This window comes from Lepidochelys kempii, chromosome 16 (genome assembly GCF_965140265.1).
Source record: "Lepidochelys kempii isolate rLepKem1 chromosome 16, rLepKem1.hap2, whole genome shotgun sequence".
Taxonomy (NCBI): Eukaryota; Metazoa; Chordata; order Testudines; family Cheloniidae; genus Lepidochelys; species Lepidochelys kempii.
In genome coordinates this window covers 7,322,728-7,803,483 of record NC_133271.1, presented here as the reverse complement: position 1 = coordinate 7,803,483, position 480,756 = coordinate 7,322,728, and the positions used below count along the sequence as shown (strand labels likewise).

The following is a 480,756-nucleotide window of genomic DNA, read 5'->3' as shown; positions in this document are numbered from 1 at the left end:
ACGCTCGCTCACCTCTGCTCTGCCTGCTCCCTTGAACTGGCTGCCTCTCCCTCGCCTGGGAGGGAGGTGGGAGAAGCGGAGCAGTGGCGTGTTCAGGGGAGCAGGCGGAGTGGAGTTGAGCTAGGGCGGGAGGTTGCGGGGGGGGAGCCGCAGGAAGCAATGTGGGGGGTGGAATGCAGCACGCCTGGAGGAGGAGGCGGGGCTGGGGAGTTGGGGAAGGGGCGGAGTTGGGGCGAAGCTGGGGGTGGGGGGCATGAAAAAAAAGTGGGGCAGCCAAAAATTCTTTTGTTTGGTGCAGCAAAAATCCTAGAGCCTGCCCTGGCCATGCACCACAAATCCAACAAGCCCTGCATCCAAAACCAAGGCCATCAATTGTCTCCTGCAACGGCTAGATCCTGGAAGAATTCTGAGATTTTCCAGGTGGGATTATGAGTTTGCCCACTCCTGCAGCAATTGACAAGGGCGTGGCCTGTTGTCCCAGGGGGCCGTGCACACTCAGAGTGCTGTACTCTGGACTCATGTGAGGTACATGAGGTACTGTCAAAACACTGTGCAATAGCATATGTGGATGCACTGGCTCAAGCTGGCTAAACAGCCAGTACTGACAAGCGTTAAATTCAACAGTGAGACCTCTGCAGCCTATACATGACCCCCTATTTCTAGCGCCATGGAGAAATGATGTACAAATACAGCAAGAGCGATAGCTAAACAAACTGCAGTGTCCATCTTCCACCAGTAGGAGGGTGGGAGGTAGAGTGAGGGAAGAGGAGAATGCAACAAGTACCGGGAAGCACTTATCTCAAAGAACTCAAAGAATACTTTGAGGGGGTCAACAAGCATGTGGAGAAGGGGAATCTAGTGGATAAAAGTGTATTTAGATTTTCAGAAAGACTTTGACAAGGTCCCTCACCAAAGGCTCTTAAACAAAGGAAGCTGTCATGGGATAAGAGGGAAGGGCCTCTCATGGATGGGTAACTGGTTAAAAGATGGGAAACAAAGGGTTGGAATAACTGGTCAGTTTTTAGAATGGAGAGAGGTAAATAGTGGTGTTCCCCAGGGGTCTGTACTGGGATCAGTCCTATTTAACATATTCACAAATGATTTGGAAAAAGAGGTAAACGGTGAGGGGCAAAATTTGCAGATGATACAAAACCACTCAAGATAGTTACGTTCCAAGCAGACTGTGAAGAGCTACAAAAGGATCTCACAAAACTGGAGTGACTGGGCAACAAAATGACATACAAAATTCAATGTTGATAAATGCAAAGTAATGCACATTGGAAAATATAATCCCAACTATACATACAAAATGATAGGTCTAAATTAGCCATTACCACTCATGAAAGAGATCTGGGAGTCATTGTGGATAGTTCTCTGAAAACATCCACTCAATGTGCAGCGGCAGTCAAAAAAGCAGAACGTTGGGAATCATCAAGAAAGGGATAGAAAATAAGACAGAAAATATTGTATTGCCTCTATATAAATGCATGGTACGCCCACATCGGCATGCAGATGTGGTCACCCCATTTCAAAAAAGACATACTGGAATTGGAAAAGTTCCAGAAAAGGGCAACAAAAATGATTAGTGGTATGGAAAGGCTTCCATATGAGGAGAGATTAATAAGACTGGGACTTTTCAGCTTGGAAAAAAGAGATGACTCAAGGGCAATATTATAGAGGTCTATAAAATCATGACTGGTGTGGAGAAAGTAAAAAAGGAAGCATTATTTATTCCTCATAACACAAGCAGTAGGGGTCACCAAATGAAATTAATAGGCAGCAGGTTTAACACAAACAATAGGAAGTATTTGGGGTGAAGGATCTGTCCATCGTTTTGGGAAAACAAGTAAGTAATGGGCCAAAGAGGAAGCAGAGGACAAACTGCCAGCTGTACAAAGTATGGGTACCAAACTTCTCTTGGCCAGGTGGAGGCAATCAGTATAACTTTAGTTTTCTCTCGCCATATCTTTAACAGGACCTTGGACATCAAAGCGAATGGGGGAAAAGGTGTACAATAGCTCTCTGCACCACGGGAAGATGAGTGTGTCCCCCAGGGACTGTTTCCCTAGTCCAGCCCTGATACTCTAGCAGAGACATTTCTTGTTCCGATAAGTAGCAAACAGATCTATTGTCGGGGTTCCCCATAGGTCGAATATGTTGTGAAGAACTGCTGGGTTCATTTCCCATTTGTGGTCATGAGAGAAATTCCAACTGAGACTGTTGACTGTTGCATTTTATATCCCTGGTAGGTAAGGGGCTGAAATGAGCACATTGTGGCAGATGTACCAATTCCAAAGTTTCAGCGCTTCTGTGCAAAGGGAGTGTAATCGCCCCCTGGCGATTTATGTAAAACAAGCAAGTTATATTGTCTACCATGAGTTTCATGTTAGTATCCCTGATAAATGGGAGAAAGTGTCCACAGGGGTGTCTGATGGCTCTTAGTTCTAAAAGATTGATATGGAGAACTGCTTCCCTGGGAGACCACTTGCCCTGGACTTTGTGGTTATTTAGGTGGGATCCTTATTAGAGAGGCATCCATTGCTAGAATCAGCGTCAGTGGGGGTTGTGTGAATGGAATACTTGCACGGATGTTGGATGGTTCTTTCCATCAGTCCAAGGAGTGTCTGACCCAGGAGGGCATGGACAGCAGCTTGTTTAGCCCATCCTTGTTTGGACAGTAGACAGATTTGAGCCATATCTGCAATCATCTCATGAACAACTGGGTGTGTGGAGTCACAAATGTGCATGCCACCATGTGCCTGAGAAGTTGGGAGACAATTCCTGGCCAGTGTACGTGGGCTGGCCTGGGCCCTCTCTATGAGACTCGTCAGGATGTTGGATCTGTGCAGTGGGACGAACACTCTCACTTGCACTGCCTCGAGTTTGTCGCCAATGAATTCTAGATGTTGTACTGGCGTCAAGGTCGATTTCTGGGTGTTGATCTGTAGACCCAGCTGCTCAAATATGTGCACAGACATCTGGGTGGTAAACCGGGTGTCTTGGAAAGAGTGAGCCTTGAGAAGGCAGTAGTCCAGGTATGGGTAGATGACAATTACCTAATGTTTGTAGGTGCACCACAACAATGGAGAGGACCTTGGAAAATACCCTGGGTGCAGACGAGAGGCTGAATGGGAGCACTCTGTACTGATAATGGTCCTGCCCAAAGGTAAATCAGAGGACTCTCCTGTGAGATGGTCAGATTGAAATGTGGAAGTAGGCATCTTGTAGGTCGAGGGCTGAAAACCAATCTCCTTGCTCCAGAGACAGAATAATGGCTGCTAGTGTGACCATCTTGAACTTTTGTGCCTTCATGTATCTGTTTAGCACCCTTAGATCTAGTAGGGATCTCCACTCTCCCTGTGTCTTGGGGATCAGCAAATAAAAACCCTTGCTTCTGAAGTGAGGGAGGACTGGATCTATGGCCCCTAGGCAAAGCAGGTGATCTATTTCCTGAGGTAATAGAGCGGGGTAGGCAACCTATGGCACGCATGCCAAAGGTGGCATGAGAGCTGATTTTCAGTGACACTCACAATGCCCGGGTCCCGGCCACCGGTCCGGGGGGCTCTGCAATTTAATTTTAAATGAAGCTTCTTGAACATTTTAAAAACCTTATTTACTTTACATACAACAATAGTTTAGCCATATATTATAGACTTATGGAGAGAGACCTTCTAAAAATGTTAAAATGTATTACTGGCACGCAAAACCTTAAATTAGAGTGAATAAATGAAGACCTCGCACACCACTTCTGAAAGGTTGCCGACCCCTGTAATAGACTCTCGTGAGAAGGATCCCTGAAGAGGTAAGGGGAGGGAGGTGCGGAGAACGTGAAGTGAATGGAGTAACCCTTCAAAAAATTTCTAAGACCCGCTTGTCAGAGGTGATGTTCTTCCAACTCCAGAGGAAGTGAGTCAGGTGACTTCTGAAAAGGTATGGAAGGTCTATATCTAGCAGCTGACATTGTTGCAAGGATGGTTGTTTAGGGCCTTGACCAAGGCATCAGAACTGGTGCTTAGAGGACGAGGGTTGAGAGACTGAGGATTGGGAAGCTGACAACTTCTGATTTTGCATCTTGGGTCTCTTACGCTGCAGCTCATAATAGCATTGTGATGTGAGGAACTGGGATAGTTGGGATTTGTAAGGTGGTTCTGAGCTGAATTTCCTCTTCTGTCCTGGTGTATAGATTCCCAAGGAGCGTAGCGTGGCCCTAGAGTCCTTTAAGGTGTGGAGTGACGCATCTGTTTTATCAGCAAAGAGTTTGGGCCCTTCAAATGGGAAGTCCTCGACCATCATGTGCACTTCCTTCAGCAACCCTGAGAGGTGTAACCAGGATGCTCACCTCATTACCACTGCTGTCAAGACTGAGTGGGCTGCTTATCTTCAGTGTCCAGTTTGGTCTGTAGTGCTGTTCACGCTACTAACTGGTCCTCCTTGATGATGGCCTGAAACTGCTCGTTCTGAGCTTCTGGCAAGTGGTCAATAAAGGTGTTGAGTTTTCCATTCATGTAGTCATATTTACCCATTATGGCCTGCTAGTTTGAGATCCTGAATTGCAAGGTCGCTGATGAGTATGCCTTCTGCCCAAACAAACAGGTCTAGCCTCTTCTAGGCTCTATCATGGGGGGTTGACTTGGTATGATGTTGCTTTTCCTGTGCATTAGCTACATCCATGACTACAGTATTAGGTTGAAGTGCGTGAAGAGGAAGTCTGTCTCCTTAGGGGACATGTAATACTTTTAGTTGGCTTTTTTGCACATTGGTGCAATGGAGGCTGGTGCCTGCCAGATGACCCTAGCAGGGTCTAGAAGCGCCTCATTGTCTGGGAGGCCAATTCTTGAAGAGGAGGAAGTGTGCAGTATATCTAATAATATGGTGTGAGTCTTTCACCCCCTCAAGAGGAATTTGTAGTGCATTTGTCACCCTCTTAGTGAGGTCTTGGAAGAGCCTAAAGTCATTGGTCAGTGATGGGAGAGGGGGCATTACCACCTCATCTTGCAAGGAGGAGATGTTTACCAGTGAGGTAGTTTCCCCTTCTCATCTAGCCTCCTGCTCCTTCAAAGTTTCTTCCTTGGGTTCTAGGGCTCTGGACACCGAAGCCGTAGGGTAATGTCTAGTGGATTCTCTATGGGCGACACTCAGTGCCTGAGAAGTGTGGGGCCTGTAGACTGCCCAAGGATCCCAGTACGGCCACTGTTGGGTGGGAGAAGGGTATGGATGGTTGCACCCACAGGTGACCATACTAGGAAGACTGAGGGTCAGAGCGCAGGTGCAGTTGGGGAGGTTCCTGGTATTGTAACAGTGGGTTACGGTGTGAGACCAGAGAGACATTGTTGTCCTAGTTACTATCATCTAACTCCCCACTGGAGAAGGGTGGGGCCGATCAGTGCGAATGGCTGGAGGCAAATGGCCTGGTATCACCGGTGATTCTGGGGACTGAGACATGCTAGGTACCAGAGCTCCGGTACCGAGTAGTGGGGCTCTGACTTCTCTGCGACTGTAAGGTCCCTTAAGAAACAGAACTCCTGCGGTACCATTGATGGGACTGGTACTCTCAGGGATTGCTGGTGCTGACTCACTGGTACCAATGATATGTTATGGGAGGCATGCGCCAACGAGGGTGTTTTTAAGCACTTAATGCCAAGGGTCTTTTTATCAGTGCCAATTTTGTAGAGGTGGTACGGTCTCCGTCCTTATTTCTGGTAGGCAGTGTCTTTGCCCTTCGGGTCTTTAGGTGCTATGGTAGAGTTCGTACTGTGGAGTCCCTGAGATTCCTGGGAACCGCGCTTTGGAGCCAATTTTGCTGTGGTGACCAGACGTGCTGGGGATCCCCTCTGGCTTGTAGCCCGTTTTCTGGAGGCTTTGCAGGAGGAATCAGTTGACTTTGACTGCGATTCCACCTCTCTGGAGGTCTAAGGCTCCAGGGTTGATCTTTGTCCTGGAGAGTATTCAGGACTGGGGTCAGATGCTAGCCTAAGAGCGCCCTCTGCAGGAAGTTTTAACTTCAGCTCCCAGTTCTTTTGGGATCTAGCCTGGTCATCCGTCACTGGGATTGCCTCCCTGCAGGAGAGGCACCTCTAGAAACCAGGGGACCTCGGCATGCCCCTAAGGGGATGATCCCACAGCAAAAGACGGGGCGGGGGGGAAATGGTCAAAAGAAAAAAAGGTTTTGTTTTTAAATTGAAAAATGGAAGCTGTAAAGCAGGGGTCTCAAACATGCAGCCCGCTGGGCTATTTCCTGCTGCCCGCCAAGCAGCCTGCACCCCCCAGCCTACCTCCAGGCCAGGGGTGGGCAAACTACAGCCCGTGGGCCGGATTGCCCCCTGTGGCCCCGCCAGCCCCACACCGCTCCCAGAAGCAGCCGGCACAACCTCGCTGCGGCCCTGGGGGAGGGGGCGGGGGGCGCAGAGGGCTCCGTGTGTTGCCATGGCTTCCAGGCACCGCCCCCCGCATCTCCCATTGGCCGGGAATGGGGAACCGCAGCCAATGGGAGCTTCGGGGGAGGTTCCTGGAGGAGCGGCAAGGCAGAGCACGGAGCCCTGTGCCCTCCCCCCCCACCGGGCCGCAGGGACAGAGCGGAGCCTGCCCTGGTCCCGGTGCACGCCGCTGCCACCCCGGAGCCCGCACCCCGAACCCCTCCTGCACCCCACACCCCACCTCCCTGCCCTGAGCCCCCTGCTGCAGCCCGCACCTCTCCTGCACCCCAACTCCCTGTCCTGAGCCCCCTGCACCCTGACCCCTGCCGCACCCCTCACCCCTCCTGCACCCCGACCACATGCTCTGAGTCCCCTGCCAAACCCTGCACCCTGACCCCCTGCTGCACCCCAAACCTCTCCTGCACCCCCCGGGAGCAGGGAGGGGGCAGAGAAGGGGTGGAAGAGGCGGGGCAGGGGTGGAGCCTCATGGAAGGAGTGTGTGGGGGGGTCAGCGATGTGGCCCTCGGGCCAATGCGCTAGTCCTCATGTGGCACTCGTGGTCGTTTGAGTTCGAGACCGCCTGCTCTAAAGGTACTACAAAAGAAAAGGAAATTCTAAGAACCGCTGTGAACTATAACTATAGACTACCACTATAAAAAGAGTTAAATAGTCAACAGGACTGCTACACGTTCTGTTCGAGGCCAGAGGTGGCTGAGAAGGAACTGAGGGCCATTCCCCTGGCTAGCACTACTTAGCCTTGAGGCAGACCACGAGGGAGTGAGGCCGAACAGACACTGTGCAGTCCTTGTGCAGGCCGAACAGACACTGTGCAGTCCTTGTGCAGGCCGAACAGACACTGCTACCTAAAATCTCCGATTAGACGTGCATGGCGCAGATGCACGTACAGTGGAGCACCTATAGGGACACTACTTGAAGGAGGAGGATTTAATTCTCCTACTGGCATGTTACCTATACAACAAAACAACAACATACTACAGGAATAAGAGAGTGAAAAATAGTATCAGGGACTAGTGCTACCAAGAAAACAAAATGTACAGCTATCACTTGCCCTTGCCAAAAGTTTTCTGAGCTGGAAGTAACATTTGGGCTTTTTATTATTCATTTCCTGTCTTGTAAAATGACACAGGCCGAATGTTCAAAAATTGTCCAGCAATTTTTTGGGCATGTGATTCCTCTTGGGCCAGGAAGATTTCAAAATGCTTTGTCCCTCCTCCTCCTGCTCAGCTGCCACCTAACCCGCTAGGTGCCTGAAGTGCCCAAGCACTTACGTTTCCACTGGTAAAGTCCCATAGTTGCCTACAGTTCTCCTGCTGGGCACGCACACAGCCAGCTCAGCCCTGCCTGCAGGGCCTAACTAACGCTTAAGGCCCAGCAGAATTCACAAACTAGGAATTCACCTGCCTATCTCAGCCAAGCTGGTAGCCATGCTCAAAGCCAGCCACCACACAAAACCCAGCTGAAGGTGCCACCCTTATACAAAATAGTTTTGTATTTAGGGCACTCACTGAGGGTGTGGAAGACCTGGGTTCAAATCCACTCTCTACCTGTTAATTTATACTAAAAGCTTAATAAAAGATTAAAATAAAAATGAAATGCTTGAACATTGAAATGAAACATGTTTTGTGATCGAATCAGAACATTTTTTTTCAAATTACCACACTTGTGGGTGACGCCCAGGACTGAGAGCTGACGCCCAGGACTGCAGGTCTAATCCTGGCTCTGTCAGTGCGTATGATGTTCAGCAAGCAGCTGCTGTGCTGTGTAAAGTGGGCGTGCAAAGCTTCCTTGAAGGCTTAATTCATGAATAGCGGTAAAATCTTTTGCACTCCTCGAAGTCTGACACCCTCCTACCATGTGTGTAATGAACAGTGCAATTTAGGAATCAGTGTCTGGCTGACACCCAGACTAACCAGGTGTGATCAGTACTTGCATTTTCCATGGGGCACAATGGAGCTTGCAGCCCATTGCTCTCAGAATGCCAGCAGGATGAAGGTGCCCAAAGACACCGTTACATGCCTAGCGAGATCTGTCATAGCGACGAAGCAGGTTAGAGGCCTAGCTCTCATTGATTTCAATAGGAATTAGGTGCTGTCATAAATATAAAGGGAAGGGTAAACCCCTTTGAAATCCCTCCTGGCCAGGGGAAAGCTCTTCTCACCTGTAAAGGGTTAAGAAGCTAAAGGTAACCTCGCTGGCACCTGACCAAAATGACCAATGAGGAGACAAGATACTTTCAAAAGCTGGGAGGAGGGAGAGAAACAAAGGGTCTGTGTGTCTGTCTATAGTCTGTCTTTGTCGGGGATAGACCAGGAATGGAGTCTTAGAACTTTTAGTAAGTAATCTAGCTAGGTATGTGTTAGATTATGATTTCTTTAAATGGCTGAGAAAAGAATTGTGCTGAATAGAATAACTATTTCTGTCTGTGTATCTTTTTTGTAACTTAAGGTTTTGCCTAGAGGGGTCCTCTATGTTTTTGAATCTAATTACCCTGTAAGATATCTACCATCCTGATTTTACAGGGGGGATTTCTTTATTTCTATTTACTTCTATTTTTATTAAAAGTCTTCTTGTAAGAAACTGAATGCTTTTTCATTGTTCTCAGATCCAAGGGTTTGGGTCTGTGGTCACCTATGCAAATTGGTAAGGCTTTTTATCCAACATTTCCCAGGAAAGGGGGGGTGCAAGTGTTGGGAGGATTGTTCATTGTTCTTAAGATCCAAGGGTCTGGGTCTGTAGTCACCTAGGCAAATTGGTGATGCTTTTTACCAAACTTTGTCCAGGAAGTGGGGTGCAGGGTTTTGGGAAGTATTTTGGGGGGAAAGACGCATCCAAACAGCTCTTCCCCAGTAACCAGTATTAGTTTGGTGGTGGTAGCGGCCAGTCCAAGGACAACGGGTGGAATATTTTGTACCTTGGGGAAGTTTTGACCTAAGCTGGTAAAGATAAGCTTAGGAGGTTTTTCATGCAGGTCCCCACATCTGTACCCTAGAGTTCAGAGTGGGGGAGGAACCTTGACATGGTGGCATAGTGGTGGGATTAACCTGAAATCATTTTGAGATCCAGTTGAGATTTTTTGAACTAGAAATACAGATTTTAAAAAGGAAATTTTTTTTTCCTTTGGAAAGGAAGTCCAGAAAGCAGCTTTGAAACTGAAAGCAGCTTGTTTTTTCTCTGCTTTGTGGCCAAGCAGAGACAAAAGGGGATTATCTTGTGAATTGCAGGTTTTCTTTGCCTGGAGGCAGGGTACTTAACTCCTGCAGGGAAATTCACCGTCTTCCAACCCAGAGTTTTTTTTTTCTTTCTTCCTAAAAGTAAATAGGGGGTGTGTGTTCTACCCATTTGCTTTTTCTTTGGGCTGGGTAAGCAGGTTTCCAAGTAGTTGGAGGTTTTTTGCTTTAATTTGGGCCCAGAGCAGAGACAAGGGAATTGTCTTTTTCTGTAGGCTGACAATCACTATCAGAGAATAGGTATTCTATTCCAGCACAGCAAAATTTTACAGCCAAGTTTTGTTTGTTTATTTCTAAACCTCGGGTGTAAAGTTAGTTAAAAACAGAGAGGTTAGAATGACCAAATCCGCAGCTCGACTACAGCTGGAATTAGCCAAATTTCAGGCTGAGGAAAAACAAAGGGAACATGAAAGACAGATAGAACTCATGCGGCTGGAGAAGGAGGTACAGGAGGCTGCCCACAAGAGGGAAATGGAGGCAAGGAAGCATGTGGAGGAGGAGAAGGAAAAAGAGAGGAAGCATGTGGAGGAGGTGGACAGGATAAAGGCCCAGCAGAATATACCAACAAACCCTAGCAATCCTTCTCCAGGTACCACTTCCCATCCCAGAAAGTTCCCCACCTACAAGGCAGGTGATGATACTGAGGCCTTCTTAGAAAACTTCGAAAGGGCCTGCCTTGGGTACAACATCTCTACTGACCAATACATGGTAGAGCTGAGGCCGCAGCTCAGTGGACCCTTAGCTGAGGTGGCAGCTGAAATGCCTAAAGAACACATGAACAAGTATGAACTGTTTAAATCCAAGGTGAGAGTCAGAATGGGGATAACACCCGAGCAGTCTCGTCGGAGGTTCAGAGCCCTAAGGTGGAAACCAGACATGTCATTTACCCGACATGCCTACCACATTGTGAAACATTGGGATGCCTGGATATCAGGAGCAAGTGTTGAATCTCCAGTAAATTTGCCCTTCCTAATGCAAATGGAACAATTCTTAGAGGGTGTTCCTGAGGAAATAGAAAGATACATCCTAGACGGGAAGCCCAAAACTGTAATCGAGGCAGGAGAGATTGGAGCCAGATGGGTGGAGGTGGCAGAGAAGAAGAAAACTGGTCACAGTTGGTCACCAGAAAGAAGAAGAAAACTGGTCACCAGAAGGGACCACCCCAGACCACACCCTACCGGGGGCCGCCCAAAGCCCCACCTACCTCCCAAAGAACCCTCCAGACCCCTTATCGTCCCACCACCCTGTTCTCCAGCAACCCTCCTCGCCCCAGTGACCCGTCAGCTGGATGATGTTTTAAATGTAACGAGCTGGGGCATGTAAAGGCCAACTGCCCCAAGAACCCCAACAGATTACAGTTCATTGCACCGGAATCACACCAGAGGTCCACAGGCCCAGATACCTCCCAGATACCCTTGGAGCGGAGGGAAACTGTGAGTGTGGGCGGGAAGAAGGTCACCGCGTGGAGGGACACCGGAGCACAAGTGTCAGCTATCCATGCTTCCTTAATGGACCCCAATTTAATCAACCCAGAGATCCAAGTGACGATTCAACCCTTCAAGTCCAACTCTTTCAATTTGCCTACAGCCAAGTTGCCTGTCCAGTACAAGGGCTGGTCAGGAATGTGGACTTTTGCAGTCTATGATGATTATCCCATCCCCATGCTGTTGGGGGAAGACTTGGCCAATCATGTGAAGCAGGCCAAGAGGGTGGGAACAGTCACCCGCAGCCAGGCTAAACAAGCCGTGAGGCCTAGCTCTGTTCCAGAAACTTCTATCAGGACCCGGTCAGAGGTGATGGACCCGGACCCCAGGCCAATGTCTGCAACAGCAGTAGTGGATCCAGTCCCAGAGACCCAGACGGAACCAGTCCCAGAACCGGAACCAGCCGAACAACCAACACCAGACCCAGTGTCAGCACTGAATCCAGTACTTGCAACCTCAACACCAGATGGCCCCACCGAACCTGAACTGGCAGCAGCCGATAACCCTACACAAGAGGCTCAGCCGGAGCCTGAATCCCAACATAGTGCACCAGCGGAGAGCGGTTCACAGTCAACAGAAACAGCTCCATCCCCTATATCGCTTCCAGAGGGACCAAGCCTAGGTCCACAATCCAATGAGGGACTGATGTCTCCAGCATCAAGGGAACAGTTCCAGACCGAACAGGAAGCAGATGAAAGCCTCCAGAGAGCTTGGACGGCGGCACGGAGCAACCCACCGCCTCTCAGCTCTTCTAATCGATCCAGGTTTGTTGTAGAAAGAGGACTTTTATACAAGGAAACTCTTTCTGGTGGACACCAGGAAGACTGGCATCCTCAGAGACAGTTGGTAGTTCCAACTAAATACCGGGCCAAGCTCTTGAGCTTAGCCGACGATCACCCTAGTGGCCATGCTGGGGTGAACAGGACCAAAGACCGTTTGGGGGGGTCATTCCAGTGGGAGGGAATGGGCAAGGATGTTTCTACCTATGTCCAGTCTTGTGAGGTGTGCCAAAGAGTGGGAAAACCCCAAGACCAGGTCAAAGCCCCTCTCCAGCCACTCCCCATCATTGAAGTTCCATTTCAGCGAGTAGCTGTGGATATTCTGGGTCCTTTTCCAAAAAAGACACCCAGAGGAAAGCAGTACATACTGACTTTCATGGATTTTGCCACCCGATGGCCGGAAGCAGTAGCTCTAAGCAACACCAGGGCTAAAAGTGTGTGCCAGGCACTAGCAGACATTTTTGCCAGGGTAGGTTGGCCCTCCGACATCCTCACAGATGCAGGGACTAATTTCCTGGCAGGAACTATGAAAAACCTTTGGGAAGCTCATGGGGTAAATCACTTGGTTGCCACTCCTTACCACCATCAAACAAATGGCATGGTGGAGAAGTTTAATGGAACTTTGGGGGCCATGATACGTAAATTCGTAAATGAGCACTCCAATGATTGGGACCTAGTGTTGCAGCAGTTGCTCTTTGCCTACAGAGCTGTACCACATCCCAGTTTAGGGTTTTCCCCATTTGAACTTGTATATGGCCGTGAGGTTAAGGGGCCATTGCAGTTGGTGAAGCAGCAATGGGAGGGATTTACACCTTCTCCAGGAACTAACATTCTGGACTTTGTAACCAACCTACAAAACACCCTCCGAACCTCTTTAGCCCTTGCTAGAGAAAACTTCCAGGATGCTCAAAAAGAGCAAAAAGCCTGGTATGATAAACATGCCAGAGAGTGTTCCTTCAAAGTAGGGGACCAGGTCATGGTCTTAAAGGCGCTCCAGGCCCATAAAATGGAAGCATTGTGGGAAGGGCCATTCACGGTCCAGGAGTGCCTGGGAGCTGTTAATTATCTCATAGCATTCCCCACCTCCAACCGAAAGCCTAAGGTGTACCATATTAATTCTCTAAAGCCCTTTTATTCCAGAGAATTAAAGGTTTGTCAGTTTACAGCCCACGGAGGAGACGACGCTGAGTGGCCCGAAGGTGTCTACTACGAAGGGAAATGTAGTGGTGGTGTGGAAGAGGTGAACCTCTCCATGACCCTTGGGCATATGCAGCGACAGCAGATCCAGGAGCTGTGCACTAGCTACGCGTCAACGTTCTCAGCCACCCCAGGACTGCCTGAACGGGCATACCACTCCATTGACACAGGTAATGCTCACCCAATTAGGGTCCAACTTACCGGGTGTCTCCTCAAGCTAAAACTGCTATAGAACGGGAGATCCAGGATATGTTACAGATGGGTGTAATCTGCCCCTCTGAAAGTGCATGGGCATCTCCAGTGGTTCTAGTTCCCAAACCAGATGGGGAAATACGTTTTTGCGTGGACTACCGTAAGCTAAATGCTGTAACTCGCCCAGACAACTATCCAATGCCACGCATAGATGAACTATTAGAGAAACTGGGACGGGCCTAGTTCATCTCTACCTTGGACTTAACCAAGGGGTACTGGCAGGTACCGCTAGATGAATCCACCAAGGAAAGGTCAGCCTTCACCACACATCTCGGGCTGTATGAATTTAATGTACTCCCTTTTGGGCTGCGGAATGCACCCGCCACTTTCCAAAGACTTGTAGATGGTTTCCTAGCGGGATTAGGAGACTATGCAGTCGCCTACCTTGACGATGTGGCCATATTTTCGGATTCCTGGGCAGACCACCTGGAACATCTACACAAAGTTCTTGAGCGCATAAGGGAGGCAGGACTAACTGTTAAGGGTAAGAAGTGTCAAATAGGCCTAAACAGAGTGACTTACCTTGGACACCAGGTGGGTCAAGGAACTATCAGCCCCCTACAGGCCAAAGTGGATGCTATCCAAAAGTGGCCTGTCCCAAAGTCAAAGAAACAGGTTCAATCCTTCTTAGGCTTGGCCGGTTATTACAGAAGATTTGTACCGCACTACAGCCAAATCGCTGCCCCACTGACAGACCTAACCAAAAAGAAACAGCCAAATGCTGTTCAGTGGACCGGAAAGTGTCAGAAGGCCTTTAACAAGCTTAAAGCAACACTCATGTCTGACCCTATACTAAGGGCCCCAGACTTTGACAAACCATTCCTAGTAACCACAGATGCGTCCGAGCGTGGTCTGGGAGCAGTTTTAATGCAGAAAGGACCTGATCAAGAATTCCACCCTGTAGTGTTTCTCAGCAAAAAACTGTCTGAGAGGGAAAGCAACTGGTCAGTCACTGAAAAAGAATGTTACGCCATTGTCTACGCTCTGGAAAAGCTACGCCCATATGTTTGGGGACGGCGTTTCCACCTGCAAACCGACCATGCTGCACTGAAGTGGCTTCACACCGTCAAGGAAACTAACAAAAAACTTCTTTGGTGGAGTTTAGCTCTCCAAGATTTTGATTTCGACATCCAACTCATCTCAGGAGCTTCTAACAAAGTGGCTGATGCACTCTCCCGTGAAAGTTTCCCAGAATCAACTGGTTAAAATCGTCCTTGAGATGTGGAAAATATTTTTAGTCTTTATGTACTTGGTAGTATATTTAGAGATGCAAGTGTCTTATTAACTCTGTTTTTCCTTGAGCTCCAGGAAGAAATCCCAGCCAGTGTTTCACCCTAGCTGAGATTTGGGGGGCGTGTCATAAATACAAAGGGAAGGGTAAACCCCTTTGAAATCCCTCCTGGCCAGGGGAAAGCTCCTCTCACCTGTAAAGGGTTAAGAAGCTAAAGGTAACCTTGCTGGCACCTGACCAAAATGACCAATGAGGTCACAAAGGGTCTGTGTCTGTCTATAGTCTGTCTTTGTCGGGGATAGACCAGGAATGGAGTCTTAGAACGTTTAGTAAGTAATCTAGCTAGGTATGTGTTAGATTATGATTTCTTTAAATGGCTGAGAAAAGAATTGTGCTGAATAGAATAACTATTTCTGTCTGTGTATCTTTTTTGTAACTTAAGGTTTTGCCTAGAGGGGTTCTCTATGTTTTTGAATCTAATTATCCTGTAAGATATCTACCATCCTGATTTTACAGGGGGGATTTCTTTATTTCTATTTACTTCTATTTTTATTAAAAGTCTTCTTGTAAGAAACTGAATGCTTTTTCATTGTTCTCAGATCCAAGGGTTTGGGTCTGTGGTCACCTATGCAAATTGGTAAGGCTTTTTATCCAACATTTCCCAGGAAAGGGGGTGCAAGTGTTGGGAGGATTGTTCATTGTTCTTAAGATCCAAGGGTCTGGGTCTGTAGTCACCTAGGCAAATTGATGAGGCTTTTTACCAAACCTTGTCCAGGAAGTGGGGTGCAGGGTTTTGGGAAGTATTTTGGGGGGAAAGACGCATCCAAACAGCTCTTCCCCAGTAACCAGTATTAGTTTGGTGGTGGTAGCGGCCAGTCCAAGGACAACGGGTGGAATATTTTGTACCTTGGGGAAGTTTTGACCTAAGCTGGTAAAGATAAGCTTAGGAGGTTTTTCATGCAGGTCCCCACATCTGTACCCTAGAGTTCAGAGTGGGGGAGGAACCTTGACAGGTGCCTAACCTGCTTAGGTGCTTTGAAAATCCCCCAAGGCACCTCTCTGCATCTTTAGGCACCGCAATACCCTTGAAAGCTGGCTTGCCCTTACACAGCAGCTCAGTCCCACGAGAGAGACCGTGCCGACAGTCATCCCTCCTAGTGACTATTGTCCAACAGTTCCCATGGCAACACCTTTCCCTCATTTTTAACGATAGGATCAATATTAGCCACCCTCCAGTCCAGCACTAAGTAACTGGCTCGGCGTGAACAGCACACACAGCTACACTATCCCGCTACACACGCACCCTCACAGGACTGCCACTTCCTCACAGAGCTTGACTTCAATCCTCCAGGCTGGTGCTCTAGGTCTCCTGTTTAGTTTGGTTTGAACAATGCTGGTACCTGTGTCATCTTCACAATTTGTAAATCAAGATTGGATATTTGTTTAAAAGCGCTGATCTAGGGATGATTTTGGGGCAGGTCTCTGTCCAGTGAGATACAGGGGGTCAGGCTAGCTGATCACAGTGGTATCTTCTGGCCTTGGAATCTATGGATTTTCTAATTCAAATATTTTAAGAGAAAATTTATTCAGCTCGACAGTGCATTTTGCATAATTTCTCAGGGTCTCCCTGTGCTCATTTTCAAATAATCTTTCGCTGTTTTTCTCTTCAATTATAAAGGGAGACAGGTTCCTGGCTTTCCTACTGTTTCTGTCTACATGTTCTTTGTTTTGATTTCAGTGGTTATTCCTTCACATGCCTTTGAATACTCACCAAACCTCTTCACTACTTGTTCTTCCTTTAAAAAATAAAATAAATAAAAAAAAAGGACACAGTTTCTGGTACCTACACTATCCATCCCCCTGGTATTCCACGAGGTCTCCTCTTGAAAAGGGAGATTGATTTTGCTTTGGTGCTAAATACAGCCAAGCTCCAGCTTACCCCTCCCTTTTACTTTTAAAATAGCTTTTCCAGTTACTCCTTCTGCATTCCTTGTACCTAGACCTCTGGTTGGCTTTAACGAGAGTTTTGGGTACACAAGGAACATAGGATGAGGCCCACTGCACAGTTTTATGGCCCATACAGTCCACCACAGAATGACTGCTACTGCCCTGTGGTCTCAGACCTCAAGATATGTAATCAATTCTTCCAAACCTGTAACAACAAAGGGCTATTGAGAGGCCCAGATACATTCCTGAAAAAGAGAAAACCCCACACACTTATTTTTTTTCCTAAAGGTTGTTTTATTGTAAAACCATAAATACAACACTGACATGAAAATCCTCAAGCAACGGATGCTTTCTTACAGTTTGTCTTCTGCCTTGGCATCAACTCTGAAAAGAATGTTGCAGAAATATGTCTCTAAGACACCTCTCCAAATAACTGAACTCTGGCCTGGAGCTCTGAGCTAGTTGGATCTTAAGTGGAATTACTCCTTTTCACACATGGAATATTTCCATTCAGACAGCAACAGACTTGTAGAAACAGCAACATTTAAACAGCTTGATTTTTTTTTAAAGAATCCTTTTCATTTGACGTCAGTCTAAGTTTCAAACAGCACTGAATTTATTTAGCTGTAAAAAACAAACAAACAAAAAATCCTAGAAAGAAAAAACCTAGAACTTGAGTTAGCCTCAAGCATTCATATATCACAATGAAAATCAGCAACTCAATCCCGTGCAATATTGCTCTCTATTGAGTCATTCGATCCACACCAACAATACATGAGACTTCAAACAGGTTTTGTTTTGTTTATTAACACAGCAAGTGTGACATTAGATAACCTTTTAAATACAGTACATGGTACAGTGCGGGGCCAACTGCCCGCACATTTCCCCATTATGAAGATAAAGCCAGCGGTGGCGGTTTATAAAAATATTGTGTTGCTACAAAAGTATAAATTAATGCTACTGGTATTAAGAAATATTAAACACATAAAACTTATAAGGATTAAGAAAAATATTCATTAATACCTGTAGAAAACTCTGGCCTAAAAAAGATATTTTTTGTATATTTTCTTTTTTTTAAGATGGCATGAGATTCTTGCACTCGCATGTAGAGAGACACATGCTGGTGCATCTATGGTATTGCCTAGAACATCTGCATCTACAGAAAGGAAGGTAAATGCACACAAGTTACTGGGTGAGGGGATATGGGGAGGAAAAGGAGAACTTTGTTAATCATTTTCCTGATGAAACAAGAAGAATTCAGCTCCCAACAGGAGGTTTCAAGAACTTAACATACAAAATGAAGAACTTTTCAGACTGGCTGCATATGAGGATTTCCTTGTGTTTTTGTTGGTCGGAGACATTCTAGCTACAGGATAGACTGGAATCCTCAGAATCTGGATGATGTGTATTCCTCCTGCATTTGTGACCTTGGGTATTCACCTGTCATCCATTATCAGTTTTCCTTTTACAAAATTAAATAAAATTTCCAATGAATGTAAAGGGACTTTGGCAACATCCACAATTGCCCTAAGATTCTGTTGCTCTTTTCAGAGTACATGCCTCCCTTCTCAAGCAGATGGGACCTTCTCCATGGATAACATAACCAAAAATAAAAAATATATACCCTAACCATACACATTTCAGAGACAACCCCAAGGATCCCCAGAAGACTATTCAAGGCTTATGAGGCTGGAAGGGTCTCTTTAAGGAACTTTGGCTGTACATAGCAAGGGTTTTACATGCCTCTATCCATCAATTCCATTGCAAAACCTCCCTATGGTTAAGGCTATGCTGCTCATCTGGGTACCAAGACAAATGCTGGCTCCTGTCAGTGACTCTAAAATACAGAAAGAAACAATCCTTTCAGTCAGTGGTCGATGTTGGGCCATTCATGTGACTGACTGCAGAAGCTACACTAAAAATTTCAAACGCAGCTGCTTATAGATTACTAAACCCTAAAAAGTCTACTGGATACACTGTCCTCTAATGTGATCAAAACTCTTCTGTCAAGTTATAAAACAAAGGACTCTAACAGGCGTAGTAAAAAAACAAAAAAAATCCCACAACTCTCCCCCCAAAAAACCCAACTGACCAACAAAATTAAACAGAACGCCCTCCAAACTTTCATGGTAGAAAATTAAATTAGAGGGCAATACACTCTCATTGGTTTACCATATCTGGCCTAGTGTAAGCAAACTATTCCCATAGTATCAAAGGGCCATTCCAACTCGGATCTGTACTTGTTTTTACCTCTGCTCATTTACGACTGGCTTCATGAAATTTCCATTAGCCTAAAATTCCCCATGATACACAGACATGTCCTAGGTGCTGTACAAGGGAGTACTTATTGCTACTGGGCAACATTTTCAAAATCACCTAAGTGATTTAGGAGCCCAAATCCCATTGAAAATTTTACCTGCAGTGTCTCATTGGGTCTGATGCTTCTAGGGACTCCCAGATGATACCAAGGATTCAGAACCTCTGTGTGACACAGCTGATGCACAGTGGGAGGAGTAAAATGTTTGATTTAACTCTCAATCTTGCTTGCACTGTTAGTCTGAGAGTAAATGAGAGGCACCCATTTATTATTTGTACCCAGGTACTCTCAGAATTGGTGCCATCCTGCAAGCCCATCAGCTGCCTCCATTCTAAAGCGCGTGTATATATACTTTAGAGAAGGAAAAAATCTAATTGGTCACTTTGTCCATGCACAGAGGCGAATGCAGTACTGTGCCATGCAGTCTGTCCTCCATTGCTCTATCTGGTCTTGTTTTAAATGATGGGGCTCCCAAACCCATTCCCTTGAGAGACTACTCCTAGATTTAATAGATCCTTCCGCAATAAGACAGGCTTCCTGAGATCCAGTTTACATCTCCTTTGTTTAATTTCATCCCATTACTCCTAGTTATTTCATATGGAACACCCTAAACAACTCCACCCCTCTCCCCACTTGGGAGTTCGTACCTCTCAAATACTCACAGACCCTCTTGTCCTCCCTTGGTTGTCACTTAGTCAAACTAGATTTAGCTTTTTCTTTGTTATAGTCAGTCCACCCAGCCCCACTGCTTCCAATTTGTTGGTAACTTTGTGGTGTCTGGAAGTGAACATAGTATTTTAGGTACAGTATAGTGTCTCTTTATTATCATTTCCCTCCTCTGTGTCACGTTGCCATGACAGTTCAGCCATTGTTAGATTCAGAGTGCTCTAAAGTATGCTTCAGATTGGCTAAGGTGGTACAAACTCCTTCAACAAAATACTTCGTACAGAAAACCCTCCCCACTGCTACAGTATGTGAAAGCACAAGTTGCATAGAGCCACTCTATAAAGTGTGAGAGCCACAACACTGCGAGGTACCACATGGAACAATAAGACTCCAGAAGGACTCTCTGACATGGCAATTCAGGCCTTGGGCAACATTTCCAGAGGCACCGAAGTCTCATTTTCAAAAGGGATTCAGAGATTTAATTCCCATTGACTTTCTGAGAGACTTACATCCCTAAGTGCCTAAATCCCATTTTCAAAATTGATGTAGGGTCCTAAGTCACTACTGGACACATTTTTAAAGGGGATTAGGTGCCTAAATACCCTTAAAAATCTGGCTTTTAGGTACTTTTTAAAATGTTACACCTTGTCTATATGAGAAAAACTATATCAGTGATCATTAAATATATCTAGTGAAACTGGCAGAAACCTCTAATGTAGATGCTTAAACCAGTTTAACTCACACTTAAATTGATTTAGCTTAATTCTGTAATGTACAGACTCAAGCTAAACCAATTTAACACGTGCTTAAATTAGTTTAAATGTCTACATTAGGGGTTTTCACCAGTTTTTCAGATTCCAAAGCCAGAAGGGACCATTGTGATCATCTAGTCTGATCATCTAGTCCTGTATAACAATTCCCCAAAATAATTCCTAGAGCAGATCTTTTAGAAAAACATCCAATCTTGATTTTAAAATTGCCAGTGATGGAGAACCTACCACACCCTTTGGGAAGTTGTTCCAGTGGTTAACCTCTCCTCTGGGTTAAAAATTTAGGCCTTATTTCCAGTTTGAATTTGTCTATCTTCAACTTTTAGCCATTGGATCATGTTAGATGTTTCTCTTCTAAATTGATGAGCCCATCATTAAACACTTGTTTCCCAGGTAGCTAAGTCACCCCTTAATCTTCTCTTTGTTTAACTAAAACGCTGTTTTACTCAATTTGATTTAGATTCTAGTTAAATGATTGCAAATTTTCTCATATGAACAAGTCTTTGCTAACATCCTTCACTCCAGCCTGAAACCCAACAGAACAACAAGACACTGGACCCATCACATCAGCCAGTCAGCTTGCTCCTAACCATTCAAGAGACAACCTCAGTGGAGTGGAACATTGTTGGACAATAATCATGTTCTATTGTTGGAAAAAAGGAGAGGAGAAACTCAGATAGAGGAGAGGGTTATAGGTTCAGCGCTGTTCCACAGGCATCTCAGCTGCTGCGCACTCACAAAAACAGAACTTTCTGCATAGAAAAATTCTGCCTTTATATCCTATTTTTTCAGTTCTCTGCCTCTGTTAAGAAGGCTATTTGGACAAGACAAGAGGAACTTTGTTTCTTCAGAGTTCCTCTGCTCTTGGTGCTTGTTTCCTTCTGTGACAATTCTCAGACATCATAATGGTTTCCACAGCACAGAGGAATATGGTGTCAGGTGCAGAATAAGCAGCAGCAGATTAGTTCACACAGAACAGAGATTCCGGTTTCGTTCACAGAAGTGTTTATCTATAATGAATGAGGGAAGCAAAGTGTTTTGCAGTTTCCTAAGCATACATCAGTGGACCTGTAACTGACAATGCACAGTGAAACTACTTCTACAGCAACAGGATGTTCCACTCAGCTTACTGGCCACCAAAGCAGATCTTTGTGGGATTGTTCAAAGAGCTAAGGTTGCAGGACACAGAAGTATCCCCAAAAATGTTTCCAGGCCAGTGTAGCATAATGAATTGCCAATGTCACAATAATGTGGCACAAAAGTTTCTCCCAAACCGATAAACTGGCTTGCTTCCTTAAGCAAGGGGACACAGCCTAGAGGGGAGGCATAACTCTTTTCCGCACCAGTCAAACACATAAGCTTTGTATTAAGTTTGATGTCCTCCTCATTGTGGGGGGGGGGGGGGGGGGGAGGGAGAATTCCAAACACAGGCTGCTCCATCCAACAGCTAGATGAAAGAGCTTCCAGTTCAAAAGGAATGGAACTACACTGCACATACAGCACTACCATGAGGCATGACTTCCCTACTCTACCACTTCCCACTGTGGGACAGGCGGTGCCTGCTGCTACTAAAGACTGCTGTGGGAGAGAGCGATTCTATGTACAGCGTGATGGCCAAGCCAAACTTAATAAAGAGCAATAAATAAATAGAGAACTTGGCAAATCAATGGTAAAGATTTCCTAAATTCAAAACCATTGCGTATTATCTGCACTCCCTGGAATGAGCTACTGTCTGAGTAACTGGGGCTGGGAAGGAAGAAAATCATCACAAAATCCTTTGCAAATAAAGGAAATCTGTGTGCTGCTGACACCATTCTCTCCTTATAACTGACAAGAGTAAAGAAGAAGTGGATAGGGACAGTCGAGGGACAGCTCATCATAGGCTGGTATCATCCTGTGGGCAGCACAAAGCACTAACGGGTGCTTGCAAGTGAAGTGCCTAGCGCCTGTAACATGTTTATCCTCCTTATTAGAAGCTGTGGACTCTTCCATTCTCTTGGTAGGGAACAGGTAGTTGTTAATTTCATGTAAGCTCATGGACTTTCTAGACTGCCAGGCTGAGTTTATAAATACTGGCGAGTTTCTCACCTATCAGACACCACTGCAGTCACGGGTTTGACATCCATAGCAGTACGGCTGTAACTGTGTTGGAGGCATTCCCAATTTGGCTAGGGCGAGAAGTCTAGTCAGCTTCTCTCTCTGATCTTTCCACCAAGAAAGCTCCAAAAATTATTCTCAAATCTGATGTTAACACCAGTCTGCATATTAAGTAGATGCCAAAATGGTTCCAATTCTATCTCATTCACTATGTCAGGGCTTTGACTCCCTGTCATAGAATATCAGGGTTGGAAGGGACCTCAGGAGGTCATCTAGTCCAAACCCCTGCTCAAAGCAGGACCAATCCCCAGTTTTTGCCCCAGATCCCTAAATGGCCCCTCAAGGATTCAACTCACAACCCTGGGTTTAGCAGGCTAATGCTCAAACCACTGAGCTATCCCTCCCCCCAGTCAAGGCCCCTCTGTTCACACAGTGCCTTCCTGTTACATAAGAAAGGAGAACAATCACACTGTCCCCGGGCTGAGACAACAAATCTCACTTGTCCCACAAAACTACTAATCCTGTCCAATAGCAAACATGTTCTTGATTAAGGTTGGGAATTTGAAGGACAGGTAGGGGAATTGGATGCTCATTTCCCACTGGACTGGAATTGAATTTCAATGGGAGTTGTGTGGTTAACTCCCTTCAGCTTCTTTGACAGGACTTACTAAGACGTAATATACTGATTCCATGAGAATGAACTAAAATCCTGTCAGGAGTTTTGACTGTCAAGGTGCATCATGCACACTAAATGCAAAAACTGGGAAAGCCGTTCCTGCTTTGGGTTCTGAACTCGGTGAAGGTTTTACTGTGTAAGCATCGCTATTTTCTCTCAGGGGTCACTAAAGCATGTCACAAAGGTTACTCAGTTTTCACAGTCAGGGTTTCTCTCCCTTTTCTTTGTCTCCTCGGCAGCTTAAAATTTCAGTTTGTTTATTAAACTTTTCTCCTGAACTGCATGCGCAAACAGATTAATTATTGTAGGGTTGCTCAAAATGACTGGGCAGGTAGCGCTCATATGGGAGGAAATAAACAGCAAAGACCCTTGTTCTGAAGGGCAAAGAAATCCCACAAAGAATTATCTCTGTTTGCAAAGTCCACTGCACACGAAAATACATTTAGGGGTGTCTCCTGCTCTTGAGTGTTCTCTTTAAATGGTATTATTCCTGCAGCACTGGGGCTGTGCTTACTAGACACCTTGTTAGAATAAAGACCTCCACAGCCACACTTACAACTGCATTTAGAAGATGGATGATTTTGTACTGGTGTCACGGGCAGGAAGCCAACACAATCTTCAGCTTATTCAGTCTGCACGAGGTGTTGCTTCCCAGCCAGGAAGGGGCAGAGGTCTGTTGGGAAAGATATCTGCATACCCAGGGCTGTCCTTAGATGTGCCTGGAACAAGTAGGGGTCACTATTGTGAGAACTCTCCCAGCTCTGAGCAATACAGGCCACAGAGAACATCATTCAGTGCCTTTCATAATCTAGGTGTCTGAATGGGAAGTGTTACATACTGGGAGTACAAGTGACTGCAAGCAAACAGCAAACGATGTGTGCTCACATGGGGAGTTAGAACTTGTTCTACTGGGAGATGGATTTATTGGCCAGGACTCTGGGCTTTATCCTCCATTGCTAACAAGTGTCTTTGGACCTTTAATTGTCACCACAACCAGAGATGGGCAGAGGGAACCTTGGATTAATGTCTGTTCAGTGGATGGTACCTCTAAGTGTGCAGCAGCCTCCTTGTCCCCAGTAGTACATTGTCAGCATGCAGCACATACCCACATCCTGCTCAGGGATTTCAACCCACAACGTTTCAGTTCAGAGTTGATAGTGTTACCAACTGAACTGCTCTAGAGACTCATCTGGGCACCAGTCTCTTGTCACCAGTGATTCCAACTAGGAAGCAAACTGCTTCAAGTGTGAGAGGATGCATCAAGAAAGGAATTTACTTAATTTTGCAATTGGGATCCAAATCCCTTTGGTGGAGAATTCAGTTTGATACCAAGGGTCTGGATTCGTCCAAGAGCACCAGATTTAAGAGGTCAGGTGCGACGCCACTCAACTTTGTGTGCAGACATTTACGATTCGTCTACACAGCAAAAAAGCTCCAGCAGCAGTGAGTCCTAGAGCCCGGTCAACTGACTCGGGTTCACACCTCGGGACTAAAAATAGTAGTGATGTTCCCGCTTGGACTGGAGCCTGGGCTCGGAGACCCGGCGAGCCAAGGTCTCAGAATCTGGGCTCCAGCCCAAAGGGGAACATCTACACTGCTATTTTTAGCTCTGCAGCACAAACTCTGCAAGCCCAAGTCAGCTGACCCAAGCTCTGAGATTTATTGCACAGAGTGGTTTTCTGCAGTATAGACGTACCCTTAAGAGCTTGCCTTGCCAGCCAGCTGAAATGACTCGTGATACTTGGATTTTACGATGATCTCCGATACTGCAGGTGGGAATGGTCTATATGTCTGAAGAGCCAGTAAGCATGAAGTTTTAAGGTCACAGGACCTTACTAGCCAGAATGATTCAGCAATGTAGCAAGTAGTGTAATGCACTATAGGTATTTAAAAGACATTCGTGCTATCAGAGGAAACCATTCAGAATAACGCAAGAAGGTACTCTGCACTCAAGTGGAAGCACATACATTCAGAAGCCCACATGCTTATCTTAGCTTCCTCCAAACCCTACATTTTGAAAACTGATGACCTCTGCTCCCCTGATATATCATACACCTTGGTTTGTTCTTGACCATGTGAAGATTGTTTTGACATGTGTATGGGGAAGGCTTACAAAAATGTTGTATAGCAGAGGTTCTCAAACTGAAGCCTGTGGATCACTTGCTGGTGGTCCACAGAGACCTGTCCAGTCATACTGTGTTAGTTGTTAAAGTGTATTGAAAGACACTAAAAACACATTACTTTGCTAATGTTACTTCTCCATTTAAGCAATTGCAACAGTTCCCACAGGGATGTTGTTGGTCCTCAATGGGACAGGAGGTATCGACATGACAATCCTGCTGTGAAGATTTGTTCTACTCTATGAACAAGTTTAAGAACCACTGCTATATAAGATGCACAAGTGAGATGAGCTAGTTTACAGTGGGACTTCAGAAAAAAGTTTATCTTGTAAAAAAAATTCTATAAAACATAACAGTTACAGACACTTTTTGCCATAATAATTTCTCTCAGTTCTAAATTAAACTCAAAAAGGTAAAATCACTAGCTAAAACGTTAAACTCAAAAATGGGAGTGGAGACAGAAGAGTATAATTTTTGTGTCTTATATTAAAATGCAAAAAAATGTGTTTCCTTAAAGTCTCCCTTCCTGATTTCTAGAGATACTAGTGCTTGCAAAACATAGCTGCCTTGATAACATGCAACATATGTTAAGAAGGCTACAAACGAATGCCCTCGAGGTGTACAGTTATTCATAGGAGCAAAGCCCAGTGGAGAACTGGTCTATTCAATGCTGTTTGATTATCCATGGCAAGGTAGCCCAGGGGACAAGAGGAGAGGTGGGGTGGGGTGGAGGAGAAATAAAAGAAACTTCAAGTCACTTTAGATCGCAGCTGCCTGAAGATTTTAGAATGTCAGCCTCCCATTGGTGTGCCCACTTGAAAACGTTAGAAAGTCTATCAAGTCCACATGCTAGCTAACGGAAAGGAGCATGTTCCTTACAGAGGGCTGTGTCTGACATATGTTCGGCTTCCCTCTGAAACTTAGTTTTTTATTATATTTTGTGTGTGTGTGTGTGTGTGTGTGTGTGTGTGTATAGAACAAACCAAGGTGTGTATATATATATATACACACACATACACACACATATATATATATAAAATCATACACACATATATATAAGCACTTGGTTTCCAGGGGCTTTCATAATGAGGTCCACAGTGTTTAGAACTTAAATTCTTTTCTTTGTCTGGAACAGTGTTTTAAATTTTTTTGTTTGTTTTTTTAATTAAAAGACAGTTTTAAAGCATGTTGGACTTCAAAAACATGAGTTTGTTCATGTCTTCTGGACTGAGCAGCCGCCTCCTTTTGATTAAGAGGGCCTGCTCACACATATTTACACATTCACTTCTGGCACCGACAGCAGGCACTGCTAAGAGCCAAAAGGCCAACTTGGCTAGTTTTGTATGCTTTTGGGTAACACACGACCAGTACTGAAATAGATCAGGGGTGGCCTGGAAGAGGGGTTCTTGCAAATAATCGTAGACTTCATTTTTCCCAAACTGCTCTTCTTCCTGAGCTGGCGGGGCCTCACCTGCTGCCCGTGGTTTCTTGGTAGAAGGTTCAAATTCTGGTTCTTCTGCCCAGGACTCTTTCACTTCATTGATCAATTCACAGACTTTGCCAATGATCTCTTCATGCTGGTATGGTGGGACTGGCCGCAGCTTCTGCTGAGGGTCCAAGATCATGGCTACTTTGTGTGCAGAGTGAACTTTGAAGTTCTCCTTCAGTGCCTCCAGAAAGAGGTGGCAAAGCTTGCTGACTATGCCAGCGTCATTGGCTTTGGAAGTGAACAGTTTCTCCAGTTTCACGTAGGTGGGCAGTACCAACTGCAGGGTGGGCCGGCTCTCATTGCTCAGTTCAATCACTGCTTGTTTCACTGGGGCCAAAATGGCTGCCAGGTTGCTGAGAAGATGCTTGTTCAGGTTTTGGATGAGGTTCATCTTTTTGGCTCTGCTGTAGAACTCGCATATCTGCTCGTAACGCTCGTGGACAAGCAGGAGGGAGTCAGTCACTGAGTTCCAGCAGGGTGGGGGAGACGTTTCCTCCAGGGAGCCAAAGGTCTCCTTTGAGAGGCCCGTGGATCCTGCCAAATCTTCACAGACATTCAGGAGCTCGATGACTTCGTGCATGTTGCGAGCCTGTAGTGTTCGCTTACTCAGCACGCTCTGCACGACTGAGTTCAAGGCACAGGCCGAACAACGCAAGCACATACCTGCCTTAGAGAATGCAGAGGAGTTGACTTTGCAGTCTGTGACGTACACTGTCCTGATTTCTGACATCACAAACTCAGACATCACGTTCTGCACCCAGTGGTGGATAAAATCACCATTATCTCGGATGTCCACACCCTTAATTCCCAGGACATAACTCTTGATGTGGTTGCCTTCAGCCTGATAAGCAGTCAGGATGTAGCAGGAATCAGGGCCAATGCTCTGAGAGTGGCAAGTGACACCTATGCCTAGGCAGGCATTGCTGCCCAGGGCGCAGGTGACTTTCACTTTCACTTGGTTGTACATCCGAGGCAAATGCTTCAGCGCCAGTGTGTTGAAGTTGCCAAGGATTTCTGTGACAGAGAAAGCACCGTAGCGAGCACCACTATCCACCAAGGTCTGTGCCAGCTTGATGAATTCCTTCCCGCTCACCACACTCAAAGCTCCTAGGTCGGTGCACATCACCCGCAGCAGCCTTTCAGCAATGTTCTGCCGCTCCTTCTCCGGGATTGCACTGTTTGCTACTGAACCACTTGCAGATGCTGCAGAAAAACAGAGAGAAGAAAGGAACTTGTCAGGATCATTCCTTCTACACAAGGAACAGGAACAAGGCCAGAATTTCTCCTCTGCAAGTGACCCAACCAGGAGGCACTTGCCCAGAGTATGGCAGGTACAGATCCATTCCTGAACCTAGGATTTCCAGTGGGCCTCTATTCCAAAGTGCTTCTAGATTCAGGCTGTCCCTGCTGATCCAATGACAGACTTTTCCTCTTGCTTATAGCAGAGAGGAGCTTATCAGTATGTTTTCCCTGATTCAGTAACAGAAGCACAGCAAAAGTGGATTATGCAGGATTCAGCTGCCATCATGGCCTTGGGCAGCTGTCCTCTGTCCCTCCCCAGGGACCTCTCTGTGGCACTGATCTAGGAGTTGTCTAATTGAGTTATAATCAAGTATGGTACTGGTTTACAGTGCATCAGGGTTAGAAGTTAGGTCTTCGATTCCCCTGGTAGGTCTAGTGGGCTAGGCTGGCCTTTCCGTTCTTCTTCTGTTGAGAATTCAGGACTCACGTTAGCATCAAATTATTTTAATAAGAGCTGCATCTACCTAGGTTTTGTATGTACAAGAAGTCTGGGTTTTTGGTCAACTCCATTGGTGTTCAGGCCTGTACAGTTTAAGGTTTTCTTTCTCCTTCCCCAGCTGTAGTCTATTTTTTGTGACTGCTGCTGGGCTTTATTGTTGTTTCTGCCATTTTTGGACACACCACAGTACACAAAATATTAGGTTTTTAATGGATCTTGTTTCCGCAGATTTCAGAGTAGCAGCTGTGTTAGTCTGTTTTCGCAAAAAGAAAAGTAGTACTTGTGGCACCTTAGAGACTAACAAATTTATTTGGGCATAAGCTTTCGTGAGCTACAGCTCACTTCATCGGATGCATTCAGTGGAAAATACAGTGGGGAGATTTATATACACAGAGAACATGAAACAATGGGTGTTACCATACACACTGTAACAAGAGCGATCACTTAAGGTGAGCTATTACCAGCAGGAGAGAGGGGTGGGGTGGGGGGGGAGGGGGGGGCGTGACTTTTGTAGTGATAATCAAGATGGGCCATTTCCAGCAGTTGACAAGAACGTCTGAGGAACAGTGGGGGGTGAGGGGGGGGAATAAACATGGGGAAATACTTTTACTTTGTGTAATGACCCATCCACTCCCAGTCTCTATTCAAGCCAATTAGCTTGTTAATGAGTTCAGTGACAGGAGCTCTCTCTCAGCTTTTTTCCTACCATGACTACATTTCCATTACCTCCCCTGGAGTTTCCAGATATCCTCTACACAGATATCAAAGGTGCTTTAGTGGGAATGAGTACCATAGTTTGTAGGGTGCTAATGGCACCTGAGATCTGGTGTGACTAACTGAAAAAAAATACATGAAAAAAGCACTACTGACAGACGCGGGACATGGGCTTCGACCTGCCTGAACCACTGTGGTGACCCCCCCCAGTTACAGAGCCACTGGTTCAAGGCCTACAGGGAAATGTAATGAGAAAACAGGGCTACGTACTATTATTGGCATTGTTTCTTTGGAGCTGTGGTTTCCACTTTTCTTCCACAACAGTCAGAGGTGATCTGGGTTGGTTAGAGGCAATATTGTTCTCATTGTCAGCTGTGGGGCATAAACAAGAAGGCGTTAATCAGAGGCATAAGAGGAGCATTTCTCCACGATATTAAGGGAGACACACACACAGCCAGCCATGTGCCAGGATGGAGTGTGGGGCTACAAGAAATGCTGACTCTCCAGAAGACAGCAGGATGACAGAGCTAAACAGAAAAGGGGAAACAATCTCCATTTACTACTTAACATTTACTTTTGTTCTCCTTAATTAGGATAACACCAATTCATTACATTTTTGGTTGCATTTAATAGATATATTATCCACAGTAGAAAACAATATTATCATAAGGCTTGAACACATGTTCAACACACCCTCATGTAATTTCCACTTGGGGTTTCCCAGCTCCTGTAGCCCCTGTCTGAATCCCTACCAAAAGGATTACAGCTAAGATGGCTGCCACGGTGCTCTGACCACATTCCCAGTGTAACACCATGCCACTGGATGAGTCATCAGCAGTGGGGAGCTAACCTGGGACCTCTGGATATTAATGCATGGGCTACTGCATGAGCGAAAAGAGCCGCGTGACTGTGTAGCTGGCTGGCTCATCAATCTCTAGGTGGGCTAGCCAACACAAGAGGGGGACAGAAGACATACCAAGGAGGCATGACCTACAGCAGTATGCTTGGAGTCAGGGACTGAAGGAACTAAAAACCCCTGCTGTGGCCCACAGGGAGGGTACTGCATGGATTGATCTGGACAAGCAGTTCACTGGACCAATCACAAGCCTGCAGTGAGCTAACGGGAGAAGAAGCAGCCTGACAGAAAAAGAGAGTTTTGCGTTTGGAAGCTGGGAGAGAGACAGCTTGTTTGGGTGCTGCATTGGCAACACACTGGACCAACATCCCACAGGAACTCATTTAAAAGCGATAAAGGAAATGGTTGAACCAGGAACCAGAACACAGCCTGGCTAACTAAGCTGCTATTCTGCAGCAGAAGATCAAGTATAACAGAGTAGGGATTTGGTGTGGGCCTGTCATGGGTCCCTCGACATGTCTGAAGGAGGCAAAGCTTTACATGGTGTGCCCAGAATGGACGGTCCAGTGTTTGGAGGGCCCAGTGCCATGCTCTAAGACAGCAATCAGCTGGAGGGAAGGCTACTAATAGGTCAGGTCTCTAGGGGGCGTTGGAGAGAAAAGAGAAGCAGGAGTCCTCACATGATACACCAGGAATCAGAAATGACTGGTTTTTCCCAAGGTTTGTCTATTCTAACTGCTCCATAGCAAACATCAGAAATGGCATTAACTCTGCATATCTACTGGTAGGTTAATGAGACATACCTCATGTCTGCTATTAACTTTGTTCCATTAAGGACCATTCACATGTCAGCCATCTTCTGGTCTTGGCAGGAGGAAACCTGTATTTCCTTTATCTATTTCATAATAGTAGGGGATTTATTATGTGCAATTATTAATTGGTGTTCAATGCGGAGTTAATAAGATTTGTGCATTTCAGTTTCATCCTTCTTATCAGTCAGGTTGTGAACTATATAGATCATGGTTCTTTAATTTCTCTTCATGCCTCCAATCCTTTAATCCAGGTTCAGCCTAGTTGTCCTTTTTATTTTTTTAGCACTAGATTGCAGAAAAGGCATTATATGTAGCACTCGACCTGAACAAAGTACCCCAAAGGGAGTGAAAGCTGGATATTGTGCTGTGTAATTACAGAACAAATTCCTTTGCCTTGTATTCTGCTGTTCTAGTTCTGCACCTCAGCCTCCAATTTACATTCTAATTGCTTCTTCCCATTGTGTAGCTATAATCTTCCCTAATTACCCTTTTAGCCTCCAGAATCACTGAAGTGCCAACAAGCCCCTGCTCTCACTCCTCAGGGCTAGCAGCATGTTTCTGGACTTCAGTCACTTGTGTAGGACAGCGGACTCCTCATTTGGAATAGAGAGAGATTAGCCATTTACTACTAACATTATGAAAGTGAAACTGGATTTCTGCATAGCAACACATGCATTCAATGTGCAGTTATAACAGATCCCACATGCCTCAGGGCAATATGCTACTACTAGGGAGACAGTTATACTGTACTCGACAATCCACAGTTATGCCAGATTCCTCAGTCCAGCAGGGGAAAGGATACAAGCCGTGTTGTGTGTCACTGATTATGCAATTAATTCATTCAACAGTATGCTGAAGAGTCCCTGCCACTCTCGCGCAGGGGTGCAGTACAGACACTCACCTGCAACTGCCTTTACCTCTCAGTTATGCAGAGCTCCACACTGAATGCGCGACTATAGGGTCTCTCTCAGTAACTGTGGTCATTATATTGTTTCAACCATTGCTCTGGTTGGTTACCACCTTCAGAATCTGACATCCCAATAAATAAAGCTGCCTTTAGCAATGACACCCTCCTTGCCCTGCCCCTCACTTAAACCCAGATAATAAATACAAAGTAATTCATACCAAGCGATTATTACTCTTAGTGAGAAATAGGAGGGAAGACGAACTCTCCCTCGGAGTGGGAGGGCAGGGGGGAGGAGAGCTACCGGTCCATGATGCGATAGGCAACACATACAAATCCAAGATAGGCAGAAAGGAGGTGCAAGGGACAGGTGTTAGACGAGGGTTAAGTTAGGTGATAGGCAGGGAAGGTATTATGTTTTCTTTGGACATGTGGATGGGACATTCTGAGGGCTGCAATCAAATCACTGCGATTTATAAGTATCTAGAGAGCAGGGCAGGAGGTTGGGATGCAGGGTGCAGGAGGGGTTTGGGGTGTGGGCTCCGACCCGGCGCTGCTTACCTGGAGCAGCTCCAGGGTGGCAGCGGCGCACACCGGGGCCAGGGCGGTTCCCCATTCCTGGCCAATGGGAGCTGCTGGGGGAGGTACACACAGGCCAGGGCACCACGCAGAGCCCTCGGCCCCCCCCCCAACCCTCCAGGGGCCACAGGGACGTGGTGCTGGCTGCTTCCGGGAGCGGCGTGAGGCATGCAGCGCCATGGGGGTGACAATCCCATGGGCTGTAGTTTGCCCACCCCTGCCTTATCCCTTTGCCATTCCCACCCCATCTATCAGTCAGGGATTCTCCCCAGAGTCATGACAATCGGTATTCGTTTATATTGTGTTCCAAGTGCAAGGAGAGATGGAGATTCTCCCAGTGCAAACACACGAGGTAAATACTAGAGCTGGCAGAAAAATGTAGGAAGGCTTTTCTGCTGGAGAATGCAGTTCCAAAGGTGGAACACTTTGCAAAAGCATGTTGATTTCACCCAAGTTTAGTTTTGGGGGGAAAAAATTGGGACAATGTCAGAATGTCCTTTTTTGATTTTTCCAAACAGTTCGATTGACCCCAAACAAATTTTTTCCTAGAATTGTCTTTCATGGAGAATAGAAATTTCACGGTTTGTTTCTATAGGAATGAAGTCAAATGTGGAAATTGTGAAATCCTTCGTGGCACTCCTATAGCCACTGCCTTGGGTTCCCTGGTCTCAAGCTTTTTTCTGCAGATAAGAGGTGAAATTACTGGCACACTGGAAAGTGTAAACACAGGAAGCAAAAAGCAGAGAAGCTAACAGAGGGAGTTTGCCTAGGATCTGCCTGAGAGGAGGTATGCTAAGGGCTGCATTAAGGAGGCTGTGTTGGTGAGTATCTGAGCATCCGTTGTGGGGACAGTTTGACCGTGTGCTTGATTGGTTGTTTGAAAAGTGTGAATTGGGAGTGCTTCGTTCCAGGTGAGCCTTGAGTGGGCCTGACTGTTATAAAAAGCCAGTCAGCTGCGAACCAGCTGAGCAGCCAACAACAGAGAGGCTAACAGAGGGAGTTTGCCTGGGGAGAGCCCACTGAGGCTTACATCTTGCCGGCTTCTCTGAGTAGTTATTACAACTCCTGAGGAAGTTGTAGAAGGAAGGTAATATGGACGGGGAGTGTTCAGCTGTTGTGGCCTGCACTGGATGTGCCATGTTTGTCTTTCTTCCACAGGACAGAAGCGACTTTGTCTGTACAAAGTGCAAGCTGGTGTCCATATTGGAACAGAAGGTTCAAGGTCTGGAGCAACAGGTATCTGGAAGAGGTCAGGATATGCTTCTACAGACACGACATTCTGAAGATTCAGAGCAGGCTGCACTGTGGGCACAGGAGGACGGTGAAGAAATTTGGCAGCATGTGACCTCTAGAAGAAGAAAGGGGAGCGTCCATGTACCAGCAATGCAGATACAGGTAAGTAACCGTTTTCATGTTCTCTCCACAGGTACTAATGCGGAGAGTGGACTAGATGATACATCTGAGGGAAGGGAACAGAAGGAGATTCCGCCAATGGGAAGGCATGAGATGCACTGTCCTAGGGTTGGGGGTTCCATGACTACTGCTCCCAAGAGAAGGAGGCGGGTGGTGGTGGTCAGGGACTCTCTCCTCAAGGGGACTGAGTCATCTATCTGCTGCCCCGACCGGGAAACCCGAGAAGTCTGCTGCTTGCCAGGAGCTAGGATTCATGATGTGATGGAGAGACTGCCGAGACTCATCAAGCCCTTGGATCACTACCCCTTCCTGCTTCTCCACGTGGGCACCAATGATACTGCCAAGAATGACCTTGAGCGGATCACTGCAGACTACGTGGCTCTGGGAAGAAGGATAAAGGAGTTTGAGGTGCAAGTGGTGTTCTCATGCATCCTCCCTGTGGAAGGAAAAGGCCTGGATAGAGACCATTGAATCGTGGAAGTCAACGAATGGCTATTTAGGTGGTGTCGGAGAGAAGGCTTTGGATTCTTTGACCATGGGATGGTGTTCCAAGGAGGAGGAGTGCTAGGCAGAGACGGGCTCCACCTAACGAAGAGAGGGAAGAGCATCTTCGCAAGCAGGCTGGCTAACCTAGTGAGGAGGGCTTTAAACTAGGTTCACCGGGGGAAGGAGACCAAAGCCCTGAGGTAAGTGGGGAAGAGGGATACCGGGAGGAAGCACGAGCAGGAGCGCGCGAGAGGGCAGGGCTCCTGCCTCATACTGAGAAAGAGGGACGATCAGCGAGTTATCTCAAGTGCCTATACACAAATGCAAGAAGCCTGGGAAACAAGCAGGGAGAACTGGAAGTCCTGGCACAGTCAAGGAATTATGATGTGATTGGAATAACAGAGACTTGGTGGGATAACTCACATGACTGGAGTACTGTCATGGATGGATATAAACTGTTCAGGAATGACAGGCTGGGCAGAAAAGGTGGGGGAGTTGCATTGTACGTAAGGGAGCAGTATGACTGCTCAGACCTCTGGTATGAAACTGCAGAAAAACCTGAGAGTCTCTGGATTAAGTTTAGAAGTGTGAGCAACAAGGGTGATGTCGTGATGGGAGTCTGCTATAGACCACTGGACCAGGGGGATGAGGTGGACGAGGCTTTCTTCCGGCAACTCACGGAAGTTACTAGATCGCAGGCCCTGGTTCTCATGGGAGACTTCAATCACCCTGATATCTGCTGGGAGAGCAATAAAGCGGTGCACAGACAATCCAGGAAGTTTTTGGAAAGTGTAGGGGACAATTTCCTGGTGCAAGCGCCGGAGGAACCAACTAGGGGCAGAGCTCTTCTTCACCTGCTGCTCACAAACCGGGTAGAATTAGTAGGGGAAGCAAAAGTGGACGGGAACCTGGGAGGCAGTGACCATGAGATGGTCGAGTTCAGGATCCTGACACAAGGAAGAAAGGAGAGCAGCAGAATACGGACCCTGGACTTCAGAAAAGCAGACTTTGACTCCCTCAGGGAACTGATGGGCAGGATCCCCTGGGAGAATAACATGAGGGGGAAAGGAGTCCAGGAGAGCTGACTGTATTTTCAAGAATTCTTATTGAGGTTACAGGTACAAACCACCCTGACGTGTAGAAAGAATAGTAAATATGGCAGGCGACTAACTTGGCTTAACAGTGAAATCCTTGCTGATCTTAAACACAAAAAAGAAGCTTACAAGAAATGGAAGATTGGACAAATGACCAGAGAGGAGTATAAAGATATTGCTCAGGCATGCAGGAGTGAAATCAGGAAGGCCAAATCACACCTGGAGTTGCAGCTAGCAAATGATGTTAAGAGTAACAAGAAGGGTTTCTTCAGGTATGTTAGCAACAAGAAGGAAGTCAAGGAAAGTGTGGACCCCTTACTGAATGAGGGAGGCAATCTAGTGACAGAGGATGTGGAAAAAGCTAATGTACTCAATGCTTTTTTTGCCTCTGTCTTCATGAACAAGGTCAGCTCCCAGACTACTGCACTGGGCAGCACAGCATGGGGAGGAGGTGACGAACCCTCTGTGGAGAAAGAAGTGGTTCGGGACTATTTAGAAAAGCTGGATGAGCACAAGTCGATGGGGCCGGATGCGCTGCATCAGAGAGTGCTGAAGAAGTTGGCGGATGTGATTGCAGCGCCATTGTCCATTATCTTTGAAAACTCATGGCGATCCGGGGAAGTCCCGGACGACTGGAAGAAGGCAAATGTAGTGCCCATCTTTAAAAAAGGGAAGGAGGAGGATCCTGGGCACTTCAGGCCAGTCAGCCTCACCTCAGTCCCTGGAAAAATCAGGGAGCAGGTCCTCAAGGAATCAATTCTGAAGCACTTAGAGGAGAGAAAAGTGATCAGGAACAGTCAGCATAGATTCACCAAGGGCAAGTCATGCCTGACTAATCTAATTGCCTTCTATGATGAGATAACTGGCTCTGTGGATGAGGGGAAAGCAGTGGACGTGTTGTTCCTTGACTTTAGCAAAGCTTTTGATATGGTCTCCCACAGTATTCTTGTCAGCAAGTTAAAGAAGTATGGGCTGGATGAATGGACTATAAGGTGGATAGAAAGTTGGCTGGATTGTCGGGCTCAACGGGTAGTGATCAATGGCTCCATGTCTAGTTGGCAGCCGGTATCAAGTGGAGTGCCCCAAGGGTCGGTCCTGGGGCCAGTTTTGTTCAATATCTTCATAAATGATCTGGAAGATGGTGTGGATTGCACCCTCAGCAAGTTTGCAGATGACACTAAACTGGGAGGAGAGGTAGATACGCTGGGGGGTAGGGATAGGATACAGAGGGCCCTAGAGATATTAGAGGATTGGGCCAAAGGAAATCTGATGAGGTTCAACAAGGGACAAATGCAGAGTCCTGCACTTAGGACGGAAGAATCCCATGCACCGCTACAGACTAAGGACCGAATGGCTAGGCAGCAGTTCTGCAGAAAAGAACCTAGTTACAGTGGTTACAGGGTTACAGTGGACGAGAAGCTGGATATGAGTCTACAGTGTGCCCTTGTTGCCAAGAAGGCCAATGGCATTTTGGGATGTATAAGTAGGGGCATTGCCAGCAGATCGAGGGACGTGATCGTTCCTCTCTATTCGACATTGGTGAGGCCTCATCTGGAGTACTGTGTCCAGTTTTAGGCCTCACACTGCAAGAAGGATGTGGAAAAATTGGAAAACGTCCAGCGGAGGACAACAAAAATGATTAGGGGACTGGAACACATGACTTATGAGGAGAGGCTGAGGGAACTAGGATTGTTTAGTCTGCGGAAGAGGAGAATGAGCGGGGATTTGATAGCTGCTTTCAACTACCTGAGAGGTGGTTCCAAAGAGGATGGATCTAGACTGTTCTCAGTGGTAGCGATGACAGAACAAGGAGTAATGGTCTCAAGTTGCAGTGGGGGAGGTTTAGGTTGGATATTAGAAAAACTTTTTCACTAGGAGGGTGGTGAAACACTGGAATACGTTACCTAGGGAGGTGGTAGAATCTCCTTCCTTAGAAGTTTTTAAGGTCAGGCTTGACAAAGCCCTGGCTGGGATGATTTAGTTGGGGATTGGTCCTGCTTTGAGCAGGGGGTTGGACTAGATGACCAACCCTGATATTCTATGATTCTATGAAGCTCTATGGACACACAACTGGGTCAGTGTGAGGAATCAGTGCAGAATTTAATTCTCTGCTTTATCTGAAGTCTTTAAAAATAAATCAGAAGTGCCTGGCTTACCTGCATGGGACTGCATGTGCTCCAGCAGATTGTTATAAAACTGAAACTGGATTCCACAAGCTCCACAGGTGTAAGGTTCTGTATGGGAGAGATCAGTTCAGAAGAGTCATATGTAGTGTGTGGAGAAATAGCACACATGCACATTTCATAATGGAACTCTATTGTGCCTTACAGCCATTAGTCAGAAGACCTACTCACTTTACAGTGATTATGCATGTGAATAAGGGTTTGCAGAACTGAGCCTACAGTTAGGTAATAGGCCCTGATTCAGTATAGCACTTAAGCATGTGAATACTTCCTGAATTATGGTCTTAGGCTCTAAATCTGCATACTTATGCCTGTGCTTAACTTTACTCATGTGAGAAGTCCCCTAGGAGTCAGCAGCACTACTACTAAGCACATGCAGAAATGTCTGCAAGATTGGGGCTTTAGCACGGATACAAATTTAGAAAGTACACTTCCAGAACTCATCGCTTCTGGAGACTTGGTCTCTTTTTAGTTCCTTTCTAGTCTTTTTTGTCTTTAACTGAATTTAATTTTAGACGCAGTTCCGTCATTTCCAGCCTCTGCCTCCTTTCCTGAGCAAGACTAGGCCAGAGGGAGAGGCAGTGCTCTGAGGAGGCTGGAGGCAGGAGGTCTGAGCTTGGCACCCCCAGCAGGGCATCAGGCTGTGACAAATCCTGCTCCCCAGATGCTGGCACTAGTAGAAGTGTGGTGTGGGCAAGCAGCTTTCTGGCCACCAGCCAAGATCAGACCAGGGTGGGCTGGTTGCCCTAGAAAGTGGGCACAGCAGCACTGAGCTGCTAGGGTGCACAGGGGTGCAGGAAAGCACACACAGCTGCGCCAGGGGCCTGAGCAGAGCGGCACAGCTAATCTGCCAGTCAGAGGAGAGGGATGGAAAGGCTGTTAAAACTCTGTCTGTAGTCAGTAGGAATGTGTGTACAGAACTCACACTCGGACCACTAATGAGCTGAATGCTATCATATTTCCAATCTGACAAGGAGAAGTAAATTGAAAACTTAATTTTTCACTGAGCTGACATACAAGTATATTTTCCGTTGCTTAGTTTTAATAATAGTATTAGTCATTGTGTATTGATCACAAGATGTGCTATCAAGACACCACGTACAGCAATGCTGTCACCGAAGGAGTCAGTGTTGCAATTTAATTCTTCTATATCTTCATATATGCCAGCACATCTGCACCATTAGTCTGTGGTGTTACACTTCACAACAGTAGTTTGGATACAGAATCTATACTCTGCATATAAATGACTCTTATGGACTCTCTCGGGCATAAACAGAGTAATACTCAGTGCTAAAATATACTATAGATGTTTATCTTCACTTGTAGGGAAAAATATGGTATTACATTCTATTACTGAGAAATGCCATTGCAAATCGCATATGCACAAAGGAATTAGTAAGCATCTCAAAAGGTCCAGAACACTCACTTTCCAGGCATAACTAACTTGGCTACAGCCCTGCAGTCATCCCTCTCAGAGAGTGAAGAACAGAAATTAGAACAGAGCTGCATACAGTGGGAGAGGGAAAACCCACAAGGCCCCCTGCACAGAAACCTAGGAAGCTGAGGCATCGGAAAACAACTGTAGGGATTAAAGACACTTCAGCAACCCTCCTGCAGAAACAACAGACAGAATCTGTATGAGCATCTGTCCCATTGAAAAGAGGGGAATACTGAGGCTAAGCTCAGAACCTCATTTAACTTGACATCATTCCTACATTTACTTTATGCTACCGCCTCATTTTCATTCTGGTGCGGAAGCTTGGAAATACTATAACGAAATCAAAATGGTTGTTAGGGGAAAGCAGGAAGCTTTGGCAGCTGAACACAATACATTTAGGGGTTTTGGCACTTGAGGTGGAGTGGGAAGCTCAGACAGACATACACACTGGATAAATGATCAGCAGCGGAATAGTTAACATCAGCAAACTAATGTTGTAAACTATCACTAGGTTTCAGAGTCAACATGATTACCATGAATGGGGCAATTCACAACGCTCAGAGTCTGTTTCAGGCTGCTGACAGACTCAGGAAGACAGCACTGCATTAATTTCTATTTGGTTCATACTTTGAATATTTTCTTCTTTAAAAAGTACTATACAATTTAAAAAGTTGAAATTCTGCTGCTCAATTCTGTATCAAGGGGTAAATTCTGTGGCAAGTTCTGCAGAATCATGGACTATACAGAGTCTTGAACATAAACGCTCAAAAAACCCATCCCTCCCCTCTACCCCAAACTCAGAGATACAGGACATCTTTCTGGGAAGTACAGCAAAATAAAAGAGCATAGATCAATGACACTAAATCCAGTACCCTAAAGCTGTGTGTTTCTCTTCTTGCTTATTTCCTTCTTCCATTTCTTTATCCTCTTCATCTCTCCTTCCAAACTCATCTCATCCACTGGACTCCACACCTATTTTCTTTTTTTCCCTGTCATTTCTCTTTCTAAATTCTTGAATTTTCTATTTTTAAAAAGCATCTTCTTTCTCCTTGTTATCCTTACCCCTTGTCTACCCATTTCTCCTGAACGCTGTTGTTCCCTTCTCTGTTCCTTTGCTAGTCTCGCTCCATTCCCCACCCTTCATGCTGTCCTTTGGATTCCAAGTGCTCTCCAGCTCTCTCCTCGCCTCCCCATCACAGGAGATTGGGCCATTCCCAGCGGGGATGGTGAAACACCCCCTGGGTATCATTCTTGACTCCTCTCCTGTTGATCTCCTCCCAGACATCTCCAAAGTCTTTCCTTTCTGCCCTGCTACAGAAGTGCCATGCCATGGACTCTTGCCTAGACTAGTGAAACCTCTCTGACCTACCTGGCACTTACCTTACACCCCTCCAGACTACCTAAAATGCCCCTGTCATGGTCACAGCACTAGGTGAACCTCTTGTTCCCTCCTCTCTGTCCCCCTTTGTGCCTTTACCTCTCCTGGGCTGGAATTCTGTGATTCTCCCACTCCTAGACCAGGCCCTGGGCTACAATACCCTGTATAGCAACTGTTCTGTTCCCAGCAGATCTGTTTAAGTCAGAGTGCCTAGGCACGCGCAATCCCTTCTGGAGTCTGAGAGCAGTGTGGTACAGTGATCAGACAGCCTTCTGAAACCAGAGGGTTCCTTATTTTGCACTTGGAACAAAGCAATTAGAAAAGAAGGATTTGAAAACAGTCAACAGTCTGCACGTTTCTATCCTGCCTATAGGCGTACCGTCCGCTTCTTCAGACATGCCTACTTGGTCCCCGCATCTCAGTTTTGTTCCCCTAAATAATACACCCCTCTCGAGGGTGCTCTTTTTTAAACTTGCCACAGCTCTTGCGATCTCCTGTGTTCTCGAGCCTTATGCGAAGAGGTGGGTTATCCTGAGTCATTCTTTTCCCTACTCTTTGTTTTTCTCGGTAGCCCCCTATTAAACTATACCAGTGTATTCATCCAGTCATAACCAGGTCAGAATACAGTACTCAGAAGTTATTACAGAGCAGCTCCAAATCCATCACATATCATAGAATCATAGAATATCAGGGTTGGAAGGGACCCCAGAAGGTCATCTAGTCCAACCCCCTGCTCGAAGCAGGACCAATTCCCAGTTAAATCATCCCAGCCATGGCTTTGTCAAGCCTGACCTTAAAAACCTCTAAGGAAGGTTTTTATCTCCCTGCATCGAAGCTGAATGGCGCCAGCATCTGCTATCACCCCCCTTTGACCAAACTGGATGGGTACACATGGGAAGATTTCACATGCCCTCACATGCCCCCATTACCTCAGAACTTCTGGGTTGAAGCTGGGACCTGACCCTACCACTTTCTCCTCCGACTGTCTGCTGGGGTGTCAGGCAGGCAGTGAGCCCTCATTCCCTACAGTGCCAGTCACCATGGCTTTACCCTACGGTTTCTAGGCAGCACCCCTGTGACCAAGACAGGTCTGGCCCACCGCAAAGCTGGTGTTAACCAAGCAGCAACTCCTGGGCTCTGGTTCCCCATTGTCAGGTGGGGCAGGGACACAGGGCCCCCCAGCTCAGGCATGCCTTCTCATAGGTAATGGGCTATGTGGGTATGAGGAAACCATTTCCCTTTTGAGGGACAATCCTTCGTTCACTCTCCAGAGACCAGTTCCTCGCTCTACCCCATCTCCAAGATGGTTGAGCGTCAGGCTCTACTGTGGAGACACCCCAGTTTCCATGACAAGGGGTGGCAGTGGACTTGCTTTCCTAGCCATTCCAACTGGCCTCAGAGTCCTTGCACCGGAGCCAGCTTGGTTCACACACTGTGTGGGGAATAGGGCAGATTTCCCCCTGCCCCCCACAACCCAAGCGCATTTGCATTCTCACAGACACCTGGGAGGGGTTCTAAGCTTCCAATCTCTGTTCCCTGGCTGGTGCAGGAGGGGGAAGAGCCCCTCCATTCTCCCAACTACTTAATTTCCATTTACAAAGGCAGCCTGCAGCTCCTGTGAGTGAGCTGAGCAGTTTGTCTCCATCTGCCCCTGAGCTTGACCATGTAGCCGAGCTGAACTGTGGCTTAAACGTGCATCGTACGCTCCAGAGGAGTTGGCTGTGTAACTCCCTCCCTCCTGAGCTTGAGTCACACAGTTAACTCCACAGGTTTGAGATGCAGGATGCCCCTCTAGGGCCATGCTCCTCCTGAGTGGATGTGTGAAGCAGCCATTTTCTTGGTCGACACACCGGGACCCTCCAGAGCTAAAAAGCAAGAACAGCTACAGCACCAGCTAATGGACCACAGTTCTGTAGCTGGTGTCTGTGAACACTCAGATCCTCTGTGGATCAGCACAGATGGGACTTGTCACCTACACTAACTATACTAGTGGGTTACAGACTGGGCAATTCCAGGCCATATGACCCAGTCTGTTATGGACATGGCATCGCTTCTTCCCACTCACCCTGGGGCCCCGTTCAGCTGCCCTGTCCCTTGCTGCAGTAAGTCCTCTCCCCTGAGTGGGTTTACCTGATCCCCATATCTGGGGAACACCCACTCTGGGGTCCCATGTATGGGCCATTTCCCCTTGTGTTTCCTCTGATAACTAGACCTGATACCCACATACTCATCAGCCAGTTGCCTGAGGCATGGCGGTCTGTTGGCTACTTATCCACTAACCACATCTTAAGGAAATGTGAACACAAATCATGACACTGGTCCAAACCCCAAGCTTTGCTCCATTTGCCTAGGTAAACTCCCAGCTGCGTCACCACCTCCATATAAATCAACCCCTTAATCAACCCCCTTAAAATCTTTTCGTATCAGCCTCTGGAGTCAGTTCAGATTTAAATTGTTCATAATCCTCAGTTTGTCTCATCCATTTGGCTGCGGGTCTCTATGGCTCTCTCCCAGCCTGCGAAGGGATTAGAAAATACAGCCAATCTGCAGGGGGTGGATCACAAGCCTTAGCAAAGCAGTGAGATAGGCATCAACATTCTCCCCCACCCCGCCTTAAACTGGGGGGAAACAATTTAGCATCTTTGCTTCCTGTGGAATCAAAATCAGCTCTCACTGCTCTGACTTACAGAATCCTCCCCCTGCTTTGCTTCTCCATACACCTCTAATCCCCAGCTCACTTTCATGGGTCCAGCTCTACCCTGTCTACCTGTCTACCAATCATTCCTCCTCTCTTGCTATTCCTCCACCTGTGCCATGCTCTCATCAACCCCACTCACCTTCATGCTCCCTTTGGTTCCTTCAAATACTGCCTCTCACATTGCCCCTTAGGCCTGCAATGACCTCGCTGGCCCTGTTACTCGTGCAAACTTCCTCTCCTTCAAATCACTCATGTCCCCACTCCTATGCTACTTACTCATTCAGAATAAAATAAGGATGAGCTTGAGAGATCAGTTCACCAGACCACACCATCTCTCAGTGCACTGCCCTTCTCTCTCCAGCCTTACGGCCGGAATTTACATTGGCAACTCGCTACAAGACCTGCCTCAGCTGATGGCCAGGAAGCAGCCTGCATTAGTCCTAAAATGATCCTCAGTGCTCATCTTCCACACGTGTGAATGGGAGTGAGCGAGAGAGTGAAACAGAAAGAATGTCCTGTGGCTCTTAGGGAAATGTTACCACAACAAATGTCCAGCCCTAGCAAGCTGCTTGCACATTCAAATATATCTCACCTGCTTAAAGCTTTTAAAATGAAAATTAGTTTTTGCCTATAGACTCTCCAAAATTAGAGAGGCTTTGTAGGTCCCAAAGACAGGCTCAGCTAAATAGTAGCCCAGTTGCTTGCTATGAAATTGGATCTGCTACTCTACATAATCCCGACCATATATGGATTATGGATCGCCATAGGACAACACAATCCTGTCAAGCGTCGACCCTCTATTTCGTTCCTTCTCTGGTTGCAGAGTTCAGGTCAAGTGGAGACAATGAGACAAACTGTGTAAAAATGCCAGGTCTTTCTTTTTACTTATCTGCAACTGAACCACAGCATTCCAGACAAGCAGAGAAACCAAGCAGGCTGCCCCTCCTTATCAACTAATGCCTTAAAATTCGAGCATGCTTAATCAAGCACAGGCTGAAATCTAAGGAAAAGACTGTGTGTGTGCACATGGGGTGCAGGAATGACTAATGTACCTTAATCATGCATGTGGATGAAATGCTGCTGAGTATACGGCTTCACCATGCCTAAGAGTGAAGGTTAAAAACTGAGCAACCCAAATCCTAGTACATTAAATACTGACTCATTACCAAAGAGTCAGCCAGTGGCACAATGCCCATTCTTACCTCACTAATAGTTCGAAGTGCTGAGCCATTAAGAGACATTTTCCGGTATAAGAAAAGGAGTAGTTGTGGCACCTTAGAGACTAACCCATTTATTTGAGCGGTTTCCACGGCATGCATCCGATGAAGTGAGCTGTAGCTCACGAAAGCTCATGCTCAAATAAATGGGTTAGTCTCTAAGGTGCCACAAGTACTCCTTTTCTTTTTGCGAATACAGACTAACACGGCTGTTACTCTGAAACCTGTCATTTTCCGGTATAAACATGTAACTCAGAAATGGGTTCATTTTTAAACTTCAAGCCTTGGTCTATTAGAACATGTGTTTTTGCCATGTTTAATAAAACCTGACACTCAAAGGTTGGAAGTGATCCAAAATGACAGCAGCCACACACAGCACTGACTGTCCCCTCAGAACCCTGGGTTCGTTTCTATCTCATGTAAACCCTTAAGAGCCACAGACAGAAGTGATGCTTTTGATATTTTGGCACACAGACCAGTAATAAAAAACAGTTATTCACGAAAAATGCTAACAGGACAGGACAACCACCAAGGCTGGGTGGAGACACCCCCTAGGTGCACCACAAACATCCATCACACTTACTTTGTAAAAGCGGGAAAGGATTTGAAATCAGGGGACTTGCAGTTTCTGCAAAAAAGAGAGAGATTTAAACATTGAGACTGGCAGAGACCTTGCTGCATCCTCTTCAGTTCATTTATCCTTACTCCTACACCATACCTCCAGAGTCAGCTGTTTCAGGGCATGGCTCTCCATTTATAGGAAATTATTACATGTACAGGACTGTATTTTGTCTCAGCAAGCTTCCCTGGACTGAGGATCTGGTTCTTTCGAAGTCTGAGGAATTCCTATTTTAAAATGTTCACTTTTTTTTTAAGACACAGCATAATGCTAGCTATACAGTAATGGGGCTAGACAACAGTGGTCGGTGCCAGTAGAAGAAAACCTGGGGTCCCTTACAAGTCCTTTTCACTGGGAGTCCCTGGCTGCAAACCCCAAGATTCAGTGCGCATCTTCCTCCAACTCTTTCTCCAAACTCTTATGCCTCTCGGGCTCAGGGAAGCGGGAGCAGAGTTAAGTTACACTCAGAGGAAGCACTTGGGTAGGTAACAAGTCTTGTATCCAAAACTAGTGTATGTTCGTGGGGGGCTCATGGGAATACTGGGTGGAAGTTCCCTGTACCATGGGGCATCCTGCATGCTTCCCCCTTCCCTCAAGACCCGACTGTGATAAAAAGGAGCAGACATCCCGAACTCCCAGCTGGCTTTCAGTCGACCTAAAGCAGCTTGTACTCCACATCCATGAGCAATGGACATTTCAAGCTACCCCTGGCAGCCTGCGACAGCTGCAGGCTTGGCAATACCGCCACTGGTGGGGAACCTCTGCGTGTTGAGTCTCTGTGAGGGAGAAGAACCCATTACAGCGTTAATTCAGCCATCCAAAGCCTTTGGGAACTGGCCTTTGTCCCACATTCAGAAAACTGTAAATCGCTGCATCAGTGCATGATGCTCTCAGGGGTGCAATCCCTGAGGGGTGCAGCCTTGGGGAGCCAGAGGTGAGTAACGGGGCCATTCTTGCCAAACCTCACTGGCCAAGCACGGCAGATTTCCTGCTAAATATTTTAACATGCTAAAGACATGCCCTGCCAAAGAGGGCTTTAATCTGCAGTGGGCCAAGGTCAGCTGACAATGGCTAGATGGATGGATTGGTAGCACTCTGGGGAGGGTCTGGATGGATGCAGTATACTGGGCAGCGTACGGTACAGAGTACTGCTGACTGTTTAAAGCATTTCTATTACTTGATGATGCACAAAGGCTGTCCATTGCAGTCAATGGAGAAGACTCTCCACTGGCTTCTAGGCTGGTCCTACTGAGCCTTTGAGAAGGACAGACATTACGCGCACACTGTAAGTACACACACCCAGACAGAAACCGCTACATTTTAAAAAATCCTGTAACTGTACGACAGCAAGATTGAATTTGTAGTAACTCCACCTCCCTGAACCCCTCCCCCCCCTTCCCTCTCCAGCCCCATCCCAAGTGCCCTGCTTGGCTCTCCCAGTCCTGCACCCTCCTACTGACTGGAAGCTGACTGCCCACTCACTGGCTTCAGCCACTTCCTGCATGCTGCTGCTGCCTGAATGTGACTCCCCACACTGCTGCCGGCTGCCCCAGCCCAGAGAAGTGAGAACACAGGAGGGATGTGGGAGAGCTTCTGGGGCACCCATAGGGGCCTGGGAAATGACAGTCCACCCATCTAGACCCTTGTCATGCCTCTCCTTTGGGAAACCCTGCCTAATGGTCAGTAAGGCTTTTGTAGGTCAAAATGAAAACTTTGCACTCCACCCAGCAGCTAATCTGGCCCAGGAGGGTAGCAGAGCCAAAGGAGTTAAATCCAACATCATTCCATGTGGCCTCACCCTGCCATGCTCCCAGGGCCAAACTCAAATCCGAGCTCCATTGCTTTCCAACCATTCCTTCCCACACCATAGACGCATGGTATCGCCTCTGTATATACGTGCTGGATCTTGCAGAAAACGCTGTCTGCAACATCACTATGAGCCACTCTTTAGACACGCCTCCCTTTTCATGGATTCACTGAGTGTAAGGTCACAAAGGACAATTAGATCCTCTAGTCTGACCCCTGTATAACACAAGCCTTTAAATTTCACCCGGTTATCCCTGTATTGAGCCAATAACTTGGGTCTGACTAACGCGCCTTCCAGAAAGGCATCTGGTCTCGAAGACAGGAAGAGAGGGAGAAGCCACCACGTCCCTTGGGAGTGTGTTCCAATGACTAAACACCCTCACTGTTTACACACTCATCTGGTGTAGTCTTTGCAATGCTCCTGAGTCTCAGCATCACACCTCCACCATGTCATCCCCACAAGGCGCAGCCATTCCCAGCACAGCCTACGACATGGGAAGGCTGAACAGTCAGAGCATCCATCCACTCTGGGTCCCCTGTAGCTTGGTCATGCTGAGAGCAGCCCCAAAGCACCCAGCTGTTTCTGTTCCCCTGGAAAATCAGACAGCTGCTGATACTGCCATGCTGGGGCCTCCACCCTGGCTGGACTTTGGGGTAGGGGATCTTTGGGGCCAGGACCAAGTACAGAGCTTTCGTTTCCTCTACAGAAGTGGCACAGCGTACATACATCCTGGACTGCTTCCTGCCCACCTGCGCTGCTGGGTGATGGTGTTATTATTGGTATTATGGAGGAGCCTACCGGCCCCAAACAAGATCAAGGCAGCATTCGATTGGGCACTTCCCCCAGGAGCTTGTCTAACTAGACAACACAGACAAAGGATGGGAAAAGAAACAGGAGAGCCAAAGAGGGGAAAATGACATGTCCAAGGTCACACAACAGGTCAGTGGTGGGCCTGGGAACCTAGGTCTCCTGAGTCCAGGTCCAGTGCCCTACCCACTGGGCCATGCTGCCCCCCTGTGGAGTGTGTGTCTGTGCTATCAAACACATGGTAAATGCCTGTGTGATTGTCTGACTGTCACTCTCTTTCTCCCTCTCTTCTCCTCACAGGCCCAAATGACCTGACACAGCTGACAGCTCTAGTTAGAGGAGGTTGATCATAAACAATTTTTGCGCCCCTGAGAATTCACAGAAGGAAGGTTTGAAATGAATGAACAACACACACCCGGCTCCTTCTCAGGCATGGCCTAGCCCTGCTCCCAGCTGGCCTGTAAATGATTAACGGTGAGTGAATCCCAACAAGCCAATTCCTTTCTCACTACACAGGCAGTTTGATTCCTTTCTGCACCTCTCTCATCTCAGATGATGAAAGCCAGCAAGATCCAGGTCATTTCCAGATTCTCCGCGCAGGCTGTTTGGGCTGCAGAGGAAAGAGTTTTGCTGTTTCCACTGGACAATATTTGAAAAGTACCATGGAACATTTCAGTCACTCTCAGGATGCAAAAGCTGGTTTCAACAAAAATCAAAATGTTGGGCTAGTTTTAAGCTGACAGCCTCAAGTCCCCCGAAAGATTTGTACACTACAAACAGAGAATAGCGTGCTGCCTTAGCCTGCAAAGCTCAATTCCTGACACACCATTCGCACTGCCCCCATGTAACACCCTGACTCTTCCTCACCTCCAAGGGCACATCACTGGGCACCACTTCTCTCCCTCCCTCCAGCAGCCTTTGCCTGGCAGCTGGGATTGTGCCTTTAAATTTTCAGTGCCACTTGGAAAAGCTGCAAGTGGAGCTCTAACGAGAGAAGGTGCCAGTTACCTCTCAAGAGCTTTGTATCAGCGGCTCACGTGACATGCACAGCACACTAATGACACTGTCGCTTGTCCCGAATTTCTCACACCACACTTATGGAAAGAAGGAACGGAAGGAAGGTAAGAGACAGCACAATACACACTAACTGCTAACAAACCAGATCTTCACAGAGCTCTTCACCTACAGCTAGGCATCCAGATGGCACCAGAGCATTGTCTGACATTCGCAGTCACTAATGCAATTCTGCACAGCTGACAGTCCCACTTGCAGGTGCGCCTTTGTCACCATGAATGAGACTATGTGTTTGGACTCATTCCTAGGAGTATAAAGGAATGAAAGAAAAAGGTGGCTGGATGGAAGAGCCAAAGAGGAGGGCAGAATGGGAAACAGCACAAAAGGAAGCAATGAGTGGAGATCAGAGAAAAAGAATGAAACTGGGAGAGACGAAAGAGATAGAGAGAGAATACAAAGAAGGGGGGAGGGAGTGAAACAAGAAAGACACGGTCGCAAGGTGACACTTCATTGCTTTCACTCCATGGCCTGAATGACAGCCTGTGGTCCAGAGTTCACCACAGATGGTGTTTATGGTGCAGTAGTTGGCTTCTGAAATTCACACACTGCTGGGATTTTTTGCTCTCTTGACTGAGGAGCATCCTCTCTTTTCTTCTCCACCTAAGGCACCTACACACTGAAAGCTGGCCCTGAAAGGCTCACTGGTGTCATTCAGTTCTCATCGTCCAAGCACTGGTTTGGGCTAGCTCACTGACACTCTCCCTGCAGCCCGCCAGACATAAGCTACTAAAATAAAACAAACACAGCAGCAATGCTTGTCATGATGAAAAGAGATAAGCAAACCACAGAAAACTCAAGTTTAAGCCCAGAGAAAAGATTTTTGTGAAGGGCTTTCTTTGTTCATTTTATGTGTTCCTGATGTTGCAATGCAGACACAAGCTGACTCAACAGAACCATGAGAGTGGTCTGATTTGTTTCAAGGGGCTGGAAGAGAGGTAATAATGCATCAGTATTTAAAGCACTTTCAACAGTACAGACTTTCCTAATGCTACTAAGAACAGTCTTCCCTTTTTTCATGTTTTGTGTTTCTTTTGCATTCTCTGCTACACTGATTTCTGTTCTCCACATTAATTTTCCCTCTTGATATCAACTAATGGCCATTATCTTTGAAAACTCGTGGTAACTGGGGGAGGTCCCGGGCGATTGCAAAAAGGTAAATATAGCACCCATCTTTTAAAAAGCCTCACTTCAGTCCCCGGAAAAATCACGGAGCCGCTCCTCAAGGAATCCATTTTGAACCACTTGGAGGAGAGGAAGGTGATCAGGAACAGTCAACATGGATTCACCAGGGCAAGTCATGCCTGACCAACCTGACTGCCTTCTATGATGAAAGAACTGGCTCTGTGGATATGGGGAAAGTGGTGGACATGATATACCTTGACTTTAGCCAAGCTTTTGATACGGTCTCCCACAGTATTCTTGCCAGCAAGTTAAAAAAGTATGGATTGGATGAATGGACTATAAGGTGGACAGAAAGCTGGCTAGATTGTCAGGCACAACAGGTAGTGATCAATGGCTCCATGTCTAGTTGGCAGCCGGTATCAAGCGGAGTGCCCCAGGGGTCAGTTTTGTTCAACATTTTCATTAATGATCTGGATGATGGGACGGACTGCACCCTCAGCAAGTTCGCAGATGACACTAACCTGAGGGGAGAGGTTGATATGCTGGAGGGTGGGGATAGGGTCCAGAGTCACCTAGACAAGTTGGAGGATTGGGCTAAAAGAAATCTGATGAGGTTCAACAAGGACAAGTGCAGAGTCCTACACTTAGGATGGAAGAATCCCACGCACCGCTTCAGGCTGGGGACCGACTGATTAAGTGGTAGTTCTGCAGAAAAGGACCTGGGGATTACAGTGGACAAGAAGTTGGATATGGGTCAACAGTGTGCCCTTGTTGCCAATAAGGCGAACGGCATATTGGGCTGTATTAGAAGGAGCACTGACAGCAGATCGAGGGAAGTGAATATTCCCCTCTATTCGGCACTGGTGAGGCCACACCTGGAGTATTGTGCCCAGTTTTGGCCCCCCACTACAGAAAGGATGTGGACAAATTGGAGAGAGTCCAGCGAAGGGCAACGAAAATGATTAGGGGGCTGGGGCACATGACTTATGAGGAGAGGCTGAGGGAACTGGGGTTACTTAGTCTCCAGAAGAGAAGAGTGAAGGGGGATTTGATAGCAGCCTTCAACTACCTGAAGGGTGGTTCCAAAGAGGATGGGGCTAGTTTGTTCTCAGTGGTGGCAGATGACAGGACAAGGAGCAATGGTCTCAAGTTGCAGTGGGGGAGGTCTAGATTGGATATTAGGAAAAACTATTTCACTAGGAGGATGGTGAAGCACTGGAATGAGTTACCTAGGGAGGTGGTGGAATCTCCACCCTTAGAGGTTTTAAGGCCCGGCTTGACAAAGCCCTGGCTGGGATGATTTAGTTGGTGTTGGTCCTGTTTTGAGCAGGGGGTTGGACTAGATGACCTCCTGAGGTCTCTTCCAACCCTAATCTTTGATGATTCTAAACCAAAAGAACAGGTTTGTATCCTGGGAGCTTTACAACACGACTCTCCTACAGCTGGCCACAAGGTGTTCAGAGTTCTACCTGAAAAGTGACTATAAAACAGACATGCCAAACCCATGAAAAAAACACAGAAATTGGGCTTGTTTTTGGATCAATTGGCTTGTGAGTTTCTTGTTGGCTAGTTTTTGGCTTGTAGCTTGTTTGGCTTGTAGCTAGTTGCTTCTTTTTTTTGATTGGCTCCCAACAAGCAGGGGCAAGGAAAGGGAGAGTCGGGGTGCACAGCGGGCCCACCACAGTCCCAGACAGCACGCTGGGGGGATCTAGTCACATAGAGTGTTGGGGTTCTTTGGGATTGGCTTGTTTTGGCCTTGTTTTGAAATGGGATTAGCTTGATTTTTGTCTTATTGTGAAAGTTGGGGAGCTAATTTACTGTGTGAAAGTTGAGAACTGTGCTATAAAGCAGGCATGAGAGGGCTGCAAGCTGATCTAATGCTGCACATCAAATATGCTCATTTTACAAATAATTTTTTTTTCTAACTGCCAGCACTGCAGCCCTCCCACCCAATCTGAGAGCCCTTTTCTTGTGTATTCACCAACATTAAAAGTTTCTGCAGCCCACATGCTCTCAGTGACAACTGTCTACAGATTAAGCTCCCTGTGCACACCTGTCAGTGAGTTTGTGCAGGTATAACTCATTGGTCTTTAATTGACCTTTGAAAACAGTTCTGTTGATGATGCACAGGAAGGAAGATAATTCAGCTCCTGCTCCCATAGCTGAGCTGGCTCTGCAGGGCTCACAAGAATAACAAAGTAATACACACTGGTTGGGGGTGCCTAGAGGAGCTAGGCACCGAAATCCTATTGGCTTTCAAAGGTGCGCACCTAACTGGAGTAAACCTGTTTGAAGCCCCAGCTACATATGTTTGTGCTAAAGGCAGGAGATCTGACTCAGGGAGTAGATCTGTCAGGTAGGAAGGGGCCACATCAGAGAACTGCTGCATGTCATGCCAATGATTCCAGCACTTTATATGAACAGAAGGACTTTACTGTCATTTCTAGCTACCCGGCTTTGCTGGTCAAGGAGATGTGAAGAGGGGCCAGGACTCTGCCACTCTCTTAGCACCCACGGGAGCTGCTGCCCAGCTGTTGGAGGAGGACTAGAGAGCACAAGGGCCTGACACACAGAGACAAGTTCAGACTCCTTTGTTTGTCTGTCCCAGAATAAAGTGGTCATTGTGGTGAATACCTCAGTTTGTTCAGGTTCACGTAGTATTATACCCAGTATGTCAGTAACAACTAGCTCTCTCTTCAGTTCACTACAGCCCTTTGCATAGGAGTGCGTGGGATTTCCCACATCATTCCATTCCCTTTTCATACTCTGGTCCAGAGAGCTGTACCAGCTGCTTCAGGGGAAGTTAAACCCCTGTGATGGATAATTTTGCAACATGCCCAAAGAGGAAGTTTCTCCTTACTCCTGGCAGGTAGTAGTTGGCTTATCCCCGAAGCAGGAGGGTTTCTGTCCTTTAGCTGTTCAATTCTAGTTAGTGTAACTGCGAAGGATGTTTCTATTATTATGAAACAGCATGGCAGATTCTCAGATCTGGCACAACATGTAGGGCTCTTCTGTTTGGCTATCACGCTGTCAGGTTATTGAACCTTACATAGAGATGCTGAGATATTTATGATGAGTCTCTCCAGGTATGTACCTTTAGCTCCAATCTCAGAAAATAAGAGGAGTGGAATACCATTCTGAGGGAAACAGGGTAGGAGATAAAGAAGTTCCTGCAGGAAAAGCTCTACAAACAGTCAAACTAGGGGTGATTGTCTAGGCTGAGGGTTATGCTTTGTTGCTGCTGTTTTAAGTTACTAACAGAAGGAAGTCCCAGGAAGAGGATACAATTGAGTCCTCCCAAGTATGTATATAATTTGGTCAGAGGAAGGTGGGATAGCGACATGCTCCCCCATTCGTCAGTTGATGTGATATATCTGAGCCAGTGGGACTACTTATAATGAGCTCTGAGACAGCCTCAAGGTACAACAAAGTTAACACATTCAGTATCACTGTGATGTGTAATGTGCACAGTGCCATTATATTTATAATCCTCTGAAACCTCCAAATAGAGCTGCTCTGTGAAAAATGGCTTGGCTTCACCGAGACTTGACTTGTATACCCACAAACAACTAGGCCTACTTTACCTCAGGCTCCCCACAGCAACATTATTCAGATCCCCTGTGTCTGGATCTTTGTCTCCAATTTTAAAGGCATTTGAGTCATAGACCCACTTATCACAATTCAAACAGGCCGTAGGATGGCACAAACCTTGGGGTGATGCTGAGGAAAACACTGAGTTTTCATGGTTTGTGTGTATAAAAACATCTTCTGTATTTTCCACAGTATGCATCTGATGAAGTGAGCTGTAGCTCATGAAAGCTTATGCTCTAATAAATTGGTTAGTCTCTAAGGTGCCACAAGTCCTCCTTTTCTTTTTGCGAATACAGACTAACACGGCTGTTACTCTGAAACTGAGTAATTGAATACTTTACAGACTGAGCCTGGTAAATAGATAATTACTTTGATCACAAGTTAATTCAACTTCTGCCCTGCCCTGGAGATCGTAAATACCAGCAGGAGGGAGTGAGCACACTTACCACTAGAGTTTTGGGAGCTGCTGTTTGTTTCTTCAAAGTTGTTTTGCACTTTGCCTTCCACTCTCCTACTGAATGCGCTTTCTGCTGGGTGGAGAACAAAGGGTGATGGTGAGTGATCAGTACTGGATCCAGGATTGTTCAGAAGGGGGGCAGATGTCATGCTCCTGTGCCATGTAATCTCAGACCTTGAACAGAGCAGAAAGGTCTAATCCTCCATCTCTGAGGCAAAGGGCCAGATTCACTGAAGGGGTAACACACAGATATTTTTCACATTGCCTTCTGGCAGAGGAGGCCTGGATGGAACTCCTGGGGAGCCTGTGAACACCATTCCTGACTGGCAAAAAAGGGATTGTAGTAGAGTGATGTGAGGCATTCGCTTTTATCTTTCCCCTCCCAAGGGAATAAGCAGCTCTCACAGCCTATGGTACAGGTGACCAGGCCTGGGGATGAATGGAGGCCCTCACCATGGCAGTATAGAGAATCCACCATTAAGCCACTATGACTGCTCTCTTTTTGCATTGTAATGAATAACTGGCATTCCCTTCTTAAGATTCTCCCCAAACAATCTGCACAGCAATCTCCCCAGTGGAGGGCTAAAGGATTATTTGGAAGCCCACCAATAATGATTCATGAGACCACCTTAGGGGGTAACTAGAAACAATGGAAGGTGTTCCTTCCCTCTGTACCCATAAAGTGAGCACATTCATTCCACGGTGATACCACCCCCCATGGACCCAGGCTCTGATTCCCTGCAATGCCCTGCCAGCTGGCAGTGGCATTCCTAGCCATTCATCTACTCTGGACATGTAAGCAAAAGTTCTAGTGGCAATCCCCAAAGGAACTCAACACATATAATAGGAGAGAACTAGCTCTAAAAGCATGTGACAATATCCTGCAGCAACAGCCATGAACCCTGCACTACTTGCAGTGTCCTGGAGCCTTAACGTACAGCAGAACCTTGCTAATTCACACATCCCATAACTTGCAGTCTCCGAGCACAGATTTAACAGTGAGGTCTCATCTCATGCATACGTCTTTGCTTTTATAATAGTGTAGCAGTAAATACACTGCCCTAGATATTAAGGATCAATCATAAGTGTTTAAAACTAAACTACACTTGCCAAATCAATGAGCACAGTCACTGCCTGAATGCATTATTCTTGCTTTTTATTGCGTTTGTTTATGTCCTAACGCAGAGAATTTGCAGCTCTCAACGGGTCTGTTTTCAGTGTGAACTAATGAGGCTCTGCTGTATTTTCTTCAGGGGATGGAATGGATTTTGTGGGAAAAGAATTTGTGGGGTGAAGTGAGGAAAGAGACCTGAAATTCAGGGGTGACAGGGTCAGAAATTCCCTTTAATACTGATACTAGATCCTTGGAAAGTTGAGGCATCAGAATTAACCCCTGAGATTTTCATAAACAGACTCTAGCTAGCAGAAGCCTCATCACTTTCTTTTGCTGAACTGTGGCTGTGGCAAAGGACCTTCTCTTTGATTCCAGCCACACCTGGATTGCATGTGGCTGCTGGTCCATGAATATGGGCCAGTCACTTCCCACTGGGGCCACGCGGCTATTGACTGGCTATGCTGTTACAATGTTGAATTGGTGTTAAGCCCCTGATGCTCTCAATCCGCTCTGCTCCCAAATTTTTAAAATAAAGGAGAGCAGGACAATGTTGTTTTCTAACTAATTCAGTAGTTAAGTAATTATTACTAGGACTAGTTGTTAAACTCCAATAATCAATAGATAAGTTGTAGGAATTCCAGGGATTTGTCAGGTGGCACAGTGGGACGAAGAGACTGTATAATACAGTGGGGTAACCTTTACCTGTAGAGACCCAAGTTCAAATCCTGGCTTATGTCACAAGTGAAAATGAGCTGGAGGCCTCTGGAGATGTATGAAAAAAATATAGTTCCAGTGGTTTGGGATTTTTTTCTCTCTCTTTCTCTCAATCTTTTTTTTGTTTTGCCAGACTGAGAAGAGAAACAAGCTGGTCCAATATTTCTCCTTGGACTCTTTGGGTTTTTCCCACTTTAGCAAAGGGCAGTTTTCCCCACAAGTGAGATCTGCTTCTTCATAGTGAAACCTTTGTATCCAAAGCAAAAAGTCAACCAAATCTTAAACCCGGAGACAACATCAGGAAACTACACAGGTCACATGGGTTGGTGTCTGTGGAAAACCCCACCCTTCTGGAGGCTCTGCAAGGATCATAGAGGGTTTCCACCAACCTCTGGGTCCCACCTTGACCCATTTGGGAAGGTCTTTGACTAACTGGGGCATTAGAAAGGTGTTGCTTCAGGAGATAGTCTGCCTGGACTGAGTTTTCGGCCAATGTACTTGTGCTAGGGGCCACTAAAATTCTCTTAGGACAAGACACTGGCTGGAAATACACCATACATCATTTCACTGAAGCAACCAAATGGACAAGGTAAACCCTGGGTTTTAAATTATTTTCTCCAGGCTCAATTTGCAAGGCTCAGGCTTCATGTAATGTCTCCCAACAAAAAGGGAGAGAAAGGCTTGTCCTGTTTACCCAGTTCATTGACACGTTTTTTGAAGAGAAAAGGGAAAAATCCCTTTCCAAAAAATATCTCCCAGTTTTTGCCCTGATGAGTCTGGCCTCTGACCATTAAGGCCCCTAATTAGGCTCCTTTTGCTTTTGTGACTGGACAAAGTTGTCACAAGTTTAGATAAAGAACAAAAAGTCTCCTCCACTCAGACTCCTAAACTAGATGAAACGGACAGACCTCAGTTAGTAACAAAATCAATGAAACTAATAGGGACTGCAGTAACAGTAAGGAATGTCAGGACCCATAAGCAACTGTTGTTGTCAGAAGACAGGTCACTCCTTGCAATTTTGAGTTAGGAGCAGACGTGTGTGTCACCTAACAAAAATAACCTAAGCATTGTTCTTGTTTAAAATGCTGGAAAGCAAAGGTCGCTCTCAACACAGCACATCCTAGGCATCTGCCTATGCCAGACATTTCAGGGATGATTTAAACAGACATCTGCCTGACCCAGATATAAGAGGCTGCTTAACTAGCCATACTCCACTACTATGATGCAGATGGCCAGTTATCCAGACACCTTCCAATTCCAGAGATTTAAGAGACTGCTTCACTATCATATGGAAATGTGAACCCTACATCTCAGACCTTTTTTGAAAATTCTAATCACGATGTTTCTTCTTTCCCATCTTATTTAGAACAGTGGGGCAGGAAAGAAGGGGACATATATTCAAACTGGATTCTTCTTACGTGTCTGCAACGTAACTGCACTGCTAATCTTGCTGCTGGAGCCCATCTCATCACTCCTTGGTTCCCGTGGTGAATGAAGTACGGTTAGAACGTGTCTATGGCTTCCCACTCAACTAATGGCAAGCCCGGAAAGCAAAATCTTGAGGCTAAAAAAACCTGACGACCCACTAAGCAAACCTCACTCAGGAAGCCCTCCTCAGTTTGTGACACCAGGATTTGAACCAGGGTCTTTTCAGTGCTTTGTCGTTAATTTGATCCTTTTTAATAAGGTTCAATTTAAATGATAAATCTGTCACAATTGGGGATGGGAGGAGCTGGGCGATTGCTGATTTTAATAATCATTTGTATAGTGCCATCATCTTAGCTCCTTCCTGTGATTGCTTCTCTGGGACAGCCTTGATGGCAATGGATTTTGAGTCCAGTGAAGGGCAAAAAGCAACCCAGGGCAGGAGTGGGCACTAAGCAGTTAAGAAAGTTGATGGTGTAAAGGCAATTGGTACCTGTCGTGGCCTTGCTTCCTGGGGATCCAGAATTTGGAGCGCGGAACATCTGGGATTGGGATGCCGGTGGGATACCGGACGGGGAGCGGTGCAGGAGGGTGGAACATCGGATTATGGAAGCCGGTGTTTTTTTGCCGGATTGGCTCGCCTGTGTCTTCACTGCCACGAAGAGTGGAGATCGAGAGAACTCTGGATATGAAGACTCAGAACTAGTGCCAGGATAGTCAGTCAGCTCCCAGAATCTGTGCCATCTGGGAGGATAGCTTTCCAATAGTCATGCTCATGATTCCCTTATAAGGGGACCTGCAGCAATTGTGGATCCACTGAATCCCATACAACATAAATGGATTTCCCCACTCACCCAAAGGGACAGATTCTTCAAGCTTATTGGTTTTACTGTATACCTTTAGCTGCTGCTCGACCAATCCAAAACGGCCAGGAATCCCACTACTTCTCCTCCCGCACTGCCAGACACACCCAGGACATCCAGAGGTTCTATTTGTTTGAACAGGGACACGCTGTGAACAGGGATGGGGTGTAGCTGCACATTTATGCTTCACCTCTGAGTTAAACAGTTTCTGAGTAAAGCTGGCTTCTAATTTGCTTCTTTGATCACAAAATCTGGAGGAATTTACATTCTTGCTCCCTGAGCCTTAAATGTCTCCAAGATTTTGGAGATCTGTGTCCGTCTCATTTTTCCCTCCAATTGGCTGACTTTTTTTTTTTTTTTTTTTTTTTTTATTAAAGGTACGGGAGTGGGGAGGGAGGTGAGCCATGAGTCAGATTTTCCATTCTATGAGTCAGGAGGGGTCCTTTGGATGCCGTCTCATGTCAAAGGAGCTCATGAGATGTAGCAGAGTTCTGTGCATTACTGGGGCTATCTTCTCAGAGTGTTACCTGACGTACGGGGAACCACTTTGGTGTCTGCAGTGAGTGGGGAGAATCACCAGTAATTCTTAATGCCAAAAGCCTGTGGCAATCCTTTGGCACAGGAGTCCCTGTCCAAGTGGTTCCCCTGTACGTTACCTGACGTACGGGGAACCACTTTGGTGTCTGCAGTGAGTGGGGAGAATCACCAGTAATTCTTAATGCCAAAAGCCTGTGGCAATCCTTTGGCACAGGAGTCCCTGTCCAGACCCAAAAGTTTTTTTAAAATATTGAAGGATGGGGCAACCCAGTATTCGCCCCAATTTCTCAGCAACTCTTTTCAGTTGAGGTTTGGACGTGGCTCCTGGAGCCAAACACCACTGTGCCAAGCATCAGCCAGAGAGGGTCATTAAATAAGAAGGTTCTCTTCCTGCCCCTCAACCAGAGCTCGTTATTACTTTCCATTTGCCAAGAGTATGTGCATTGCCTCAAGACTGTAGGGCTGATGCCAACAACTATGTAACAGGATTACTGCTTAGGGAGCACAGCCTCCCGGCTGGGGTGTCTCTACAGGCTCCCTGCTTTCCTCACCTCAGGGCTCTTTAAGAACTTCCAAAGGCTTTCTCTGGTTAGCAATACCCCTGCCTTGGACTAATTTAATACCAGAGCCAGTTTACAACATCGTAGAGTCCCAAACCAAAGTCCATTCCAACAACACAAAAGAAAAGTCCATACTGAGCTTGGGCATTTTCTTCTACTCCCAAGACTCTTCTTCTCTCCCCTTCTGATTTCTCAGCCTCTCCCTAACTGTGGCTCTGATGTCCAGTCCCAAATGCAGTCAGGGTTTCCTGTCCCCTGCTCATTGGGCTTTACCATCCAAACTCTGTGGTGACATGGCCCTGCAGGACTCCCAGAGCACAGCTGAAACTCCCTAAGCTTCCCCCTTTTACTGCAGCCACCTTCTGCTCTTTAGAGGGAACTGCCTGATTTCCTTCAGCAGAGCGTATCCCATAATCAGGGCCAGCCTAGCACTAGGCTCTGCAGACTGGACAAATCACCCTATTACAAGCTGCTTTCTACATCTCAACAGCTTAAAGCCAAAACAATTCTCCAAGGTAAGGGACTCCTCATCTGCGAGCTAACATTAGAAAAGCAGAGTGAGGAGAAACTCCCCCCAAACCAGTGACTCCATCTGGACCTGGGATATAGGCTCATTTGCACAGACCTGAGCTGGTGGATGCTACAGACCCCATACGGAGCTGCCCTCTCCCTTCACTAATTTACTCTTTGCCAGCATCTGAAAGTTATAAACAAGGACGCACCTCACACAAAGCACCCTGTGCATGAATACCTCAAACCCATGGTCTTGGTTTGCACAAATCCAGGGGGGCATTTCTCTTGAAGGTGAACTGGCTTCTGCGGAGGAGTTCACTGGTGGCTCTACTGCAGCTTAGGCACCGACAATTCTGCTCTGCTTGGGCTATGGCCAGCTGAGTAGGTGGGGACTCGATGTTGCTTTCCAGGCTTCATTTCAATCCCCAGGGATAATCCTGCCTGCAGCTGCTCTGGAAGTGGCAGTAGGGATGGTTTCCTGCCTATGTCTCACCAAGAAGGGGTGGGTGAGGGTCTGCGGCCTGCGATGTGCAGGAGGTCAGACTAGATGATCATGATGGTCCCTTCTGGGTTTAGGGTCTATGAGCATCCCCAGGGGCTGTTCCTGTCAACCATTGCTTTGTTCCCAATCTCTACCAAGGGAAAGCAATGGAAACCTGCCAAACGTTCAGTGTCAGGAACATGCAGGGCCATCCCAGGCCCCCCTGCAGTCCAGGGACTGCCCTCTTTGTGAAACCTGAATGGTGACGCTTGGGCAATCTGACAACTCCAAAGCAGATTTTCCTTCCCTCTATTGACGCTGGCCAGTGTAAATGGATATGATGTCTCAGAGTGAGGGTTGGGCTTACTTTACTCCCCTTCCCCACAAGCTGCTCAGAGGTGGTGCTTCAGATTCAGCCAATGAGGACCAGGGCAGCCAGAACCCTACAGGACAGGTTACAGCCTGTCAGGGTCACAGGGCAGTATTTCCAGTGCCCTGAAGGGTGCTTCAAATTTGCGACAAAAGGATCATTTTAGTCTTAGAGACACCAAATTGCAAATTCTCTCTGAAGTCCAAATCTAAGCAATAATTCCCGATGAATATATGCAGATAGGATTCTGTGGATCCTTTGCACATCTCCTGAACAGTCACAGAACTGGAATCCATGGAACTCACTGCCACAAGATGTCATGGAGGCCAAGATTCAAAGACAGATTGGACATTTATATGGATAACAAGACAATTGAGTTATAATAGTCAATGCTAACAAATTGAGTGCTGGAAGGCCTAAGATAATCTCTAAATATTAGAGACCAGGGTCAAACCTAATGTGGGGGGCAGGTTATCCCATAATTGCCCACTGTGGGATTTCTTGCACCTTCCTCTTACGCATCTGGTGCTGGCCACAGTCAGAGCCAGGAGATTGGGCTAGACAGACCATGTGCTGGATCCAGTCTGGCAATTCCTATGTTCCACTATAGCAGAGTTACCTTGTACAGAGGGACCTTGACATGAACTTCAAGTTCTACACCTGCCAGATGGTGGCAGTAAAAGACACAGCCAGGTGGCCATTTTAACAGTCTGCTGAACCTATTTAGTGTCAAATGAAATAAAAAGATGCGGGGGGTGGGGGGTGGCTTTCTAACTACTTTAGTCCACTCCAGATAAGACTACACACATTTCCACATGAAGTTTCTGAAGAAAGGCTGGAGAGGTGATTGACTGATTGAGCTGGAACCTCACCATCACCTCCGGACGGAATCTGGGATGCCTCTGCAAAACTATCTTAACTTTGAAGAATGTGGTAGAAGGCAATCGCTTCCAAGGGCTTGGAACTTGATACACCAAGCTGACGTCACTGCCGCTGGGAAAGTGACCATCCACTTAAAAAAATCTGAGCTTATAGCTATCAAGTTTTCTATCTACCAGGAAAAAGCCCCTAGTCTCCTCTGGAACATCATGTCTGGTGCCAGGGCAGTGAAAGACCAGGTGATGGGGTCTCACCCAGTACTGCTCACTGAGATGGAAGAAGCACAAACAGAGGTGTATACAATCTCATGAGAACTAGACCCTTGCCCTCTTAGCTGGTATGAGCCTGTGGGCAGGAACTAGGCCCACTATTGACAGGGATTGTTAATGCCTCCCTTTTGAAGGGCACAATGGCCACGGCCTTAAACAAACAGTCAGTGGTATCCCTGATACTTTCATGTCTGGCTTTCATCATGGGAGTGATGGATGCCGATGATCATGCAGGTTTTATTAGACCCTACCACTCTGCACCAGTAACTATGAAGTTTGCTACCACATCTGTAGTGCTCTGGTTCCTCCCTCGCGAGATTCCACAGCCTGCATTTAGTAAGCTAAGAAATTGGAGGCTTTTTCGTTTGATCAGAATCCCAGCTGTGCTGGCTCCATCTACACTGTAAACCATAGTGTTAAGGGACCCAATCACAACATAGCCATCCCCTACCATGGATAAAACACAGGTCCATCTTGTACCGTAGGTGGGACCTTATGCATGTTTTCAACGTGTCCCTAAATCTTCCTCAGCCATGAACAGCCATGCAGCAGTGACTAGGGAAATGTTTAAAAACCCACTTACAATCCTGGAGAGAGCCATGTTCCCTGGTCTGAACTGAACTGTACATGGGTCCCTCCAACACAGGTTTTTATATAGCATAGATGGACCTTTCGGTGACACAGGAACATGTATTTTTAAAAAGTGACCTCCCCCTAAACTCTAATAGGATGAAATCATGCCCTCCTCCCCAAGCCGTGTATCTTACTGAGGCACTTGGCATTAAGAACTCCTGGCGATCATCCCCACTCACTGCAACTCTCCCTCCTGCTCGGGAACGCGTCTCCAATCTGCACAGAAATCAATGATAGCTCACGGGTTGTATGGACCCACAATCACACTGAAAGCTGCTGCAGACCCCTCAGGATGGAAGCCCTCATCTCATCCTCCTTTTGGTCTCATTTTCAAATAGCATCAGAGAAGAAAAAGAGATAAACTTCAGCAGGGAAGCTGAACTCAAGCAAAGAGACACAGAAAATCTGAGAGTTATGGCTGGAGCTTTCCTTGCCTAGCCCCACTCTGGCTAGTCTTGCAGGATTGGTGAGATGACTCACTATTTGCAGACCCCAATGCCACAGGCCAGGATAAAGACAAACTCGCCTTAAACTCTCCAGGTTGCCAGTGGATTGATAAGTGTCTCTCACTGCACCAAAACTGAAGTGTTCAAGGTTACCTCACGGGACTTTGGAGAGTGAGGAGCTTATGAAGCCATGCAAGGCAAGGGAGAACCCCACCAGCTGGCCTGTTTTAGTAACCAACCCATCTCTCTGAATAATCACTCGGGCCAGTGGTTTGTCACAGTAAATTATCTGACAAATCTGGGCATGGAAAAACAGGATGAGGAAAATCAAGAATGCATAGTTAAAAAAAAACCTCTTAAAGTTGCAGGTGACGTTATTTTAAAGTGTATTTTAAAACTAATTAAAACCATTTACACGAAATAGTTTGAAACCATTTACACAGCCATTCTCCCACCCAACAAGAGGTGAGGAGCAGGGGAAGTTACCTCTCTGCCTGCACTGCTTCCCTGCCTTCGCCTGGACCAAGGCAGCAGCAGAAGCCACGCTGCCAAGGGTGCTTCTCACACCAACTTTGGAAACGCGGTGCCTCTTCCTCCAAACATCAGAGATCACTATGGATCCCTGGCCTCTCCCATGATACAACTATAGCCCTAATTATGAGAGCACCTGAGCCCTCAGCCTCCCTGCAGCCTAGGTTTTAACTCAGCAGCTCTCCTGGCTCTCAGTGAAATGGGTTAAACTCCACCTTCTCTCTCCCCACAAATTCTCCCCCACAGAATGTCCTAAGATTCTATTGACCCAACTGCAGCCTTCTTACTTGTCTTGTGAATTTCTATCATATGCTGGACTGAAAATCCAAAATGTTCTGCATAGACAGGAAGGGGAAGATTTCTGGTGGGTCATCCAGCAGCTGCCATCAGAACCCAGGGGTTTTTTCATACTTTTCATATAGATACCTCCATGAGAAGTATAAACTTGTCTTTCTCCACCCCGTGGGTTGTCTGGGCTATAACCAGCAGCTGTTTTATGTTATTACCAGGAAGAATGTAGAGATCACCTTTATACTGGCACATCCTGGGAAGGTGAAAGTCTATTCTAGGTGAACATAGATTCCATGCTAAATCCACAGCACAATGTTCCTTATTTGAACAAGTACTGAGCTTCCTTGGTTACTGTGTAGAGCATCTGACTAGGGATCCCAGAGCCTTGGTTAATCGAGGATTTATCTATGCTGTAAGACTGACCTAGTGCTGACAATCACCAGTGATGGGTCTCCTCTGATGCCATCTTCACCTGTAGTTAAGACCATTTCCTACTCCAGCTGAGGGGTGTAGGGAGATCAATTACCGAGGACATCTGTGAACAGTGGGCCAGTTTCCTAGTGTAGATGGGGCCTTAGAACATTAATTCTGTGAAAGCGGGTGAAAGAGATGACTTGTGCTTCCATACCTTGCACCACTGTCCTCGAAATGATCTCAATACTCCAGAAAATTTATAAGGAAACTGCCAAGTTTAGAGCCAACTACTTTTGACCTTCCTTAAAAGTACAGAAGACTGGTAGCCAGTGTCCCCAGTTTATTGTGGATAAAAATTACACCCACTCCATTAATAAAATCATAATAATAATAATAATAATTAATCATTCAAAATCTAATTACAGCAACTGCAATTTTGGTAAGCTATTGAAGAAACAGGGTATCAGCTCCCCCTGCTGGCTACAGGTGAGCAGTTAATCAAAAGCTAATTCCAGAGCCATGCACATCCATCCTTCACTGATAGTCATTATGGACAGAGATGAGAGCAAAACAGCACCCACATAGGCTTCTAGCAATTAAAATAAAAATACGGTGCAGGGCAAAAACCGGGAAAGGAATACACGGATGAAAGTGGAAGTGTCCGAACCAGCCCCCAAACTCTGCCAGAACGAATGTAATTAGAATTTCCCTGGACTATCTCACTAGAAGTTTACATATGAGCTACATATAACTGCTATTTATGACCTCTCCTTCATCCAATAGCTCTGCCCCTCAGAGTCCAGATTTCAGTGTCTGTAGCAGGCTTCCACGTGGAGCTGCAGCAGCTCCCTGGCACAAACATTTTATCGGCCCTGTGATTTAGCAGCAAACTGCCCAAGTAATTTTCATAATTTCAAAAACCATTTTGAACTCACTGTCTGTAACAGTTTCTTGGAAGCTTGTAAGAAAAACTGTTTCCCCGCATCATGCATACTCATTTGTTATTTAGTGCAGCTTAGGAGAGCTTGGCTGTGGACACTGGTTTGTTACTGTATGGTTGCTTGGGAGAGCAGGCGGTAATTTGTACAGGAGTGTGCTTGTGTATATAAAGACAGTGTACTGGAGCTTGTTCTTTAAAAAAATGGACACAAAAAATGGCACTGATTTTGCAGACAGATGGTAAAAAGGTCAGTCAAATTATGAATCTTCCTAACTTTAACAGCATCACTTTAAGAAATGGTTTCATCTCTGCTTTACTACATTCTGGTCAGCACACCTTCAGCTATCTAAGAGCCGTACACACACCGGGTGCAATGGAAGAATCCATCAGGCCGGCTTCTCTCCACTATGCCCCTAAAGTCAATTACCAAGTGGGGGAGGGATAGCTCAGTGGTTTGAGCATTGGCCTGCTAAACCCAGGGTTGTGAGCTCAGCCCTTCAGGGGGCCATTTAGGGATCTGGGGCAAAAATTGGGGATGGATCCTGCTTTGAGCAGGGGGTTGGACTAGACGACCTCCTGAGGTCCCTTCCAACCCTGATATTCTATGATACCAACCATTGTAAATCATACCCTGTAATGAAACAAATCTCCAGCAGGATACTCACTAATAGGTGCATGCAGTGCCACATGTTCCTGGTAGGGAGTGTAATATTTGTACTGCTTGCCACAGAATTCACATGTATAATTGCCAGTTTCTGTGAAGATGAAACAAAGACTCCGTAAGAAAGGAACCCAGCATCACCTCGCATAATTATTTTCTTTCTTACTTTTTATGTGTGAACTTGGTGCTTGATAAAAAGAAATAGCGTGACTCATAGTCCCTCATTCTGACAGGGGGCGTTTCAAGCATGCAGTGAGAACCTCTTTCACAAAGGGAGTTGAAGCACTGTGATCTGCACCCACAACCTGCAACCTTTTTCTCCTACAGATGGGAAAATTAAATCCCAGATGCTACAGTGATGGACTCAGTACAACCATCCCAATAGATCTGAACAGAACAGAAGGTACTCACAGGTTAAGTGAGCTGCCAAAAATCCAACAAAGAATCAGATGCAAGACAAGGGAGCGAATCCCAGTTGCAGGCAGGAACCAGTGGCCCATGCTGCCTCTCCCTATGTAGCGGCAATGCTTATATAGAGCTAGTGATGGATAAACCACTGAATGTTCATATAAGCACCCAGAAGTGCAAGTTTTGATTCATATTTCCAGAACTTATTGGGATTGTAAAACTGGACTAGAAATCTCAGGAGAAGGGCTTTCTTCCAAGACCTGTGGTATTTGCTGTGTCTGTTGGTGCTGCAAATAGCACAGAAATGTCTCAGTATTTTAGCACCATCCCTTCCAGCCAGAGCCAGAGAGATCAGACCAGGGCAGAGCCGCAAACACAGAAAAACAACAAACAAGTTAACCCAAGATTTTCAAATTTAAAAGGTTCAGCATGAAGTTTGGTCAAAGTCTGATCATTTCTTTGTTTTGCCCACACTGGTTTGCCCATCCGACAAGCAGGCAGTGTGCAAATTGCACCTGTCCTCCAGTCAGCTCTGCCAATGTACTTCAACCCCTAACCTGCAAATGGGATAAACGCCACCAAGCTTCCTTTCAGCTGTGACCTAATCCTGGATTTGAGCACTGCCAAGGTGAATGCGCTCTTTCATGCGAACCCCATTACCATGGAACGCCATACTGTACCTTATTAAAATGCATAAAAGAAGGGGATTTGCATTAAGAATAAACTCAATTTCCAGGACACTTAACAAACACGTAAAGAAGGGAACTTCTGTAGATGTTTAAAATACATTTCTCAGTTTACGTGGCTGCTGGGTTTCCCGTTTATTAGAAATGAGGTACTTCCTGCAACAACTTTGAAGTTTCAGCATCTTCACGTAAGTGTATTGATCTCCCACTGTCATCCAGGAGGAAACTTAGCAAGAGCTAGGTTTGAAATGTTATACTATATTTTATTACTTCCAAAACTGTATTATAAATCATACTTGGACCAATCTTCTGAAATGGTTCTGGCTCCTCCTCTTTCACTTCGTCTGCTGCTATGACTGTCTGGTCATAAGGGTCTGCAAAAGAACAAAACCAGCAGAGAGCTGACAACACTCCAAGACTTTCTGTACACAATTACATAGCATTGAATGCACTGGCACGTGTAGTTATATTTCTATCTGACACAGGATTCCAAAGCACAATGTTCAAATTTCCCTCTTTCAGTCCCTCTCACTTATCATCCCTCATGCCCACCCAGATATTAACCCCTTCTAGTGCAATAATATGATTTGAAGATAAATCAAAAATCAGAGAAAGACTGCACAAATTTCAAAGCTTGATTTATATTTTCTGTCATCCACTGCACCCTTCCCCCAAAACTAAATGTTTTACCCTGTTTGAAACTGGGCATAGTAATGCAATATACATTCTGAGTGGACCAGCGAACACTGGGCTAGATGGACCTTTGGTCTGACCCAGTATGGCCATTCTTATGTTCACTGACCAATGAAGTTACATGGCCATCTAATGGCACAGCTAGGAGCCAATCGGAACCCAACCCATTTTATAAAGTAATTTCATTTACACCACAAGCAATTTCAAAATGACTAAAACACTTATCGTTTGTTTCTCTGATTTTCACGAGTCTAGATCAAATGCATATGCAACAAAAGCCTGGTATCTAATAGGGCTGGGCATCACGCTACTGGCTGTATTTAACTTTGCGACGCACTGAGAGACCGAGCAGGCACCCATTGAAGTCAAGGACAAAATGCCATTGGCTTCTGTAAGTGCAGAACTGGGCTTATTGTGCCTGGGAACTACTGACTGCTTGGAAAAGTCTGTGAAATAAAGCACACAAAGGATCTCTGCTTACCTGCCCGGTTTTCTGGGGCCCCTTCCACACTAAAAACTAACACAGAATAGAAGAAGGGGTGGGGGGGGAAACAAAACAGAAATTAAATCCTCTTAAATGGCCTTGTTTTACTCCTGTATTTCATCCACAGGGTCAATGCAGTTCAGCACCACAGAATAAGCCAGGCTCCCTTCTCCCACTCCCTCATCTCCCAGGCAGCATTCACACAAGGAAATACTTGAGCATGCCCAGCCCTAGTGTACATAGATCCTCAAGGCCTTTGTTAGAACACACTGACATAGATGCACAGCCGCCTCGCACCCATGTCTACTGAAACACAAGCAATCACTCAGAGGCATCCAAGCAAGCGGTGTCTTAGAGAAACACAAAGTGGCAGCCATTTTAAAAGCTTCAGCTTCCTTATTAGCTTTGAACTAGAGTGATGACGGCACATTTCAAGTAGAAGCAGATATGCTGGACTAGATGACCTCCGGAGGTCTCCTCCAACCCTAATCTTCTATGATTCTATGTTTAGCTTAACTTTCAATCCCAGTGATTTAATGTCTATGACCCCACGTGAGGGACGGAGATTCCAGGGTGCTGGGGAATGCCAACCGAGCTTAGAGCTAGTCTCAGGGTTCCAAAATTTCAATCAAAACCAGCACATTTTTTTGACAAAATTTCTTGTGAAAAACATTGGGACAGTACTGGCCACGGGTACTGGCCATGAGTAATCTGCTGCATCTGGAGCAGCCCATGGCAAAGACAATGCCTGCTGCACCTTCCTGGCTGAGTAAAGTGCAACACCGACAGCTCTATCTGCCATGAGGAGGAGCGTGGCTCAGCTAAAGAGGGTAACAAACACATAAAAATAATGTAAAAAAGCCTTAATATCATCAAAGTGAAATTGCTGCCAGTTGTTCTAGGCTGCCAGCATTCACACTGACACAATTCAACATGTTTACACTGGAAAACAGTCCTTTAAAGCAGAGCTGTGAGAATAACTGATTTTTTCGATTCACTGGAAGTTCTGAAAAAAAAAATCATTCTGGGACTGAAAGGAACTGGGATGGAATTTTCAGCAAATCAAAAAGTCAGAAAAAAATTCATTTCAATAAAAACACAAGACATTCTGGTTTTAGGCACCATTCACAAAAATGAGGTGAACAGCCCAGTAGTGCAGGCACTCATCTGTGATGAGGGAGACCCAGGTTAAAATCGCTGCTCTGGGGCCGGGTCTTTGCATAAATAATCCCAGTTCTGGAGCAAGGACTTGAACTCAGGTCTACCACATCCCATGTGAGTGCCCTAGCTACCAGGCTTTAGGCAGAAGTATACCTTCCCTCGGTCCCTTTATGAATTTCACCAGGAAAATAAAGTTGTTTTCATTCAGAAATGTCAAAACGAACCGTTCTGACATTTCCAAAAAAGATTTTTTTCAACCAAACCAATTTGCCGAAATTGACACAAATTTTCAAAGTATTTTTTTGGACTTGAATCTGCATTTTTCAGTGAAAAAAGTTTTGGTGGAAAAGTTTTGCCGAGATCTCCTTTGAAGTCCACTGGCTCAGACACAGGCACATCAGTTCAGAACTGCATTGGCTGGCAAGTCTACCTGCATTTGGATCTCTGTAATGATCCTGCAGAGAACCATGCTAAAATTGGGTCCTCTGAGGTCAGAAACCAGAGACAACCTGACCTAGCTAAGGGCTAGACTGGCAATTTACCTTGAGGCCCAGAGCTATAACAAATCTGTAGTGATCCTCAACTTTAATATGAAGACATGGCTTGCTGAGACTGCAAGTCCCAGTGTAAGGGTGCTATCTCGATCCAAACAGGTTGAAGCAGAGCAGGTTAGGACCTGATTTCTTTGCGCTGTAACTTTGAGCATGGTTGCGTGCCATTGTAAGACCCCATGGCAACATTTTGCCCATGAATCACACTTTGTCTAACCCCACATAAACAATCACTATTTCCCAGCCCAATTTGACAAGGTGCTGAAGCAGTACTCACCATCCACCGCATGCAGGTCTCTGTGCTCTTGGAAACAGCTGTAGTATTTATATTTTTTCCCACAAATGTCACATGTGTACCTAAAATTGTCTGTAGGAAGAAGGAACAAATTCATTTTAGAAACATTGGGGTGAAAGGCAAGAGCTCCAGTGGACATATCTGAATCACAGGATCTATCCATTCACCCCCATTTCCCCCAGATTCTCTCTCAAGTGGCTTACCCACTGGAGCAATCACTGCTTCATACCTACCCAGGTGGGCATCATACACTCTAGCTTAAGACATATCTCATGAGTTTCAGTCACAGGAAAAGCCAGGCAGTTCAGCTGTCCAATAAAACCTGTACAGGACCCACGCAACGCTGGAGAGGGGCCAGAACAAGCATGCAGTTCCACAGCTGCCACTACAGCTGAAACTGGCCCAAGGAGGCTGTTCTGGGATCTGCTCCAGAAGAGCAGAACTGAAGTAGCAGGGCAGTGGTAGGTCACGATTGAGGTGCATCGGCAGAGCTGTGCAAGGACCCAACACTGGGATACTGAAGAGTTGTTGGAGACCATTGACAATACATTGACTAAGCTAGGCATGGTGTAAATGTGCATACGGGGTAATTTCACGAGCACCATGCACATTAATATTTGGTGGGGGAAGGACCACCCCCATCCTGTGAAGTGTATTTCCACTGTTAGAGTGACTGTGACAATGGTGCAGTCATACTCCACAGATCTGTTCCTGGGGCATCTGTCAGATCTATTGGCTGTAGCAACAAAGACATTTTTCTGCTGTTTACACCTCAGTGGCACGAACAGGGAGCTGTCCAAACAACTGGGTTCCACCCTGTTCTAAACTGCGTGCCTTGTGGCTCCCACTCCCACTCCGGCAGCTTGAGTTCCTGGCATCTTGACCCGGGGTGACTCCTCGCATCTGATCCATGCTTCTGATCTCCAATTTGTCTCCTATCTTTGACCCCTTCGTGTCCTGGCCTAGCCTGACTCCAGTTCCTGACTCGTGATTCTGATCTCCAGTTTGTCTCTGCTTCTGATCCCCAGTATCCTGACCCAGCTGACTCCTGTCTTGTGACCCTGGACTCTGGCTCTGACTGCTAGGTCTGTCTGCCCATGACCCGGCCGTGACAGCTTCTTTGGACCACAATTACCTTGAGGGACCAAGCTTGGTGCGAGGATGGACCCAGCAGCACCACTGCAGCCACTAGAAGCATCAGACTCGCCTGGATGTGCCCTCTGCCTCCAGGCAGATAATCAAGTACTAAAGGCCCAAGTTGCCCAGCTGACCTCGGATAATCAGCGGCTGCAGGAGGCAGCTCAGCCCTGAGAATACCGTGCTGTGCACAGTACAGAGTGCCTCGACCCAACAGGGGCCCGCGATACTATTGCCCCAGCAGTTCCGGTGCTTCATGAACCCATGCCAGCTTCTGATATGTCCCCAAATCCATCCCTCTGACCAGGCTTACGTGGCCCTGGTAATCGGCCTTCTGACTGGAGACTGTCCCCCGTAGGCCATTATTCAGGGACACAGAGAAATAACAGTTTGGTGTGATTCAGACTGACACACCAGCAATGTTCCAGCACTTTATTAGCAATGTGCTCCGAGACCTACTGGACCAGTTTGTGGCACTTAGACAACACACTGATCTTCTCAGATGATCTGGACCAACATACCACACGTCCACACAGTCCTGGAGAGACTATGACAACAGAGTCTCTACACTAACCGAGAGAAGTGCTCATTTGATCAGACCTCAGCTGAGTTCCTGTGATTCATCCCGTCACCGGAGGGAATCAAGATGGATCTACACAAGGTCCAGGCTGTCTGCGACTGGGAAGCCCCCCACAATGTGTGTGACCTTCAATGTCTTTTTAGGCTTCGCAAACTTCCACCGCAGGTTCATTTAGAATTTTTCAAAACAAGCCGAGCCCCTCACTGCCCTACTCTGAAAAAACGCCAAGTTTCACTGGTCACCCAAGGCACAGCATGAAGCTCTGAACTGAATCTTGCTTTCACCACTGCTCCAGTATTGGCCCACCCCAACATGACAAGCTTCTGTTGTGGAAGTTGATACCTCTAGTACGGTGATCAGAGTAGTCCTCTTCCAAAGGCATGGACCCAAGCAAATACTGCACCCCATCGCCTACTACTCAAGGAAGCTTACACCTGCTGAGTGAAACTAGGAGATCTTGGGCAAAGAGCTCCTGTCAATTAAGATTGCCTTCAAAGAGTCATGACACTACTTGGAAGGGGCCTGTCATCCAGACCAAGTGTTTACAGACCACAAGAATCTGGAGTACCTATGCATGGTCAAGGTCCTGAACCAGCCACAGCTCCAATGGGCCCTATTCTTCTCCTAGTTCAACTTTACCTTGATCTACTGCCCTGGAACCAGGAACAGCAAGGACAATGCCTTGTCCCACAGATATGGCTCCGAGCCACAAGGCCCCTGTCTGGAACAGCCCACATTCTCAACTCCCATAACTTTCTTAATGCGACTTGCCGCCAGGACCTGCTTGCGCTCATCCGCTCTGTCTCCGTCTCTGTAATTCCACCTGACAAGTTGGCCATTGTCAGCTGAGAACAACATGACACCGAGGAGGGGATCACATTTGTGAGAGAGAGCCTCTATGCTCCCCTAGGATCTGCAAAGGTGGTTGTCCATCCATTGTGCCACAACTTCCCCTTTGCAGGACTCTTAGGGTGATATAAAACATTTAACATCATGTTAACCAACCAATCATCATTTAACCAACTATTAACATCATGTTTCTTCTGGTGGCTATGAATGTTTCCCACAATAAAGACCTTTGTAGCTTCCTGCCAGGTGTGTACCTGCACCACGATCCCTCACCAGAAACCCTGCTGATCTCCCTGGGGTTGTCTTGGAAGAATCCTGGAGCAGCTCATTGACCCGCTGCCCCTACTTAAACCTGCAGTATGAACAGGAAGCTGTCTGAATTCCACCCTGTTCTGGACTGTGTGCTTCCTGCTTCCACTCCCACATCCTGACCTGGTGTGACTGCTGGCATATAGTTCTGATTTCCAGTTTGAACCCCTCGCATCCTAATCCAGCCTGTCTCTGGTTCCTGACTCGTGGTTCTGATCTCCACTTTGCGTAACCTCCCAATATCCTGACCCAGCTGACTCATGATTCTTGCCTTGTGACTGCAGACTCTGGCTCTGAGTACTAGGTTTGACCACCCACAACCTGGCAGTGACAGCTGGTCTACACTAGGAATTTATATCGGCAAGAGATGTAGCTATACCAGCCTAACTCCCGGTGTAGACAGTGGTAGGTCAATGGAACAATTCTCCTCTTGACCTAATCTAGCTGTTCAATATCTTCGTAAATGATCTGGAGGATGGTGTGGATTGTACCCTCAGCAAGTTTGCAGATGACACTAAACTGGGAGGAGAGGTAGATACACTGGAGGGTAGGGATAGGATACAGAGGGACCTAGACAAATTGGAGGATTGGGCCAAAAGAAATCTGATGAGGTTCAACAAGGACAAGTGCGGAGTCCTGCACTTAGGATGGAAGAATCCCATGTGCCGGTACAGACTAGGGACTGAATGGCTTGCCAGCAGTTCTGCAGAAAAGGACGTAGGGGTTACAGTGGACGAGAAGCTGGATATGAGTCAACAGTGTTCCCTTGTTGCCAAGAAGGCCAATGGCATTTTGGGATGTATATGTAGGGGCATTGCCAGCAGATCGAGGGATGTGATCGTTCCCCTCTATTCATCATTGGTGAGGCCTCACCTGGAGTACTGTGTCCAGTTTTGGGCCCCACACTACAAGAAGGATGTGGAAAAATTGGAAAGAGTCCAGCGGAGGACAACAAAAATGATTAGGGGTCTGGAACACATGACTTATGAGGAGAGGCTGAGGGAACTGGGATTGTTTAGTCTACGGAAGAGAAGAATGAGAGGGGATTTGATAGCTGCTTTCAATTACCTGAAAGGGGGTTCCAAAGAGGATGGATCTAGACTGTTCTCAGTGGTAGCAGATGACAGGACGAGGAGTAATGGTCTCAAGTTGCAGTGGGGGAGGTTTAGGTTGGATATTAGGAAAAACATTTTCACTAGGAGGGAGGTGAAACACTGGAATGCGTTACCTAGGGAGGTGGTGGAATCTCCTTCCTTAGAAGTTTTTAAGGTCAAGCTTGACAAAGCCCTGGCTGGGATGATTTAGGTGGGGATTGGTCCTGCTTTGAGCAGGGGGTTGGACTAGATGACCTCCTGAGGTCCCTTCAACCCTGATATTCTATGATTCTATGATATTGCCTCTCAAGAAGGTGAATTGCCTACAGTGATGGGAGAACCCATCCCTCATCAGTGTAGGTAGTATCTATATTGAAGCGCTACAGTGATGTAACTTCAACTCCTTCTCTGCACTGAGGAATTAGTCTGAGAAAGGACTGAGCAGAATCTGCTCTATGAGAAGTATACATTAGCTTGTATAAGTTTAAGTGATAAGGCTCCTCCCTGTCAGATAGTGCATGGTTCCAGAAGAGGAGGAGAAACTAGTATGCTGCAAAAGGTCTAAAGGAAGGGACTGAATGAAAGGCAGGTTATAAAATGAAGCCTCTCAGCCTAGGAAGGAAACTGAAATGCACAGATGACAACTTAGCCTGCAAGCAATGCACAGGCAAAGTTCCAGAAGACTGGACAAAAGCTAATGTTGTGCCAATTTTTAAAAAGGGGAAAACAGGATGACCTGGTAATTGCAGGCCTGTCAGTCTGACATCAATCCCCCCCCAGCAGAATAATGGAGCGGTTGATAACAGGACTTGATCAATAAAGAATTAAAGGTGGTGTCATAAATATAAAGGGAAGGGTAACCACCTTTCTGTATGCAGAACTATAAAATCCCTCCTGGCCAGAGGCAAAACCCTTTCACCTGTAAAGGGTTAAGCTGCTAAGATAACCTCACTGGCACCTGACCAAAATGACCAATGAGGAGACAAGATACTTTCAAAGCTGGAGGAGGAGGGGGGGAACAAAGGGTCTGTCTGTCTGTGGGATGCTTTTGCTAGGAACAGATCAGGAATGCAACTCAGAACTCCTGTAAAAAGGTAGTAAGTAATCTAGCTAGAAATGCGTTAGATTTCTTTTGTTTAATGGCTGGTAAAATAGCTGTGCTGAATGGAATGTATATTCCTGTTTTTGTGTCTTTTGGTAACTTAAGGTTTTGCCTCGAGGGATTCTCTATGTTTTGAATCTGATTACCCTGTAAGGTATTTACCATCCTGATTTTTACAGAGGTGATTCTTTTACTTTTTCTTTAATTAAAAGTCTTCTTTTAAGAACCTAATTCCTTTTTCATTGTTCTTATGATCCAAGGGTTTGGGTCTGTGTTCACCTATGCAAATTGGTGAGGATTTTATCAAGCCTTCCCCAGGAAAGGGGGTATAGGGCTTGGGGGGATATTTTGCAGGGGGAGACATTTCCAAGTGGGCACTTCCCCTGTTCTTTGTGTAACACTTTGGTGGTGGCAGTGTTTAACCTAAGCTGGTAAGAATAAGCTTAGGGGGTCTTTCATGCAGGTCTCCACATCTGTACCCTAGAGTTCAGAGTGGGGAAGGAACCTTGACAAGGGCAAATCTTCTGGAGATCTAACACTTGCTCCTGTTATCCAGGCATCCCAATGTTTCACAATGTGGTAGGCATGTCGGGTAAATGACATGTCTGGTTTCCACCTTAGGGCTCTGAACCGCCGACAGGAATGCTCGGGTGTTAGCCCCATTCTGACTCTCGCCTTGGATTTAAACAGTTCATACTTGTTCATGTGTTCCTTAGGCATTTCAGCCGCCACCTCGGCTAAGGCTCCACTGAGCTGCGGCCTTAACTCTACCATGTATTGGTCTGTAGAGACGCTGTACCCAAGGCAGGCCCTTTCAAAGTTTTCTAAGACGACCTCGGCATCATCGCCTGCCTTGTAGGTGGGGAACTTCCTGGGATGTGAAGCAGTACCTGGAGAAGGACTGCTAGGGTTTGTTGGTATATTCTGTTGAACCTTTGCCGTCTCCATCTCCAGTGCATGCTTCCTCTCTTTTTCCTTTTCCTCCAGTTCTTTTCCCCTTGCCTCCATAGCTTTCCTGTGGGCAGCCTCTTTGGCTTTTTCTGCCTTGCGTTCTGTCATCTTAGCCTCTCTGTTTTTAACTAACTTTACACACGAGAGTTAGAAAGAAAACAAAAAAACTGGCTTGTAAATTTTTGTGCTGTAATGGGATACCTATGTTCTCTGATAGCTATTCTCAGCCTACAGAAAAATCCTTTGTCACCAGGCAAATAGACAGAAAAACCCTCTAGTTGCTCTTAGCTAAAAAAAACCACCTCTTCAGGTCTGTGAAAAACTTGTGAATTTCCCTGCAGGAGGTTAACTACCCTGCCTTGAGGTAGAGAAAACTCCAGCTCAAAAAAGACAAATCCCATTTTTATGCTTGCTGCTCTGGCCCCCAGGCAGAGACAGAAAAACTCTAATTGCTTTCAGCTTAAAACCTGCTTCCAAGCAGCCCAAAGGGGAAAAAAATGTCCTTTTAAAATCCTACTGTGCTTCTGCTTCAAAATGATCTAAAAAAAAATCTCAAAATGATCCCACCACTCTGCCACCATGTCAAGGTTCCTTCCCCACTCTGAACGCTAGGGTATAGATGTGGGGACCTGCATGAAAGACCCCCTAAGCTTATTCTTACCAGCTTAGGTTAAAAACTTCCTCAAGGTACAAACTTTGCCTTGTCCTTCAACCCTATGCTGCCACCACCAAGCGTGTTAAACAAAGAACAGGGAAAGAGCCCACTTGGAGATGTCTTCCCCCCAAAATATCCCCCCAAGCCCTACACCCCCTTTCCTGGGGAAGGCTTGATAAAAATCCTCACCAATTTGTACAGGTGAACACAGACCCAAACCCTTGGATCTTAAGAACAATGAAAAAGCAATTAGGTTCTTAAAAGAAGACTTTTAATTAAAGAAAAAGTAAAAGAATCACCTCTGTAAAAATCAGGATGGTAAATACTTTACAGGGTAATCAGATTCAAAACATAGAGAATCCCTCGAGGCAAAACCTTAAGTTACCAAAAGACACAAAAACAGGAATGTACGTTCCATTCAGCACAGCTATTTTACCAGCCATTAAACAAAATAAATCTAACACTTTCTAGCTAGATTACTTACTACCTTTTTACAGGAGTTCTGAGCTGCATTCCTGCTCTGGTCCCGGCAAAAGCATCACACAGACAGAGAGAACCCTGTTTCTCCCGCCCCCTCCAGCTTTGAAAGTATCTTGTCTCCTCATTGGTCATTTTGGTCAGGTGCCCGCGAGGTTATCTTAGCTTCTTAACCCTTTACAGGTGAAAGGGTTTTTCCTCTGGCCAGGAGGGATTTAAAGGTGTTTACCCTTCCCTTTATATTTATGACAGCCCTTCCTAATGCAAATGGAGCAGTTCTTAGAGGGTGTTCCTGAGGAAATAGAAAGATACATCCCAGATGGGAAGCCCAAAACTCTAATTGAGGTGGGGGAGATTGGAGCGAAATGGGTGGAGGTGGCAGAAAAGAAAAAAACTGGTCGCAGTTGGAGCGGATACCAGAAGGGACAACCTCAGACCACACCCTATTACCGGGGGCAGCCCAAGGCCCCAACTACACACCAAGGAACACTCCAGACACTTTATCGTCTCGCCACACCATTCTCTAGCAACCCACCTTGCCCCAATGACCCGTCAGCTGGACTATGTTTTAAATGTAACGAGCTGGGGCATGTAAAGGCCAACTGCCCCAAGAACCCCAACAGATTACAGTTCATTGCACCGGGGTCACACCAAAGGTCCTCAGGCCCAGATGCCTCCCAGATACCCTTAGAGCGGAGGGAAAGTGTGAGTGTGGGCGGGAAGAAGGTCACCGCGTGGAGGGACACAGAAGCACAAGTGTCGGCTATCCATGCTTCCTTAGTGGACCCCAATTTAATCGACCCAGAGATCCAAGTGACGATTCAACCCTTCAAGTCAAACTCTTTTGACTTGCCTACAGCCAAGTTGCCGGTCCAGTACAAGGGCTGGTCAGGAACGTGGACTTTTGCAGTCTATGATGATTATCCCATCCCCATGCTGTTGGGGGAAGACTTGGCCAATCATGTGAAGCGGGCCAAGAGGGTGGGAATGGTCACCCGTAGCCAGGCTAAGTAAGCTGTCACACCTAGCTCTATTCCGGAAACTTCTACCAGGACCCGGTCAGAGGTGATGGAACCGGACCCCATGCCAACGTCAGCAACAGCAGTACTGGATCCAGTCCCAGAGACCCAGACAGAGCCAGTCCCAGAACCGAAACTGGTGGAACAACCAGCACCAGACCCAGTGCCAGCACTGAATCCAGTGCTTGCAACCCCAACACCAGAGGGCCTCACCAAACCTGCACCAGCAGCAGACGATAACCCTACAAAACAGGCTCAGCCGGACCCCGGACCCCAACACAGTGCACCAGCAGAGAGCGGTTCACAGTCAACGGAAACAGCCCCATCACCTGCATTGCTTCCAGAGGAACCAAGCCTAGGTCCACAATCCAATGAAGAACTGATGTCTCCAGCAGCAAGGGAACAGTTCCAGGCTGAACAGGAAGCAGATGAAAGCCTCCAGAGAGCTTGGACCAAGGCATGGAGCAACCCATCGCCTCTCAACTCTTCTAATTGATCCCGGTTTGTTGTAGAAAGAGGACATTTATACAAGGAAACTCTTTCTGGTGGGCACCAGGAAACCTGGCATCCTCAGAGACAGTTGGTAGTTCCAACTAAGTACCGGGAAAAGCTCTTGAGCTTAGCCCATGATCATCCTAGTGGCCATGCTGGGGTGAACAGGACCAAAGACTGTTTGGGGAGGTCATTCCACTGGGAGGGAATGGGCAAGGATGTTTCTACCTATGTCCGGTCTTGTGAGGTGTGCCAAAGAGTGGGAAAACCCCAAGACCAGGTCAAAGCCCCTCTCCAGCCACTCCCCATCATTGAGGTTCCATTTCAGCAAGTAGCTGTGGATATTCTGGGTCCTTTTCCAAAAAAGACACCCAGAGGAAAGCAGTACATACTGACTTTCATGGATTTTGCCACCCGATGGCCGGAAGCAGTAGCTCTAAGCAACACCAGGGCTAAAAGTGTGTGCCAGGCACTAGCAGACATTTTTGCCAGGGTAGGTTGGCCCTCTGACATCCTCACAGATGCAGGGACTAATTTCCTGGCAGGAACTATGGAAAGCCTTTGGGAAGCTCATGGGGTGAATCACTTGCTTGCCACCCCTTACCAGGTATAATTTGTAACACCATCTTCAAACAAATGGCCTGGTGGAGAAGTTTAATGGAACTTTGGGGGCCATGATACGTAAATTTATAAATGAGCACTCCAATGACTGGGACCTAGTGTTGCAGCAGTTTCTCTTTGCCTACAGAGCTGTACCACATCCCAGTTTAGGGTTTTCACCATTTGAACTTGTATATGGCCGCAAGGTTAAGGGGCCATTACAGTTGGTGAAGCAGCAATGGGAGGGGTTTACACCTTCTCCAGGAACTAACATTCTGGGCTTAGCCCTTGCTAAAGAAAACCTACAGGATGCTCAAAAAGAGCAAAAAACCTGGTATGATAAACATGCCAGAGAGAGTTCCTTCAAAGTAGGGGACCAGGTCACGGTCTTAAAGGTGCTCCAGGCCCATAAAATGGAAGCGTCGTGGGAAGGGCCATTCCCGGTCCAGGAGCGCCTGGGAGCTGTGAATTATCTCATAGCATTCCCCACCTCCAACCGAAAGCCTAAGGTGTACCATATTAATTCTCTAAAGCCCTTTTATTCCAGAGAATTAAAGGTTTGTTAGTTTACAGCCCAGGGAAGAGATGACGCTGAGTGGCCTGAAGGTGTCTACTACGAAGGGAAAAGTGATGGTGGTGTAGAAGATGTAAAAGTAAACATCTCCATGACCATTGGGCGTATGCAGCGACAGCAGATCAAGGAGCTGTGCACTAGCTACACGCCGATGTTCTCAGCCACCCCAGGACAGACTGAACGGTCATACCACGCCTTTGACACAGGTAATGCTCACCCAATTAAAGTCCAACCTTACCGGATGTCTCCTCAAGCTAAAACTGCTATAGAATGGGAGATCCAGGATATGCTACAGATGGGTGTAATCCGCCCCTCTGGCAGTGCAAAGGCATCTCCAGTGGTTCTAGTTCCCAAACCAGATGGGGAGATACGTTTTTGCGTGGACTACCGTAAGCTAAATGCTGTAACTCGCCCAGACAACTATCCAATGCCACGCACAGATGAACTATTAGAGAAACTGGGACGGGCCCAGTTCATCTCTACCTTGGACTTAACCAAGGGGTACTGGCAGGTACCGCTAGATGAATCCACCAAGGAAAGGTCAGCCTTCACCACACATCTCGGGCTGTATGAATTTAATGTACTGCCTTTCGGGCTGCGGAATGCACCCGCCACCTTCCAAAGACTTGTAGATGGTCTCCTAGCGGGATTGGGAGAATATGCAGTCGCCTACCTTGACGATGTGGCCATATTTTTGGATTCCTGGGTAGAACACCTAGAACATCTACAAAAAGTCTTCAAGCGCATAAGGGAGGCAGGACTAACTGTTAAGGCTAAGAAGTGTCAAGTAGCCCTAAACAGATGACTCACCTTGGACACCAGGTGGGTCAAGGAACTATCAACCACCTACAGGCCAAAGCGGATGCTATCCAAAAGTAGGCCTGTCCCAAAGTCAAAGAAACAGGTCCAATCCTTCTTAGGCTTGGCTGGAGATTACAGGCGATTTGTACCGCAATACAGCCAAATCGCCGCCCCGCTGACAGACCTAACCAAAAAGAAACAGCCAAATGCAGTTCAATGGACTGAACAGTGTCAGAAGGCCTTTAACCAGTGTGACGGGGCAAGGCCAGATGGCTATAGAAAAGTAGTGGGAGATAGATATATTAGCTCCAGGCTAAACAAATCCCTGGTACCAGGTTAAGTGAAATGGAAGCTGCTCCAGGTCAATTAAGACACCTGGGGACAATTAAGAACTTTCCAGAAGGCAGGGAGAAGGCTAGGTTGATTGAGACACCTGAAGCCAATCAGGGGCTGGCTGAAACTAGTTAAAAGCCTCCCAGCCAGTCAGGTGGGGGTGCGTGTCAGGAGCTGTGGGAGGAAGTTGCGCTGTTGGAGAGGCTGAGTAGTACACACCATATCAGGCACAAGGAAGGAGGTCCTGAGGTAAGGGTGAAGTGGAGATTGAGGAAATGAGGGCTGCTGTGGGGGAAGTAGCCCAGGGAATTGTACATGTCATGTTTCTAAAAGGTCAGCTACCATAGCTGATACTATTAGGGTCCCTGGGCTGGAGCCCGGAGTACAGGGTGGGTCCGAGCTCCCCCCCCACCTTTGCCCCCTGATTAATCACTGAGACTGGGAGACAACAGAGACTGTGCAAGGAAGGATAACTTCTCCTCACCTCCCTTGCTGGCTTATGATGAAAATGGCTCAGTAGACTGTGACCCTTGTCTCTAGAGAAAGAAGGGTTACGTGGAGGGTCATAGTGAGCCTCTGAGGATAGTGAAATCCGCCAGGAAATGCGGGACCCATGGAGGCAAGGACAGAGCTTTGTCACACCAGCTTAAAGCAACACTCATGTCTGATCCTGTGCTAAGGGCCCCAGACTTTGACAAACCGTTTCTAGTAACCACAGATGCGTCCGAGCGTGGTGTGGGAGCAGTTTTAATGCAGGAAGGACCGGATCAAGAATTCCATCCTGTAGTGTTTCTCAGCAAGAAGCTGTCTGAGAGGGAAAGCCACTGGTCAATCAGTGAAGAAGAATGTTACGCCATTGTCTATGCTCTGGAAAAGCTACGCCCATACGTTTGGGAACACCGTTTCCACCTGCAAACCGACCATGCTGCGCTACAGTGGCTTTATACCACCACGGGAAATAACAAAAAACTTATTTGGTGGAGTTTAGCTCTCCAAGATTTTGATTTCAACATACAATACATCTCAGGAGCTTCTAATAAAGTGGCTGATGCACTCTCCCATGAAAGTTTCCCAGAATCAACTGGTCAAAATCGTCCTTGAGATGTGGAAATATTGTTAATCTTTATACACGTGGTAGTATATTTAGAGGTGCAGGTGTCTTATTAACTCTGTTTTCTCCTAGCGCTCCAAGAAGAAATCACAGCCAGTGTTTCACCCTATCTGTGATTTGGGGGGCATGTCATAAATATAAAGGGAAGGGTAACCACCTTTCTGTTTACAGAACTATAAAAATCCCTCCTGGCCAGAGGCAAAACCCTTTCACCTGTAAAGGGTTAAGAAGCTAAGATAACCTCGCTGGCACCTGACCAAAATGACCAATGGAGGAGACAAGATACTTTGAAAGCTGGAGGAGGAGGGGGGAACAAAGGGTCTGTCTGTCTGTGGGATGCTTTTGCCAGGAACAGATCAGGAATGCAGCTCAGAACTCCTGTAAAAAGATAGTAAGTAATCTAGCTAGAAATGCGTTAGATTTCTTTTGTTTAATGGCTGGTAAAATAGCTGTGCTGAATGGAACGTACATTCCTGTTTTTGTGTCTTTTGGTAACTTAAGATTTTGCCTCGAGGGATTCTCTATGTTTTGAATCTGATTACCCTGTAAGGTATTTACCATCTTGATTTTTACAGAGGTGATTCTTTTACTTTTTCTTTAATTAAAAGTCCTCTTTTAAGAACCTAATTGCTTTTTCATTGTTCTTAAGATCCAAATTGGTGAGGATTTTTATCAAGCCTTCCCCAGGAAAGGGGGGTGTAGGGCTTGGGGAGATATTTTGGGGGGAAGACGTCTCCAAGTGGGCTCTTTCCCTGTTCTTTGTTTAACATGCTTGGTGGTTTGCAGCATAGGGTTGAAGGACAAGGCAAAGTTTGTACCTTGAGGAAGTTTTTAACCTAAGCTGGTAAGAATAAGCTTAGGGGGTCTTTCATGCAGGTCCCCACATCTGTACCCTAGAGTTCAGTGTGGGGAAGGAACCTTGACAGGTGGGTAATGTAATTAATGCAAATCAACGTGGGTTTATAGAAAATAGATCCTGTCAAACTCACCAGATATCTTTTTTGATGAGATTACAAGTTTGGTTGATAGAAGTAATCGTGTTGATATAATATATTTAGACTTCTTTAAGGTGTTTGACTTGGTACTGCACAACACTTTGATTAAAAAACTAGAATGATATAAAATTAACATGGAATACGTTAAATTGATTAAAATTGGCTAACCAAGAGGTCTCGAAATGTAATTGAAAATGGAGACTTGTCATCAAGCAATGTGTTTCCAGTGGGGTCCCACAGGGATCGGTTCTTGGCCCTACCCTATTTAACATTTTTATCAATGACCTTGAAGAAACCATAAAATCATCACTGATAAAGTTTGCAGATGACACAAAACTTAGGAGAGTGGTAAATGATGAAGAGGACAGGCCACAGAGTGATCTGGATCTTTTGGTAAACTGGGCGCAAGCAAACATTCTGCATTTTAATATGGTTTATATATATATATGAACAAAGAACGTAGGCCATAGTTACAGCATGGGGGACTCTATCCTGGGAATCAGTGACTCAGAAAAAGATTTGGGGGTCATGATGGCTGATCAGCTGAACATCAGCTCCCAGTGTAACACCATGACCAAAAGGGCTAATGCATTTTGGATGCATAAATAAGGGAATCTCAAGTAGGAGTAGAGAGGTTATTTTTCTTCTGTATTTGGCACTGGTGCAACTGCTGTTGGAATCCTGTGTCCAGTTCTGGTGTCCACAATTCCAAAAAGATGGTGATAAATTGGAGAGGGTTCAGAGAAGAGCCATGAAAATGATAAAAGGATTGGAAAACATGCTGTCTAGTTAGAGACTCAAACAGCTCAGTCTATTTAGCTTAACAAAGAGAAGGTTCGGGGTGACTTAATTACAGTCTATATGAACCGAGATAGGGAACAAATATTTAATAATGAGCTCTTCAATCTAGCAGAGAAAGGTATGACATGATCCAAGTGCTGGACGTTGAAGCTAGACAAATTCACAGTGGTAATAAGGTGTAAATTTTGACACAGAGAGTAATTAACCACTGGAACAATGTATCAAGGGTTGTGGTGGATTTTTTCATAACTGACAATTCTTAAATTAAGATTGGATGTTTTTCTAACAGATCTGCTCTAGGAATTATTTGGGGAAGTTTTAGGGCCTGTGCTATACAGCTGGTCAGACTAGATAATCACAGTGGTCACCTGTGGCTTTGGAATCTATGAATGTACCAGCCTAAGACAAAGGAAAAGCCCTGTGAAGAAATGTGCTGTCAGATACAGGAGATTCAGCTCACTCAAGCACTGGAGCAGAAAGACTGCAATCGAAAAGAGTTTCATGGGGACATTGCATGTAGTGTTTCTGCCTTGCCCGGCTAACTATCTACAAATCACTACGTAATTTGCAACTGCCACCAACAAAATAAAGGAGGCAGCTTGGTTTGCGCTGTTGGAGGACGAGTCCTTGAAGCCCAGGCAGCAGTAATCTCAGACACTTCCCAGAACCTACTGAGTGTACTGCACACATCCCGGGCTACTGTGCGTTACAGAGGACAGACAGCATGTTGTGTGTGTTGCAGCCCACAAAAACAGAGTTTCTCCCATTAGTGAGAACATTGGTCCAGCTTAGAAAGCATGAGCTTCACAGAAGATGAAAGTGGTGTGTGACACAATGAAGAGGAATAAGAGCTCATCCCAAGGGAGATATAATTGATGAATCCCTCTCTCTCTGTCTCAAGTCTAAGGGAAATGACTCCTAGCAAGGCATGCGGAGTCTTGGAGGTGAAGAGGGCCCAGGATATTCAAAGAACAGCAGGTCACGTAGACTACTGACACTCTGGTGGTTAGGCTCATGCCTGGTCACTTTTCCCAGGCTCCATCAGAGTGCCACTTTATCAGAAATAACCCTCTCCTCCATCTTGGAGAGCCCCTGCTGTAACAGAAGACAGATAACACGGATCCCACACAGAAGACTCCTGCGTTTGACCTTCCATGGTCATTTTGGTCAACTCTAAACCAAATCCAAACCAAGCATGGTAGATGCGGACATTTAATGCACAAATGGAAAAATCAAGGACTCCCCGGTGTGCGAGTGTGGTTCCCCACGACAGACCATCGAACATATCACCACCTACTGCCGATTTATAAATATGAAGGAGGCATCTCTGCAATAAATTCTGCTACACCTACTATAGCTGTTTGGCTCAATCAACTTCAGGTGAAACTGTAGTTGCCTCTCTATCCCAGCCACATGAAAGGGGAAGACAACGACCTAACTGAGAAACCTCCATGCGCTCACTGGGAGCAGTGGGGATTTGTGCTGCTGCACAGCAAGCCCAAGTGTTCGAACTAGCTGGGAACAGCATTCCAAGGGGGAGGACATGGCTCCTGCCCTAGCCTGGAGGTGAAGGCACTGGGCCCTGACACAACGCAGCCTTGGCTACAGTGACAATTTTAGGGAACCCTTCCATCGTTGCTCTTGCACTGATGCAACTTCACCAGCACTAGCAGCGATGGGGCAGATAGTGTTGACTGACAGCATTTCAGCATCGTGTCACTTAGATTCGCCCTGAGCAGGATTAGATCACACGGTAGGAAAAATACTGGACGATCGTCTATACGCTACCACCCTGACAGCATCAGTAGAGCTGCACCAGGGCTAGAGCTAGGATATGTATCATGCAAAAGTTATCTGCTGTACTGCAACTTTGCCCCTTCAATGGCACCATGCAGGGGGAAAAAACCCACCTAAGCATGCAGAAGGCTGACAATTATACCAGGGAAATTATTTTCATGAAGAACTTTGTTTATTAATTAAGAATGTCCAGGAATACAGATTACAGACTAGCAGCCGTATTAGTCTGTATTCGCAAAAAGAAAAGGAGGACTTGTGGCACCTTAGAGACTAACAAATTTATTGAGCATAAGCTTTCGTGAGCTACAGCTCACTTCATCAGAATACAGAGTGCACGTTACACTGTCAGCCATTCTTACAGCTGAACCAAACACTTGGGGAAAGAGATTAGTTGTTTGAAGCACGCAGAGACTCAGTCCCACACCTCATTGGTATTCACAACAGCCGGGCCAGCAGTATCGTCCCTGAGCTAGACCAGACCATGGAGCTACTGTTTCTGCAATGTCAGAGACTGACACACACACAGGTAAAGAAATCCAGCGCTAAAGTCAAACTCCAGCAACCACCACTCATCCTTAATTCTGATCATTTAACCCCAACTAGAGCAGGGATCCAAGATCAGTGAGGAAGCTGCATTTCTGGGAAGCAGTGGCTTACGGTGTGCACCTCCAAGATGGTTTTACATAAGAAATTATCCCATAAGTGTTTTTAAATAATTCAGATAAGTGTATTTCCATGAAATTTACACAGCGACTCTTTCTAACACTTATGAGTGGAGCCAATAAATGCTGTAGAAGCAACTGGGGTTATGCGGAACAATCATTTGTTGGGTGAAAAAGACTTGAAATAAGGACTGTTTGCTGTTGAAGTGTCCCAGAGGTGTAGATGCAGATGTTTAGCTACTCACAGAGGCAATTCCAGGAGAGTGGACAGGATTTCTGCCACTGTCTTTCCTGGTCTTCTCCTTGTTTATGAAAGCAAACTCATAGCTCTGGGAGAGCAACACACAGCAGCACGGGCTGTATGTGCAGACTGACCCTGTCACAAATACTGTAGCTTCAGGGTTTTCGGTGTGAATATTTTAAGAATGGGCAGATTACAGAAGTGGAGAAAGGCAGGAATCAAAACCAGACTCCAGGTTCTGGATGGGTTTAATTCAGCAGCCCTGTAAGTTCATCACAATATCCTGAATCAACCTGCAACAGTTCCAGATCCTCACAGAAACCCACAGCAGTGGGGATACCCTGGCAACTGCAGGCCTAAGCGAGTGAGGTACAGACAGAATAAAGTTCTCAAAGGCCATCTAGACACCCAGTTTCTTTTAAAAGATTACAGATCTAAGATGTATTTTATTTATACTGAAACAGTGCTAGGGCCCCATTGTACAAGGTGCTGTACAATCATATAGTAGGGCATGCGCCTGGCCCCAGGGGCTTGCAACATGCTGAGTATCCTCAAATCAAAGGGACACACACTTGAAGATTTGTTCCTCAGAAGACAATAAAATGTCACTGCCATGACTACAGTCCAGGCTGACGGATCATAAATTGTCCTATGGGAATGTCAGGAAACCCCCTCATGCTCCGTTACAATAACTTCTGGTGCTTTTTTGGCAGATGGTTCATGGAAGTGACCAAAAGTCCCACTGGTGATAATTACGGAGGGCTAGAGTTGACTAGTAACTATCCCAAAGTAGATGAGGGAAAGTATCTTCTTGCCAGGACTGGCAATCTTTCTGGGGACCAAAGTACGTGACAGGTGGGGATGGAGAAAAGGATTCACCATATTCTTGTGGCACCAGATAGAATCCATCACCTTTATTTACATCAAATAATCCAAGGCCTCCAACACGGATGTATTAGTTTTAAAGGAGAGATCTGAAGAAGATAACCCCCTTGTTCTCCTTTGTTTATTATAAGAGATTTGAAATATGAAAACATCCTGAAATTCTTCAAGAGAAAAGGAATCAGTAGACAGTATGAGCGGCAGGATTCTTTTAATTGTTTTTCAGTTTGTAAGTTACAGTGATGAAATTTTGCAATAGATTTTAAAAAGGTTTTTCTAGGGTCACCAAATTTTAATGTTTCCTGAAATGGTCACAGTGCAATTCAGCTGGCAAAGATTCAGGAGTAAAGAAGAACTTGCAAAAAACTGGGGCTAGTGTATATTTTTCCCCCTGCTAAATTTCAAACATTGTTGGAAGATGACGGCTATATCTTTTACTAACTATAAGAGAAGAGACATTTTTTAGCTTCAAAACAAGTTTTACTGGCATTTCTGGGACAAACTGATGAATCAGAGTAAGAGTTAGAATTTACTAAAACTCTACCTCCTTTATGTTGGAATAAATAGATTTTACAGTCTAGGGAGCTTATATGAAATTTGCCAAGAGTTAATATCTGACTGTTTATATATAGTAACTCAGGGCTAATCAATGTAGTCTGTGTGGTAGAGATTTCAGGGGTTCTCTTCATTTGTAAGTGCATATTACCAATTAATCATGTGAGTTAACTGTGATTAATTGAGTGCCCTAGTTGGGAATAATTTTTAGTCACTGCTGAGACTTGAACTCACGTCTTGAGGTTTGTAACTTAGTGCACTTTCCCCTAGGTGGCATGAGATTCTGTGGGGACTTCTAGCTCAGTTTTGTTTCCCAAAATCATGCAGCAGATGGAGCTTTTCACATCATCTTGAGACTGCCTGCAGCAGTGGCCAAAATAACATTATTCATGGTAAATGTGTGAGAGTTGGCTATGCTGCACCCTGAATAAGTTTGACGGATCAAAGAAGCATTACATAGGGAAGTGGTGGCAGGGATAGCACAAGGTGAAACAAGGTATCATGTCCCAGTGTCAGAATGGAGGCCTTCATTTCTTTGGCTGGTTTAGAACAGATATCCAGACTCCGCTCTTATCCACATTGGTGTAAATCTAGCTGGAGCTACTCCAGATTTCTACAAAGAGCAGAATCTAGCCCTGTTTATTTACTGATGGGACTTGGCAGAGCAGACAAGAAACGCGGTACCCCTGTATTTTTTGGAATACAATCTGAATGATTCTGAATGCCATCGCCATCCCTTGTTTACAGACTGACTCCAAATTGAGGATTTGCCACATCCCTGACAAAGACACAAAAATCTGCTATATCGGAGCTTGAAGTGGGAACTTCGGGAATTGCTTCACTACTTCACTGTTAAACTGGTTCATGTGAAAGCTTCTTGATATCAGTAATTTTTCTATGACACTTTTTTTTTTTTAAGAGTGCCATCATCTCCTGATCATAGAATCATAGAACAACAGGGTTGGAAGGGACCTCAGGAGGTCATCTAGTCAAACATGATGAGTGACTCTCCCTCCCTATTGCCAAGTGCCCTAAATTACACGAGTGCATACGTTTCATTGTGAGACACAATCACAAATCAAAATACATTTCCATATGTTAGGGCAGGGGTTGGCAGCCTTTCAGAAGTGGTGTGCCAAGTCTTCATTTATTCACTCTAATTTAAGGTTTCGCGTGCCAGTGATGCATTTTAACATTTTTAGAAGGTCTCCTTCTATAAGTCTATAATATATGACTAAACTATTGTTGTATGTAAAGTAAATAAAGTTTTTAAAATGTTCAAGAAGCTTCATTTAAAATTAAATTAAAATGCAGAGCCCCCCGGACCGGTGGCCAGGACCCAGGCAGTGTGAGTGCCCCTGACAATCAGCTTGCATGCTGCCTTCGGCAAGTGTGCCATAGGTTGCCTACCCCTGTGTTAGGGCAATTGGCCTATGGGAAAAGGTGGAGGCTGGAAGAGGATTGTCACTGGCATAGTGCTGGCTGAAGAGATGATCCTATGTGTTTCATCCCTGCACTGGCTGGTGTGCGTTTGATAAAGTGTGCACATCTTTCCCACTTCATGTATGCTCTAGTGAATGTCAGAAGATGGTAGTTAGATACAGGGCTTGAATTATACCCCATAAGACACCTAGGGTCCACTCTCTATCAGTGTGAACTGTAAGAAAGTTGCGGAATTCAAGAGAGATTTTTGTTTTTTAGTCATGCATGTTCAAACATGTCATCTAGATCTTCCCTGGTGCAGGATTTCATCCATAAGGAGTATGATCCCTTCATGGCATGCCATAATTGAGTTATGAGAGGTCAAAAGAAAATCGGGACTCTTAAAAAGGCAATAAATTGTAAATATTTCACAGCCCCATAAATCAAAAATGATTGGCCCGATCTTCTAAAAATATATTTCCCTTTGGGCTGAGACTAAGCATGAGAAAATTCAGCCTGAAAGGGAATTTCTTGGAGAACACATTAAATGGCTGGAAATAAGGATGTGGGCTGGAATGTCTCCTGCAAACTTAACTATGGAGTCACAGGACTAATACCCTGCATGTGCAAAGGAAGATTAGGATTGTGAGTTTAAACCATAAAATTAATAAGTGAAAACGTTAAGGTTTTCTTGCCTGGATTATACACACTCAGGCTATGGTGAGTGTAACTGCCTAACTACTAATTGAAACAAATGTGAAAAGTGGGACAGTTAATGTTAACTGAAAATTAAGTAAGAACCTTTAATGTGATTCCTGTCTTTTATATATATATATTTCAAATTTTCAACTTGATGTTTCATTAGAATAGATTTTGGCTTTTAATTTCCTCTTTAAAAAAGATAGCAGAAAGAACAGCTGACTGTGGAGTTATGCAGTTGTGATTGGTGTAACTCAGTAGTGCTCTACACATTATACAGTTCAAACTCTAACAGAAATTTCGTACTGTGCATGTGGAAAAGTGAACGTTTACGCACCTATAACTTCTTGATTAGATTTTAAAATGTTCAGACTTAATACTGCTCCCATTCCCTAATGAGAACTAGCCAAGTGGGTTTTATTTTTCTTTAGGGAGCAGGTTTTTTTCAGTAGGTAATTGCCATGGAAGGGTGACCTTACCAACTGCAATAACCATAGAGGAATCACATTACTCTCAGTGCCTGGGAAACATCAGGTCCAACATTATGGTGGAATGTATCAAGAAACAAACAAACCTTCACCTTAGAGTGGAACAAACAGATTTTAGACCACTGATATCATGTGTAGACCGCATTGTTGTTCTCAGACATATTACAGAACAAAGCAAGCACCTCTTGTGATAAATTTTATAGATTTCCAGACAGCTTTTGACAGCATACACAGTGCAGCAAAAATAATTAGAATCATCAAGGATCTATATGATATTGCTGAGTGTGCAATCAGAGATGGTGACATCATCTAATGGTTTGCAGTGGCAACTGGAGGAAGGCAATGTTGTATTATGTTCCCCTAATGTTTGCACCAGTCATTGATTATATCATGAGGAAAGTAACAGCAGAAATCAACCAAGGAATGTTATGAACAAATGATGAAGTACAATTGGATGACCTCGTTTTTGCTGATGACATTGTCCTGTTTAGGCCAACACTTTGCTTAATGGAAGAAAAGACCCAGTTTTGGCAGATAGCGCAAAACAAGTTGGTATTTTCATCAACAAGCGAAAGACAAAATAGATGGTTATCAATGGCCGGAAGGTAACCATTAGAGTGGACAAAAAAACACTAGAAGTAAGTCATTTTACATATTTAGGGAGTGAGATGTGTCACGATGGTGACACCATGCTAAGTGTCAAGCAACAAATATCAAAAAGCAGCAAATAAAAACTTGAAAAGTGATTGGCACTGACAAATAATATGCATTTTTAAGATCAGCATCATGTCTATCCTGCTTCACAGAGCAGTCATGGAAATTGACAAGAGAAATTGATAAGAAGATCAACTCATTTCAAAGTAAATGCCCATAGTAGATCTTCAGACTCCATTGGAAAGAGTTTCTTGTAACATCAGAAATTCTAAGTAGAGCAAACCAATTTAAAGCATCAAATATGGTAAAATGATGACATATTTAGGATACGCTTTAAGGATGACACCAACACAACTTTCACTGCAAGTGATAATATGAGCACCACCTGGAAAGAGGAAAACAAGAGTGAAACCTACAGAAATGTTACCCAGAACTACAGAGAAAGAAGCAAAATCCATCTGCATGATGGTCAGTGTGCTCTATGCACACCCCATCCGTGGCCCCACGAAGTTATGAGACCTCCTCCTCAGCCTCCTCCTGGCACTGGTTAAGGTCGCTATTCATTAACCAAGAGAAGAATGTTTGGACAGGGAAATGCTCTGCGTCTGTGGGGCCTATTTCCGCTCCTCCCTTAAGTGACATATCTGTAGTAGGAAGAGAGCCTGAGACATAAGCCCTTGTATTAGAGGCCTGGTATGAGGCGGATCTGCTTACAGAATCTGGCAAGAACAGGGCTGATATTGCAGAAATACACATTCCTAAGAAGCGCGAGTCACAGAGTACTCATGCAAACACATCCCAATATCAAGTGGTACCAGAACATCCCGATATTTTACTAACTTGTTTGTATTGGGGTATAAAGATATATTTCAGAGGGAGTATCTTTGTCTGGCCTAGGGAGGAACAGAAAGTCCTGCTGTTCACTGAACTGGTCCATTGTTACGGGCATACATGTATTAGTGGTCTGATAGAGTTTGTGGGTTATTAATACCGTGCTCTGTTGACAATAAACCTGTCTGGGTGCCTTTGTCCCTTAACAGATCTTGTGGTCATTGGGCCGTTCGCTCGAAGTCTGCCGTGCCAGCTGTCTGCGCAGGACTGGGGTGGCACATGGAGGGAACATGCACATGCAGTCGAACATCTATCAACATCTAACCACAGTATCCAGGCAGAGTTCCTCTGGGCCGCATCCACTGACTTCCTGAATGCCTTTTAGGAGCAATGGGTGCTGTTCACGGTTCTCTGCTTGGTGTCCCCCTCCGGCTTTCTGCTTTTGACCCTGTGACCCTTACTCCCGTCCCTGTTTTCTCATTTGTTTTCCCCTGAATTTACTTGAGCCCTGGATTCAGTAGCTCCTCCCCTTAGGCTGGGGGAGGGGCCTTTACAAGTGGGTGGGCTTGCATCCACCTGCTCCCAGGAACTCAATAGGTTCCCCTCCAACAGAGCTGCAGAGTCACTAGTCAGTCAGGCATGCAGCAACAACTCAGCAGCAGCCTATCTTAGAGTCGAGCCTGTGTCAGACGACCCTCAGGCTCAGGTATTTCCCCAACCTCACCAGGACTGCAGATCAGTCTTTGCAACAGCCCTACCACCTGGCCAGAAACCCTCCTGCTGCCTTGCAGCGTATCATATACTCCAGCCTGCTCTTGATCCTGATCCTGCCTGATCCAGCCTTGCCCAAGCTGTGTTCCAGTCTCCCTATTCTGACCTTACTCCACCCCTGTTACTGACCCACTCTGGCCTTGCCTATGCTTCCTGATCCTCCCTGGACCCTAAAACTCTGATCACCTAGTTTCAACTTTTGGCCTGTATCCAGACCCATCTCCGATATGGAGTTGGCTTGTACCTGGACTCTGACCACCTGGCTTCAACCCCTGGATTGCACTTGGACTCTGACTCTGGTACTGATTCTGGCTTCGCTATGGACTCTGATCTGGGGTTTGACTCCAACCTGTCCCGGATCTTGATTCTAGCGCCACCTTTGGCCCAGTCCTGACCCTACATCAGCTCCAACCACTAGACCTGACTACTGGGAGGCAGTGCCTGACAATTTGCACAAACTCCACTGTACTGGGCCTCAGAGCCTTGATGGAGCACCTGAATGCTGCAGCCCCAAAGATGGCATCCATATTCCAGAGCCTCCCAAACCAAATTGCCCAGCTGCAGTTAGAGAATACCTCCTTCTCAGCACAGGTCCCGACCGCTCCAGAACCCTCGGGCCCACCCAAGGCAGCAGCCCCAGAATGTGGTCTGAAAAATCCTCTTGCTGGAATGGTTTGATGGTGAACACCACAAGTTCTGAGGCTTTATTAAATAGTGCTGCTTGCTGTTCCTGATGCAGCCATCCTCCCAGATGAAAGTGGAGCTAGTTATCAGTCTGCTGTTCAGAGAAGCCCTAGGATTGGGCCTCACCCATCCTGGAACAGGCCAACCCATAGTATTCTTGCCAGCAAGTTAAAGAAGTATGGGCTGGATGAATGGACGCTAAGGTGGATAGAAAGCTGGCTAGACTGTCGGGCTCAACGGGTAGTGATCAATGGCTCCATGTCTAGTTGGCAGCCGGTATCATGTGGAGTGCCCCAAGAGTCGGTCCTGGGGCTGGTTTTGTTCAATATCTTCATAAATGATCTGGAGGATGGCATGGATTGCACCCTCAGCAAGTTTGCAGATGACACTAAACTGGGAGGAGAGGTAGATACACTGGAGGGTAAGGATAGAATACAGAGGGACCTAGACAAATTAGAGGATTGGGCCAAAAGAAATCTGATGAGGTTCAACAAGGACAAGTGCAGAGTCCTGCACTTAGGATGGAAGAATCCCATGCACACTACAGACTAAGAACCGAATGGCTCGGCAGCAGTTCTGCAGAAAAGGACCTAGGGGTTACAGTGGACGAGAAGCTGGATATGAGTCAACAGTGTGCCCTTGTTGCCAAGAAGGCCAATGGCATTTTGGGATGTATAAGTAGGGGCATTGCCATCAGATCGAGGGACGTGATCGTTCTCTATCTGACATTGGTGAGGCCTCATCTGGAGTACTGTGTCCAGTTTTGGGCCCCACACTACAAGAAAGATATGGAAAAATTGGAAAGCGTCCAGTGGAGGGCAACAAAAATGATTAGGGGACTGGAACACATGACTTATGAGGAGAGGCTGAGGGAACTGGGCTTGTTTAGTCTGCAGAAGAGAAGAGTGAGGGGGGGTTTGATAGCTGCTTTTAACTACCTGAAAGGGGATTCCAAAGAGGATGGATCTAGACTGTTCTCAGTGGTACCAGATGACAGAACAAGGAGTAATGGTCTCAAGTTGCAGTGGGGGAGGTTTAGGTTGGATATTAGGAAAAACTTTTTCACTGGGAGGGTGGTGAAGCGCTGGAATGAGTTAACTAGGGCAGTGGTGGAATCTCCTTCCTTAGAAATTTTTGAGGTCAGGCTTGACAAAGCCCTGGCTGGGATGATTTAGTTGGGGACTGGTCCTTCTTTGAGCACGGGTTTGGACTAGACCTCCTGAGGGCCCTTCCAACCCTGATATTCTATGATTCTAATGCAGGGCTGCTTTGAGGACTTCATTTATTTCTTCTCACTTGTATTTGATGATCCCAACCGGGTCCATACTGCCAAAGCAGCCCTATAGTTCCTCACCCAGTGTTTGGGACCTGTCTCCACCTGCACAGCCCACTTCCAGCACCTGGACACCAATACAGCCTGGAACGAGGTGGCTTAAGTCTACCATTTTCATCGGGGATTGAACGACGCCTTAAAAGACAAGCTGTCTCCAGTAAACCCCTCCTGTGGAGTTGCTACTCTACATCGAGCTCTGCATTAGAAACGAGAACCATTGCCTGGAAAGGAAACAGGCTGTCACCCATTTCTAGCTTAGTGTCAAGGGCCCCCGTGCACACCCTTTGCCTAGTTCCAGACCTGAGCCCATGCAGATTGACAGCACCAGGAGGCACCTCACGGCCCAAGAGAAGGTGCTGAAATGGCCTTTGTGGAGAATTTGTACACTTTGCCTCAGGGTGCCCCCACAAATCCAGACCCACTATGGTGCTGGGAAACCACCCCATTCAGCCCCAGTAGACGGGTCACGGCTAGACATGACCGGAGAGCAGTCCCTTTGACCAGATCCCCTCTGCTGACTACCTGTGCCCCAGCACCAATGGAGTCTTGCCAACCACATCTGCAGGTCCTCCTCCTTCTCAGGACCCCTGCCATGCCCAGAGTAAGCTGTACTTCACTGGCATTAATTGACTCTGGGGCATCCAGCAACTTGCCCATCCAGAATAAACTAATTCCAGAGCAGGCAGAAACTACTGAAAGCAGTATGCTGACCTCTGGTCCTGTTGCAAGACAGCCCATCTCTAGGTCAAGATTGGGGACCAGCAGAAAACTATGCAATTCAACCTAAATCCTTTCACCACTCTTTTGAATTATATTGGGCCTCTCCTGACTCCCTCTCCCTCCACAACCTGAACATTTTGCCGGCAGTGCAGGAGGTATGGTTTAACTCTTCGTTTTGTCAGCTGCAGTACCTAGGAAGACCCAGCAGGGAGAATCTCGGACCCACCCCCGGGTAGGTGTCCTCCCTGCTTGGTACTACGTCAGTTTCCAAAGATACTGGTTTATCAATCTCACCCAAGTATAGTGATCTTGTGGATGTTCGATTAAAAGAAGGCCAATATCCTATCCCTGCATCAAGTACCTTATAGACCTCTAGCCAGGGGTACAGATCCCCTTTGGATGTGTATACCCTTTATTGGAACTCAAACTCAAGGCCCCATGGAAATACCTGGGTGAAAAATCTGGCTAAGAACTTCATTTGGCCCTTCAAATCCCACATAGTAGAACTACAAAATTTATGACAAAGAACTGCTAGCAATCAAGGCCGAGTTTGAGGAGTGGTGTCACCTCTTGGAGAGTGCACATTTTCCCATCCAAGGATTCACTGATCACAAGAACTTAAGAACATCTGTTGATGAAGGCCCTCAACCAGTGCCAGATCCAGTGGTACACTTTTTCTTTCCCTTGAGTTCATACCACATTATCAACCTGGATGCCAGAATGGCAAACCTGAAGCTCTCTCCCACAAGGGAGAGTACCCTGATGGCAAAGAAGGGACCACCAGAACCTTCCACCATATTGAAGCTCTACCATTTTGCCATCGTTTCAGTGAATACAGACCTATTAGCCCTTATAAAATTCTCCCTACCATGTGACCAATTGGCAATTAAGTAGATATCCCCCAATGCCAAGCCTGACCCAGGGGTATTTCTGTTGCAAAGTCATGTATGTGCCCCCAAAGGTCCACTCCATTTTGCAATTCTCTGACTATGCCATGACTTACCTCTGGCCAGCCATTCTGGGCATTGGAAGACCATGAAACTGATCACATGACATTTCTGGTGGCCCTGAGTGCACACCAGAAATGAGGTCGTACATTGACTCATGCAAAGTATGTTGCCACACAGAGGTCCCTCATACTAAGCTCCTGGGCATGCTGATCCCCTTACTTACTCCTTCCCAACCCTGGAACTCTCTATCAATGGATTTTATTGTCGGACTCCCTAACTCCCCGTATCACACAGCTATATTAGTTATTGTAGACCTCCTCTCCAAGATGTCCTACTGTGTTCCCTGCTGCAAGGTCCCCACCTCAGAGGCGACAGCCCATCTGTTTTTTTAACATGTTTTCAAGCTTCATGGGCTACCTTCCAATATCACGTCATACCAGGCACAACAGTTCATCTCTCATTTTTGGCAGAAATTCTTCCTCCTCTTAGATGTTGACTCCACCGCCTATCATTCCGAAACAGACGGGCAGTCAGAATGGGTAAACCAAGTTTAAGAACAGTACCTGTGGTGTTTAATCAAATTCCACCAGAACAACTGGGTCCAACTTCTACCCTTTGCCGAGTTCACCAATAACAACTCTGAGCATAAGTTCACCCAGCAGAGCCCCTTTTCTCTCAACTGTGGTTTCTATCCCTAGTTCCACCTGTCCCTCTCCTTGACTTCCCTTGTCCCTGCTGACTCTGACCTGGTCGAACATCTCCATCATATCCAGGAGAAGCTAAGACCCCAGCTGGACACTGCCAAGGCAGGCTTCAAGCTGTTCGCTAACCGCCACAGTCAGGCTAACCCTCCCTTTACTGTCAGGGCATGGTATGACTCTCCACAAAATACTTGGACACCTCCCATCTCTCCCACACTCTTGACTGCTGACATCTTGAGCCCTTCCTCATCACCCCGCTTTTTAAGCTAGTCACTTTCCACTTCCAGCTACCCCCTATGATGCGAATACACCCTGTGTTCCATGTCTCCCTACTGAAAACACACACACACACACACACACACCATTTCCTGCTGGGACAAACACAGGCCCTTCCTCCTCCAGTCATGGTGCAAGGTCAGAAAGAATACCTGGAGAACCAAATCCTCAGTTCCAAAATACTCTGAGGGAAGTTCTGTACCTTATAGAATGGGAAGGTTATGGCCCAGAGGAATGCTATGGGTTCTGGCCCCAGCCTGTCCCCGGATCTTGAATCCAGTGCCAACCTTGGTCCTGTCCCGACCCTACACCTGGGTCCGACATCTGCTCCAACCACTAGGCTTGACTATTGGGAGACAGTGCCTGACCGCCATGATGATTTGCTGGGTTGAGGCTATACATAGCTATAATTTCTGGCACCTATTTTTCATAAGGAGGACTGGATCTTATTCTTCTGATTCCTCTGTCAGAGCCAGGATTCTCCTAATCTCTTCTCTACATCAGAATTCTGTTGGCTGAAAATGAGTTTAAGAATTTATTTCTAGGTACTTCTCCACATTAATGCACATTGCAAACATACTAAAGATTCTATAGTTCATGCAGATGCTGCATCCTGGAAGTCAAAAAGCCTTGTTTTCTTTCACCCACCTTAAATGTGATGTTGCAAAGATCCTGGGGTTGAGAAGAAAGGTGTTAGCATTATGTGTTTAAAGAAAATGTTGATAATAATCACAGATGATGTAATATAGTCTGCGACAGAATTGTGATTAATTCCAGTTTTAAATCACACAGTTAAGCAATAGAAATACCAAGTGAAATTTATTTAATATTTTTGGATGTTTGTCTACATTTTCAAATATATTGATTTCAATTACAACACAGAACACAAAATTTATATTATTATTTTTGATTACTAATATTTACACAGTAAAAATTACAAACAAAAGAAATAGTATTTTTCAATTAATCTCATACAAGTACTGTAGTGATATCTCTTTGTTGTGAAAGTGCAACTTGCAAATGTAGATTTTTTTGTTACATAACTGCACTCAAAAATAAAACAATGTAAAAGTTTAGAGCCTACAAGTCCACACAGTCCTACTTCTTGTTCAGCCAATCATGAAGACAAACAAGCTTATTTCCATTTACAGGAGATAATGCTGCTTGCTTATTATTTACGTCACTGAAAGTGAGAATAGGCGTTCAATGGCACATTTGTAGCCGGCATTGCAAGGTATTTAAGTGCTAGATATGTTAAACATTTGTAAGCCCCTTCATGCTTTGGCCACTGTTCCAGTGGACATGCTTCCATGCTGATGACGCTCGTTAAAAAAATATTGTGTTAATTAAATTTGTGACTGAACTCCTTGGGGGAGAATTGTATGTCTCCTGTTCTGTTTTACCTGCATTCTGCCATATATTTCATGTTTATAGCAGTCTCGAATGATGACCCAGCACATGTTGTTTGTTTTAAGAACACTTTCACTGCTGATTTCACAAAATGCAACTAAAGTACTGTGACAAAGTTCCTGCTCTACCTTGGTGGGTCTTGCACTTGTTGGTGGATTTGCTCGCCTTAGAGCTTCACAGCAGCACTCAGCTTGGCCCTTTTTCTGAACCCACAGTCCAGGTTGACTCCTCCTGTGTTTGACCAGAAGTTGGGAGGATTTGGGGGGAACCCGGGCCTGCCCTCTACTCCGGGTTCCAGCCCAGGACCCTGTGGAATGCAGCTCTCTAGAGTGCCTCCTGGAACAGCTGTGCGACAGCTACAACTCCCTGAGCTACTTCCCCATGGCCTCCTCCCAACACCTTCTTTATCCTCACCATAGGACCTTCCTCCTGGTGTCTGATAATGCTTGTACACCTCAGTTTTCCAACAGTCTGAGGTCTCACTCTCAGCTCCTAGTGCCTCTTGCTCCCAGCTCCTCACACGCACTCCACAAACTGAAGTGAGCTCCTTTTTAAAACCCAGGTGCCCTGATTAGCCTTCCTTAATTGATTCTAGCAGCTTCTTGATTGGCTGCAGGTGTTCTAATCAGCCTGTCTTAATTGTCTCCAGAAGGTTCCTGATTGTTCTGGAACCTTCCCTGTTACCTTACCCAGGAAAAAGGGACCTACTTAGCCTGGGGCTAATATATCTGCCTTCTATTACTCTCCAAAAGCCACCTGGCCTGACCTTGTCACATATCCCCCCCCCCAGCTCAACACTATGGGGTTGGGCAACTTGGGACGTCAGGCAGTGTACTCGTGACAAGCCATCTGCACTGCCATGGTGGCTTCCAGCCTGGTGTTGTATGGTGAATTGGAAAGGTTGTAGGGACAGGAACCATCTGGTCACCCTTGCGTTCTTCTCTTTATTTCGCTGCATCCACTGGAGGGGTGCATGGTCAATCACAAGGGTAAACTGTCTTCTCAGAAGGTAATAACGTAGTGTTTCCCTGGCCCATTTCACAGCTAGGCACTCTCTTTCAACCACAGCATACTTCTGCTCTCTCGGGAGGAGTTTCCTGCTGAGGTAGAGGATTGGATGTTCTTCATCTCTGACCATCTGCGATAGGACAGCTCCCAATCCTACTTCAGATGCATCTGTCTGTAAAATGAATTCTTTGTTGAAGTCTGGGGCTATAAGCACGGGGTTACGGCAGAGGGCTGTCTGTAGATCCATGAATGCTTTCTCTGTGGCATCTGTCCACTTCACCATGTCTGGACCCTGGGCTTTTATCAGGTCTGTCAGGGGACTCGCTCTGGTAGCAAAATGAGGAATACATCGTCGGTAGTACCCCACCACACCTAGGAATGCCCGGACTTGCTTTTTCTGATTTGGCCAGGGCCAATTTTGGATAGCCTCTACTTTGTTTAGTTGGGGCTTGACCATGCCCCTTCCTACAATGTAGCCAAGGTATTTAGCCTCGGCTAGCCCTATGGCACACTTGGCTGGGTTGGCTGTGAGGCCAGCCTGTCTTAGCGTGTCCAGAACCGTTTCCACCTTTCCTAAGTGGGTTTTCCAGTGAGGGGTGTGAATAATCACATCATCCAGGTATGCCGCTACATAACTGGTATGGAGCCATAGGAGCTTCTCCATAAGACACTGGAAGGTGGCAGGTGCCCCATGCAGTCCAAAAGGAAGAACCGTATATTGAAACAGACCCTCTGGGGTACAGAATGCCGTCTTTTCTTTCGCATCTTTGGCAAGGGGAATCTGCCAGTATCCCTTTGTTAAATCAAGGGTGGTCAAAAATCGGGCATTGCCCAGGCGGTCAACTAACTCATCGATACGGGATATGCATCGAATTTGGATATCTCATTCAGCTGGTGAAAGTCATTACAAAACCTAGTGGTGCCATTGGGTTTGAGCACCAACACAATCGGGCTTGATCACTGACTGTGGGACTCTTTGATGACTCCCAGCTCCAACATACTTTTTACCTCTGCCTTGATCTCCTCCCTTTTTGCCGCTGGGACCCGATAGGGCCTTAAAGTTACCTTTGCCCCAGGGTCTGTGATAAGGTGGTGATATGCTTCGGTGGTCCAGCCTGGTTTGGTTGAAAACACGTGCTGGTATCGGTTGATCATCTCAGTTACCTCCTTCTTCTGGTTTGATGTCAGATCAGTGGATATCCTGTTCTGCTCCTGCATATTATTTCCCTGGATCGGGGTCTCTTGGGCCACTACATACGCCTCTCGTTGGTACCAAGACTTTAAGAGGTTAATGTGATAAATTTCTTCTGGTTTCCGGCGTCCTGGCTGCCACACCTTCTAGGTTACTTCCCCCACGGGTTCAACCACCTCATAGGGCCCATGCCATTGGGCCAAAAGCTTGCTTTCTGCTGTGGGTACCAACATCATCACCTGATCCCCTGGCTGGAACTGTCGGACTTTTGCCTGGCAATTGTAATGGGTTCGCTGGGCCTCCTGCGCCTTTTCCAAATGTTCCCGTACAATAGTGATGACCCAGACTATCCATTCTCGCATCTGCAACACATGGTCAATTATATTTCTGCCCTCATTGAGTTCTTCTTCCCAGATTTCTTTTGCAATACCTAGTATGCCACTGGGGTGGTGTCCGTATAATAATTCAAAGGGGGAAAACCCAGTTGAGGCCTGAGGTACCTCCTGGATTGCAAACATAAGGTAGGGTAGTAGGGTGTCCCAATCCTTCCCATCTCAACTTATCACTTTCCTTATCATTGCCTTGAGGGTTCGGTTAAACCTTTCTACCAGCCCATCGGTCTGCGGATGATAGACTGAAGTTCTCAGGGTATGTATATAGAGCAGCATAAAGAGGTCCTTCATTAGCTTCGACATAAATAGGGTACCTTGGTCTGTTAATATCTCCTTTGGAAGCCCCACTTGGGCAAAGATCCCCACCAAGTATTTAGCTATCGTTTTAGAGGCCGTGTTCCGCAGGGGGACGGCTTCTGGGTAGCGAGTAGCATAATCCAGAACGACAAGTATATATTGGTGGCCCCAGGCTGTATTCTCCAGGGGTCCTACTAGATCCATGGCTATTCGCTCGAAGGGGACCTCTATGATGGGAAGGGGTACTAAAGGTGCCCCCAAGTGGGGACGGGGACTATGCAGCTGACACTCCGGGCAGGACGCACAGTACCCCCACACTTCTTCATGTACTCCAGGCCAGAAGAATCGTCGCAGGACCTGTGCCAGGGTCTTCTCTACCCCCAAATCCCCCCCAAAAAGATGACTACGGGCCAGATTTAATACAGCATTCTGGTGTTTTTGAGGTACTAGAATCTGCTGTACCTTCTGCCCCTGTACTGGTGTAACCAGGTATAAGAGATTCTTCTTCATTATGAAGTAGGGTCCTGGTCCCTGGGTTTTCTCTTCCAGGGGGACCCCATCTATTTCGGTCACCTCCTTCCTAATGTTGTCGTACCTTGGGTCTTCAGCCTGGTCCCGTCCAAGAAGTCCTCTCCCAGGGCTAATCTGCCCAAGATCTAGGGAGCCAGTCTCTGTTGCCTCTACTATTTCAGAGGCATTAGGGTGTGGGTCAGACTCGGGTGCTTCTCCCTCCTGGGTGGCCTCCTTTTCAGCAGCTCTGGTCCACCTACCTACAAGAGCGACCCTCTGGCTTTGGGCCAGTATTTGGGTTCCCAAGGCCTCAGCTGCCCTTCTTTCCCTTTTCGTCTTTCTACGCTGTCTGGGAGTGGAGAACAAATCTGAGGATATTTCAGAGAAGGTTGGGGCTTGACAGTCTACTGTGGATGCCTCACTACTTTCAGGGCTTCCCCCTTTCTCCGATTCCCCTACCGGGAGTAAGTCTCCAAACCCTGGGAAGTTCCTCCCTATGAGCAGTGGGTATGGGAGTTTAGGGACTATCCCTGCTGCTACCTCAGTGTTCCTCTGAATCTCGATTTTTACTGGGACGGTGGGGTAATAACCAACTGTCCCATGGATGCATGTTATCCCCATACGCTTAGCCCACAGCAGCTGACTATGCTTCACGAACTCCCCCGAGACAAGCGTGATAGCACTCCCTGAATCAACCAGTGCTGTGGTCTCTACCCCATTTAGCTTCACTGGTCTAGTGTACATATGTGGGGTTAGTAAGAACCCCACAAGGTGGATTAGGGAGCATGGGTCTGCCCAATTCCCCAGGTTACACTGCATAGGCTCCTTGGCATTGGGACACTGTGCAGCTATGTGTCCCCACTCCCTGCAGGCGTAACATCTTTATGGAGCCCGAGGCATTCCCCGGTCTCTTGGTTTGGGTAGTCTAACGTCATGATCCTCTTCCCCCTCAGTGCTCCGACTCTTTGTGGCTTCTGGTGGGCCTTCAGCCCCTCTCTTTTTCCACCTGGGTTCTCCTGGTGGCCCAGTCACCTGAGCTCTAGGGCTTGGTGCTGCTAGTTTAACTCTGGGTGCTTCTTCCTTAACTGGTCTGGTCAGCTCCCTCACCGTCCTTCGCCTTTCTACCAGCACAACAACCTCGTCGAAGGTGGAGGGTTCGTTCTGGCTTGCCCAGGTGCGAAGGTCTGGCCGTAGTCCTCTCATGTACCAGTTGATGACCAGAACCTCTAGTATCTCCTCCGGACTCCGGGACTCAGTTCGTAACCACTTTTGTGCGAGATGGATGAGGTCATATAATTGGGATCGTGGGGTTTTGTTTTCCTGGTACCTCCACTCATGATGATATCACTGGGCCCGCACTGCGGTCATTACTCCAGATCTGGCCAGGATCTCTGCTTTCAGCTGGGGGTAGTGTGCTGCAACCTCTTTGGGCAAAAATCATAGTAGGCCTTCTGGGCCTCCCCACACAGGAATGGAGCGAGGATGCCAGACCACTGTTCTCGGGGACAAGCCTCCTGCAGCGCTGTCCTCTCAAAGGCCAGGAGGTATGCCTCTACATCATCCTCCAGCATCATTTTCTGCAGCCAGTTGGCCCGCATGATCTGCGTCCCATCATGGCCGGGGTTCAGCTCTGTAAGGGCCTTTACCTGGTTTACCAGTTCCCGCAACATAGCCCGGTCTTGAGCAGCCTGGTCCATCAGCAGGCGATTAGTCTCTTGCTGCAGCCACACTGCCTCCTGTTGGGCGGCTGCCTGGATACGAGTAGCCTCCTGCTGGGCAGCCATGGCTTGTGTCAGTGTCCGCACTACCTCCTCCATTGTGGTGAAAAAAAATAAAAATAGACCCTCTTCCCCCCCCCCCCTTTTTTTCTTCCTTCCAAACACTCTCCTTCCGCTGCGCTGTGGACACTAAATCCCACTTCTGACACCAGTTGTGACAAAGTTCTTGCTCTACCTGGTGGGTCTTGCGCTTATTGGTGGATTTGCTCGCCTTGGAGCTTCACAGCAGCCCTCAGCTTGGCCGTTTTTCTGAACCCACAGTCCAGGTCAACTCCTCCTGTGTCTGACCAGGAGTTGGGAGGATTTGGGGGCAACCTGGGCCCGCCCTCTACTCCGGGTTCCAGCCCAGGGCCCTGTGGAATGCAGCTCTCTAGAGTGCCTCCTGGAATAGCTTTGCGACAGCTACAACTCCCTGAGCTACTTCCCCATGGCCTCCTCCCAACACCTTCTTTATCCTCACCATAGGACCTTCCTCCTCGTGTCTGATAGTGCTTGTACACCTCAGTCCTCCAACAGTCTGCGTTATCACTCTCAGCTCCTATTGCCTCTTGCTCCCAGCTCTTCACACGCGCACCACAAACTGAAGTGAGCTCCTTTTTAAAACCCAGGTGCCCTGATTAGCCTTCCTTAATTGATTCTAGCAGCTTCTTGATTGGCTGCAGGTGTTCTAATCAGCCTGTCTTAATTGTCTCCAGAAGGTTCCTGGTTGTTCTGGAACCTTCCCTGTTACTTTACCCAGGGAAAAGGGACCTACTTAGCCTGGGGCTAATATATCTGCCTTCTATTACTCTCCTATAGCCATCTGGCCCTACCCTGTCACAGTACCAATGTGAGATTTCTAAAGATAGCTACAGCATTCAACCCAAGATTTAAGAATCTGAAGTGCCTTCCAAAATCTGAGGGACGAGGTGTGGACCATGCTTTCACAAGTTTTAAAAGAGCAACACTCGGATGCAGAAACTACAGAACCTGAACCTCCAAAAAAGAAAATCAGCCTTCTGCTGTTGGCATCTGAGTCAGATGATGAAAATGAACCTGCATCGGTCTGTACTGCTTTGAATCGTTATCGAGCAGAACCCGTCAGCAGCATGGACACATGTCCTGTGGAATGGTGGTTGAAGCATGAATGGACATATGAATCTTTAGGGCATTTGGCACGTAAATATCTTGTGATGCTGGCTAAAACAGTGCCATGTGAATGCCTGTTCTCACTTTCAGGTGACATTGTGAACAAGAAGTGGGCAGCATTATCACCTGCATATGTAAACAAACTTGTTTGTCTGAGCGATTGACGGAACAAGAAATAGGACTGAGTAGACTTGGAGGCTCTAAAGTTTTACATTGTTTTATTTTTGAATACAGGGTTTGTTTGTTTTTTTACATAATTCTACATTTATAAATTCAGCATTCATGATAAAGAGATTGCACTATAGTACTTGCAATGGGGGAATGGAACGATACTATTTCTTTTGTTTTTTACAGTGCAAATATTTGTATCAAAAATAAATATAAACCGAGCACTGTACACTTTGCATTCTATGTTGTAATTGAAATAAAAATATTTGAAAATGTAGAAAACACCCAAAATATTTAAATGAATGGTATTCTATTATTAACAGTGCAATTAATTGCGCAATTAATTTTTTTGATCGCTTGACAGCCCTATTCCCAACAAATAGATGTTTGGTGGCCCCTATGTGTGATAGGCATTTGATGAGTTCCAGATCCTATGTGATCAATTGACCACTAGCTTTGCATTTGATGATCAGCAAATGAAGGGCAGGCACTGTCTCCTACTATGTGTTTATACAGTGCCTAGCACCAGGGGCTCCAAACTTGGTGTGTTCTTTAGTGAGAGCTTCTGCGGTGGAGGCCAAATTTGCTTCACTCAATACAAAATGTTCAAGTTGGGAATGCTGTAGTTGTCACACACTGTGGAAGTGGGCAGAGGGAGTTAAAAAATCAGAAGAAAGACTAAAAAACACAATTTATTCTTTTTTTTAAAAAAGGCCTGTGATTTCTGGGCCAATCTCATGATTTTGGTGGTCTGAGTCAGGATTTTTGAACTTCTGAGGTTGGCCAGATTGAGACAACCTTATACCTAACATAGCTGTTTTAGGAAAGTTCTTCCTCATTGTTTGCCCTAGAATTTAAGTAATGATGTTACTTGCGAGAGTAACTGGGGGAGGCACCCAGTGCCCGTCCATTGGTTTGGGTTTAAAGAAAGGCTACTGGGTAAGCTGGGCTCTGTGTGCCGGGCTTCTTGACATTTGCCATGTGGTGGCTGTAGTGAGGGCTTTGTCCAAGAGCTGGCCACTGGTGGTGCCACAAGCAGAGGGATTTGTTATGGGTGGCAGGTAACAAAATCCAGCCTGACCTCTTATTTCAAATAGTTTATTATTTGTATCACCGCAGCACCTAGGAGCCCCAGTCATGGATCAGGATCCATCATGCCAGGTGCTGTACAAACACAATAAAAAGATGGTCCCTGCCCCAGACAGGTTGCAATCTCAGTATAGATTTTCGTAGATCATATGAATCTAGAGATTCCAAGGCCTGAAGGGACCACTGAGATCTACAGATTCATTAGTCTGACCACCTGAATAGCAGAGGCCAGAGAACTGTCCCCAAAATAATTCCTAGAGCAGAACTTTTAAAAAAACAGCCAAACTTGATTTTAAAATGGTCAGGTCACCATGACCCATGGTAAGTTATTCCAATGGTTAACTATTCTCACTGTTAAAAAAATATGACTTATTTCCAGTCAAAATTTGTCTAGATTCAACTTCCAGCCATTGAATTGTGTTATACCTTGTCTCTTTCCCTTGTAAAATACAGGACAAGAGAAAACAGATGGATACAGACAGATGGGGAAGTACAAGAAAACAGACAATATTGCTCAGCATGATGGGAAGTGTGGTTTCAGCAAATCAACAGCCTAAGGTGGGTTTTTTTTGTTTTTTTTTGTAAGTATGACAGCAAAGGGAAGTGTTGAATAGCATTTTGGAGGAGGATAATGAGTTAGTTCTGAGGAAGCTTATGGGGAGCGCCTCCCAAGCATGAAGGGCAGCACAGGAGAAAGCACAAAGGTGCTGTCTGAAAATTTAACAGTGGGGAAATGGAGGTTGCCGTTATGAGCCAATTGGAGGCAGGAGTTGAAAACTTGACAGCAGATGAGAGATGATAGGTAGAACAGAATACAATCAAAATGATTTTGAATGGTAGACCAGGAAGGGCCACGGAAGTGAGGGAAAGCAGACAGCTGCAGGGGCACGGGAGCCAGCAAGCAGAGCTGTAAACAGGGGAGTTTGAGTGGGAGTTCTGTTGGAGGAGAAAGTATTTGTGTTTGGTTTTGTATTTGTAGTATTTGTATGTGCAGAGAAATGTAGGGGCTTTGTGCTGGGAGAGAAGCTGAGCCCTGATTAGTGGGCGGGGCTTCTCTGACTAGGGGTCCTATAAAGGGAGCCAGCCAGTCAGGCACCGGCACAGACAGCTGCACAAGAGCCAGCAAGCAGAGCTGTAACAGGGGAGTCTGAGGGGGAGTGTGCAAGTGTGCAAGTGTCTTGTGATGCTTGTTGGGGGTTTGTTTTTGCTGTGGGGGGTGGGGTTTGTGTTTCCCAGATTAACAGGGTTTAGGTGGGAAGGCGATGACAGACACAGAGGCAGCAGTGGGAGTGACCCATGTCGTGGAAGACACAATGGGGATGACTGGATGTGGAAGCTGTGGTATGTCCATGATCCTGGAGGGGGGACCTGGTAAGAGTTTTGTCTGCATGAAATGCCGTCTAATAGAGCTGATGGAGGAAAAGATCCGAGATGCAGGTGGAAAGTCTGGTTGAGTTTAGAAAGGGGTTCGAGCAGATTATGAAGCAAAGACGTGAGGTATCTGAAGGGAAAAGCTCAGACTTGCAGATGGAAGCCAGACTGAGGAATTCTGAGGGGAGACTGGGTGAGGAAAGTGGTCAGTGGAAGCATGTGACTAAAAGAACCAGGCAGAGGAAAAGACGGGCTAGTGAAAGAGAAATAGAGCTCAAGAACAGGTTTGCAGAGTTGGAAAATGAAGAAGGGGCCCAGCAGGTAGTCACTGAAGGTGGAAGGGCAAGGAAGAAGAGAAAAGCGGCTAGTCCTATAGGAAAAGGGGAAGAGTCAATGGAGACTACACCAAATACGAGCCCCAGGAGGATACAGGATGGGTTGAAGAGGATTACAAGGGAGAATAGGAATGGAAAGAACTTGCAGCCACAGGGAACAGGGGACAAACTGGAGAATAGCACCGTCACCAGGGAAAGGCAGGTCTACGTGATCGGGGACTCTTTACTGAGAAAAATAGACAGGCCTGTAACCAGAGCTGATCCAGAGAATAGAAGGGTGTGCTATCTTCCAGGTGCTAAGATATGGGATGTAGACCTGAGGTTGACAAGGATCCTAAAGGGAGCAGGAAATAATCCCCTAATTATCCTCATGTGAGAACAAATGATACAGCTAGATTCTCACTGGAAAGTATTAAGACTATGCTAGGCTGGGGAAGACGCTTAAGGAAACTGAGGCTCAGGTGATCTTTAGTGGGATTCTGCCCGTTCCTAGAGACAGGCAACAAAGGTGTGACAAGATTATGACTATCAACAGATGGCTTAGACAGTGGTGCTATAAGGAGGGCTTTGGGATGTATGGCCACTGGGAGGCATTCATGGACAGAGGACAGTTCTCTCGGGATGGACTTCATCTGAGTAGGGAAGGAAATAGACTTCTAGGATGGAGGCTGGCACAACTGATTAAGAGAGCTTTAAACTAGGAATTTGGGGGAGATGGTTGGGAGATGTCCAGGTAATCTCCATGCTGGATTTTAGCATTTAGAGGGAAGAAAATGAAGTAAGAAAGGATACAGCCGTGGGTAGGAGAATATAGATAAGGAGGAAGGGCAGCGTGGATACCAATCTAATAGGTGATACTGGCTGTAGAATGACCGGGCCTAATCGGGTACAGAATGTGAGCGAGGCCAAACAGCAAAAATGAAGATGTTTGTACCCCAATGCGAGGAGCCTGGGTAACAAAATGGAGGAACTAGAGCTGCTGGTGCAGGAAATGAAACCAGGTATTCTAGGGGGAACGGAAACAGGGCGGAATAGTCGTCATGACTGGAGTGCGGGTATGGAAGGGTCTGCGCTGTTTAGGAAAGACCCAAATAAAGGCAAAGGTGGTGGAGTCGCATTGTCTATCAAGGATGAGGTAGAATGTAAAGAAATAAGAAGCGACGGAATGGATAAGACGGAGTCCGTCTGGGCAAAAATTACATTGGGGAAGAAAACTATTAGAGCCTCCCCTGGGATAGTGCTTGGGGTGGGCTATAGACGGCCGGGGTCTAATTTGGATATGGATAGAGCCCTCTTTAATGTTTTTAATGAAGTAAATACTAATGGAAACTGCGTGATCATGGGAGACTTTAACTTCCCAGATATAGACTGGAGGACGAGTGCTAGTAATAATAATAGGGCTCAGATTTTCCTAGATGCGATAGCTGATGGATTCCTTCATCAAGTAGTTGCTGAACTGACTAGAGGGGATGCCATTTTAGATTTGGTTTTGGTGAGTAGTGAGGACCTCACAGAAGAAATGGTTCTTGGGGATAATCTTGGTTCAAGTGACCATGAGCTAATTCAGTTCAAACTGAACGGAAGGATTAACAAAAATAAATCTGCAACTAGGGTTTTTGATTTCAAAAGGTCTGACTTTCAAAAATTAAGGAAATTAGTTAGGGAAGTGGATTGGACTGAAGCACATGTGGATCTAAAGGTGGAGGCGGCCTGGGATTACTTTAAATCAAAGCTGCAGAAGCTATCAGAAGCCTGCATCCCAAGAAAGGGGAAAAAATTCATAGGCAGGAGTTGTAGACCAAGCTGGATGAGCAAGCATCTCAGAGAGGTGATTAAGAAAAAGCAGAAAGCATACAGCGAGTGGAAGATGGGAGGGATCAGCAAGGAAAGCTACCTTACTGAGGTCAGAACACGTAGGGATAAAGTGAGACAGGCTAAAAGTCAAGTAGAGTTGGACCTTGCAAAGGGAATTAAAGCCAACAGTAAAAGGTTCTATAGCCATATAAATAAGAAGAAAACAAAGAAAGAAGAAGTGGGACCGCTAAACACTGAGGATGGAGTGGAGGTTAAGGATAATCTAGGCACGGCCCAATATCTAAACAAATACTTTGCCTCAGTCTTTAATAAGGCTAAAGAGGATCTTAGGGATAATGATAGCATGACAAATGGGAATGAGGATATGGAGGTAGATATTACCATATCTGAGGTAGAAGCAAAACTCAAACAGCTTAATGGGACTAAATCAGGGGACCCAAATAATCTTCATCCAAGAATATTAAAGGAATTGGCACCCGAAATTGAACGCCCATTAGCAAGAATTTTTAATGAATCTGTAAACTCAGAGGTTGTACCGTATGACAGGAGAATTGCTAACATAGTTCCTATTTTTAAGAAAGGAAAAAAAGTGATCCGGGTAACTGCAGGCCTGTTAGTTTGACATCTGTAGTATGCAAGGTCTTGGAAAATATTTTGAAGGAGAAAGTAGTTAAGGACATTGAAGTCAATGGTAAATGGGACAAAATACAACATGGTTTTACAAAAGGTAGATCGTGCCAAACCAACCTGATCTCCTTCTTTGAGAAGGTAACAGATTTTTTAGACAAAGGAAACACAGTGGATCTAATTTACCTAGATTTCAGGAAGGCGTCTGATACCGTGCCACATGGGGAATTATTAGTTAAATTGGAAAAGATGGGGATCAATATGAAAACTGAAAGGTGGATAAGGAATTGGTTAACAGGGAGACTACAGCGGGTCCTACTGAAAGGTGAACTGTCAGGCTGGAGGGAGGTTACCAGTGGAGTTCCTCAGGGATCAGTTTTGGGACCAATTTTATTTAATTTTTTTATTATTGACCCCGGCACAAAAAATGGGAGTGTGCTAATAAAGTTTGTGGATGATACAAAGCTGGGAGGCATTGCCAATTTAGAGAAGGACCGGGAAATCATACAGGAAGATTTGGATGACCTTGTAAACTGGAGTAATAGTAATAGGATGAAATTTAATAGTGAGAAGTGTAAGGTTATGCATTTAGGGATTAATAACAAGAATTTTAGTTATAAGCTGGGGACGCATCAATTAGAAGTAACGGAGGAGAAGTACCTTGGAGTATTGGTTGATCATAGGACGACTATGAGCCGCCAATGTGATGTGGCCGTGAAAAAAGCTAATGTGGTCTTGGGGTGCATCAGGCGAGGTATTTCCAGTAGAGATAAGGAGGTTTTAGTACCATTATACAAGGCACTGGTGAGACCTCATCTGGAATACTGTGTGCAGTTCTGGTCTCCCATGTTTAAGAAGGATGAATTCAAACTGGAACAGGTACAGAGAAGGGCTACTAGGATGATCCGAGGAATGGAAAACCTGTCTTATGAAAGGAGACTCAAGGAACTTGGCTTGTTTAGCCTAACTAAAAGAAGGTTGAGGGCAGATATAATTGCTCTCCATAAATATATCAGAGGGATAAATACCGGAGAGGGAGAGGAATTATTTAAGCTCAGTACCAATGTGGACACAAGAACAAATGGATATAAACTGGTCATTGGGAAGTTTAGACTTGAAATTAGAAGAAGGTTTCTAACCATCAGAGGAGTGAAGTCCTGGAATAGCCTTCCAAGGGAAGCAGTGGGGGCAAAAGATCTATCTGGCTTTAAGATTAAACTCAATAAGTTTATGGAGGAGATGGTATGATGGGATAACATGATTTTGATAATTAATTAATCTTTAAATATTCATGGTAAATAGGCCCAATGGCCTGTGATGGGATGTTAGATGGGGTGGGATCTGAGTTACTACAGAAAATTCTTTCCTGGGTATCTGGCTCGTGAATCTTGCCCATATGCTCAGGGTTTAGCTGATCACCATATTTGGGGTCAGGAAGGAATTTTCTTCCAGGGCAGATTGGAAAAGGCCCTGGAGGTTTTTAGCCTTCCTCTGTAGCATGGGGCACGGGCCACTTGCTGGAGGATTCTCTGCTCCTTGAAGTCTTTAAACCACGATTAAGGACTTCAATAGCTCAGACATAGGTGAGAGGTTTTTCGCAGGAGTGTGTGGGTGAGATTCTGTGGCCTGCATTGTGCAGGAGGTCGGATTAGATGATCATAACGGTCCCTTCTGACCTTAGTATCTATGAATTTATGTTTGATGTGATACAGGAGGAGGAGGGATAAAGCAACAGGTTAGGAAAATAATCTTTGCAGCAGCATTTTGAATGGATATGAGTGGGACAGGACTGCATGTATTTGTCAAGTGCTAGAGAGAAGGATGTTATAGTAATCAAGACCCGAGATGATGAGAGCCTGAATGAGAATTTTAGACATGTAGATGGTTAAGAAAAGCTGTATCTTAGTTATGTTATGCAGAAAGCACCAGCAAGATTTAGACAGAGCCGAATGTGAGGACCTACTGAGAGGCTGAAGATGATGCTCAGCTTATGAGCCAGAGTGACAGGCAGGATGGTGGTTTTGATTAAGAAAGGCGGTAGCACAGAGGTCTTGGGGGGGGGGGGGGGAATTCAGGGCTCTGTTGTAGCCATGAGGAGCTCCATCTAACTGGTTAGACAACCAGAAGGAGACGTCAGAAAGACAGGTTGAGATTTTAGTTTGCACAGGAGACCGGTCTGGAGCAGAGAGGCAGACCTATGAGTTGTCAGCATATACATGGTGGCTGAACTGGTGTTTGCAGATGAGATTACCCAGAGATAAGGGATAGAGGGAGAAGAGAAGGGAAGGGAACCAAGAACAGAGCCCTGTGGAACCCCCACAGAAAGCTGGAGAACAAATAAGGAGGATCCTCTGAAGGACATGCTGGAGGAGGGATTAAAAATCTAGGAGGAGAACCAAGAGAGGATGGTGTCATGGGAAGCCAAAGGAGAGCAAGATTCCATGAAGAAGAGCAAGGTGGACTGCAGAAGGTCAAGCTGTCAAGGAGGATGAGGATGGAGTACTGGTTCTGAGCTCTGGCTAAGAAGGGGTCAGAGGAGACTGGTGACAGCTGTTTCACTGGCATGCAAGGGGAGGAGGATGGACTGGAGAGAGTCTAGGCTGGAACTGGAGAAGAGGAACTTCAGACAGTGATTGTAAACAGCGCTTTCAATGAGTTTAGAGACGAATGAGAGAAGGGGCAGCAATTGGAGAGGCAAGTGGGTCAAGAGAGGGTATTTTAAGATGGGAGAGACTAAAATATATTTGTATTGTGAGGGGAATGAGCCACAGAAGAGCAAGCAGTCAAAGAGAAGAGTGAGGGATCAGAGCTCAGGACATGGGTGGGGGTCATTGGGGCAAGTGGAGGAGGTGAGCAGATGAGAACTTCTGCATCTGTGATGAGAGAAGGAGGCGAGAGACGGTGGAGGTGGGGGAGGAGAGGCAAGGGGAAGATCATGTCATATTTTGTCAGTTTTCCCTTGGAAGAAATTGGCAAGGGCCTGTGCTGAGAGAGAAGTGTAGACAGGAAGAGGAGAGGGTTTCTAGAGTGAGCCAAATGTAGCAACCAGGAGGAGGCTGGGATTCTGGGCATGAGGTTCCATTAAGTGGGAGAAGTGAAGGTATTTAGCAAGGAAGATGGCAGAACTGAAGGAGAGACTGAATTTGTAGCAGAGGCAGTCAGCCTGGTCACAGGATTTCTGCCAGCGTCACTGGAACACAGAAAGCAGATGTTGCGCAGCGGGTGAGAGGAGCTGGGACTAACCTTGAGATGGAAGAGAGGGGTGAAAGAGTCAAAGGCTGAGGTGAGAGAAGCATGGAGAGAATCAGTAACAATAGCAATGGGAGGGAGGGCTGAGAGGACAGGTGGGGGGGAGGGGAGGGCTGAGAACAAATGAAAAGCCATCAGTGCTGATGGACTGGAAGTCATGAAAAGGCAGAGTAACAGGGTGTGGGGTGCAGCTGATGGGCAATGCAGAAAGAGACCAGCAACAGAAAAAGCAGTGCTTGGTGACGACTGAGTCAAGTGAATGGTCCTTTTGGTTAGGGCTGCAGGATGAGTGAAGAGATGAGGGCGAGAAAACGTGCAACAAAGTGGTCGACTGGGTGGGTCACAGAGGATGACTGTGAGGAGAGGGAGAGAGAACGAGGAATTGAAATCAGAGAGGAAGGCCTGTGGGGAGAAGCTGGGTGGCCAGTAGATGACAGAAACATGGAGGCGGAGAAGAGAGGAGAGTCTGATGTAGTGCTGTTCCAAAGAGGAGAAAAAGTGAGAAGCGGGAGGGCATGGAAGCAGCGGGAAAGGAGAGGAGAAGCCTAACACTCAACCATAGTCTGACCGAAACAGGAAGTGGTTGTGGATGGATATGATCTTTTTAGAGATGCAGTGGGTGTCCTGGAGACAGCAAAGGAAGGGGAGGAGGGAGAGAAAAAGGGAGGTGATGGGTGTGAGGTTAGGAAAGGTGACACCAGAGAGGTGGAGGTGGTTGGGGGGGACAGGTGTGGGAGATGGAGAGGATGAGGATGGAGGGAAGGCCAGGGCTGGGGCAACTGTCACCAGAGGTGTAGTGGAGGAAGCAGAGGAGGGTGTGGGATTTGGATTTGTGCTGATGGGGGTTGGGAGAGATCAGGATGGAGAGAAGGAAAGGAGCAGATAGAGCGGGTGGGAACTGTGACTGAGGAAATAGAGACAGTGTGGAAAGGGGCAAGAGGATGGACGCATAAGAGGGCTGTGGTGAGAGCCAAGGGGGAGGGGCAGATGGACTGGGGAAAAAAAGAAAGACGCAGTGAAGGAAATAGCAGTGCAGTCCTCTCAGGTAGTTGTCCCTCAGTGCCTGGGAGGGGGGAGAATGCCTCCAGACCGTTCTCCCCTGGGGAGGACCTGGGCAGAAAGGGACACTCCGGGGTGGAGCTGCCCACTGGTGATAGTGCAGCCCTACTCAGGTAGCTGCTCATAAACAGAACCAGAGCTGGAGAACTGGAGAGCCGTCGAGCCTCCTGTAGCAGTTACGCCGTTGCTGTAATAACAGATCAGTATGGTGCTAGCAGTGGAAGGAAGTGGAACGTTCCGGTCACTTGAGTGGGATGAGTTGCCTCTCCTTTTTTATATTGTTTTTCTGGATGCCACAGAACAGCTGGCTGGTGGGTTTGTTAACAGCTCAAGCAAGTGAACTTCGCTCTAATGGCTGACACTACTCCCTGAGCATATCTGCCATTGTGTGACTGGGCCACTGCTTTCCTGATCCTCAAAACTTTCTGTCCTGCTGAGGTAAGGAACAGAAACCAGGTGGCAACATCAGCTCCATCAGGTTTGGCTGAATCCTAAACAACCCCTCATTTCTTCTCTTTCCTACTTTCTTTTCTGCCTTCTGTCTAATAAGAGCCTGGCACAGCCACCGAGGAAAATCCACCGTATAGAACTGTGATTAATAAATAATAATAAAAAAAAGCTAAAAAAGGGCACAGTTTTTCACTTAGCATAAATTGGTGTAGCTCCTTGCTCTATTGAAGTAAATGCTTCTAGTCCAAGACTGGTAAAAAATGTCCAGGTCTCAAAGTGGCTAATAAGATCACGTACTGAGATTAATTTCCCAGCAGTTAGGTTGCAATCAAGAAGGCACAGACAGAAATTGTATTTTCCATCTTTAATATTAACACCCCCTCCCACCCAGCACCCTCCCAGATAGGGTGGTCTAGTACTCTTTGGAGTTACCTTAGAAAGGCAGAAGAGAGATTTGTATGTCTTGTTTTGTATGAAAGGGAACAGAAGAGGACTTCAGCAACTCAAGACCCTCTATAACTGACTCTTTCCCTCTAACAAGGACAGTCAATGCCATATTTAATCCCATATTACATTTTAAAAACCGACATTCAATTACTGCTGTTTAGTTTGCAAAGATAAACAGCTGAAAGTTAGCAAATGCTAAATCTGATTGTACGGGCACCTTAATTCTGCCCTCTTGTATGTCTGTCTTGTGCACCAAATGAGGCAGGGGTTTTTGGAAAAAATAGTGTGTAGTCATGTAATTAAAGGCTGTTGCATAATTCAGACACACACGGGGACCGAATTAAGATTGCATGGGCAACCCTAAAACTGGCATTTGCTAACTTTCAAGTGCTTGACTTTTCAACCTAAATACACTTCCTTTTAATATTGTTTTTTGTATGTAATTTCCTATGTTTTTTCTGGAAGGAAAAAAGGTAAAAACAAAAAATTACATAAAACTTTACCAACCTTCACATCATGCACCATTAGCTGAACCATGCACCTTGCAGCATCAATGTACAGACTGCTGCTACCTAAGCTACAGGACTTAACTACATTAGCTGTTAGCAGCAGAAAGCTGTTCTCTCAGATGAGGAAGAGTCAATGGCACCATGTTCTGGGTCTTGGGTGTGGTTGATAGAAGAGGGCCCAGCCCAGCCCAACTCCCTTCTAACTAAGGTGGGGAAAGGACCCTGGGCCATGTTCCAGGTACTGGGGTTTGGCTAGCAGTGAGCAAGGAGCTTATCCCAGCCCTCTCCCCCATCCCTGCAGCTACAGCTACTTCAGCAGCTCCCAGAAGTTCTCAATACAGTGTAAAAAGAAAAGGAGTACTTGTGGCACCTTAGAGACTAACCAATTTATTTGAGCATAAGCTTTCGTGAGCTACAGCTCACTTCATCAGATGTGGGGCTCCTGGTTGGCATTTGTGACACTCCAGCTCTTTGGGATGTTCATTTGCGGGTCTCTTACAGGGTGCCAGTGTTTCCCTGTGGAATGCAAAGCGGCAGATGGGAAATGGGGATTGTGAAGAGTTTACAACTCAGCTGAACAGGAATGGAATTTCATAGACAAAGAGAAGGCACTCCTCTAGCCCAAAGGCTGTCTCTCTACTGAATGTGTAAGGCCTGCTTCAAGCAATGGAGATGTGAGAACTTCTCAAAGAAAGGTCGCAAAAATCTGTTGTAATGGAAAGTAAGAGGCAACCTAAATACTGGGGTCACTACCAGTGCCACCTGTGACGAACTGTGAAACACAGCATTTTTTTAAACTCTTTTTTTCCTAGAACATAATTGTTGAATGTTATAACAGTTGAACAAGGGTTTTATTAACACTTTAACCCTGTTGGGTCTGAGATCCACCAACAACACTGTCCTCTCTGCCCCGGGAACTCTGCTCAGAAGCCTGGGAGGGAGTAACTCTCTAATGCCTTCCCAAGATCACTTCCTCACCTCAAAACCTTGGTCTTTGTCCCTTTAAAGAGGAGAACCCGAGTCAAAACAGGCAGATGACATGCCAGTCCCAGAGATCACTAGTTGATCTTAAAACCCCAAAGCGAGGTGTAGTCTTTTTAACAGGAATAATCCTCCAAAGAGTCCAACCACTTTACCCACAAAGGAGTCTTCAGAGCTCTTTCCAGGTGGGACTTCTAAACACCTACTTCTCTTCCTAAGGCTGACTGCAGGCAGGCTAACTGGTTTCAGCTGTATCCTAACCCTTGCTTTCCCATGAAGGACTGCCAGAACTTCCTCCTCCAGTGTTCCTCCGAGCTCATCACCTCCCCGCCCACAGGACACCAAGGGGTGCTACACTCCTTCACAGCTTCATTTACCATACTGATAACACAACAAAGCAAGCAGACAAACTACAGCTCAAAACCAGATCCTAGGAGGGTGGGCTGTTCATGTCACGGTCCTCTGCTGAGAGTGAGCATTTCACTCAAGTCCCCTTCCTGAGAACACTTCACATGGAATTCGCTGGCATGAATGACAACTGGCTCCAGAGAGTCACGACAAAAAATAATCAGTACAAATAAAATCTTTACTGCAGGAGGGAAGGGACTTGTAGTGGGGTTGGCATTTCTGAGTGAGACGTGCTTCTCCTTGGTTATTTGAGCTGGTACTGCAGGCCCTCCAGCTGCATAAAGGAGGATTCCCATGAACAGTTTAAGGTGCATGTGCATTGCACCCCTGGACTCCTGCAGGTTGGGTACTTGTGGGAAAAGCAGAAAGCTCTCACAAGGTGAGAGAAAACAACAGCTTACTGCACCCCTGAAATTTTGAGGCACTGGGGAGGAAGAGGATGAGCCATGTCTAGAGAATCAACGAATAAGGAAACCCAAAAGGCTAGAGTAGCCAATGAGGTAAAAATAGCAAAGGAAGATTTAAACAATAAGGAAGCCTGTTAATATAAAGGAAGTAAAGATCCAAATTGGGTCACAGGGGATGGCACTGGAGCAGCAAGCAAAGCAAAAATAGCAAGGAAGGAAAGATAAATAAGAAGTTCTTAAAATAAATAAGAAGCAAACAGACTGACAAGGAAACAAGAAGGCCATTGAGAGGGAAACAGAGAAAATCCAGGGAAGACCAGTATTGCTCAGGGCTTCAATTCATCCACAAGGGAGAAAATGACAAAAGCTGAGGAGCTTTATCACAGCAACAAGGAGGAAGAGGAAGGAGAGTTTTATCGGAAATTAGAACCCTGTGAATTTATCAACAGCAGCCCCAGCTGAACACCTTAATATTCAGCTGAGAAGATAGTTTCCATGACAAATTGAAACTGTATGTGGAGCACAAAATAATTTAACGCAACTAAAACCCTTCAGTTTCTCCTTTGTTTCTTGTTTTCCTTCCCTCGCTGTCATCAGGCATCCTACCTTCCTATACCCTGTGTCCTCTGACTTTACAGATAAAAAATGTGGGATTTTAATTCACAATAAGTGCAGCATATAAAAGCCTCCCCACACAACATGCAATGGGAGTTTCCTAAGCACTGCAGAAAACACAGAAGGGTCTGATGGCCAAGTCACATGGCTGAATAACTAAACCAGTGACATTTAAAAAAACAAAACAAAAGAGAGAGTTGCCAAAATGCAGCAGGGCCTGCTGTTCTCCATGCCAGAATTCAACACAAGGAGAAGAGGCTGGAAAGACACTGGGGGATCACATAGGACAAAGGGAAGCACCAGAGGGCTGCAGAGAAGCTACTGAAGAATGAAAGAAGAAATTACAGAGCTAAGAGACCACTGTGAATGGGAGAGGGAGACACGTGGTAAATAACAACACTGAGTCACTCAGTGGAGCAAAAGGGGAACAGCAAGTCTGAGAAACCCATACCAGTCCCTGGAGTGCACCGTATCGACAGCCTCAAGCATTCAAGTACCACGAGTGAGGTCTCAAAAAATCACGAGATTTTCTACAACTATGATGTCTGGAAACTTGTTTCTCTTTTTAAATGAAAGCCAAGAGTCTCACCAAATGACATGCCTCCATAAGCTGTGGCTTTAAGAAAAACACTAAATAACTCAATACTCTTGACAAATTCTTAAGAGTTGGAAACACTGAGTATGTTCCCAGTCAGGAAGAGCGTTTTACAAACTGGGAGTCAATTTATACGTGATTGTCACCCAATCCCCATATGACACCATGCCAGAGCACTGGGGAAGGTGTGGAAGGAAGGAGGAATTCAGGATACACTAAGATGTCACCATTTCCTTGTGGCCTTGCTCCCCCTACAAGCTCAGCACCAGTCAAGGTGCTTCAAAGGGTGCCCCAAATAAACTGCCCCAAATGTCAGAACTGTCCGAGAGGTCACACAGCAGCAAAGCACCGGGGTAAATCAATAGAGTTCGCATTCACAGAACTAAGTTATACCCTACGTACGTGGGGAGCGAGAGACAGAGAGAAACAAGAACACTAGGGGAACAAGCGTGAAGGAGAACAAAGGGGATGCTCGGTCAGCTTTGTGCATCTACCACAAACAGGAAAGCACCTTTCCTGCACTGCTCTTAGAACTCACATCAAACACAGCTTCTCATTAGCAGAGTGGAAGCTGCCCTCTCGTGGTACACTGTGGAAAAGTGCAATGAATGCAGCTCAGCAAAGTGCAACTCTCACACTGGCACAAGAGATCAGGACAGATACAGGGATCAGCATGATTGAAACAAAGACTCGGGCTGGCTGGACAATTAATTGTTGTCATTCATAGGTACCATTTTAATTCATAAGGGACTACCGGCCTCTAACAAAGGGGATGATGTCATCCCCTTCTGTCACTTTCCAATCCAACTCACCTGCGGCTTTTTTAAAGTTAGAGAATGGTAACATGCCTGAACTCTGACTGCAATGCTGAACACAGCCCCTCCATGTCTCTCTTCTGATCGGCATAAGTAGCCAACATCACATAAAAGATCTCAGACACACAAACTCAGGGCAATGGGAGGAGAGTGACACGCTAGATATAAACTTCACAATGCCAATACTGCAGTGAGAGCTGGAACACATCGCAAGCGAGCCTAGGTGTATCACTCAACAGAATGGAAAGAGATCTTCACCTGCTGCGAAGTAAAACGCCTACCCAGGAACACGCCCACAACCATCGCTCCATGTGCTCACACACGCCATGCACCAATCCCCCCTCACACACACACAGCAAAGTTAGTACTTACTGCCTTGTGAGGCTCCTTCACCTGAGGCAGCTTCAGTGTCTGCAAAGAGAAAGAGCTGCACTTAGACTTGCCAGACGTTTGACAGCACACAGCGTCTTCAACTGTTTCACTGGGGGGCTGGAGTTTTGTAATTCCTGGCTCTTCATTCTCTATCCTCCAGTCAGATTTCTCCTCCTCTGCAATACCCATTCCATAGCTGTATGCTAGCCCCTTTTTCTGTAACACATACGCCACACAGCAGATTCAGCAGAGAGCAGGCCCTGGGGATGCCAGCTCTCGACTGCAGGGATATCTGTGGCTCTGAACGCAGCCGAGCAGGCCTGCTGGTGGTACCTGGGTCCCACTGAGGGAGGAGCACACCAGGAACCTTAGCATTTGCAGGGCTCATTCTGAAGGCTCTCTCCAGATTAAGCAGGCTGTGAAAGGCTGAGCTTCTGTTATCAGGAGGTGGAGAAGGGGACTGAGGCTTGACCAGGTCTTGACCAGGTCGCTGTTGTGCAGCGCTTGGTCGTGAAAGGCCTCCAGTCCAGAAACACGTGATTTGCTTTCATTTGCACATTCCCAAACAAGTGCATTTCTTTTCTGACATGTTACAATGGGCTGCTTTTTAAATGGAAATGTCACAACCTGTCACTTCCTCCTGCCCAGCACAGAAAGGCAGATGCTTAGAAACCAGCTCCAAACAACCCAACAAGTCCCTATGTCAGTGAGCCCTGGTCTACACTACAGACTTCTGTTGGTATAACCACATCGCGGAGGGGTAAATCCACACCCCTGAGCAATGCAGTTATACTGACCGAACTCCTGGTGCAGACAGTGCTATCTCGGGGAGGTGGAGTACCTACAAGGATAGGAGAAGTTCTGCCATCTGCACAGGTAGCATCTTCACGAAGTGCCACAACGGCTCAGCTGCATCACTGTACGTATAGACAAGCCCTGAGTTGAGAGAGTGGCTACCTGGTGCACTAGGTGGGAGAGAGCTCTCACTGCGACGCTCAGTGTTGCAAGGCCAGACTTTTAGGGGCCTAGCAAATTACTGGTATTCCTGAAGCCTGAGTTAGAATTATAACATTTAAGGTCAGAAGGGACCACCAGATCTAGTCTGACTTCCTCGGTATGACAGACCACCTGGCACCCACACACTAAACCCAGCCTGCGTTTAGTACTCAGGCTCCCTGTACAATGAATGAATGGAGTCAGGCCCCTAGGAATGGGATTCATAAGAGCCAGCGCACTGAGCTGCCCAAGCTAGCCAATGGGAGCTGCCAAAGAGCGGGGTATGTCCTAAGGCCCGCCCCTCTAGGAAGTTCATGTTATGTCCAGAATGGAGGAGGCCCCCTATAGCTCAGCTATGAACCATCTCGTAGAGTTAGGAACCTAAGGCATTTTTTGCCACAAGAGGAGGAGGAAGAGAACCTCCCTGTGGTTACAGCGCTCACCTGGGATGTGGGAGACCCCCCACGTTCAACCCCCCCGCTCCCCTCAGCCTGATGAAAAGGGATTTAAACTGGGGTTTCCCACCTCGCACATGAATGCACTAAGCACCAAGGTGGGATGATCCCTCAGTCTCTCCTGTTGAAGCTGTTCCACTGTGGATACAGAAAGAGTCACTGGGCCAGAGAGAGTGCAAACAGAGGCCTGGTGGTTAAAGCATTCACCTAGATGTGGGAGACCCAGGATCCAGTCCCCCTGCTCCAACAATTCTCTCCATGGCTATTTTGTGTAGAGTTAGATAGAAGGATGCCAATTTTTTTGTGAATCGCTCTGGGGCTTAGGTGTCTGGGTGCCTAGTGTGGGGCTGCAGCGCATATGTGCAGAGGCAGAAACAGAGATACCTGGGGAACTTCATCTTCAAAAATTTAGGTAGTGAGTGAGCTTGGGCTCCTACAGGCATAGGTGCTGGAACTAGGGGTGCTGGAGCTGCTCCTGCATCCCCTGACTTGAAGTGGTTTTCATCATATACAGGGTTTACAGTTTGGTTCAATGGCTCTCAGCACCCCCACTATACAAATTGTTCCAGCACCCCTGCCTACAGGGCTTTTGTGAATACCAGTGGTGCCAAAATCTGGGATTTAGATGCCTAAGGCGGCAGTTAGGCGTCTACGTTCTTTTGTGAATCCAGCCCTTCATGCCTCCAAATTCACAGAGAGAGCATAGCTATCTGCAATATGGAGGAGGAGACCAGTGAGGGAAAGACCTGTACAAAAGATGGGACAAAAGCCTTAGGATTTCCCTCTCCGACTGGTTAGCATTACACTGCAGTCTTCAGTTCTAGTGTCACTAATGTTGCACATGGAAACAAAGCACTGACCAGAAACAGCACAAACCACGATTGTATTCAAAGGCCTGCATGAACACAACGGGGTAAGGCTGCAAGCTGAAAAAATTGTTAAAACTCAAGAAATGCAAATGCTTAGGTTTACAAAGCTGCATTGAATTGTCCCATATTTCATAACCTATATATTTAATTATAATCCAAAATATTCTGCATGTTCCATGAAAGCAAGTTTGTTACTATGCAAACCTTAACAGTGGCATTTCATAGCTTTTTTGATACTTAAATTTGCAACCCTAATTCATTAATACCACTTTGTTTTTTCTTAAAAATAAATAAAAATATAGGGCTGTGGACCTCTGTATTTGTTCAATTCTGTTCTATTATTTATTGTGCTTGATTAATGTAAGAACATAAGAATCACCATGCCGGGTCAGACCAATGATCCATCTAGCCCAGTGTCCTGTCTTCTGACAGTGGCCAGTGCCAGACACTTCAGAGAGAATGAACAGAACGGTTTTTTGACACGGTCTCCCACAGTATTCTTGTCAGCAAGTTAAAAAAGTATGGGCTGGATGGATGCACTACAAGGTGGGTAGAAAGTTGGCTAGATTGTTGGGCTCAACGGGTAGTGATCAATGGCTCCATGTCTAGTTGGCAGCCAGTATCTAGCAGAGTGCCCCAAGGGTTGGTCCTGGGGCCAGTTTTGTTCAATAGCTTCATTAATGATCTGGAGGATGGTGTGGATTGCACCCTCAGCAAGTTTGCGGATGACACTAAACTGGGAGGAGTGGTAGATACGCTGCAGAGTAGGGATAGGATACAGAGGGACCTAGACAAATTGGAGGATTGTGCCAAAAGAAATCTGATGAGGTTCAACAAGGACAAGTGCAGAGTCCTGCACTTAGGACGGAAGAATCCAATGACCGCTACAGACTAGCGACCGAATGGCTAGGCAGCAGTTCTGCAGAAAAGGACCTAGCGGTTACAGTGGACGAGAAGCTGGATATGAGTCAACAGTGTGCCCTTGTTGCCAAGAAGGCCAATGGCATTTTGGGGTGTATAAGTAGGGGCATTGCCAGCAGATCGAGGGATGTGATCGTTCCCCTCTATTCGACATTGGTGAGGCCTCATCTGGAGTACTGTGTCCAGTTTTGGGCCCCACACTACAAGAAGGATGTGGAAAAATTGGAGAGAGTCCAGCGAAGGGCAACAAAAATGATTAGGGGACTGGAACACATGACTTATGAGGAGAGGCTGAGGGAACTGGGATTGTTTAGTCTACGGAAGAGAAGAATGAGGGGGGATTTGATAGCTGCTTCTAACTACCTGAAAGGTGGATCCAAAGAGGATGGATCTAGACTATTCTCAGTGATAGCAGATGACAGGACAAGGAGTAATGGTCTCAAGTTGCAGTGGGGGAGGTTTAGGTTGGATATTAGGAAAAACTTTTTCACTAGGAGGGTGGTGAAATACTGGAATGCGTTACCTAGGGAGGTCGTGGAATCCCCTTCCTTAGAAGTTTTTAAAGTCAGGCTTGACAAAGCCCTGGCTGGGATGATTTAGTAGGGATTGGTCCTGCTCTGGGCAGGGGGTTGGACTAGATGGCCTCTAGAGGTCCCTTCCAACTCTGTTATTCTATGATTCTAGAACAGGGCAATTATTGAGTGATCAATCCCCTGTGGTCCAGTCCCAGCTTCTGGCAGTCAGAAGTTTAGGGACACCCAGAGCATGGGGTTGTGTCCCGGACATTTGGCTAATAGCCATTGATGGACCTGTCCTCCATGAATTTAACTAATTCTTTTTTTAATCCAGTTATAGTTTTGGCCCTCACAACATTCCCTGGCAACAAATTCCACAGGTTGACTGTGCACTGTGTGAAGAAATACTTCCTTATGTTTGTTTTAAACATGCTGCCTAATAATGTCATTCGGTGACCCCTGGTTCATGTGTTATGCAAAGGGGTAAATAACACTTCCCTAGTCTCTTTCTCCTCACCAGTCATGATTTTACAGCCTCTATCAGATCCTCTTCTTAGTTGTCTCTTTTCTAAGATGAACAGTTCCAGTCTTTTTAGTCTTTCCCTTATGGAAGCTGTTTCATACCCCTAATCACTTTTGTTGCCATTCTCTATACCTTTTCCAATTCTAGTAGGTTGTTTGTTTGTTTTTGAGATGGGGCAACCAGAACTGCATGCAATATTCAAGATGTGGGCAAGATGTGGGATTTGTATAGTGGCATAAGGATATTTTCCTATCTTATTTACCTATCCCTTTTTTAATGGCTCCTAACATTGTTAGCTTTTTGACTGCTGTTTCACATTGAGCAGATGTTTTTAGAGAACTATTCACGATGACTCCAAGATCTCTTTCTTGAGAGGTAACAGCTAATTTAGATCCCATCACCTTGTATGTATAGTTTGGATTATGTTTTCCAATTTGCATTACTCTGCACTTACCAACACTGAATTTCATCTGCTATCTTGTTGCCCAATCACCCAGTTTAGTGAAATCCCTTTGTAGCTCTTAGCAAGTCAGCTTTGGATTTAACTATCTAGAGTAATTTTGTATCATCCGCAAACTTTGCCACCTCACTGTTTACCCTCTTTTCCAGATCCTTTACAAATATGTTGAACAGTACTGGTCCTAGTACAGACCCTTGGGGGACCCAGCTATTTACCTCTCTCCACTGTGAAAACTGACTATTCCTATCCTTTGTTTCTGGTCTTTTAACCAGTTACTGATCCATGAGAGGACCTTCCCTCTTCTCCCATAACTGCCTATTTCGCTCAAGAGCCTTTGGTATGGGACCTTGTCAAATCTTTCTGACTGATAGGAAAGCAGATTTTTATACATATTTGTAATTATTTAAAAAATAATAAAATGTGTAATAAAGTTTGCACACTGAAGTAAACTGAAGCACCTGATTAGAAATACACAAAGTCATCTATGGAACTACAAAGTCATACAACTGTATTTCTCCACAAATTTTATAGATTTGACAAGACACCATTCTGTCACAAAAGGAAAAACTAGCTGTGACACAATGGAATTCTGCAACATATCATTCTGAAGTCCACAGGTAACAACATAAATAAACCGAATGAAAACTGAGAACTATGCATGCGCAAAAGCAATTTTTAATCATTTGTTACTATACTTTCAAACTTAGCAAGAAACAAGCCACCTATGAAATTTTAAAGTTCAGCTGTTTCTGAGTTACACATGTGCAGAAAAGTTATAATTATTTTAAACAGGAAAAATATACTTTCCCTGTTTGTGTAACTCAAAACAGTTTAATGAATGAAATCCAAAACAATACCCACCCCCAAATCATCTTTGGGCTGAGATCTAGTATGTAAAGTTTCAGACTTCACCAAATCTGTCTCAATGCATTTCACTCTGATAAAACAGGCTCCTGCATGTGCTTGGTACATGATTTTCAAAGCTAGATAACTTGGTCAAATCAAAACCAATTTCCACCTATACCAGAAACACCATTTTTCCTCAAGGAGGATTATCAGACTGTCAAATTTCAGTTTTCTATAACCAGTCATTTCAGAAGTAGAGCTGTTCTAAAATAAGTTGTCAAAAATATATAGGATAGGAAAAGTGTATTATTTCCATTCTCAAACAGTTGAACTGGTTCTGGCCCATCAATTTGTTTTTTTTAAATCAACTTTGGGCAGAGACCAATACTGCAAAATTTCAATCTGAAAACTTTGCAAAGTTATCAGAGAATGAAAATAGGATTAAAATAGAAATCTAAACTAAAGATGTCAATTCTGCTCCTGCTATAATCATAATAATGAATCAGATCCTGAGCTGGTGTAAATAAACATAGCTACATTGACTTCTATTGAGCTATACTGATTTACAACAAGCTGAGGATCCAGCTGGGGTACCCATACTGAAATAAAACTGTCAGTGAGTCTGATTGTACAGTTACAAAATAATTTAAAGCAAAAACATGCTGTATGAAAACGGTAGTCATTCAGTCGAAAAACCCCAAAGTATCCTCAAATTATTATAGCAGAACTGGTAGCTCTTGCTAGAATTAAATTAAATTAAATTAAATTGAGATTTGCTTTATAATCCTCTTTTCACTTGTTCATAACTATCTGAAAAATACTCCTTGGGGCAAACGTTTTCTGTGCTTGGTCTCAGCCCAGATTTTTTATTTTAAATTTATATATTGAAAGTCTAGTAAAATAAATTCAATCATTTTTGAGTTATGGAAAGGTGAAAGAAAAGGCAATTGTCCCTTAAGTATTAAATGTTTAGATGCTTTTCTGCTCACCTCACTCAAATATAGCTGAACTATACAATTTAAAACATTCAGGATGGTTCCTTCCTACTGATGATTAGGCCCTTTCATGGTTTAAAAAGCTATAAACAAATAAAAAATACAGTGAGTTACAAGTACTTAAGAAGAACAGGTGCAGTAGCATTTGCTAATGCTGGCATCTGTGATACTATCCATTGTCACAGCTAGTTAGTGTGGTGGACATATCACTGCAGAAATGCATTATAGTTTGAAACCTTTGTGCTCCAGCACAGTTTAGAAGCTCCACAGGAGGAGAAAGTGGTTTTGGTTTTGCAGGGCTTCTAAGCTCACTGCAAAGGAGTCTTTCAGCTACTCTGACTTCACCATTTCTCCTCCACAGCCCTGTTATTTTTCCCTCTTGAAAAAGTATGGAAGAGAAATTTCTTCTCTGCCCTTCTGCTCCTGTGAAGATGTATTTACACTCAGGAGAGGAACTTTACGATGCTTTGCTCTCAGGCACTAGTACTTGAACAAAAGCTCCCGCAGCACTCTGAACTCTCAAACTGCCAGGACTTCATTCCCTAGAAATGTCCAACCCGTTCAGAATTACGCGGGGAAGGCTCTTCTTTGTGGGTAAATGCTAAATTTTCAAACAGGAAACAAACCATTCCCAAGGATGAACAAATAATCCAACCTAAAAAATAACATACCACCTCCAAAATAGAACCCTTGACCCCACAAACTGGGAGGGCAGCGGAGGTGGATGAAGTCATAAAATTCTTTGGAAGTTCTTCTGAAAGTCAGAATTACAGAAAAGTAATTTTCCACTCTTTAGAGATGTCATAAGCACAGGATTCTGACTTACAGAGTTGAACAGCTTAAAGGGGTGTTTTCCAAACAAGAAAAGAAACAGTAAGTGAAGTATCAGGCAGCATGACTAGTAAAAAGATAGGCCCAAACTGCAATGAAAGTGGGGAGAAGATACTTGCCAACAACAACATATAGGAAGCCTCGAACAGATGCGTCCTCCATAAAACAAAAGCCAACTCCTGTAAGAAACATTCCAAAAAGGAACCAAATTCAAAAGAGCTGGAGAGCCTGTGATCCCACACGTTTTGGGGACAGGATCGGCAGCACTGAATGATGACATTCCTCCTACAAGCCAATCCTGGCAATAATAATCCTTTGTAAAGTGGGGTGGACCATATGGGTGCTTTCTATGTATTCTGAATTGAAACAGGTCTGAGCCTGACAATTGAAGCTGTCCTGTCTCTGATGGTACAAGATCTTCTAGCTGTAGGCCAGCCACATCATAATGGAAAGACATGCAGTCGGACAGGGTCCTTTTAATGACAGCAGAACCTACTGACTTGGTGTCAGAAGAAACAAAAACCTTTAAGGACATTAGTCTGCTCCAGGAAAAAAAACCCCAGAACCCTTTTAGTGAAGAAGAGAACTGGACACTTCTCCACAAAAAAGCACCAAAAAGCAATGGAAGAACGGACCTCAAAGAAGTGGTGAAGGTGCTTGGCGCAAATGAGCTGTTTGGCCTTGAAAAAGAGCTGGTGTGCTGAGGCCAACTTGCCGAGAGTGATCAAAAACCACAGAAACAGACAAGAAAAAAGTGCTGTGGAGTGACAGGTGGCTTGGGAAGCTCAGAGGAAGGGCACTGGACAGCCAAGCAGAAGTAGCACACGAAGTCAGAAGATCCAGGTGCTGAAAGAAGGGTCCCTCTCTGACTGCTGTGAAGAGGAAGTGACTACAAGATGCCAGGGGTGAGTTACTGGAAGATGGAGCGTGCACAAAGGAGGGAGGGGTAGAACTGGATGAAATTTTTCAATCAAAAATTTTGTCAAAAAATGCAAGTTTGGCAACACTGAAATGTTTCATGAATTCATGCAGTTTTGACAAACGGTTTGTTTAGAAACAAACAAAAGATTCCAAGAAATTGAAAATTTCAACATTTTAAAATGAAATGTTTTGATTTTTTGCTTTGAAATGACTTTTCATTTAGAAATTTTCTGTGATTTTATTAAAAATCCAAGTGCTTAAAATGCTCAAAATCAAAATGAAATGTTTTGTTTCACTTGAATCTGAACTTTTCGACTTGCTGAAAGTTCCAAATTTTTTTGTATTCAGTTCAACCCAAAGCAAATTTTTCATCATGCTTCTGAAACAGACAAAAAAGCAAAAAAATCTGTTATGTGCCCAGCTCTAGTGGGAGAGTCTCAAGTACCAGTGCCTTAGAGGGTCAAACAGAGCCAGGGGAGCAGTGTTACCAGTGGCTTTGGACTTAAAATCCAATTACGTGGACATAAGATTATGAATTTAAAAACTCAGCAGTGAGGAAATGCCAAAGTTATGGTTGCATCTACAACCTTCAATCGGCCCATGTGCTAACGACATGGTCATCTTATACTGTTACCCATTAAAATATAATATACACTTTTTTTTTCTACAACTTTATATACACATGTAAAGCATCTTGCAATACACTTCTTTCATTCTTGCATGGTTTCACTTATTTCATCCTCATTATTGGAATGGTCCAGTATATTGTGCTCAATGGAAAACATTCTCTCTATACAGTATTATGCTTTTTACTATTTTTTCACTGAACATGTAGTGTATACATTCAACAGGATATTTTCCCTCTACAGACAGATATACCTCTGAACAGTAATTTATTACTGTAGTATCTCACAATCTATTTATCAGTGAATGACATTTATAGAGCTCTGGCTCCCTACATTTATGATTTCTGATTTGATTGTATATATGAAGAAATAGCTAATTTATATCATGAATGTTACCTATCCTCAAACTGCCTTAATAAAATTCAAGTATTATTTTCACCAAGTACCAGGTGCATGCTCTTAAAACTGGTATGAAAGATTATTTAATTTCATCTAAGAATTTGTTGCATATGAAAACTGTGCTTGTTCACCTCTGATCTGCAAATTATTGACATATTTCTAAATTCACAAGTAGAAATGATTTGGAAACTAATTCTCTCCATAAACAGACATAAAAATGTATGTTTTCAGAAGCTAAGGATAAGATCCTTTCTCCACTGAAGGAAACACTCCTATTAACACTTGAGAAAGAAAGTGAGAGAGAGAGGATTTCACCCTAAGTACTTAATTGACTTAAAAATAATCATGTCTTTGCAATAAAATGTGACATACTATACTTAATTAGTTATGCTACAGTGATGTCTATGGACGCCAGCTGAGATTAGGGTCCCATTGTGTTAGGTGCTGTATAGAAACACAGTAAGGAATAGTCTTTGCCCCAACAAATTTACAATTTAGTTACTGAAACAGTTAATATTACAGTTGCAAACATTTTATATGCCAACAGATGATGCAGTTCACTACTGCTTTATGTTTTGCTTCAACTATGGTATGCTACTAATTTGCAGTATTGCTTATATAAGTGACGGTCAGGGATTTTGCTGGCATTCACAAAGTAGCACAAAATATTAGAACATGCTACCAATGTGTACGTAAGGTTGTAGAAGAAATTGTATAGTATTATACTGCATTATTTGAGAAATAGTATGTAACAATGTAATTAAAGGATGATTATAGTATACATTCAGAAATGGGAAGAGTTAACTCACTTTTAACTCACACATTTGTGGACTTCTGAGACTTTACATTTGTAATTTTCATCTTTAATATATGTTATAATGTTTTATGCTGGGATTTTCAAAACAGCCACTGGGAATTGGGCACCTCACTCCCTTCAGCTCCTTTGAAAATTCCAGCCATAATCATTATGTCAAAGGAAATATATCCAAAAAACATGCAGGTGTTATCACAATGCGGGCACTTAAAAAAGATACCCCTAAAATACTCAGAGACACACCTCAGTGCTAGTCTCTGAAGTGAAATAAAATAAATGCACCTGTATGCTGGATGTCCCCGTTTCAAAAGTCCATAATTCTGTTATTGCACAATCTGTTATTTTGTAATCATATTGCTTCAAGAAGTCAAAGAAGTGCTTTGACCATGCCAAGTGTGCAGTTTTTCAATAAAGCCATTTCTGAATGACAACAGAAAAGTTTTACAGCCGAGCAATGCTTTCCTAAATGCTCAGATACTTAAAAATGGTCAGACTTCTAGAAAATGTTCACAGAATATTCACTAGCCCAAGCATGAGAAATTTCATACCAGAAGTATCAGAGGGGTAGCCGTGTTAGTCTGTATCCACAAAAACAATAAGGAGTCCGGTGACACCTTAAAGACTAACAAATTTATTTGGGCATAAGCTTTCGTGGGTAAAAACCCACTTCTTCAACCCACTTCAGATGCAAATGAAGAAGTGGGTTTTTACCCACAAAAGCTTATGCCCAAATAAATTTGTTAGTCTTTAAGGTACCACCGGACTCCTCATTGTTTTTATACCAGAAGTACATTTTGAAAGTTACAGTAAACTGAGAAAAGGGATTTTGACTGGAAGTGCCATTTCAACCTTTAATATAAAGATGGTATGGAGACACTACAGTACACTACAGAAAAATATGATAAAGGACTTAGCAGCCAATGTTAAGAATCTCAGTCAGTTTTAAGTAATGACAAACATGATCATCATACATGTTTTACTTGCATAAAATTATTTTCCTTGGAGACACACAAGTGCTTTGGATAATTTATTTACAATGCACCAATATCCTTAAAGATACTGAACTATTTTTTTTTGGCCTGTCTTTACCCAACTGATTCCCAACAAAATATACCGATCGGCAGGAATTTGGAGAGCCATGGACAGATGCCTACCATGACTACAGGAACTGGATTGCTGATTCATTTGGAATGCTGCATCAGAGAGGAACGTGGCCACATACAGCAGTGCATCCCAAATCACAGCCCCTCACAAGAGGAGAGTAAGAGACCCCTGTAGAAAATTTCACTGATATCTCATTTAACTTAATTGAATGTAGTAGCTCATGGTGATGTCCAGAAAGAATACTGCTGGAGAATGGAGCCCCCTTCCTTTTGACTACAGAAGAGTTCATCCTAACAGTGGCTCTTGGTAGGCTCCTTATAATGACTGGCAGTAGCAGCAGAGGAATCTCAAAAGCCTGAACGTTAACCTAAGATTCTCAAAAGTTTGAGCAAGAGAGAGATACCTCTATGCGCTCGCACATGGGTCTGGAAACAGTTGTAATACTTGTATTTCTTCCCACATATTCCACACTCATAAGACCCTGAAAAACAGGACAGAAAAGTACATATTACCATATTAGATCAGTAACAAGCAGACGGCCCCATGATACACAATCACAAACTGATGAGAGAACAGTGCAGCTGTCAGCAAGAGAGGGTTTGGAAGGCTTGTAGAGTTAAGGAAATTTATACTCCACTGTCCACCTCTAGATCCTTTCTTGATGACTAAGAGTAAGAGTAATTGACATATTTTACTGCATTTACATTTACAGTATATCTTTATAATTTTATTAATTTGGAAGAACTACTCTCAATATAGCCTGAATTATGATTTAATAATAATAATAATAAATAATAAAATAATAATTTTCTAGTTGTCAGAATAAATCTTGAACTAGTATTTCCCCTTTTTTTATCTTCAAAATTTCTCAAGCCATGTAATTACCACACAAAGAGATCTGGTAAGTATCCAGGAGGATACCAGATAGATAAAAATCAACTTTAGACCTTTACAGGTAAAACTCTTCTTATTGCTGTATTTCCACCTCTCAGCTTGCTTATTTGATCTCAGAAGATATGTATCTAGAAGCAGTCAGCAGTAACAGAGACAGAAAAGTTGAGCTGGGAGAGTAATTTGCAATGACAAAATTATTTGTCAATTAATTTAGCTTCTCCTGCTCATGGAACATTCATAAGCAGTTAGAGACTTCCTCAAATAGATTTGTTATTTAAAATTCTTATACTTTGGGGGAAAAAAACCCTCTATGGATTGGTTGTAAAACATTTTTTGCAGGACACACAATTCGTTAATTGTGCTGTTAGCTATGATTAGTCATGGAGCGCTATTTCTGCTCCCATTTAAGGGGGAAGTTTGGAGGGGGGGAACATTACTTTGTGTGAATTTAAAATTTGATTTCCACAGCTATTTGAAAATGTATCATTTAAATTTACTTTTCCTGACCATGCAGAGCCAGTAAAACTCATGGAAGTGAGTAAACACCAAAGGAGCATGAGTGTGACCAAAGCACACTCACATACAAATTCAAGCAAATATGCACCTGCTTTTTTTGTTTCTTGGTCATACTTGCTTGGCTGAGTGATATCTTTCAAGGGAATATGTCAACCAGTTATCTGTATACTGTTATTTTTGCCCTTTCCTTCTCAAGTGGAAATCTGGACAGATGACTAGGGAGAAGTATAAAAATATTGCTAGAGCATGCAGGGGTATAATCAGGAAGGCCAAGGCACAACTGGAAGTTGCAGCTAGCAAGGGACGTGAAGGGTAACAAGAAGGGTTTCTACAGGTATGTGAGCAACAAGAAGGAGGTCAGGGAAAGCATGGGACCCTTACTGAATGGGGGAGGCAATCTAGTGACAGATGATGTGGAAAAAGCTGAAGTACTCAATGCTTTTTTTGCCACGGTCTTCACAGACAAGGTCAGTTCCCAGACTGCTGCACTGGGCAACACAGTATGGGGAGGAGGTGAGCAGCCCTTAGTGGTGAAAGAACAGGTTAAGGACTATTTAGAAAAGCTGGACATGCACAAGTCCATGGATCCAGATCTAATGCATCCAAGGATGCTGAGGGACTTGGCTGATGTAATTGCAGAGCCATTGGCCATTATCTTTGAAAATTTGTGGCAATCGGGGGAGGTCCTGGACAATTGGAAAAAGGCAAATATAGTGCCCATATTTAAAAAAGGAAAGAAAGAGAACCCGGGGAACTACAGACCTGTCAGCCTCACTTCAGTCCCTGGCAAAATCATGGAGCAGGTCCTCAAGGAATCCATTTTGAAGCACTTGGAGGAGAGGAAGGTGATCAGGAACAGTCAACATGGATTCACCAAGGGCAAGTCATGCCTGACCAACCTGATTGCCTTCTATGATGAGAGAACTGGCACTGTGGATATGGGGAAAGAGGTGGATGTGATGTATCTTGACTTTAGCAAAGGTTTAATACGGTCTCCCACAGTATTCTTGCCACCAAGTTAAAAAAGTATGGATTGGATGAATGGACTAGAAAGTGGATAGAAAGCTGGCTAGATTGTCCGGCTCAATGCGTAGTGATCAATGGCTCCATGTCTAGTTGGCAGCCGGTATCAAAGTGGAGAGCCCCAGGGGTCGGTCCTGGGGCCGGTTTTGTTCAACATCTTTATTAGTGATCTGGATGATGGGATTAATTGCACCCTCAGCAAGTTCGCAGATGACACTAAGCTGGAGGGAGAGGTACATATGCTGGAAGGTAGGGATAGTGTCCAGAGTGACCTAGACAAATTAGAGGATTGGGCCAAAAGAAATCTGATGAGGTTCAACAAGGACAAAATGCAGAGTCCTGCATTTAGGAAGGAAGAATCCCATGCACAGCTACAGGCTGGGGACTGACTGGCTAAGTAGCAGTTCTGCAGAAAAGGATTACAGTGGACGAGAAGCTGTATATGAGTCAACAGTGTGCCCTTGTTGCCAAAAAGGCCTGTGGTGAAGCACTGGAATGGGTTACCTAGGGAGGTGGTGGAATCTCCATCCTTAGAGATTTTTAAGGCCCAGCTTGACAAAACCCTGGCTGGGATGATTTAGTGGATGTTGGTCCTGCTTTGAGCGGGGATTGGACTAGGATCCTAATCTTCTATGATTCAATGATTCATTCAATGACCTGTCCCTTTTGGTTTGGGAGAAGCTGATTGGATTGTATCACTTTTGTTTCTAACAGAGCAGAAGTCGTCTTTGTCTCTGAATAAACAACACTGCTATGGGAATGTCCTTTGTGTTGCAAAGGGTATTTTTATTCCTCGCCACTGGTGCTGAACCTGCAGGGGGCGCTCGCAAGAACACACTACAGTACAGTGTGCTATAGCAGTGTCAGAGTAAGATGTCTTCTGAAACACTATCTAACATGCTGTATTCATTCTCGGAAAGGGAATCACACTCAGGGAGGGGAGCAAACCAAAACCACTTCCATCTGTTTCTTAGCAAGAGATTTATTTTTTTGAATATGAAAAGAGAGTCATAATCCCGGGGTCAGTCTGTAGCAGATTTTAAGAAATTCAAAGTAGGCCAAATTTTGGGCCTCAACAGGTTGATATCATCCCTCTGACATCACTTTACATATTAAATGATTCATTATACTTCTCCCCAAACCCAAGTCCTCTTTTTATAGGCATACTCAAAACCGAATATAACCAGTCAATGAATATACTCCTTACCACTTGGGTTACAAAGAATAACAATTTCATTTGATTGTTAAGGATCTGTCACACCAAGAGGAAAACATGAGCGATAACCGACAGCAATACCAGCCAAATACCCAGGGACAGCTTTGCATACATGAAGATCATGGAGAAAACAAAAAGAACGAGGGGCTCTATTCTGATCTTTTTTAGCCTGTATGTCTTTCTTTTATATTTCTCCCCACTCCCCTGGAAATAGTCTCTGTCGCATGTAAGTACATTTAATTGAGCAGCATTCCAGAAAGAAAAAAAAATAGCCCACATATGAGACCACGTGTTGCCTTCTAGCAAAAACCTGAAGCTGAACTTGCATTTCCAACATGAACACAGGAGATTTCTCATCTGAAAACAAGTGTCCATGAATCTGATGCCAAAAGAGGTGAAAGGCTATTAGTGCTGGCTATGGGCCAATGGATTTGCCAAGGCTGCTGATCCTCTGCTAGCCCACCCTTTGACTTCTCCTGGGCAGATCCTGCTAGTAATCTAAAATATGGGAGTGTGAGATGTGGACACTCAGGGCCAAGATGAAAGACCCACCAAACTCCTTGTCATCTGTGACTTAAGTCAGCATTTGAACCCCAGATCTCCAAAGGCCAGTGCTCTATATCCACTGTCACTGAGACCCTATGGGTTTCCATTTTACTTTCTCCCCATGTATACACAGGTCAAACCCCTGACCTTTCACAGTACTGAACACTAAAATAGAAGCTTCCAGAAAAGCCTGGTGCACAGGGACTGCTTGTGGCATAATATAAAAGAAGCAGGAGGGCTGACTCAACATAGACTCTCCTTATGCTGATATTCTCCTGGGCTCTGGGCTAATTTCCCAGAGAGTGTTTGCTCCACATCCTCAAATGAGGGTACATCTAGCCAACTCCTCTGAGCCCTCAAGTGGTAAGGTGAGAACAGTTAAAGCACCAGGCCCAGAAGACAGGACAACTTGAGGAGGTTGTCACGGGAACTAAGCAAGTACTGGAGTCCTCAGGTTACAACAGAGAAACCCTAAAAGTAGAGGCCTGTGTTTTGAAGATCCTGCACTGCAGTGCTTTTCTGGGAGGGGAGGGAATAGAAACAGCCACACATACCCCCAAAATGAGAGAAGGTGGTGATGATTTGCCACTGTTGCTATGGACTTGGGGCCACCCTGGGCTCTTGGCCACGTTGGGACCAGTCATGCAGGTTAAAACTACCTGAGGTATGGAAAGAGATGGGGGTGGGGGGCACGTGGTTAATTGGTGTATTAGACTTTGCCAGATTTTTTCCTGAGTCTTGTGTTTGGAATTTGTGCAACACGCCAGTTGCATCTAGAGCTTCCCCTTGCTCTGTGATCCCTGGTTAAACTTTCACACCCTTCCATCACATACCGGATGTGTATCTCAATGCATGGTCAAAAATCCAGGTGCCTGAGTATCGATTTCGTGAATATCCAACAGGAGAGCTGTGTTCCACTGCTTTTCCATCTAAATTGCACAAAAAAATCAGACAAGAGCCCTTAAAGTGGATAAATTTCCAAAAGATAACGAGGGTTGAAACCCAGTAAAAATGTCAAACACTTGAGTAATTTCCTGTCCTTGTACCAGGATGTCAAAGGCTATGCAGAATTTTCTAAGGTTTTGCGCCTCATGGTCTAATGCAGCATAAATATCGGAAATCACAAAGCTGCTTAGTAGGTGAGGCATCTGCACCCTGGATTGAATCAAGTACGTACAAATTAGCTTGATGGCTTCAGAACAAAAGGGTTCACACAGAACCACTATCTCACTCCTCATTTCCTCTCAAACATTTATGACCCCACCACTCCACTTGGAAAGCCCTCCTCAGTAAGTTTCTGATGCTGCATCACTGGCCCACGTGTGAGGGTTTAAATGGAGTCTAACCCAAAATTCCTCCTGATCAAATCCCAGGTGACATAATCCCCCCAAGTCCAAACACTGAAATGATCAAATTCGCAATGTTATAAGATAGACATTAGGTCAGTCACAAAATCCCATCCAGTCACATCTCCCCTTTCTCTCACTTTCCCAGTAGAAAGGGCCATGTCCCACTCATTGCGTCTTGGCTCCCAGATAGATTTTTGTGGGAGCATGTCTGTCTGTCTGCCTGCCAAGCTGCACCTCTCCAAGAAAAATCAGTGCTGGAGCTATTCAGACAGCCTGGGGCCCAAAGGCAGCAGGTGAGGTCCCCAGTAAAATTACGTTTCTGAGTTGCACATTGTTCGAAACTACTAACAGATGGGGCCATCCGGATATTCCTTAGTCTGGTCTGTCAAGATTTAGAGAACAGAGGGATTTGAGTTGTCAGAATTTTGTCATTCAGATATTGATCAGGTCCCAAAGTTACTGCCAATTGTTCTGTAAACTCTACTTGCTTGTGATGCCTGAATTGTGACACAATGCCACAAGAAGATGAGCAAGTGCTCTAACCCAGTGGTCACTAATCATAGATGAACCAGCACTGGTACGTCAAGCTTGAGGGACTAATACTCTGGGCACCACCACTGCTTGAACCCTATTTAGTTGTATTCACTCTAATCCACCATGGAGTTTGGGCTGCTCCAAAGCCAGTGAGAACAGAGTTTGCAGCAGTCCAGATTTCTGGAGACAGGTCACTAAATAAGAGGATTGGGAAACACTGAATTCTATGCATCTGCCTCAAACAATGCAGGCCTAACTGTAACAGCAAGAGTACATCCTGGCTGAGGGCAAGCTAAGGGGCGACATCTATCTCAGACAAGGAGCAAAGCCACCTGGTCCAGATTTCAAACTGGCCCCTGGAGCCATAGCTCTGTCTGGTGAAGAAAGCTCCTTGTGGAATCTGTGAAATCTCCATATGCTTTGCAACCCTCACGGTCACTGTCATCAAGGGACGTAGAGCAGACCTGATGTGGACAATCCACTTCTTATTTACCTTACAACAACTCTCACACGATATGAAAAGCGATACTCTGTGGGGCTGGTAATGGCACATTATAGAATGTGGAGGGGATCTGTTACCTTCCCTCTCATTAATTCTTCTTTTACTGTTATACCCCCTATAAAATTACCATTTTAAACACCTCTTGTCTCAATTTCTCTGACGAAGAAAAGTAAAACCCCACCCAAGTCTGCCTTCACTGCTGAAGCAATTGAAACAATGGGCAACTGGTTCAATTCACAGTGAAGTTTTCAGAAGGTAAATCTCAGGGAGAGCTCCTCATGCAACTGCCGACAGCAAGCAGCCTTCCCTTACAAAGCTGTCCAAGCTTGCTAACCCCAAACGAAGAACAGCAGCAAAATGCCACCTGTGAGCCAACAACTGCCCAGGTGATGTCTGCAGCTATGGCAATACTGCCAGCTTGTGTTTTTTGTAGGGCAGTAAAGGTGAGGGGGGGGACAAGCACTGACTGGGAACCAGTTTGACAAACCCCAAGAAACAGTTCTTTGGGCACATCAGTTCACGCAGAGTGCAGTACTTGGTAGCCAAACAGAAAAGTTATTCAGTTCCAGCCTGCGTGCCTCCTCCCAAACGAACAGGGGCCTGATGAATGGATACACTCACAGGACTCTGCACAATGGAATCAGCTGCTAACTGCCAATGGCCTCAGGATCCAGCTGGCTTTAAAGAGAACTAGCAACTAGGGTATAAAATAAAAAAAATATGATGCACAATTCATTTAAAGGGGCGCTGCTGGCTCAGAGAATTTCCCCCATTCATTTTCTTAGTTCACTCCTTATTGCTTCAAACCTGATAATAGGATCTCTTTCCCCTCCCACAACATAACCTCCCACTACCGGCAACATGCATCATCCCCGAGGGTTGTCCTGCCCTCGGTGGACATGGCATTCTGATGCATTTCCAAGTTCAGCAGATGCCAACATGGCTGCCTTCTGTCGATGTCTCAATTTCTGCACTAGTATTGTCAGTAGGGTGACCAGATAGAAAGTCCGAAAAATTAGGACAGGGGATGGGTGGTAACAGACGCCTATATAAGAAAAAGCCCCAAATATTGGGACTGTCCCTATAAAATCGGGACATCTGGTCACCCTAATTGTCAGAGTTATCTAGGAACCACAGCTCTGCGGGAACAGTATTTGTGAGCTGCCCGCTGACATGAAGCCAGCAGGGGGAGCTCATGCACAGTTCTTTGGAGGATAATCTACAGACCTATGGCTTCTGGAGTCACAGCCCCTTTGGGGAGGGGCAGGCGGGGCACTGCCAAAGCACTGGTACCTGCTGTGACAGAGGTCCCTTGGGACACCTGATCACCAGTTCTCCTTCCAGGACAGCCCTGTGGAGCTCCAGCCCGTCGGTGGTCCACTCCACTTGGTGTTCCTCTTCACCAGCAGGGAGCAGGGAATTAAGGGGCAGAGAGACCCCACACAATTCTGAATATATTTTCCACCAAATTATATCGATATTAAGGTAGATCTAATTATGGGATCAAACAGGCCTGCAGTGTTTCTCTTCACCCTTTCTTTCCCCTATTGAAACAGCAGTTTTCCCTTTTTAGGCCATGGAAGGTCAGCAGCCAGGCACCAGTTAGGTCTCATGGGCTGCTGCTACTTCCAACCTGAAAGGAGAGGAGAGAAGTGCCTTTTGTAATAGCTGTTCTAGCTGGGGAGTAGATGGCAAATACCATGTAAGAGGATCAGAAAAATCCAACACCCTGCACCAGCCCCTGGCTAATGACAAGTTCTAGGGGTTCTCTTTGCAGAAGCTGGGGTTACGATCATGAGCCTAAAATCAGAAATAAATCATTGGGGCAGACGAAACATTAATACTAACTGCAAATAAACTATGATAACTCCAGGCAACTCATACTAGTTTTTTTCCCAGTCCCTAAAGCTAATAAACTGCTTTCCCCATGGTCTAACTCCTTCCTCTTCCTGACACATGAGACTTATTCTTGTTTCAGCAACTGTTTTTGGAGCTCAGCCTTGTTAAACTGCTAGAAGAAGCCCTTCCATTTAGAAAAAAGAAAAGGAGTACTTGTGGCACCTTAGAGACTAACAAATGTATTTGAGCATAAACTTTCATGAGCTACAACACACTTTGGTGGAGGAGTCACTGTTGAAAGCAGCTGTGTCCCTCTTTCAGTAGCTTGCAGAAATGCCCTCTCTCTGGAATACTTATAAGGAGAAAGATGAAGGATGGTCTTGTGGTTCAAGGCACTTGCCTCAGGAGGTGGTTAAAAATTTTCCAAAACTTTTCTAACGGAAAATTTGGTTTTTATCTCAATTAAACTTTTCATGGAAAGTGTCTGCGTCCCTCAAAAAATTCAATTCAATTTTTTGGGGTCAGAAAACCAAAAATATTTCAGCGTTCGGCACTTTTTGGCCAATGTTGTCAGCCCAAGACTGCTGAAAACAAAACATTTCAGCTGAAATCCAAAATTTCCAGTTTCCAGCCAAAGCGTTTTGGGGTTTGGGGTTTTTGATAAAATTTTTACAAAAAAAGTAAATCTTTCAGTTCTGTCAAAATTTTCTCCAGGGATCCCACCCGCTATTTTCTGACCAGCTCCATTTGGGACATCTGGGTTCAATTCCTGGCTTTGCCACCAATGTCTTATGTGCTGCTGCACAAGTCATTTAATCTCTCTGAACCTCAGGGTCCCATCTGTAAAGCGAGGATAATAATTCTTCCTTCCTTGCTCTTGTCTATCTAGATTGTAAATCCTTCAGGGCAGAGAGAGAGAGAGACAGAAAGAGAGAGAGTGTGTACATGGTACCTAACTCAAAGAGACCCTGCTCTTGCTTGGGTCTTTAGGCATGACTGTAATACAAATGAACAATAATAATAAAGAGACAGAGATTGAATAATCTTGTTCCTGGATGTAGATTCAGCTTTAAAAGTTCATCTTAGTGCTACTGGGTAGAGCTGAGCTTTCAGCAACCTCCTTTCCAGAGGTTCTCTGCTCTCCCCACACTTCACAAGACTCATACTGGGAAACCAGGAACCAATCACCAACAGACCTGTTAGCCAGTAGCTTACCAAGTGTCTGCTGGTTGCGGACCCCTCCAATCACCACACATATTTCTGCTGGCACATCTCCTGGCCCATCCTTTACGTTTTTCTTGGAATCTTTGGTGTCATCCTGCCAGATAACCTCTTGAATATAGTCATCTGGTATCTCTGTTTTCACCTTCACCTCTGTCATCGTTCCAGGCTCTTCACTCGGCGAGGACTGAGATGTCACAGAATCAGAGCCCTCTGCTTTCGGGCTCTTCGGACTCCTCTTCAAGTGCTCCCTGGGTGCGGGGAAGAGGAAAAAATAAGAATTCTTATTTTCTAGCTCAACTTTTAGTTACTGACACCAAAATAAAGATAAATAAACTGTAGTAAACAGAAGTATCTTTATTTTGGTGTCAGTAACTAAAAGTTGAGCTAGAAAATAAGAATTCTTATCTTCTAGCTCAACTTTTATTTACTGACACCAAAATAAAGATACTTCTGTTTACTACAGTTTATTTAAGATTACTGTGTATGTTTGTATGTGTCTGTGATAAATGAGTGATAAAATTTTAAGTACTTACAAAAGTAATAAAACTATTTATTAGTAATGAAAACAACCTTAAATAGCATCAACAAACTGACTCATGAAAGAAAATGAGATTCTACTTTGGAAAAACAAAGCTACCATCTTGCTGGAAAACAGTCTTTTTAAAAACTCCTCATGTGTCAGTATATAATGCCTGCATCTGTAATTTTCACTCCATGCATCTGAAGAAGTGGTTTTTTACCCACAAAAGCTTATGCCCAAGTAAATCTATTAGTCTTTACAGTGCCACCAGACTCCTTGTTGTTTTTGTGGATACAGACTAACACAGCTACCCCGATACTAGTCTTTTTAAAAGCACAGATACTTACCAGAAGGGAGAAACCTGGAAAACAAAAATCTGACAGAGATCTACAGCTGATAATGGGCAGCAAATTCATTCTACTCTGGTAATGTGATATGACAGCAAAAGAAAATGAGCAGTTTCGGGCTTCACAGATAGAGAAATCATCAGAATGCAGTCCCTTTATTTGACTGTCTTGAATTCACTCATATGTCCCATCTTGGGCACCTTGTCACCAGCATTGGGTATAAACAAACTGGAGGAAATTCAAAAATGAACAAATATAACGTGGAAGATTGCAGGATCAATGTATAAGGACAGACTAAAAGAGCTGAATATATATACACGGTGCCTTAGCTGACCAAAGGCTATGGAGTAGCAGACATGCTAAGGGTCTGTACAGTATTTAGACAATGAAAACACCAAGGAGACAGAAGAATTGCCAAACAGAGTTTAATGTGCTATTATAACTAGGAGTAATGGATGAAATTAAGTAATAGAAAACTTAGGATGAATATCAGGTTAAGATATGCTACTGCAGAGATCTATTAGACCATGAAATAGTGGAAGAGGAGGAAACCCCATTGCTTTGGATATTTAAATGAAGACATCACAAAGTACTAATAAATATACTGTAAAACTAACCATATACTATTTTATAATATCAGGTGAAAAGATAGTATGTGGTGCAGCCCAAAGAAGGCAACTGATCAGGATGTCACTGCTAGAATTGAAAGAAAAATTGCACCGGGGATGGTAGTGAGGGGATGGAAAGGAGAGGAGTAAATGAACAATGAGAACAATCTTCTGTAACAATTACTGCACGTCCTCCTACACAGATATGGAGTTTCTCTTTCAAATGCGTCAGTCACAACGGGGCTGCCAGACATTATACATTCTCACCCCCTCATTCTCATTAAAAAATGAAATGTATAATTAGTAGCCTCCAAACAGAAAGGAAATTATTCCTGAGTCCCCCGATAGAGGCACGCTCTCCCCTATCTACCCAAGTTTTCTTGAAAATCATTCAGAGCTTTTATAACTGATAAAAGATGCATTTACACAGAAAAATGTCAAAGAAAATAAGGAGTTCTTTAAGAAGAATTTATTAGACGTCCCCAAAGTCTTGATTTCACAATCAGGAAAGAGAACAACTCTGGCTAAAAGCCTATCCTAGTTCAGTGGCACAGTGAAGGCAGCAATCAGAAAAAAAAAGTAACACATAACCAATGGAAAAAGGGGGAAATAGGTAGCTATCAAGCTAAATTAAAAGTTATAAAATACGGAGTCCTAAAAGAATTGGTAAAGAGATCTCTGGCCCACTGATGCTCATTTTTAATACATTCTTTACTACCAGGGAAATTCCAGAAGACTGAAGAGTGCTAATGCTGTGCCAATGTTCAAAAAGGGCACACCAGATGACCTGGATAACTAGAGGTTGGTTACCTGACATCAATCCCAGGCAAAATAATGGAAAAGCTGATATGGGATTCAATTGATAAAGAATTAACAGATAGAAATATAACTAACACCAGTCAACATGGTTTTATGGAAAATAGATCTTGTCAAACAAAATTAATTTCATTCTTTGATGAGATTACAAGTTTGGCTGATAAAGGCAACTGTGCAGCTGTAATCTACTTGGACTTCTGTAAGTCATGATCTAGTACAATACAACATTATGATTAAAAAATTAGCACTATACAAAATCAATAAAGCACATGGTAAATGGATTAAGAACTTGACTAACTCACAGATCCCAAAAAGCAGATGCCAATGGGATTTCTCACCAAATGGGGATGTTTCCAATGGGGTTCCGCAGGGATTGATTCTAGGCCTGACACTATTCAGTTTTTCATCACTTATCTTGAAGTAAATATAAAAGCACAGGTGATAAAGTTTGTGAATGACACAAAGAGTACTGGAATGCTAAGTCACATAGATCAGTCTGGATCACTTAGTAAACTGGACCCATTAAAAACGCATCTTAATACAGCCAAATGAAAGGTCATACCTTCTAGGAACAAGGAATATAGGCCATGCCTACTATGGTGGGGTGTCCACCCCACACAAGGCCTGAAGGGGTTAAGGTGACTAGCTGGGCTGCACCTGGAGGAGGAGCCAGGGAGCAGGGATTGATGAAATGAGGCTCAGCGGGATGGGAACAGGAGGGGCCCGTATAAAGCCCAGTAGCTGAGAGCAGCTGGGGGCTGCAGGGAAGTAGGCTACAGGCATTCCCTGGGAGAAGGGAAGTGTGTTGGAAGCAAGGAGCCTACAGTTACTCCCTGGGAGGAGGGAGTTGAGGGCTGGCAAACCCAGAGATGGGGAGAGCCAGAAAGGCAGGAAAAGCTCAGGAGAATAGCAGCAAGGCATAGGATAGTGTGGACATTGACTTCTGAGGAGAGGGCCCCTGAGCTGGAAGTTGGAATAGAGGGCAGGACTGGGTTCCCTTACCAGCCACTGAGGAAGTGCCACAGACCACGCAGTGGAAAGTGGACTGCCTAGGAAGTATGCTCCAAACTAATTTGATACCTCGGAGAGGGAGGACCACAGTCACCTGGCCAGAGGGCCAAGTCACAAAGAGGAAGCTGAAGTTCCTGGAATGAGAGGGGCCACAGGGTGAGAAAGGATAACAGGTGGAGAGACTACCAGAGGAGGGCACAGCACCTGGAAGGAGCTAATCCCCAGAGCTGCCAGGAGGAAGCGCTAGAGCAGTGAGTGGTCCCCATGACACCTGCAGAATGGGGGACTATCCTGGAGAACAGTAACTCCGAAAAGGATTTAGGGGTCATAGTGGACAACATCTGCTCCCAGGGCGATGCTGTGGCAAAAAGGGTTAATGCGATCCTTGGATGTATAAACAGGAGAATAGAGAGGAAAATTAGGGGAGTGATTTTACCTCTGTATATGGCATTGGTGAGACGTGACACTGGAATACTCTGTCCAGTCCTGGTGTCCACATTTTAAGGAGGATGTTGAAAAACTGGAGAGTACAGAGAAGAGCCACATAAATTATTTGAAGGCAGGAGAAAATGCCTTCCAGTGAGAGACTTAAGAAGACTTCTATCCATTTAGTTTATCAAAACGAAGACTGAGAGGTACCTTGATTACAAGTATGTGAGTGCCTTCATGGGGTCCAAAGGACTCTTTAATCTAGCAAAGAAAGGCAGAACAAGAATCTATGGCTAGGAGCTGAAACCAGATAAATTCAAATTAGACACAAAGCTTTAACAGTGAAGGGGATTTATCACTGGAACAAACACCCACGGGAAGTGGCAGATTTTCCATCTCTTGCTGCCTTTCTGGAAGATGATCTAGTCTAATACAAGTTACTGGGCTTAATACACAGATAACTGGGTAAAATTTAATGGGCTGTGATATACAGAAGGTGGGACAAAGATGATCTACTGGTCCCTTCTGGCCTTAAAGTCTCTTGATCTATGAATGCCTGAATCAGAAAAACTTTTTCAGGACCCCAGAACCTTAGCTCTTCATGCTCATTGCCATTTTTTATCCACCCCTACTAAGAGGATAATTTCCAGAGAACAGGCAGACATGCTCTTGCCTGACCTTTTCTGGGAAAGACCAACCTACAAACCTCAACTAAAATCAACATTATTCCACAACCGCTGCCCCTAATCCCCAAAACATTAACACATACTTATTTAAAGCATCAGTTCTGTAACTACCGAGGGGCTCCATCTTAACAGAAAGATCAGCCTCCCACAGTTTTAATAAACAGCTAACCCCCTTCCTATAGATCTCTTGATGCTCACACAAGAAATTATCCTGCACTGGGCCTGCAAAACCTTATTTAAGATCCGCATCAAATTCAGAATGATAGTCTGGTTACGGGCCACATGCCCTATTTGATATTCAAGCCACACAACTCATTCTATCTCATCTCCTAGACACTCAACAAATTCTTGTTGTGACTGAAAGGACGACGCTGCAGGTACATCACAGGTCACAGGATGTATCCCTCCGTATCGCAGACAGAAAAGAGGAGCAGGTCTTAGCATTTCTACTTTTACGGGATTTGTTCTACTATCTCAATAACTGGGAAAAAACCATGGGCTGCATCTAGATTAAAATAAAGCAATAGCAAATGAGTTCTCTTTTGGCCAAAACCAATACACTGTTGGTATTTTTTCTTTTGTTTTTGTTTTTAGATTAGCATGCATTACTCATTACATAAAACAACTATTTAATCTGTGACACATCCTGGGGACTGACTAGTTAGATTTTTTTCTTCTGACCACTTCCTGCTTCTACACTCTTGACTTTCACAGCTTTAAATGTTGGCAATTCTCAGTTCTTTACTGCATAGGTCAGAGATCATTTTTGCAGTAAAAAAAGCCCATTCAACCAGACTACAGGACTCCTAAATGCAAGAAACAACACTCACTGATGCACAAATATTTTAAGTTGGAGAAACAGTGTGTTTTGTTTCCATTCTATTCTGACTCTACAGCAGTCACGTATTATTGCCACATACTATTTCCTATACACAGAGGATTCAGTCAAGAAGTTTTACATTAACTACTTTTTCAAAACTGATTTTTTAAAAATTCACATTCCTATAATTTAATATCTCATTTAAAGTTACTTTCCACCCATCAGTCAATTTCACATGGTAGGCCTTGTCCACACTTGCGGTGTAGGGTACATATAGACACATACCACAGCAAAAAGCAGGCTACGTTCACATGGCAGTGAAAGGCTCTGGCAAGAGGGAGGCAGGGAGCTGCCAGACCCTTTTGCCACTGCTTCCCCACTGTCAGAACCTTTCCCTGCTGCCGGAGCCTCTCACAGCATTGCACTGCTAAAAACAACAGCACAGGTGTGGGAGGTTCTGGCGTGTCTTTAGTTTACTCACCTAAGCAGGCCACACAGCCTGCACCGCTATTTATACACATGGCAGGGCAGCCTGCAGTGTTTGCACTCTACAGAGAGCCTGTCATAAATATAAAGGGAAGGGTAGACCCCTTTGAAATCCCTCCTGGCCAGGGGAAAGCTCCTCTCACCTGTAAAGGGTTAAGAAGCTAAAGGTAACCTCGCTGGCACCTGACCAAAATGACCAATGAGGAGACAAGATACTTTCAAAAGCTGGGAGGAGGGAGAGAAACAAAGGGTCTGTGTGTCTGTCTATATGCTGGTTTCTGCCGGGGACAGACCAGGAATGGAGTCTTAGAACTTTTAGAGGAACAGCCGTGTTAGTCTGTATTCGCAAAAAGAAAAGGAGTACTTGTGGCACCTTAGAGACTAACCAATTTATTTGAGCATGAGCTTTCGTGAGCTACAGCTCACTTCATCAGATGTTCACATCTGATGAAGTGAGCTGTAGCTCACGAAAGCTCATGCTCAAATAAATTGGTTAGTCTCTAAGGTGCCACAAGTACTCCTTTTCTTTTTTAGAACTTTTAGTAAGTAATCTAGCTAGGTATGTGTTAGATTATGATTTCTTTAAATGGCTGAGAAAAAGAATTGTGCTGAATAGAATGACTATTTCTGTCTGTGTATCTTTTTTGTAACTTAAGGTTTTGCCTAGAGGGGTTCTCTATGTTTTTGAATCTAATTACCCTGTAAGATATCTACCATCCTGATTTTACAGGGGGGATTTCTTTATTTCTATTTACTTCTATTTTTATTAAAAGTCTTCTTGTAAGAAAACTGAATGCTTTTTCATTGTTCTCAGATCCAAGGGTTTGGGTCTGTGGTCACCTATGCAAATTGGTGAGGCTTTTTATCCAACATTTCCCAGGAAAGGGGGGGGGGTGCAAGTGTTGGGAGGATTGTTCATTGTTCTTAAGATCCAAGGGTCTGGGTCTGTAGTCACCTAGGCAAATTGGTGAGGCTTTTTACCAAACCTTGTCCAGGAAGTGGGGTGCAAGGTTTTGGGAAGTATTTTGGGGGGAAAGACGCATCCAAACAGCTCTTCCCCAGTAACCAGTATTAGTTTGGTGGTGGTAGCGGCCAATCCAAGGACAACGGGTGGCATATTTTGTACCTTGGGGAAGTTTTGACCTAAGCTGGTAAAGATAAGCTTAGGAGGTTTTTCATGCAGGTCCCCACATCTGTACCCTAGAGTTCAGAGTGGGGGAGGAACCTTGACATGGTGGCATAGTGGTGGGATTAACCTGAAATCATTTTGAGATCCAGTTGAGATTTTTTGAACTAGAAATACAGATTTTAAAAAGGAAATTTTTTTTTCCTTTGGAAAGGAAGTCCAGAAAGCAGCTGAAACTGAAAGCAGCTTGTTTTTTCTCTGCTTTGTGGCCAAGCAGAGACAAAAGGGGATTATCTTTGTGAATTGCAGGTTTTCTTTGCCTGGAGGCAGGGTACTTAACTCCTGCAGGGAAATTCACAGTCTTCCAACCCAGAGTTTTTTTTTTTTTCCCTAAAAGTAAATAGGGGGTGTGTGTTCTACCCATTTGCTTTTTCTTTGGGCTGGGTAAGTAGGTTTCCAAGTAGTTGGAGGTTTTTTGCTTTGATTTGGGCCCAGAGCAGAGACAAGGGAATTGTCTTTTTCTGTAGGCTGACAATCACTATCAGAGAATAGGTATTCTATTCCAGCACAGCAAAATTTTACAGCCAAGTTTTGTTTGTTTATTTCTAAACCTCGGGTGTAAAGTTAGTTAAAAACAGAGAGGTTAGAATGACCAAATCCGCAGCTCGACTACAGCTGGAATTAGCCAAATTTCAGGCTGCGGAAAGACAAAGGAAACATGAAAGACAGATAGAACTCATGCGGCTGAAGAAGGAACAAGAAAGGGAGGCAGCGAGAGAAGCAGAACAACACCAAGCGGCTGCTCACAGGAGAGCTATGGAAGCAAGGGACAAAGAACTGGAGGAGAAGGAAAAAGAGAGGAAGTATGTGGAGGAGATGGAGAAGATAAAGGCTCAGCAGAATATCCCAACAAACCCTAGTAATACTTCTCCAAGTACCACTTCCCATCCCAGAAAGTTCCCCACCTACAAGGCAGGCGATGATACTGAGGCTTTCCTAGAAAACTTCGAAAGGGCCTGCCTTCGGTACAACATCTCTACTGACCAATACATGGTAGAGCTGAGGCCGCAGCTCAGTGGACCCTTAGCTGAGGTGGCAGCTGAAATGCCTAAAGAACACATGAACAAGTATGAACTGTTTAAATCCAAGGCGAGAGTCAGAATGGGGATAACACCCGAGCAGTCTCGTCGGAGGTTCAGAGCCCTAAGGTGGAAACCAGACATGTCATTTACCCGACATGCCTACCACATTGTGAAACATTGGGATGCCTGGATATCAGGAGCAAGTGTTGAATCTCCAGTAAATTTGCCCTTCCTAATGCAAATGGAACAATTCTTAGAGGGTGTTCCTGAGGAAATAGAAAGATACATCCTAGATGGGAAACCCAAAACTGTAATTGAGGCAGGAGAGACTGGAGCCAGATGGGTGGAGGTGGCAGAGAAGAAGAAAACTGGTCGCAGTTGGAGCGGAGACCAGAAGGGACCACCCCAGACCACACCCTATTACCGGGGGCCGCCCAAGGCCCCACCTACCTCCCAAAGAACCCTCCAGACCCCTTATCGTCCCACCACCCCGTTCTCCAGCAACCCACCTCGCCCCAGTGACCCGTCAGCTGGACGATGTTTTAAATGTAACGAGCTGGGGCATGTAAAGGCCAACTGCCCCAAGAACCCCAACAGATTACAGTTCATTGCACCGGAATCACACCAGAGGTCTGCAGGCCCAGATACCTCCCAGATACCATTGGAGCGGAGGGAAACTGTGAGTGTGGGCGGGAAGAAGGTCACCGCGTGGAGGGACACCGGAGCACAAGTGTCAGCTATCCATGCTTCCTTAGTGGACCCCAATTTAATCAACCCAGAGATCCAAGTGACGATTCAACCCTTCAAGTCCAACTCTTTCAATTTGCCTACAGCCAAGTTGCCTGTCCAGTACAAGGGCTGGTCAGGAATGTGGACTTTTGCAGTCTATGATGATTATCCCATCCCCATGCTGTTGGGGGAAGACTTGGCCAATCATGTGAAGCAGGCCAAGAGGGTGAGAACGGTCACCCGCAGCCAGGCTAAACAAGCTGTGAGGCCTAGCTCTGTTCCGGAAACTTCTATCAGGACCCAGTCAGAGGTGATGGACCCGGACCCCAGGCCAATGTCTGCAACAGCAGTAGTGGATCCAGTCCCAGAGACCCAGACGGAACCAGTCCCAGAACCGGAACCAGCCGAACAACCAACACCAGACCCCATGTCAGCACTGAATCCAGTACTTGCAACCTCAACACCAGAGGGCCCCACCGAACCTGAACTGGCAGCAGCCGATAACCCTACACAAGAGGCTCAGCCGGAGCCTGAATCCCAACATAGTGCACCAGCGGAGAGCGGTTCACAGTCAACAGAAACAGCTCCATCCCCTATATCGCTTCCAGAGGGACCAAGCCTAGGTCCACAATCCCATGAGGAACTGATGTCTCCAACATCAAGGGAACAGTTCCAGACCGAACAGGAAGCAGATGAAAGCCTCCAGAGAGCTTGGACGGCGGCACGGAGCAACCCACCGCCTCTCAGCTCTTCTAATCGATCCAGGTTTGTTGTAGAAAGAGGACTTTTATACAAGGAAACTCTTTCTGGGGGACACCAGGAAGATTGGCATCCTCAGAGACAGTTGGTAGTTCCAACTAAATACCGGGCCAAGCTCTTGAGCTTAGCCCATGATCACCCTAGTGGCCATGCTGGGGTGAACAGGACCAAAGACCGTTTGGGGGGGTCATTCCACTGGGAGGGAATGGGCAAGGATGTTTCTACCTATGTCCGGTCTTGTGAGGTGTGCCAAAGAGTGGAAAAACCCCAAGACCAGGTCAAAGTCCCTCTCCAGCCACTCCCCATCATTGAAGTTCCATTTCAGCAAGTAGCTGTGGATATTCTGGGTCCTTTTCCGAAAAAGACAGCCAGAGGAAAGCAGTACATACTGACTTTCATGGATTTTGCCACCCGATGGCCGGAAGCAGTAGCTCTAAGCAACACCAGGGCTAAAAGTGTGTGCCAGGCACTAGCAGACATTTTTGCCAGGGTAGGTTGGTCCTCCGACATCAGCCCCCTACAGGACAAAGTGGATGCTATCCAAAAGTGGCCTGTCCCAAAGTCAAAGAAACAGGTTCAATCCTTCTTAGGCTTGGCCGGTTATTACAGACGATTTGTACCGCACTACAGCCAAATCGCCGCCCCACTGACAGACCTAACCAAAAAGAAACAGCCAAATGCTGTTCAGTGGACCGAAAAGCGTCAGAAGGCCTTTAACAAGCTTAAAGCGACACTCATGTCCGACCCTGTATTAAGGGCCCCAGACTTTGACAAACCGTTCCTAGTAACCACAGATGCGTCCGAGCGTGGTGTGGGAGCAGTTTTAATGCAGAAAGGACCTGATCAAGAATTCCACCCTGTAGTGTTTCTCAGCAAAAAACTGTCTGAGAGGGAAAGCAACTGGTCAGTCACTGAAAAAGAATGTTACGCCATTGTCTACGCTGTGGAAAAGCTACGCTCATATGTTTGGGGCCGGCGTTTCCACCTGCAAACCGACCATGCTGCACTGAAGTGACTTCACACCGTCAAAGAAACTAACAAAAAACTTCTTCGGTGGATTTTAGCTCTCCAAGATTTTGATTTCGACATCCGACACATCTCAGGAGCTTCTAACAAAGTGGCTGATGCACTCTCCCGTGAAAGTTTCCCAGATTCAACTGGTTAAAATCGTCCTTGAGATGTAGAAAATATTGTTAGTCTTTATGTACTTGGTAGTATATTTAGAGATGCATGTATCTTATTAACTCTGTTTTTCCTAGAGCTCCAGGAAGAAATCCCAGCCAGTGTTTCACCCTAGCTGAGATTTGGGGGGCGTGTCATAAATATAAAGGGAAGGGTAAACCCCTTTGAAATCCCTCCTGGCCAGGGGAAAGCTCCTCTCACCTGTAAAGGGTTAAGAAGCTAAAGGTAACCTCGCTGGCACCTGACCAAAATGACCAATGAGGAGACAAGATACTTTCAAAAGCTGGGAGGAGGGAGAGAAACAAAGGGTGTGTGTGTCTGTCTATATGCTGGTCTTTACCAGGGATAGACCAGGAATGGAGTCTTAGAACTTTTAGTAAGTAATCTAGCTAGGTATGTGTTAGATTATGATTTCTTTAAATGGCTGAGAAAAGAATTGAGCTGAATAGAATAACTATTTCTGTCTGTGTATCTTTTTTGTAACTTAAGGTTTTGCCTAGAGGGGTTCTCTATGTTTTTGAATCTAATTACCCTGTAAGATATCTACCATCCTGATTTTACAGGGGGGATTTCTTTATTTCTATTTACTTCTATTTTTATTAAAAGTCTTCTTGTAAGAAAACTGAATGCTTTTTCATTGTTCTCAGATCCAAGGGTTTGGGTCTGTGGTCACCTATGCAAATTGGTGAGGCTTTTTATCCAACATTTCCCAGGAAAGGGGGGGGTGCAAGTGTTGGGAGGATTGTTCATTGTTCTTAAGATCCAAGGGTCTGGGTCTGTAGTCACCTAGGCAAATTGGTGAGGCTTTTTACCAAACCTTGTCCAGGAAGTGGGGTGCAAGGTTTTGGGAAGTATTTTGGGGGGAAACACGCATCCAAACAGCTCTTCCCCAGTAACCAGTATTAGTTTGGTGGTGGTAGCGGCCAATCCAAGGACAACGGGTGGAATATTTTGTATCTTGGGGAAGTTTTGACCTAAGCTGGTAAAGATAAGCTTAGGAGGTTTTTCATGCAGGTCCCCACATCTGTACCCTAGAGTTCAGAGTTGGGGAGGAACCTTGACAGCCATACATGTAGAAATAGCCTGAGGCAAGCTGTCCTTGTATTTTACTCTGGCTGAATCCACACCTCACTAACCTACAGTTACACATATCTATCTAAATTCAATCCTCTCTCTCTCTCTCTCTCTCTCATACACACACACAGAGACTGTGTAACCATCTTCATTTCCAATCAATACATGTTTAGAAAAAAAGCCTTCTACGTCTACATGACCCATTTACGTTAAGAATATAATACACATGTACTGGATGATTTGGGGAATGCGAGATACGGACTTTCCTTGAAGGTCTCTGGTTCAACTCTGCCTTCTTTGTAGTGATAAAGTAATTACCAGCTGATGGTCACATGTTTGCCTCAACTGTTATTTTATATTATGATAGCACCTATTACATGAGTTGACAGACTCGGTCCAATTTCTAATAATATTTGGCACTCTTGATGTGAACGACATCTGAGAGATGGGTTGATCGTGACAAACAAATTACCCTCTCACTCTTTGAGGTGGCTCCCACCAGGTCAGGAAACTCTAGGCTGAGGTATGGTTGATGCTTACACTGTTAAACATTAAAGACCAACCAAAATGTGGCTGCATTTCTATGGTGAATGAAGTACATATTTTTCTCTCTCTCACTCACACACACACACATACAGAGAGAGAGAGAGAGAGTCAAAAATGCCTATGTGATTTAGAAATCACTTTAGACTGGAATTTGAGGGTGAATGCAAGGCACCTTTTCCTTATGGAACTCTGTGCATAGATTCCAAGGCCAGAAGGGGCCATGTGATCATCTCACCTGATCTCCTGTATAACACAGGACAGACACCTGCCTCACAATCATCCCTAGAGCAGACCTTTTAGAAAAACATCAAGCCTTGATTTAAAAATTGTCAGTGATGGAGAATCCACCACAATCCTTGATAAAGTGTTCTCATGGTTAATTACTCTCACTTAAAAATTTACACTTTATTTCCAGTCTGAATTTGTCTAGTTTAAACTTCCAGCCACTGGCTTGTCTTAAACCTTTCTCTGCTAGAAATCTCATTATTAAATATATGTTCCCCATGTAGGTACTTACAGACTGTAATCAAGTCACCCCTTAACCTTCACTTTCCCCTCTGATTTCAGTAATTTCTCAGGTCTCTCCTCTACTCGCGCTGTAGTAGTTAACGCTGTGAAGTATCAAGGGTTAGAGCTTGTGTAAAAATAAAAGGTAAACTGTTACAAAAACAGAAACAATAATTCTTTAGGGCCCCCTGAATGCCATGACAAACAAAACCAAAACATTTAATTGTTGCTTTGCAGGTGCTGCTACGAAATTTCGCCAAGTATGTAATCCACATTTTGTTAACATTATTTATTTACTTTTTCTGATAGTCCATTGTAAAAGCAATGAGGAAGATTGGCAAAACAGTGGGGTAAATAATGCCTAATGAAGTCGGCAAGAGTTTCTGTATGACAAACGCTTGCCCATGCTAAACCATGGAAGGGTCCAGAGTGACCTAGACAAATTGGAGGATTGGGCCAAAAGAAATCTGATGAGGTTCAACAAGGACAAGTGCAGAGTCCTGCACTTAGGAAGGAAGAATCCCATGCACTGCAACAGGCTGGGGACCGACTGGCTAAGCAGCAGTTCTGTAGAAAAGGGCCTGGGGATTACAGTGGACGAGAAGCTGCATCTGAGTCAGCAGTGTGCCCTTGTTGCCAAGAAGGCTAACAGAATATTGGAAGAGGAAGAGGTCTAATGAAATAAAAATTACATTATAATGTTTAAAATATATACTGTCCCAACCTTTAACGAGTAATGTTAGCTTGTTTTTCACATTTTGCCTAAATGAATTGTCCAATTATACTAAAAGACCCAACCAAACAACAACTTTTCTAAAGGCAGTGTGTAGAGATTGGACATAGGCCTCTTAATAGGCTTATCACTTGTAAATTGCAAAGAAAGTTTTAGATTTCAGGTTGCAATACAGGCTGAGATTTTTTTACAATACAAATGCAATTTTAAAAGGCATGAAGGTCAGAGACAAGGAGGTAGCCTCTGACACCGTTATATGAAGAAACGGCCCCCAGCTCAGACCCCGTCCTCCTCCTTTCCTGACTTTATTTTTAATCTAAAGCTGACACCTTCTCCATATTCTTCTCCTAAACATTCTGCTTTTAATCACATCCAATTAAGTTTTAAAAAAAGAAACTATCCAAAACTTTTAAAAATTTAATATGAATACCAGGGCCTGGGGATAAGAGAGCTGGCGTGGATGTTAGGGGAACATTGATAACTGACTGAAATATTTATTTAGTTAAACAGTTTTGTGTCAATTCTTGATTAGTTGTCATAGAATCATAGAATATTAGGGTTAGAATAGAACTCAGGAGGTCATCTAGTCCAACCCCCTGCTCAAAGCAGGACCAACACCAACTAAATCATCCCAGACAAGGATTTGTCAAGCCAGGCATTAAAAACCTCTAAGGATGGAAATTCTACCACCTCCCTATGTAACCCATTCCAGTGTTTCACCATCCTCCTAGTGAAATAGTGTTTCCGAATATCCAACCTAGACCTCCCCCACTGCAACTTGAGACCATTGCTCCTTGTTCTGTCATCTGCCACCCTGAGAACTGCCAAGCTCCATCCCCTTTGGAACCCCCCTTCAGGTAATTGAAGGCTGCTATCAAATCCCCCCTCACTCTTCTCTTCTGCAGACTAAGTAACCCCAGTTCCCTCAGCCTCTCCTCATATGTCGTGTGCCCCAGAGCCCTTATCATTTTTGTTGCCCTCTGCTGGACTCTCTCCAATTTGTACACATCCCTTCTGTAGTGGGGGGACCAAAACTGGACACAATACTCCAGGTGTGGCCACACCAGTGCCGAATAGAGGGGAAAAATCACTTCCCTCGATCTGCTGGCAATGCTCCTACTCATGCAGCCCAACATGCCATTGACCTTCTTGGCAACAAGGGCACACTGCTGACTCATATCCAGCTTCTCATCCACTGTAGTCCCCAGGTCCTTATCCTCATGCTTCGTTTTTTCAAGTTACCTTTAAAAGTCTGCGTTACTCCCTCTGTTTCATGACTTTTTAATTTTTTTTAAATTTATTTAGTTGAATGTGCTAAATAAGTTAATAATGAAAGATATATATTGATAAAACATTTAAGATACATTGTATTTAAGAACATTTTGTCTGTATCTACTGCCTCTCAAATACTAAAATATAGTTTTCACTAATACCTCATTCCTGCTTTTATTTAATTTATTAAATCCAAGTTTAATCAAATTAATTTACCTTCCATACTTTAAATTCTACAAGAGTTACAAGTCTACCTTGACAAAAAGGGCATAGTGTGTGGAAAAAGTAGTAAAAAGAGATAACTTGTTTTACATAAAATAGTTTACACTAGGCCTGCATTTTGTCTCAGACATGTGTATTAACCAATTTTACACCATTAGATTTCCTTTAAGTTAGGCCATGTGTGTGCATCCGTGTGTGTGTGGTAAAAAATAATCCTGAAAAAAAAATATGAATGTGTATGAGCGACTAATCTGAATGTATGCTTACAGTGGTTTATCTATAAAATAGTATACAAGTTGGCTTCAACTTATGCTTAATTGTTTTGGGAAGCAGGGCAGGGGATGGAAGAGTAAGTGGCGCTGTGTTTGTCTGTTCTATGTTTTGCTAATTTATTATTAATGATCATCTGTCCTGCAAAAAAATTAGAAACTTTAAAAGGCCTCTAATACAACTTAACCAACAGCAATCATTTCCAATAAGTATAACAGTCTATGAAGAAACACATTCCGCAGTTTCCACGGTAAACATCTGATGAAGTGAGCTGTAGCTCACGAAAGCTCATGCTCAAATAAATTGGTTAGTCTCTAAGGTGCCACAAGTACTCCTTTTCTTTTTGCGAATACAGACTAACACGGCTGTTCCTCTGAAACATTCCTTTGTGTAAACTGAATAAAGGAAATGGACATAAAGGTTAGATATGTTTTTCATTAGGGTCTGTCTACCATTTTTTAAAGACAAATGGTAAAGGAATTATATAGGAAGAAGGAATTTTATTCCTGGTTCAGAATGCAACAGATATAAGCCTAGCTGCTAAATTTACATAGGTTTTGTAAAACGTCTGATAAGGAAATCTGCATGAATGCTCGTTGAAGGGTCATGTTACTTCACATAAAAGCTAAAACACGCAAAAAAGTGTGTATGTGGGAGAGTGGCACATGCCAGCAGTCTTATCTCTGTCCTTTCAAAAATTATAAAGCCTTGGCTTTTTTTTAAAATGTAGGTTTTTATTGTAAAGCCCCTTGTAAATGACAGGGAATGGTATACTGTCCCATGGAATTGAAAACTTTCTTCAGACTTTACAAACAGTATATACTGTGACAGGTTTGGGCCAGATGGCTACAGGAGAGTGATCCCATTGGGATCTGGGAAGTGGGCGGGCAAAGTAAAACAACAGGGACAGGAGTGTGGTCAAAGGGTAAACCAAGGGAATCGGACGGGGACACCGAGCAGAGAACCCCGGACAGCGCCCACTGCGCCTCAAAGGCATCAAGGGAGTCAGTGGATGCCGCCCAGAGGAACTCTGCCCGGATACGTGAACTGACGGAGAATCGGAAATAGGCCCCACAGTCACAGGAGACTCCATTGGCCAACCTCCTCACTCAGGTTTTATAGATAGCCATTTTAACTAGGGCCAGGAGGAGGCTGACCAGGAGATCCTGTGACTTTGTGGGGCCACGGATAGGGAGTGCATAAATAAGAAGGTGAGGGGAAAAGTGCAACCAAAAACGTAATAAAATATTTGTGAGGAGCTGGAATAGGGGCTGCAGCCTGGCACACTCCAAATATACGTGTGCCAGAGTTTCCCTCACGCCGCAAAAAGGGCAGGTGTCTAGGATAGCGGTGAACCGCGCCAAGTACACGCCCGTGCTCACGGCTCCATGAAGGAGCAACCAACTGATATCCCGGCCACAGGACCAACGTGGAATATAGGCCGGCACACCAGGGCTCCTCATCCTCCAAAGGTGGCAGGAGGTCCCACCATTTTGTATCTGGGCGGGACATGAGAGTGAGGGTGTGAAGGGTATGGAGCATGAGTGTGTATAGATGTTTCCTTGGCGCGGTCTGGAAGCAGACCGGCTGCAGCTCGTGCAGCCGGCTCACGGTGAAGGGGTGGGGGGGGTCGGTTGGGTCCACGGGGCGGGGGCCCGATGAAAAAGTCCGGCAGGCCTCGGGTGGAGGGTGGGCGTGCCCTCGTGCAGGACCCCGTCGAGGTAAACCCGAGCAGATGGTGGCAAAGCGACCCTCACCTCCTGAAGTATGTGTCGGGGAATACAAGGTCTGGAGAGCCCCATGCGCTGAGCGAGCATCAAGGGATCCAGCCAGTCTCCCCGGTCGTAGTCCAGGAGGTCTCCGACTCTTGTGACTTCTGCCAGGACCAACCTCTGGTGCACCGAGGGGGACTCCGCCACCTGCACGCGAAGCTGGGGGTTGTGTAGCAGGGGCTCCGTGAGGAGATCTGCCCCCTCGGTGGCTGCCACAGACCTGGTCGTTGAGAGCAGTTTCCAGGTCCAGAGGAGGTCCTGGTAGAAGACCGGCAGCCTGGAGAGGTCTCGCGGAAGACCTCTCAGATGGAAATAAAGGAGCCGCCAGTCGTATCGGAGCCCTTGGAAGCGGCGCAGGAAGGCGTGCGCCAGTACGCTCCATGCCGGACTACCTACACCATAAAGGAGCCTCTGCAGGGCCCGGAGGTGGAAGACATGGATCTGAGTGTGCAGACACTTCAGGCCCTGCTCTCCCTCCTCCAGGGGCAGATGGAGAATCCCTGCAGGGACCCAGTGCAGTCCTGACTAGAAGAACTCCAGAATCTATGTCTGGAGGTTGGCCAGGAAACCCAGGGCTGGGACCAGGGTGTTGAGCCAGTACCAGAGCACGGACAGGACCAGTTGATGAAGCACCAGCACTCTCCCTCGAAGGGAGAGGCACCGGAGTAGTCCTGTCCATTTCCGGAGCCGCTCGATCACCCTGCCCTCTAAATCATGCCAGCTCTCCGGTGGAGAGGGATACGCGGCAGAAAGGTAAACGCCGAGATAGAGCAGCGGACCCGCGCTCCACCGGATGGCCTGAAGCATGGGTGGGAGGGAGCTCGCCTGCCAGCCGTCCCCAACCACCAGGCCAGAGCTCTTGACCCGGTTGACCCGGGCGGAGGAGGCTGCCGAATAGATGGCCTGGCAAGCCTCCATCCGCGCCAAGTCGCCCGGGTCCTGGACCACAAGGAGCACATCATCGGCGTACGCCGACAGGACCAGCCGCAGCACCAACCCCGTCAACCTCCTATAGAGGAGACAGAGGAAGGGCTCCATCGCCAGAGCGTACAGCTGGCCCGAGAGGGGGCACCCCTGCCATACTCCTCGCCTGAAGCTGACCGGTTTGGTCAGGGTCCAGTTGAGCCTGACCAGATACTCTGCGGAGGCATACAGCACCCGGAGAAAACCCACAAACTGGGGTCCGAAGCCAAACACTCGCAGAGTGCTCAGGAGATACCCGTGATCCACCCTGTCTAACGCCTTCTCCTGATCCAAGGACAGGAGGGCGAACGACAGACCATCCGTACACCCGAGTTCCAAAAGGTCCCGGACCAGATATAGATTGTCAAAGATGCTGCGGCCTGGGATGGTGTAAGTCTGGTCTGGATGGACCACGTAGCTGCAGCGAGGTGGCGTTTGCTACGACTTTGTAGTTCGTGCTGGGGAGTGAGACAGGACGCCAATTTCGTAAATTGCGGAGGTCCCCCTTCTTCGACAATAAGGCGAGCACGGCTCGCTTGCACGAAAGAGGGAGGACCCTGCTCTGGTGACTAGGTCTGGGCCGAGGACGTCCCAGAACACGTGGTAGAACTCCACGGTCAGCCCGTCCATGCCCAGAGATTTATTGGTGGGCATGCGACGGAGGGCTTCTGAGAACTCAGCCAGAGTGAGAGGCAGCTCTAGCCGGTCTCGGTCGCCCGCACTGACCGTAGGGACCTCCTCCCAGAGCACTCTGCAAGCTTTAGGATCGGTCGGATCCGGAGAGAAAAGGCTTGCGTAGAAGGCTCTCGCCCTCCTCCACATCTCCACCGGATCCGTGAGGGGGATGCTGTCTTCTGCCAGAAGGCAGGTGACATGTTTCTTGGCCCCCCTCCTTTTCTCCAGGGCGTAGAAGAAGCGGGAGCCGCGATCCATCTCCGAAAGGAGGAGGATGCGGGATCAAACAAAGGCACCCCAGGCCCGATGGTCCTCGAGGGCCCGGAGCTCCTCCCCTTCTCCCGGCACACTCCGCAGAGGGGCGGATCCTCGGGGTTGGTGGCCAGATGCCTCTCCAGCTCTAAAATCTCCTGTTCCAATTGCTCTACTGCCACATCCCTCCGTCGGCTGGCGCCCCGGGTGTAGTCACGGCACAAGAGCCGGGTGCGCACCTTCCCCAGGTCCCAACACCGACACGCTGAGGGAAAGGCACACCGCTGCCCTTGCCAGGCCAGCCAGAACTCCCGCAAGGACGTCACGAAGCCCACACCCTCCAACAAGCTGTTGTTGAAATGCCAATAGGCCAGCCCCTGCCTCTCCGCGCAGAGGGAGGCCGTCACGGTGGCTAAATGATGGTCAGAAAATGGGGTCGGCCAGATGCTGGAGGAGTGGGCTCATGAAAGGAGGAAGCGTGATAAATAAATGCGGTCCAACCAGGAGTGGCGCGACCGATGGGCCTCCACCCGGACAAAGGTGAATGTGGAAATGTCATCCGGGTGGTGGTCACGCCAGACGTCCACCAGGGAGTGGTGTTTGATTGTCTCCCAGAGGACATCTGCGGCGGCCAGCCAATGCTCGGTCCCGCTCCTCGAGGGTGGTGTTAAAGTCCCCACCCAGGACCAGGCACTCATGAGGATCCAAGGTGCCGAGGAAGGCGGACGCCTGCTGATAGAATTGTAGCCAATCCGGGCCTGATGTTGGGGCATAGACGTTAACGAGGTTGACCACGAGCCCCTCCATATGGACCTGGAGGTGCAGCAGGCGGCCCGGCACAGCCTCGGCAACCCCCGGCACCTCGGGCCGTAGGTCAGGGGAGAACAGGGTCGTTACTCCAGCCGTACAAACTGTGAGATGGCTAAAGTAGACCCTGTCCCCCCAATCCAGCCGCCAGCTGTCTTCGGCGGTCGGATCCGTATGGGTGTCCTGCAGGAAGACCACAGAGTACCCCCCTCCCGAAGGAAGGAGAGCACCTGGGACCTGCAGAGACCCACCCTACAGCCCCTAGTGTTCAATGTTGCGAAGATGAGTGGTGCAATGAGGAGGGCTGGGGGGGATCCTTGCCGGCAGGGACGCTTGCAGCCCCCATTGGGCCACGCAGCAAACTGTGACCTACCGTGTAGGTAAGCAACGAGCCACGGAAGCTGCGGACTCGCTGGTAGGCTGCGGCGACCTGCTTCCCTGTCCTTTTACCCTCCCCCATAAGGGCCCTTGCGGCCCGGAGAATCTGATGAAAGTCCCCCCATCGCTGGAGAGCAAGCTGTACCTTGTTGCGGGAGCCACGGACGCCTTCTAAAAACTCCCGCAACTCCTCTCGCAGCGCATGGGGGAGTGGGGTTACTGTCTCCTGGTCATCCCCTAACAGGGCCCTTGGTACAGCCCCGTGGCCCACCGAGACGGGCTGGCAGGGTGCGGACCCCCGATGGGGCGCTCGATGGGCTGGCGCCACGCGGCCCACCTCGAACCCTGGGGCAATAGGGGGCGGCAGAGGGAAGACAGCAGCCCCTAGTGGGTCGGGGCAGGGAAACACAAAGGCCGCTCCCTGGGGGTCATCTGCTGGAAAAGGGAAGGAGACAGCCCCAGGGACAGCAATAACATTGCAGGAGGTGGACGGGATAGGGACAGGGTCAGCATCAAGGGCAGGGCTGGGATCAGGGGCAGGGGCGAGATTCTGGGCTTCAGAAGCCAAGCAGCTGGGTGGTGGCAGCTCTCGGTCAGGCTCAAGGGTTGGAGGGGAGTGGGGAGGGGCTCTCGATGCCTGGCACAGGCTCTATGGTGGGTTTGGCAGCCACGGCATCAGGAGGTGGACTGTCTTCTGTAGGGCCCCCGCCCAGAAAGGAGGTCGATTGCTTCACACCAACAAGGGGTGCCCCTGGTGGCTCGGATCCCGGCCGTGTGGCACTGGCCATCACCTGAACAGGCTCGACGACTGTCAGTGGGGTGCCTTCTGCAGCTGGGTTGATGGAGAAGTCCAGCGGCTCCTCGGAGGTGGGAGCGGAAGCAACAATTAGGGGGAGGGAGCATGGGGAAAGGGGGGCTGGAGAGAGGTCGCCCAGATCGAGGCCCGCTGGCAAAGGGCCGTCCTCCCGCTGGGTGACCGGGGTCAGACCTAGGGCCTCGATCTCGTATATGGAGGGGAGATCGCTTTCCGCCACCCCAGTGTTCTCCCCACCGGCACCTGACACGACGTTCACCTCGGGGCTCACAGAGGCTTCAGATGGTACCAGGGCAGGAGGGGCTCTCTCGGGGGCCTCGGAGGGGAGGGACTCCCCTGGAGGGGAGATACTGCCTTCCAGTGCTTCCACGTCTTCCCCAGCCAGCACCGGTGGATGGAACACAGCCGTGGGCAAAGTGGAAGGCTCGGCCTTGGTGTCCCCCTTCCTGGTCTTCCGGGGGGCCTACTTATCAGATGGGAGGAGCGGAGCTTGAGCCTTCCTCTTGCTCCCGCTTCCCCTGTACTAGGGCCCAGCCCTCCATGGCATCATCTGGGGGCTGGCTAGCAGGGGTCAGGTCAGAGGCGATGGCTCAGGGACTCGGGAGGGTAACATTGGGGCAGCACGAGGGAGGGAAGATTCCCCCTGGGGCGGGCCCTCTCCTATGCCCAGCAGTGTCCCTGCTGCATCCTCCTCCACAGGCCCTGCCAGATTGCAAGAAGCAGGGGTGGGGCTCTCCCGCTCGTCTGGGCATAGTCGGGGAGGTGCTCCGAGCGGGAGCAGTGGTGGGCTGGGAAGGAGGAGGGGCGGCTTCGGGGGCCGGGCAGCCAGGGGCGCTGGCGATGATGGGGCCAGTGCCCTGCTGGGGCTCGGGGGTTCCAGATGCCCCTCCTTGCCGGGCCAAGGGGCAGTCTCTCCGGACATGCCCCATCACCCGGCAGAGGTAGTACTGGGCCTCCCCTGTGGAGTAATGCACCCAATAATGGGCCCCCTGGTAGGGGACCAAGAATGACCCCTCGATCGCCTCCCTGTCATGTGCCGCCGGTGGCAGTTGAAGCGGCACCTGCCAGTGGAACGAGAGGACGTGACGGAGGGCGGGGTCTTTGCAGCCCAGTGGGAGAGGGCTGACAATGGAGATGGGTTTCCCCAGGGTAGAGAGGGCTGGTTACAGGGCGGCATTGGGAAGAAAGGAAGGGACAGAGGTCAGGACCAGACGGATGCCCAGGTCCTCTAGCGGCTCCAGGGGGATGAACATGCCCTCCACCGCCAGTCCCTTCTCCACCGCCTCCTGGGCGGCGGCCTCCAATGCTAAGACGACGACGACCTTTCCGTACATTTTGGAGGCCGCCAAAATAGCCGTGGGCCCCACCACCCTCGCCAACGCCCGCACGTAGGTCTCCACGTGGGGCGAGGCGGGCACCAGGAGGCAACGGATGATGTGCTTCCTGGGTATGGTGGGAAAGGGGCCCCGGCCGCTATAGCTGGTCGCGGAGGCGGTGGGCGGGAGAGATGACGGAGAGGTAGGTGGGGGGGCTGCCGCCACCTGGGCGTACGCCCTGGGGGCCGGGGGAGGGACACCTGCAGAGCTGGTGGAGGGAACAGCGGGGAGGGATGCTGTGGCCGGTGGTGAGGCCGCTGCAGTGGGCGCAGCCCCTGCCGTGGAGGGCTTGGTCTTTTTTGTGGGGCCATTACCCTTCTTTTTTCCTTGGTCCTTCCCGCCGGCTGGGGGCACTTCCCAGGGTTGGAGGGGTCGAGGGACGAGGCAGCAGCAGAGGTCACCCCGGTGTCCACCTCTGCCGGTGCCCCAGCGGGGGCAGTAGCAGGTGGTTCGGCTACGCCAGCGGAGGTAGAGACTCGGAGGGGCAACGGGGGGGGGGGGGGCAGGTGGGGTTTTCTGGAGGGGCCCCACCCATCTCGTCCCCCACCATTGTGAGCAGGGAGGGAAGATGAGACACCAGAAAGAGAAGGGGGAAAAGGGGAAGCAAGTCAATCACTCCTCCCCGCTAGGCTGCAGGCAGGGGAGGAGGGCGCCAAAGGGGGTGGGTTGGACGAGGGGGGCAATCAGGGGTTGGGGCAATAACCAACACTGGGTGGGATTCCGGCTCCTCTACCTGCACTAGGGGAGGGAGGGATACAATAGCATTGGGGGTGCAGTTTAAAGAGGGTTTAAACTAAAACGGGGAGTGGCACAAGCGCATGGGATGGGGCATGGGCGCACGGAGCAAGGGGCTGAGCGGGCTGGAGGTAGGGCAGGGAACCAAGGGGCTAGCTTCAGAGGCTGGGGCAGGGCAAACAAACAAAGGCTGCAGAGGGAAATGGGCGGGGCAGGCAAAAAAACTGAAGCTAGTAAGGGGGGCTGGGACAAAAGGGGGGGGCAAAAGCTGCAAAGGGAAAATGGGGCAGGTAGCAAGGGGAAAAGCTGTGAGGTGGGCAGTCCGGGGCGTGGTGGGGGTACATGCGCCCACATGCGCTTCCACAAAGTCAGTGGGGGTGGTGAAGGGGGCAGTGGTGGGGGTGGTGGTGGGAGTTGGGGGACACACAGATGGATCGGGGGGCAGGCTCCACACCACACCCCCTGTGTCCCCACAAACACAGTCAAGGCCCCCACCACAAGAGCACAGTTCAAAAGTTACTCAGTCTTAAGGCCCCCTCTATGGTGGTCTGCAGAGGCTCTAGGTGTTCCCCCACTGGTAGATGGTCCTCTTCTTCTCCTCCTTGGGGCTTTAGCAGCTCCAGGCAGTAAACTCTACAGCAGCAGCTCCAGGAACTCCAGGTGGTGGTCGAGGCAGGCAGAAAGGACCCCTCTCAGGTGGTGGTGGTGGTGGTGTCCATGGCAGCAATGGCTGGGACTGGGGTCTCTCACTCTCCCCCTCTGGAGCGGGCTAGAGGGCCCCCCCAAGGGGCTGCAGTTGGAGCAGTTGCAGCACCCGAGGATAAAGAAGGTGTTGGGAGGAGGCCATGGGGAAGTAGCCCAGGGAGTTGTAGCTGTCACACAGCTGTTCCAGGAGGCACTCTAGACAGCTGCATTCCACAGGGCCCTGGGCTGGAACCCGGAGCAGAGGGCGGGCCCGGGTTCCCCCCAAACCTCCCAACTCCTGGTCAGACACAGGAGGAGTCGACCTGGATTGTGGGTTCACGAAAATGGCCAAACTGAGGGCTGCTGTGAAAGTCCAAAGCGAGCAAATCCGCCAATATGCTCAAGACCCACCAAGGTAGAGGAGGAACTTTGTCACAATACATGTAAACTATCTTTATAGGTTTTATTTGTTTGGGGTTGCTTTTGGATGCTGGGCAACTCACTTAGATAAAGCTTTACTAAGATTAAGAGGTCTCCTTACAGCTAATGCCAATAGGTGCTAATTTCCAAGTAAGGCTGATTGCTATATTTAAACAGGTTTTGTAAAAAGTTTAATAAAAATATTCACAAGCATGCCCCTTTTGACTGGTATTTTAGCACTAATTTATGTTTTAATATAATACAGTAAATGCTTCTATACAAAGCCATGGGTTTAGAAAAACCTTCAAAGTGACTCAGGGAAATGTGATGCAATTTAATATTCTGTGATGTGCGATTCTGCAAAAGGTACCACTATTAAAGAGTTCCGCCAATGAGGCATGATTTGTGGCAAGCTCCTATACAAGGGTTTCTGCATTTTGCAAGTAATAGTCTGTGGCGTGAGAAGCTTCTCTCTTCTCTCTGCCTTTTTTCCTTTCTTGCTTTATTAAAACTTTCTTAGTCATTTTGAAAAGTGGTTGTAAATTAACTGTACCCTGTACAATATAACTAACTCTATGATACTATTCTCTGTCTCTATCACTAATATTATATGACCTTTGTATATTTGTTTAATCAACTTTATTTAGAATTGTACTAATTGCATAAAATTATTTTTTCTAAGAATGAATGATTACATATGTCTTAATACCTCTCCTTTATTCCTCTGTAATTAAAACTATGTACAATTATTTAATTACTTTATTTAGAAATGCATTAACTACACATTTCAGAGTAACAGCCGTGTTAGTCTGTATTCACAAAAAGAAAAGGAGTACTTGTGGCACCTTAGAGACTAACCAATTTATTTGAGCATAAGCTTTCGTGAGCTACAGCTCACTTCATCGGATGCATGCCCAAATAAATTGGTTAGTCTCTAAGGTGCCACAAGTACTCCCTTTCTTTTTATTAACTACATAAAAAGCAACTGCATATAAAATATATTTTCCTCTAAAAATGCATGTTAATATTACTTTACTCATAAGAACATAAGAATGGCCATACCAGTTCAGATCAATGGTCCATCTAGCCCAGTATCCGGTCTCTGACAGTGGCTAGTGCCAGATAGAATCATAGAATATCAGGGTTGGAAGGGACCTCAGGAGGTCATCTAGTCCAACCCCCTGCTCAAAAGCAGGACCAATCCCCAATTAAATCATCCCAGCCAGGGCTTTGTCAAGCCTGACCTTAAAAACTTCTAAGGAAGGAGATTCCACCACCTCCCTAGGCAACGCATTCCAGTGTTTCACCACCCTCCTAGTGAAAAAGTTTTTCCTAATATCCAACCTAAACCTCCCCCACTGCAACTTGAGACCATTACTCCTTGTCCTGTCCTCTTCTACCACTGAGAATAGTCTAGAACCATCCTCTCTGGAACCACCTCTCAGGTAGCTGAAAGTAGCTATCAAATCCCCCCTCATTCTTCTCTTCTGCAGACTAAACAATCCCAGTTCCCTCAGCCTCTCCTCATAAGTCATGTGTTCCAGACCCCTGATCATTTTTGTTGCCCTTCGCTGGACTCTTTCCAATTTATCCACATCCTTCTTGTAGTTTGGGGCCCAAAACTGGATACAGTACTCCACATGAGGCCTCACCAATGTCGAATAGAGAGGGACGATCACGTCCCTCGATCTGCTTGCTATGCCCCTACTTATACATCCCAAAATGCCATTGGCCTTCTTGGCAACAAGGGCACACTGCTGACTCATATCCAGCTTCTCGTCCACTGTCACCCCTAGGTCCTTTTCCGCAGAACTGCTGCCTAGCCATTTGGTCCCTAGTCTGTAGCTGTGCATTGGGTTCTTCCGTCCTAAGTGCAGGACCCTGCACTTATCCTTATTGAACCTCATCAGATTTCTTTTGGCCCAATCCTCCAATTTGTCTAGGTCCCTCTGTATCCTATCCCTCCCCTCCAGCGTATCTACCACTCCTCCCAGTTTAGTATCATCCGCAAATTTGCTGAGTGCAATCCACACCATCCTCCAGAACATTTATGAAGATATTGAACAAAACCGGCCCCAGGACCGACCCCTGGGGCACTCCACTTGACACCGGCTGCCAACTAGACATGGAGCCATTGATCACTACCCGTTGAGCCCGACAATCTAGCCAACTTTCTACCCACCTTATAGTGCATTCATCCAGCCCATACTTCTTTAACTTGCTGACAAGAATACTGTGGGAGACCGTGTCAAAAGCTTTGCTAAAGTCAAGAAACAATACATCCACTGCTTTCCCTTCATCCACAGAACCAATAATCTCATCATAGAAGGCGATTAGATTAGTCAGGCATGACCTTCCCTTGGTGAATCCATGCTGACTGTTCCTGATCACTTTCCTCTCATGTAAGTGCTTCAGGATTGATTCTTTGAGGACTGGCTCCATGATTTTTCCGGGGACTGAAGTGAGGCTGGCTGGCCTGTAGTTCCGAGGATCCTCCTTCCTTTTTTTAAAGATGGGCACTACATTAGCCTTTTTCCAGTCATCCGGGACTTCCCCCGTTCGCCACGAGTTTTCAAAGATAATGGCCAATGGCTCTGCAATCACAGCCGCCAATTCCTTTAGCACTCTCGGATGGAACTCGTCCGGCCCCATGGACTTGTGCACGTCCAGCTTTTCTAAATAGTCCCTAACCACCTCTTTCTCCACAGAGGGCTGGCCATCTATTCCCCATGTTGTGATGCCCAGTGCAGCAGTCTGGGAGCTGATCTTGTTAGTGAAGACAGAGGCAAAAAAAAGCATTGAGTACATTAGCTTTTTCCACATCCTCTATCACTAGGTTGCCTCCCTCATTCATTAAGGGGCCCACACTTTCCTTGGCTTTCTTCTTGTTGCCAACATACCTGAAGAAACCTTTCTTGTTACTCTTAACATCTCTCACTAGCTGCAGCTCCAGGTGCGATTTGGCCATCCTGATTTCATTCCTATATGCCCGAGCAATACTTTTATACTCTTCCCTGGTCATATGTCCAACCTTCCACTTCTTGTAAGCTTCTTTTTTATGTTTAAGATCCGCTAGGATTTCACCATTAAGCCAAGCTGGTCGCCTGCCATATTTACTATTCTTTCAACACATCGGGATGGTTTGTCCCTGTAACTTCAACAGGGATTCCTTGAAATACATCCAGCTCTCCTGGACTCCTTTCCCCTTCATGTTAGTCCCCCAGGGGATCCTACCCATCCGTTCCCTGAGGGAGTCAAAGTCTGCTTTCCTAAAGTCCAGGGTCTGTATCCTGCTGCTTACCTTTCTTCCCTGTGTCAGGATCCTGAACTCAACCAACTCATGGTCACTGCCTCCCAGATTCCCATCCACTTTTGCTTCCCCTACTAATTCTTCCCAGTTTGTGAGCAGCAGGTCAAGAAAAGCTCCCCCCCCTAGTTGGCTCCTCTAGCACTTGCACCAGGAAATTGTCCCCTATGCTTTCCAAAAACTTCCTGGATTGTCTATGCACCGCTGTATTGCTCTCCCAGCAGATATCAGGAAAATTAAAGTCACCCATGAGAACCAGGGCGTGCAATCTAGTAGCTTCTGCGAGCTGCCGAAAGAAAGCCTCATCCACCTCATCCCCCTGGTCCGGTGGTCTATAGCAGACTCCCACCACTCCATCACTCTTGTTGCTCACACTTCTAAACTTAATCCAGAGACACTCAGGTTTTTCTGCAGTTTCGTACCGGAGCTCTGAGCAGTCATACTGCTCCCTTACATACAGTGCTACTCCCCCACCTTTTCTGCCCTGCCTGTCCTTCCTGAACAGTTTATAACCATCCATGACAGTACTCCAGTCATGTGAGTTATCCCACCAAGTCTCTGTTATTCCAATCACGTCATAATTCCTTGACATCACCAGGACCTCCAGTTCTCCCTGCTTGTTTCCAAGGCTTTGTGCATTCGTATATAAGCACTTGAGATAACCTGCTGATCGCCCTTCATTCTCAGTATGAGGCAGGAGCCCTCCCCTCACAGACATTCCTGCCTGGTTCAGAAAGAATGAACAGAATAGGGTAATTTCAAGTGATCCGTCCCCTGTCATCCAGTCCCAGTTTTTGGAGGATTAGGGACATCTGGAGCATGGGATTCTGTCCCTGACCATCTTGGCTAATAGCCATTGATTGACCTATCCTCCAGGAACTTAACTTGTTCTCTTTTTAATCGTTAGACTTTTGGCCTTCAGAACATCCCATGGCAACCAGTTCCACAGCCTGACTGTGTGTTGTATGAAGAAATACTTCCTTATGATTGTTTTAAATCTCCTACTTATTAATTTCATTGGGTGACCCCTAATTATTGTAAAAAGAAAAGGAGTACTTGTGGCACCTTAGAGACTAACCAATTTATTTGAGCATGAGCTTTCGAAAGCTCATGCTCAAATAAATTGGTTAGTCTCTAAGGTGCCACAAGTACTCCTTTTCTTTTTGCGAATACAGACTAACACGGCTGTTCCTCTGAAACCTAATTATTGTGTTATGCAAAGGGATAAATAACACTTCTCAACTCACTTGCTTCCTACCTTTCATGATTTTATAGCCCTCTGTCATATCCCCTCTTAGTCATCTCTTTTCTAAGCTGAACAGTGCCAGTCTTTTTAATCTCTCCTCCTAGGGAAGCTGTTTCACACTCTTAATCATTTTCATTGCCCTTCTCTGTAGGCCGGGCTCTGGCTGTAGTCCCCTGTGATCAACCTCAGCAGATCTGCCTTACGCCCAATCCCGGCAATGCTGCTGCCTGCAGGAGCAGCAACAGTGGTATCTACTGACCAGAGTCCTTGAAGCAAAGTATTATGTACTCAGGGCCAAAGTACTTCAGAGAACAGAGATTGTATGCCTGTCCACCTTGCCAGAAGTCTAACCATCTTCCGCATGGGGACCCTGTGGGTCTGACTTCCTACAGAGTCCTGCTCAGAGACTCTCCGGGTTAGCTCATCTCCCATGACAGCCCCAGGCCATTGACACCCCCCTCCTCAGAACGCTTTTAACTACTTAATGACAGGTTTCAGAGTAACAGCTGTGTTAGTCTGTATTCGCAAAAAGAAAAGGAGTACTTGTGGCACCTTAGAGACTAACCAATTTATTAGAGCATAAGCTTTCGTGAGCTACAGCTCACTTCATCAGATGCATATCGTGGAAACTGCAGCAGACTTTATATATACACAGAGAATATGAAACAATACCTCCTCCCATCCCACCCCTCCTCCCACCCCACCAGGTGGGCCTGATGATCACTTTAGATAAGCTATTACCAGCAGGACAGTGGGGTGGGAGGAGGTATTGTTTCATATTCTCTGTGTATATATAAAGTCTGCTGCAGTTTCCACGATATGCATCTGATGAAGTGAGCTGTAGCTCACGAAAGCTTATGCTCTAATAAATTGGTTAGTCTCTAAGGTGCCACAAGTACTCCTTTTCTTTTAACTACTTAGTGTCCTTTTGATATCCAGGCTCCCAGCCTGGCCTGCATCTTCACTGCAACAGGATCTAGGATCCTCAAATAGGATCCTCAAATCCTCCCCTTTTGTGTTTCAAGTGGGTGCCTGGATGTTATCTATGGAGCTACTGTGTTGCCTTCCTGCACAATCACCATTAAATTCAAGCTGTCCAGATGTATAACAGACACTCCATTACGCTCAATGTAAGTTATACAGTCTCTCTCAGTAATTACGTTACACATCTGTATTCTTAGTTTATTACACAGCAGCTCCACGACTGTCACAAATCCTTTCTAGGGAAAGTGGACCACCTCAAGGAGACAGCATTATACAGGATACCAGTGGCAGCCCTGTCACCAGACTATTCCAGACATGGAGGGCCTGTCACCTCCTCCTGGTCCTACACTACTTCCTATATAATAATCTACGTGCCACAAATCCTGAGGAAAGATCTGGGGGGAAAACTATCTAATTTCCTAGTGCTTCTTGACTAGTGTCACAGATAAAGACTGTGGGTCCAATTCTTGGCCCATTCTGGCTCTGTGTGGTCTACCTGGGCTGCAAAAATGGAACAGAAACATCCTTCGACTAGCATGCTGGACATATGCCCAGTGTGGAGGAGTCCATAGCAGGCACAGAGGTGGCAGAGGTCCCTGGTGGAGGGGCTGTGTTGGGGTGGGTAGGGGGGAGTGGCTCAAGCACAATACATTCCTGCTGGTAGGTGGTCCCTAGAGCTCCCCCTAGCTGCTCTGCGCCTGGGGCCAGGCTGGGGAGAGAATCTGTGAACCGTATAAACTAGACACAGCAGAGAACCTGGCCCACAGAATACGTAAGGAATTAAGTTTTAGTTTGCAGTTGCTGCATAAACGGAATCACCACACAGCCAGTGCAGACCAGAGCCAGCAGCGCAAGGGGCTGCTTCAAACTGGAGGACAGGCAGGAAGTAGCTGACTGTTGACCTCTCTACAGGTCACAAACTCCACTGCAAAGCTTACACCCCTGATAAAGCTCATGGCTCATTCCCCACCTGGTCTCACACAAGGCCACAGACCCAAGCCTGGCCATCTACAGCAGCCTGCATCTTTGGAGAGCAATCCTTCTGGTTGTGACAAATGAAACCAGCAATGACTTAAAGCAAATAAGACACATCAGCTGCTGCAGCCATAAGAAACTAGCATTTTCAGTTTGCTTTTTCTGATCTGGCGCATCATGCTCATAAATAATGAAAGTAACTAAAAGCTACTGGAAAATACACACACTCCTCCCTTATGAAAGGATGAGAAAAAACCCCAATTATAAAAGGACATTTCTTCCAGCTAGGAATAATTTGTCATGTAATTCTCTGAAGACAGCAACAGCAGCATATGTGCACTACACTCCCTTCTGAGTGATTTGTGATTGCATATATATTCGGAGGCGTCTAATGAGGGATTTTTACAGTACACATCCTGCTGAGCATCTCAGGAGGTAGAGAGAGAGATCAGCTGAGACCCAGCCTTCAGCTCTCAGTTCCTCTCACGTTCTTCTCAAGAGGAGCTGGGAAGAGAGTGGGTGTGGGTGTGAAGAGGGGGCACGACCCTTAACTCACTACTGATATTTCAGCTTTTCACTCACATTGGATGTGCAGCATCCTGGATTCTTTTCCTCAAATGACTGACGGTGGTGAGGGTACCGAAGGATACATAACTAACACCTATGTGAGGCCTTTAGTGTTCAGTGTAGGAACAGACACACCAGCAAGTCCTCCACAGCAGAGCATGTGCTGTGCCCAAACACCAAATGGCAGAAAACCATTGCAAGAGCACCGCAGTCAGAAAGGCAAGCATAGCCCTACATGGGCAGCGTGTCTCACTGGGCTAAAGGGCTGCAAGGTCAACACCCCGTTCAAACAAGGTCACTAACGAGGCTGTGGTTTGTAGAACACAAAGATAGTAGCTTCCTCTGTACGATAGTGGAACACAAGATTCGAGCACAAGATGGAACGGAGGTCACAGCACGCACACATGCCTCCCTAACATTGGCACCACCCATCAGAAATGCCAGGCCTGCCAGCTTGGACAAAGGCTGTATGGGAAGGAAGCAAGAGATGCTGTTGATAGCGAGAGGTTGTTACTAGGACACTGTAGATCAGTGGCTCTCAACTTTACCAGACTACTGTACCCCTTTCAGGAGTCTAATTTGTCTTGCGGACCCCCAAGTTTCACCTCACTTAAAACTACTTGCTTACAAAATCAGACGTAAAAATACAAAAGTGTCACAGCCCCACTGTTACTGAAAAATTACTTACTTCCTCATTTTTACCATAATTATATTTTAGTTATAAAATAAATCCATTGGAATATCAATACTGTACTTACATTTCAGTGTGTAGTATAAAAAGCAGTTTAAACAAGTCATTGTCTGTATGAAATTTTAGTTTGTACTGACTTCGCTAGTGCTGTTTATGTAGCCTATTGTAAAATAGGCAAATATCTAGATGAGTTGATGTACCCCCTGGAAGACCTCTGCGTACTCACAGGGGTACGCGTACCCCTGGTTGAGAACCACTGCTGTAGAATGCACCACAGCCTTTGATAAAATTTTCAATGATTAATTACTCTCCCTGTTAAAAATTTGCACCTTATTTTCAGTGTGAATTTGTCTAATTTCAACTTTCAGAGTGTTCTAAGCAGTCATGGGATAAGGGGGGAGGTCTTCTCATGGATCAGGAACTCGTTAAAAGACAGGAAACAAAGGGTAGGAATAAACGGTCAGTTTTCAGAACGGAGCAAGGTAAATAGCAGGGTCCCCCAGGGATCCTTACTGGGACCAGCGCTCTTCAACATATTCACAAATGATCTGGAAAAAGGGGTAAACAGCGAGATGGCAAAATGTTCAGATGATACAAAATTATTCCAGTTAGTTAAGTCCAAAGTAGACTGCAGAGAGTTATAAAGGGATCTCACAAAACTGGGTGACTGGGCACCAAAATGGCAGGTGAAGTTCATTGTTGATAAATGCGAACTAAAGCACATTGGAAAACATAATCCCAACTATACACACAAAATGATGAGGTCTAAATTAGCTGTTACCACTCAAGAAAGAGATCTTGGAGTCATCATGGATAGTTCTCTCAAAACATCTGCTCAATATGCAGTGGCAGTCAACAAAGATAACAGAATGTTAGGAACCATTAGAAAAGGGATAGATAATAAGACAGTAAATATTATAATACCACCATATAAATCCATGGTAGGCCCACCTTGAACTGCGCGTAGTTCTGGTTGCCTCAACTCAAAACAAACAACTAGAATTGGTACAGAGATGGGCAATAAAAATGATTAGGGGTATGGAAGAGTTTCCATATGAGAAGAGCTTGAAAAGACAACTAATGGGGGATATGATAGAGGTCTATAAAATCATGAATGGTGTAGAGATAGTGAATAAGGAAATGTTATATACTCCTTCACATAACACAAGAAACAGGGGTCACCCAATGAAATGAATAGGCAGCAGGTTTAAAACTAACAAAATAAAGTACTACTTCACACAGCACACAGTTAACCTGTGGAAATCATTGCCAAGAGATGTTGTGAAGGCCGAAACTATAACTGGTTTCAAAAAAGAATTTGATAAGTTCATGGAGGATAGGTCTATCAATGTCTATTAGCTAAGATGGTCATGGATGCAACCCCATGCACTGGGTGTCCCTAACGTCTGACTACAGAAGCTGGGAGTGGACAACAGGGAACGGGTCACTCATTGATTGCCCTGTTCTGTTCATTCCCTCTGAAGCACCCAGCATTAGCCACTGTCAGAAGACAGGTAAATGGCCTATTGGTCCAACCCAGTATGACCATTTTTATGTCCTGTGAGGGTCTGCTAGATTGTCTGAGAAATTGAAGACCTCATTATCAAATATTTGTTCCCTATGTAGGTACTCTAGTCCATAAATCTTCCCTTAACCTTTTCATTGTTAAGCTAAAGAGACTGAGCTCCTTGAGTCATGTTTTCCATTCGTTTTATCATTCTCATGGCTCTTCTCTGAACACTCTTCAATTTATCACCATCCTTCTGTAATTGTGGACACCAGAACAGGACACAGTATTCCAGCAGCTATTGCACCAATGCCAAAGACAGAGGTAAAATAAAGCTTCTACTCCTACTTGAGAGTCCCCTGTTTATGCATCCAAGAATTGATCTCATTAGCTCGTTTGGCCACAGCGCTGCAATTTGAGCTCATGTTCAGTTGATTATCCACCATGACGTCCAAAGTCTGATTTTTCAGTCACTGCTTCCCAGAACAGAATTCCCATCCTATAAGTATGGCCTACATTCTTTGTTCTTAGATGTAAACAATTACATTTAGCCATACTGCTTGTGCCCAATTTTACCTAGCAATTCAGATCACTTAGTGTCAGTGACCTGTCCTATCCATTACTTACCACTCCTCCAATTTTTGTGTCATCTGCAAACTTTATCAGTGATTATTTTATATTTTCTTCCAGGTCATTAATAAAAATGTTAAATAGTGTAGTGCCAAGAACTGATCTCTTAAGGACCCTGTTAGAACCCCAATCCTCTGGAGATTCTCCCATTGTCAGTTTGTGTGTATTATTTGCAATGTCAGTGCTGGTTTTGTGTATGGTCTTATATACATGTTTGTTACAATGCTGGTGTGCTAGCTCTTTGTTATACAGAAATTTAATAAAGATCCTTATCATTAATATCCTAATTAAAATAACCTAAAATTAACCAGGATGCACATGCAACTCTCCGGGCCTCAGCAGCACTCCCACTCCCTCATTTGGAGGACTGTGCCTTAAAATATGCTCCAAGTGTTAAATACAGCAGCAAAATACTTTTGACGAGCTAATGATCCACGAGGAGGAAATGCCATAACTGCAATGAAGATATAAGAAGGGAATCTTTGACAAGAGACAATGAAGAAAAAATGAGATGCACAAACTCTGGAAACAGGCTTTGCTACAAACATATTCCAGCGCAGGCCTGAACAGCGCGTGTTAAAACAAGAGACAGAGAAGTCATCATGCCATGGAGGAGAAATTTAGAAGAGACTGGTGCTGCCACTGCCAGATTTCTGATCACTTTATCTGCCCCACAATTACCAATGTCCAGAAGAGCTGCACTGCACTTCTGGCAGGCTCTTAGATGCAAGCTAGCTTGATATGTCCCCAGAAAAGAAAAGCGTACAGGATTTTGGTGCTCTGAAAAAGTGGAGACACAGAACTCACACTAATTTGGTCTCAGTGTAAGATACATATAAATGCATCTTTACTATTTCTCAAATTCTTAAGAGGTTGCACAACTCAAAGCTGGACTTCTCCATAAGTGATAAAAACCCATTACAGCTATGGAAATAATAGTGAGTGGGTGGGTATGGGAAATCAAGAGAGTAATGAAGACGGAATTTTATCAGGTGACCTAACATTTTATTCCGATACAGCTGCACTGAAAAAGTCTGTTTATAAACTGCAGCTCTTCCCATGACATTTGCTGGAGGTAGGATTATTGTTTAGAATTTTTTAAATGTCTTAACTTCAAAGGTGAACAGAATTTTCCAGCTGTTCTCTACACTTCCACTTGTCCAACACATGTCATTAGAGACAGCTGAGCAAAATAATTCTCAAGTAGTTTAGCTCTTTCATTTCATGTCCACCTATGCACGGAAGATGACCCCAACTGACAATGTTCTCTACAATAGGTCTTCTCTGACCTAACCCTCAAGTGATGTTGAGCGTGACTTAGCAGCTAATATATATGGAAAGATTCAGCCATTTTCAACATTGTTATAGAAGTGAGATGGATACCATGCTCAACCAGGTCTCCATCATGCTTTCTGTAAGAATTTTAAAACAGTTTTGTTTCATCTACACTAGCAGATGAAAGCCATATTCCAACATCAGTTATAGGGATCTGGCCAGATGAGTTAATGATTAATGGCTAAATTAGTAATGGGTTGTTTGTCCAGTAGAGAGGTTCTCTTTCCATCTTAAAACCCAGCAACTACAATTTATTGGTATTGCAGTAGCACCTCCAGTCCCATTGTGGTAGGCACTGTGAGATCCACAGTCTGAGTAATGTGGCTGAACCACAACAGCTGAATTCTTGTTGGTGATGAGATATCTCAGCATGCCTGAGACTGACATGAGCAGCAGCACCTATGACCCGTGCTGGAGCAAGGAGCCTGCTTACGTAGAACAAGTCACTCTCATTTTCACTCAGCATTCGCAGTTTGCAGCATGATTATTTTTCTCACCTTTAGTCGATTATTTGGAGGTGAAAGGCAATGCCTGGTCAGCATTTTGGATGGCAGAAGTGACTGCTGTGTGTTATATTTAAAGTGGGAAACAGGTTAGGTCCCATGCTCTCTAGGTCATCATGTTCAGGGAGCTGCGGTTTCTCTGCCATTCCGTTCGTAGATCCAGTCAACGATGGATATTTACAACACCCTGTGCTTTGATTTAAATCAACCTCAGCAACTTGTAGCCAATTCAGGGTCGGTTTGATTAGCCACAACCCCATCCTGGCACTCTAGAAACAGGCACAAGCTGGCAAGACTGTGGCTCAGTGGATGATGAAACTAAAACTCCTCCATCCCCACTACAACAGAGGAGGCAAAGGCATCCCACCAACCAGCTGCTGGGCCACAAGCCACATGCAAGCGCATGGAATGATTTTGGCAAGTGACTTGTGCTTTCAAGGGAAGAAGGAAGAAATGTGAAGTAAATTGGCGTACTGCCCCTCTGAAGGAAAAATGAGCCCACAGCACCCCTCCTTGTTCTTGCCTCCAAAGCAGAACACTTCCAGCACTTCTGCATTCCCCCCAAACATGGGCTGAAAAGCAGAAGCTTGGCAAGACACCATTATGTAGGCACAAAGACCAAGATTTAGGGTTCCCTGGATGAAAGATGCTAAATAAATGCAAAGTATTATGATATAGTGCTTTAAGTCAGAAGAATCTAAAAGTGCTTTAGAAATTACACAGCGTACAGAACCATTTCACCCACCACTGAGATGCTGCCAACTCTGGAGCAGAATGCAACAGCTGGTGGAGAGCCCAGAGCAATGTTATGCAACACCATAGGGCAGGAAGTGGATACAATTATACATGGTGTAATATTCACTGGGGCTTTAGATTCCTGAAATACACAACAGCAACATCTCAAAGAAGAGCCAAATATAGTTCACTCCACCACATTCATGACTGGCTACATATCCTGGTCACATAACGCTGCCTGTTAGAGTCTTCACATCCTAAGCTTTGATTAGTGAAAGAAATGCTATAAATTAACTGACTAACTATGTTATATAAACCAATGGCAGCACGAGAATGGGATCATTATATGAAATTAAGAAGCAGAGACTCTAAACTGGACTTCAATTTTTATACCTGCTGAAAAATCTCCTTGGCAATCTAAATATAGTATTTTAATTGTCTGCCTGTCCTCCAGGGAAGCTGCATTGTTTCAGCTATTTTTAAAACAGGTAAAGTATAGAACTTTATCAGGCTGACTGAATTTTAGCAAACAAAAGTTAAAATTCAAAACAGAACAAAAATTGAGAGCCACAGTGAATTCATACGGTATTAACAAAATTAACCCCAAGAACTAGGCTGTTCTTATTAAGGACACCTTGAGGATGGTTCAATGAAGGAAGTCTAACAAAACACTTATTGGCTTATCCGCCATAAGAAATAGGAAAAACTCAGTGTTTGCCAAATGGGAAAGAATGTAACCAGTCAGGAAAAAAATGTAATTCTTGCAAACAACTGAGATTAAAAACTAAATTTAAGTCTATAATAAAATGGTTGCCAGCATCTTTAAATTTTTAAACACAGAAACAATTAAGGATTTACATATATGGAAAAAATGAAAAACTCAGTCTATATTGCTTGACTAAGACACGACCGGGGGGAACATATGATAATTGCTCACAAATATTTGTAGGTACTCAGACACTACAGAGACAAACATGGTACAAATGCTTAAAATGGATTAGATTAGACAGATATTGTATTGATCCAAGAGATGAGACCTGCAGGATGAGTGGGACGAAAATAAGCAACGGCAAATGTGGACAGAATAGTAAACAAAACTGCATGATAGCAAGAGCTGTCGGGCTGAGGACTGGTACAAATACCGTGTTGGAAGCCCTTTCACTGGTGACATTTACAGTTAAACTATATAAAGCAGTAGAGAATACACCAATATGGGAACAATCCCCACAATGGCCAGACTTTATAGAGTGGAATTAGATGATCCAAGGAAAAATTATAGACTTGGAATTCTTCTTTCACAATGTTATTACCATTGGGTGTGAGCTTCTTAGTGTTAGACAGGTTCAAATTCCTCTAACACATGGAATTTTTAACCCTCTGAAGCACTGACATTTGGGCAAGATGGTCTGCTGCTTAAAATCACATGCTGATCACACCACTGGAAACTGGATGTCTCCGTGAGTTGTCATCATTTCTACTGCATATACATTTCTGGCATTATTGTTTTGCTTTAGCCTCAAGGAAAGACTCACTGTTTGGCGTTCCCTTAGCTTCAGTCCCACTATTTCACCTGGGGAGACCCAATCTTTTCCTCCCCATCTTAAGTTGGTTGGTGTTTTGGGGCATGGTTTGTGAGACCTTGTAGGACTGCATCAGGTTTCATTATGACAGAAGAACTTCTGTAATTTCTTGCCTAACTGGTAATACCTTCCTCTGGTTCTGATGTGAAACAAATCGAGATTTTTTTACTCTCCAGGACTGGGAATCCTTTGTGTATAGCTTCTTTCCAGAGGAGAAAATTACTTACCTGCAGTTCTGTTTCATTGAACAACTCACCACACAGAATTCCCAACCCGCCCATCCTCCCCTCTGGCTGTGGGATCCTGTTCCAAGATGGGGGGTTCAGGAGGTTGGCATATACAGTTTGAGAGGCTCCTCATAACTAAAAATCATCATTTGGGTTTTTATCTCTCTTTATGTATTTTTTCCACCAGGGGATGTCACTGCTTGATGGCAGATCCCTGACAGAGAAGCCAGAACTGCATGGAGAAGGAAGGAGGAGTCAGCAGTATAGCACTGCCCCTCACGATGGCAGCAGAGGTGCTGTGAAATTTTCCCACAGTGATCAGGAGGAAGACCACTGGCAGTGCTTGGACCCCCTTTCTATGACGTATGGACCTTAGCGGGAGGCTCCTAAATCGGAGCAGGGAATGGCTGCCGGGGGGCAGGAGAGGGAGCTGCTGCTGAGGCTGACCAGGAGAGAGACACAGGAGAAGCTACTGCTTCCTCATCCTCTCCACCCACAGTCATTAAAGCCACATCCTCTCTAAGCTACAGCTCAAGCCACTCAGGAACCCAGCTACAAACTGGCCACCTACATTCCGGCAGGGCTCTCTCTAGGTCTTGCTTGCTTGCTTGGGATCAGGGTTGCAGCATGGTTCTGTTACCAGGATTTGGTCGGAGCTACCCAGGAGAAAACGTAGCATATTACAGCCCAGCTGGGACCCAACCATGTTGCAACTGTATCCCCTCAACATGGCTGCAATTTTAGTGTAGACATGACGTAACAGGAACATGTCCCCATCAGGGAAGCTGCAACTCAGCATAGCTCCACTCCAGTAGCCTTTTGCTCAGCATCACCCTACCAAAAAAGGAAGCATCTGAGACACCCGCGAGGGCCCTTCTAATAAGGCCCCCCCATCACTCAAGCAATAGCTGCTTTAGGGACCTTGGTTACAGCACAGTTAAACATTGCAATACGAATCCAGCTGTGTCCTCACACCTGGGTTCTAACCCGGGAAGATCCAGGGTTTTAGCTCAGTTAAAGGAAAGCGATTAAGTCACTTCTGCACAACATCTAACTGTGCTGCAACACTGGGTTGTAGTGACAGCCGTAACATAGCTAGGTCCAAGCTTCCATCCAGCTCCATTCCCTCCCTCAAGCAGATCCAGTTCCTATGTCAGGGCTGATCTACTCACCAGGAGCCTCACATACTTTAAAAGTATAGTTAAGGATGAAAACAACTAACAATTCTGTGGAATAAACAGCCAACAGAGGAATTATCCTTCCTTCCTCAGCCACACACCATGTAATAACAATAATTATACAAAACTGAATCTTGCACGAGGCTCCATGGGACCCTAGTGACACAAGAAAGTACAAGAGCTAAGTGCTTTGTAAGACATAATTGCATTTGTTTTTGTTCTGTGTTGTAAGATCCAAAGCACTCCATTTGAATGCTGACATTTACTGTTTGGAACTAATTAGCTTCACCACAGTATTACTGAGGTCCCCAACACTTAACGAGTGAAAACAGTGTATTTCTGAACAATTCCCACCCCTTCAAAAGGATTCCTATCATAGGTACATAGGGAACATACAGATTGTCATACTGGATCAGATCAGTGGTGTATTTAGTCCAGTACCAGATATTTCAGAGGACTGTGCATGAAATGCTGCAGCCGACAGTTGTGGGATAACTCGCCCTTGGGAATTCTTCCTCTTAACCTGAATACAGGCTGGCTTTTGCCCTGAAATAGAATGGTTTACAACCCCTCCAAAACACTTGTTTATTCTTTTAATATTCATTGTTATAGCTCTGGATGTTCTCAATATCCATATAAATCTCTAATCTCTTTTTGAATCCTGCTAAGCTCTTGGCTTCAACAATATCTTGTGGCAATGAGTTCTAACTGCTAACAGGGCTTTAAGTAAAAAAGTATTTCCTTTTATTGATTTTGAATTTGCTACCTTTTAATTTCTTGCATTCTAAGACAGGAAAAATAGAAATTTCTGATCTATCTTCTCTAGGCTATTCGGCAGGTTGTCATCCCCCTTCTCATTTGACTCCTCTCTGAGGCGAACAGTCCTCTTTTTTCAGTCACCCTTCATAACCAAGTTTTTTCCATGCCCTTAAATCATTATTGTCAGTTCTCAAAATTTCACATTAATGAACATGCACTGATATGTGGGGATCACAGGCAAGTGAAGAGGTTAGGAAGGATTTTGGGTTTTCTGTCTAACTTTACTAATTCTCAGTTTAAAACAGCTGCAGAGTGAACTGTAGCTATTTCAAAGGCAGCAAGTGCTAGACACTTCAGATTGAAACAGCAGAGAAGGCAAGACTTTTAAATTGTATAAAATCAATTAAATGCAATGAATAAATGACTATAAAGGAGCACAGCTACAAGAAGGTTGTGAGATCAAGCACACTAAATTCAGAAACTCTAAAAAGATAAGGTTGCTCTGGCAACCCTAATCTGCCTGTATAATTTATGATATACAGTAATAGTGAAGAGCTTAAATTATGGTTTACAACTAACAAGGGACAGTTTCAAATGGTAATAACTTTATAAAAGCAATAACAAATACCTCCAACAAAACAAAGACCTCGTTGAAGACTCTGTCAAAGACAAATTTCAAACTTCAGCCATTTTTGCAGTTTATCTAAAAGCATGCCTAGAATTTTTTTTTAAATTAGTAAAGGTTTTTTTCACCTTCACATAAATAAAATAAAAAGGCTAAAGTGACTGTTCACATTTTCCAAAAAATGCCAAGATTGTGAAAAGAACATGCCTGGGAAGCTTCAACTCTCATTCTTTGTGCACACAAGTTTATGGGAATAAATTCTGGCACTTAGACAGCTAAGTGTCTCTTTGTGTGCACAAACTGAGTACTCACCTGTTTAAGTGGTATGGTTTATGGCAACAAGGAATTGCAGGCACAAAACAACACAGGTGTAACTTTTGCACATTCAAAAGGGAGGTGACTACAGAAAAAGTGAAGGACACAATTGTGCCACCATTAAAGGCACCCGCTACACCACGATACACCCAGTAATTCCTATGCTAAAAAAATCTGTACTGAAAACTATGGAAATTGAACTAGATGTTGGAAGGACTAGAGACATTAGAAAAGGGAAAGAATTACTAGGTCACTGTATCCATCCATTTTCTGGTGGCCATTACAAAGCTGTTCCCTCCAGTGCTTTGTCCAGGCTAGTTTTCAAAGTCTCCGCTACTTCCATTGTATCTGGCTCATCAGGCTTTCCAAACCCTGTATTATTTTGCTTTGTTCTCCCCACCTCTTCAAATATCTTCTGCATGTACAGGATATGGGGCTTGGAAGGATTCCATTTTTATCAGTAAATGTCAGTAGACTATTTCACTGTACACACACAAACCAATGAAAAAATAGTTCCATTAATAATAGAAATTTACAGATAGGCAAAGAAAGAAAAATGGCTGCTTGAGACCTTTTATTAGAGTTTGATTTAAGTATTTTTACTTTGTCTATTTTGACACGTTGTGTTGACAATTTGTGTTTTAATGGTTATAAAGCTTTAACTTTTGGAATCTCACTGTCTACTGCTATTAAATAATTGTCTAAACCCTTCAGCCCATCCTTTCGCAGACTGAGAAAATTTAAATCAATGCAAAGTGGGGAAAAACATTTAAAAATAAATATTGATATTATCCATCAATATTATAAAAAAATAAAATTGAACTCTGCCAAGCCTAATAATATGTAAGGCTCATACTAACGACACTTCAGTAGGGACATTTTGGGGGTATAACAAAAAGTCTGCTTCACATATTATCTGCTGGATGCCCAGGAGTCTTCCTAAGCTGTGCAGGCCACCTAGCATTCCCGAAGACCATCTGGATATGCAATGTGGCATACTCCAGAAGTAAATATTGTCATTATTTATTATTTTTAAGCATCCTGAAGTCCTCAGCAAGTGAGAGCAACAAAGTAATAGGCAATTGGGGTGTGTGGGAAGTGAATACAGGGAAAGGCAGATGGCACTCTTTGGATAACCAAATGATACTCATTTAATAATGGCAGCATGAAAGATACGAGAGAGCAGCTGGGAGACAAGAGCTTGGTTGTGCCATGGTAGGATGTGCCCCACCTGATGGATTAAACTTCAGCAGATCGTTTATTAGTAGACAGACAGAACTGCACATCCGAGCAAATCGGGGGGGGGGGGGGCGGGAATGGACAAAAGCACAATGTAAAGCTTTAAAAGAAGGATTGAGCAGTGATGCTGGGGAGTGATTTCAGTTGCCCAGTGTCAAGGAGCTTCAGGTGCCAGGATAAAAGCATCATCTCCAGAGGAGATCCGTTAAACTGCAGTGCTTCTGTGCACCCCCTGAAGCCAGATGAGAAAGCCACACTGACAACAGACTCAGACACCTTATCGGGGGGGGGAAGGGGGGGAGGAGAGGAGGAGGAGAGAATTAATGAACACTGAATTTCTGTGCACTAACTGGTGTGCATTAGGCAGTCCACAATAACTGTGTACACTCTATAAAATGGTTTCTACCCCAATATGGATTGGTGGATATACATAGCAGGGACTTTGTGATGATTTTGTGCACAGCATTCTAGGTGGGTATCCCATGATGCTTTGCTTCACAGCTGGACTCTATGAATTCTGGGAGTTCTCTCACTGTGTATTGTGAGACACATAAGGGAAGTTAGCCAGAACTGAGTGGACGTGTGGGTTTGGGGTCAAACTCAACAACTTCTGTGATTCCTCTATCACCTCCTGTGATTCATCTCTTGTGAGTGAGCTCGCGCCATTCCCTACCAGCTAGAACTCTTCTGTCTGCTACACGGATGTGTTCCAGGCCAAGGTGCTGACAACCGCCAATACACAGATGCTGGCGGAGAGTTCTTTGAGATCTCGCCGTCAGGTGGCAATGGCTTTGGCAGTCAGTCACAGGCTATGGTACTTGAAAGACATTCCATTACGTGAATCTGTATTTGCTAATAGTGGCCTACACCTCAGTAATCACTGCAGTGGAAATGGTTTTGTTCCACACACAAGATGGCTGCCCATCACAGAAGAAAGAAAGAAAAGATTTACAATCTCACAGCTCAGTTACAACATTACGACAAAGAGCTAATTAATTAGGTTACAGCCATGTATACCGCCCAAGACCTTCAGAAAAAATTGCTGGATAAAACTTTCAAAAGTGCCTAAGGGCCAGATTTTCAAAGTTATTAGACACCTAACTCATGAATTGGAGTTAGCAGCCCAAATACCTTTAAAAATCAGGCCCTAAGTGACTTTGGAACCTAAATCCCATTTTCAAAAGGGACTAAGTCTCATTAGACTCCTAAGATAGTTGGGCATTTTTAGAAACTTTACCACTTGCTAGAAAAGCCATATTAGTTTCCTTCTTAAAATACCAGTCACATACCCCTCTCTCTACTCTGATGTGCCTTAGCCCACCGCACTATCCCCCCATCCCATTCAAATGCATTACCCACCCGCAGGTGTGCCATATCCCCTCTTCTGCATGGCACTTCCCCCTCCGTTATGTGCCATATGGCCCCCTCTGTGCCGGTGTATTCCCTGCGTGCCATGTCTCTCCTCTTTTCCCCGCCATGGCCATCCACTGCATGAACCATGAAGCCTCCTTTTTCCTCTGCCTCATTATCTTGCATATGACACAGAACTCCCTCTGCATTTTGACCTGTGCTCCTCCACCACCCACTGGTGCCAAGCGGCCCCTTCGCCACACCAACATTCCTCCTCTCTCTCGTTTTCCCCATGGAATGTTTTCTCCCGGTAGATGAGTTCAGCGGTTCTCAAACTGTGGGTTGGGACCCCAAAGTGGGTCACAACCTTGTTTTAATGGGGTCGCCACGGCTGGCGTTAGACTTGCTGCAGCCAGATGCAAAGCCGAAGCCCGAGCCCCACCACCTGGGGCTGAAGCAGAAGCCCAAGCCACACTGCCTGGGGCTGAAGCCAAAGTGGCAGAGCTCAGGTTACAGGCTAAAGCCCTTGGGCTTCGCTTTGGCCTCCCCACCCCGAGTGGTGTGGCTCGGGCTTTGGCTTTGGCTCCCTGTCCAGGACAGTGGAGCTCAGGTGGGCTCGGGCTTCGGTCCCCCCTCCTAGGGTTGTGCAGTAATTTTTGTTATCAGAAGGAGATCACTGTGCAATGAAGTTTGAGAACCCCTGAGTTTGTCACTTTGCTAGTTGCTGGCTTTGTCCTGATCTCACTTGCTCCTTTGCGAGCTGGTTGACTGTCAGCATTTCAATAAGGAACAGGCGGGAGGCTGCCTCTTACAGTACATTCAGGACTGGCTAAGCAATTTGATTATTATTGAGCAAAGTTAATTCTATGAAAAAGCCACTTCCTGCTCCATGCTCACACCATCTCACCCAGAGCTCTTTGGCACGTGCAGCTAAGCTGTGGAATGGGAGGCTGGTTATGGCACGTTTGTGTTTGATCAACAAAGACAGCAAACTTGCCATTCTTCCACACTGCCAAGGCTTTGTGGCTGACCACTCCACCAGTGACAGCATACATTTCCAGACTGCCATTCACCCTGCAGGTTCCCACAGCTCTTTAAGAACTACTCTCTGGGTAGATAAGTATCAGTTCACCCAACAGTGAAATGCAGTCAACTCTAGGGTAAATTCCACGAGCATAGGATTGTCTCAGGTCTTGTAAATCTGTTCTAGGTAATTTCTGCCCTGGCCCGTTTCCCAGGACTTTGGGGAAGCCAGAGGCAGCTGCAGCTCTGCTGGGTTGTGCGCTCCTACAGCTTAACAGCACAGATTCCAGGGATCATCTCCCCCACTCTCACTCCCTGATGGCTGAATGTCTCAGCTGCAGCCCCTGAGATGAGACAACTGGGAAAGAAGGAATGATGGGTGAAGCCAGATCTGGGGCTTAAGGGCAGGGATGGGATGGACGAGGGGAAATTTCTGAAGCAAGCCTGGGGTCAAGCCCCCAGCAGAGTATGTCACACTCTGGCAACATTCTGATGATTTCCCCTACCTTCTTCTACTACTCATCATAGAAGCAGATTCCTTAAAATTCACCAGAATTTATCCAACCTATCCGGTGGCTGGAGACTGAACAGCTCCCCTTCTGCATGTTTGAAAAACTGTCCCTTGAGAAAAATGTCAAGGGCTGGCAACTATGGGGGGAACCAATTGCTATTGTGATAGGGTGTCTGCCCCACACTGGCATGTAAGGGGTTAATAGAGCCATAGGAAGGCTGCATAGGAAGCCGCCAATAGGAGAGAGGCTGCGAGGAGCAGCCAATCAGGGCCCAGCAGGCCCATATAAGAAGAGCCACAGGGTCAGCCGCTGCCTGGAGCTCAAGGAGGGAGACCTGGGTTCCGAGCAGATGGATGGAAGCTAGCACCCTGGACAGAGCAGTGTGGCAGGGACCGGGGCAGGGAGAGGGAGCTCCTGGGTGGCTGATAGGACTCACCTGCTGAAGCCCTGAGATAAGTGTGAAGAAAGGGGGAAGTGGTTCAGGGGAATGTATTGAGAAGTAGGAGGGGACACAGCATGTGGCTGCCATCTACAGAGTCCCTGGGTCAGGACCCGGAGTAGTGGGTGGGCCTGGGTCCCTCTCCCTACTCACTGCTAGAGAAGTGGCTGGACACTTGGACTGCAGTACTCATCCATGGAAGGGGGAAGCACAGATGGTGACACACCCGGAGGGCTGTGTCATGAAGCAGATGCTGTGGTCCCTGGAGTGATGCAGATCAAAGAGATGTGATGGCGGGCGAAGCACCGTCGGGACGGGGCATACCAACCTGCAGAGCTAATCCCCAAGATGGCCAGCACGGTGAGTTGAACCCTGTCACACTATTCAATTCCAAGACTTATCGTTCTCACTTTATAGAAATGTTCATCAATAAAAATTAAAAATCCTGATACAGACGCACCATGGGGCAAATTACCCCGTGATCCTAGCCACACAGTGCATCACTGGTTCTAATGGGGCCTCAGAAACACTAGTGAACACGAGATTCACCAAAAGCACAAACTAGACAGCAGATGGGGCCTACCCCCTCATGTCAGATTCCTTTAGTCTGTCCCTCGCCCCAATCATGTCCCCCATTTATTCTGTATAGCCTCGCCTCACCCTCACCAACACACACACAGACGAACACCCTGCTCCTTCTGCTTCTTAGGGGGTTTCTCTGCTTGGAATGGGGCTGAGTCAGGAACTCCCAGTTTTCACATAGACACTTTATAGATTAGAAAAGAAAGTGATACATTTTCCTGTTCCCACTGCTCCCATCCCTGGCTCTCGGTTGAGAGGCAGAATTTAGTCCTGAGCCATAGAGGGCAGTACTGGCTCTAGGCACAAACCCACAGTGCCACAATTCCAGCTCTGCTTGGAGCAGCAGGGATCACCAACACAAAAGCCTTGCCCTGGGGGTGCCTAACACTGCTTCTGTCTGCACAGGAAAGAGCACTCAGCCCCCACCCACCTGAGCAGAGGATTGTGTGTGCGCCAGGAGCTGCAGAGGCTGGGCTTCCTCTTGTCCTGGCCACTCAGATGCTGCAGTGGCTGTCACCTCCTTGTCCCCTGGCCACCTGGAATGCACTGGAGCCAGCAGCTGGGTTGTCCTTTTGAAAGGGACACCTAGCACAGGGCCCTGTAGTGGGGGCCACTCTCTTCCTGAGTAGCAGCAGTGTGGCTTGCAGCCCAGAGTCATGGCAGTGGGAGCCCTCCCCTGCCCAGAACAAGAGAGGGCCTAGTCTCCTCTCACAGCAGATATGGGGCCATCAACTTAGTACCTCTGCAGGAGACTGCCTGCAGACTCAGAAAGACGTCCCTGCACTGGTTACACTCAGGGCAAGCTTTTCTTTACAGCCATAAAGACTAGAAACTTTGTGTGACTCTAGGAGCCAGGGCCCCAGAAACAGGCCTACAGTTCCTATGCTTTAATCAGGCTCCTGCCCTATGCCTTGCTCTGTGGCTGTCAACTCTGGCTTCTGCCTAAGAGATGGCGCCTACCCCATAGACTGGCACTGCACAAAGACAGAATTGCCAAGGCTATTCACATCACGGCCAGAGATGAGAGAAATACAGCCACATACCTGCTTGAAGAGCTTCTCTTCCCAGTACTGCTGCTCTCATCAGCCTAGAGAACAAGAGACAAAGAAGAGCTGGTTAGGGTCAGACAGAGCAGAGATTCACACTTCATAACTTTTCCCAATAACAAAATAATATTTTCCATTTATAGTGTCTCGCTTTGTCCATCCTGCAGGCCGTACTCCCACCCCCAACTTTTCAGTCCCCTTTCTTCTGGATGAATATGGGAGTTGAGTGAGGGGCAATGGATAACAGAAATTATTATTTGTACTTTGGAAGTGCCAAAGGCCACAATCAGAAAGCGGTTCCCCATCCTGCTGGGTGCTGTGTAGACACGTTAGATTGCCAATTCACTGGGGCAGGGACCATCTCTCTATCCGGTGTTCGTACAGAACCTAGCACACTGCGGTCCTGGCCCATGACTTGGCTCATAAGTGCTAGGATGATGATAAATAATAACAATTGTCATTAGGACACCACAGTCCTGGCCATTGAAATGTCTATAGTTTTAGGCCCCAATCCTGCAAAAACGTATGTACATATTTAACTTCTGAGTTTGATGGGACTGCTTGTGAGCTTAAAGCTAACCATGTGTGTAAGTCTTTGGCAGATCAAGGCCTAAATTTATGGCAAAGCTCAACAAGTGAGGTAAGATGGTGGTGAAGCCGAGGTCTATGGCAATAAGGCCATGCAGTAACACGAGCGAGTTCTGCATACAACTCAGTGATTCCAAACCGCTGTAATGTGTTTGGGGGGGGGGGGGGGGTTAAACAGACGTTATTTCCAACTGCTCCCCAAGCCAGCTCTCATGAGTCAGATGATTTCTTGCAGCTAGTCACAGCAGAAGTGGCTTCCAAGAAGGGATGGGGAGGAGAGGGAAGCAGTTTTGTGGGATCAGTTCAGGGAGGCATGTGTGGGGGTCAGCATGGAGGAAGAGCAGAGGTGGTCATTGGAGGAGTGGCCCAACAGGATACCACGTGAAAAGGAGGTTTGGACCCTAAACTGCGGTAAGTCACGAACTGAGCACTGAACACTATGGTGAGAAGCAGTGAGGAGATCAGCCCCCTCCCAGTTATCAGCACCAGAGCTTCTTTGGATCATTTTAAAGCTGTGTTCATCTCTCCTGCAAGCCCACTTCTCAGGGTGGGGCAATTTGGAGCATGTGGTGTGGGCCCAACAGACATAACAATGGCCCAAACGCTTACGCACTTTCTGCAAAAATACAAATTTAAATAACCAGCTAAATGGCAAATGGCACTGTTTTATGTTGAGCTGGGGCCTCCAATCAAAAGCAGAAGCAGATTCATTCCCACCAGTCTGAGACAGCGCCAGTTACAATGCTGGATCCTTCACATGCAAGAGCAAAGGTAAAGGCTGGTTTCCTTTCCTGTAACGGGAACCAGCTGAAGGTTCTGTGCAAGAAAATAAAGCTTCATTGTCAGGGGCACTGAGAATGCCAGAGTTCCCAAACAGAGCAAGATCACTTCAGCAGAAACTTTGGTTTGGTGACTCACTCTGTCTTTCCTGTGCTCTCCCTGCACTGAGAACTACAGCCGCTTTCAGGTGGGCGAGACCCGGGGTGGGGGCGGTGCAGGGTTCCAAGACCAGCACCACCATAGCCTTTATACTGGTGGGATTTGCCCAGCAACACATAATTTAATGGCCTTCTGTGTGAAGGGGGACCAGAGATACTCCAAGACAGAGGGTGGGACAGCATGTTTCTACATTGCAACTGTCCAAGTAGGTGAAAATTTGGGCCTCAGCAGGACCGTGTCCCTTTAACCCACTATGGGAGAGCCCTGAAGATGTACACCTTGGTCAAACCTCCAACCGGACAGCACAGCCACGGGCTCTGAAAACAGCACTCACTGTAGTATTTGACGAGGGACATTTTATGTTGTTTATTTATTACATAGCATCTGAGCACTTCAAGACACTAACGAGTCACATCCTCACGCTGCCACTGTACAGGCGAGAAGTAGTATTATCCCTCTTCTACCGATGGGGAACTAACTGAAACACAGAGAGCTTGTGACTTGTCCAAGACACAGGGGATGTCTGTGGCAGAGCCAGCTCTCCTGCCTCCCTGCCAATCAATCTGCACAACTCTCCTGTGCATCAGGCCCACTATGAGCCCCACTAACAGATGAGGACACTGAGACCAAGAGTATAAGTGACCTGGCCAAAGCCACAGAGGTAGTCACATGCCAGAGCTGAGTTAGAACTGGGGAGACATGAGTCTCAGTCCTGTGCTTAGACCAGTCGAGCCCCCTGCCCACAGATGAACCATCCCCTGCTAGTTAGTCTGTAGAAAGTATACCCTCAGGATCCCCAGATTCAGATAGAAGACTGGTTCTGTTGTTTTTCTAAACAAACCTGGCTCACTCTGTAATTGGAAAGGGTCAAGCTTCCTCCCCTCACTCATTTCTGAATTGTCTAATACATTAACTTTTTATTGCTAGCATTGTGTTATCAGCAAGCTGCTACTATTTTTCCCTCTTAAAGCTGCTAGGCACTGTGCCTTTTCCCCCCTTCTCTCATTAGAGTTTTCCTTGGAAAGACAATATTATTCCAATCTCAGAAATTTTATTTCTGAATTTGTGCAAATATAAGTTATAAGACATTAACTGCATTTCACATTTTGAGCAAATGGCAGAAACAGGCAATTCACGTGCAGCAAGATGGGGGCTAGTCAAGGATTTTGATAAAATAAACCCTTTTTTAATTTAAATGCTAATGCACTGAATTAAAATTTAATAACTGAGGAAATTGAAAAGCCGAGCAGGAATATTGGAAATAAATCCAAGCAGAAACAGCTGAAATTAAAAATTCTGGAGAGTGGGAGGATAGCAGCTAAGCTGTCTCATATGATTACATTTTTTTTTTCAGAACGAAGGGTGGAAAAAATCCTATCCGTGGCCGGCTGTATGGCTGTAAATCAAGAGTGCTGTGATTTATTGCTCCATTTTCCTGAGGGAAAAAGGCTTTCTTTAATGCTGAAATATTTCATAAATTTCAAGCCAGCATAAATTCTTAATTTAAAAGTTGAAGAGGTCACATTTAATGCACTGGTACAATTCTGAAATCTTAGAGGAATAGCAAACAAAAATTGCAATTTTAATTATTTTTAAATTCTTAATGTGAAATTTTGTTAGTGTAGATTTATCTCAGTTATTAAAAGCAGAGGCATTTCTGGGGTTCTGATGGCTGGAGCAGTCTACTAGAAATGAAGAGATAAAGATTTAATTCAATTATAAACCAGCGGGTTGTTTTTGGGGTTTTTTTTGGGTTTTTTTTTTTTCAGTCACTTGAGGAATTTCTGGTAAAAAAGTTTCCTCCCTCCATTGCCTTGGAAAAGCCAGAAGGGAGGAGTTGACAATGTTATTGCTTCTGTTAGATCTCCAATGTTTTGTGAGCACTGATATGCTCATTTGTTATACAGCTGTTCAGCTACAGAAAGGCTGTCAGAGCTCCCATAATTCAAAGCAATCAATCAAAAATTAATGATTTGTCATGCTTACACAATGGGAAAAAAGGCTGCATGAGAGCCTGCAACTGGTAGATTGCTCAAACCTTCAGGGCATTTTCTAGAAGATTACATCCATGCCTAAAACGGAGTCTTAATATGCAGCAGGGAACTGTGTGAGGTGCTAGGGCATAGCGGCCATCTAAAGTACCAAATAGAGAGGGGACAATACATCTGTCTGAAAAGCTTCATTTAAAACATGCCCTCACAAAGGAGACTATACTCTCCAGTCCTGGATCAAAGGGAGGTGTCAGGGCTTCCTTTAATTAAAAGTCCATATTAAAAACTGTTTACTGAAGGTAATGTTTGCCTGGACAAGCACTCAAAAGTCAAGAAATACAAAAGCTACAGCTGAATGCACAACCTTAACTCTGCCCCCTTGGGCATATGTATTACAGTACCTGCTCTACAAGCGTAACAACTGTTCAAAAATTAAAAGGCACTGATCCTGGAAACATTTACACATAAGGGGGGACATGACAGCAGTCTTCAAATACCTGAAAGGCTGCCATAAAAAAAGATGAAGGAAAAGTATTCTCTCTTGCCACAGAGGGCAGGACAAGAAGCACTGGGTTCAAACTACAGCACAGAAGATTTAGATGAAATCTCAGGAAAAAACTTTCTAGCTGTAAGAACAGTAGGACAACAGAACAGACTGGTGAGGGAGGTTGTGGAAGCTCCTACACTGGAAGTTTTTAAAAGGAGGCTGGAGCCACCTGTCTTGGATGGTTTAAACACAACAAATCCTGCCTCTTGGCAGGGGGTTAGAGTAATCCCTTCTAACCCTATGATTCTATCAGTAACTTTAAGCAAAGCCCAAGTCCCACTGCATTCAGTGTGACTGGTCACTTGTATAAAGTGGGCACAAGCGTTTGCAGGTTTGGGGCCCAACACAGGATTAAAAAAAAATAATCATCATCTTAGGCCCCAAATCTGCAAAACTGTACACACATATGCTTAAATTTATGCACTGCAAATTCTCCCACTGAAATGAAGAGATTAGTGTGTAATGACAAGTACATGCACAAATCTCTTCAGGACTGGTGCCGTATGTATATATCTAGTGTGTAAGAATATAGGTGCATGTATAGTAATATAAATTGTTTTTCTTAAACACTTACACTAGAGCTCATCATCATAATGACATAGTATATCTTTAGTGATATACTTCTTTAATGGGAAAATCTATTTTTTATAAAGCAGTATGCATTATAATTATTTTGCCACTACACATAAGCAGGTTTTACCCTCTTTGGACACCAATACACCTTTCAAGAAGCTGTTGCTAAGGGAAATACTAAGAATGTGGATATTCTAATATTTCATGTTTTATTTTTTGTTATGCCCATGTGTTACTTCGTCTCTCATCTTCAAACTTAAAGCAGACATTATTTTGCAAAGAATCATGCATGTAATTCATTTACAATCATTTTTATATTTGTATTTAGAGCTGAGTGAGTAATTCACAACAAATACATTACTTGATTACTTTAACCTCTTTCTGTTTCTGGTGCATCACTGCAAGAATGGAAAGGCACTTCTGGACAGAATATGCTTGCGTGTAAATTTAAAATTAAATCTTCACAGATATTTCAGTGGAACTACTTTTATACCTAAAGTTAAACACATTTATAAGTGCTCGCAGGATCAGGGCCTATATAGCATACAGACAAGAGAGAAAAAGGAGGAAGGGCTGTTGCCCCATACAATTTTGTTATTTATTTATGCATTTATTTTTACTTACATTCCTTTTCTGTTTGTGTGGTTTAGACCTTGCCTATTTGTTCATTTTTTACTTTAACTCCTACATGGTTTTTTTTTCAATCCTAACTGCTTTGTTGTTTGTGTCCTTTTCATGACTAATATTCATGGACTCTTCTTTCTTACTTGACTTCACTAGTGCACACTAACAAAATACAAGACAAAAAGAAAAGGAGTACTTGTGGCACCTTAGAGACTAACCAATTTATTTGAGCATGAGCTTTCGTGAACTACAGCTCACTTCATCGGACGCAAGACAGATATCTAAGGTTATAGAAAGAACTCTGCGTAATCTGAAAAATAGTACATGACCATGCACTCCAAGTCCATCATAATCACATACATAGAGTAGAATCTGAGAATTACGAACCCCTTGGGAATGGAGGTTACTCGTAACTCTGACTAAAATATTAGAGTTGTTCCTTCAAAAGTTTACAACTGAACATTGACTTCATACAGCTTTGAAACTTTACTATGCAGAAGAAAAATGCTGCTTTCCTTCTATTTTTTTAGTAGTTTATGCTTAGCACAGTACTGTACTCTATTTGCTTTTTTTTTTTTTTTGGTCTCTGCTGCTGCCTGATTGCGTACTTCCGGTTCCAAATGCGGCATGTGATTGACGGTCAGTTCGTAACTCTGATGTTCGTAACTCTGAGGTTCTACTGTACAATTCAACCTTAACTTTAGCATTTCCTGTCTTTTGAGGGCCTCACTGCAAAGCCTTAAACCCCAATCCTTTGTTGTGTAGCCTGCAAGCAGACTGTGTACCAGCACAGAGTCCCACTGACATCAATGGGGCCCCATTTGGGCACAGTAGCCCACCCCTGAACTACACAACACAAGAGTGGGGCTCTAATGTTCTCTATTTGAAGGATTTCTATGGAATTTTAGAATTGCTTCTCTTTTTTTAAAAAAAGAATCACAACTGATGAACTAAAATGGATTTTTCAAAAAAGCAAAACCAGAAAGCAAGGGCTCTAATCTAGAAAGTTTACTGGGTCTGGTCAAACCAAGATGCTACCTGGAGATGAGGTCCTACTTAAGACAGTGTCTCTCAGGGTATCCACTTTGTCTAATATGGAGAAAATTGCCCTAATAGCATATTACAACTCACTGACAAGCTACTGCTGATGGAAACCCCCGAACTGGACTTCTTTACTGAGATTCCATTCTGACCTAAACATTAAGCCAAGTCTGAAGAATATTAATCTTGGAGTTTTAAATTTATGACAGTTTAAATTAGCACTTTATCATGAAAGGTATCTTGCTCTGCAACAATAAATCAGAAATCTTCACTCAGTATGCCTGGTGATACATTTTCAAACATTTGTAATTATTGGACAAAAGTTTTCCACAGCTCGGCTTTACTTGTAAGTTCTTTGGGATAGGGGCTAGAGCCCTGAGCGGATACAAAATTTGTATCCTCATCCAATCCACTATCCGCAAACATGGTCCACGGATGTAGATATAAAGCGGATATCCACAGATTTGCAGGGCTCTAGATATAAAATTTGGATCTGCATCCATCCATGATCCGCAAACTTCGGCCATGGAGATCTGCTGATTTGCAGGGCTCTAGTAGGGGCCCTGGTCAAGGACTATGGCTTGTAAGCAAAATGGTAATACAAATAATAAATAGAGGAGGAAATAGCAGGTATCTTTTGCCATCTGGGGTAAAATTTTCAGAAGTGCCTAAGGGCCAGATTTTTAAAGGCATTTAGGCACTTAACTCCCACTGAAATAAATGACATCAGAACTGAAGTTCCATTTTCAGAAGTGACTTAGACACTTAGGACTCTAAGGGTACGTCCACACTGCAAAGAAAAATTCGCAGCACTGAGTTTCAGAGCCTGGGTCAACTGACTCGGGCTCGTGGGGCTCAGGCTGCGGGGACAAAAATAGCAGCCTAGACATTCAGGCTCAGGCTGGAGCCTGAACGATAAGGCTCCTCCTGCCCCCTTGCTGGGTTTCAGAGCGTGGGCTCCAGCCTGAGCCTGAATGTCTACACTGGCATTTTTAGCTCTGTAGACCAAGCCAGTTGACCCAGGCTCTGAGATGCAGCAGCGCGAGTTTTTCTTTGCAGTGTAGACATACCCTTAGTCTCGTTAAAAACCACCCGTGAAATTTGGATTTAGGTGCCGAACATCTTATCTCATGGCTCTAGTTAGTACAAACCAGGCCTGCTACACAACACATGGGGAAAGCGAGAGCCACTTGTGTTTCATTCATGCCCCATTAGGCAGAAAAGAACAATTCTGAACACCACATACACAATGTACACACTCAATGCATCAGCGTCTCACTGCACATCAACCTGCATCTACAAACGTTGCTCTGTTAGACTGAAAAATATCAGGAGAAGTTTTTAAAAACACAATTCCCCATCAGAACCCCCAACAATAGACTCTGTGAAGCAAACAGACCAGGTCTAACAGTTTACAACATTATGGGGGGAAGGAGGGGGGATTCACATCATCCAGCACTCCCCATGGCATTTTGTGCCACCTTTTCACTTTCATTTATTACTAATCTCTCTAAAGGGGGCTGAGACTGCCTCCAGCCCAATCCCGGGTTCTGCATCTTGCTGTGGATTTTATTCCTTCATCCAGATGACCAAATCAGAGCGTCCGCAGTGGTAGAAAGGAAATAAACCTACTGTCAACTGTTGCGAGGCCAAAGGTTGTTATGTGGGGTCAGTCTACTACTGAGTGGCTCTTTTCTGCCCCACATTGGGTTGTCTAACCACTGAGGACAGGGGACTGTCCTCTCCTGTTCTCTGGGGCTGCCTGTTCCTTTCCTTCAGCCTTTTCCCCCCAGTGACCTATTTATTACTGAGGGTCCTCCTTCTGCTCCCCTGAGCACGTCTGAGGAGACTCACAGAAGATGAGGCTCACGCAGAGAGGGAGCAGGCCCGGGACAGAGAGCAGGTGTCAAGAGTTCCATCTCTCATGCTAAGGAACCCCATGCCTCCAGCCACAGTCACAGGATGGGAAGCTGTAACCAAAGATGAACCATTACTGGACAGAATGAAAGCTGATGGCAGAACTCCCACAGGGGTGACAGATTCACTCCCATGAGTTCTATTACAACTCCAGCATTAGATGTCAAGGACACTGGGGCCCCCACCATGAATGCCTCATTGCGGTGAAGCTATGCAGAGGCTAACAGGAGGCTGGAAACTATTTATCTATTACATCTGAAAAAAAACTACATTAAAAGAATGTTAAGGTTGCAAAGTCAAGCACTCAAAAGTTAGAAATACTAGACTCAAGCTTGCCCAGGCAGCCTTAATTTGCCCCCTATCCATAGGCATTATGGTACAGTCTGTAATTACACAATCATATACTATTTTTCCACAGCAACTGAAAACAGGATCTGAAATGGAAAATGTCAAGCAACCTTAACTACAGTCATTCCTACGTGAGCCACCTGTAATTAATAACTTCAGGGGAACAAGAAATTGCAGAAAGTACTCTTGTTTATAGACACTGACAGTTTCCCAATTCATTTTCATTAAAAAACAAAAACATATCCAAACAACCCCCAGCATTATAAAGCATCCCCAGAAAGTAAGAATTCATACATGTACCCATGCCCCTCTTTTGACCCTCGTTCCCCTTTTGTCAGTCATGGAGACATAGCACCTATCAAGGAGAACACTCCCAACTCTCTCAAACGCTGCATGGTCACAAGCATCACCTAAATCACCTGTGCAAATGCAACTCCCGTATTGTTATCCCAGCCCACCTGAAAGCTTGTGATAGCCATCGCTCACTAGAAAAGGAAATTACAGGAATGTTCTGTGCGGGTCTTGAGCTGGTTTAAACCCATACAGCTTCACGGGCTCCAATGGAGCTCCACTGATGTATTGGCCAGCGTTGTCGTTAGGAATTCCAGTGTCACCTAGCTCTGATGGGCCCAGTGCACAATGTACAGAAGATAAATGATCACAGCTGAGTCACTTCATTCTCCTTCCCTTAAACCTTGTACCAGAACTTCAACTGTGAACTGCAGCCTCAGCAAGCCTGTGAACACTTCACATGGATTTCCCTTGATATAAGTATAAATATCTTTCATAAGAGGTCTGCAATTCTCCCCCCACCTTAGGGCCCTCTATCCTCTCCCCACACCCCAATCAAAAAAAAGACAAACCATAGAAAAGGGAAATCTGAAAACGTGAGACCACTGCCTTAGATATTCCCTGAGAGGTTCTAACTCCTGCGTGACGCTCAGAACAGCCAAGCAGCCTATGGAACCAGGGTCATCCCTTTTCCTTTTACACTCACAAGGGCTCCTTTAAAATTCCCCTCAGTATACATGCCAGTCCACTAATCATGCAGTAACTGCTCATAATGTTATTACAATCCTTGCTTGTGATCATTCTGCCATTAAAATAAGTTAGTGCTGACCTCTCCCTTATGGGGGCACATTGACAAGAGGCGTTTGGAAGATTCTAGTGGGCAGCCTTTCAAATATTAATTACAAAGTCAACGTGAATATATGGGGAATCCGTCCTCTCAACTAAACATGTTCTCTTGCCACTGAAGCAAACAGAGACTATTTCAGGCAGTGAGATGGCTGCTGCTTCCTGAGGCAGTGGGGAAAATTCTACATTAAAAAATAACCCACCAAGATGAAAACAAAGGGACTGAAAAAAGACGACTCAAATCTCATCTCTGCCAAGGAACGGGGCAGAGCCCCATTCTAATCCAGGGACAAGCTTTCAGAACAAGGGGGGAATGAACCCTTGGCAATGATGGCGAAGGTACAGATCAGAAAAATATTAGGGCAAAAATAGAAGCCATCCAACAGCGGAATTGGGCCAGCACAATTTCAGACGTAGAGGTAAGGAAATCTGTACCACCTCCTAATGGAAAACTACTCTGTGTAAAAATAAACTCATGCTGCTATCTACTCACAGTCCTCCCTCTAACACACGGCTAACTAACAGATTAGCCCTGTGATTAGCACAATAATTAGATCTATTGAAAATAAAACAGTGCCAGCTGGTTTCTGATTATTTTTTAATTACCAATTCCTGTCCTGCGTTGGGCAGTCTCTCCCTGCTGAGAGGGACAGCTCCCAACTACCTTCATTCCTGGTGGCCTCTCACCCTAACAAGTGGGGGACTAACACCATCCATTAAATTCCTCCATAAAGCTGCATCAATCGCGTCACTACAGAATGATCAGCTGAAGAGTTGAATGCACACATTAAACACCCTTTAGAATCACATGGGCTGAACTTTAGTGCAAAACAGCAAACCAATACGGGGCGACAGTTGTTCCTGGGGATGTGTGTTATTAAAACCTAGCGACAGCACGGAAACGCTTATTTTAACATTTAGATCTCGGATGTTCGTAGAAAACTGTCAAGGTGACTTTAATACAAAGTGATACAACATCTGTCTCCAACCCCTACATGTGTAGTACACTGAATATTTTTATACTTAATGCCGCACTCAGGGACACAATTAAATGGCAATTCTCCAGCAGTGTGTACATTTGCATGTACAATCCGTGCTTGTTTGCACACACATATTTTCTATTAAATGGCTACATCACCTATTTGAATACATAAATCCAATTTACATATGCAAATAAAGCCCTATTTGAGTAGGAATCTGTCATAAAAGCAAATCAGCGGCCATAAACCAAGCTTCAGGATTGCAAAACAATATCGACTCCGTCAGCTTTCAGAGTGGTAGCCGTGTTAGTCTGTATCAGCAAAACAAAATGAGGAGGACTTGTGGCACGTTAGAGACTAACAAATTTATTTGGCCATAAGCTTTCATGGGCTAAAACCCACTTCATCGGATGCATGAAGTCACACCACTCTGTCGGTGTGATTCTGCATCCAGCCCGGCATGCAGGCTGCACAGGGAAGGAGGGAAGGGTTTAAGATGCCCAAAGCCTGCTCGGTTATACAGCAGTACACTAACGGGCCTGACCTGCACACCCAGCCTTCCAGGGCCAATGAAAAGCCAAAGACGTGGAATCCTTACTATGCTCAAACCAGAAAATCCAAACCATTCGCAGCCTCTCATCAGAAATTGTTAAGATCGGGAGGGGAGGTTAGGCCTCGTGTCTCGGAGGGCTACGTCCAAGCTACGAAGTTGGATTGACGCAAGTTATGTCGGCATTTGGCATTTGAAGTTTGAGTCGGTGCCGCGCGTACGAACCGGGAACACTTGTGACAGTGCAGCACCGGAATAAAGCCTAGTGTGCCTAGTATCCCAGTGGGCCTCGCTCCGCCGGCCATCGCAATCTCTTTTGGGGCATTTTCGCAGTACTTTCTGGCATAGCATCAAGTCACCCAGGGATTTCTCTGGGAGCTAGGGGTCAAGTTCTTATCATGCCACCTTCTACATCCCGCAATGCAGTTCACAGCCCATCATCTTTGAACCGGTGAGGTGCTTTTCAGAGTCTGCCACCTCACTGACAGAAGCCTGGAGCCTGCAGCGCCTGCACAGCTATTTGTGCTTTGCTAATACAGGATCCATGATTCTCCACTATTCCAGCAATTCGAGGCAGTACTTCAATGACTGGGATTGTGATGAGGACAATGGAGATCATAGAACCACAGAATATCAGGGTTGGAAGGGACCTCAGGAGGTCATCTAGTCCAACCCCCTGCTCAAAGCAGGACCAATCCCCAACTAAATCATCCCAGCCAGGGATTTGTCAAGCCTGACCTTAAAAACCTCAAAGGAAGGAGATTCCACCACCTCCCTAGGTAACGCATTCCAGTGTTTCACCACCCTCCTAGTGAAAAAGTTTTTCCTAATATCCAACCTAAACCTCCCCCGCTGCAACTTGAGACCATTACTCCTCGTTCTGTCATCTGCTACCAGTGAGAACAGTCTAGATCCATCCTCTTTGGAACCCCCTTTCAGGTAGTTGAAAGCAGCTATCAAATCCCCCCTCATTCTTCTCTTCCGCAGATTAAACAATCCCAGTTCCCTCAGCCTCTCCTCATAAGTCATGTGTTCCAGTCCCCTAATCATTTTTGTTGCCCTTCGCTGGACTCTCTCCAATTTATTCACATCCTTCTTGTAGTGTGGGGCCCAAAACTGGACACAATACTCCAGATGAGGCTTCACCAATGTCAAATAGAGGGGAACGATCACATCCCTCGATCTGCTGGCAATGCCCCTACTTATACACCCCAAAATGCCATTGGCCTTCTTGGCAACAAGGGCACACTGTTGACTCATATCCAGCTTCTCGTCCACTGTCACCCCTAGGTCCTTCTCTGCAGAACTGCTGCCTAGCCATTCGGTCGCTAGTCTGTAGCGGTCATTGGATTCTTCCGTCCTAAGTGCAGGACTCTGCACTTGTCCCTGTTGAACCTCATCAGATTTCTTTTGGCCCAATCCTCTAATTTGTCTAGGTCCCTCTGTATTCTATCCCTACCCTCCAGTGTATCTACCTCTCCTCCCAGTTTAATGTCATCTGCAAACTTGCTGGGAGTGCAATCCACGCCATCCTCCAGATCATTAATGAAGATATTGAACAAAACCGGCCCAAGGACCGACCCTTGGGGCACTCCGCTTGATACCGGCTGCCAACCAGACATGGAGCCAAGGACATGGAGATGTTTGAGCACAATAACTGGAGGCTGATGGACACCGTGAACAATAATGCCAGGCTGCTGCTTGCATTCCTGGAGCAGCTCCAGATGGAGGTGCACGATTTCTGGGCCGAAGAAATGAACACTAATTGGTGGGATTGCATCATAATGCAGGGTTGGGACGATGAGCAGTGGCTGCAGAACTTTTGGATGTGAAAGGCCACGTTCCTGTCCTCCAATGAAGAGACACGAAAATCAGAGCGGCGTTGACAGTGGAGTGGCAATCACACTATGGAAACTTCCAACACCAAATTGCTACTAGTCGGTTCGAAAACATTTTGGAGTTGGAAAATCCACAATGGGAGCTGTGGTGATGGTGGAAGACCATTAAACGTTGCCTGCTACACAGGGCTGTGACCCTTGGCAATGTACAGGAAATAGCGGATGGATTTGCAGCAATGGGGTTCCCAAATTGCAGTGGAGCAATAGATGGCACACACATCCCTATTTTGGCACCAGCCCACCTGGCTACAGAGCACATCAGCAGAAAGGGGTACTTTTCTATGGTTAGTCAAGCTCTAGTGGAACACTAGAAATGCTTCACTGACATCAGAGTGGGTTCGGTAAGAGAAGGCGTAGGACGCTCACAGCTTTTAAAAAAAAAAAAAAAAAAAAGCTGCAAGCAGAGACATTTTTTTCTGACCAGCAGATTACCCTTGGTGATGTTTAAAAGCCACCAGTGATTCTGGGGGATGCAGCCTTCCCCCTGGGGGTAGCCGGGTGTTAGCCACCGTGCTGAGGAAAGCATCAGCTACCAGCCCAACAGGTGCAGAATGACTGTTGGCTATGTTTTAGGTAGACTGACGGGATGCTGGCATTGTTTATTCACTAGATTGGATCTCAGTGAGAAAAACATCCCAATAGTTATAGCTGCCTGCTGTGTACTACATAATACCTGTGAGGGAAAGGTGGGAAAAGCATGGTCAGACAAGGTAGACCATCTTTCTGCAAAAAGAAAAGGAGTACTTGTGGCACCTTAGAGACTAACCAATTTATTTGAGCATGAGCTTTCGTGAGCTACAGCTCACTTCATTCTGCAGCATCTGAACAGCCAGACACAAGGGTTACTAGAAGAGCCATCTGTGGAGCTATGCAGTTGAGGGAGGCTTTAAAGGAGCATTTTAACAGTCAGCAACAGTAGAGATCAATTTTATGTTCAAGAAATAGCGTCTGTCTTGTGTACTGTAGAATATACATTGCTATGGATTCTGTAATACTTGGTGTAAATTTACAAATATGGTTGGGTCTTTGCCTTCCATTATCATAGAATCATAAAATATCAGGGTTGGAAGGGACTTCAGGAGGTCATCTAGTCCAACCCCCTGCTCAAAGCAGGACCAATCCTCAATTTTTGCCCCAGATCCCTAAATGGCCCCCTCAAGGATTGAACTCACAACCCTGGGTTTAGCAGGCCAATGCTCAAACCACTGAGCTATCCCTCCCCCCATGAGGATTATGTATTCTGCAATGTGTGGTGTGAGTTAATAAAGATACTCTGACTTTCCAAAAATAGTGCTTTATTGTGTGCAAATCAGCAGTTATTAAAATTAAAGTGTAAACATACATATAAACGGTTAAAAAAATAAACTTTTACCAACACTATTAAGGGTGAACACAGCTTACAAGTGAAAGTGGAAGAAAACATTTATGTCCATGCAATACAGTCCATTGTGGCTACGCTCCCTCCCCGCCCCCCCCCATCTGTGGTTTTCACAGGTCAGTATATACGCAGCTATGGTTCCCCTGGCTGATGCCACCATGGAGAGGTAGGATTAAGGATATACACCGCCGAGCCACATGGAATGTTGAGGGTGTAAGGAACAGTGACCACGGAGTTCTCCAAGGGCTGCAAAGGATTCTGATCTGGGATCTTTGGACTTGTAGATCAACCTTGGTCTGCAACGTTTTCATTTGTTACCTGCCCAAAACTATTAGGTCCTGGTACATTTCCCTCCAAGCCCTTTGATCACAGTCTGAGGCAACTGTGGCATAGAGGATCTCACGGGACATATCCTCCTTAGTCTTCTTCCTTCTCATGATCAGGGTGAACCCCTCAAGGCCACCATGTCAGAAGCTGCTGATATAAACAGACAGATGCACTATTAGATTTGCAGTCACAACGGCAAGGAAAAGATAAGTCTCAAAACTCCACTAGTACCCTTATATTATTATTATATTATTTCCACTATTACCCTTAATAAGAAACACTTATTGACAGTAGCTTTGGAGTGCCTCTCTACAGCACTGCTCTCCAGTTCCATGCCTAGTGAGTGCGACCTGGCCGGGAAGAGGGAGGATGGCCTGTTGCAGGTAGCAATAGAGTTGGCTCCGCTCCCTAGGCACAAGGCCATGGTACTGAATACTGACACTATTTCCCACAGGCAGTGCGGATTTTGGCTGATATGTCAATCCTGACAGTAACAAAGGCATGGAGAACACAGCTACTACTGGCAACCCAAAGTGACTTGGGCCCATATGCCACTAGGTTATTTACTGCAATGGTGCCTGCCGAATTCATCATGGCGTGGCAAGGGAAAGTGTCCTACCACAGAGGAAGAATCCCTAAAAACCTTTGGGAGAGGACTGCAGAGCACCTCCACAAACATTTCATCGAGATCTTGCAAGAGGATAAACCAGACATCCCTGTTCTCATAAATGGAGTACTTTGCATGGCCCGCTCACCTAATCCAGAAATGAAAAATGGATGCAGATTTTACTGGCGTACTGGACACTGGTCCGATGTGCACTGTGTAACCAGACGGCCACACAACCTTTTTAAAACTGTATTCCCTAATCTTTCATTTTCTAACATTGTACCGGTAAAACAAGGACAAGCAGATACCTGTCTTAACTTGCGCATGAGCCTGGAACCATTTTTAAATGTGGAACAAAGGCGGGAGGAAGGGGAATGGGGAGGGAGATGAGGTTTGAGGGAATGGAAAAGTTTTTAAACAGCATTTTAAGGAATAATTCATATCCACACTTACCCGACCTCCCTTCCCCTTTGTCAGTGGGCTGGACTCCAGTCACCTGCTGGGACTGGTTAGACTCCTGAGGCGTTTCAAATAGTTCTCAGCTTGCAGCACAGTTACAGACCCCCAAAATGTCTCCACCCTCCTTCTCCTTGCTGTTCATGGCAGGGGTATCCGTTGTGGGCTGATGGTGGGGTCTCTACCAGGTATGGCATACAGTTTGTTGTAAAAGCAGCAGGTCTGTGGGGGCAGCACCAGATCTATAGTTGCCCTCCCTTGTTTTGCGGTATCCTTTGTGAAGTTCCTTCACTTTCATGTCGACTGCTTCTGACTCCTGTCACGTCCCTTTGCCTGCATCTCCCCTGCAAGCTGCTTGTAAATGTCAACGTTTCTATGGTGGGCTTGCACAGCCTGTTCTCCCCATGGGCCCAGGCGATCCAATACTTCCTACCGACTCCAGGCAGGAGCACGTCTTGTGTGTATGTGTGGAGCTGGCATGATCGGATGCATACAACAAAGGTGAATTGGTAGGTGTGCTAAGTATGTTCATCAAGGGGGGTAATCAGGAAAAAGCATTTCAAAAGCACATGGGGTGGGAGGGCTTAAAGAGGGGAGTGGACTTCTGGTCTCTGTGACCCTGGGCAGTGGAGTTCCAGACTGCGAACAGAGCACTGTTAATGGGAGATGGGAACTGTGGGACAGGTACTGGAGGACTGTGAGGGTTGACACAAGTAATGCAGTGTCTATTTTCATGCTGCGTCAACCTAAGTAGGTCAACTGTGGCTCTGCACCACTCGGGGAGGAAATGTCACTGTAATGGGTCACCCACATCAGCCAGAGACAAATCTGAGTATAGACACATGCACAAACAGAGGGATGCAAATAGACCTACGTTGACTTTACTTTGTATTGTAGACCAGACCTAGGTCTTGGAGCAGAAAGTCCCATGCCACCAGGCTGCAGAGACAAGTTTCTCAGTGCATGCCAGCTACTTGTGCTCTCCATTGATCCCACTAGGGATGTAATTAATTAGAGAAGTAGCCAAACTCATCTTCATTAAGTCTAGAGGCCTATGTGGAGTGGAGTACCTTAGGTGCATACAGGACTTTGTTTCCTGGGAGCCCAGCAAGCCCATTTTGACTATTACCATTCCTTTTACAAACATTAAACCTTCTGCTAGATCAAATCTGTCTTACAAGATCATGAGGACATCTTGTGCAACTGATCTACCTGTGCGTACCCATAGTTCAAACGGCTGGCTGCACCCCTGGGAAGGAGGTACTAAAGGAAAATTTCTCTTTCTTACTATAGGTTTATGCAACATGCAACACAATGAAGCCCTGATCTCACTGAGGTCTCTAGGAGCTTCTGTAATACAAATAAATAATAATAAAGAAACTGACAAGGAGATTGATGTAAACAGATCAATAAACAGTCTAAAGGAGAGACACAAAGACAGACTGCACTGGAAAACCTGGGCTATGAATGATATTTTTCCATAAACTCACTTCCTTTGACTAACCCAGGGAATATCTCCATGCCAAATTTCAACTTTCTTTGTATTGGCTTAAGTGTATTTTTCTTTTAACTGTTTTTTGCTATTGAAAACAGCTGAACCATTTTTGCTTAAGCTTTCCCAAAAATTTTAGTCTCGAGCTGAGACCAGGCTTGACAAATTTCAGCATAAAAGGTGAAAGTTTGAGAAAATTATAAGCAGGGTTAATAAAAATCATGATTTAAAAAACCCTAAACATCTATTTATTATTTAAATCATTTTTTTTATTTGCTTGGTGCTGATTATTTACTTTCTTCCCATTTTATAGTCTTAATTTGCTAACATGGATGTTTTCTACTTATGTTCTTTACCTATTTTCCTAATTGTTAGTATAATTTCAGATACAACACATTTTTCCACTAAGAAGTTTCACACTTAACATGCCATCTATGTTGAAAATGACAAGTCTAAGGCCTTATTAACACCCTTAGGATGAGGAAAATACAAGCATAAAATTAATAAGCAATAATGTTGGCACTTTATTTGTAACCGACTCCACCTTCCAATACTTTGAACTTCCACAAGTGAAAAAGCTGAAATGCTTCAACCAGGCTATGCTCCTCCACCACAATTTGCATCTTGAAGTCAATGGGACTTGTCCTCCTAAGTCATTTAGGTGGCTTTGACACACCTACTTTTAGAAGTCTAAATATGAGTTTAGGAGCCTAACTTTAGGCTTCTATTTTTGAAGATTTTGGCTTATCCAGACACAAAAAATTCACAACTTTATTAATATATTGAATGTTTAAATGAACTTTCATTCTCAGAACTGAAGCAATTTTGTTTTGAAGTGCCAAAGATTTTATGCCACTAACAGAAAAGATCTTAATCAAAATGAAATTTTAGTCACTTATGCACATGCACTTGTGTCGAAGTCAATGGGCCATCTCGTGACTACTTTTATGTACTTGTTTAAGTGTTGGTAGCATGAGGGCTTCCAATTTTCAATATTTTGGTTTTTTGCCTTTAGCAGTTTTGTGAAATTCAAGTAAGAGACCCTACCAGAAGTAGCATTTTAGAATAAACAGGATTTAGAATATAGTTCATTACAAATTTTAATCTAAAGTCACAGGTGCTGGTGTCCAGCTTTCCCTGAGGGTACTCAACCCCAGGCCCTGCTTTGCCTCAGGCCCCGCCCCCACTCCATCCAAGCTCCCATCATGCCTCTTCCCGCCCTCACCTCTTCCTGAACCCTTCTCTGCCCTATTCCACCCCCTCTCCCAAGCGCGCCCTGCCCTTTCTCCTCCCCCCACAGAACAGCTGATCCACGGCGGGAGGTGCTGGGAAGGAGGAGGAGGGGATGATCAGCAAGGCCGCAAGCGGGCAGGAGGCACTGGGGGGGGGGGGTGTTTGGCTGCCGGTGAATGCTAAGCACCCGTTTTTTTTTTCCATGGATGTTCCAGCCCTGGAGCACCCACAGTGTCAGCACCTATGTCTAAAATTAAATAGCACAAATGTTCAAATTAGTTTTCGAAAGCCTCAACCTGATTTAAATCAATGTAGTCTTTTTTAAGTCATGAGATTTTAAATCATGAATTAAATCAGTGATTTAAATTGCCGTAATTTAAATTGTTCCACCTTGGTTATATAAGTAACAAAGGCAAAATTTATTTTTTTCGGTCTCATGCTGCTCTTCCTGGTTTCTGAAAGAGAAGCGCAATAAAACTTCATGTGGAGAATTTTGAAAAAAAAAAAAAAAAGAGTCCATTATCAACTACTTCCTCACACATTTTAAAAGCAGGCAAATAACATGACCAGGTCATAGAGCAGAATTACCTGACTCAAGTAGTAACAATAGACAGTTTTGAGTTTTATAGTGAAACAAATGGTATATACGACTAAGATATGACAAATGGCATTTTTACAGAGGGGATGTATGTGGCTGGAAACAGTTAATTTTTAAAATTACTGTTAACTTGAGGGAAAAAAGGGAAGTCACATGATTGTATTTCTCAAATAATCCCGTTTCACTGGAAACTTCAGGATAAACTGCCTATGGAAGGATTTTTTAAAAAATTATTTCCCAGATGATAAAACAAATGTATCCAACAAGCTACAAACGCATGAGAAAAATTTAAATAAGGACTTGTCTACATGCAAATTGTACCTAAAGGTATGTTGTTAAACCCAATTTGGCATTAAAACACAGTTTTGGTTTAAACTAGGCTTATTTTGATTCAGCGTAAAGTCAACTGGGAACAGTTTAAGTTAAATCAAAATTAGCCACCCTTTAACCAAAATAAAAGCATCCCTCCATACAAAGAGGTTTGCATCAGTTTATCTAAACCAGTTTAACTAAACTTGTGCAAATTTGTGTGTAGATAACCCCTAATAAAGGACTTGTTATGGACTTCCTGCCCTAAACCAGTTGAGTGTCTGGGTGACTTCATTATCCGTGTGAAAAGCACATTTCTAGAGAGCTGAGCATGTTACCAGCTCAGATGGCCATATACTGAATCTTGGTTTTGTGCTGGGATTGAAGAGAAGATTGGGGTGTGAGTGGAAAATGGAAACTTGTCTTGAATAGCTCATTATCCTCCTTCCATTAGAGGTCATGGTTCACTTTTTCTCCCAAGGGAGTAAGAACCTACTATGCTGGTCTTTCCTCTGAGGCTGGGTTTCAGATGGCTCTACATGTCTACCTACAATGGAGTTGGAAGTGTAATGCGCAGCTCGGGTAAAAAGTCAGAAACAGTTAACAATTAAAAATAGTTTAAAATAGAAGGTGTAAACCCAGCAGCACAGCTGCCGGGAGGGACTAGCCACCTCAGTATGTATCCAGGGTCTCAGACGGGATCATATTTGAGTGACTAGCCCATCCCGCTGCTGACACCACTGTGGCTACACTTTATTTTTTCTGTGCTAGCTTGATCTGAGCTAGTGCAGGTATGTCTACTCGAGTAGGAAATCACACCTCCAGCTCTAGTGTAGATTTCCTCTTAGGAAGAATGCTGGACAGCTACTGAAGCACTGTAACAGCGACCTGGTGTGACATTACACATTCTGAACTCAACTACTGATAGTGATGGGCTGTAAAAAAAACAACCCTTCCCTCCACTGAGCCAGCCTTACCTCCTTTGGAGCTTGCTACAAGACCCACTTTTTTGTGTAGGCATTTTCCCAATGGGTGAGTGGGCCTTGCCTGGCTACTGAATGCTGAAGACACTCAGCTCTCAATTTCTGTTTTATCGGATCCATAGAGTGCAGTTCACTAGATTTCCCAGTCTCTGGCTGAGACTGAATATTGGATGAGAGCCAGCTGGCTGAGACCCAGTCTAGATACGACAGAGACAAAGTTGTTGGACTGTAGCAAACAACTGGAGGAGATGGCAGAGGTGGTATCTATTCCCCACAACTTTTGCAACTCAAGTTTTCTAGCTGGGGTTTCTGATGGATCCTCCAAGGCTTCAGAAACTGTGGCCAGGAGTGTTAATCTCTATTGTGACAGGGTCGGGCCAGATGGCTATAGGAGAGTAATAGAAGGCAGATATATTAGCCCCAGGCTAAGTAGGTCCCTTTTCCCTGGGTAAGGTAACAGGGAAGGTTCCAGAACAATCAGGAACCTTCTGGAGACAATTAAGACAGACAGGCTGATTAGAACACCTGCAGCCAATCAAGAAGCTGCTAGAATCAATTAAGGAAGGCTAATCAGGGCACCTGGGTTTAAAAAGGAGCTCACTTCAGTTTGTGGTGTGCGGTGAGGAGCTGGGAGCAAGAAGCAGTAGGAGCTGAGAGTGAGAACGCAGACTGTTGGAGGACTGAGGAGTACAAACATTATCAGACATTAGGAGGAAGGTCCTATGGTGAGGATAAAGAAGGTGTTGGGAAGAGGCCATGGGGAAGTAGCCCAGGGAGTTGTAGCTGTCACACAGCTGTTCCAGGAGGCACTCTAGACAGCTGCATCCCACAGGGCCCTGGGCTGGAACCCAGAGTAGAGGGCGGGCCCGGGTTCCCCCCAAATCCTCTCAACTCCTGGTCAGACACAGGAGTCGTCGACCTGGACTGTGGGTTCAGAAAAACGGCCAAGCTGAGGGATGCCGTGAAGCTCCAAGGCAAGCAAATCCACCAATAAGCGCAAGACCCACCAAGGTAGAGCAGGAACTTTGTCAACTATCTATAGAGAGACCAGGGGGTGCTGAGGTAATATCTTTGTCTGGACAAGCTGCTGTCGGGGAGAGAGACAGACAGACAGACAAGCTTTCGAGTTTACACAGAGCACTTCTTTGGGTCTGGACCCTGGGTAAGCTCAAAAGCTTGTTTATTTCCCCAGCAAAAGCTAGTCCAATGAAAGATACCTCCCCCATCTTGTCTCTCTAATGTCCTGGGACCAACATGTCCACAACAACACTGCATCTCTCTATCTTTGACCAGTAAGGAGGCTGCAATCTCTTTTTTTCAATCCTGACCTCACCAGTTATCCAGGCCTTGTCACCTCCAGACCAGATTACAACAATGCTTTGTACTTGGGGATGAGTGGGGAAATTCAACAAGTGCAGAATGTAGCTGCCTGCCTACTTTATGGTGTTATTTGCATGAAGTACAAAACACTCGTACTCTATAGAGTTCAGGCTTCCAAAAGGTTTCCAATACATTTCCAGATGCAGTTCAAGTGGCTGGGCTTTACTTTTAAAACCCTCCATTATAGTTCACCTCTTTTACCTAGTGCTTTCCTTATGTGATATCATGACAGCTGAGATGTACTGCATACTTCAAGCTGACAATCAGTAGGATGTGTCTGTTTGTGTGCTGGGAGTAGGGCTCTTTCAGACGACAGCCCTCAACTTCGGAATGTGTTCCAACCTCTTATATCCTGGTTATACCTAAATTCAATCCATTATATCACATGACGCACCAGTAACTGTGCAACATTTTAAATGCACGGTTCAAGCGTTTGACAGCAGGATGACTCAAGAGAGAAGCCCTGAATTCCTATGACAAGACATAGAATCTGCCACCCTGCAGGGCAGATGCTTACCAAGAGGGCTCCAAGTTTCTGCACACAGAGGGAAACATCCCATGAGCAAGGATTTGTACAAGCAACATGCAAAGAACTCAACTCCTCCCCGCTGGACGTTAAGAGCTATGAGATACATAGATCGAAGTTTCAGATTGCAGCTCCTCCAGCACATCCAGAATCTCAACAACCAAAAGTGATGGAAACACAACCAGCAGATATTGCCTTGGTCTCTTCCTGAGATGGTTTGCCCAGTTTCACCTGAATTCAACCAATCTCATCTGAGACAAAAGCAAAAAACTCCCAGTGAAAACCATTTGACTCTTGGTAAAAGCAGCCTGGGCTCAGAAAGTTGGTCACCACTGTTGTGATATTAGGGCCTACAAATTTACCTTAACTGTGAGCTCAACTGTAAGAAGCGAATGAAAGTTCATGAAATGTTACAATAACCTAGAATTGATGGGAAAAGGTGCAAAAGCAAGACAGAAAGAATGAAATAGTCCAAGAGTGAAAAGGACCTCCTGATATAGTCAAGGACTACGGTAAGATTATGTCTCGTAAACAAGAAAAGTGCGGGACTGGAAATCAATAGACCAAAATTGGTGTTTTGGAAACTATGCCTAATTGGTGAACAAAATAACGAGATGGCAGGCCATTCCGCCCATCACTCCCATTTGGGATCTTTAAAGTAAGATGGGGGGGAAGGATCAGAAGACAAAGCAGCTGTCTGCCAGCAACCACTGCAACGAGCTTCACCATCTTGGCTGTCAACCCCTCCATCTCCTGAGATCCCAGGATCCACTGTTATCACTGGGCCTTTGTCATCCTGATCCTAAGAGATTACCAGAACAGACCAGGCACAGAGAGGGATCCAGATGATATCGCCACCTCCACCAGCTTTAGCTAAATCCCAACCACCACCTGGTATGTGAGATTCCATCTTCCAACACCCCCTTCGCCTTGGGTCCATTCCCTTCCCCCATCTTATTTCTTCTCTTTCCTATCCCTCTACTGTTGCATTCTGTCTAAAAAGAGTCTGGCTTAGCTGGCCAAGACTATATTTTGCAACACCGCTGGGAACCTATGCCCAGAAATGCAGCAAAAAGCAATGCTCTGAACAGCCCGATGCTGGTACAAGTCACCAGGTCTCAGACTGGATGGTACAATTATGTGCCATGCCTGTGTTTTTCCAGAAGTAAGGCTGCAAGTCAGAGTCAATCAAAGAGACAGAAGCTGCATTTTCTCTCTTTTCTGTTCTTCTCTCTCCCCCTTTTGTGTGTCTTTGTCTTGTTTTATCTTCTAGGAAACGGAATCGGACTTTAACATAACAGAAAAACAGCATCTCCAGCCCATCTCTACTAACTTCTCTCTTCTCCAAAAGGCCAGTTATTGCCATCTTTGATACTATTGGAGAGATTGTCAAACAAGGGTGGTTTTCCCTCTTAAAAGCTGTTTCCAGTCAAAGGGAAAAGGAACAAGGGAAAATAAAAGCCTTATTTAACACTTTACATTTCAAATGCTTTAAGTGTGTTTCTTTCTTTTTTCTGTATCTTTAAAAGAAGTTAAATGGATTTTACCATGGTACTATATGGGCTATGTCTCTGTATGCCATACAGAGCATCTGTTTAATGCTGGATAGTGATAGGGTCATGTTAATACCTTTGACTCCTTGGGCCCATATATTCCATCTAAAGTAATACATCACCACCTGGAGCAGATCCACTGACCAGAACTTCATGGAACAGTAATAAACTAGTTCCCTGAGGAAATCTTCACAAAACTAGAACTTTGATTGCTCTTTAAATCTGTGGAGAACACGTCATGCAGTGCAGAGCAGCTGCCTCAATTCATGCCAGAGGTGGCTGTATTTCAGTGGTGAGCCACACAATCCCTATTTCGTTTTGTATTTCTAAAAAATTTGGAAAGTGCTTTGGGGTCCTCCATAACACCCCACTATAGAAACACACAATATTTCTCTTGTTTAGTATAAATCAGAAGTAGATAATGAAAAACTAAATATTTGACAAACATATGAAAATCCAAAGCAGGAAATTTATATCTAGAGTTAAAAACCTACATGGTTTGAGAAATTACCACTTTGCGGACGCACGCTGGACCACAATTAAATGGCGCTAAGTTAAAGGAGTGCAAGAATGGCCTAGCGTGATCACAGGACTAAACAGGATGTAGTCACAATGCAAAAAAGGTAACTGGCAGATGGAAAAACAAAGTAAGTGAGAATTCGTGTGCCAGTCCCCACAGGACTGCTAAGCCTGGAGATACAAGGGTTAGCAAAAGTGTGAGAATCATTAAATATTTTTCACATTGATGGCATTGCAAGGAGTGGAGAAGAGAAAAAAATGTGATTTGCTTTACAGCCTCTAAGTTCAAAAGTAGGCAACACAAGGAAGCACAATACCCCTTGGCTACTGAAGCATACGGGAACACAGAACCACTTGCCAAACAAGGGCGTACAGTATGTCTGCAGAGGTTTCCACTTTAAAGGAGTCTTCTTGTCTTAAAGAGTTTAGAAATGGGCTAACAGAGAGAAATTAAACAAACCTTTAACAATGGAAGTTTAACTAGAGAATGTTGCTTTCTCGCTCTCTTTTTCGTTTGGTTGGTTTTATCAATAGCGTGGAACAATGGTAGTTTCAATTTGGAAAAGGATAAGACAGTCAAACTAAACAGATCTCCACAGACAAAGGTCGGGGAGGGGAGGCACATAAAGCAGGACTTTTTTTTTTTTTCAAACTTAAAAAGGCCCAATAATTACAGAGGGAAAGAATATGGTCTAAGAAAGACTACCGAAGAGAAAAAGAAAAAAACAAAGGAAAAAGAAAAGGTTGGGGAAAAAGCCAGACAGGCTGAGAGTAGAAATCTTAGAAATTCTTATTGCAAAATAACTCCTGGCCAGCCAACCGCAAACACTATAAATATCACAAGATCAACTCTCCAAGTAGATATAAATAAACAAAAAAACCTCTGAGATTTAAAAACAAAAAAATTCAGAGGCTCTCTGACAGCAAGGAAGGATGGATTTGCCTGTTCCCTTCAGAGCTGATGTCATTTGGAAAAAATGAAGGAACAGCAAAAAGAAAAAATGTTACTAGGTAAATTTTAAATCTGCTGCCACTCTCTTGAAAAACCAAACAGTTCTGCGGGTGTGTTTTTTCCTCTTTGTTTCGAAAGGCATGTGCATGAACACAGGATTTTTGCTGCTCAGCTGTTTCTGCTGCCGATTCTCCATATGCGGCTAAAACCTGTGTCTGTGACCTCATGATCATCTCCCCTATATCTAACAGTGATTCATCAATACAGTTGGGTGACACTTTTCAGATGAATAGTTTATTCACAGAAAAATGCAGTTTTGGTCCACCACAACCCATAATAAATTGTTCCAGTGGATAATTACCTTCACGGTTAAGAAACTGAACCTTATTCATAGTCTGAATTTGTCTAGCTTCAAGGCTGAAGAATGGGTTCCCCAGAAACTCCATACTTCTCTACTGCATGGGATCCATGTGGCTCTGATGGGTCTGAATTTCCCTGGAGATCTCAATGTGGGATCTGAGGGGGAGGGGGCTGTTATAAAAGTGGCAGCGGGGGAGGGAGATGGGCCCAAAGGCCCCTCACTGCACTCTCTGGCACTGGCAGCATCCAAGCCATGTCTAGTGCCCTCCATCTGCAACCTGCAGGGAAGCAGAGGGGAAGGAGGCGGCTGAGTTTCACAGTCAGAGGCACAGTTGCTGGTGTGAGCTCCAGTGACTGGAGCAATCCCACCTAGATCGGGTGGTGAAGGAAACTGCTCTCTGCCACAGGACCGGGGAGCTCCCCAGTGAGACACTTGCTAGTGGAGTGGGAAGTGTGTGAGGGTGCAGGGCACACAAACCCTTCCTTTGCCTCTGCAGTGGCGCCAGCTGCTGCAAGCACCTCATCAGAGGAGTGGAGCTGAGGGGACAATCTCCCCAGAAATCTAGTGCAGCCTTGGGGCACAGCTGGAAATTAGACAGACATATTGTTTAACCAAACTACTAGTCTGAAAACTTTGAATACAGTTTGAAATTTCCCTCTGCAAAGCTCTGCAACAGGGAGGGCTGGGGGAGACACTGGCCACATGGGAGGCAGATAAAACTGGAGGAACTTCAAGGGGACAAGGCATTCACCTGTTGTCATGCTCTGGCAGGTCTGGTGCTGCCCTCAAACTGCGAACAGGATGACGTACCCATTATAATGGATCTACGGACCTTAGCAGGAAGATGAAATTAGTCCACGTTTCTTCCTCTGGATCTATTGCTGGAAGAGGTGGCCCAGCAGTGACTTGTTGCCTCTTAACTACTCATTGCTTAAAAGGGATATAGGATGTCTCCCTAAGATGCATGGGATGCAGGGTCCCAAGAGGTCGCATGCTTTGTTTGATTATATATATATATATATTCAAAGAGTTTGAGGCAGCAGGTTGTGATAATCCAACAATCAAACATGCATACAAAGAGGCAAAAAGAGCCTAACAAGGCAGTTGCTGAGACAAGAATGGAGGCTGAAAAGGAAACATACAGAAAGGTGGAGGAAGATGACGGTATGAAATTGGTTTTTGGGTTGGCAAAAAAAGGAAACGAAACACAAGTAAAGAACTTTTCATGTGTGATGGATGGGAACTATGTGGTGACTAACCCTAAAGAGGTGGTAGAAGAATGGAAAAAATATTTTCAAAACCTGTTAAAATAAGGAGAGAGAGTTGTAAGCGCAAGCACTGTCAATAATTACAGGGAAGCCTCAAAAGGTATCAATCTCTGTAGAGATAGAAGCAGCATCGAATAAGATGAAGAATGGTAAAGTAGCTGGTGAAGATGAGATAACTGTTGATGTGATCAAGGTAGCTGGAGATACTGGAGTAACACAGCTTTATATATTATGTGTTTGCTAAGATCACACAAGCATATCAGAAAACTGGAGAATGGGATTGATTGTGCCCCTTTGGAAGGGTAAGAGTTTTGCAAATGGTCCAAACTCCTATCGAGGGTCACCCTGCTAAGTCAGCCTCTCAAAGTCTTAAAGTTCTGGTGGCAAGGTTGAGGTGCAAGGTGAAGGACAAATACAGAAAAAGAGCAACATGACTTTAGGAAGAGAAGAAGTACTATTCACGCAATATTTGCAATGAAACAGATGTTTGACAGAATGATAAGTGGAAGACGTAACTGCTATGTAGTATTTATTGATCTTGAGAAAGCATATGACTTGGTTCAGCAGGAGCTGGTGTTTGGATTATTGAGATGAGGTGAGAGGGGGACATCAAAAAGTGGAGATGATAGAGCAGCTGTATCGAGGGTCAAGAGCAAAAGTGGTAACAATATATATAATTTAGGAGAGTTTTGAGGTGATGGTTAGATTGAGATAAGGCAGTGTGCTGAATCCACTTCTCTTCATCTCAGTTATGGAGTTAATTAGTAGGACAACCAACCCTGCAGAGACAGGGCAAAAACTGTATGTATGCTGACTATCTGGCCCTTGTGGCTGACATCAAAGAGAAATGGGTAAATATGGTATCAAGGTGGGCATCTGCACTTGAAGACCATGATTTGAAGGTAACTCAAAGAAAACTGAAATTATACAAGAAAGAAAATTGGAAGAAGAGCTGTTGTCTGAAGTTTCAGAAGAGAAGCAGAATTAGAAGAAAAAAATTGTCTACTTGGGAAGAACGTTTAGTGCCATTGGAGAGAGATCTGGAGAACTGAAAAGAAGGCATAGGCATCAGTGCTGTGATACTGGTACTTTTGTAACAAACAGAAAGGAAAATTGCATACCCTTTCATGCATTTATCCCTGCCAGCTCAATGGTTTGGAAAAAGCAGGTCTTACGAAGATGGAAAAAAAGAAGATACATGCAATGTTGTTGGATTCTCCCATTGCTTCGACAGATGAGTGTTCAGCTGGTGTTGACTTAAGTTCTGGGTTTATTAGTTTTTATGGCTTCTCACATGGCAAGCAAATACAATCCTGGATTTGCAAATGCAGCAGAATGTTTTGCAAGTATAGTTGCTATTATGGGGAGGATTTGAGGCATTGGCTTCCCAACATGTTCTCTTCTCCTGCAGAGACCTCACACATGCGACTCCTCAATAGGGACAGGGACTGATGAAACACACCTCTCCATCTAGGTCAGTGCAGTGCAACAAGTTCCCAGGTTTTAGTGTCTATCTTGCATGCTTTGACATTGGCCTTCAAGGTGTCTTTATATCTAAGTATGGGTTGACCCTTAGAGCAGGTTCTCATGTTCAGCTAGCTGTAGAGCACCACTTTTGGTATAAAGGAAACCTCCATGTGGACCACATGTCTGACCCAGGGAAGTTGAGCCCTGATGACCATGTTCTCCATGCCAGAGATTTGGCACCTCTCAAGGACTTCAGTGCTGGGGATCCTGTCCTGCCTCTTGATGTTGCAGATGGATCTTAGGCAGCGAAACTGGAAGTTCCCCAGGTGTTTGATGTAGTATCAGTAGAGCAACAGCCGTGTTAGTCTGTATTCGCAAAAAGAAAAGGAGGACTTGTGGCACCTTAGAGACTAACCAATTTATTTGAGCATGAGCTTTCGTGAGCTACAGCTCACTTCATCGGATAAAGTGAGCTGTAGCTCACGAAAGCTCATGCTCAAATAAATTGGTTAGTCTCTAAGGTGCCACAAGTCCTCCTTTTCTTTTTATCAGTAGAGCGTCCATCTCTCGCAGCTGTAAAGGAGTGAGGTGAGTACAATAGCATGATGGATTTTTATCTTGGTTCTGAGGTAGACTCCACACTCCCTCCAGAGCCTACGTGGGAAACTGCCAAATGCCAAGCTGGCCTTTGCCAGGCACTGAATGATCTCATCATCCACGATGGCGTTACTGGAAAGTGTGCTACCCATGTAGCAGAATTTCCTAACCGAGTTGACAGGTGTCTTGTCGATTGTGACAATGAAATCATGGTGCTCATGATGCCGGCAGTCTGGTGGGTATGCCTCTGTCAAAATCCTGGAATGCCAACAAGAGCATGGCTGAAAAGACAATGGCAAAGAGCCATGACTCATCCTTGTTTGGTGCCATTGGTGACACGGAATGCTTCTGATGAATCACCACGCTCCACCATCCTGGCCATCATGCCACCATGAACTGAGTGGATGACAACAATCATCTTCTCTGGGGAGCCAAATTTATGAGGGAGTTTTCACAGGTCCTTGTGATTCACCATGACAAAGGCCTTGGTCATATCAACAAAAACATGTACAGACCCTTGTTCTGTTCATGAGCCTTCTCTTGTATTTGTTGGGCTGCAAAAAAAAAAAAAAAAAAAAAATCACATCCACGCTGCCCCACCCAGCACAAAAGCCACACAGTGACTCTGGATACACCAAGTCCACCAGCTCAGAGACAAGCCTGTTGAGGACTGTGCAAGGATCTTCCCTGCTATAGAAAACAGTGAGATTCTGCGATGGTTGGCACAGGTAGATATACTCTTCTATTTGTATGCATGGACTATGAAAGCATCCTTATACTCCTGGGGCACAGTATGCTGTTCCCACAAAGTCTTGAAAAGACTGATGAGTTTCTGACCCAGTGAGCACCTCCACATTTGTACAGTTCAGCCTGAAGACATGCCCATGTACAGCTGCTTGATGGCCTTAGTAATCTCCTCCAAAGACAGGTTCATGGACAGCTCCTCCAGGACAGGACATTGCAAGAGTCAGTCAATAACTTCATCAGTCATAGTGGATTGACAGTTCAGGAGACTCTCAGTGCTCTGCCCAGTGAAAGAAAATATTGCCTTTGTCTGTGAGCAGCCAGTTACTATCAGCTGTGAGGACAGGGGCTGTACCACTGGATTATGGGCCATACATAGCACGGATACCTTTGTAGAAGGCCTTCATGTCATGCTAGTCAGCTGTTTCCTGCAGTTCTAAAGCCTTCTGCTCCCACCAGTCATTCTTCATTAGCCTTAATCAGGTTTGTAGTGCACATGTAATAGAAAATAATATATTGAGGAGAATGTCCAGCAAGTGGAAGGTAGACAGAGTGCACAAGGAAGAAATTAGGGGGAAGATGAACTTGGGGCTCTCAGGCTGGAGAGCGCACATTTGAGGTGAGCTAGACATGTGAAAAGAATGGGAGAAGAACAATCAGAAAAGAAAGCCTGAGAGGACAGGGATAGCAAGAAAGGATGTGGAAGACTGAAGATCTGGTGGAAAGATTCTGTCAAGAGAAGTCTGAAGAGAAAAGGACTGGAAGACCTACAAACCCAGACTATAGACTGGAAGAAGTAACAAAGAATCCTGGGCACCTCCAACCCCAGGCAAACAAGAAAAGGAGTCGAGAAAGAGATATATATTATATATATTATTATATATTGTACTTAATTCTGGCCCTAAGTATTCACCTTCATGAAGCTGTGCCCGGGGAGAATAGTGTTTGTCCACTCAGTAATGTTGCAATGCCAGCAGAAGGAAGAGATGATCATTCACCTTGCTTCGGTTATTGTACACTGCAGTCTACACAAAGAATAGTTATTTGTGTTCTTTAATTTTTTGGCTGCAGAAGTGGATTTTTTAAAGGTAATTAGTATCCAAAGAACACAGTGCACTACATCAAAATAAGTTTTCAGAAAGGACAAATTTTGGGCCTCGACTGTGCAACAGTGTCTAATAAATTTACTATACTGAACCTCTTGCAAACCTCCTAAGCCTAACAACTGTCTTCTACACGTGACTTTTTAAAGGTCCTGTGATCAAAAGTACTGGAAGCCAAATGCCTTTATGATTCTGAAGAGAATTTGGAAATTAAGTGATCAGGATTTTGCAATAAATTATATACAGTAAAAACACTGTCCCCTCATGTACTTGCTGAGTCACATGACAGATGTTATTTCAAAAAGCGAAATTCTGGAGGAGAAAAAATCTTACTCCATCTACTTCCTTCATTGACTTGCCCAGAAGTAGTTTTTGAAGCAATGTACCAACATTCTTTAATTAGTATGTACGCCTTTGCCAACCATGAAGACTGACTCTGTCTCTGAACAGCTCATTTAGAATTTCCCAGTATGAAAATACAGATAGTGGAAGACTGGATGTCTCAAAGGATCAGGAATGAGATAGGGAGTCTTTGATTTCTAATTTACTAGTTTCAGCCTGGCCCAGTTCAGCAGAGATTAAAAATTCTTACACTCTAGTGGCTATTTGTTGGCCTACATGAAGTTAATTAAGAGGCCTCAGTTTTTATCCCAGTTAATGGATGTCCAGTTCACAAAGCCACTGCTACAAATGGCACTACTTGGCAGTATCCTTGTTGGTGGTTTGCGTAGAGCAGTCAATGACTGAATAACCTACAGAGAGGAACTCTATGAACCCGAATGGTGCTCTCTGTGCTGGTGGGGGAGAGCCTTAGTGATGCAGTGTGGCAAAACTTGTTTCAGACTTCAGACACAAAATAATTTTTAAGTATCTCCCTGTCTAGGGATTTACTGTCTCCCCCATAACTGTGGTATCTGGGCATTGACAATGGTCAAGACAGTGACTGGTTGTGCAAACACAGCAACCCTTGTGTACTGTTTAACAGCCCTTGCACAGCCTGGGACATCACTGAAAGGTCAGTGGTGGCCACGACAACAAGTTATCCTTAGCTCTTTTTGAGAAGGATTTGTACTAGTTACCATTTACTACTTCCACCTGGACAGTCCACAAACGCGTGGGCAAAGGGAGCTCAAGTCCGCCATCTCATTGGAAGACTGGCACCTTACAAAGTTAGAAAATCTGGCCCTGTAGCTAGTAAAATCAATCTGTAACCCAAAAAGCAAAGTAAAAGCAGGACCCTTCTCCAATTACTGACATCTGTAATTATTTAACTAAGGTCAAATCATTTTAATTTTTTTTCACAGATAACAAAAACAATTGGTATCTGCAACACAGGATGGCCTCTCCATCCCAATATGAATTCTGGTTACACTCCTTAGAGTGGCCATAATACACCTTTTCCAACAAGAAACGCGCCTACAGAATCTAGCATTTCTTCTGTGCCCTAAAGAAAAAATAAATCAAATCAAAAAACCCTTTACATATGAGGAAACAGCCACAACAGAAAAGGGTTAGACATTTAAACAGTCCCGTAAAACAAGACAGAATGAGCAAAACCCACCTTTGGGCTGAACCAAAAGCTTTGAAGAAGCTACTCTAGGGAAGGTTTTGGCACAGTTCAGCCAAGTAAATTTCCATCCTGTAGAAAGAGGATTCAATTGTGAGATGCACATGCGCAATCTCTGAACAGAGGCTGAATGACTAAGTTGTCCCTAACTATATCTTAGGACTTGTCCAGATGGAGAGCTGGTGTGTGACAAGCTGGAGTGTCAATCTAGAGCACATGAGCCTGCCATGCACTAACTGGCCACCTGGACCCTGCTAATGCACACTAAAAGCACTCTAGTGAGCACTGACCTCCGTTTGGTCAATCTGCACTGGAACAGTTAGTGCATGGCACATTAATGCAAACTGTAGATTTACATCCCTGCTTGCTCCATGCTAACTCTTCATCATCTAGACAAGCCCTTATTTAAACCTGACCATTAGGCCCTAATCCTGCAAACTCAGGTATATGTGTAACTTAGGGTGACCAGATATCCCGATTTTATAGGGACAGTCCCGATTTTTGGGTCTTTTTCTTATATACCCCTGAACCCCGTCCTGATTTTTCGCATTTGTTGTCTGGTCACCCTAGTGTAACTTCACATGTGTGAGTAGTACCCCTAGTTCAATAAAGTTAAGCATATGTGTACATTTTTGCAGAAATGGGGCCTTAAAATAGCTAATTTGGGGGGGGGGGTGTTTTTTTGAAACTGTGGCTTTTTAATAGTTACATTCAGTGAAATGTTTCAGATGAAATAATGTTCCATTGTATTTTATACTTTACAAATGAAGTGAAAATTAATGAATGGCACTGATGCATGAGTGAATTAATGAGTGCACTGATGCAAAAAAGTTTACAGAAATTTTAATAGCAATCACAGCTCCAATAAAAGTGATAAGAAATTTAGGGCTAAAAATCAGCTCCCTGACACGTGGCAACTAATTCACTGCCATGAATACCATAAAAGCCTACATAATTTTCATTATAATTTTCCAAAGAGCTCAGCAACCAGTAGCTCCCACTGAAAAACAAGTGGATGTTAGACTCTTTGGAAAAACTGGACCAAAATTTCTAGAGAATTAAAACCAAATTGTTCACATGTGGGGGAGGCGGATGCACAGAACATATAAGCTCCTGGGCACAAACCAGCTTTATGCAAAATTTAATGAAAAACAGATTTAACCCTCTGGATGCTGCAGACACTTAGGCACGCATTCTCCTAAGCATTTATTTGGCCGCCTCTCTGGAAAATGATGGCTATATGACTTCATCAAAAAGGATTTAAAATGTTTTTTGCAAGATGTAGCACTGTTCTAAATAGAGGAGGTTTAGAATGCAACCTTCAACAGGATTTGAATTCAACACCTTTGAAATACACAGTAAAGAGGTTTTATACATTAAACCACATACACTATTTGTACCTATGGGAATTTAAAAGAACTCAGAGCCCATATTGTTCAAGGAATAATATATCTTTCACTTCTATAGTGCCTATAATGACAGAATTCCAAAGCATTCCACAAATGTTCACTACTACTGCCTCCTAATGATATATTATTATAACCATTTTATACAGAGAGAAAAACAGTCAAAAAGACATTAAGTGATCAAATGAGTCCATACTAGGAACAGGATTAGATTCTAAGGTCCTAATCCTACAATATGATCAATACACTTAGTAAACTCCACAAAGGTGCAAGGAGCTGCCTGCGTGGCTCAGAGTGTAGGATCAGGGCCCAAGTATCCTGCATTTCAATCCTGTGTTCTAACCTTTTCTGAATGAACAAGAAATACTAAAAATGATTATGATTTTTTAAAATTATGACTATAATCACTGCCATGTAAAAGTGCATTGCCTAGTTCTTAGCAAGCTCTCCACGAATGCTTTGCTTCAACAAAAAGTGAGATGATGGTGAAGAATTTTGCTACCTTACAGCTACAAGTATCTTCATACATTTTTGTGCCTATCAAATGGATTTTTGTGGGTGTGATCTTAGTGTGATTAGCTCTGTACAAAACCATACATGGAATGAAAATAACAATGCTCATTGTCATCAGAGCATTTGCTCTGATTCTCTTTTGAGTCTTGCTCTGCATAGACAGTAAAGGAGCTTCACTAACGTGGTTGACTCAGTACCATAATTCGCCATCAACATTATTTTCCAATGCTCTACTTTCTCCCCTCATACATATAGTAAGAAGGCAGTTTGTGGACTCAGCATATTGGTCTCTTGTGAATAACTGCCGAGGTACTAAAAAAAGAAAAACCTATCATACCACAGCTAGGCAGCCACTACATTGCAATATTAAGTGGACGTACTCTAGTCTCCTGAGATTCCCCTGAGTTCGTAACCTAAAAAGGGTTTTGAAAAAGGACATTTAGAAGACAAACTTCCTGCAAGCCTGCAATGGTGACCCCAAGGCTTACTCACTGCCATCAGTGAACCAATCTCAACCTCTTTGCAAATTAACAAAGAGGTATCAAAATATCTTGAAATTATAAGAAAGGTTTTGTGTCTAGATATGTTGCTTTTTCCCTTTGTTTCTCCCCTACACCACTTAAAATGAGCATTAAGGGATACAATTATGTTGTTAGCTTAATTGCCTATCTAAGCAGAATCTACAGGGGTTTACTGCAAGATTTGAAAGGGGTGGAGGAAAGGAAATTGGGATAATGGAAACAATTTTAAAACAATCTCTGATGGGAGAGAGAAAGTTTGGGGTGTCAGGTGGGGCTCTTGACACAGCCCCAGAGTTGCTTTCCAGTGAAAGACTGTGAAAATGCATGATGACAGGCCATTTCTCACCAGCAAAGTCTAATTTTGGAGAATTTGACCTAATTAATAATTAAACACAACAAAACCATAGAATCATAGAATATCAGGGTTGGAAGGGACCTCAGGAGGTCATGTAGTCCAACCCCCTGCTCAAAAGCAGGACCCATACCCAATTAAATCATCCCAGCCAGGGCTTTGTCAAGCCTGACCTTAAAAACTTCTAAGGAAGGAGATTCCACCACCTCCCTAGGCAACGCATTCCAGTGTTTCACCACCTTCCTAGTCAAAAAGTTTTTCCTAATATCCAACCTAAACCTCCCGCACTGCAACTTGAGACCATTACTCCTTGTCCTGTCCTCTTCCACCACTGAGAATAGTCTAGAACCATCCTCTTTGGAACCACCTTTCAGGTAGTTGAAAGCAGCTATCAAAACCCCCCTCATTCTTCTCTTCTGCAGACTAAACAATCCCAGCTCCCTCAGCCTCTCCTCATAAGTCATGTGTTCCAGACCCCTAATCATTTTTGTTGCCCTTCGCTGGACTCTCTCCATTTTATCCACATCCTTCTTGTAGTGTGGGGCCCAAAACTGGATACAGTACTCCAGATGAGGCCTCACCAATGTCGAATAGAGGGGGACGATCACATCCCTCGATCTGCTCGCTATGCCCCTCCTTATACATCCCAAAATGACATTGGCCTTCTTGGCAACAAGGGCACACTGCTGACTCATATCCAGGTTCTCGTCCACTGTCACCCCTAGGTCCTTTTCCGCAGAACTGCTGCCTAGCCATTCGGTCCCTAGTCTGTAGCTGTGCATTGGGTTCTTCCGTCCTAAGTACAGGACCCTGCACTTATCCTTATTGAACCTCATCAGATTTCTTTTGGCCCAATCCTCCAATTTGTCTAGGTCCCTCTGTAACACCCCTTGTTCAGATGTGAAACCTTAATGCTATTATTGGCATGACACACTTAAGCACAGGATAGTAGCTGTTATCCCATATATGTACAGCACTGTAGAGAACAGCAGAAAGGGAAAACTCTCCACTTCCAGGCCAAACAGCACTTTCACCTGATCAGAGGAGTGTGGGAAAGGAAATGAGATACCTACCAGGCCCTTGTTCCCTTACCCTGTTTGTCTACAAGAAACTAGAGCCAACATGTTAATCATAGAATCATAGAATATCAGGGTTGGAAGGGACCTCAGGAGGTCATCTACCCTGACCTTAAAAACCTCTAAGGAAGGAGATTCCTCCACCACCTCCCTAGGTAACCCATTCCAAGTGCTTCACCACCCTCCTAGTGAAAAAGTTTTTCCTAATATCCAACCTAAACCTCCCCCACTGCAACTTGAGACCATTACTCCTCATTCTGTCACCTGCTACCACTGAGAACAGTCTAGAGCCATCCTCTTTGGATCCACCTTTCAGGTAGTTAAAAGCAGCTATCAAATCCCCCCTCATTCTTCTCTTCAACAGACTAAACAATCCCAGTTCCCTCAGCCTCTCCTCATAAATCATGTGCTCCAGTCCCCTAATCATTTTTGTTGCCCTTCGCTGAACTCTTTCCAATTTTTCCACATCCTTCTTGTAGCGTGGGGCCCAAAACTGGACACAGTACTCCAGATGAGGCCTCACCAATGACTAATAGTGGGGAATGATCATGACCCTCGATCTGCTGGCAATGCTCCTACTTATACAGCCCAAAATGCCATTGGCCTTCTTGGCAACAAGGGCACACTGTTGACTCAAATCCAGCTTCTCGTCCACCATAACCCCTATGTCCTTTTCTGCAGAGCTGCCGAGCCACTCGGTCCCTAGTCTGTAGCAGTGCATGAGATTCTTCCGTCCTAAGTGCAGGACGCTGATGAAGAGGATGGCTCATGTCCTTACAGACCAACCCATCTTTCCCCTCATGCCTCGAATACTGAACCGTTTATGGTAAATTACTGTATTTTAAAAAAAAACCCCCTAAGAATAAGAAGATTTCCATGTTTGTAAAGCCTCATTAAATTAATTTTATGCCAGACCGAAAAAGCACAGAGCAGGCTCTTCTCAAAGCAGAGCGCAACACACTTTGGAGGCTACAAGAACCAGCTGTTCAGTTTCTTGGGCTCACTCCCTTTCCATTCTCTCTTTCTAACTGCTCCACATAGTTCCATGCAGAGGAGCTCCCATTTAGGAGTCAATGAATAATGATTTCCACTCTCTCTCCTAAACACCTTTAATTTCCATATCCACATTCTCTCCCCTCTTCCTGTGGAGAGGAGTAACTCCTGCTGATAGTATATTCACTCTTTAAAACACTGAGACACTTCACAGAAAACCTTTTGGAGTCTGATTTCTAAATACTACAGCTTTACGTTCTCAGGGTCTCTCTAGTTTGTCAATCCTAGAATTAACCTCCCTGCTTCACTGTGCTTCCTTCTCCTCCCCTTCCCTCCCAGCCTCATTGCTTTGTTTAAACTATGGCTCTAATCGAAGCTAAATACCATTCTCTGAACCTCCAGTTTGACTCAAATTCAGTTCTGCAGGTTTTCTGCAATTTTCCCATTCAGCATTTACAATGTAGTTAGAGTGTGCTTGAGGCACACAATTCAGAGGAAAAAATTCCACTGCTACATTTATGAGGTTGCACTGCATGTATGACCCAGCATGGGAAAACTCACAAAAATCTAATAAAGACATGAAGGAAACACTGCTCTGCTCCTATATAGATTGATCACATCTTCATCCACAGCATTTATTCAGAAATATACTTACCAAGCAAAAATGAGAGCCGCCATTTTGTTGTTCTTCCATCAAGAGAAACAAAATGGTGATACAGAAAAGGAATCTGCCATTCCATCCAAACTGTCTTTAATATTCTCTAAGCACATTCTCCCTCTCTCAAATTTATTCTCTTAAAAGTTATTTTAAAAAATATGAAGCAAATTTTTATTTTCAAAATAGAAGAATCATACAAATAAAACAGATGTTGTTTTTCTACAACTCTTTCTGGTACACAGAAATGGAGGTGGGGAATTCAGAAACAGTATCTTTTTGGCTTGTCCAATTCCATAAAAGGAAAACAAAACATTCCTGGGCCAACTCTTAGTGTACTCAAAACCACAGAATTAATATTTTCAGCACAATGTTATCTCCCCAGATCTGCTGGGAAACAAATACTGTATAGGCAAACATTCATATTGCACAAGTTCCTAACATATTAACTAGGGGATGTATAATCCAGAAAATAGTGATTGCAACCAAAGAAGAAGCCACCCTGGATCAGCTACCTAACAATAGGGAAGTAAAGTAGTACAATGTGAAAGTAACAGGACTCTTGGTAACAGTCACTATGAACCACCTAAGTTCAGAATAATAAGGGGATAGGTTTCAAAAACGCAGCAGTACATGGATGCTAGATTTAAGTAAAACAAATCTGCAGAAATTAAGAAATCTGGGAAGCATAGTAGAATGAAAAAGTAAGGAAATCCACCAGTATGGAGGGAAGATGGCAAATCCTAAAACATCATCATACTAGTGGCAACAGATTACAATTACTCTAAAAAAGAAGAAAACAGAAACAAGAATTGTTTACAAGACACTGATCAAATATCTGAAGACAATACTGTAAACATAACAGGGGAGAGGTAACCAAAAAAATTTACATTAAAAACTATATTGAAAGAACATTAAGACGGCAAAGTCAAGCACTCAAATGTTAGGAAATTCCAGAATTAAGGCTTCTTGTGTCATCTCATTTTAGCCCCCTTGTGCACATGCATTATGACGACACAGTCTTTAATGAGATGATCACTTACTATTTTGTACACGGAACTAATGGCTCAGTCAGTGTTCAGTTTTTTAAAAAGCAAACTAAAAACAAATACAAAAACAAAAAATCCCACAGAAATTCCATCATGTGGCACAATCCTGGCCCTCACATTGGTGCACATCAGAGTAAGAACTTCAGATGCACACAGAACAGAGCTGTCATTTGAGTTAAAGGAGTAACTGGTAGGAGTAGTATGCCATTATCCTCGACATGAAAAAGTCATCTAAGTGGATTAGACACAATGTTGCCAGTGGGTTCAAACAACAGACTGGACTTCTACATAGAGTGCTTCCGCCGATGTGCATGGGCTGAAATTGTGGAAAAGCAACATCACTTGCCCCATAACCTCAGCCGTGCAGAACACAATGCCATCCACAGCCTCAGAAACAACTCTGATATCATAATCAAAAAGGCTGACAAAGAAGGTGCTGTCGTCATCATGAATAGGTCAGAATATGAACAAGAGGCTCCTAGGCAGCTCTCCAACACCACTTTCTACACGCCATTACCCTCTGATCCCACTGAGGGTTACCAAAAGAAACTACACCATTTGCTCAAGAAACTCGCTGAAAAGGCACAAGAACAAATCCGCACAGACACACCCCTGGACCTCCGACCTGGAGTATTTTATCTGCTACCCAAGATCCATAAACCTGGAAATCCTGGACGCCGCATCATCTCAGGCATTGGCACCCTGGCAGCAGGATTGTCTGGCTATGTAGACTCCCTCCTCAGGCCCTACGCTACCAGCACTCCCAGCTATCTTTGAGTCACCACTGACTTCCTGAGGAAACTACAATCCATCGGTGATCTTCCTGAAAACGCCATCCTGGCCACTATGGATGTAGAAGCCCTCTACACCAACATTCCACACAAAGATGGACTACAAGCCGTCAGGAACAGTATCCCTGATAATGTTACGGCAAACCTAGTGGCTGAACTTTGTGATTTTGTCCTCACCCACAACTTTTTCACATTTGGAGACAATGTATACCATCAAATCAGCGGCACTGCTATGGGTACCCGCATGGCCCCACAGTATGCCAACATTTTTATGGCTGACTTAGAACAACACTTCCTCAGCTCTCGTCTCCTAATGCCCCTACTCTACTTGCGCTACATTGATGACATCTTCATCATCTGGACCCATGGAAAAGAAGCCCTTGAGGAATTCCACCATGATTCCAACAATTTCCATCCCACCATCAACCTCAGCCTGGACCAGTCCACACAAGAGATCCACTTCCTGGACACTACGGTGCTAATAAGTGATGGTCACATAAACACCACCCTATATCGGAAACCTACTGACCGCTATTCCTACCTACATGCCTCCAGCTTTCATCCAGACCACACCACACAATCCATTGTCTACAGCCAATCTCTACGATACAACCGCATTTGATCCAACACCTCAGACAGAGACAAACACCTACAAGATCTCTATCAAGCATTCTTACAACTACAATACCCACCTGCTGAAGTGAAGAAACAGATTGACAGAGTCAGAAGAGTACCCAGAAGTCACCTACTACAGGACAGGCCTAACAAAGAAAATAACAGAACGCCACTAGCCGTCACCTTCAGCCCCCAACTAAAACCTCTCCAACGCATCATCAAGGATCTACAACCTATCCTAAAGAACGACCCATCACGCTCACAGATCTTGGGAGACAGGCCAGTCCTTGCTTACAGACAGCTCCCCAACCTGAAGCAAATACGCAAATACTCACCAGCAACCACGCACCACACAACAGAACCACTAACCCAGGAACCTATCCCTGCAACAAAGCCCGTTGCCAACTGTGTCCACATATCTAATCAGGGGACACCATCAAAGGGCCTAATCACATCAGCCACACTATCAGAGGCTCATTCACCTGCACATCTACCAATGTGATATATGCCATCATGTGCCAGCAATGCCCCTCTGCCATGTACACTGGCGAAACCGGACAGTCTCTAAGTAAAAGAATAAATGGACACAAATCAGACGTCAAGAATTACAACATTCAAAAACCAGTCGGAGAACACTTCAATCTCTTTGGTCACTCGATTACAGACCTAAAAGTTGCAATTCTTCAACAAAAAAACTTCAAAAACAGACTCCAATGAGAGACTGCTGAATTGCAATTAATTTGCAAACTGGATACAATTAACTTAGGCTTGAATAAAGACAGGGAGTGGATGGGTCATTACACAAAGTAAAACTATTTCCCTATGTTTATTCCCCACTCCCACCGTTCCTCAGACGTTCTTGTAAACTGCTGGAAATGGCCCCCCTTGATGATCACTACAAAAGATGTCCCCCCCACAGCCCGCTCTCCTGCTGGTAATAGCTCACCTTAAGTGATCACTCTCGTTACAGTGTGTATGGTAACACCCATTGTTTCATGTTTGTTATGTATATAAATCTCCCCACTGTATTTTCCACTGAATGCATCCGATGAAGTGAGCTGTAGCTCACGAAAGCTTATGCTCTAATAAATTTGTTAGTCTCTAAGCTGCCACAAGTACTCCTGGTTTTTTTGCAAATACAGACTAAGACGGCCGCTACTCTGAAACCTAGAACACTGAAACTTGAAATCCTGGGTTCTATTCCAAGTTCCTCTGGAAAATTGGCTCAAATGGCTACAGACCCTACTGTTTTCTGTCCTCCTGCTCCAATGTTCCCAGACTCTTTCTGTTACACACACCCCACGCTGCCTCTCACCCCTCACTGTTTGAGTCAGGTTTCTTTCTCCTCCACACTGCCTGGGTGCCAGCAAGGGGGGAAGTGGGATCACTAAGAACACAAAAGAGAAAGTCTCCTTAACTATGAGGAAAAGTAGTTGCAGGGAACATGCTGCTCAGCTCCTGCAGCCCTGGCATGGATCATGCTCAGTACTGATGGAACCTTTAGAAATTTTAAGAAGCCTCTACTGAGCATGTGCAAATAGTGATATTTCAGAGGGTTATTACTGAGCCAGATTTGGGTGCATTTTCACAGGAACACAAAAGACACTTCCGTCATCTCAGGGTGTTCCTCTCTTCTCCAAAGGAATTTCAAGTCCCTACTTCAAGCTATGAGGGCTCTATGAAACAACTATAAGCATTTTTAACATGGCCAAAACAACAAAATTTTCTCTAACCTCATTATCAGAAAGGGCAGAAGTGTTTTTGCTGAAAATCAGCCTGAGGTTGACATCTGGCTTGGAAAATTTCTGCCAAACTTGAACAGTTTGTGCTGAGTTATAAGCAGTAGAAAAACAGGGTCTTCTAATGGAAGGTGTTAGGCAGATACGGCATGTGGAAATAATTGGCCTGGCAGCGATCTGGGATCTGTGCTGGGTCACCACCTAAACAGGAGTCAGCAACGCCATGCTGTTGCAAAAAAAGCAAATGCAATGTTAGGTTGTGTTAACAGAAGCATAGTATGGAGGTGATAATATCACTCTACTCAGTCAAAAGGGATGTGGTGTAAGGGAATTTTTGGTGGGGGATGGAGGAGGGCTGAGGCAAGAAGGATTGTTTTGTGTTTCTTTGTTTTATAAACACACCAGGGGAAAAAGAAATGTCACCTTGTGCAGTAATGTGGCTCTTCGACTAGTGTCCCTAGGGTGCCCCACTTCAGGTGCGCATGCGCCTCTCGAGCCATCGATCAAGGATTTTTAACTAGCAGTGTCCGTTTGGCCCGCACATGCACCCTGTGCCTCCTTGTGTCTGACACCAAGGCTATATAGGAGTGCGCAGGTGAATTGCCCTCAGTGCCTTCTCTACCCAGTCATTCCCTAGGGAACAACCGCAGCAAAGGGGAAGGAGGATGGATAGTGAAGCACCCATAGGGATATACATCTCAAAGAACTAAAGTACAGTTATTACACAGGGTGAGTAACATTTCCTTGTTCTTTGAGTAGCATCCCTATGGGTGCTCCACTCCAGACAACTCCCAGAAGGAGGAGGGAGCTTCGGAACAGTGTCCAGAACTGAAGACAGCACTGCAGAACCACGTCGGATCTGATGGCACGGAGCAGAGCATAATGCTTTCAAAACGTGTGGGCTGAGGTCCAAGTAGCAGCTATACATATCTCAGATACTGGAACATTCTTCAAAAATACTGTGGATACTGTCTATGAATCGGTTCAATGTGCTCCCACCCTCGGAGGGGGGCACGGGCTGAGCACCTGCAGACTCATAGTAGGTATAGATACAACAACACGATTTCCATTTAGAAAATCTTTGAGTAGAGAGAGGAGCCCCCAAAGGGAACAGAGAATTTAGGCAAGCTCCTAAACTGCTTAGTCCTATACAAGTAGAAGGCCCTTCTGACGTCCAGGGTATGGAAATAGAATTCCTGTTGAGAAAATATGCAGTTTCAGAAAAAATACTGGTAGATGAGTAGATTGGTTAAGATGAAAATCCGATGAAACCTTTGAAAGAGATCTAGAATGTGGATGTAAAGTGACCTTGTCATTAAAGAACATAGTAAAGGGGGGATCTGCCATAAAGGTGCCAATCTCCTCGACCATGTGGACTGACGTGATGGCATCTAAGAAAGCTGTCTTCATAAATAAATAAATGGTCATGATCTCCATCAATGGCTGGACACAGAGTTGAAGAAGGTATGGGTACCACACTTGCCTCGGCCAAGTCGGTACTATGACGGTAACTCTGGCCATGTCCCACCTGATCTTGTTCACCTCCCTTACAATTAAGGATCCTGGGGAAAAGACATAGAACAGAATACTTCTTCCATGGTAGAAGGAAGGCATCCCCCACACAGCAGTGACCAAACTCTCCTCGCACCCACCCTTGAACAGAAGACAGAACCCTTCCTGTTCGCAGAGGTGGCAAAAAGATCACTCTGTGGCAGTCCCCATCTCTGGAATATGCTGAGCGTCCACTCCCATTTGCAGTCGTGGGAGAAGGGTCTGGTGAAGGCATCTGAAGTGGTGTTCTGGAAGCCAGGGAGGTAGACTGCTGAAACCTGGATACAATGGGCTATATACCAGTTCCAAAACTTTATGGCTTCGGCACAAAACGAGGGGGATCTTGTTCCTCCCTGCTTGTTGATGTAGGACATGCAGGACATATTGTCTGTCATGACCATGTCTGCTTTGCCATAGATGAGGGGCAGGAAATGAAGGAGCGAGTTTCTGATTGCCCTGAGCTCCAACAGGTTGATGTGGAGATTTGTTTTGCGAGCTGTCCATCTGCCCTGAACTGTGAGGGTACTGAGGAAGGTTCCCCACCCTCACAGGGATGCGTCGGTTGTTAGTCACTGATGGGGTTGGGCAAGAGAAAGGGATGTCTGCACAAATGTTCTCCCTCCATCATTCTAGGGAGTTCTTTATGTGCAAGGGGACCATCACCAGCTCATCTAAGGTGTAAGAGAGTAGGTAGTTCTGAGACAACTCTGGAAGCAGCAGTGTCGCAGACTTGAGTGATTGGTCACAAAGGTACAAGCTGACATATGACCCAAGTGTTTAAGACAATTCTTAATCATGGCCCAGGTGGCTTCCATGAATTCTCCCTATCAGACCTGACAAGGTCACAAATTGTCTAAAGGGAGGTACACTCTGTCAGTGAGTCCAGGAACACCCCTAAAAACAGTACCCTTTCTACCATTACCAGCACAGATTTTTTTTTCTTTTTTATGTTCAACTGTACGTCCAACTCCTGAAACAGAGCGAGGGCCTCCTGGGTGGATGATAACAGCACCTCAAGAGTAGCCCCTGAGTAGCCAGTCATCAGAGGTACAGGAAAACTAGTATTATTTCCTGCCGAAAGGGAGCCACCGCTAGAACCTTTCAACATACACTTGGGGCAAAGGATAGGCTAGTACTCAGTATTAGATATGATCTTGGCCTATGATGAGTCACAGGCATTTCCTCTGTGATGGGTGTATAGTTATATGGAAGCAGACAGCTCGTGGGTTGAGAGACGAAAACCAATCCCCTTCCTCTAGTATCACAGAATCATAGAATACCAGGGTTTGAAGGGACCTCAGAGGTCATCCAGTCCAACCCCCTGCTCAAAGCAGGACCAATCCCCAATTTTTGCCCCAGATCCCAAATGGCCCACTCAAGGATTGAACTCACAACCCCCGGTTTAGCAGGCCAATGCTCAAACCACTGAGCTATCCCTCCCCCAGTAAAGGAATTATAATTGCCAGAGTCACCATCCTAAACTTTTGAGGCTTCATTAATTTGTTTATTTGCCTTAAATCCAAGATCAGCCTCCAACCTCCGTCCTTCTTTGACGTGAGGAAATAGTTTGAGTACAACCCCTTGCCCCTGTAAGGGAAAGGGACCAGTTCTATTGCTCCTAGTTGGAGGAATGAGTCCATCTCTTGAGGCGCATCTCTTGAGGAGTTTGAGGCACAAGTGGCGTTCTCATGCATCCTCCCTGTGGAAGGAAAAGGCCCAGATAGAGACCATCAAATCGTGGAAGTCAACAAATGGCTATACAGGTGGTGTCGGAGAGAAGGCTTTGGATTCTTTGACCATGGGATGGTGTTCCAAGGAGGAGGAGTGCTAGGCAGAGACGGGCTCCACCTAACGAAGAGAGGGAAGAGCATCTTCGCGAGCAGGCTGGCTAACCTAGTGAGGAGGGCTTTAAACTAAGTTCACCGGGGGAAGGAGACCAAAGCACTGAGGTAAGTGGGGAAGTGGGATACCAGGAGGAAGCATGAGCAGGAGAGTGTGAAAGGGGAGGCCTCCGGCCTCATACTGAGAAAGAGGGACCATCAGCGAGTTATCTTAAGTGCCTATACACAAATACAAGAAGCCTGGGAAACAAGCAGGGAGAACTGGAAGTCCTGGCACAGTCAAGGAATGATGATGTGATTGGAATAACAGAGACTTAGTGGGATAATTCACATGACTGGAGTACTGTCATGGATGGGTATAAACTGTTCAGGAAGGACAGGCAGGGCAGAAAAGGTGGGGGAGTTGCATTGTATGTAAGGGAGCAGTATGACTGCTCAGAGCTCCGCTATGAAACTGCAGAAAAACCTGAGAGTCTCTGGATTAAGTTTAGAAGTGTGAGCAACAAGGGTGATGTCATTGTGGGAGTCTGCTATAGACCACCGGACCAGGGGGATGAGGTGGATGAGGCTTTCTTCCGGCAACTAATGGAAGTTACTAGATCGCAGGCGCTGGTTCTCATGGGAGACTTCAATCACCCTGGTATCTGCTGGGAGAGCAATACAGCGGTGCACAGACAATTCAGGAAGTTTTTGGAAAGTGTAGAGGACAATTTCCTGGTGCAAGTGCTGGAGGAACCAACCAGGGGCAGAGCTCTTCTTCACCTGCTGCTCACAAACCGGGAAGAATTAGTAGGGGAAGCAAAAGTGGATGGGAACCTGGGAGGCAGTGACCATGAGATGGTCCAGTTCAGGATCCTGACACAAGGAAGAAAGGAGAGCAGCAGAATACGGACCCTGGACTTCAGAAAAGCAGGCTTTGACAACCTCAGGGAACTGATGGGCAGGATCCCCTGGGAGAATAACATGAGGGGAAAAGGAGTTCAGGAGAGCTGACTGTATTTTCAAGAATCTTTATTGAGGTTACAGGGACAAACCATCCCAATGTGTAGAAAGAATAGGAAATATGGCAGGCAACCAGCTTGGCTTAACAGTGAAATCCTTGCTGATCTTAAACACAAAAAAGAAGCTTACAAGAAGTGGAAGATTGGACAAATGACCAGGGAAGAGTATAAAAATATTGCTCGGGCATGCAGGAGTGAAATCAGGAAGGCCAAATCACACCTGGAGTTGCAGCTAGCAAGAGATGTTAAGAGTAACAAGAAGGGTTTCTACAGGTATGTTAGCAACAAGAAGAAAGTCAAGAAAAGTGTGGGCCCCTTACTGAATGAGGGAGGCAACCTAGTGATAGAGGATGTGGAAAAAGCTAATGTACTCAATGCTTTTTTTGCCTCTGTCTTCACGAACAAGGTCAGCTCCCAGACTCCTGCACTGAGCAGAACAGCATGGGGAGAAGGTGACCAGCCCTCTGTGGAGAAAGAAGTGGTTCGGAACTATTTAGAAAAGCTGGACGAGCACAAGTCCATGGGGCCGGATGCGTTGCATCCAAGAGTGCTAAAGGAGCTGGCGGATGTGATTGCACAGCCATTGGCCATTATCTTTGAAAATTCATGGTGATCGGGGGAGGTCCCGGACGACTGGAAAAAGGCTAATGTAGTGCCCATCTTTAAAAAAGGAAAGGAGGAGGATCCTGGGAACTACAGGCCAGTCAGCCTCACCTCAGTCCCTGGAAAAATCATGAAGCAGGTCCTCAAGGAATCAATTATGAAGCACTTGGAGGACAGGAAGGTGATCAGGAACAGTTAACGTGGATTCACCAAGGGCAAGTCATGCCTGACTAATCTAATTGCCTTCTATGACGAGATAAATGGATCGGTGGATGAGGGGAAAGCAGTGGACATGTTATTCCTTGACTTCAGCAAAGCTTTTGGCATGGTCTCCCACAGTATTCTTAGAATCATAGAATCATATAATATCAGGGTTGGAAGGGACCTCAGGAGGTCATCTAGTCCAACCCCCTGCTCAAAGCAGGACCAATCCCCAACTAAATCATCCCAGCCAGGGTTTTGTCAAGCCTGACCTTAAAAACTTCTAGGGAAGGACATTCCACCACCTCCCTAGGTAATGCATTCCAGTGTTTCACCACCCTCCTATTGAAAAAGGTTTTCCTAATATCCAGCCTAAACCAACCGCACTGCAACTTGAGACCATTACTCAATGTTCTGCCATCTGCTACCACTGAAAACAGTTAGATCCATCCTCTTTGGAACCCCCTTTCAGGCAGTTGAAAGCAGCTATCAAATCCTCCCTCATTCTTCTCTTCTGCAGACTAAACAATCCCAGTTCCCTCAGCCTCTCCTCATAACTCATGTGTTCCAGTCCCCGAATCATTTTTGTTGCCCTCCGCTGGACTCTCTCCAATTTTTCCACATCCTTCTTCTAGTGTGGGGCCCAAAACTGGACAGAGTAATCCAGATGAGGCCTCACCAATGTCAAATAGAGGGGAACGATCACATCCCTCGATCTGCTGGCAATGCCCCTACTTTTACAGCCCAAAATGTGGTTAGCCTTCTTGGCAACAAGGGCACACTGTTGACTCATATCCAGCTTCTCATCCACAGTAACCCCTAGGTCCTTTTCCGCAGAACTGCTGCCGAGCCATTCGGTCCCTAGTCTGTAGCGGTGCATGGGATTCTTCCATCCTAAGTGCAGGACTCTGCACTTGTCCTTGTTGAACCTCATCAGTGTGCCCTTGTTGCCAAGAAGACCAATGGCATTTTGGCATGTATAAGTAGGGGCACTGCCAGCAGATCGAGGAACGTGATCATTCGCCTCTATTCAACATTGGTGAGGCCTCATCTGGAGTACTGTGTCCAGTTTTGGGCCCCGCACTACAAGAAGGATGTGAAAGAAATGAAAAGTGTCCAGTGGAGGGCAACAAAAATGATTAGGGGACTGGAACACATGACTTATGAGGAGAGGCTGAGGGAACTGGGATTGTTTAGCCTGCAAAAGAGAAAAACGAGTGGGGATTTGATAGCTGCTTTCAACTACCTGAAAGGGGGTTCAAAAGAGAATGGCTCTAGACTGTTCTCAGTGGTAGCAGATGACAGAATGAGGAGTAATCGTCTCAAGTTGCAGTGCGGGAGATTTAGGTTGGATATTAGGAAAAACTTTTTCACTAGGAGGGTAGTGAAGCACTGGAATGCATTACCTAGGGAGGTGGTAGAATCTCCTTCCTTAGAAGTTTTTAAGGTCAGGCTTGACAAAGCCCTGGCTGGGATGATTTAATTGGGGATTGGTCCTGCTTTGAGCAGGGGGTTGGACTAGATGACCTCCTGAGGTCCCTTCCAACCCTGATATTCTATGATTCTTAGTAGAAGCTTGTGAGAGGGGTCTCTGGGGGGGGGGGGGGAAGGGGTGGAAGGGAGGGAGTGCCATAAAGTGGATAGCATAGCCCCATGTTATAAATTCTGAGACCCACTGGTTCTTGGTGATCTGCTCCCAAACCTGGTTGAAATAGACTAAGTGGTCCACAAAGGGAGGGATGTGGACTAAAGTGTGCAACTGTAAATCCAGAAGTGTGAGAGGTTTTGAATCCTTGACCAACCCATCCAAAGTGCTGTTTAGATTATGTTTGGGTGGTCGTGGAGGATGGTTGGGCAGGCCTCTTCCTCTGAAACTTATGTGTCTTTCTGGGGGTTCCACGGGTCTATGGTACCCATGAACTGACCATGCCATGACTTCTGGGCAGTCTGTGACCTACTAAAACACTTCTTGCTTGTAGATGTATAAATGCCCAAGGAACGTTGGGTAGGCCTGAGTCCTTCAACATGTGCAGGGAATCATTCATGGTCTCTGAGAAAAACTTATGACAATCAAAGGTCCTCTACTCTGTTTTGAGCCTCTCTCTGAAACCCCAAAAGTTGGAATCATGATGTTCTCTGCATAACTACCGCCAGGGAGATACATCTAGCAGCAATGCCTGCAGGATATAGAGCCACCTGGAGACCCATTCTGCCTAGTATTTGACCTTTCATTATGATAGCCTGGAATTGCCCCCTGCAGTCAGGTGGCAGCCGCTCAATAAAGGTTGTGAACTTGTTGTAATTAGTAAAGTTATTTCTGGCCAAAACCGCCTGGTAGCTTGTGATCCAGAACCGCAGGATGAATGACTTTTGTCCAAAGAGATCCAGTCACTTTTGGTCCTTGTCATAAGGGGCTGATCCATGCAAAGTGCTGCCTACCCTGTTCATTCCCCGCATCCACCGATAGGGAGTTAGGTGGGGGAATGGGAAAACAAAAAGTTGGAATCCTTATGAGGCCCATCGTACGTCTCATCAGCCCCTTTGCATGTTGGTGGAATAGTGGCAGGCATTTGCCACACCACATTAGCCAGGTCCAGGAGTACCTCATCAATAGGTAACGCCACTCTAGAGGGTATTTGCCAGCTGAAAAATATCTAGCAGTTTGTGTTGAGAATCCTTGACCTCCTCCGGAGGGATCTGCAGGGTGTCTGCTACCCTTCTAATGAGTTGCTGAAACTGCCTGAAGTAATCAACCATGGAAGGGCTAACCACCTCCTGCTCTTCAAATGTCTCCTCCTGTCATAGATGACAGGAACCCATGGTTCATCTGACACCAAGAGGTCCCTGGAGTATCAGAATTCCTGCAGGACCAAAAAGGACTCCAGTACTGATGCCATCGCCAATGTCACCGAAGCTGAAGCCAAGAGTACTGACGATGATGGGTATACTGCAGGCTTTGTAGATGTCAGGCACTGATGCTTGCTCAGTATCAAGAGTACCATTTGTATAGGAACCCCTGGCTAAACAACTTGCATCAGTATGGCTGGGTTAAGGCACGTGATGGCATCAAGGGCTGAGTGGGATGCTTCGGTGCCGATGGCAGGGTCAAATTCGATGGTACCCTATGCTTACCCTCCTTACAGGCGGAGGGTACAGATGCCATATCAGAGCCGTGCTTCCTGTCCTTGGAGCTCTAGGGCTTCACAGGCCCGCCCATACCAAAGGAAGCATCCTTGGCCTGAATGGTACCTTCAGCGACTGGGGACTTCAATGGGAACCTGGCTTATTTCAGAGCTGGCTCCTTCGGGTGAGAATCCAGGCTCCTCTTTCTGGGCGTCTTCCCAGTGGGCTCCAAAGACTTGCCTTTCTCAGGGGAAGCATACCCTGCGGTTGATGGGGCACTGGCTCTGTCTGGGTACAGATGTACTGGAGGGGATCTCCTGACCTGGCTCAGAGGATGGTGGCCCTGGAACATTCCCTGCAAACTGTCTGAGCTTTATCTTCCTGTTCTTCCTTACCCTGGATTTAAGTGCCAAACAGAAGGAATACTTCTGGGAGATGTGGGACTCCCTCAGGTAACCGACACACTTGGAGTTCCCATCACTCACTGGTATAATCTCCCAGCATGAGAGGCAGCACTTGAAGACTGGCGAACAAGGCATGCCCCACAAGGAGAAGACAAGTCTCCTGGAGTGAAGAGAGAGGAAAAAGCACAATGCTCTAACCTAAAACTAATTATACTAAACACTAACACCAACTTTACATCTATAAATTATCTAACTGTGCAGAAGAAAGAGAAAGCCGAGAATGCTGTAGACAGAGAAGCTGGGGTTCAGTCTAAGGCTGAGGCGGTAGAGAAAGAACTGAGGGCAATTCACCCACACATCCTTATAAAGCCTCCGTATCAGCCACAGGAGGCAAAAGGCGCATATGGGGGGCAAACAGACACTGCTAGCTAGAAATGTCTGATCAAGGGCTCAGGAGACGCATGCACATCTGACGTGAAGCACCCCTAGGTGCTCAAGAAAGTAGTGTTTAGAGATTGAGTAGGCTCATTAACTAGGAAAATGGTTTCATAAACGGTGATTCAAAAACGGCCTTCATGAACTCAGTGCCCACCTACCACAGTGATGAACACAGTATTGTTTATTATTTGTACAAACAGTCCCTGCTACAAAGAGTTTACAATCGAAGTCTCCTATTTAGAAAGCACTTAGGCATGTGCTTAAGCCCATTTATTTCAGTGGTGTGACTAGATGTTCAGCTGCTCGTGTGTGTTCTCCCAGTGTCCTGCCCCAGCTCTGCACAGACAGCTGGCACAGCAGACTTGAGCGAACAGGACACATTAAGGCCTCTAATACAAGGGCTTATGTCTCAGGCCCTTTTCCTACTACAAGTGGGATTTAAGCACAGGTTTAAGGGCTGTCCTGAATAAGGGTCTGAGGCCCCCAAATCCCGCAAACTCTTATTCATGTGCTTAACTTCACTTAGGTGAGTAAATCTGAAATCAGTCGGACTATTCATGTGAGTAAAGTCAACTACTTGCATCGGTGATTGCAGACTAAATAGGGACAGGATGTCATTAGTGAGTGTAGAATACAATGCAGAGGACAGAGGATAACAGGGAGCCAAGGTCGCATGAATCAGCTGCATGGAGGCTTCCTCGTTTTGGTTTTGGTTTTCTTTAAGTAGTGACGAAGAAACGCTGAGGAAGCATGAACCGAGCACCCACTTGGTGACCTGTGAAGAGTCATTATTAAACTCTTGTTCACTTACTTTATTTGTAAAACTATGTAATGTGTATGAAGGCTTAGCTAGACTGACTCCTTCCTAACATCTCTCTTTAACAAGGAAAAAAAGGTTTGGAAAATAAGGAAGCTTAAAAACAAAAACTAAAAAAAGCTACTGGCAGAGGTCCCACTTCAGCAAAGCATTTAAGAACATACTTAATAAGCACAGGATCTGTTTCCTTGACTTGCAGAGACCCTGTACAGACCTTCTGCACAAAGGTGAATTCTAGAGAAGACCCATTAAATCAACAGCAGAGCGCTCTCCGGTCAACCTCGGTACTCCGCTGGGAACAAGAGGAGTAAGGCAAATTGATGGGAAAGTATCATCTGTCAACTCACTGAAGTGTAGACATCACAGTAAGTCGACCTAAGCTCTGTTATTCACGTAGCTGGAGTTGTGTAACTTAGATCAACTTACTGTGGTAATGCAGAAATAGCCATAGTGCTGTTTCAAACAAATAAAGGGGTTTTCTTTTAAAGGAGAAATAATCTAACCACCAGGTAGTCTTCTTGGGAAGGGGGGAAAAGATACTATTTCCAAGCAAATTAATGTCAGTGCACATGAAGACAGGGCAACAAAAGTGATCAGTTTCCAGATGGGTAGGATGTGCCTGCAATCGAATATCGCACCTGGTGTAAAAATAGATGGAACAATCAGTCCAAGGTTACGACGTCAAAGTGCAGCGACAAGCCTGCAAAGTGGATGCAGTTACCAGCAGTCACTGCCATGGGGACATGTTTATAAACTTTCCCTTTCTTGGATTATCCCAATGTGGTTTTCTCTTGTTTCCTTCCGGAGGGCTGTTTACCTGGCGTCAAACATGCTACCATTAGACTATGTAACACAACACCATCTGGTCATCCTGAAATGACCAACAGCAATAGTCATTTCTTAAATAACTGGTTTGTTGGTAGATCAATAAAAATAAAATTGTCTTTGGTTAATTTACTTTGAAGCTAGTGATAGATCTATGTAGGTTTAGTTTCAGTCTCTGAAACTGCTGGACTGCTGTGCAGTGTCCGATTCTGGAAGGGGACAGAAAATACCTAAGCAGACTAATTCCCATTCACCCCTCTGCTGTATTCACTATGAGCCTCTCATCATAGCAGGCAATGGATGGATGGGAAAAACAGACTTACAAAAGGCTCTATAGCTCAAACATCCAAAAATCATCTGGAAGTTCAGACCAGCAAAGCCAGAGAGTTTCTCTCTCGCGGGGAGGAAGGTCACAAATGTTGACATATAGCTTGTTTAAAATGTGAAATTGCTAAACAGAATGTCTGTTTCCTAGGCCCATCTGCTTGTGTGGAAGGGGCATTTTAGGGATCCCAGGCCCAGTCTCTGGCACTTAGTTCAGCTGGTACCCTAGGCACAGCTCGATGGCTGGGAGAAATCACATCATGTTACTTTCTTCTCGTGAGCTTTCTGGATGATTCAACAGCCATCACCAAGAAGCATGGACCCCCCTATCCTTCTCCCGGGGGAATAATCACTACTGGCCATGGTTTTCAAGAAGAGGAAAAGGGAAAAATCAGTATCGGGTGGGGGCAGAGATCGAAGATGGGGAGATCGAATTTCTTGTATTCGTCATGCAGAAAGCCTCCTGAAAATGCAGAATGAGTCTGTTTGAGAGTCAGTGAGCTGACACTTCCAGGGCTTTTATACTCAGACTTCCAGAATGGAAGATGCCTTTTGTAACCATTACTTCTGATGGTCCACGCAATTAAAAGGAAGGAACTATCTGTAGGCTGCACTGGACAGTCAAGTTGTCCCCACAGAGGAGGCACAGATGTCCCTGACCATACACTCCTCTAAGGGAGCAGAGCACTGCAGGCAGGACCTTCCCTTCTGCTTGGGCTTTGTTTTCTCCAGTTTTATAGCTGCCATGGAGAGGCCACAGCTGGGATCCTCAAGCCAGGATCTTGGAGCCATGGAGGCCAGGTCAGCCATGGAGGCCAGGTCAAATCAACCAAATGATTTAAAGATTGCTTTTCCAGGTCTGTTTTGTTCTGGGTAGGTCTGTGCCTGCCTCTGCTGGAGGCAGAATGAACAAGCAGGGTCTTTGGCAGAGTGGCCACACCCAGCCTGCCTTGATTGACAGGTCTGGCTCTGCCTTCATTGAGCTGTGAGCAGAAAGATGACCCCCTGTAACGGCTCTGTGGACTTTCCTGGTGAAGCAGAACCAACTGAAGAATTAAATGAATATGGGTTGCATTTGGAAATAGCTGTGTGCTTTGAAAAAGGAAACAGAGAAGGATACTTAATAAACATCCAATTAATTTTCTTCTAGGTTTTTTAAGTCCATGCTATATAAATTAAAAATATACAATTTTCAATTTTTTTTTTTAAAAAAGGCTATCAACAAAAAATGAAACACCTCTGCATGATTAAAGTAAATACTAAAGAATTTATTCTTCATGGCATACAGTCTATCTCACCTGTATTCTTTCTTTTGGGCCTCTCGCTACTCAGTTAGATACCCACTTAAACACTTCAGAAGTCCAGTCTCTGGCAACCTACAGGTTGAAAGATGCATGGATTTGTGAAAATATTCTCTCCACCTCTCACTCTGTCAGCTAAAATTGGAAGACAGAGCTATCGAGCTTTATGGCAGGGAACACTGTTTCCATTAATATGCACAGAGCTGGCCCAGTTTTCAGACTCAGCCACTCTATGTGTTAAAATAATCACACTCGCTTTAGACATTTACAAACACCAAGTTATCTCCTGATCCAAAACTTGTTGAAGTCAATGGGCAATTATTAATTGTTGGGGGTGGCAGGGCATATGAGTTTTTAAGTTCCCTGTCTTACTCGTGATGAGTTATATTAAATTGAACAGGTGCAGTTAGGTATTATTGTGACGTATTTTAAGTTCTGTCAAAAGCATCTAGAGCATATGGTGAGGTGCCCTTTTCCAGCATTTGTATAAATCTAAATTAACAGAAAACCTGTGAAAATAATCTACTTTTACACAAAAATCCACGTCGGTATATTCCTCGAAAATAAACCTTCAAAAATAAATACAGCAAACCAACCAAGAGCGAATCCTAAACTGTACAACCGATGTGCCACTATCACTGTTTCTCTCTCCTGCTCTGAGGACAGTGTCTTCCACACAACACTTCTCTTCTCAATTCAAATGAGAACTAACAACTTCCTTCTGTCATTCCTAGGTCCTTCCTGTGCCAGCTGCACTTAAGTCCAAAAAGATGCAATGCATCTCCCCTTACATCCAGGATTGATTTAATCAAGTGGTACTTGCCTGTGCTAATAGCTACACCCTGAGACACTGTCTCAGTCAATACAATACATTTCCTCTCAGAAGGTGGGGAATTTATTTTAAATAGAAATTCTAGCTGTATTTAAGACCAGGTTAGGACTGAGTTCTAGCTGCAGAACCAGGTAATCGTTCTTGATCAACACTTACACATATTGCTTAGTTTCAGACTAGTAGCCGTGTTAGTCTGTATCTGCAAAAAGAACAGGAGTACTTGTGGCGCCTTAGAGACTAACCAATTTATCTGAGCATAAGCTTTCATGTGCTACAGCCCACTTCATCGGATGCATGCAGTGGAAAATACAGTAGGACGATTTTATATACATAGAGAATATGAAACAATGGGTGTTACCATGCACACTATAATGAGAGTGATCAGTTAGATGAGCTATTACTAGCAGGAGAGAAAAAGTGATAATCAAGATGGACCCTTTCCAGCAGTTGACAAGAACGTGTGAGGAACAGTAGGGGGGAAAAATAAACATGGGGAAATAGTTTTACATTGTGTAATGACCCATCCACTCCCAGTCTTTATTCAAGCCTAATTTAATGGTGTCCAGTTTGCAAATTAATTCCAATTCAGCAGTCTCTCATTAGCGTCTGCTTTTGAAGTTTTTTTGTTGTAATATTGCGACTTTTAGGTCTGTAATCGAGTGGCCAGAGAAGTTGAAGTGTTCTCCGACTGGGTTTTGAATGTTATAATTCTTGACGTCTGATTTGTTTCCATTTATTCTTCTACGTAGAGACTGTCCGGTTTGGCCAATGTACATGGCAGAGGGGCATTGCTGGCACAGGATGGCGTATATCACATTAGTATCAGAGGCTTGTTCACCTGCACATCTACCAATGTGATATATGCCATAAACCAGACAGTCTCTACATAAAAGAATAAATGGACACAAATCAGACGTCAGGAATTATAACATTCAAAAACCAGTTGGAGAACACTTCAATCTCTCTGGTCACTCGATTACAGACCTAAAAAGTCGCAATATTACAACAAAAAAACTCCAAAAACAGACTCCAACATGAGACTGCTGAATTGGAATTAATTTGCAAACTGGACACCATTAAATTAGGCTTGAATAAAGACTGGGAGTGGATGGGTCATTACACAATGTAAAACTATTTCCCCTTGTTTATTTTTCCCCCCTACTGTTTCTCACACATTCTTGTCAGCTGCTGGAAATGGCCCATCTTGATTATCACTACAAAAGGTTTTTTTCCTCTCCTGCTGGTAATAGCTCACCTTAACTGATCACTCTCATTATAGTGTATGGTAACACCCATTGTTTCATGTTCTCTGTGTATATAAAATCATCCTACTGTATTTTCCACTGCATGCATCCGATGAAGTGAGCTGTAGCCCACAAAAGCTTATGCTCAAATAAATTTGTTAGTCTCTAAGGTGCCACAAGTACTCCTGTTCTTTTTACATATTGCTTAGTTGTGTAAATTTTGCCAGTTCTGTTCTGAGAGCCCTGAAATACACAGTGTACATTTGTGCCCTCCTTGATAAGTCTTACAGATGATCAAACAAGAAGTTCATGAAGATGTTGTATCAACCAGGCAAGATACTAACAAGCTTCAACGGGACTTTATTTTCAAAGTGGAAACCTCTTTACCAAGCTGCTGCTGCACCCTCTGTAGCTTTCTCCCAGCCTCTCAACTCCTCCCCCCTCCTTCCTGTTTCCTGTACTTTCAGACTCCCAACAGCCCGTGCTCCCAATTCTAATAATTACAAGCAACATCTAAACACCACAGAAGATCGCTCACTCTGCAAAGTTTCCAGAGGTGCAAGTGCCATTTTGTTCTGCTAATGTGAAGTTTCATAACTGCTCCAAACGAATTCTTCCTGTTTTCCTTAGCATTAATGGTCACCGTTGAGCATAGAAATAACACAGAGTGCTTTCGAGGTGGCTGTGCGGCAGACAAACCTCCTTTATGACTCCTGAGAAAGAGCTGCTCCAACACAAGCAACTACTTCAGGCTCTATGAAATTGACATCTCATGGGCCAGTATCTTATCCACCTTTCAACACAGGGAAGAAACTCATATACTGATTATACCTCTGAAAGCTTAAGGCCCCACTCCGAATCGTGCCTCCTCAAGTCCTAATGCAACCACTGTGTCGAGTATCACACACTCACAATGAGACAGAAAACAATCCGGTGCCTAAAAATAACCACTCTCACTTTTCCCCCGACATGTACTGACAGCTCCCCAGAGAAGTACAGTGAGGCCCTGTGAGGCCTCTGTACTAATGAGAAGAGGGATGAGTAGCAGGTGCTCATTTTCTTTCTGCAGCATTTCATTAACCACAAAGATCTATACACCAAAGAGCAAAACCCTCTCCGCTGGTGAGGCCTGAGGAAACGAGCTTTGCATAAGAGCCCTCAGGGGCAGAGAGGTGGGACCCGGGCTGGAGGGGAGTTATAATCCCTACTTTCCCCTGGTTGTGGAGGGCGATACTCAGTGTTGGAGGGTACTGCAGGTACCGAGGTTACTACATCTCCAGCGCGCACACAGAGGGGATGAGCAGGGGTTTTGACTGGTGGAGCTACACAGTCACAGATGTCCTGGCCATGCCCCCCACAGATGCCCTGGCCCACTCTTAAAGTCCCTCACAACCAGGACATAAGCAGCCTTCACAGAACATAACTCCATGGCATACAGGGACCTTCCGCACAAGTGCTCTGCATCTTCCCCTTTCCCCAAGCAGCGAATCTGCCACGGTTCTGCTGCATTCAAGAGAGGATTTGGCTTAAAATTGATGTGATGGAACAGACAGATACAGGGAATGGTGTGGATCTTTACACTCGCACCATTTCTGATGGGTTCCATCTGTAGCAGCTGAAGATGTTAAAAGGTAGTGTGGAGAAAATGGCAAACAGCGGCAAGGTTTGTTCCTCCCCAATGAGCTCTGTTTAGACAAGCTGGGTTTTAGTTTGCACAACCCTCCCCAGATTTCAACTGTATCATTTAAAGACAAGAATTAAAGAGAGACAGCTATAATTTAACTTGTCCAAAAATTGTTACAAACTAGTGGGGAAGGTCCTAGATTCCAAAGGTTTCTATTAACAGTAACATTTTATATGTGTACAGCCTTGTAAATCCAAATCAACACTTTACAAAAATGCTGTTTAACAGATGAGGAAACCTTGGCACAAACAGAGCAAGTGACTTACCCAAATCACACAAGAAGTCTGAGGCAGAGCAAGAAACAGAACCAAGTCTCCCAACTTCCAATCATAGAATATCAGGGTTGGAAGGGACCTCAGGAGATCATCTAGTCCAACCCCCTGCTCAAAGCAGGACCAATCCCCAATTTTTGCCCCAGATCCCTAAATGGCCCCCTCAAGGACTGAACTCACAACCCTGGGTTTAGCAGGCCAATGCTCAAACCACTGAGCATGTGCTTTAGCCACAAGACTAACCTTCCTTTACACCCACTCTGTTGTAGAGAATTATTTAAACTCTCGAACAAAGTAAGACTCGGGATTTACAATCAGGCATGAAAAGCATCAGCTCTAGTTTAGAGGTTCAAATTCAATCACTACCAAGCTAGGCTGGAAGTCAGTCCCAATGGCTGATTCCCTGGTACATAAAATAAATGGAGGATTTGAGTCCAATTCAAGTGGACAGATATTCATACCACAAAAGTCATGACCCAGACCAATGACTGAATGTGGCATGAGGACTAGTCTCCTCTCACAGCCCCAGAAGTGGTCTCTCCTGAACGCGGAGGCACCCAGATGGGGTGGGGTCAACGTGGGGGAAGCCTGTATGCTGCTCCCCTTGCATACATCGGTAAACCCTGGTGGTCCAGTCTGTGGTCCACTCTGATCCCCAGTGGGCCACGGGACATTAGTTGGTGGCTCTTCCATGGAGCCATGAGCATGGGCATGAACCTGGTGCAGTCCACAAACTCCGCCGACACCAGTCCTTTCTGTGGTGAGAGGGAGATCCTGGGGCATATCTACAAAGGGTATGTCAGGTTGCAGCCCCTCTTCCGGCTCCTGTTCTGGTGCACTTCTTCCTATATCTCCTGATTTATGCACACCCTGTCCGTGGCCCCACAAAGTCACAAGACCGCCTTGTCAGCCGCCTCCTGTTTGGCCAAGATGGCCATCCGTTATACCAGGAGGAGGAAGCTGGATGGGAGGTGGGGTGTACTCTGTGACTGTGGGGCCTATTACCATTCCCTTATCCGATCACCTCTCCAAGTAGAGTTCCTCTGGGCAGTGTCAGCTGACTCCTTAGATATCTTGAGGAGCAGTGGGTGCTGTCCAGGGTGCTCTGGTCAGCATCCCCTTCTGGATCCCTGATTCTTTAAATCTGACCTCACCCCTGCTCCTGTTTTCTCACTGTAGTCCCAAGAAATCAGTTGAAGCCTTGTCACAGTGGCTCCTCCCCCCAGCTGAGGGGGAGGGCCTTTAGTTTTGGGAGGGCCCCCAGTGGTTTCAAATAGCATACATCTGTGTAAACAGAGGACTCAGGTCTTCAAAACTATGAATTGGAACATACCCACCTACCATGAATTTCTCTTTAAAAACAATTAAACACAGACCATAATCGTCATTATCACCACAGAAAGCATTTATGTGGAATTGACAAACTCTGGAACTATGTTTCTTCAGAGCCCTAAAGAGAGAGAACAAGTTCTATTAGAAGGCCTAATCCTAGAGTTCTGCAGACAACACTGATAATGGCTGTTGAGGCCAGTGCACAGAGCAAAGCCCCAATCCTACAGTCAACTCCATGCATAGGAATCCTTATGCCCATGTGAAGTAATGGCTGTGCAAGCTGAATTCGGAGTCTAAAGGTTATTCTCAAATTTCTTAAAAGGACGATACAAAGACAAATCTAAAAAACAAAAAATTTAGATTTGAGAGAGCTTTTCAAAGGGGAGACAAAAAGGGGGTTGCAGGCTTAGCATGCCAATGACTTCAATTCTCTTCCAAACTCTACATCACCTTTCTTTGTTTAAAACCCACCAAAAATCTGTGAACAATAATCTTTTTAAACAAATAAACCACATTGCCATGATTACATTTGTATTGTGACAACAAGACGACACTAACCATCATTTAATAACCAGCCTGAAATTTAATATATATATCTGTGTATGCTCTCAAAGAGAGAAGCTTTGAAATGCATTAGAATATTAAACTATTGTAAACCCATCAAATTTGTCACCTTAATTCCAAAAATATGAGCTTAAAATTGAGGTTTTGCAATTTTTCAAATAAAGAATTTTAAAGTCTCAAGACATTACTCATTTTGTGTTTAAAAATACAGCAATGAGTCTGTTATTTGGTAACAAAGAATATTAAATTTATTTCAACTAAGTGACACTTAAATATGCCTCTGACAATATCAGCAAGGCCTGTTCAGTATTTTAAGAAAAGAGATCACCATAACAAAAAACCCGAAACATAATTTCAACACATCTCCCTTATAACCAGCATCCAACCACAATAATCCTTTGACTTTACTTATGGATTTCTTTTCAGCAAAAATTCTAATCATATCATCCCCTTCAGCAAAAACAAAAACAAAAAAACCCAAAATCCAATCAGAATCTGTAGTGCTTAAATCATCTTAGTGACTGAACTCACCCAAACACAATTTAAAAAATATTCTCAGATACCTAAATTATTTCTCATAAAGGCAACTAATCTCTCTTTAGTATTACCCTAAAGAATTGAGGAATTTTTGTGCCCTTTTAACATCCACCCTAGTGAAACAGTGCCATCCTTCTAGCGGCTCAATGAGAGATGGAGAACTGAATAAACATTTTAGCCAACCAGGTTTGTCTTCATTTCCAAATGTATTTATTAGCCAGTGACAGTTTAAACACTAGAGGGGATGAGGTAGGACACCAAATTATTTATCAGTGCTCCAAAGCCAATGAGGATCCCAAAGGAAAGAAACAACAGTTTCAATTTAGCACAGCAATCCCTCCAATTCAGAATTAAGAGGGTTAATGTCTGCTAAATTAACACTTTCAATGTATTTATTATATAATCTCATAATCTAGAGATCCCAATATACAAAAGGTTGGAGGCAAACTCCTCCTTGGTTATTAGAAGATTAAGGCCATTTCTGGAGTTCCTTCTTAGAATTTTCTTGGCTGTTTAATTTTCTGCTATTGTGCCAAAAAACATATAAACTGGTGGTCTGACAGAGAATAGCATAAATTAGAGCGGTCCTCCCTCCCCCGCCCAATTAGCCTCCCCTTTTCACAAATTTGGTTTTCTAAGGCGTGTCCAAAATATAACCTCTGACAGCCCAACACTTTCTAATGCCCACCATACTGGACCATCGGTTCAGTAAATAAAGGAAAAGCACTACACTCTGAATCAAAAACATCACTTCCTGAAGCATCCCCCATCCCTGGAAGTCTCTCAAACATTATCCCTTCTTATTTTGCCATCACACAGCCCCAGGGAATGTGACCTATTGTACCCCCTCTCCTCTGCCGCCCAAGAAATCAAATCTGTTAAAAATCTTCATGAAGATTAATCCTACATGGGTTGCTCAAGGTAATAAAGTTAAGGCTACAGTAATGAATAGAAATGCACATCACGAAAAAATGCAGGCCCTTTGGTGAGGGCTCATCAGAGTATTAAAGATCCAGAATGAAACAAAATACTCGAATACTTAAACACAGCAGCCGCAGATAGCGTAATAACCTTGCAATAGTGCCAAGGTGCTCAGACGTCTATGTTCCCCCCCAAGATTCATAAATTCAAACAGATCTACAAGTTTAATTGCTACCTTTGTCAATATGTAGCTACTGCATATGACCCTTTGTCACTAGTTAAATATCTCAAACTCATTGTACTGTATTTATAGTAGTGAATAATAGTTTTCCCATAGCACCACAGTAGTGAGGCACAATTCAACACCGATTCAAGTTTAAAAGTATGAGGTGTTATGATACATTGAGCTCTTTTATATACTTGTCCCTATTGAAGAGATTTTGACATTTATTTTTTAAAAAGTAAAACAAAAATGTATATGACAAAGTATATTGTGTTACTGGGATTCACACAGATATGCATTACCAATGTGTAATTAAGACCCTAGTCTTCACAATTTCCTCTGTCTTCTGATCAACTTAGTTTCAAAACTCACAGTTGAGATCAGTCGAGCATTGTGTTCTTCTTCCAGAGCACCTCAAGCAAGAAGCCAGTGTCTCCAGCTCTCTACTCTCCCAGTACCTCTGTAACTGCTCCTTTTCTATTTTCTTTGCAGCTTTCCCTCTGCATGACAATGGATTCCTCTAGGATCTGTCTTAAGCCCTCCTAACTAGAGTTGATCTGGGTCATTCAATGCGAGCTTTCAGGCTGGGCATTACTATATCACTTCTATGCAGATGGCACCCAATTTCAAATCAACTTACACTCAAGTATCTGTCTAGCTCTCAACTGCCATATTGATTTTATGTATTTAAAGCAACCTTGTGCCATATTCCTGACTATTATTGCTCCTCATAAAACAGGCAGGACCTTTGCTTCCAAGAACTAAAACTTATTCTGTTCCCTTGCACCTCCACAACCTGGAAGCCACTTGGCTCCCCTTTCAGAACACTGTCAGAATTCACCACTGTCGAGACCTTGCCACTGTGGGTACAAAAGAATTGCCATGATGTATCAAACCTGGCTCAGTATCTAGACTTTGGCAGCAGCAAGACCCAGCTGCTTAAGATGGAGGGGTAAGAATCCCAAAGAAAACTATTATAGAATAAATTGTCCAGAAGAAAAGTTTCTTCCTAACCTTGGTCAGCGAGTGGTTGGCCTCTCCTTTAGATAATCATAGAATATCAGGGTTGATAGGGACCTCAGGAGGTCATCTAGTCCAACCCCCTGCTCAAAGCAGGACCAATCCAACATGAGGATTTATATCCCCTGTAAAATCTTTTGTATCCCATCGAAACTAACTGCCTGCTTTTATCATCCATATGTGTTTCATTTTTTAATCCTACTAAACTCTTAACTTCAATATCTTGTGGCAGTGAGTTCCACACGCTAATTGTTTGTCATCTTAACAAGTATTTCCCCTCTTATGCATGTTAAATTTGTTGCTTTCCATTTCATCGATTGTTCCCTTGTTCTTACATTATGAGAAAGGGTAAACAGGAACTTCCAATTGATACTCTCTGTAGCATTCATTATTTTGTATCCTATCATGTACTCTCTCACTTACCTTTACTCTTACCTCGGAAGCCCCAAGCATTTCAATCTCTGACCTTCTCAGGCCCCATTTCTGCGATATCCTGCTTCAACAGTGTGACTAGAACTGAATGCTGTATTTCGGCTGAGGATTTACCATTGGTTTACATAATGACATAACATCAGTATTATCTTCTATCCCATTCTTTATAGATTCTAACATTGTTTGATATTTGACCACCAAATTTCAATCACTTTCAGTCTTGACTATTGGAATTTTTTATCCTTTATGATCTTCCGAATAGCAAAATGACGTGCCCAAGCCACTTTACGGTTCCAGAAACTGGAGTTGTATCTCCACCATCTTCCATCACCTTCACTGGGTCCTTATCCTTCTCCAAAACCAATTCAATATTGCTCTCCTGATTTCAAAACACATTGCTCCAATCCATTGGGTTCATCAAAATTTTGGATCACTCTCCATTCTTTGCTTACAATGCCCCACAGTCTGGGGCAAGGGCAAAAATACATGATCCTTCGCTCTCTAGAACTCTTTTCCTCCCCACCCGGATCCACAAAAATTACATTCTCCTGAATCTCACTTTTAAGTTTTCCCTTTGGCTTACAATGACTACGCCCTTCCAGTGATTTCAACTGGCTTTAGAAGCTCTATGAGACTCTGTATTAATGATGCTATGTAGCAAATGTACATCTCATCTAACTGACACTATTGCAGAGAACACATTGGCCCAATCAAAAGCTTTATTTTATCCAAAAGATTGCTCAGCTAGAGACTAGTACTGAGCATGCACCTCCCACAGGTAAGGATTATATGTAATACATGGCTGAAGTTGACCATGTTCTTCTCTTAGGAAAGGTAGTGCTATCAGTACAAATATTCATTTGATTTGTAAAATCAAAAATGAATTCCTGAATCCCAGTTTTGTAGTCATGCTCATTAAGAATGCACATTTAACTACTTCCACTGCCAAACACCCAATGGGCACTGCCAGCATCACTTCAAGTAGGTAATACAGGTTTCAGACCGTATGCACATACTCACACACGTTCCATGTACAGGGGTATGATGGCAAGACACAAAGAGATTTGTAAATAGTCTTCACACAATGTGGTTCCTTCCATGACATTGGCAAACCAACATCTAAATTTTCTACCTCGTTTATTTCTACAACTCATAGCCAAGTAAACCTCAGCTCTGCAAGGCAAGAATGGGTTTATTAGGGCAATCAGTCTTTTAATCAATAATTATGTAGAGAATTTGCTGCTAACTAGAAGTTATGAACATTCAAAAATTATTTCTCTGTCATTTTCAGCCCCAAATTGAGTCATCTTGTCCCTTTAAAGAAATGAATAGTGGCCGGTTACACAGCCACAAATGCAATATCACAAATGGGTGATGCCACATCTTGGGAAAAGAGGATATTTTCTTTATTTCATGAATCTAAAAAACTTGGATGATGCAGATACAAAAGAGATCAGCATTTGAATACACATCCCAGTGGCTACAAACAATGACAGACAGACATCTTTCTCTACAACTCCCTTGAATGTTCCTGTGCCACCAATTTAACTTTATGATCCATTAAAATTCCTGAACCAGGATGGGCTTGCTGGCTGGTTATCACTGGCACTTACTGTAAAGTGGCATAAAAAACTTACTACATATAAAGGCCACAGAGTATTCAATCTCTGGCCACTGGAAGACAATGATATGGGTAGGCTTTGAAGGATTAGATTTTTATTGATAAATGTCAATTTTACCGTACACACACAAATAGACAAAAACTATTTCCAGCAATGATAATCAAAATTTACAGATAGGCAAAGTCCGAAACATTTTGCTTGAGAACTTTCTACATTTTGACGTGTGATGTTAATTTATGTTTCAATGGTTATAAAGCTTTAACTGTTTGAATCTCAATGTCTACAGTCATTAAATAACTGCCTGATCCCCCATAATTTCCTATAACTGTGAAAATTTAGATAGATAAAAATAAAAAAAATGCTTAAAAACTCATAATTTTGTGAAATGAAAAAAAAAATGCCATGGATAATATCCAACAAAATTACAAAAAAAAAAATCAAATTCTGCCAAGCCTAAATATGGGTGTTCCACATACTAGAAGATATTTACTAAAGCCACTTAGCTTCAAAACTTCTCAACCTCCAATCTATTTCTGACCCTCCCATCTAACCTGAGCATAATGACATTCTGACTTTTCAACAAAAATGTAGGGAATGGAAATCACTAGTTAGCCTCATGGTCTTGGGCTGAGTAGAGGTCTAAACTATTGCCATGAACTTTGCTCCTTAGCGGTCCTACCAGTAGCAGTTAAAATTAATATATATTCCACAAACAGCAGGATGGAAAAATAATTCCAAAGAATTTTTTTTTTTTTTTTACAGGTAAGAATGCCCTGTACCAACCTATCTGTCTGAAAGTATCTTAAGAGCACTTCATATAGGAAGGAAGGTTAACAGCAATCAACATACCAGTTAATGCCAGTTCTGGTGTCCTCACTTTAAAAAGGAGGTTGACAAATTTGAAAAGCGTTCAGAAAAAAGGTCTAGAAACCTACCTTACAGCAAGAGGCTAAAGAAGCTTGATCCATTTATCTTAACCAAGAGACGGTTTAGAGGTGACTTGATCACTGTCTACAACTACCTACACAGGGGAAAGTTTTCTGACAGCAGGGGTCTCGTTAATCTAGTCCAGCATGGTCCATTGACTCAGGTGTAGCTAGACAAACTCAGACTAGGTGCACATTTTTAATAGTGAGGGTAACCAGTCATGGGAACACCTTGCCTAGAGAAGTAGTGGATTCTCTATCACTTCAGACCCTGTACACCAAGACTGAATGTCTTTTTCCAAGAGATACACTCTACCTGAGCCAAGACTTATGGGCTTTGTGCAGGCATCACTGAGTGAAATTCTCTGGCATGTGAGATGCAGGAGGTTAGCCGGGATGATCATTATGGTAATTTCTGACCTTAAAAATCTATAAATCTGTGACAGATGAGCACAGGATCCCCAGGATCTGCATTAATGTCATTCAAGCAGAGACACCCACCCCATTTAGCTCTCCTGGCCCCTTCCCTGACTAATGACAGAGGCAAGAAACATGTGTCCCTTTTTGCGAGTCAGTGGGCTGAGGTCCCGAAATACAAGGCTAATTCTCCCAACAAGCTTGACTTCATCTAAAGATCTTCACAGCTGGGAATCTTGGATCTTAACTCTGGGCTTGCAGAGAGCCCAGGATAAGAGAAAGAAATTGGTTATAACTTGTCTACTTCCCACCCACAACCTCACAAACCCCCTTCCCCTTTTGCTGCCCAGCTTCCTTGGTTTATATCCCTGGCAGCTCCTGTTGAAGCTCAGTGAAATGAAACACTTAACCTTTGCAAGTCGCTTTCTCTTAACAAATATGCAGCTGTTTGCTATTCATTACATCCAAAAGGAAAAGCCAAATCTGTTTCTGCTGCATTAGCCAGAGAGGCTGTCAAACACTGCACAGAGAGTAGTCATGGCGACCTTCTCTGGAAAGGAAAACTGGACGTGTTCAAAGGTTATCATCAGCCCTTAAAAAAAAACAAAACAGCAGCGATTTTTAAAAACTGCTATTTTAAAGTGAGCTTAGTGCTAGTGAAAGGTGCCAGACTGACAGCAATGAACACTGAATTCCTCTTTGTCCACGGGCTTGGCAAAGCAGGGACAGGCGCAGTGCGAGCTTCCCACACAGCTGTCTGTCCGAGTGCCTCAGCCCTGACTGGAGCCATCACCTCTACTGTGATGAAAAGGCAATGGCGTCCATACCTATTAAATCCTTGGCCTCTCTGCTGAGACTGCCAATTAGCGCTCAGCGCATGGGAGATTGTGATGTAGACACTAGGAGATGGATCAAGGCGACCAAGGCAGGACCCATCTGAAAGCTGTCAGATGGTATCTCTTCTGGTACACAGAGAAAATTACCCCTCAGAAACAAAGAGAATGGACGGTCTTAATTACAAGAATAAAGGAAGGTTGCTGGCAGCAAGGGGAGACAGGGAGTTGGAGAAAGCACACTTCCACCAGGAATTTTTTTGGTGGCCTTCAGTTACTTTATTTATTTTAGGAATTTCAGTGGTGCTCTGCACCATAATAACCAACCACCTCAGAAATATTATTTTAGCCTCAAAAGTCCCCTGCGAGGTAGGGAATATTTTATCCAGATTTTACAGCTGGGGAACCTCAGGCAAAGAGATGTTAAGTAACGTGTCCCGAGTCACATAGGAAGCCTGTGGAAGTACTAGGTAGATAACCCAAATCTTTCCTGACCCTCATTACTGCACCTTAATCATAGAAGAATCACAGAATCATAAAGTCATCCTTCCTCCCATTCTGAGAGGGTTAACAAACCCTCCAAAGAAACAGGGCTTTATCAGCCTCCGCCCCCGCTCCTCCCCTGCAGCAGATTAAACATAAACACGGCAAAACAACCTGGATAAAATCCACCTAGGTGACTTTTACAGCTGCAAGTGGCGCATGCAAACATGAGAAGACCTATTATTAAATGAAGACAGAGTCATTTGGTTCCACTCCAAAGCTAATAAGGATATTCCAGGGGCAGGAGGCAGCCAGGTTAGAAACTCTGTAATGGAGACTGCTGTCCAATCAGTGTTTATGTAGATTCATAGACAAGCAACAGTGATGTGTCAGGAGAGGAAAAAAATAACCAGCAAACTGCTTTATGACATGTACTGATTACCCTTCTGCTAGGTAAGAAAGTCTAGCTTCTCTGCATTGTCCCAGCAGGGCATGGGGGAGCCTGCTCATCCTGACAAGACAGCAAACACAGTCAAATCATAAAAAGAAAAGGAGTACTTGTGGCACCTTAGAGACTAACCAATTTATTAGAGCATAAGCTTTCGTGAGCTACAGCTCACTTCATCAGATGCATATCGTGGAAACTGCAGCAGACTTTATATATACACAGAGAATATGAACCAATACCTCCTCCCACCCCACTGTCCTGCTGGTAATAGCTTATCTAAAGTGATCATCAGGTGGGCCATTTCCAGCACTTCCATTCAGCTGGAAATGGCCCACCTGATGATCACTTTAGATAAGCTATTACCAGCAGGACAGTGGGGTGGGAGGAGGTATTGGTTCATATTCTCTGTGTATATATAAAGTCTGCTGCAGTTTCCACGATATGCATCTGATGAAGTGAGCTGTAGCTCACGAAAGCTTATGCTCTAATAAATTGGTTAGTCTCTAAGGTGCCACAAGTACTCCTTTTCTTTTTGCGAATACAGACTAACACGGCTGTTACTCTGAAACCAGTCAAATCATAGCCAGGAAACGAAGCACAGGAACAATCTAGCAGGCAAGAGTAACCCCGGGTGGTGGAAGGGAAGCTGAAAAAGTTAGGGCCAGCTGTTTTGTACCAGGCTTGATAATTAAGCTAAGTATTTTCTTGACAAAAAATAAAAAGAACCCACCACAAGTAGGACCACAAGCATGTCCAGGCTTTTTGTGCGAGTACCAACAACTGAATTTTTATCCTAACTGGCAAACCAGATTCCAGATCTGGTTTCTCTACTGCCCCATTTATTGTCACTTCTCTCTCTCTCCCATGTGCCCGTGTCACCTGCAAAAATGATTTGGCAGCGGAGCTAAGTCTTTGCGGCAGCACATGCCCTCAGGTTTGCAAAGGGCCCAAATGTCAACTCCCACTCCCATGGCATCAAGCTCACTAGGAGGGTAGCCCAGCTGCTGTTTCTGGAACACAAAACCTCAAACCAAACCCAAATTCCCCAACTAATAATCCCAAGGTATCTGTAAAATTAAATTCTCTCTGAACTCTTTCTATAGATTTATAGTGAGAGGACAGTACTGATGAAGGTTGTAAACGCCACACCAAAGTGTCTCTCACTCATTACCACTGGCCTGGATATGCACCGTTGCATCCTTTAATAGGTTTGAGCACCATCACATGTAGCAACCCTGCCAAGAAAGAGGTGTCTGGACTCACCTATTACACTGCTGCATTTCTTCCTCTCCTGCCCCACACATTCTACCTCATGGAGTCTCACTACCAACAGCATATGCTTTCAGACCACAGCCAAACTCTCAGTTTTCACTTTATTTTTATATGAATATTTAACCATCTTGACTTACAGGGCCCCTTTCTTAAAGTGTCTGTTTGCTGGACAAGACAATTCAAAGGTAAAGGGTGTATAGACCATCCAGGTGTGAAGAACCCATCTAGGCCAAAAGCCTGAAGTGGTCCCTGAAAATAAAACACATTACTCCTGCACCGATTGCAGAGATGGATCCAGGGTCATGAAGTGGGAGTTGTTTGACGGGTGGTACTTGTTATCCTTCCAATTAAGCCTGAAAGAGCTATATAATCTACTGATTTACTTTCATAGGGCACAGAAACAGGGCTGAGCATCAACAGAAAAGATTCCTACCTAGATAGTTGGGAGAAAGCTTTTCTCACTTACTACAGTTTGATGAGTGGGAAGCAGGCAAGTGGCCTGAGATCCTAAATGGAGACCTTCCTTTCTTTTGTGTTCTGTTAAAGGCCTAATAAACACAACAGAAAGTGAACATCCTTTTTGCCTCTGCTTGTACTGTAAGCGAAACCCAGGGTTGATACTGTGCAAAACATTACAATAATGATTGATCAAGAACCAACCACCCCATGGGGGAGGGATAGCTCAGTGGTTTGAGCATTGGCCTGCTAAACCCAGGGTTATGAGTTCAGTCCTTGAGGGGGCCATTTAGGGATCGGGGGCAAAAATTGGGGATTGGTCCTGCTTTGAGTAGGGGGCTGGACTAGATGACCTCCTGAGGTCCTTTCCAACCCTGATATTCTATGATACACAGGCTGTGTATTGTGCATGGTCACACTCAGATCAGAGGTCCTCTCAGATTTTTGCAAGAATTTTTGAATTAGCCTAAGGGTTACTTTTTCCAGTAAACAAAGACCCATGTGGGAAAGTGTTGAGTAATGTCCTCCCCTACCCCCTCCTTCACTACAGTAACCAGTTCTGTAGTGGTAGTTTGCCATTTGCACCTCTCACGGTACATCTCCATTTGAGGTAGGAGGTGCAAGTCCCAGTTCACATATATGAACCCGCGTTAGCTGTGCTCAAGCTCACGCCTAAAATTAGTAGTGTGACAGCAGCAGCATGGGGTGGCATCTCGGACTCACCAGCTGAGTACATACCTGGGGGTCAGGCAGAATTCTCCTAGGGGCGGCTAGCCCAAGCATCTCCCTATGCCAATAAGGACACACTGCTATTTTTAGGCACTAGATTGATCACAGCGAGTGTGTGTATGTCCACGTAAACTGGGAATCGTACCATCTATCTCAAATGTAGATAATATTTACCTGCACACACTTGATTTCTGGTTTGCATGGAGCACTGAAAACATTGAGGGAAAGCTAGAAAACGCTGGGCTTTTCCTAAAGCTGTTATAGAGTGAAGGACTCCTACCCCTCCTTTCCCCAATATACCCAAAGAGATTTTTTCCAGAGAGATCTACTTACATTCCTGATTGAAAGAACCACAGACAGCTGCTTTGGACAAATAAATATAGCTCAATACAATTCTGTGACATCAAGATTGTCATGACAGTATCATGCCATCCTTATGCTGTCACTACTTACTGACATCACAGCAGGGACATTAGGGCAGTGATCCCCTAACTGTGGGGCACATCGCCTGGTGGGCACAGAGGAACATTCAGGGGCCATGGTGGGGCCTGGGCCAGCCCCCGTGAGGGGCGGGAAGGGAAAACCACCAAGCCCCACTCCGCCCCAGCTCTGCTCCAGCCCTGCCCCCCAGCTCCTGGCCCCACAGCCAGCCCTGCCCCAGCCTCAGCCCCTGACCCAGCTTCGGCTCCCGACCCGCCCCCAGCTGTGACACCAGCCTGGGCCCCATTACCCCGTCCACATCCCTTTCCCAGCCCCAGGGATGGGAGCGCTGATAGGGATTAGGAGGGACACAACCCTGAAAAGTTTGGGGACCACTGGATTAAGGACAGGACAATGTGTTAAGCCCAATTACAAAGCCACTTAACGCTTAGAATGCTCACAATCAAGTTTTCAGCAGCTCACTTCCTGCTGGGGTATGGTCAAACAAGAGTTTACATTCTAGGCAAAAACACATTTATTTCCTAGTTCAAAGCTAATGTTACCTGTAGTGAGAACTGCTGACTCATGGTGGTTCCAGCCAGTGCATAATTTGTAATGAAAGAGGTGACGGGGTTCAAGCAATTTTTTTTACATTGATAACTGATACAGCAAATCTAGAGGTGCTGGGGCTCTGTCCTAGCACAAATTAAGCACTGCTTCCAGCCCACATACACTGGTGGTTGTGTGGCATCAGCTCGTTTTGTGACTGGAGAGAGATGTGGAGAAAAAGCAGAGGAGAGTGCCGGGGCAAGAAAGGAGCAATCAAAATACAGTCACAGGGGTTCTGTAAAATCCTTTATTCTCACCAAAACACATTGACAGGTATCAGAGTAGTAGCCATGTCAGCCTGTATCAGCAGAAAGAACGAGGAGTACTTGTGGCACCTTAGAGACTAACACATTTACTTGAGCATAAGCTTTCGTGGGCTAAAGCCCACTTCATCAGATGCATGCAGTGGAAAATACAGTAGGAAGATATGTGTGTGTGTATGTGTGTATATACACACACACTGTGATACAGCATGGCCAGAGGGCAGCAGGAGAATGTTAGAAGGGAGCCTTATTTCCTGTACAGGGAAGAAAGTTTGCTATAGATTAATTAAAGCATCTGAAGCCAGTCACCTGATAAAACCCCCCTGCTTCAATCAGACAGGGGAAGGAGTTGAAGCAGAGTGGACTGGTGCTGGAGCAGAGACCAGTTTGGAGGAGTTGAAGAAGAGCAGATTGGTGTTGGAGCAGAGAGCAGTTTGGAGGGAAGCAGAGGAGAGTTTGGAGAAGTGCTGCAGTGGGCTAAGAAGACCAAGACCCTAGGTAAAGGGACACCTGGTTTATGCAGAGGGAGGGCAGGAAGCCCCACAAGCTGAAGGGCAGGAGAGGGAAGTAGCCCAGGGGAAGGAACGGCTAGTTCAAGCGGTTTACCACTATCCCTAGGGCCCCTGGGCTGGGATCCGGAGTAGAGGGCGGGCCCGGGTCCCTCCCTCTCCACTCCCGTCCTCTAGGACACTAGAGGAGCAGTTAATACCCCAGTTCAGGGGCGAGAAACGGTGCCCTGAACCCTCCCCAAGAAGAGAAAGCACGAGACCATCAAACTAGTGCCAGCAATTTGCCACACATGGTGTGAGAGAAGTGGGATCTACACACTGGGGACTTAAACCAGGGTTAACCAAAACCTTCTCATCCCTAAGATGGACGACGTGGTCAAGGCCCTAATACAAGCCACCACAGCCCAGCAGGAGGCTACCCGAATCCAAGCAACCGCCCCAACAGGAGGCGACTTGGACGCAGCAGGAAACTAATCGTCTGTTGGTGAGTCAGGCTGCCCAGGACCGAGCCCTGCTGCAAGAACTGATGAACCAGATGAAGGCCCTTATGGAGCTGAACCGCAACTGCGATGGGACCCAGACCATATGGGCCAGCCACTGCCTACAGAAAATGACACGGGAGGATGATGTGGCAGCATACCTCCTGGCTTTTGAAAGAGCAGCCCTGCGAGAGGCCTGGCCCCAAGATCAGTGGTCTGGTATCCTCGCCCCGTTCCTGTGTGAAGGGGCCCAGAAGGTCAACTATGATAAGGCCGTGGAGACTGCAGCAGATTACCCCCAGCTGAAGGCAGAGATCCTGGCCAGAGCCAGAGTAACGAAGGCATTGAGAGCCCAGAGGTTCCATGAGTGGCAGTGTATGGAGGACAAGACACCCCGATTGCAATTTTTTGACCTGATCCACCTGACCAGGAAATGGCTGCGCTCTGAGGCCCTCAGCTCTGAGAAGATGATGGAGCTCCTGGTACTGGACCGGTATATGAGGGAGCTACCACGAGGCCTCTGGGCTTGGGTTGGCCAGAATGACCTTTCCACCTATGATGAGTTGGTCTCCGGCGTGGAAAGACAGCTGGCAGCCCGCGAACTGTTCCAGACCCCAGGGGGGGAGACGCAGCAAACCAGGAAGCCAGTCCCAAACCCAAGGCCCCGGACTGTTGAGAACTCCAGGAGAACCATAACTGGGAAAAAAGACACCGAGGAATGGCCCGAGGCCAAGAAGGGACCTGGGGGTTAGAGAAGAGAGGGCTGAGGGGGCCGGCTAAATAGCCCCAGGCAGAGGGCAGCAACCGGAATAAGGGGCAGTGTTACGAGTGTGGGGAATTGGGGCATATAGCAGCCCAATGCCCCAACAGGGAAGAGCCTATGCAATGTAATCTGGGAGATCACGGGGAACAATGTGGCCTAATCGGCCTGGTGGGGGTAGCAATGACTTCGCATGGGTATACAAGATCAGTAAAAATGAATGGAATCAAAACCATAGCATTAGTAGATTCCGGGAGTGCTGTCACGCTGGTCTCGGGGAACTTGGTGGCACCACCAAGCGTGTTAAACAAAGAACAGGGAAAGAGCCCACTTGGAGACATCTTCCCCCAAAATATCCCCCCAAGTCCTACACCCCCTTTCCTGGGGAAGGCTTGATAAGAAACCTCACCAATTTCTACAGGTGAACACAGACCCAAACCCTTGGATCTTAAGAACAATGAAAAATCAATCAGGTTCTTAAAAGAAAATTTTAATTAAAGAAAAGGTAAGAGAATCACCTCTGTAAAATCAGGATGGTAAATACCTTACAGGGTAATCAGATTCAAAACACAGAGAATCCCTCTAGGCAAAACCTTAACTTAGAAAAATACACAAAAACAGGAATATACATTCCATCCAGCACAGCTTATTTTACCACCCATTAAACAAAAGGAAATCTAATGCATTTCTAGCTAGATTACTTACTAACAGAAGTTCTGAGACTGCATTCCTGAGCTGTTCCTGGCAAAAGCATCACACAGACAGACCCTTTGTTCCCCCCATCCAGATTTGAAAGTATCTTGTCTCCTCATTGGTCATTTTGGTCAGGTGCCAGCGAGGTTATCTTAGCTTCTTAACCTTTTACAGGTGAAAGGGTTTTGCCTCTGGCCAGGAGGGATTTTATAGCACTGTATACAGAAAGGTGGTTACCCTTCCATTTATTTTTATGACAAGGGGGAAGTAGCCCAGGGGAAGGAACCGCTAGTTCAAGCGGTTTACCGCTATCCCTAGGGCCCCTGGGCTGGGAACCGGAGTAGAGGGCGGGCCCTGGTCCCTCCCTCTCCACTCCCCTCCTCTAGTACACTAGTGGGGCAGTTAATACCCCAGTTCAGGGGTGAGAAACGGTGCCCTGAACCCTCCCCAAGAAGAGAAAGCGAGAGACCCATCAAAGTAGTACCGGCAGTTTCCCACAATACATACAGAGAACATGAAAAAAATGGGGGTTGCCATACCAACTCTTAACGAGACCAATCGATTAAGGTGGGCTATTATCAGCAGGAGAAAAAAAACTTTTGTAGTGATAATCAGGATGGCCCACTTCAAACAGTTGACAAGATGAGAGTACCAGTAGGGGGAAAATTAGCATGGGGAAATAGTTTTTAGTTAATGTAATGACTCATCCACTCCCAGTCTTTATTCAAGCTTAATTTAATGGTGTCCAGTTTGCAGATTAATTCCAGTTCTCCTGTTTCTCGTTGGAGTCTGTTTTTAAAAGTTTTTTTCTTGAATAATTGCAACTTTTAGGTCTGTAATTGAGTGGCCAGGGAGGTTGAAGTGTTCTCTGACTGGTTTTTGAATGTTATAATTCTTGATATCTGATTTGTATCCATTTATTCTTCTGCGTAGAGACTGTCCAGTTTGGCCAATGTACATGGGAGAGGGGCATTGCTGGTACATGATGGCATATATCACATTGGTAGATGTGCAGGTGAACGAGCCTCTGATAGTGTGGCTGATGTTATTAGTCCTGTGATTGTGTCCCCAGAATAGATATGTGGACACAGCTAGCAACGAGCTTTCTTGGAAGGATAGGTTCCTGGGTTAGTATTTTTGTTGTGTGGTGTGTGGTTGCTGGTGAGTATTTGCTTCAGGTTGGGGGGCTGTCGATAAGCGAGGACTGGCCTGTCTCCCAAGATCTGAGAGAGTGATGGGTCATCCTTCAGGATAGGTTGTAGATCCTTGAAGATGCGCTGGAGAGGTTTTAATTGGAGGCTGAAGGTGACAGCTAGTGGAGTTCTGTTACTTTCTTTGTTGGGCCTGTCCTGGAGTAGGCGACTTCTGGGTATTCTTCTGGCTCTGTCAATCTGTTTCTTCACTTCCGCTGGTGGGTACTGTAGTAGTAAGAATGCTTGATAGAGACCTTGTAGGTGTTTGTCTCTGTCTGAGAGGCTGGAGCAAATGTGGTTGTACCTTAGAGTTTGGCTGTAGACAATGGATCGTGTGGTGTGGTCTGGATGAAAGCTGGAGGCATGTAGGTAAGTATAGCAGTCAGTAGGTTTCCAGTATAGGGTGGTGTTTATGTCCTTATTAGCACTGTAGTGTCCAGGAAGTGGATCTCTTGTGTAGACTAGTCCAGGCTGAGGTTGATGGTGGGACAGAAATTGTTGAAATTGTGGTGGAATTCCTCAAGGGCTTCTTTTCCGTGGGTCCAGATGATGATGATGTCATCAATGTAGCGCAAGTAGAGTAGAGTTAAGAGGGACGAGAGCCGAGGAAGCGCTGTTCTAAGTCAGCCATAAAAATGTTGGCATACTGTGGGGCTATGCAGGTACCCAGCGCAGTGCCGCTGACTAGAAGGTATACATTGTACCCAAATGTGAAATAGTTGTGGTTGAGGACAAAGTCACAAAGTTCAGTCACCAGGTTTCCTGTGACATTATCGGGGATACTGTTTCTGATGGCTTGTAGTCCATCTTTGTGTGGAATCTTGGTGTAAATCTGCATACTGGACACCATTAAATTAGGCTTCAATAAAGACTGGGAGTCATTACATTAACTAAAAACTATTTCCCCATGCTAATTTTCCCTCTACTGGTACTCACATCTTCTTGTCAACTGTTTGAAGTGGGCCATCCTGATTATCACTACAAAAGTTTTTTTTCTCCTGCTGATAATAGCCCACCTTAATCAATTGGTCTCGTTAAGAGTTGGTATGGCAACCCCCATTTTTATATATATCTTCCCACTGTATTTTCCACTGCTTGCATCTGATGAAGTGGGCTTTAGCCCACGAAAGCTTATGCTCAAATAAATCATAGAAACATAGAATATCAGGGTTGGAAGGGACCTCAGAGGTCATCTAGTCCAACCCCCTGCTCAAAGCAGGACCAATCCCCAACTAATTCGTCCCAGACAGGGCTTTGTCAAGCCTGACCTTAAAAACTTCTAAGGAAGGAGATTCCACCACCGCCCTAGGTAACGCATTCCAGTGTTTCACCACCCTCCTAGTGAAAAAGGTTTTCCAACCTAAACCTCCCGCACTGCAACTTGAGACCATTACTCCTTGTTCTGTCATCCGCTACCACTGAGAACAATCTAGAGCCATCCTCTTTGGAACCCCTTTTCAGGTAGTTGAAAGCAGCTATCAAATCCCCCCTCATTCTTCTCTTCCGCAGACTAAACAATACCAGTTCCCTCAGCCTCTCCTCATAAGTCATATGTTCCAGTCCCCTAATCATTTTTGTTGCCCTCCACTGGACTCTCTCCAATTTTTCCACATCCTTCTTCTAGTGTGGGGCCCAAAACTGGACACAGTACTCCAGATGAGGCCTCACCAATGTCAAATAGAGGGGAACGATCACGTCCCTCAATCTGCTGGTAATTCCCCTACTTATACATCCCAAAATGCCATTGGCCTTCTTGGCAACAAGGGAACACTGTTGACTCATATCCAGCTTCTCGTCCACTGTAACCCCTAGGTCCTTTTCTGCAGAACTGCTGCCTAGCCATTCGGTCCTTAGTCTGTAGCGGTGCATGGGATTCTTCTGTCCTAAGTGCAGGACTCTGCATTTGTCCCTTGTTGAACCTCATCAGATTTCTTTTAGCCCAATCCTCTAATTTCTCTAGGGCCCTCTGTATCCTATCCCTACCCTCCAGTGTATCTACCTCTCCTCCCAGTTTAGTGTCATCTACAAACTTGTTGAGGGTCTAATCCACACCATCCTCCAGATCATTAATGAAGATATTGAACAAAACCGGCCCCAGGACTGACCCTTGGGGCACTCCACTTGATACCTGCTGCCAACTAGACATGGAGCCATTGATCACTACCCGTTGAGCCCGACAATCCAGCCAGCTTTCTGTCCACCTTATAGTCCATTCATCCAGCCCATACTTCTTTAACGTACTGGCAAGAATACTGTGGGAGACCATGTCAAAAGCTTTGCTAAAGTCAAGGAACAACACGTCCACTGAGTTCAATGTATGTGACTGTTGGAGTGGAGGTTTAGTGGTTCGAGGCACTCCGACACTGTTGGGTTGCCATAGATATTGGAGAATTTTACCCAAAGCCTCTGTTCTTTCATCTTTAGAGTGAATGACAGACATTTTGCACAACGCCAGAGTACCTTTAATTCCATTGTGTTTGGAGGGGACAATTGTATTTGCACAATGAGGCTAATTTTGTTCCCTGGCCCCATGAGGCAGTTGCAGGTTTTGAGACATTTTCTCTCTCTTTTATTAAAGTGAAGGAAAGCTTTGGAGCAAAGTACAATAGTATCTGTACTGAGCATTTGTGTGGGTAAAGAGTAATGGCTGACACCGCTCTGCTCTCTCCAGCGCTGGAAAGCGAATTTGGTGAATTGGTCACCTACTTGCATCACTGTGCTGTCTCTTCTAGGCCTGGCGCACAGGCACATTAAGAATAATGACACTGCTGGCTTTTTGCCTTTAATTCAGCATTAGTGGCTTGGAACCAATATTCTGGGCTCATTCTACATTTATATAGTCACTGCTATGGGCCGTAGATGTGTTTAATACATGGTGAAACCTGAGAATGACATCCTTGCGTGGGCTGTGCTTAAAGTAATTTTTTCATGTGATGTTATATCCAAATACTGGGGGGGGGGGGAAACAGAACAACATTCCTTTGCATAAGTACACTGCATGTCAATGTAAAAGTTGTTAGTAATTAACTGGCTGCTACATGCTTCTCAATACTCAGTTAAGCAGCAGGAAAAAAGGAAAACGAATTCTGAATGCGTCAGTGCAAGTCACATGACATTTTATGCTAAAATGAAAGAAAGTGAACCTTAAGTCTAGAGCTTGAAAAATTCTGTGACAAGCGAAAGAGCCTGAGCATTCAGTTTCTGCACTATTTAAACTTTCGTTATAAAAATAGAAAGTCTTGCACTTCCAGTTCTGAACGTGAATTGAGTGTAGCTGATGAAGTGCTGTCTGCCTGAGTCTGTGGACAGGAAGCCCCAGTGCCTCCGTCGCTGCTCAGAACTGTCAATCAGCAGAAACTTTTTCCTCCACACTCATAACAGATACTTACCAAAAACCACCACCCCCCCAAAAGCCCACACACATCAGTCAGAAACCTCTGATACAGGAGTAGAGAAATGGAAATCCTTTCCTTCTCAACAGCCAGCAAACTCTAAAGAGGGGAGGAGAGACAGAACTATTTTTCTCCCTCCTAGCACTAAAGGGAGTTAGAGATGCAAATTTGTCAGACAATTACCAGCCAGAGACTTATATGAAAAATGGAGCCCTCAAATCAGATCCAGGGATAACCCTCTGGGAGAAATCCCAGCAACTGGAAGTGACAGCATCCAGTCACATCAGCTTGAAGCATCCCATTTGGTATCAACTTTCACACCATCACATAAGGAAGGAGCTAAGTTAGAGCTATACAGGACTCAAATCACAGACAGCTTTATAAGTAAAATAGGCCTAACTCCAGTGCTCAGTGGTTAGAGCACTGGTCTGCTAACCAGGAGGTGGCAAGTTCAAATCTCATTGGGGCCTCCGCAAAAGCAGCAGTTTGGAGGGTTTTCTTAAAGATCTGCTCTAGGCATTATTTTGGGGGAATTCTCTGGCCTGTGTTATACAGAAGATCAGGCCAACGGATCACAATGGTCTCTTCTGGTCTTGGGATCTATGATGGAGTACTGGTGTACAGCTGACTAGTCGATTTAATCCTCCAGCTAGTTGGTATCTGGTACACTTTGCATACCCATAAATAACTCTACTGCCATGCTTGTAGTTAATGAATAAATAACTCCTTAAATGGAATGGGAGCTGTGTTAGGACTAAGTGACATCTGATGACATAACAGCTACCAATGCTGTAACAAAGCTTTGCTGTCTAGTAATAAAGAGAATGCACTGGTGTACCCTATTAGATTACTGTTTTATCATTCTAAGGTTCAGCACTTTCTCTTTAGTATTTAGCATTTTTCTGTTTTCTGTTTTCATAAAAAATAGCTCTCCAAAAAAGACACGTAATGGAACCATTCAGGGAGTGCACCGTTCTCACTTTATGCGGAGTAGGGTGGATGGCTCTTGAAGGGCTTCTTCAAGCAAAGGGGCTCAGCATTAAGGCTCTGATCTAACACAGCACTTAAGCACATGCTTCACTTTCTCCACATGAGCAGCGAAGTGACTGGAACGATGCACAATCTTAAAGGTAAGCACTTCCTTAAGTGCCTTGCTGGATCAGGACCCGAGCCCTCAGCACCTTGCCGGGTCAAGCCTTTAAAACAGGGTCTTTAATGCTGAGCCTATGAAGCAGTCAGGTTGAGTCCCTGGTTAGTCTTGGTATATGAGCTGTCCTGCCAAATCTTGAAAAACAGCTGTGTATGAAATATGGAAGAGACTCTAAACATTCCCATCAGAAGCCATTTAAAATGCCTTGTTCACTAAAGTGCTCACAGGTTATGCCTAACAGAAAATGAAAACGCAGAAACTACTGCTCAGATCCTTGGAGAGAGCCAGGCCTTCTGAACCTGCTTGTATGTTCAGCTTGGCAAATGCCTCTCGAGTTGCTCACCTCCGTCACATGAGTACAACTGGAGGCATTAACTAGTTTTTAAACAGTGACCCAGTGAACCCTATTTTCTGGCGTTAAGGTGTAAAGCACAGCTTTCCCACAACAGTTGGCTAGATTATCGGGCTCAACGGGTAGTGATCAATGGCTCCATGTCTAGTTGGCAGCCGGTATCAAGTGGAGTGGCCCAAGGGTCGGTCCTGGGGCTGGTTTTGTTCAATATCTTCATTAATGATCTGGAGGATGGTGTGGATTGCACTCTCAGCAAGTTTCCAGACGACACTAAACTAGGAGGAGAGGTAGATACGCTGGAGTGTAGGGTTAGGATACAGAGGACCTAGACAAATTGGAGGATTAGGCCAAAAGAAATCTGAGGAGGTTCAATAAGGATAAGTGCAGGGTCCTGCACTTAGGACAGAAGAATCCCATGCACCGCTACAGACTAGCGACCGAATGGCTCGGCAGCAGTTCTGCGGAAAAGGACCCAGAGGTGACAGTGGACGAGAAGCTGGATATGAGTCAACAGTGTGCCCTTGTTGCCAAGAAGGCCAATGGCATTTTGGGATGTATAAGTAGGGGCATAGCCAGCAGATCAAGGGACGTGATCGTTCCCCTCTATTCGACATTGGTGAGGCCTCATCCGGAGTACTGTGTCCAGTTTTGGGCCCCACACTACAAGAAGGATGTGGAAAAATTGGAGAGAGTCCAGCGAAGGGCAACAAAAATGATTAGGGGACTGGAACACATGACTTATGAGGAGAGGCTGAGGGAATGGGGATTGTTTGGTCTGCAGAAGAGAAGAATGAGGGGGGATTTGATAGCTGCTTTCAACAACCTGAGACGTGGTTCCAAAGAGGATGGTTCTAGACTATTCTCAGTGGTAGATGACAGGACAAGGAGTAATGGTCTCAAGTTGCAGTGCGGGAGGTTTATGTTGGATATTAGGAAAACCTTTTTCACTAGGAGGGTGGTGAAACACTGGAATGCGTTACCTAGGGAGGTGGTAGAATCTCCTTCCTTAGAAGTTTTTAAGGTCAGGCTTGACAAAGCCTGGCTGGGATGATTTAATTGGGGATTGGTCCTGCTTTGAGCAGGGGGTTGGACTAGATGACCTCCTGAGGTCCCTTCCAACCCTGATATTATATGATTCTATGAACAGTTCTGTTCACCAGTACTGTGGGTTGTATGAGTGATTCTGTGCACACGTGACATGTCTACCCCGGTCCCCTGGGTGCAGTGTTGCTCTGATTATTTGCAGATGATAATAGTAAAATTCACACTCAACAACAGAAATAGTCTGAAGCAGCATCTGCTTTTTGTGTAATTTTTCTCCTTCACACCACCTATGGTATTGTCAGAGCACTGCATGATATTTTTTTCAGCAGCACCTGGATGATAATACATAAGATGAGGAACAAATTTAAACAAAACTGCCTGTGGCAACACTTCAGTGTTAGCAAACACTGTTTTCGTAGGGAGTGAGATGGCAGACTGAGCAAAGGAGAGATGGGGAAGAAGTGGATTTTTGATTCAATGTACAGATTCAGAGTAGATTAACAAGAGGCTAGTTGAGATTTTCTGGAGGTCCCAAGAGAATCAACCAACCTGAGTCCCAATCCTGCATGAAAATCCCTCAGACAGAAGTATGTTTTGTTTAAGTTGAGGCTGCTCCTTTGGATGGGGTCTTAAATAAAGGTATACAAGGTTAAAGAGGATTGTATTGACAGGTGGATGAGTTTCAAAATTGTCAAATATTTGGGCACTTTAAAGAAAGACTACCAAAGAGTTCCCCACACAGCAGCTATTATTTGTAAAGATGTTCAGGGGTGCAGTTTACAAAGACTATTATTAGAAATGTTTCATAACTTTATATATAATAAACTATTTTTATTTTTAAAATATTCCTTTGAAATATTTGCAATCCAAACTGTGAAGCATTGTGCCAGCTCATGAGAACCAAATTATGGAAATGAGAAAACAAAAAGTAAAAGTGATTTCAGCCAGTTCTCACATCCAAATCGAGAGATGCAAATAACAGCATAGATGGCAAAAAATAAAATCCCACGTTACTGTATTGTATTCAATTTTAATAATCTGTTGTGGCATTAGTAACATAAGCAAGGAATTTTGAAGTAAGTTTTAGGTGGTCTTTTTTTCCTTTTGCTAATAAATCTGGATACCTTACAGAGAATCAAGATCCTATCATCAAGAATACTTTAAAATGGTGCATACCACCACCACCACCATGTGGTTAGCCCTGCAAATCCTGCCTTGTATTAGCCCCTGGAGAAAGAGTTGTGAGTGGGAGTTCAGAAGTGCTCTAGCGGCTCCCACTGAAGTCAATGGTAGAACTTAGACCAACTTTGTGCTTCTGAAAATCCCACCTTAGAGTTGCAGGTGTATTTGGGTTTATTCCCCTTGACTCTTCAAGCCTTTTTGTGAGATGAAGCAAAATTCTCCTGACATAGCATGGGCAACATGATATAGGGTAATGGCTGCTTGACCCTGTAATGCAGAGAATCATGAATGCCATTGCACAAACTCAGTGGTTCAAGATTCAGTGAGTTTCACAAAAGATGTTCATTGTTTTGGGTTTCACAAAATGACTGAGTTCTGTGAAACATTTTCGCCCCATAAATTCAACCGAGTTATTGTCATAGAGCATCTATTATAAAACATGCTTGTACCTAAAGGACAGTCTGTGCTATACAAATAGTGAAGAAAGCCAGGAAACAGAACTTCGTGCGCTTCTTGTTATATCCAGCAAAATAAATAAAACCTGAATAGTCACCAGGTGCCTTAGAGATGGGGCACCTACTAAAATGCAGAGTACATTTGTATGCCACACATGGAATGTACAGAAGAAAAATATACAAAATTAATTATTCACCACCATGGAAGCCTCCCACCCATCACTTAAAACAAACAAAGATCCCTCTGCCAACAGGCATTTAATGCATTGTTGCCAGACATGGTCCTGCTGGTACATGATGTTGCCTTTTGTTAAACTTCAGAGACTAGCCAATTTATTTGAGCATAAGCTTTCGTGAGCTACAGCTCACTTCATTGGATGCATACTGTGGAAACTGCAGAAGACATTATATACACAGAGACCATGAAACAATACCTCCTCCCACCCCACTCTCCTGCTGGTAATAGCTTATATAAAGTGATCACTCTCCTTACAATGTGTATGATAATCAAGTTGGGCCATTTCCAGCACAAATCCAGGTTCTCTCACCCTCCGCCCCTCCCTCCCCCCCCCCCCCCCCACACACAAACTCACTCTCCTGGTGGTAATAGTTCATCCAAAGTGACCACTCTCCCTACAATGTGCACGATAATCAAGGTGGGCCATTTCCAGCACAAATCCAGGTTCTCACACACACCCCCACACACACACACTCACTCTCCTGCTGGTAATAGCTCATCCAAACTGACCACTCTCCTTACAATGTTTATGATAATCAAGGTGGGCCATTAGCAGAATAAATACAAGTTTAAACAGAACGTCTGGGGGTGGGGGGGGGGAGGAAAAAACAAGGGGAAATAGGCTACCTTGCATAATGACTTAGCCACTCCCAGTCTCTATTTAAGCCTAAATTAATAGTATCCAATTTGCAAATGAATTCCAATTCAGCAGTTTCTCGCTGGAGTCTGGATTTGAAGTTTTTTTGTTTTAAGATAGCGACCTTCATGTCTGTAATTGCGTGACCAGAGAGACTGAAGTGTTCTCCGACTGGTTTATGAATGTTATAATTCTTGACATCTGATTTGTGTCCATTTATTCTTTTACGTAGAGACTGTCCAGTTTGACAAATGTACATGGCAGAGGGGCATTGATGGCACATGATGGCATATATCACATTGGTGGATGTGCACGTGAACGAGCCTCTGATAGTGTGGCTGATTTTATTAGGTCCTGTGATAATTTGTGTGTGTGTGTTTGGGGGGGGGGGGGGGGGAGGAAATGAGAACCTGGATTTGTGCTGGAAATGGCCCACCTTGATTATCGTGCACATTGTAGGGAGAGTGGTCACTTTGGATGAACTATTACCACCAGGAGAGTGAGTTTGTGGGGGGGGGTGGGGAGGGAGGGGTGGAGGGTGAGAGAACCTGGATTTGTGCTGGAAATGGCCCAACTTGATTATCATACACATTGTAAGGAGAGTGATCACTTTAGATAAGCTATTACCAGCAGGAGAGTGGGGTGGGAGGAGGTATTGTTTCATGGTCTCTGTGTATATAATGTCTTCTGCAGTTTCCACAGTATGCATCCGATGAAGTGAGCTGTAGCTCACGAAAGCTTATGCTCAAATAAATTGGTTAGTCTCTAAGGTGCCACAAGTACTCCTTTTCTTTTTGCGAATACAGACTAACACGGCTGTTACTCTGAAATATGTAAGAATGTGTACACTTGTTCTGAGGTCCAAGAGAAAGTGAGCAACAGACCTACTGAGAGTCTATGAGTGAGGATAATAAGGGGAAAGAACAGTAGCAATGTTGTGGTGGGAGTCTATTATAGACCACTACATCAGGAAGAGGAAGTGGACGAGTCATTCAACAAGCAGGTAACAAGAATAACTAACACATGAGCTACTATTAATGGGAGATTTTAACTGCCCTGGTATCTGCTGAAAGACTATTACAGCAAAACATAATATGTCCTGCAAATTCTTAGCGTGTGTAGGGGCCAACTTTCTGATTCAGAAAGTTGAGGAAACAACTAGGGGGTCATTCATTTTGGATCTGATTTTCACCAACAGGGATGAATTAGTTGCATACATGAAGGTGGTTGGGAACTTAGGAGGAAATGATCATGATCTGCTAGAATTCAAGATCCTAGGGAAAGGAGGATATGAGAACATCAAAACAAGGACACTGGACTTCAAAAAGGCGGATGTCAACCAACTCAGAGAAATAGTAGACAAGGTCCCATGGAAAAATCAATTAGGAAGAAAAGAAGTTGTAGGGGCTGGTGGTTTCTAAAAGAGGTAATACTTCAGGCTCAACATCAGGCTATTCTGAAACAGAGAAAAGATAAGAAGACCCACAGGAAGCCAATCTGGCTGCACTAAAAATAGCTCTCTAAAAACCAAAAGGGAAACATATACAGGAAATGGAAGGAGGGACATGTCTCCAAGGAAGTCTACATGGGAATAGCACAAGAGTTTAGGGACAAAAATCAGGAAAACCAAGGCAAAGAACAAGTTACAGCTGGCAAGAAATGTTAGCGACAACAAGAAGGGGTTCTTCAAATATGTAAGACAAAAAAGAAAGATCAAGGATGGTGTGGGTCCACTGCTCAATGGAGAAAGTGAGCTGGTAATAGAAGATGAGAGGAAAGCACAGCTGCTCATTGCCTACTTTGCTTCAGTCTTCTCACCAAAAAAAAAAAAAAAAAAGGACAGGAAAAGAAAATGTGACTGGACGACTAGCGAAGTTACCACAGTCAATAAAGAGGAAAGAATGCAGATCAGGATAAGCAAAGTACAGATCAGAGAATTCAAATCAGAGGGGCCAGATGCTATGCACCTGAAGATACTGAAAATATTCACAACTCATGGATAATAGGAGAGGTCGCAGAAGACTGGAGAAGGGTTAGCCTTTTAAAAAAAATTAATAAAAAACACCATCTTTAAAAAGGGGGGAAAGGAGGAGCCAGGGAATTATAGACCAGTAACCCTGACTTTAATAGCTGGGAAGCTTCTACAACAATGTATAAAACATTCAATTTGCAAATACCTGAAGAAAGAAAGGGTAGCAGCCAGCAAGGATTTACTAAGAACAAATCATGCCCGACCAGCTTGATTTCCTTCTGTGACAGGGTAACTGGTTTGATGGATAGGGGCAATGTGGTGGATATAATATATCTGGACTTCAGTAAGACTCTTGACACAGTCCCACATGACATTCTGATAGGTAAGCTGGAGAAATATGGGCTCAACAGAACTACCAGTAAGTGGATACATAATTGGTTAAACAACCACAAATGAAGATTAACTATTAATGGGATGATGTCAGATTGGAGGGAGGTTGCAAGTGGGGTTCCACGGGGATCTGTTCTGAATCCAGTGTTGTTTAATATTTTATTAACAACCTGGATGTAGGAAAATTTGCAGATGACTCAAAGCTAGGGGGGTTGCCAACACTTTAGAGGACAGAGCTACAATTCAGAGGGACCTTGATGAATTGGAGAACTACGCTACCGATAACACAATGAAATTCAACAAAGACAAATGTCAGGTGCTACACTTAGAGAAGAAAAATCAAATGCACGCATACAAAATGGGGGATAACTGGCTTGCCAACAACACCGCTGAGAAGGATTCAGGAGTCTTGGTGCATCACAACCTCAACATGAATCAGTAACGCAATGCTGCTGCAAAAAGAGCAAATGCAATTTTAGGTTGCTTTAACAGAGGCATAGCATGCAAGTCATGGGTGGTGATAGAATCATAGAATATCAGGGTTGGAAGGGACCTCAGGAGGTCATCTAGTCCAACCCCCTGCTCAAAGCAGGACCAATCCCCATCTAATTCATCCCAGCCAGGCCTTTGCCAAGCCTGACCTTAAAAACCTCAAAGGAAGGAGATTCCAACACCTCCCTAGGTAACGCATTCCAGTGTTACACCACCCTCCTAGTGAAAACGTTTTTCCTAATATCCAACCTAAACCTCCCCCACTACAACTTGAGACCATTACTCCTCGTTCTGTCATCTGCTACCACTGAGAACAGTCTAGATCCATCCTCTTCGGAACCCCCTTTCAGGTAGTTGAAAGCAGCTAACAAATCCCTCCTCATTCTTCTCTTCCGCAGACTAATGCATGTAGTGCCTAATACCAGTTCCCTCAGCCTCTCCTCATAAGTCATGTGTTCCCTAATCATTTTTGTTGCCCTCTGCTGGACTCTCTCCAATTTTTCCACATCCTTCTTGTAGTGTGGGGCCCAAAACTGGACACAGTACTCCAGATGAGGCCTCACCAATGCCGAATAGAGGGGAATGACCACATCTCTCGATTTGCTGGCAATGCTCCTATTTATACAGCCCAAAATGCCGTTAGCCTTCTTGGCAACAAGGGCACACTGTTGACTCATATCCAGCTTCTCATCTACTGTAACCCCTAGTTAGTACAGCTCTACTCAGCATTGGCTAGGCCTCAGCTGAAGTACTGTATCCAGTTTTGGTCACGAATGGATAGAAAGGATGTAGAGAAACTGGAAAGGATCCAGAGGCTAGCAACAAAGATGATCAGAGGGATGGAATGCATGCCATACGAGCAAAGGCTGAAGGAACTCTGTATGTTTTGTTTGGAAAAGAGGAGATTAAGGGGGGCCATGACAGCAGTGTTCAAATACTTGCAAAAATTACAATAAAAAAAGATGGAGAAAAGTTGTTCTCTCTGGCCACAGAGGGTAGGACAAGAGGCAATGGGTTCAAACTACATCAGAGCAGATTTAGACTGATCTCAGGAAAAACTTCCGAACTGTAAGAACAGTAGGAAATGGAATAAACTGTCTTGGGAGGTTGTGGAAGCTCCTTCACTGGAGGTTTTCAAAAGGAGGCTGGATAGCCATCTGTTTAGCCACAACAAATCCTGCGTCTTGGCAGGGGGTTAGACTAGATGATCCTTGCGGTCCCTTCTAATCTTATACTTCTACAATTCCGGGGATCCAACCTACCCGTTGCTCCCACAGCTCATGAAGCAATACACTGGCCACCTCTACCACCGGCCACCAATGAGTCGAAAGAATAGTAAATATGGCAGGCGACCAGCTTGGCTTAATAGTGAAATCCTAGAGGATCTTAAACATAAAAAAGAAACTTACAAGAAGTGGAAGGTTGGACATATGACCAGGGAAGAGTATAAAAATATTGCTCGGGCATGTAGGAATGATATCAGGAGGGCCAAATCGCACCTGGAGCTGCAGCTAGCAAGAGATGTCAAGAGTAACAAGAAGGGTTTCTTCAGGTATGTTGTCAACAAGAAGAAAGCCAAGGAATGTGTGGGCCCCTTACTGAATGAGGGAGGCAACCTAGTGACAGAGGATGTGGAAAAAGCTAATTTCCTCAATGCTTTTTTTGCCTCTGTCTTCACTAACAAGGTCAGCTCCCAGACTGCTGTGCTGGGCATCACAAAATGGGGAAGAGATGGCCAGCCCTCTGTGGAGATAGAGGTGGTTAGGGACTATTTAGAAAAGCTGGACGTGCACAAGTCCATGGGGCCGGACGAGTTGCATCCGAGAGTGCTGAAGGAATTGGCGGCTGTGATTGCAGAGCCATTGGCCATTATCTTTGAAAACTCGTGGCGAACCGGGGAAGTCCCGGATGACTGGAAAAAGGCTAATGTAGTGCCAATCTTTAAAAAAGGGAAGAAGGAGGATCCTGGGAACTACAGGCCAGTCAGCCTCACCTCAGTCCCTGGAAAAATCATGGAGCAGGTCCTCAAAGAATCAATCCTGATGCACTTGCATGAGAAGAAAGTGATCAGGAACAGCCAGCATGGATTCACCAAGGGAAGGTCATGCCTGACTAATCTAATCGCCTTTTATGATGAGATTACTGGTTCTGTGGATGAAGGGAAAGCAGTGGATGTATTGTTTCTTGACTTTAGCAAAGCTTTTGACACGGTCTCCCACAGTATTCTTGTCAGCAAGTTAAGGAAGTATGGGCTGGATGAATGCACTATAAGGTGGGTAGAAAGCTGGCTAGATTGTCGGGCTCAACGGGTAGTGATCAATGGCTCCATGTCTAGTTGGCAGCCGGTATCAAGTGGAGTGCCCCAGGGGTCGGTCCTGGGGCCGGTTTTGTTCAATATCCTCATAAATGATCTGGAGGATGGTGTGGATTGCACTTACAGCAAATTTGCGGATGATACTAAACTGGGAGGAGTGGTAGATACGCTGGAGGGGAGGGATAGGATACAGAAGGACCTAGACAAATTGGAGGATTGGGCCAAAAGAAATCTGATGAGGTTCAATAAGGATAAGTGCAGGGTCCTGCACTTAGGATAGAAGAATCCAATGCACCGCTACAGACTAGGGACCAAATGGCTAGGCAGCAGTTCTGCGGAAAAGGACCTAGGGGTGACAGTGGATGAGAAGCTGGATATGAGTCAGGAGTGTGCCCTTGTTGCCAAGAAGGCCAATGGCATTTTGGGATGTATAAGTAGGGGCATAGCCAGCAGATCGAGGGACGTGATCGTTCCCCTCTATTCGACATTGGTGAGGCCTCATCTGGAGTACTGTGTCCAGATTTTGGGCCCCACACTACAAGAAGGATGTGGATAAATTGGAGAGAGTCCAGCGAAGGGCAACAAAAAGATTAGGGGTCTGGAACACATGACTTATGAGGAGAGGCTGAGGGAGCTGGGATTGTTTAGCCTGCAGAAGAGAAGAATGAGGGGGGATTTGATAGCTGCTTTCAACTACCTGAAAGGGGGTTCCAAAGAGGATGGCTCTAGACTGTTCTCAATGGTAGCAGATGACAGAACGAGGAGTAATGGTCTCAAGTTGCAGTGGAGGAGGTTTAGATTGGATATTAGGAAAAACTTTTTCACTAAGAGGGTGGTGAAACACTGGAATGCGTTACCTAGGGAGGTGGTAGAATCTCCTTCCTTAGAGGTTTTTAAGGTCAGGCTTGACAAAGCCCTGGCTGGGATGATTTAACTGGGAATTGGTCCTGCTTCGAGCAAGGGGTTGGACTAGATGACCTTCAGGGGTCCCTTCCAACCCTGATATTCTATGATTCTATGATTCTACAGCACCAAGGAAATTCAACTACCTGCTCAGCAGGTGCAGAATGACTGATGAATGTGGTTTTGGTACACTGCAGGGACATTGGCGGTCTTTACTACCTGGATTGGATCTCGGTGAGAAAAATATCCCAGTGGTGACGGCTGCCTGTTGTGTCCTGCATAATATCTGTGAGGCAAACAGGGACAAGCTGCCATTAGGGTAGAGAGCAAAAGTGGAGAGGCTATCTGCTGACTTTGAGCAACCAGACACAAGGGCTGTTACAAGAGCCCAAGATTGAACCATGTGGTTCAGGGAGGCTTTGAAAGAGCACTTTAATGGTCAGCTATAGTAGTGTTCTCTGCTGGACCGCCCTCTGGGCCTGGGGCTTTGGGTGCTGCTAAGAATTGTGTAGTGCTTCTTGTACATTTATAAATATGAGTGGGATATAAATTATGTGGTGCTCAATATCAGAGAGATGAGGTGGGTGAGGTAATATCCTTTATTGGTCCAACTTCTATTGGTGAGAGAGATGAGCTTTCAAGCTTACACAGAGCTCTTCTTCAGGTCTGAGAAATGTATATCAAGTGGTCTTGATATACATTTACAAATACTGTTTGTTTTGACAACCACTATGCATTCTGCAATACTTGTTGTGAACTAATAAAGATAATCTGATTCCTCAAAAACAGAAGTTTTATGGAGTGGAAAAAACAGTGCAGAAAATCAGTGTGCAAACCCCCCTCCCCACAGCTAATGTTATATAAATTTTTAATATAATTGAAGAGGGTAAAAGTTTAAAATTATAAAAGAAGGAAACATTTATGTCCATTTGAGTAAACAAATGTAGTCCGTTGTGGCCTCACATACACCAGTCATGGTTCTCACAGTTCAGCGTATGTGAAGTTGTGGTTTTCTTTGCTGACACCTGGCATGAAGTAGTATGGGTAAGGATGTGGCCCGTGATGCCACATAGTATGTTGGGAGGTACAGAGAGCAGTGACCATGGAGTTCTTCAAGGACAAAATCTTCTGGGATTTTGGATCTGCATGACAACCTGGGTCTGCAACATTTGGGTTTGCTGCTTTAGAAGATCCATTATGTCCTGGTGCATTTCCCACTCTTTGACCTGCTGGGATTCCTGAGCCTTTTTCTTGTCCTCTCATTCCTTCTTCATGTTGTTGGTCATATAGACCCTCAAAACCCTTTGTTCATAGTCTGATGCAGCTCTGGTTTGCAGGATCTCACAGAACACATTCTCCCTAGTCCTCTTCTGTCTCTTCCTCATCAGGGTCAGACATTCTATAAGGAGCTACCATAAGATGGATGCATAACTGGTTGCAAACCATTCCCAGAGAGTAGTTATCAGCGGTTCACAGGCAAACTGGAAGGGCATATTGAGTGGGGTCCAGCAGGGATCAGTTCAGGGTCCAGTTCTGTTCAATATCTTCATCAGTGATTTAAATAACACCACAGAGAGTTCATTTATAAAGTTTGCGGACAATACCAAGCTGGGAGGGGTTGCAAGTGCTTTTGAGGATAGGTTTAAAATACAAAATGATCTGGGCAAATTGAAGAAATGCCCTGAAGTCAACAGGATGAAATTCAATAAGGACAAATCCAAAGTTTCACATAGGAAGGAACAATCAGTTGCACACATACAAAATGGGGAATGACTGCCTAGGAAGGAGCACTGCACAAAGGGATCTGGGGGGTCATAGTGGACCACAAGCTAAGTATGTGTCAACAGTGTAACACTGTTGCAAAAAAAAAAAAAAAAAAGTGAACATTATTCTGGGACGTATTACCAGGAATGTTGTAAGCAAGACATGAGAAGTAATTCTTCCAGTCCAAGCTGATTAGGCCACAGCTGGAGTATTGTGTCCAGTTCTGGGTGCCACATTTCAGGAAAGATGTGAACAAACTGAAGAAAGTCCAGAGAAGAGCAACAAGAATGAATAAAGGTCTAGAAAACATGACTTATGAGGGAAAATTGGGTTTGCGTAGTCTGGAGAAGACAAGAGTGAGATGGGACATGATAACCGTTTTCAAGTACGTAAAAGGTTGTTACAAGGAGGAGGGAGAAAAAATATTCTCCTTAACCTCTGAGGATAGGTTAAGAAGCAATGGGCTTAAATTGCAGGAAGGGCAGTTTAGGTTGGATATTATGAAAAACTTCCTGTCAGGGTGGTTAAGCACTGGAATAAATTCCCTAGGGAGTTTGTGGAATCTCCATCACTGGAGATTTTTAAGAGCAGGTTAGACAAAACACCTGTCAGGGATGGTCTAGATAATAATTAGTCCTGCCTTGAGTGCAGGGGCTGGACTAGATGACCTCTCAAGGTCCCTTCCAGTGCTAAGATTATAGGATTCTGAAGACGTGGGGAACCAGAAGTTGCTGATAAGAACAAACAGATGTGCTGTTGGATTTACACTCTCAACTGAAAAGGGAAGTTCAGTTTCAAATTTCCCCTCCCTTATTCCCAGAAACACTTTTAATAAGAAATGCTTATTGAAACTTCAACTTTTGAGTGTCTCAGCACAGCTTCACTCTCCAGATCCAGGCATGGTGATATGGCCGATCAAGGAGAGAAGGAGAAGGGTTTTCTATCACATGAAGCTATAACATTTCAGCCTGTATTCCATGGGTCCGAGTGTAGGGCAATGGCACTGAATATTGGCCCTATGTTCCACAGGCCGGGGGTGGTTTTAGCGGATATCTCAATCCAGAGGGTAACAACGGTACAGAGCGCACAGCTGCAACTGGTGTCCTGAAGTCTCCTGGGCCTGTATGCCGCTGGCCTGTTTACTGCAAATGGTGCCAGCTGAACTCATCGCAGAGTGGCGTGGGAAAGTGTCCAACCCTAGAAATCCTTGGGAGAGGATCCCCATGAACATTTCATTGAGATCTCTCAGGAAAATAAAAGGGACATCCCTATGTACCTAAACAGACTGTCCACATGGCCCAAGGAATTAAGAAGCAGATAACAATTCTACCTGTTTGTTGTACTACTACCTCTTCCTGTATGAATAAAACAATGAAAAGTTGATATCTTTTGTCTTGTTAACTTGGCTGGGCACCCTCCTGAAATGTAACAGTGTAAGAAAAAAACAGGCAGGACTGGCAAGACTGTGGGTGAGTCTCAAACAGGTGCTGGCTTGTGGCATGGCTGAGTCCCTTGACACATTCCCCCCCACCCCTCCCACCCCCTTGCTGTTCACAGCAGGGTTCTCTGTCTCAGGCTCCTTGGAGGTATCCTTGGTGGTCTGCAGGGAGCTGGGGGCTCTGCCACGCACAGCATGCAGTTCATTGTAGAAGCAGCCGTCTGTAGCACAGCAGGAGATCTATTGTTGTGCATCCTGGCCGTGTGGCGTCCCTGGTGAAGTCCCTTCGCTTCCATGCGGCGCTGCTGCCAGTCCCAGTCATAGCCCTTTGCCTGCACCCCCATGCAAGCTGCTCATAGATGTCCACATTTCTACCGGCTGGTCCGTAGCTGTGCTTGCTCAGCCTCTTCTTCCCAGAGGCCCAGAAGATCCAGGACCTCCTGTCTACTCCAGGCAGGTGCGTGTCTAGTGTGTGAAGCCAGCGCAGTCGGTGGGGCAGTTGTACCCAACCGGGCTGAGCTGTCAGGCATTTGCACCAAGGTGGGCAATCACGAAAATGCATTTCAAATACATGCAGGGAGGACTAAAGGGTGGGGATGGCTTCCAGTCTCTTTGACCCCCTGGGCAGTGGAGTTTACAATTGTGACCAGAGCGGTCACTGTTGCAGGGAACGGGATATTGTGGGAACCAGGTGCTGGGGGACTGCTAGGGTCAACACAGGTAATGCAGCATCTACACTCACACTGTGTCAACCTGGATCGGTCAACAAAGGCACAACGCCATTCAGAGATGTGGTTTTACTGCATCACTGTTTTGGGGTGCTTACGACAGCCAGAGAGAAATTTGCATACAGGCACATGCCCAAACAGGTTGACGCAAGGTGACTTACATCAGATTAACTTTGTAGTGTAGACCAGGCCTGAGTGGCTGCAGAGCAGTGGCTGACAGCATTGTTGGGACTTAACAAATAGCAATAACAATGGCCCCAAGAACTAAGCAAATAGCTCAAATGCTGAGCCTTTCATGTTGTGACCTACCACAATGAAGTGAGCTGTAGCTCAGGAAAGCTTATGCTCAGATAAATTTGTTAGTCTCTAAGGTGCCACAAGTACTCCTTTTCTTTTCACAATGAGAAAGTAACCCGAGAATGCAGACCAACACCTTCAGAGGGATCTCTTTCCTATCAAAATTCCAAAATTGTTTGGTCCAAGCTAAGGATTGGTGATTGGTACAAATTTGGGGATTTAATTATTTTTAAACAAGTCTATTGTAAAGAATGTAGGACAGTAACAAGTTCATTTTATTCAACCGTAAAACTTCTGGCCAAGTTGCAAGCTCCCTGTGTCTTTAGAACTCGGAACAATTAGAGGAAGACTTTGCACTTCTATAGCACCTTTCATCTGAAGGTCTTTAAAAGCTTCACAGACATTAAATTAGCTTCACAGCTCATCCTCTCTCCAGCTAGGCAGGTCAGCCACATTTCACACACAGGGACATCAGCACACAGACAGATTAAGAGACATGCCCAAAACTACATGAAGCATCAGCAGCAGAGACAGGAACAGAACCCAGAAATCCTGATACCCTTTTTCCTTCTGGAGCCATCTAGACCAAGCTTATTCATTAATCACATCCTCATAAGTGTCTTTGGTTAGGGCTGGAATTAAAACTAAAAATACAACCATGGACAGAACTGGACGATTTACACCGGCTGGGATTCTGTCCCTCAATTCTTCTTCTGCTGGAAATTCTGCTGTGCTTTTTAAAAAAATAATGTATAAAGACAACCTCACAGAAAATGTAATGGAAGTCTGTTCTTTCTTACAAGCTGAAGGCAGTTTCTGGTTCACGCAGTCCTTCCCTGAAAAGAGGCACATCTACACTGGCAGAGTTACATCACCGGCAGTTACAGCACAGCTCAGAGAGCGCTGAATGGAAACTGCTGTTGTGTGTTCACACTGTCAGCTGCCTGCGCAATAGCTTGTTCACACTTGCGGCATTTACAGAGGTATTCACAGCAGTGCACTCTAGGCAGCTATCCCACAGAGAACCTCTTCCTCTTAGGCCATTAAGAGTTATGGGAAGATGGAGGGGGTCACAGGACATCCTGGGTCCTGTCCCAATGCCCCGTGATGCATTGCTTCGCATCCCAGAAATTCCTGGGCTTCCATCCGCATTTGGTGCCATCTTCCAATGGTTTGTGTACTGCGTGCCCGGCTCTTCAGGCTGCAGGAATGGATCCTGATCTGCTGACCAGGATGCTGCTCGCTCTCACTAACACGTCATGAGTGGCAGTGGAGTTATTCCTTAAACTACAAAGGCAAGAGGAGTGTGACATTGATCTCACCACGCGCAGTAGCTACGACACGAAACTGCTTGTGGCATTCAAGGGGGTGCTGACCATAGTGGAACACTGCTTTTGGGCTCGGGAAACAAGTACTGAGTGGTGGGATCACATCGTCATGCACGTCTGGGATGATGAACAGTGGCTGCGGAACTCTCAGATAAGGAAACCCACATTCATGGGACTGTGTGATGAGCTTGCCCCACCCCTGCGGTGCAAGGACAGGAGAATGAGAGCTGCCCTGCTGGTGGAGAAGCGCACGGCAATTGCACTGTGGAAGCTGGATATTCCAGACTGCTACCGACCAGTTGCTAACGCGTTCGGAGTGGGAAAGTCAACTGTTGGATGCGCGTTGACGGAAGTGTGCAGGGCCATTAATCAAATCCTGCTCCGAAAGATCGTGACTCTGGGCAACATGCATGACATTGTGGATGGCTTTGCACAAATGGGCTTCCCTAACGGCAGAGGGTCGATAGATGTCACGCATATTCCAATTCTGGCACCAGACCACCTAGCCACCAAGTACATTAATCGCAAGAGTATCTCTCTATGGTTCTCCAGGTGCTTGTGGATCACCGTGGGCAGTTCACAGACATTAACACAGGCTGGTCCGGAAAGGTGCATGATGCACACATCTTTTGGAACACTATACTGTTCAGGAAGCTGCAAGCAGGGACTTTCTTCCCGGACCAGAAGATCACTGTAGGGGGAGCCGAAATGCCCATTGTGATCCTGGGAGACCCTGCCTATCCCTTAATGCCATGACTTATGAAGCCATACATGGAGAACCTTGACAGCAGCAACGAGCAGATCAACAACAGGCTGAGGAAGTGCAGAATGACTGTTGAGTATGCTTTTGGCCATTTAAAGGCCCGCTGACGCTGCTTATAGGGGAGGCTGGACCTGGCCGATGACAATATTCCTGTGCTTATTACCACGTGCTATATGCTCCATAATATTTGTGAAGGGAAGAGTGAAAGCATCACTAAGGGCTGGACCACTGAGACTCAGCATCAGTGCCTGAAAGCTGAATTGAACAGCCAGAGACCAGGGCTATTAGAGGCGTGCAGCGTGGGGCCACAAAGATCAGAGATGCCTTGAGGCAGCAATTTGAAGCTGAAAGCCACTAATATTTGTTGCTATGCTCGGGAGTGCAGTGCTTGTAATGCTAGGAAGCGATTGTGATTGGTGCAAACGATGCACTATGAAGGTTTAAGAAAATTGCCTATTACTTTGCAGGTCTCTGTTTGCTTTCAATTAATAGAATAAAGATTACTTTCAAACCAAAATAATTCTTTTATTAAAAAACAACCACCGGAGGGGAGAGACAAACAAAAAAAACACATCAGCATTGTGGGGGATAAGGGAAGGGAGGGTCGCAGGAGGAGGTGGGGTCCCAGGACAGTTAAAGATTTGTGTATGCCCAGGTATCATATGCAACCTTGTCCTTTGGAGTACAGTGCAGTGGGTACTGTACTTCAGCAGGGCTAAACTGCAGAGGGACGGGTGTTGAGTGCAGTGGGTACCGGGAGTCTGCAGGGCTGGACTGTGATGGGGCAGGAGTGGAATGCAGCGGCTACAGACTGGAGCCAGGAGTTGATAAGGGTGTGTTGGCAGTGTCGGGCGGGGAGGGGGCGGCGCATGGGAAATAATTTTGCGACAGCAGCTGCAGGGGAGGGCGGGCGCGGAGCTGCTCAGTTTGCAGTGCTAGTAGCACCTGGAGCATGTCTGCTTGGTGCTCCATAACGTTTAACAGCCGCTCCGTGGCTTCGTTCTGGTGCACCACTTTCTCCTTTCAGTCCCTCTTCTCGCTGTCCCGCCACTCCTTCAATTCCTGTTTTTCGGCCGCGGAGTGCATCATGACATCACACAGAAAGTCCTCTTAGTTCTTTGTGGCCGTTTTGTAATTCTGTGCAGCTGTTCAGCCGGTGATAACAAAGAGGGAGGCTGGGCACCCATGGTCATATCTGTGAAGCCAAAATGCACCATTTTACTGAAGCAGTATTGTTTGCAACACAGAGACGCTGATTCAGTGATTTAAAACACAGCCACTATTCACATACCTGTCACTAACTGGCTGAACCCCGGCAAGCACACAAGAGCCACAAAATCCCCCAAATAGTGAGTAACCGTAGGGGCAGGGGAAATCAGTGTTCCAGGACTGTACTGTACACTGGACACATGGCTCTTGGGGAGAGCCAGCACTGTAGGGGGGGCCTTATAATCATTACTGTCCCCGCATTTTCTACCAGCTGTGTTCATTATGGAAGATCTCTCGCTGCTGAGAGTGAGCAGGGAATCAAGGGAGGGTCTTCTCCAAGACTGCGGCTTCCGCCCTGGCCCTTATGCGGCTCACCTGTGTGCAGTGACGGCAGAGTGGCATGGGAAAGTTACCCTTAATGGGACAAGAAACAAAGTAGCTCTGCCAAAGAACCTGCGGCAACGGATTACCCAGTATCTCCATGAGAGTTTCATGGAGATCTCTGTCGCAGATTCCCATGAAGTGAAGGAGTCAATCAAGATCCTGTTCCACCGCTCAGACTAGGCATGTGGTGGTAGGTGCATCATACAGACACCCTCTCTGCAACCCTTCTGCCCCCAACAACTCGCTTCAGCGATTCCCAAAACCAAAGCCACTTACCAGGGGCCTCCTCTCCTGGTTTGCGCTTTGCCAAGCTCAGACAGCTGTGCCTGGCTAGAGGTATAGGGTAGAGGAATAGCTCCGGGGTAGAGGAGAGCTCCTGGCTGCATGCACCTCTGCCCTCCGAGTCATCCTCCACCTCTGGGTCCCCCTCCCCCTCCACATCCTGGTCCAAGATTCCTCCTCCTGGTTCAGTCCACTCTCGACTGGCACACGAGTCAATGAAGTATCCATAGGGGCCTTCGCAGTGGAGGTGGGCTCGCCACCAAGTATCACATCCAGCTTTTTGTAGAACCGGCAGCTCGTGGGCACAGCACCGCAGCAGCGGTTTGCCTCTCGCGCCTTTTGGTAGGCGTTCCGCAGCTCCTTCACTTTGACCCTGCACTGCAGTGTGTCCCGGTCATGGCCCCTTCCTGTCATGCATCGTGAAATCTGCCCATAGGTATCATAATTCCTACGGCTGGAGTGCAGTTGGGACTAGACAGCCTCCTCTCCCCAAATACCGATGAGGTCCAGCAGCTCGGCACTGCTCCAAGCTGGGGATCGCCTGGTGCGTGGAGCAGGCCTGGCCACCTGGAAAGACGTGCTGAGACCACTGCACATGTCACCGAGCAAACGGGAAGAGGACTTTCAAAATTCCCATGGAATTTAAGGGGTGGGGCTCACCTGAGGACAGGGCAGTGGAGTTCAAACCGATGACGAGAGAGGCGAGAACAGGCATTGTGGGACACCTCCCGGAGGCCAATCGCAGTGCTGTAATTGACCAGGGTGTCTACACTGACACCATGGCGCCGTACCCCTGGCGCAGGAAGCTCGACACCGCTCGTCGGGTTGGGTTTTTACAGCGCTGCAACTGCTCAGTTTCTGCACACTCAGTGGCGTGGCCGTGTGCTCCCCTCGGGAGTTACAGCGCTGCTTTACTGCCCAGAAACTTCCCAGTGTAGACAAGAAGAATTAGATGCCATATTACTTTATAAGTCCTTTAACACTGTAAACTTGAGGGGGTTTTTTGTTTTTGTTTTTGAAAAACAGAAAGCATTGCGAAAACCATCAAGCCAAGCTTGATGTGATCAATTCAAGCTCCACTTACAACATCTACCCAGCAAACGCAACTTCTTTCCATCTTACTTCCCAGTGGCTATTGTGTAAGTAATTTTGATGTTTTTTCCTATTTTTTTCACTTTAGTACAAGCAATAAAATGTTCAGCTCAGTACCGTGCAATAACAGGAATTTTGCAAATAAATGACTATAAATATTAGCACCACTTTTGTATTTCAAAGAAAACAAATAAAACCTACAACTGGGAATTTGCCTGCATTCTTCTTCTTAGTTTCATAAACTTGTACATTCATGCACTGACCTCGCTGAGCACCAGGCAAAAAATTTTAAGTTCCACAGCCGGTTAGATACTTGTTAACAGTCATTCAAGGTTTTTCTTTTCAATGAGTAAAAAAAGAAGGATTTAGTGAACAGAAGCAGATTTTTTAATTGATGCTTTTAATTATTAAATGAACTGGGCAAGAGATCGTGTTGATCTGGTGCGCACTATGCTGTTACAACATGGTCAGAGTGTAGGCTGGAACTCATTAGTCCAATTACATAATATATTACTATGCCCAAGTTCAAAACCAATAAAACAGGTGAGACAAATTAACTGTTAGATAATGGAGAAGGGGGAGAAACCCTTTTTCTGAATTTCTTATGCCATCTCAAATTTATGAAGATTCTTTAAAATTTATTTTTTTCTTGGCTAGAAAGGCTTAATGCAATCTTGTAAAATTCTACTCAACCACTCACTTGGGGCACGTATTTTTTTATTTTGTTTTTATTTTTTACAAACAAGTAAAACATGTATAGTTTTTTTCATAATACTCAGGCATCCTAGGGTAAAGAGAAGTTGTGTCCGGGAGGCTAAGTTTTCATAGGAATTTTGCAAGACTGGTAAAGGGCTGGGAGAGAACATTGTCAAAAGAAGTTACAGCTGAACCCAAGACGATGCAGCAATATCAGTTAAAAAAACAAACAAATGGGGATTTCATTGCCTTCCTTCTTCTGTAAAATCGTATTTAATTGATCTTTAATACATTTTGATGTTATACTGGTTTAGGCAAGATTGAACAGGTATTTAATTGAATTAATTATAGAATCCTCACTGACACTGAAGTTTCTCTGTTCCCTGCTCTGAGGAGGGCAGTCATAGAATCATAGAATATTAGGGTTGGAAGAGACCTCAGAAATCAGTGAAATCCAGTGAAATCAGCCAACTGGATTCAAAATGATCTCTTAAAATGTTTTCAGCTTAAGTAAAATGATTTAAAAGCACTTAAACACAGTAGAAAAAATCCAGACTTTTTTTAACCAATGTCTTTTCTTCATAAGGTGTGCTATACTGTCATATACAGTAATGCACATATGATGCATGCAGTCAATCTAGCACCTCTCCAACTTGTCTTCCCTTCCTACATAAATGGTAACTCCACCTAAACCAATAAAACCTTTTTAATGATCTTAAGCAACCAGTCTGTTCTATCTATTGTGTACATTTTTGTTTTCAGTACACCTTTTCTGCAACGTCATATGAAGTAATCAAAAGATTCACACACACCTATGTTGTGATTACGTAATGAAAGACCCAATGAACAGGAGCATTTGCTTCCTATTTACTGATGATTCTGCAATTAAGATCCCAACATTGAACTGATGTATTGTTTTACTTTACTTGCTATACATTTATTTTGGGGGAAGAAAGAATGTTTAATCAATAGGGTATTACATTTATCTGAATGATAAATCCTCAAATATGGCTGACTGGAGGCTCACCAAATTCTCAAAGATTCTGGGTGAAGACATGAAAGAGGGGGAGGACTGAATTAAGGTTTCATGGGCAACCCTAATTCTGGCATTTCGTAACTTTTGAGTGTTTGTTTTTGTAACCGTAAAGTTCTTAACATAGCTTTTTGTGTGTGATTTCCTAGATTTTTTTTTTAAAGCAACCTGAAAAAACACATATACCATCATGTGGCATCATAGTGACACACACATCAGCAGGGTTGGAATCTTTAAATCCAGGGCACAGCACTCTGCCACTTGAGCGAAGAGAAAAACTGATAGATGCAGTAGATTGTCATCCTTGGTGTGGAGCAGCACTAGAGGGGGCTCACTCTGCCAGGGGGTTTCACAGATATTTACTGACAGCAGAGGAATGGGGAGATTCAGGAATCTTGGGTCCATTCCAGGCTCTGGAGGGAAATGTGTTCTAGTGGGCACAGACACTTCTTCCTGTTCTTCCCACAAACCTGCCCCCTCCAACCTGTTCTTGTCAGTCCTGTCTCTTCCCTGTCCCTGGCTCCTCATCCCAGTCCCATTCTCCTTACTTGGCCCAGTCTCCACTTTTCTCATCCCAGCCCCAGTCTCCCTCCTCCAGCTCCTCCCCCATCCCCACAGCTTCTGGTCTCAATCTACTCCCCCTGGTCCTGCAGTTCCATCTCTTGTCCCCTCTGCATTCGATTCAGCCAGCTTCCTCTCCCACACAACCCGGGTGCCAGCCAGAGGGGCAATCAGAGCACAGGAGAGATCGCTCCCTGCTCACAGTTCCAGTGCCTAGACCCAAAGCTGGCACAGCCAGAGCAGCAACTGTAGGAAGAGTCCTGCTCAGCCTAGGGCTGGAGCAAGCCCAGTAGGTGAAAGTGAGACTGAGACTCCTTTCTCAGTCCCTCTCTCAGCCCAGGAACAAGGCTGCCAAAAGGGCTCTTCTCTCTTGCAAGGAAGGAGCCCCAAGCCCCAGTCCTTCTCCTCCAGCCTTCACTGGCCGTGCTGGTCATTTCTAGCCCAACCACAACTGAAGAGTGATTGCTACCTCTCTTCCCCTCCTGTCTCCACCTTCTTCCCAAAGCAGGTAAGAGCACCTGAGGCATCATGGCAATTCAGGCAGCTTATTTCAAGGAAATGGATGTGTGATGCCACAGACACTTCCTCTTGCCGAGCTCTTATTATTATTATTATTGTCTCCACTGCTGTTATGCCACCATGCTCCCAGCACACCCACCACTACTCCAGGGACACTCCACTACAGCTCCCCCCACTTCCAGGGCTCAGCCAGGTTTCAGCCCCAAAAGATACCCAACTGAACTGCCTTTCCCATGGCATCTAGGGAAACAGAAAACCATTCCTCCCATGGCACCGTCTACATCACCACCTATCAGTTCAATTTGGGAGGAACAGAAACGCAAACATAAAGAAACCAGATTCCAGACATGTAGCACCTATACACTGCACAGAAGCACTATCCAGGCAGGGCCCAGAAGCAGACAGCAAAGAGCATCATAAACTGAAGTTTATGCTGATCAATGCAAGTTCCGTCACTAACAAACAACAGACGACCACATCAGTGATGAAGCACTCAATACAGCCTGCTTTGCTGAGACTGGGCTGGATGACACCGTAAATTCTGTGCTCACACACCTTGTCCTCCCAGGGTACTTGGTACATCGCAGACCTAGACAGGACAAGCAGGCAGGAGGAACTGCATTCATCTTCTCTTCAATCATCAAACTGAAGAGAGGTGCCTCAGGTAAAACAATTTCATCTGAATGTAAAAGCAAAGCCAAAATCTAACAGATTTTATGCTGATTTAGAGAGTATCAAAGACAAAAGGAGTCACATAGGAGCTGTGACAAAGTGGGAATATTTTGCAATATTTTTTGTGCCTCGGTTTCCCCTATATGTTGCATTGTTACCCAGAGCGTGAAAAGGGACTGTTTGCTCTCCGGGCAGGCTGAGACACATAGGTGTGGGTGTCCCCCAGCTGTCTGGGCCTTCGTATCCATAACAGTGGAGCAGCAGAGAAGACAATTGTGAATCCAATCACCAGGACATTGGCATCTAGCAACCAACAACCCAGAGGGATATGGATTTCCCCGCTTTTCCTTAGGGAAACTGAACAACAATCCCCTACCTCGAGATCAAAGGACTGGGTAAGTGTGAGGTGGGGAGTAAGAGTTGGGGGCTGGCAGGAGTCAGGACTCTCATCTGGGAACCAACCCAGTAGATTGGATGGAGACAGACAGAGCTTGAGCAATAGGGTTCACTACAACTTGGCTGGGCTCTGGGTCAACCAGAATGGACTACACTTTAATCTCCTGTTCTGTAGACTACCCTAAGGGCTCCTACTATTTTGACAACGCTGTCTGAGTATCGCTCCAAATGCTGGGCGAGGTGCATTAATCCTGGAGGAGTGTATACGTCTCCATCAGCAATCCGTCTCAGCTAGACTCACTGAACGGAGCTCACGGCGTGAAGCAGGGGTGCTGCAGGCCCAGAGGTCCTGTCTAAGGAGGCACTGAAGCAGCGCAGCTCACCCTGCAGGAGGAGCGAGACCCTTAGGGGCTGGCAAACTGAAGGGGTTCCACCTCGAGACCCTTCCAAAGCCAGGGCCATAACACCGATCCCATGGATCCATGACAAGAGCTAACTGACACTCTTCAACGATGATGGTGAAATATCCCAGACTTCCTGTCCTAGGAGATTTCAACACACACATCAACAATGGTGAAGATGCACAAGCTCAAAAATTCATCTCCCTAGGATTTTTGCAGGCCACCTCTGGTCCAACCCATGTAGCCCGTCAAACCCTGGACATGATTTTCTGCCTAAAATGTCAAGATAAAGGACATCACAACGAGAGCCCTGCAAATCCGCGGATATCTGCTTTATATCCGCAGATGCACATATCCACGGCTCATTTTTGCGGATCACGGCTCAGATGTATCCATGCAGGACTCTAATCACAACCCAGCCACTATCTTGGACAGCCCATCACCTTATTAAAAGGCAGTGGTCTGAGCCCTTCCAATGCCCAGGCAACAAGACCAATAAACCTGCTTCGACCACCAAGACTCATGGAGTCCAACAAATTCTAAACCCTGCTAAAGGACAACACCATCCTGCCCACCATCCTACACTGGCCTTGGCCACTGACATGTTGGCCCCCAGACAGCCTGTTCCTCCCCATCACCCACCCAGATCTCCTTGGTTTTCTGACATCTTGCAACAGATGAAGAAAGAAAGACAGAAATTCAAGCACTGATGGTGGAAATCAAAGTCTGATTTAGACAAGATCAAACAAATTCCCCAAAGCCCATGCTGAGGCTGTATTACAGGTCAAGAGAACCTTCCTCTCAGCCTCCAGTGAGGCTGCCAAACCCTGCCTCAAGGAGTTATCCAAGGTAGCAAGCCATTTCATGAACCCTGAATGCCTACAACCTGCATCAGAGTGAGGCAACAAGATCATCCTACACCACTGAAAAGATCATGCACAATTGGGAAAGCTTCTCAAACAGCAAGGATTTGCTCTGTCTATACCCACCAACAAACAGCTCACCTGCAGTCCCAGAATTCAAGTACAATCACATATCAAGAAGTTCTAGCAACAAGCATATTTCTATTGGAAAAAGAAAACTACACACAGTACCAAAACAAGACAGTCCACTGTGCACACTTCTTCATGGAAGAGAATGAGAGAACAAACATGTGACAAATGTATACTTACATTGTTTAATGCTCTGCTGGAAGGCACTCAGATACTATGATGAGGAACACACTATAAAAACCTACATAGACTAGGACAGAACAGTAAGGACAGACTCTTCAGGAAATTACCTGTTAAACTAAATCTGTACTGAACATGTGGGAGGTGTGATTTTTTTTTCAAAGGCTTATATATAGCTCGGCCAAATTTGAGCAGATTTTCAAGGGGATGGCAAAAGGCACATCCCTGACAAAATTTAAAGTCCATACTCCAAAGCATGGTAGGCTAGCATGGTTCTCAACCAGGGGTAGACTTATCCAGGGGGTACGCAGAACTCTTCCGGGGGTACGCAGAAGTCTTCCAGGGGGTACATCAACTCATTGAGATGTTTGCCTAGTTTTACAACAGGCTACATAAAAAGCACTAGTGAAGTCAGTACAAACTAAAATTTCATACAATGACTTGTTTGTACTGCTGTATATGCTATACATTGAAACGTAAGTACAATATTTATATTCCAGCTGATTTATTTTATAATTTTATATGGTAAAAGTGAGAAAGCCAGCAATTTTTCAACAGCATGCAGTGACACTTCTGTATTTTTATGTCTGATTGTAGTTTTTAAGTGAGGTGTAACCTGGGGGTATGCAAGACAAATCAGACTCCTGAAAGGGGTACAGCAGTCTGGAAAGGTTGAGAGCCACTGGGCGAGAGCTTTTCAGAGAAAAGGTCACCAGAACACAGGCAAAACAATGTATATTTCCCTAATGGCATTGTCTGTAACAGCTGAACCATTTTGGCTCCAATTTTTTCACCCGATAAATAACTAAATGGTCTCAGGTAGACACTCAGCATAGAAAATTTCAGCCCATATGGATTAAAGTTTGGCAAAGTTATAAGCAACTGAAACACGGACTTATAAGGTATATGGCAACCTTAATAATAAACTGGGCTGCCAGCACCACCTATAACAACAAAGCCAAGCAACACAATAATTCATTCTGGAAAAAAATCAAAAGTGCAAAGGCTGACGTGGACAGTCTGGAATATCCATCTGATCTAGTTACCCTTGATGTAGCTTTAAAATCTCTCTCAAATAATGTCCCTAATAGTGCCATAGAAGAGGGCAAGTCACACTTCACCTTTAAAACAAGGCACAGTAAGGCCTATACTCCAGAAGTCATTACTGGACAATAATGGCCTTGCCAATTACTCCCTGGTTCAACCCTTTGCTTTTGAGTATAGGATATTGTAAAGGTCAGGACAGAACAACTAAAATTTAATCTATATGCTGCCTATTTCCTACCAATCTGGTTTTAGGCCTTAAAATAGCATGGAGAGTGTACTAGCTTCCCTGTCTGATGAGTTCATGCTGAATTCACTAGTTTTATCATCTGCCTTTGAGGCTGTTTAGCGTGAGCTGTTGCTAACGCAGCCGCAAAATCTACCAAAGGACAACAGAAGTTGTTTTGGTGGCACCTTAAAGACGAACAGATTTATTTGGGCAGAAGCTTCTGTGGGTAAAAAACCCACTTCTTCAGAAGTTGTTTTGGTGACTCTGCTTCTTCCTTTCTGAGTCGTTTCAGAGGACAGTCTTCCGGGCAGATGAATATCATGTGACATCTCACAGAGTTCTGTTCTACATGTATTTGGAGACACTAGAAGAAACTATGACTTGTCTGGGGTTTAACTGAGACAACACAATGGTGCTGATAGCTTGTTTGGGGAAGTAATTTGAATAATTGGTGGGTTTACTTCCTGCTTCCCTACACTAGGGACTTGCAAGAAATGTGTGTAACAGAGGTTTGCATTTATAGGGTAAATCTGATTTCCTCAAGGATACTTGAATTCTATGTAGTGGAAGAGGTTCTTACCACCTTTATTTCATCTGCTGAGTACTTTCCTTGATAATGCAGACTTTGCCACCTCAGCCCTATGCTTCCAAAACAGTGGAGTACAGCAATGAACTCCACTGGACAGTGCCCTTCAAGACCATTCAGATGCAATGGACTGGCTTCCCAGCTGCTCAAGACTCCCAAATGAAAGGCGCCAGAGAAGAGAAAGTTAAAAAAACATCAACAGGGTTATTCTAATAACACTGAATGATTGAATGGATACTGATGCAGAATGCTGTAATATTATTCTTATTGCATTCTCATTTGCTCAAAGAATGGACGCGTTTTGTGAGCCATTCAATCAGAAATGGTTGTATGTGTGTGTAATGAAATCAACGTTTATCAACATTTTCTGATAAAACTCTAATTCTTCCAAGCCAATTTATCTGTAAATAGTTATTAGTTATCAAGCAATCTGATTAACAGGCAGGGATTCCATTTGACAGAATTACCAGCAATCCTCCTCTTCTAATATCACTTGGGAAGCTGGATGCAAGCAAACAACATGCATTTTAATACAACTAAATGTAAATGAATACACCTAGGAACAAACACTGTAAGCCACACTGACAGGATAGGGGACTCTATCCTAGAAAGCAGTGATTCTGAAAAAGATTTTGGGGTCATGGTGGATAATCAGCTTGGGCCAAAAGGGCATAATGTGATCCCTAGATGTATAAACAGGTGACTCTCAAGAAGCAGAAAGGTTATTTTACCACTGTATCTGGCACTGGTGTGACCACTGCTGGAATCCTGTGTCTAGTTCTGGTGTTCATAATTCAAGGACGTTGATAAATTGGAGAAGGTTCAGAGAAGAGCCATGAGAATCATTAATGGATTAGAACCAGGCCTTATCGTGATAAACTCCAGGAGCTCAATCTATTTAGCTTCAAGGTGACATGATTACACTCTGCAAGTACTTATATGGGGAACGAATATTTAATAATGGGCTCTGCAATCTAGCAGAGAAAGATGTAACATGATCCAATGGCTGGAAGCTGAAGCTAGACAAATTCAGACTGGAAATAAGGCATACACTCTTAACAGTGAGGGTAATTAATCACTACAACAATTTAGCGAGGGTTGTGGCAGATTCTAAAATCAAAGGGGATGTTCTTCTAATAGATACGCTCTGAGAATTATTTCAGGGGAGTTCTATGGCCTCGGTTACACAGGAGGTCTGCTTTAAGGATCGCAGTAGTCCCTTCTGGCCTTGGAATCTATGAATCTGTGAAACACAAGGCACAGAACCTGCAGAATTTAAAGAGTAAGTGGTTTCTAATAGAGCACTAACAGAGTTTTAAAGTCCAAATGAATTGGACTCAGAATTGCTGGCAGGAAAAAGTGAGAGTGGAGACAAAGGAGAGATTTCAAAAGGACCCCCTACCAAGTTAACAGAACAAGAAAAGAATGAGGGCCTGATCGGCTTTCTGATGAACCAGTTGGCTGGATACACAATCATGTGTGCTGTCTGTCACATATGAGAAAGGCCTGGTCACATTTTTGCCAAACACAGCACCAGGAAGAAGGCTGACACATGACTATGGACTAAAAGAAATCAACAGAAATAGCAGAGATCATGGAAACAAGGCAATGCTGGGGCTCTACTGACTCTCGATTGTTCTTTAACCCAGTTACCATTTCAGTGACCCAGGGCTCCTCTCCCAGCACCCATCAGATATGATGGATCTTTAGAGTAGCAACACTAGGCTGAGATAAACATCTTGGCCAGAATTTCCAGATGTGTTCACCACTCAAAATCAGGACCAGATTTCCATAATATCTCAGCTCCTAGTTACGCACCTAAATGAAGTGGCCAGATTTTCAAGAGTGCTTAGCATCCAGCAGCTCCCATATCTGGCTGTCAGCTTCACTCTAGCATTGACATAACAGTAAGAGACCATTACCGCTATAGGTTTCAGAGTAGCAGCTGTGTTAGTCTGTATTTGCAAAAAGAAAAGGAGTGCTTGTGGCATCTTAGAGAGTAACCAATTTATTTGAGCATAAGCTTTTGTGAGCTACAGCTCACTTCATCAGATACATCCGATGAAGTGAGCTGTAGCTCACGAAAGCTTATGCTCAAATAAATTGGTTAGTCTCTAAGGTGCCACAAGTCCTCCTTTTCATTACCAGTATACAGTCTTTTAAACCACTGACATCACCTTCTGATCAATGTAACAAAAGGTATGAAATGTTTTCTTACCAGCCAAAAACTTTACATTTAGTAAAAAGAAAAGGAGGACTTGTGGCACCTTAGAGACTAACCAATTTATTTGAGCATGAGCTTTCGTGAGCTACAGCTCTCACGAAAGCTCATGCTCAAATAAATTGGTTAGTCTAAGGTGCCACAAGTCCTCCTTTTCTTTTTGCGAATACAGACCAACACGGCTGTTACTCTGAAACTTTACATTTAGTATCTCTCAACCTCCATGTAGACCCTGCTGGTGCACTTAAATATAGTGTTTGAAACAGCACGATACGAAAGCTCACAAGGAAACCTGCAGTGCACACTAGAAGGACTTACAGGGCCCAATTAATGAGCAACACATTACTGCACTTTAGAATGCATTACCCCATCATGTAGAACAGACTGGAGTTAGCACCCACTGAAATGAACATGGCAATTCACACCTCAGAGATATGGTTTCAGGCTCCTCTGCCTGTGTTTTCAGAATCACTGCACTGATTAAACTCACTTCACACTTTGAAGGTTTTCTTCAAAAGTAAATCAGTTACAGAATGACTTTTCCTTTTCTTTTTAAATTAAAGCTAAAACTCTGCAGACAACAGAGATATATCAACGTCTCCTATTAGTCTTTCATGCCTCGAGGAGCAAGTCCACACACTTCATACTTTGAAAAACACTGGCCAGCATTGTTAACGTCAGTAACTTTTTATTAATGTAAATTAAACCCACCCACCACCAAGTCTCTAATCTATTACAGTATATATCAGCCGATACATTTTACTTTCAAATGAAAAGACTTACATGTAGGGCCCAAATGGAGGCAACATAAAAGCCCTACAACTGCAGTCAATGAAGATGCAAATCTAAACCTTAAAGTGTAGACATTTCTCTCTCAGCCAAGAGTAGGAGATATTTCACTAGGATAGTGTGATATTTTGTATGATGGGGAGGTTGTCCTTGAAACATGCAGGGAAAGAATGCTGAGAATGAATTGTGTGTTGTTTGACCTCACAAATGGAAATCCATTCACCTCACCACTCCACTCTTACGAACTCTGCACTCTCTAGTTCCCAGTTCTGTGTGTGGGCTGCTGTAAAAGCAGAACAGTGAGCATATAAGGTGATCACATCTTGGACAGAAGATTAAAAAGTATGCCAGTTGGCAGTAGGGACATAAAAATAATAAGTCTCACTTCTAATATTCTACTCAAATGGGTTATTTCTTTTTCAAACAGCCAGACTGCTCGGATAAAGTGCTAGTGTGCCACAATTTCCTTTTTACAGTTTTCACTTTAGCCAAAAAAGATTTCACCAAGAGGATAAAAACTACTTCCTGTTTTGTAATTTCTGTAAAACTGAAAATGGAACATAGCAGTCTGGCCAAATCAATAGGGAAAGATGCTGTAAATTCTGGCTTCATCCCGCCAGCCAGCATCACTACTCTCAAGATAAATGTAAACCGTAATAGGAGACATGATAAACAATTAGATGTGATAGTTACACCAGGCAGTAGTATCAATGACTAGCTTCAACCCACAGAAGGTAGGAGGCCCAGGATTAAAGATGATCCTGCATCCCAACCTCTGGTGCTTGCTTAGTCAATCACTCCTCGCCCTGTCAACCACTCCAACACTAATTAGGTAGGTAAAGGAGATATTTACACCATAAAAGCAGACTAGCTAAGTGGAGAGCTACAACAAGGTATTGTTATGTCAGAGAATATAGCCCACAAGAGATCTCGAGTCATTCCAATTACAAAAAGAAAAGGAGGACTTGTGGCACCTTAGAGACTAACAAATTTATCTGAGCATAAGCTTTCGTGAGCTACAGCTCACTTCATCAGATGCATTCAGTGGAAAATACAGTGGGGAGATTTATATTCATAGAGAACATGAAACAATGGGTGTTACCATACACACTGTAACGAGAGTGATCACTTAAGGTGAGCTACTACCAGCAGGAGAGCAGGGGGAGACGGGGACGGACCTTCTGTAGTGATAATCAAGGTGGGCCATTTCCAGCAGTTGACAAGAACGTCTGAGGAACAGTGGGGGTGGGGGGGAATAAACATGCGGAAATAGTTTTACTTTGTGTAATGACCCATCCACTCCCAGTCTCTATTCAAGCCTAAGTTAATTGTATCCAGTTTGAAAATTAATTCCAAATCAGCAGTCTCTCCTTGGAGTCTGTTTTTGAAGTTTTTTGCTTGAAGAATTGCAACATTTAGGTCTGTAATCAAGTGACCAAAGAGATTGAAGTGTTCTCCAACTGGTTTTTGAATGTTATAATTCCCGACGTCTGAGTTGTGTCCATTTATTCTTTTACACAGAGACTGTCCAGTTTGACCAATGTACATGGCAGAGGGGCACTGCTGGCACATGATGGCATATATCACATTGGTAGATGTGCAGGTGAACGAGCCTCTGATGGTGTGGCTGATGTTATTAGGCCCTGTGATGGTGTCCCCTGAATAGATATGTGGACACAGTTGGCAACGGGCTTTGTTGCAGGGATAGGTTCCTGGGTTAGTGGTTCTGTTGTGTGGTGTGTGGTTGCTGGTGAGTATTTGCTTCAGGTTGGGGGGCTGTCTGTAAGCAAGGACTGGCCTGTCTCCCAAGATCTGAGAGAGTGATGGGTCGTCCTTCAGGATAGGTTGTAGATCCTTGATGATGCGCTGGAGAGGTTTTAGTTGGGGGCTGAAGGTGACGGCTAGTGGCGTTCTGTTATTTTCTTTGTTGGGCCTGTCCTGTAGTAGGTGACTTCTAGGACTCTTCTGGCTCTGTCAATCTGTTTCTTCACTTCAGCAGGTGGGTATTGTAGTTGTAAGAACGCTTGATAAAGATCTTGTAGGTGTTTGTCTCTGTCTGAGGGGTTGGAGCAAATGCAGTTGTATCGTAGAGCTTGGCTGTAGACAATGGATCGTGTGGTGTGGTCTGGATGAAAGCTGGAGGCATGTAGGTAGGAATAGCGGTCAGTAGGTTTCTGGTATAGGGTGGCGTTTATGTCACCATCGCTTATTAGCACAGTAGTGTCCAGGAAGTGGATCGCTTGTGTGGACTGGTCCAGGCTGAGGTTGATGGTGGGATGGAAATTGTTGAAATCATTGTGGAATTCCTCAATAGCTTCTTTTCCATGGGTCCAGATGATGATGATGTCATCAATGTAGCGCAAGCAGAGTAGGGGCATTAGGGGACGAGAGCTGAGGAAGCATTGTTCTAAGTCAGCCATAAAAATGTTGGCATACTGTGGGGCCATGCGGGTACCCATAGCAGTGCCGCTGATTTGAAAGTATACGTTGCCCCCAAATGTGAAATAATTATGGGCGAGGACAAAGTCACAAAGTTCAGCCACTAGGTTTGCCTTGACATTATCGGGGATACTGTTCCTGACGGCTTGTAGTCCATCTTTGTCTGAAATGTTGGTGTAGAGGTCTTCTACATTCATAGTGGCCAGGATGGTGTTTTCAGGAAGATCACCGATGGACTGTAGTTTCCTCAAGAAGTCAGTGATGTCTCAAAGACAGCTGGGAGTGCTGGTAGTGTAGGGCCTGAGGAGAGAGTCTACATAGCCAGACAATCCTGCTGTCAGGGTGCTAATGCCTGAGATGATGGGGCGTCCAAGATTTCCAGGTGTATGGATCTTGGGTAGCAGATAGAATGCCCCAGGTCCGGGTTCCAGGACCCCCCCTGCTGGTAATAGCTCATCTCCAGTGATCACTCTCATTACAGTGTGTATGGTAACACCCATTGTTTCATGTTCTCTATATATATAAATCTCCCCACTGTATTTTCCACTGAATGCATCCAATGAAATGAGCTGTAGCTCACGAAAGCTTATGCTCAAATAAATTTGTTAGTCTCTAAGGTGCCACAAAGTACTCCTTTTCTTTTTTGCGAATACAGACTAACACGGCTGTTACTCTGAAACCATTCCAATTACAGAGAGTCAGTTCCGTGAGGTTAGCTGCTACCCTGCACTGAAACAGTCAAGATAAAGAGCCCTAGGATAAGGAAACATGGCAGCTTAAGAGTCTCTTGTATGTGTAAAATTAAAAGATTTCACTGACTTTTGGAGGTTTAACTTTCCAGTGTATGATGCTAAATGAAAGTGATTATTGCAGAAAAACTGCCTCAGACCTGCCCACTGTTCAGGAACTGAGAAGTTGGAGGGTGACAGAGCCAGCGGGTTGCCACTGGTTTGGGAAGACAAAGAGAAACACTCTGATCCAACTCTAGGGTGAGAGCTGCCCAAAGGGTCTCTCATCTTCCTGTTCCCCTTGAGCCTGGACTAAATGAAGGATGGCTGTACTATTGACAAAGAGCTCTGCAAGTCCTCCATATCTATGTCCAGTGTTTGCAACCAGGAGTGATCACTCCTCCATCCCCATTTGAGACAAGCAGACAAACATACAGACCACTTCACCACCTGAAGGAGGAGTGACTGTGACCCTTGGGGTGAGTTTGTTCTCTGTTATTTAGTTTGCTGTTGAGTGCTTGCTTGCCATGTGGCTGCTTGACTGAAATTTATAGCGTGGTGTTTGAGGACTTATGCTGAGTTTAGAGGCCTGCTAGACAAGTCTGAGAGCTTCCTTAGGAGGCTCTACCCTGGCACCCTTTGATCCCTAATCCCTTTAGGATGCCTTGACAATGGGGTGGGGGTAACTCAGGGAGAACAGGGGTTTAAAAAGCCACCTCAAGTGACCAGAGGAGCTAGCGAACAGGAGGAGCAAACAGAGAAGCAAGGAACTCCTTGCCAGGGGATGTTGTAAAGGCCAAAAGTATAACTGCCTTCGAAAACAATTAGATAAGTTCACAGAGGATAGGTCCATCAATGGCTATTAGCCAAGATGGTCAGAGATACACCTCATGTTCTGGTTGTCCCTAAACCCCTGACTGGTAGAAGCTGGGACTGGACAACAGGGGACAGATCACGCGATAAAGTGCCCTGTTCTGTTTGCTCCCTCTGAAGCATCTGGCAATGCCCACTGTCAGAAGACACGACACTGAGCTAGAAGGACCATTGGTCTGAACCCCGATGCCTGTTCTTATGGGATTTGATTATTATAAATAGAGATAACAGGGCTTGTGACGACCGGAAGAACCGCAGGGTGAATTGCCTGCTGGGGACCAGGGTTGCAAACCTCGAGACATCTGGACAGGCTTATGTGTAGTACTGGGGAGGAGCCGGTGATCGTGGTATATGTAGGTACCAATGACATAGGAAAAGATATGAGAGAGGTCCTGGAGACCAAATTTAGGCTGCTAGGTAAGAGATTAAAGTCCAGAACTTCCATAGCAGCATTCTCTAAATACTTCCAGTTCCATGCGCTGGGCAAGTTACGACAGGCAGAAACACAGGGTCTCAATGCACTGATGAGACAATGGTGTAGGGAGGAGGGATTTAGGTTTATTAGGAATAATGGAACTCTACTCGGGAAGGATGGCCTCCATCTAAACCAAAATGGAACCAGATTGCTGGAATGTAAAATTAAAAAGGTCGTAGAGGAGTTTTAAACTAAGGGCTAAGGGAAAGGAGACAGCTCTAGAGAAGCACAATTCGGACAGACACGTCCCTTAGGAGAGAATTTATGAAAGGGGATATTTTGTACCCTAGTAAATAGGAGAGGACAGAAATTGATAAATTACAGGTAGGAACTGAAGAAAAACAGTTAAACAAAAAAGAGCCCCATTCTGTTACATCACATGAAGTCAGACAACTAAATACTGACAAATTCTATAAGTTTTGTATGCAAATGCAAGAAGTTTAAATACCAAGATGGGGGATGTCACACTGCCTGCAGTGGTTCACCACCACGAGTGCCAACCTCTAGGTGCAAAAAGCAGGGCAGACATTCCAAACTGGCCGTTAGTTCTGTGATTAGATTTCAGCGACCCGGTAACAAGTGAGAAGTCCTGAGGCACTGTAACAGTCTTAGCCTGGAGTCTCACACAGTCTCCTTGGACACTCTCTATCTTGCCACCCAGGCAAGCTAGACGAAATGACAAACGCTCACTTACACCAGAGGTTACAAAAGATTCAAGTTCCTTTCAGTCCCAAAAAAACAGTTACTTACCCCACGTCAATTTGTACCCCAGATCTCACACCAAAGACAAAACTTATAGCCAATCCCGTAATAAATCCTTAGTTAGTTTACTAACTAGGAAAAAGCAATGAGAAGGTTATTTACCGGTTAAAGCAGGCAATAGATATACACATATGAGTTATAGTCTATGGTTCCAAAAGGTGAGAGAGATGAGTAATCTGTCAGCACTGAATGTCTTTTAGGGCTAACCCAGGTTGATCCTGGGGATCTCCACTTTTGCATCCTAGCTCCAGTCCTGTGAGAATCCAAACAGGAAAGAGATGAAGAATTTTCATGTCACCTGTCTTTATTTCCTTCTTCCAGAATTCAAACTGATAGGATGAGCTTCCTTGCATGTAGCACCTTCACAGCCTGACAGAGCCTTAACGCAGTCTTGGTATTGTGAGGTTTCACAATGGCCCACTTAATTTTGATAGTCCTTGATGGGCAGGCACTCTTCCTGCCTTAGTTCACAAGTTCAGAGCAGGCTTTTTTACAGTCATAAAGCAAACCTTACATATTACATCATAGCATGGGATACAGACATTACAAGTAAGATTAATGAATGCAGCAACTTACAAGCATTTTATAGAGTTTAAACTTTAAACTCATCTTTACAAGTCTAACACCCATCTGGAACAATACTAACATACAGGTGAGCTGGTCTGGTTTCCAGCTATGAATTTGTCAGAGCTCAGCTGATGCCTACAGCCACAGGAAGAGCTGGCATCTGGTCTACCAGAGTCATATGTGAACTCAAGTGCCTGGTATTAAATGAGGACATTGATATAATTAGCATCACAGAAACTTGGAGGAACGATGATAATCAATGGGACACGATAAAACAGGGTACAAAATATATGGGAATGACAGGGTAGGTCACACTGGTGGAGGAGTGGCACTATATGTGAAAGAAAGTCAACAGTGTGCCCTTGTAGCCAAAAAGGCCAATGGCATTTTGGGATGTATAAGTAGGGGTATTGCCAGCAGATAGAGGGACGTGATCATTCCCCTCTATTCGACATTGGTGAGGCCTCATCTGGAGTACTGTGTCCAGTTTTGGGCCCCACACTACAAGAAGGATGTGGAAAAATTGAAGAGAGTCCAGCGGAGGGCAACAAAAATGATTAGGGGACTGGAACACATGACTTCTGAGGAGAGGCTGAGGGAACTGGGATTGTTTAGTCTACAGAAGAGAAGAATGAGGGGAGATTTGATAGCTGCTTTCAACTACCTGAAAGGTGGTTCCAAAGAGGATGGATCTAGTCTGTTCTCAGTGGTAGAGGATGACAGGACAAGGAGTAATGGTCTCAAGTTGCAGTGGGGGAGATTTAAGTTGCTATTAGGAAAAACTTTTTCACTAGGAGGGTGGTGAAACACTGGAATGCGTTACGTAGGGAGGTGGTGGAATCTCCTTCCTTAGAAGTTTTTAAGATCAGGCTTGACAAAGTCCTGGATGGGATGATTTAATTGGGGATCGGTCCTGCTTTGAGCAGGGGGTTGGAATAGATGACCTCCTGAGGTCCCTTCCAACCCTGATATTCTATTATTCTAAAGCATAGTCTCAAATATAATAAAAATCTTAAATGAATCTAACTGTACCACAGAATTGCAACAGATAAAAATTCCATGCTTGAATAATAAGAGTGTAGCAGTAGCAATATGCTACTGACCACCCAACCAGCATGGTGATGGTGTTTGTGAAATGCTCAGGGAGATTAGAGAGGTGACAAAAACAGAAAACTCAATAATAATTGTGGATTTATACTATCCCCATATTGATTGGGAACATTTCACCTGAGGATGGGATAAAGAGAGAAAATTTCTAAACATCATAAATGACGGCTTCTTGGAGCAGCTGGTCCTGGAACCCACAAGAGGAAAAGCAATTCTTGATTTAGTCCTAAGTGGAGCACAGGGTCTGGTCCAAGAGGTGATCACTCAGTAACAGTGACTATAATGTAATTAAATTTCACCCACTACAGTGCATTTAACTTCAAAAAGCGGCATTATACAAAAATGAGGATGTTAGTTAAATGGAATGAGAAGGAACAGTCATGAGAGTGAAATGCCTGCAAGCTGCATGGAAGCTTTTTAAAAATACCATCATAGAGGCTCAAACTATATGTATAACCCAAATTTAAAAAAAGAAAAACAGTAAGAGGACCAAAATCTGCCACCATCACTAAGCAACAGAATAAAGGAGGCAGATAGTGGTAAAAAGAGATCTTTTAAAAACTGGAAGTCAAATAGGAAAATAGAAAGGAGCATAAACTTTGACAAGTCACGCATAAGGGTATAATTAGGCAGGCCAGAAAAGAATTTGAAGAGCAACAAATAAAAGACACAAAAACTAACAGGAAAATTTTTTTTTAAGGACATCAGAAGCAGGAAGTCTGCCAAACAGTCAGTGGAGCCACTGGACAACTGAGGTGCTAAAGGAGTACTCAAAGAAGACATGGCCATTGAAGAGAAGCTAAATTAATTCTTTGCATCACCCTTTACTACAGAGGATTTGAGGGAGATTCCCACACCTGTGCCATTCTTTTTAGGTGACAAATCTGAGGAACAGATTAAGCTGTCAATAGAGTACGTTTTGGAATAAATTGGTACATTAAACAGTATTAAGTCACCAGGACCAGATGGTATTCACCCAAGAGTTCTGAAGAAACTCAAATGTGAACTTTCAGAACTTCTAACTGTGGTATGTAACCTAACGCTTAAATCAGCCTCTGTACCAGATGATGGGAGGACAGCTAATGTAGCTAATGTAACACCTATTTTAAAAAAGGCTCCAGAGGCAATCCTGGCAATTACAGGTCAGCAAGCCTAATTTCAGTACCAGGAAAATAAGCTGAAACTATAAAAAAGAACAGAATTATCAGACACAGATTAATAGGATGTGTTGGGGAAAAGTCAACACAGCTTTGGAAACGGAAATCCTGCCTCACCAATCTATTAGAATTCTTTGAGGGGGTAAACAAACATATGGACAAGGGGGATCCAGTGGATATAGTGTACTGTCAGAAAGCCTTTGACAAGGTCCCTCACCAAAGACTCTTAAGCAAAGTAGGCAGTCATGGGATAAGAGAGAAGGTCCTCTCCTGAATCAGTAACGGATTAAAAGACAGGAAACAAAAGGAAGGAATAGTAGTCAGTTTTCACAGTGGAGAAAAGTAAATAGTCAGGTTCCCCAACCATCTGTACTGGGACCAATGCTGTTCAACATATTCATAAATGATCTGGAAAAAAGGGTAAACAGTGAGGTGGCAAAGTTTGCAGTAAATGCACAATTACTCAAGATAATTAAATCCAAAGCAGAGTGTGAAGAGTTATAACGGGAACTCACTAAACTGGGTGACTGGGCAACAAAATGGCAGATGAAATTCAATGTAGATAAATGCAAGGCAATGTACTTGAAAAACAAATTCCCAACAATACATACCAAATGATGGGGTCTAAATTAGCTGGTTTCAGAGTAGCGGCCGTGTTAGTCTGTATCCGCAAAAAGAACAGGAGTACTTGTGGCACCTTAGAGACTAACAAATGTATTAGAGTATAAGCTTTCGTGGGCTACAGCCCACTTCATCGGATGCACAGAATGGAACATATAGTAAGAAACTAAATTAGCTGTTACTACTCAGGAAAAAGATCTTGGAGTCATTGTGCATTGTTCTCTGAAAACATCTGCTCAATATGTAGTGGCAATCAAAAAAGCTAACAGAATGTTAGGAACCATTAGGAAAGGGACAGATAATAAGACAGTAAATATCATAATGCCATAATATATATCTGTGGTACACCTACACCTGAAATACTGCGTGCAGTTCTGGTTGCCCCATCTCAAAAAAGTTCTTATAGAATTGGATAAACTACAGAGAAAGGCTACAAAAGTTATTAGGGTATGGAATAGCTTCCATAGGAAGAGAGATTATAAAGACTCAGACTGTTCAGCTTAGACAAGAAATGCCATAAGAGGGATATGATAGAGGTCTATAAAATCATGAATTGTGTGGAGAAAGTGAATAGAGAAGTGTTATTTACCCCTTCACATAACACAAGAACCATGGGTCACCAAATGAAATTAATAGGCAGCAGGTTTAAAACACAAGGAAGTACTTCTTCACACAGCACAGAGTCACCTTGTAGAACCGTTGCCACGGGATGTTGCAAAGGCCAAAAGTATAATTAGGTTTAAAAAAAAAAAAACACAAATTCATGGAGATCAGGTCCATCAGTGGCTATTAGCCAAGATAGTCAAGGATGCAACTCCATGCTCCAGGGGTCCGTAAGCCTCTGAGTGCCGGAAGTTGGGAGTGGACGACAAGGATGGATCACTCGATAAATTGCTGTGTTCTCTTCATTCCCTCTGAAGCACTTGGCACTGGCCACTGTCAGACTACTAGCCAAGATGGACCACTGGTCTGACTCCGTATGGCCGTTCTTATGACAAACGTGCTCATACCTAAGCCACCGCATGCAGGAAGTGCTCGTACACAGGATCCCAGAAGTGTTACTTTTATTTCTAGGTCTCATTCTTTCAGAATTATTTCCCAGTTTTTGATGTCCATGCAACCTGATTGAGAGTAAAATAATAATAATAATAAAAATAATACTCAGCTGAAGCAAACTGGGGATGAGTCAACTTTAGGCAGGTCACTAGGAAAACGTTCTCAAGAGGGAGATATATTGGACAAAGGAATAGACTGGCAGGGAAGGTGCTTGGTACATCATCACTGCAAATTTTAGAAGAGGTTAGACAGAATGTTTGTGGTGATAACGGAGATCACCCTGGACAACTCAAATAGTCTTTTCTGGATCTCCTTTCCAGGACTGCTACTGTGTCTCCACAGAAAGTGTGTGTGATGTATCGTGGGAGTAAAGAGCTGCAGGAGAGGGATTATAGGGGATTTAATGAAGTTAAGATCTGAGTATTTTTGTGTATTCAGATACACATTGGTACGTAGCACATTCTAAAATAAAATACTTCACCTGAATTTTGCTCTTATTAATGGTACTACTGAGATACTCCAGCCTCCTGGGATACATATTATACCACTCTGTTCGGTGTAAAACTCCTTACGCTACAGGGATACACACATACTGTATTTCTCTCCTTATTTAGAGCTGGATGTGAGCCAATAATTATATAAACTCGGAAGCAAAGTCTGGAGGTGTGGAGTACACTTGATTGTCTACACACAGTCCATATACAGTGACTGAAAGACAGAACATGTAGTTAAGAAACCTTCATACCAAGGGAGTCAAGTCATCCTGTAGAGAGAGCTGAATTACATTTTGAATTATTGTCTGTGAGTTGGGTTAAACCTATTGTTACATACTTCAAGCAATTAGCAGCAGAACTCCCACTGATGTCAATGGGAAGTCTGCATAATAATCTAATATAAAATATGAGATTTAGAGACAGTGTAAGCCAGCGGATAAGGCACCAAACTAGGAATCAGAAGACCTGGGTTCTATTCACAGCTGTGTCTCTGACCCATTGTGTGACCTTAGACCTTCATCTGTCTGTGACTTTCCTTCCCCTCCCATCCTTTGTCATCGGATGTTAAGCTCTTTGGGTCAGGGATTGTCACTTGCTGTTTGTACTACCGACTAACACTAACGCTCACTTGGAACTTCTAAGTGCTAATTTAGTATAAATAATCTCACCACCATCTCCAGGGCATGTGGGAATAGAAGCGGCTCAAGAAGTATCTACTTTATGCCATTTCTGTAGAGGGAACCAGGACTCTGTACTTTGTCCTGGGGCACAAAGATCCTTGGACCATAGCAATAGCTCGAAACTGAGCTACTGTTTGTTCATCATCTGTCAAGACCCTGGGTGAAGGGAGGCAACACTAGTGGCAGGAGCTTGGAATCCAGGAACTGAAGCCGGAGTCGGAGCCACTATCAGGGTCAAGAGTCAAGCTGAGAGTCAAGCCGGACTCAGAGTCAGGAGTTAAGCCAAGGGTCAGAGCTAGAGACAAAGTCAGAAATCAGTCCAAAGGTCAATACCAGGTATCAGGGGCCGTGTGGAGTTCTAGGGATTGACTGGGAGTCAGAACCCAAGTCAGAGCCGAGGTCAGTCACAGGAGTTCAGAAACAGAGAAGTAAGGTGGTTGTGGCATTTTACTAGGGATCAGCATTGTTCTCTGGACACTACCGGGAACACCCCATGGGCTTATATAGGGTCAAGGAGTCCATAAGGGACTGCTAAAACCACTGTCAGTCAACTCACTCGAGGGGGAACTTCCTGTGGTAATCAACTTCTGTGGATTGTAGGGAATGGCCAGATTACAGCTGCCGACAGGTAGCAATGTGGGCATGTTGGTTGCCTGGTAACGCTGCAGGCCCGGATTCAACTCCCACCAATCTTTACAAGCATCTTGTTGTCATCTCCAACAACAACAGTAGGAGAACATGTTTCACTTCAGGACCCCAACTATTTCTGCCCTTTGTTTCTGTTTTTAACCAACTTTGTTTCTCCCTCTGCTTTTCATTTCTTGCAACAATCCTCAATTGCCCCCTCCACGTCCCAATTCCACTCAAATCATCAGCAATGAAATATTCAACTTCCAACATTTAAAGAGTCATCATTAGGCTGCAGAGTTAACACCCCAATGAGATTAATGAGAGTTCAGGGAGCTCACATCTCTTAGAGTCATTCATTCAGGCTGCCTGCAGACTCAGGGAGACAACACTGCATCAGTTTCAACTCAAGTCATATTTGGAAAGCATTCTTTGCAACCAAGAGAGCTAAAAACATGATTTTTATTTTTAAATCAAATCTCTTTTTTTGGAATCTGAACATATCATGGGGCCACAAACATACATCATGCTAATGGTCAATGGGCTGGATCCGGGAGTTTGACACCACTTCTTTACACTGTTCAAACGACAGCAGTCAAATCCAAAAAATCAGCGTGGCACTCAATGCAAAGCCACAGTCCTCCTGAACAGTGCCAAGAGACACAGGGGTACAGCCAACAGTATGGCAAGAGAATCTCCAGAGGTCATGTCAGCTGTTCACAGGAGGTTAACATTAACGAATCTAACTTGTTAATAGTTCATAAGTATGCTGCAATTTAATGCACATCACATTAACTATAGATTTCAGAGTAGCAGCCGTGTTAGTCTGTATCCGCAAAAAGAACAGGAATACTTGTGGTAGCTTAGAGACTAACAAATTTATTTGAGCATATGCTTTCGTGAGCTACAGCTCATTTCATCGGATGCATTCCTACTTAACTACAGAGGATCACATAAGATACTGCACATAGGTTAGCTCTGTACCTGCTTTGATCAGAGTTGATCAAACTCAGAGTTGCTGCAAATAGCTCATTCAATTACTGAAAATTCACTGGAGTTAGAGAATTTTTGAAAACAATATTATTCTAGTTTTAAAGAGTCCAACAATCCTTCAGTGAGGCCCTAGAGGGAGAGGGGCTGTTTAAAAAAAGAAATACATTTATCTCTGGAAATGCTAAGAAACAGGATTATTTATTTATTATTTTATATTTAAGATTAGCATTTCACTTTGAAGCCATCAACATCCTATCAAGCCTTCCAGGAAAGGAACGAAACTCTCAAGATGTCAAAATAAGTCTGTGAAATACAGGCTCATGCTTAATTTTCACATGAATACATTGCGAGTGAGTCAGACTGGATAGATAAAACAAATGTAAGGTACTTATATGGCGCCCGTTACTGTAGTATCTCAGGATCATCTTTATTTATCCTCACTATACCAGTAAGGCCATGCTATTACATTCACTTTCCAAATAGGGAATGGAGGTACAGAGAGACTTTGCCAGGGACGTCCAGGAAGTCTGTTGCAGAGCAGGAAACTGAACCCAGGCCTCTGGAGTTGCAGGTGACGTTCCACTAAGTCGCTTCTATTACCTGATCACAGAAGCATTTGTGTTGGAAGAGATGTAGTGGGGTCACCTCGTTCACTCCTCTTGCAGCAGGGCTTAAATTTCATTTTTGTCGTCTGATGTGGGAAGAAAAACAAAATTCCAGTCTTTAAGTTGGGGGGAGGTAAGATACGAACATTTTAGGGATGAGGTTTTATTTTCTGGTGACTGCCAATTAAACTAACTAGCCCCACTGAAAGGACTGATATCTGAAAATCCTAACTGTGTTTTCCCCATTAAGTGCTTGTCTACACACAGAAATAACCCAGAATAGCTCCCAGTGTGAACACTCTTATTCCACACTAAGTGCCTTTGTGCACTTCTGGTTAGCCCACAAGTGGATTAAGCTAATCCACACAAAGGTACTTAGTGCAGAATCAGAGTGTCCACCTGGGGAGCAGCTGTGGAATAGCTACTGTGCTTTAAATTCACACTCTAGCTTATTTCACAACTGTGTAGACAAGTCCTAAGACAAACAACTCACTTCTCTGTTTCTCTATCATCTCTAGATCTCCTCTCAATTATCCTCTTATTTCTGTGCATCTCTTTCCCTGATTCTTAACCCAGTCATCCCTGATCTCTCTCCCACCCAGACAGCATAGGACCCTCCTAGCATCTTCCTTCAGCATGACTGCTGCTCTGTTCTGTAACAGATGGGAAAATGTGCACTACAGCATAGTGCTGCTTCCTTATTTTCATTTCACTGGCATGGTTTTCAAGACTGAAACATTGCTCAGGCTCCATAACAGGCCTCGGTTCACCTGTATTGTCACAAGTGACAACCACGGAGATTTGAACTGTAAAAATAGAAGTGTTTCTTCCATCTGAAAGAACTGCCTAAGTTTCTCTCATATAGAGGAAGGATGGCGCAGTGATTTTTCTTTGTTGTTGCACTAACTTGGGATTTGACAGACCTGGGTTCAATTCCCTCTTCTGCAACAGACTCCCTGGGTAACCTTGGGCAAGTCACTTGGTCTGCTGGGCCTCAGATTCCCATCTGCCCAACGAGGATAATAGCCCTGCCTGGCCTCACATGGATGCAGTAAGGACAAACACTTTAAAAGACTGTGAGGTCCTCTGATACTATGGCAAGGGGGCTACCTAAGAACCTTCAATAGAAAGCTCTGACAAGATAAGGTCTTGTCCCAGTCTGGCTGTGTTCCCTAACTCGTGAGAAGGCACTTGTTCATTCATCACACATCTCTGGCTTTATGTTCACAGAGTAACTGAAAACGTACATTCCACAGGAGTCTGTAGAACTAGGGAAAGGAGCCCTTGGAGTTCACACACAGCCAAGACCCCAAACTTAACCTTCTAATTTTGAAAACTGATTTCTCAATTATCGTCCACCAATAGTAATGATGGGCGTAAATATCGGATGTATTTCCCAGGATTTGTTGTTAGTTTTTTGCGTCAATGCAATGAGCGGGACCATTGGATAAGAATGAAAAGCTGACTCCTGCACAAACGCTGCTATTTCTTCCCAGGAAGCTCACTTTCACTCTGGAACAGTCATGTACATCTCCAGTCACATCTGACCTGTCCTTGTCTGAGCCTGGACTGCAGCAACAGCACTCTATGAAAAGAGGTTGGGTGAAAAACCCAGCTTCCCAGCCACTATTTCTGCTCTCAATAGAAAAGGCTGTGCAATACGCTCTCGAAGAGCACAGAATGGCCGCCGTGTTTTAGTGTATACCAGTAACTCCCAGCTGTGTTAAGTGCTTTGGAATAACTGAAGATAGAAGGTACAAGAGAAAACAAACTTCAGTACTTGTCTGCCATCGATCCAGTTTAAAATTTACCAAAAACCCTTATAAAAGTGAGGCTAGAATTAGCAATATTCACCTTCGAAACACAAGCATGTATTTGGATTTCATATCTGTGCTGAGAAGCGAAAAGGAAGTTTCTCATTTCATATTTCACAACCAATCCTTCCCCATATCCACCCCATTCACACCAATGTGTGATTCATTTCTTACTGACTGATCCATTCTGCAAAAGTCTCAGGCTTATGTGCTTATTTGATTGATGGCTGTGGAGACCAACACTGGGGTGGGGGACAGTGGAGCAGGTAGCTGCAGTCAAAAATTGCTGAGATAGAGGACAAGGAATTCAAAACCACCTCCACCCCCAAATTTAAAGTTATTACTACCCAAAAAATGGGGAGAAAGAAGATGCCCACCACGATATCAGAATACATTACACAAGGAGCACTGTACTAACTGGACTGGGTAGACACATCAAGGGAAGCTGGCTTGGAGTGGCCATCCTGTGTGATTCTGGAGTCTGCCTCTGCCATGTAATTTAGGCCTAATGTGTCACACAGAACATGAGTGTCTCAATATTGAGATACCATAATTCTAGGGTATCAACTACAAGGTCTTCTTTTCTTCTGCCCCAACAAGCTAACAAAATCCAGGCGTACGTCCTACAAACACATTCTGAGAATCATCACGGTTACCTTGCTATGGGCACTTTTTCAAGCAACGTGTTCTCTTTCTTTTTAGAACTGTGTTCTGATTGGAAACACAGTATTTATTCCAGCTCTAGCATAACCAAAGCCTGGTGCAGTAACCATATCACTGCTTCTCATTAAGATCCCATCCCTCTGCTGATTCATTCTAGTTCTCTAACTTTGTTTTCTGCAGTTATCCTCTGGGCTGATGGCTTCAAGAATTTTTTTCACAACAACTTTCTAAATCCTTTTGCTGTTCAATGCATTGCATAATTGTCCCATTTAATACTCTGTATTTCAGTGCTTTGCCCTCAGATTTGCACAAATGTATTCAATGTACTGTCCCTTTAAAAAAAACATAGAACTCTAAAATGGGCTACCTTGTGCCTCCTTATTTTGTTACAGCTATTAGCACTTGTGTAGGAAAGTTTTAGGCAAGTAATACACTTCCCACTGATGGATTAAAAAAAAGTGGGGGGCGGGAGAAAAGTGATGGGAAAATACTCAATCTTCTGTTACTTACTGTAGGAGGTACAGGGATATTTGTCTGTCTCTGGGAGTTTTAAACAGTTAAAAAGCAGCACTTCGGAAAAAACAGAGGCACTTAGAAAAGCTACAGTGAAACCAGACAAATTTATCAAATAATCCAGTTATCAAAGCCATTCATGAGTGTGGTCCTCAAGAGAAATGGGAACTCAAGGGAGCAAACTCACCAATGACAACTGAAGGGGCAAAGTGACAGAAGCAGGTACTCATGAGACACTCCCCCTTGCAGCATCTACGGGCAAAGGGACTTAGATACCACAGTGATGAACATGGCAAAAGAACATAAACAGGAAGAAAAACCTCAACCTTTTCCTCCCTGCCACCATTTTTTCTTGAACTGGAACAGTTTGCTACTATCTCCCTTGACCAAGAAAACTGTCATGCAAAGTAACGTAACTGAAGGAAATCAAATTTGAGAAAGAAGAAAAGACCAGATATGTCCTAAGTGTCTCTCATACTCACTTCATCCCACTCTCTGCCCAAACCCAAACTATGCCCTGGCCTCACGCTCTTTAGCCCTGAATGCAGGTGAAAACAATTAAAACAATGGGCAAAAAAATGATTTTACAGTAAAACAGTGTAGGCACATAACACAACATTGAGTGCAGACCTGTTGACACTTGCCAAACCTCATCCTAAGCTCCTTCTCTACCTAAGGAGCTCTTTTACCCATAATATCATTACTTCTTATCCTGGCTAATAACCTTCAATGTGAAACCTATCAAACCCAATTTGGAAATTTAAGTAAGCGATATTCCTGACATTTCCCTACTCTACTTCAGAAATAATATCTTGAAAGAACCCCATGCACTTACCAAAATATATGTGTATACATATATTATATATAAAATATATATAATCATATAAAAATATATAAATATAAATAAAGGCTAACAGGCCAAATATTTAATCTACCAGTTGCGTTTCATATAATAAGTTGTGTCCTGTAACACTTTACTCTGAACTTCCTACCCAACCCCCTCCTTTACTCAGCGTAAGAATCTTGTTACTTTACTGCCTACCTAGTCTCTAAGGTGCCACAAGTACTCCTTTTCTTTTTGCAAATACAGACTAACACGGCTGTTACTCTGAAACTTACCTACAAAGAATGAAACAATCAATCCTGGGGAAAGTGATGTGTAGATGTATGGGCCCTGCCATAATGGAGGTATAAAAGTATACTTTTGTACAGTGCAAAATCAAAACCAGTGCACAGTTGGATTCATCCTTCAAACAGATTTATTTGTCAGCCCTTATTTAAAAAAAAACACTGAAAATTATTTGAAACATTCTATGGTTTGCCTCTCTAAACATTACAGCATTTCTTCAGAAACTACAAATGGTAGACCCAGTTATCTCCCTGACGAGGCAAAGTTTGCCCAAAGGCAAGATTTGAAACATTTATCTGACATCTAATAGCCTGAAAACTATGCCTACTAGCCAGGGTGAAACACACCCGTGCAACCACAACACCCCAGCAATTCAGAGGCACTGTTGCATACTATATTTAACTGTAACAGTGTTCAACTTCCCATTTAAATTTCCTTAAATATAGTTCATTACTTGGATGGAGCAAATAGCAGAAATTAGGAAAAATTCTTTTATTCAGCTATAAAGGTCTGAATTACAACAAAATGAGTCTTCCGTCTTCGTGCAGCTCTGGGGACAGAAGTCATCTGGTCACTCACTGGCAATAGGAGAATGCTACTCCCTCAAAGAGCTTGCCAGCTGAGACAACTTCCACAGCCAAGTAAAATGTTATGCTGACATTGATAACGTGACTAATGAAAAAACACACTGGATTAATCCGAATTAGAGCATAAATTCTTATTATTGAAGGGGCCAATCCTATCCCCAAAATCAAATTAAAAAACAGGGAGGACTGAAAGGGATCCCTGGACCCTACTACCGTTGCAGAATCCAGCTGGAATGTTTATTTTTCCAATGTATTAAGGCCCACAGATTTGTTACAATCGATTTTAATCACCAGTGTGACACCTGGGTGGATATAGCCCATAACTACATACAGAGATGAGTTTATAACATTTGGTGCTTATACACTGAGGTACTACTGCAGGGAGAATCTTTCTGATCAGCAGCACTGACCAAAGCTTCTAGGTCTAGTCTACAGAATCTAGAGAGTATATGGATCGATTATGTAGCTGTTTTGCAGACTTCTTCACCTCAAATATTGTTCTGAGTGAGCCAGCCCTGAGTTTAGATTGTGGCATTGTGTGTTTTGCTTTGTGTCCCTCCCGAGATCCACCATCTGATCCACATGGAATTGGAGGATTTTGAAGCATTTGCCTTCTACCTGCTGGATGGTACATCACAAAAAAGGAAATGGATTTTTGAGATGACTGTCTGATTATCATAGAACTTGAGGGATCTGTGCTGGTCCAATGGTGCCAAAAATTATCCAAACAGGTGCTGGGGCTTGGGTCAGAAAGAAGGTAGTCCGATGAAGTGAGCTGTAGCTCACAAAAACTTATGCTCAAATACATTTGTTAGTCTCTAAGGTGCCACAAGTACTCCTTTTCTTTTTGTATGATATGAACTTTTTGAAGTTCATCCTGAAATACTACTCTGCCTCGACAGTCTCAACTCCATATTAAAGATGAGGGTGCTTCAATTTGGTCTTTTTATGCGCAAGCTCTGGGCCTTAAGCTTCTTGGCAAGTTGCCAACATGTCAAAGTTGAAAAATTTGTCATGTGTGTTTGAGTGTCCAATTTTTTAAATATCACTCACTGGAACAAGGAACTCCTCCCCTACCACACCAGGATGCTGGACTCCTCTTCTAGGTATCTGACAGTCCTATATCTAGGGACTCAAAATAACTGTTTAACAAATACACTATTTCCAAATCTCCTGCTTCCTGTTCCTAACACCATCACCAGTGGACAAGCTTCCTCTGCTACTTTCGGTCTGCTCTGAAGTACCCTTTTGAAGTCAAAATATTCTTAGCAATTAGATCTTCCCTATTTCTTTTTTGCTTCTCTGATTATCCTTTTAACTGCCTTCTGCTTATTTAACAGATCTTTCTAGCCTCCTCTTTACCAGACTGTTTATACTTTTAAAAAGCCTGCTGCTTACTGCTTCTAATATTGTTTACATCACCACTTAACCACCTCATCTTAGTTGTTGCCTTTTTCCAAGTTTCAGACTTAACCAGGGGAATTTATTCTGTAATCTCTTCAATGGTTTGTAAATACCTCCCACATTTCTGCAGCACAACTCCCAAGCACGTGGGAATCCTAATGGAACTTATTCCAAGGTATTAGGGATTCCATGAAAGTCCATTTTCTTACATCTTGCTTTAGGCACACTTCTGTCCAGTGCTTAGTAGCATCACTGTTGCATTAGGAATACTAAGCTGGTTATTAATAACTGGGTCCTATGCGTTCCCTAACTTCCACTTTAATCATGATCGGTTTCCACAATGAAAAGCTAGTTAAACAACTGTTCTAATTGTTAGAGGAGGCAAATTTGAATTTCATTAGTTACATCTACAATGAGGGAAGAAACGGTTCCTGGGACTCTGGTTTAACGAAATGCTTGTGTTGCTACATGTACAATGGTTTAACATGTTCATACAGCAACATGGATTGTCAGAGGCATTTCGGTGCAGCCACACACAGACTCTGTGTAACTGCCAGGCTGTTCCAGTGCATTCCAGGACTCTGGGACACCTATCACATAGATTCGTAGAGTGTGAGGCCATACGGGATCATCTAGTCGGCCTCCCGTATAACGCACACCATAGAGTGTCACGAGTTACTCCTGTATTAAGCCAAATAACTTAGGTTTGACTAAAGCATAAATTGTGCTTAGCTAAAGAACATCTTGCAATAAAACATCCAGTCTTGATCTGAAGACACCAAGAGATGGTAGTTTGCTCCAATGGTTAATCACCCTCAGTGTAAAACATCTGTGCCTTAGTTCTAATCTGAATTTGTCCAGCCACTGGTTCTTGTTTTGCCTCTCTCAGCTAGATTAAAGAGCCCTTTAGTATCCAGTACTCCCTGTGAAGATTCTGATATACTGTAATCAAGTCACCTCTTAATTAGGGTTGCCAGACATCCAATGAGGTTAAGCCCAAGATTGTAACAGGACAGAGATAGAGAGCATACTGACAAGTGCTGGTACTAGGGGTGGGCCACTGACTATTGATTGACAATCCCTCAATTTGAGGATGATCTCTACCACCGAATTACATATGGGTCCTGAGATGACTCAGGAGTCTGATCCTGGAACCGCAAATCCGCCCACAGTAGGGCCATTAAAAATCCAGTCTGTGGTGCAGCGGGGCCCCGGGGCTAAGGCAGGCTCCCTGCCTGCCCTGGCTCCGCGCGGCTCCCAGAAGCAGCCACCAGGTCCTTGCAGCCCCTAGGCACATGGGCGGCCAGGGAGGCTCTGCACGTTGCCCCCACCCCAAGTGCCGGCTCCACAGCTCCCATTGGCTGGGAACCGCGACCAATGGGAGCTACAGTGGGGGCGCATGCAGGCACAAGAGCAGCACACGGAGCCTCCCTGGCTGCTCATGCGCCTAGGGGCCACAAGGACCTGGTGGCCGCTTCCTGGGAGCTGCAGTAAGCACCGCCAGGACCCTGCACCCCACACATACATCCCAACCCCCTGACCAGACCCAGAGTCCCCTCCTGCATCCAAACTCGCTCCCGGAACCCACACACCCCCAACACCTCTGCCCCAACCCTTAGCCCCCTCCTTCACCCAAACCCCTCATCCCCGGCCCCATCCAAGAGGCCATGCCCTCAGCCAGAACCCCACACACACACACACCCCAACTCCCTGCCCCAGCCCGGAGCCCCCTCCTTCATCCCCAGCCCCACCCCAGAGCTCACACCCCCAACTGGAGCACCCCCTCCTGCACTCTGAACCCCTCGGCCCCATCCTGGAACCCTCTTCCACACGTGAACCCCTCATTTCTGACCCCCACCTGGAGCTCATACCCCCAACCCAGAGCCCATACCCTCCCCCACACCCCAACCCCCTGCCCCAGCCCTCTCCTGCACCTCGAACGTCTCATCCCCAGCCCCACCCCAGAGCCCACACCCCAACCCCCTGCCCCAGTGAGGTGAAAGTGAGGAAGAGCGAGAGACAGAGGGAAGGGGGATGGAGCGAGCGGGGGACAGGGCCTCAGGGAAGGGGTGGGCAGTGGGTGTTCGATTCTGTGCCATCAGAAAGTTGGCAACCCTACTCTTAATCTTCTTTTTGACTGAGCTCTTTAAGTCTCTCATAGGAAGGCATTTTCGCCTGCCCTCGTATCATTTTTATGGCTCCTTTCTGAACCCTCTCCAATTTTTCAACACCCCTTTAAAAAGGAGGATACAGTATTCCACTATCAGCCATTGGCAGAGTTAAAAGCACCTCCCTATTGCTACTCGCTACTCTCTAGTTTACATGCAAAGATCACATCAGCCCTTTTTGACAGATTGCACGGGGAACTCATTTTGAATCACTTGTCTACCATGACTTCTAACAATCCTTCCCAAAGTCACTGCTTTCCAGGACACAACCCACATGCTGTAGCTATGGCCTTCCCAGATGTGTCACTTTGTATTTAGCTGTATTAAAACACATCTTGTTTCAATTGACTTAGCTTATCAAGTGATGCAGATTGTTCTGTATGATTGCCCTGTTCTCATTATTTATCATTCCACCAATCTCTGTATCATCAGCAAATTTTATTGGCTGTGATTTTATATTTACTTTTATAGTTATATTACTGATGAAAATATTGAAGTGTTAATCCCTCCGGAACCTACACTAGAAACACCCCCCATTCGATGATAGTTTACTTTTAGAGGTTTCAGAGTAACAGCCGTGTTAGTCTGTATTCGCAAAAAGAAAAGGAGTACTTGTGGCACCTTAGAGACTAACCAATTTATTAGAGCATAAGCTTTCGTGAGCTACAGCTCACTTCATCAGATGCATATCGTGGAAACTGCAGCAGACTTTATATATACACAGAGAATATGAACCAATACCTCCTCCCACCCCACTGTCCTGCTGGTAATAGCTTATCTAAAGTGATCATCAGGTGGGCCATTTCCAGCACAAATCCAGGTTCTCTCACCCTCCACCCCCCCACACAAATTCACTCTTCTGCTGGTGATAGCCCATCCAAAGTGACAACTCTTTACACAATGTGCATGACAATCAAGTTGGGCTATTTCCTGCACAAATCCAGGTTTTCTCACATCAGTTATCAAGTTCTCAATCCATTTAACATGTGCTTTATTTATCCTGTATAACTCTAATTTTTTATACAGTGTTGTGAGGTACTTAGTCAACATTTTACAAAAGTCTATGTATATTACCGCAGTTACCTTTATCTAACAAATGTGTAATCTCAAAGAATGAAATCAGATTTGTTTGACGAGATCCATTTTCCAGAAAACAATGTTGACTAGCATTAATCATATTCTTTAATTCTTTATTAACTGAATCTAGTATCAGCTTTTCCATGATTTTCCCTGGGACGGACATCAGGCTACATGGATCTACACATACCCAGGTCACTCCACCTGCTCTTTTTGAATATTAGATTTACATTAGCACTCTTCCAGTCTTCTGGAATTTCCCCAATATTCCAAGTTATATTCAAAATTAACATCAGTGGGCCTCTGATCACCTCACACAAATCTTTTAGAACTCTTGGGTGCAATTTATCTGTGCATGCTGGTTTAAAAAGATTTATCTCTAGTAGATGCTGTTTAACATCCTCATTAATTACTAATGGACTAGAAAGTAGTTCATCCTCACGCAATACAAATACATCCTCCTGCTTCTTTCCAAATACAGAAGAGAAGTATGTATTGAACACTTCTGCCTTTTCTGCATCATTAACAATTTTCCCATCACTATCTAATAATGGGTCTACATTGCTAGGATTTCTTTTGTTCCTAACATACTTTAAAAACCTCCTTTGTATTGTCCTTAGTCTTGCCATCCATGGATTTTTCCCTAACGTCACTAGCTTCTTTTACCCATTTTCGATTCTTCATCATTTCTAATTTGTATTGATTGCTACCACGTCCCCTTCTTCCCACATGTAAAGGTGTGGGCAGTCCCTGCACACTCTCTTGCAGCCTGGTTTGGTTCTGTGGGTGTGCCCCCAATTTACTTTCACCCAACTGGGGCAGCAGTCAGTCACTTCAACAGCCCAGGGCAAGGAAAAGCCAACACACACCGATATGTCCCCTTTTAATAGGGTCAGAACAGGAGAAATTACAATTCACAGTTCATCAGGTCCTCACCTTAGGCTCCCAAACTTAAGGTTCACAAACCAAGTCTCTAGTTAGGCTAGTCTCCTAGAACTTGAGAGAAAAGAAACAACACCCACAGCAGCATGCACACCTTTACTCTCCTCTCTCTTGCTCAGCTTCCTCGTCCCAACCCTTGGGCCAGGCAGGACCTCCTTGATTACACCCCAGGCAGTCCCAGCTGTAAGCTCCAGCCTGTCCTGTAAAGGAGTAGAACTCTCCTTCACACCAGGTTTTATATATTGCTTTTTTATTTCTAATTGCCGTCTACACTGTGCCAAAGTTTTGGCTTTCAGCCAAAGTTGTCTTCTTTCTTTACTGTGGTATTGTGGCTCGTTGGACTCCTAATAAACTCTTTTTAAGGAATTCCCAACTTGTATTCACATTTTTCTGTCTACATTTTTCCCTCTCAGTCAATTTCACTCATCATTTTCCTCACTTTGGGAAATTAGACTTTTTGAAGCAGCAAGAATATATATTACTGGTTGGGACTGTCCTCTGTTTGCCCAGATTGAATGTAATCAGGTCATGATCACCGGACCCGAAGCAACCACCAACTTCCAATCCAGTGATTAATTAACATTAATCTGTCATGATGAGGTTCAAAATATAGTTACTGCCCTGTTGGCTCCAATACCTTTTGTGTTAGAAAACCATCATCTAGAATTCTTAAAAACTCAAATGATGTTTCACTATTGGCCACATGTGACCCCAGGCACATGTAACCCAAATTAAAGCCCTCACAACACAGGGTTTCCCCTTACAGATTAGATAGTTGCTTTAGGAGTAGGGCTGTCAATTAATCGCAGTTAACTCAAAAACATTAATCGCAGCTTTAAATAGCACTGTTAAGCAATAGAATACCAATTGAAATTTTTAAAATATTTTGGATGTTTTTCTACATATTCAATATTGATTTCAATTACAACACAGAATACAAAGTGTACAGTGCTCACTTTATATTATTTTGATTGCAAATATTTGCACTGTAAAAATGATAAAAGAAATAGTATTTTTCAGTTCACCTCATACAAGTACTGTAATACAATCTCTTTATCATGAAAGTGCAGCTTACAAATGTAAATTTTTTTTTTGTTACATAACTGCACTCAAAAATAAAAAAAATGTAAAATTTTAGAGCCTACAGGTCCACTCAGCCCTACTTCTTGTTCAGCCAATTGCAAAGACAAAACTTTGTTCACATTTACGGGACATAATGCGACCCGCTTCTTATTTACGTCACCTGAAAGTTAGAACAGGTGTTCACATGGCACTTTTGTAGCCGGCGTTGCAAGGTATTTACATGCCAGATATGCTAAACATTCATATGCCCCTCCATGCTTCAGCTACCATTCCAGAGGACATACTTCCATGCTGATGACGCTCTTTAAAAAAATGTGTTAATTAAATGTATGACTGAACTCCTTAGGGGAGAATTGTATGTCTCCTTCTCTGTTTTGCCCGTATTCTGCCATATATTTTGTGTTACAGACATCTCGGATGATGACCCAGCATATGTTGTTTGTTTTAAGAACACTTTCATGGCAGATTTGACAAAATGCAAAGAAGCTACCAATGTGAGATTTCTAAAGATAGCTACAGCACTCGACCCAAGGTTTAAGAATCTGAAATGCCTTCCAAAATCTGAGAGGGACAAGGTGTGGAGCATGTTTTCGGAAGTCATAAAAGAGCAACACTCTGATGCAGAAACTACAGAACCCAAACCACCAAAAAAAGAAAATCAACCTTCTGCTGGTGGCATCTGACTCAGATGATGAAAATGAACCTGCGTCGGTCCGCACTGCTATGGATTGTTATCAAGCAGAACCCGTCAGTAGCATGGACGCTTGTCCTCTGGAATGGTGGCTGAAGCATGAAGGGACATACTAATCTTTACGGCATGTGGCACATAAATATCTTGTGACGCCGGATGCAACAGTGCCATGTGAACGCCTGTTCTCACTTTCAGGTGAGCATTCAAACAAGAAGCCGGCAGCATTATCTCCTGCAAATGTAAACACACTTGTTTGTCTTTGCGATGGGCTGAACAAGAAGTAGGACAGAGTGAACTTGTAGGCTCTAAAGTTTTATATTGTTTTATTTTTGAATGCAGGGGTTTTTTTACATAATTCTACATTTGTAAATTCAACTTTCATGATAAAGAGATTGCACTACAATACTTGCAATGCGGAATTGAAAAATACTATTTCTTTTGGTTTTTATAGTGTAATCAAAAATAAATATCAAGTGTACACTTTGTATTCTGTGTTGTAATCAATATATTTGAAAATGTAGAAAGCATCCAAAAATATTGAAATAAATGGCATTCTATTATTGTTTAACAGTGCGATTAATTGTTTTAATCACTTGACAGCCCTATTTATGAGTAACTCATCCTGTTCTCTAGTTTGATTCTGTGGTCGTAACAGACCACTCCCCCGCCAATACACCCTCCCCTCCTGACCCGGCCATGTATGTTAACACATTGATCCACATACATTCAAGATCCTGTGGTTCTGAGTTATCAGTAACTCTATAACACATACTGGCGTCTTTAATGAAAAACTCCAGCCCCCTCACCAGACGCTAACACCCACCTTGTACCCACTCCATCCTTCCTAACAGGTTATAACCAGTGATTTTAACATTCCGATCATACAAATCATCCCAGCAGGTTTCAGTAGTGCCAATTATATTATGTTTCTTTTCATCAATGAGAATTTCCAATTTTCCTGGCTTGCTAACCAAACCCTACCACTGGTATAAGCAACAGTTTCCAGGACTCAACAGGTCCAGAGGTATCTGGGTACTTCCCAAACAAGAGGCACTGCGTTCTGGAATGGAGCTGGGAGGCCCTGTCTGAATCAGTGCCCCTGCAATGCTCCTTCATCTCCCCACTGGGAGACAAACAGCTGTAGGCTGTATCAGAAGACAGACTTAGGGCATGTCTACACTTGCCATTTGAAGTGGAAAAAGTCCCTTTTGTGTGCAAAAACCGTGGGAGCGTCTACACTTGCCAATTACTTTTTGTGGTGAAACTCAGAAGTTTCACTGCAAAAAGAAAACCACCTCCACGAAAGGCGTACAGCTCTTACCAGAGATGCTTTTGCAGTGATGTGCATGTAAAGACACATTCTTCCTGTTTACAGAGCTTTTAGCCTCCACAGGATATCCCACAGTGCCTCAGTGACCACTCTGGCCAGCAGCTCCGCTGCTCTGACGCCAGGTAAACAGACGTCCACTCTTCCCCTTTCAAAGCCCCGGGAACTTTGAAACTCCCCTGCCTGTTGTCTTCGCAAGTGCTCATTTATCTGGCCAGGTGACAATGGCTGCTCCAAGGAGCAAAAGATCTCCTGCTTGGAGCTATGCCGAGGTACTGGAGCTGATCAGTGTTTGGGGGGAGGAGGCTGTGCAGGAACCCAGGATGCCCTGCGATCACACCCCCCCTTCCCACTAGACCTATCGTCAAAATGGAGAGAGCTGCACTGTGGAATAGCTGCCCTCAGTGGGCTGCTCTCATCCACGATGGAAGTTCTGCAAATGTGAACACTCTCTGACGCCTGTGGAAGTGAGTGAGTACACAAACCAGCGCTTTTCTTTCACCGGCTCACTATCACCAGAGCAGTGCAAAAACTCTGCAAGTACAGACATAGCCTTATTATTTGTTATTTGGGGCTGTGCAGGATACAAGTACAGAGATGAGACAGACCCAGATTAGACAAGGCACCAGAGAAGGGAAAAAACATGAAATACTATTTTTTCTTCTAATTTACTAATTAACTCATAACTCAGTGACCTCAGAAAAAATGAGTCCTTACTAGGAATTTGATCACAAAAGGGATGTTGGCTTGGCAAACTTATATTAGAAGGTTATTCCATGTATGGGGACAGTATGTAAAACACCACAGAGACAAGGTGAGAGAAAAAAACAAATTGAACCTGAAGCTGGCAGAGTCAAGGGGATAGGCAGGGCAGAGTAAGAGACAAGGTCTGGCCATCAATAAGTTTAGGCTTGAAATTACATGACGGTTTCTACCCATCAGAGGAGTAAAGTTCTAGAATAGCCTTGCAAGGGGAGCAGTGAGGGCACAAAAACTGACTTGTTGCAAGACTGAACCTGATAGGTTTATTGGAGCGATGGTATGATGAAGTTGCCCACAATGGCATATGGCCCAACTGCAACGGCTATTAGCAAATATCTAATTTGCTAGAGATGGGACACTAGCATGGGGAGGGCTCTGGGGTACTACAGATAAAATTCTTTCCCAGGTGTCTGGCTGGTGGATCTCACCCATGTGCTCAGGATTTAACTGATCATCATATTTGAGATGAGGAAGGAATTTTCCCCCAGGTCAGATTGGCAGAGACCTGGGTGGGGGAACGTAGTCTTCCCCTGGAGCGTTGGGCACAGGTCTCTTGCTGGTTTGAATTAGAGTAAATGGTGGATTCTCTGCAACTTGAAGTCTTCAAATCAAGATTTGAGGACTTCAGTAACTCAGCGAGAAGTTATGGGCCCACTACAGGAGTGGGAGGGTGAGGTTCTGTGGCCTGCACTGTGCAGGTCAGACTAGTTGATCATCACAGTCCCTTCCAGTCTTAAAATCTATGAGTCTGAGATAAAGCCTGGAGCAGAGTTTGTGCAGGACATTGAAACAGAAGACAGTACATTATAACATGATGCAGCATGTCTGGGAAAGTCAATGAAGGGTAAATTAATGCAGATTCCTAAAAGGTAGAAAACAATTACATGATGCAATACTTCACCAGCTTTATGCAGAGTTTTCACTGGCATTTAATCTGTTATGTAGTGGCAGAGGTTGTTCCATGGTTAAGGGTGTAGAAGCTACCTTTTCACTGTAAAACTAATTTTCAGCCTCTTCACTTCTCAACACAGAAAACAGTCTTCCTAAAATCTTGCATTTCACACCTCTTTCTACGATATCTTTATTCTGGAAAGTTTGGTAAAAATCAGATAAAGAATTTTAAAGTTTTGGTTTCCTGAAAATTTAGCTACAGTTAGTTTGCTTTTTGAAAAAAAATTCTGTTCATGATCTCTCTAAAATGGCTTGCTCTAGGAACTTCATATTCGTTTTACTCTGTTGGTCTTGCTAAGGACAAGCGCCTTTCAGTATTTTTGGTATCTTAGTGGGTATTCTTGAAAGGTAAACTTTTATCATTATGTAAATGAAATTGATTCATTTCTGTCAAGCAAAGCAGACTAAATCATTGCTCATATTATAAAGAAACAATCATAATCTGCCCAGTCTTTAGAGTTGGTCAGAAAACTTTGGCAGAACAGAAAGTAAAATGTATTATCCTAGCAGTCAGTATACTTAACGTTGAAAGCATCTACCAATAGAGTCTACCCACAATTTTTGTTTACTAATTTCCTTTTTTAAAAAATACCAATGCACCTCTTGCAATATGTTATAAAGTGCAAAGATTGTGTGTCTTGGAAAGAACTGTAGCCTAACACTTGACAGTCAGTCAAATATGAAATATACAAAAGGAATCTATGTATTTGCTTGGAAAAAGTAAACATTTTATACTGGCATTACAATAATAAAATTATATTATACTCAAATTAATACGGTCTTCATGTAAGATGCCATTCCTTTAAAGAAGTAGGTATATTCTTAAATGTATGCCTTGTGAGCAATTCCACTGACTTCAAATGGAGCTACTCATGTGTGAAGATAAGCACTTGCATAAATCTTTGCAGGATTGGGACCTAAGTGAATGCCCAGGGAAGACAAAAAATGATTTAAAGTATCAAAGACAAAGATACCTACAAGGGAAAGTCAGATATAAATGGAAAATTCCTTCCTGGCTTCATGGATAGTAATCACATTTTTTATGCTAGAACTTTATGAATTTCAGCTCCTACATATATATTTAACTAGGTTAATCTGTTCAATTTAGACATACGTCAGCTTGCTGTAGTCAGGAACATTGCACAGTATACAATTTGAATATTACATAATGAATCATAGAATCATAGAATATCAGGGTTGGAAGGGACCCCAGAAGGTCATCTAGTCCAACCCCCTGCTCAAAGCAGGACCAATTCCCAGTTAAATCATCCCAGCCAGGGCTTTGTCAAGCCTGACCTTAAAAACCTCTAAGGAAGGAGATTCTACCACCTCCCTAGGTAACGCATTCCAGTGTTTCACCACCCTCTTAGTGAAAAAGTTTTTCCTAATATCCAATCTAAACCTCCTCCACTGCAACTTGAGACCATTACTCCTCGTTCTGTCATCTGCTACCATTGAGAACAGTCTAGAGCCATCCTCTTTGGAACCCCCTTTCAGGTAGTTGAAAGCAGCTATCAAATCCCCCCTCATTCTTCTCTTCTGCAGGCTAAACAATCCCAGCTCCCTCAGCCTCTCCTCATAACTCATGTGTTCCAGTCCCCTAATCATTTTTGTTGCCCTTCGCTGGACTCTCTCCAATTTATCCACATCCTTCTTGAAGTGTGGGGCCCAAAACTGGACACAGTACTCCAGATGAGGCCTCACCAATGTCGAATAGAGGGGAACGATCACGTCCCTCGATCTGCTCGCTATGCCCCTACTTATACATCCCAAAATGCCATTGGCCTTCTTGGCAACAAGGGCACACTGCTGACTCATATCCAGCTTCTCGTCCACTGTCACCCCTAGGTCCTTTTCCGCAGAACTGCTGCCTAGCCATTTGGTCCCTAGTCTGTAGCTGTGCATTGGGTTCTTCCGTCCTAAGTGCAGGACCCTGCACTTATCCTTATTGAACCTCATCAGATTCCTTTTGGCCCAATCTTCCAATTGGTCTAGGTCCTTCTGTATCCTATCCCTCCCCTCCAGCGTATCTACCACTCCTCCCAGTTTAGTATCATCCGCAAATTTGCTGAGAGTGCAATCCACACCATCCTCCAGATCATTTATGAAGATATTGAATAAAACCGGCCCCAGGACCGACCCTTGGGGCACTCCACTTGATACCGGCTGCCAACTAGACATGGAGCCATTGATCACTACCCGTTGAGCCCGACAATCTAGCCACCTTTCTACCCACCTTATAGTGCATTCATCCAGCCCATACTTCCTTAACTTGCTGACAAGAATACTATGGGAGACCGTGTCAAAAGCTTTGCTAAAGTCAAGAAACAATACATCCACTGCTTTCCCTTCATCCACAGAACCAGTAATCTCATCATAAAAGGCGATTAGATTAGTCAGGCATGACCTTCCCTTGGTGAATCCATGCTGGCTGTTCCTGATCACTTTCCTCTCATGCAAGTGCTTCAGGATTGATTCTTTGAGGACCTGCTCCATGATTTTTCCAGGGACTGAGGTGAGGCTGACTGGCCTGTAGTTCCCAGGATCCTCCTTCTTCCCTTTTTTAAAGATTGGCACTACATTAGCCTTTTTCCAGCCATCCGGGACTTCCCCGGTTCGCCACGAGTTTTCAAAGATAATGGCCAGTGGCTCTGCAATCACAGCCGCCAATTCCTTCAGCACTCTCGGATGCAACTCGTCCGGCCCCATGGACTTGTGCACGTCCAGCTTTTCTAAATAGTCCCTAACCGCCTCCATCTCCACAGAGGGCTGGCCATCTCTTCCGCATTTTGTGATGCCCAGCGCAGCAGTCTGGGAGCTGACCTTGTTAGTGAAAACAGAGGCAAAAAAAGCATTGAGTACATTAGCTTTTTCCACATCCTCTGTCACTAGGTTGCCTCCCTCATTCAGTAAGGGGCCCACACATTCCTTGGCTTTCTTCTTGTTGCCAACATACCTGAAGAAACCCTTCTTGTTACTCTTGACATCTCTCGCTAGCTGCAGCTCCAGGTGCGATTTGGCCCTCCTGATATCATTCCTACATGCCCGAGCAATATTTTTATACTCTTCCCTGGTCATATGTCCAACCTTCCACTTCCTGTAAGCTTCTTTTTTATGTTTAAGATCCGCTAGGATTTCACCATTAAGCCAAGCTGGTCGCCTGCCATATTTACTATTCTTTCGACTCATCGGGATGGTTTGTCCCTGTAACCTCAACAGGGATTCCTTGAAATACAGCCAGCTCTCCTGGACTCCTTTCCCCTTCAAGTTAGTCCCCCAGGGGATCCTGGCCATCCGTTCCCTGAGGGAGTCGAAGTCTGCTTTCCTGAAGTCCAGGGTCCGTATCCTGCTGCTTACCTTTCTTCCCTGCGTCAGGATCCTGAACTCAACCAACTCATGGTCACTGCCTCCCAGATTCCCATCCACTTTTGCTTCCCCCACTAATTCTACCCGGTTTGTGAGCAGCAGGTCAAGAAAAGCGCCCCCCGTAGTTGGCTCCTCTAGCACTTGCGCCAGGAAATTGTCCCCTACGCTTTCCAAAAACTTCCTGGAAATACAATCTGAAATACTGAAAGTACTGAAAGTACTGAAATACAATCACAAATATTTTAGTGTTTATGCTGGAATGGGGAGGCCACAGAATTTTCTCTAAAATGAGAGAAACACAAGCTTCATGCAAACCAATATTCACAACATAACTGTTACGTACAAAACTCTATCAGTAACCAAAAGTCACTAAGATAACCAACATATACCTCTTCAGTAAATCTATTTTCCCCCCAAAACAGACATATCAATTAACAACAGGATACAATTAAAGGTAATAGCATTAATTTTTTTAAGAATTTAAGGATATGCGTAAGTGATCAGGATCAGGGCCTTATTTATTCTTGTAATTTTTTCCCAGACTTTTATGAAAGACAACATTCTTTATTTCCACTAAATATGTTCCAACAGACTTATGTAACACCATCTTTCAGGCTTTCTGGAAGTCTACGTTTAGTAATACAAATTGTATCCTTACATTCATACCATCCATTAATTGATTTCAACCCTGAAACAAAGTCCTTTGGCTATATTTTGACCTTATGAACACAATTTCTTTGGTTATGAATGTGGTGACCTACAGAAATTGTGTGTGATTTGAAATAATTACTGGGACATGAATCTTTTGTAACTGATTACTGAAATATAAAAACACCACAATTTTTGCAATGAGAGTGTGAGGAGCACAGAATTACAATTATTAATATCATTAAAAAGCTGAACTTAGTAGACCTTGCAAACCAATGGTACATACATCAGAAAAATGTAAAAACACCCACCAAAGTTAAAATGTTCTGCTTTGTCATCACAAAATGGGAGCAGGTGCCTATCTTAACTAGCTCTAAAACACAGTACAAACATTACTTAAAAAGTCAAAACACAAACCTTCCTCATGATTACACTTTTTAACAAAGAAATTATTAACAACAGATCAAAGTTCATCCCAAGCTTTCTAGGTTGCTTCTAGGATTCCTAATGCAGGACTGTTCAGTTCAAACTCATTCTCTAGATGGTAGAGCCACTCCCACCACCTCTCATATCTGGGGGAGGTGGCTCATTATCTAAGCAAGTGAGTCTGCAGAATCTACTTTAACATCTCTCAGCAGCATCAATGACACCTGCTAACAGGGTGGGCTCATAGGATAACAGCACCAACCTGTTACTCTGAGATCTAGCCAGTTCCCCACTGCCAGATTAAACTTTCACCACTCACTTGTCAACCCACCTGACCTACACTGCCCAGGGAAATTCAACATTGCCTCCCAATAAAATTTTCAAAAATTATATGCAAAGATAAAAAAAATCCATCATACGACTCTCCTACTTCCCAAAACACCCCCAAAACTGAAAGTCACAAACACAGAAAAAAATGAATGATTTGCAAACTATAGACTAAAAAGCATCAGGCTTCAGCTTGCAGATTCATATCCAGATACAAGCAACTTTTTTCGTTTCTGAGCTATAAACTACCAAGGCAGATTCACACACTTTAAAAAAAAAAAATGCTGTGTAGTCCACACACGGCACTAAACAACATATATTTAGATGAGAAATCACTGTAATGTGTCTTTTGGATTAAAGGAATGGTTACTATAGGGCAGCGGTGAGCAAACCATGGCCTGCAGGCCACATCCGGCCAGCGGGACCATTCTGACCAGCCCCTGAGCTCCTGGCCCGGGAGACTAGCCCCCGGCCCCTCCCCCGCTGTCCCCCCTCTCCCGCAGCCTCAGCTCACTGTGCCGCAGGCACAATGCTCTGGGCAGCAGGGCTGCGAGCTCCTGGGGACGGGGAGCAGGGCGGGTTGGATAAAGGGCAGGGGAGCTCAGGGTGGTGGTCAGGGGGCAGGGGTGTGGATAGGGGTCGGGGCAATCAGAGGGCGGGGAACAGGGGGGTTGAATAGGGGCAGGGGTTCCGGGGGCGGATAGGGAGAAAGGGTGGTTGAATGGGGCAGGGGTCCGGGGGGGGGGGGGGGGGGGTGGCAGTCAAGAAGGAGAGAAAAGGTTGGATGGGGGTGGTGGGGGGCAATTGGGGCAGAGGTTCCGGGGGTGGTCAAGGAGCAGGGGTGTTGGATGGGGCAGGGGTCCCGGGGGGGGCAGTCAGGAAAGAGTGGGGGGTTGGATGGGATGGCAGGAGGCAGTTAGGGGCGGGGGGTCTGGGGGCGGTCAGGGGACAGACAGCAGGGGGGTGCATTGGGCAGGGGTCCTAGCTGGGCCGTCAGGGGGTGAGAAGCGGGGGGGATTGGATAGGGGGTGGGGGTTAGGCCACGCCTGGCTGTTTGGTGAGGCACAGCCTCCCCTAACCGGCCCTCCATATAACATATGAAACTCGATGCAGCCCTCAGGCCAAAATGTTTGCCCGCCCCTGCTATAGGGTTTGAGTCCCCCCTCAAAAAAGCCAAATAACTAATACCTACTGAAGAGGCATTAAGATGATAATCAATAAAGTGACTTCACTATATCCACACCTAAGATCAGTGTTTCCTAAACTGTGGGTCACAACCCCCAGGGGATCATGAGATGTTGAAAAAAGGAGGAGAAGAAAGAAAATACAAGAAAGTCAGGATATATCCCCGTTGAAGCAGCTTCTGTCCCGCAGGGCTGGCTGCACTCAGCTCCCCACTCTGGCCATTGGGTCCTCACTCCTGGCACATGCATGGGGTCACAGTGCCACTCACTTCATTTGGCTCAGCCTCCCCTCAATTCACGGGGGGCAGGCCAAACCTGAGTGGCAATCCAACACAACCCTGTGTGCCGGGGCCATGTTGCAATGCCAGGACCGAGGAGCTGAGCCCAGCCAGCCTTGCAGGACAAAAGCCACCACGGCAGGGCGGGCTCATTCTCCAACTCCCTCCCCCACCTAAAGGGGGTGACACCATGAAAAAGTTTGAGAACCACTGCTTTAGATTATTAAATCTAATTCAAAGAAAAACAATCCTGTAAACCTGTAGGCAGGCACTTAACTTTAAGCTCTGACTTCAAAAGGAGATTTCATAGGTTTAATGTCTGTAGGTTCAGTCCCTAGTTTACTTTTCACCATTTATTATTGTTAGACACTGAAAGTAAGCTAATCAATTTCATTTAAATATAAGACTGGTCCCAAAACCGATCCCTGAGGAACTCCACTGGTAACCTCCCTCCAGCCTATCAGCTCACCTTTCAGTATGAGCCGTTGTAGTCTCCCTTTTAACCAATTCCTAATCCACCTTTTAATTTTCATATTGATCCCCATCTTTTCCAATTTAACTAATAATTCCCCATGGGACACCGTATCAAATGCCTTACTGAAATCTAGGTAAATTAGATCCACTGCTTTTCCTTTGTCTAAAAAATCTGTTACCTTCTCAAAGAAGGAGATCAGGTTGGTTTGGCACGATCTACCTTTTGTAAAACCATGTTGTATTTTGTCCCATTTACCATTGACCTCAATGTCCTTAACTACTTTCTCCTTCAAAATTTTTTCCAAGACCTTGCATACTACAAATGTCAAACTAACAGGTCTACAGTTATCCGGATCACTTTTTTTCCCTTTCTTAAAAATTGGAACTATGTTAGCAATTCTCCAATCATATGGTACAACCCTTGAGTTTACAGAGTCATTAAAAATTCTCGCTAATGGGCGTTCAATTTCATGTGCCAACTCCTTTAATATTCTTGGATGAAGATTATCTGGGCCCCTCGATTTAGTCCCATTAAGCTGTTTGAGTTTCGCTTCCACCTCAGAAATGGTAATATCTACCTCCATATCCTCATTCCCATTTGTCATGCTACCATTACCCCTAAGACCCTCATTAGTCTTATTAAAGACTGAGGCAAAGTATTTGTTTAGATATTGGGCCGTGCCTAGATTATCCTTGACCTCCACTCCATCCTCAGTGTTTAGCGGTCCCACTTCTTCTTTCTTTGTTTTCTTCTTATTAATATGGTTATAGAACCTTTTACTATTGGTTTTAATTCCCTTTGCAAGGTCCAACTCTACTTGACTTTTAGCCTGTCTCACTTTATCCCTACATGTTCTGACCTCAATAAGGTAGCTTTCCTTCCTGATCCCTCCCATCTTCCACTCCCTGTATACTTTCTGCTTTTTCTTAATCACCTCTCTGAGATGCTTACTCATCCAGCTTGGTCTACAACTCCTACCTATGAATTTTTTCCCCTTTTTTGGGATGCAGGCTTCCGATAGCTTCTGCAGCTTTGACTTAAAGTAATCCCAGGCCTCCTCTGCCTTTAGATCCATAAATTCTTCAGTCCAAACCACTTCCCTAACTAATTTCCTTAATTTCTGAAAGTCAGCCCTTTTGAAATCAAAAACCCTAGTCGCAGATTTATTTTTATTTATTTTGGAGACTACAGTGGGTCATACTGAAAGGTGATCTGTCAGGCTGTAGGGAGGTTACCAGTGGAGTTCCTCAGGAATCAGTTTTGGGACCAATCTTATTTAATCTTTTTATTACTGACCTCAGCACAAAAAGTGGGAGAGTGCTAATTAAGTTTATGGATGATACAAAGCTGGGAGGTATTGCCAATTTAGAGAGAGACCGGGATATCATACAGGAAGATCTGGATGACCTTGTAAACTGGAGTAATAGTAATAGGATGAAATTTAATAGTGAGAAGTGTAAGGTCATGCATTTAGGGATTAATAACAAGAATTTCTGTTATAAGCATGATCAATTAGAATAACGGAGGAGGAGAAGGACCTTGGAGTATTGGTTGATCACAGGATGGCTATGAGCTGCCAATGTGATGTGGCCGTGAAAAAAGCTAATGTGGTCTTGGGATGCATCAGGCGAGGTATTTCCAGTAGAGATAAGGAGGTTTTAGTACCGTTATACAAGGCACTGGTGAGACCTCATCTGGAATACTGTGTGCAGTTCTGGTCTCCCATGTTTAAGAAGGATGAATTCAAACTGGAACAGGTACAGAGAAGGGCTACTAGGATGATCCGAGGAATGGAAAATTTGTCTTATGAAAGGAGACTCAAGGAGCTTGGCTTGTTTAGCCTAACCAAAAGAAGGTTGAGGGGAGATAATGATTGCTATCTATAAATATATCAGAGGGATTAATACCGGAGAGGGAGAGGAATTATTTAAGCTCAGTACCAATGTGGACACAAGAACAAATGGATATAAACTGGCCATCGGGAAGTTTAGACTTGAAATTAGACGAAGGTTTCTAACCATCAGAGGAGTGAAGTCCTGGAATAGCCTTCCAAGGGAAGCAGTGGAGGCAAAAGATCCATCTGGCTTCAAGACTAAATTTGATAAGTTTATGGAGGAGATGGCATGATGGGATAACATGATTTTGACAATTAACTGATCTTTAAATATTCATGGTAAATAGGCCCAATGGCCTGTGATGGGATGTTAGATGGGGTGGGATCTGAGTTACTACAGAAAATTCTTTCCTGGGTATCTGGCTCGTGAATCTTGCCCACATGCTCAGGGTTTAGCTGATCGCCATATTTGGGGTCGGGAAGGAATTTTCCTCCAGGGCAGATTGGAAGAGGCCCTGGAGGTTTTTCGCCTTCCTCTGTAGCATGGGGCACGGGTCACTTGCTGGAGGATTCTCTGCACCTTGAAGTCTTTAAACCATGATTTGAGGACTTCAGTAGCTCAGACATAGGTGAGAGGTTTATCGCAGGAGTGAGTGGGTGAGATTCTGTGGTCTGCGTTGTGCAGGAGGTCTGACTAGATGATCATGATGGTCCCTTCTGACCTTAATAATATCTATGAATCTATTAATTTCATTTCTGTTTTTACGTCAGTTTCCCATACTACTTCTCATGCACTAATAGAATGCTGTTGATTTTGGTTTCAAAGCTTTGAAAGAGGAGGTTTAATAAACTTGTGATTTAAAAAATTAATAAAGTATTTCCATTAATAATGATTTTTTAATAAATATAACTTAACATATTAGACCTAAATAATTTTAAAATGCCTATTTGAAGGAACTTTAAAACATTTATTTTTAAAACAAATTCATTTTTTTAAGATACTGGAGTGTGAGTACACATAACCACTAAGTAAAAAATAAGCCAATATGGATTTTTTTTTTTAATTTCCTCCCAGGCTGAATCTAAATTTGAGCCAACAATATTTTTTTAGAGCAAACTTTACAAACCATGCCTGAAAATATGGTTTTATGACCCCCGCTACCAGGACAATCTCATATTGTAGTACCAGGTTGAGTAACCGAGAACACCGACCAGGGAAATAACCCACTTCCTTCCCTGACAAACCGAGGGACGCACCCCACCCGTGTACTTATTCTCTACACCAATACTGACTTGGACTCTTAATACACTGCATGGGTGCCTACCCAAGCCCATTTATCCACTGACGCTTTAAAAACTCCCACACCCCAATCTGGATATATGCTGGTTATGTGATATGTATGTACCTTGTGAACCTTGTAACCGATACTTGCAATCCCCCATAACCCAAGCCAAACCCCAGATGTACAGTACCTTGCCTCTTAACTTGTGTAAATTTAAAAATTTTGTTAAAGTTAATGTTTAAAATCAAATCTGTTTTTATCAAGAACAGCTTTTGATTATAAAAGATGCTCAGCAAACTGTTTAAGGAAAAACCTGCTCTACCTCAAAGAACCTTCTTCCCTCTTAGTCTTTGAACAGTTCTAAGTCAATAGCAGATACACTAAAATCTCCCATGATAAAAGCTGTAGCTTTTATCCATCTATCTACACACACACACACACACACACACACCTTGTTTGTCTGAAAAGAGACTTCCAGATCTACTTTCTCTAACTGCCCTGAAGGCCTACAGCAAGATCCCAGAATCCCCTGGCTACCTTTATTATTATTCTTCATTTATATGTCCAGACTCTCTGCTATGCCATCCCAAATATTTATAACATTTCTCTGCAGAACTAATAGCTTCCATCGCCTATTCGCACTGCTTTATTTTCCTCTATCCCTTGTAAACCCAGTAAAAGGATATTTAAAATATCCAGTCATTTTTCAGGCTCAGATATAGATTTTAATTACTGGGCCAAATTCTGATGTGATACAACAATTTGCAGTGGGGTAAATTACAACACTTCAAATAACCAAAAGGGCTTTTGCTGATACAGAAATTTTGGGAGGAAAAAAACCAAAATCCTATAGACATTGCTATACCAGCAAAAGTTTCTAGTCTAGACCTGGCCTGAGACTCCTTTGACCTACTTACATCCACTTCACCAATGTGTAATGGTTTTTCTACACTACAGTTTTTACCTCATTAACTGATTGCCAATTAAGTCAAGATCATTAACAAGTTTGTAAAGGTTAGGCTGCATTCTCCCAAACTTTTGTTCCATGTTAAGAACATAAGAACAGCCATACTGGGTCAGACCAATGGTCCATCTAGCCCAGTATCCTGTCTTCTGACAGTGGTCAATGCCAGATCATTCAGAGGAAATGAAAAGAACAGGCAATCACTGAGTGACCTATCCTGTCGTCCACTCCCAGCTTCTGGCAATCAGACATTGAAAAAGAAAGTCTAAATCAGCATAATATAAGGATTTTCTAGATGAACAGTGAGTGTGCAGCAAGCTGAGATGTAAATCTACAGCACCCTAGCTTGCCACACAGCAACTGATAGTGTGAACCTTCCTATTGCGCACTAGAAGTACCCCAGTGTGTTTTCACAAAATGCAGGTTAATGCACACCCAGGAACTTGGTGTTTGAGAGCAGGGTCCATGCAGACAGCTAGCACAGCACACCACGGCACTGAAGAGTCATACCTCAGCTTGCTGTATGCTATTTTTCTAGACAAGCCCTTACACCCAGAGGAGACAGAAGCTGAAGGATCTTCAGAGGGTAAGTTAGACCAACATATGGGACATCTTAACTGTTAACAAGAAAAAAAAAAAGCATGATCTCAACTTGGGTGAGCTAACCCACATTATCTGACTTGGATAAAAAATTAGGAGAGGGAACAAAGCAAGTTGAACTTGAGCTAGGAACCCAAACCTGCCACGTCTTCGCTGCTATTTATGTTTTGACCTGAATTAGAATCATAGAATCATAGAATATCAGGATTGGAAGGGACCTCAGGAGGTCATCTAATCCAACCCCCTGCTCGAAGCAGGACCAATTCCCAGTTAAATCATCCCAGCCAGGGCTTTGTCAAGCCTGACCTTAAAAACCTCTAAGGAAGGAGATTCTACAACCTCCCTAGGTAACGCATTCCAGTGTTTCAACACCTTCTTAGTGAAAAAGTTTTTCCTAATATCCAATCTAAACCTCCCCCACTGCAACTTGAGACCATTACTCCTCGTTCTGTCATCTGCTACCATTGAGAACAGTCTAGAGCCATCCTCTTTGGAACCCCCTTCCAGGTAGTTGAAAGCAGCTATCAAATCCCCCCTCATTCTTCTCTTCTGCAGGCTAAACAATCCCAGCTCCCTCAGCCTCTCCTCATAACTCATGTGTTCCAGTCCCCTAATCATTTTTGTTGCCCTTCGCTGGACTCTCTCCAATTTATCCACATCCTTCTTGAAGTGTGGGGCCCAAAACTGGACACAGTACTCCAGATGAGGCCTCACCAATGTCGAATAGAGGGGAACGATCACGTCCCTCGATCTGCTCGCTATGCCCCTACTTATACATCCCAAAATGCCATTGGCCTTCTTGGCAACAAGGGCACACTGCTGACTCATATCCAGCTTCTCGTCCACTGTCACCCCTAGGTCCTTTTCTGCAGAACTGCTGCCTAGCCATTCGGTCCCTAGGAACACACCTTTTTCTTTTTGCAGTGAAGACGTATCCTGGTTCTAACAAAGGTTCTAACTTAGGGCTTGTCTACCAATCCCCAACTAAATCATCCCAGCCAGGGCTTTGTCAAGCCTGACCTTAAAAACCTCAAAGGAAGGAGATTCCACCACCTCCCTAGGTAACGCATTCCAGTATACATATAAATTGTTCCAATACCCCTGTACTGACAATGATAGGGGAAAGTGATCTAACACTTATGAAAAACCTGGTCAAATAGGTGAGTCTCATGCTAACGCTAAAAGATGAGAAATGATTGTTTACCTAATTAGCTACATACATAATTACAGTGCACTGACTAGCATCATATAAAATAATTAAACAAGACCACCTGGAAGGATCTCATTCTCTGCTCCATCCCTTATGATTGTATTTCACAGGTCTGCAGCACGTGCCCAGTGCTATCACTACCCACCCCACTTCAGAAATAGTCCCTTTTCCCCCACATTCCAACCCTTGTAAAAGGCACTGACTGGGTGTCCTCCTTTAGTCCTTCCTCAAGAGCTCCTTTATGAACCTGCCAGTCAAAGATGCCAGAAAAACATTACACATCGTGCACGTGTCCAGGGAAGGTGGTATCTCATCTGACTCACCTAAATACCGAAATACAGTACTACAGGCTCACTCCAGGCTTCCTTAGATAACAGACTGGGAGAGGGATGGTCTCCTTCCTTTTCCCCCCATAGAAAAGCAGCTGTTGTCCTGGATTGCTCAGTCCTGGAACAAAATGAGCAGCCCACAGAAGTTCCCCACCAAGTCATATAACCCCATTACTTACATTGGTCTTATTTTATCCACAGTTTCTCAATTATTTCCCAGTGTTGAACAACTCCATTATCTGAACATAAAATCTTAAATCCTTTTTGACTCCCTTACTTCCTACTGTAACTTTATTCCACTCATGTTCTTATCAATGCCTCGACTAGGTAGATGTAAGTCATCTGTACCCTGCTTAGAAAAGGCATAATCAAAACCTTTACCATGCAACTCATGCAAACTGGCTGCTTCTATTGTCTTTGTCTCCCCTCTACTTGTGTTATGGCTGAAAAATGCAACGCCCATCTGATTGGCTAAAGGGGCAGGGAATCAGTTTCCCCATCAATGGAAGGAACAAGGATAGCTTATTCCAAAAGGGTTATCACTCACATACTGTACATGATAAACAGCCTCATTCATTTCTATTCCCTTACCCCAACAAATCAATGTTTGTTAGTACAAAGTCAACACATCCAGATGTACTTTCCATACTAGTTAACCACTAAATTGGATTCACATAGTACAAAATAATCAAGAGACACTCAAGAAACAAATCTAAAACAAAAAGGAGGCAGATGATTAGCAATTAATCCATAAAATATTAAAAATCAGAAACTTCTTCCCAAAAATGCAGTATGATTGAACCAGTTCACTATGGACATATTCAGTAGTACAATATTTTTAAATTATTGTAACATTAAGATTAGTTTCAATTACTCAGAATTTTAAGAAACGTAAAAGATAATACCTCATACTAGCCAGAACTTCACATGATTAAAAAACCACCCCAAGCCCATCAGATGACATTCATAACAAATATTATTCATTCTCTCATCCTCCTCCATTGCCCAAATTTCCATCTTTTTATGATAATTTTTATGTCTTTACTAAAGGCCTGACCTACGGTCACTCTCACAGAGGCTCATTAAATTAAATATGACTTTATGTGTGAATAACTACACATCCGTAAGTTACTAATTACAGGACCAGACCTTTAGATTTTAAGATCCTTGGTGCAGGTATCATGTTTTGTTCTTTTCAGGTCCCAGCACACTTTGCATTATAGAATCACAGATTCATAGAAATGTAGAGCTGGAATGGACCTCAAGAGGTCATCTAATCCAGCCCCTGTACTAAGGCAGCACCAAGTAAACCTAGACCACCCAGCAGGTGTTTGTCTATTCTGTTTCTAAAAACCTCTAGTGATAGGGATTCCATGCCTCCCTTGGAAACCTATTCCAATGCTTAACTATCCCTATCATTAGAAACTTTTTCCTAATATCTAACCTAAATCTCCTTTGCCGCAGATTAAGCCCATTACTTCTTGTCCTACCTTCAGTGGACATCGAGAACAATTGATCACTGTCTTCTTTATAACAGCCCTTAACATATTTGAAGATTTATCAATTACCCCATCACTCATCTTTTCTCAAGGCTAAACATGCCAAGTTTTTTTAACCTCTCCTCATGAGTCAGGTTTTCTAAACCTTTTATAATTTTCTTGCTCTCCTCTGGACTCTCTCCAGTTAATCCACATCTTTCCTAAAGTATGATACCCAGAACTGGACACAGTACTCCAGCGGAGGCCTGATCAGCACTGGCACATATTCAATTTCTGATCCACTATAATCCCCAGATCCTTTTCAGCAGTATTACTGCCTAGCCACTTATTCCCCATTTTGTATTTGTACATTTAATTTTTCCTTCCTAAGTGCACTATTTTGCATTTGTATTTATTGAATTTCATCTTGTTGATTTCAGACCAATTCTCCAATTTGTCAAAGTCATTTTGAATTCTAACCCTATTAAAGTCTGACATTTTTAAATCAGCAGGTCTGGATAATTTGCATCCAAGAGTTTTAAAAGAACTGGATTTTATTTTCAATAACTCTTGGCACTCGGGGGAAGTTCCAAAAGACTGGAAGAAAATTAATGTGGTGCCAATATTTAAAAAGGGTAAGCAGTATGACCCAGGTAATTACAGGCCTGCCACTCTGACAGTGATCCCAGGCAAGATAATGGAGTGGCTGATATGGGACTTGATTAATAAAGAATTAAAAGAGGGTAATATACTTAATAACAATCAACATAGGTTTATGGAAAATAGATCCTGTCAATCTAACTTGGTATTTTTTATGAGTCTTACAAGTTTGGTTGATAAAGATAATAGTGTTGATGTAATACTCTTAGGCTTTTATAAGGCATTTGAATTGGTACCACATGACAGTTTGATTAAAAAACTAGAAAGATATAAAATTAACATGGCACACATTAAATGGATTAAAATCAGGCTAGCTGATAGTCTCAAATAGAATTATAAACAGGTAACCATAATCGAACGGATGTGTTTCCAGATGATTGCCGCAGGGATTGGTTCTTGACGCTACGCTATTTTGAATTTTTATCAATGACCTCGAAGTAAACAAACCCAACACTGATAAAGTTCTCAAATGACATAAAATTTGAGCGACTGGTAAATAACAATGAGGACAGATCACTGAGCCAGAGAGATCTGGATTGCTTGATAAACTGGGCACAAGCAAACAACGTGTGTTCTAATACAGGTAAATGTAAATATGTACATCTAGGAACAAAGAATGTAGGCCATACTGGCAGGAACTCTATCCTGGGAAGCAGTGGCTCTATAAAAAATGATTGGGGGTGGGTTGTTTTGGTTTTGGGGGTTTTTTTCAGGGAGGGGGGGAGGAGAGGGAGGGTCTGGGGGTGGATAATCTGCTGAACCTGAGTTCCCAGTGCAACACTGTGGCCAAAAGGGCTAATGCAATCCTTGGATGCATCAACAGGGGAATCTCAGGCAGGAGTAGAGATGTTATTTTACCCTGTATTTGGCACTGGTGCGACCACTGCTGGAATACTGCATCCAGTTCTACTGCTCACAATTCAAAAAGGATATTGATAAATTGTAGAGGATTCAGAGAAGATCAACAAGAATGATTAAAGGATTAGAAAACATGCCTCATATTAATAGACTCAAAGAGCTCAGTCTAGTTAGTTTAATAACAAGCAGGATACACGGTGACTTGATTACAGTCTATAAGTACCTACATGGGGAACAAATATTTAATAATGGGCTCTTCACTCTGGAACAGAAAGGTGTAACACAATTCTGGACGTTGAAGCTAGACAAATTCAGACTTGAAAAAAAGGCATAAATTTGTAACAGTGATAGTAATTAATCATGGAACAATCTACCATGGATAGTGGTGGATTCTCCATCACTGACAATATTTAAATCAAGAGATTGGGTGTTCTTCTAAAGATCTGTTCTAGGAATTATTTCTGAGGAAGTTCTGTGGTCTGTCATATACAGGAGGCCAAATCAGATGATCACAATGGTCCTTTCTGGCCACAGAATCTATGAATCTGAGTAGTCTCACTGAAGCCAACAGGAATATTTGCATACATAAAGTTAAACACATGCATAAATATCTGCAGGATTGGGGCCTATGCAATCACCCTATCTTAAAAATATGCACACACTATTCCAGTTGAATCCAAGAGGATCTATATGTATTAATATAATGGCAGTATTGAGTCCTATGCACCATATGAGGGAATTATGGTTACTGCGAGAACCCTTACTTTGGAATTTATTGACATTTGAGGATTGAAAGGCCCAGTCCTGCAAACCCCTCTATGTGCACAGCTTCCAATGACTTCAGTGAGCATTCTACATGCCGAGGACTTCTAGAACTGAGTCCAAAGACTGTACCCTAAATAATACAAAAACTTACATTAAGTTAAAAAAAAGGAAAATCTTTTTAGAACACTGGTTTCTATTGATTTCTCTGACACACTTGCATAATCCAAAATTTAATTACACGTCAACACAGCAGTGAAACTACACCTACATAACCAAATATATTAGGAAAATATTATGTATTTAAATGATTCTATAATACTGGAAATAATGTAATAATTAAATTTCATACTGTGCTTATGCAAAAATTATTTATCATTTAACACGCCATTATTTTATTTATGTTTGTCCCCCTGACTGAGGACTAGGTTCCTGGAAAATTTCCACTTCCAAAGTACAGTCTTTCTGTAATTTATGCTACAAAAATTAGGTTTTGAAATCTATTTACAGCAGTTTCTTTTCTTTTCCACTGTCACATAACTCAAAAATAGGCAAACAAATTTTGCTCAACTTTCCAGAAAAAAAGTTCCCTTTGAAATTTCAGCCGAGAAGGTTTTCTCCAGAATGTAAGAGCATATGCAAAATAGGTTAAGGTTGAGAATTCTAGTATAACCTAAACTATAGCCTTCACCACCAGCAAAAGATACAATGGAAGCCATTGTTTAAAGGAAACCGATACGCACACAGTTAAAGGTTGTAAAGGTTACAGTACACACACCTACAGTACAACGGCATCCCCGCAACTTGCAATCTAGTGCTATTGCATTTTCAATCTCTGCAGAGGAAATGGGTTACACATATTTTAAATATCTATATGCATTAGCAGTTTAGTACATGTAGAGATCAAAAATATAGGACTTGAAGTTTCAAGTCCTATATTTTTGATCATTATAAACTTCTAAGACATAAATGTAAAACACAAGGCAACAGAACCTCTTATGTACTGTAACTGAATATATGCCACTATTCATAATCAAAATAATGTAGCGATCCATTTATTACATCCCCGGCCTAAAATACACCAATCATCAGGGCTTCTCCCAAGATTTTAGGGTGAGGATGTGGGGCTCGGCAGAGCAGGGGGGAAAAAAAGAGAAGCGTCAAAAAAATCTCCTCTTGGAAAAAAGAATTAAATTCATGAATCTTCAAAAATATTTTGGAATACTCTTAGACTTAAGCTGAAGTTATAGTGTGCAGTTCAATTAAAAAAATTCTTGCAGGATATGAGTTTGGAAAAGCTACCACCTTTAAGGCTTTTGAATGAAACCATGAACAAAATATTGACAAGGATTGTTTAATCCAATTTAATGCACTGTGTATAATTTCTACCACATGACACTCCAGTCTGTTTGTGACACTATTTGTTAATGACTACGGTACTTTAGTCTATACCTGCTGAAAAAAATTCAGGAAGAGGGTGTGTCTTTTTTCTGGAGATAAATGCAAAAGTAAAAATATAAAGTTGTATTTCTGAATATTTTCTCCTCCACCCAACACTTTTCCTGCTTTACAAGTCTTTCCATCAACTCAATAAATGAGAACAGGGTGAAAAATAGATCCTTCTCCCTGCATTTATCAGGAAGTCCAGACTTTAATTTCAAGTGAATATCAAGTAACAGTGAAACAATCAGAGCACCAAACACATTTTAGGGGGTTAAATTCAAATTTGAAAATTCATTTCAGAAAAATTCATTCCAGATTGAAATTTAATTTAAGGGGGGGGGGGGCTAAATTTAAGTTATTGGAGTGTGGAAGCACAAGTTGCAGAAACTTGTGTTCAAAATTCAAAAATGTTCTTTTCAAATTAAATGCTGCAGCTGTGGAGCCAGCCATCTTGCTATTTTGTCCCCATTTTAGAGAGGAGGCTGTGTCAAGGTTGGTGAGACTCAAATGTTGACCTGATCTTCCACACTCTCTTTTGTAATGCAAAGGCCATGTATATCATTTCTATGTGCTTTTATTGAAACAATGAAAGCTTCAGTGCTCTTTTGTTGTTTATTTTTAAAAGATCAATACCAACAACCCAGTATTCAAGGGCAACCCTACAATAACAAACCAGTGTGTGTAGTCCACTACTTGCAGGCAACCTTATGATAACAAAATGCGTGCACAACACTATGAAAACATTAATTACGGAAAGGTTTCAATCTCAAACTCCAGAAGGATTTATAAACAGAGAAGTGAAAAGGATTTTTAAAATTATGGAAAATATCATGGCAGCGCCCTTTTTAGCTACTTTAGTTTTATTAAAAATTACAATATTCAAATCTACAGTTAATTTTGCTCATAATAATGTTAATTATGCAAATTTCTATTATCAAAGCAGATTTTACAATAAACCTATGTAATACTACATTTATATGATCCACAGTATCTGAAATAGTTTCAGTATATGTGTAAAAAACCTACTATGGAAATTTTTTATCTTTACAAAAGAAGAAGTAGGAAATTAAATGACTGGAAACTATGTTTTAATTATACCAGGACAAACCATCAGAAAAACCAAGAAATTCAAAACCAAAACTGATATTCTACTCTTAATTTTGCTTTCCCTCCTGTTTTTCTGATCTGTGTGTAGAACCTTATTGTTTAAAAGCATTTTTGCATGAAATCCAAAATCACCAAAAAAAAAAAAAAAAAAATTTGGGTGTGTCCACAGAAAAATTTCTATTTTTTTTTTTAATTTCTTCCTTATTTAAGACAACTAACTTTAAATATTACAAAACACCAAAATCAACCGTGCCACACTATGAGAGCAAGTTCAAAATTACAATGAAGCACAATTCATAATTGCTTCATAACAGCAATTCTCCTACTTTCCCCAAAGTAATATTTTATTGCAGTTGATTGATATATGCTTGTCTAAAACTTAAATTAGATTCATTCTCAAGCAGTCGCGGTTTCACACTAATATTTTCTTCCAAAACAGGAAAAAACCTGAATTCGTCCAAATTCCAGCTTAATTTTCATTTACATATTAACAGGGCTTTGCTTCAAAAAACACAAAATTTGTTCCTACGAGCCCAGCCCACCCAACCAGCGGGCCTGCGGGCAGGCAAAACGTTCTGCCCTCAAATCCCCGGCAAATTCTTGCCATTCAAACTTTTTAAAAAATAAGAAATAGCAAATATTTCCTCTTTTTTCAATTTTAATTTCTTTTTTATTTACGAAATAGTCTCCCCTAGGTGGCGCCGTTTTAATGGAAAAAAAAAAAAACACGACCGTTTGGAGGAAAAATTAGAGAGAAAAAAAAGAAGAAAAAAAGCAAAGCCCCGAGAACGAGAAAGGGCCTAAAAGCGGGGAGCCGGGGGCCGAGCGGGGAGCGGGGGCCGGGCCGGGGCCGGGGCCGGCGGGGCCCCGCTCGGGGCGCCTCGCGGGCCGTTGCGCTGGCGGTCCGAGCTGACATGGCCGCTCGGCGCCGCTTTGTTCCCGGCGCCGGCCAGGGCCGGGCGGCGGGCAGAGCCGGGCACCCCGCGCCGAGCCCCGCGGCCGCCCGCGCCCAGCGGCCGTCCCCCCGGGGCCGCCCGCGCCGGCCGCCCTTACCTGCTCTCCCGGCGGCGCCGCCGCCGCCGCCGGCTCCGGGGCGCCGCTGTCCGGCTGGCTCATCGGGCTCGGGCGGGCGGGAGCCCCGCTGCTCCCGGGCCTGCGATCCGCGGCGCGCTTCACAATGCCGCCGCCGCCGCCGCCGCCTTTCCGCCCTGCGGGGCCGGGAGGGACGCGAGCGGGGGCGATGCCCGCGGCGCGGGTGGGCGGCTCGCCGGGCTGCTGCAGCCCCCCTTCCCCCGGGGCGCGGGCCGCCGCCGCCGCCGCCGCCGCCTTCAGCGAGGGCGCTGCTGCGGGCAGGGCGAGTCCCGGTGCGGAGCCCGCGCGGCCGCCATCACAGCCGCTCTGGGGGCAGCTCCAGCCTCAGCGCACTCAGATCAAGCAGCAGCAGCAGGAGCAGGGGGCTGAGTCTGGCCGAGCTGAGCGCTGCAGGACCCGCGGCGCTGCCCTCTCCGCCCCTCCATGCCCAGCCCAGGACGCCGCCGCCGCAGCCTGCCGCGCTAGGGCCCCTGGCGCTGCCCCGGGCTTGGCACCCTCAGCCCCGGGGCGGCTCGCTGCTGCCCATGCCACGTTCGGGAAGATCCGCTCCAACTTCGCCAGGCGCTGGACTGTGAGCCCAGCCTCAGGGCCCGGCCTCAGGGGGCCCCCACGCAGCAGCGGGCTCTCGGGGCTGGCACTTTCCGAAATTCAGAGGATTATTTTTCGGTGGGAGGAAGGCAGCGGTGGGTTCCTCTGAGCTCCGGGAAACAAATAAATAAATAATTAAAAACCAGGGACTACTTTTTTGAAAACCACAGAAAGCAGCAATTTCCCCAGGAGCCTCCCAGCAGTGTTGCTGGTAGGGATTTGGTGCCCTTTGCCAACCTCCTCCAAGCAGGATGGAGAGAGGACCTGAAATTGGCATGTGCCAAAAGAAACGTGGGACAGTGCAGGACTGGCAGCTAATCATATGTGGGCTCCCAACCTTAAGGCCAGAAATGTGGGTGTGCCTCTGAAAAAGTGTCATCTTTGGGCTCTGCTCTTTCCTGGGAGCCACAGCCCTCTGTCACATTCATTTCCAGGGTTCATGGAGGGCAGCTCCAGGGGGAAGCCTGTTGTTCTCTCCCCTGCTCAATTTGGAATGTAACTCTCTTCAGGTCTGATTATCAGGGGCCTCAATTTGCAGAACTTGGGAGTTCTACCTGAATATTTATGGAAATAATTTATTATCTCCTTTCATAATCATCCCCAAATCCAGATTCTAATGGTGGAATTCGAAAAGCAACTTTAAAACTACCTGTTGTGTGAGAAATCTGAGGGGCAGGGCATTTAAAAAGTAAGTTTGAACAACTTTTTATAATGTCTTCATGAAGCAGAGTTCACCACCCCCAAGAAGCTTCTGGGTGGTGTCTGCAGGCCCTTTGCCATTCCCTTCTGTCTTGTGGGACTTCTCAAGTGAGAGCTCTTGGGGAAGAATATAAGTAGTACATAACTTCCCTTGAAGACAGGTTTCAGAGTAGCAGCCGTGTTAGTCTGTATTCGCAAAAAGAAAAGGAGTACTTGTGGCACCTTAGAGACTAACCAATTTATTTGAGCATGAGCTTTCGTGAGCTACAGCTCACTTCATCGGATGCATTATGCTCAAATAAATTGGTTAGTCTCTAAGGTGCCACAAGTACTCCTTTTCTTTTTCCTTTGAAGAGTGGCACACCTGAGGTGACCAGTGAATAATGCAGCTGCCCCTCCCCCTCCATGAGCTTAATCAGTATAAATTATGGAAAGATTTAAAGTAAAAGTTGCAGCTGCATTTCTGTTTAAAGCCACATTTTGCATTTTCTCACAATCTACACAAAATGCCCCCAGACAATATCAAAATATGAAATATTATTCATTTTGGAACTAAAGAGTCAAACAATGCTGGTAACCCACTTATAGATCTCCAACCCAGCATGGTCCTGGTGCAGTCTCCTCAGCTCCAATCTTGAACTTCAGCACTAGCTCCTCTCCAAAACTCATATGGAGCAGACAGGCAAAATGGCAGTTATTTACATCTAGGGTTAGGGTTAAGAGAGAGTTCTCCCCACCACTTAACTACTCCAGCCCCTGTGCACAGCAGAAGCTTTGTTGGCAGGCTGACATAACAGTATCTGTACAGGAATTTATGTCGCTGGGGGTGGGGTGAATTGACATAAATTATGCTGACACAACTTGTAATGTAGACATAGCTTAATTTGGTAGCTGAGGTAAGCTCTTACTTCTTATTAGCGAGACAAAGGTAGTATCTTTTGTTGGACCAGCTTCTGTTGGTGAAAGAGACAAGGTTTCAGATTTACACAGAGCTGTTCTTCAGGTCTGTGAAAGGTACTCAAGAGGTCACAGCTAAATAAAAAGTGGAACAGATTGTTTAGCATAAGTAGTTAACACATATTGTAAGAGATGATTCAAGGTGAAGTGACCAGTTAGCACCTCTGTAGTCACAGGACAAAAAAGGTAGATTAGAGGGGACTGGGAGGTGTAAGGTGGAGGTATAAAGGATTCATTTCTGGAAGGAGTTGGGCCTCTCACCTGTAAACTGACCAAGGAGGTCAGACTGAGGGGCTCACAGAGTCTGAACATGGGGGTCACTGTAGCTATGCTGGTGCTCTAGGCTAACCAGAATAGACTATACTTGAGCCTTCATTTCTCTGTTCTAACTTAAGGACTTTCAGATGCTGTGTGCCAGGTGACTAATAAATGGTTACTTTGTTTTAAAAAAATATTGGTGTAAATACTCACTGAGAGCATTGCAACCTTGTCAAGGTTCCTCCCCCACTCTGAACTCTAGGGTACAGATGTGGGGACCTGCATGAAAAACCTCCTAAGCTTATCTTTACCAGCTTAGGTCAAAACTTCCCCAAGGTACAAAATATTCCACCCGTTGTCCTTGGACTGGCCGCTACCACCACCAAACTAATACTGGTTACTGGGGAAGAGCTGTTTGGACGCGTCCTTCCCCCCAAAATACTTCCCAAAACCTTGCACCCCACTTCCTGGACAAGGTTTGGTAAAAAGCCTCACCAATTTGCCTAGGTGACTACAGACCCAGACCCTTGGATCTTAAGAACAATGAACAATCCTCCCAACACTTGCACCCCCCCTTTCCTGGGAAATGTTGGATAAAAAGCCTCACCAATTTGCATAGGTGACCACAGACCCAAACCCTTGGATCTGAGAACAATGAAAAAGCATTCAGTTTTTTACAAGAAGACTTTTAATAAAAAATAGAAGTAAATAGAAATAAAGAAATCCCCCCTGTAAAATCAGGATGGTAGATATCTTACAGGGTAATTAGATTCAAAAACATAGAGAACCCCTCTAGGCAAAACCTTAAGTTACAAAAAAGATACACAGACAGAAATAGTTATTCTATTCAGCACAATTCTTTTCTCAGCCATTTAAAGAAATCATAATCTAACACATACCTAGCTAGATTACTTACTAAAAGTTCTAAGACTCCATTCCTGGTCTATCCCCGGCAAAGACCAGCATACAGACAGACTCAGACCCTTTGTTTCTCTCCCTCCTCCCAGCTTTTGAAAGTATCTTGTCTCCTCATTGGTCATTTTGGTCAGGTGCCAGCGAGGTTACCTTTAGCTTCTTAACCCTTTACAGGTGAGAGGAGCTTTCCCCTGGCCAGGAGGGATTTCAAAGGGGTTTACCCTTCCCTTTATATTTATGACAAACCTTAAGGGCTATAGGACAAGCCTCCTGCAGAAGTCTGGCTTGGGTATATATACTGCAGGAAGCCACAGAGAAAGATGGGAAGTGGTGCTGAAGGCCCAGTCTTTGGAGGCCATGGGCGCAGGGGTGCTGGAGGTGCAGCAGCATCCCCTGGCTTGAAGTAGTAATAACAACCAAATAAATGGTTTCCGTTTTCAGCATCTCCACTATAAAAATTGTTCCTGTACCCTGCACAAGTGTGAAACTGTGGGTCTTTGGGGCCCAGCACAGAAGAAATTGATTACAGTCTGGGACATAGACCAGACCCTGTGACTCCATGACAGCTACTTAGTCACGCTGCCTTTCAAAAAGGCTACACCAGGGTTAGTCAAGAGGCGGACAGTGGGCCAAATCCGGATTGCCAAACACTTTTGAACAGACGGTGAAATCTTTTTATTTAGTTATTATCATTGTTATTTTCTCTGGAGTCTGGACCTTGACTATACCTTGACCAAGAAATTTGGTCCTTGACAAAAAAATAATGGATTACCCCGGGCTCGGCCAAATCTATGTATTTGACTATGTTGTTTGTATAACAGGGCTCCTTCTGCATACCCATCTCTGCAAAATACTGTAAGACACACAGATACATGATGGAATTTCTGTGTAATGAATTTGTGTAGTGAATGAGGCAGGGGGCTGTCGAAAGAGAAAGAATGGTCCTGCAACCTAGGAGAATTGGTCTCTATCCTGTCTCTGCAACAGACTTCTTTTGTGATGACAAACCAGTCCTCTTTCTTCTAATGTGTATTTTTTTATCTTTTCCTCAGTATTGTTTTCTATATTGTGTGGAAGCTGTTTACTTTCTTTTCTTCTCTGTCTGCCTCTTTCTTTCCTATGTTGTGTTTACTCCTTCTTTCCTCTGTACTTTGCAGTCCTCTTCTGCCGTTCCATTCTTCCTTATTCTCAAACTCTCTGTATTCTCCACACCTTTGTCTCCTCTTTGCCTTCCCTTCCAAAATCACGCACATACACTCTTTCTGGCTTCCCACTCACATGCTCTGCTGTCTCTCCTGGAAAGAATCATCACGTACAGAGGCTACCCCAAACTCCACTCGTAAGTTCTCTCCCCACTTCCCAACTCCACTTTGAGGTCTTCTCACTCTTCATCCCCCTCCTCTACAACATACCAAATGCCCCTTATTTTGAGTGATCATTCATTTTACTCCCAATTCCATATATTTGGTGTCCCCTCACGTGTATTATTGGAAACTATTTATACCTGAAATAATCATGAACCTGAAGTTATTGAGTCATTTACCCTACGGGAAAGATCTCATGGCATTTAAAGTCTCCTGCATGAATAATTGGTGTTCCTCATATTGAGTCTTTGTCACATACTCAAATAAATTGGTTAGTCTCTAAGGTGCCACAAGTACTCCTTTTCTTTTTGCGAATACAAACTAACACGGCTGTTACTCTGAAACCTGTCACATACTGTGTTCCACATTTGGGCCTGGCAGGCTGAAAGGTATGGCCCCGGTCCTGGTTTCCCCTTCTCCATCCAGTCCCCACAGGCTCACTCTGTCTCTCTCTCTCCCCCACAGCCCTCCTCAGGCTGCATCGCTTTGTTCCCCCCCTATACACGTTGCCCTTAAGCTCCCCCTGCAGTCCTATTCTCAGACTCATTGTCTCTCTCTCCCCAACCCTTCTCAGTGCTTTGTCTTCCACAACCCTGCCCCCTCAGGTACTCTCTCTCATCTGCCTCTTAGGGTATGTCTGCACTGCAATCTAAAGTGTGATTGCAGCTCAGGTGGACATACCCACACTAGCTTTATCCACACTAGCACTGCTAAAATAGCGGTATAGATGCAGCAGCACCGGCTTCAGGATGAGTGGTGTCAGGGCGCCGGGAATCCGGATACGCACTCACATTGCTAGCCCACATGCCACCATATCTACTCCGCTTTTTTAGCTGTGCTTGTACAGGCATGTCTCCCCAAGCTGCAATCACCTTGGACTGCAGCATAGACCTACCCTCAGAGCTCTCCTCCTCTTCGCATCCCCTGTGTGGTCTGAAGGAGGAAGCATCTTAGCCAGTTTTGCTCGTTCTCCCCTCTCGGGCATGCCACCTGCAGTATAGCTGGAGCAAACCGTCAGGAACTGTGGTTGTCATGGAACCACAGAATGGAGGAAAGGAGGGAAGTAGATGGGGATAAAGCCCCCACCATCTCTGATAGTGGCCAGGCCTTGCAGGGAAGGGGTGCTGAGCTCTAATGGCAGAGCCATGGGCTCAGGGGAAGTAGCATTTCCAAATGCCTTCCCTAAATCACAGTCCTAGTCAAGCTCCCCCTGCTGGACACTCACCAGGCTCATGTGTTTGGGTCCTGTCTTGCTGGGATTGTGTGTGCTTACCTTGGTCTAGGGCAGCAGTTCTCAAACTGTGAGTCAGGACCCCAGTGTGGGTCGGAACCCCATTTTAATGGGGTCACCAGAGCTGCTGTTAGACTTGCTGGGGGCCGAGCCCCACTGCCTGGGGCCGAAGCCAAAGCCTAAGGGTTTCAGCCCTGGGTGGCAGCGCTCAGGTTACAGGCCCGCCCACCTGGGAAGAAGCCCTTGGGCTTCTGCTTTGACCCCCCCTCCTGGGGTCATGTAGTAATTTTTGTTGTCAGAAGGGGGTCGCGGTGCAATGAAGTTTGAGAACCCCTGGTCTAGGGATAGGCTTTAGCACTGTCTCTTTTTTCTTGACCTCTCTGGCACACTTCCTGGGCATAGATCCTCAGTCTGTTACCGCTTACAGAAATGGGATCTTGTGGCCCAGCTGCCGTATGCTCCCAAAGCTGCTCCTGACTTGCTATCTCCCCACACACAATAGCCCAGCTGCTTATTAAGCACACCCTTTCCCAGATCCTGTCTGAAATCTATTCTTCTCAGGCAGAAGTACTGGGCTCTTTAAGCCAGTTTTATTGGAGTTTGTTTTGGTTTTGAACAGGTATTTTTACACACATCTTTTTTGCATTGATTCAAGGAATCTAAGGGAAAAATCCTGCTCCTGTTAATGTCAATGGCAAAACTCCCACTGACTTTAACAGTGCAGGGTTAGGGCCTTCATGCAATAAAGCTAAAGTGGAGTGAAAATTCTCTGTCCCTTTAGGTGTGTACTGCAAAACTTAGCCTTCCATACCTCCCTCTAAAGCACTATTTGGTTGATGCTTACTATTGGTGTATGTTTTTTTTTTGAAAATTCAGCATATGCCCTTTGCTATTTTGTTTAACAAACATAACATTTTTCCCATGAGAAACATACAGCCTTAGCTATAAACATACTTACCTCTTGTAAATAGCTGGTGTTTAGCTCCCATGTTAATAGTTAATATTAGTATCAATAAAGTATCTACATTTATAGATTTCCCTGTACTGGCCCATGGAACCCTATTTCCAAAGAATACCACACTGCAAAAAATTTGTTGAGAAGCTAAGAAGATTGATTTTCCTCTTGTTACATGAACTGAAGATTGGATCAAAGATATTATAAAATACAAATTTGTGTTCTTTAATGTCTTTCATACAGATTTTATTCAAAATGCTTTAAAAAACAGATAATAAAATTGCAGAGTTAAATAATATAACAAGGAGACAGGGAAATTACAAGAAAAGTTAAACGAGGAAAGATGTTTTTCAGATGAGATTAGAAATGAAGTAGAAACTCAAAAGGCAGGAGCTATAGAAAAGACTCTTTCACCCACAGCATCAAGTGGCGGTGGAGGTGGAGAAAGGAGGTGAGTGCTAGGTTAATGGATGGGAAAAGGAGAAACCCAGCCTATGAGATAGGCTGGTGGAAGTCCAAGAAAGGTTTGAAAAAAAGGAGTGGCATTCTGGCCAGACCTTACAGACAATGAATACAAATATTATGTCTGAGACAAGGAGTCAGATAGAGGAGATGGAGATATTCTTAGGGATGCTTATTACCAAAATGAAGTTCTTCTGTTCTTCTCGTTAGAAGGAGTAGAGACAAGGCTACAAGATTTTTTGGTCAAAACACACAGAGAGAGTGGAGAGGATGGAACCATTATGTTTGTGCTAGAAAGAGGAACCACCAACATGGACAATTTAGTTCTGTTGTCAGAGAGGGTTCCACTGTGTACTTCTTGAGGGGACTGCACAGGGGCCCTAGAGTCATGGATAGCACTGTTCATGCAGGTGGTGGAAGTTCCACCAGACTCCTTTTTTATCACAACTGTAATTCTTCATACGAGGGTGCCCTCCCGGATCACAGAAATGTAGAGTCTCTGTCCACATTCCTGAAGTCAAAGTTGGTAGAGCAGTGGGTGTAGAGAAGAAATCTGGTGGAGTTCAGGAAGTCTCAGACTCCAAGGCCTCTGTGAAGTTTTCCATGGCTCACTTGTAAAAAAAAAGTGGCCAGATATGGAGCAATTTTCAAGCAAAGGACATGCCAGTCTCTTTACATTTATGTAAAATAAGGAGTTCTGCTGAGTTTACAACTCTATGTGCTGAAGTCTCCAATTAACTATGAATGCTGTATGTATTGGTAGAAGAAGATGATGTAAATAAAATTTTGTGAAATGCCTTAAACAACTGTTATAAAAGTTGCCGTACATTTTTATGGAATGGGTCTATCTATATCTTTCTTTCTCTGTCTTTGGTCCTTGTATCTTTTTCCTTGAGCACCACTTCCCCCTCTTGACAAAGAATCCAGGTTTGCAGACTAGATTTAACATTCTTCTCCAGCTACTCTGAAAATAGACTGTGTAAAAATAGCACAATCTTCCTCAACAGATTAATTCCATGTGTGTATTCAGAAATCACATCTTACTTTACTGACCAAACCAGGAAACTGTGTTTGCTTATCTGAAAATTACCTTCCATGGAAAAAGCCAGTCCACAAATCCTAGTTTATGGGGGTCAGATCTTCAGCTAGTGTAAATCAGTGTAATTTCTTTTGACTTTAATGGAACTATGCTGATTTACATCAGCTGAGGGTCTTGCCTTGTGTCTCCAACATCTCCAAAGAATTCTGAAGGCCAGCCATTTTTTGTCCACTGAATAATCTGCCGGTCTGATAACCTCCAAAGCTGAAAACCACTTACAGGTCTTTACTGAGTCACTCAGTAGCTTTTCAATGCAGAGCATAAGAACAAAACCTCCTGAATCATGAGGACATTCCCTTTGTTTCATAAACTTAAGCATATTCCATGCTTACATGTCCCTATAAGCTGCCTGTTTCAAAAAAAGGAAACTTTCAGATAAGAAACAAATTTTCCTATTCTACACAACAAACAGGCCTATCGCTCCTAGATAGTGCCCTGAAATAAAGAGGGAAGAGCTAGGAAAGCCAACTGATAATAACAAAACGTTTTATTTAGGATTACCTAAATTACTACAGAATACAACACCCTTCTGTTGAAATCTACATTGACTAGTATTCCACATCCAATTTATAGAATTCTGTAAAATTAAGAACAAAAGACCAAGTTACTGGTTTACAAATCTCTGTGTAGATAATGTAGGATCTCCTGAGTATGATGATGTAGAAAATTTTGCTACACATCAACTTTTTATAAGGTTGCCTGTGTGCAACCTTAATTCTGCTTCCTTGAGCATATGCATTATGTATGCATTTGATAAATTATGGTGATACAGTCTTTAATTACATGATTACATACTATTTTTTCTACAGGACCCCAACTGTCAGTGCAGGGACTGGACTAGATGGCTTCTCAAAGTCCTTTCCAGCCCTACATTTCTATGATTCTTCAATAAACTCATTCAGTGCACAGGCTGGACAATGCTCAGGAAATTAATCATGGTTGAATAGTGAATGAGGCTGTTGTTTATAGGAACCTGCCTCATTTGCTTTAGAAGTTGGAAAATGTATAGACAGTAAGGGACTGTAGGAAGAGAAAACATTAATAGATTGTATGACCAGTAGGGACCATTGTGATCATTTAGTCTGACCTCCTCCATAACACAGGCCATAGGATTTCCCTAAATTAATTCCAGTTTGAATTAGAGAATATCTTTTAGGAAATAGCCAGTATTAATTTTAAAAATTTCCAGTGATAGAAAATCTAGAACAGCTTTTGATAAGTTGTTCCAATGGTTAATTACCATCACTGTTAAAGATTTATGCCTTATCTCCAGTATAAATTTGTCTAGCTTCAACTTCCAGCCCCTGGATCTTGTTATACCTTTATCTGCTAGATTGATGAGCCCTTTATTGTCAAATTTCTGTTTCTCATGTAGGTACTTATGGACTATGATAAAATCACCCCTTAAACTTCTCTTTGATACGATGAATATATTGGACTCCCTGAGTCTTTTCTCTATAAGACATATTTTCCAACCCTTCATTCATTCTTATGGATCATCTCTGAACCCTTTTTAATTTTTCAACATCCTTTTTGAATTAAGGATATCAGAACTGGACACAGTATACCAGCAAGTGTTTGCATCAGTGTCAAATACAGAGGTAATCTGATCTGTCTACTGCCCTGTAATTCCCTGTACATACATCTAAGGATCACACTACCTTTCAGGCCACAGGATCATACTGGGAACTCCTGTTCAGCTGATTATCCACATGACTCCCAAGTCTTTTTCAGGGTCATTGCTTTCCAGGATGGAGTTCCCTATCCTATGTGGCCTGCATTCTTGATTTAAAGATTTGTATCCTGGGTAAATGGGTCTCATGAAAAATGGACCCAAGCTTATTGGCAGGTAGATGAGACATGGGGAAGAGTGTAGTGTGTTCACCCTCTGCAGTGAAGACCAATGGAAAGAAGTCATTGAGCTGGCAGTTTATTCCAAACTAGTGGGCTATGTAATGTGGAGGAACCCACATACCTTGACGAGGTGTGGCAGGCCTGAAGCAGCTTGAGTGCAGTGAGGTGATGAGGGTGCCTTTTCACCCAGGGGGTAAACTCTCTGTAGCAGCAACAGGCAATACTTACAGTGGAAAAAGTCCCCACAACTCAGGGGGCCTCCTCAGTGTTTCCCAGATCAGTTACTCTCTCAAACAGTAGTTCGGCAAATGACTTTCAGGGCAAAATAGGCAATACCTCAAGTAAGGGGAGACAGGGGATTGCCCGCGCTCCCTCAGGCAGGGGAAGACAGTCAGGGGATCACTCCCCTCAGGAAGGGGGAGACAGGCAGGGGGTCGCCCACACTCCCTTGGGGAGGCGGAGAGAGTCAGGAGATCTCCTGAACTCCCCTCAGACAGGCAGAGACAGGAGATTGCCTGCACTCCCTCGGGCAGAGAGAGAAAGGCATGGGGTTGCCCGAATTCCCTCAGACAGGGAGAGACAGTCAGGAGATCTCGCGCACTCCCCTCAGACAGGCAAAGACAGACAGGAGATCAGTCGCACCCCTCGGTAGGGTTGCCAACTGTCTAATCACACAAACCCAAACACCATTGCCCTACCCCTTCTCTAAGGCCCGTCCCGCTCATTCCATCCCCCTCGCCCGCTCACTCTCCCTCACCCTTACTCACTTTCCCTGTGCTGGGGCAGAGGGTTTGGGTGCAGGAAGGGATGCAGGCTCTGGCTGAGGGGTTTGGAGTGTGGGAGGGGGCTTTGGGTTGAGCCTGGGGCAGGGGGTTGGAGTGAAGGAAGGGGTGTGGGGTGCAAGCTCTGGGAGGCAGTTTGTGTGCTGGAGGGAGCTCTGCACTGGGGCAGGAGATTGACTTCTTTTTGACCCCTCGTGGGTCTCTGGCACGGGACACTGTGAGAAGAGAGGTTCTTGCAGCAGATGGAGCACTGGTCTGACCCACTTTGTCCGCTCTCTGGAGGGGCCAGTGGCAGGGGTAGCCAGGTGGGCTGTTTCTGCCTTCAGGCAGGTGATGTGACGCATTGTCCTGCAGCTGAACTGAAATGTGCTGTCAGGCAGCACAGAACAGGGAGCTGGCAGTGGCAGGGGCTTTTGCAAGGAGCCTTCTTAGCACAGCCAGCAGTGCGTCAGTCTCAATCTGGAGGTCCTGTGTTCGTTCCTCAGAGAAGGCAGGCTGATTCTTTTGCCATGGCCCTTCTGGCTGACCATTCCCTGCAGTCAGCTGGAGTGCAGAGGTTCCCCTACTGCACTTTGCCACATGGAGGGCATGGCGGGGGGGGGGGGGGGTCCCACACATGTGACCAGCATCTGCCAAGCACAACTCCATGGCTTCTCCCTAATGGTCTAGTGGTCAGGAGTCAGCATTTTCACTGCTGTAGCCTGGGTTTGATTCCCAGCCTGGAGCCTGTTTCCATGTGCTGGCCAGGCCTTTCAATTTAGTGTATTCTAAAGTCTTCTTTCTCCTTTTCAAGTGTCTCTTTCTTTTCTCCTTCATTCCCTTTCCCCCGTCCTGCCTTTCAAACTCCAATGTCCTCTGGCCCCGCTCTCAAAGGGCCTTTGACCTGTCCTCTGGCCGCTCTTGGCACTGCCAGCCATCTCACACATGGCCCTAGCTGGTCTCAGGCCCAGGTGCAGAGTCCTCCACTCACCCCCTTCTCCCTGATGGTCTCATGGTCAGGATTTAGCACTCTCACCTCTGTGGCCTGGGTTCAATTCCTGGTCAGGGAAGCTCTTCCTTTGCCACCCCTTTTGAGCCAGGGGAGTGGGCTCCAAATATGGCAAGAAGGGGGAGCAGTTTGTCCTGCAATTAGCCAGGGGACGCACTTCTTTATTTAGTCACACAGGAGCTGCTCTGAGAGGTGAACAGAGGTGAAAAGCCCCCATAACAGAATGATATGGAGCAACCTAGCTGGGCAGAAAAATGTCAAAGAAACCCACCGCAGTACCATTTCACTTCAGAAAGGGGCACTAGACCAAAATGAGGAAGCTAGTGAAATGGAAATGGAAATTGAAAGCAACGGTCGCAAGGATGAAATGCCTGCAAGCTGCAGGGAGACTATTGAAAAAGACCACAATAGAGAGAACCTCAAACTAAATGTATACCCCAAATTTAAAACAAACAACAACAACAACAAAACAGTAAGAGGAGCCAAGAAATGGCCCCCATGGCAAAACTGCAGAGTAAAAGAGGCAGTTAGAGGCAAGAAGGCATCCCTGGAAAACTGGAAGTCAAATTCAAGTGAGGAGAATAGAAAGGAGCATGAACTCTGGCAAGTCAAATGTAAATGGAGCATAAGACAGGCCAAGAAAGTATTTGAAGAACAACTGGCTAGAGACACCCAAACAAACAGCTGGGCCGCTGGATGATGGAGGTGCTGAAGGAGCACTCAGGGAGGACAAGGGCCTTGTGGAGAAGTTCAGTGACTTCTTTCCATCAGTCTTCACTGCAGAGGGTGTGGGGGAGAGCCCCAGGCCCGAGCCATTCCTTTCATGTGGCAAATCTAAGGAACTGCCTCACACTGAGATGTCAAGAGAGGAGGTTTATGAGAAGAGAGGCTCTTGCAGCAGATGGAGCACTTGTCTGACCCACTTTGTCCGCTCTCTGGAGGGGCCAATGGCAGGGGAGCCAGGTGGGCTGTTTCTGCCTTCAGGCAGGTGATGTGACGCATTGTCCTGCAGCTGAACTGAAGTGAGCTGTCAGGTGGCAGAGAGCATGGAGCTGGCAGTGGCAGGGACTTTTGTGAGGAGCCTTCTTAGCGCAGCGACAATCAGGATGATGTGTGGTCTGTTGGTCTGTAGCTTGTGAATGACTCGTGAGATTAGAGGTATCAGCGGGAATGCATACAGGAGTGATGTGTTCCACTATATGGGGAAGGTATCCTCTAATGATTTGGGTGTTAGACCCACTCTAGAGCAGAAGAGTGGGCACTTGTGGTTTGTTGTTGATGCAAATAGATCTACTGCTGTGTAGCCCCATTTCTGGAATATCATTCTGAGGATACTGTCATGTATTTCCCATTTGTGTTCCTCTGAGAAATGTCTGCTGTGTCGCTTTTCTTTTTGGTGAGGAAATAGTTTGAGTAGAAACCCTTCCCTTCATATTGATTTGGAACTCGTTCCATGGCACCCAAGTGTAGGAGGTGGTCCACTTCCTGTTCTCTGAGGTGCTCGTGAGAGACGTCCCTGAAGAGGGGTGGGGAAGGGGGGAGGGCTGGGTGGTATGGAGAGGAAGGGGATGGCATAACCAGATCTTATGATCTCCAGTACCCATTGGTCTCTTGTTATAGCTGCCCAACCATGGTAAAATGCACATAAGTGGTGGCCGAAAGTTTGGGTAAGAGTGTCCGATCGTGCTATTGTCTAGGGAGGTTATTCAGACCCTCGACGAAGACTTCAAAATTGAGGCTTGTTTGTGGATGGTTGAGAAGACAAGGCCTGATGTTGCAGGGCTCTATGTCTTTGAGGGTGTTGTTTATTTTGATTATGGTCAAAACACCGTTGTTGTTGGCAGTGGAAAGATGTGTCTCTTGTTCTTTGATACGGTGTGTATTGGCGTTGTTTGTTAGGCGGAGTGTATATGCCTAAGGTATGTAATGTGGCCCAAGAGTCCTTCACTGTATGTAAGACCTCATCTGTTTTAAAGGAAAAGAGCTTTTCGTGGTCAAAAGGAAGGTCCTCCACTTTCAGCTGTAGTTCTTTCGGGATTCCCAATGCCTGCAACCAGGATGCTCTTCACATCACCATCCTCATCATCCTCCTCCTCCTCATCCTCATCACCATCCTCATCATCATCCGTGGCAGTTGTTTGTGCGGCTTTGTCTGCCACATCCATTGAGGCCTGTAGAGCCATGAGGGCTATTATCTGTCCCTCGGTCATGATGGCCTTGAGCTGGGGACGTTTGTCTTCAGGAAGATCCTCTAAGAGTTCCTGCAGTTTGCCATAATTAGAGAAGTCATAATTTGCCAAAAGGGTGGAATAGTTGGCCACCCTGAATTGGAGTGTGGCTGAGAAGTATATTTTACGACCGAAGAGGTCTAGTCTTTTGTGTTTCTTGTCCTGTGCGGTACGGAACTGGGGTTGCTTGCTGCTGTGATTGACAGCTTCCACCACTAGAGAGTTGGGCTGTGGGTGGGAGAGGAGAAAGTCCATTGCTTTAGCTGGGACGAAATACTTTCTGTCAGCTCTTTTACTGGTAGGTGGGGCTGATGCAGGTCTCTGCCATTGGCCTCTGCTGGCTCCATTATGGCTTCATTAATGGGGAGAGCAATCTTGGTTGAGGTGGATGGTTGGAGGATTTGCAGCAGTTTGTGCTGCTTCTCTTGTACCTCCTCAAGTGTGATCTCCTGGCTGACTGCCACTCTCTTACAAAGCATCATCTGGTGAGGGGGATGAGTTATGGGCAGGTAAAGTGTGTGCCTGCTCAATCTCTGAAATCACCTCTACCCCCTACTTGGGGACCTGCCTGGTGAAAGTGGAGGTGATCTAATTTCCCGTCTGGCTGGGGTGGAAGACCTGGTGTAGTGGGCTCTGTATGGAGCCCCTGGGTCCCATGGAGGCGACTGCATTGGGAAGGGTGATGGTGGACAGGGCCAAGGTTGCCCATACCATTGTTGCAGGTCTCCATAGTTGAGACTTGGTTCTGACAGTGTCCCATGGAGATCTCCTGCCTCTGGGTGAGGAGTGTCGAGAGGAGAAATGGCTATACTGTATATCCCCTTCCTAGTCACTATATACGGACTGAGGGGTGGGAGATGCAGGGGGCTGCCCCGTTCTCTGGCCCGGAGATTGCACTGTGTCAAACAGGGGCAATTGCGGTGCCGAGGAGACCGCTATGTTCATCTGGTGTAAAAATAGCACTGGTTCCGCTGTGGCCGGTACTGCGTTTGTATTGCGGTCAGCTTTCGCTGAGGCACTTGGTGCCGTTGTAGGTTGGTGCCGGTGGCGGTGGCATGAGTGTCAGATGCACTTTCGGCACCAGGTTCTGCACTGGGGTCATCGGTGCCATGGAGGAGACTTGGCATTTCAACTCTGAGTCGGTGGATTGGGATTCGGAAGAGGTCCACGAGGGAATGGTGATGGAGGTGCCTGGGGTCTCATAGGAGCGCTCTCTGGATGAGCTCGGCACCAAGGGCAAGGACCTTGCTGGGGAACTCCTTTTTGTGTGAGTGTCCCATTTCAGAGAGGTCAAAACTCACTTCCTTGAGGTTTTGGAAGGCTGAGCATTGCCCTTGTCAGAAGTTTTGCTGGTCTGTGACTGAGCTGGTGTCTCCTGAGACGGCTGGATGGACTTTTCCATCATAATCATTTTAATGCGGAGATCTCTGTCTCGCCGTGCCCTCGCTTTTAGATTTGTACAGTTAGTACATTTCTGGGGGATATGAGTTTCCCTCAGGCAGCGGACACAAGATGTGTGGTCATCAGAGACGGGCATTGCCTCGTGACAGGAGTCACATCTCTTAAGACCGAGTGAGCCTGGCATTGTGTCCGAGGACTTTTCCCGCAACTGGGACGCAAAATGTGAAGAAAAATGTAGAAATTGGTTAAACGAAAACTCTATGTCTACTGCTAATCTAAGAAACTAAAACTGAAGGGAAAGAAAAAGAAAAAACAATGTTTTTTAAATAACTGGCTAAATAAAGTCTAATCAAACTTTCTCCGCGAAAACTACAATGTAAACGATTTTCTTTTCTCGAGAGTTTTGAAGAGGCAGCAGTGCCACTGAGCTGCGTCCGCAGTCGAGGACGCAGGGAAAGAACTGAGGGGTCGGGTTGTGCACTCGCTACAAGAGGTGCCAACAACACCGCGAGACAGCTACTGGGCGTGCACGCCCTGACCGAGCTCTGCTGCCTAAAACCTCCAATCCCCGGTGCAGGGACGTACCGACACCTAAAGTGGAACACCCACAGGGACACTGCTTGAAGAAGAAACATAATTTCCAATTGAAAATTTAATGCTGAGGGTGAATAACCACTGGAACAAACTCCCAAGGGCAGTGGTGGATTCTCCATCTCTTGATATCTTCAAATCAAGACTGGCTGTCTTTCTGGAAGACGCTTTAGTCAAAGACAATTATGCTTTAGTCAAAGACAAGGTATTGAGCTCACTACAGTAGTAACTGGATAGAATTCTATCACCTGTGCTCTACAGGAGGTCAGAGATGGTTCTTGGATAGCCTGAGAAACTATTAATTTTTTTATTGTTGCTCTGTTTCACCACACCACTTGCCTTTATCATCCTGATCACTGCACAACCTCAGGGACACAGATCAAAGAAATTAGGATTCCCTTCAAAGTTGCTGGCCTCACCTCTGCAGAGGCAAGTTAAAATCATTAGTAAATGAATTCGCACTACCAAACAAATTGGTAGGACAGTGATCAGTTGGCAAATTGTAATTTTTTGTTTACTGCACATAGATGTAAACATGCCTGTACAAATTCAATGCATTTCAGAAGTTTCTTAATTTACATACATTCTGTTTAGATCCATATCAGCAAAAAGATCAAGGCTAAACAAGTCCTCCCACAGCTGGGCAGTATATTGTTACCAAAAGCTGTGTGACAAGTCAGTCTGCCTTGGGGAGCTGCCCTGCTGATCTCCACATAGTTTAATCCTAGCCCCAGACACCTGAGTGGCAATGGCAGGAGGTTCATCATTTGATGATCATTATTCCTCACGCCTTTGTTCTGGCACCAGCCACAAATAATCCGGTACATTCCTCTGAACGGAACTCAGTCAAATAGAATGGCTGATCCATGTGCGGACTGCTGCTGCCCCTTCCCCAATATAATGATTTAGAGGCCATCCATAACATTCAAAAAGCCCACTTAGGAATCTTTCTTAAAGAATTTGTTTCACTAGTTTCTATCTTTCTCTCCCCTCCCTCCTCTTCCCTATGCCTCTATCTAGACCACCACTCCTCCCCTCTCAGACACTCACCATCACACCCTGCCCCCTTCCCTGGCTGCACTCACCAGCCCTGCTGGGAGGTCTCTGGCTCCAAGGGTGAGAGCGGCGAGGGGGGTCTCCAGACTCACCACGTGCTGCTCCCGCCACAAGCGCGAGCTCCATGGCTCCCGTTGGCTGGGAAAAGCGCCAATGGGAGCTGCTGGAGCTGCGGAGCGGGGCTTGCGGGCACCGGCAGCACGCAGAGCCCCCCCACCCTAGGAGCCAGAGGAACCTGCCGGGGCGCAAGGTGGGGAGTCCCAGTGGTGTTTACCTGGGGCGGCTCCCGTCCCAGGAGGCATCCGGCAGGCAGGTCCCTCTGGCTCCGAGGGTCGCAGGTCGGGTCAGGCGGAGGGCTCTCTGCCTGCTCCCGGTGCCTGCAGGCCCTGCCCCTGCAGCACATGGCGCCCCTGCCGGTGGGCAGCTGCCAGGAGCTGCCCCAGGAAGCGGTGAGCGGTGGCACCGCGGCTGCGGTCTGGACGGTCCCACTATTGGGACAAAGGGCATCCCGACCGATGTAAGGTTGGGATGCGGGACAAGTCCCCTAAAATCGGGACTGTCCTGATAAAATTGGGCTGTCTGGTCACCCTAGGATGTGCCTGTAATTAAACTCCATCATATATTGATTATTGCGTATAAAATGGGGCCTACCCCAGAGGCTTATTAAGTTGTTACCCTACTAGAAAATAGTCCTTCAGTTTGCTAATCTGCAATAAATAAACCTATCACACTGTGTCTCCAGAAAGATCTGCCCAGTGAGAAAGACAAAGCCCACTTCAGCACTTCCCTGAGCATCTGGCCTCTCATTTGAAGTCAGTGGGTGGTGCTTTTGCCAGGGCTGAATTAGGTCTTAAGCACTACAAGTGAAAGGATAGAGAAACACTTATGGCTAAACTAATTTTTCAAAGCAAAATCTATTAACTAAGCTGCCTCAGGATGGGACAATATTGCTATGAAAAATAGACTTCAGAAAGGACAAAACTACTTTCTCTCCACAAGACTTTCAGATTATCCCTGGAAAAAGGTTTCTCAACTTTACTTACTCAGTAACTCATTATTGAACTATAGAACTACTTTCTGTAAGAAGCAAAGTGGTGGACGTGTTGTTCCTTGACTTTAGCAAAGCTTTTGACATGGTCTCCCACAGTATTTTTGCCAGCAAGTTAAAGAAGTATGGGCTGGATGAATGGACTATAAGGTGGATAGAAAGTTGGCTACATTGTCGGGCTTAACGGGTAGTGATCAATGGCTCCATGTCTAGTTGGCAGCCGATATCAAGTGGAGTGCCCCAAGGGTCGGTCCTTGAGCCGGTTTTGTTCAATATCTTCATAAATGATCTGGAGGATGGCGTGGATTGCACCCTCAGTAAGTTTGCAGATGACACTAAACTGGGAGCAGAGGTAGATACGCTGGAGGGTAGGGATAGGATACAAGAGGGACCTAGACAAATTAGAGGATTGGGCCAAAAGAAATCTGATGAGGTTCAACAAGGACAAGTGCAGAGTCCTGCACTTAGGCCGGAAGAATCCCATGTACCGCTACAGACTAGGGACCGAATGGCTAGGCAGCAGTTCTGCAGAAAAGGACCTAGGGGTTACAGTGGACGAGAAGCTGGATATGAGTCAACAGTGTTCCCTTGTTGCCAAGAAGGCCAATGGCATTTTGGGATGTATATGTAGGGGCATTGCCAGCAGATCGAGGGATGTGATCGTTCCCCTCTATTCGACATTGTTGAGGCCTCATCTGGAGTACTGTGTCCAGTTTTGGGCCCCACACTACAAGAAGGATGTGGAAAAATTGAAAAGAGTCCAACGGAGGGCAACAAAAATGATTAGGGGACTGGAACACATGACTTATGAGGAGAGGCTGAGGGAACTGGGATTGTTTAGTGTGCGGAAGAGGAGAATGAGGGAGGATTTGATAGCTGTTTTCAACTACCTGAAAGGGGGTTCCAAAGAGGATGGATCTAGACTGTTCTCAGTAGCTGATGACAGAACAAGGAGTAATAGTCTCAAGTTGCAGCGGGGGAGGTTTAGGTTGGATATCAGGAAAAACTTTTTCACTAGGAGGGTGGTGAAGCACTGGAATGCGTTACCTAGGGAGGTGGTGGAATCCCCTTCCTTAGAGGTTTTTGAGGTCAGGCTTGACAAAGCCCTGGCTGGGATGATTTAGTTGGGGATTGGTCCTGCTTTGAGCAGGGAATTGGACTAGATGACCTCCTGAGGTCCCTTCCAACCTTGATATTCTATGATTCTATGTGAAAAAAACCTGATCAACATAAATTTCACCAACAAAAGCGTCTGTGTGGACAGCACTATGTAGGTGTGAGATGCTCTCCTGCTGACAGAGCTAACACCGCTTGTTGGGGGTGATTTAATTATGCCAGCAGGAGAGCTGTGCCACTGTAAGTTCTCCAGTGTAGACATAGCCTTAGTCTTCTGAGTCTTGGAGGGACTGTTAGAATTTGGGGAGCTCTCCACTTCCCACATGTCTGGGGGTGGGGGGGCACTGGGAGCACGACTACACTAGAGAGATACAGCAGCACCACTGTAACCTCTCTAGGGTAGCCGCTTTAAGCCGATGGGAGAGAGCTCTCCTGTCAGCTTAACTGCTCCAGTCCCTGTGAACGGCAGCAGCTAGGTTGGTGAGAGACTCTCTCCCGCTGACACAGCGCTGCCCACACAGGCGCTTCTGTCGGTGTAATTTGTGTTGCTGGGGGGTGGTTTATTTATGCCCCTGAGCGACATAAATTACGCCAACATAAGCTGTAGTGTAGACATAGCCTGGGTCTCAGAATGGGGCTGAACTACCAGTGCGTCAATAAGACCTGGACTGGACCACCTTGTCCCCCACTAGCGAGCTAAGAGCCAAGAGTTGGAATCCAGTCATTACTGTCGTCATTACCCCAAGCATTCAAAAAAAAGTCACAAGTCAAGCATCCAAAATCATGACATTAAGTTAATTAACTTATTTAAATCTCATGATTTTTAATACAGTGTTGGGTTTGTTATTTACCTTCTGTTTTTTGAGCCTTTTTGGGGGGTGTGGGTGTCACATTTTTAGTCTTTTCTCCACAACCATGAGGGCTAGAAACATACTCTCAAACAAAACATATCAGCTTACATTCTCATGTAATTACCTGACTCCAGGAGGTACCAAATATACATGATACTAAATATCATGACATTTGCAATAAAATTGCAGGAGTTGGCAACAATGTGGACATCTTTAGAGTATCAGAATTATAGGTGAGTAGTTATCCTTCCCCCTAACCCTGCCCCCATTTTTAGCCAGCAGAATGTTACCTCTGTGTGTGTAAATAAACACTGCTGTCACCCCACAGGCTGAAAGGGGTGTCTGTGTGAAATTTAGTCACCCCCTCTGTCCAGAATTTTGTTGATATACCTAAAACTTTGTCATAGTCTTCTCCCTTTAAACTACATTTTTGGGGAGTCTGTTCTACTCTCACACTATTTGTATGGAGGGAGAACATATACATATGAGGTCACTGATGTTGGCAGCTGGGAAGTATTAGACTTGCTCTGTAATGTAAAATACAAGTTTCATGATGCCAAAAAGGCAATTTAAATGGTAGAACATTTGTGATCGCAAAAATCGCATGTATTATTCCAATCTAATTGTAGTGTGATTAATTTGCCTTTAATAGAATGCTACTAATAATTTATATTATTATCTTTAATAATATTAATTTTACTTAATATTTTCCATTTACATTGTTCATTTAAGGGCAGCTACATTGAGCTCCTGAGCATTTAGCTCAGGGTGTACAGCAAGTCACTTATCATTTGCACAAGCAGGGATTCCTTTGGGCAATTTGCAGAGAAATAAGGATCAGTTTCTAGTGAAAGGAAGTTTTAAAAATTATCGTATTAAATAAGCAGATATTAATGTGTCATATTTAGAATATGAAATAACCCATAAGCAGTTCTGAAGTCTCTTCCACATCCTAAATATATATTTTTGCCCTTCGAGAGGAATCTTTTATTCTGCTATGTTAAACATTAGGCATTACTATTGTAGCTGTTAAAATAAAATTAAGATAATGTAAGAGAAATAAAAGCTTTACAGCAAAATAGTGCCTTTTGAGCAGAGCATCACAGTTTGCTGGTGATGGAGTTGTACTTTTCATTAGAATTTATATTACAAACCAAGGACTGAAACATTATTTCATTAGGTACTTTGAAATTTCACCAACCCAACGGAGATATAAAATTTTACTAATAGAAATATTACAAATATTTATTTGCTTGTTAATATGTATTCACAGTTATGTAATGTTGCATTTGCAAAGTTAATGAAAAGTTTAGACATGAAGTCACAACAGGAAGCATGCCATCTTTTAGAGAGCTGTTCCTTGAGAGAAGTTTAGGAGGATGGGAGTAGCACTAAAGAATTCTTGGGTTCTAATCCCAGCTCGACCGTCACTGACCTTGGATGATTCAGTAACTTCCCTGCCTTAATGTATGGGATGTTTGCCCACCTTACAGGAGGGTTGAGAACTCATCAGTTAGGCCTTGTCTACACTGCCACTTTACAGTGCTGAAACTTTCCCACTCAGGGGTGTGAAAAAAACAGTAACAAAAGAGCTTCTATAGCACCACACTGGTTAGCAAGAAGCCAAACACAGGCCCCTTAGGCATTCCAACCCTTGGATCCCAACCAGATAAATAGGTCTAATATAGTGAGAGGTTACTGAAAACCCAATTCACCATATGTGAGGTTCTACTAATCCCAAGGGACCAGCCACTTACTCCAAGGTCAATATGTATCTCAGATCTTACCCAAATATTTCACACTATCAGCCAATCCTTAGTAAACTAACTAAAGATTAATAAAATAAAAGATTACAATTATAAATGGTTAAAAGATATCATATACGTACATATGATTGTAAAGTTCTTATATCAGGTTTATAGCAATGATGTAATAGACTGCTGGCTTACAAAAGTCTCTCTGGTTACTTCCAAAAGATTGGAACGTCCTCAGTGTATAGTTAAAAATACTCCTTTTACTTAGAATTGGAGCAGGAATGAGTCTAAATGAAGGTGTCTTTTATATCCTCTGCCATGTGCATGGATATTTACTGTTCCAAATGAAGCCCACAACCCCTGTGTATAGAAAGTTACTGACAGAGATGGAGTCCTAGGTCACATGTCCACATCACATGCCCTTATGTTTTGCTGAATCACAGGAGTGGCCATTGGCTCCTTGCTGTCTGAGGCATCCACAGGAAGACTCATTGAAGAGCTGATCTCCCTTAATGGCCCATCATCACCTGAACATCTATCCACAGTTGAATGGTTCATCAACACTCGGTTGGCTAGATGGGATATAAATCTATCTTGTGGGTGTCACCCAGGAATAAAACTCATGTTTGAGGTACAAATACATAGCCAGTATTTTTAACTTCAGATACAGTGATGATATGTGGCACATTATAGACAGACGTATTGGAACATAAGCTTTCATGGGTGAATACCCACTTCGTCGGATGCATGCATCCGACGGAGTGGGTATTCACCCACGAAAGCTTATGCTCCAATACGTCTGTTAGTCCATAAGGTGCCACAGGACTCTTTGCCACTTTTACAGATCCAGGCTAACACGGCTACCCCACTGGTGAGTGATGATATGTGGATTTAACAAGTATAATCATACTTGACAGACTGCTCCTTTTCCATTGATGTGATACTTTCTATAAGATTTGTTGTAATTGTATAACAGTGGTAGCAACCATGATATAAATGGTCATCTTCAATCATCACACACCCCATCAAGCTTTTGCTCCACCACCCTTCTAGGTAAGCCCTTCCCTCAAGGCCACAATCCCGGGACTTCCACTCTCCCTCCAGGTCTCTTCCTTTCCCTCGCTAAGCCCAGAGAGTGACTGAAGGCTTCTACATTGTAGCCTCCTTCTGCCCTCACCAGTTCGCCTTATAGTAGCCCAGCCTGCTCCTGCTCAACGGGTCTCCATCCTCAAACAGGGGTTGCTTAATCAGCCTAATTCTCCCTCAGGTGTGGCTTATGAGGTTAATTAACCCCTTTTGAACCACATTAACCCTTTCCAGGCTAATGTGTGTGTGTGTAGGGGGGGTGAACACCCCATCACAGCTTGTACAATATGACACATCTGCTGTAAAATGCTGAGTTACTTTGGTATAATTTACATGTGCTCAAGAAAGGAAGATATTTGTTGTACTGAGTTGATTTTGTAAGGGAATTAACCACTATTTGGCTATATACCTAGCAACTTATTCTTTAAAATTGCCCTTCTCTGACTTATCCATTTATACCTTCTCTTTTCTTTAGTTTATCTCTCCAGGAAAACTAATTTCAGTACAATGTCTGATTTTCAGTGAGGTTCCTGCTTTTTGCTAGTTTTACACCTGGATTGCCTGAGATGCAAACTGATCATGTCACCCAAGTGTTGGGGGGGTTGGTGTTCACGCCACGGCAGTATTGCCTAGTGGCAATACACTGGGCTGTGTCAACCAGTGGCAAGAGTCCATGACTATGGTAGGGGAAACTGGGCCCTCCCTGCTCTATCGGGTTCCAACCCAGGGCCCAGTATTTGCAAAATGTGCAGCCTTGGGAGCAGGCACCCCTATACCTGCTCCCTGGGCTACTTCTTACCCCAACTTCTGTTCCTCTGTTGGTGACACTGGTTCACTTCGGAGTCTTCTCTGGTTGTGCTCCATAGCATCTTCCTCTCTCAGTTGCAGCTCCTTGTCACCCTCTGTGGTTGAAGGACCTTTGGTGGCCCAGCAGTGGGGCCTAGTCCCAGCCACATGGGGCCTCAGCACTTCTTGGCAGGAGCCTGCAACACACAACTGCTTTCCTGCTTTGTCTGCCCAGACTGAGCTAAGCTGCTCCATTTTGAGCTTGGCCTCCAATGTGAGCATCCCCAGCAGGGGTGGCTGGTGTGGCTTTCTGGGCCCAGAGCTGCTTCTTAACCCTCACCTCACAAGTGTGGGGCTTGTACACCACATCACACATCCTCCCCCTCAGGCTACTTTGAATGGGCCCTGCCACTGGGCCAATAGTTTGGGCTCAGAGGTCAGGAGTAGCAACAACACCCTGTTGCCTGGCTCAAAAGTTCACAACTGGGCCCCCTGGTTGTAGACGTATTCCTGTGTTTGCTGGGCTTTCAACAGGTTTTCCTTAGCAAAGCCTCCTAGTGTTTTCAGTCTCTTGTGTAATTAAAACATGTATGGCACTCAGCCCATGACCTCAGACTGCTGTTCTTCCCAGGCTTCCCGGAGGAGGTCCAAAATCATGCCATGTTGTCTCCCATATAGAAGCTCAAAGGGCAAGAACCTGGATGAGGCAGGGAAATAAAAACAAGGGGAAATAGGTTACCTTGCATAATGACTTAGCCACTCCCAGTCTCTATTCAAGCCTAAGTTAATTGTATCCAATTTGCAAATGAATTCCAATTCAGCAGTTTCTCGCTGGAGTCTGGTTTTGAAGTTTTTCTGTTGTAATATCGCAACTTTCATGTCTGTAGTCACGTGACCAGAGAGATTGAAGTGTTCTCCGACTGGTTCATGAATGTTATAATTCTTGACATCTGATTTATGTCCATTTATTCTTTTACGTAGAGATTGTCCAGTTTGACCAAGGTACATGGCAGAGGGGAATTGCTGGCACATGATGGCATAGGTAGATGTGGTAGATGTGCAGGTAGATCGGTAGATGTGCAGGTGAACGAGCCTCTGATAGTGTGGCTGATGTTATTAGGCCCTGTGATGGTGTTTCCTGAATAGATATGTGGGCACAGTTGGCAACGGGCTTTATTGCAAGGAATAGGTTCCTGGGTTAGTGGTTCTGTTGTGTGGTATGTAGTTGCTGATGAGTATTTGCTTCCGGTTGGGGGGCTGTCTGTAGGCAAGGACTGACCTGTCTCCCAAAATTTGTGAGAGTGATGGGTCGTCCTTAAGGATAGGTTGTAGATCTTTGATAATGTGTTGGAGAGGTTTTAGTTGGGAGCTGAAGGTGACGGCTAGTGGCGTTCTGTTATTTTCTTTGTTAGGCCTGTCCTGTAGTAGGTGACTTCCGGGACTCTTCTGGCTCTGTCAATCTGTTTCTTCACTTCAGCAGGTGGGTATTGTAGTTGTAAGAACGCTTGATAGAGATCTTGTAGGTGTTTGTCTCTGTCTGAGGGGTTGGAGCAAATGCGGTTGTATCGCAGAGCTTGGCTGTAGACAATGGATCATGTGGTGTGGTCAGGGTGAAAGCTGGAGGCATGTAGATAGGAATAGCGGTCAGTAGGATTCCGGTATAGGGTGGTGTTTATGTGACCATCGCTTATTAGCACCGTAGTGTCCAGGAAGTGGATCTCTTGTGCGGACTGGTCCAGGCTGAGGTAGATGGTGGGTTGGAAATTGTTGAAATCATGGTGGAATTCCTCAAGGGCTTCTTTTCCATGGGTCCAGATGATGAAGATGTCATCAATATAGCGCAAGTAGAGTGGGGGTATTAGGGGACGAGAGCTAAGGAAGCGTGTTCTAAATCAGCCATAAAAATGTTGGCACACTGTGGGGCCATGCGGGTACCCATAGCAGTGCCGCTGATTTGAAGGTATACATTGTCTCCAAATGTGAAATAGTTGTAGGTGAGGACAAAGTCACAAAGTTCAGCCACCAGGTTTGCCGTGACATTATCGGGGATAGTGTTCCTGATGGCTTGTAGTCCATCTTTGTGTGGAATGTTGGTGTAGAGGGCTTCTACATCCATAGTGGCCAGGATGGTGTTATCAGGAAGATCACCGATGGATTGTAGTTTCCTCAGGAAGTCAGTGGTGTCTCGAAGGTAGCTGGGAGTGCTGGTAGCGTAGGGCCTGAGGAGGGAGTCTACATAGCCAGACAATCCTGCTGTCAGGGTGCCAATGCCTGAGATGATGGGGCGCCCAGGATTTCCAGGTTTATGGATCTTGGGTAGTAGATAGAATGTCCCAGGTCCAGGGGTGTGTCTGTGCGGATTTGATCTTGTGCTTTTTCAGGGAGTTTCTTGAGCAAATTCTGTAGTTTCTTTTGGTAACCCTCAGTGGGATCAGAGGGTAATGGCTTGTAGAAAGTGGTGTTGGAGAGCTGCTGAGTAGCTTCTTGTTCATATTCCAACCTATTCATGATGACAACAGCACGTCCTTTGTCAGCCTTTTTGATTATGATGTCAGAGTTGTTTCTGAGGCTGTGGATGGCATTGTGTTCTGCACGGCTGAGGTTGTGGGGTAAGTGATGCTGCTTTTCCGCAATTTCAGCCTGTGCACGTCGGCGGAAGCACTCTATGTAGAAGTCCAGTCTGTTGTTTCGACCTTCAGGAGGAGTCCACGCAGAATCCTTCTTTTTGTAATGTTGGTAGGAAGGATTCTGTGGGTTAGTATGTTGTTCAGAGGAGTGTTGGAAATATTCCTTGAGTCGGAGACATCGAAAATAGGATTCTAGGTCACCACAGAACTGTATCATGTTTGTGGGGGTGGAGGGGCAGAAGGAGAGGCCCCGAGATAGGACAGCTTCTTCTGCTGGGCTAAGAGTATAGTTGGATAGATTAACAATATTGCTGGGTGGGTTGAGGGAACCATTGCTGTGGCCCCTTGTGGCATGTAGTAGTTTAGAAATTTTAGTGTCCTTTTTCTTTTGTAGAGAAGCAAAGTGTGTGTTGTAAATGGCTTGTCTAGTTTTAGTAAAGTCCAGCCACGAGGAAGTTTGTGTGGAAGGTTGGTTTTTTATTAGAGTATCCAGTTTTGAGAGCTCATTCTTAATCTTTCTCTGTTTGCTGTAGAGGATGTTGATCAGGTGGTTCCGCAGTTTCTTTGAGAGTGTGCGGCACAAGCTGTCAGCATAGTCTGTGTGGTATGTAGATTGTAATGGATTTTTTACCTTCAGTCCTTTTGGTACAATGTCCATCTGTTTGCATTTGGAGAGGAAGATTATGTCTGTCTGTATCTGTACAAGTTTTTTCATGCAGTTGATGGATTTCCACTCCATACGGCTAAATGCAGTGCCTTGCATAATGACAGGTTTCAGAGTAGCAGCCGTGTTAGTCTGTATTCGCAAAAAGAAAAGGAGTACTTGTGGCACCTTAGAGACTAACCAATTTATTTGAGAAAATAACAGAACGCCGCTAGCCATCACCTTCAGGGCCCAACTAAAACCTCTTCAACGCATTATCAAGGATCTACAACCTATCCTGAAGGACGACCCATCACTCTCACAAATTTTGGGAGACAGGCTAGTCCTTGCCTACAGATAGCCCCCCAACCGGAAGCAAATACTCATCAGCAACTACATACCACACAACAGAACCACTAACCCAGGAACCTATTCCTTGCAACAAAGCCCGTTGCCAACTGTGCCCACATATCTATTCAGGGGACACCATCACAGGGCCTAATAACATCAGCCACACTATCAGAGGCTCGTTCACCTGCACATCTACCAATGTGATATATGCCATCATGTGCCAGCAATGCCCCTCTGCCATGTACATTGGTCAAACTGGACAGTCTCTACGTAAAAGAATAAATGGACACAAATCAGATGTCAAGAATTATACATAAACCAGTCAGAGAACACTTCAATCTCTCTGGTCACCCAATTACAGACATGAAAGTTGCGATATTACAACAGAAAAACTTCAAAACCAGACTCCAGCGAGAAACTGCTGAATTGGAATTCATTTGCAAATTGGATACAATTAACTTAGGTTTGAATAGAGACTGGGAGTGGCTCAGTCATTATGCAAGGTAACCTATTTCCCCTTGTTTATTCCTACCCCCGTGGCCCCTCCCACGTTCTTGTTAAACCCTGGATTTATGCTGGAAATGGCCCACCTTAATTATCATACACATTGTAAGGAGAGTGATCACTTTAGATAAGCTATTACCAGCAGGAGAGTGGGGTGGGGGGAGAGAAAAGCTTTTGAAGTGATAAACACCCAGTTTTTCATGGTCTGTGTGTATAAAAATATTCTCACTGCATTTTCCACTTTTATGCATCCGATGAAGTGAGCTGTAGCTCACGAAAGCTTATGCTCAAATAAATTGGTTAGTCTCTAAGGTGCCATAAGTACTCCTTTTCTTCTTAAAGGACCAATTTTAATTTGTTTTGACTTATAAATTAATGGATTTACTTCTAAATTCTCAAAAATGTATTCTATACTCAAAGAGTAACTGCTGCAATTTTATGGTGGATAAGCTGAAACAAAGAGATTGAATCACTGCTTTAAGTGCAAAAATCAGCCAAGACGGTGGAGCCACAAATGGAAATTCCATAATTGTAGAAGGGCAGTAGAAAGGCAAAATTAGGCCACACAAATAATCTTAGCTCTGCCCTGTAGTGACGCCATGAGGGAAAAGGGAAAAAAAGTCTTTAAAAACAATTTAATCTAATCTGGGATCAAAGCCACTAAAATACTTCAATAGTAATTAAATGGTTATTGCAGTATGCAAAGTTAAGGTCGTTCATGTTCCATCACTTTTTAAAATTTCTTTTAAGTGTAACTTTAACTCTGAATTTCTTTGGTTTATAATGCTTGGTTTCAGGATAATTGCAACATCTCTGTAATGTATTTTACCTTAAATTATTGATATGTGCTTTCAGCCTTAACTGCATTGAACCCATTTTTCCTCGGGGAATATTAAGATTGCATTCAGCTTTTCACCTAATGCAGGAATTCAACCTGTTTAGTTTGAAGAATACATTGTATCAAACCAAAACTTATAGCACCTAATATGTGGATAAAGTTTGCATCTTTGTGGGATTTTCAACTAAATCTATTACTTAGTGTATGGATTAAATTTAATTAAGAATCCCATTTTTTTTCCAGTATCTGAGCTGTATCAGACTCTTTTCTCATAACAAACATGATCAACAGTATAACACAAAATCTCAGTTATGAACTTGTACTTCCCCCTAAACACATAACCCACTACACACTAACCTGGGCACATATGTCAATCCAAAATGTTTGCTAAGGTTATAATTAAGGTTTTACATTATAATGTAAAGTAGAGTAATTTGTTTCAGGTAATGTATTTCTTTGATTTTTTGGAGACAGAAGGAAGTTCTTTGCCAAGATGCTGAGTCTGTCAGTGGAAATACACTGTATGGTTAAGTGGTCTCCCATGACTTAGTATTATTTTGCTTTGTAGAATTTGGCATGGGGAATGTCACATTTATGCAGCCTTAATTCTTTTTAAACTAAGATTTTGTTTTTTATAATACATAGACTTGCATGCTTAAACACACAGAAATCACTTCACACAGCACTGAAATTCAGCCACTTCCTGGTTGGGAATGCAGCATCAGCATCTTAACAGAGCCCAACAACACTAAATAATAGTTTAGAACAGGGGGAGCAAAGTACTGTACATATTTGAAACTGAAGGATAATGTTAGTAGCTATCAGCTATTACTTAAGTTGGAATTTTCCAAGGATATGGATTTAATGTCTGTAGTCTTGCAAAATTGCTAAGGGAACCATAATAGACTATATTGGTTTTATGTGTTATCAAAAAGACAGCACCTGCGGCAACACCGTGCACTCTTACATGAGGCAGAGGCAATGGGATAGCACTGAACCAGAGGAGAGAGCAACACTAATTTTTGTAGCCCTTTGCATTTCTTTTGGAGATCTCCCAAATGAAACCTACCAGGTCCAATACTGCTTCCCTTGTGAGGCAAGATAAGTACATAGTTTGGTAAGTGAAGTTACTCCAGATTTACAAAGCAGTTAATTTGAACATAATTCAACCCAAAGAGTTTAAAGCACCATTTTGGAGTATTTCTCTATTAGGGGTTATAGCATATCCTGTCTACATTTGCCTGGGCTTCATCCCTGTAGGCATACAAACATATGCTTAGGCAAGCTCCATCTGCCCAGAGTCACACTAGTTCTGGGAGAGCAGTTCAGATGGAAATCTGAACCCTCGTCAGCCATCTGCATTTGAAATTGCCAGACAGAGCTTACAGTTTGAATCTTAGCATGGCTGAAGCATGAGGGAGTGTGGTATACAGATGTACTGACAGAACGGCGTACCTAAGGCAGCACATCTCAGGAATTGTCAATGAGCTCATGGAAGGAAGAGGATGAGGGGGTGTGAAGAAGGATCAGAAAGAGTTGATTTTAAAGGACCAGTCAATGATTTCTGAAGAAATCTTTAAGCGAGTGCTTTCAATTTCGGCTTCGGTTCATTAAATCTTCCCCTGTGTTTTATATTACAGTAAGTATCCAACCTGTGAAGCAAACAGTGAAGGATGCTGGACTTAAATTTTTGTTTTATGGGAACTTATATACTGATCTGCATAGTTCATTAGTTTCAGTACACAAGCAAATACTAGTCTGATGGGCTCACTGCATGGTCTATCTGCCTACCTTAGCAATAAGAGCCAAATCAAGGTCCTATTTACTGTAAAATGGGACTACCCACCAGGGCTGGATTTAGGGGGAGGCAAACAAGGTGACTGCCTGGGGTGCCAGGCTTGGGGGGCAATGGGCTTGGAGTGCTGTTTTTTTTGTTAGCGACAAAAGGGAAAATAGAAAGTTTGAAGTAACACGTTTCAGGTATTCCATATGTAGATTCATTTTTCACTAACTTCCTGGAATGTTCTGGACCTTTGTAGAATCTTGTGGAACCTTCCAGAGAACTGCGTTTTCCTCGAACCTCCTAGAATGTTGTCAGCCATGCCCTTGCAGGTATATAAGGAATGGGGTGTCTCCAGTCAGTCAGTGAGATATAAGGACAAAATGAAGTGAAGTGGGAGCCCAGCTGCAATATTGTGAACCTTGTTTTATTGTTTAATTGTGAAAGTGTACTTGTGTTTTAAGACTCGAAAAGTGAGTCCAGGCTCAAGCTGAATAAATGAATAGATACAGAAAACCAACATATTATTAATGTAGCGTGCTCAAGCGTCTGATCTCAATTACCCTCTTCCTTGCAAAGAATAGTTTGGCTTTCCGAACTTCGTCAGATAAGTTGTTCACTGAACATAACGGTAATTTCTTCGGTTAGGTAGAGCTCCCTGGAAATACGACGATGTCATGCATGATCACCTATGTCAAGTAGTTCGTAAAGAAGCTATGGACCATTACTGCAGCAAAACAATTCAAAATGAACTGATTGATCTTATGGCAAGGAAGGTGCTTGAAAACATATTGATGCACCTTGGCAAAGCGAAGTACTATGCAGTAATAATAGACTGCATTCCTGACATGAGTCACAGGGAAAAGATGTCATTTATAGTAAGATCTGTTGACGATGAGGATGGCTGTATCAAGTAAAGGAACACTTTATCTGTTCCCAGTCTGTGGACGACTGTACAAGGTCTAGTTCTAACAGGGCTGTTTATGAATGTTTTAAATGAGAATAAAATAATGTTTCAGGACTGCCATGGCCAAGGCTACGACAATGGCACGAACATGGAGGAAAGAAACAGCGGTGTCCTGGCAAGGGTCCTTGCGCTGAATCCAAGAGCTTTCTTCATGCCTTGTGGCTGCCGTTCCCTCAACCTGGTTGTGTCAGCTGCAGCATCCTCTTCTTCAGATTCAGTATCTCCCATGTGAGTACTGCAAAGGATACACATCCTGCTCTCAGCATCAGCTATCGGGTGGAAGGTCCTCATGGACAAATCTGATGGAGAAGCCCCTGAGTGACACTCACTGGGAGAGCTTCATGAACAGCATAAGGCCAGTGAGGTACCAAGTGACTGAGGTTTACGACGCCATGATGGAACTGGTGCAGTCAAGTAAAGCTGAGGTTGGAATCTGACACGAGGCACAAAGCCTAGCAAACCCGATCACTGACTTCAAATTTCTGATCTCAGTTGTGGTTTGGCACAATATCCTGTTCCAAGTAAACATTGTAAGGAAAGGCATTACAAACTCAGTCAATGGACAACGTAACATTACACTCCATATTCTTCATAGAAATATTGTTGTGATGTGAATATGGCGCAAGATGGGTCATGTAAGGAATTGGAAAGGTTATGATTTGCTGAATGTGATTATCCAATTTGTATACATGTGTCATTTCTGTATCTGAACTTAGGAATATTGACTATGTAACAATTACAACTGTGTGTGTACTTGGGGGAATGCCCACCAAACAGTAGGCAATCAGCCTGAAGGAGACATTTAAGAAGGACAATAGAACTTTGAAGATACTAATCTCCCACCACCCTACGAGCTTCCTGGGATGTTGCTTTGACACTGCAGGGTCATCTGATGATGTCACCTGGTCCAGAGTACCACCTTGGACACTGCTGGTATTTTTCCACTGGAAACAAAGGGTTCCCAACTTATGTAAATTCTATTTAAGGCTGGGGAATAAATCAATCAGGACTCTTCTCCATTGCCTCCCCCTCCAAGAAGGAAGATTGATAAAAAGACCAGAAGGGAAAGGGAGGGGCTGAGTCCAGGCTGAGACAGGGTCCAGTCTGTAAAGATAAATAACTGAAATTCTAAGCTACAAAAACTCTGCAACCTGCTTAAAACAATGATTAGGGTGAGAAATTACATTTTGTAACCTGTTTCTTGAGTGTATTAAGCTTAGTTTGCATGTTTCATTTTATTTGCTCAGTAACTGCTTTGTTCTGTTTGCTATCCCTTTAATCTCTTAAAATTTACCTTTTGTTGTTAATAAACTTATTTTTTGTTTATTACAAATCCCAGTTTGTACAATTCATATTTGGGGGTGTGGGGAGCTGTGCATATATCTCTCCACATTGAGGGAAAGGGCGAATTTTTATGAGCTTGTGCTGTGCAGATCTCTCTATACAACACAAGACAATATTATTTTGGGCTTACACTCCAAAGGAGGTATGCATGTGAGTGCTGAGTAAATCCCCGAGCTGAATCTTCCCACAGCTGGGTGTGGCCTTACCTGTGTGCGTGGTAGAGAAGGCTTGAGGGCCTGGCACAGCTAGGACAGGGTGAGGAAACCTAGACAGGTGGAACGGATGGATGCAGTGGGACCCCAACGCATTGGGTGGCATCCCGAACGGGGATGGGGTCCAACCCATCACAGACATCATGACAGCTACTACTTTGATGAGAAGTTGCCTTAATTTCGTTGTGGCCTATAGAGACAACAGATTTGAAGATGCCATCACTGCTGTCAAAGAAATGGTGAAAAACTTAGGAGTTGAGACTGTCTTCAAGGAAACTCATATTCATCAGAAGAAGAGACAGTTTGGTTACGAGGGCAGAGATGAGGTGACGGAAAACTCAGAAGAAAAAAATCACGAGGGAGTTTTTTTTCTCGCTCATTGACACTGCTCGAGTGTCCATTGAAGAAAGCGGCAAAGAGTCCTGTGGCACCTTATAGACTAACAGATGTATTGGAGCATAAGCTTTCATGGGTGAATACCCACTTCTTCAGATGCATGTGAAGAAGTGGGTATACACTCACAAAAGCTTATGCTCTAATATGTCTGTTAGTCTATAAGGTGCCCCAGGACTCTTTGCTGCTTTTACAGATCCAGACTAACACGGCTACCCCTCTGATACATTGAAGAAAGGTTCAGACAGATGAAGCCCCACAAAAAGAACTGGGGAGGAGGATGTGCGTATGACTTTAGTAAGCTGCCAGCAGACAGGAAAACTCTTGAACAATTGTACGGCCCTTCACCGGATGCTGACAAAATGCTCGGACATCAATGATGAAGACCTCTATGTCTAACTGGGCAACATCTGTCACATTTTGCCACACGGGAAGCACTCTCCACTCCACGTTTTCCAATTCATTCATGATGCAGAGCTGAAGGACACTTTTCCTAATGTGTGGATAGTTTTGACTATCACTGCCAGTCATAGTCGCGAGTGGTAAACGCAGCTTGTCAAAGCTCAGGCCCTTCGATTGACAATGGCCAATGAGAGATTGACATTGCTTGCTATTTTATCACTTTAAAATGCTGTTGGCCAGTCTTTGAATCTCTCTGATGCTGTGCTTCAGTTCACAAGGGCAAAGGAGAGGAAAGAGACCTTTTGAACTAAAGGACATGGGTAACATTCTAAGGCTGTCACCTATTGTAACTCTATTTAATACTGGTCCATGCAATGTTGGTGCACAGTTCAATTTCTTGATGTTAGTACATTTCTATTATTCTTAAAATTAAAATGTTTCTATAAGCTTAGAGGAAACATATTTTTATTTGCTTATATATGGCATGAATAAATACAGATTTACAGATCCTAGCATGCAAATTTATAATTTTATATGACAGGTATAAATCATGCATCAAAGCTGTGGAATGGGCTTCAAATGCAATGAAAAAATAAAGTATTCAAAAGTTTAACAAATGGAGGGGGGACACCAAAGACGCTCCTCACGTGGGGTGCCATTAGGTCTAGAGTCAGCCCTGCTGCTCACACAGATTACGCATGATAGGAGCATGAATAATTCCAACAGAAGAGGGTGCACAGAGGATCGCAAGGGGAGGAAGAAGGATTATTTTAGGGGATGCTACAGTGACTCCTAACACTTTACATTGTAAAACTTCTTCCAACCTTTTGTGAAGTGCTTTAGTTGATATTTCACAACACACCTTTCAAGATCCATGGATCCTACACATGCCTATCACAACATGTGGGGTACCTCATCCAGTACACTAAATGCCACCGTCACAACTATGTGGGTGAAACCAGATAATCACTACGCTCTCAAATGAACTCACACCGGAAAATGATAAAAGACAAAAACACCCTATCGCCTGTGGGTGAACACTTTTCACAAATTTCAGAGTAACAGCCGTGTTAGTCTGTATTCGCAAAAAGAAAAGGAGGACTTGTGGCACCTTAGAGACTAACCAATTTATTTGAGCATGAGCTTTCGTGAGCTACAGCTCACTTCATCGGATGCATACCGTGGAAACTGCAGCAGACTTTATATATACACAGAGAATATGAACCAATACCTCCTCCCACCCCACTGTCCTGCTGGTAATAGCTAGGAGAGTGAGTTTGTGTGTGTATGGGGGTGGGGGGGGATGTGAGAAAACCTGGATTTGTGCTGGAAATGGCCCACCTTGATTATCATGCACATTGTAGGGAGAATGGTCACTTTGGATGAGCTATTACCAGCAGGATAGTGAGTTTGTGTGTGTGGTTTTTGGGAGGGGGGTGAGGGGGTGAGAGAACCTGGATTTGTGCAGGAAATGGCCCAACTAGATTATCATGCACATTGTGTAAAGAGTTGTCACTTTGGATGGGCTATCACCAGCAGGAGAGTGAATTTGTGTGGGGGGGTGGAGGGTGAGAAAACCTGGATTTGTGCTGGAAATGGCCCAACCTGATGATCACTTTAGATAAGCTATTACCAGCAGGACAGTGGGGTGGGAGGAGGTATTGTTTCATATTCTCTGTGTGTATATAAAGTCTGCTGCAGTTTCCACGGTATGCATCCGATGAAGTGAGCTGTAGCTCACGAAAGCTCATGCTCAAATAAATTGGTTAGTCTCTAAGGTGCCACAAGTCCTCCTTTACTTTTCACAAAGAGATCAATCTATATCAGACCTAGCAGTCCTCATCCTCAAAGGAAGCCTGCACAACACTTTCAAAATACGAGCCTGGGAGCTTAAATTCATTACTTTACTAGACACTAAAAATCATGGACTGAACAGAGACACTGGATTTATGGTTTATTACAACAGTCTGTAACCCTCCAATTCCCTCTTTTTATCCTATGACTGATGAAGTGTTAACATGTCACTCTACCTTGAATGGTCCCTTACAATATGTGCTATCTACTTATGCTAAACACTCTTTTCCACCTTCAATTGTGCTGTGATGCTGGGATTATCTTTCCCAAACCTGAAGAAGAGCTCTGTGTGGCTTGAAAACTTGTGTCTCTCACCATTAAAAGACATTCCCCTCCCACCTTGTCTCACTAGCTAATGTAGTTCAGTAAGGTAGAGGCCTTGCTGCAATGCTGAAAGTCCCTGGCTATCTCCCTTGTTGATTATACAGGATGTCAGGGATGCTAGAGTCACACAAAATAGAATTTGTTTATGCCATTTGTCTTTTAAAAACCCTGGCATATTATACACAAATAAAATACGTTGAAAGAATATTACTAAGGTTGTGAATTCAAATACTTAAATGGGTGGAAGTGACAGAATTTAAGATGTCAATGAAACCTTAATTCATCTGCATATCCCTTATGACAGTTTTTGATTACATCACTTATTTGTTTCCCAGAGGATCCCTGCCGTGGTCGATGAAGAGTACCCGCTCAGTGAATGAGGCATCTTGTTCAATATTTGTTTCTGTCCTTACAATCAATGTGTAGCCCATGCCTTATTTATTACATACTATCCAAATCTTGCAATAAATACAGAACTCCACTTTGAATTAGGAGAGTATTATAATCATCTCCATTTTTACGATGGAGAAAACAAGACAGAAAAACAAAGCAACTTGCATAAAGCCATACATTGAATAAATCTTCTTACTGGATTGGGAACTTGCCAACCCCATTTTTGTTAGCCTCATCAGTAAAGTGCAGAACCTCAGACCACCAACAAATCTGGTCAGAGGGCAGTTGCCAGTGATATATGACCTTGTCTTTGGCCAATATCTCTTGCAAGCAGATGATGTCAGTGCCATAAGGACAGGATAAATTGCTGATAATGCTGTGTTTCGCTGCTAACAATTCCTGAACATTGAGCTGTAGTATTATCAGGATAGCCTGAGGGCTCAAACATTATGGGGTGGAATTGCAACAGGAATATGAGCTGGCAAGTGACACAGCCCTAGAAAGGACTTTGAATGTGGTCCGCAGGTTGGATCATCAGTTTCCCCGGTATGAACTGGGTACTTATGGGATGCGTAATGAGCACACTGATCCATTGTCCCCATTGCTCCATTGAATTAATGGAAGAGCCAGAATTTGAATGCAGGACTTCCTGACTTGAACTTCTATACCTATTCCGTTTGACCAACTGGATCTTCAGAGTCACTTTCTGCAGTTTTCACGCTGAAAACTTACTGATGATTGAAAATACAACCAAGCTTGCCCACAAAGAGATTTCCAACTGTCTAAGGAAGACAGAAGATCCTTGTTGGGGATTCTGTGCTAAGAACAGAAAGAACATTCTACGAGTGCAGATGGACAACAGGACAGGGTGCTTGCTATCTGTGTGGAGCCAAGACATGAGATGTCACTCTAAGACTTGATACACTTCTGAGGTTGGCAGGCTAGGATCCATTGGTGGGACCCACCCTGCCCTCCCTGTGGTAAAGCACAGCACAGGAACCTCTGCACTCCAGCTGACAGTAGGGGATGGTCAGCCAGAAGGGCCAAGGCAAAAGGCTCAGTCTGCTTTCACTGAGGATTGAACTTAGGACCAGGAAACTGACACGCTGCTGGCTGTGCTAAGAAGGCCCCTGCCACTGCCAGCTCCAGGCTCTCTGCCACCTGGCAGCACACTTTGGTTCAGCTGCAGGACAGCGTGTCACATCACCTGCCTGAAGGCAGAAACAGCCCACCTGGCTACCCCTGCCACTGGCCCCTCCAGAGAGCAGCCAAAATGGGTCAGACCAGTGCTCCAGCCTCATCTCCTTCTTCTGGGAGCCCACTTATGCTAGTGCCCCTTTTTGAGGTGAAATGGTACTGTGGTGGGTTTCTTTGGCATTTTCCCTCCACCTAGAATATTCCATTTAATTTCGTTATGGTGCTACTTCCGTAGCAGTTCAGTATAGAATCCATCATAATGAGGTCTAAATATGTTCCCCTATTCTGGGTGCAATTGATTTTGTGTTAGAAAATTAACTATCTGCAATGATGTTTTGCCTGTGGCTGCCTAAGCTCGCCCATATATGAGTACCTTAGTGAAATTCCCTTTATAACATGTTTTTTTCCTCATATTAGAGACATTTTTTTAAGAAGCTACTCATTCTGTTTTGATTATGTGTTGTTTCAAAGGCTGCTAGAAGTTCCCTGTCCTGGTATTTTCTAGTTAGCATATAGATCCACATTCATTCAATATCCTGTGGCTCTTAGTTGTGAATTCTACATCTGGTAATATTGTCTTTAATGAGTACCAACCCCCCTTACATGTTTTACCCACTCTGTTCTTCTTAAACAAGTTGTTACTGGTGATTTTGACATTCCAATCATGTGACGCATCACACAAGGTTTTGGTACTGCCAGTTATATCAATTTTCTTCTCATCAGTGAGAACTTCCAGTTCCTCTTTCTTATTATATAGGCTCCTAATATTGGTATATAAACAATTAAAATTTCTTCCTTTAAAATCTTTGCCCTCTCAGTTTAATATGTTCACATCACCTTGAGTTCTATATGTTTAAATGTTTGTTATACATTTGCCTCTTTAACACCTTCCTCTTATGTTGTTAGTTTAACATTCTGCTGACTGCTCCCACTTGTCTCCAAGGATATGTCCACACTGCAGTTAGATAGCCATGGCTGGTCCATGCCAGCTGACTTGGTCTTGGGCTAAGAGGCCATTTAATTGCAATGTAGATGGTTGGGCTTGGGTTGCAGCCTGAGCTCTGGTCCCCTGCATGGTGGGTGTAGACATACCCCTAGTCATACCTGACAAGATTAAATAACTTTTCTTCTTTGAGTGACTGCACATGTGTATGCCACTTTTGGTGGCACAGTCACGAGAAATTTTTCCTTCAGTGGTATCCGTTGGTATGGCCCAAACATCCTTTGCTGTCGCACACCGCTAATGCTGGTATAAAGCATCCAGCCAACCCCGCACTTCTTCAGTTCCTTCTTACTTCCTGAGGTGGTTGCTTGAACTGATCTTGCCTTCACAAGCTTTCTCAGTGAGCTTTTCTCTATATATTGTAAATAGTTAGTTTTAGTGAAGTTATTATTCAACTAGTTAGTTATTGGTGTTTATCACTTTTTCATCTTATCCTCAGAGAGATGCCTCAGGCTTCAAGCTTCAAGCCCTGCATCTCCTGCAACAAGGGTATGCCCCTGAGCAACCCGCACTCAAACTGCTTGAGGTGCCTGGGGGAATCTCATATTGGGGACCATTGCTAGATCTGTAAGGACTTTGAGCCTCACGTGAAGAAGGATCAGGAGCCCAGGTTAACATTGCTGCTCATGCGGGGTGGAGGTTACGGGGAATTGAGACCTCCATCTGAGCGAGACAGGTCAGACTTGGCACCAAGTGCCTTGGCATCTGTAAGGAGTGCTCCTCCTACCATACCAGAGCCCCGGCACTGATCACCATCCCCAGTGCCTAGAAAAAGATATAAGAAACAGACTGCTGAAATGGGGCAATCCCCAGCAACAAAGGCTGCCAGGCAAGGGGATCAGAGTAGGGTGTTGTCTAAACCAAAGCACTTCTCTGCCAGGTACCGCAGAAGCCAGCCCCTGCAACTCTGGCACCTACATGGGTATTGTTGAGTCCCAAACTAGAAGAGACTTCCATATTGACAGCACCACTCTGTACTGATACTGTCTTTAAAAAAAAGGAGTACTGTGGCACCTCAGAGACGAACAAATTTATTTGAGCATAAGCTTTCGTGAGCTACAGCCCACTTCATCAGATGAAGTGAGCTGTAGCTCGCGAAAGCTTATGCTCAAATAAATTTGTTCGTCTCTGAGGTGCCACAAGTCCTCCTTTTCTTTTTGTGGATACAGACTAACACGGCTGCTCCGCTGAAACCTGATACTGTCTTGGTACCAACCACACCGCAGGCATACCCTTTATTTCCCCCCCTCCGGGGGGGTCCCCTGTAGTGTCTGCAGCCAATGAGAGAGAAAGGCAGGGACATCAGAGCACAACTCCAAAATCAAAGGACTCAAAGAAGCTAGAAGCTTTGGTAGGAAAGTTTACTCTATAAACAGTGACAAGTTTTTAAAGTGCTTGTACACAAATGCTAGAAGTCTAAATAATAAGATGGGCGAACTAGAGTGCCTTGTGTTAAAGGAGGATATTGATATTCGACATTGGTGAGGCCTCATCTGGAGTACTGTGTCCCTATTCGACATTGGTGAGGCCTCATCTGGAGTACTGTGTCCCTATTCGACATTGGTGAGGCCTCATCTGGAGTACTGTGTCCAGTTTTGGGCCCCACACTTCAAGAAGGATGTGGATAAATTGGAGAGAGTCCAGCGAAGGGCAACAAAAATGATTAGGGGACTGGAACACATGAATTATGAGGAGAGGCTGAGGGAGCTGGGATTGTTTAGCCTGCAGAAGAGAAGAATGAGGGGGGATTTGATAGCTGCTTTCAACTACCTGAAAGGGGGTTCCAAAGAGGATGGCTCTAGACTGTTCTCAATGGTAGCAGATGACAGAACGAGGAGTAATGGTCTCAAGTTGCAGTGGGGGAGGTTTAGATTGGATATTAGGAAAAACTTTTTCACTAAGAGGGTGGTGAAACACTGGAATGCGTTACCTAGGGAGGTGGTAGAATCTCCTTCCTTAGAGGTTTTTAAGGTCAGGCTTGACAAAGCCCTGGCTGGGATGATTTAATTGGGGATTGGTCCTGCTTTGAGCAGGGGGTTGGACTAGATGACCTTCTGGGGTCCCTTCCAACCCTGATATTCTATGATTCTATGATTCTATGATATAATAGGCATCACAGAAACCTGGTGGAGTGAGCACAATCATTGGTTTCAGAGTAACAGCCGTGTTAGTCTGTATTCGCAAAAAGAAAAGGAGTACTTGTGGCACCTTAGAGACTAACCAATTTATTAGAGCATAAGCTTTCGTGAGCTACAGCCCACTTCATCAGATGCATATCGTGGAAACTGCAGCAGACTTTATATATACACAGAGAATATGAACCAATACCTCCTCCCACCCCACTGTCCTGCTGGTAATAGCTTATCTAAAGTGATCATCAGGTGGGCCATTTCCAGCACAGATCCAGGTTTTCTCACCCTCCACCCCCCACACAAATTCACTCTCCTGCTGGTGATAGCCCATCCAAAGTGACAACTCTTTACACAATGTGCATGACAATCAAGTTGGGCTATTTCCTGCACAAATCCAGGTTTTCTCACATCCCCCCCACCCCCATACACACACAAACTCAGGAAATAGCCCAACTTGATTGTCATGCACAGAACAGGTCGGGATGGTGGGGGGGGGGAGAATGGCACTACATGTAAAAGAAAATGTAGAATCAAATGAAATAAAAATCTTAAATGAATCCACATGCTCCATAGAATCTCTCTGGACAGTAATTCCAGGCTCTACTAAGAATATAACAGTAGGGATCTACTATCGACCACCTGACCAGGACAGTGATAGTGACGATGAAATGCTAAGGGAGATTAGCGAGGCTATCAAAATAAAGAACTCAGTAATAGTGGGGGATTTCAATTATCCCCATATTGACTGGGGACATGTCACCTCAGGACGAAATGCAGGGACAAAATTTCTCGATCCTTTCAATGGCGGCTTCTCGGAGCAGCTGATACAGGAACCCCCCAGGGGAGAGGCAACTCTCGATCCAGTCCCGAGTGGGGTGCAGGATCTGGTCCCAGAGGGGACTATAACAGGACCGCTTGGAAATAGTGACCATAATATAACAACATCTAACATCCCTGTGGTGGGCGAACACCTCAACTGCCCAACACTGTGGCATTTAATTTCAGAAAGGGGAACTATGCAAAAATGAGGAGGTCAGTTAAACAGAAATTAAGAGGTCCAGTGACTAGAGTGAAATCCCTGCAAGCTGCATGGACACTTTTCAAAGACACCATAGTAGAGGCTCAACTTAAATGCATACCCCCAATTAAAAAACACAGTAAAAGAACTAAAAAAGAGACACCGTGGCTTAACAACCATGTAAAAGAAGCAGTGAGAGATAAAAAGGCATCTTTTAAAAAGTAGAAATCAAATCCTAGTGAGGTAAATAGAAAGGAGCATAAGCACTGCCAAATTAAATGTAAAAATGTAATAAGGAAAGCCAAAAAGGAGTTTGAAGAACAGCTAGCCCAAAACTCAAAGGTAATAACAAAATGTTTTTTAAGGACATCAGAAGCAGGAAGCCTGCTAAACAACCAGTGGGGCCCCTGGATGATCAAGATACAAAAGGAGCACTTAAAGACGATAAAGTCATTTCGGAGAAACTAAATGAATTCTTTGCTTCAGTCTTCATGGCTGAGGATGTTAGGGAGATTCCCAAACCTGAGCTGTCTTTTGTAGGTGACAAATCTTAGGAATTGTCACAGATTGAAGTGTCACTAGAGGAGGTTTTGGAATTAATTGAGAAACTTAACAGGAACAAGTCACCGGGACCAGATGGCATTCACCCAAGAGTTCTGAAGAAACTCAAATGTGAAATTGCGGAACTATTAACTATAGTTTGTAACCTGACCTTTAAATCAGCTACTGTACCCAATGATTAGAAGATAGCTAATGTAACGCCAATATTTAAGAAGGGCTCTAGAGGTGATCCTGGCAATTACAGACCGGTAAATCTAACGTCAGTACCGGGCAAATTAGTTGAAACAATAGTAAAGAATAAAATTGTCAGACACATAGAAGAACATAAATTGTTGGGCAAAAGTCAGCATGGTTTCTGTAAAGGGAGATCATGTCTTACTAACGTATTAGAGTTCTTTGAGGGGGTCAACAAACATGTGGACAAAGGGGAGCCAGTGGACATAGTGTACTTAGATTTTCAGAAAGCCTTTGACAAGGTCCCTCACCAAAGGCTCTTATGTAAATTAAGTTGCCATGGGATAAGAGGGAAGATCCTTTTATGGATTGAGAACTGGTTAAAAGACAGGGAACAAAGGGTAGGAATAAATGGTAAATAAATGGTAAATGGAGAGGGGTAACTAGTGGTGTTCCCCACGGGTCAGTCCTAGGACCAATCCTATTCAACCTATTCATAAACGATCTGGAGAAAGAGGTAAACAGTGAGGTGGCAAAGTTTGCAGACGATACTAAACTGCTCAAGATAGTTAAGACCAAAGCAGACTGTGAAGATCTTCAGAAAGATCTCACAAAGCTAAGTGATTAGGCAACAAAATGGCAAATGAAATTTAATGTGGATAAATGTAAAGTAATGCACATTGGAAAAAATAACCCCAACTATACATACAATATGATGGGGCTAATTTAGCTACAACTAATCAGGAGAAAGATCTTGGAGTCATCGTGGATAGTTCTATAAAGACGTCCATGCAGTGTGCAGCAGCAGTCAAAAAAGCAAATGGGATGTTAGGAATCATTAAAAAAGCGATAAAGAATAAGACGGAGAATATCTTATTGCCTTTATATAAATCCATGGTACACCCACATCTTGAATACTGCGTACAGATGTGGTCCCCTCATCTCAAAAAAGATATACTGGCATTCGAAAAGGTTCAGAAAAGGGCAACTAAAATGATTAGGGGTTTGGAACGGGTCCCATACGAAGAAAGTTTAAAGAGGCTAGGACTTTTCAGCTTGGAAAAGAGGAGACTAAGGCGGGATATGATAGAGGTATATAAAATCATGAGTGGTGTGGAGAAAGTGATTAAAGAAAAGTTATTTACTTGTTCCCATAATATAAGAACTAGGGGCCACCAAATGAAATTAATGGGTAGCAGGTTTAAAACAAATAAAAGGAAGTTCTTCTTCACTCAGCGCACAGTCAACCTGTGGAACTCCTTGCCTGAGGAGGTTGTGAAGGCTAGGACTATAACAGGGTTTAAAAGAGAACTGGATAAATTCATGCAGGTTAAGTCCATTAATGGCTATTAGCCAGGATGGGTAAGGAATGGTGTCCCTAGCCTCTGTTTGCCAGAAGCTGGGAATGCATGACAGGGGATGGATCACTTGATGATTACCTGTTCTGTTCATTCCCTCTGGGGCACCTGGCACTGACCACTGTCGGCAGACAGGATACTGGGCTAGATGGACCTTTGGTCTGACCCAGTATGGCCGTTCTTATGTTCTTACCGGGGGGTTACAACTCAGAGCTGCAAACCAGCAGTCGCTACTGGGACTGCATGTAAAAGTTCAAAGACTTGCTTCCATTAGAGGCTAGGCAGGAGTTCTCCTCACTTCTGGAGGAGAAAGGGAAAGCCAGTGGCGAGGGCCGCTTTACAGGCTGCATGGGATGTAGCTGACTTCAGCAGTGGCCATGTGTAGGAGTTCATAGTTACAGCCCTCTGGGTTCCTGCAGAAGGTCCAACAGACTGTTCAGGGTCTGTTCTTTGAAGGAGCTTCATTCTTTTCAGAGCAGAAAATGTGATGCTTCATGATCTAAAAGACTCGAGATTGACCACAAAGTTACTTGGGTTGTGCACCCCAGCCCCTTCAAAGAAGCACTACAGGCCTCATCAGCCCCTTCGGTACTCTGCCCCAGCTTTCTGTCAGGACCTGTAGAGGAAGAGAAATAGGGGTCATAAGTGTAGGCCACCATCCTGTTCTACCTCAACATCAATGCCTGTCCCACCCAGACATCCAGGGGGTTCTAAGGTGTTTAGGATGGCAGACCAGTTCCCATGATGCCAGACCCTGTTTTTTCTTTATTTCCAAACCACCTTTCCCACTTGCTCAGTGCTTGGCTTCATATCACCTTGGGTTTTGAGCACTGTAGAGGTGGGATACACCCTTCAGTTAATTTCTTTAGATGTATCATTTCAAAGGATCTTTTTAGGAGCTGGTTTACCTGCTTGGTCTCTCTCTTTGTCCCAAGAGGGAACCAACAAAGAGAGCACAAACAAAATCTCCCCCTCCCCACTCCAAGATTTGAAAGTATTTTCTTTCCCCATTGGTCCTTCTGGTCAGGTGCCAACTAGGTTAATTGAACTGATTAACCCCTTACAGGTAAGTGATTCTGTACCTCTGGCCAGGAGGGATTTTATGTAACTGAATACATAAAGTTTGTTACCCGTCCCTTTATATTTATGACAGGGCCTTTGGTCTTGTGCAGAGTTCTCTCTTCATATCGCAGTCAGAGAGCTCAGAGTCATTTGTCTTGCCTGTCAGAGGTTCCTCACATCAAGGGCAAAAGTTAATTTGTCCTTATGGACAATAGAGCAGCCCTGTTTTACCTAAACAAGCAGGAAAGAGCTCTCTCTTCCCTCCTTTGTCAGGAAGCAATTGACCTATGGGAATTTTGTATAGCCCATTCAATCAACCTCAAGGCCTCTTATCTTTTGGGGCACAGAATAAGCTGGCAGATCACCTAAATGTGTTTTTCTCCAGTCACCATGAGTGGTCTCTTTGCCAGGATGTAGCCAGAGACATTTTCCAGTGCTGGGGAACTTCACATATAGACCTGTTGTGAACAAGTACCGCAAAATGTCACCAATTCTGCTCCCTTCAGGGCCACAGTCTGGATTCCATCAAAGACGCCTTCCTGCTACCCTGGATGGGACAGCTTTATTATGCTTTCCTCCAATCCCACTCCTTCACAGAGTGTTACTAAAGATCAAATGGAACCATGCCTGCATTATATTAATAGTCCCATCCATGCTCTGCTAGACCTCAGTGGTGACTCCAATCTCATTCCCATTACTGGATTTGATTTGGATTTGATTTGATTTGCTGGATTTGATCTCTCAGGATCATAGTCGGCTGCCCCACCCAAATCTAAGCTCCCTTCATTTAACAGCCTGGAAGCTTCATGGCTAAATCCCAGAGAACAGGCTTGCTGAGAGCAAGTTTGCCAGGTCTTACTAAGTAGTAGAAAACCTTCCACTGGGGCCACTAACCTGTCAAAATGGGAGTGATTCTCGGTCTGGGCTTCCCAAACCAGAATCTTGCCGATGTATTCCTCCATTTAAAATATACTTGACTATTTTATTACACCTGAAACAGCAAGGCCTAGTGATTTCCTCTACCAAGGTCCACCTGGCAGCAAAATCAGCTTTCCATCCTCGGGTCAGATTCCTCGAAGGCCTAGAAAAGTTGCACCATCAAGTAAGGGAACCTGTCTTCCCATAGGACCTGGGCCTAGTCTTGTCAAAACTTACAGGACCACCATTTGAGCCACTAGGAATGTGTTTCTTACTATTCCTCTTCTGGAAGGTGGCTTTTCTAATTGCCATCACTTTGCCAGAAGAGTCTCTGAACGCCATGCCCTCACATCGGAGCTGCTGTACACACTCTTTTTTAAGGATTAGGTGTATTTACATCCTCACCCCCATTTCCTCCCCAAAGTAGTTCAGCAATTTCAGAGCCATCAGGTTTTGTCTTACCCAAAACCTCATGCAAATAAGGATGAGCCACGACTTTACTCATTGGATGTTAGATGAACGCTCGCATTCTATATAGAAAGGAGAAGTTTCTATATAGAAAGCACACCCAACTGTTCATGGCTGTAACAGACAGAATATGAGGTCTTCCAATCTCTTCACAAAGAGTTTCATCCTGAATAAGTTTGTTTATTTGCACTTGTTGTGATCAGGGAGGTGTTTTACCGGCAAGTAACCTAACTGCTCATTCTACAAGATTGCAAGCATCCTCAGCGGCATTCTCAGTGCAGATCCCTATTCAGGATATTTGCAAAGCAACGACCTGGTCATCAGTGCACATGTTCTCCTCTCACTACACCATCACCGACTATTTAGGGAGGATGGCAAATTTGATTGGGCTGTGTTGTGATCTGTGTGTACATGGATTCTGATCCTTCTGCCTATATCACTGTTGGGAATCACCAAGAGTGGAATGCACATGTGCAATCACTCAAAGAAGAAAAAACAGTTACTGACATTTCACAACTGGTGTTCTTCGAGATGTGTTGCACATCTCCAATCTACGACTCGCCCTCCTACCCCTCTGCATTGGAGTTTGTGGAAAGAAGAACTAAGGGGACGTGGGGTCAGCTTGGCACTTGATACCAGTATTAGCAGCACGTGGCAGCATAGGGTGCTCGAGCCATCCCAATGGGTGCCACTGAGGGGAAAATTTCCAGTGACTGTGTGCAGGGTTCACGCACACTAAGGGTATGTCTACACTACGGAATAAGGTCGAATTTATAGAAGTTGGTTTTTTAGAAATCGGTTTTATATATTCGAGTGTGTGTGTCCCCACAGAAAATGCTCTAAGTGCATTAAGTGCATTAACTCGGTGGAGTGCTTCCACAGTACCGAGGCTAGAGTCGACTTCCGGAGCGTTGCACTGTGGGTAGCTATCCCACAGTTCCCACAGTCTCCGCTGCCCATTGGAATTCTGGGTTGAGATCCCAATGCCTGATGGGGCTAAAACATTGTCGCGGGTGGTTCTGGGTACATATCGTCAGGCCCCCGTTCCCTCCCTCCCTCCATGAAAGCAAGGGCAGACAATCATTTCGCGCCTTTTTTCCTGAGTTACCTGTGCAGACGCCATACCACTGCAAGCATGGAGCCCGCTCAGGTAACCGTCACCCTATGTCTCCTGGGTGCTGGCAGACGCGGTACTGCATTGCTACGCAGTAGCAGCAACCCCTTGCCTTGTGGCAGCAGACGGTACAGTACGACTGGTAGCCGTCATCGTCATGTCCGAGGTGCTCCTGGCCACGTCGGCTGGGAGCGCCTGGGCAGACATGGGCGCAGGGACTAAATCTGGAGTGACTTGACCAGGTCATTCTCTTTAGTCCTGCAGTCAGTCCTATTGAACCATCTTATGGTGAGCGGGCAGGCGATACGGACTGCTAGCAGTCGTACTGTACCATCTTCTGCCGAGCAGCCATGAGATGTGGATGGCATGCAGTCTTTCTGCACCGTCTGCTGCCAGCCAAAGATGTAAAAGATAGATGGAGTGGATCAAAACAAGAAATAGACCAGATTTGTTTTGTACTCATTTGCTTCCCCCCCTCCCCTGTCTAGAGGACTCATTCTTCTAGATCACACTGCAGTCACTCACAGAGAAGGTGCAGCGAGTTAAATCTAGCCATGTATCAATCAGAGGCCAGGCTAACCTTCTTGTTCCAATAAGGACAATAATTTAGGTGCACCATTTCTTATTGGAACCCTCCGTGAAGTCCTGCCTGAAATACTCCTTGATGTACAGGCACCCCCTTTGTTGATTTTAGCTCCCTGAAGCCAACCCTGTAAGCCATGTCGTCAGTCGCCCCTCCCTCCGTCAGAGCAACGGCAGACAATCGTTCCGCGCCTTTTTTCTGTGCAGACGCCATACCAAGGCAAGCATGGAGGCCGCTCAGCTCACTTTGGCAATTAGGAGCACATTAAACACCACACGCATTATCCAGCAGTATATGCAGCACCAGAACCTGGCAAAGCGATACCGGGCGAGGAGGCGACGTCAGCGCGGTCACGTGAGTGATCAGGACATGGACACAGATTTCTCTGAAAGCATGGGCCCTGCCAATGCATGCATCATGGTCCTAATGGGGCAGGTTCATGCTGTGGAACGCCGATTCTGGGCTCGGGAAACAAGCACAGACTGGTGGGACCGCATAGTGTTGCAGGTCTGGGACGATTCCCAGTGGCTGCGAAACTTTCGCATGCGTAAGGGCACTTTCATGGAACTTTGTGACTTGCTTTCCCCTGCCCTGAGGCGCATGAATACCAAGATGAGAGCAGCCCTCACAGTTGAGAAGCGAGTGGCGATAGCCTTGTGGAAGCTTGCAACGCCAGACAGCTACCGGTCAGTTGGGAATCAATTTGGAGTGGGCAAATCTACTGTGGGGGCTGCTGTGATGCAAGTAGCCCACGCAATCAAAGATCTGCTGATATCAAGGGTAGTGACCCTGGGAAATGTGCAGGTCATAGTGGATGGCTTTGCTGCAATGGGATTCCCTAACTGTGGTGGGGCTATAGACGGAACCCATATCCCTATCTTGGCACCGGAGCACCAAGCCGCCGAGTACATAAACCGCAAGGGGTACTTTTCGATAGTGCTGCAAGCTCTGGTGGATCACAAGGGACGTTTCACCAACATCAACGTGGGATGGCCGGGAAAGGTGCATGATGCTCGCATCTTCAGGAACTCTGGTCTGTTTCAAAAGCTGCAGGAAGGGACTTTATTCCCAGACCAGAAAATAACTGTTGGGGATGTTGAAATGCCTATATGTATCCTTGGGGACCCAGCCTACCCCTTAATGCCATGGCTCATGAAGCCATACACAGGCAGCCTGGACAGTGGTCAGGAGCTGTTCAACTACAGGCTAAGCAAGTGCAGAATGGTGGTAGAATGTGCATTTGGATGTTTAAAGGCGCGCTGGCGCAGTTTACTGACTCGCTTAGACCTCAGCGAAACCAATATTCCCACTGTTATTACTGCTTGCTGTGTGCTCCACAATATCTGTGAGAGTAAGGGGGAGACGTTTATGGCGGGGTGGGAGGTTGAGGCAAATCGCCTGGCTGCTGGTTACGCTCAGCCAGACACCAGGGCGGTTAGAAGAGCACAGGAGGGCGCGGTACGCATCAGAGAAGCTTTGAAAACCAGTTTCATGACTGGCCAGGCTACGGTGTGAAAGTTCTGTTTGTTTCTCCTTGATGAAACCCCCCGCCCCTTGGTTCACTCTACTTCCCTGTAAGCTAACCACCCACCCCTCCTCCCTTCAATCACCGCTTGCAGAGGCAATAGTCATTGTTGCTTCACATTCATCACACAAATAGGGGGATGACTACCAAGGTAGCCCAAGAGGGGTGGTGGAGGAGGGAAGGAAAATGCCACACAGCACTTTAAGCACAGCACTTTAAAAGTTTACAACTTTAAAATTTATTGAATGACAGCCTTCTTTTTTTTTGGGCAATCCTCTGTGGTGGAGTGGCTGGTTGGCCGGAGGCCCCCCCACTGCGTTCTTGGGCGTTTGGGTGTGGAGGCTATGGAACTTGGGGAGGAGGGCGGTTGGTTACAGAGGGGCAGCAGTGGCAGTCTGTGCTCCAGCTGCCTTTGCTGCAGCTCAACCATACACTGGAGCATACTGGTTTGGTCCTGCAGCAGCCTCAGCATTGAATCCTGCCTCCTCTCATCACGCTGCCGCCACATTTGAGCTTCAGCCCTGCCTTCAGCCCGCCACTTACTCTCTTCAGCCAGCCACCTCTCCTCCCGGTCATTTTGTGCTTTCCTGCACTCTGACATTATTTGCCTCCACGCATTCGTCTGTGCTCTGTCAGTGTGGGAGGACAGCATGAGCTCGGAGAACATTTCATCGCGAGTGCGTTTTTTTTTCTTTCTAAGCTTCACTAGCCTCTGGGAAGGAGAAGATCCTGTGATCATTGAAACACATGCAGCTGGTGGAGAAAAAAAAAGGGACAGCGGTATTTAAAAAGACACATTTTATAAAACAGTGGCTACACTCTTTCAGGGTAAACCTTGCTGTTAACATTACATACATAGCACATGTGCTTTCGTTACAAGGTCGCATTTTGCCTCCTCCCACCGCGTGACTACCCCCTCAACCTTCCCCCCTCCCTGTGGCTAACAGCGGGGAACATTTCTGTTTAGCCACAGGCAAACAGCCCAGCAGGAATGGGCTCCTCTGAGTGTCCCCTGAAGAAAAGCACTCTATTTCAACCAGGTGACCATGAATTAGATCTCACTCTCCTGAGGATAACACAGAGAGATAAAGAACGGATGTTGTTTGAATGCCAGCAAACATACACTGCAATGCTTTGTTCTACAATGATTCCTGAGTACGTGTTACTGGCCTGGAGTGGTAAAGTGTCCTACCATGAAGGACGCAATAAGGCTGCCCTCCCCAGAAACCTTTTGCAAAGGCTTTAGGACTACATCTAGGAGAACTGCAAATGCCAGGGCAAAGTAATCCTTTCACATGCTTGCTTTTAAACCATGTATAGTATTTTAAAAGGTACACTCACCAGAGGTCCCTTCTCTGCCTGCTGGGTCCAGGAGGCAGCCTTGGGTGGGTTCGGGGGGTACTGGCTCCAGGTCTAGGGTGAGAAACAGTTCCTGGCTGTCAGGAAAACCGGTTTCTCCGCTTGCTTGCTGTGAGCTATTTACAACCTCCTCATCATCATCATCTTCTTCGTCCCCAAAACCTGCTTCCGTATTGCCTCCATCTCCATTGAAGGAGTCAAACAACACAGCTGGGGTAGTGGTGGCTGAACCCCCAAAAATGGCATGCAGCTCATCATAGAAGCGGCATGTTTGGGGCTCTGACCCAGAGCGGCTGTTCGCCTCTCTGGTTTTCTGGTAGGCTTGCCTCAGCTCCTTCAGTTTCACGCGGCACTGCTTCGGGTCCCTGTTATGGCCTCTGTCCTTCATGCCCTGGGAGATTTTGACAAAGGTTTTGGCATTTCGAAAACTGGAACGGAGTTCTGATAGCACAGATTCCTCTCCCCAAACAGCGATCAGATCCCGTACCTCCCGTTCGGTCCATGCTGGAGCTCTTTTGCGATTCTGGGACTCCATCATGGTCACCTGTGCTGATGAGCTCTGCATGGTCACCTGCAGCTTGCCACGCTGGCCAAACAGGAAATGAGATTCAAAAGTTCGCAGTTCTTTTCCTGTCTACCTGGCCAGTGCATCTGAGTTGAGAGTGCTGTCCAGAGCGGTCATAATGGAGCACTCTGGGATAGCTCCCGGAGGCCAATACCATCGAGTTGTGTCCACAGTACCCCAAATTCGAGCCGGCAACGTCGATTTAAGCGCTAATCCACTTGTCAGGGGTGGAGTAAGGAAATCGATTTTAAGAGCCCTTTAAGTCGAAATAAAGGGCTTCATTGTGTGGACGGGTGCAGGTTTACATCGATTTAACGCTGCTAAATTCGACCTAAAGTCCTAGTGTAGACCAGGGCTCAGAGTGGAATGGACATGTGCAACACATCTCAAAGAACAACAGTTATGAAAGGTCAGTAACTCTTTTTTTCCCCTTTCTGCTTTGGATTTACATGCTTCACATACTCATAGCAAATGCTCACTTCTCCTTTTTGGCATCACTGATAGCCATGCTACACATATTTACTTGCTTTTGTCTTTCTTCATACATCCATTTCTACAGCCCTTAATTATTTGAATTGTTCATCCCTCCAATCTGTCAATATCTTTCCCGTGCTGGGGAAGCCAGAGCTGAATGCAGTATTCTACAGCTGGCCCTTTTGGCTACATGTCATGGTTTTCACTGGCCCTTTAAGGCTGGGCGTGGAAGCCTCCAAGGCCTTTCCTGGGGCTTAACTGCAAAGAGAGAGCTGTGAAACATAAGCAGCATCCCCTGAGAGGGAAGAAGTGGTCCTGGGATGATAGTCTGTGGCTTGAGAGAGAGAGAGAGCTAAGGCTGCTGATTGTATAGGGCCTGGGACTGGAGCTTTGAATTGTGTGGAGGGCAAAGCTCTCCTCTTCTCTCGTACAGAAGGAATCCTGGTAAGTAAAGTACCAGGGCTGCTGTGATTTGTAGGCCTCCGCTATAGAGGATCCTGGGAAGGGAGACAGGATATAAGCTGCTGTTTCCCATGAAATAGGGGAGTTGTGGAGGGTCCTGAGTGGCAGAAACTCTCTCACAGAGCCAGGGAGAAAATGACCTGCTTAGTTTTTGGACCATAACCAGTGCTAGATCTCTGGGGAGAACCTGGATTGCACAATGCAGGGAAGAAACCCTGAGAAGGGGTGATTTTTTTTTGCATTTACTATCTTCTGATGAGATGTAAAACGGAAGTTCTGTCCTTTTCTTGGACAGTAAAGATCCCAAGATGTTTTTCACATGTGTAGGGGAGTGTCCCAGTCAAATTCAAACTTGGGAAATTGCATTATATTTCCCTAACATGTCCCATGTAGTTTCAAGTAGATACAGTATTCCGTTTTCTATCCCATCCTAAACTTTTGTGAGTGTTGCAGTGCACAAACAGCTTGGGGCATATTTACTGGTGTCCATCCATTGAAACTCTCCAGGGGGTGCAAGGGCCTGGAAGGCATAACTAGCATGCTGACATATTAACCGTGACATATAAACCGTGCATGCAACAGTGTGGAAGTTATCTCTCATATCAATTCGTGTGCCTCACTTACCCTACTTGAATGAACTGCCAGGAATGAATATGGCTGGAGATGCTTATCAGTGCACAGAAACACTGCACAAATGTTTAGGCTGGGGAAGGAGGGTTGTATCCTGAAAATGGATGGCACAGCCTGAAAATGGGGCATAGTCTATGCAAATAGGGGCATGGTCTTGGGGCCTGAACTTCCCCTCATGATGTGGGAGTAACGATGCTTATGGCTGACTAGCCAAGGAGCCAGATTCTGAGCTGCACCTCCCAAGAGATGCAACACAAAGATGACTTTACATCATTTTGGCACCTCCTGAATTCTGGGCTCAGTTGGGGGCATCTGGAGCTACTTTAATCTACAGTAGCTTCCTACACCTTCTTTGCATCACTCTGCAGGCCAGAATAGCTGCAATATAGGGCACTCCCACTACGTTTCTTCCTGCCCCACCATAAGAATCCTTCAATCTTTGGCACACCCCACCTGTAGAGCTGTGTGAGGGACCAATGAAGGACCTTTAGGCCTGCGTTACCCTTATTGGGAAGTCCCCTTGCACTGGGGTATTTCCTAAGAGCCACCTCCATTAGCTACAGTGGCATAAAGTGAGTGGATGAAGAATAGGGGTTGTGTCTAATTGATACTTTGAAAAGTGGGTTTGTGCTCAGGATCAAGAAAATGGAGTACCCCAGTTCCATCCATTCCTTCCACATGCTGGTCGCTAATAGCTTATATACCCTGCAGCAAACTCTGCAATAGCTTTAGTAATGTTTTGTATTATTTGTTTCTAATTCTGCAAACCTGACCTCCTTGTACTGAGGAATGTGATACGAGAAGAACGATAAGAGCCTGCCTTTGTTCTATGCTGCCTAGGGCACACAGCAGTGGGACAATATTTTTTCCAAGCACCTCACTGCTTGGTCCACAGGAAGTGAAGCTTTGTGCTTTTCTGCAGCAGCTAAGCTGCACCTCTGCTTGTGTGAAGGTGAAAGGGGAAGAGGGACAGGACATGGGGAGGCAGGAAACAACTGGAAACGTGGGGTTGAGCAAAGGCATCTTGCGCCGCCACTTACCAATGGTGCTCAGGTTCTCCGAATATAATCAAAGTCATTCCCTACCATATTTGCAACTTGGGAGTGGGACGGAGGACTTGGAGGCAGTGTTGCTGCATCAGGGGATTACTGACTCCTAGGTTGAGCCTTCCAACCTCACGAACATGAATATCTGTGCTACAAACCTAGGCTCTTGATTGTACTAGTGGCTGGGTTTTTTTTTTTTGTCTTCGTCCTCTACCCCAGCACTGAGGATTTGGTGAGGAATGTCATGTTCAGGCCCTTCCATGCCATCTGACAGCTCTCTTTGATCCACAGCTGCTGCCTTGAGGTTTGCTGAGCAAATAAAAACCAGCTCACCCTTCAAGATTGCCCTCTAGTTTGGTCCAGCAGCAGACAACTGATGTATTTCAAGGCCACACTGTGATGTGAACTAGGCAGAAAGCCCAACAGCCCTGTGTTAGCAAGAGTGCCAGTCAGCATCTTGTGCAGCATACCTGCCCTTAGGAACATCAGAACATCCATACAGGGTCAGGCCAATGGTCCAGCTAGCCCAGGATCCTGTCTTCCAACAATGGCCAATGCCAGGTGCTTCAGAGGGAATGAACAGAATAGGGCAATTATCTAGTGATCAGTTCCTCGTTGTCTACTCCCAGCTTCTGGCAAACAGTGGCGAGGGATACCCAGAGCAAGAGGTTGCATCCCGGGCCATTCTGGCTAATAGCCTCTTTTCCCAGTGAGGTGGGGAGCACAGCTTGACTCTGCCAGAGCATCTGTTCTAACTGCGGGTTTCCCTGCTCTTTGCCACACAGTGTAGAGAGCGCTCCCAAGCAAGTTTTGTTACCACCTGTGTCCTCATTTGATCCTTGGAAACTGGCCTCATATCTGCTCTGTGTCCTTTATTACTACCTTGGCACAGCATCTTTGTCGAGTGAGAGCTGTATGAAAGTTCAGCACTGCAGACCATGACTGTCACCATGTCTGCACCTGCTTTTGACCTACACCTGTGATAGAAATGAATTCCTCTTGCAAGTCACACCCTCTAGTTCAGATGTTCCTTCTGTCTCCTCCTCCTTGTGAGCAATGCTCCCTCTAATTTTTGACAGGCCATGTGCGCAAAAAATTTCTTCTGTGCAAATTGTTGTGCTGTGCAAATTTTTGTGCACGCGGTGTTTCACCGTGTACGCAGGGTTTATGATCTGTGTGACCGCGCACACGCGCACAGCTTAGAGGGCACCGTGCTCGTGAGCTCTGACTCTTTCCATGGCAGGTGAAGTGATCTTTGTCTATAGTTTGTACTAAGTTTATAGGTCTCAGGGTAGCAGCCGTGTTAGTCTGTATCCGCAAAAAGAACAGGAGGACTTGTGGCACCTTAGAGACTAACACATTTATTAGAGTATAAGCTTTCATGGGCTACAGCCCACTTCATCAGATGCATAGAATGGAACATATAGTAAGAAGATATATATATATATATATATATATATACAGAGAAGGTGGAAGTTGCCATACAAACTGTAAGAGGCTAATTAATTAAGATGAGCTATTAGCAGCAGGAGAAAAAAACTTTTGTGGTGATAATCAAGATGGCCCATTTAGACAGTTGACAAGAAGGTGTGAGGTTACTTAACATGGGGAAATAGATTAAATATGTGTAATGACCCAGCCACTCCCAGTCTCTAGTCAAACCCAAGTTAATGGTATCTAGTTTGCATATTAATTCAAACTCAGCAGTTTCTCATTGGAGTCTGTTTTTGAAGCTTTTCTGTGGCAAAATTGCCACTGTTAAATCTTTTACTGAGTGGCCAGAGAGGTTGAAGTGTTCTCCTGCCGGTTTTTGAATGTTATGATTCCTGATGTCAGATTTGTGTCCATTTATTCTTTTGCATAGAGACTGTCTGGTTTGGCCAATGTACATGGCACAGGGGCATTGCTGGCACGTGATGGCATATATCACATTGGTAGATGTGCAAGTGAACGAGCCCCTGATGGCGTGGCTTATGTGATTAGGTCCTATGATGGTGTCACTTGAATAAAGATGTTGGCATCAGGCTTTGTTGCAAGGATAGGTTCCTGGGTTAGTGTTTTTGTTTTGTGGTGTGTGGTTGCTGGAGAGCATTTGCTTCATGGTGGGGGGCTGTCTGTAAGCGAGGACTGGTCTGTCTCCCAAGATCTGTGAGAGTGAGGGACCATTTTTCAGGATAGGTTGTAAATCTTTGATGATGTGCTGGAGAGGTTTTAGCTGGGGGCTGAAGGTGACAGCTAGTGGCGTTCTGTTATTTTCCTTGTTGGGCCTGTCCTGTAGTAGGTGACTTCTGGGACTCTTCTGGCTCTATCAATCTGTTTTTTCAGTTCAACAGGTAGATACTGTAGTTTTAAGAACGCTTGATAGAGATCTTGTAGGTGTTTGTCTCTGAGTGAGGGATTGGATCAAATGTGGTTGTATTAGAGTTTGGCTGTAGACAATGGATCGTGTGGTGTGTCCTGGATGGAAGCTGGAGGCATGTAGGTAAGTATAGTGGTCAGTAGGTTTCTGATATAGGGTGGTGTTTATGTGACCATCGCTTATTAGCACAGTAGTGTCCAGGAAATGGACCGCTTGTGTGGATTGGTCTAGGCTGAGGTTGATGGTGGGATGGAAATTGTTGAAATCATGGTGGAATTCCTCAAGGGCTTCTTTTCCATGGGTCCAGATGACGAAGATGTCATCAGTGTAGCGCAAGTAGAGTAGGGGTGTTAGGGGATGAGAGCTAAGGAAGCGTTGTTCTAAGTCAGCCATAAAAATGTTGGCATACTGTGGGGCCATGTGGGTACCCATAGCAGTGCTGCTGATCTGAAGGTATACATTGTCCCCAAATGTGAAATAGTTGTAGGTGAGGACAAAGTCACAAAGTTCAGCCACCAGGTTTGCCATGACATTATCGGGGATAGTGTTCCTGACGGCTTGTAGTCGATCTTTGTGTGGAATGTTGGTGTAGGGGGCTTCTATTCCATATTGGCCAGGATGGTGTTTTCTGGAAGATCATCGATGGATTGTAGTTTCCTCAGCAAGTCAGTGGTGTCTCGAAGATAGCTGGGAGTGCTGGTAGAGTAGGGCCTGAGGAGAGAGTCCACACAGCCAGAAAATCCTGCTGTCAGGGTGCCAATGCCTGAGATGATGGGGTGTCCAGGAATCCAGGTTTATGGATCTTGGGTAGCAGATAGAATACACCTGGTCGGGATTCTAGGGGTGTGTCTGTGCGGATTTGTTCTTGTGCTTTTTCAGGGAGTTTCTTGAGGAGATGGTGTAGTTTCTTTTGGTAATTCTCCGTGGGATCAGAGGTTAATGGCTTGTAGAATGTGGTGTTGGAGAGCTGCCTAGCAGCCTCTTGTTCATATTCCAACTTATTCAAGATGATAACAGCACCTTCTTTGTCAGCCTTTTTGATTATGATGTCAGAGTTGTTCCTGAGGCTGTTGATGGCGTTGTGTTCAGCACAGCTGAGGTTATGGGGCAAGTGATGCTGCTTTTCCACAATTTCAGCCCGTGCACGTTGACGGAAGCACTCTATGTAGAAGTCCAGTCTGTTGTTTCGACCTTCAGGAGGAGTCCACGCAGAATCCTTCTTTTTGTAATGTTGGTAGGAAGGATTCTGTGGGTTAGTATGTTGTTCAGAGATGTATTGGAAATATTCTTTGAGCTGGAGATGTTGAAAATAGGATTCTAGGTCACCACAGAACTGTATCATGTTCGTGGGCCTGGAGGGACAAAAGGAGAGGACCTGAGATAGGACAGACTCTTCTGCTGGGCTAAGAGTATAGCTGGAAAGATTAACAATATTGTTGGGTGGGTTAAGGGAATAGAGACTGGGAGTGGCTGGGTCATTACACATATTCAATCTATTTCCCTAAGTTACGTATCCTCACATCTTCTTGTCAACTGTCTAAATGGGCCATCTTGATTATCACTACAAAAGTTTTTTTCTCCTGCTGCTAATAGCTCATCTTAATTAATTAGCCTCTTACAGTTTGTATGGCAACTTCCACCTTCTCTGTATGTATATATATATCTTCTTACTGTATGTTCCATTCTATGCAGCCAATGAAGTGGGCTGTAGCCCACGAAAGCTTATGCTCTAATAAATGTGTTAGTCTCTAAGGTGCCACAAGTCCTCCTGTTCTTTTTACTAAGTTTATAAAGTGTTTTAGCGTTCTTTGGAATGACAGGTGTTGAATATTCAAAACAGAGATGGAGAACTGAACAGATAGTGCCCAGGTGACAGCTGGTCTGCACACAACCAGCTTTTCCCTTAAGGGAGTTCTAGGTTAAGCCAGGCCCTGTGCTTTTCCCTCGCTCCTCTGACGAGAAAACATGGTTAGAGACAGAAAGAAATGCCCCAAATAGCACAATTTTTCCTCTTCATTCAGCACCACTGCCTCACTCCAAGGAATATATTTAATGTGTTCCCCCCCCCCACACACACATTGATAGTGTCTGGCTAGTCCCTTATTGTTTCCTCAGGGCTTGAATTATGGTGCAATAATTCATGCTTAGTTGCATCGATGGCACTCAGCTTTCAGTTTTGTATCTGACAATGCTCAAGGCATGAATTATTGCACTATAATTCACACCCAGTCATATTTTATTGCCTGAACATCCCCTAAATGACAAAGCCAGGTTAATTAAGTAGAAATACAGCCAAAACTTGGGGAAAGCTGTTGGTGGCAAGAAGGGCCGTATACTTATGCTCTTTATGTTACCAGTTTTACCCATTACTTTGCGGTATGCTCATTTATTAGGGTTACTCTTCTGTGTGTGTGTGGGGGGGAGGTCTGTACTTCTATCAATGTACTGTTTGTGTCACTTGTGTTCTCACACAGAGCTCTACTTCTCCCTGCTGCAAGTTCCCTCCCAATGGAGCTATCCTACAGGACCTAGGTTCCCCAGGGCTGAGTTCTTCTAGCCCCAGACTCAGGCAAACACACACACACAGACACATTAACAGAGAGCATCTGAGAGGTCCGGGTTAATCAGCACTCCCAAGCTGACCCCTTATATGTCCCTGGACTCAGCAGGCTGGGTCCAACAGCACCTCCAAGCTGCCACCCTCATAAGCCATGGGCACCGCATCGGAATAGAGTACACCTGAGCAGTCTGGGTTGAGCAGCACTTTCAAGCTGCCACCCTCATATGTCCCTGGTTCAGCACATTTCTACCCCCACTTCCATGTTACAATTGTTCTGGTCGTAACCCACTTGATGAGGAAACCCCACAGGATTTTTGGGCGCTGCAGGGATCTTTAGCTTAGGTATGAGGAGCATTGCTGCAGAGCAAATGGGAAAGCCAAAAAACACCTATGGAGTGGGGGGGGGGGGCAGGGGGAAGAGAGAGCGAAGCAACTAGCTTAACCATGGAAGTTATTTATTGCCAGGTAATAATCATACAAGGGGAGCCAAACAAATAAAATAGTTATAATATTAAATCTAATTTAAATTTGATTATAAAAATCAGGTTTAGAAAACTATAACTGATCACACAAGTCAGGGTCAGGAGACTAAATCTAGGTGGGGCAGGGAGAGAGAGTTGGATCAGGAGAAGATGAAGTCCCAATGGATGCAGATGTTGGATACAGGCATCAGAATTCTTATTTGAGCATGGGTAGGGGTTTTTGTAGGGAAAGAACAATGGTTCAAGGGAGAACACTAGATTTGTTTATGGAATATACCAAAGTTGTTTTGTTCAGGGTAGACAATAGGAACTGATCATTCCTGGCTATTGGCTGTGTTCCTTTGAGGAAGCTCACAATGCAATTAGGCAGCTTCACTATTTTGGATACCAATAAAGGATTTATTACTAGAATTGGTCTGATAACTGCTGAGCTGGGTGTGTGCAGGCGTGGGTTCATTAACATCTGGAGCAGAGATCCCCCATCATGCAGTGCTTCCCTGCTGTTCTGCTCCCAGAGTTCTGTGCAGTTCTTGCCTTGGAATCTCCGTTTTCCATTCTATATGCTAATAGGGATGCCTCCCTGTCCCATCTCCGATGCAAATGAGGCTAGGGGAGTTTCCTTAATCCTGTCACTCTTGTCCAGAGGGGTTTAGGTGTGTCTTCCACCACCTTTTCATTGCTTTTTGTAAGTTTTTCTTCTGATTGGCTTTGGTTCAAGCAGAGGCGGCGGGGAGGAGGTCTTTTGTGAGTCAGACAGGCTGGACACTGCACCCTGGTTCCCCAAGAACACAGAGCTGATAGGTAACATTGACCAGTGACTTGCTTTAGTCTGGAGAGGAAGAACTGGGGCAATCTTTTTGTCACTCACAAAACAATTAACAAAGAAGAGGCTTAAGTACAAATATTTCAGTGCACGCACACGATCCATACTTACCGACGCAGGTATCCTGCATCCCTGCTAGCACCAGCTGAACCATTTCACTTGAAATGCCCTTCCGTACCTACCGAGAGCTGTTGGCTCAGTGCCCAGAAATGGTGGATTCTAGAAGATTTCAAAAGGCCACCAGAGTACTGTGGAGCAGTAGTGGGACGACAGTCAGAACCATTTGAGTCTAAACCATATTGGTGACATCCTCACTGGCACTGAACCAATACTGATTGCAATGGTTCAGACTAAACCAGCATTTAGCCCTGCTGCTGAAGGCAAGTATAATCCAAGCAGAACTTGGTTGGCATGTAAACCATTTGGAGCACTTTTGTGTGTGGATTCAAGGTATATTACATACATGGTAGGGACCACATGGTTCTTACCAGGGTCAAGTTCACTAGGTAAACAAGGCCTAAGTGTTCAAAGTAACAAATTGTGTTTTCATGGCATTTCTCTCCAGGAAACAGAACACACTGGTCTGGGAGCAGATTGAGTAGCATGTGTTCTATCTGAGCCACAGCAGGGGCAACAAGGAAAAGGGAAATTTCACCAACATAGCAAAGACACACTATTGTTGCCACTCTTGGGCAGCTCAGTTAGCCAATAGCTGGAGTCGTGCAGGAATGTTTCTATTAGGAGGAGAAAGTGATGGTATGAGTCAGGTATTCCTTTGACGCAGTCCTGTTTATTTACAAATAACACAGTAGAAACAAACAGCAGCCACCAGTTTGCATGCTCAGAAATCCCCAAGTCTACCTCTCCAGCAAGTTCTGTGCCTAAAAAGCTCTGTCTGTCTGCTTCCTCCCAGGGTCACCCTTCCTCTCAGTGTCACAACTTTTTCTCTGATGGCTTTTCTGCCTCTGACACACACTGGCCCCTGCACTTTCAGTCAGCACCTCTCTGTCCATCTGGCTTAATTCTGATTAGGCCTTGCCATGTAGCCTCTAACCTTGAATGATAGCTTCCATTGTTTCCAGCTCTCTTGCTACATAAAAGGACTTAATTGCTCATTCCACTGAGCTTGAAAGAAGGGTGTTTAGCACACCCATCAGCTTTACCCAAGTCTGTGTCTTTGGATCGAAAGACCCACTTCATGGCAGCCATCAGCACCTTTCAGTGTGACATTATTAGTATAAAATGCATTTGTTGTGGTACCACATAGGAGTCCCGCTGTGCACACACAACCAAAGTCTACAGCAAGAATGTATGTAACGTGTTGCGCCAAAAGGTAAAAGCAAGAGAAACAAATACTGATTTTACTACTGCAAACTGGGTGACTGTGCAGAGTCTTTAATGAATGCAGAAAGCGGTGGTGGTGTCCAATGCCGAGACTAAGTACAGAGAAATATGTGCTTTGAATGGGATGGAAGAGGAACAAATGCTTAGCAAAAAGGCTCTTAAAGCATTTATTGAAAATGAACTGTCATAGGATTTCTAAAAACTATCTGCAGAAATGAAGCACAGTGCATATCTTTAAAAGCTGCAAATGGTGTAGGGCTATCAAAAGAGGAAGAAAGCCCTAAAGTCAACAGCAAATATGAAGACTCTGTTTACAGCTTAGCTAAATTTTTATGGACAAGCATTTTGTCCTGCAGTATCTGGGAGTTTCAAAGAATTCACAGCTGATGCCAGTCCTGAAAAAGTAATACCACATGACCTGTACTTTTTCTTAAGTGGTGCGTCAGTGGTTGCAGTGACTCCCGCACCAGCAAGTATGACAGTAAGCAAGTGAAGAACAAGGTTCATCTACGAGTGCCTGAGTGAAAGGCAGTGTGACGGGGTGCACTCACCCGGCTCTGGACAGGGAAGGGTTAACTCCTTATTGTGGGCTGAAGAAGCCACACCCCCACATCCCTACTGGGCGTACTCCCAGTGCAATACTAGTATATAGAGCCCTGCACAGACACAACATTTCTATCTACGGATGTGGATATCCGTGGATATAAATCGGTACCTGAGAAGCTGACGGGCTCTACTGGGAACGGCACCGGCGGAAGTAGCAGACTGTTGGGCTGCTGCTCCCAGAAGTCGGTGCCCCATGCCGGCAGCTCCTCCGGCATGGCTGCACTGTTCCCAGCCTCGCCCACTGAGAGGGGTACCAGGCTCACCAGCTGCTGTCCCTAATCGCACTAGTGTGTGCAAGCGGCTCGCACACCCCTTTCCACTCAGTGGTCTGTGTCTCCTGTCCGGGAGTGTGCAAGCTGCTAGCACATACTATTGGATAAAAATTTGGTATCCACTCAGGGCTTTACTAGTATAAAAGGCGCAGCTCAGCTCAGTCTGGGCTGACTGCTGAGGAGGAAGGACGGACCTTGTAGGCTCCAACCCAGGAGCAGCTGGAACCCTGAACGCAGATGCCAGAGGTGCCAAGACCCAGGCAATGCCCAGGTACCTACCGACGTATGAGAGGGACTGGAGTCACTGGGAACCACATATGTTGAGGAGACCAGAGCCCCCGATGACACCCTGACTACTGCTCCAAGAGACAGGATTGGAAGTGGGCCAGGGGCGGGACTAGCCATAGTCCTGTGGGAAGTCGGCGTGTTTCAGTCAGAGCCCTGTTCCACTGCTAGGGCCCCCAGGGTCAGGTCCTGGTGGAACAGGGTGGGACGGGTCCTCCTATCCGACCCACCACACCTCGCCAGGTGGTGGCCCATTGACCCTAGCGTGAACCCACCCTGAACATAAGGGGAGCTTTATTGACTTTGGCCACTAGGCCACACAGCCCTGAGAGACAGGGCAGTCCAATTGACTCTGGTCATCAGGTCTCCTGGCCCTGAGGACAGGAACAACCATGTTGATTTTGATCACTGAGTCATGCAGTCCCGGCGACAGGGGCAGTTCTGACTCTGGCCACTAGGCCTCACCGTCCTGAGGTAGAGGACAGCTCGGAGGATGGGGTGCACTCAGCCTGCACTGGACGAGGTTCTCCCACCCCATCACAGGCAGGTTTCCAATGTATACACAACAACTGTGTGGCATATGAATAATATACCACTACAAATGGCTATTGGTTTAACAACTCATTCCAAAACCCATAGCAAATTCCTCATAGCTTATACACAGCACTGGCTCCTCCACTGACTACAACAGAGTACTGTGCCTTGAGACTGCAATTGCAAGCAAGATTCTTTGCCACATGGAACTGAATGAAGTTTGTACATTCTGCTAGACCTCATCAAGGGTAGGTTTATATTTTGTGCTGCTGATAACTTAGACTTCCTTGAACGTACAGCATATGGCCAAGGTTATGGGCTGCTATCAGGAGTGTATTAATGGAGACCAGTCCCAGACTCGAGTGCTGTCTGCATCAGCAAGAACTGGCCTTTGAAGGAGCTTCCTGACTTCACGACTCACTTATTTTCCTACCAAAGGCCAAAAATTCTGAAGCCAAGAAGTCCAGTTTTCAATGAAGCAGCAGTTAAATCGACTCTAGTGGAGCTTTCCACATTCACTAACCTTGACTTCACTTGGTTATTGTGCAAAAGTGGGATACATTCCAGGGTGAAAAATCACTGAATACAGCTTCAGCTGATGGGAAAGGAGATATTCCCTCAAATGATCTAGATGCCCAAAACATGCCATACGATGCCATTTCAGGAGAAAGACACCCTTCAACATGGTCACTCTTTAACTCAGCACTACACGAAGTGCCAAAGCGAATGACTCGTTAATGCATCCTGCCAATCATCCTGCTACCCAATGATTGCTCAGTTCACTCAGAAAAATTGCCACCAACAAGGGGTGCATTAATGCTGGCTATCAAGAGGGCAAATCATCAAGCAATGGGATGGTTCTGGGGTGACAGAGTGCCTCAAAACTACCCTCCTCTATCAAGCATGGATGGGTCTTGGAGGATGCAGTGATCACACCAATTGTGTATAAATTACTAGGCACTCCCAAATGAATCCTCCAGCTAATCAAATGCTCATGTCCAAAGACCAGATGCTCACCAACCTACAAATGTTTGGCCAGCAACCTGTATTGTATGGAGATGTGCAAATACAGATGGAGATGACACTGACGATGACTTTGATGAATAAATGTTTTCAGTCCTTCATGTCAAAGCTAACTTCCCAAGGTTTACCAAAGATAGGTGTCTGTTTAATGTAAACAATGCATCCCTGTGTTAAAGTATAATTTTTAAAAGTTGATTTTTAAACTTTTTTTTAAATATATAACTACATAATTGTCCTATGTTTATCATGTTTGGTTCTACTACGTATGTGAGAGACAGGGCTTTTGAATGATACCCAACTTGACCCATTTCTGGCACTGTATTATCAAAATGTCCAGCAACTGGAGGAGCTGGGAGCTCAGGAGTGGGGAGGGGAGCAGAGGATGATACCATTGAAATTAGGATTCTGTAGATCTTTACAAATCAAATGACACCACCCTTACAGATAGCTCAGTGATCCACCTGGAGCACGTTCTGAGCAAGCCCTGCTGGGATGTGTGTGTGTTACAGAACTCTAGTGGGATGGACCCAGCAATGGAAATCAGTGTGTTTTCAATGAAGAAAGTTATGGAAACTTTCATTAGTAGGAAGTTTTTAGATATTCCCATTAGCAAGTGAATGTGAAATGTAATGGCATGCTTTCTATATGTGCAGAAAACAGATTTAAAACTTTAGTAGCAGAAATGTAAATTGTCTCTACTGAATAAAAAAATAGACAAGTACAGTTCCATCCAACGGATTGTTTAATGGTCCATGTGTTTGTATTTTTGTTTAGTATTTCTGTTCCTGTAGCTTCCACAATGTGTTCCCACTGTAGCCCACAGCTCACTATATGTGCTATGTGTCCCTCTCTGTGCCTGATCCACAGAGGATGAGAGTCTGGTACTGCCCACAGCTGCACAACTTGCTTCTTGCACAACTTGCTTCTTTAACTCAAGCTCCAGCGACTCAAGGCTGAAATCCTGGTCCCACTGAAGAGAAAGGCAAAACTCCCATTGACTTCAGTGATGCCAGGATTTCATCTTATGTGTTTAGCTTTGGAGGTCCCTGGTGTGTGGGTCAAGATCGCGGTCATCACACTCCTACATCAGAACAGTGGCCTTGGCACTGGAGTAAATGTCTGGATGAGGTGTAAGGCAGAGGAGAAGCAGGTCCATGGTCTTGACATAATGCATTGCTGTCAGAAGAAATAAAACCCAACTTAATAACCATTCCTGAAGCCCTGCATGCAGCCATTTTTTATCTTCCTGACCACAAGAAGCAGCTTAGTCTGCTAAAAAACCCCTCCAGGATATGTTAAAGTCTTGTCACTGAACAAGAACAGACTCTTTCCTCCAAGATCATTGATGCAACATATTACTGAATACTTGTCTATTTGCAGATGTTCTATATTTTTCTGACATGAAGTTTCTTAACATCTCTTTTAAATTGTCTTTATGCTCACAATGTTGATGTGTAATCTTTTTTTCCTAGAGAAGTTACTGTAAGTACCTTGTGCAATGATGAGATGAAAGCCTTCTTTGTTTTCCTGCCAATCCAGTTTGCATAGCTCTGTTTGTCGCCTGCAGATAAAAGCTCAAGGATGTTGTTCAGAGCTAGTCTATGAAGTAAAGACTCAACTGGAGACAAGGGCCAGAAAATAGCTGCAGAGCAACTATTTAAATTGGGGAAACCCAGCACCAGCTACTGTAAGGCTTCCCCACCCAAAAACTTATAAGCTAAGTCAGTTTTTTTCTGTGAACTCCAAATTCCCAAATATCAAAATTTAATAGTGGTCTAGCTGAGACGCAAATCACTCAACACCTGTGGCTATTTGGTCTCTCCTGTTCTCTGCCTGTAGCACTCAACAGTTTAGTCTACTGAGGACTGAAATGTTTTAGTCCAACCCAAGTTATTGGGTTCAATATAGGGTTAATTGAGTGAAATGGCCTTTATTATACAAAAGATCAGACTAGATGATCTAGTGGTCCCTTCTGGCCTAGGAAGTATAGCCTTGGGACAGAATGTTGAGAGACCTGCATTCTAATCCTAGCTCTGCTGTTGACCCCTTGCATGACCTTGGGTGAATCACAGATTTTAAGGCCATTACGATCATCTTGTCTCACCTCCAGCATAACACACGAATCACAGAAACATAGAAATGTGGGGCTGGAGGGGATTTTCAGAGGTCATCTAGTCCATTCCTCCATGCTGAGGCAGGACTAAGTAAACCTAGACCATCTCTGACGTGTTTGTCTAACCTGTTCTTAAAAACCTCCAATGATGGGGATTCCACAATATCCCGTGGTAACCTGTTCAGTTAACATTGTTTAATTATCCTTAGAGTTAGAACATTTTTCTTTAATCTCTCTCTTGCTGCAGACTATGCCAATTACTTCTTTCCCTACCCAGGGCCATCCCTAGGGGGGGTGCGGGGCCTGGGACAAATCAGCCCCCGCCATAGGCATGGAAACAAGAGGTGGAGGGGTGTGGGGAAGAGTGCTGCAGCATCCCCGGGCTCCCGCGCCTGGGCTTTTGGTTGCCAGCCCCACACCAGGGGTCCTGGCTGCTGCCCCACACCTGGGGTCCCATCTACCGGCCCCATGTGCCCGAGGCTCCAGCTGCTGACCCCCCGCACCCAGGGCTCCAGCTGCTGCCCCCGCGGTCTCAGGCACCAGCCAATCTCAATGGCCCGTAGGGCCCCCTAAAGTGCAGGGCCCAGAGTGGCTGCCCCAATTCGCCGTACCCAAGCTCTGTCCCTACTTTCAGTGGACATGGAGAACAATTGATCACTGTCCTGTTTATAATACTTCTTCACATATTTGAAGACTGTTATCAATTTCCCTCTCAGTTTTATTTTCTCAGGAATAAGAATGCTCAGTTTTTTTAAACCTCTCCTCATAGGTCAGGTATTCTAAACTTTTTATCATTTTTGTTGCTCTCCTTTGAACTCTCTAATTTGTCCACATCTTTCTTAAAGTGTGGCACTTGTTAGAGAGCTTATTCCTTCACTCTCCCACTTCCCTGGTCCTTCTCACATGAACAGAGAGCAACAATACCCGAAGTCCGAAGGTGCAAACAATTCGATGTTTATTGGGGTGAACTTCCAGCAAGCTTAAATACAAGTTCCTTTTCCTTATTTCCGAATCCCAACTTACTTCCTGTTTGCCCCTAATTTATATAGTAATATTCTTAGCTATACCTTAACCAATCATTCTACTAAAATTTAACTAACCAATCCTAACATATTGTAACATGATTATGTAACCAATTATATCCCACCACCTTAATTAGTTTACACCCAGCAAAATTAATTATACAGCAGACAGGAACAATCACAGAACCAGACAGAGATTATACAGACAAACAATAGCAAAGTGGGAACTATAATGGCAAGACAATACAGAAGTGAGGATTTCACATCCCAGTATTGATAAGTGAGTTCTTGCCAGACAGGATGCTATCAAACTAAGTTTTCTTTTACGTTTTCTAGGCACTTCCCTTTCTCTGGAGCTGATAGGCACTATCAGGACAGGATTGTATGCCTAACAGCCCAATAGCACCTTATTTCAATGTGACTAGGTTGGAATGCGAGGATGTGACCGTTCGCTTCCCAGCTTATGGCTGCCTCTGCTGCTTAGCCAAAGGCCTTAGCCTAAGAACAGGGCCCCAGACTGTCACAGTAAGAGAAGGACCTTACATTGGCAGACAGTGATTTTGATTCTTTCTTTTATACCTCTAACTAGCCAAGTGATAAGAATACACCTAAATTCTTAAAGTACAGGCCTTTACAGGCAGGCCTGAATATCTATATCCTAACAGCACTCAAAACCATACACAGTACTCCAGTTGAAACCTCACTCATCCCAAATAGAACAGAACCTCCTGTGTCTTGCATATGACACTTTTGTTCATACATTCCAGAATTGTTTGTCTTTTTGCAACTGCATCACATTGTGGACTCCTATTCAGTTTGTTGTTCCACTATAAACCTCAGATCCTTTTCAGCAGTATTACTGCCTAGCCAGTTATTCCCCATTTTGTATTTCTACATTTGATTATTTTTCCTTCCTAAGTGTAGTACTTTGCACCTATCTTTAATTAATTTCATCTTGTTGATTTCAGACCAACTCTCCAGTTTATCAATGTATTTTGAATCCTAATCCTGTCCTCCAAGATACTTGCAACCCCGCCCTGCTTGGTGTCATTATGTCAGGATGAGGTAGATCATACGTTTTACGAAATACATCCAATCTTGATTTAAAGAAGTCATGTGACAGAAAATTAATCATGTCCCTCAGCATGTTGTTCTAATGAATTATTCAACTTCCATTCATTGGGCCTATTCTGCCTTTGTCTGTTAAGTTAAAAAGCCCTCCACTAGCAGAAATCTTCTCCCTCTGAGACCTTGTTCAAGTCACCTCTTTAATCTTCTCTTTGATAAACTGAATAGATTTACCTTCTTAAGACTCTCCCTGCAGACCTTGAATCATTCCTGTGGTTCTGATCTGAACTTTCCCCAATTTTTCACAATCCTGTTTTGAAGCGTGGACACTTACCAGTCCTGTGACTGAATTTCATTCTCTGCAAAGGGGCAATAATACTTACCCACCTTTACAAAGTGCTTTGAGATCTATGATGAAAAACGCTATATAAATGCTTAATATTATTAATTAATAAATAGTTACTCAGAGGCTACATCAGATTTTTCTCAAATGATCCCTAGTATGGAATACTGGCAAATATATTTATAAGGAGGAAGTTCAGATAGAGTGATTCTATTGGATTAAGGGACTATGGCAAAACCTTGTTTGACAAGAGAGAGACATGACAAAGAGTTCTGTGTAAGATCGAAAGCTTGTCTCTCTCATCAACAGAAGTTGATATTTTACCTCAACTACCTTGTCTCTCAGAGAGAGATGCCATTTGTTCTCAGTTTTAATGACTCCAATTAAAGAGTCTTGCCTAATTAAACAGGCTGATGATTCTACAGATATGAGAATAATAGGAGTCATGGTGGATACCAGACAAAGGGGCGTTTACCTGGATAGAGGGAATGACTAATGTATCAGTGAATTAGTACTAACTTTAACCTTTGTTCCTTTGTATAATGGAGATACATGTATGAATAAAATTTTCCACATCCCAGCTGCTCCGTTGTTTTTGAAAGGTAGTCCCACTCGACACAGTCAGATGCCCTCTCTACACAAATGATGTCACACCATAGGCATCTCAAGAAACCTTAATTGATTATGTGGGGTGAAAATTGATAACAACTGTTTATTTCTTGTACTGATTGCTGCATAATATCCTAGGGAGAAGCTCTTTACTTTTCTGGCTAATTTTTGGCAGTAATCTTAAAGGCATTGCTCAGCAGGGATGCTGGCATGTACTATAAAATGGAGAAGAGGAGCTCTGCTCAGATTCAGCAGAACAAAGATTGTGGTTTTCATGATGGGCTCTAGAAATCATGCTCTTTCCGGTATTCCTTGATACATACCAAAAAGCATCAGTGTTATCTGCATGCCAGATTCCCCAGAATTCTGCTTCAAACTCAACCAAGCCTAGGGCACAGCTTTCCTGTAAAGAGAATATGGTATCTCTAAATTCATTTTGCAGTCCAGCTCTTCAACTCTCCTGCTGTTAAACTGAGTAAAGTCAACGAAGAGAGAGAGAGAATTCAGAGTTCACCCAATGCTGCAGTGCTTCTCAGGGGCAGCAGCTGGTGTCATTTTTGGAAGATGATGTTGCTCTCCGCAGGTTAATAGATTTAACACTTTGTGTGTTTAATCTGGGGAATTATCCCAGAGGTCTCTATTAGGGGTGACTATGGGCCCGTGGATTGCACAGGAGGAGGCATTCAAAGGACCAGAGTTCTTCTTGACTCTGCCAGTGACTCACTGTGTGATCTTGAGCAAGTCACTTCACCTTTGTGTATCCCACTTTCTCTATCTGTAAAATGGAGATAATGATGCATATGCACCCATGTACAGCACTTTGAGATCAATAGATGGAATCTGCTCTAGAGGCTAAATGTGTTGTTCTTTATTCAATTTATTAGCCAGATTGGTAGAAATCCAGTTTTATGCCCCTGGTCATACATTTTTGTCTTAAGTACAAGACACCTCAAGTGCTGGCTGCATCATTTCACTTTCTGCTTCACATCCTCTCTCTGTGCTGCCTAGTTTCACTGTCTGTAAAATGTGGGCAGTTATAATACCCTTTTTTCAAATTGTTTTAAGATATAGGGATAAACGGCCCAGTACAAAATCTAATTATTCTTAAGTTTTTGAGTTAGATGGCTGCCGGAATGCTGAAATAGTTTTTTTTCTATAAACTTTTTCTGAAGGATTTCCCAGAGGGGGAAGAAAATATACAAAAATGATGGAATATTTGAAAAAGGACCATGTACAAATAGCTATTGGTGTACAGCCAGAGTTGTAGGTCTGCAAGCATTTCTAGTGACTTTGCTTTCAACACAGCTCAAATAGAGAGAGAAGTGAGCAAAGCTAAAAAAATAACCTAAAGTTACAGACTGTCTTTCTGAGGAAAGGCAAATTGTCTTCCAACAATTGTCTTACTGAAGGTTGCAGGTTGAAGGAAAATACTTTCACAACCAATGTCCAATGGACATTAAATCCTTCTAGGTCCTTGAGAATATAAGCCTATCTTTAAAATGTTTGAATCAATGCTCTCTCTAATTTTTGACAGGCCGCGTGCGCAAAGAATTTCTTCTGTGCAAATTTTTGAAGCAGAGTTCAAATTTGTGCACCATGAGGCAAATGCGCCCAAGCGAGTAAAATGCTTATACATTTAAAAACTTTTAATTTGCAATTTGTGTCAATTTATATGGGTTTTCAGATAGAGACATCATAAGTAAAAAAAGAAAAACAAGAATTTGTGTTTTAAATTTAATTTTTTTCTAAAAAATATCAATAAATGATTATCAGCCAAGAGTAAGATATGTAATTACAAATGCATTTTAATGTCCTTATTGGTCGAAATGTCAAAGACTGCTAAACTAACCTTACTGTTTTTCTCTGCAATTTTTTTCATTTGCCCATTCAATATAAACTCTGTCCAGATCTATCAGTCCTTCATCCAGCTGGTAACTCTTAATACACATCAGCATGTCCAAATGATCTACTTGTAAACGATTCCATAGTTTGTTTTTAAGAGTGTTCATTAAGCTAAAGCCATGCTAACAGTCTGCACTTGATGCTAGGAATGTTCCTCAAATATCCATCAACTTTGCAAGATCCTGAAACTGTTCGTTCTGGTGAGCAAATGTCACCATATCCGGGAAACTTAAAACCAATTGGCTTTTGATTCTTTCGGCTACTGCAAACTTGAAGTCATTGTACTGATTGACTATAACAATCTCTTCAGCAAGAAAGTCTTTGTATTTTGAACATAGGAATTTGACCTGATGAATTCCAAAATTGAAGTCACACTTAAATATTGCTGCACAATCAAAAGCGGACCACTCCTGGACTTCATCCTCTGGAAACCTGTCTGCCAAATGTGCACACAAGATGTTTATGAAAGTTATTATGGAACTGGTATCAATTTCATTATTTTCTTGAGAGCTCATATCTAAGAGAGCCTTAACTTCGTCACTCCATAAGACTGAATCTCCAAGGTACTGTCTTCTGATCTTGTTCAGTTTACCTCAGGCAAGGTGAAATGCTTCAAGAGATGTAAGGCCCCATTTCTAGAGCAGCGTGGATAGTGAAGCCAGCTCTGACAAAACTTCTAATGTTATTCGGTATTCCATGGTATTCAGCTTTTTGTGGCAGTATTTAGAAACTGGATCAGTATATTTGTATTGCTCAAAATATTCCAGAAGAGGATTATAGTTGCGAATAATTGCTCAAAGTGCAAAGTGCCTAGATAACCAGTGCACTTCACTGAGTGGCCTGAAAGCCACTGACTCACATTCAGAAGCATCCACTATTTCCTGAAATTTGCATTTTCTCCTGGATGACCGACAGAACACCATGTAGACAGTTCTCATTAAGGTTTCAATGTCTCTTATCAGCTTGACCTCTTTCCATGCAGCTGAAATCCCCAAGTCTTCCCAGTGTGCAATGCAATGTTGCTGGACTAAATGTGGAATATCACTTTTCAGCTGAGCTGCCACGCCATTGAGTTTACCCGACATCATGGAGGCACCATCAGATATGAACATCACCATTTTCATTAGATCAAGTTGGTGTTTTTTATAAAACTCTTTGATTGCAGACACTATTGAAACAGCATCACATTCTTGCAATCGTAATAGTCCACCAAACGAAGTTTTATAGTCTGCAGAATTTATGGATCTATATTTAAAATAGAGTATCAAGTATCTGTTAATGGATATATCAGTGCTTTCATCAACAGCTAGAGTATGAAACATTGCCGATGCTATTTCATGCATGAGGTCATTTTGGACAATGCAGTTGATAATTTCAAGAAATTCAAAAGCATAATTTTTACTTCTCCAGCTCGCTGGTATGCACACATACTTTTCCATATGGTCATTAATAGCATTAAAAGCATTGAGCTGTTCATTTTAATAGCCAACAACACACTGTCAATAAGTACCTTGATTTCTTCTGGGTTTGAGCACTTGCGTTCAAGATTAATTTGCCTCCTCTGCTTTTCAGCTGGACTTACAAGAATCATGCTAAGCAATCTGCTCTGTAAGGAAGGGTTTTTGTTTCTAAGTCTTGTTACACCATCTATATGAGACTTACTTGACAGATGACACTTTAAGAAATCCAACTTCCACACATCGTTCCACATTCTTCCTTTTGAAAATTCTCCCGAAGCGCTGGCATCTCGACAATATACACAAACCACTCTGTTGTCCTCATCATATGTGAATATTTCACAAAGTTGAACAAGCATTACACTATGTGACTTTGGTGTAACTGTCTCTATAGTCTCATCCAGGCATCCAGATTTAAATGAAGTCACTGTTCTTTTACACTTTTGACCTCTAGACAGTGACATTTTGGGATTGATTTTTTTACCAGATTGGTTTATTTAAAATTAATACTTTTATTATATGGTTACTATTTCAATGCGCTTAACAGCATGACTCAACAAAAGGGAGATCATTCAGATCAGGATACCGGAAGTTTGTGCATAGCTCCGATCACGTCCATGCATCTGCGGCAAAAAAACATGGAAAAATGGTAAAATATCACAAGTTAATGTATGAAGTCCAATGCCTTTGAAAGATTTCAATCACGAAAACAACATTTAGCTTTGTTCATTTCTGGGAAATCTTTGCAGTTCCTTAGCAACTACGGCCAGGCATTTTGACTTATTCGCACATACTTGAGTTTGTACACAGCCAAATGAACAGACTACAAGGAGATGTGTGGGTCCCAACTGTCCTGACGTGATCAACGTTCCACATTCAAAATGCTGGCGGGGAGGGGTACGATTCATTACCCTTCTTTCCCTTCCCCCCCTTTGCCAGCTAGTAGAATCTGGCTGTGTTGATAGATGGCGGGCGAACAATGCCAAAAGTCGCCCATAAATAGGGTGACCAGATCGCAAGAGTGAAATATCAGGACACATTGGGTGAGCGGAGGGGGGAGGGGGGAGGAAGAGCCACACAGCTCCCCTGCCCTGCACCCTCTGAAACCCACTATGCCCAGAGCCCCCCCACAACCCCCCCACATTTCCACCACAAATGCACAGTGCTGTGCACACCACCACCCCTGCCTAGCCCACCCCACCCACAGCCCCACCACAGCTGCCCAGCACCCCACACAGAACCCCCCACTCGCTAGTTTCCCAAAACACACAGATTTCTCCTCCCTCCCTCCCAGTGCCCTTCCTCACAGCCCCACCACCACAACTAAACAGTGCCTCACACAGACCCCCCACTGCCAGTGCCCTGACACACACAGATCTCCCCCACTGCCCACCCCCCCCAACAGGCCCCCACTGCCTAGCACCCCAAAACAAACAAACCTCCCCCACTGCCCAGCACCCTCCACACCCTCACAGCCCAGCACCCCACAGACCTCCCAGACACCCACTCCATCACGCCCTGCCCCCTTCCCTGGCTGCACTCACCAGCCCTGCTGTGAGGTCTTTGGCTCCTAGGGTCAGAGCGGCGAGGGGGGGGGTGTCTCCAGACTCTCCATGTGCTGCGCCTACCACAAGCGCGAGCTCCGTGGTTCCCATTGGCCAGGAAAAGCACCAATGGGAGCTGCTGGAGCCGCGGAGCAGGGCTTGCAGGCGCCGGCAGTGCGCAGAGACCCTAATAGCCAGCAGATCCCTCTGGATCCTAGTGTCTGGTCGGGTCGGGGGTCTCTGCCCACTGCTGGCGCCTGCAAGCCCCACCCCCGCAGCTCTGATTGGGCAGGAGGGAGCCGGTGCAGCACACTGAGACCCCCTCCGCCTCTGTGCCTACAGGCCGCCCGCACTGCAGGCTCCTGCCAGTGGGCTGGTGCGTCGCCGGAAGCTGACCCAGAAATTGCCCCCACGCCAGCCCCAGGACTTTGGCGGTGATGGTGAATGGTCCCCAATATTGGGACAAAGGGCGTCCTGACTGATGTGCAGTCAGGATGCGGGACAAATGTGCGCACGGTGTTTCGCCATGTGCGTGGGGTTTAGGATCTGTGTGTGCGCGCACAGGCACACAGCTTAGAGGGAACAGTGGTTAGAATTCATAGCAGGAATTCATACCAAGCATTAAGAATATGACAAGACTGCAAGGTTGCTGCATAAAAAACATAGTAAGAGAACCAAAAACGTGCCACTGTGGCTAAACAACAAAGTAAAAGAAGCAGCGAGAGGCAAAAAGGCATCCTTTAAATAGTGGAAATTAAATCTTAGTGAGGAAAATAGAAAGGAGCATAACCTCTGGCAAATGAAGTGTAAAACTATAATTAGGAAGGCCAAAAAAGAATTTGAAGAACGGCTAACCAAAGACTCAAAAAGTAATAGCAAAAATTTTTTTTCAGTACATCAGAAGCAGGAAGCCTGCTAAACAGTCGGTGGGGCTACTGTATGATTGAGATGCTAAAGGAGCACTCAAGGACGATAAGGCCATTGCGGAGAAACTAAATGAATTCTTTGAATTGGTCTTCATGGCTGGGGATGTGAGGAAGATTCCCAAACCTGAGCCTTTCTTTTTAGGCGACAAATCTGAGGAACTGTCTCAGACTGAGGTGTCATTAGAGGAGGTTTTGGAACAAATTGATAAACTAAACAGTAATAAGTCACCAGGACCAGATGGTGTTCACCCAAGAGTACCAAAAGGAACTCAAATGTGAAATTGCAGAACTACTAAATCAGCTTCTGTACCAAATGACTGGAGGATAGCTAATGTGATGCCAATTTTTAAAAAGGGCTCCACAGGTGATCCTGGCAATTACTTCAGTACCGGGAAAACTGGTTGAAACTATAGTAAAGAACAAAATTGTCAGACACATAGATGAACATAATTTGTTGGGGAAGAGTCAACATAGTTTTTGTAAAGGGAAATCATGCCTCACCAATCTACTAGATTTCTTTGAGGGGGTCAACAAACACGTGGACCAAGGGGATCCAGTGAATATAGCGTACTTAGATTTTCAGAAAGCCTTTGACAAGATCCCTCACCAAAGGCTCTTACGCAATGTAAGCTGTCATGGGATAAGACGGAAGGTAACTGGTTAAAAGATAGGATACAAAGTATAGGACAGGATGGACAGGAATGGTGTCTCCAGCCTCTGTTTTCCAGAAACTGGGAATGAGCCACAGGGAATGGATAGCTTGAAGATTACCTGTTCATCCCTCTGGGGCACCTGGCATTGGCCACTATCAGAAGACAGGATACTGGTCGAGATGGAACCTTTGGTCTGATCCAGTATGGTCATTCTTATGTTCTTCTGTTATACACATTATTCTTATACACAAATGCAAGAAGCCTGGGAAACAAGCAGGGAGAACTGGAAGTCCTGGCACAGTCAAAGAATTATGATGCGATTGGAATAACAGAGACTTGGTAGGATAACTAACATGACTCGAGTACTGTCATGGATGGATATAAACTGTTCAGGAAGGACAGACAGGGCAGAAAAGGTGGGGGAGTTGCATTGTATGTAAGGGAGCAGTATGACTGCTTAGAGCTCTGGTATGAAACTGCAGAAAAACCTGAGAGTCTCTGCATTAAGTTTAGAAGTGTGAGCAACAAGGGTGATGTCGTGGTGGGAGTCTGCTATAGACCACCAGACCAGGGGGATGAGGTGGACGAGGCTTTCTTCTGGCAAGTCGCAGAAGCTACTAGTTCGCAGGCCCTGGTTCTCATGGGTGACTTCAATCACCCTGATATCTGCTGGGAGAGCAATACAGCGGTGCACAGACAATCCAGGAAGTTTTTGGAAAGTGTAGGGGACAATTTCCTGGTGCAAGTGCTGGAGGAACCAACTAGGGGCAGAGCTCTTTTTGACCTGCTGCTCACAAACCAGGAACAATTAGTAGGGGAAGCAAAAGTGGAAGGGAACTTGGAAGGCAGTGACCACGAGATGGTCGAGTTCAGGATCCTGACACAAGGAAGAAAGGAGAGCAGCAGAATACGGACCCTGGACTTCAGAAAAGCAGACTGACTCCCTCAGAGAACTGATGGGCAGGATCTTCTGGGAGAATAACAGGAGGGGGAAAGGAGTCCAGGAGAGCTGGCTGTATTTTCAAGAATCCTTATTGAGGTTACAGGGACAAACCATCCCGATGTGTAGAAAGAATAGTAAATATGGCAGGCGACCAGCTTGGCTTAACAGTGAAATCCTTGCTGATTTTAAACACAAAAAAGAAGCTTACAAGAAGTAGAAGATTGGACAAATGACCAGGGAGGAGTATAAAGATATTGCTCAGGCATGCAGGAGTGAAATCAGGAAGGCCAAATCACACCTGGAATTGCAGCTAGCAAATGATGTTAAGAGTAACAAGAAGAGTTTCTTCGGTATGTTAGCAACAAGAAGAAAGTTAAGGAAAGTGTGGGCCCGGTACTGAATGAGGGAGGCAACCTAGTGACAGAGGATGTGGAAAAAGCTAATGTACTCAATGCTTTCTTTGCCTTTGTCTTCACGAACAAGGTCAGCTCACAAACTACTGCACTGGCAGCACAGCATGGGGAGGAGGTGACAAGCCCTCTGTGGAGAAATAAGTGGTTCGGGACTATTTAGAAAAGCTGGACAAGCACAAGTCCATGGGGCTGGAAGCGCTGCATCCGAGAGTGCTAAAGGAGTTTCTGGATGTGATTGCAGGGCCATTGTCCATTATCTTAGAAAACTCATGGTGATCGGGAGAGGTCCCGGATGACTGGAAAAAGGCTAACGCAGTGCCCATCTTTAAAAAAGGAGGCTCCGGGGAACTACAGGCCAGTCAGCCTCACCTCAGTGCCTGGAAAAATCATGGAGCAGATCCTCAAGGAATGAATTCTGAAGCACTTAGAAGAGAGGAAATTGATCAGGAACTGTCAGCAAGGATTCACCAAGGGCAAGTCATGCCTGACTAACCTAATTCCCTTCTATGATGAGATAACTGGGTCTGTGGATGAAGGAAAAGCAGTGGACGTGTTATTGCTTGACTTTATCAAAGCTTTTGAAACGATCTCCCACAGTATTTTTGCCAGCAAGTTAAAGAAGTATGGGCTGGATGAATGGACTATAAGGTGGATAGAAAGCTGGCTAGACCGTCGGGGTTAACGGGTAGTGATCAATGGCTCTATGTCTAGTTGGTAGCCAGTATTAAGTGGAGTGCTCCAAGGGTCAGTCCTGGGGCCGGTTTTGTTCAATATCTTCATTAATGATCTGGAGGATGGCGTGGACTGCACCCTCAGCAACTTTGCAGATGACACTAAACTGGGAGGAGAGGTAGATACGCTGGAGGGTAGGGATAGGATACAGAGGGCCCTAGACAAATTAGAGGACTGGGCCAAAAGAAATCTGAGGAGGTTCAACAAGGACAAGTGCAGAGTCCTGCACTTAGGAAGGAAGAATCCCATGCATTGCTACAGACTAGGGACCGAATGGCTAGGCAACAATTCTGCAGAAAAGGACCTAGGGGTTACAGTGGACAAGAAGCTGGATATGAGTCAACAGTGTGCCCTTGTAGCCAAGAAAGCTAACGGCATTTTGGGCTGTGTAAGTAGGGGCATTGCCTACTTGCATTGCCAGCAGATCTAGGGACGTGATCGTTCCCTTCTATTCGACATTGGTGAGGTCTCATCTGGAGTACTGTGTCCAGTTTTGGGCCCCACACTACAAGAAGGATGTGGAAAAATTGGAAAGCGTGCAGTGGAGGGCAACAAAAATGATTAGGGGACTGGAACACATGATTTATGAGGAGAGGCTGAGGGAACTGGGATTGTTTAGTCTGCGGAATAGAAGAACGAGGGGGTATTTGATAGCTGGGGTATAACTATAGTAGGGATAACTACCTGAAAGGGGGTTCCAAAGAGGATGGCTCTAGACTGTTCTCCGTGGTAGCAGATGACAGAACGAGGAGTAATGGTCTCAAGTTGCAGTGGGGGAGGTTTAGGTTGGATATTAGGAAAACCTTTTTCACTTGGAGGGTTGTGAAACACTGGAATGCGTTACCTAGGGAGGTGGTGGAATCTCTTTCCTCAGAAGTTTTTAAGGCCCGGCTTGACAAAGCCCTTGCTGGGATGATTTAGTTGGGGATTGGTCCTGCTTTGAGCAGGGGCTGGACTAGATGACCTCCTGAGGTCCCTTCCAACCCTATTATTCTAGGATTCGATGATTCTATGTTCTTGTGTGAGTGAAGGACCAGCCACACTGTGGGGGCTACTGGAAACAAACACAAATAAAAACTGCTGGGTGCCAAAGATGAAGCAAGATGAGACGCCACTGAAAGCGATGAGAGGAAAAAGTGAACTACGGCTTTTCAGCAGAAAAAAAATCTTCACATTTTATGACTTTTGCCCACTTCCTTAACTTAGAACAACACTGACTCCTTAGAAAAAATGTTTGATTGCGGAGGAATTGCACTTGCCCCGGCATTTCCCATTTCAGTAAGATACAAAGAGAACGCTTTGTTCTTAGGGGACAGTGGGTGGGTGAGACTACTGCTGCAGAGAGTAATTTCAGAACAACACAGACATAAGAACGGCCAGACTGGGTCAGGCCCAAGATCCATCTAGCTCAGTATCTTGTCTTCTGACAGTGACCAATGCCAGATGCCCCAGAGGGAATGAACAGGTCATCTTCAAGCGATCTATTTCCTGTGGCTCATTCCCAGTTTCTGGAAAATAGAGGCTGGGGACACCATCCCTGTCCATCCTGGCTAATAGCCATTGATGGACCTATCCTCCATGAATTTATCTAGTTCTTTTTCGAACCCTGTTACAGGCTTGGCCTTCACAACATTCTCTGGCAAAGAGTTCCACAGGTTGACTGTGCATTGTGTGAAGAAATGCTTCCTTGTGTTTGTTCTGAAAAACACAGAGAGGGCTCAAAAGTGAGACATGCCCAGTAGAGATCTCAGAATGCCTTAGGACCCTGATCAACAGTTAAAGCTGTTCCATGTTTGACAATATATTGTTGGGGAGTTCTGATAAGGTGCTACCCCTTTGGGGCTTTCCCTGAATGGGGCTCATTAGTAAAGTATTAATAAATTAATAAAGGAACCTGGGGTTTGGGTTTATTGCATTTTTATTATATTTGCTGGGAGAATATTTATTTATATCAAGGTGGAATAAACACTATTGTTACCGCCATTATTTACTTTGAATGTATGTCCCAGAGCATTGGATGGGCACCTAAAGGGATTTTATACATATAAAGAAATAAATCCAATCCATGTAAAAATCTCTCTCTCCTCTCCTCTTTCTTCTCTTAGTCAGCACACAGTACCTCCCTCCCACCCCACCGCCACCCCCATAGCTTGACTAGTCATTTGCATTCACTCTGCATCTGCATAAATTACAAGACAAGGTGCTGGTGGGGAGGGTTATCAAGGGAGAGTCAGGTCATTCAAGGTTTTGAGCTGTTTGCGCACAGAAAAGTCAGTTTTTTCATTGCCTATTTTTTCCTTCTCTCCTAACACAGATGTGGCCAGATGGAGTCTCCTCCAACTTTCTGTAGAGTTGCATCCAAAAAAGGAGGATTTTTTGGGAAAGTTATGAGCCTGTGAAAACAAGGGAAGCTGCATAGCCACTTTGAGCAGAGCATTTGCGACACTTTGCCTAAAAAGAACTTGTAGGGAAGGTATTGGGGCTTGGATGAGGACTTTCTTTAAATTGGGTCACAGAAGAGGAAACATAGTGACCAAGCTAAAGGAGTTTTAGTAACTATAATAACTGGCATGAATGAGATGATAATGTAACAGTTAAATGTAAATAAAGGCCAAGGTTAGCTATGGATGAAATGCTGGCTAATGCTAGCAGTTTGGCTGGTGCTCATATCAGATCTTCTAATGAGTCTCTAACACATTTTATTTTCCTTCACCTATTTTATGCAGCAAGGTCAATAAAGAATCACTGAAAATCAATTTAAACAAAGTGCAAGAGCAGATAACCTTGAACTCCTATTACTTAAAATAGCTGCTTTATCCCTAGCAAAAAACAGTAACTGAATTATTTAGCTTGTCAACTAATGAAACACCTTCCATATGGAAATGTACCTTTTACATAAATTTTGGTGTAAACCAGCTGAGATTAATACAGCGCCATCTCTCTGTTTTCAGTATTCTTTACATTGTCAGAGAGGTTTGTGCACTCACAGCTTTCTGAATATTTGAATGTATTCAATCAAATACTACCCTACAATCTAGCTGGAGTTGAATATTCTCCGGCCACATATGAAAGGAACACATATTCTTATGAGTGTGATGGGCTTGGGCTGAGGGCTGGAAGTATTCTTTACAGATTTGTCCAAATCATTTGGTCACTTAACTAAGATTTTTCTTTGAGTAGTCTCCCTGTGGGTGCTCCCTTTCAGCCTATCATCTGTCCTGGGGTCTTTTCAAAGGTCATGTCAGTGGTAGCAGCAAAACACAACAGAAAAAGGATTCTGGTGTTTCCTTACCTGGATGATTGGTGTCTGAAAGGTCACACCCTGGAACTAACTTCACAGGCAACTTCTGAGCCACAGATCTCTTCCTCAAATTGAGTCCACAACTGAACATTCAAAAATCCACGTGGACCCCATACAGAGGTTATAATTCATAGGAACTCAGCTCAGTTCAGGAGGAGCAAGAGCCTGCACAGGCTCATGGCCCTTTCCAACATAGTCAAAACAATCCAGCTCAGCCCTCAAACCATGGTCAAGAACTGTCTTCAGCTGTTGTGGGACCCGGCAGCTTGTACCTTCATTATATACCACACAAGACTCCGAATGCATTGTTTTCAAGAGTGGCTCAGGACTGTCTAGACACCAAACAGACACAGTTTAACTACACTACCTTCCATACCCACCACTGTAACGGAATCCCTCAGTTGGAGGAAAGTTCATTGCATCTTTTGTGCAGGAGTTCCCTTTGCAGGCCTGTAGCGAGGAGGCAGGGCGTCTTTTGGAGACTGATGGTGAGGGATGGCCACCTGCCCCTGGTGGGCAGAGCCAGATAAGCCCAGCCCGCCCTGATGGAAGCAGAGGGGTGGGACAGGAAAAGGAAGTATAAAAGGTGGGCCCTGCAGCTCAGTTGAGCTGGAGCCACCAAGGAAGACAGACACATCCTGCCTGCTACTGAAGCCTCCAGAAGACCCCTGCCATACTGAGGATTGGCCAGAGTGCCCTGAGCTGCTGATGCTGCCACTCACCTCTGACCCTGGGGATACGGAGGACATCCACAGCATTCAGGTACACCCTGAGGAGAGGGGAGGAAGTAGCCCACAGGCAGCCTGTAATCTGGCTGTGTTTGGTCCTGAAGCAAGGTCAGCATGTTGCTGCTGGACTCTTCGCTGACCCAGTGGCGGAACACTCCACTGCTGTTAGGGCCCTGGGCTGGGTCCCTGTGCACCCTGGCACCCCACTCCTGGCATTAGACCAGGAGGCCTGTATTTGGTGCTCTCCCCTGGCTGAACCCCTGGACTATTTGGGTCTCACCACTGCCTGAGGGTCCTGGGCCCCTAGACTGTTGATGCCCTGCCTTGCCTGGGGCTCTGGGCTCCTGGACTTTTTACTACTGTGCCTGGCCTGAGGGCCTGAACACTAAAAGCAGCTAATTCCCCCCTGTTGAAATCACCCTTACAGCTGCATGACAGCAAGGAAGCTTGACCTCCCCTGGAGATTGATGGAGAGGGATGGCTATGCACTCCTACAATGCCCTCCTGCAATGATTGTCAGAATGATGGATGCATCCCTGCTGGGGTGGGACTGGGAAACACACTGGACACTCATATGGCCCAGGGTAAGTGGATGTCTCAAAAGACCACGCTGCACTTCAACCTCCTGGAACTCAGGGCAGTCAGATATGCCTGTATCCAGTTTCTACCACTAATCAGGGGCAAACACATAAAGGTGATGATGCCAACACATCATGCATGTTCAATATCAGCTGACAAGGAGGGGCATGGCCTCCCTTCCTCTGTGCTGAGGCTGTCAAGCTTTGGAATTGGTGAATACACAATCACTGTCATCACAGCAATTTACTTTCCAGAAATTCAGAATTTGAACAGGGACACACACTTGACTACATCACATATTCTGGCAGTGCGGCACCCTGCCCACAGAAATAGACCTGTTCATCACGGTGATAAAAAAGAAATGCAACCAGTTCCGCTCCAGAGGCGGGCTGGGTCACCAGTCCTTGGGAGATGCCTTTCATCTTTAAAGATCGTCAGGTCTACAGCACACATTCTCTCCAACTCCTCTGATATCCAAAGTTCTACTCAAAATAAGAAAGGACAAAGCCAGAGTTATTCTAATAGTTCCAGCCTGGCCCAGGCAAACATGGTCTCCTTACCTGATACAGCTAGCTATTTATTCACTGGTCACTCTCCAGCCCTCTCTCCTCATCTCCTCTCCCAGAAAGGCAGGAAGATCCTTCACCCCAGTCTCAGAGTTCTTTGTCTCAAAGCATGGCTGGTCCATGGTTCACAGGATTGGAAACAATCTGCTCAGAGAAAGTAAAAAGAGTATTATTACCCAGCAGAAGAGTCAACAAGGTACGCGTACTCTCAAAAATGGACAAGACTTGTCTGTTGGTGTGACCTCAAAGACATTCCACTGACAACCCCATTGCTGCCAGATATACTGGATGATAGCCTAACACTGACACAATTGGGGCTGTCACTGAGCTTCATTAGAGTCCACCTTACAGCCTTTGTGACTTTCCATTCTCCAGTAGAAGGTTATCCCATTTTCACTCACCCAGTGACAATGAGGTTCGTCGGGGGGCTTGGAAATCTCTTTCCACCAGTCAAGCATCCTACTGTGGTTTGGGACCTCACTCTTCTTAAATGCCTCACAAGATCACCATTTGAACCAATGGCTATGTGCTCACGCCTCCATTTCGAGACGTAAACAGCATTTCTGATAGCAATCACGTCGGCACTACAGGTTGGGGAAATAGGGGCCCTTACAGCATAACCCTCTTTCACAATATTTTTTAAGGACAAGGTCACATTAGGACCACACCCCAAATTTTTACCAGGATGCCCCAGTCACATCTTTTGCATCCATTGCAGGGAGAAAGGAGGCATGGAAGTTGCTACAGAGGCTTTGTACCACCCAAAGGGAGACACAAGGGGGGAGCTCTCATTGCCAGGGAAGACAGTTGCACAGCATTTTCATGCCAGTGGAGCTGCCCTAATGCACCTGAGAATCCAGCCCCAGAGTTCATGTGGAATTGGTTGGCGTGATTCAACAGTAGATGGGGTTGGCAGACTATGCAAATAGTCATGGTCCAATAGTGACCTAGAGTACAATTGTGCCATCATTCCTGATGCCTAACTCCTAGTGGCTCCAAAGGGAGCTTGCTTGGGCCAGGACTAACAAATTGAACCCACATTTTTCTGCTTATACTTGAGGGACTTACAGGAGACAGCAACTCAGCGGTCTCTTTGGGGCAAGCTTTGTTTCACAGCAAAATAACTCCAGTGAAACAAGAGTTTTTTGTGAGATCAGAGACAAGAGGCAATGGGGTCAAACTACAGTGTAGCAGATTTAGATTTAATCTCAGGAAAAACTACCTGACAATGGAACAGAGGGCCAAGGGAAGTTGTAGAATTTCCTTCTACAAATGGAGATTTTTTAAAAAGTGGCTGGATAGCCATCAGTCTTGGATGGTTTAGACACGACAAATCCTGCATCTTGGCAGGGGGTTAGGCTAGATGACCCTTGCAGTCCCTTCTAACCCTATGGTTCTATTATTCTTGTCACAGCTTTGCTGCAGCAGCCTAGACGGTCACACGAGAGACAAGAATTTGGTGGCCCTGCTGAACTTGGCAACATGATATAATGATGCGAGTAGCCTCGTAGCCTGGAGAGATTCACATTCTTCAGCCTGTGAAGGGTATCTGGGACCCTCATCACTTTCTGACGTTAGCTGCAGGGGGTGTGATAAGTAGTGGAAAACCTGCTCAAATGACCCTCTGCATAACTATCCATCAAGGCTCTCTGCAGTTGAGGTGTGCATGGCTCCCCTGGGAGTTGCACAGCTGCTATATATGGAAATGCGAGATCTGTGTGTTGGGGGAGGTTGACCCAGCCATGAGCAGAGATGCAGAGGCAGCTTGAGGGAGCTGCACTACTAAGGGGTATTGAGGAGGCCCCAATGCCCCACCATGGAGGTCAGAATTGAGGAGGGTCCAGCCCTGTAGACAAATACCCAAGCCCTCTGTAGATACCCAAATTCCATGGGATTTCCCAGGGGCATCTTGGGATTTTCCACAGGGTTAGAGCTTGTTTCCCTCCTCTACCATGGGCTGCTCAACAGCTGCCACAAGGGAAAAATGGAGTTGAAACCATGGAGCCCCAACATGGTAAAATGTTCCGCTTCTCTCCTGTGGTTATGTGAGAGTAGCAGGCTATACCTCTCTACCATCCCATCGGGGAATGGGTTGGTGGGTGCTGTTCAGGGCACAATCCAGCACAGGGATGTGTTTATAGTAATGAACTCCCATGCCTCCCATAGCTATGGTGGGACCCAAGTCTGTGACCGCCATGGTCAGCGACAGACACTATCTGTTTACTTTGTCTTGTGCCAGCGGCAGGGATGGAAGCATGTATTTTCACTGGTGTTCCATCTGTATCTGATAATATATTGTTTTGATGAGCTCTAACTCTCCACAACAATCCAATGAGCAGTAAATAAACCCCCTGTCAAATTTTGGCATCGCACACGATGGCCCTGATTCACTGGTCATTATTCTAACTACACTAGTGCAACTGCCCTGAAATCAGTGGAGTTACCCTGTAATAAAACTGGAGTAATGCAGTGGTGAATCAGACCCTACAACTTTAGAACTGCAGTTCAACCACAGATGATTGTTAGAGCTATGGTTGATTACAGCACTTCAAAGAGCAGAGTAGAAAGGGCTGCTATCTAGAGGAGACCTTGAGGATTATAGTCTCTGGAAGCACAAAATCGTACTGCTCTACTGAGAACTAGCTAACTTCAGTGGATTAGCACTGCGGTCATCTCCTCTGGCTACTGAGGCTTGAATACCTGCTCCTCTCCTCACACCACTCTGCCTGTCACTCCCTGTAGGAAATGCTAGTTAACCTGATCTCACTGAAGTCAGGGTCAAAACTTCCATTGCCTTTGCTGGAGTCAGGATTCAGCCCTCATGGTACGAATGTGGCTCCAGGTCAATATTACACAATATTTCATGGAATGGACTGCACATACAATTGAGGAGAAATCTACCAGTCTAATGTTATATAACCGGTAGGGGATGTGATTGCACTTTCTGCTGTGTACCAGGCCTTTAAATGCAAAGGAGTCTTTCTGCCTGCTGTAGAGGCTGATGCCATATGTGTTTCATTCAAATGCAGACTGTTACAAAGTAAGTCACTGTGCGCTGTCTCTCTCTGTCTCTCGCTCTCTCTGGGAGAGAGACCTTTGTTTTCTTTAATTTGAAGTGTATCATCTAAAGTGAAACATATATGTTTTCCTTTTTGTATACAGGGAACTACAATTGGCTGGGAACCTGAACTTCTGTTCTGTGGAAAATTAGATATAGTGAGGAAAAATAATTCTGAATAATTGGTCAGCTGTGGACTCCTCCTCTGGAGAGCTCTGCCCTGAGCCCAGATTGGGTTTAGACAACAGGCAGAGGCTTTTGTTTTAAAATGTGATTTGTCCATCCTGAAGTACTCAGTGCTGTTTTGTAGAGGTCTTTTACATGGCCCTTCTGTTAATCTGAGTATGTGGATTTGCACATAGTCAAATACTATGTAAAATAAGTGTGAGTAACATCACAAGGGAGTGACCTGCCTTCTGCACTTTGATCCAAAGCCAGAGAGTAGTCCATTTATGGCACCACAAACCTTTCCACCCAAGGGAACAACAACTTTTATTATCTCTGTGTGAGTGACCACGTGGAGTTCTTGGTGTAGCTTACTTTCCTAGTTGGTTTCTCCACAGCCAGGGGATGTAGGCCAAAGGGTGTTTGTGTGTGTATTTTTTACATTGAGAACTGAGAGATACAGACACTAGGGGTGTAGTGAAATGTGATGGATTTTGGTTGAAATTGTTGCTAGCCTCACTAAAGCATTTTTTTTAAAAAGCGGCATGCCTTATTATCTGCATGTGTAGTTGGTGTACAAGGGAATTTAAGGTCTTTTGTTTTATTTTATTCCATCCAGGTGGGTCTGTTGCATCCCTAATTTGTATTTTATCAAGGAGGTCCAATGCACTGGAGCAGTTCTTTGCCCATCAGATAAAAACTCAGCAGAGCGTAAAGCAATGCAAATGTACAGCAAATCAATAAAACGTCACTACATGCCACACTTTAATTAAAGAACAGACTGTGTGGCTCCTCTGCAATTGAAAGAAGTAGCTATTGGCCAATGTGGCATCATGAGGGGCTGTTAATAGACTGTAGGATAAAGGAAAACCTGTGCTGGAACTGGAGGTTGGGGAAGGATCCAAACAAGGAATAGTAAAGAGCAAAGGGGAAAGGCACAGGCAGCAAAAAAGCAGCATGAGCACTTGCAGCCACAGTGGAGATGGGGAATGGTCCTTCCTTCGGTGGTGAAGGCGGGGGCCAGCAGGATAATGGAGAAAGAATGTCCATGGCGGAGGAAGATTAAATAAATGGTGACTCCTAATTGGCTGAGACAGAGAAGCTGAATGGCTTGTTAAAATCTGACTTCAAAAAGAGAAATACAGAAAAGAAATATGAACACTTAGTGAGGAGGGCGAACTTGTGAAATAACAGCAGTTAAAGGGCAAGCAATGGCGTACTTGGAAAATATGGACAGGGTCAAACAAGCCAGGAAAGGTGATAGTATCCGAGGGCCTTACTGACCCATTAACAAGTATTTTTTCAAAATCTTGGGCAATTGGGAAGATACAGTAACACTGGAGGAGGAAATGTACCAATTTGCTGAGTCAAGTAACGAATGAACTTAACAATTGCTGACTGTCTGGCAAACCTATCCCCTACCCCTAAAAACAGTACAAATACCGAGAGAAATAAATCAGACTCATGAGCACTAGGTAAGGGTTTATAAACGTATGGGTTCATAAAGGAATGTATAAACCTTGCCAGAATAAGTGCATTGCTTTTAGGGCAGAATCACAAAACAGGTCCCTCTCCTTACCCCATAGGGCCCGATCCAAAGTCCATTGAAGTCAGCGGGAGCCTCACTGTTGTCTTCAGTGGCCATTGGATCAGGGCCATATAGTGCCTGAGGAAAATGCAAGAGATCAAGCAACCTGGGGGCCCTAGTCACACCATGACATGGGGCCCCCTGTGGACATGCATAGGCACTGTGGTCCTTGGAGTGGCAGCGGCACTCCCAGAGAGGCAAGGGCGGCAGAATGGGGCCCTTTCCCCCTTGAGGAATGACAGCAGCAGGGAGGAGGGAGTCCAAGGTTTACCACAGCAGCTAGGGTGCACAGCTGGGATGGATGAACATTATAGGTCAGGCCTGCTGTACTTTTCTCCTCCTGCCACACACAGCGCCCTGCTGGGGGTGGGGGATTGGCAAAATAGGGGCAGGGGGCTGGGAATTAACACCCTATGGAGATGCAAGAAGCAGTCTCTCCTCTCAGGTCTATTGCTCCAGGTTGTCTACAGACTCGGGCAGACTTCACTGCATCAGCCCTTTCAATGCTATTATTTCAGGATCTCTGCAAATTCAGGCAGATATCACTATGTCAGTAACACTCAGGTCACGTTTTCAAACTTTATTTGCACCCCATGAGAACTAGAAACCTACATTTAAAGAAAATGACAGCTGAGACTCTGATAGTCACGTGAGTCCAGGAATCAGGGTAGGCACGAAACTCTAGCCCTTCTATTGATTTCATACAAAGTATTTAATACTGTGCTCAAAAGTGTTAATTAAAATTAATTGAAATTGGCTTGGACAGGAGCTCTCATTTGGCTTGAAAGCTGGCTTGAACACAATAAACAAAGGAGAGCGGTATAATTCAATGTATCTAGTTTAGGGCAAAGGTCTATGAGTCAACAGTGTGACCTTGTTGCCAAGAAGGCTAACAGCATATTGGGCTGCATTAGTTGGAGCACTGCCAGGAGATCGAGGAAAGTGATTATTCCCCTCTATTCAGCACTGGTGAGGCCACATGTGGAATATTACATCCATCTTTGGGCCCCCCACTACAGAAAGGATGTGGACAAATTGGAGTGAGTCCAGTAGAGGGCAACAAAAATTATTAGGGGGTTGGGGCACATGGCTTACGAGGAGAGGCTGAGGGAATTGGGCTTACTTAGTCTGCAGAAGAGAAGAGTGAGGGGGGATTTGATAGCAGCCTTCAACTACCTGAAAGGGGGTTCCAAAGAGGATGGAACTCCGCTGTTCTCAGTGGTGGCAGATGACAGAACAAGGAGTAATGGTCTCAAGTTGCATTGGGGGAGGTCCAGGTTGGATATTAGGAAAAACTATTTCACTAGGAGGGTGGTGAAGCACTGGAATGGGTTAACTAGGGAGGTGGTGGAATCTCCATCCTTACAGGTTTTTAAGGCCCAGCTTGACAAAGCCCTGGCTGGGATGATTTAGTTGGTGTTGGTCCTGCTTTGATCAGGGAGCTGGACTGAATGATCTCCTGAGGTCTCTTCCAACCCTAATCGTCTTTGAGTCTATGATTTTATGATTCTATTAGGGTCAATGATATGTCAGTTTTCTTTAGTATCTTCATCAGTTATTTGAAACAAGGAATAAGCACATCAATGACATTTGCAGGTCATACTAAATTGAGAGGAGATGTAAACACTACTGAGGATGGAGAAATCAGTGAAAGGGACTTAGAGTTAGAAACATGGGTAAAAAATAACAAACTGAGTTTCGCTTGGAGAACTGCAGCAAATCCCTCTTTGGGGAAAATAATCTGAGATAAATATAGTCAATGCCATGGAGAAATCAGGATGCAGGTTGCTGATAAGGACTAGTGGAAGAGGGTAGAAAGCAGTTTAGAGTTGAGATTGCAATGTGGTTTGATGCAAGAAAGGCCAATGCAATTTTGGACTATGTACATAATGGCATCATCTCAAGGACATGGGCAGTAATTGTCCCTCTCTGTACAACTCTGGTGTAATTGCATGTGGAATATTGTGTTCGCTTTTACACACCACTTTCCCAGTGCATTATTGCCAAACCAGAGAGAGTTTACAAAAAAGCTCAAAAATGGGCCAGGACTGTAATGAAGGACTTAAGAGGAAGGAGTAAGATCTCAATAGGCATAGCTTGGCTAGGAGGGATAGAACAGATGAAGAACTATTCAGTGTGGGACACTGGGAAATTGCTAGGACTAATGGCTAGTGTGTACCTCCACGTCCTAGCTATGAGATTTATCAAGCTATGGGATCCTAAGGGAAGCTGTGAAACTCCCTCACTTGTGACTTTGGAAATTAGACTGAACAAAATCCATACTGAAAATGTGGGATGGAGACCAGTCCTGCAGTTAGGGCCTGATCTAAAGCCCACTGAAGCCAATGAGAATCTTTCCACTGATTTCAATGGACTTTGGCTCAAACCTTGGACAGAGATGGCCTGGGTGATCTCCAGAGCTGAGGGCTGCATTAGGGAGGCTGTGTGGGTGAGTATCTGAGTGTCTGTTGTGGGGACAGTTTGACCGTGTCCTTGATTGGTTGTTTGAAAAGTGTGAATTGGGAGTGCTTTGTTCCAAGTGAGCCTTGAGTGGGCCTGACTGTTATAAAAAGCCAGTCAGCTGCGAACCAGCTGAGCGGCAAACAACAGAGAGGCTAACAGAGGGAGTTTGCCTGGGGAGAGCCCACTGTGGCTTACATCTTGCCAGATTCTCTGAGTAGTCACTACAACTCCTGAGGAAGCTCCTAGAAGGAAGGTAATAGGGATGGGGAGTGTTCAGCTGTTGTGACTTGCACTGGATGTGCCATGTTTGTCTTTCTTCCACAGGACAGAAGCGACTTTGTCTGTACAAAGTGCAAGCTGGTCTCCATATTGGAACAGAAGGTTCAAGGTCTGGAGAAACAAGTATCGACCCTGTGTTGCATAAGAGAAACTGAAGATTTCCTGGGCAGACGTCAGGATATGCTTCTACGGACACAATGTTCTGAAGATTCAGAGCAGGCTGCACTGTGGGGACAGGAGGACGGTGAAGAAATTTGGCAGCATGTGACCTCCAGAAGAAAAAAGGGGAGTGTCCATGTACCAGCAACGCAGATACAGGTAAGCAACCATTTTCATGTTCTCTCCACAGGTACCAATGCGGAGAGTGGACAAGATGGTACATCTGAGGGAAGGGAACAGAAGGAGACTCCGCCGATTGGAAGGCATGAGATGCACTGTCCTAGGGATGGGGGTTTCACGACAACCGCTCCCAAGAGAAGGAGGCGGGTGGTGGTGATCGGGGACTCTCTCCTCAGGGGGACTGAGTCATCTATCTGCCACCCCAAGCGGGAAAACCGAGAAGTCTGCTGCTTGCCAGGAGCTAGGATTCGCAATGTGACGGAGAGACTGCCGAGACTCATCAAGCCCTCGGATCACTTCCCCTTCCTGCTTCTCCACGTGGGCACCAATGATACTGCCAAGAATGACCTTGAGCGGATCACTGCAGACTATGTGGCTTTGGGAAGAAGAATAGAGGAGTTTGAGGTGCAAGTGGTGTTCTCATGCATCCTCCCCGTAGAAGGAAAAGGCCAGGGTAGAGACTGTTGAATTGTAGAAGTTAACGAATGGCTACGCAGGTGGTGTCGGAGAGAAGGCTTTGGATTCTTTGACCATGGGATGGTGTTCCAAGAAGGAGGAGTGCTAGGCAGAGACGGGCTCCAACTAACGAAGAGAGGGAAGAGCATCTTCACAAGCAGGCTGGCTAACCTAGTGAGGAGGGCTTTAAACTAAGTTCACGGGGGAAGGAGACCAAAGCCCTGAGGGAAGTGGGATACTGGGAGGAAGCACGAGCAGGAGAGCGCGAGAGGGAAGGGCTCCTGCCTCATACTGAGAAAGCAGGACAAACAGCAAGTTATCTCAAGTGCCTATACACAAATGCAAGAAACCTGGGAAACAAGCAGGGAGAACTGGAAGTCCTGGCACAGTCAAGGAATTATGATGTGATTGGAATAACAGAGACTTGGTGGGATAACTCACATGACTGGAGTACTGTCATGGATGGATATAAACTGTTCAGGAAGGACAGGCAGGGCAGAAAAGGTGGGGGAGTTGCATTGTATGTAAGGGAGCAGTATGACTGCTCAGAGCTCTGGTATGAAACTGCAGAAAAACCTGAGAGTCTCTGGATTAAGTTTAGAAGTGTGAGCACTAAGGGTGATATCGTGGGAGTCTGCTATAGACCACCAGACCAGGGGGATGAGGTGGACAAAGCTTTTTTCCAGAAACTAATGGAAGTTACTAGATCACAGGCCCTGGTTCTCATGGGAGACTTCAATCACCCTGATATCTGCTGGGAGAGCAGTACAGCGATGCACAGACAATCCAGGAAGTTTTTGGAAAGTGTAGGGGACAATTTCCTAGTTCAAGTGCTGGAGGAACCAACTAGGGGCAGAGCTCTTCTTGACCTGCTGCTCACAAACTGGGAAGAATTAGTAGGGGAAGCAAAAGTGGATGGGAACCTGGAAGGCAGTGACCACGAGATGGTCGAGTTCAGGATCCTGACACAAGGAAGAAAGGAGAGCAGCAGAATACAGACCCTGGACTTCAGAAAAGCAGACTTTGACTCCCTCAGGGAACTGATGGGCAGGATCCCCTGGGAGAATAACATGAGGGGGAAAGGAGTCCAGGAGAGCTGACTGTATTTTCAAGAATCCTTATTGAGGTTACAGGAACAAACCATCCCAATGTGTAGAAAGAATAGTAAATATGGCAGGCGACCAGCTTGGCTTAACAGTGAAATCCTTGCTGATTTTAAACACAAAAGAAGCTTACAAGAAGTGGAAGATTGGACAAATGACCAGGGAGGAGTATAAAGATAGTGCTCAGGCATGCAGGAGTGAAATCAGGAAGGCCAAATCACGCCTGGAGTTGCAGTTAGCAAGAGATGTTAAGAGTAACAAGAAGGGTTACTAGGCAGCACAGCATGGGGAGGAGGTGACCAGCCCTCTGTGGAGAAAGAAGTGATTCGGGACTATTTAGAAAAGCTGGATGAGCACAAGTCCATGGGGCCGGATGCACTGCATCTGAGAGTGCTAAAGGAGTTTGTGGATGTGATTGCAGGGCCATTGTCCATCATCTTTGAAAACTTATGGCGATCGGGGGAGGTCCCGGATGACTGGAAAAAGGCTAACGTAGTGCCCATGTTTAAAAAAGGGAAGAAAGAGGATCCTGGGAACTACAGGCCAGTCAGCCTCACCTCAGTCCCTAGAAAAATCATGGAGCAGGTCTTCAAGGAATCAATTCTGAAGCACTTAGAGAAGAAGAAAGTGATCAGGAACAGTCAGCATGGATTCACCAAGGGCAAGTCATGCCTGACTCATCTAATTGCTTTCTATGATGAGAACTGGCTCTGTGGATGAGGGGAAAGCAGTGGATGTGTTGTTCCTTGACTTTAGCAAAGCTTTTGATATGGTCTCCCACAGTATTCTTGCCAGCAAGTTAAAGAAGTATGGGCTGGATGAATGGACGGTAAGGTGGATAGAAAGCTGGCTAGATTGTCGGGCTCAACGGGTAGTGATCAATGGCTCCATGTCTAGTTGGCAGCCGGTATCAAGTGGAGTGCACCAAGGGTCGGTCCTCGGGCCAGTTTTGTTCAATATCTTCATTAATGATCTGGAGGATGGTGTGGATTGCACCCTCAGCAAGTTTGTAGATGACACTAAACTAGGAGGAGAGGTAGATACGCTGGAGGGTAGGGATAGGATACAGGGGGCCCTAGACAAATTAGAGGATTGGGCCAAAAGAAATCTGAGGAGGTTTGACAAGGACAAGTGCAGAGTCCTGCACTTAGGACGGAAGAATCCCATGCACTGCTACAGACTAGGGACCGAGCGGCTAGGCAGCAGTTCTGCAGAAAAGGACCTAGGGGTTACAGTGGACCAGAAGCTGGATATGAGTCAACAGTGTGCCCTTGTTGCCAAGAAGGCCAACGGCATTTTGGGCTGTATTAATAGGAGTATTGCCAGCAAATCGAGGGACGTGATTATTCTCCTCTATTCAGCATTGGTGAGGCCTCATCCAGTGTACTGTGTCCAGTTTTGGGCCTCACACTACAAGAAGGATGTGGAAAATTGGAAAGCGTGCAGTGGAGGGCAATAAAAATGATTAGGGGAGGAGAGGAGAGGCTGAGGGAACTGGGATTGTTTAGTGTGCGGAAGAGAAGAATGAGGGAGGATTTGATAGCTGCTTTCAACTACCTGAAAGGGGGTTCCAAAGAGGATGGATCTAACTGTTCTCAGTGGTGCCAGATGGCAGAACAAGGAGTAATGGTCTCAAGTTGCAGTGCAGGAGGTTTAGGTTGGATATTAGGAAAAACTTTTTCACTAGGTGGGTGGTGAAACACTGGAATGCGTTACCTAGGGAGGTGGTAGAATCTCCTTCCTTAGAAGTTTTTAAGGTCAGGCTTGACAAAGGCCTGGCTGGGATGATTTAGTTGGGTATTGGTCCTGCTTTGAGCAGGGGGTTGGACTAGATGACCTCCTGAGGTCCCTTCCAACCCTGATATTCTATGATTCTATGAAAAGTCATTTCTATCATCTGTGATTCAAGCATCTGTCCTTACATGTATATGCTTAAGTGGTAAGGGTCATCCTGCCTTTGGCTTTTTGTCTCATGGCAAAAACCTCAAGTCTCCAGAAACTGCCAAGAAAGGTTATATCTTCTTAAGTATACATTAGAGGTAACAGATGTTATTGACATGTTATTTTTGACTTGTTTGCATGAAGCTCCCTGCCCCCTGGGTACCTTGCCATACATGAGATGCTGCGTCTCACTGGGTTGTGTGAATTTCCAAATACATAAATACTTTAGATTTAAAGCAGGATGGGCTCAGGATTTGTTTTTGTGCCACCCTTGTGGTTTGGTTGTCTACAGGCATGAGCTCTATGATATAATAATAAGAGGATCCAAAATACCTTCTTCACAATTAGGGTTCTAAAAATTAACTGATTACTGATAAGTCCTAATTATAAATTAGGTCTTATTATCAGTAGCTTCTTACTACACTGAATGAATTGAAACGGTAGGAGCAGAAATGTTTCAATTAGCCATGTGAACTCTGATAACTGTCCGATGAGGGAATGGCTTTATGTAATAGTTCCCTGGCAGGGCACAGCACAGCTTGTTCACACATATAGGGCTCCATACTATGGCAGGGCATGCACACCATGAGTCTCGCCAGTCCCATTGCAAACCCTTGGTTTGTCCCTTGCTCCCTAGACCAACAGAGAGAGCTCTGGGAGCAGCATGTGCTGGCTAATTCTCAGAACAAAGCAATGGGTTCCAAAGGAAACTGTATGCAGCCTTCAGCTGCAGGGTCATCATATTACAAGGTGAGACTGGAAGGGGAAGTGTATGGGGGATCTCAGGGGACATTCTCCCGGCCGGAAAAATCCTAGTCATCAAGGGTTATTGGAGCTGATCCCCTAATTGAGCCCCTAAATCCTGACTGTCACCCCATTGGCTTCACTGGAACAACTCATTCAAAGTAAGTTTAGCAAGTTTGGTGATCACAAGCTGCTTCACACTCTGACTAGGTCTCAGCCGGAGAATTTTTTTAAAACTTCTTTTTTTTTCCAACTGCTGGTCAATCTGGGTTCCCTTTCAAACTTCAGAGCATGCCTTCTTTGCAGGGCCCTCATTAGCTTTACAAGAATATTTCCTTTGTGCCTAAATATTGTGACAAAGTTCCTCCTCTACCTTGGTGGGTCTTGCACTTATTGGCGGATTTGCTCGCCTTGGAGCTTCACGGCAGCCCTCAGCTTGGCTGTTTTTCTGAACCCACACTCCAGGTCGACTCCTCCTGTGTATGACCAGGAGTTGGGAGGATTTGGGGGGAACCCGGCCCCGCCCTCTACTCCGGGTTCCAGCCCAGGGCCCTGTGGGATGCAGCTGTCTAGAGTGCCTCCTGGAACAGCTGTGTGAGAGCTACAACTCCCTGGGCTACTTCCCCATGGCCTCCTCCCAACACCTTCTTTATCCTCACCATAGGACCTTCCTCCTGGTGTCTGATAATGCTTCTACTGCTCAGTCCTCCAACAGTCCACATTCTCACTCTCAGCTCCTACTGCTTCTTGCTCCCAGCTCCTCACCACAAACTGAAGTGAGCTCCTTTTTAAAACCCAGGTGCTCTGATTAGCCTGCCTTAATGGATTCTAGCAGCTTCTTGATTGGCTGCAGGTGTTCTAATCAGCCTGTATTAATTAATGACAGGTTTCAGAGTAGCAGCTGTGTTAGTCTGTATTCACAAAAAGAAAAGGAGTACTTGTGGCACGTTAGAGACCAATAAATTTATTTGAGGATGCAGCTCACGAAAGCTTATGCTCAGATAAATTTGTTAGTCTCTAGGGTGCCACAAGTCCTCCTTTTCTTCCTGTCTTAATTGTCTCCAGAAAGTTCCTTATCGTTCTGGAACTTTCCCTGTTTCCTTACCCAGGGAAAAGGGACCTCCTTCGCTTGTTGCTCAGCTATCTGCTTTCTATTCTCTCCTAAAGCCCCCTGGCCTGGGCTTTTCTTACTTTTTGACCCTGCTTCAGTTCCCCCCCCACCAAAACCGGGCCAGACGCTTTTTCTTCATTTTATTTTTTTTTGCTGTTTTTCTGCTGCCGTTCGAGTGCTGGTCGGCTGCCAGCAAGCTGCTAGCCCCTCCACGCCTGCCCTTGGACGCTGCTACTGCTTCAACTGAAACCTCCGGAGGGTGGGGGAGGACTGTCGACCCGCTCCCCGGAGGAGGGGAGTGGATGCCCCCAGACCCAACCATTTTGCTGCTTGTTTGTGGACCCGTAATTAACCTACAAGTTATTTTTTTTTCTTCTTATCTGCTTGGCATTTTTGGAATGCTCCACAAAGACCGGAAGAGAAGACAGCCAACAGAGACATCGCCCAGGGAAGCTACAAATCATCGTGGAGGGGGCCGTAAGACTGAGTAACTTTTGAACTGTACTCTCGTGTGGGGGGAGTTTGACTGTGTCTTAACTGTGTTTGTAGGGGCACAGGGGGTGCGGCACAGAGCTGCCCCCCGATCCATCGGTGCCCCTCCCCCAACACTACTACAACCGTCATGGCCCCCCCGCCGTCCGTCCCTGCTGGCAACCTGCCATCTGCCGCTAGACTCAACTGCTTGCTTTGAATTCCATCATCCGGACCAGACACAACAGCCGACCAAACGAGACCCTTTGGACAAACGTGCGTGGGTCCACGTTCCCCCCGCCCTGCCCCCGGACTGCCCACCCCACAGTTTGCCCCTACTACCTGACCCCAACTCCTGTTTCCTTCCCCTGTCCAGTCCGACCCATTTGGCCTCCCCCCCGGCCTGCAGCCCAACAGGGAAAAGTGGTTAATCTGCTTCACCCTCCCCCCTCCTCCTTCTGGTGTCTCCCCGTCTCTCCCTGCTCACGATGGCGGGGAATGAGAGGGGTGAGGTCCCTCTAACAACCTCAGCTGCCCCTCCCCCACCTACCCCCCGCCCAACCCCCAAGCCTCCCCCCCACCACTGCTGCCAAAACACCTGCCACCGCCCCCGCTGGGGCATCGGCAGCAGGAGGCACTGGGGCGACTGCTGCGGCTGCTACACCTACCGCCCCCCCCAGATTCTAGGAGAGCTCCCCCAGTTAGCTGGAAAGGCCAGGGTGTGAAGAAGGGAAAAGGCCCCGCTACAACCACCAGGCCCTCCATGGCAGGGGCTGCCCCCACCGCTGTGGCCTTGTCATCGACCATGGCATCCCTCCCCGCTGTTGCCTCCACCAGCTCTGTGAGCGTCCCTCCCCCGGCCCCCAGGGCGTATGCCCGGGTGGTAGCAGCCCCCCCACGTCCTGCCGCCTCCTCATCTTGCCCACCCACCACCTCCGCTACCATCAATAGCAGCCGGGGCCCCTTCCCCACCATGACCAGGAAGCACGGCGTCCGTTGCCTCCTGGTGCCCGCCTCGCCCCACGTGGAGACATACGTGCAGGCATTGGCGAGGGTGGTAGGACCCACGGCTATTGTGGCGGCCTCCAAAATGTACGGGAAGGTCATTTTTTTCTTAGCATTGGAGGCTGCCACCCAGGAGGCGGTGGAGAAGGGCCTGGAGGTGGGGGGGGGGGTGTTCGTTCCCCTGGAACCGCTAGAGGACCTGGGCGTCCACCTAGTCCTGACCTCCGTCCCTCCTTTTCTACCCAGTGCCGCCCTGTTACCCGCTCTCTCCACTCTGGGGAAACCTGTTTCTGTCATCAGCCCTCTCCCGTTGGGCTGCAAGGACCCCGTCCTCCGTCACGTCCTCTCGTTCCGCCAGCAAGTGCAGCTTCTACCGCTGCTGCCGGCGCGTAACGGAGAGGCGCTCGAGGGGTCCTTCCTAGTCCCCTACCAGGGAGCCCGCTATCGGGTCTTTTACTCCACGGGAGAGGCCCGGTGCTACCTCTGCCGATCAGCGGGGAATGTCCGAAGAGACTGCCCCTTGGCCCAGCGGGGAGGGGCACCCAAGACCCCCGAGACCCGGCAGGACATTGGCTCTGTCGTTGCCGACGCCCCTGGCTGCCCGGTACCTGAAACCACCTCTCCTCCTGCTCGATCCACCGCTGCTCCTGCCTGGGCCCAAGAGACACCTCCCTTACAATGCCCAGACGAGCGAGGGAGCTCTGCCCTTGCTGTTGACAATCCAGCAGAGCCTATGGAGGAGGGTGCAGCAAAGATATTACCGGGGATAGGATAGGGCCCGCCCCAAGGAGAACCACCCCCCCCATGCTGCCTCAACGTTACCCCCCCGAACCCGTGAACCATCGCCTCTGCCCCCCGACACGACCCCTGCTAACTAGCCCCCAGACGATGCTATGGAGGGCTGGACCCTAGTCCAGGGAAAGCGAGGCAAGTGGAAGGCTCGAGCTCCGCTGCACCCATCCGATGCGGAGGCCCCCCGGAAGACCAGGAAGGGAGGCACTGATACTGAGCCTTCTGCTATGCCCACGAGTGAGATCCATCCGCTGGTGTCGGGAGGGGAAGACAAAATAGCATTGGAAGGTAGGATCTCCCCTCCGAGACCCCTGAGGAAGCCCCTTCTGCCTGAATATCACCCGAACCCCAAAGCGACCGTCGAGGCGGGTGCCAGAGGAGAGACCCCCGGGGTGGAGGAAGGCGACCTCTCCTCCATGTATGAGGAGATCAAGGCCCTAGGTTTGACCCCGGTCACCCAGGGAGAGGATGACCTACTGCCGGCTGGCCTCGATCTGGGCAACCTCACCCCAGTCCCCCTTTCCCCATGCTCCCTCCCCGTAACCGCCTTCCCAGGCGGGGATCCTACAGAAGGTGGTCCACCACCTGATGCCATGGCTGCCAAATTCACCACAGAGCCTGCACCTGGCATCACTGGGAGCCCCCTCCCCACCCCCTTAACCCTCGAATCTGCTCAGGAGGCACCACCTTTCAGCTACTTGCCTCCCGAAGCCCAGAGCCTCGCCTCTGCCCCCACCCCCACCCCCATCCCGTCGCTGCCCAATCCACCTCCTCCTGCAATGCTATTGCTGACCCTGGGGTTATTTCTTTCCCGTTTTTTGCGGATCCCCCCCAAGGAGCAGCCTTTGCATTTTCCTGCCGCGACCCATTAGGAGCTGCAATTTTCCCTCCGCCATCCCCTTCTACCCCAAGGCTTGAGACGAACCTAATAATTTAGCCTGTCAGACGCCCCGTCGGTGGTCTGTACCCTGCCTGCCCGCGTCAGCGGACCACGAGGCTGCACCAAGAGCCCCACTAGGGAATAACCGGAAATCACAACCCCACCCCCCATGAGCTGCGAAAAGCACTGCGGGAGTTTTTAGAAGACATCCGTGGCTCCCGCAACAGGGTACAGCTGGCTCTCCAGCGATGGGGGGACTTTGATCAACTCCTCCAGGCCACAAGGGCCCTTATAAAGGAGGGTAGAGGGAAAGGAAGGCACGGTGCCGTGGCCTACGGGCGGGTCCGCAGCTTCCGTGATGATTTACTCACTTACGGGATGGGTCTCGGATTCTTGCGCGACCCGCCGGGGGCCGCGAACACCCCCGCCAACAAGGAACCCCCATGCCCCAGCCCTCCGAATGACGCCTCTCATTATTACAACTTTGAACACCAGGGGCTGTAGGATGGCTCTCCGCAGGTCCCAGGTGCTCTCTTAGCTTCGGGAAGGGGGGTACTATGTGGTTTTCCTGCAGGAGACCCATATGGATCTGACTGCCAAGGACAGCTGGCGGCTGGAGTGGGGGGACGGGGTCTACTTCAGCCACTTCACGATTCGACAAGCTGGAGTGGCGACCCTGTTCTCCCCCAACCTATGGCCCGAGGTGCTAGGGGTCACTGAGGCCGTGCCGGGCCACCTGCTGCATCTCCGAGTCCGTATGGAGGGGCTCGTGGTCAACCTCGTTAATATCTATGCCCCGACAACGAGCCCGAAGCGGCCGCAATTCTATCAGCAGGTGTCCGACTTCCCTGGCACCCTAGATTCTCACGAGTGCCTAGTCCTGGGAGGGGACTTTAACACCACCCTCGAGGAACAGGACCGCTCAGGGGCAGAACTGATCCCGGCCGCCGTGAACATTCTCCGAGAAATAGTCGAACATCACTCCCTAGTAGACGTCTGGCGTGACCACCACCCAGATGACACTTCCACGTTCATCTTTGTCCGGGTGGAGGCCCATCAGTCACACCACTCTCGGTTGGACCGTATTTATTTATCCCGTTTCCATCTTTCACAAGCCCACTCCTCCAACATTCGGCCAGCCCCATTTTCCAACCATCATCTAACCACCATAACAGCCTCCCTCAGTGCAGAGAGGCCAGGGCCGGCCTATTGGCATTTTAACAACAGCCTGTTGGAGGATGAGGGCTTCGTGACGTCCTTCCGGGAGTTCTGGCTGGCCTGGTGAGAGCCGCGGCGTGCTTTTCCCTCGGCGCGGCGATGGTGGGATCTCGGGAAGGTGCGCGCCAAGCTCTTCTGCCGTGACTACACCCGGGGCACCAGCCGACGGAGAAATGCAGCGATAGAGCAGTTGGAATGGGAGGTCTTAGAGCTGGAGAGGTGTCTGGCCGCCAGCCCCGAGGACCCGTTCCTCTGCGGAGCGTGCCGGGAGAAGCGGGAGGAGCTCCGGGCCCTCGAGGACCATCGGGCCTGAGGTGCCTTTGTTCAATCCCGCATCCGCCTCCTTCAGGAGACGGATCGCAGCTCCTGTTTCTTCTATGCCCTGGAGAAAACGAGGGGGGCCAAGAAACACATCACCTGCTTTCTAGCAGAAGACGGCACCCCCCTCATGGATCCAGTGGAGATGTCTGGGAGGGCCCGTGACTTCTACACAAGCCTTTTCTCCCCAGATCCGACTGATCCTGGCACTTGCAGGGTGCTCTGGGAGGAACTTCCCACAGTCAGCGTGGGCGACCGAGACCAACCAGAGCTGCATCTCACCCTGGCTGAGTTCTCGGAAGCCCTCCGTCGCATGCCCACCAATAAATCTCCGGGCATGGATGGGCTGACCGTGGAGTTCTACCACGCGTTCTGGGACATCCTCGGCTCAGACCTAGCCACTGTCTGGGCCGAGTCTTTGCAGGGCGGGGTCCTCCCTCTTTCGTGCAGGCGAGCAGTGCTCGCCTTGTTGCCGAAGAGGGGGGAGGTCCGTGATTTACGAAACTGGCGTCCCGTCTCGCTCGTTAGCACAGACTACAAATCGTAGCGAAAGCAATCTCGCTGCGGTAGGGTCCGTGATCGCAGACGTGATCCACCCAGATCAGACCTACACTGTCCCGGGCCACAACATTTTTAACAACCTATTTCTAGTCCGAGACCTTTTGGAACTCGGGCATAGAGACGGTCTGTCGTTCGCCCTCCTGTCTCTCGATCAGGAGAAGGCGTTCGATAGAGTGGACCATGGGTACCTCCTGGGCACTCTGAAGGCGTTTGGATTCGGACCTCAGTTTGTGAGTTTTCTCCAGGTGCTGTACGCTCTGGTGATCAAGCCCTTCCTCTGTCTCCTCCGCAGGCGGTTGACAGGGTTGGTGCTGCGGGAGCCGGAGCTGCAGCTGGTCTTGTCAGCGCACGCCGATGATGTGCTCCTCGTGGTCCGGGACCCGGGCGACTTGGCGCGGGTGGAGGCTTGCCAGGCCATCTATTCTGCAGCCTCCTCTGCCCGAATCAACTGGGTCAAGAGCTCTGGCTTGGCAGTGGGGGACTGGCGGCAGGTGAGTTCCCTCCCACCCGCGCTTCAGACCATCCGGTGGAGCGCGGGTCCACTTCTCTACCTAGGCATTTACCTTTCTGCCACGCACCCTTCTCCGCCGAAGAACTGGCAAAATTTAGAAGGCGGGGTGATAGAGTGGCTCCGGAAATGGACGAAGCTACTCCGATGTCTCTCCCTCCGAGGGAGAGCACTGGTGCTTAACCAACTAGTCCTCTCCATGCTCTGGTACTGGCTCAACACCCTGGTCCCGGCCCCGGGTTTCCTGACCAACCTCCGGACATCGATTCTAGAGTTCTTTTGGTCAGGAATGCACTGGGCCCCTGTTGGGGTTCTTCATCTACCCCTAAAGGAAGGAGGGCAGGGCCTGAAGTGTCTGCACACTCAGGTCCATGTCTTCCGCCTGCAGGCCCTGCAGAGGCTCCTTTATAGTGCAGGTAGTTCGACATGGAGCATACTGGTGCATGCCTTCCTGAGCCGCTTCCAAGGGCTCCGATACGACCGGCAGCTCTCTTATCTCTGTCCAAGAGGTTTTCCGCGAGACCTCTCCGGGCTGCCGGTCTTCTACCAGGACCTCCTCCGGACCTGGAAACTGTTTTCAACCACCAGGTCCGTGGCGGCCACCGTGGGAGCAGATCTCCTCGTGGAGCCCCTGCTACACAACCCCCAGCTCCGTGTGCAGGTGGCAGAGTCCTGGCGGAAGTCACAAGAGTCGGAGACCTCCTGGACTACGACCGGGGAGACTGGCTGGATCCCCTGATGCTCGCTCGGTGCATGGGGCTCTCCAGACCTCGTACCCCCCGGCACGTACTTCAGGAGGTGAAGGCTGCCTTGACGCCCGCTGCTCGGGCTTATCTCAACCGAGCCCTGTGCGAGGGTGTACCCCACCCACCCTCTACCCCAGGCCCACTGGACCTTTCAATTGGGCCCCTACCCCATAGATCCAAACAAACCCCTCACCCTTTCACTGCGAGCCGGCTGCACGAACTGCAGCCGGTCAGCTTCCAAACCGCACCAAGGAAACATCTATATACACTCACGCTTCACACCCTTCACGTCCACACCCTGGTATCCCGCCCCGATACAAAGTGGCGGGATCTCCTGCCACCTTTGGAGGGTGAGCAGCCCCAGTGGGCCAGCCTGTATTCTACCTTGGTCTCGAGGCCCGTAGGGGACATTAGTTGGCGGCTCCTTCACGGAGCTGTGAGCACGGGCGTGTTTTTGACGCGGTTCACCCCCATCCTGGATACTTGCCCTTTTTGCAACGTGAGGGAAACCCTGGCGCTTGTATATTTAGAGTGTGCCAGGCTGCAGCCCCTTTTCCAGCTTCTCACGAATATTTTATTACGCTTTTGGCTACACTTTTCCCCTCACCTTTTTATCTACACACTCCCCATCCGTGGCCCCATAAAATCGCGGGATCTCCTGGTTAACCTCCTCCTAGCCCTAGCTAAAACAGCCATTTATAAAACCAGAGAGGGGAGGCTGGCCAATGAAGTGTCCTGCGACTGTAGGGCTGTTTTCTGATCCTCAGTACATTCACATATCCGAGCGGAGTTCCTCTGGGCGGAGTCTACCGACTCCCTTGATGTCTTTGAGGAGCGGTGGGCGCTGTCCGAGGTTCTCTGCTCGGTGACCCCGTCTGGTTCCCTCCGTCTGACCCTTGATTGAGGGGAAGAGCGAGAGCCCAGCCCCAGCCGTTGCCGCTGTGGATACCATCATCACTGTCACCTAGGAGGGGTCCTATCACACGTGGGTGTACGTCCTCCACACCCCGAAACCGCTCACCCCGCAGCTGTGCCCATCTTGTCGGGCACTCTCAGGAGAGGAATAATCGGTGACACTGGGCGTGGCACTAGGTAACTCGAGGGGGTGGAAGACCATGAGTGTTGAGGAAGCCCCCCCACTCTAGGCCACCAGGTAACTCAGGAGGGTGGAAGACCACGAGTGTCAAGGAAGCCTCCCGCCCACTCTGGGCCCGGGCTAGCCTGAACACTTCTCCCTCCTGAAGGCTGCTGTGTTATACCCTGCGTTTGCTTTTGTTTTGTTGCATAGTTTTGCTTGATCCTTTTTGGTGATTTCTTTGTAAGTGTTACACAAATAAACTTCTTTTCTGCTTCAAAAAAAAAAAAAATTACTCCCCTATAGCCATCTGGCCCGACCCTGTCACAATATTTATTTACAGGATGCAAAGAGAAAACTTTAGTGAATAGGGATGGTTCCTGATTGTATCTGTAGTTGTAATTCCTGTATTCTGGCTACATCCAACCCTAATTATTACAACAGAACCTCAGTATAATGCTGCACAAGCTTGGCTTCTACAAGACTTAGAGTTTTAAAGCGTACAGCATTTTTCCCCATCACACAATCTGAATAAGCTTCTTAAGGACATATCTTCCTAGATTTTAAAGCCAAAAGACACCTTTTTGATTATCGGATCTGCAGAACAGAGCCCAAAGAACCTCACCAATAATTTATGCTTCAAACCCATAATTTCTGTTTAAGATACAGTGTATCTTTTGTAAAGATATCCAGTCTTGATTTAAAGACTTAAAGTGATGGAGAATCCACCATGCTCCTAGGCACCCTGTTCCAATGTTTAAGTACCTCACTGTTAATAACAATCACCTTATTTCTAGCCTAATTTTTTCTGATTTCAGCTTCCAACCAGTGGATCTCATTCTGCCTCTTTCTCCTAGCTTAAAGAACCATCAACTGCTACTAATACCTAGCTCTTGTACATACTATTAGAAATCTCTTCCCCATGTAGTTACTTGTAGATTGTGATCATGTCACCTCCTAACTTCTCTTGGATAAACTCAATAGACTGAGCTTCTTAAGTCTCTCAATACCATGCATGTTTTCTAGATCTCAAATCAGTCTTGTAGCTCTTTTCCGAACCCCTTCCAATTTGTCAACACAGTATCCAGGAGTGGCCTCGCTAATGCCATCTGCGGGACCCCTTCCCTGGACATATGTTCCACAAGCAACTGGATGGAAGAGAGGAATTCTCCTTTCTCATCCTCGAGTGACACTTTCCTCAATGTCAAGATTTGAATGAAAACAGCTAATACTGCTAGTGGATTCTCAGCCATAACCCTTTAGCCAGCTGCCTTGCTTGTTTGGCCCTAATCTGTTTTCTTGACTAAATAAAAGTGATGGGAAACGAAGGTCTTGATTTTGCCTTTCAGATGTGTCCTTGCATTGGGGGTGGTGAGGAGACACACTGCCCCAACTAGAGCTCCAACAAGCATTGGACCACACTCAGACACCACTGCTCCTGGAACACAGAAGAGAGCAAGTGGTCCCTGAATCAGTCTCTTCCCCAGGTGCAGTGTGTGCCCCTCTTGTGGCCAGCTGTGCGGCCTGGGGTGGCCAGGGGTGCGGCCATGTGCTGACTGTTCCCCATCCCCTTTGGGGAAACTAGAGCCAGTGAAGCTGTTGCGTCACACATTCTTTATCTCTGGGGAGTAGGAGGAGTCTGTGTGTGTCCCTGCCCCCTTGTACACCTGTACAAAACTGGGCATGGTCTGACCCTCTGTGCTTTGTCTCCTGCACCTTTATTTGAACTTCACTTGGTACTGTAGCAGGACTTTATCCAGCCCTCTAGGAACACATCTAATTATCCTTAAAAGTGCATGATTGTTAAACAGGTGGTTGTGGGATCCAGGCTGGGGAGCAGCATCCAAGCTCTCTGAGTGTGCCTGAGAAAATAGCATACATCTGGCAACATTACCATTTGGCTTTTTAAGGAGAAGTTCCCCGAAGAGTTATTTTCATTCCTCTCTGGACATGCGGATGGGGTAGGATTGTTTTCACAATGACAAGGATTTGCTTCCTTTATTTGCTGGTGCAACCAAATGTTTAATTATAAAAACTTGTGAAATGCACTGGAGGCTAAAATTAAGATGAATATACTCATTTTTGCCAGTACTGTGAAAGATTTTTACTCTGAAAGTCCCATTTCATTACTGTATAGTGTAACGGAACATTAACACTCACATAATGACCTTAAAACCTGCTTGGAATGCAAAAACAGGTCTTTGCTATACACTCTTAAAAAAGGTATAAGCCCCTTTAAAATTGAGTTTACAATGGAAACATTGACAGACCTTTAATTATGGGAGCACAGCATGTGACACCATGGCTCAATTTACAGTCATTTCTAGATTACAGACTACTTACAGGATATACGTTCATCTGAAGATCACTGAAATGTGTTTGTTTCCTTTGTACAACATTATTTTATCTTCATCTGTTCCTTTTTGCTTGAGAAAATCCTATCCCTGGAAAATTCTCACTCGCGTGGACTTAGATTTCTGGTAGCATGTTAAAGTGAAACCAGCTTAGTTAAGCCAATGCAAAACTCTGCGTGGATACTTTTATTGTGGTTTGTAGTGAGGCCAAGTGGCCTCCCTCCAGTATGGATGGGGTTAACTCCCCAGTTGGGCTCAGCTAACCCCAGCTCTCCCTCTCTGCAGGAAGTGCAAGAGTGGGGCAGGAAGTGTAAGATCAGGGTCCTGCAGCTAGTTTGGGCCAGACCAGGGAAGAAGGCAGACGTCCCTCCTAGGGAGCTGAACCCTCAGCTGAGCCTGCAACTAGCAGTGAGGAGAAAAGGCAAACCATGACCCCAGGAGACGGAAGACCCTGAGGAGAGAGAGGGGGAAGGGCCGTCTGACCACGAGACTGAAAGGCAGGTCCCAATGGCGACAGAGCAGTGCCACCAAGAGCCCAGGGGAACAAGAGTTTGGTCCTGTTGTGCTGCTGGGAGGCATGGCAGTGACCACACGTTTTCCTGTTGACCCCGTGGTGGAATCGCCTATCACTTCCAGGACCCTGTGCTGGGACCCAGTGGGGCATGGTGGGTCTGGGTCCCCCTACTTCCAACCCAGCACTCGGGGCTGGGTGTGCGCTAACCTTTAGGCCAAAAGGCCAGCGATACAGACTGTTCATTTGCTCGGCCCTCATCCAGGAGGCCTGGGCTATAGACTATTGCTATTTTCCCCAGCCAGGAGGCTGATGCCATAGACTGTTTAATTGCTCAGCTCACACCTAAAGGGCCTGAGCTATAGACTATTGCTGTTCACCCCAGCCAGGAGGCTTGAACTACTGGCAGATTGGTTGTTTGCTTAATCCTCCCCTGGAGGTTTGGACTGCTATTTGTGCAACTGTGCAAGCCAGGCTGCACTACAAAATATCCAGTGGGTGTATCAATTCCTCAACACCACTGGAGGGAGCAGCCTGGCCCCGAGAGGTAGGAAGCTTACATGGTTGGAGTGAACTTTTCCAGTTTAGCTTAAACTTGTTCCTAAATTACTTCAGGTAAACTGAAATGGGCCTGGTTTATATGGAAATGAGAGCCTCCACACAGCCTTTTACACTGGTTTACCTAAATCACTTTAAAATCACACCTGAAGTTAAACTGGTTCAATTCTGTGTGTGTGGATAAGCCATAAAACAGAGTTGTTTTTTTTTACATTATGGGTCATATATTTTAACAAAGGGTTTGTCTCATGGACACATGTCTTTCTATTTGCTGTCACCCAACCTCACACAATCAAAAAGTTTCCCTGTGGCAGGGACAGAGATTATTATATGGTATAAGTGTCAGGGGGTAGCTGTGTTAGTCTGTATCCACAAAAACAACGAGGAGTCTGGGGGCACCTTAAAGACTAACAGATTTATTTGGGCATAAGCTTTCATGGGTAAAAAACCCACTTCTTCAGATACATGGAGTGAAAATTACAGATGCAGGCATTATTATCCATGAAGAGAAGGGAGATTACCTTACAAGTGGAGAACCAGTGTTGACAGCACCAATTCAATCAGGGTGGATGTGGTCCACTCCCAAGAATTGATGAGGAGGTGTCAAAACCAAGAGAGAGAAAGTTGCTTTTGTAGTGAGCCAGCCTCTCCCAGTTCCTATTTAAATCCAAATTAATGGTGTTAAATTATCAAATGAATTTTAGTTCTGCAGTTTCTCTTTGAAGTCTGTTTTTGAAGTTTTTTTGTTGAAGTATGGCTACTTTTAAATCTGTTATACAATATCCAGGGAAATTGAAGTGTTCTCCTACTGGCTTTTGTATGTTACCATTCCTGATGTCTGATTTGTGTCCATTTATTCTTTTACATAGCGACTGTCCAGTTTGGCCAATGTACATGGCAGAGGGGCATTGCCGGCACAGGATGGCATATATCACATTTGTAGATGTGCAGGTGAATGAGTCCCTGAAGCGAGAGGGGTACCCAGAAGTCACCTACTACAGAATAGGCCCAACAAAGAAAGTAACAGAACACCGCTAGCCATCACGTACAGCCCCCAGCTAAAACCTCTCCAGCACATCATCAATGATCTACAACCTATCCTGGAGAATGATCCCTCACGCTCACAGTCCTTGGGAGGCAGGCCAGTCCTTGCTTACAGACAGCCCCCCAAGCTGAAGCAAATACTCACCCAACTACACACCACACCACAGAAACACTAACCCAGGAACCAATCCCTATAGAAAACCTCGTTGCCTACTCTGTCCCCATATCTACCCTAGCGACACCATCAGAGGACCCAACCACATGAGCCACACCATCAGGGACTCATTCACCTGCACATCTACTAATGTGATATATGCCATCATGTGCCAGCAATGCCCCTCTGCCATGTACGTTGGTCAAACCAGACAGTCTCTATGTAAAAGATTTAACACCATTAATTTGGGCTTGAATAGGGACTGGGAGTGGCTGGCTCACTACAAAAGCAACTTTCCCTCTCTTGGTTTTGACACCTCCTCATCAATTATTGGGAGTGGACCACATCCACCCTGATTGAATTGGCGCTGTCAACACTGGTTCTCCACTTGTAAGGTAACTCCCTTCTCTTCATGTATAATAATACCTGCATCTGTAATTTTCACTCCATGTATCTGAAGAAGTGGGTTTTTTACCCATGAAAGCTTATGCCCAAATAAATCTGTTAGTCTTTAAGGTGCCACCAGACTCCTCATTGTTTTTATATGGCACAGTAACTTTAGGAAAGTTTTAGCTTCTTTCAATGCTCGTTAGCAGCTGGAAACAAGCCATGTGACCTGTCAGCTCCCTCTGGACCACCAGCAAGCGCTCTGTAGACCACCGTACCTCTCAACCAGCCAAGGCCCATGTATGGGATGTAACATCTGACAAAAAACCAAAATGAGGGGCGCAAAGCAGTGATTCATGTAGGAGACTTAGCATGCTGTGGGATTCTTCTGAGCATAAATGGCTCTTTCCACAGCCTCAGAGTCACACTTTTGCATTTTTGATGTAAATCCTTTTCAGTAATAGAAGTGAGAGTGACAACACATGTGTGCGGAACACAGAGAACTTTGAGAATGAAATGAGCATCATTCCTTGCAATGAGGGATACTCAAGAGGTCTGCAAACCGCCAGAGCTGCACCAGCGTCCACAGTCTGGGACTAGCTCATCTCAGTTTTGAATATCTGCTTTGGCAGCTTGTTCCATCCCCTGAACTGGACTTACAGTTGGAACATTTTTCTTAATATTCAACCTGAAGTTTCCCTGCTTCAACTGCAGTTCGTTTAGCATTACAAAGCAGACCTGTCTCAAGCCTGCACCCAGAAATCTGGGAAAACTGAGCACTACCATGGGCACCTCTAAGATGCACTGCATCCCCACTTGTAGGCCTGTGCATAACAAAGAAGAAGAGCTCTGTGTTAAAAGCTTGTCGCTTTCACCAACAGAAGTTGGTCCAATAAAAGATATGACCTTGCCCAGTCTGTCCCTGTCAATTAGGGCACATTAAGTGAGGTTCTACTGCCCTTTAGTCACACAGTAAAGAGAACAGCATTTCATTGTTCCTGCATCCAAGACATAAGTGAATTTTAACCCCAAAAACCCAAAATTGATTACTTTGGCAAAGAGCTTGGCAAAGTAGGTGCGTCTATCGATCCGCTTGGCAAAGTAGGTGTGTCTATGGAAATATGGTCAACTCCTGAGATTTTCCCCCCAGTTCATCAATAGATGGCAGGGGAGAGATCATTCAGACCCTACTTTAAACTTATTCTGGTCTCAGAGGCTAATGAGAATAATTGTCCTTCTCCAAACATTGCTTTATGTATATGCTTCTCATGTCTCACCTCATTTGTCTTTTCTTCAGACAACACGTTCCTCATTGGGCTTATTTTCTAATCTTCTCTTGCCTTACACTTATACTGTAAGCTTCTTGGGGCAGGGACTGCCTTTCTGGTCTCTGACTGGAGTCTCTGGGCGCTACTGTAACGGCATTTGTTGCTTTATTCTGAACTCTCCCATTTCTGCCCTTTGTAAGTTTGAGCTCAAGATGGGACATAATACTTGGAGGCCTAATAAGTGCGGAGTAGACAGGAATAGCTGTCTCTCTAGTTGAGTATGAGCCTGAATAACATTTTGTTGCATAAAAATTGGCAGGTTTCCTATCTCCTTTGAAGTGTCGTGCTCTGCCCTGACAGCTCTCTGCTGTGAAAAGGGGTTGCAATAAGAAGCAGGGTCCTAATACTGTTGTTTGGAAATTTCCAACATTTTAAAGAGATAATTTGTTTGCTTTTAAAAAGGTTTATGGCTTATTGTGAAAATGTAAACTGTCAGCGGCCATCTTCTGCAAACAGGGTTATCTCTTTTCATCTCAGCAATAGTTTTTCTCATGTTGTATGGGTTTTCGTTATAAATGAACATGTTATGATCACAGTAAGGCACCTCCCTCCCTGTCAAAGGGCAACACATCTTGGTAGCTAATGCCTTTCACTCTCGCACCTCACAAAGCACAATATTAGACAATTTACAAACAAACTTCCTCAGCTGTGATACTGTTTGGAAGAGAGCAGCTAAGGAGTGGCTCAGGAGCAAGAATACCAACCTTGGGACTGACTGTTAAGAAGCATGGCACAAATCCAAACTGGTTGTGAGTTCTATAATTAGATTTCTCCAACCAGGTAACAAGTGTGAACTCCTCAGGCACTATACAGCCTCAACATGGAGACACAGACAGTCCCTTTGGGCATTCTGAGCTGTCTTTCCACCCAGGCAAGCTAGATTCTATGATAGAGGACCACTTTACATGAAAGAGCGCAAAATATTCAGGTTACTCCCAGTCCCAAAGGACCAGTCACTTATCCAGGTCAATTTGCATCTTAGATCTCACATCTGAGACAATGCTTGTAGCCAGTCCAGGAATAAACTAACTAAAGGTTTATTAACTAGAAATGAGAGTTATTTACAAGGTTAGAACCCATAAACACACCCACCAAAATGAGTTGCAGCCTGAGGTTTCAGATGGTGATAGAGTTGAAACATGCCAGGTCTATATGCCATTAGGGCTAACCCAGGTTAGTCCTGGGAATTTCTTGCTTATGTTTAGGACTCTTTGCCCTTTAGAGTTCAAACAGCATAAAAAGACCCCAATTCCTTCTGGGCAGGGATTTTTATCCCAACCTCCCTGGAGGCCAAGCTTCTGCTCATAACCTCTTCATGGGGGGGGGGGGGGGGAGCAATCGACACATTTTTTGTTCCACTATAGTCCATTTGGAATCCAGCATTTTGCATTAGGTGAAGACTTTTTTCCTGTTTGATGAGTTACACACTCATCAAACACATTTTGCAGTTACAGACCAAACACTTCAGTATTACCTTAAAGCATGGAACACCAGTTATTATATGTAGGATTAATACATGCAGCATCCATAAAGTCTAAGCACTAAACACATTCTTGTAACACTAATATCTGCTTTAACGAGTCTAACCCACAGGTGAGCCAGACTGCTTTCCAACTATGCATTTGTCAGTGTTCACTGAGGCCCGGGGCCTTGGCATGAGCTGGCATCTGATCTGCCAGCTTCACCCATCTCCAGCCATGGCCATTTCTGATGCTTCATAGGAAGGAGATCATCTATTCTTCAGCTTTCAGATATGGCAGGTCCTGTGGTAACATCTTGCCCTAGCACTGGGTTGGTGCACTGGGGGAAGAGGTTGCAGGGAGCCTTCCTTCCCAAGCATACAGGCGGGCTATCTCTGTTATCATAGAATCATAGAAAATTAGGGTTGGAAGAGACCTCAGGAGGTCATCTAGTCCAAACCCCTGCTCAAAGCAGGACCAACCCCAACTAAATCATCCCAGCCAGGGCTTTGTCAAGCTGGGCCGTAAAAACCTCTAAGGATGGAGATTCCATCACCACCCTAGGTAACCCATTCCAGTGCTTCACCACGTTCCTAGTGAAATAGTTTTTCCTAATATCCAACCTAGACCCCCCTCACTGCAACTTGAGACCATTGCTCCTTGTTCTGTCATCTGCCACCACTGGGAACAGCCGAGCTCCATCCTCTTTGGAAGCCCCCTTCAGGTAGTTGAAGGCTGCTATCAAATCCCCCCTCACTCTTCTCTTCCGCAGACTAAGTAACCACAATTCCCTCAGCCTTTCCTTCTGAGTCATGTGCCCCAGCCCCCTAATAATTTTTGTTGCCCTCCACTGGACTCTCTCCACTTTGTCCACATACTTTCTATAGCGGGGGCCCAAAACTGGACACAGTACTCCAGATGTGGCCTCACCACTGCCAGATAGAAGGGAATAATCACTTCCCTCGATCTGCTGGTAATGCTCCTACTAATGCAGCCCAGTATGCTGTTAGCCTTCTTGAAAACCAGGGCACACTGTTGACTCAGACCCAGCTTCTCATCCGCTGTAATCCCCAGATCCTTTTCTGCTGCTTATCCAATTGGTCCCCAGCCTGTAGCAGTGCATGGGATTCTTCCATCCTTAGTGCAGGACTTTGCACTTGTCCTTGTTGAACCTCATCTGATTTCTTTTGGCCAAATCCTCCAATTTGTCTAGGTTACTCTGGACCCTATCCCTAGCCTCCAGCATATCTACCTCTCTCCTCAGCTTAGTGTCATCCATGAATTTATGGAGGGTGCAATCCATCCCATCATCCAGATCATTAATGAAGATGTTGAACAAAACCGGCCCCAGGACCAGCACCTGGGGTACTTTGCTTGATACCTGCTGCCAACTAGACATTGAGCCGTTGAGCACGACGATCTAGCTTGCTTTCTATCCACCTTATAGTCCATTCATCCAATCCATACTTCTTTAACTTGCTGGCAAGAATACTGTGGAAGATCATATTAAAAGCTTTGCTAAAGTCAAGGTATATCATATCCACCACTTTCCCTATATCCACAGTGCCAGTTATCTCATCATAGAAGGCAATCAGGTTGGTCAGGCATGACTTGCCCTTGGTGAATCCATGTTGACTGTTCCTGATCACCTTCCTCTCCTCTAAGTGCTTCAAAATGGATTCCTTGAGGACCTTCTCCATGATTTTTCTGGGGACTGTAGATCCCCGGATTCTCCTTCTTCCCTTTTTAAAAGATGTGCCCCGATCACCACCAGTTCTTAAAGATAATGGCCAATGGCTCTGCAATCACATAGCCAACTCCCTGAGCACCCTTGGATGCATTAGATCTGGACCCATGGACTTGTGCACCCCAGAGCCCGCCCCCCCAGTCAGATCCGTCACCCCTTCCTGCACCCCAACTCCCTGCCCCAGCCCAGAGTCCCCTCCCACACCCTGAACCCCTCATTTCTGGGCCCAAGACAAAGCCCTCAACCCCATTTAGAGCCCTCACCACTTCCTGCATCCCAGCCCCCTGCCCCAGCCCAGTGAAAGTGGGGGAGAAAGAGACACCAAGGGAGGGGGGAATGTAGTGAGCGGGGGGCAGGGCCTTGGGGAAGGGGCAGGGCCTCGTGGAAGGGGCGGGGCTAGGGTGTTCAGTTTTGTGTGATTAGAAATTTGGCAACCCTATAGCAGAGCCCTATCAGAGTCTGAACAGGGGTACACCTACATAGAAAAAGAGCTTCTGGCTGTGATATTTGGAGTCGAGTAATTCCATCTGTAAATCTATGGCCCTCTAGTAATACTGCAATCAGACCACAAACCCTTAGAGACAATCATGGCCAAGCCCTTTCTTGGTGCTCCAAAAAGATTGCAGTGCATGTTGATGTGACTCCAGCACTACCAGGAAGAGAACAGATATTGTCCAGGACAATTACTGGTGTCAGTTTACACTCTGAGCAGGGCATATATACCCAGGATCAGCGAGTTGGGATCAGCTGAGTTAGGAGATTGAATTAATTAACATGCTGCATTATCTCCCAGTTTGAACAGCAAAGCTGATGGAAATCAAAAAGAAGGACAGCCAACTGCAGGCAGTCAACAGAACAATACTAGCAGGGTGTCCAGAAGAAAGAGGCAAGTACTGTTATGACAGAATGATATTTTCAAATTAAACATAAACTGGGTATACAGGATGGAATCTTACTTTGAGTACATTAGCTTTTTCCACATCCTCTGTCGCTAGGTTGCCTCCCTCATTCAGTAGGGGGCCCACACTTTCCGCGACCTTCTTCTTGTTGCTAACATACCTGTAGAAACCCTTCTTGTTACTCTTAACATCATTTGCTAGCTGCAACTCCAAGTGTGATTTGGCTTTCCTGATTTCACTCCTGCATGCCTGAGCAATATCTTTATACTCCTCCCTGGTCATTTGTCAAATCTTCCACTTCTCTGCCTGAAGACAGAGGCAAAAAAAGCATTGAGTACATTAGCTTTTTCCACATCCTCTGTCACTAGGTTGCCTGCCTCATTCAGTAGGGGGCCCACACTTTCCTTGACTTTCTTCTTATTGCTAACATACCAAAGAAACCCTTCTTATTACTCTTAACATCATTTGCTAGCTGCAACTCTAGGTGTGATTTGGCCTTCCTGATTTCACTCCTGCATGCCTGAGCAATATTTTTATACTCCTCCCTGGTCATTTGTCCAATCTTCTACTTCTTGTAAGCTTCCTTTTTGTGTTTAAGATCAGCAAAGATTTCACTGTTAAGCCAAGATGGTTGCCTGCCATATTTACTATTCTTTCTACACATTGGGATGGTTTGTTCCTGTAACCTCAATAAGGATTCTTGAAAATACAGTCAGCTCTCCTGGACTCCTTTCCCCCTCATGTTATTCTCCCAGGGGATCCTGCCCATCAGTTCCCTGAGGGAGTCAAAGTCTGCTTTTCTGAAGTCCAGGGTCTGTATTCTGCTGCTCTCCTTTCTTCCTTGTGTCAGGATCCTGAATTAGACCATCTTGTGGTCACTGCCTTCCAGGTTCCCATCCACTTTTGCTTCCCCTACTAATTCTTCCCTGTTTGTGAGCAACAGGTCGAGAACGGCTCTGCCCCTAGTTGGTTCCTGCAACACTTGCACAAGGAAATTGTCCCCTTCACTTTCCAAAAACTTCCTGGATTGTCCGTGCACCGCTGTATTGCTTTCCCAGCAGATATCAGGGCAATTGAAGTCTCCCATGAGAACCAGGGCCTGCGATCTAGTAACTTTTGTTAGTTGCCAGAAGAATGCCTCGTCCCCCTCATCCCCCTGGGCCGGTGGTCTATAGCAGACTCCCACCACAACATCACCCTTGTTGCTCACACTTCTAAACTTAATCCAGAGACTCTCAGGTTTTTCTGCAATTTCGTACTGGAGCTCTGAGCAGTCTGAGCCTGAACTTCCTGAACAGTGTATATTCATCTATGACAGTACTCCAGTCATGTGAGTTATCCCACCAAGTCTCTGTTATTCCAATCACATCATAATTCCTTGACTGTGCCAGGACTTCCAGTTCTCCCTGCTTGTTTCCCAGGCTTCTTGCATTTGTGTATAGGCACTTAAGATAACACGCTGATCATCCTGCTTTCTTAGTACGAGGCAGGAGTCCTCCCTCTTGTGCTCTCCTGCTTGTGCTTCCTCCTGGTATCCCACTTCCTCACTTAGCTCAGGGCTTTGGTCTCCTTCCCCTGGTGAACCTAGTTTACAGCCCTCCTCACTAGGTTAGCCAGCCTGCTTGCAAAGATGCTCTTCCCTCTCTTAGTTAGGTGGAGCCCGTCTCTGCCTAGCACTCCTCTTTGGAACACCACAAAGAATCCAAACCCTTCTCTCCGACACCACCTCTGTAGCCATTCGTCGACTTCCATGATTCGCTCTACCTGGGTCGTTTCCTTCCATGGGGAGGATGGACAAGAACACCACTTGCTCCTAGTGTGTACTTTGTAATGTGTACACCTCCCGTTTCCTCAGCAAAAGACAGCTTTTGCCGACAATACTTTGCAGTGTAGACAAGGCCTTAGTTTTCCAGACCCGAAGAAGAGCTCCGTGTAAGCTCAAAAGCTTGTCTCTCTCACCAACAGAAGTTGGTCCAATAAAAGATATTACCTCACCCACCTTGTCCTATCCAGTAACAATTTTTGGTGTGACCTTTAAGCAATGAACCACTTATAGATCAAGCATAATCACAGAATAGGAAACCAGCGTTCACACTTATGTTGTGTTGCAATCTGAGGGCAGGTCTACACTACTGCTTAAGTTGATCTAACTTTCGTCACTCAGGGGTGTGAAAAAAGCACTCCCCTGAGCAATGCGAGTTACAGTGACCTAATCGCTCTCCACACCGGCGCTACGTTGGCAGGAGACGCTGATGGGTTCTGCTCGATAACAATCCAAAGCAGAGCAGACCGATGCAGGTTAACTTTCATCATCTGAGTCAGATGCTGCCAGCAGAAGGTTGATTTTCCTTTTTGGTGGTTCTGTAGTTTCCGCATCAGAGTTTTGCTCTTTTAAGACTTCTGAAGGCATGTTCTAAACCTTGTCCCTCTCAGATTTTGGAAGGCACTTCAGATTCTTAAACCTTGGGTCGAGTGCTGTAGCTATCTTTGGAAATCTCACACTGGTACCTTCTTTGCGCTTTGTCAAATCTGCAGCGAAAGTGTTCTTAAAATGAACATGTGCTGGGTCATCATCCCAGACTGCTATAACATGAAATATATGGCAGAATGCGGGTAAAACAGAGCAGGAGACATAAAATTTTGCCCCAAGGAATTGAGTCACAAATTTAATTAACACATTCTTTTTTTAACAAGCGTCATCAGCATGGAACCATGTCCTCTGGAATGGTGACCGAAGCATGAAGGGGCATATGAATGTTTAGCATATCTGGCCCATAAATACCTTGCAATGCTGGCTACAAAACTTTCAGGTGACATTGTAAATAAGAAGTGGGCAGCACTATCTCCCTTAAATGTAAACAAACTTGTTTGTCTTAGTGATTGACTGAACAAGAAGTCGGACTGAGTGGACTTCTAGGCAATAAAGTTTTACATTGTTTTGTTTTTGAGGGCAGCTATGTAACAAACAAAAATCTATATTTGTAAATTGCACTTTCACAACAAAGAGATTGCATTACAGTACTTGTATGAGGTGAACTGAAAAATACTATTTCTTTTGTTTATCATTTTTACAGTGCAAATATCTGTAACAAAAATAATAATATAAAGTGAGCAGTATACTCTTCATATTCTGTGTTGTAACCGAAATCAATATATTTTAAAATGTAGAAAAACATCCAAAAATATTTAATACATTTTAATAGGTATTCTATTATTTAACAGTGTGATTAAAACTGCGATTAATCACAATTTTTTTTTAGTTAATCGTGTGAATTAACTGTGATTAGTCAACAGCCCTAGTTTAAAGTCTTGCTCGTAGAACAGAAGGGTCTGTAGGCTTTGACTCAGCCACTTCTATGGGCTGTGCCTCTGTGCTGAGCATGGGCAGTGGAGTGCAAAGACATTGGCTCAGGTCAGTGTTGGGCCCTTTTCGTTCTTTCATTGATGATTCAGGTAGGCACAGAAAGGACCTAGGAGAGTCAAAGTAAAAGGAGACAGACACACAAGGTCCAAGTGAAGCAAAGAGCCACGAATAAGGATCCTGAGACGTGCAGGAGCCACGTGGAGGCTGCTCTCTATCTCACTTTCTAGTTCACTGTTGCTGTCTGTTCTTTCTAAGGATTCCCCCCACACCCTTCTCCCTCTCGCCCGTTACCAGTGTAGCACTCAGGTGGCTGAGAGGGGCTGTGATTCCCAGAATCCTTTGAGACTGACCCTCAGTGGAGGCAAATAGGAAAGTTCACAACTGCAGCCAGTCAGAGGGAGAGGGAGGTGAAATGCACCCTCAACTCCACCCATAGTTTATGTGTCCACTTGGAGCTGGAGGTGTAATTTCCAGTTCAGGAGGTATACCAGAGCTAGCTCTGGTTGAGTCAGTGTGGTAAAAATAGAGCACAGCTGAGGCTTGGTGAGTAGCAGGAGGGACTAGCTGTCACAAGTACAATCCGGTCTGAGACATTGGGCACACACTTGGGGCAGCTAGTCCCTTCCGCCACTCGTGCCACCGTGGCTACTCTCTGTTTTTTGCACGCTTGCTTGATCAGAGCTAGGTGCCTAGAGCAGGAATTCATCCCTCCAGCTTGAAGTGGAGAAATACCCACAGAGTGACAGACCATGTGAAAATGTCACAAAGAGAGATGGGGCATTACTAGGGAACCTTTCCATCCAGAATGTCCTTCCCTTTGTTCTTCTTCCTTTGTGTCACAGTTTTCCATTTCTTTCTCTGGAAGCCCAAACAATCCGGCTTTATTTATTCTCCCTTCACACCTTTCAAATTCTTTTTATAAATTCAGTACCGATTTCACAAAAGGTTATCACTGCCCCTACACCCTGGACTCTCCCTTGCACACAAAGCACCCATGTTTGTGGACTAGATATATCCAGTCATGGCAGCCAAAGATGCCCCAGATCCTACTGGAGACACAAACCAATGCACAGATTGCTTTTCTACAAAGGAGAAGAAGAAGATGTCTCAAGAGCCTGTCGATTTCATTCCATAACACGGCCCCCTGGAGGAAAATTGGGCTATTAGTTTTGTGCCATTTATAAGACTTGGAGAGGGATTTTTCTGTTTCCTGGTCATTTTTTGTGTTTTGCAGTAAACTATTTCCAAACCACCAAATACATCAATACATTCCTTCCACTTTATCAGGTCTGGGGCCCGCAACATTCAGGGCCAGCTGCCATACAGCCTGGTCTGACTCCACTTAAAGCCCATTCATTTTGCGGTGGAAATGGAAATATTTGATCCTGATAACCATAGAGTAGTCTGTGCCGGGAGCAGGTGCAGCTTGCTAGATTGCAATGATGCACAGGGACATTGAGGTGGAGGTTTGTTAAGACACAAAGGGCAACAAGGCCCATAACACCTAGCTCCCCGTTGTGCTTTTGATGCCTCAGATTGGAATTATGAAATTTTGGCCCCATTGAAGTCAATGGGAGCTTTACCATTGGCTTTAGTGGAACCTGGATTTCACCCCAAATCCTTGTACTCCCAGGACCACAAAGAAAAGTTGGCTGGTCTAGTTCACAATGATATCTTAACAAATTTGTACTGAACTGCTTTCTGGGTATTTTTAGCAGGCAGATGTACCTTTTGACAAATTGGCTGGCTACCTTTTGACAAGTAAGAAGGATGGGGTCCAAAAATCAAAGCTTTTTCTATATAATTGGAATTGCTATAATTACGTGTTTTATGGAATTAGAATGATTTTTATTCCATTAACAACAATGGTTTGGTCAACTATTTTGTTCCTTTTGTCATGAAATATTTAATTCCTATGCCAGCCCTATACACAGTCTCTTGTTTTCATTATTATACAGCATTATTGCGCAGCATTATACACATTCATTTTGTAATTTGAGACTGCGGTCGATATAGACATTGCTATACTGTGTTATTGTGCAATAATTGGGATCCCTAACACAAAGTATATGCACAATTTATTTACCAAAGGCTTACTGATGATATATGGAAGAAGACTTGTACTGTCCTTTAATCCAACACTGTTCACTACACACTCCATGAATCTGCAGTACTTACACAGGATTTGTATTAAAATATTTTTGCTCTCTTTTCAGCTAGGTTTCCAGGCATTACATTATTTTACCACTGTCATTATAGAGAAAACACAACACAGACAATATACTATTATCACTACAAAGTGACAGGACTATGTATCTGTCAGTACTAATGCACTGTGCTGTACGATAATTGCCGATGCTTTTCATATGTACACATTTTCCTTGAGAGTGAAGTCTGAAAAGACATTGAGCTAGTTGCATCGCATGGAAAACTTATTCTCTATGGAGCTGCATATATGAGAATCAGTCAGTCATTTCATAGATTCTGTACCACCACCATCATACTCAACCATCACATTATCTGACACTTACATTATGTCTTCATACAGCCATAGCACAAAGGCAGGCAATGGAAAGGGAAGAAGCCCCCTCCTTCTCCAAGGTAGAAGGGCAATATCCTCTTAATTTTTATGGTTACTGATGTTACAGATATAAGCAACAAATAACCATTATCTGGGCATGTTCAGTACACACAAACTTCCGAGTGAGTTGGCTTGAGCCTTCCCCCACAACTCAATTGAATTTTGTATATATTTCTAGTGAGTTTGAGTATCTAACCCCCTTTATACACACACACACACGCTTACAATTTCTGGGTGCCCAATTTGAGATACACTGGCACCCAAAAATTGAGGCATCCAAAGTGAGTGAAAACTGTTGGCCTATACATACAGACAGACAAAGTTGGTGAGAGGTAATATCTTACCTCTGAAGACAAGCTCTGTGTGGATCAAAAGCTTGTCTCCCTCACCAACAGAAGTGGGTCCAATAAAAGATGTTACCTCCCTCACATTGTCTCCGTAGTAATAAATTCAGTATTGGAAATCCAGTGTTTATTCTTAATCTTCTCAAATGACATTAATACTTCATTTCTCTCTATGTCTCTGTAAAGAGGCATACTCACTACCTAAAGCACCCCGTTGTGTCAGGGTGCTGCAAGGGGTCCTCATTTCCAACGCTTCCTGAAGACCATCTGCCTCTCACTGAGTCCTCCGTGGCTCTGCCCTCCAGCCAAATCACATAAAGTTCAGTCCTCTTCCTGGGCAACATGAAGGTCCAACAAAAGGTCACAAAATGTCCCAACACAAATTCCTCTTTTGGGCTATTAGCCTATCCTTTGGGGTCAGCCTTCAGTCCCACCCTGGGCTCAATATTCTTTATGCTGGCTTGCAGGCACTTCCTCAGGGGCTGGTAGGAGAACCAAGGCCCACCCTCCACCCTGGGTTCTGGTCCCAAATCCCCATATTAGGCAGCTAGGTCTGCTTCTTCAGATGTGCTGCTGTTTCCCTGGGCTGTTTTCTACCTCTAAGCCCCCTTTTGCTGCTCCCCCCACAGCCTTTTCTTAACACGGCCTCCCTTTGGTTCTCAGGCCTCTGGCTTCTCCCTTCTCTGCTGAACTAATGTCTTCCATCCCTCTCAGGCTCCACGGAAGTGCTTTACCGACCCTACCTCAGGGCCTCCCCCACAGGAGCCAGACCTACTCCATGTGAGTCTTCCCACCTGGCTTCTTGCAGGTTTGAGCCGTGTCTCAGCCCCCTCCCTTTCCCTCTCCTCCTCCCCAACATGCACAGGGAAGTCCTGCCTCCTGTTCGGTCTCTCCCCTACTGAGTCCTTATACTAAACCAGCAAATAATTTACCGCATTGTTCTAACCACTAGCTGGATACTTGTAATGCGTTGCTGCCAACAGAAACAGGGCTCAGGGTTTCACACAGCTTCTAAGAGGTTTGTTCTAATCCAAACAGAGAGATGGAGAGAGTTCCATCAGCTCAGGTCCTTGACTACTTCTGTTATTGGCATCAAGTCGTACATTTGTGTGTAGACCTTTATTCATAAATACTTAATGCCTGATTCTTTCCATTGAAATCCCAGCCCTGTCACTCTTTAGTGCATTGCTCATGTAGGGGCATAATTTCAGATTCATCCACCCTTACTGTGCATTCAGCCCATCCACCAAAAGGTTTAATGGTCCCCATCACCCTTGTCACTGATTCCCTTGTGTTCCTTCAAGTCAGAAGTAAGTCATTCGACATTGGTGAGGCCTCATCTGGAGTACTGTGTCCAGTTTTGGGCCCCACACTTCAAGAAGGATGTGGATAAATTGGAGAGAGTCCAGCAAAGGGCAACAAAAATGATTAGGGGACTGGAACACATGAGTTATGAGGAGAGGCTGAGGGAGCTGGGATTGTTTAGCCTGCAGAAGAGAAGAATGAGGGGGGATTTGATAGCTGCTTTCAACTACCTGAAAGGGGGTTCCAAAGAGGATGGCTCTAAACTGTTCTCAATGGTAGCAGATGACAGAACGAGGAGTAATGGTCTCAAGTTGCAGTGGGGGAGGTTTAGATTGGATATTAGGAAAAACTTTTTCACTAAGAGGGTGGTGAAACACTGGAATGCGGTACCTAGGGAGGTGGTAGAATCTCCTTCCTTAGAGGTTTTTAAGGTCAGGCTTGACAAAGCTCTGGCTGGGATGATTTAACTGGGAATTGGTCCTGCTTCGAGCAGGGGGTTGGACTAGATGACCTTGTGGGGTCCCTTCCAACCCTGATATTCTATGATTCTATGATTAAAACTGTGTATTTACATTTTATACTGATTGTTAGGCCAGAACCTGAGATATGTGCTAGGTCCTTATAGTACATAACAGGAGAAGGGTGCCAAGATATTTTAAGCCAACTTTGGTGCACTAGTCCTCTGGTGTAACTTAGAGCAGCTTGAAGACTATTTTAAGTCACACTGGCTGCTGGTAGCCACAAAGAGCTATTACAGAAGCCAGGAACCATGGGAGCACAGGGACACCCTGGCTTTACTTCCATAGGGTGACCAGACCTCCCGATATTATCGGGACCGTCCCAATGTTAGGGGATTTGTCTTATACACAGAACTATGCCCACTGAAAACAAGTGTCCTGATTTTTCACGCTTTCACCCTAGACCTGGGCCACTGCCTTTGTAACCCCTCTAGTTACTAAGACTGCGTGCTCTTCCCCCTGCAGAGGTGGTTATATGTCAGGTTGGTTTAGCCACCAAAAATGGCATACTTTGTAAAACTGAAAATAAATAAAAGGAGCTATTAGCTGAGAGTCTTTATTCCCCTCATGAAAGAAGGTTCCAATGTGTCCAATAGTTTATAGGATCCTTGACATTAATGTTCATCACTGGTCGCTCACTGGTGGGGTATATAATGATTTCTAGCCTATTCAAAGGTTTCAGAGTAGCAGCCATGGTAGTCTGTATCCGCAAAAAGAAAAGGAGGACTTGTGGCACCTTAGAGACTAACCAATTTATTTGAGCATAAGCTTTCATGAGCTACAGCTCACTTCATTGGATGCATGTAGTGGAAAACATAAATATAAAATCTCCCCACTGTATTTTCCACTACATGCATCTGATGAAGTGAGCTGTAGCTCACGAAAGCTTATGCTCAAATAAATTTGTTAGTCTCTAAGGTGCCACAAGTGCTCCTTTTCTTTTTATCCTATTCAAAGAAATTCCTGTGCCATGAAGGAAGAGGGTAGAAGAGATTTGCTTCTGGTCTGCAGCTATTCTATCAGACGATTAAAAAGCACAGGTCACAAACCACCGTGCCACCCTAGCTAAAACATAAGGACTTTTATTCAAGTAGTTCCAGCTTGGGAACATGATTGTAGCTCTCAGGCACTGCCCTAAGGTCTGTTGGAGCTCCAGGAAGTGCATTCTCTGCATTACTCCTGAACAGCGTAATCCAGGCTGGGTTTAGCCCGCTTTGCTGTCTAGTGCAGGGAAGAACAAGTTTATCCTCACGTTCTTTAACACTGTTCCAAGGCCAGGTAGATAATTCCAGCTGGAGTCTGGTCAGTGTCTCTCGCCCAGTCTGACCCATTCATGCTGTGCACTCCAGCAGAGCAGAGTGACCTGAATCTAGACAGATTGTACCCAGTGAGAATTCCCACAATTTGGGGGAGTCCTCAGCTGGCATGCAACCCCACTGCAGCCAGCTCCTACTTCACTCCTTCTGGGTCTGGTGTAGGGGTCTGCTGGGGATGTGGCTGGAATGCTCCTGTGTTCCAGCTAGTCTCCACCACACACAAGCCCTTGGGGGCTGTTCGTAGCTTTATAGGTTAAAGGAGGCCCCAGGCTGGCAGAGAGCTGGTCTGCGAATTAGGGAGCCACAGCCAGCTTTTTGCACCTCCCACCCATTGTGTCCATAGGAGACTGGACAAAGCAGAGGATCTGGACCATTATATCCTCTCCTCTCACACATGTGTCAGGGGACAAGGAGTGGGGTAGTTGGAGAGGGGGTCCCAGGAGAGAGCGGTCAGGGGACAAGGAGCAGGGGGGGTTGGATAAGGAGTGGGGTCCCTGGGCGGGCAGTTAGGGGACAAGGATCAGGTGGAGTTGGATGACGGTAAAGGAGAGGTGGGGGGAGTGAGGGTTTCTCAAAATTTAAAAAGGGGACGTGATGCCGAAAAGTTTGGGAACACTGAGATAGAGGGAATGCATGGACACAGTCCCCAAAATGTGTGCTATTTTAGTGAGACAAGGTGGGGTGGGGGTGTGCTATTTTAGTGTAATAAAACAGGAGATTTCTATTTGCAGATGGTAAACTCTGTCACTGCAGTGATTCACAGGGACAGAAGCCAAGCCATAGCTCCTGGAGCTGTTGGGGGAGTGTGAAGGATTTAAACGAACAACCAAAGGAGAAGACACAGAGTGAGGCCTGTTTCCCAATGAATGATTTCTCTTATTTCATAGTTTCATCAGATTCACTGGAAGCAAGTAGAACAGGAGAAATGAACTGTCCAGATCTGGACTCCTGCTATTAAGGGTTACAACAAATTTTCTCAGTAGAAAATGTGGTTTTGTCCAAATAGGTTTCAACTTTTCCCTTGAGAAAAATGTTGATTTTGATAAAAACTTTAAGTTTTCCAGTTGGCGGAATCAACACTAAAATTTTGTCCTGACTCATCATTTTGCAACCAAACATAAAGAAATTTTTTGTTTTGATTTGCAAGAAATATTCTGGTGGAAAATATGAAAAATTTTGGCTGAAAACTTTCAAGAGGTGATATTTCCCATGGAATTTACTGTGGAAAAATTTGTTTTTTTCCAACGAGTTCTAATATGTATGTGTATAAAAAAATAATAATAATAGTAACCTATTTTAGGTACTTATCTGGCCTGAATTACTGTAATAGATATGTAGTAGAGTGCTTCACAAACTTTAATGTAGTTATCCATCAGCTGGGGATCTGGCCCATAAGGGGACAGGACCTGCCAGAGTGAATCTGAAATTTGCCTGGTTCTCACCCCCTTTCTCCTATCTCTCTCCCTGATCTCAGCAGCTTGGTGATCGGAATCCTTTTTTCAGTTGTCTGTGGGGATTAAGCCCCAGAGAAAGGGAAAAAGAAGCAGAGCCCTGACCCTCTCCCCACTAGATAGGCATGCTCATTTCCATCAGTGAGCTGAGGAGGGACATCCCCTTTCTCCTAAATTCTTGTCCCTCCCACCCCACCTCCTAGATTCTCCCTCCAATCGCATTGAAGCTTGGCCATGTCTGCCTGCTAGGCCTGCCCTGGGCCAGCTCCCTCTGCCGGGCTCTATGAATAATGGCAACAGTCGCTAGTGCTTTAAGCAAAGAAAGCCGTGACTGTGTGGAGTGCCCCTGCGGCTCGGAGCTCCCCAGCAGCCCTGCTCTGTGGTCTCTTCTGGAGCTCCAGTGCTAAATTAGACAGGATTGCACTTCTCCCACTTTAGTAATTTAGATAAAAGTAACATTTTGTCTGAGAGCAGAAGCAATTGTACCCTGGGGTTTGGGATTAACATGATTAAACACTCTTTCTGTCTCCAAATGTTTTTCTCCCTGTTCTGCTGCAATTGGAGTCTCCTCTTTCAACTACTCTACAGCAGCTAATACTCCCCCCAAAAGAGGCTTTGTATGTAAATCCTCATTAGGGAGAGCTGTGCTATTTGGGAAGGAGCATTTTAGCAAAAGAAAAAAACTTTATCTTGATGCATTAGTGTCTGTATCACATGAAAAGGCTGTCACTGCACCACCCAGGGAACTAACGAAGATCCCAATTATACGGCAATAAAATATACATACGCACACTGAGGGGTTTATACATTTTTAATTTTTTTCCAAAGAAAAATGCATAGAGAAAATCCTAATTAGTGATTTAATCATTTTTAAATAAAATGATACACAAGAGCAAAAAACTTATTGTCATTGTGCAGTTGTAAATGCTCTGGGCGTGTTTCCCTGGGTTGTTCCAGATACTTGGCTTTGTCTTGTCTCCCATAATATACCCACGACCCATTAGAGTCAAGTCTCACTGACCCCTTTGGCAATGGCTGGTCTGTAGTCTCTGCCATTGGTGGGAATGCCTTTTGTACCAACCCCTTTTCTCAGTGTAGATGATTGTGATGGTCCTTTCTGGCCTTGGCTTGTGTCAATCTCTGAACCAGCTGTTTGACCAGAACTCCTGAGATGTGAATTCAAATATTGGGCAGGACTAAGAGTGACAAGAATGGCCAGTCTGGTTAGTTTATTAATGCTACCTGACTTATTTAATCATGGAGAGATGGCAAATTTGCTGTACTTAAGGGTTTAATTTCCTTCCACAATATGGTGCATTTGTCCTCCTCACTGTAACTCTTGTCCCTTTCAGCATGTGAATTATGTTCCCTTTACAATTGTTCTGAGAAATACTGAAATAAATTATATAACACACGCTTGGCACATGTGCACTTGGAATGCTGACTGCCAATCCTGTAGCCAAACCCAGTAAAAGAAACTCTGTAAAATAATTCTTGGGGCATATGAGAAGACATCATTGTTTGGTGAAAATATTTCCTCGTGCTGTGTTTGGGATGAAGCTGTGTAACTCACTCATGAGAACTGCGGCCACAGCAAACATATCTCAACAAACCCCTGTCGATACACTGGCACCTTCTCATGTTTCTCTGTCACACCAATTGCTATCAGTTTCTGCCTTCTTCCATCTGTTACATGTTGGCTTTTTAGTTCTAATTTTAATTTTAATTTCTAATTCCCCCCAACCCCGCAATATATTTCAAGACCTGGCTCCAAAGCATGCAGGTGCTAAAGCTTCTTAGCACAATTGTTATAAGACTTCTTTAACATGGGCACAGTGATGCCTTTTTCTCTAATCTTGATCTGATAAACAACTGAACTGTTTTTGCTGAAAATGTCCAAAAATATTCACCCAAAGCAGATACCCAGCAGGGAACATTTTCAGCACAAATGCTTACATTTTAGTAAAATTATAAGCAACTGACAACAGGGTTTTTATAATGGGAAGAGTCAGGCAATTTTAATGACAGGCAATGCGACCAGCACTATCTATACAAAAACAAATGGTTGCTACTTTTCCAAGTTATTATATGTAGATGGGTGAATAGCTCACAACATCTATCCCTGCACAAAAACTCTTTGTTCATTTAACTGTGAGGTTAGAATGTGAGGTCCCTGGAATACAGATTTAGAAAGACCCTGTCAAGGCTGATTTCCCACTCTGGCAATTTGAGTGCAGAAAGTGGGGGCCCGCAAGGATTCTAAAAATTAATACTGGCCATTCCAGGCGTGTATTAAACTCCCAAGGGTACAGCTTTTCTCTGACCTTGAGTGGGTAGATGCTGCCACCACCCAAGTGCAAACTCCCCCCTTTGAGAACCCAGGAAAGAGCCCTTGGGAATTCCTTCCTGTGGGGCACCCTCCAGCCCCTTCATCCTCCCTCCGGGGAAGAGCTGAGAAAGAAAAACAAAGGAAATCAGCAGTTGCCACCAGCTAATTAAACAACATGTGCACAAACCTCTCAGGACACAAAAACCCAATCCTGTTCTAAAAAAAAAGGTAAATTTTATTAAAAACAAAAAGGAAGAAAATACATTTGGAACTTAGGCTTTTTGCTAGATTTAAAAAAAAACAATTACAAAAATTAAGCATCAAGATAGCGCTCTTGAGGTTCAGCTTAAAGGTTTCAGGTAAAACAAAAGCACCTGGGGTTAGCACAGAGGAGTCCACAAGCCATAAAGAAATAAGAGAGAAACCTAATCGCATCTTCCTAGACATGTCCTGATCTACTTACATATCTGGGGTTTCAAATGAGTAGTTTCTAGCTATGAACTGATGATTTTCATACCTGGCTCAAAGCTTTTTACAGCATAGTTCCAGCCCTGTCTCTCCTCTCGGGAGAACAGCACTAACTGACAAAGGGAAAGTATTTTCCCAATTTTAAAAAGTTCTAGCCTTCCCATTGGCTCTTTTGGTCAGGTGCCCACTCCCTTCCTTTTACCTATGGACTTTTTAACCCTTTACTGGTAAAGCAAGTAGAGAACAGCTACTAACAGGGATTTTATAGCTAACTAGCTGGCTAGGTGTCCATAAAAGGGAGCTACCCACCCATTCATTTATCACAGACCCCAACCATTACAAATTGGAATGGAAATTATTCGTGAAAGTAATGTTGATAACACTGTAAATTCAGAATATCCTCCAAGTCTCTACATTTTGTAGCAGACATGGGCTCATTGACATGGGACATTCCACTACCGAACAGAACTGAGCCAGAACTATCGAGAAAAACAGTCTTTCACTTTTTGTGTTATAGAAAGACAGTTCAAAAGTTTTAAAATGCATGTTTCTGGTACAGTTCCTCGAATGGCATTTTTTAGGCAAGAGATTTCATAATATTCTGGGAATGTTAAGGGAGAGATTTGCCCCTAGGTCTTCACAAGGCCTAGCTCTTAACTTATGTCCCACTTTTCCCTGAAAATGGGCTAATATGAGGCAGAGCTCTGCATAGAGGGAATATCACCATATTTGACCAATGGTCTGTTGAATCATTTATTTGATAACTATCTCCCCCTGTACAGAGTCTTCCTACCCCTGGTGTGATCTGCTGAGTTTCTCTATAGAAGGGGTGACATGGATGACATCTGACTTCTCTATAGAAGGGGTGACATCTTCAGTACAGAGACACAGGTACCTGAGTACCTTAGGGGCCCTATGAAAATGAATGAAATGTCTTAGATGAAGTAGAATAGGGACTCCGTTTTAATTTTTTTCTCTGTAGGAGTCTAAAGTTTATTTCAAAATCCCAGTATATACTTGGCTACCTTCCTAATTACAGTTATCTTAGCTGCTTCCGTTCTCAAATTGTAGGTTGACTTGAAATAAAAATCGAGGAAAGTTTAATTAATTTTCTCATGCCCCTCCCCCCTTTTTAATAAGAAGATAATATTCACAGACAGAAAACAGGGCAAAGATATTGCAGCCTGCTCCCTGCTTTGCTGACAGGCCTGCACTCCAGAGTCTGCACTGCCATGGCCCAATGCTGCTGTCATGTCCCATTGAAATCATACAATTTGCTGGAGATGCCTTTCCTCGACCTTCCTGGTGTATGTGGCAGCAGCAAAGCACTTAAAACTGCTATTGCACCAAATAAGATGTTTTAAGAAGGGAAACTCTGAAGAAAAATAGCCAGGAAAACAAATCTGAAAAAAAGTGGGGTCTCAAAAGCAATACCTGTTGCCAGGGTTCCTTAGGCACCTAAATATGATCATAACATAAACACAGAAAAGTTAAATAGAAAAATAAAATATTCTTGCTGGAAGGTTGCAATGTAACACTACTTTTATTCTTAGAATCCAGAACAATAACACACAGTAACCAAAAGCAGAAAGAGACAAATCAGGCTGCATTCTAAGTCAGAAATCCAAAAGTTATCCCACCTTGTGAAAAGTGTTCACCCACAGGTGACAGGGTGTTTTTGTCGTGTGACAGGGTCGGGCCAGATGGCTACAGGAGAGTGATAGAAGGCAGATATATTAGCCCCAAGTTAAGCAGGTCCCTTTTCCCTGGGTAAGGTAACAGGGGCAGTTCCAGAACAATCAGGAACTTGCTGGAACCAATTAAGGCAGACAGGCTAATTAGGACACCTGGAGCCAATTAAGAAACTGCTAGAATCAATTAAGGCAGGCTAATCAGGGCACCTGATTTAAAAAGGACCTCACTTCAGTCAGTGCAGAGTGCACAAGGAGCTGAGAGTGAGAGGGCATGCTGCTGGAGGACTGAGGAGTACAAACACTATCTGGCATCCGGAGGAAGGTCCTGTGGTGAGGATACAGAAGGTGTTGGGAGGAGGCCATGGGGAAGTAGCCCAGGGAGTTGTAGCTGTCACACAGGTGTTACACGAAACACTGTGAACAGCTGTGATCCACAGGGCCCTGGGCTGGAACCTGTAGTAGAGGGTGGGCCTGGGTTCCCCCCATCCCCCCAGCTCCCTATTGAATACAGGAGGAGTTGACCTGGATTGTTGGTCCCACCAGAGCGGAAGGTCCTTGGCCTGTCCCCCAACCCACTAGGTGGACAGCAGAGACTGTGGGGATTGTTCTTCTTCTTTTTTCCCGTGCTGGCCAGTGATGAGGATAGCTGAGTGAATGGCAGGTTTGAGCCACTAGCAAAAGTGGCCCAACTGAGGGCTGCTGTGAATCTCTGAGGCGAGCAAATCTGCCAGTAAGGGCAGGACCCACAGCAAGGCAGAGGAGGAACTTTGTCACAGTCTTTAATCATTTTCCTGTGTGAGTTCATTCGAGAGCACAGTGATTGTCTGGTTTCACCCACATAGTTGGGGCATTTAGTGCACTGGATAAGGTACATCACATGTTGTGATAGGCATGTGTAGGACCCAGGGGTCTTGAAAGGCATGTTATGGGGAGTATTGATAATTGTAGCAGAGGAGATATGTCTCCAGGTATTGCATCTGTTGTTCTCGTAGGGTCTGGTGCTGTTTTGAATTGGTCTTTCCTGGTCTGTGGTGAGCTTCCTTCTGGATGAGGAGCTTGGAGAGTTGTTCGAAAACCAGCAGTGGGGCTTTGGGAAAGATTTCTTTCAGGATGGGGTCTCCATTGAGTATGGGTTGTAGTTGTTTGATGACACCCAAAATGAATTCACATAGGAAAATGATAAAAGACAGAAACACCCTGTTACCTGTGGGTGAACACTTTTCACAAAGCGATCTCTCCATATCTAACTTATCAGTCCTCATCCTCAAAGGAAACCTGCACAATGCTTTCTAAAGACGAGCCTGGGAGCTTAAATTCATAACTCTGCTAGACATTAAAAATCATGGACTGAACAGAGACACTGGATTTATGGTTTATTACAACAATCTGTAACCCACTAATCCCCTTTTTGTCCTATGACTATAAGGGTTTTAATGGGCCCCTTTACCTTCAATGATCCCTTAGAATATGTGCTAACTACTTATGTTAAACTATCTTTTCTATCCTGTATTTAGCTGTGACACTCTGAGTACCTTTCCCAGACCCGAGGAAGAGTTCCGTGTAGCTCGAAAGCTTGTCCCTCTCACCAAGAGAAGGTGGTCCAGTCACCCGGTCACAGTCCTAGGCAGCTCCAATCAAAGCCCGTCTCTGCAGCCCAGCTGCCCTAGTGATAGAATGCCTGCCTTTGGGCCCAGTCTTTTCACCCCTGGTTTCTGATCAATGACGAAGGTAATTTTTTTCCAAACAGGTAACACATGGAATTTAATAACCCCCCAAACGATGCCTAAAGTCACTTTTTCTCATTTGTGAGTCATTTCTCTCAGCCTTTGATAATGTTCTGGAAACAAATACTATGGTTTTTTCCCTCCTGTCTTTACAAATGTGAGCAATGACAGCCTCAGCTCCTAGAGACCCGGCTGTGGAGGCCAATATAATGGGATGCTCCAGATTAAAATGTACCAATAGCCTGGAATTACTCAGTTCCTTTTTCTCTTCCTCAGATGCCTTATTTTCCTTTTCTGTAAATGTCAGGTGTTTTTGTAACAGGGCAGACGTTGGACTGAGTAATCTTGGTATGTTTGAAATGACTCCTCCATAGTAGTTTAACATGGCCAGAAACGATCTAAGCTCTAAGACATTCGGTGGAATTGGTGCATTCTCAGTGGTTTTGGTCTTCTCTTTTAACAGGTGAACCCCTTCTGTAGCTATACAATGTCCCAAGTATGAAACCTGATTTTGAAAAAACCCAGACAAACCCACACTTAGCTTTGTTAACTTTAAAACCATATTTTTGCAATCTCTTTAGAACCTCCTCTAAGTATTTAAATGTTCCTCTGAATTCCTTTCAGTTATTAATATGTCCAGGCCCACCGATGAGAGGGAGAGGGAAAGGGGGCAATTGCCCAGGGGCCTGGGCGATTTAATAGGGCCCGGGGGCCCCTGGCCGGCGCAACTGGCCAGCACGGTCGGGCCCAGAAGTGATGGATTCATCACTTCTGCCCTGGGCCCCACACCCCACTAGGGATGGCCCTGAATATGTCATCCAACCAACAGACACCACCATTTACCCCCGCAGTGCCCATCCACTAGTCCTTGAAGCACAGCAGATGCACTGGCTACCCCACAGGGTTATCTTTCACACCCAAATAGCCCCTTATGTGTGTTCATTCTCATATCTTTTTTTAATCTGGTTCCAACAACACCTGCTGGTAGGGATGGGACAAGTCTAGTTTAGTAAACTTCACTCCCGCTAACAGTGTTGTGGTTTAGGAGTTGAATATTGGTCCACTTCCAGCCGAAGGGTTATGGTGACTTTATAGTCCCCACAAATTTTTATACTGCCATCACCATTTGGGATACACACAACTGATGCAGCCCATTCACTGAAGTCCACAGGTGAAAATATGCTCTGCTTTTGCAATTCATCTGGTTGCCTTTCCACAGGATTTCATAAGGCATATGGCACAGATCCGGGCTTCAGGAATCTTGGCATGGCCTTGTCAGACACACCAGCCTCTCTGTTATGCCTTTCACCAAACCCATGTCTGTACTAAATATACTTTGGTACTTTTTGTTCAGTTCCCCTAATCTGTCTGGCACATGGAGTACCACACTCCAATCCTGATTAAGTTTGCATAGCTAGTTTCTGCCCATCAGAGGCGGGTCATTTCCTTCAGTTACAATTAACTCTAATGGTGAATAGATCCCTTTATAAGTTACAGTGACAGGGAGACTGTCTAACACGCCTATCTGCCCTTTATTGTAATTCTGTAAAAGCAGATTAGTTTCTCTTAATTTTACCCCAGGAAATGTTCTTTTGTCACCCCTTCGACGATCCTGGGCATTGCCTCTCCTGTGCCTATTTCCATTTTCAGTATCACATCACTTACCTTTACAATAGCGTAATATGGGGGATGATGTATTTGTTCATTCTCC

The 480,756-nt window shown here is 45.1% G+C and overlaps 1 protein-coding gene across 20 annotated transcripts; it reads right to left on the bottom strand.

Moving 5' to 3' along the window:
• Positions 1-22,729: 22,729 nt before the first annotated feature.
• ZNF618 (zinc finger protein 618) lies at positions 22,730-347,875 on the bottom strand. Of its 20 annotated transcripts, none has more exons than XM_073314148.1 (17): positions 347,113-347,872; positions 188,540-188,583; positions 144,825-144,908; positions 141,078-141,334; positions 136,472-136,567; positions 131,847-131,924; positions 120,169-120,207; positions 69,578-69,667; positions 67,586-67,621; positions 66,708-66,785; positions 65,322-65,411; positions 57,423-57,611; positions 53,666-53,749; positions 44,783-44,827; positions 37,442-37,519; positions 29,412-29,513; positions 22,730-27,889 (listed from the first exon to the last, which is right to left on the bottom strand). In XM_073314148.1, the coding sequence occupies exons 1-17, from the start codon at positions 347,173-347,175 to the stop codon at positions 26,376-26,378; spliced, it is 2,967 nt and encodes a 988-aa protein (XP_073170249.1). In that variant the 5' UTR covers positions 347,176-347,872; the 3' UTR covers positions 22,730-26,375. The 20 variants fall into 20 exon arrangements, with proteins under 20 accessions (XP_073170249.1, XP_073170250.1, XP_073170252.1 ...); XM_073314149.1 differs by having other exon boundaries at positions 53,666-53,746; positions 347,113-347,871; XM_073314151.1 differs by lacking the exon at positions 120,169-120,207 and having other exon boundaries at positions 347,113-347,874.
• Between the last annotated feature and the right edge of the window lie 132,881 nt (positions 347,876-480,756).

Bases quoted from the DNA above. Each gene is read 5' to 3' on its own strand.
- ZNF618 (XM_073314148.1), bottom strand. From the start codon at position 347,175: ATGAGCCAGCCGGACAGCGGCGCCCCGGAGCCGGCGGCGGCGGCGGCG. The intron at 57,612-65,321 runs GTGAGTATCCTG...CTTCATATCCAG, and splicing joins GGCACTGCATGCACCTATTA to AGTTCTCTCGATCTCCACTC. The intron at 44,828-53,665 runs GTAAGTGTGCTC...TCTTTTTTGCAG, and splicing joins CAGCTCCCAAAACTCTAGTG to AAACTGCAAGTCCCCTGATT.